This window comes from Lutjanus erythropterus, chromosome 6, assembly GCF_056507025.1.
Source record: "Lutjanus erythropterus isolate fLutEry1 chromosome 6, fLutEry1.hap2, whole genome shotgun sequence".
Classification (NCBI taxonomy): domain Eukaryota; kingdom Metazoa; phylum Chordata; class Actinopteri; order Lutjaniformes; family Lutjanidae; genus Lutjanus; species Lutjanus erythropterus.
The window spans coordinates 22144467-22721182 of NC_139322.1; the positions used below are offsets into that span (position 1 = coordinate 22144467).

The 576716-nt window shown below is 39.4% G+C and overlaps 20 protein-coding genes across 37 annotated transcripts in view; 10 read left to right on the top strand and 10 right to left on the bottom strand.

Moving 5' to 3' along the window:
* The first annotated feature begins 80380 nt into the window (after positions 1-80380).
* On the top strand, positions 80381-223085 carry LOC146325270 (A-type voltage-gated potassium channel KCND3-like). 4 transcript variants are annotated; one of them, XM_084721175.1, is made up of 9 exons: positions 80381-80669; positions 81530-82709; positions 190640-190808; positions 209142-209243; positions 212885-212917; positions 213078-213170; positions 214825-215084; positions 218389-218421; positions 219563-223085. In XM_084721175.1, the coding sequence occupies exons 2-9, from the start codon at positions 81607-81609 to the stop codon at positions 219735-219737; spliced, it is 1968 nt and encodes a 655-aa protein (XP_084577301.1). In that variant the 5' UTR covers positions 80381-80669; positions 81530-81606; the 3' UTR covers positions 219738-223085. The 4 variants fall into 4 exon arrangements, with proteins under 4 accessions (XP_084577301.1, XP_084577302.1, XP_084577303.1 ...); XM_084721176.1 differs by lacking the exon at positions 218389-218421; XM_084721177.1 differs by lacking the exon at positions 212885-212917.
* Positions 223086-224901: 1816 nt separating this feature from the next.
* Positions 224902-228526, bottom strand: LOC146325271 (D(2) dopamine receptor-like). Its single transcript, XM_084720008.1, has 2 exons — positions 227182-228526; positions 224902-225690 (listed from the first exon to the last, which is right to left on the bottom strand). Exons 1-2 carry the CDS (start codon positions 228190-228192, stop codon positions 225535-225537), a joined length of 1167 nt encoding a protein of 388 aa, XP_084576134.1. The 5' UTR covers positions 228193-228526; the 3' UTR covers positions 224902-225534.
* A 536-nt stretch (positions 228527-229062) lies between these two features.
* Positions 229063-240380, bottom strand: ddx20 (DEAD (Asp-Glu-Ala-Asp) box polypeptide 20). Its single transcript, XM_084721180.1, has 11 exons — positions 240112-240380; positions 237910-238004; positions 236614-236782; positions 236404-236518; positions 235294-235436; positions 234185-234323; positions 233926-233984; positions 232270-232352; positions 232043-232148; positions 231278-231379; positions 229063-230447 (listed from the first exon to the last, which is right to left on the bottom strand). Exons 1-11 carry the CDS (start codon positions 240305-240307, stop codon positions 229306-229308), a joined length of 2349 nt encoding a protein of 782 aa, XP_084577306.1. The 5' UTR covers positions 240308-240380; the 3' UTR covers positions 229063-229305.
* Positions 240381-244907: 4527 nt separating this feature from the next.
* On the top strand, positions 244908-266223 carry sort1b (sortilin 1b). Its single transcript, XM_084721181.1, has 20 exons — positions 244908-245545; positions 249594-249653; positions 249878-249951; positions 250813-250915; positions 251082-251243; positions 252265-252338; positions 253379-253428; positions 254617-254744; positions 255186-255330; positions 257361-257516; positions 258498-258604; positions 258878-258980; positions 259087-259258; positions 259997-260187; positions 260280-260469; positions 261209-261325; positions 262545-262653; positions 262761-262873; positions 263021-263150; positions 264918-266223. Exons 1-20 carry the CDS (start codon positions 245267-245269, stop codon positions 264930-264932), a joined length of 2478 nt encoding a protein of 825 aa, XP_084577307.1. The 5' UTR covers positions 244908-245266; the 3' UTR covers positions 264933-266223.
* A 3130-nt stretch (positions 266224-269353) lies between these two features.
* Positions 269354-272108, bottom strand: ngrn (neugrin, neurite outgrowth associated). Its single transcript, XM_084720009.1, has 3 exons — positions 271686-272108; positions 270080-270190; positions 269354-269970 (listed from the first exon to the last, which is right to left on the bottom strand). Exons 1-3 carry the CDS (start codon positions 271928-271930, stop codon positions 269382-269384), a joined length of 945 nt encoding a protein of 314 aa, XP_084576135.1. The 5' UTR covers positions 271931-272108; the 3' UTR covers positions 269354-269381.
* A 1050-nt stretch (positions 272109-273158) lies between these two features.
* nfyal (nuclear transcription factor Y, alpha, like) lies at positions 273159-283710 on the top strand. 8 transcript variants are annotated; one of them, XM_084721185.1, is made up of 10 exons: positions 273159-273303; positions 274113-274217; positions 277103-277189; positions 278355-278501; positions 279092-279223; positions 279321-279423; positions 279540-279691; positions 281089-281262; positions 281800-281910; positions 282689-283710. In XM_084721185.1, exons 2-10 carry the CDS (start codon positions 274137-274139, stop codon positions 282752-282754), a joined length of 1053 nt encoding a protein of 350 aa, XP_084577311.1. In that variant the 5' UTR covers positions 273159-273303; positions 274113-274136; the 3' UTR covers positions 282755-283710. The 8 variants fall into 8 exon arrangements, with proteins under 8 accessions (XP_084577311.1, XP_084577308.1, XP_084577310.1 ...); XM_084721182.1 differs by having other exon boundaries at positions 273160-273303; positions 279540-279709; XM_084721184.1 differs by having other exon boundaries at positions 273160-273303; positions 277103-277186; positions 279540-279709.
* A 1333-nt stretch (positions 283711-285043) lies between these two features.
* On the top strand, positions 285044-310786 carry ahcyl1 (adenosylhomocysteinase-like 1). 3 transcript variants are annotated; one of them, XM_084721192.1, is made up of 17 exons: positions 285046-285546; positions 296818-296932; positions 299076-299219; positions 300042-300142; positions 300235-300337; positions 301318-301412; positions 301531-301637; positions 304017-304133; positions 304273-304336; positions 304477-304565; positions 304817-304887; positions 305150-305244; positions 305983-306081; positions 306536-306604; positions 307981-308059; positions 309033-309153; positions 309247-310786. In XM_084721192.1, exons 1-17 carry the CDS (start codon positions 285355-285357, stop codon positions 309251-309253), a joined length of 1668 nt encoding a protein of 555 aa, XP_084577318.1. In that variant the 5' UTR covers positions 285046-285354; the 3' UTR covers positions 309254-310786. The 3 variants fall into 3 exon arrangements, with proteins under 3 accessions (XP_084577319.1, XP_084577318.1, XP_084577320.1); XM_084721194.1 differs by lacking the exon at positions 285046-285546 and adding an exon at positions 291983-292119; XM_084721193.1 differs by lacking the exon at positions 309247-310786 and having other exon boundaries at positions 285044-285546; positions 309033-309157.
* Positions 310787-311105: 319 nt separating this feature from the next.
* hspa1b (heat shock protein family A (Hsp70) member 1B) lies at positions 311106-314111 on the top strand. Its single transcript, XM_084721191.1, has 2 exons — positions 311106-311260; positions 312150-314111. Exon 2 carries the CDS (start codon positions 312172-312174, stop codon positions 314089-314091), a length of 1920 nt encoding a protein of 639 aa, XP_084577317.1. The 5' UTR covers positions 311106-311260; positions 312150-312171; the 3' UTR covers positions 314092-314111.
* Positions 314112-317277: 3166 nt separating this feature from the next.
* kcnc4 (potassium voltage-gated channel, Shaw-related subfamily, member 4) lies at positions 317278-345009 on the top strand. 2 transcript variants are annotated; one of them, XM_084721196.1, is made up of 4 exons: positions 317278-318537; positions 337421-338357; positions 339405-339595; positions 344451-345009. In XM_084721196.1, exons 1-3 carry the CDS (start codon positions 317923-317925, stop codon positions 339587-339589), a joined length of 1737 nt encoding a protein of 578 aa, XP_084577322.1. In that variant the 5' UTR covers positions 317278-317922; the 3' UTR covers positions 339590-339595; positions 344451-345009. The 2 variants fall into 2 exon arrangements, with proteins under 2 accessions (XP_084577322.1, XP_084577321.1); XM_084721195.1 differs by having other exon boundaries at positions 317280-318537; positions 339405-339581.
* Positions 345010-380197: 35188 nt separating this feature from the next.
* Positions 380198-404595, bottom strand: slc6a17 (solute carrier family 6 member 17). The gene is made up of 12 exons (XM_084720010.1): positions 403985-404595; positions 397597-398018; positions 393075-393232; positions 388623-388749; positions 386396-386577; positions 385532-385642; positions 383680-383921; positions 383378-383570; positions 382283-382475; positions 382010-382169; positions 381102-381264; positions 380198-380927 (listed from the first exon to the last, which is right to left on the bottom strand). The coding sequence occupies exons 2-12, from the start codon at positions 397895-397897 to the stop codon at positions 380565-380567; spliced, it is 2193 nt and encodes a 730-aa protein (XP_084576136.1). The 5' UTR covers positions 397898-398018; positions 403985-404595; the 3' UTR covers positions 380198-380564.
* A 32660-nt stretch (positions 404596-437255) lies between these two features.
* alx3 (ALX homeobox 3) lies at positions 437256-447816 on the top strand. 4 transcript variants are annotated; one of them, XM_084721200.1, is made up of 6 exons: positions 437256-437406; positions 438499-438653; positions 440872-441193; positions 445789-446063; positions 446513-446635; positions 447086-447816. In XM_084721200.1, the coding sequence occupies exons 2-6, from the start codon at positions 438507-438509 to the stop codon at positions 447431-447433; spliced, it is 1215 nt and encodes a 404-aa protein (XP_084577326.1). In that variant the 5' UTR covers positions 437256-437406; positions 438499-438506; the 3' UTR covers positions 447434-447816. The 4 variants fall into 4 exon arrangements, with proteins under 4 accessions (XP_084577326.1, XP_084577327.1, XP_084577323.1 ...); XM_084721201.1 differs by lacking the exon at positions 437256-437406 and adding an exon at positions 437680-437820; XM_084721197.1 differs by lacking the exon at positions 437256-437406 and having other exon boundaries at positions 438339-438653.
* A 5660-nt stretch (positions 447817-453476) lies between these two features.
* rbm15 (RNA binding motif protein 15) lies at positions 453477-457045 on the top strand. The gene has a single exon (XM_084721203.1). The coding sequence runs from the start codon at positions 453645-453647 to the stop codon at positions 456192-456194; it is 2550 nt and encodes an 849-aa protein (XP_084577329.1). The 5' UTR covers positions 453477-453644; the 3' UTR covers positions 456195-457045.
* Positions 457046-467095: 10050 nt separating this feature from the next.
* On the bottom strand, positions 467096-500506 carry slc16a4 (solute carrier family 16 member 4). The gene is made up of 11 exons (XM_084721205.1): positions 500222-500506; positions 499828-499907; positions 495926-496062; positions 485984-486116; positions 485341-485473; positions 484971-485114; positions 484628-484789; positions 483111-483764; positions 472992-473203; positions 469615-469708; positions 467096-467860 (listed from the first exon to the last, which is right to left on the bottom strand). Exons 4-11 carry the CDS (start codon positions 486098-486100, stop codon positions 467652-467654), a joined length of 1725 nt encoding a protein of 574 aa, XP_084577331.1. The 5' UTR covers positions 486101-486116; positions 495926-496062; positions 499828-499907; positions 500222-500506; the 3' UTR covers positions 467096-467651.
* Positions 500507-502309: 1803 nt separating this feature from the next.
* Positions 502310-508503, bottom strand: lamtor5 (late endosomal/lysosomal adaptor, MAPK and MTOR activator 5). The gene is made up of 4 exons (XM_084721206.1): positions 508347-508503; positions 508195-508256; positions 503768-503885; positions 502310-502701 (listed from the first exon to the last, which is right to left on the bottom strand). The coding sequence occupies exons 1-4, from the start codon at positions 508379-508381 to the stop codon at positions 502641-502643; spliced, it is 276 nt and encodes a 91-aa protein (XP_084577332.1). The 5' UTR covers positions 508382-508503; the 3' UTR covers positions 502310-502640.
* Positions 508504-512881: 4378 nt separating this feature from the next.
* Positions 512882-516788, top strand: prok1 (prokineticin 1). The gene is made up of 3 exons (XM_084720011.1): positions 512882-513115; positions 514775-514900; positions 516243-516788. The coding sequence occupies exons 1-3, from the start codon at positions 512933-512935 to the stop codon at positions 516360-516362; spliced, it is 429 nt and encodes a 142-aa protein (XP_084576137.1). The 5' UTR covers positions 512882-512932; the 3' UTR covers positions 516363-516788.
* A 2296-nt stretch (positions 516789-519084) lies between these two features.
* On the top strand, positions 519085-522822 carry LOC146325285 (pepsin A-like). The gene is made up of 9 exons (XM_084721207.1): positions 519085-519199; positions 519466-519607; positions 520546-520663; positions 521185-521303; positions 521410-521606; positions 521879-521995; positions 522091-522235; positions 522455-522553; positions 522652-522822. The coding sequence occupies exons 1-9, from the start codon at positions 519144-519146 to the stop codon at positions 522787-522789; spliced, it is 1131 nt and encodes a 376-aa protein (XP_084577333.1). The 5' UTR covers positions 519085-519143; the 3' UTR covers positions 522790-522822.
* A 1806-nt stretch (positions 522823-524628) lies between these two features.
* On the bottom strand, positions 524629-526718 carry LOC146325286 (uncharacterized). The gene is made up of 5 exons (XM_084721211.1): positions 525665-526718; positions 525321-525450; positions 525117-525235; positions 524954-525000; positions 524629-524823 (listed from the first exon to the last, which is right to left on the bottom strand). Exons 1-5 carry the CDS (start codon positions 526038-526040, stop codon positions 524656-524658), a joined length of 840 nt encoding a protein of 279 aa, XP_084577337.1. The 5' UTR covers positions 526041-526718; the 3' UTR covers positions 524629-524655.
* Positions 526719-527602: 884 nt separating this feature from the next.
* On the bottom strand, positions 527603-543436 carry LOC146325287 (zinc finger protein 335-like). 2 transcript variants are annotated; one of them, XM_084721209.1, is made up of 28 exons: positions 542689-543436; positions 540129-540322; positions 539716-539992; positions 539519-539596; positions 537229-538359; positions 536941-537123; positions 536167-536331; positions 535789-536047; positions 535516-535693; positions 535311-535423; positions 535177-535195; positions 534942-535058; positions 534135-534211; positions 533811-533971; positions 533489-533709; positions 533304-533403; positions 533121-533209; positions 532510-532766; positions 532248-532362; positions 531959-532156; positions 531518-531660; positions 531272-531411; positions 530463-530560; positions 530251-530337; positions 530057-530140; positions 529896-529955; positions 529691-529796; positions 527603-528335 (listed from the first exon to the last, which is right to left on the bottom strand). In XM_084721209.1, exons 2-28 carry the CDS (start codon positions 540318-540320, stop codon positions 528214-528216), a joined length of 4770 nt encoding a protein of 1589 aa, XP_084577335.1. In that variant the 5' UTR covers positions 540321-540322; positions 542689-543436; the 3' UTR covers positions 527603-528213. The 2 variants fall into 2 exon arrangements, with proteins under 2 accessions (XP_084577335.1, XP_084577334.1); XM_084721208.1 differs by lacking the exon at positions 542689-543436 and adding an exon at positions 542062-542538.
* Positions 543437-544283: 847 nt separating this feature from the next.
* On the bottom strand, positions 544284-550079 carry mmp9 (matrix metallopeptidase 9). The gene is made up of 13 exons (XM_084721210.1): positions 549736-550079; positions 549279-549517; positions 549012-549160; positions 548684-548812; positions 548405-548578; positions 548106-548279; positions 547838-548011; positions 547597-547752; positions 546559-546787; positions 546313-546452; positions 546072-546222; positions 545173-545276; positions 544284-545054 (listed from the first exon to the last, which is right to left on the bottom strand). The coding sequence occupies exons 1-13, from the start codon at positions 549871-549873 to the stop codon at positions 544930-544932; spliced, it is 2082 nt and encodes a 693-aa protein (XP_084577336.1). The 5' UTR covers positions 549874-550079; the 3' UTR covers positions 544284-544929.
* A 19269-nt stretch (positions 550080-569348) lies between these two features.
* Positions 569349-576716, bottom strand: part of adora1b (adenosine A1 receptor b) — a 7839-nt gene continuing 471 nt past the window's right edge. Inside the window, exons 1-2 of the mRNA XM_084720012.1 lie at positions 576121-576716; positions 569349-570722 (exon numbers count right to left, since the gene is read on the bottom strand). The exon at positions 576121-576716 is cut by the window's right edge and continues 471 nt beyond it. Coding sequence (XP_084576138.1) covers positions 569873-570722; positions 576121-576461 — 1191 coding nt within the window. The 5' untranslated portion in view covers positions 576462-576716 and the 3' untranslated portion in view covers positions 569349-569872. The remainder of the gene's footprint in view (positions 570723-576120) is intronic.

The following is a 576716-nucleotide window of genomic DNA, read 5'->3' on the forward strand; positions in this document are numbered from 1 at the left end:
CATCACATCACATCGCCTTCATTCACATGCATACGTGCAAGTTACAAAGGCACAGAAAGACTCACTTAGAATTCAGTAAAAGAAAATAAAACCTTAGTGCGCACACACTGTCCTCCATCACCACCTCAATACACGCGGACCCACGGTGGTATCAGCTGTCATTCAGAGATAATGTCTGAGATGTTTCCATACCTTACCCTCTCCCTGTGCATTCACCCCACTGACACACATACAATAGCCCAGACGATAGAACCAATGATATCCTGGCTCCGCTATTCAGCCCCTGTCCTCCTCTCAAAGACTCGATTATGTGTAACCCTATGCCCAGGCACAACACCACAAGCTTGGACCCACTCACCGCTGTTTCCGACAACCTAGAGGAGAGAATTGCTATTCATCCACAGGCTTATGCCAGCCTATTTTTTCTTCAAACCACCTACCGACTGCGGGTGGCATGGACAAGATGGTGTAATTGATCTGTCAAAAGCTTCATGCCAAAGGGTTGCATTTGGGAATCAGACGATCCTTCTCAGTTGCTCTCGGCAGCCGTCACCTTGATCAGGAATCAGGCCAGCTATTATCTGTAACAGCAGAGATAGGATTGCTTGCAACGTCATGTTGTGTCCCTGACAGTCAAAAGAGAGGTGGACTCTTTGCCCTCTTCAAAAACAACATCTCTGAAGAGGCATTTTATGCTTTTTCCTCCAAGTGGTGTGCATTAAAATATACTGCTTCAACTGTCATTGGCCTGTTTTTTCACAGCAGCAGAGAGTAAAAAGAGACTGGTAAGACAAAGACCTCGTCAGAATGTTTAAATGACTTGATCAAAGACAACGTTGTTTATCTGAAGCCTTTGCTCAGTTGACACGTTTTTGCAAGAACCACCACATATATGTTTTTGACTCGTATCTCAACTGCCTGTCTCAAGTTGTCTCATGTGAACATCTGGCAACATTATTTGCAGGTTATTCAGGTATTCATCAGCCCCAGCTCCAATCAACAGTGATGGAAACATGACATCCAGGTGACCGTGCTAATTTTCGACCCTTTTTCGGTGGAGGCAATTAATGCTTGTTGCCTCCACTGATAACTTTTGTGTCTATTTTGCTCCTACATGTGCTCCTTGGTTTGATTCGGTTTGACTCAGCATGTCAGCCCAGCACAGCAGAGTTTACAGTGTATTTAACTCATATGCAACTGTCTTCAGTCAAGTGGCAATAAAATGGAAGCACACTAAAAAGGTTCATCTATGAGCAGCAAAATCAGGACTCAACTTTTATACAGCTGAAAGTGAACATGACACAGTGAAGTAAAGCAGATACCTGAAAGTACAAACAGTGGTGCAGGAGAGAAACTAAACTTAAAACTACAGATATTCAGTTCGAAGCTAAAAAAGTACTGACAGCTGAACACAAAATGCAATGCAAGATGCTTTTCTCTCTTCTCTCCTCCTTGTGTGCAGACTCCTTGAAAAGATCCCCACAAAACAAAGAGATCCGTTTATGCTTATCATCACTATAGTATGTGTAAAACTGTGTAAAACTGTGGGAAACAAGGTGTTTTATGTCTATAAATGTGACATTGTAGTGAAACGTACTGGCTGACCTCTACAGGAGGAGAGCTCTAGATGAAAGACCTTCCTGTCCTTGGACCTTGGAACATTACCGACATTTATTTTAACTCAGTGCACTTTTCTACTAAGCACTTACCTGTATCAGATGAGTACTCATGCACTTTAATAATAGCTCGCTCTATTATCATTATTGTTACTATTGGTGCAAAAAAAAAAACTTACATTAAGACAGTTTAGGATACATACAGGCAATAGAAAGAACAAAGAAAACCTCCTCATTTAATATTCTAATATTCATTACATAATCACTTAATCATTCCTTATTTCTGCTTTTATTCAGACTGTGTCCATTGGGATGTTTTCCTCTTAGAGTAATATACAACACACCCATGTGAGCACAGTGCTTGATTATTAAACATGTTTGAAGTGTAGTACTTGGTATAGCTATAAAGTTTTAAGATTAAATATTTTTCATCTTCCAGCTTGGTTCTGAAGACTTTTGAGAACAACTTTTCTCTTAAGGGAACTCCACTAACTTTACACATCAAAGTCTTTTTGCAGGTCTTGGGGAATAGGGCCTACTATTGCATTGGTGAAAAGTTGTATAAAGCCTTTTGTGGCATCAGAGGGAGCTGTGCAAAATCTGATAAATTGCCTCATGTGATGTCACTTGAGGCAGTGTCAGTTGGGGCTGAAGAATTCAAGTTTGAAATAATAATAGAGTGTCCAACTCAGTTGTGGGTTTGTTTGTTTTTTTTGTTTTTTTTTTTGTTTGTTTTTTTAAGTATATAACTAAAATATTACACCAGACCCTTACACTGCTGTTTTGGGCGAGACCTGATACCCTTTAGCTCTATCCCACTTGCAACAAAAGACAATATAATATGGTATGGATGAAAAATTATGATATGCCTTCTTTTAAGACATGGCTAGCAGTAATCGCTGATGTGTTACACACAGAGACATTCCAACACAGTGTTTCTCTCAGCTCTGCAAACTTTGATAAAATTTAGCAACTGTTTTTGTCATATCAATTGAGAATGGCCAAAGATTTTTGTGTTGTACAGTTCTCTTGGTCAGTGAAATATATTGTAGACATCTATTCAGTAGCTGGTGCTGTTTGTTTTGCCAAATGTACTGATTTGTATCCCATGAAAAAAGGTTTTCTTCTGTTTTTTTTGTTTTTTGTCTCTGTTTTTGAGGGCATGAGTTGGGTTATTCCTTTGTAGTTGGGTAGATTGTTTATGAATCTGAAAATTCATGAATAAAATATGTTTCCAAAAAAATGTCAGAGGTTGAGTTGCATTGTGGGTATTGTAGGTGCCAGGTTTTGACAAGGAACAAGAATGTGTAGAATGAAAAAGACGACGTCTTCCATTATTTTATATTGCTTCTGAACCTTTTTTTTTCATTGTCAATTGTGAGCCTGACAGTGTTATATGAGTGTGATGCTAAATTGGTGCAGCATTCATAACATGAACAAGAAAAAAGCCAATAAAGTTGTTTAACACTGGCATGAATGTTTGTTGAACAATACTACCAAAATGTTAAAGTCAAAAATACATAAGAGATACAGTATTACACTATTTACATATTTAAGAATCACATATATTGTACATTGTCATAGAAGGTGCAGAAAATACAAAAATAACCAATGGAGAATAAAGATACACTTAACAAAAATATAATTAGACCATAGCAATTAAAGTGACAGTACAATAAAAAATAAATGAAATAAAAAATAAACTATATAAAGTATGAAGGTACAAAGATAAGCAATAGAAAGTATGAATGTACAATAGTACATGTAATGATACATATGATATATGATATATGTCACTATGATAAATATAAATTAAATAAAAAAGACTGTGTTAACATTATAAAGTACTTTATATCTCTAAAAAGAGGAGATTAGGAAAAAACAGAAATACAGTTCATTAAACAATATAATTCATCAAGTAAAGAAAATATCAATAAAATGGCATCATAAAACAGTAAATGCATGCTCTGTGTGTGTGTGTTTTCATGTGTGTATTAGACTCAAGATATATTTGCCACATTCAGTGATGTTTTATTTATGTGTCCCTCAGTTTGTGAGATGCAGACACATATTGTGCAGCTAGTTGTGCTGCATGTCGCTCTCCTAATAGAACCTTTTATTTTTCGCATCTAGCTCTCTGAAATTAGGTATTAATAAATCTAATTTTTTTTAAAGGGACAGTTCACCTCTGGCCTAAAGTGCTATTTATCCATCTAGATAATTTGACTGCTGACTTTTTGAGATATCAGCCGTAGAAATGTTTGCCTTCTCTCAAATATAATGGCACTAAATAATAATAATAATGGCACTTGGCCATTTCCTGGTTACTCAAGATAACCCACACACCTTGTTGTGAGTAGTTTCGTTTAGGTTCTATTGAAAGAACACAATTCCTGCATGAAACTGCTCACAACAAGGTGTGGGGGTTATCTTGAGTAACCGGCTCATGATTTCTGAAAACTGTGTAGATGAATAAATAGCACTACAGATATGAGGAAAAATATTTATTTTTGATTCTGAGGTGAACTTTGACTCACTCACTCACTTGCTTATTTGATAAGACTGAAATTCATGCTGCTGCTACAGTTTCATACCCTGACAAGATTTTTCCAGTTTTATTTACTTCATCGTACAGTGAGGCAACAAATTTATCATGTCTGATTTTCTCTTTTTTTTACTTTCTGGATGGAGCCTCTAAAAAATTCTCTGTGAACTGATGGGATCAACGTTTGGTCCACAGGAAGCTGATTGGCAGCAATGCTGCACACCTCTGGAGCACCGACACACTCGGAGGCTGTTAGATCTATAGATGGTAGAGATAAACAAAGCTGACATTTGGTGCAGCTAATTGATTCCTTATCAGTTTTTTATCAGATTGCACTGGCATATGCACTTCCTTTTCGTCTCTTCCTCTCTCCCAGCTCAGTTGCTTTTAGGTTTCCAGCTAATGGACCAGGATGCAGTTTTCTGGGCATCATTTTTAATATTCAAATCATCTTATTTTCAGGCAGGCTTTTCAACCTCAGAGGACCTCCCACTTGCCCGTTCAGCTTTTTGAACAGATAAAAACGCTTGGAAAATCATAAGAGAATATTAATGGGAGTGTGTGATTTCAGAGTTGAGCTGCTGAATAGAATTGGCACAATGACGTAAGTGATAGCTATCATGCTATATCTGCTTTCTCATGCCCTTATTACCCTTCCTGTGTCCTCAGTATTCTCTTTTGACTATGATTCCTGCTTTTTATACGTTCGGAGTCACTCAAAACTTCTGTGGCACTGGCACAATAAATTGAGATATTTGGGAATATTATGATAATAAGTTTTGTTCCGCCCTCAGTCGCATGCTGCATTTATCTATTTTCACCAAATGTTTAGCCAAATGTGGATGAATAAGACAGAGAGAGAGAGAGAGAGAGAGAGAGAGAGAGAGAGAGAGAGAGAGAGAGATGAAAACTATGCAGATTGCTGAGTAAGTAGTCAGAGAAGTGATTCTCTGAGCTGAGGCTTAGTCATTACTTGGCTATTTAGATTCACCTCAAGGCAAATGTGGGAAACACTCACAGAATGGAAAGCTGAGATGAAAATTAACCAGCAAAAAGGACAGAAATGGAACTCAAAATATAATATAATAGATGTATATAAGATATCACGGCACCATAGTGGGATATCATTATTGTGGGATTTTTTTCAGAGTTTTGAGTTATTTGATTATAGCTAATTTAATTTCATAGTGCTCTTTTTAAAGACCAGCACCCAGCTAAGAGAGGGTTTGGTGCATCTATTCATAATTAGATTTTTCAGTCTAGTACTGCCTCAGAGTAGTTTTTATCTTATTACTGTAATCTGCCCGGTCCTCAATTGGCAGCTCAGTCTCAGGGTTGTTCTGTATTTGGTCCTTTCCTTTTGATACATCGCAGGTTAACATATAAAATGAGACATTCTGTCCGTCGTTACACCACTAATCAAAATAGAAATAATGGAGAATGAAGGAGAGATCCATACAAGAGAGAACACAGCACTAGTCGTAAAAGGAAGCCAGTCAGGAAAAACAAAAGCAGCAGTCATATCTCAGGGTTTTCAAGCAATCTGATATTATTTTTTTAAAAAAAGTTCAATATTGGTCCCTTGATATGGTGACTATTAATCATTATTGTTAGCATGGATACATACAGATGCACATCTTTCAGTTCTGGGGTTTTAGTTGATTTCTAATACCTGAGTATTCTTCTAATGATATTAATTAATAGGCATAATAAACCCATTCCATGCAATCTGGTTTTCCAACACCAAATCATACCTGTGTACTATTTGGCACATATAAATATTTTGTAGAATTAATTAATAACTATTTTCTGATGTGTCTAGACTAAAATGTCACATTTCTTTCTTCTTCTTTTTTTTCTTGAATATGACTTTTATTTTCCAGTTCACATTGTATGAACTGAGATACAGTGCTCATTCAGGGCATAAATGTAATTAATTGCCTACTTTCTTTCATGTTTTGCATACAAAGTTTTGAAAAGGTGGGAAAAACACTGAGTAGTTACTCACATATGTTTTGAATACTAGAAACAAATCCTTGAGTAAACAACAAGCTATTAACCTTTAGTAATAAAATGTCATATTCACCTTAGCAATATCCTATCAGAAAACTATAGACTTCACCATCTCCCCTTCTTTAACTGCAGAAACCACTGACTAAAATTCACTGAAAACATCTGAACACTTACAAATTGATCAATGATACACATTTTTGAGTAAAATGGAGAGTAATCCATATTTTACAGCCTATATCATTCTGTAGAGCATAGACCTCAGAACAAAAGTAGATCTATGAGTTATTATCCCTATTTTATACCCTTATCTTGGTAATGCATCCTCTCTAGGATACAGACATTCAATGCTTGACTATCAATTAATCAGTTTTCAACAGGAACATATAAAAAGATTTAAAATATATTAAGCATGAAAAAACAACAACACTCAGCTCATGGCCAGTGTCTTGTCTGCATACACTGCAGTTTTGGATTTTAATACAAATGAGGAGTATTTTTTGGGATGCTGGCATAAAGCTGTATGACCCCCCAGGATAGAGAAACCATTTGAGTGAATTTACCACAGTTGGACAGAATTTGTAACCATTCCTCTTCTTCCAGTATACATCCCACGTCTTTCTACCGTTTTATTTCCAAGCTATTACAGGTACTTCTAAGCAGTCCATTAGTCAGTCACTCCACCAGCAGTTTAAAGAAGTCCATAATGGGTTTTCCTTCCAAACACAGAGTCCTCGAGGAAATACTATGTGGTCCAATCCTTTTCTCTATCTATTTGCTCTTGTTACCTCATATTATCCAAAAACGCAACCCATTTTTTACCATTATGCTGATGACACCCAGGTCTACATCAGCCTAGAGCCTACACCAAAAAAAAACAGTTATTGTGTCCGTTATCAGTTATCAGTTATCAGTTGGTTTTTCTTGACTGTCTCGCCATATTATAACATCAGTCCAACAATGCCTCAACCTGTTGTAGGAGCCACACTAGCAGCATAGCATGCTAATACAGAGTTTAGCAGGTTAGGCTTCAAAACAACATAAAACATGACAAAACTTACACCTTCTGAGTTTGAGGTCAGGTCATGGACAGCCAGTGTTCAATTCTTTTTGAAGCATTGATGCCTTCATTCAACAAGCATTGAAGTGAAAAAGGACCTAGCCTCATGACAAAATAGAAAATGTGAACATAGTGGTTGTTGTGGTTCTTACCATCCCCTGCAGTTGGCTTGTCAGCAGCGCAGTGGCTATTGCGACAGCCATATTCTTTATATATATTATATATATATATATATATATATATATATATATATATATATATATATATATTAGTTGCGTTGAGTCTACATCTTTTTATCAACACTCAACTTACTTTGAAAAACTACAATCTGCCTCATGTTCCCAAATATGCCTCAGACTATATGTAGAATTGCAGTGCAAAAATTCTAGCAGCGGAGCCACATCACCCAGGTGATGCTGGTTTATTTTCAACCCACTTACTGGCATCAAAAATAATTAAAGAAAGGGAAGGTTCAATGAGCACTTCCCATCTGCCTGTGGAGTGGAAACGACACGTTTAATATCCCGCTCATCCTAGTATAGCAGATGTACAGCTCCACCTCATGCGCCGGTTGCCACAGAGAGGGAGGCTCAGATCCAATTAGAGAAGAAGTTTCATTTACAGAAACACAGAATATAAACAGGACATTGTAAGAAAAATGACGATGAAAAGCATCAGAAAGTAAACTGTCGCATGATGTCTGATGCCGGGAAAACTGCAGCCCTCATTCAGGGTGATAAAGTGACTTAATATCCACTGTGTCTGGGCCGCTCTGTTCAGTGGTGCCAGGAACAATTACCGTCATCAATAAATGATAAATGCCAGAACAGAGGAGAGGCTATTTCTCCAGCAGCTGGATCTCAGTACTGATGGATAAAGGACTTTCACTCCTCTGCTCTCAGTGATAAGTGGAAAGGCAGAGGTTGAGACATTGGAGGGGAATGGAAAACTAATTCATTTGGGATAATGATCAGGAAGAAGAGCAAATAGCCATGGCCCCAGTCACCACGATATTAGAATAATGATCAGGTGGCAGAGAATTGTGGCCATAATTGCTAATTAGCTAGCTATACTTGCATTTAAACACAATATACTATCAACAAAAGCTTTGCTATCACATATTACGCACTCTTAGAAATAAGAGTTCCAAAAGGGTTTGTCCTAAAGGGCTAAGGTCCCAGAAACATTTGCTTCTGAAGAATCCTTTTTTTTTTTTTTTTTGATGAAAGGGTTTGTCAATGTTTCTTTGGATAAAAATGGTTCTAAATGGAACTCTTTGTCTTACAAGGAACGTTTTATGGAAGAAAGAGTCATTCAAGGATAGTTGAAATGCTTGAAGAACTTTTTTATCAAGAGTTCTTTGTACCATTAAAGTGCTCTCAGTAGATGCCCTGGGTGGGTTCTCGATAAAACCTTGGCAATATAAAAAGGGTTCTCAGCAGGACCCTCCTTAGTGAGTTCTAGATAAAACCCTTGGAATATAAAAAAAGGTTCCTAGTAGAACCCCTAGAGTGGGTTCTAGATACAGCCCTTGGAATATAAAAAGGTTCTTGGCAGACCCCCAGATGGCTTTTAGATAAATCCTTTGTAATAAAAAAAAAAAAGGTTATCTCTAGAATCTCCTGAGTGGGTTCTAGATGAAACCCTTGGAACATCGAAAGGTCCACAGTTGAACCGTCTGGGCGTGTTTTAAATAAAACCATCAGAATATCAAGGATTGTTGACATGCTTGACAAACTCTTTTGTCAGGGTTTCTTTGTACCATCATATAAAACAGTCCTCAGCAGAATCCTCTATGTGGGTTCTACATTAAAACCCTTGGAATATAAAATAATTCTTGCTAGAACACCCTGGTTAGATTTTTGGTAGCACCCAGAATGTGGAACCATTACATTATAGAAGGATTCCCTGTAGAATCTCTTCTGGGCAGTTCTGAGTGAAACTTTTCACAGATGGTTCTAGGTAAAACCCTTTATTTTGGGTTCTAGGAAGAACTCTCTAAGCGATTCCAAGTGAATCCTTTTTAAAGGAACCAAAAACGATTCTGCTATGGGGACAAGCTGAAGAACCCTTAATGGTTCAAGTTAATCATGTTTATTTTTAAAAGTGGAGCGTTTGCAACACGGCTGAGGTGATATACGCATGAGTCACCTCAGATGTAACACCTGCAGGCCACGTTTTAATCACCAGTATTAAGACTTATGGTAAAAACACACACAAAGTACACAGTGACACCAAAGTTTGAACAATTGCACCTTTGTTGTACTGCAGGTGATTTGAGTCTTTAGAGACCGATACCAATACCTATCCTGATGAACTGTGTCATGTACCCATTGTACCTGCTCAGAACAGGGTTTTTCTTTTCCAGCCCAGTGGATTTATTTCTATTTCTCCTGAGGCAGTCACTACTATACAATATCTATTTCAGCGTGGCTTGGTTGTATGGGAGGTGCAGTCTGGCATTATGATGGCTGTGTGCTCAGTTCAGCAATTAGCGTGCTCACTGAATGCAGCGGTGGAACCAGTGAGGTACAAGCATACTCTGTCATTGAAAATAGATGTTTGAGGGACCATAGCAAGTACAAAAGAAGATCGTTACGATCAACACTGCTAGGAAATCTAAAGAAAGTAGAGTCTGTGTATATTGATATATATAGCATCTTCCCATACATCAGAGCGTAACTGAATGTGTTTTGATTCAGGTAATTGCTGTAACTCAGAGTAGGAAAGACGAAAAGAGCAGCAATCACAGTTATAGCTACCTTTGTGCATATTGATGCAGATTCATCAGGTTGAGTCATTTTCAACACAACACCTGCCTGTTACCAAGCATGTTTTTTGTGTCCTCAATACCACCAACATAATCCATATTATATAGGATCATATTATATGATCCATCGATCTGGATCAATATGTTGATTCAGTGATCAATAATCTAATAGCATCAATGCAAAGTGAAAACATCCAGCCCTACTGTCATCTTTAAGATATGCCTTTAATTTGAAATTCCTGTGGCAGGTATGTCACCCTTTGTGTCCAAGATTTTCAAACAGTTCTAGCTGGTCCGAGCCAGGCAGGTACTGGCAAGCAAGAAAAAGAAGATTAGGATATTTAGTTTCCTCTAAGGAGTAAATCAGCAGTGTGGCAATTTTTTGGACAAAGCACATACCATATGCAAACAATGCTGTCATCTCAACAGTCTGCTAACTTGTTGCTCCTACACAGCGATATTAGCTGCTTTGTTTCATCAGTTGTGTTGAGAAAACATGCATGCAGACTGAAATTAGACTGTGAAATGCTAACCGGTATTATTATACATGCAACGGAGGTGCTGCTGCTGCAGCATTTGGACAAAAAGGCTGTAATTTGTGTCATCGACATGTGAGATAACCCTCACCATTCCCTGCCACCTACACCTCGTCTCTCTGTGAGACCAACAGAGAGGTATTTGTCATTTCAATCCATAACATGTCTCATCTCACACAGTCTGCTCCTTAATGAGAACTGTCAGCCATGTGCTCACGCCTGGCACACCTCTTATTCTCACTTATATACACTATACAGTATACAGCACATACAGACACACATAGGACCCACTTCTTTGTCCTGAGAAACTTCTCAGACTGTACCTCTAACTTGTATAACTCAGCAGTCTGCCGCTGTTTTATCACCTCGGTGTGTATTGTCACGGCTGTATTTCTGCTACACTGACATTGGAAAATTAGACCTGACACACTTTAATATTTGATAGAGCATGCTTACTACTTTGCTGGTTGACTTGGGCTTTAATACAGTAGCTGGAAGCTAGTAGCTTGATGAAAAACTTACTGTTGTTCTGCACCTCCCATCTCAAGTTGTAAATCAACCGAAGGACTGTCATTTGCTTTTATTGACCAAGGCCATTTTTCCTCAATTTCATTAATTTTAAATGAGGCTTTATTCACTTTACAGCCTGCTTTGGGAACCATGTTTTATATTGTTTTCAACGTTTTCATATTCAGACCCATAGGTTTCAGCAGACATCAGTCTTTTTTAAAGCCAACCAGCGGCGCATGCAGTACTATTTTTCCCAAACTTCTTTTGGAACTTGCTTTAAAGGGGATCCAGTGTACTTTTTTCAGATATTGGATAGCCATTTTGTGTTTGAAAACATTTCCCAAGCCTGCAGATCGATGCGGTTGAGTGTCACTGGTACTGGCTATGATGTGAATGACCCTCAGGCAAAAATGCTTTCTGCAGCTGTTTCATTTCTCGAAACCATTTGCACAACACACGACAACTGAATGTCCCCCTCGTCACATGTGCTGGTACAGCACTCCTGTACTGTATGTACTTTAACTATTCCACAGACTAATTTTGTTGGTCACTGAAGTGGCAGGCTGTTACTGTAAGTTTCGCAGCTCATGATAAACCACACCACTGCTGCAAAGGAGCACAAGTCACCACTGACAACTGAATGTGGTTTGTGGTAGTCAGAGAGCACACGGTCAGTCTGTAGAGGCAAAATTAGCACGTCCACACACATACAAACAAACTAATGTTCAATGATGTAACGTTGATTATCATACTCGGCTAAAGAAAAAAAAAACTTGACAGCTGTTTTGGACCTGCTATCTGATTACTTGTGGTGTCCAAGTAATTAATGCAACCTGCCAGTGTTGGTCTTTTGTCAATATGGAGGTTCCTTCAGCTGACATTGAGGATATGTAAATTCTGTATTTTTACTCAAAAAGCTGGATATCTTTCTCATGTAACAGTGAACTTTTGTGAATTCCAGGGCAATTCTTGCTCCCCTGCCATATGGGCAGACTGAGTGTGCTGCTGTGAATAAAGACAAGGGTGAAATGCACTCACTGAGCTCCTGAGTTCCTCGTTGTAGTTTATATAAAGCGAGGAAATTAAAGATGAACCAAAGAGGGCCTCTACCTGCAGACACTGTTGAAAATCTTGGTGGAATGCACTTAAATACAATTTGCCTTGAGGTTCTTCTACTTTACTTGTGTTTCCACTTTATGGTACTATACAGTTCTACTTCCTGACATTTCATCAAGAAATACTGTCCGTCTTACTCCCCTACATTTATCTGACAGCAATATTTACTGGCTTTTTTGAGAATCTACATGAAAAAACATGATAAGCTTATGTGACCTGACATTGTGAAAGATTAAACCAGTGGTTCTGAAACCTTTTTGGCTTGTGAGCCCTTAAAAAACACGTAGTTGTCTGTATCTAGTTGGGGCCCTTTGTCATATTTCAGATGTCAAAGAACACACACGCAAATTAAGGAAAAGCAAAAGTCCAAAAAAATGAATATGAATCTGTGTAATAGATGTTGTTTTTTCCTCTTCCCTTCCCTATTAATCACCTAATGATCCCTAGGTTGGGAACCACTGAACTAAAATATCAAATTGCACTGTAAATAAAGCAGTTAAAACTAGTTCCACCTCATTTACAATTTAATAATATAATGTAGTAGTAATATATTAGTTACAGAGGCCATTTTCATTACGAGTGCAGGACTTTTATTCGTAGTGAAAGTATCGTCTCTCATTCATGTGTTGGTATGTTTGCAAAAAGGCAGAATGCAGGACTTATTTGTCCTCTCCTTCAGCACTCACAAGTCTTCAAAGTTACATATATGTAAGTTGCAAAACGCAAGTCACATGATACAAATTATTATTATATAGGTGTAAATGGAATCCATATGTTTGTCCTTACATGCATCTGATCTGTCTTGTGGCCTTGTCAGCTTGATTTTTGATGAAATTGTACCGAACTCTCCATACAATATGCACATAATGCACACAGACCTGTCACTCATGCAGAAAAAAAATGGTATTATGGTTCTCAGTCAGTTCCACCGTCAGGTCTCTACTTTCTTTCCACCCATTTTTACATTTACTATGCTGGTAGTCATTTTTCATTCTGGAGTCTCTGCTCTCTCTCTCATTCTTTCTGTGTGTGTGTGTGTGTGTGTGTGTGTGTGTATGTGTGTGTGTGTGTGTGTGTGTGTGTGTGTGTGTGTGTGTGTGTGTGTGTGTGTGTGTGTGTTAGTCATAGTTAGTCATGCGCATATACTATATATATTGATGTAGGTTTCATTTATTTCATGACCATGATTCTGCATCCAATCAAAAACATTATTTATTTAAATATTATATAATGAGTGTTAAATAAAACAATGACATATTCAGAAGGAGATGCCTGCAGTTGATGTGATGTGGATCATGATTTAATTTCCCCACAGTCTAAATCAGAGTCCTTGGAGACTTCTTTGATGGACAACCACACTGTGAGTTGTTTATGCTCCAGTGGAATAGATTTCATTAGCAGACTTTACATAGCTGGGAAAAAAAAAAAACTGTTCTCAGTTCCAGAGGAGGGAGCCCACAAGCCAAATTGATATCTGTCACAATGCTAAACTCTGCTTCCCTTTAAATGCTGGGGCATGTTTCAAAACCCTATGACTATTCACCAGCATTGTACGGCCCTTAAAGGCCAGTCAGGGCTTTGTTTTGTAGCCAGTGCTCTTGGCAGTGAATGACAGTGTCTCACTCCGTCTTCATCCTCAGTGCGAGGTGATTATCAGAGGCAAAATGGAATATGGGTGCAGAGTGTTTACAGCAGCAGAAGGTATCATTGTCAGCTTTTCACAAAGGACGAATTGCATTTTTTCCCATGCTTACAAACAAACAAAAGTCACAGAGTAAAGCAAATCTTTTATGTCTGTGGTTTCATATGCTGCAGAAAGACTCATGCAGCATGCAAGACTCATACTGTACTGTACGTTTTCAAGAGTAAAGCTGAGAAATGTTTTCTGTGGTTGTGGGCGCGAATGAAGATGGCAAATAGTAGGTCAGTATTCACATTAACTCAACTGTCTCCCCCTGCACTGTAACCACAAAAAGCAAAGCAGCTTCATTACGTGACAGTATGTACTGTTGCACATACGGGGCATGTTTTCCATTTTACTCCATTTTACAAACACACATGTGAAATGCATTTCATTTATTTGTTATTCAGTGTGGGTGTTCTGCGCAGGCTGTGGCCTAACACAATAAATGGGAGAGTGAAGGGGGGCAAATTCAATTTCACCTCTCTTATACCTACACACTTACAGTGAAATGAGGACACGCATAACAAAAGAGCTCTGATAAAAAAAAAAAAAGTCACCCTATTTTATTAGATTTCCATTTGGGCTTGTATGTGCAAGTGCGGGCTGCTACACATGTCGAGACATGGCCTCACACACACACACACACACACACACACACACACACACACACACACACACACACGCACACACAAACATTGGAGTACATTATTCAGGTTGAGAACTGAGACACAGATGACGGATGCTGGCCTGAAAAATACAGTATGCATAAAAATGAGTTTCATGCATGATAACAAAATAAATTAGTTGGATTTATCTTCAGTGAAGCCTCAATGGATAAAGTGGCATCCTGTCAGGGATCTGTTTTGCAACCTATACTCTTTACTTTGTATTAAAATGATATTGCCATGAAACCAGAAAACTGTAAAATTCATCTTTATGCTGATGATATGCTATTATATTCGTCAGCACCCTCAAACAGACAAGCCTTCTCATATTTACATTTCATTATGTTTCATTTATTTATGTGACTCAAGACCATGATCACATGGTTTGGAGCACAAACAAAACAGTCACAAACAGAAATCATCAGTGACATAGCATCAATTTCATTCATTATAAAATAAATACCAGTCAAGCAGCCCATGTACAAAATAAAAACAATTTACATTTAGAACTATGAGAGGGCATTCAGTAGAGTGCAGAGTGCAAATAGATGTTGAAGCACCTACTGCTATGCCACTATGACTATTAGATACAACATGCAAAGTATTGAATAAACTTTTTGTACAGCATTGTGTAGTGTAAGTTTTGCATATGTCGATACGTCGTATAGAAGTCTTTATTTTCTTGCATAGAATAATGTAATGGTATTTTAACCCAGCACTCATTTAACTGTATAACATGAGGAAAGAATAAACATGTTGATCAGTTCAAATTTAAATGTGTTACAGAAAATGTTTTGTCTGTTTGACCTTGAATGCTCCAACATGGTGAATGTGCAGACACATAGGAGAGATGGCGGTGAAGCTAATATAGTTCATCTTGTATTGTACTAAACTTCAGTGGATCATAACATAAGAATAAGATGGAATTAATCTGCACATGCTTCAGTTTCAGATAAAACTAAACTCTTCCGTCAGCTTTTAAGCCACAGCTAAGGCTGAAATGTGGCCTTCTATAGACTAGGTAAGCCTTGTTTTTAGCCTAGCAATTGTTGATAACTTGCCGTAAGCAGTCAGTATAAAACAGAGCAGTCAATGAAATAGGTTTCTCAAGGTTTTTCAAAAATTGTAAACTACCGAACCGCAAGAGGTCCTTGAGCAGACAATCATAAATGTGCACTAAATATGCTACGCTGATGGGTTCAATAGTATGTGAGATTAGCTGTGGCTTGTGGCTGCCAGAGATAATAAATTAAATGGAGATTGCTGTTTGGCAGAAAGGATGTATTTTGATCACTGCCCGTGAACGTACAAAGCAAAAGCAGAGAGTGTCCAATAACAGTCCACCTGGGAAACTTTAATAAAAGTAAAGCCCACAGGTGGATGCTGCAGCACTGGCGAGGTAGAAGCAGCAGCAGAGAGCGTGTGACAGTGACACTGTAAATAGTTGCTGATGGCAATCCAAAAGCTCACCTGACACTTTACCTGATTAAGGTGCTTCATTTTGAGCAATCCAGCTTCAGGACACGCTATGTGAAGTTTACTGAATAACACACAGGAATGATTTAGGCCTTATTGAATTGTTTCATAAATCATCAGCAAGGAAATGAATGTAGAGTGACCCAAGGACACAACCTGAAATAGAATGATGAGTGGATTATTATATGATATTGGACATAGTGTAGTTTGCTTGTCTAGGGTTCATGCTCTAGACGCAATCATTCACCAGTTTACAGATTATAATTACATACTGCTGAACACACCACTCTTCTCCAAGGAATATATGCTGCTTTACTACTGACAATACATGCTGCAGTGATCAGAAATGCTTGCAAAAGGGTTGTTGAAATGTTGGATAGTTGAGAGCTGAATGCTCAGTCCATGTGTGTGTGTCTTTGTGTGTACAGTAACTGTGTTATTTAATGTTTCATACAGTGACTCTGCCCAGATGCTGAGGCCCGAGGAGTTTTTCCGTCCATCTCTGTCATCCATCCAATGTTTGATTGAGCCTCTGTGACGCTGTATTCTACAGGAAGAATGGGGTGTAATGACCACATCCTTAAACAGCAGCCATCATCTATAAATGGGCTAATGGAGATTCTCAACATTTTGATAACTGTGGCAGAACTAGCGCATCATTCACATCAAGTGCTGTAATTTTTCCCCCTGGTATTTTCTCTGTCATTACCGAAGCCCCTCTTGACTATTGTGATGTATTTCTGGAGCGAGAATCAGTCTCTCCCTGCACTCAGATCTGTATTCCTGGCTGCTCTTTTCACTTTAATATTCACCAAACATTTTGAATATACCATGAGGCTTATGCTGCAGCTCGACTGCTCTAATTGCAGAGATATAATGTTCCTCATAAGATTTATGAGCTATTAATCTGTTCATGCGGAATGATTCATGAGTCTCAGAGTTGGGAGACATATGATTAGAGTTATTCATTTGTCATGGCTGCCGGAGACATAAGGCTTTAAGCTACAGATATTTCATCCAAACTGCAGTGATGTTGGATCCCATCCACAATATCCTCATTTTTACTTTTTAATATGTCAAGTCATGAAAAGTGACACCTGTAAAATATTCTCACTGTACACTTTTTACTTACTATTTTGCCGCTGTTGTATTTAATTGCAGTTTGACCAAAGAAGATCATTAGTTAATTTACAGCTTTATAACCACACTCAACCTCCCCACTCATTACACACTGTTGAGTGTTAAAAGTTTATAATGAGAACCGTCTACATGGAACTAAGTCTAAAAGCCACTTGAAGCAGATAATTCAACAAATGAAGCAAAGCCTGTGAGCTTTAGGCAGTCAACTTGAGTCTGCAGCTACACTCTCACTGCAACATACAGTATATCCAACACAACCTTTTCATTGTGCTGGTGTAAGTCATCAGTGCTTTGCTCTTTTGCTTAACAAGTCCTGTTTGTAACTGCTCTCTAGCACAACACATAGAAGCATTTTCTTATCTGATGCAACCATCAGCAGGATGATACGATATGTCAGTGCCTTTCAGAACAATTACTGCACTCAGTACAGTGCAGATCTCTGCCAACAGCTGGTGAAGCAACTGCTGCAATTCCATTACAACTGCCAGATGCATTTTTTGTGTAGTATAGTACAGTATAGTCTCAGTCTTCATTTTCTTGACAATGCATAGAATAGTAAAATAGAACATTTTGTTTATTAGGGTCCAAGCCCTGACCGATGCGAGGACCATATTGAAACTGAAGGAATTATTATTTTCATTTAGTTACTTCTGTTGTTTAACTTCTATTGTTTAACTTCATGTGAAGCACTGTGACTCGTGTCTGTGAACAGCCCTATTTAAATAAATTAAATTCTTCTTTTTTTTTATTTGGAACATTTTGTTTTTCTCTCACAAACAAAGAATTGAATCTCACTCATCTGTCTCCCCCAGCTTCACCATAGTCAAGATGGCAGCAAATATAACAAAAATGGGGGTTTATGCATCTTGTACTGTGTGTAACTTTAGTGTATTGTATCTGGTATGAAAATAATCTGCAGATGCAGACACTTTAAGACAAGACAAAACTTTTCTAAGGATGCCAGTTTTTGAGCCAAAAGGACTATTGCCCTTTAAAAAAAACACAAAACACTTGGTTAAGGTTATGCAAAGATCAAGGTCATAATTAGAGGAAACCAATGCAGACTCTCAGTAGGAAATGGAAGCAAAAGAATTTTCCCACATCAAAGTCCGACATTTTGTTGACCCATCTGTCCTCCTTGTGGAGCAAAAGAAGAGTCATAATTCCTGCAGCTTTCTATGATTTGTCACTTGAATTTAAACATATGTCGTTTTGGGGCATTTGCTGAATCGACTGTTTTTCTTGGGAGGACAGTCTGTTTTTCTGATACAGGCCAGCTGTCACACTGCTCACTTGAGAGCTACGTAGTCGCTTACTGCTGCTGCTGCTGTTCAAGTGGAAAAGCCACACCTCCATCCCAGCATCCACCTGTACATTCAGTGTTTCCCAAGGTTATTATCACTCCCCAGTCAGTGCAGTGCTGTGTTTGGTGTTTCCTTGTTGGGAGCGATGAGCTCAGAACCCAGAAATCAAACATCAAGACTGAACTTGACATTCTGTACTCAACTCTGTGCACATGGTATGTGCAACAAATACAATGAGGTAATGCTCTATTTAATCCGTCAGTGGTCTGCCCACAGTCCAGCTTTCCTGCTCCTGCACTGATTTACAAATGTAGAGATGTTATGTAGCATATTAGCTTATTTAGCTTTCCATAAGCATCACCTCAGCGTCCACCTGTAGATTCTAATTCTAGTCTCCCATGGGAGAAGTTAATTATATTCACTCCCCATCCTTTTTTGAGGTCAGCTTGCATGGAGCCACAAGGCCAGAGATTAGATGCCAGACATAAAATCTTCTCTGTTTTCACATGCTGTAATAGTAAATCTACTCAGTATCTGTTGGCTGACTAAACTAATGACTCTGAAATCAAGAGCTGCATTTGCCTCCAACTTTATCATTTATCTAAACTGAGGACTTGAAATACTGGACTTGCTGAGTCGGTACTTAGCATTCTAACATTTATTCTTACTGTAAGAGAAGGGAAGGACCCCGGAACATATCTGCACAATCAAACAAAAGTTTCTGCACTACTGGGCACCATCGACCTGCCAAGACACAGTACATTATGTCAAGTGAGTAACTTTAACTTGAACTATTCAGACTTCAGCTGAGGCTACTATTTTGCTTCCTTAGTACATATCCCATACAATGAATTCTCAGAGAAAGTCTCATTCCACAAAACATATCAGCTCATACTCTGGTGTAGCGCAGTTACAGTAGATGATATAAAAACATAGGTTGGTTGAAATCTCCATTAACGGGAGACAGAGCCGAGGAAATTCTGTCCAATATGACCTTAGCTGATCGCTGCAAGAACCTCTGCTGCTTCTTTCCTTCTTCTGACAGCTGGGGGGAGGGTCTATCACACTCTACTAAACCTCCCCATCTTACATTGTAACCCTCTCTCACACACACACACACACACACACATGCAATGCTTTACTTTAAAACTTGTTTTACAAAAGCACCATCATGGTGGATGTTTTCTGGCCGAGTGGCTTTCGGTTTGGTTTTTGCTCTTATTAAGTCATCAAACACAACCATGCAAATTTGTTTTCCGCCTGGCCCTGACCCGTTTGACAGCAGACTTGTTAATGGTGCTTCGCTCAAGCATTTCAGACATTGCTGATAATAAGTGGCACAGAGCAAGGTCTCTATTCATTACTTAGCGTAACAGTATTATGGACCTAGGTTCAGACTGTGTTGCTACAATGAAAAAATGTTATGTTGAAACAGTAATTTCAGATCAATTTTGTCTATAGTTTTAGCTCAACTTTTTTTTATAGCCTGTATACTGAAATAAAGTATGTTCAAACCTGAAATCCCCAAAAGTTGCGACATTGTGTAAAACATAAATAAAAAATAGAATGCAATGATTTGCAAAAACTTTTCAACCTATATTGAGTTGAATACAGTCCAAAGACAAGATATTTAATGTACAGGCTGATTAATTTACTTGGTTTTTGGAAATATGCACTCGTGAATTTGATGCCACATTCCAAAAACACATTTCAGTTTCAATGTGTAGCACTGTAACACATCACCTTTTTTTAAACAACACTCAGTTAGTGTTTGGGAACTGAGGACACTTACTGTTGACGTGCTGGATGGGATTTTTCTTGCTTGATATACAAATTCAGGTGCTCAACAGTCTGTGGTTCCCGCAGTCATATTGGATGCTTCTTAATGCACTACTCATTTTCAATAGGAAACAGGTCTAGATTGCAGGCGGGCCAGTCTAGTACCTGCATTCTTTAGCCATAAAGCCATGCTGTTGTAACATGTGCAAAATGTGTCTTGGCATTGTCTTACTGAAATAAGCAGGGACATCTCTGAGACAGACATCACCTGGGTGGCAGCATATGTCACTCCAAAACTTGTATGTATCTTACAGCATTAATAGGGCCTTCAGCGATGTTACAGTTAGCCATGCCATGGACACTAACGCATCCCAAGACCATCTTAACCTCAAATTAATGTAATATTAAGACAAATAAATCAAAACAAATATTTTCAACTCCTGCTTTACTTTTTATCATAAAACACTGCATAAAACTCTGCACTACATTAAATGTTATTTGTCACTAAAGCAGCATCAGAAAAGATTAAATCAAAGGCAACTGGACTTGTTTATATGTCTTTGAAGACGTTTTGCCTCTCATCCAAGAAGCTTCAGACTAGTCTGAGCTAGTCTTGTTTTATTTAGTTGGAGTGAGTGCATTGGGTGTTAACCATTGTTACAGCCAGGCATTTACCTGTTAATTCACAAGTGAGATAACATGTTCTATATGGATGACAACAATTGAAACTTGAAATGCACATTCTGAAACCGTCAGGTAGCACAATTAAAGAGTAAATTCACTTGCACAATGCTGAGTTTTCTCTCCCCCGCTGTTATGTTGTCCAAAGGAAAAAGCCAGGAAGCAAAAAATAAACAATTCAATAGCATCTGATATAATTCAGCTGTATCCACTTGCTGAGATAAAGACTGCTCATTTAGTTTACAAAAGAACACACAACACAATCGATATTCCAGTTCCTGATTTATTTCCTTCTCTTCTAATGGGAAAGGAAAATCAGTAAGGTAACATTTTATTTGGGTTGCCTGAGATACTTAAATTGTGTGAAAAGAAATCTATGGATATCTGGTGTTTGCTTTGTGATGAGGAAGCGAGGAGACGAGTTAAAAGTATGTTCAGATTTGGAACAGATTGTCAGGAAGACTGCATCATATCCTGTGGGTGAAACTGCCTGCTTCACTTAATTTTAGTCCAAAGCTTACAATTAGGATGATGGTTCAAAACAAGGGGAGCTTTCACGCTGTGATAAAACCCTCCACACTGCAGTTTAAAGCTTTGCTCGCTTATCAAAAGGCTACTGCAGATTAACTTTCAGCAGTTGTCTCCCCAAAACAGATAACTTATAACTGAGACAAAAATCTGTCAGGGCTTTGTCAGATCAAACAAGTTGAAAGAACCATAAATAATTTTTGGAAACACACCTTCGCATCCCATCAGTGTTTCTGCAGCTCCTCTGCCCGCACTTTGCTAACTAACACTGACTGAGTAAGGTTGGTGTGAGTGCTGGTTCTCTGGTGGTTACTGTGGGTTACCTTTGTGTAGACTGAACAGAACATCTGTGATCTAATAATATCCCTTCGACCATGCATATTTCATGTGTTTTTGCAGCTATTTCTCAAATCTGCTTTGGTGAGTCATTTAGTCATACATTTGGATGTCACTACATACCTTGGCAAATCAGGTTCCATTTCCTGCACAAATTACTGCTCATGTTTAATTCACGTCCGATACATACATTCTAATTTGACCGTACTAAATTATTAAAGTAAAAGATGATAGATGACGGAAGAAACATTAGTCCTGTGACTTAATCATACCAAAGAACTGAATGCAAAATGTAAACTGAACATTTCGCCACAATAATACCGATGACATATTGCTCTCACTCCAATATATTTGCCAAGACAGTGATACATGAAGGCTTATCAATCACACTGTTTAACCAATCAGTACTGTGAATGATTACACTGAAGTAGCAAGCCATGCTTTGTATCATAGAAAGCAACAAAGTGTACATAATGTTAATGTCATAACCATCCTATTTGATGTTGGATACACATAATATTCAAACATGCATTTACACATAGTTTTTATATACAATAGATATTCACTGACCACAGGAGGAGGCATCTAATCTTTTCTTTTTGTTCAAAAATCTAATTCATTAGTTTAGAGACTTCTAGGGTGGCATGGTAAGTCATTAGTGCACTCAATACTTAACATAAGTAGCAATTATTTATATTTCTACCTCCAAGAGGATTCATTCACTTTGGGTTTGAATCCCAATGACTCCACTGACCTACTGCAATAAGATCGCGCCAACAACTTGCCACACAGATCTGATTACCTGCTACCCTGCGTACAAATAAGTCAGTCAGGGTCAGAGCCTCCTTCATCCATTAATAGTGAAAAGGGAGCTAACCTCATGTTATGCCTGTCTGTACAGAGTACAGAGTTTCACAGGCATGACTAATGCAGCAAACATGCTCAATCTCACAGTGACCAGTGTTTAAACACTGTATGACATTTAAAACAAACAGCATCACAGAAATACATTCAAACATGTCCTGTAGATCTGACACTAGAGCAGGGATACCCAACTTGCTTTTCCCAGGGGCCACTTTTGCAAAATGACAAGAGACCAATAAACTAACACTAACAAGAGTAATAATGTTATTTATCAGATAAAATGAGTAAACATGTAAAGGCCCAGCTCATATTACTTTCAAATTCTTTCGTTTTAAAATTACTGCATTAACTGCTTTTTAGTTATAAATGCTTTGGTGACACAGTTTATACAACATTAAACAGAGCTGAAACCACTTACATCATGCAATCACTGAAATGTAGGAATGTTCATAAAAATAAACCATAAACCATGAACTTCCCCTACCAGGCACAGAATGAATAGCATATTTAATCTCTTTTATTATGAAACACAAATTTATGGGATCAGAATTATTTTCAAATCTGTGTAATTGTTGCTCTTCTTGAGCTAATAGTTGTCTTCCCCTGCAGAACTCAATCGTCTGATCTTGCTGCACTTTGCACAGCTTGAGAAGCCATCACAAAAAGATCAGTCTTCTTTTACTAACAACCTAATTTATACCGTCAGACAAAACTGGCATATCTGGGGGGGAAAAGTATGAATCAATTTATTTTCATTGTGAATAAGAAAATGGTGGGAGGGCCCCCCAGCACCCTATCAGGATCCAAAAGAGCATTTCTGATATGAGCATGGCTGCGCATCTCAAAACCAATACAAATCACTGTTGGCGTTTCATGATGTGACATTAAGGTTTGGTTAGGTTCAGGAGACCCTCTTCATGGTTACAGTGATTCAAATGATAACCATGGGGTTAGGGTTAGGGAACAGTCATAGTCATGGTTAAAACCAACATTGTCTGTTGGTTGGAAACAGTAAATGAACAGCTGTCTCCAGTGTTAAAGTCCGATGTTTTATTGACACATCCATCCACATGACCCCCCTGCTCTGCAGACTTTGTTCTTTGGTCTGTAAAAATGTCAGCTGCCTCCCTCCTTTGCTCCTGTCACAATTACAATGGTCGCTAGACAACTTTGAACATGTTTTTGGGGCACTTGATGAAACGATTTAGCTGTTATAGCCAGATGAGGTTAATTGCTGTACTCAGCACCTAAGCTTGTTCAGCTCGTGGTTTGTGGACACAAAAAGAGGTAGTTAATTTTTTTTTTAAAGTTTAATTGTTTCCTGTTTTATTGTTAAGTTATTGTCTTTACTCTTGTTTTAGCTGTTTTACTTCCTGCCTTTTTCCCTTTTTTTGATTCATGTGTGCTTTAACCTGTGTCTTGTTTATTCTTCTAGAGTATTTAATGTGTGTCTTGGTTTCACTCTGTCCCACTTCGTCTTTGCGTCCTAGTGTTTTCCTCTGTGCTTCCTTGTGGTTTTTGGACTTTCTTTGGATTTCATGGACTTTGGACTTTGCTTGCACTTTTGGATTTGTTTGCTTTTGGACTACTCTACTTAAGCTTTTTTGGGGTTTTTGGACTTTCTCTTTTGAGTGTTCACAAAAGCACTATGAACTGCATCAGTTTGCCTCTCGGCATTTGGGTTATATTCTTTGTTTTCCCAGTTGCCTCACTTGCCAATGGTGACAATTAACCACAACCCACCTGCATCTGTGTCTATGAAGAGAACAGACCCCATACTGTAGCCATGTTTTTGGTCAGGGACAAGTTATCTCTTCCCCTTTTTGAGACAATGAAGAGCAACACCAAGCTGACAATGGCGTCATGTCTAAGTGAGGGCAGAATTGTTCGGTGTTAGAAGACGGAGATTATAATCGTGTCATCAGAAAATTAGGACTTTCTTTTTCTTTTTGCTTATTTGAGTCAGTGAATGATGCTATGAACAACTTGCAATGTTCACAACAGCCTTGATGAGCTGAGCTGTGAGATGCAAAGTCAAGGTTGTCAAATTAAAGTGAGGCTTTTCCTCACACAAGCTGGGACAGAACCATGCCAAACAGCCCCGGGTTGTTAGTCACCTGTGCTGACTGTGCTGCCAGATGGATTAGGTCTCCTACTCCCTGACCAACCAGCCAAGCCAGGCAAAAATGAACAGATAATTGCTAAAAAAAAAAACTTTTCTTTTATACATACACAGTATTATGTCAGTGATGTTAATTGGATCTGTTCACCTCACTTCTGTCACCGATGCACAGGCCTCCTCCATGTGATAGCTGAGGAATTGAAGATGCAAAAGCTGGCAGCAAACCCACCAAGTTAATATCATCACGGGGGAGCAGTCAGAACGGTTTCAGTGGAGCTGATACCTCTGAGCAGATAGAGCCCAACAGGCTGTGCATTTCCAGCTGCTCCATTACCCCTTGAGACCCATGCTCAGCACTGAGACACTCGAAGCTTTGCTCATGGGAATTGACAACAGTGATCAGACTGCGTCACATCAAACAAAGCCACCCTTGAATAAGTTGTCATCGCAGGCAGTGAGTGGAGTCTGAGGCAGTGACATAGAAGTGAGAATCATAAAGTGTAAGGATTTTATCCTGTTGGTCACAATGAAGCAGAAATGTAATTTAAAACAGCCACATGCCGGCATGCTTATGTAACACTGGTGTGTTTCAGCCAGGGAAAGCTTAATTGTCTTGGTGTGTCTGCATTCTGTAAACAAAGACATGCTAATGACATGTTAAGACAGTGTAATCAGATTAATCATACAGAAGAATGCATTTGTGTATGCATTGTTTAAAGACTGGAGGTCTTACTAATGAAGTACAAAATTAATTCCTTTGTAAAACCTTATTGAGGGGAAATATGGATGAACACTTTCATCTATTCATCTACTGACTGAGTTTATCTTATTATTGTTCATGGACTGTGTTTTATCATCCTAATTCAGTAAATGATGAATCATTATTTTTATGCTTCCATGCTGGCTAAGTCTGAGACAGGAGGTCTATTGTTTTCAGGCTGTCCATCCACCTGTCTCTCATGAACGTCTTGAGGAAATTTCTTCAAATTTAGCACAAATGTGCACCTAGACTCAATGATCAGATTTGGGTTGTTAAAAGTCAAGGTCATTGTGGCATCACAAAACAGGTTTTTTGCCACAACTCAAGAATTCATATTCTAATTATGACAAAAAATGTCATAAATGTCTAAAATCATAGGTGTATTATAATGAACTAGATTCAGCAAGCAAAGATAGCGCCCATCAGTCCAATGACAATCGCTTCCCTTGTGCGAACTCAAACAAAAATATTTTCTAGCTCCCAGTTTTATTTCCTGGATATATGGCCCACTGAATATGGACAGTAGTGTTTCCCTTGCCCATGCCTGCGAGTTCCCACTCGGCCAGTAGACTTTACATTGGGATGACGCGACAGATTTTTACTGTAAACTGCTTATCTTGGCTCCAGGAAAGTAAAACCTCCATGGATCAAAAACTTCTTAATAGAAAGAGTCATAAATGAGATTTCCTATCATATCTTCAGCCATCCTGTTAATAAAGCCATGAAAAAGCCCAAAAGAAATAGTCTCCAAATAAAGACAGGATGTCTCTCACATTATTCACTGGAATCATACATGATACAATATAATGATTACTTAAATTTTGCCAAAAATACACTTAATACCTTTCTGTCCAGACGCAGCGGCTCTATCAGTGCGCTCTATTATCTTGATAGCATTGAAAAGAAGTTGCAAGCGTAATCTTGCTGTACTTGCACTGACAATAAAGATACTCTACTGTCTTCACTACATTGCATATTATATTTGGACAGACATGGATGTAAAATGCAACTTTACTGGTTGGCAAACGCATAAACCAACAAGGCAGTAACTCTACTTTAATTGTATCTTGTAGTCTTAATAACCGATGTTTACCTCCTGCATGAAGTCATTGCATGTGTCATTTTTGGTGAAACAGTAATGCCACTTCTCTGCTGTTAGTAGGCCATTACCTCGACTTCTGCATTGCTGCATGTGTCACAGAACAGACACAAACCACCATCTGTTATACTGCCTCCAAATGACAGCTGAGGAACAACTGGTACAGACTGAAAGTGGGCTGTTCATTTATGTGTGTGCACATAGAGTGAACATGTGGGAAGTCAGTGTAACATGTACCTGCGGTCGTTCTCTGTGTAATGGAGTCATAATCATTGCTTCCCTGGTCATAAATCTCAATCAGAGGACCCAGGCACTGTTACACACTCTAACTGCACAGTGCATATGAAGGTGGATAGATAATGACGTCATGAATTGTGGAGGGGTGATGATGATGATGATGATGATGATGATTAAAATTCAGGTGACAGCACAGGCAATGATGATGATGATGATGATGATGTTATAGCACATGTTTACACGCTACAGCCAGAGCTCACTTAAGACATACTTGCAGCATTTCTAACTGGTTGAATTTGATTGTTTTTGTTGAAGGTGAAAACTAATCAGTTTATTCCCTCAAGTGAAGTCCAGAAATAGAATGGATAAAAATGGCTGGAAAATCAGTGACCTGACCATTGTTCACAGCCACTTTGCACAAAGACAGCTGTGAGCTGCATCACACACACACACACCCACTTGGTGTGTGTGTGTGTGTGTGTGTGTGTGCGCGCGCGCGTGTGTGTGTGTATGTGTGTGTTATTGGGTTGTTGCTGTAATCAAAAGCAGCATATGGAGAGGGACGGGCCGCATTGCAAGTACTGTTAAGAGGAACATGAAGTAGCCGGCAGCAGGCTTAGATTAAATAACTTAGACAGAGAGGGAACGCTTGCTGATTTTTCTTTAATGTTTTAACAATATGGTCGGTTAGTCTGCCCTGATTGTATTCTGCCTGCTGCACTAAGTCTTCGTAGAAACATACATTAATATAAGCATGCTCATGCACAAGTAACACAGACAGTTGAATTTCTAAGGGATTCCACAGTAAATTTTTCTAGCCCCCATTCTCGTGAATGCTAGTTTTATCTGTCCATATTCTACAACTACATTTACTTGTGCTTTTGTGGACATTACTAACTGTTGGTTATAATGCAGAGTTGCTCACGTCCACCTGAGACAGGGACACATATTCCGATTGTTGAGCCAATTATAAGTATGATTTGGGTGTCACGGCTGATTGGACTTAGTTGGACCGAGTCCAATCTGGGTCAAATGATGTTGACTGTTAACATCATAGGTCTACACTGTATGGTGTTGAGAGATTATTGTCAGTTGTCTATTGATCCATCGCTGCCTGTCATTTTCATTACAATTATTTGAAACATGCTTGATATTTATTACAGAAAAAAAACTGCTATGCTAGCAGCTTCATGAGGTTGTATTTAGGCAGTGTAGTAGTGTGGTCTGGCTCCCAGGAAGTAGACTGTTGGAGTAAGCCTACCATTGGCTGGCTATTTCAGTCAGCATTGTCCTTTCCTTTCACTATCTGAGTGTTAATGTTTTCAGAGCCGTGGTCTTAGCACAACCTAAGACAGCTGTGATTGGTTTGATGTGCAGCTCTCTCTGCACAGTTTGTGTTGCCCTTGTCTATCCATCTACTATCTCACCAAATATTATACAATGTATTCCCTTTTCCATGGGAATTACAGCATTATCAAAGTACACTTTTTGAATGAATGTTTGTTTCTGTCTTGACAAAGGAACATGCAATAATTCACGTTCTTGCTAGATTTCACTGGTTGCCTACCAGTTGTATACCTTTGTGTATTATCTCTGGAGTTACTCATAATTTAGTATGTGCTCCTCTGTGGGTGATAAAACAAAAATAATCTGTGTGTATCGGTGGTCATTATGTGTGGTTCATCAATCTGTCCACAGCTCTAGAGGTCACTGGGACAACTAGCAAAACCGACCAGGACCACACACACAGAATTTCTTCATTCTAATGATAAACTGCTTTCCATTTGCATGCATCATGTGTAATTTTCCCTGCTTTCCCCATTGCTGAGTTCTCATTGATAAAGAGCTGAGAACACTGAAAAGAAGGCTAATTATCAACTCTGAAGAAAGACCAGACAGGTTATGAAAACACGGTTAGTTCTGATCTGATATACAATTACGCTCCATATGCCATATATTAATAATCAGTTGTGTGTTATGATAATCTGTTGTGTTGTGGCGCATATCTAATTCTGTGTGACAAGGGTAACTGAGCCCCGTGTGTATTCTGACATGAGAGTGCAGTCCTGACACCGGAGAAAGTGTCTTGGTGGTGGAACTATTTCTCTCTCTTTTAGAAAGTCAAACCAATGTCACTGTGCAGCTATTGTAACAGATCCAGACTAATTTGCCAGCGCAAAATCTCATGAGCCGTTTGATTATTTGGGTGAGTACCTATCTCTCTATTCTGATTTATTCTGCTGGAGTGGGATGAGGAGAGGGGATAAAAGGGTGGTGCAACAGAGGCATGGTAGGATTGATGAGATGGAAAAAGAGAAGTCAATCCCTGATTGAGTGCTGGATCAGTCAGCTGTGTTTGCTTCTCAGCTTGGCTTCATGTTACACACTCGGACACTGCACACATTGCACAAAGTCACTCAGCAGGCTTTGGACTGCGACAGTTTTCTCATAAAAGTTGAGTCAACTTCAGAAAGCATTTGAGCAAGACAAACAGTGAGTAGCCACTGGTTGCACAGTGAGATTAGGAGCTGGATTAATGAGTGATTTTTAAGTCTGTTTGAGAGATCTGAAAAAAAAAAATGGATAAACAGACAAATAGATTTCTCTTCTCAGCATCAGTTTCTCACCAGATCATTTTCTGTTGGGTGTGTTTCTGCAGGCCATGGCACAAAACACCTGTCTCAGAGAATTATGCTTTCATACTGAGACCTAACACTTCAGTACATATCAGTGTATTTTACTGGATTTAAAGGACAAGTGTGGAGGACAAGCTAATTTAATTACTTTTTTAGAATGTCCAGATCTGAAAAAAGTACTAAGGGGTACAACTTCACACACTGTCTGTCTGCTAACTGACAACCTTTTCTGATCAACTTCGAGTTCTTCCCCATGATTAAGACCACTTGTTTTATTGATATATCTTAATTCTGACTGATTGGCATTAATGTTTGTCTTATTCATTATCGTTTATCTTTATCCGTGTGTTCATCGGCAATGTGTCCAGCCTAGGTGGGAGGGAGACGGGAAAAAAATATCAAATTATGGTGGCGCTATCCATTTTGTTGTCATTGTATTTGTAACCTTATTTGTATACCTGTCCTAAGACTATTCCTTTAGTTAAAATATTACTGAAAAAGTAATAATAATAAAGTGTAATGTACAATGTAGACAGTTATAATCCAATTTAACTGCAAATCATTTGTAATTCTTATCATGGCTTTCTACTGATGGGTCTTTTTTGCACAAAAGTTACCAACCTGCTCAGCTCTCCATTCAGGACACCATCCTTGACTAAAGTACTCAATTGAAGTGCAGAAGGTCACTTTCTGAACTTTCTAAACAGATCTTATGAACAGGATAAAAAGTTTCAGATAATCACTTATGATTATATTGATACCTTTAACCTCAAACCATGGCACCACCTGTGAGATGAGCAGTAGCTGGCAACCCACATACACTTGAGCAAAAATACACACACTCACACATGTTGCTATGCAGGAACACACTGATACGCAGCCTGAGCCAGGCTCTGTGGAGAACACTCAACAGTTATTGTATTCATTAGTGTCCAAATGTTTCTCTACGTTAGTTTTGACCTCGCGTATCAGGGCCTGGGTGAGCGAGCGGGGTCTGCGTGTGGAAACATGTCATTGCCATCATTTCATTTTCTATTCAGCTGTATCCTCAGTATCCATTGCTATTGTTACTGCAGAGTACTGTACATATTCAAGTTGGGACATAAAGAGGTTGTGAGTAGGCTGATGAGGTTATATAAACATCTTTACCAGGGACATAACATAATGTGTCTATTTATATTAACCTATATTTGATGAGGACAGCACACAAGGTTTTACATTTGCACATTGCATTGGCTACTGGACTGATGGCTGACTGGATTCAAGTAAACATGATGAACATTACAGACTTTTACTAGACGTAAAGGTCCAGTGTGTGAAGATTGACAGGGATTCTGTGGCAGAATATGGCAATAGTGGAATAAAATAATCATAAGTATGTTTTCATTAGTGTATAATCACCTGAAAATAAGAATCATAGTGTTTCGCTACCAGAGAAGTAGCCACTTATATCTACAGCAGGCAGGTCTTCTTCTATGGAGGCCGCCATGTTGTATCACCATGTTCATAAAGTAGCATCCATTTTTTTTTGTGAGTTTTGCAGTCACCGTTGTAGGGATATAGCCGAATCCAAATACGTTATTTGGGAAAGCACAAATAATATGATAGAAACATAATTCTTATACCTGAAGTTGCTTGTTATTATTCAGGAAGAAATATTTCCTAAATGAATCACAGAACTTTTTATTTCTTTGAAGTACATTTACGATTACAATTACAGTTACACAATTACATTACAATTACACAAGTACTTAATTTAATTATTAGAATATTATTAAAATATATCATAATATTAATAATATTAATATATGTATAATGCACAAGTACAGTGAACTGCAGTATTGAACACATCAATGAATGCAACACCATTGCAATTTAAGATTATTCCCTTCAACTGAAGGATATTTTTAACATTTTTACTGATAAAACTCTTATTTCCAATGCAAAATGGAGTCTTTCAATTTATTAAACCTTTTCCAGTTTGTTTTTGTTCAGCGGCACCCAGTTCAAAGGGATGGTGGTGGCAGAGTTCAGTTCATAAAAGTTAGTTTAGTTCATATTTAAAAAAGAGAGATGGAAAGTACATTACGAGGATGCAGAAATATATTTCATAACTAATTATATGCCAGTATAAATCAATTTGATGCTTCAAAAGCACAACAGTTGCATTGCCAAAGAATATTAAGTTTTAAAATGCTACATTTGTCTGACTGAATGTGACTCCAGTATAAACCATGCCCACTTCAGGCCTTCTATCCACGTACAAATATAGAGACAGATACTTTTGTTGTTTAAACAGATACAGATAATGACTCCTCTGTACACTACTACATCTGTGAGGGAAAGCCCTCTCCTCTAGATGCCACTAAATCCTACTCACTGGTCCTTTAAGTGAACAAGGATGATCTGATTGAAGTGGTTAATAAAGTGACTAATGCTGGCAGAGAAAATATACACTCAGCTGCCAATGTATAAGGGACACCTTGATAAAAATCAACCCAGACTAATACCAAACCTGCAATAAATTCTCTGGTACCAACATTTACCTAATACACCACAACTGTGTGTAGTTTAGGCTATGTAGTATGTGTTCCTCTTAAGCAGTATTTATGGTATCTGTGAATTATCTGAATTTAGGTATGACGGAAAAATGTATTCCTTTAAACACCAACACCATGATTTATATGACTGATTAGGGGCTATAGTAGGCTACATCAGAGGTGCCTGTCGGATGAACTTTCTGAAATCTGACAAGTAGGCCCACTTCTCCCAGTGATTGGTCAGCTGTGTGGAGGTGAAAAAGCGCCTGTTCAGACCTGGAATTAAAATGCATTTCAGGTGATCCAATCACGAGTGCACAGCTGTCAGTGCGTGAGTTCACACCTGGCATTACAATGCGTCTCCAGATGTGTCTTGAGTGACCACTTGTGATCAGATCTCACTTCCCCACTCTATATTCAAAATAAACACAAGATCTATTTTGCCATTTGAATGTCCATTACTGTCCATGGTGTCTCGCCCCTCCATAGGATGGCCGGCTTTTCATCCCACCCACGCGAGTGGCCATTCACAACTGCCTTTGCCTTCTGAAGTGGTTGGATAACCCGTTGAACAAACTAGTTATTTTCTAGCATAACCAAGCCCTCAGGCTGAGCTGAGTTTCATTCTTGTGAGACTTTTGTTTGGTCCCTCAGCCCCTTTGCTTGCAACTCTCTTTCTTCAAAGGAAAAAAAAAATCACAGGCAATTTTCTCCATGCCATTTTCCCTATCTCAGGCCTCTTCCCCACAATCATTTTTTTGGGTCAATTCTTCTCTCATGGCTGACAGTATTGGGCCAGCCAAGTGTTGTGAGACCTGCATTGTGACAGATAGGACTCCCACTTTCCTAATATCCAACCGCAGGCGACACCAGCTCCGGCAGAGTGTAATGGAAAACCTGTGTTTTGTCCGCAAACTGACCCTCATGCTCCTGAAAGAGAATGAATGCTCCTCACTACACTTCAGAATCACACCCTGATGTCCTCAGTGGTGTGTATGCAGGAGGCCCTCGGGCAATGGTCAGCATACCCCTCTGCCTCACTCCTTGTGTTTACATCAAAGAGAAAAATGGGAACCTAGAAACAGATTGGTGTCGGGGGAGGCTTCAGTGCCCACAATGAAAGCTTTAGCCTACACAGGCCATAAATTATGTAAAATCTGATGTTCCACATTTGTAGTAGTACCAAAGATGGCTGATAATTGTAATGAGGGCTAGTACAAGCTTAAGGATGTTTGCAGTTGCTTTGGGGAGGTTCCAGTGGTGTAATAATGAAAAAAATATTGATGTAATGTTGAATATATTCACAAATTCGATATATGCTTAGTGGCATCTAGTGGTGAGTTACACCTCACCTCACTCTCCCCTTCCAAGTATGTAGGACAGGTCTATTCCATTAAAAAGGGCCACATGTCTGACCTGTAAAGTTTCTCTACTTTATTAGTTTTCACAATTCCCAAAGCACAAGAAAACAATACACCCTTTGTTTGTTTTGATAAACACAATGTAACATTTAACATCTTTTTTTCATTCAGTTTGACTCTCCACCTCCACCTTCATATATATAAATGACAAATGGCCAGGCTGAAGTCAGTAAGGGGCTAGATTAGACCCATGACCATTCCCAAGTCCTCCTCCTGTTTGCTCTGTGCTCGAATGACAGCTGAGCAAACTGTCTGGGACCTCAGTCAGCATCTTCAGTTTTGAAAATAGATAACAGATGTTGCAGTGACAGTACTCACAAGTTAACAACATGCAAGCTAACTAGTTAGGCAGTGATTGATGTACATCGTCAAGCTAGTTAGCTTGAAAGAAAAAGACTGAAGACTGAAGTTCCCCTGGCTATCCAGCTTGTTATTGGAGCAGAGAGTAAAAGGATGGGACATACAAAGGGTCAGAAGGGAATGGGAATGTGACATCACTGACAGCAAGTCAGCCATTCCTGGAGCACTCCCACCATGACCTGTACACTCTTTCCACTCATTGAGCCTCAACCAGTTCAACTCCTCCTCTCCAAACAGAAACTAAAGAGGCCAGAATGCTTTGAGTTGCAGCTGAAGAAGGGGATAATGTTTCATTTGTAAGCAAAGTTTTACTGATAAACTATCTTTACACAACTTTAGGGTATATTTAATATTACCTATGCTCTCCTCTGAGTGCTCTCTGTCCCTCTCTCTCTATGAATGTACATTAGCCTGTTGTCAGATCCCGTGTTGTTATGCTGAACATCCTCCCTGACAGCCAAGGCACAAAATAAGCACTAACACCAGCACAATGACAGTAGAATATGCAAGCGGCTGGTAGATTTGCTTCACTCACCAGCCAAAAAAACATATGTAATCCCATGTGTCTCTCCGGCGCTGCCGCAGTGCTGTGGAGATAATGTGTCTGGCTATGACAGACTCTGTCTTCTAATTAGTAAGGATCAATATCATTAACTAACTTCAGTTTTGTAATATATCACCTCTTTGCCTCTATCGATTCTCTTAATAAGCATTTGTCTTACTTTTACTTTTCTTACTTTGTGCATTTCTGACGAGGGATGATTCACAGATAAGTGATGACAAATCACCTGGTGACAATGACAGATAATGTCAACTATGTACGCCATCCTTCAAAGATGGTGGTGAATGCTCCACAATTCTCATTCCTTATTGAATAGACCCGGTGAAGGACAGTTTGAGATGGTGGCGAAACTTGTGAAAAATGTGAAAGGCCCTATCACGTCTCCAGCAAAGAGGACCCACGTCCTCTGCCGACATGACCGGCTCATTCTAAGGCAATGAAAAAACAATTCTTATGAAAACATACTACTCATGAATATTATATTCAATTTCTGCCATATTCAGCCAATAAATCCCTCTAAATCTCACCCTCTGGACCTTGAAGTTACTAAGACTGTTAATATCCTTCTATATAGATATAAATGTGCGCACATTTTTTGAGCCAAGTAGCTCTTTGTTTGAGTCTCTCAGACAAGCTTTTGAAGAGTTGTGTCAAAGTTGTTTTAGAGCTGCATTACCTCATCTGGACCCCCAACACATCCACATTTCAAGCTTTCACCACTTTTTTTTCTGAGCTGTAGAATCACATCAAACTACATCACAGGGCCTTGCTGAAGAATAAAATATCTCCTCTTCAAACTGAATCAGGTATTGTGATCCCCGCTGAACTAATCTGGAGCTGATTCTTGTTCCTTGATTCTTGTTTGTGATTCTCAGCATACGGTTGATTAAGCCAGACACACTCTCCGTAAGATTGTCTGCAGCACCACTTGCCAGGCTAAACAAGCCTCAAAGAGACAAGATTAGCACAATTTGAGGATTGTTTTTTTTTGTAGAGGCTTCAGTATTTTTGTATCAGTATTCAGCTATTTAGGATAAGCCTATATGAACCCAGTGGAGCAGAACAGTGATCAGAGTTTCGGCAAAAGCCAACGACAAGATCTCTCCTGCCCTGGCTGGGCTGTCTCAAAAAGACCTGTCTCACTGTCCTGCAGCACTTCCCTCCTGTGGTTCCCCGCTGCAATGACACTGCGTCTTGGGTGGCGACTTTTTCTGGCTTCATCCTCCACAGTGCAATAGTAACCTGTGACCTTAGCCACAGTGAGTGTCCATTAAGTATTGCTGGGCACGACCTAGCAGAGAGAGTCAACTGGGTGCCCCGTTGTCCCCACAACATTATTCATCACTTCTATTCCATTTCACAAGTCCTTTGTGGCCTTTTGCATCACCCCATCTGTGTTTCTGACTGCAGGCTGTGGAGCTCCCTGTTACTACGCGCTGGAGGGTCCTGACACCCTTTTGGATCAGCTGCTCAAACTTATTTCACAGAAACCTCTCGGGCTGTTGTCAATTGAGAGTCATCGCCGCTTGCTTTAACTTCAAGCTAACACACTGAGTGGCTCATGTGCCCCTTTGGCAACTGCAAAGTGTGTGCTTGACTGAGTATTGGTGCATATTTCAGTGCACAGACACCCAGAATGGCTTTATCCTGGTGTCATCACACAACAAACTGAAAAGAGTGAAAGTTTTGTTTTTGGTGAAATTTGAAAATGTAGGGTAGAGTCAAATCTCTAATATTTAACTATTATTTGACAGAAAGCTGGTATCAAAACAAAGTGTCTTTAAATCAAAACTGCAAGTATCATTGTAACATCAAAGGAGAAATATGAAACATATATTTACTGTACTATGTCAAACAACGAGAACAACACTACAGCCAAGATGTTCTTCTTTGACATTTCTATTCCAGTCTCGATCATCTGTTTTTGTTTGCCTGTTTCACGTATGTTAGACTTAAGATAAATGCAGTAAGTGAGCCAAATGAGTAAGTCTCCGTTTATGTGTCATAAGAAATCATTAATAATCTTTCAGAAGGAGTAGATAACATTTAAATTGAGGAAATACATTAATGCTTTCTTGCAGGCAGAAGGCAGGCAGTCACTAATAGTGACAAATTTTCACATCAATGTCTAATACAATGATGGTTTAATTACATTTTATATCTAAAGGTCAAAGGTCAACTTCACAGTGACAACCTGTTCTGCAAAAAAAAAAAAAAAACAACACTTGAAGCTCTCTATCAGTCCTCTCTACTCCTCTGTAAAACAACAACTGTCTAGGTGCACATTCATGATTTTCTGCTTAAGAGCCACTCATGGTTGTGGTGATAATTTTGAAAAACCTTAAAAAAAACATATATATAACCTATATATAACCTACACCAACTGCTGGCATGAAACTGCTGACACATAAATGTAACTAGTTACATGTAATTAAATTACAAAATAAATGTAGTTAATTGTAATTAGTAGTTCTACACACTACTGAGTGTACTCTCCTTAGTGTTTTCTTCTTGATTTAAGTTTCACAGTATCCACACACGTCTTTATCAGATTATGCAATACGGTTTCCAAAATTCAAAGATGTTTGTTTGATGATATTTTTTTTTTTAACTCATGATAAGAAAAGTTTTTTTTTTTTGACTGGAATATCACAGTGAGACAAAAAGTCTGGACATCTTGAATGATAATTCTTCAAGTCTTATCTGCCCGTTCAGAGTGAGTGAAAGGAAGGAGACAAGTCAAGGACATCACTTTATTTGTGTAATTTCATGATAAGAAACCCATTGTTCAACCAATGGGAGACATGTCATAAAGCTCCACTGGACCTGGGTAGTTTCTGAAATGTTTGGATATCAGACACAAGCACTGGTCTGCCATTGAAAGTAGAGACAAAGGATCCCTCACAGTGGAGATCCACAGATTAAACTTTTAAAGGAGCAACGCTGCATGGTGTTGTACAATACTGATGACATGCCATAATGACCAAAGTGATGTATCTGCATTCAGAGAGACTTCACTTACAATATCTTACAGTAAAAAAGGCAAGGCTGTACGCTTTGAAACACAAGGCAGGCAGTTAGTTAGTAAGCACATAACATTTTACCATGAAAGGCCCTGTCAATGTTAAAGCCGAGCTGAACTTCAAAAGCTGTTTCTCTCTAGCTTGTCACTCTAATTGCCACCATATCTAACTGGATCTCTTGACAGACTTAGAAAATGTCAGTTACCACCACATTTAATTAGTTTTAACAAGAATACTGAGGGGAATCACGTTTAATTAACTCAGATGAATTATTCCAATGACTAGAGTTAATTTGTATTTCACACAGCTATATTGTTTAGCTGGTGCTGGTGTTGTGGTGTTAACTGTATGTCTAGGCTTGTAATGAAATTTGTTTACTGCTGTTGGTATGAAGCAGATTGAAGTTGACATTTGAGTGTTATGCTGTAATTTCTTGCGGATTATTGAATGATTACGAGCAAAGAGTGCCCACAACACTGTTTATGTATAATCACTGTATAATTGTAATAATCTTCTTATTTATGTTGTGGTTTAGTGAAAAAGACAGGTGACTGGCCCTGGTCCAGTTACTCATCAAAAGAAGAACAGGCCTTCTGAATATCTAATGTGATACTATGCAGAGTGGTGCTTGCTTTTAAGTTATTTGTATTTGTGCTGTATCACAACTCATCGAAAGCACAGAACTCCTTCTACATAAACTCACACACTTAAGTTTGACCTTGTGCTTCTCCATAGACACTCAGTCGGTCTTGAGAGACCTCACTGTGACATTAATATAATTGTTTTGACCTCATCGCAAACTGCCTGCAGAATGGATTTCAAATGTTGTACATTATTGTGTGTGTGTGTGTGTGTGTGTGTGTGTGTGTGTGTGTGTGTGTGTGTGTGTGTGTGTGTGTGCGTGTGTGTGCGTGTGTGTGTGTGTGTCCATAGGCATATGAATGCGCATGTGACACAGCCTTAGGTGCTCAGTCTGCAGTGGCATCACTCTGATGTTCTTGCTCCAGATGTCTCTCCCAACAGAGGCCAGAATGTGTGTGTGTGTGTGTGTGTGTGTGTGTGTGTGTGTGTGTGTGTGTGTGTGTGTGTGTGTGTGTGTGTGTGTGTTTTCTCCTGAGAGCTTCACAGTGGGGGGCGACACCAGGGTAGAGGTCCATGGTGCTATGGAGTCTGACGTAAACGCACAGTGCTGTCCGGGACCTGAAGCAATGCACTGTATTGTAAAAGGTCATCAGTCTGTGTGTGTCTGTGTGTGTGTGTGTGTGTGTGTGTGTGTGTGTGTGTGTGTGTGTGTGTGTGTGTGTGTGTGCATGCATGTGCTCAAAGGTCTTTTCCTACATTTTGGCAAAGATGTACTGATTACGATCATAAGGGTCATAAGATGTAAAACTCTAATTTATAGTGACATATCGCTGCAGGCACAGACTGAAAATACAATACTCCTTTACCACATATTACTACACATCTTATACCCTATTTCCATACACATGAGCTGGGGTGGATTGACTCTTTTCAACCCGGTACATCAGCCCAGCATAGCAAGGATTTGCATCTCCATAATCAGAGATGTCAAATGTACACCAAGTCTGTACTCAAGTAGAAATACAGGTACAGTTGTAAGACAGGACTCTTGTAAAAGTAGAAATACCAATTCAACTTCTTCACTTTTGTAAAAGTGAAAAACAGGCTCTGAAATTTACCCAAAGTGTAAAAGTAAAAAGTAGCCATTTTTGCCTGTTTTATCTTGTTATATCCTGTTACATCTTTCCGTCATTTTTCATCTTGTTTTTGTCTTTTTTGTCTTGTTACATCTTTTCTGTCTTTGCATTATTTTCGTCTTGCTACATCTTTTTAGCCTTTTGCATCGTTTTTTGCCTTGTTAAGGTTTTTTTTGTCTTGTTATATCTTTTATGTCTTTTTTCTCCCATTACATCTTTTACATCCTGTTATGTCTTTTTGTCTTGCTATACTTTCCACCTCTGTTCATTATTACAGGGATATCCACTTCATTGAAGACATACGTAGCTTGAGACGAGCTGCTTTAAAATGTTGACCATGATATTGTTATTTAAAGGATTTTATTATGAAGCTGTTTTGATTAGCAGTAACTCCTATCCAGCTGGAAGCAAACATGAAACAATCAAATCAAGCAGACAACTGAAAATGCAAATAGGACACAGGAGATAAACAAAACTTCAAACCACAGAGATTCGGTCAGGAGCTAGAAAAGCAGTGAGAGAGAAAGACTTTTACAAACATCTTTCTCTCTGGTCTCCTGCACAGGCATGAGTTGACAGCAGGCAACAGGTGCATGTTTTAGGGGAAGAAAAAACGTCCTCATGGGTTGGCTGCAGTTGAAGAGACATCAGGGCAAGTCACTTGGAGGCAGTTTATACATGTTAATAGAGATGCAAATCAGCACAACACAGTTTGACTTGCTGCGTACAAAAGTGACAATGGAAAAGCCCCAGTATTTGCTGTGTTCCAAGTAAAAATAATCACATTAAACCAGGTGAGTCGTACTTGTGTTCTAAAATACTCCAATACTTATGTAATCAATGCCATGTATTTTGGGGAGTATTACACTATTTTTATACATACTTCAACATGCCCTGAGGAGTTTTCTTGTAAACAAACCAAATTTACGTTGACATTCAGTGTTAAACACCAAAATGCATTGCATGTATCCTTGAGCTCTAACAAATGTGTTGAATACATTTTCTTCCTCATTAAACATTTGCAAATAATTTTTAATATCCACGTTCTTGCTGGCAGTCTTCTTCCATGCCTTTGTTAACGATTTGCTGAATATTTTGATGTTTTATTTCGACCAGTCAATCAGTGCATCACCAATGTTGGGAGTAATGCATTACAAATTTTGACAGTAATTACACATTTAAACAATTGGCCATTATTTTTTTCCTAACTTACCTGAAAATAGTGGACAACTGAAGAGGAGGACAGACTGGCTAGCATGAGAGTTCAGGTGATGTGAACTTGCTTTTCAACAGAGTGTAGTATAAACTGTTTAGCAAATAATTATTTGCGAACTACTGTAGCAACTCCTGGTTAACACATCCAGCTTCCTGTTGGTCTTCCTATGCTCATACATACAACATGTCATGTTCGCAGAACTGACCTCCAATACATTTCTAGTCCACTTGAACATTTTTAATGAAATGCTCTATGTCATAAATACAACTGATCATACTACAGGCTCTTGTCAAGTCATGAAACAATGATGTACCTGCATAGTGGAGCTCTGAAAGGGTTCCTAGTTGTAGTGATTCACTGAGAGTCTGGTCTGGTCTCAGTAGTTTTCAGAGCAATGTCTGGGTTCACCACAATAGAATAGAACAGAGTACAACAGAATATAATAGAATAGAATAGAATTCATTTTATGGTCATTGCATAGGGTACAACAAAATAAAGTAACCATATAAACATATATAGCTAAAAGAAAAGAACATCACTATAGTATTGTGGTCAAAGGGCTTTTTTGTTTGTTTGTACACAGAATATTGTATTTGAGCTCATTTTGATATGATATTTTTTTTCTTGTTTTGGGTTTGTTGTTTGACAAACTTCCCTGTCATTTGTTGATTGTGAAACCAGGCATGTTTCGGTCTCTGTCTGGTTTGTTCATTGGATTCCTCTGTCTCTGCTGGGATTCTCAAACGTGCTGCTATGTCCTTGTGGAACTCCATAGGCTAACGACTACTCTCAGCAATGATGAACGAAACACGAAACCAGAGATAATGAAGCTAGCACCCAGAATGAGTAATTCACCTGGGAAATTGGGAAAGGACAACACTAGTTGAACCCTGAGAGGGAATTAACAAGAGTATACTTAAATTCTCACATTTAAACCTACTGTCATCTTATTATAATCCTTAAAATACCATTGACCTAATTTGAATGGACACACTACTGGGAAACACTGAAGTTTTAAGCCCTTAATCTTTTTCTAAATCCCCTTCATTACAATGGTGTATATGATAAAGCAGCACGCCGTGATGTATTGAAGTGTGAATGCCTTTCTCTGTCCCCCCTGGGCTGTGATTAGTTTACTCCCCTTTAGACCTTCAGACAAAACTTTATTACAGTTTAATTTTTGACTAGGGTGCTGCCAGGTATGAGCACCGGCCCAGCCAAGCACTGCGCTGCTGTCTCAGGAGGGCTGCAGACAGTTTAAAGTCTCAACACAGTGAGCTGAGTCTGGAGGAACCCAGGGGGGCTGGGTGCAATCCTCCCCAGTATAAAGCAATGATAATGGTGAAATCTCCAGGGGAGGAATGCAATATCTGCGTGATCCACCACTTCAGTGTATGGGCCAGTGAAATTGACACCAACCCACGAGGTACAGGTCCAGTCAGATGGAAAAACATGTCTTTCACCTTGAGAGTTGACAGGATGGGACAGAACAGAACTTTCCCTTCCATTAATTCTGCTGCAGTATAACTCTACTGCAGTACATCTACTCTCTGCTCTGCACAGTCAAGACATTTTCTATTCCTGTAAGCATACAGTACATGAGCATTTTATGAATAACATATTTCAAGATTTATTATGAAGCACCAGGGGGTGGAAAGTGGAGGCCTGATGAAATATTACTAATGTTACTTACTCAGATTTCACTGAAGAAAAAGTTTGTGGCCTCAAATCCTCATCTTTAACTTGAGATAGAATGTGAAATACAGTTGGATTTACATGTGTCAGCTGGTCAGAGAAATCAGTCTACATGACTCCAGTGGGATGCTGTCTTAGCTGATCATATGTCAGACTTTTGTATATGTGTGTTTGTTTTTCTGTCTCCTAGTGCCCAAAATTAAAAGTGGAAAGAGACAACTTTTCAGCCCACTAGCATTTGCAAGTGGTATTTTTCTTGTGTTTCTCCTTCGATAGGTGTTGTCCCTTACCTTACACTCCTGTGCTCAACCATAACCCATCCTCAACTGTGGAGGGCATCACTATGGGAAACACTATCTCATGGGGGGGACACACTTTGACACAACACACTATCTTTGTGAAGAATTGATCAACACCACTCCAGAAATAAAAGAGAAGAAAGAAGCATGTTCACTGGAAAGGTACTTGAAACTGTCACAATTCTATCTTGAATTTTGGGAAGAGGTATAAGCTATTATAATGATGTACAATGCGTAGTAATAACATAGTATGATATAAAATGTTATTTCTTCACGCAAACACAGAACTACAGCATGGATTGGCATCTGAGTGAAGTTGGAGTAATTCTAGAAGCAAATGTTTGGAGACAAAGCATACATTTATAATGCGTTAGTTTTCCAATTCAAGTACTCTGTTATTTAGTTACATTTTCAATTACAGTTAGAAGTTTAATGCATTTCCCTCCTGCATGAACTACTTCCACCTGCACCTGTCACCGGAGGAGACTCTGAGGGTGATTTTCTTCATTTGACACAGAGGAAAGACATAACCTGCAGTCTCACACTGAAATTGCAGAGTCTCAAGTCGAGTCTCCAGGTGGAGATGAACAAATTCACTCTGTTCAAAACTTTATTTGAGTCAATACTCCAACACCCAGTGCACCCACGGAGAGTTTTTTTTTTTTAGCTTCGGAAGTCTAGTCAGAAGGACTGACTATTCAACAAGTGTTTTGAAAAACTTCTTCTGGAGTATAAAACTGTAATTCATCGAGAACACTGGATCAGGGGGTCGATGTTATTTGAAAAGTCTATGTACTTTTATAGTTTGTATGTAGATACGTGTTTTGAGAAGCTAGCTAGTTCATTAGCTGCATGTAGAAACATGATGCACTGTAGGCTGGACTTTTATTGTTTTCAGCTATGTTATGTCTCTGTCCGGTTTCCCGTCAGATTGTCAAACAATATGACCAACATGTGCAAGAAAACAAGCATCTGTAATGTGAACAGTTTCTCCCCCAAAGATTAATAAAGTATTTCTGATTCTGATTCTGATTATCAGCCAGTAGTGGCCTATGGCAGCTTTATCACACTATATCAGTAGTAGCATATATTAAAAACGGTCTATGAAAGATAGACTATGTGGAGTTTTTTTTTGATGAACTTCACAATAAAAAATGGAATCAACATATGCAGAGTCAGAAATGTTTGTTTTAATTCTAGTGATGTCAGTTAGATTTGGTTCCCTCATCTCATCTTTGTTCTCCACATCTTTCTTACCCTCAGGTGTGCAGAAAGAACAGGTTATATTTAAAATGTAAAATTATCCATCATCTTATCAATACTGGCCATGAGAAGCAGATAATTATTGGTTATCGGCTGCAAAAAATCCATGTTGTGCATCTCTAGCGTTAATGCATCTTTAAATCACATAACCATCACAGGGTTGACACAAACATAATTTATGACAAGGCAGTCCCTGATGCTGCACTGAAGAAAATCTTTCGAATGTTGCATTCTGCAACAGATACAATCTAAGATAGTGCTTAAACCCTATATATCTCTGAAATGACTGAGGAAATTCCCCGGCAGCGCTGCCAAATGTAAATGTATGATATTTTCTTTATCAATAAGTGTTCGCTTGATATGAAACAGAACATCGCCAAAGGACATCAAAGGAACTTCTATGTTAAGTCATGAATATTTCATTTTGGTTAGCCATTTAGATTGAATATCTAATTAAATCTCTCTATCCTTGGGGGAATATACACAATGATTCTGCAATTAATTTGATACTTAAAGGCAATGAGCTGATAATCTAAGAACACACCCACTAAAACAGTTTGTGATCAACACTCATTTTTATATGTTTACATTGAGAGGCCAGTGAAGAATGTAGGTTTGAAAGAAAAGGCTATAACCAGACGCCTTGATAAAACATTCATGTGACAGCAGAGATGAATAAAACATATAGGACTGATCCAGGGGTCAAGCAAGCGGTAAATGTGGGCGTAGCTATGTGTCATAAGATGTAAATATTGTTAAGAGAGAGACATTTCACTGCCTGGCTCAAACTGACAAAGATACCTGAGCTGCCTGCCAGAGAGAAGAAACACAGCAGCTCTTAGTTCTCTGTGGGGGAAACCAACCTCCGCTGCGATTCTTTACGATAACAGTCATTCATTATGCATGCATTCAGCTTTGAATATGGCAGCCTTACATAAATGATGCCACCATTGCCTGGCATAGATAGCTAATGCTGGAGCAATAGAAGCTTAAAGGAGGAGACAGACAGACGGGTGGTGGAAGATAATGTTGATGAGGGTGAAACTGAAGACATAAGAAAAGTTTATGAGCCTTTATGAATTAATAGTCAGTCCAGTGCTCATGAATTACGTAACGAGATATAGTTTGATGCCAGGAGCAGCTGAGCACCATTTAAAGTAATCATGTGTTCCCGTGAAAGGAATAAAAAGTTGGAATTTTGAGATCTAAAGTTTCTGTCATTTAATTCAACAGTAGTTGCATGAGTGAAAAAATATTGTAATGAAATAAAAGAAGTTCTAAATCCAAAAGGAGCACAGCAACCAGACTCCGTCTGGAAAGTGAATCCAGTCTGTTCCGGACTCGGATCAGTAACATTACTCTGATGTGTGTGTGTTCATCTGTGTCAAACCGCCTGGCTGGTGAGAGCCAAACCTGTGTGGAGCAACATTTAAATTGAGGCTGTCAAGCTTCAATTTATCACCGCAGAAACACTGTGTATGTTTGTGTATGTGTAGGCCATTTCCATACAGTAGAGGTAGGATTCAACATGTGTATATGTATGGGTAAGACCTCTTAATTATTGCTGACGTACTGCACTATTTAACGGCATCAAGCATGTTTATGGTTGTGTGTTTTTTCTCCATATGTGTCTCTGTGATGTGTGCATGGTTTGATGACCCTCCAACCCCCACATACACACAGTTTCTACACACAGCGATGGCCCATTATTCCAAAAGTCTGTTTACCTAGCAGCTCAAAAACTAGTTGTTATTTACAGTTAAGGGTAAGGTTTGATCAGCATATAACAGTTCAGGTGACCTGGGCGTGCCCCAACTGAGGTTAAAGTCATTATTTTATTCAGATACTGGAAATTTGTCTGCAACAGTAAAACTGCTTGAAGTGTTGTTTGGTACATAGCCAGAAAGATAGCCTATTTTGGGAAAATTCCCACTGATTCAGCACCATGGACAGGGTTTGCAGTTAGTGAATTTGAATTTGTTTACAGGATAATGGTCTGCTGAACAAATGGGCTCTCAGTTCACTGGCATTTTCGGACTATTGAGTTTTTGGACAAATGGGCTATTGGAAAAATTGCTTGTCACCCAGATGCATCCTGCAAAAGAAAAAATATGTCAAACCTTGTTTTGTCTCAATTGTCAAATGTAAACATTTACTAGCTGGCAGTTCTGTGAGGCTTAGTTAGCCACAGTGATGCTTGGAACAAATAATGGCGATGGACAAAAAGTTAGAGGCTCACCAAAATCAGTAAGATACGTCATCTGTCATGGTTTTAGGTTTCGCTTTTGTTATTTCCAGTTTCACTTTGAAAGGGTCAGTCTTCTCATGTTGTTTGGTTGATTTTACTTCCTGTCTTTGTTCTTGTCCATCCTGTTTTCTGTATCACTTGTGCTTCATTAGTTAAGTAGTTCCTTGTGTATTCAGTCCTGGTGTTTCTTTGTTTCAGTTCCAGTTCTTCTTTGACCTTTTGTATCAACCATTCCCTAGTGTTTTGGACTTTAGATTTGTTTCAGGGATTTTTTTCATTCTCTTTGGATTTGTTTGCCTTTTGGACTCGTACCTGGTTTAGACCTGTCTGACCTATGAAAAAATGCGCTTGCTTGTTTGTATTTCTTTAAACTAATCACATTCGTCTTGGGCAACACCGAGCCCAAGTGGTTCCCCTGCAAAATAGTCATGTGGGTAATTCACTTTCTTTGAAAATGGAAGTGGAAGGGGAAGAGAATGCAACCTGAAATATTCAACTTATTCCAACAGCCAATTTTCTGTGAATAAGAATATGAAGACATAAACTACCATTACGCTGCTTGGAAAGTTGAGTTTCAAGCTACCAGAAGAGTTCTTGCTCTACACTTATACATTGATGACATCCACGTCTCTTATAGCATCATCCAGTACATTCAGCCTCTTTGTTCATGAAGCATGACTAACGCTCAGTATTCATGTGAGAAAGAGAACAGAGTGATCAATGTGGCTCAAGGCTTTGAAGGGACTAAAGCAACAACCCCTTTCTCTGCCTTTCTCTCTGTTCCCTCTTTCATTCCTCCTATGTTGCCGCTGCTGACACTGAACCCAACGAGCCGCATTTATCACGCCTTTATAAGGACCGACCACATGAGTGCATGAATATTCTCCATCTCTCACATAGGCGTAGCATGATGCAATCTACTTCAATGTTGTATTTGTATGTGTTAGAGGAATGTGTGTGGATGAGACAAGTGTTCAGTAACTGTGTTTGGCAGGCCACTGTTTCACTCTGGAGCCATATCACCTCTGGAGAGGCTTGGGATCTGACCCACACGCAATTACAATAAACTCAACATGGAGAAGACTGCATTAATTATGGGCCTGGATGTACTGAGATGGACACTGATTCATAAACAGGAAAACTGTAAGAACATAGGCTCATAAAAGCCCTCTCTGTTCCCTCTCACACATTTGCTCTTCTTATTTTCATGCTGCAGATTAGACTTGTTGGCTCGCTCACTGAAAGGAGGGCACTGTGTCCCTGGTAGCAGCCACTTGCAGTATTTCCAGTGAATCCCCCCTATTTTCGGTTGAACAACTGACACCCTGCTTGGATTACCTCACGCTCCTCCACTGAAAGAGCTGCTGGAGGTGATTGCTCTCTGATTGTTGTGTAATTTTCCAGGGAATGGTGCTGGAAAGGAAGCCTGGGTAGTAACAATAACAATATCTATAAGCTCTCTATCTGAAATGCACAAAAAGGTGGGAAAAAAACACAATATCTCAAGTCTAAAATTGTTTCATATTTCTAAATAATCCCTCACATGGGGAAGGATTTGATTTACGAGAACACGTTCAAATGTGGTGACTGTGGGGTGTGTTAAATGCAAATCAGTCTGTGAATGAATAGTGGAATATACTTCTGCAGCTGAGCAGGGACCTAATGTGTTTAAGACTCTGTAAACCAGCAATAAAGGGATGGTTCAGATTATTTCATGTACTCATCAATAGTCCGTGTATTATCTGCTGGTCAACATCCCTCCCCAGGTTGGAGAAGCAGAGAGGCATACAAGCACAGAGGCTAAGGAATGAACTACTGTGGGCAGCAAAAGGTATTTTAGCCAGTTTAATAAAGGTTCATCTGAAAAAAATCTATACCAGTTTAAGTGTCCAAAATAGAAATTTCAAAGCAGGACACTGTGGCTGTAGCATTGTTGTGAGAGAAACAGGTATTTCAATGTAGAGTGATTCGTTCCTCTTTGATGACATAAATATATTACAGATTTCTACTTTAAGTGGTTAAAATATCTGTTGCTGCTGAGTCCGACTACAGCAGTACATTGTTGAGCTCCTGTGCTGGTGCTCCTCCCTGCTTCTCCCAGCTGGGGGCGTGCTGACTGGCATCTACTGTGGCTAATACACTGACTATAAATAAGTACCTCATACAATCCAGCTTCACATAATTGGAACTATCTTTCAAGGTCTACTTCTCTTCACTGTATTGTGGAAATGCTTGCATTTACAGATAGATAGCTGATCCTCGAGCTACACATTCAATGAGAATAGCCTTCACCACAAGAGCCCAACAGGAGGGAAGGTATCACTGTCTTTACAAAGGCTTTGCTGTGAAAAAAATATAGGGATAAATTTCACAAAAATAGCTCACTCATCGAGTAGGGTGATGTGGAGAAGGAAGGGGAACTGCTATAAGCTGCTTTGAGAACAAAGAAGAAATTGGGGAGAAATTGCTGTAAGGGAAAAAAAAAAGCCGTTCACTTTGAATATGGGGTGTCGTGAGAGTGATGGGTCTCTGGAGATGCAGGGGACCAGTAGAACTCGTCTGGATGCAGCCCATGAATAAGGAATTAAGCCTGAACTTCCTTTGGGTAGCTGACCGCTTCCCCACAGAGCTACCCAGGTCTGAGCCCAGGGGAGGTTCATCTCATTCATCATTAACTGCGGCTTAAGGTGAATGAAGGCAGAGCGACCGGAGAGATGAAGGGAGGGTGAGGTGATGCGGGAGAGGGGGAAGGCGACAGATGAAGGCAGATTTGGAGGAAGATTGTTGAGGGGTTTGGGAAGCAGATCAAGCTGAGAGAGCACAATGATGTGGCGGATAAAAAAGAATCAAGATCTGGGAGGAAGACTGAAAGGGAATCATAAATTAAAAGGGGAAGGGAGATAAAAACATACTCACGAATGGATTGAAAGGTGAGGGATGAACAAGGGGAAGAAATGACAGCAGGAAGAGGAAGCGGGTGAAAGGTGAAGGAGAGTGGTTGGAATAGAGGAGGTGACTCCTGGGAGGAGATGTCTCCTTTGTAAATCCACACTGATATTCCTGCACAAATCAATATATGCAAGCACACTGACGGTGACATGACCTCACCTTTTACAGATGAGTATGATGATGCCTTCAGCTCTGATTTGCATATGTCCTATCATTACTGAGATTGCAGGAGCAGGATGACTAAGTGCTTAAACCAGTTCACATATAGGTCAGTCTTAATAGTTTTTCCATATCAGCGGGAGCAGCACGTAGGTCACATTAAGTAGCTGATGAGGGTGAGGCAGAAGAACCTCATAAAGCAGACCACACCAGCAGATCATACTTTAAAGATGCATATAGTGCAATGCTGTTATTAAAACCAGTAGTAGTAATCCAAGGGTCACTAGACAAAACAAAAATCTACCATAATAATCATACTTATTTTTGTTCTTTGCTTTGCTTTTGTGAAATATTACTTTTACCCCTGAATAAGCCTGAGAAAGTTAAATCACTTTTTGACTGAACTGCTCATACTTCACAGACACAAAACTTGTGATGAGACATTGCTTTGTATTCAAAATACCTGAAATGTGGTTTCAAGTCTGAACTATAAAGCTCCATAAACATTCAATATTTAATGTGGAAAAGATTAAATATTTAATATTTAAGAGGCAACAATCAAAGTTAAAGTTTGCAAAAAAGAAAAAACTTAGACCATATTATTTCTACAGAGTTTAAAGGTCCATTGTGTAAGATTTGGGGGGATGTGTTGACAGAATATTTCCTTACCTTACATCTTGAAAGCTCTCATGTTTTTTATTTCAGTACAATTCAACTGGAAGCCTTTTTAATCAGTTGCTTCCCTGCGGTTGAACATTTTTTGGCATCTGGAGGGAGGACTGCTAGAAAACTTTGGGAACCACTGCCTTAGAATGACACATCTATATCTACAGAGAGTGGTGGTCCTCTTCAATGGACTACACCATGTTAAACCACCATGTTTCTACAGTAACCCAGAATGGACAAACCAAACACTGCTTCTAGATATGGCCTTCTTATGACCGCCGTAGTTTCCCCTACATGCTTGGAAGGGGAAGGTGAGGGTGACCAGAATTCAGTTGGCTGAAATCTATAACCTTACTGCTAAATGCTGTTAAATCCTACACACTAGTCCTTTAACACTTACTTACCACAGCTGATGTTCCTCATCTGGATAGTGCAGTTTAATCTCTTTTAAATTAAATGACAAAATATATCGTTTATTCATGCTCTCTAGAATGCCACATTCAATTATTTTCTGATGGGTCGCCCCTAATGGCAGGACAACATCATTTGTCTGTCACTTTTACTAATTCCTGTTGGACAGTGAATCTGTTCTATGATGCAATGCTTTGATTGAGGTTTGGTTAGCTTGGTTGATTATTTCATTAGTTAGCCGGGGGACCTTAATCACCATAGTTAAATTAATAAATGAGTGTCTAAGTATCAGAGACAATCACACTTAAAAAAAAACTAACTTAGAGTCTCCTGTGTTGAAGCCCAGTGTTCTGGTGACCCATCAACACTGACCTTGTCCCCATATACTCTTTAGTGCTTGACTTTCTTCTTTGCTCCCATCATACTTACCGCGGCCTCGGCTTTGTCGTTTGATTGTAAACAGGTCGTTTTGGGGTACTTGCTAAAATAACTGATGGTGTTATTCTTCTTGAGAGGACAGTCTCATCTGATGAGATTCAAGGGCTCTGGAAGTAGGGTGTCCAAGGGGCCATTGGCCTTCCTACTGTCCTGTCCCACATTACTTGTGAATCACAGTGTCCACGCAAATGCTCTTATATTGCAAAGACGTTTCATTCATTCCACCCCTTGCATGTCTAGACCAATAAAAAGGGAATGAATAATATATTTCTCCACATTTTGCAATCTAAGCCAAACAGAGTGTATTCCTCTCTGGCTCTTTGCTCTGGTTTGTAATGTCCCACGGGTTAAAACATTTCCCATCATGCATCATGCATCATCATCATCATGGCTGTTTTAGGTTAGTGAGTTGACTCTTACATTTCCTGACAACAGCTGTATTTTATTACATGGACCGCACCAGAATTTTTTTCTATTGATGTTAAGAGGGTGCTGACACACATGTAGTTTGTTGTTAGGGTGCAAACAAAATAGTAAATTCTGAATTTGGACAAACAATATTCAACAAAATGGCTAAAAGCCTAACGCAATTGACCACAAGGCGATGACAAAAATGTCTTTCATGTGCAAAGGTAGAAGACTTCAGCAGCTACAGCAAATAAAATTCATTCATTCATTCATCTTCTGTAACACTCTAATCTGGACTTTGTTTTACATTTTCTGTTATAAAAAACACAACAGAGATCCACAGACAGACTGTAGCTTTTAAAACACCCACAAAGTCAAAGTCAAATTCACTCAGAGCGCTGGGGCCCCCGTTAACGGGGCACTAAGGGGGTGGAATCAACGGCAACACAAACAGGCCACAGTGTCCCGCTGGTGCTGTTTGCTGCATAAGCAGAAAAAAGACACAGACGTGCTTTGAGTCTGTCTTCAATATTTATTGCTGCAGTCAAGACACACAAAGAAACTTTATTTCAAATCTTCAACTAAACAAAAAAAAAAAGAAGTTTTCAGTCAAGCAAATTTGCACCCTGGCTGTGCCCACTTAGATCCATGGGCCTCTGCCCCCCTGCTTGCTCAGCTACAGGTGATAATATTAATTATAAAAAGAAATCCACAGTGCTGACTGGTAAATAATTTTTATATATTTCCTCATTTAAAAATCAAAACTGAAATAATGGGTTAAAGAGGGGCTATGCAGATTTGTGACATAGCTAATCCCAGTGTGCCTGTTTTACTATTTCACACACAATCTGTCTTCCCACCTTCTGAAATGAACAACATGCCATTGATCAGATTTGTTTGACAGTAGCCAACAGAAACAAACAAGCACCATCAGATTTTGGTTCAATATTTGTTAAATCCTGATCAGGACACAGAAATATGTGACCTTACATATTCCGACTGAGCCAGGCAGAGAGCAGATGTCTTCATGTAGAGGCTGTTGCTCATAATAGGACGCTGATCTAGAAAACTATTTTTCAGGGCCTTTAAGCAATCCTCATCCGTTGAGTCAGTTTTCAACTCCCTCAAGTGATTGGCCAATGCTTAAAATCCCATGTGCAAACATTGAATTTTTTTTTTTTTTCTGTTCTAAATGTATTGTCAGCACCAGTGTAAATGAGGTCACTCCCTCACTGATTCCTCGAGATTAAAAAAAGGTTGAATGAAATGAATTAAAATTTAACTCTGATCTCTTTAAGATATTTCAATAATGCATTTTTCTTTCACAGTAAAACATGGATGGCTTGATTTGGAGTAAAACTCAGTCTGCAGTTAATTGATGGGTTCATCTAAAATGGAATAGCAGGCTGTCGGCAGCCACCAGCTGTGGACTGACATGCTTGGTCAGTCAGTGTTCAGCTGTAGCTTAAGCACTTCCTCTCTCCATCTTTTTCTGTGTCTCTCTCGTTCTCTTGCTCTGTCTCTCTGTTTTGACACACAGAGCTTGCCTAGATCAACAAACTGTGACAGCTCCAGTGAAATCAGCCTCTGAGTGAACAGCAGTTTCTGCTCAGATCAGCCGCTTGTTATCGATTTTCAATAAAACAGGAATTCAGACCACATATATACTGTATATATATGATGTTGGAGGGCCTAATTAATTCCCTATTTTGATGAGTGTACCAGAAAGTATTGGCAGATCACATGTGCTGCTTTGATTGCCTCTCTGTGGGTTTCCATGTATACCTACTGTATCAGTTATGGAGCCAACAGCAGAGATGTCGAGGAAAGTGGTTTACACAATATGTAAATTATGCACAGCAGGTTTAGAAGACTGCCATGGTGCTGTGTGCTAGAGGCGGACACATTGTACACAGGCTTGAGGAGTAATGGATTACATGTAACAGATATTATAAATTGCATAATTTGGATACAAAAAAGGTAACTGCATCCCATTATAGTTACAAATAAACAAGATAAAATAAAAATAAAAGATCTGCACTCACATTGCAGGAACATTTAGTAATAATTTGGATTACAATGTTAAATGCATTTAAAAACAAAGAATCATATACTACTATGCACATATAAATCTCACAACACAGTCTCAAGTAAAACCCACTAATCTTACAGTTACCAACAGTGGCATCTGGTCAATAGAGGGTGCAAAAGCAAATAAGACTTAATTACTTTGAAATATTTACTGTATGTTATCTGAAATGAGCAACAATAATACTGTATAGTTAGTGACTACAGTGTATAATCTCTAATAAAAATGTGTTGTTAAAAAGGTTTTATGTTGTCTAAAGTTACAGGTCACGTGTTTCCAGCTTGGGACACATTTTTTTTGCCCATTGACTCTCAGATTAATTTCACACTTTTTGCTTACTTAAGTCTTTCAGTGTAACAAATTGTAGCATAAAAGATTATTATTATAAGGTTTAAAGGATATTATAAGGACTTGCTTAACTCACCCTAACTAAGCAAGTTCCATATAGTTATAAAAATGTTCATTCAGTTCAGCAAATACAAATAAAGACCTTTTCGTATATTAAAATACATCGGTGCAATACCTTAATACTACCTCTACTACTACTGCTAGTACCACTAGTGCAACTAGTACTACTGCTACTGAGACATATATTGTGGCTGATGCCGGTGACCTGGATGATGTTTGGCGTCAGACCAAAACAATATTAGGTCAGTTTACCTAAAGTTTAAGTATGAAGTGTGACCAGCATACCTAATAAAGTAAAATTAAAAGAGCACATTTATCTTTATAAACCTGAACATGCATTCACGTGCAACAAAGAAAGGATTAGCTGGACAAACAATAGTTAATAAACTAACAGACATAAAACATTATATTAGGCTATTTGGTATTATTGACACAATCCAAAAGTAATGTAAATCAGGTTGCATTACTTTAATATTGTGATATATGGTGAGGTTACAGACTACATTTTTAACAGGTAATTAGTGATTGCATTAGGATAATTTTTTTTAAAGTAATCCTCCTAACCCCGATTGTACAATATGAGAGTTGTTGGTGCAGGTGTTCAGACTTCAGTGGAATACATTCAGTTTGAACATTTCTCCTCACTTCAAAGCAGAGCTGTAGCTTTCAGTGTGTTTGTGTGTGTGTGTGTGTGTGTGTGTGTGTGTGTGTGTGTGTGTGTGTGTGTGTGTGTGTGTGTGTGCGTCGATCTGGTGAAAGAACACTGATGCATTGTTTGAGGGAACCATGCTTTGATGTTGCAGAGAAGCAGTGTGTCTGTTCTGCGTTAAAGGGCAAATCAACTGATTATTAATCAACTTAGAAGTTGTAATCACTTGGACCGAGACGCTAATCACACTTTCCTCACTGACTTTGATCATCTTTTCACTGCAGTCGGAGAACCGCGGAAACTCAGTGAAGCAGACAGGTTTAAGAGGGACTGATGAAAACCAGATCAAATGTTTCCTTCACTCTCAGTCGCCTCTAAACTAACACAGGGAGAGGGCGTTGGTGTGTTTTTTCCTTCGATAGGGAAGTGGATCAGGTGCATTTTGTAATTACTGTGTGACGAAGTGATAATACACAAACAAACACATGCAAACAAAGATAAAACCACATAGACAGACACAAAACAAACGTGTGCATGTACACACACACACATAAATGTCTCCAGCAGGTCAAGACACAGCTGTTTCGTGGTCTGTGGCCCATTTTAGCTCTGAAAATATGTATAACACAAATAGATCCCTGTCTGTGCCACTGATTCTGAGCATTACTGTGCTGAACATCTTTTAAGAGGCAGAGTCAGAGGTGCATCAGCATTCAGAGAGCCCGTCATCACCATCATCCGTTTCCATCCATGTGGTGAGGATCTAAGGCCGGGTGACACATCTTAATCACTGGCATAATGAATGGAGGATAAGCCCCTGTGAATTCCAGCCTTGGTCTGACAGAGGTGATCAATAACTCCATATCGCACCGTCTGGTTAGGCTCCGCCTGGCATGCCGAAGAGGAGGCATCTTCACAAACGGCGTCTCACGCAGGTTGGGCTCCCTATCATTCACACGATTGTCCCTCTCAACAACAACCTTCATAAAGAACACTCTCAGCTGACCTATGAGAAGCAGAAATGAGATGAAAGAAACAAAATGAAGAATGTGAGTGTTGTTAACTGCAAAAATCCTGTCAGAAGAATTATCCAAGAAAAGCTGTTTTTGTTATTTTGACCTCCGCAGTCAGTTGTTTTTTTAAAGAAAATCATGTAATTGAAAATATATATTTCATAAAAAGTGACTCCATTTTTGAAATATGTATCCAGATATGTATCCTGAAAACAGTAACTCATTACTAAAATACTATTATTTTACTCAAGTGGTGTAAGGGATTGCAATTTTCAAAACAGTACAATATAACAGTATATTACAATTACTAATCTAAGTAACGCTGTGTTACTGTGTTACACAGTTTGACTTCAGGGAAGACCCACGTCTGCATAAATCATCCACCCACCACCCATCCTAACGTATTATTTTCTCCACCTGGACCAATACTCTCTACCCTCTCTGTTGGCTTTATTACCATTTAAATGATGTTCAGCAGTATGAGCTTTCCAGGTGATTTCTTTACTGATGTATAAATTGATGGTTGATTGATTGATTTGTGTATTGATGTATTGATGTATGAGTGTTTGCAGTAATGATTAGAGAAGGTGCTTTCACACTAAAGCAGCAAAAACTAACTGCAGTTACAAACTTGACAGGAAGGAAACTCTCCAGAAGACAGAATTAAATAACTAAAGAAGTCACACTGCTGCCTTGTTGGGCATAAAGGCACACACAGCATCTCTCTCTCTCTCTCTCTCTCTCTCTCTCTCTCTCTCTCTCTCTCTCTCTCTCTCTCTCTCTCTCTCTCTCTCTCTCCCTCTGGGGAGATGCATCCTTATTCCCACCCACAGCCCATCTGTTATTAATCAGAATGTTAATTTTTATGAGCAGGCCTGTCGGGTCTGCCTGCCCCATGGATTGACCACAGTGTCTGCAGTTGTAGCTGCAGTCCACTCATCACAAAGAGGTAGATTTTTGGTACCATTGCTGCTGACATCTGGACACCTAACAACAAAAGCACTGATTTTTAAATAGCTTTTTTCAGCTTGAGAAAGTGTTGCAAGTATAGAAACTCCATGGATCAAATATTCAAAATATAAAGAGTCATAACTGATGGTGTTTGCCATGCAGAGTGTCCTGTTAACAATTTTACAGACATATCTTTTATAATTGTGGCCCATAGGGGAAAAACCTTTTTGGGCTAGTGGGTAATTTTGCAATACCAAAAGTGGCCACTGGAAACCCTGCCTAGATGTAATATAAGTCTATGGTGCTCACTGGATCAGCAGTTTAACTTTGGAGCACAGCAAGGTTGTAATCTAGTAATGTAATAAGCAGCATAACTAGTTAATTTTGATTACAAGCTATAAGTTAGGTAATATTACTTTTTAAAGGAGTAATACATAAAAGCAACTTATTACACTTCCTGACTAACTTGCCCGGCACTAATCTGTTCTGTGTATGAACTGCAGGCATCACTTTTCTGTGGTGAGGTAAAATCGAGCGGTCTAAAAGTGCTGGGCCTTTCAATATATACATGTCTGTGTCAAACACTTCATCACAGGTTAGTTAAGAGTCTTATTGATGGTGTAACTTAAGTTTTTACTGTGAAAAAATATGTCCCTATCATAAAATCCATACTTATAGAATGGGGTTTGGTTTAACTGTCTGGCTGCTCAAAAGAGGAGCAGGAGCAGAGGGCATTTTATTGTTAATAATTCACATAAATTGAGGTGAGGCACCATCTAATGAACCTTGTAAACAGCATAAAGTAATGTAGGAAGTGGGGCTAAAACTGACCTGTTTTCTTCTCTTGACTTGTAGTTAAAGGTTATCTAATATGCACAAGTTTTTTGTTGTTATTTTGACTGTGCAGTGGGCTTATGTTTTTACAGTGAAAAAAATACGGCTCTATCATAAAACAACTCCTTTCAGAGTAGAGTTTGGTTTAACAGTCTGTCCAGAGTGTATTTTTATGTTAATAAGTCGCATGAATTGAGGTGACATACCTTCTAATAATCGGCCTTAATAACAGCATACAATAACATGGCGTGGGCTCTACATCACCACAACCATCACCACCCCACCCGGTTCAGGCAGATAAGACCAGGGCTGAGTTTCATGACTGTCCCTTACTAAGTTGAAAAGAGATCTTGGTGGCATCTATGCTCAAGTGAAGACACTGCAGAAAGTTAGAAGCTGTAGTCCAAAATAATATTGAACATTTTCAACATTTTAAACAGTTTTTCATATGTTTATACCTCTGACAACTCATCAAGATTTTTTTTGTTCTTTGTGTGGTATTGAGGCTACACTGCTGCATTTTTATAAAAAATAAAAAATTGGCAGCTTTATTTCTTGTGTCCCTCTATCAAACAACTAATGTGGCGAAGCACTGAATCAGCAAACAGCAGAAATGCAAGGATGCTCGGTAGCAATGTTGAATCTTTTTTTATGCCTGTCTGATTTATGGTAATAAGGCTTCAGAGGAGCCTCCTGAATGTACTGTGCTCCTCTCTTTTTCAGGTTTTGGACCAGAAGTGCATTTTCAGCAAGAACACAACGACAGCCCGGCAAACCAAACCATATGCCACAGAGTAAATGAGATTACATCTCATTATAAATGGATTCATCTGCTTTGAATACAGTCCAGCTCTCCCCGCCCCGGGACTCTCCATTACCAAATTACTGGCTGGACAGTACCACCAATGGACTTTTAAGGGGCTTTTCAAATTCTGAATCACATGTTCCCTTTTTGTTCATTCTCTTTTTGTGTAGAGAGGATGAAACTTAATCAAAAGGGCTAATGTGTCGACAAATGAACCTTCTTTAACTGTACAGTCGACCTTTTCTATTTCATTTCATATGAGACTGGAGAAAGAAAATGTATCTAGAGTTGTAATATTTGTGTCACTGTTTAAATTAGATATTAAAAAGTTTAAAGAAAGTTTTGAATTATACAATGGATGTAATCAATTATAGAACAGATGTTAGATTAGCTGAGGCCGCCTGTCAGTTAGAAAGAACAAATGAATGAACTGAATCTCTAATAAGGTCATAGCTAATTGTTCATATGCTGATAAATCATTTGCATTAAGTAGCAGGGATTAACCGATGCCACAGAGTGACTGAAAAACCATCTGTACGGGACAGTGGAGCGAAATCTGAAACTCTTAATCTGCAATTGTAATTTCTTATTAAGTTTTTAAATAAAAAAAAAAAAGTAAGTTATTGTTATCTCAAGACTGACTGAGGTAAAAAAAAAAAAACATCCAAGTGAGTCAAGTCCATTGACATTTCTAAATTTCTTGGCTTGACTCCTTCATCTTAGTTTGACCCAAAGCCACCTCACTGGACAACTTCACATACGGCTTTCCTCAGTGGTACTGTGAGGAGGCTTTTTGTTGATGCAATTGGAGTGAATCCAGATAAAGAAGAGGATAGGAGCGCTGCTTAAAATTGGAAGAGGAGTGAAACATCAGAAGGAGGCTGGAAATAACAACAAGGTAAGAGGAAATAAGAAGTCAGTGATGAGGATGACGAGGAGGAGGAAAATAAGCTTCAGAAGAGGAGAGGTACAAGGAGAGGTTTGCATTTTTTAAATTTTATCTTAACACAATATGCACATGGCTGTTTACATTAAAATTATTATTGGTTACTGTAACCGTTCTTATACTGGCCATGAAGGACAAATTTACTGTCCTTCCACTGCAGAAATATACTTTCTAAACTTTAGCTTAAGATAAAAGTAGGTTAATCAGGTGTATATCTTCCAAGCAGACAGTCTTTTTAGTACAATTTGGTCCTTTTGGTTATAATGAAAAAGATGCTAATACTTTTTTCTTTATTAATCTACATATTTTCTTTCTTTATTAATCATATCCCTCTAATGAAGGAAATGAAATGAAATGTATCTCTAAATGAGTCCTCAGAAAATCAAAAGACTATCAAAACTATTTTTGATGTTTTTAAGTGAACTTTCTATCACACTCTTGCATTTTTATTTTTTTATTTATTTCTTGTTTTAATTTCTCTTTCCTTTGATTATTTTGTTAGTTTTGTGTTTTTCATTGTTTTTGGCTCTGTGATTCTCTCCATCTTGTTTTTTCATTGTTTCAGTGTCATTTGTATGATGCTGATGTCCTTTGACATTGTTTGTGTTGACATTTTGAAATAAAGAGAAAGTCTTCGTATTTCAAAATCATGCAATTTTGTATTAAAAAGACTGTGTGTAACTGTGCATAATACCCACTTGTTTTAGCTAACTCAGACTGCGAATCATCAAATCAGCTTTTGCTGAGCTTTTGGATGCATTTTTACACAGAGTATGGCTTTTTCTATATCTTACATTAAAATTGCTTTAACAGTGAAACTCTTTGTGGCCTGTGTGACGGTTGTAAATCACGTTTTATCACGCTATGATGGCATTAATTCTCCAGACAACAATACGACATTTGCTGATATTGCAAAGTCTGCCACAATAAGATTTCAATTAGATTCAATTCAGGGGCCTGTGATCGATATTTAAAGGACCAGTGAGATACAAGGGCCCTCTCTAGAGCCAGTGTTCAGTTTGTCTGTCCTGAGCTACTGTAAACCAGGGCAACACAGGGGCCTTCATGGAAGAAGACGTGTGCCCTCTGGAGATTAAAAAAAAAAAAAAAAAAGGCTCATTCAGGGGGTTATACACTAATGAAAACTTACTATACTTATGAAAATTCTATTTCATTTCTGCCTTATTCTGCCAATAAATCCCTGTAGATCTTACACACTGGACCTATGACACAGTCATTTACAGAAGAAGCTGCAGACCCTTTCTTTTCTGCTTTTGGCCATATAAGAAATTAAAAGAACATAAACAACCCATTGTACAATTGAAATGGATTAGGTGCAGTAAAATTTACTTTAAATTGACTCCATTAACACAGATAAAGTTCCTCTTAACAACAAGAACCCTTAAAAAAAAGCAACAAGTGAGCAAACTGTCGAGTACAAATGTCTAGCCAGGTTTGTTTTCCAAGTATTTTTATCTTGTAACAGAATTGTTTGCATATGGCATGTGCTTGTCTCGTGACCCATCTTTTCTTCGAAATTCAAAATATTTCCACACTGCTGATTTATTCCTAAAAGGGAAGTAAATATACTCATCATTTTTTTTCTTGGCTGCTTGCCATTATCTGCCTGGCGCTATCACTGTTTGAATATTCAGGAAGGAGGTGCACTTCGACAGAAACCGTGACACAGTCGGGTCGTGACACCACACAGGCACATCTTAAAGATGACAGTAAGTAACTGTGTTTCATTTTGCATCAGTGATACTGGATTGTTGATCATTGACTCTATACATTAATCCACACCAATGGATCATTTCACCCCTAGTATGAACAGTAGGAACAAAAACTGCTCCATATACAAAACTGGCATATGAGTATTGTTTTAAGATAGATTTGAAAAATGTGAGCCTGTCCTTCAAGCAGTAAAAATAGAGGGACAGTTAATTAAGATATGTGGCAAGCAGATGATTAAATTTGGGAAACCCATGTACACCCTTCACTGTCAATTAGGTGATCTTTTGGGAAACTCTTGCTTAACAACACCAATTTCTAATTTTTAGTTCATGTAATGAATGAATGAACACTTCCACCTGTCATGTTTGTTCTCCTCTTCATCCTTGGCCCTGTAACTGTGTCTGACATATCTTGCTTCCTTATCTATCCCTTGCAACCAGTTTCCATGTTTTGCCAGCAATTATCTATACTGAGATTGATATATTCTGTTCACACAGCACCTCTTTATTGCTGATAATGAAAATGAGCCAGATGAGAGCAGGAGGGCTGAGTCTGTACACTGGTTGGGCCAGAGGTAGTTTACTCTGTTCTCTAATTAGACCCCTCCAAATCCCCAGCGCTCCTGTCGGCAAAGTTTGACACAACCTGCTCTAATTGCTAACATGCACAGATGTGATAAAAGTATATTTGCTGTAGGATAAGAGGGATTAGGATGCACTCCATGCACAGATCTGAACCTTGGGGATATTCAGTGGGAACAGCAGGAAATGTTAATGCGAATGAGGAAGTTAGCACAGAGAATGAGGTGTACATGGAGCATTAAGTAATGCAGCATCAATAGGATATTGAGCCAGGTGTCTCTGATGAGATTGGTGAAGTCTTCCTATCGCCTTGAACACCGAATTCATAAACAGAGCCCCTGAATAACAGATTAGTGGAAACTAATTTAAAATAGATTGTAGCTTGCCATCCTCCAATTTCCCTCATGCCCTTGAATGATGGTTCCAACCTCTTATTAATTACAGTCTCGGGTCGAAGGGCTTAAATACTTTATTAGCGCCACATTTGAGGTCATTTGCAACTTTCTATAAGTGGAGCAGTAGTGACATTCCATATACTTTTACATATTACCACATCCAGCACAGAGAGCCACATTAAAACTGAGGCAATATTCCTTCTCCCTCAGGCTTGAACCTAACTACTGCTCCTGCAAAGTGAGGCTACAAATAGAACCGGTCCCCACTGAACCACACGGACCTGGACAAACCCTGAGACAGCCCTCAGCCAATCAGCAGACAGGACAGATGTCACACATAGTGGCCATGTAGATGCCCAGACAAATGGAAAAATAGGTCACATGCAATGGTCCTTTCAATGTTTTCCAGTCTATCTATCTATCTATCTATCTATCTATCTGTCTGTCTGTCTGTCTGTCTGTCTGACAGACATATCCCAGTCCACTTAACTGGTACGAAGCTGAAGACACCACAGACATGCTGTGTGCTTCCAAAACTTGTCCAATTACAGTTTTTCTCAATCATTCTGGCTCATTTTTTTTGTAACAGTCTTAACTTTCTCAAAAGTGTAAGTGCAAGTGTCACAGCAGTTTCATGGAACATCACAACCTTATTGTATTTTTGCAAAAGGTAGTTACTCATCCAAAACATTTCACTCATGTTTCAAAACCTAATTTTTGTGTCAGTAAACTGGCCAGCGCCGCCAAAATGAAAAGTTGCTCTATCATCGTGTGAGCCAGACTGTTCAGAAAGTTTAGCCATTTTTTCACCATCAACCCTGCAAGTGTTTCTTATATACAAACCTGTTTTTTGTTGACACTGATTGCTTTCTATAAGATTCATATTTCAACAGTGGGTAAAAGTTTACTGGTAGATCAATAATGTACAGTACTGTAGTGCACACATAAAAGAATATGCACATTTATATGTATACAGTAAATGTATTTTTGCACACGTGTTACATACAGAAGTGTAGTGATAAATGCAAATGACTGTAATACAGTTTACCCACCTTTTCCCCTCATTGATTGAAACAGTTGATCTGAAAATAGATGCGGAAACTCTCTGCTTCATTTCAGTGAATCGATCAGCTGAGTTTAGTTGCGTTTACTCCCCGCTGCACTCCTGATTACATTTACTGTGAACAGAAGATTTACCTTTGATTTTTCATGTAAGTCATATACATAGAATTTGCCACAAATCAGAGAAAAATTCCAATCTGTTGTTAACAACAAAATAGTTGTTTAGCGATTTTAACTCAATGTTTTGAAAAACGTAACTCTCATTTGAGAATTAAGCCAAACCGAATGAGAGATACTGTAACACCGCAGTTCATTCAGTTTGTATACTGTTCTTCAGAAGACTGGATAAATCTACTGTACTCTGTATTTAAAGGCAAACATCCATTTAATAAACGTCCAAGTTATATGTGATGCACTGAACACTGAAAAGTCCATTTCTCTTGTGTGAGAAATTCCAATCTGCAGTGAACAACAAATTAATTGTTCAGAGATTTGAACTCATTGTTTTTCATTTCCTTTTCTTTTCTTCTTTTTTTTGTGAGGTTACTGTCACTATTATTGTTAGCTGTCAAATATCAGTTGTTTGTTACACATGGCTGTCAGCAAACATCTCATGAACCCCACGTAGAATTTTTTTTATTTTCTGCTTCCTGTTTTGTTTAAGGACACATATAAGAGAAAAATAAGAAAACTTTCATGCATGAGGTAAAGTGAAAACAGCTATCTGATTCAAGTATAATATTATAGTGGATGCTAATTTGCAACACCCACCCATGAAAGGGATGTTTATGAAAATTAAAGATTGAAATATTGAGGTAAAAAGAAAATAAACTGAGTGCAACAAGATATCATAAAGCTAATTAAAGGCTGAATATAGCAAGAAAGTAAAGCACAAAGTTGAAAAAATAAACAAATAAACATGAGTGCAGGTTTGTTGCTGCATTAACCAGGATTTGAAAGATCTATCTTTCTCTCTATAGACTAAGAAAAGAGTAAGACAGAGAGTGAGCCAGGCTTTCACTTTGGAAAATGTCGAGACAACAGTAAGGTACAGTGAGTTCACTTCTTCAGAGGGCACACTGGAATTTGATTGATGGATTTTGACATTGGCATTGTCCTCTCCATTAAAGTGTAAAAATTACTCAGAATGCTTATACTAAAATAGAAGCATTTTCCCTGGCCAGTATTCCCACTTGAATTCCCCGTATGGACTCTAATGTATTCATTAGTCCACAGATCACTCATGGCAGGGTTATGTTCCGCCATATTAGCTATGTATAGAAAATAATGAGTAATGCATATGCATAGGGAGAGAAGCAATCTCAAAGCAGTGAATACAAAAAATGAAACTGCATTGGCACACACAAAAAAAACACCTTAGTATGAACACACACGTGCACATTTGAATAATTCATTTATATCCACTCTATATAACACACACTCTCACAAACACACACGTATGGAAGTGCTCATACATGTAACCAATGTGTTCCCATCAATTTATTTGTGCCTGCATTATACATAGCACTCATATGTTGCATGCAGACAGAGAATAGACATTCAAACACCCATGCTTCTATCCTTTGGGACAGTGTTGCCTTGGTTACTGCATAAGCACTGGCCTCTTCCCCATCTCGCCACCTAAAAGTGACGGTGTGATCAGCGCCAAGCGTCTCACCATCACCACAGACCCATTATTCTGTCTGCTCCAATCCTTAACAGTCATCAGTATCTCCCCTCTACTACAAAAGGACAATCAGCTCTCCCTACATTTGATCTTGTCAAAGTCACTGCTCACATTGCCAAACCCGGTGAGTGGCTACAACCCCGATGGCAGAGGGCTGTCATGCACCCTTTCCTTCTCAGTGCGTGTGTGTTTCGTGACTGTGTTGGTGACCGTGTCTGTTTTTGTCCCAGCAGACCATCTTAAATGTGCTCCTGCTCTCACACGTGTGACAGAGGTCGTGGCAGCAGCACTATTTTTTGTTTCTTTCATTATTTTGTCGTGTCTTAGAGGCCCTTTCGGTTAATCCCTGGTGGACTGGAGATCGAAGTGAGAAGAAGTGGAAGGAAGGGACTAAGAGTGATAACAGCATGTGTCAACCCCCAGGTCTTAGCAAAAGGGTGATTGGAAACAGTATAAAATATACAGTATTAATTCATGCTAGATGTTGATAGGGAATTAATCAATGATGGTGGACTTAATAGTAATTCATATACAGTATGACTCAGATAGACTCTTTATTAGTGAATGATGTGGTAGAGATTAATGCATGATTAAGTTCTTCATGAGTCACACATTAACTCATGATGATTTGTGAATTAGTTAAGCATTAATTATGCATATTAGTGGATATGTCTTGCAAAGTTTTACCAATATGGCCTGTTCTGTCTTATCACTGTGCATTTAGGTGTATGGTGTCTGTAGTTGTGCTTGTTTCATGTCTGATAAAGAACACATTGTTCCTAGTTTTTGTCTAATTTGATGCAAAGTATGGCTTGTTACATCTTATCAGAGTGCTGCAAAATAAAATGCAACCAAAGTAACTACATAAATTACCAGCATTGTCTTAAATACTATTCTATGTTGCATTTTGCCTGGCAGAATTGCTGGAGTTTCATTCTCCTTTCCTTACTGACTTTGTTAATAAAAGGCCAGGAGGCAGCAACTATCCCACCAAACAGACCTGCCCTGATTAGTGCTGTGCACCCTTATTAACCTTCAATGATTACTTCTCATCATCACCATTAGGATGCAGTGGAGTTCCAGGTATTTAAGTAATCATCCAAGATTCCCGACTCCTAATACAAATTAAAAAGAGGACAACCACCCTTGAAAAGAGATTGGTTTAATTAGGCAAAAACAGTGGATTGCTATTTTGTTGTGTGCAGAACTTAATTACTATCTGGACTGGCAGAACTGTCAAAAACAGAATCAAAGGGCTATATTCTACTTTTGTCCTTCCGTCTGATGGACTTCCCAGGCTGAAAATCTGCAAAGTGATTCCATGTGATTCTTGATATTTACTATGTTTGATTGCATATGCTGCGTAATTGGATGCACAGGAGCCACTGGAATGAGAATTGAACGCTCTATTAATCTCACTTAGAAGCATTAGAGATGAGTCAGACACTATGAACGCAGACGAGTGGAGAAACATAATGCTCTTTTCACCTTGGTCTGACTAGAAGTTTAGTTTCACAGGAAGGAATAAATAATAAACTTTATAACTTATTTAATTCTATAGCAAACCTTAGAGAGAAATCATCAAATTTTAGTTTATTGCAGACATATTGGTATTGGCGTGTATGTCAGCTGACAAAATGAGAAATGACTCTGCAAAAATACCAATGCTAAGGTTGAGGTCGTTTAGAAACAGTGACACCATTACATTGTTTGTCCCTCACATTTGTCAACTGTGTAATGTCCCACTCAATACTTGTCAGTACATTGACTTTTATTTTTCTGCTCCTACATGTCCAATATTAGTCTAACTATAAAGCCCCTAATTGCTACAAATGTACAGCAGCTGCTATTGAATTATTGCATCTACATGGTTCACATTCTAATAAAGTAACAAAGAGCCTCGAGGCTCCAGATGGTCTTAAAGTTGGTCATTACACGTTACATGCACAGCTCCTAAACCTTGATGCCCCCTGGTGGCTGGCTGCAGTACAGGTCATAAACCTGGACTCCTCCATTTTAATAGAAAGCATATGACCCAAACTAAAACAGCAGGTTTCATGCAGCTCCAATACTGATCACTATTGCGCAGAGTCTGGCTCCAAATGACATCACTAGTGCAAGATGGTAGCACACATATCCGAGATCTTTTGGCTTCAATTTTCTACAGTGGGAGGAAGTGAGGACGCATCGGCCATCTTTATTTAGGTCAAAGAATGGCAGATCAGGGGTCCTCAAGCTCAACCAAAAAAAAAAGCCTCCACAGTCCACCTTCGCAAATTGAGAAAAAAAATAATTAAAAAGAAAAAAAAAAAAAACAATAAAACAAATAATTATGCCGCTATGACTCCATAATGTAGTCAGGGTAATATTTCCTCATTACGTGCTTTGGAGCTTTTACCAGTGCCAGGTTGTTTCCCACTCCACTTTTTTGAAGGAATGTTTGTCTCTTCATGATGATGTGTTGTGACGGGTGTGGTGAGATTCAACTAGTTATTGAAATTAGGCATTTTAATTGGAAGTTTTTTATGTATGTGAATTCTTGAAGACATTTGGAAATAAAAATCATTGTATAACTAATACTCATTCATAATATTCTTGCATCTGAACACTCATATATTTATAGACCCCATTTTTTTCAGAAATTGTTGTTTATGCTTATTGTTTAAGTGCACTGTTGTAAATCATGTAATACACACACTTACATATGTTATTTTTAAATTTTTTATCTATAAATTGTTATATATTTTAGTATAATGCAAATATTTTGGCACAAGCCTTATTCTCATTTCTATTTTCTTTGTTTACGTATTTCTGTTCTTGAATGGGAGCGACTGTAAAATCAGCCTAATCCCCCTTTGGGATCAGTATAAGTATTTCTGATTGTCAGTCTGTCAGGCTCATTGTACAACTTAGCTCAATTTTCACCTTCAAATGGCATTAATGTAATAACTCAGAGTGTCACTTTTATGTTTTTCATGTAATATGTGTAAATTTTTGACAGGTGAACAATGCCACATTGATGTAAATTTGCACAGCAGATTATGTTCTGTATGCTACATAAAATGTTAAAATATACCATTAAATTTGAATTACTGCTACGGCAAAATGGCATGTTTTCATTTTAGACATGAATTACTCTCCTTAATTACATGGCAATCTGTCTAATTGATGTTGGTATAAAGACAGTGAATCAAGGTGTTAATATTGCTATTAGAGCCACACAGCTGGCATGGCTTACAGTAAAACAAATAAAGCACAGTTCACATGTTTACCTGATTGTTCTGATATTATTGTACCAACAAATACTTATACAGATGGAGTAAACACACAAAAAAAATTCAGAACTCTTATATTGTGATAGCACTACTTGAGGGTGCTTTGCCATGTTGGTCCCATCAAAGCATTAGTTTGAATGATCTGTGAAAGGTGTTTGGATTGAAGCTAGGAAATAACAACCTTGGTATTTCAGTCCTGGCCTTGTAAAGTAAAATATGCTGTCGTATGGATGTGTGTGTTGTTCAGAAAAGGTTACGCTCGGTGTGTGTCCCTCTGGCTCTGTGTTCAACACTGACTGTGACTGATTAAGGGAAAAGTGTGTCTGTTCAATGTAAATGTGGTAGTAGGGCCTTGACAGGTAGATTGTAACTTAGATGAGTGTAATTCTCAGTGGAAGACACAGTCCTGTATGACACCGACTGTCAGAAAGTGATAATGTTCACTCCATGAAAATATAGGAGCCAATAATTTAAAAGAAATTGTGAATCTGTTACTGCAATAGCACAAACGTGTCTATCAATTCTTTGCATTTCTGTTGTTATATTTTATTGCAGTAATATTATCCTGCTTAGGACACCCGTCAGCCATTCAACCATAGATTTTTGTCTCCTCATGGGTAATTCGGGGTTATGGTTCCACTATAAATAAGCAGCATAAAGAAGTGCTGTGTGCATTCTCTTGCTGTTGATATGGTTCTGCCTTCAGCTGCATAAGGGTCAAATTTCTGCATCAAATTCAGGATATGGCTCAGGAGGTAGAGCAGGACATCTATCATAATGTTCGAGGTTTGGTCTCTGGTTGCTCCCGTCTACATGTCAAAGTGTCCTTTGGCAAGACACTGAACCCCAAAATAATCTCAGTGGTCAGCACCTTAGAATGGTAGCCGATGTGTAAATGGGTAAATGAGTGGCAAACTGAAAAGCCCTTTAGAAAAAGTCTGAGTCTGAATGAGGCTCAACTTTTCTTCCAAATATTTATTTCACATAAATGTGGACTGTCCCATTCAGTTGTAGGATGAACAATCCCAGAACAGGATTTTGTGGTATTTTTCACTGCAGAGTCCTGCATGGGTTAAGTTGCACCCACTGGCATACCCAAAGCTCAGTACTGGAACCGTCCAGTTACCCGCAATTATCGTCATGTAAAATCCTAACCCGCACAAACTGGTTAATATCCTGGTTAAGGTTAAAGTCAAGTGTCTGTGACCCAAAGCATGATTAAACACACATACTCAATCACTCACATGACACTCACTTGTGTTCTGGGAAATGTATCTGTCAAGTGTTGCAGCATCTGTGCTCCTGCAGGTATTTTCTCAGCTGTGATGTTCCTAGTTTGCATTTATCAAAAGCTAAAGCCCCTTTTACACTGGACAAAAAAATGGGACAAACATCAAGTTTTTGTCCTCAATGGGAAGGGGTACAATTGGCCTCCAGTCCTGATTCTGCATTTATCACAGGAATTTATCTCCTCTAGCTCCAATCGTTAGTGATGAAAACATGACACCTGGGTGGAAATGCTAATCATCACCCCTTTCCAGCAAAGTCAAAGAAGGCTTGTCACCTCCATCGGTAATGTCTGCAACTTCCTCATATGCATATGCTACTTGGCTTGATTCAGTTTGACTCAGTGGGTCAGCCCAGCAAAGAGGAGTTTGCACCCACTTGAAGGTATGTATTTAACTGATACACATTCGCCTCAAGTCAAATGTCTGTAAATGGTGGATAAAAATTTAATCTCCTCTAAGTTCTTCAGAATAAAAGTTCCCCATTTAAAAAAATAAAAATAAAAGTTTTTATTATGAAGGGGCAAAAGCAGGAGATGTTGAGTTTTCATCTGCAGTAATTTAATATGACTTCTATACAGCTTAAAGTGAACATCAAACAGTCAAATAAAGCAGATACCTGAAAGTACAAACTGCAACAAAGGAGAGACACTAAATTTCAAACCACAGAAATTAAGTTAGAAGCTACAAAGGTCCTGAGAGTTGAACACAGACTTTTAAAAACATATTTCTCCCTGCTCTCCTGCACAAATTGAGTCTCTGCTTTCTAGTGCACATCAAATCGGGCTACAAGAAAAGGGATAATTATGTGTTTTTAGTGTGTTTCATACACATTAAAAAAGCACTAATTTTGGTGTAAAACGGCATACTACTTTCTGGCACTTTTTACAGGCAGCAAAGCCACTAACACTGCTAATTCCACAGTCTCTGATCCCACCAGTGTCCAACTTTGCCTATGGCAATGTATTGCCCACAGTTTGGTACCTAGCACTGGCTATTTTTGTCATCATGTCATCCATTATGATGTACTAGCTTGCAGCTGGCCAACATCACTCTCAGATCAGTGGCATTCCATTATTTGCAGGGATGTGAATTTAGAGGTCAAAGGTTGCATCGAAGGCTTTTGCAATAAAGAAATAATTCTGGTGGTTGATTAGGCTTGAGCTATTATTATCCAGGGGATGTAAAAATGTTTTGGGGGATGTTTTTGTTCTCACTCCCTGTTTAGTTCATTTTTACCCATGCCCTTGAATTTATATAAATATACTTTTTACCCATTACACAACCTTTTTGCAGGGTACCTGCAAGGACTCTGGCAGGACTTTGTTTCTCTGATAAGGTGCACCGTCTGGAATGATACAGACATTGTATAGTTTGTTAAGGTTGAACCAACATTGTTTAGGTGGTTCTCACAGCTGTGTGCCTCTCCTTTCAGGGTCTGTCAATCACAACTAAGTGGGAAGAAACCACATCCAGATTTAAGGCATGCTCCCAGCTGTAGCTGCACCAAACAGGAGCCTGATGAGGCTTCGGGGGGAAACTAGCTTAGCTGTCCTACTTGGCTTGTTGCCATGGCAGCCCTGATCTCAATAAGTGATCTGACAAATGATGGATCAATTAAATATTTCCTGTTTTTCCTTGCTGTTTTCCTCGGTGTGTGTGAGTCATTTCTTGCTAAAGATTCTCCATAAGAAAAACAGCTGGAAGAGCTGCAGACCTTTAGTGATTAATCTGTGGGCCTTAATGTTCTGATAGTAGCATAAAGCCATATCCGTAATGTATTTTAAATCATGTTCCTTCATTATAATGCACTCATCACACTTTAATAGGATGGCACGTAATGCTCTGTGAGCAACACTTCAAAATCAATTAAAGATACTCTTCATTTCCACAATGTCAGCAGTTGTAGTCTCCAAACTTTAAGGCAAAGTGCAAATAAAAAAAGAAAAAAAAAAATCACATTACTCTCTTGAGGCACTGACAGAAAAGGAAAAATGATTCTACCATCCAGTCTTCTGCTCTGCTTATCAACAAGAGTTTAGGCTATAATTAATTTCCCTCATGAGGAATTCACAAACCTGTACTTTTTGTAGGTTATTTAAGAAGTCCGTTTCAAATGAGTGGCCTTCCCACAAAACCACTTCATCAACATACGTGACAAACAAAGGAAGATTAAAAAAAAAAAAAAATGATGCTAGAATTAATATAATATAATATAAAATGTTGCCATATATTGTACAAGTGTAAAATGGTGTAGGTTTTCAGCCATATTTTATAATGCCTTTAGGAGATTATAATATATCATTAATGAATATACAGCTGTCTGTTAAAAAAATATTACAACATGCTGCTGTAGGGTCTGCATGTGTTTACAGGGAGGTCGGTGTGCGTTGGCAGTAGATTTTCTGCGAGCATCGGTATATGTCTAGAATATCAACGACCTCTTTACACCTGTGATTGCTCTGCCCCGAGGTGCAGACTGATGAAAGAGAAAATTGGGAGTAGAGAGTCAGAGGTGAGTTTCAGGGCTTTTTCTCTCAGCATCCCTGTCTGAGGGTGAAAATTATCCTCCAGACTGTTTGCTGATTGCAAACTCAGTGTTGGCTCTTACGTAACATAAACATAACCCCGGTGGAATTAACTCTACATTGTTAGTCTTTACATTGGCACAGTCATTAAATTTTGATTGGGTTTTGTCCTTTACCTTTGAGCTACAACAGCTTCCTGAGCGACCTTACTTGAATGACAAGTGGAAACTCAACAGTGCTTACTGCTACTTTTCTAAAATAAGCACAGGTGATATACAGTCAAATCAAAGGGCGATTTGAGATAGTATACAGGGCCTGCTCTGCCAGAACTGCTCTCCTGGTCCCTCGGTGAGAGCCAACTCAGTTTGGCCATCAGTAGACAAAGTGTGATATTTTACAGGGTTGGAATGGATGCAGGAGGATCTGCTGTCTTTAGTCTCTTCTGGTGCTGGAACAGGGCCAAGAGCACATCTATAACCCACCCCGTGTCACTGACTGCCTCCCTGAACAGTAGACAGAGGGGCTGCCAAGTCAGTGTTTGGCACTCCAAGGATAAACTCCACCACAGTCAGAGACTAAATCCCCAAAGGAAGATTTCAGATACCTAATGGGGATTAGACAAACTAAGAAGGAAGGTTGTGGGGAATTTGTGAATAACTGAACTCAAGGAAGCCAGCAAACAAACAAATGCACAATAAGGAAAATGCCAAAAGAAAAAACTCTGTTTACTCATGTGAGGAAACTGCATATGAGAGAAATCTTAATATGTAGTTGTGTTTATTTTGCTGAATGCTGTGTGTGTGTGTGTGTGTGTGTGTGTGTGTGTGTGTGTGTGTGTGTGTGTGTGTGTGTGTGTGTGTGTGTGTGTGTGGCAGCCTTGAGGTGGCCATCAGCAGTCAGCAGAAGTATCAAGGTAACAGCAGTGAGAGCGATAGAGAAGGGAAATTAATTGTCAGCTTTAGCTCAGCATTTCTATCAGTAAACTCTGCTCATTAGATCAGAGCTGTTTCCTCTTTGCGGGCCACCGGAGGCCCTTTAAGTCACGTCTTTCACGGAGGAGGCAAAGACACAAATACACACAAACTGCATCAGGCTGGGAACAGCATTAATTGCTTTGATGCATCAAGTATTCACGTATGTTTAATACGTTAATACGTTAATGTGTTCTCCTTTCACCTGTCTTCATTTATTAAACTCATATTCCAGTGTATATGTAGTGTATTTGTAAAGAGAAAATATATCAGCATCAGGTAGAGAGACAGCAAACTAAGAATTTCATTGCATTGATAACATGTTTCTGTGTATAATAATGTAGCCTTTGAATCCTTGAAACATGTTTATAAAAAAAACAAAAAAAACACTTAAGTAAATATTGTAAGAAATGTAAGAGTATAGACCTTCACAGAAATATTCATGTACCTTTTCAGTTTGTACTCTGTGTCTTTGCAAATAATGGTGTGTATTCATTTAAAATGATAAATTGAGAGTCACCCTGGCTTGAAGCAAAAGTTGAGTGCTTCAATGCTTCTGTAAACAACTTACTGTACTAATGATTTATGTACAAAGCTGGTATTCTCACTAAACATCGCAAAGCAAATGATGATCTATAATTACTTAGCTATTTATACATTTCTAACATATTCTTTTCTTAAAATAAGTTGCCAATAGTGTAATTTCTTTTTCAAATTTAAATACAAATACAATTAACAGTAAACACAGGATGTTTAATCATTTATTCATTTATTAATTCATCTTCACAATTTTTGACAGGAAGAGGAAAATGAAATTATCTCACTATATTAGCAGAGGTTTTTCTTTCTTTCTTTTTTTTAACCCTTGACACAGTGGTCTTCAAGGGGTCCACAAAGTTACTGCAGGGGGGCTCCAAACTATTCTGAAAGTTTTTTAAATATTCAATTTTGTGCAAATTATGGAATTATGCTAAAAAGAATATTTAATCTAGACAACACTGACAAAGGGCTACCAATGAATCCTCATACAATGTGAGCTAACTAACCTACTAAATCTGTGCAGCACCTATCCATAACAGCAAACTGGTTAGTTTATTGAAACTTACTGAAACACTGGTCAGATACAGACACTCCTGTGAGCCACAATGGACAGTTATGGTAACTCATCTCTCTATACAAGGGCTACATGGCCTGAAAAAACACTGGCCTGAAAAAACACTGACCCCTGCTCGAACAAGCTGTAATTACAACTTCATTATGTTTGTAAACTTTATTCAAACCCACAGAATTTTATTTTGACTTACAATGGAGACCCAAAACTTCTCAAGCTAAATTATGGGGAAATGTGTCTGAAAGGATGGAGGGAAGGAAGTTTCACCCAGTTTCACTCATCATACATCTTCAGTGAGGAAGTGGAACAGGATTATCCAGAATATATATGAATTAAAGTTTGAGAGACAGTGAGGAGTAAGCTTAAAGCAATATTTTAACATTTTGGGGAAATTCACTTATTCCCTTTGCTGCCGAAAGTTAGATGAAAGCAGATGGATACCTCCCTCATATCCGCACGATAACTATGAAGCTGGAGCCGAGAGACAGCTAACTTAACATAAAGACTGGAAACGGGGGAAACAGGTAGCCAAGCTCTTTCCAAAGATAATAAATCTCCCTATCAGCACCTCTAAAGGTTAGCAATTACCACTCAATATCCTCGTCTTCTAAAAAGTGAAAAAAGTGTTGAAGTGTTGAAAAATGTGTTGAAACCACAAAGTTCTCTTTTTTTAACATACAACATGTATGCTAAGCTAAGCTAACCAGCTGTTGGCTGTAATTCCTATGTACAAAATCAGAGTGTCATCAATCAAGTGATGGTAAAATGCAACCTCAAAAATGGTTGCAATCTGCCATTAAACAGAAAGAAGAAGCACACAGCTGATAAACATGGAGGAGCCAGGAGGGAAAAGGAGGCGGAAGTGTTGTTTGCAAGTTTGCTAACTAATTTTAAGGTAATGTTCCCCGCCCATAATTAAAGCTTGCTAGGTAGCTAGCAGCAAACAAGCTAATTTAACATTAGCTATATGGTAGTGTGTGATTTGTTGACAGCATGGGACAACAAATCTGCTTAACTGCATATATACATATACATATACATATACATATACATGCATATGGAGCATATAGACAGACCTCAGGAATGTACATATGATGCTTTTGAATAATAGATGTTAAATGTTGATCTGCAGGAGAATTAATATATGAAATCAATACAGAAAGCCTGAGAGCCAGACTGCATTACATACCATTGTACTTTCAATTGTCACCTGTTGCCTGAATTTAGCTTTTCCTTTACATTACCTGAGATACTTCCACTATAAATTAATGCAGAGGGCACAAATTAGTTCATTACAATTCAAAGAATGCAGAAAAGAAGTGTTTGATGCTCAAACTTTCCCCTAGAAAAGCTGAATATACAGTACATTAGGACTAAACAATGTGTAATAATTCATATGTAGGTCATCTAGACGACTGGTAGACTGATAAAGTGGTGGAGTCCGTGGTGTTTTATTGCTGGGGATGATTTTCCACTAATATGGACACTTGTTTCCCTCAGGACTACTGTTAAACAAAGCTATTTACTCAAATTATCCTCCAAAGTTTTGTTACCGAAACATGAGTAGTTTGTTTCTGGAGGCACTGTGTGGCAAACTGAGAGGATTTAGAATTTTAATGTCAGTGTAGTGTCTTCAGATAATTACAGAGGGCAGTTGACCATGAAATTCAACCCACCTTGTTATTCAGTGACATTTGAATTATTGGAATCGCTCACAGACTCATCAGTTGAAGAGGCCAGTCTCTCTCAGTGTGGTGTGTGTTTATGTGTCTGAGTGACTGTGTGTCTGTGTGTGTTTTCTTGAACTTCTATTCTTGTGACAACCAGTTTGAGTCTATGGAGTGGAGACATTTTTCACGAGGTGAGGTCATTTTAGCCATTCTGTATTTTATCAAGGGGGCGGTTTACGGTCAGGGACTTAATTGAGTCAACGCTTCTAAGGATAGATATACAAGGGCACTGAGGCATAAACAAGTACGTGTGTGTGTCTGTGTGTGTGCGTGTGCATGTACAAGAATGTGTGTACCTGTATCTAAATAACAATCACCGTAATTTGTCATTTCAAAGAGTCCATAAACTTCACAGAGGGATACACGGTGAGTAATATGGTGTGTATGCCAAAGTATTAATTTTTTACATTATGCACATGCAGGATTAGGAGGGTTAATTTAAAAATGTATTCCGATACAATTACTAATTACTAGTGCTGTCAATCGATTGAAATATTTAATCGCATGACTGTCTGTAGTTAATCACAATTAATCGCGAATTAATCACACATTTTTTTTTATTGGTTCAAAACGTACCTTATTTTTGAAGTGTTTAAAGTGTAATTCAAATGTAACTTTATTAAATAAAATACATTAACCAAAAACAATGGCAAATATTGTCCAGAAAGCCTCAAAGGCAATGCATTTGGCATTAAAAGTATATGCTGAAATAATAAGATGACAAATCCAAGTCCATCAGGAACAGATGAACATATTGACCATTAAGGCCAAAACACACTAAAAACTTAAATAGAAAAGTCAACTTAAGTTTCTATGGAACTGCAGGCTTCAGATTTAAAATTTCAACACCACAGAACCAGTAGTTGTTTAAGAAAATGTCACTATTTATTTGTATGTATATTTATTTAGGATTATTATTGTTAATAATAGTTTATTTCTTTAATAAAATATTGTCCTCTGAGGAGAAAAATCCTCACCTTTATTCACCTCAGTCTATATAATGATGAAATGGTGCACGATATTCATGTCTTTGTATTATTGCAGCAGGATCATTTACTTCAGTGTCACTCTGATAGTTTACATCAGTGAGGATGTTTTAGACCACAGCAGACAGCAAACTGCACACCGACACACACCGAGGAGATGAAGAGGAGAGACAGAGTCTGGACTCTGCATCATTCTGTTACTTTGGATTACTAAATATAGTGAAATTGTTTAGACTAATGCATCACCACATACAGTCAGATGATGACAGAACTGTGATGTTCCTTTCTTCTGATTTGTGAAGCAGTAAAGCATTTTTTCAGGCCATGATAATGAATTGAGACCAGAGTGGCGTTGTGTAGAGATATTGTAATGTGTGCGCATTGTGCATGCTAGTCTATCATTCTTTATTTTATAATATGTATTTTAAAACTGTAATCCTGCTAACAAACCCAGTTTTGGGGAAATGTATGCCTTTTGTAACTGTAATGCGACACAGTTGCCTTTTTTGTATCCAAATTACATAAGCCCATTACCTGTAACCCTGAACACATATACAGTATATCCATAACCAGAGTCAGATAACCATGTGTGCAGCAGTATGTATAGGAGCTGGTTACCCTGACCCTATTGATATTCCAGTGGACCATGTGTATCAGAGGCATATGATCCCTGTTGACTTAATTAGGGCTGCATATTGTTCTGCAAAGCATTGAATAATGTGGGGACAGAGACACTGACATGGTCTGACTCTGAATATAAATGACCATGTTCTCGTACAAATTATTCTCCTCCCAATTATGAGCTTTAGCATCAATATTTCAGGCTTGATTGACATGTTTCGGTAAAACAATGAAGACGTCAAACTGGATTAACTTGTATCCATCAGAATAACACTGTCTAAGCTGCTGCAGTGTGAGTGTAAAACCACCCGTCCAAAGGAATTACATAGCTGATACAACAAGTTTACAGTAATATGTGGTGTAAAAGGTAGAATATTGTCCAGAGATTCACTTACTGTACACGCTGCACCTGCTTCTCTTCAGTACAGACAATGATTGCTCTGAGAGCTTTTCCACTGGGGCCCTTTTCTTTTGCTTTGCATTCATGAGTAAACTTACACATAGAGATGATTACCAGACTCTGCAGACAGCCAGGCCACCAGAAAAGAATGCAAACATAAAATATCAAGGGCCGAGATACAGTGTATACCGTAGCTCAGATTCTGCCACGGGAGAAATATGGCAAGATATTATTTTATGCCCTTTTTCGTTGTAGCTTTCTGTCTGATTGAATAAGTATTGTCAGGTTAGGTGAGGTTCATGCCCTCCATTAATATGTTTTGCTGTGTATACATCTGAAAGGTAGTGATCCACTGAAACCACAGAGGTCTCCATGGGATCCAGATCTTGTGTTATTGCCACAGGTGTCAGGTCTGCATTTAACTATGCAGGAGAAAATATATCTTTAAACCAGTAGCATATGTAAAATATTTATTCTGCTAAACGACAATTATATTTTGAAGTTTGCTTCATGGATATTTAACAGGTTAGAAAATTATAATCATATATCTGTCGCTCCCAGTTAAGAATGTTTTATTGTTGGAGCAGGCTGTGAAAATAGGACTTTTAATTATTTCTATTAGTCTCTGAAGCATATAAACAAATTAATTTAGTTTCTATGACTTTACATAAATTCTTAGAGATTTATTATGAACTTGCTGCTCTTTTTGAGTGTAGCTGCTTGTTAATTGATACCAGTGTTCTCTTCCTGTTATCTACTCAGGTTGGCCACATTTTGGATCAGATCTAATTATCCTCAGGTCTGTTCGGATCAGGTCTCTCGTTGATTTATGCACATTGGGTTTGAGTAAGTTTTCCACTAGTTCATTTTGAAATGGGCCAAATATTTTGGACTAGTGAAGAGCTCTATTTCAGAGGGCTGACAGAGGTTCACAGTTGAACAGGGTCATTAAAAATTCCAAGGGGAGTATCTAAAGCACCTATAATCAATATTTTTTTTATGATAACAACGTTAAAATGTGAACACAATGTGTCAGTATGGAAGGAGTCACTCATAGTGATGAACCGGCAGCTCTCCTCGGCTTTACAGTGAGTTTCACCTCATTGTTAAACGGTAAATGGACTGCATTCCATATAGTGCTTGTCTAGTGTATCGACTCAAAGAGCTTTACAACTACATGTCACATTCAACATTCACACACACATGGTTCAGTATGTTAACCAAGGACTCTTTGAAATGTGGACTGGAGGAGTTGGGGATCGACCTGCTCTACCACCTTTACTGTTTTGGTTCACTCTCACTGCTTAGAGCATTGTCTTTTATAGTGAGCATCACCACAGTTTGTGAAATAATGTAGATGGACACAAACTGTTAATACTTTTCCATGACAGTAAGCCTGACTTTCAAAGACATAAGACCAAAAATAGAAGTAGCAGTGGTAGTGGAAGGATCGGTTAAACAAAGGACTTTCAGTTATTTCAGCCCAAACCACAATCTTTTCCTAAACCTACCCAAGAGCTTTATTTTGAAAGTGTGATGGAGCATATTTATTATTGCTAAACTGACCATGAAATGAAAATGGTGGTGGATAATACATTAGTTTGAAAGCCACACCGGTGTCACCAAAAAAGAAAAAAAAAACATTTCATGGGTTAAATTTCAGTAGGCCTAATATTTGTGATGTGTTTTTGAACATTTTCAGCATTTAGCAGCTAAAAAGTCGATATTTCCCCCAAGAGACCAAAACAAATTAGTCTCTAAATGTTTTTCTCAATAGAAACTGAGGACAATCTCCAAACTATCGATAAAACTGTGTGACATTGGAGGGAGATTGTAGTTTCCAGTGTGTGTCCTTGACAAATTGTAAGAGGCGTAGGTGTCTGTACTTGCCTTGGATTTAGAAATCCCTCGATGATCTGTAGACAGCAAGATCGCAGAATGTCGGCATCACATCTTCAACAACAAGGCTACAGTCAGTATAAATTTCCAACAACTGCTGCTGTTTGCCCCCTTCACAATGCCCCTTTAATTACACTTAAAATTAATACAGAATGCTTGTCAAATGAGTAAGTGTCTGTTTTTGAGTCGTAAGGAATCATCAATAATCTTTTAGAAGGAGTAGATGTTTATAAGGGGTAAATTGAGCAAAATGTTAATGGAGTCTGGCAGGCAGTCACTGAACACTGAAGTGTGTTTTTTTCAGAAGAGTGGGCTTTTGTTTTCAGTATAATGAACTTAACTATACATCAACAGACATCCAACAGTTATAAACAGCTGATCAGATTACAGTGCAGGATTCGTCATTGTTTGTCATTGTCAAAATATAATGTTGTGCTTGTCTTGCGCTTGTGTGGGCCCAGCATCCCTGCAGCCTGGGCTACTGCAGAAACATGGTGGTGCAACACAATGGACTCAAGAGGACCTGTGCCCTTCGTAGATGTAACTGGCTCATGAAAATCCCACAAGAATTCTATATAAAATATCTCTAAAGTCTGCACAATGTCAGTACTGGACAAAGAAAAAGCAACAGATTACTATTTTTTTTCTTTTTGAATCTGCATTGTAAGAGCTCAGACTATTCGTTTATGTATAAATTATGAAGATCTAAAATTCCTAAACTATTGTTATAGTGGTGTTTTTGTGGAAAATCAACAGTACCCCCTTGTGACTAACAACTTAAAATCATATCTTTAAAAAAACTGTACTTTAACCTGTTTTAAACATTTAATTGTATTTGTGTTAAGCTGCAAAGGAAATTATAAAATTCCACCGTGGACACTGATGGGTTAAATAGGTTTATTTCATATATGGGCTATGGTTCCAACTTATTATTTGGACTGTGGTAGTCATTTCTGAATAGGGTCTTCTCTAAAAGGTTATTAAGTCAGTATCATGTTCACAAGTCGTTTCTGCAGCCTCCAAGTGTCCAACAATCAGTTATTGCAGTTACTGTTTAATTAAAGATAAAAGGTGCCCAGGGTGGTCTTGTTCCAGGGCCTTTGAATCCTTATCTACGTCCCTGCTGGCACATATCCTGTGGTAACTCAGCTGGCAGTAGTTGCTTTTGATATGTGGAAATACTATTGGTTCAATAGAGCGCATTGACTGGTTGGATAGCTTATCCATTTTTGCCCTGAGGAGGGGGAAACCCTTTTGTCAATGAATTTTGAGTGATGAGGGAGGGGTTTATCTTTTTCTTCTTCTTCTTCTTCTTCTTCTTCTTCTCTCTCTCCCTCTCTCTTTCATCACTGTAACCCAGTTTCTGCGCATCGTTCTCAGTCCTGATCGAGGTTTCCCAGAACTGCAGTTTTAGTCCACAATCCGCCCTGCATGCGCAGAGAGACAGAGAAACAGAGAGAGAGAGAGAGAGAGAGAGAGAGAGAGAGAGAGAGAGAGAGAGAGAGAGAGAGAGAGCGCTCCTCCTCCTCCTCCTCCGTCTCTTCCCACCACTCACCCCGAAAAGCCAACCCAAGACGGTCTCCACGGCGGAGTCCTCTCATCATTTCTCCTCTCGCACAATGGCAACTGAATTAAAACAGCTGTGGTACGTCGGTCTCCGGTACTTTTCCGCTTTCACCTCAGCGGCAGCGTTCGTCTAGCGTGGCTCTGCTCTTCGCTAAATAACTTCTGCTTTCCTCGTATTTTTTTTTCCCCCCCCTCCTCAGACACGCTTTACAGAAATAACCAAACCTACGACTTGTAACTAAACTGCTCTGGAAGAAGGTCGCGTTTCTTTGGATGGAGAATTTTAAAATCGGTGAGTTGTAGAATCGATCATGAACTGTGTTTTAGTTATCAACCTGTTCGAGAAACGGTATCGCTTTTGCTTGTTCCGTGAAGCCACTTCTGTCATCCAGAATATTCAAAAAAAAGGCTTTTCAGAATCGGGTCACATGAAGCTAAATCCAATCATGAATAAGCCTGAACTAGTTTAATTAAATTTGAATAAAATAAAGATTCATCTTTGACTCTCTAGTTGGAACTCAACAGGTTTTGATTCTCTTGCTTGCATCTCTCTCTTAAGAAGACTGAAGCCTTGTAAATGTGCCTTTTTTATAGAGTTCAATAAAAAGAAGCACCAAGATAGCCTATTTTATGATGCAGTTGCTTGCCTTCAGTTTTTAAAGTCTCAGATGCAGTGAACTGTGGTCCTGAGAAGGATGCCTCTTAACTGTAACTCAATAGAGGGGATGTGAGAAATATAGCCTTAAAGTAATTATAGGGAAGATGATGCTTAGTGGAAATTGCAGTATGTCCCTGTAACGATATTAAAGCTTAACCATATCAAATATATATCTATATTTTTGTAGTGCACTGTAAAGATTTCTCGCCTGATTTTAAATTGTATTTCCATTAAAGATACTTTTTTGCTGTCTCAGCTAGACTGCCCTCTTGAGATCTGAGTTGTATTGTTCATCTTCGTTGTTACATTCATTCACTTTTTTCACTAGATCATTTTCTGTAACACCTCTTTCCTCTGTCCTACATCTGTAACATTCATTTATCTTAAATTCTCATTCTTTCTTTTCATTTGTCATCAGTTGGTTTCACTCGCTCATAATCAAAACAGCTCTGTCCGTCCTATTCTAACAAACTCCCTTGATCTTTTCCCTTCAGATGGTGAATGAGCTGAAGTCAAGCTGGTTGTGAAGGTGCTGGACTTGTTCCCCCCTACGCCCCAAGCCGGACACAGCATGGCGGCGGGAGTAGCGGCATGGCTTCCCTTTGCCCGGGCGGCAGCGATCGGCTGGATGCCCGTGGCCAATTTGCCCATGCCAGTGGCACCCACTGAGAAGAACAAGCGGCAGGACGAGTTGATCATTCTTAATGTCAGTGGACGCCGCTTCCAGACCTGGAGGAACACGCTGGACCGCTATCCAGACACCCTGCTGGGGAGCTCAGAGAAGGAGTTCTTCTACAACGAGGAGACCAAAGAGTACTTCTTCGACCGGGACCCTGACGTGTTCCGCAGCGTTCTCAACTTCTACCGCACAGGCAAGCTCCACTACCCACGCTACGAGTGCATCTCCTCCTATGACGAGGAGTTAGCCTTCTTTGGCATCGTCCCAGAGATCATCGGCGACTGCTGCTATGAAGAGTACAAGGATAGGAAGAGGGAGAATGCGGAGCGTCTGATGGATGACCAGGAGGACAACAAGGACGCTAAGCTGCCGAACATGACCTTCAGGGAGACCATGTGGCGGGCTTTCGAGAACCCCCACACTTCGACCATGGCACTTGTCTTCTACTATGTCACTGGCTTCTTCATCGCTGTCTCTGTCATCACCAATGTGGTGGAGACGGTGCCCTGCGGCTCAGCACCTAACCAGAAGGAGGTGCCATGTGGCGAGCGCTACACTGTGGCCTTTTTCTGCATGGACACGGCCTGCGTCATGATCTTCACCGTGGAGTACCTGATGCGCTTGTTCGCTGCGCCCAGCCGTTACCGCTTCATGCGGTCTGTCATGAGCATCATTGACGTGGTGGCCATCTTGCCCTACTACATTGGCCTGGTGATGACTGACAACGAGGACGTGAGTGGCGCCTTTGTGACGCTCCGTGTTTTTCGCGTGTTCCGTATCTTTAAGTTCTCCCGCCACTCGCAGGGCCTGCGTATCCTGGGCTACACGCTGAAGAGCTGTGCCTCGGAGCTGGGCTTCCTGCTCTTCTCCCTCACTATGGCCATAATTATCTTTGCTACTGTCATGTTCTACGCAGAGAAGGGTTCAAGCTCCAGCAAATTCACCAGCATCCCAGCCTCCTTCTGGTACACCATCGTTACTATGACAACGCTCGGGTAAGAGCAGAGCAGACACCTCTTTTATCTGGTTGCAAGTGCTTTGTGTGTGTATGCCAGTGTGTGTGGATGTGTATTTAGTTGGGTCTGTTACGTGTGAGTAAATGTTTGATTGTGATTTGACTTGAAATGTGTGTCTGACTCTGGCCCAAAACCTGCAACTGCTTCAGAAGTCATTGCCACCCCTTCTAAGACATAGTCGAGAAACTTTACGCATAATGACAGGACGCTACAGAGACTTTTGACTTGGCTTCTAGGGGAAAAGCAGCCTTTTAAAATGTTTTCTCCCAGTAATGGCTGACCATTGCATGCCCTTTATACATCACCAATAATAGAGAAAAAGAGGGATGTAGGAGATTGTAGAGAAAAAAGGAAACGTTGAAAGCACCTTAGTGAAACAAAAACATAGGAAAGGAAATGGAAAATCCGAGATTACACCATTACCTCCCTCTCCAACTTGCCCTGTGGTTAGCAGCAGCGCTCTTTCGGCTCAGAATGAACTGAAACAGTGACTTTGCATTTTGAGAGCCCTCCTCCTCCTCCACTCACTCATTGTGAGTTATACTAGTTGCTGGCCTTGAAAATTAAGTGCCTCTTGGTACAAAGGCTCCGATGCAGAATATTAACATGCTCTCCATTTTAAGAGGCAAGTGAGTGGTTCAGTTATTTGTGTTTGGATAACAGGTAGAGATAATTATCGTTATTAACACGCAGGTTTACAAGGTATACATGTTTTCATTGTTTACTGAATACCTAATTAACCTGCAGCCCAGTGCTGCTGTTATTATTTTCTTTTACAAGGTCGTGAATTGCCTTTGATTTTACAAGATGAACCTGAGGAGCATTTTGATACTTTAATTTACTACATCTCTCAACCTGTTTTTCTTCATTTTTATGTCATCATATATTTCCAACACTCGTTTTATGTCAGTGAGGCGATCTATACATATATCATTAATTTTATACACACACACAGTTATGTGATGCGGCACTATTAGGCCTAATGGTAATGTGTTTCATGAGCGTCCCCTGTTGTGGATGTGTGAGTCAGACTGAGAGGCTGACAAATTGCAGCATCCTGCTAAATGTCAGAGTCATGGAGGCCATAAATGGCTCTGAGCTCATTGCCGTGACACACTTGGCACCCTGTTATCGTGTCCTGCCATTCACAACCTGCCCAGAAGATCTGGTGTCGAGCAGATGTTTGATCATTCTGGATTGGTTGTCTGGTCCCTGGACAGATGAACAGCCGGTGAATTGTGGGAAATAATGCTGGCATTCTCTGCTCCGTTGTCTTTTAATTTTATGAACATGCAGCAGCTTGATTTGCTAACCCCTTAGCCTACCTGTCTCTTCCCACTGGAGTGAGACCTGAGATGCTAAACCGGTCTCCTGTTGCTTTTACAGTAGGACTGTTGAAGAGGGGGGTGTGCATATGTGTGCCTATGTGTGTATTAAGAGGGGGGTAGTTGTTGAGCTTGGCCTCATCAATAAAGCAGGGGCCAGAAGTGGGTGTCAGAGTGACTAATGATGTGGCCCACTGCATCTGCTGACTAATGTAAACCTGCCTGACATTCTGGTCTCTGCTCTCGGTTTACGTCATAAACACACACAGACTAACCCTATATATACACAAAGGCAACATTTGGCTTTATGCACGTATGAACACATAAAGACAAATATTTCTTTTTTTGTGCTTAAGAGACCTTGCATGTGGGTTTTCCTTCCTCCGTGGGCGTTTTTCTGTTTCACAGGGTCTTCCAGTGAATGTGATTTCAGATTCAGAAACAAGACTCTTTCCTCTGCTAACTTGCATTGAAATCTGTGGAAACGTGTCTCGTCTCTCTGCTTTTCTGCAATTTATAATCATCTGACTAAGTAAGATGAAAGCCAGTTCCCACAGACGATGTTTTCCTTGACTTCTTGTCTCCCTGTCTAGGTGCCTCAGGGCTTAGTGTTGTGCTGTCGAGAGTGTGTTCTGCTTTGTTCTCTCGTGGTGATACTCGTATCATCTGCACTCTCAGGTTTAATTTACTGCTATCTTTGTGAGCTTTAGCCCCGATATCTGCGCTGCACTCTGAGAAAGTATGTTTGTGTGGGTTTTGATCTTTTTGGTGTGTCCATGTGTGTCAGATTGTGGCCTGTTAGGTGTTACACACACACACACACACACACACGCATTTGTATTCAATAGCACTAGGATACACAGCAGCAAGGTTGCCCTATCTGTGCCACATACATGCCTGTTGCCTGTTGAGCGTTTTGTTTATCTGACAATAATCCAGCCTCAATCAGAGTCCGTAATCCCCCTACAACAAAGGGAAATACAAGGTGAATAGCTTTTTGAAGTGCAGCTCTCCTCTTGCATCCCAGAAATGGAAGGTTTTTGTTTTTATGACAACAGTGTGTAATAATGAAGGAAACTAAAAAAGAAGAGGGGTCATTATGTCACTGGTGCAACACTTGAAATTACTTGGGGCAGTTAAAATAGTCCTTCATCTCTTTCCTGTTTCACAGGTCAGAGTTCTGCACAGGTCCAGTTTTGCAAACCCGCATCCACAAAGCTTGGTACCAGATCGACCTGTTGCCCGCAATGATTAATTTTTAGGCTTCTTGCCTTTATTGTTATAGGACAGCTGAAGATACGACAGGAAAGGGGGTAGAGAGAGAGAGAGGGGATGACACGCAGCAAATGGGCTTCAGGCGGGAATCAAACCAGTAGCCGCTGCAGAGGACTGAGCCTCAACACATGGTGTGCACGCTCTACCAACTGAGCTATAGGGACGCCCTGCAATTATCTCTTTAAGTCAAGTTGTGCAACCCAATCCGCACCTGTGATTGAGATTAGTAAAAGACTAACATTAGTAAATTAGCTAAACTGTGATAATATCCTAGCTAAAGTAACTTTGAGCCCATTAGCTAATGTTATAAAACATAACCTACCATTTTTGATATGGTGACCAGGTGTTACATAGATTCATGTAACCTAGAGATGAAATTGTATGAAAATTTCATGTCATGATTATAGTGACCAAAATTAGCTTGGTTATCATTATCATTGAGGTGTGGTTAAAGTGTGCTGAAAATGTGATAACACTGTATTAGCTATTATTAGCCATATCAATGAAAGCAGCCTCTGAATTGAAATAAAAGGAATATTTATTTATCCTGAGCTCAATATTTTAAAGGAACACGTAAATTTGATTTAACATTAGCCTATACATTATGCCTATAATCATATCTGGATATTATTTGGACCAACATCAAATAAACAAAGGCACACATTTGTAAAAATCAGTCAGTATGCTATTGTCTGAAGTCTGATCTTTCATTTGGTAGAGGGATTTCTCCATTAAAGGTCATAAAACATAGATATGTTGGGTTTTAGTGTGCTTCTCTGTGCATCTCCCGTAGGCTTCAATAGAACTGGTACCAAAGTCTGGCACCAAGCAGAGCATTGAATATTTTTTATGATGTAATGACTCTTCTTTTTCAGTTTCCTTGGTCAAAACAGAAGGAAAATTGAGCCTGGGCTGAGAAGAGAGGGAGAAAAATAGGGATTGAGAAAAAGACACAATCAGACCTCTATTTATTGCATCTGACTTTTTAGTTATATCAAAAGCGGATTACAGCAAGACAAAATTGCAGGGGACATATTTTGGTATAAACTGGCTTTGGTACAAACAAGATAAGAGTCTGAAATCCCCCCAAAAAAGCGGACCCTGGAGGCTGCGCTGCTCCTCATGACCAACTGGACAAAAGGAGGTTTAACCATCCATGCAAGTTAGAAAGCCACCAACCAACACTGCAATCCTCCGAGCCCTGCGCTCACTCTATAGCAGAGCTAAACAGCTTAGCTAAAATCCTGCAAATGAGGGGCAGGCAGGCAGGCAGGCACACAGTGGTGAGGCTTTAGCTAAATCTGAGACATTTAGGCGATAGGACCTGTGAGGGATTTTGTTCCCTGGGTTGTTAAACAAATTGATTTTGACCTTTGAGTGATAATAACTTTGAGCATTTGTCATATTTGGTTGAACCTGTATTATGAACTGTTGTCTGGATGGGTAGTAAGCGTGATGGTTGTTTTTGTGAGAGAGACTCAGCAACTGCTAAATGTCAGCTTTTCATTACTGGTCCATATAGACTTCATGTTGACATTTTTATTCACATTGTGGACGAGACACAATAAGCTAATGAAAGAAAACTTGACTTAATCCTCCTAGTGTGATCCCAGTTCAGCAGTTAAATTTGTAATGATCCCTAACAAGACTTTTGTCTTTTGTTTTCATTACGTTTATTCATCATGATCTGTTTAGAGATTTTTTTTTACGTAGGGCGCTGGGACTAAGTGCTTTAATGGCTTTCATTTTAATCATACTGAGTCTAAAATATTACCAGACACTGAACCTCTAAATGCAGTAGCAAATGTTTGTACTTCTTAAAAGCCCTCGGTGCTGATTGTCAAATTGAATTTTATCTAATGAAGGAGGACTTGTGAAAGTGAGCTGAAAAGATCCCTGCCGGTGTTTTGAATCTCTGGAGCGGCTTACCCCCAAAATCCCTCTCTGCTGTCAGATAGAGTAAAAAGGGTGTTCCGATTGCCATTGTAGAGACCACCCTCCATCAGCACTGGTCGCTGCCATCAGACAGCTGGTGAGACTCAAAGGGGTCCACTATATAAAGAGGTTCCTGTGAGTGAGCTATTATAGCAAACATATATACCAGTATTGGCTGCGGGAGCTGTTACACAGCTCTTAAACCATAGGCTGTTTCCAAACTCTGAATAGCTCCAATTTGTCCAGTGATTCATGTAGTTTTGGCATTGGGCTCATTGATGGCTGTTAATCATGCTTGGAAAAACAGTCGACCAATCAGAGCTTTGTAGGCTGGATATGAATGTTGACATCATTTCCCTGCATAGCTTGCCAGTAGGTTTTGATATGATACCAGTATAGTAAAAGGCCTCTGATACTGTGGTATCAGATATTGGCAAGTATTTGAGTCTATGCACCAGACCAACACCACGTAATTTATTAGCCCCAAAATGGGACTCGGCTGTTTTCCAGCAGCATCCCACATGCCAAATTCTATATGGTCATTGGTGGAGAGAAACACCAGCTTTACCTCTGCATCGGGTCATGTTGCAGAGTCTGCATTAGAGTCTGTGTCGGGGGGGGAATAACGCAGTCGACTGTGTATTTCCCAGTTAGAGTTTCTCAAGGAGTTGCCAGTCTTGGCAGAGACTGATGTTGCAAACCTGACTAACTAGGTTACTGACTTACTGGCTAATCAACAGTACCGTGAGTACCTTCTGCATAAATTGTACATAATCTGCTATTGAACTGTGAATACAGGTGCTGTTATTTCAGTGTTTATTTCCTGATTTGATTTGGTTTGATGAGGATCCGTGGTAACGCCCAGAGCTGACTTTTTAAATTGTCTTTCTTGTGTGATTGTGAGCTGGATTGGACTGAACTCTTTTGCAGTTATGGCAAAAACAAAACAGACTTCTTGACGAGTTGATTGAGCCACTTTTTATTTTCTTAAAACACACTGGTGTCGGATCGGCTGATATGCAAAATTTAGGTATCAGAATCGTAGCAGGAATTTAAAAGTGGAATTGGAAAATCTGTTAGCTACCTAGCAACATTCTATCTTAGCACAGTCGAACTTTTAATAGTAGCCTATACCTGAGTGCAGTTAAGTTTGAGTGTTAATGTTTACACCAAATTTCATAAAGGAGGCTTAGTCAAACCTTAATTTACTTGGTTTTAGTTTTTAGTGGAAGCCTGGTATTTTTCAGTGACAGTGAAAAAATTAAACTTTAATTTATCATCAGACAAGCTAATGGCTAACACAGAAGCAGCTGGTTTACACTTTGTAGTAGCTATAATTCTGGTCTGCTTACCTACATTTTTTTTGATGAGCAACAAAAGCCTTGTTTGCTTCCCATCCACCACATGAGTGTCAAATATTACAACCATTACAATCAATAGATCAATTTGTCAACACAATAATGCAGGTATGACTTCAGCTCGCATTAGTTAGTACCATAGCTAAAGGTTTTAACTTATGTCCTCCTACACAGAGTGGGGAAAGATAAGGAGACCTTTGGGCTGTTGCGGCAGTTGAATATTGTATTTTTTTCCTAGAGGACAGCTTGACTCTCCCTTCCCTCCAACTGTGTTTTTTTCATGTTTTCTCATCACATAGGAATTATTTTCACTTCTTTGGAATCAGAAACCAAACAATTTCCATGCATAGTGCATTACAGAAGCTTTATTTAAAACAACAACAATAATAATATACTTTTAAAATACAGGAAACATTGTAGATCTACATAATATCTATAATATAATGATGGTAAAATGGCTGTTTTTGCAGATTTTCACACCACATTTTTCACAACATTAGCACCACTAATGTGACTAATACTTTATTATATAATTTGCGTTTGTTATCTCATAGTCAATTTGCAAGGCTGCAAACTGATTCTATAAATGATGTGTATTTGCCTGAGCAATAAAAAGCAAGTATTTCCAATGCTCTTTTTGAATGCACTCTGTTACACATAACAAAACATGTCCGCTGTTCTCTACGCATCTTGTCATCTTTGCGGACTCATTAGGCTTTGTTGCGTGCACATAGTATTGATGAGAGCTGGAGTGTTTGGTTGTGTTGTACTCATTAGCATATAGCCATGCCTGAGTATGATTAATATCCTTATCAAAGACCAGCTTCTTTTGATCACTGCTCCTCTAAGATCAATGCACCGCTCTCTGTCTTCCAGACAACCACACCAGACCTTTCACGTACAGTGTCGTTTGCTTTGCTGCATGGATTTGCGTGTGCATTTAGAGGATGTGTGACTGGGGCCTGCTAGTGTTAACTTGTGCTTATAAATGTGTGTGTGTGTGTGCGCGCGCATGTGTTTCCACCCTCTGACACAACTCATTGTCGCCAAGCTCTGATTTATAGAGCATTTATTTTGGAGCCAACAGCTTGTGAAAAACAATGATCAATGCAGATGAGCGAATATTGATTTGGGGACTAGTGAGAAATGTGGCAGCCATTGTTAGTGCTACTAATTACAATTGGTGATGAGAGTATGACTTAAAGATAGCACCTAAATGTGATGTCGCTGACCCTTTATCTTGGATTTATGAGCGTGGTTAAGAAAGTAATTTGTCCATGGTGATTTAGGTCCAGTCAGTTCGTAACCTCTCTGTTTTTTTAAGGTCAGGATTAGTGGTGGGCTGACCTGCACTCACACAGCATCAGTTAAGACTTATTTTAAGTTTGCATAATGACAGGAGATCATGAGTGCATGACATGCATAGAGCACTCTGCAGGGGCTTGGAGTGTGAATGATTTATGGCTCTTTCATGACTACTGTAAATGCAGCATGTAAGAAATCTGAGATTAGAACATTTGGCTCTGGTTACTGGTTATTATTAAGAAACCATGTTCTGAAATGTATGTTGAAATGCAAATGTGTACAGTCCTCTCCTTTGCATACACTGAACCAAATAAAAAAAAGATATTCCCTTCAATATCATTAATTTCATCATTAAATCAAGATTAATTATTCATGGAAATAGTAAGAGTTATTATCATGGGGTTTCAAGGGATTTACTCATGGGGTTGATATATGGAGATATTCCAGGCAACATTTACATTTACAGTCACAGCATTTGGCAGACACTCTTATCCAGAGCGACTCACATTACTCCTTAGTATTCATAATTTAGACAACTCCATCAATTGAAGTAAGAACATCCCAGTGATTAGCTAATCATAAGATCTTGATGTACTAGTACTAAAGAGTGCAATGTGTGCTGAACTAACCCACTTAAACTCCCTTCAGAATTCTGTTTAAATAGCACAAAGCAGCCAACCACGCTTCTTTACTTTTAAATAATGTCTTTTCTGTAGAAAATGCAGGGCAACAACTGTTACTGTACATTAGGGGAACAAGAGCAGCAAAAATGACTATTTATCGCAGTTTGCAAAACAGCATTGAGCAAGTACATGTCACTAGTACTCTATGTACACCTGGCATGAACCTGGATATCCCTTGAGGATAAGGGAAAACACATTAATACCAGTGGTAGACTTGTCACAGTACCATAATTTTGAACTGCCATATGTTGCTAGTATAAAACAATGCTGCTTGATATCACGACAAAAAGGATAAAAAAGTTTTAGGTGCACAAAATAAGGCTATTTTTTCTTTAAATAACAACATACACACAGTGCTGGTCCTCAAAAAGTCACTGAACAGTATCTGGTTTTGCTATGCAGCAAGCCAAATTTCAGGCAGGACAATAAAGACTGAATTGAACTGAGGTCTTTAATGAGCACTTAGCTCATTTTATACCTTCAATAGTTTTGGTGCTTTCAATAATGCAACATATATTGTATTATTTTATACATGTTTTGTGTACACGATGAAATATTTAAGTATTGATACTTTTGACAACCTTTACTAGTGGTGTAAATGAAAAGGCCTGTGGATCACTATCCAGATGTCAGGTTAATAATAGGTAGAAATTGGGACTAGAACAGATACACTAGCTGCTTCGCCACTGTTATGTCACATATGGGCAAGCTTGTCTATGCCACGGCCAGTTTTGTTTCAGTTTTTGCATCCAGTCTTAGATTAAGCCTCAGGGGCACTATGTCAGGGTGAGTTTCCCGGTGTTGATTGGCCCATCGGTTGACCATGGGCCAAGCAGGACTAACCAGGGCTAACTGTGGCCTGAGGCGGAGGCAAGGGCCATGAGCAGGAATGTGGGCAGTGAGACAGGCACAAGTAATTTGATTAGAGATGTCAGTACAGTCCACCCTGTTTAATCACTATCTGGGCACGTGATAATGTCTGACAAACTGACCGCATCTGCCAAACTGAGGATGTGATGAAATGTACAGTGTTGAGGATCCACTGCACAACATACAGGTCAGTGAGAAACTGAAAATTATATTTCCATTATATTCCTTTTCTTATAGGTTTCTGCAGTAGGTCATTGGTGCCTGGTGGGCATGCAGAATTTATAATGCATGTAGTACTTTTTACTTTTTACTATCGAGTATGGAATAATGCCTTGTCATTTGATAACACATTTCGATACAGAAGTTTTTTAAGCCATATTTTTTTATATAGTCCGGTACTGAACAGGTATTTCAGATTTTTTTGTGTGAATAATTACACTGTAATGTGTAATTTCTTAAAATGTATTTTATAAAATCAGTATTGAAAACTGGAACTGGTTTTGAAGCCAGAATCAAAAATACTTGAATGATACCCAGCCTTAATCACATGATTGCTCAACTTGAACTTTGTCTTCCCACTTCCCACACATATAAAATGGGCAGGGTGGGTAACATTTACACTGAGGTGGCATGTTATGGGTGAGTTTTAGGGCAATACTGTGGTGCTATCAACACAATAGTAGAGGCATAAATTTAGTTGTTTTACTTGTCACAGATTGATGCCCAAATCAATGAACACCCGCTGGCTCCAAGATATCCATAGCTTGCAGTGACGCTCTAGTGGAAAAGAGACTATTATATTACAGACCCCCAGTTTTATAGCAGATAATAGACATTGTCTAGCAGATAAAGATAAGTGTTCATTACATATTATTAATTGCCAAAAGTACATTATAGAGCCTATGTAGAAATAGAGCAAAAAAACCTTATGACAGACAGTCATGGCTCAAAAAAATAATTTCCTGATGATATTGTCACTGTTTCTGTGGTCTTTGGACTTGCACAGTCTTGCTTTTTTCCCTCACCTTCATGTTTTTCTTCTTTTTCTTTTTTTGTTGCAAACAGCCAATAAAAGCCGTGGTACAATAGACATTTGGCAGTAATCCAGCCAAGTCTTTAAATAACAGTTAAGAGTCTGGAAAAGCTTTGTAACTTAATTTTAATATATCGGGACTCGTCATGAATTATGGATTAATTTCTTACCCACTATGATGGCAGTTGAACCCAACATCACAACACAGAAATCCAAATTCATAATAAATTGTGGACTTAACAGATAATCCACATTTATTCTTCTTATTCCTGAGGAGTATAAAGCCACATTTGTTTATAATACATTTGTCCTCTATTACTGACTGGAGGGTGAAACCAGAAGGAGTGTATTAAAAAGCTTTAGAAGCACCTTTGGCCTCAGGATCGTTTTTATATGACACAGACCTCCAGCTGAACTCACTGATATTGAAATAATTCTTTATGATGGACATACACTAACACACACACATGCGCACAAAAACATGTATCAGAGTAAGTGCATCTCAGCTTTGACCTCCCAGCTGTTATTCTCCCTCAGTTTGTCTATCCTCACCCTCTGTCACCTCTACCTCAGTCGCACTTCCAGAGTAAAGAGACATAAAGACTTTTCCATGCTAGTGCCCCTCACCTCTCAGCCCTCTGACCCCCATTCTGCTTTCCACAGCTAGAAAAAGCACCAGAGAAGAGGTCACAAATAGAAATGTCAGTCCATTTTCACCCCTCTCTCCGTAGCTTCTTCCTCTTTCTCTCTCTGTGTCTCTGTTGTTGAACTTGGGATGGCAATGTCAGTCAATCAGTCTGCTTGGTGAAGACATTTGTCTTAAGATGGTGAATCCTATTGTCTGGATACCTGAGGCTAAATATTCCACTGTCCAAGGCTTCAAGGTAACTATTTTTTAGCCAAAATCCAACCCATATTGAATTTTGTATCATTTTGATATTTTATTGATTTATTTCCCATCTTTAACACATCATACTAAGAGCATTCAGCTCAAGTACACAATGTAAAGCTGAGCCAGATTAGCAGGGCTGCATGACTGTAGACTGTTATTCTCTTATTTTTTTGACTTCTGCTCTCAGTCATTACCCCTAACCTTCACTACTTTATTTTTCTTGTTTTCTTCTAAATTGATGTTTATCCCGAGGCTGCGTGTATGCATGCTTATGATGTGTTGGGTGTGTTTGTGTCCCACCGCACCGCATATATTTACATGTTTAGTATATTCCATTCTGTAAGCGGCGTACCTTGCTAATGTAATTATGCGCCTCAACATTTAGTTTTACGTCTGCTGCTGCTGATTGCGTGATATTGAGGTTGTTCTAAAGGCAGAAAAATCACTAAAGTAATTTTCCAGGTCCGTGGTTTCTAGGTACACAGTGATGAGTCACAGTATTTTCATGTTCTGCTCATGGCAGTTAATGTAACTTACAACAGCCTCGATTACTGAAAGAGACATTGTGTCCACTACCTGGTGGTCAGACCTCCACAGCACAGGAGCAGATATCTCAAACTTAACTGTGTATTGCACCTGAATGTAAATGTAAAATTGAAAGGTAACATTTTTGTGGTTGTTTGCTGTTGAATGCTCTAATGAACAGTTGTGTTTAGTGTAAGAACAACACAACTGTGGTTGTACTGGGCAGCTTCCAAGTATGAATGTGATCAAGGCGTTCCTACAAAAGAGGGCATTGTTCTCAGTGAACCTGCGGTGAATAAAGGTTAAAAAAATAAAAACAGTTTAAAATAACACAAGACCAAAGCCCTGATGCTTAGGTAATTCTTTTTTTTTTTTTTATCAAATATTTGTCTTTGTTTTCCAATTCTTCACTGCAGACTTTGGACACTTATTTATATGGCTAGTACAGAAATACAACCACATAAACATCACATAAGCCTTTTAAACTGTTTGGAGCATTGTGTGGCAGATAAGAGCTTGAAAAGTTTATCATATATGATATAACATACAGAGGAGACAGATGTGTAACACAAAAAAGAACACCAAAGAAACCAAAGTCATTAGGATTCACCATCTGGGAACCTTGAATGTCTGTTTATGCCAATATGTGAAGTAGAAGTTGAGTTATTCACAAGAAATAAGTGAAAACTTTGACCTAATGGTGCTGCTAGAGGTAAAGTTAATGGATCACCAGGTTCAGTATGAGTCATCCTCTGAGGATCATGAATGTCTGCACAAAGTTTCAATCCAACCAATAGTTGAACTAAACATTGGGTGACTAAAAATGACTGCTTCTTGGCCTTTTTTTGTATGATTTTACAGATGACAGATTTTATAAGATGAATTATAGATTGATATTGGTCATCTTTGGTTGAGCAGCAGTAAAAGAACCAGTATCCTGTTGGTGGCTTAAGATGTTGTAACCATGGGCCTTCTTACTGTAACCTTTCTTTGTCCTTGATCACAATAGCGGCTGCAAAAATGGTTTATTTTCTCAGCAGTTGAAAATTGGTCCAAGAACCTCAAAAGAAATCTGCAAACAATCAATAACCTCTATATGAAGAATAAATATGATGTGATTAAATGTATCAAAAAGAGAGAATAGTTGCTGGTACAGCTGGTACCTGCTGCTTGTGTTTTTGTGTTTGAGGTCGCACAAGTCGATACTGCACCCCTGTCTGCCTTCCAAAATCTGCCACTGAAATTTTTCTTTTCAGCTGTGTTAGATGCTCGCTCAGCCCTCCCTGTTCTGTTGTTGGTATGTATTTTACCCTTTTTTCATGCAGAGATCTGGATGGTTGCCCATTTTTTGAAAAGGGATATCGAGCGCCAAGCCTTTCAAGCCTTTGCGAAATGCATTTACCTGACCACCTGTCAGCCAAGGGGGGAGTTTGTTGTGGCCAATGTGACTGTGAAGGGTAATTGACAGGGAGGGTCTTTCACTGAGGTATTTCAAGCATGTGCTTTGTTTTGCCACCCCCTTTTTCATTATTGACGCGCCATGCATGCAAATGTTGCCCTGTCATAGGACACTGTGTCCTCACTAACTTCATTTCAACTAACTGTGCAAAAGTGATTGGAGTGATACTCAAGGTGTGCAAAAAAAAAAAAAAAAAAAAAAAAAAAGATGTACGTCAGACATGTGAACGTTTCATTATAGAAACTGTCTCCCTGTCTTCTTCCCTCCCTCCCTGTCTCTCTCTCACTGTCTGTCACAGCTGATTGCCTTCAGCTACGGTCCTTCCAAGCCCACTACACTTGTGCCCACTCCTCCAATTCAATTACCAGCAGGCTCTCAGTGTGGATCCTGAAAATGAGTCAGTGATTATCAGTTTCAAGGGTGTTTAGCAGTATGCTGGACAACTGACGGCTGCTGCCCACTGAGCGGGTCAGGAGACGCGTAGTGAAAGCAAACCCACCACACCAAACCCCAAAAACCCCCCGTTATCATTTCCTGTAGCACTCAGGCTTTGGTTTGTGAAGTACGGGGGTCGACTAGCAACTCTGTGCAAACACATTAAGGCTCATGTTTTGGCGTTTTGCCAAGTTTTAGCCACACTGCCATCATGGCCATGTACGGGTTTCGTGGTACACCATGAAATGAAAAATGATTATTATCATATCAGTATATTTATGTATCTAGGGTATTGAATTTTACCAAATTAGTGTTATTAAAAAAACTGAATTCTATCATATCAGAATACAAAAAATCCAACTGTAAGGAGAGTCTCACGGCTGTTAGACTCCACACATTGTCTCCCACAGTCGCACACATCCAGCAGAGAAAATGTCTAAAGAAAGCGTGTGATGCTGTATACCATGATAGGCAGTGAAATTGTGTTATTTTCTGACATGGTTATTACACCGTAAAAATTTCATACTGTCACAATCCTGATCCCCTGACCTTTCATCTACCACCAAATCTTATATGTCCAATACTTTGGTTCATGACTTTACACCTGCAGAGCTCATGACATTAACTGCTGACTGTTAACTGCTATTTAGCAAAAGTTAGCATGTTAACATACTAAACTAAGAAAGTGAACATTAGGGCTGGGTATTGTTTCAAATATTACAATGCCGGTTCCTTTAAAGAAAAACAGATACAGACAGAGTATTTCATTTTACACCCTTGTTTTACTACTTAATTTGATTCTTATCATTTGAACTGTCAACTTTTTTAAATACACATTACATCCTTTAATTGCAGAGTCCCCAGTTCAGTTCCTGCTGAGAACCTTTGTTGCATGTCATGTCTGCTCTCTTCATGTCTCTTCATTGTTTCTACTTTCAGGTGTCAAGTGCACATACAAATGCCAAAAAAAAAAGGGACACTAAGTGAGGTTTACTCTTCCAGTGCCGTGAAGGGAAAACTGAGAGGAAAATACAAACAAGGTGCTGAGTATACACCAGAAAGTGATTACAAAAACAACAAACATTCAGACATGACTGCATTGCTAAATAGAATTTATATTTTCTTTTAATAAAAAAGGCTAAATGATGAGCCCCAAAGTGCATGTACCTGTTTTAAGTAAGATAAACGCTAACTCCTCCTTGGCTTGATTTCAAAACATTGCATAAATAAAGGATGATTTAGGAGGACGATTACGGCGTCACTTAGTAATGCATTGTTGTATTCGTTTTATTGGAGTGGCCCTTGATTTAGTTGGCTATGAGCAAACACCAGAATGTAAACAATTATGGATTAGACAGTATTGTGTCCACTGGGCAGACACGCTCATTACGGAGTGGATAATAGGGGCTGAAGTGAATGAGAGTGATAGTTCTCCATATATGTAGGCCAAGTTATAGAAATAAATCGCCTCTCATTTCCCTGTAGAGAATGTGATAAACGCTGTCTGAATGACTCTGATTAATCTTCCCAGACTCGCAGCCAAAGCTTTTGAACAGGTAGACGTCATTGTTCCATTTTTTTTGGTGCTCTTACTCTCGCACTGACATACATGCATCTTCACACACACACATATGCACACACAGACACACACTCGTGTCTATGGCTTTCTGGCGTACTGTAATTCATAAACTGTGTTCTGTGCTGATTACCCAGGGTGACAAAAGCAATTGTTCTGCTACACTAAATCTGTGTGGATTAATGCTTGTCTCTGGAGCTGTTCCCTCTGCATTAGTGTATGTGTGTCTACGTGTGTGTGGGTTGTCCTTTCCTCTCTCCTCTCCACTCTGACAGGCTTCACTTAGGATGATCTTGCTGTATTTTCATGTCATGGCATTATGTTTGCTGCAGTTTATTGAAAAATTGTTAAACATTGTCCCCAATACCGATATTGTATTGGCGTTCCATTCTCGTGTTATTACATGGACTTTGGACGTGTCCTTCACAAAGCTAGGAATCAACTTTTTTTGATCCAGATGTCTTTGGGGGATTACCCAATGCTGAGGGATTAACCCTGCCATGTGCCATCTGACAGCGCCAAGCACTGCAAAGAGCATAAAAGTCAAGTCATGGACTAACACCATTAATAGATTTCAGTAAGCCCTTTTTCCCTTCAAAGGTTGACTGGTGGCAATATTAATTCAATTTCCAAGCCCCTCTCATGAGTAACCCATCGTCTACCTCTCTGCTCTGTGAGGAGCGGGGGCCATGGTCCACTGCTGCTGAATAAGAAGTCTCCTCAAAGGATTTTCACCAGCCTCATTTCACAGGAGACAATCTGCATCATGTTTTAATCTTATTAGCATTGAATTAACACCACATCAATGACCTGCTCAAAGCAGAGAGCTTATAAGTCTGTCCAGTTTTCAGCTGACATGCAAAACAGAGTTGGAAGCACTTCTCAAGGCAAGCGAATCATTGAAGCTATCACTTTACTGTGGGTAACAAATCATGCTGAATGCACCACAAGGAAAACACTTTAGCTGTTAAGGGGAGACGGTCCATAACCTTGGTATTGTATACATAAACAATAGACTTCAATCTTACATGAGAGGGACAATTGAACACATGCGCGACGTAAGCAAATTGATTTTGTTTCTCTGCAGAGGCTTGTTAGATAGGACATAACCTCAAAGTCCAGATGCCACGTGTAATATAGAAGAGCTCTATCCTGGAGATGGGATGCTGTTAAATGTATATATTATGGCCAGTTTGAATGTGAGGAAAAGTGGTTATAGCATTCAGTCGCCACTCAAAAGTAGTTTGCATTTACTGGCCTCAGGCATGAGGTCATAGTATAAAAAAATCCGCTTATTTTTCTGTTATTGAGAATCTAATCTGAAGTAGTGTCTTTTTAGAAACTCCAAAAACTGATTTTAATTCTTACTGTCTTTATGGCTCTGTGTCAGCGAGAGCTGTGGCCAGAGGTATTATGTTTTCTGGTTTCCAGTCTGTCAGCATGTTTGTACGTCCGTCCATCCTTTTCTTGTGATCATATCTCAAGAACACCTTGAGGCAATGTCTTCAAACTTGGCAGAGATGTCCATTTGGATTCGAGGATGAACTAGAAACTAAAAAAAAAGATTTTGGGGGTCAAAGGTCAAGGTTCCTAAGATATCGTGTTCACGAGAATGGGACCGACATGACGTCACTCATGTCCGTCCCATTCTCGTGAACACGATATCTTAGGAACGCTTCAAGGGAATTTCATTACATCTGACACAAATGTTAACTTGGTTTCAAGGACGATTAGATTCTGGTGGTCAAACAATGCTGTGATCTCACAAAACATGTAACTTAAAAGTCAATGCTAATTATGACAAAATATAACACAGATATCCTTCTAAAATGATGAAGTCATGACATTTCATATCCAAAAGATTAAAGGTCAACTTCACTGAGACGTCACAATGTTCTGCAACAGCACTTGAAGCTCTCTATCAGTCCTCAGTAAAAATAGTCTCTAGTTTTTCACTGGAATCCAACATCTGATTATAGTGATAATTTCCGTTTGGCCCAAAATACAAGAGAAAAGACATTTTCCTAGTATCTCTTTAAAACAGCATTGTTCATTTAGCAATATAAATCATTTTAGTTTAGGTGTCATTTTTATAGATAAATGGAGAGAGATTTAATTTTGCAGGGAAACGCTACAAATCTCAATTGCAAGCGTAATCTTTAATGCAATCTCACTTTATCAGCTCTCATCATTTTCTTTCCTCGGTTTCTCTTTATAAGACATTGTGTCTAACTCTTTTACGCCCCACCACTGTCTCTGCATCTCATTACTCTTTTCTCTCTGCCTACAAAGTAATATAGAAGCTGTAGAAACACTTGTTTTTATTCTTTTAGTCTTCGCTATGTATTAAAAAGTGGGACATGAGGACAGTGGGACAATAAGTCTTTTCTGTCTGTCTGTCTGTCTTTCTCTCTTTGTTTGTTTGTTTCTCACTTTCTGCCTCCCTCTATCTCTCACACACATACATTGACTTTGAACCTGCATTGCCGCAGTGCACAGGCGTTGCGCCACTCAAACCAGCCTATGTTGCAATTAATTTATCAGTTTGTGTCTATGCTCAATAGCCTTGGGCATGTGTAGACACACAGCAGGGGAGTCTCATCTCTGCAGCATGTTTGTGAGGTGAAAGAGAAAATTATCTGCTCTTCATTATTAATACTACAAAAGCCAGGGATGAGGAGGAGAGGCATGAGGCATAAGGACATATAAAACCCATTTGTCTGATCTTGGCTTCTGTGAAATACATAAAAAATAATACAAATGCAAAAACAAAGTAATCATATTTCACAGGGGTTGTCGTATTTCAGAAAGTATTCATGGTAATGGGTGGAAAACACTTAGCAGAGCCTTCTCTTCAATAAAGTTAATATAGAAATTTCCCTCTGCTGCTGCGGTAGAATGAGAATTAACTGTGTGTCTTTATAAAGGGACTCAGTGCCGATAACACACAGCAGGGAAAGGCAGTATGCAATGTTTGGTGACTTCTTCATATTTCATGGTAATATACAGTACTACAGGCAAGTTTCTAAATATTTTTGTAGTCCAGAGGTGGAAGAAACATAAAAAATGAATCTAGGTGGCCACGAGTGTGTTCTGTCACAAGACGATGGCTGCACTTCATTGCTGGAGACTCTGAAGGAACTGTTACCATGAATGGAAACAGTTGAAATACAACATAATACTACTGCAAGCTGGTCATTATTCTCTGGTCATTAACTCTTTCAAATAGGGTTCTTTAGATAAAAATGTTTTTTAATGAATTGGGAGCCTTACAAAGAACCCTTGAAAAAAAACTTTCTTCAAAAAAGGGTTCTTCAGAAACGAATAGTTCTGGGTAGAACCTCAGCCCTAAGCGTGTACACAATTCTTCAGTTCCTGAAGAAACTGCATGTGATTCTACAGGTCTACAAAAACCTCATGCAAAAAGAAAGACTTCTGTCTGATTTGAACTTTGACGAATAGGCCAACTTTGCTTATGAAAGATATCGGCAGGCTATTTTCCCCACTTTACACCTTATCTTTATATTACTGAATTGGCTTCCTAGAAGATTTTCTCCAAGGCACACCAGACTGAAACAGGCTATTATTGTCCATTGTAAAAATAATAACACCAATAATATTGGTCTATGAATGATAAGATGGGAATAAACATGAAGTATTTTCCATCTGCTGTTGTTTTCTTCATGCAGATCATACAGGTTCTTTCAAGATTTGCAAGCTGTCTTGTCATTTTCCTGCAAACCAAAAATGCTGTGAAATTGCAGCAGGTGAGATCTTTTTTTAAGTGACTAATTGAGGTGAAGTTGTCACATGACAGTATTTTTTTTATTACTGCTCAACCCTAGCAAGCAGTCCATCATGGCTCACAGACATTAGATTTGAGAACAGGTTTATGCATGTCTTTATTAGAAATAGAAAAATACTGTTTGCCTACATAAGAAAATTAATATCCCTCTGTCATTTCACTTTACAGTCTCTGTCTTCCACTTTGCATGCTAAGTGAGTTGTCTACATGACTAAAACACCAGCATCATCCCAGGAGATTTATCTATGCAATCCAGGTCCCTATCCACTCACATTACCATTGTGGCTAATCAGTGTTGGATGGTGATGATAGCGGCGGCCTAATAGGTGGATATAGATCAGACTACGGTGATGGATGTCCTGGTCAAGTGCTTTGGACCATAATGAATGTTCCCAGGCCAGGTGGAGCAGGCTGGCAGCAGGTGGCTCTAAATGGAGCAACAGCTTTCCAATACTTCCCCTTGGCCTGTGCACGTCGTGGCCATACGCACCTCTGGACACCCTCCCCCTCAGTATCACTCTACTCTATTCACACATGGTTTGATGAGTTGCATGTATGCATGAGCCAAATTGTCAAGAGAGAAGAGCAATTTAGAGGTTGAGTGACAGAGGAGAGACATCACAGAGCTCCAGAAGTGAGGAGACAGTCAGTGTTTCTGTGTTGGTTGTGTTCTAGCCGTACCATGGGGGAGCTGTGACTTTTAAACAGATGCAGATGAGGCCTGGGCTGCTATAATTAGCAGAGGTTGGATTGTGAATCGCACATTTCAACTTTCACTTATTTGTTAGCTATTTCTCTCCCTCAGCATTTCTAAACAGCTTGAGCGGAGCTTACACCTTCCTTGAAGACTTGTAAATGTTACCTGTCGTGTTTCTTCACATTGCTATTCATAATTAGTGAGTCTGACCAATGTGCCCTGTACTTTTATGAAGACAGAAAAGGAGAAGATGCAAAGAGAGTGTTAAGTAGGGCGGCACAATTAATTGCAATATGGCCAAATGAAATATCCAAATTACAGAGCCCTCCAATTTTTTGACATAGGAAAAATAGAAAAAAAAAAACAGTCAGTGGAGGCCGACCCCAACAAACATCACATCATCACCATTTTAATAGGAACACCTGTGTGGACCCACCTCCACACAGGCGTGGCGTCTTGCCGTGTGCAGCCAACCTGGGATGAGCGTCCTTCTGCCCCTCAAACAAACGTGTGTTGTGAAACTTAACTCGTGCAGGAGAACAGAGAGTAAGATGATTTTAAAAGACGCTGTTATACTGCAAAAACAAGTTGCATAATTCAAAGATAAAACTATATAGACATTAAATTGATGATATTTTATTTTGTGTGGGGACAGCGGGTGAACTGACTCACCTGTGAACAGCTCTGCTGAACTCAGTTTTTTGGATTTAACCATTCTTCAACCACTCCCACCCCTTTTCTCATTTTCAAAAATTTTGCCATAACAAAAACGACACAAAACAGAACCACATGGCTGACAACAACTGGCATGTATAGACGAGGTAATTGTGCCTGCTACAATAACGCAACAAATGCAAAATCATTTAATCATCCTCACACTGGGAGGAAACTTCCTGTTTGAAGCTACTTTTGTTGCTTCTAGCTAATATTTTGTTAAGAGTTTATAGGACATTAATTCATAGGAAATTAAGTGTTTGTTTGTCATATACCCAGCCGCTCAACTGAAATTCGAGTGTGTTTTTCCTTTCCCCATGGAGCAGCTTTTAGTCGTAAACTTGGCCTGTGCTCCAATCTCCAGCCGTGAGGTCATTGATGTGTGTTCTATACAGAAGGCATGCTGGGAAACAGTAACAGATTTGAGCTAGGCCCCATGGACAAGCAGACTGACACCAAGAACCTGGCCAAATGCTTTTAGAAATTCACAGATGGCTGCTATTGAGGGTTTTGCTGTTCCAAATGTGTGTTTATGCATGTTTGTGTACGTGTACCTGATTGTCTGTGACTGCATGTATGCATACATTCATTTAAATGAGTATGCATGGTGAGAGAAGAAAATTCAAAGTGGTTAAATATCTGCTGCAGTTTATGTTGAAATACTCCACAGTGTGCAGAGACTTGTTGGTCTAACTCGTCAAACTGTTTGCATGCCATCACAGACTATCAAATACTCTGTTTATCTTAAAATATCAGATTATGTTTCGGCTGTTTTACCGAAAAGCTTATTTTTCCTTTCAATTTTATTGTATTTGTTTACATCTCACTCTTTATTCATTACCAGATAGAGTAAAACAGCTTATAAACCACCTTTCTTTCACATGTGCTTGTTGTTCTTTTACAGGCATTATTGTTGTGCTCCAAGATGCTATTTTTAGTTTTCCTGGTCATGATTGCCTCCTAATCTTTATGTGGCCCCCACTGGTGTCGACGCTAAATTAATGAACAAAACAAGACTGCAGTTATTATATTACAGGTCTGCAGCTCAGCTCGAGCCCAACAAGACCTGAGGGTGTTGACATGTTCAGTATGAGGCCTGTTTTCACACACATACTGAGTAGGCCTGTGTGAATGTGCAGTAATATTGTTCAATATTGCAATGACAATAACGACTTGTAATAAATCAACAAATGTTGAAATGTGCATATCTGCTTGTTTCCTCTGGGAGTTACAGTCACAACTGTTGGCACAAAGATTAGTTACTGTGTTTGTAACGCTTGTCAAGGTCTTCATCAGCTCGGGTTTTGGTTATTGGAAGAAGTAATTGGAAGTGTAAATGCATGGTACGTTCCTTAACCTTTTTGTTTTGGGCCATAAATGCGTCAAAATCTTTGTCCAATAATTATCAGATACCTGCAACGCAAATTCCTATCAACCTCTACTGTGACTTTTTGTTTAGTGCTTTTTAAAAGATCTGAGTGTCGTCACCCACTGAACCAACGGGTTGAACATGTTAGACATTTATCTTACATTATTTTTATATCTTTCAACACAACCATGTTAGCATTGGCAGTGGGGTTCTTGAAAATGAGACATTTTAATTTTGATTCTGCATATCTATACCTGCACAAATTTCATTTGCATTAGTTTCAAATTAAACCATGTACTGCAAACACCTACTGTATATTGATCTGGCTGTTTGACTGCGCCTGTAGACATGAGAGTTGAATACATGCATGTCTTCCATCTCCTAAAGCATTTGTCTTATTAAATCATGAGTCTAGCATTATTTGGTTAACCTTCTCAGCTGTTGCTACGTTGCTTAATTAGTTCAAAAACACAAATTGTCTAACAATCATCTCAATTTAGAAAATACTACTAAATACTACTTATCAAAGATGCCAGCAAAGCAACACAGTACAAAAAATAAGCATGGCTGGAATGCCAGATAGGTTGGACCACTGTGTTTATCTATGTATCTCGAAATGTTGCAGCAGTTGAAAATAACAGCATAAATAAACATGTTTGTTATTTTTATGTATGTCCACAATTCAGTTCTCTACAAATCAACTACCAGTTTTTTACCTAGAAGTGACTGTTGTTGATAGCATGACATCAGAGTGATTAATTTTATCCCCTACCCTATTTGTTAGCGTGAGCATGTTTGATGCATTAGTACAGCCTCACAGAGACTCTAGCAAGGCTGTTGACCATCAGACTTTTTTAAATGTGTTTTGAATATTAAAATTGCAGTGATCGTTACCTACAGTGGATTGTGGTAATTATCTGCTCCTGCCAGTCAAGCACAACCCCGTTGTTTGTGCATGACCCCCTCCAGAGAATGGTTCGGAGAGACGGAGACAGAAAGGGACAAGAGACAGTCTCCATTGGAGACAGATGCAATTATGATTAGACCAAAGTTAGAAGACGGTGCAATTCATCAGGCCATTTATGAGAGGATGATCAGATAAATGCTTTGGTAAGTGGAGGCCAGTCACAGCACGGGGTGATTGATGCGATAGCCATATAATCCAATAAGTGATTGTGGCCCCTGCACTGCAACATCACAAACAAAAGATGTATCGCAGAAAGGGAAGCCGTAATTCGGCAAAAATAGATCTGACTTTCTCCGCGCTATCACTCATAATAGTGTCCTACCTCTGGGCCGATTTATTGTGTTTAGCATGGTGTTTGAGAAATTGTCTGGATCTGTTACTGTTGGGATGTTTTGATATTGCTTCACGACTGGGATTTATTGATTGATGTCACTTAATCCATCTCTGCTGCATGTGTGTGTGTGTGTGTGTGTGTGTGTAGCTCTGCATCTTTTCTTCCAAAGCCCAATCATTTTGGGATTAACGAGTGATTGAATGGCTTTATGGATATAATCCTGATTTGATTTCATTATGATATGAGTTTTTTTTTTTCTGCTGCTTCCATAGTGTACTCAATTTAATTTCAGCACATTCAATTTACTTGGTATTATGGAGGCTTTTGGCACCTTCGCCTCTTGGCAGGGAAAGAAAATATTGGGGGCAACAGTTATCTTCAGTCACCCATCTGAAAAATGGACTGTAATTACGTTAGTTACAGCCGTTTTATCTCTACAGAAGCGTATTTTAATGACACCAGACAAAGTTAGTATTGCAGTGTTGACTTTCAAATGAGAAAATGCACAGAATAGGTGCATCACAGCCTGCCAAGCCCTCTCTTACTCTGTAGTGTGAACATCTATTGGCATATATCACACATGCAGGCTAAAAATAGAAACCATCCACACTCCCATCATCAGGCCCTCCCTCTCCACCACCTCCCCTCCCTCCTATTATCTTCCCTTTCTCAACACATCCCTCTCCTTCTGTCTCCTCCCCGCCCACCCCCTTCACATTCATACAGCACAACTCTCACACACTGTGCTCAAAGATGCGGTCACATGCACACACAAACACACACACACATGCTTATCGAAAAGCACACATGAGGATGAGGTGCTATCATTTTGTTTTGGTTTTTTTTTTTTATGTCATATTTTTAAACATGTCATCTGCTGCTTGGCTGTTTGTGTTTCCGTGGTAACCCTAGGCTGTAAATGAGAATTATGTGTTGAGTACATAGTTATAACACACACACACATATTCAGAGCTGCAGCAACAGAGATTCCCACTTAAGAGGATCAGTGGTGGTGTGTTAAGATTCCTCTCCTCCATTTTCAATGTATCCTAATCCCAAATTTGCTCCAAAAATGTGTCTCCATCTGCTTCATTATCACTGTGCATGTCTTTCTCTCCTCTCTGCCTCTCACTTTCTCTGTGTAACCACAGCTGTATCTGTTTAATTACTGACGTGACCTGATAAAACAGTGTTGCAAGAGTGTGTTTCTCTCTTTTCTCTTCAAGAGCAAAGAGGAGTCAATCAAACCGTTCTTCTTTCTGCACGGTGTGTCTGATTAATACACAGTGACTCACTTTGTGTGCCCTCGGTCTACGTCAGACACCTGTTGTTGCTCTAATTGAACAGTGTGACTGTTTATCACGGTCAAATTGTCATCCACACGGCTTTATATGATGCTGCTCTTGTGAAACATAGACGGGAACCAGCTGTTACCCCGAACAGCTCTTGGCTTCCACGAGGTCCGTTTGTCAGCTTTTGGTTGTGGTTCGGGGTTGGTGTGTATGTGTGAGACAAATCGGACATCTACTCCTCGGTCCATTAGTTCTGAGCTCTCCATTTGTTTTCCTTGTATCTTTGTCTTGTGCCTTCTCTCTTCTGTGTCTTTATAAAGAAGTGTATGCGTGTGTTTATGTGTGTGCATGCCTCCCTACAGGCTCCTCTCTGCTGATGATTGCACTGGCCATTTCCCTCTGAGGCTCTCCCTGGATGACAAATTCACACATCCGTTATCAGCCTCCTCTTTTCCACAAAATCAATAGTCTCACCTCAGTTTTCTCTGCATATATGGGATGATGTTGCTGCAGTTTCTTTTCAGTGTGTGCACGGCACACAGGGTTCTGGATTCTCAAGCCAGCCCCACGCACCCGGAAAAACATGTTGACCATTAAGAAAGATTGTGTAACTAATGCTGGACACAGATGCACAAGAAGAGTTAAAAAATTCCCATTAAATGGCTAATGCAGGGGTCAGCAACCCACAGTTCCAGAGCTGTACGTGGCCCCTCTCCAGTGGCTTTATGGGACTTTGACAAAAAAAATATAGATGTGAATAACAGCCTGCGTCTACAGCTCAGCTTCTTTTGCTGGTGGCTAGCACTGAGTCTCCTTAGGCTACCTATGAATGCCATATCCAAAAAAAGGAAAAGGCTCTGAAGATGGAGGATTTAATAGCTGTAACTCAAGGCATATTATTTAAAATATGTTTTGGCAAAAAAATATCACTTTTGATTGTAAAGGTTGCAAACCCCTGTGCTAGTGGACTGCTTAATGCATATTTACATGTTTCTTGTAAAAATAGGCAACAAGGAAGAGACTTTTCCCTGAAAATTGACTACATGGATAACCAAGCTCACAGCAGTTAGTGTTTAGCTACTTTAGAAACAAGTAAAGCTATCTTTCCATCCATAAATGACCTTGGTATTGTTGTCTCTGTCTGTCTCAGAGACTGTGTTTGGTCAGTGTCCAGCTGTGTTCGCTCAGAGATTGCTAAGCCTGGTTCTGCTGCCTGTTAACAGTAGTAACAGTTACTGGTATCAGCAGTTAGTGACTAGCTGCTTTAGCAAAAACTAAAGCTATATGTCCATCAGGAAATTCACCAAGAGTTGAGGCTGAGAGCCAGAAACCATCAGTGGGAAAACCAGAAAATATTTTCTCCATAAATTATGATCCAGTTTCACCGCAACAGTGAATGACGTTAAAGTTGTGTGTCTGTCCAGTGAGGTCCGACACCCAGAAACAATTTATGCTTTTTCCAGAGAAGGACGTACTCTAGAATAACTTTAAGAATACCTGAGAATACCTACAGAATTGCTTTTTTGTCATTGTTTGGACAGATGCTGGCCTATAGGTGGCGATTTTGACTTCATGGAAAGTTTTAAGTCAGCAAACTGACTCAGTAGCCTAAAACCGTACAGCAATATATAACTACAGTTTGCTAATATTAGCTAACATTAGCCACCATAAATACTGGCTATACCAGACCAAGTAAAGCAGCTGAAGGTGACCACAGCTGAATGAAGCACTTGTCAGAGACACACAAGTTACTATCTCATGCTTTATTATTTTGAAGTAATGGGAGGAGATGAGACTGGAGGGCAGGCGGAAAAAATGACGTCGTCAGGAAGGGTATATGCACATGAAAGATGCACAGGACATTGATGGAGTGCCATTGCTGCAGACAGGCATGAAGATACCTCCGACAGTCATATAAAGAACAAATGGCAGCATGAAACATTCATCTATCATTGCTCTGTGTCTGATTTTTACTGTATTGCCACCATCTATTATTCATCAGTACAGAGAAGGGGGGTGACAGACATGATGAGTGTACTGTCAGTGAAAGAAGGGAGGCAATTGTGTACCATAATGCGCACACACACACACACACACACACACACACACACACACACACACACACACACACACACACACAAATGGCCCTGTATATACAGTATGTGTATGGATATATATGCACATTATTGATACATTATCTGCCCCACACAAACACATTGGATGTTTCTTCTTTGATTTCCGCACTGCAGCGACTAATAGCGCAAAGCCCCGATGAAAGAAAAACATCAAAGGATTAATACGTCCTGTTAAAGATGAGTCTAATTAAACTCAAACCATTTAGTGAAGTGATTCATGACTTACCACAGATATGCAAGTGTGCATTTATATTTTATGTGTGTGTTGTTTGTTGTGCACGTGTGATGTACGGTGGTTTTATTGCCATTAAAAAAAAAAAAAAAAACCCTTCATCATTTTGCATCGTCACCCAACTCTCACGGCAGGAGTAATTAATTTCACACCAGTGATATTGAGGAAGACGGGGATAATGTGCCAAAGCTGACTTGCTCGGCGTGAGCGCTCACTTCACAACGTGAAACCAAAGACTGATTACTAATAATATTTACTAATTTTCCAGCGGATGTGGTAACTTAAAGCCACACTGATCCCAGCGGTTTGCTGCTGTGCAAAGCAATTACCCTCTGGCTTGATGGTTAGAAAAGAATCTTAAAGTGTTAGAAAAGAATAATTTACTCTAACTTAAAGTGATCATGGGGTATTATTCACAGTATGTATGTAGAGTTCCAGGTCAGGGGTGACAATTTTCTAACAGCGGGAGGTTCCTGGATGGAGAAAAATACTGAGGGTAACAGCTCTCAAAAGCATGTGGGGGAAAAAAATAGTTTTAAAGCAATACTATGCAATTGAACACTAGCCATTAATGATTAGTGGATGGGCTCTGAGTTCAACTGAATCTGCATGTACGAGTAAATGATCCACCTGCCGCCCACCCAAATGTATTATTTTCTCTGATTTAGACACCCACACCTCTAGCAGTCCCTGTAGGCTATATTACTTTCTAAAACTTTATAAACTTGGCAGGACAGGAGAAACTCTCATGAGGAAACAGACATATATAATCAGTTAGTTGCACAGCTATGCCTCATGTGTAAATGCGCACACAGGTCTTGATGGGGAGATGCACCTGCAACTCAGCCACTATTAATCAGAATGCTTAATCCTTGGATGAACCACAGTGAACATTCAATACTATCATGAAACTTTGGTGCTGATTCAATATATATTGTGACTTTAAAGTGGTGTAATTCTACAAGTATTGGAATTCAATATTATGATTTATTGTGTTTTTCTTTTGCATTTTTAACAGTAGACAATGGAAAAAGGTTGAATTATACACTTGTCAAGACTGTATATCATGACTCATATTTCTGAGAACAATGCAGCTCAGTCAGTCTGAGTTTAATTTTAGTAATAAAATACCAAATTTCATCTGCTCCTGCTTGTCAAGCTAGTGCCTTTGAATTAATATCCTTCAAAAATGAAATTGAACTTTGAAATTGTGAATTTAAAGACCCTTTACAGTTGCTGTAGCTGCTCAGTACGGAGTGTTGAGGACAGAGTAATAGATTGAGTTAGAAATGTGAAGTCAGCAGATATGTATTTGTTTCCACAGAGCAGAGGAAATACATATCTGAAAGTCTGAGCATGTCGTTTTATCTTAAGCAGTGGAAGTAAAATGGATCCATACGTAACGCTAATATCTGTTAGTTTCCATTATGTATTAGTTTTGAGCTAATGGACTAAGTGCTGCTTATTTAAATACATGAAATCTGATTTAGCAATCAACATTTGATTCAGGAATTGTTAAAAAAAATATATCAGTACCTAAGAGAATCGATTTCTTCCCACCCCTACTTGTAACTGCATCACTACTAGCTACTGTAGTCACAAGTCGCAATAATAATATAATGGTGAATGCTAAAGTGTCGCATAACAATGCACATAAGAGACAGTAGGTCAGCAAACTGAATCCATAATGGTAGTTATGAAATCTGTGTACCGTTTGCCTTTGTTGACTGGGTTGGTTAGTGAGGAGGAGTGAACCTGGTTTGGATAAGAATATTGGGGTAAAAGAATTATTTATTCTAATGTAAAGTGATGATGGCATTTTATTCACAGTGTGTATGTAGAGTTCCAGGTCAGGGGTGACAATTTTGCAACAGTAGTAGGTGGGTAGATGGAGAAAGAGACTGAGGCTAAGAGCTCTCAAACTACACCCACCGTGTGCCGCCATCAACACGGCTACCATCCACATTACATCTGTACATGCAACAATGCACTGGTGTCTCATCCTCCATTTGTTTTTCGCTTTCCCTTTTGACTTGAGCAAACGTCCTCTCCAATCTCCTCTGTTTGCTTCACCTGTCTGTTTTCTGCCGCTTCATTCAGTCTGGCTTCAGAGCCCATTCAGACAGGCTCAGTTAACTTCTCTTCCTCCTCCTTTTCACGCCCTCTCTTTTCCTTCACCCCACTTTCCTTCCACTCTGCCATCACTCAGCTTTTTTCAAAGGGCTCCTGTGTTATTTACCAAAAATGTAATGGGGGTCGAAGGCCTCTTGGACAGGAAGGGGAGGTGTAAAGAAAAGATGAGACGGAGAAAGATGAAGGGGTAGACAGGGTTAGACAAGGCTGTATAATGACCTAGAGACAGGCTGTGTAATCAGTCTGTCTGTCTCTTACCTTCACTGCTGCTCCGGTTAGCTTGTGGGGTCACGAGAACAGCGCTTTTGATTGGTACGGGGGTTGTCATGGCACAGTCATTTGGAGGGGCAGCGCCGGCGGAGAAGTGGCTGCAGGCAACCCGCTGACAGAATCTTCCAGATTGACGAGGGCTGACTTTCACCCCCTTGACCCCTTTCCATGAGCCCTTGTCCTGATGAAACGGGTGGGAGGTGGGAAAGGCTATTTTTGGTATCGGGGTCATTGTTGGGTGTTGAAAAGACACCATAAGTGAAAGGAGAAGTGGGAAAAAAGAGGAGCGGAGGCGGTGATGTGCGAAAAAAGTAGGGAACTGTGAAGAATTTGGGAGACCAGTACAAATTTGAAGTGTCTTAAGATTTGTCATATAATGATATTTTCCAACCTCACTCACTACATAAAAAAGATATCTCGAACCACACAATAGAAATCCATTTGAAATGTTAAACAAACTGTGTTGCAGGTTCTTGAACAGGCATGTGTATCTGACTCAGTGAATTACTCATAAGCTCTGTTGCTACTTATTACTCATAAGTAGCAGACAGCTATATATATTGGATGTTAGAGTATTAAAGCTCTGTTTCTCTCTCTTCCCTCTCGCTCTGCTCCATGATTCTTGGACATAAAAGATGCAGAGTGTCGTAGGTGGGAGAGTTGTGTAAGTGAGGAGGCGCAGAAAGAGATGGTAGGTCAAGTATCCCTGATTATGTAAAAAGAGTCAGAGAGGGTTCAAAACACATGCTGCTGTACCTTTGGAGAGATTAGATTATGGGAAGATCACACTGAGTGGGATCCTCATAATGTGCTGATTGAGTAACTCAGACATGTCACTCGTGTTACCTCCGTTTCATCCAATTGTTTTCAATTCGATCTCCGGCTACATGAGTTCAAGTCCACAACTTCATTTTTCCTTTTAGTCAAGCGCCTTCCCACTCTCTATGACTCCCATTTCTCCTCTTTTCACGCACACCCTCGTACTTTTTTGTGCAGCTCTTGTCCCTTTTGCAAATGTTGGATCATTTAGTTTATCTTTTAGGTGAGTTCATGTGAATAAGACAGGCTGGCTGAGCCCCGAGGTGCAGCATGTCTGACTAGCAGCACTGACAGCAGGTCACCCCTCAGGTACCATAAGATGGACATGCAGACAAGCTGTCTGACACATATAGAGAGATACTCTGCAATCCATCACCCTCTATCATTTCATTTCACATCTGACATCTAGAGTCATTACTCAAGTTCACTCATTTTTTTTTTTTTTTAACTTTTTATCAGTCATTTTTTTCTTAGAAACCCACCTACCCATCACTGCCTCTAAAGATTAAGGCTGTTTGAAGATATCAAAGTAATTTATTTATCACTATGCAACACATGGTTACACAATGAAAAGAAAGTTGTTGTCCCTTCATGCTACACACACACACACACACACACACACACATAACATATGCAGAAAATTAAATTCAGAATACAATTGGATGAAATATAAAATAAAATTGTTATGCATATACATATAAAGTAAAGAAAAGTAGTAAGAAAATAATTCTGTGCTGCGTTTTTTTTTTTTATAAATTTGCATCTGGAGGAATGTAAACAGCCACAGCAAGCTGGTGATGTTAATATGGTTGACGTCTTCCCATTCAAAGTGTGACATTTAAGAAACATTGTCCATCAACTTTGACTATGTTTGTGCACAAAGCGTCATCAATGTAAACACAAACACAAACCGCCTCCCCTCATCTTACTGGAGTTTTGCATGTTGCATCCTGTCAGCTCAGAACACAGTCTGCTCATTAGATGCAACACCTTGCTCTGAGGTGTTGAAGTGGTTACACAGGGACAGCCTCAAGTCCAAGCTGGGTTTGCATGGCTCTTATCCCCACTCTCCTCCACTCCTCCTGGGGTGCTCCGTGGCGATGCACCCAGCTGGTATGGCTGGGTAGTCGCAAGACCGTGGATGGTGTTGATCGTATTGAGATCTACTGCTCTTTAATGCCAACCCCAATGAACTTTAGTAATGAACGGACCGCAGCTTGCTAAGAGTAAGTGCATGGTCCTTAACAGAAGGACAAAACAATATAGTTTTTGTTCTAATGTTGTAAAATTTTCAACTTTAAATGCTATGTTGTGTCATATCAACTCCTGCAGTTTATGCTTAAAATTCCCACCCATGTTTGCCTCAGCACAGCAGTAAATATCTCCAGGTGAAACCTGATATATTCTGTTGACACAGGGTGCATCCGCTACTTCACTTGAGTGACAAGTTAATGTTACAAGGCTGTTGTAGTTAACAAAGTCAGTAAACTGATGGACAGTGTCTTTTGGGAAGGCCACCCTGCTAGAGTACAAGACACAGTCTGTTTCACTTTTTTTGTAACACAGATGATTACTGTACAGATCAGATTTTTAGTTTTGAATTTCAAATAGAACATAGCAGGCCTGTCAGGGTTGGTATCACTAATCACCTAACTTTAGCATTAATATTGAAAAATTGAAGACATATTTGCAGCAGATACAGGTGTTGAATGCAGCTGTGTGAACTTTGATATTTGTATTTACAAAAAAAGGATCAGTGTAAGGTTTCTCTTGACATGTAAACACTCTATATATCCTTGGTATAAAAGTGGAAGAGTGGTACCGGTTCATACGTAACTGCCAGTTCTCATGACTATTTCAATATCCCTCTATTCATCGCACCCCTGTGGCGTTGTGCCCTGCTGAGAGCACAGATATGGGGTGTAAAGGAAATGGAATTAGCACACTCTAAAATCTGTGCTTTTATTTTCCTCCCACATCAATGAACACCAGACATCTGATCTGAGTGGGGAATTAGCCGATATAGCGGAAATGGGCTCTATATTCACAATAGATGCCTGTGTGCGTGTGTGAGTGTTTGTGTTGCTTGTGTGTACATGTGGGCATGATTCTTAGTCAGACTCTGAGTGGGAAGTTGCAGGTGTTTGTGTGTGTGTGTGTGTGTGTGTGTGTGTGTGTGTGTGTGTGTGTGTGTGTGTTAATAGGGGATGGTAGGAGGAGAGTATAAGCTGTCAGCTTACATGCCTGTGGCTAACCCGCCTTATTCATGACTTTGATCCAGTGCTCCCTCAAAAGAGCACCCCAATGGAGGGAGGGAACTCAACAAAAGTGAGCAGAGGTAAGAGGGGAGGAAAAACAAAATGTAACAAATGGAAAAAACAAGTGGAGCTGCTTGGAAAGAGGGAAGTTAAAGGGTATGGAGAAAGATGTGGGGAAAGCGATCAGGTGGCTGGGATTGATCAGTAAAGACACAAATGTTGATGGATAACTGTTTGATTGATCGTGAATTCTCCAGTCTGCCTCGGAAGGATAAGGGGAATGGACGAATGTGGGGAGGAGAGTTAAAGGTGTTGGGATGTGATGAAAGAAGGGATCAACTTTGATTTCCCAGAAGGGATAGAGATGGATGAATGAAGAGGAGATTGTGGAAGGAGCAGGCAGTACTTTATTAAATGCTTTTTGGTTGGAAGTATTATAGTTTGTTGCCGGGGGTTTAGCCAAATACCTCTAGCAATATTGCAAAAATATTGTAGGCATGGCTATTTGTGCTTTCACAAAATGTTAGCAGAATTAGACTTTTGATATAGTGACTAAGTGGGTAAAGGCAAATAATAGAACAGTTTTAGACAGTTATTACATCACTTGACTGTAATGCAGTCTTTAAAACTAGGAAAAGACAACAATATAATGATATCCAAAATCTAAGACAATATGTAGTTTAAAATCACAGTATTAATACAATATTAATATATTGTCCAGCCCTAGAATGGAGTCTGTACTTGTGTCTGACATTATTCATTCATAGTGTATTGTATAGAAATAAATCAGATTTGCACATATTTTTATTATATTGTCTTTTGTAGTCTATAAAGTGTCACACTCAAAGGAATAGTTTAACAGTGTTTATTTGCAGAGTTAAGCTAGGAGGACAATATGAATATCTTACCTGTTAATTTATTAAGAAACTCTAAGATATTTAGCTTAGATTAACATAAATACTACAAAAAAGAGGATCCTTGTACCCTTTTACCTTTGGACAGAGCGAGGCTAGCTGTTTTCCCCTGCTTCCAGTCTTTTTACTAAGCTAAATGGCGAACTCACCTGTAACTTTAATTAATTCACCTAACCTTTATTTGAATCTCAAGGAATCATTGAGGGCATGCTCAGGGAGCATCAGGGAGCACAAAGTAAGTAGGAAAATGTGGCTTATCATGCCTTTAACATAGATGCATTAGAGTGGTATTGGTCCTCTTTCTTCAGCAAGAGAACAAATAACTTCACTTCGAAGTGTGGAACTATTTCTCCAAAGACACACGCACAAAAAGGTGTGTGTGTCTGGCCAACAGTCCAAGTCACAAAGGTACTTAATTCACAATGATATGAAACTGAAGAAAGCAGCAAATCCTCACATTTGAGATGCTGGAATCAGCATTTGTTTGTTTTGTTTTTTTTTTTCATGTCAAATTACTTCAGTGGTTAATCGCTTATCAAAAGAGTCGTTAAATTGATTAGCTGATGAGTTGTTTCAGTGCTAATTTAAATTGTTGAAAGAGAAGCAAAATACAGTGATGAAAAATTAAAGACTGACATTAATGAATGAGTGTCAGATGATCATTGACGCAATTCTGTAGTAAAATATCAGTGATGTCAGATATATGGAGGATGAGTTCATATAAAAGCATGAAGAGAAAAGCCTTAAGACTGATCCCACGCTTCGAATCTGTATGTATGAATCACTCTGTCCCTTCCTCTCTGCCCTCCTGTCTTCAGATGGATGAATGGCATGCCCTGGGTTGAGAGTAGTAACTTAGCTAGCAGCTGGGGCCTGTAATGATAGAACTGAGTTAGCCCCAGGAGCAAGCTCACCGAGGTCTCGCTAACCTTGGAGCATCTAGAAAATAGCCTCATTCATCTGCCAGGAACCTCCAGCTAATCCAGACCCGCTGTGAATCATTAATGGCAACTCATCTGATTCGCGTGCCGTCAACGGGACTCAGGACGTGAGCTAAACTCGTTTTTAAAGCACCGCCAGGCTTATGTCTGGAATACAAATTGCACACTCTCTATACTTGGCCTTGTATGAAGGCTGCTGCATCTGCAGTTCTCCAGGGAGGCATCATAAGATTTACTTGATCTTTTTCCTTTTGTATTAGCATGTTGCATGGCCATAACGCCATTATACTGACATTAGACGTATGAGATATTCAAGCTCATGGTTCTGTAATCTTGTGAGACACTTAAAGTGATGCCTGTGTGCAAAAACATGTTGAGAACTGCGATGTCTAGAGACGAGGAGAACTTACAAACACCGAAGAGCAGAAGTAGACCTCAGAGATCTGTGTAACAGTGGAGGGAGGGAAGAATGAATGATGTGGATGGATGGATTTCGAGTTCAGCCTTCCATCTTGTTCCCAGTGGAAACCAGTGAGGAGGTGTCCAAGGCTGCTTGATCTTAGATTAGATGACTGTGCTCTCGCAGTGGCATAGCACAGCACTCCGCACATGCTTGCAAGTCTCCATGACACACACACACACACACACACACACACACACACACACACACACACACACACAAAATTCCTTTACTTTCATCAAGATATGCCCAAAAAACAAACAAACTGTTATTAAAGCAAAATCTTTCTTCTTTTAGCCTCAATTTGGCACCTTTATTTCACATGTTCTTTGGAGCAGTTATAGTGTGGATGGTTTTAACACATTGAATCATGTTAGAAGCTCATTTAATAGGCTGCAATCCCAGTATCTTCAGTATCAGCCACCAGTGTAGACCAAATTCTCTTTCATGTGTGCTGTCTCCCAGTAGCAACAGACTTGTTAATGTATTAGACTCATGTTTAAGCAGCAGGTTCAATGATCATTTGAGTCATCATAGCTCTGCACTCAGGGTCCGTACGTGTGGTTCTGGCAGGCTTTGCCGTGACAGATGGACAGCAGACCTGATATTGTCCTGGGAGGCCTGAACTGCTGACTTTTAGCAGTGGGGTTCAGGAGAGGGGAGGATTGGATCACCCCAGGAGAGAGTCAGAGGAAAACAGGAGAGGCTAGTCTCATGCTAAGACACATAATGAACCAGGTGGAGGTGCCTGTCTGTCAGGTTGGAGGGTGCAGGAGCGAGCTAAGGATGGAAAGAGGGAGGGGAATGGAAAGGTGAGGAAAGAGGCAGGAGGTTGGACAGGATTGATGGAAAGTAAAAGTGATAATTAACATGGTTCTAGCATGATGTCAGCAACATGGACGGCAGGGTAGAGGAGGATGGCAAACTGGATTGTAGCATAATTTGGCTGCATATGTTTAACCACATGTCACTACTCCATTCTCATCTCATTTCCTGTCGATCATCCTGTGCTGTTATTTCTAATATATGTTTGACTGTGTGCCTTTTTGTGGTTGTTGTTTGGCTGTGAACATAGATGTGGATACGTGAGGAACAGGGCAGGAATTTCATGGTGACCCCTTCAGTTTAGCTTTATGCCTTCAAAAAACTTTCTGCCCTGCAGGCACAGTGGCCTTCATGTCCCACCTACACTGTCCCAGCTGATTTTGCCATTTTCTCATCTTCCTCTTTCCAATCAATATGATTTCTAGATACCAGTGTTTTTTGTTGAAATCCTGATTGGGCAACATGAAGTGCAACGCTATGCACATAACCAGTGGTGGGCTTGATTGTGCCTGGTATGAGCCAGATTCAGCATCATTTTCCCTGGAGGGAGTCACTGAGGTTGGCAACTCCACAGTGGCAAAGCCTCGCAGATTGAAGAGGTCCTTCCAGAAATACTTAAGGAAAGGAGGGTTAGGCCGATAGTCAAACCTCAGATCGAAGAGGAACAATGCAGATTCCATCCTGGCCACGGAATAGCAGACCAACTTTTCACTTTCACAAGGATCTTAGAGAGGGCCTGGGAGTATGCTCATCCTGTCAACATGGTTTGTAGATTTGGAGAAGGCGTATGACCAGGTTCCTTGGGAGACATTGTGAGAGGTGCTGTGGGAGTATGGGATGAGGGAGTCACTGCTCAGGGTCATCCCATCTCTGTATGGCCAAAGCAAGAGCTGTGTCTGGACTCTCAGCAATAAGTCAGACTTTCCTGGTGAGGGCTGGCCTCCATCAGGGCTGCGCCTTATCACCAGTCCTGTTTGTGTTATTCATGGACAAGATCTCGAAGTATAGTTGTGGAAGGGAGAGGTCGCAGTTTGGTGAGCTGAGGATTACATTGCTGCTTTTTGCAGATGATGTTGTCCTGATGGCATTAGCAGTCTGTGATCTCCAGCACTCACTGGGTTGGTTTGCATCCGAGTGTGAAGCAGCTGGGATGAGGATTAAGTTCAAGTATCTCAGTATCCTGTTCGTGAGTTAGGGGATAATCGAGCATGAGATAGGTTGGAGTATTGGAGCAGTAGGAGTGGTATTGTGTTTTCTTTACCGCACTGTTCTGACAAAAAGAGTTGAGCCAGAAAGCAGTGCTCTCAACCTACTGGTCAGTCTTCGTTTTTGCTCTCACTTATGGTCCTGAAGGGTGGGTAATTCCTGAAAGAGAGAGATTGTGGATACAAGCAGCACAAATGGGTTTTCTCAGGAGGGTTGTTGGCATCTCCCTTAGAGATGGGGTGAGAAGCCCAGTCATCCGTGAAGGACTAGGGCCGCTGCTCTTTTGCATAGAAAGGAGCCAGTGGAGGTGGTTCGGGCATCTCATAAGGATGCCACCTGACCGCCTCACTAAGAGGAGGAGGAGGCCACGGGGCAGACCGAGGACTAGGTGGAGGGATTATATCTCTGCCCTGGCCTAGGAGTGCCTCAGGATCCCCCAGTCAAAGCTGGTTGATGTGGCTGGGGAAAGGGATGTCTGGGATCCCCTGCTGCTATCTCTCAACCTGACTTCCGATAAATGGTTGAAGATGGATGGATGGATGGCCGGGTATGAACTGCTGGAAAACCAGGCTATTAAAGTGTGCTGCAGACTTGCAACAAAGCGAGAGAGACAGAGAGCAAGTGGAGGAGCACAAGAAAGGTATTGTGCAAATTTGGACAGACGTGTCGACTTGATATATATTTTCTTTGATCATAAAGCTTGATGTTATTTCTGCAACTGTCTGGTTTACACTTCAGATTACAGTCTCTGTTAACAGTGACAAATAGCTGGATTTTGGTTATATAGGCTTATCTCCTCCATGAAACACCTGTAGTTTTATTATGCTACTGTCCATGCATTGTCTTAGTATCTCAAAGTGAGTTGCAATTTAACATAACTTACTTCCTTACGCAACTTAACTGTGACGCTTTTGTTGTCCACTTTTCCCCTGAATTGTATCGTGGTGTTTCCTGAAGGCATTATTTCCAGTGAAAAACTGACTTTTAAGCTAGTTGCAGATTTTGGCAGCATATACCATAGTAGGTAACATCTTCAGATACGTCATGTAAGAGTGTGTGTGAATATGGATAGTGTCAATATGATATAAACTTAGTTTGATCATGAAGCTTATACTCATTGTACGTATACGTCATTGTTAACAGTCACAGACAGCTAGATTTGTATTATATACGTTTGTCTCCTCCATGAAACATCTGTAATTTACTTGTGCTGCTGTCCATATGCTGTCTCTCCTATGGAAGCCCATTTCTGACAATATGATGAAAAACATTGTCTTAGTATCTCAAAATAATGACTTAGTATCACAAAATATAAACAAATCAATTAATACATAAAATCATTCTAACCTGTTAACTTTAATTGATTGTTTTCATGGAATTCAAATCATTGTTTTATTTGATGGCCTGGCATTTGGCCTTTGTGCCCTCAAAACACCAAAGGCCAAGTGGTCTTCCCCCTAAATTGCTGGCATTCCAGGCCTGGTGAGGAACATGTCAAAACAAAAGCTTTGACTCACGGATGTTTATAACTCAGTGCCCTGGGTGATGCTTCATCACCATATTTTCTTTTCTTTAAAAAAGGCTGAGCACAGAAGTTAGCCTGGGATCACTTCAGATCGTTGTTGTTTACTGTTTACTTATTTACAGCCTACAGCAGAGATGGAAAGGTTGTGTAAGTCGAGACCTTTTCCTTCATCGCACAATGATTCACAATGCCTCTTTTCATCTTCAATAACTGTTTACTTATGTTCGCTGTCAAACCTGATGTTAAATCCTCCAGATCTTTGTCTGATGGAAATATGAAACTGTTTGGATTCCCAGGCAGCAGTAAAAGATGGAAAGAGAGCGAGAGCACAGGAGTGAGAGGGTAACGGTGCGAAGCGCGTGCTGTCAAAGACTAATGTTGGGCCCAGTGATGTGGGGTAATCTGTCAGTGCTAACAGATTGTGTGATAGGGTAAATAGGGCTTGTTGTGGTGGCTGGCTGGCCGTCTGCATCTTTCTCTCCCTTCTCCCTCTTTGGTATTCACCGCCTGTGGAATAATGAATATGACGAACTATCCAGAATCTGCTGCCCGTGGTTGTGGGTCGGAGAGTAGCAGCCGGACAGAGCCATCTCTCTCTTGCAGAGACACACAAACATGTGTAACTGCTCGCACACATACACACGCATAAAGCCAACAAATTAACCCCGCAGCCAGAGGGCTTCCAGAGAGAGGTTTTGACACATTTTGGATTTTTATCTTTTTCATTTGTCCAATTGGTATTCAGGGCTTTTGGGTATACACGCTTTATACGTGTGTGTGTGTGCCCATGCACTCCTTCACTCTATTTAATAGCCTCTGCTTTGAGATTCAGAAAATAAAACCTTCCACCTCCTGTTTTGTGTCTCATCAGCTGGGGCTGTTTTGTTAAAGTGAGGAAAATGAATGAACATTAAACTCATTTATTCAGCTCTGCGTGTCCCCAGCCTCCACAGAAAGAGGCAGAGAGGAACAAGATGTGTGATGTACAGCTGTCATTTTGAACAGAATACTTTCCATTTCAAATAGGATGTCATCTTTTGGCTTTCGGGCTCTTTTTGCACAATGCTGTAGTTTGTATTAGGTCATTTTGTGACTGAGAATGTCTCATCCTTTCTTTCATTATGTTGTTCACAAAGTGTTTCAGTCCTGTAGAGAGAAGTCATTACTGTTCTTCAAAGACAGAATAGAAATAGTGGTTGTGAAGTGAAATGCACTGGTTTCAGATAAGGTGATATTGCATGAATTACTATTTTCATAACTCAGTCTTTTGTTGAATGAGAGGTACATTATCCGTCCTTGGAATTTATGTTTTCATCAACCCAAAACACCATTTTCATATCTTAAAATAGCATACGTGTTATGAGGCAATAACTTGCCTTCAGTTTGCTCTCTGGTGCTGTCATTAACTTGTTTTCTTTTTTTCCCCAATTCTACATCATCATAACATTATAAAATTCAAAGAAACATTTCTTGGGAGTCTTTATGTTGCTCTGGTGCTCAGTCTAATCTGACATCTTTCCTTAGCTTTTCTACAAACACAAACCTTTACAGTGTTTAATGATCTCCAGAATGCATTGCACGGATTCAGAATCGCAAAAGACATCAGTGAAAGGATCCAGTTAAGCTGGAAATTTGGAAGTGAACGGTTTTATTTATATTCTCTAAGAGCTCTTCTTTGTTGAGGCAGGTTTAGGACGAGGTTCCTCTTGGCCCAGGGCATTAGTGGATGGGAGTCACATTAACAGTTGGTAGCAGGGGATGACACACAAGACAAGACCAGTTTTGGAGTGTCTCACTTGTAGCTCTTGCGTGTGAGGAAATTCAGCCATCCGCTTCCTCTTCAACTGTAGAAGACACTGCCAGGGCTTAACCGGTTAATCATCAATTACATAAGGGCGAGTGTGTAATCACAAGGACCACTGGGCTCTTGTCTCTTGTCTGCCCTCTCTTTGCATGTAGATACACAGCTATGTATCTAGCCAAGCACTCCCTCAGTAAAGGATGAAGGCGGGAGTAAGCCTTTGTTTATACTGGAAGCATTTGTGGAACTGTAAAACAGCACTTTATAAATAACAAATTCAAGGATATGAATCAAAAAAATATGGTATCATAAACAAGTTTCAGACCAATGGTGTTGTAAAGATGAATTAGTACAATAACAAGAAAACTGAAGTCATAAAAGTTTAGAAACTGCCAATGCCAGTAAGAAACAAAGTGTTAGCAGTGTAAAATCAACATTAAATCCTCACATGTAGAACAACACAGTATCTAGAGTCTTCATGAATAAAAGTAAGAGGGTAAAATACATAACATCATCAGTAAACCCAGCTGTTAAGTTCATTCCCTACAATGTTTTATCAGCAGGACAGTGTGGAGGGTATAACATTATACTATGGCCACTTGTCAACAAAATGCTGTATATGATGAAATTCAAAATATCAGTTAATCATTTATAACTCAGTTCGACCCCACTTTTCTGTTTGAGATCAATCAGTATAGTTCCTGGACCTCAGACTCTAAAATCCTGCAAAACTAATTAAGTGCTTATGGATAGCCGCACAGTTTTACAAGGAAACTGTCATTACATAATATAGAAAAAAGTATAAAGCAATGTTTTAAAGTGCAAAGTAGTTAAGTTTTTGTGTCAAATGTCTAGTATGTTTCAGGGAAGATGAGTACTTGTCTTGTTACCATGTCGCTGTTCATAACAGTCTGTTTTATTATCATAGCACATTCGGTTTTCCACAGTTTTGTACCTATAGGGCTGATTGTTTAGATTCTCTTCCTCCAGTAAACCATACATCACACAGTTTTGCTTCACATTGAACATCACACCAACACCTTTAAACACGGTCCAGCCCTCTTGTGCTCTGTAGTGGTCCATTAAGAGATGCTGCTGTGTTTCATCCTCATCAGTGGCGTTGATGTCATCTAAAAGTTGATCCACGCCAGCCTGCCAGTCAGAACCAAGAATTTGGTTAGTCACAGATCTGATAAAACAGTAGAAGTAACGATGTCAGTGGTTGCTAATAGCAACAGAAAGTTTAACTGAAACTAGCTGCTGGCGACAAAATGGTGTCATCCTTAAAATGTTTTAAATACAGAAATATACAGTGTAACTTGGAGTCTTAAAACCCCCCAGCAGTGTTGCTTTTCCCAGTCGTGAAAAGCTTTCTGTGATGGGACTCGTTACTGTATCTCTTTCTTTTCCAGAATCTGTCTTCTCTTATTCAAAGTGTACTTGAAACTGAATTCAGCAACAGCATTTAGGAAAACAGTTTTTTAAAAAAAAAGATAAGGCTGGTAATATTTTCTATTCTTTGTTATTGTCGATAAAATTAATGCCATGAAAAGACGAAAACCTACAGTGAGTTAATTTGTCTCTGAATTGTTTTTTGACTGTCTGTGGCTCTCAGTCCCAAGACAATTTGTTCAGTTGTTGCTAATAGCAACAACTACTACTAGCAACTACTTGCAACTGAAGTCTTTAAAAATGAGTGATATTTAAAAAAAAAAAAAAAGGCTAAATAAATACCTAAAATAGCTGGGCACTGCAGTTTCAACAAATGTTACTAAAAAAAAGCAGTAAATGTGGTGCTGTAGGATGGTGTATGTGGGATTGCATCAAAATATACTACAGTGCGTATGTCCATCATAATGAAACAACATGTCACCCATTGCAACAGCGTGTTTCACTGATGTGTTGGTAATAATATTTGGGCAACAATAGAGGTCTGTGTCACAGAGGAACAAGCTATATCAGGTTACTTGTTAGTACCGTAGAATCTCTTCATTTTTGGTTGTGGTCTTTTCATTTGACAATAAGAAAGAAAAAGTAAAGAAAAACACCAGACTTAGTCATTTTATCTGTGTGACAGAGATGTTCTCACACTTTCTATCAATATACTTACTACTATAGTGTGCTATACAGGCAGATCCACACACCATCCCACACTCTCACCTCCCCCATGACACCTTTTTCTTATTATCTTGTAAGACATCTTCTGTTGTCTTTTCTCTGTTCTTTTTTGTGAAGTTTTTTAACCTCCCTCAAACAATTCTTATCTCTCACAAAGAGATAAGGGTGTAAGAAAATATAGATACATTGGGGTATGGCTATATCATGTTTTGTTATACTCTATCGATTCTTAAATCACTATATCATAATATTGTGATACGTGCAAAGATTTGTGGCAATGGTTCATTTTGTGTTGTGTTTAAGCCCCCGACTGCTAGATAGCAGTGTTGTTATGTATCTCCACTATTCACTTTATGCATTTGATGGTATGTTCTTTATATGTCTATGATGGCGTGTTCTTTATAGTTTTCCTAAAATTAGATTTAAAAAATTGGAATGTATCACCTTGCTTACAGTATTGCAATATATTGAATCCTCAACCCTGTATTGTGGTATGTATTGTTTTGCCAGATTCCACTCAATCACAGCCTTTCAAAGAGAAGCATGTTTATTTCTCATTTCATCTCAGACTTAACTAAATTTAAACGCTCTATTATAACTCTGCTTCAATGCTGCTGAAACTACATTTTACACTTTTCTGGACTATTTGATAATTACTGTCACCCACAGGCCAAATAACAAAATCATAATTGTAAATAAAAAAGCATGAATAATGTTGATTGCACATGCATGGACATTGATAAATGAGTCTTGGTGCGGGTGCATGAGTCCAAGTCACTTTGCAGTATTTTCGTTGAGCTGATTTATTTACGAGCTGTGAGCAGATTGCCTGTTTAATTGTGATTTAGCAGAAGTCTCGGCTCAGCACTTTTGGCCAGGGAGCAGTGTTGGGTGGAAGTGTGTCATGTGGGACGAACACTCAGAGAATCAGGAACACGCATCTCCCGTCATCCCAAGGCAATTTATCACTGTGTCTGTGCCTCTAATGTGAGCATAGTTAAACGGGAGGTCTTGATGGTGGCTGCACTTTTAATATTCGAGTCAATCAATAAAAAAGGCTGCTTTATTTAATAGCTTTGGCCCTCAAGGCTGTTTGGCCCTGTTTAGGTTTCTTTCCGCTTTCCTGTGTAAACATAAATTAGCTGTAATTGAACAAACCGTCACATTTGCACGGCTGAATGCGTGCTACTGTGCGCTGTATGCCAGCCAACCCCTGACTCAGTGATCGCCACACTTCTCCCTCGCTTCTAATCTCGCTGTCACTTCCTCTCATACTGTCGTCATTTCATATTTCTGCCTCACTCATCTGCATCTCTCTTTCATTAGAATTAATTAGGCATTTTAGTTAATTACCTGCCTGCTTTAGCATAATGGCAGCACCCCCGTACAGTTGTTTTATGGAAGCGAAGACAGCCATCATTAACCTCCACTTTCTTCACTGCATTCGCTCCGTCTCGCTTTAACTAATTTTCTCTGTGGCACTTCGGTCCAACTTCAGCTTGTTGTTGCTGTGTACTCTCCTGCCAGCTTTTGTTTTACTTTTAAATTATTTAACCCTTTCTCTGCCATGTTGTTTGATGAAGAGCAACATCCCACTTGACATAGCTGGCATGAATTCATGATCTCTTTAACACCAGAGGAGGCAAAAGCACACACAGTGTTTATTCAAGTAGAAACACAGATACTGGTGTAAAAAAAAAAGACTCCAGTAAAAGTAGAAGTACTTACTGAACTTATTTACTCAAGTAAAAGTGAAAAAGTGCAGACATTTACTCTACTAAAAAGTAGCCCTCAATGACATTTCTGCCTGTTTCTGTGCAAAACTTACTGAACCTCACCTTTTTTTTTTTTTTCACAGTCGAGTCTCCTGACTTGTCTTGGTGTGTCTTATGTTGTTTTCATCTTGTTGCGTCTGTTGTACTCATTAACGATACGCACGGATAGACACACAAAGGAATGGCTGCACCACTTTTGTTGGAGCTGATTGCGGCTACACAGTGCTTGTGATTCCATTGGCAGCGCTGCAGCATGTCCCAGAAGCAGAGTTTATTTTTGATGGATGCTGCATCAATCTGCACTGAGCAGATTGAGCGGGCAGGAAGTCAGACACCAAAATAGAGAATCTGGTGAGTTTTCAAAATAAAACAACCCATACAGACTCAAGATCTATGAACTATGCAGTCTAAATTATCCATGGTAATAGCACAAAAGTCGAGGGAAAAGGACCAAATTAACAAAATCTGAGCAAGTCAACATAATCAGGTGGGCAAAACACACTTCTGCTGGTGGGGCATGAAGCTGTGTGGTGCAAATGTCTTGTTGTGAGCATGTAAGAGCTTCTGTCTTTCATGTAAGAGCTTCTGTCTTTCATGTAAGAGCTTCTGTCTTTCGAAACAAACAAAAGTATTAGGAAGAAAGTAGTTCTGGTAGATTAGACCAACCGGGTCATGATTTCTGGAAACAGGCATTGTTGAGTTTTTCTTAATGTATTTGCCACTTTGAGCACCATAAGCCAAGAGCCATTTAGTCCCATTATAACGGAGAGAAGGAAGTTATCTCTACGGCTGATATGGGATATGTCATTGTTGTTATTTGGAGTGAACTGTCCCTACAGTAACAAAGTACTTGTATTTAGTTATTTCCATCTCTGTTTAATACGGTTTTGTGTTTCTCCTCTTCTACCAGCATAAATCCTTTTAAAAATGTGTGGGGTTTTTTTGTATTGACTCTGCATAATCTTGGTTTGTTGCTCAAAATCAACAGGCTTTGTATTTAGTTTTAATGAAGCAAATCCTGCTGCTTTGATTGCTTTAAAACACTGAGTCTCTCCATTATGCCTTATTAAAATGGCCTGATCCCACTACAGTGCAACTGTCACTCCAGGAAGCTTAAGTTTATTGTTTTTCTTCTAAAATAATTCTTCGAGTGTTTGCTGGTGACTTGTTATTCTGTGAGTCCAGGCCTCTCTGCTTGCATCTCACAGTGTTTCTCTCTAAGTGCCCACTGTTGTCAGTAAAGCGCGGGGTCGGCCATACCCAGGTGTGTGTATGTGTAATTATCAGTGCAGAGAGCTTGTCTCCATTCATTTTTAATGAGCAATGAGGCTGTGTTGCCCCCATTAATAGAGAATTAGACCGTCCATCAGCCGGCACATAAAAGCCTTGTTCTGTGCATCTGGGGTGTAGACTGTACTGCGAGAGGCGGTTAATGATGCGGCGTGGCTCCCTGTCTACGCTGACAATAACTCAGAGAGCTGGAGATGGACAGAACGAAGGAAGGAAGGAGGGAGAGGAGAAGAGGAGGGAGGGAAAGAAAGGAAGGAGCAGGGATGGGAGGGAAGACGCGAGGGAGCCCTTCAGCACTCACAACACTGTCAGTGTGAGGCAATGAGGCTTAACTACAAGTGCTGGGGTTTCAGTGGGATTCATTAGCATGAGACTTTAGTGTAGAACTTTATGATGTTATAGTAACACATCTGTGCATGCATCTGTGTGTGAGTGTGTGTGTGTGAGTGTGTGTGTGTAGGCCAAAGCTGCTACCTGGACTGTCTGGCGCTGTGCCCTTTCTTAAGCTCCATTGCTCCTCCCTTGAGTGAGATATTTAAGAGTGGAAGCAATTTATTACCATAATATTGAATCATGTCCCTTCTTATGGTCAGTAATGAAAAATGAATAGTTTTTCTCTGAAGCTTCTGCAGGAGATAGTGGCCCCAGCAGCTTTCCAGCCATTAGGCACTTGCACTTGCACACACACACACACACACACACACACACACACTGTCTGTTTTCTGAGAGACTGGACCAACCTGCTGCAGCTTGACCTCCATTCATCTCCAAGAGAATGGGAAATCACATCAACCAAGCGATTAGTCAAGCTTCCTTCTTTGTGATGTTGATAATTTAACCTGTATTAACCCAACCACTGGGCATTCTCCATGATGAGTATTGTCAGTGAGATGAGGCTGACACCAGATCTTCGCCAAGCGCTGGCCCTGCGTTGCTACCGTCTCTGATGGGTAACGAGGAACTGTTGAACCCTCACCTCAATTTCCAGGGAAATGACAAGGACAAAGATGGCATGTTCCACTGGCAGGAGCAGCAAAAGCTGTGCAACACCTTTGTAATCTATGATACTCACAATGGAACAGCAGGCGGCGTGCAGGCTGCCCTGCTGCCGCCTGATGTAAGGTGCGCCACATTGCTCTTCTTGTCACAGAAGGAAACAGGGATTTATCATGAGGCTGTTGTAACATGTATCTGGAATTCACAGCCTGTCTTCACCAGAAAAAATGAGCATGTAGGTCGTCTGTGAGAGCAGCTTATCACATCTCATATTTATGCTTATTGTTTGGCGGCAACCTCTAATTATGACAGGAGAAGTATAAAAAGCGAGAAAGTCCACATATGGATGAGGTTAGGTGGACGGATGGCTCAAACAAACACAAGAGGAGACGAGAATTTGAGTCCTGAGTGAAACGAAAAGTCAAAGTTGTAAGTTGTAATATAGTCTCTGTAATAAATCATAAAATGGTCGTGATATGTAATCATAGATTAAGGAAACGTGGTAAGTTGAAATACTGGCATCTCTGACAACAACACTACACCCATGGTGTCTTGTGTGAAATTTCTAATTTCTAACCCGTTTTGCCTTTTTCACTTTAATTACAGTTTTAATTAACGCTGAATGCTTGTCAAACGAGTAATTGTCTGTTTGTGATTTCTAAGAAATTATTAATCTTGTAGACGGAGTAGATGTTTATAACAGTTAAACTGAGGAATATGTTAATGGAGTCTGGCAGGCAGTCACTGAACTTAAAGTCCAGAGTGCATTTTCAGAGCAGTGAGCTTTTGTTTTCAGGCTTATCTTTACATTGACAGAAAACTGACAGTTACAAACAGCCGATCAAATGACAGTGTCAGACTCGTCATTGCTTTTTATTGTCAACTTAAAATGTTGCACTCGTTTTGCGCTCCTGCAGGGTTCCTGCTGGCTGCTTGAGTGTCCTCAAATCTGGGGAGGAGGGGGTGGGTGAAAACGACTCGCCTCAACCATAGACTGTATATTAAATTGTATTTCGACGTATATAATGTATAGTCTCTGGCTCCAACTCGCTATCTGGTCTGCAATGCTCATTTTTGGACATGCAACTGTTACATATTGCTCCTTTAAAGGCATTTGGAGGGTCTATTAGCAGAAACTGAATATAATATTCATATTATTTTTTTTATTAGTATATAATCACCTGAAAATAAGAATTGTTTGTGTTTGCGTTACCTTGGAATGAGAAGTTCTGATCTACATAGACCACAGGGGTCACCATGTTGCACTGCCATGTTTCTACAGTAGCCCAGACTGGACAAACTAAACACTACCACGCTTTCTCTTTCTCCTGCACACTTAGCAGACAAATTGGCGCCACTGGTGGTTTTGTTATGCACGTCACTTCCATTACATGGCATGTGTAACATCCTTACTTTAACCCAAAGCATGATCTTTTCCTAAATCTAATCAAACTGTCACAGTTTTACATGTGTAATATCATGTACCCTACGCCAGTGACTTACATAATGTAGTTAAGGTCTGGTAAGCTTCTCACTGCTGGTATTCTCCACTGGCCATGTCTGCCATTTTGGGAGTCAGTAATAATCATGCTATTCTCTTGTGTAGATTTGAGGATGTACGGGACCATATGACTGCGCTTTGTGACATTCGGCCGCTGCTGAGTGCCTACATGACCTGTCTCTGGAGTGTGTTTAATTTGGTCCAATGTTTACCCACGTCGCACGAGTGTCTAATGTCTCCCAGGAGACCCCTGTGTCTATACATGTGTGGTATTGGCATGTGTAATTCTACTGCATGTGCATGCATGTGTGATTGTGTATGTGTTTGTGAAGTGCCAGTGCGTCACTGTCACACAGGTCTCTGTGGGATCTGCATTCCTGCGCTCTTTGCATACACACTAATTACAAACAGGCAGCTGAGACCACTGGAGACAGCCACAACATGCTGATGCACTGGAATCAGATAAAACACTCTGACACACACTCATACAACAATATTTTGTCTTTACATAATAGTTTGTTTGGGAGTGGGAAAGCTTATGGTTGAGGCATTCATCTCTGAAATTTACATCAAGTGACCCTGGCTTTTCAAAAAGGTGTTTAAAGAATTAGTAAATCCAACTCAGATTGTTTCAACTTTTGCCCTTCTGTCTTTTTCTCTTGAGGATTTCTGGTCAAAGAGGATTTGTGGCTTAAACATGCACAAATGTCCTCAAAAGACATTTTTAGGCATACTGCTTTTGTTGGTGAGTTGCTTTTTTTTAAAGGGATAGTTGGGATTATTCGATGTAGGGTTGTGTGAGGTACTTACTGACAGGCAGTGTATTACCTACAATAGATGCAGCTTGGCCTCAGTTAGGAGAAGCAGAGAGGAGTACCAGCATGGAAGTGAAACAATGTACTGCTGTGGATGGAGTCAGCAAGAAAATGTATTTTAGCCTCTTAAAAACAGTCCACCTTCAAAACAAAACAAAACCCTCAACATCAGTTTAAGTGTACATTATGTTTAGAATATTTTCACTGCTTTATGTTGCTGTCAGACAGCCTTTTCTGATGGGAAGCCACTGTTGTATAAGCCAAATATTTCTCTCCAAACCTACCAAACTCCATAAACAAAATCAATCATATTACCTCGCAGAACATGGGAGTTGCTGGTCTACCACTGCCCGACTCTGCGAGTCTGTTTGTAATATTGTGTGACTTTGGTGAATCTTAGCTTTCTTTATAAAACGCAGACAATGATGAACACTGGTACAACTGGAACTCCTGTGTTCTGTGAGGTAAAATTACTGATTTTGACCCTTTGCTTAGCTTCTGTGCTGCTCTGCCTCTCCAAACTGGGGATGTGCCGACCACCGTCTACTGTAATAATCACCTCACACAACCCCACTTCAAATAATCTGAGCCAGCACTTTAATATGTTTATCATGCACGCAGGCACACTGATATGTTGATCACCCACATTTATTTAGGCAGACACACTAACTCATGCACAATCTGCTTCAACCATAGACAGACAGATCAATAACAGCTCTTAGAAGAGCTCTATATAGGAACAAATCATTAGCTCAAATGACTCATTGCAGCCGCAGCACCAAGCAACAGCATTCAACCTGAGTACTAATGTGAGTGACATTATGCATCAGGATGTGGGTGCCTGTTTTTGTGTTTATGTGTGTGTGTGTGTGTGTGTGTGTGTGTGTGTGTGTGTGTGTGTGTGTGTGTTTTGGAGTGGGGAATATTGCTCACTAGTAACAATGTTCTCCCTTACAGCCTTTACTCCGTCTTGGTAAATTAACTGCATCGCTCTGACCCAGAAAGTCTCTCCGTCCAAAGATGCTACAATTGCCAAGAAACATGCTCGTGTGTGTGGGTTATTGTTTGCATGCGTGTGTCTTCTCCATGCTCCACTGACTTACTTTAGAGTCCAGTCTTCCTGAGTGCCCACATTAGCAGGCCCAGAGAGGGATCTGGCTTTGCTAATACAGTAGCACAGTGGCTACCTGGAGGCCACAGTCGAGCACAACAGCACTGCTCCTGTGGCTCGGCGTGGCTTTTTAGAGGGAAGGGCTGGCTTTATTATGATGCCCTGCCTGGGATGTGTTTATGTGTCGAGTGAGGGAGAAATAGAGAAAGAGATATCCAGGCATGTTTGGCTCGCTGAGTGAATATTTTAGAAAAATCAGATATACCAATAGTATCATCTTCAATATCAGCATGGCAGAGCATAAATCATTTTACTGTGGTTTTGTGCAGTAGGGGAATTTCTTTAACAGCCAATATTGAGCAACACTGTTCAAACAGACATGAGAAATATGTGTTGTAGAGCAGTGTCCACCCACAGTTTATTCAAGAATACTAGTTTGCTGTCGAAATACAGTCTCTGCCAGCCTTGGGCTCAGCATTCTCTAAAGTATACTATGAAGCACATTGCATCGGAAGTTGTTTTTTTTTTTTTTTTTAAGGTGTCGTTCAAATCGGATGGACCTGCTTTTCCCTGCTTTCCCTTTGCCTGTGCTGTGCTGGCAGGGTTGTGAACACAGATTACAGAGAAGTAGCTGAAAAGCAAACATGTGTGTTCCCATACCGGCTGTAGTACTTCCAGTGTTAGTGACTTATTGATCCTTTAGGTGCAAATGTATTGACCTCAACTTGGTAAAGTATTGATTTCCTTCTGGTGATCTATAATGAAATTAGTAGGTTTGAACTGTCCATACCACGAGGTAGAAAAGATCTGCTATTAAGATGTTGTTCCAGAGGCTGTTGACTACAGAGGCTCCACATTCCCTCAGACCAGCTCTGAACGATTAATGAGTGCAAATATCAATCAAAGGTTATTTGGCTTCTCATGATAATGAGAGTACTTCCATTTAGCCTCCAGTATAGAAGGTGGTGCAATGACGCAAGGCACTGTTTTCACATATTTGCTTTCTTAGTGTAAGCCCTAGTTTATTTTGGGGTGTTTATCAAGACTGCTTGCACTGTTTTGGACCACTGACAAATATAAAAACTGGCAACATGAGTACTCCCCAAAAGTGGAGCCAGAAAATTTCAATCACCACCTGGTGGCTGGCTGCAGTATAGGTCATAAATCCTACCTCCCCAGTGGTAATAGATAGGACATTGTCAATATGATGGGCCACACTAAAACATTAAAGTACATGTCAAATATTTTTCTGTCATTTTAGGCAATTCTTATCATAGTGATGTATTTTTAAATGTTATTTTTTCTGGTCAGTTTGGTTTCAGTTGGTTATTTGAATATACAAAAAGGATGTCATGATTGAAAGCTTAACTCTGCTCATTATTGAGTCAGCCTCCTTTATGGGTGGGAACTTGTTTCACTTTTGTACAGTGAGAACAAGTCCATCTTTCAGAATCAGAAATGCTTTATTAATCCCCAGGGGGAAATTGTTCTTCTTACAGATGTGCCATTTCAAGAATAAAAAATATATATAGGATTGAGCAAGAGAAATAGGTATTTTTTAAAAAGTGCAATCTACTACAATATATACAGAGACTATATAGCAATAATAGAACAGAGTATATACAAGATAATCATGTAAAAATATGTGCCTCATTCCCTAAATAGGAATATATAGATATAGATATTTATGACAATGGGTTGGAATTTTCAGACCAGTTTGACATTAAGCCAAATACCGGACTGAACTGGTAATACCAAACTCTACCATTGTCCACTGCATGTGACCCAAGTCGAACATAATGACAGTCCATGAATTAGAGCTGAGCACCTTTCCACCTGCTACATTCCTGTCAAACTATTACTGACTAGCTTCCTCATTCGTATAGCAAACAGGCAGGGAGAGGTTTCTATTAGAGCTATGTTGAAAACAGAAAATGATGACATCATTTTTATTTGCTTTCCTGCAATTAATTCCACAAGCTACGTAGCAACTTCTCTGCACCACTATTTGTTCAGCTGTAATGAATACTCTGCTACAGGTGCGGCAGAGACCGCCCACATTTCACATGATGCCTTCTAGTGCTTGGAAGACATCGGCAAACTTAGAAAATTACTCAGCAGATTTTTGTTTTTTAAGTTTGCTGCTTTATGTTGCAAAATCACACTGTTACTTTTTGCTAGCATTTGTGATTGTTCAGAACGTTGTGATTTATGTCGGTACTGGTCATTTTTGTGCTAGATTTTAGTTAAACCATGTGTGAGGTAGCTATTACATTTCCTAAGGATAACTGTATTTTGCATGTATGATTTCTGCATTGGATGTTATAAGAAGACTAATGATACCGAGAGTTGTTTTAATCTCTTTGTTACCTATCAGAAAATCACACTAATACAAATCCCAGTGTAGATGAGTGTGTAACATTAAACTGCTCCAGATTCATACACCATATAAGACTAGTAGAATCTGAAACCAGTCCAACCTCACACTGTTGCACATTGATACACACACACACATACCAGTACATGTGAGGCATACTAGGTTTATTCAGCCATGTACGTGCATGTGCACAAAACAGAGAAATTTGCTAGCTACTCAATAAAGCTTTTTTGTTTATTCATTCTGATTACAAATCTTGTTTTCCAAATGTTCCAATAAGTGTGTAAGCAAACATGCACAATGCACACACGCGACCGCCAACACACAAATAACTCACACACACATACACACACAAATTCTCTCATTCAACTGAGCCATTTCTGAAACCTGGGCTAATATTTGTATGGATTATTGGCCTTTGTGCTTATCGGCTGCACCATATTGGCAGACTAAAACCTTATTACCAGCCTATTGAATGAGAAAAAAGGTTTTCGACATGCACACATAGTCACGCGCTCACAAGCCGGTTTCACAAAGACACTCAAACATTTGTTCAACATGCAACAAAAGCACACATTTTCAAGCTTAAATGCACCACGGCATGATAGCAAGAAGCGAGGTCTTAGCAGAGCAGGCCAAAAGTTGGAGGCAGGTTCCGCCTCATTCATTCTGAAAGCTGCTGTAATAATTGCTTGTTTTTTTTCCCTCTATTTCCCTCTAGGGAAAGTAAACAAATACTGTTATGAAAACGCTCCTGATTATGGATAGAGGCAGCCATAGTTCTTTTTCTTCTCACCGATTTGGATGTCTAATAACATTATGTGAAATCTATTTAGAACTAATGGCATCCACTGCCTCACAAAGACCTATTTCACATTATAAGGTCTTTGCTTCCTTCCTCTCCTCTCTCACCGTCTTCCTTCTTACTGTGATCTCATCTGGTCACCGCTGTTCCTCCTCTATTGATCAGCTGTCCTCTACCCTGCCGTATATCTGTCCATACGTGTCTGGAGCCGACTTCACTCCCTCACCCCTGCGTGTTTTTAGCACCCTCGGCACACATTCAAGGGAGGGAAGAGACGGATGGGTACAAGCAGAGATGGAGGGAGCGTGGAGGGAAGGTGTGGAAGTGTTACCGCTGGGCTTTAGTGAGTAATGACTGGTCTTATTGCTGGCAAATCAGGTAGGCTCTCCTGAGACAGAGATGAACAACCTCTGTGTCCCCTCCCTCACTTCAGCAGCATTCTCCTGTGTGTTCAATCCACACCTCTCCTGTTCCTCATCTTTGCTTTTGACAGGGAGATTCAGAAGACTTATTCCGCTTTCCTTTTTGTGCTTTTTAAAACCACATCCTAGTCATCCATATAATGTTGTTTCACAGCTCTCCAGCTCAGATCGCTCGCCCATCTCTCATGTTGCAGCAGCAAGAGTTCCCTTAGCAACTTTCCAAGAGACAGATGAGGGCTTTTAAGGAGACACGAGGACAGGCAAAATTACATACAAGCATTACAGTCACCAAATGCTAAACAGGAATAACACAGACTGAAGAGTCCCTTTACACTTTGCTTTAAATGTGTTTTTAGTAGTCAGTTGAAATTGGATAGTGCTTGACCACAGGGAAGTACAGATGTAACTGCACTCAGGACGCATTTAGGACAGATTATGATCTAATCAGACAACAACCTCTGGAGGTGGTCAGTAATGCATTGTGAACCATTAACCACAAATGTAAATGCCTTTTCAGTCAACATAGAAGAACTTCTCTCTGAATTAGGCTGTTCCTTGCTTGTAAATGTGTAAATAGTTATATAATAGTTAGTTTCACCTTCTCTCTTACTTTTTCTCTGTGGATCTTGGGTGTTGCCATATGGAGCCATAGGAGTGGCATAACAAAAATTAACCTGCAAAAGAAAATAAGTGGAGAAACATAACATTAAGTAGTTTGTTTGAGTTTCTCCCTACCTTTCTCTCAGGTTGTATGTATGTACTTCCCATCTTTGTGAACACAGTACCTCAACAATGGCTTGATGGAGTTTTTTCAAAATTGGCTCAAATATTCACTTGTACTGAAGGATGAACTTATGAGAATTTGGAGGTCAAAGGTCAAGGTGACTGTGACCTCACAAATGAGTTCTTTTTTTTTACATAAAGAAGTCATACGCTAATTATGACAAAATGTCACACAAGTATTTGGATAAGGATGAAATGATGAGGTAATGACAGTTTATAACCAAAAGGTTAAAGGTCATTTTCACTGTGAGATCATAATGTTCTGCAAAAACACTTGAAGCTCTACATCAGTCCTCTGTATTCCTCTATGAAAGTAGACTCCAAGTAAAGACGGACAGCATGTTTCTCACTGAAAGTTACTCACTGAAATAATACAAGTGCACTGATAACTTCCAAACTTGCAAGAAAATACTCAAATACATGAACAGACATGGATAATAACTGCAACTTGACTGGTTGGTATTGGTATACAACTGCAAGGCAGTAATTTTAGTTGTACTTAAAATATGCAATGTCCATGTTGTAAGTTTGTGATTATCTAAAGTTTTCTCAGTCTTCCTTTTACACGTCTCTCCCTTGCTACAATCAACTGAATAAGCTATGCAAATGAATGTGTGTTGATGTCGTCAAGATGAAAATGAGCATATGACATCATCTGGTGACTTTTGGAGAAAGTGCTAGCTGCTTGCATTGTACACATACAATACCAGGTGTAAATGTAATCAGCTTAATTCGTATCTGGATGCAATCTGGATATAAGGCGCAATTTGTGCCAGGTATAAAGGGTTTGTAATGCGCTGAAAAATATGTTTGTGTTTTGCTCTTGTTGACCCAATGAGCTCTGCTGCTACAGTATGTAATAGACCTGTCGCCAAAGCTCTTGCAGAGTTTGTGTTGCAGTGTCAACAGAAAGTGACAGATATGTTTCTCAGTGTAGGGGATTGGTGCTGGGTGTCAGAGTGAGCTATAAGTGGCTGAGTATTGACATCATACTGGGTGCCAAGTCTGTCTGTGTGTTCATTCCTCTTCCTGACAGCTAATGAAAAACCTGTTTTTGATATGTCACTTTCGCTCCCTCCTGGTACATATATAGCAAGGATTATATGGAGACATGACTGACGAGTGCGTGTATGTGTGCGTCTGTGGGTCTGCGTGTGTGGGAGAGAGACAAGAGAATTGACAAGTCGAAGAGACTCAACGAGAAGACAAGAGAGAACAGGAGGAGGAGGAGAGCACATAAATTGGTGGCATGTGTTCAAACATCAGGCACATCCAGCAGAAAACACAGAGAGATGTTCAGTAGGTCTCCATGTTCAAATGTCAGGCCCCAGGTTATTTATAGCCCCTCTAATTAAACCATGCACTGTGCCTCTTTCCTGCTGTCTCTCTTTCAGTTTCTCCCTCTAATTCTCCCATGACCCTCTTTCTCACCCTTTGGTCCTCCTCACACTAACTAATTTTCTCTCACACTCTTTTCTTTCCCCCTCTCGTTTTCCCGTCTTCTGCCACGCTATCCTCCACAGGCCAGTCATTAGTGTGGAAATCCTATAAATCCTGTTTGATTGTGATCCCGCTCTGTCTTTTATGGGAGTCTTATGATAAACACAGACACACTTAATCTGCTGAGATTAAACTCTGTCTCGCCCCATCAGCCTGGTGACAGGAACACACACACACAGAAAGCATACACAAACACACGCGTATCATTTTAACAAGACTTGATTGTCAGCTGGCTTACTCTTGGGAAATGGTTGCCATGGTGACTCCAGATGTAGCATCTGAGGGCCTTGTTGTTGTATATTTCCACCTTCGTGCTTTCTTTCTTCCCTTGTGATACTCTACCCCCATCTATGCACCGCAGCACAGTCACACAGAGGGGGCCTTAACCCAGATCATTCGTCCATTACATTTCATCCTCTTTGGAAGACATCACCTTGTACAGTATGTGGGACTTCTCTCTCTCTGTCTCTCAAGTCCAAACTCTGCCTAAAACAAAATGAAGGTGTAATGATGTTAAATCCAAAAACATTGCACAGGAATCAGATAAGGGTCCAAACAGGCAGGTCAATCAAAAAAGGATACCGAAACAGTGAAAGGCTACCAAAAACACGCTAGGAAATTTTGTGGGAATTAATAAAAAAAAATGATTATGTACACAGTGCAGGTGAGGTAATGGGCAGGGAAACCAGATAAAGGGAATGGATGATTATAGGAGTGGCAGGATGTGAAACAAAAGGACAGTCAGGGTGTTTTCTCATCTAACCTGTTGGTTTGGTTAATACAAACCCAGGTTCTGTTTAGAAGATAATACAGGAGTTGATTTTCACTCCTTTCCCATCTCACTCCCAAAAAAATACTCCTGTCCTGTCCCATTCCAGTTCCAGAAGAATGGCCCACGTCGCGCATCCCACTAATCCGCTTAATTATGATTCCCACTTTTGCCTTAGCTTGCAAGGCGGCTGGATTCGCGAGATCAAGAGATGAGAATCCATCCAAGAACCCAATAGCAAAGTTGTTCGCCTCAGTAGGCACGCCCCTTCATTTGCATATGTGTGACTGGGCCATTAGCATGGTTTCTTTAGACCTGTGTGAAAGCTGTCAATCGAATGCTGGTGCAGACCAAACGCCTGGGCTGAGACTACTTGAAAAGGTGGAATCAGTCCGCTTTTAGTCATAAAAGCAAATAAACCAACCTACCGTGGGATTTTATGATAACGGGTATGTAATTTTAGCATCAGCCTACCTGCTGATCATGAAATCTGTTCAGGATGCAATCCTATAATTGATTTGTATGAGCCATTTATATATGCAAATCCTTTGGTAACCATGGCAGCATGCATACATGTCACAGCAGATATTTTCACTGAGTAATAGGTCAAAACCTGTTAACACTGCTGTGCCTGTATCCTACTCCGTGTACCTTCTCAGCATTATTCACATGTGTTTTGCCACATACATCACAGGTTGATGAGGTGGTGGTCATGAGACTAATACCAATGTGAGCATCCAGAATCTGACCTTCACATTTATGCCATTACTTACCTTTGGCCCTGGATGCTTCACACCAAACACCAGCCTGTTCCTTAGGTCAGGTGGCCTTGACCTTCCTGTTTCACAGCACTTTATGAGCATACTATATCCACTATATCTCTTTATGCTAGGTCTCTGCAGTTTATCATATTGTTTTTTGCAATATGAATTTTCACGATAAATCCACAATAAAAGAATGCAATATTAGATTCCTAACCCCCTTCCTTGCCTTGGTTTACTGGAGCTGTAATTAAGTCCACTCTTCCTTTGCATCATCTCAAACCAATCACAGTAGAATGTCTACAACTAGATTTAAACCTAATTAAATCAAGCAAATTCTTACAGTTGGTAACACATCACATCAACACAGCATGTACTGTACTGTATGTCACATGCCTGCAGCGACACAGTTAAATATTCCCATACTCCAGCGATCTGATGCAAGCAAATCATGCAACAGTACTGGTTTCACTGTAAAACAGTTGAAGCCTTTGGCTGTTATCCACCACAATTTGACTTGTTGCTTCTAAAATATCAGTTTGTGTGAGAATTTGAACCACTGTAAACACATCACTGCTCAGTTGCATCTCAAACGATTGCAATATCAAACAAATTCAAAACAGATCACACATCTCATCCAAGTGATGCACTTTAACTACATAAAACAACACCTAACTTTTTCTGCCTTGGCTCAAAGTCCACTTGGACTAGGAGTATGAACTAATTAATAAACACATTTTGGCCAACTCAAGAATTCATACCCTATAATTATTTCACACAAATGTCTGAGCGTAACTACTTGCATGTAACTATTTACATGTAATTAAATTACAAAATAAATGTAATTGTAATCCATTACAGTTGCTGAGGAAAAAAGTAATAAATTAATTACAGTTACCAATCAGAAGACTACATCGAAATGTTATTTTCGGTATGCCTGGCTGAGATCTCCACTCTTTGAGTGCAGTCTGTTTTTTTAAAACTTTTTTACTTCAAATATTCCGTGTCCTCGAAGTGAGTTAGTGATTATCTAGATAAAGATTACTCTAGCTACCTTTCATATGTCTTAAGGTGATCTGTCTTTGCTGCAGTCAACACGACCACTGAGCTTTATGCAAATGAATGTCCAAAGACATCATCAACATGCAAATGAGCCTGTGACATTATCTGTATTATCTATCAAGGAATCTGAAGGAATTTCTTCAAATTTGGTACAAATGTCCACTTGGACTTGGACTAATGAACTTATTAGAATTTGAAGGTCAAAGGTCACTTTGACCTTACATACGTCCCATTCTTGTGAACGTGATATCTTAGGAACACCTCAGCGTAACTTCTTCAAATTTGGCACAAACATCCACTTGGACTCAAGGATGATCTCTTTAGAATATAAAGGTCAAAGGTCACCGTGACCTCACAAAACATGTTAAACACTTGTTATACTTTTTATTAAACTCATTCAAAATCTTCATAATACATTAGACCTAGACTGCAACTTGATTTGTTTGCGGAGGCGTACAACTGCAAGGCAGTAATTCTAGTTCTGACCATAATGAGTCAGTGGTTGACGTAAATAAAGCTGTGTTTTCGCCATGTTATCCACCTCATCAACCATCTATAGACTGTGTTTGCTGTGTGTGCTACCATTGCAGTCATCATGCTGATGTTCAGAGCTGCCTATAGTCGGATAGTAGAATGAGTTCTGCAGTGCTAAATATTCACACTGCACTGTTTGTGTGGGTGGGTGTGTTTGTATGTATATATGTGTTTGTGTGTGTGTGTTTGTATGTGCCTGTTGCTATTTATATACTTCCTCATCCGTATATGGCTCATCTTCTGCACATGGATGGACAGGCAAAGCTGTAATTAGGAAGCAGGGTGTAAAAATAGAACAGCTGACGGGAATGTCTCCTACTGTTTGAATACAAGCATTTAGGCTTTCCTGTGTGCCGGTGTGTGTATTTTTGAGTGTGTATGTGTCATGACGAAGCACTGAGTGAGTCTGTGAGTGAGTCCATATGCCAGTATATGCGTCTCCTGTGTCCAGCATGTGAGATCTTGCCTCCTCAGACCAATTAAAACCTTGTTGCTGTGACACTTGCACATCAGGCGGGGGAATTGTAAATCAGACACTCATGTTCCTGTTGCCCTCTCATCTCTGAGCAGCTCATCGGCCTTGTTTACAGTGAAATCTGCGGAGTAGCTTTCCACTCATGGTTTCTTTGTGCCTTGCTAGCACATTACAATAACTTGTGTAGAAATGAAATGGTCTCTAATGGAACCACTGACAAATACTGCAATTAGCCCAATCCAGAGGGAACAGCAACACTCTATGCATCCACAACAACAACACTTGAGTGGTGACAGGAAATAGCCTGACTCCATTTCTATTATCACTTAGCTTTGCATACAAGGAGAGCTGTTAATGCTTTCTACAACCTGCTTCCTGTCCAAAACCAGCTTCTCATCATACGCAGGCCTCATTACTGGAGCCCAGAGCCAGCCAGAGTCGTATTCTGTTAGAGAGAAATGCATTTCAGCATCACGCCCATCCCAGACTTCAGCATGGCCATCTCTAAGCTCCCCTGCTCTGAGTGTTGATAGTTGCTTTGGCTGGAGGCTGTTTCATATTCAGAGTCCGAGTCGATCAAAGGATCGGTAAATCAGTAATTATAAATGTGTCTGCACGCTTTTCAAAACCACTAGCAGGTATTCGCCATCAGTAGGCAGAGTGGGTCTGCTACATTAATGGACACTATTTGGCAATGCCACACTGTCAGGATGTGCCAGCTGTGGCTTTTTGGAAGGGGACGGGAGAGGAGAGGAAATACACGGGAGATGGAAGTGAGAAGGTGAAAAGAGATTACTTTTTTGCTGAGGGGCAAAATGTTCTGAACTAATCTTAAATGGTGTTCTATTGAAATGTGGGATTATGTTCATATATGTTAGCACATGGCAACCTTTTTTACGCCCTTTAAACTCACTTTTTCTGCCAGCTTATTCAGTGTGAAAAATGTCACTCCCATAAAAATGATTGGGTGCTGTCATAATTGATTTTTTTTCTACATTAACAATTAATACAAATATATGAATATTTCCTGTCGGTGGTGGACTGAGGCTGCCTGGGGGCAGGGGCACCAGCTGTATGCAGTTGGGCACCAACCTATATGCAGTTGGGCACCAACTTATTAACTTACTTACACAATTTATTAGAACTTAAAGTTAACGACTACCCTTCTGTAGAAAAACAGACAACAAACTATTGACTCTTTAAGAATTTAGAGGCACATACAGGCCAACTAATTTTCTAACATGTAGGGCAGCCTATATGACACAGCATCCTGTGTTCTCCACTGGAAGGGCACCCTAGAGGGAGCATCCAAGACGCCAACATTGGGCCACCAGGTGAAGTGCCCGTGTTTGCCAGTGTTTCCTGATCCATGTTGGCAACTATACAGTATGTAAAAAATGTGAACAGACAAGCATCATCAACTGATAGAAAGTACTGTTATAATTAATCTCTTATGCGTGATTAGTTTTAATTTAGTTTTCATTTGCTGTCTCTTTGGTGACTTCACTGTTCTGTAAAATGGTATTGGACTTTTAGCTGAGAGTGAAATAGACAAAATATTTATTGGCCTCTCAGTCTGCTTCTATTCAAGGAGAGGGATTTGTTTTTTAAGATGTGTATGTGGACAAAAATGAGTTATGACTGGCTTATGTGTGAATCCACAGCGGGCACATGATGAAAGGCAGAATGCTGATATAATGGGTATCAGTACTTAGGATTCATCAACTGGCATATTGGAAGGAGAGAGGTACCAGGGAAGTGGAGAGGAGCCTCCAGAGAGACAAATTGAGACACAGTGAATTGGCATCAATCCGTCCTGATAAAGACAATGAGATTCATGGAAATTCAAAGGCACTATTAGTTTTTAGAACGGTAAAGGTCGCCAGAGAAGATGGGTTGGTGACTCATGTGTGACACTAATAATCCCTACGTGCCTTTGAATACAGTATGGCGGGGTGCCAGATGACATTTTTATGACAGTTACATCTTCTTTATGGTGATATACAGTCGCTTTACCTTTCAAAGCATAAGGAATGTTATGTGAGTTCAACATAGTATGTATAACAGCTTTCTTGCAACGTCAGACATGAAATATTCAGGTGTTAACCCAACTGGGGCCATCTGAGGCCTCTCGGTAATGTGAGGAGTTATAATGGGTAGTAACTGCCCAGCCGCAGCTTGCATGAGCAGTAATTTTCTCCTGTTGCCACTGTAGTGATGCACAGTGAAGTTTTACATTTCCTGAGCAATATATTTTCATGCATTGTTTTACTTTCTCAACCACTAGTAACTCGTTTAAGTTGTATTACACAGTGAAGGAGCATCAGGAAGCCATTGATTGCAATGATCAGTTAGTTTGAAGTACACTTATATAGCTTGGTTAGAGTGGAAAACAACAGTGCTCATGATTCCAGGGGGAATCAAGTCAGGCGTGATTTTTTGTTTCCAGGTGTTTGAACATCAGGGGATATTTGATAGTTAAAACTTTCTCAGCTCCTGCTTGTGGGTGATTTTTTTCAGGTTGGGCGGTGCCAAGAGAGATCTTCATGGGTCCAAAGGTTTCCACCCAGCCAGGAGACACAGACCCATTTGGCACCAATTTCAAAGCTGAATACTATTAACAAGTTATCTTAACTTTACAAGTTGTTAAAACAAAACTTTGTGTCTTACTTAATGCAGGGTTAGTAGCCCCCCCCCCCCCCCCCGTGCCCGACTGTGACACATATAAGCATCCTCCTCCTTGCCAAGAAAGTTGGGAAAAGGCAGTGTTATTTCATCTTAAAAGTCCTCTTGCTGTCAAGGTGACAGATGGCAAACATGACTCATTTTAAAATCAGCTTTGCAGTTTTGTTGCATCTAGCATAATAAAGATAGCTTTGCTGCCAAGGCTACTAATGTTAGCATTGCAAATTTGCTATCATCTGTGCTCTCCATGATCAGCACTGTCTGATCACAGCGAGGTCTTTCTCAAACCCACGCAGCCATGATGTTAATCAGACCGGGATCCACAGAAAGAGAACAGGACCTGACCCAGTCCCAACTGAAAATATAAAATGTGGATCTGTACGGATCCTGGGTCAGTTCTCAGGTCGAAGGGATTTGGGTAGACCTATGAAGACCTCTAGACCTCTAGACCCCAGATGCCAGAGAACCACTGCATTTGGATTGTAGTAAGTTAAATACGGAGAATAAATTCAGATGCATACAAATAATCATTTACTGCTCATGCATTGTTTATTTGTTTGTTTATTAAACATGGATCATACAGATGAATGCAACAGATGTAATGACTACAGGGCCTGTAATGAAGCTGAGGCTAATTTACAGTCCGTGTCCGCGTTAGGTTTTTATGTTGCTTTAATGCAAAAAGAATTTCCTAAATAATAAATCCTCGATTAGAAGGAGTCATGAGCTGCAACATTTGCTAGATAAATTGTATTCTCTTTTATTCTTCATTTCTCTGCCTGTCTTCTTCTCACCACAACAGGTATTTTCCAGGTTCAACACTATATTGATTTATTGAACTGCATTTCATTTATAATGACCTCAGGGAAATTAATTTTGGATTTGGGAGTTTCAAATCGTTGTACCTCGGAACTTTGTGTTTTCTGTTGGGGGGGTGCAGGGGCTCTCGCAGTTTTATTTTATTGCTCAGTCTCAATAATGAAGTTATGATTTTATTTTCTCAGTTTGTCTGATCGTCTCCTTCTGTGTTGCATTAAAATAAAAGAAAAAAAAGAGTCACGGATGTACTTGGCGTCGGTCCGGGCTAATAGCAGAGAGAATGAGTGAGAGGAGAGGAGACAGAAGAAGCGAGAGAAGGAGAAAAATAGAGGTGAGAGAAGAGAGAGAGCAGAGAGAGGTATTCACATTATACTGGGTTATGCAATCTCCAGAGGAGCGCTTTTGTTTGTGTTGGTTTTGCATCCATGCAGTGCCATGGATCAAACAGACAGACAGAGCCTAATTGGGTTCGGAAAGGAATTTTGTGTGTGTGTGTGCAGTCTCATGAATGTGTGTACAGCAACTTTCTCTCTCTCTCTGTCTCTCTCTCTCTCTGATTTTTCATACTCCTCCTCTGTTGCATAATTCATGTCTGTACTTTTCACAGCACAACACAAGGGCTGATTTTCTCTATGCCTCTATTATAGCGTTGATCTTGATAATAAAACTTGTCATAACAATATCTATAAAATCTTTTCATGTTGCTGTTCAACATTCAGAACAAATAAAGCCTTTATATAGAAGTCGGGAGCTTGAATTGGCTAAATACCATGAACCCGAACACATTCAGATTCACAGTGATTTAGGAACAATGAAGATGAAAATTATTTTGTAATAACAGTCTCACAATCTCAAGAACAATACTGGTCTTTCTTGAATCTAATTGTCTAAGATGCTCCTCTTCTTGTTTTTCCCCATCATTAATTTGTAGCCAAATTAACTGTGTTCCATAAGTACAGTATATATGCTCTGCATTATGTACCATGCAGTTAATTGCCATCAATACCAAGCCCCTAGGAAGTGCGGTGGGCTTTGATGCCAATTTGACATTGTGGCTAAAGAACAATGTCACATGATGCACTGCAGCCCAAAAGACATTTTCCCATAAGTTTATATTACAAAAGAAGTGGCTGTAAAATGGTCAATGAGAGTGTCACAACACCTGCAAAATGACTCATTTCAGTATCAGAATTTCATTCATTGGTCCAATGACATTTGAAAAGTCTAAAAGACCTACACGAGTAAATCAATTGCCGCTCGGTGGATGAAGTCCTTAGTATGCTTGTTCTATAGGCCGCACAATGTGGATAGAGTTGTCAAAAATATTGATATGTAAATGCTTTCAATACTCATTTTTCTCAGTATCAGTGCACCAGTACCAGCTGCACTTTCTTGCTCTTTCTTCTCTGAGACAGCAAGTTGACACACAAACACTCACTGCTGCAGTGCCCATACAGTCCCCCCCTCTTCTTGCTTACTCACAGCGTTGTCCTCTTCTTGTCACTCATCCCATTTGCTCTGGTTGAATACCCGTTAACATGTTATGGCCTTGTAATATTAATTTTTAAATAAAAATCTAAAATGTCTTCAACATCGAATGCATTTTTTCCCTGTGGTATTGAAAATGGTATCAAATATTGAGGTATTGTTTTTTCAAGGTGTTGTGTCAAAATGAGAAATTACAGTATCATGACAACACTGTGCAGAAGATACAGAACAGTAGTCGGCTTTATGCAGCACTGCGCAGCTTACACAGGAATGAATGGAGGCCTACCTCTGTATCTAGTTCTCCATAATACATCCATGATTGATGCAGGTTCAGACTCAAAATTTCTTGTGCTTAATTACACTCAGCTGGGTGGAGACAGCAGTCATCATAGAAACGTTGGTCCTAACAGAAAACAAAACCACCTCAGCCTCCAAATTTAATTTTCATACCCATGTGATCTGAGTTATTGTGTACTTTTAGCCATGCTAGCAGCATGGTTCTACTGATAGCAGCTCTGGTCAGTCTGTCTCCGCTTGGGTCCACACTGAAATATATCAACAGGTATTGGATGGATTGCTCTTAAATTATTGGCAAATATTTGTGGTCCCCAGAGATTGGATTGTAATGACTTTGTTGATCCCCTGATGTTTCCACTATTGCTACCAGCAGGTTGACAATTGTGGATTTGAGTTAACAAGTATTGGATGGACACACATTCATGTCCTCCTCATGATGAACTGTAATAACTTTATTCCCTGACTTTGATTTGTCCATTTCTTTGCTTTATGCCCAGATGTTTGCGCAACTAATGACATTCCCACCAGCCTCAGCTGTGCTTAATACTTAGCGCTAATTACCAAATGTTAGCATGCTAACATGCTAAACAAGATGGTGAGCGTAGTAAACATCACAGTCTGCTTAAACCTGGGTTAATAGTAAGAAAAAAAAAGATTCAGGCATTTCTTAGAAAACATAGCCATTTCCTTTTCATCCCTATTACTCTTGACATCCTTCACATGCTCGTTTTCCAATCTCCCACATCGTTATGAAAACAAGGTGTCCTTGGAGGGGACTTGGATAGAACGTGATGTGACAGCATATGCTGATTCCCGTAAGATGGCATGTCAGATTTCTCTGACAGTTACAGTGCTAGCATGCATGTACACCTCCACACACTCTTCACAGAAACCAAGGTCAAGCAGCTCCCTCCCATGTTGTGGTTTTTAAAACATAACTAGAGACTGATGCAAGGAGAGAGAGAGAAGGACTGACAGCAGCTCGCAGAAACACAGACAAAGGGAGTCGGGCAGCAATGTGGGACACCGAGCACAGAGAGCAGTGTGTGGCCGCAGGCTCTTGCCTCACACTGGGCAGGATGAGTGGAGGATAAAGGCAGGGTGCAGCAGTCTCAGGAGGAGAGAGGAATGCATTATTAAACAAAATTTTGACAGCAGTATGGGTTCTGACTTAAAGCATCTGAGAAACATGACAAGCAGCTTACCAATTCATTACGATTCATGGGCTTTATTAGCATAGTACAACTGTTCCCCAATGTATGTCAGTCAATGTAGTATTGTAGACTTTGACAGATGGCTATCAGTAAATGCATATTAGTTGTTATATGTAATAATATTGACACAGTAGATACAATACTAGTATTTAAAAAAATTTTCCTTTTCTGATACCCTAGCAAAAAAAAAAAAATGTCCAAAGCACGTTTTTAAATAATGGAGATTGGATTATTTTAAATGTGGTTTTGAAAAAGTATGGGAGTATTGATACTTTTGACATCTTTATTAATATGATGCTATAATGTGTCATACCACAGTTGATGCTCACCATACAAAATATGGCCAGGAGTATGTGGACAACCCTGCCTACATAGTTCTGTTTACTTTTTCTCTCAGGCTGTCGTTCATGGTTGAGGCAAAGCCTGTTAGTTCCAATTTTACAAAACCTTTATGCTACGGCAGACAATAATGCTCAAGGCAACTTCCAACTTTGTGGCAACAGTTTGGAAAGCCCCCCCCCCCCCCCCCCCCCAAAAAAAAACAAAAACAAAAAACAAAACAAAACAAAAACACAATTCATTAGAAAGTAATTGCTGTAAACACGTGAAAAGACTGCAATTACCATTTTGCTGTAGACTGAGAGGAACGAGTTGATTCTCAAGAAGCTCACTGTACTCTGGCTCTGAATTGGATTCTGGCTCTGGTGACTCAAACATGTACGTCTGTACAAGTCTAGTTAAGCTGCTGTTCTGAATGCAGTCCAAAACTGCAGACACAGCAGAACAAACTGCTTATTTGTTAACGATTTTGAAACCTTATTTTATATAATTGGCTATTTCTTTCTTAATCATTCAAATTTGGCTGGATAGTTAATTACACATTTTTTTTTGTGGTGTGAAAAACTCAGAACACATTCATTATTGCTTCACATGGACTTAAAAGAGAGAGTTTTACATGGTTTTAGTAAGGAAAAAACTTTGTGTCCTGGCCTGCAGACAGCCCTGAATTCACACACATCAAACATCCATGGGATGAACAGAAATGCAGACTGTGAGCCAGGCCTTATCGCCTAACAGCAGTGCCTGACCTCGCTACTCTTGTGGCTAAATGGGAGCAAATCCCTGCAGCCAGGTTCCAAAATCTTGTGGAAAGCCTGAGACCAGAAGAGCAGAGGCTGCTATGGAAGCTTAATAATGCCCATGGCTTTAGAAACACATATAGTCACATATTTGTGTAATTTGGCATACACACATACTCACAGGAGGCTCACAGCCACATAGACTTGTTTGCTCTGTGCTGCATATACCGAGTCAGATTTGGAGCGACTGTGAGTCAGTGGTGAAGCAGGTCAATCACAAGATCAACAGTTCGATCCCCTGCTCCCTGTCCATGTCAAAGTATCCCTGGATGTGATACTGAATGCAAATTTGCTCCCGGATGCACAGCCATTGGTGTGTGAATGAGTTAGTCTCTGTAGTTATGTAGAGTAGGTTTGACTACTGAAATTTAAAGGTACCGACCAAATTACTTCAGGAGTGTCAATTGAATCAATCGGTGATAAAATTTCGGTACCTGAGAGCACATCTGGATGATAGAGTAATAGAGACAAAGAGAGAGAGAGATTTTAGCCCTGCAGCTTGTTCAAGTCACAGTCAGGCCAAGAGGGAGCCAAAAGCAGTTACATGTGTCATTGCTCTCTTCAAAACTTAATCCAGACAACACTCGCTACAATATTTGTAGTTTGAAATGCAAAGCTGGCGAGGGCAACATGTCATCTGACAGCTCAAGAGTGCACCATTTACCCTCATAACTAGCACAACTGCAGTTAGCACCTAAAAAGTTTCAACTTAACTGTCAGTGGACAAAACTTCAAGTGAGGTCTCAACAACTTCATAGACACCTTCAGGAAATTAGTTAGCTCATTAGATAAGTTGTTGAAGATAACCAGGCTTTTTTACCGTCTTGTTGACATTGACTTAGCATTTTTACTAACACTGAGCCACTGGCTTGTACAAAATCCCTTACCAACACGCTATTTACTTAGTATACTATAATTGTATGAAACCAATACTCACTAATTAGATACTGTTATTAGGGAAATCTTACAGTATGCAAGCACTGTGGTAGTAACAAGAACAACATAACAGAAAGGATATCACATGACTGACAGGCTGCAGGTTTTAGAGAGGGATTTGGGAGAGAGGAATGGAGAGATTGTATTTTGTATTATACGTAAAATGCTCTAAATAAATTGCAATGTTTGAAATGAATAACAATGCTGAAATGGAGAATTTTGGAGTTATTTCTTATAACAGACATTACATGTTTGTTATGTACTGCAAAAAGGTGCTGTTGTGTACTGGCGCCCAATTCCAGGTACTTCATTGGTTTAAATGTGAATGGTACCTGACCCTACAGTACAGTCATAGAGAAAGGAAGGCTTTCAGAGTGCACGTCAGTTTCTTTAAATTAACCATTAGACCAGTACAGGTGTCACTTTTTCAGTACAGCACATACAACAAGTGTGTGTGTCGCCTGAGATGAATACTGGTCCCGCACTAAAGGTGTCCCACTAGGGGCACACACTTTGTGAGATGTAAGGGCATTGTGGGTTAACTGTCTGAGGACTGAAAGGCTAAAAATAGCTCTCAGCACAGAGGTGCGACTCCGCAGGCTCGAAAAGAGGTCAGTGTGTTTGCACCTCTCCTGGTGTGAGCATCATGAGTCCGCGAGGCTGTGTTACGGCCTTTCCTGCGCACCTGTTTGTATTACTGTGCATGTACAGCGTGCTCCCATTCATCTGTGTTTTCAGCTTTGCATCTGTATACTCCAATTTGTAAAACAGACAGCAAGTTTGACCTTGCTGTCTTCCTGAATCATCTCTCCCTCTCCGCCTCTCTAATGAGAGAGTAACTGCAGGCAGAGAAAGTCACAGGGAAGGGACAAAGTAAGATTTCCTTAGCTTCACAGTTTTTAACCCTCCTTGTAATTTAGCCAAGAGCTGAGGGGAAGAGCGAGGTGACGTGCTGTGAATCACCACAAGTGCTTTTCACAGGGCAGATGAGTTAAAAAGGAATAGGTGATTACAGGTGTTCTATTTAGGGAAGGAAAGAAAGTCAGTGAGAACAAGAAAGAACCGGGGAGAGAAAGAGAGAAAGAAAGAAGGCGTCAGTGGTGAGAAGTGTGAAGAGCAGGAATTCTCTTTGTTCCTACTTCAAAGGCCACTCGAAGGCATCCAGAGCCTTTCAGTCAGGGCTCATTTGAGATATCATGCATGAATATAAAAGCATGACTTTGCTCTATGACTATAGGGTCTTGTATAGAAGCGTGGGTAGTGACAGAAGATGTGAAGGAAGTTGTTCAGGTGATAATGAATTATAAGGAAGTGAGAACTGGAGATGTGGATGATGCCGTTGCAGGCAGCTTATTTTTAAGCTGTACGGAAGACGCCAGATGCCACAAGTGTCACTGTGCGTGTGTGTGTGTGTGTGTGTGTGTGTGTGTGTGTGTGTGTGTGTGTGTGGGAAATGGCCACAGGTAGTAGTGAAACACAATGTCGTTCCAAGCAGCAGACCTCATGGGAACAGAGCCATCCCTACAGGGGCTTCAATTCTGCCATTCGTAACACAAGAGAAGGTCCCCACAGGTAGAATCCCTGAAGTTCACCCGTTATCTCATTCCCTGCAGGGCCCTGGAGCTTTCCCTTGACTTCTCCGGGCACCGTGTCTGTCACGACTTTTTCTCTCTGTGGTTCCTTACAGACATGGAATCTGTCAGATAAAGTGTGGCCTTGTGGCTTTTCACATATACAGTATGTCTCTGTTATAGAAAGGTTCCGTCTTGACTGTTGAAACGTGACTTGACTGTTTCACAATAGAGCTGCTTGTGTGTTATTTGGGCATCTGGCACACGAAATCAGGCAATACGGGAGGTTTCTTTATGAGGCAGGAGATGGTTTATGACATCATCACTGCAGAGCATAGGTGTAGTGCTGCCGGAGTTTTTCCTCCGAGTAAGGAAATAGAATATTCGCAGTTTCCTTTAATTAATCTATTTTTGAAGCGCTTGAACATCAAATCATCACTTAAGCACATGTACATGCCCAATCAGACAGAGCACAGTTCTTGCATTAAGAGATGTCTTTTTCCACCTATTTTCTGTCTTAATGAGGAAAGTGTGATGCAGACTCACAGTCCTCAGAGAGAGAGAGAGAGAGATGGAAAGCTCATGTGGACTGACTGCTGTGAAATATTCTCAGCATGAAGGACTATTCATAAAGTCAGTCTAACATACGATTCTGTGGTCAGATGCCACTTGCCACTGTAGAAACACTGGTTAAATGACCTGAAACGAGCCACTATTTAAGTGTGGTTGCTAGTGATACACAGATGGGCTCCGAGTTCATCCGAATCTGCATGTATGCATCAATCATCCACCCACCGTCTACCCCAACATAATATTTTCTTAAATTTAGAGGCTCGCTGTCCCATAGGTTATACTGTCTCTGAAATGATGTCAAGCTGCACAAGCTTTCTAAGTGATTTCTTCATTGGGTGTTGTACTGATGTATGAGTGATTCACTAAGGATTATGCATGCAGTACTGTCACTGCAGCAAAATGTGATGTTAAAGAAACTGTTAATTGTTGGTTGACATGATGCAAATACATACAGCTGGCAGAGCATTTATAGATGATTGTTAAAATGTGTCGGTTGAGGCCTTTTCAGACGAGTACAGTTACATATTCAAATAGTCAAGTTCAGCTGTCAGACAGAGGAGATGAAACTTTTTTAAACTTTTTTTTCTTAGATTTCTTCCAGTGGTTGAGGCAGAAAGGATAAGACCTCAGATACAATACGGGGTATAGGTCCAAGTTAAAGTGGAGGCCACAGAAATGAGAGGCTTTGTGAGCCTTAGCCTTTAGGAGCTAGGGGACTTCAGCAGCAGATTTCTCCCCTTTTACTGTAAGCCACAATCCTGAACCCTTGTTCTCAGCGGGATGAGATGAATCTGAGTCTCCCTTTCACTGCTGCCTTAGAAGATGTAAAACAATTCCCTTTTTTCTTGATGTCCTTATTTCAGACTTGCACTTTTGGTTTCGTCCTTCTTTCTCCCCTCTACTTTTGCTCCATTACTGAATCTCTATTTGCAGTTTCCTGTTGAAGTATTATTAATATTATCAGCTACAGTGAGCCCCAAAGGAATGGTAATGAAAGGGTTGTTTTTGTTTCAAAAAATGCTTTATTATAATATCACAAAATATTATGTCCTGATAGACATGAAAATTGATAACTTGAAATAACTGTCTTTAACACTAATATGGTAGAATTCAATACAGAATTTAAGTATAAAATGTACATGTTATGATAACCATCATCAACATTCATAGCACTATATGTGTGATGTACTGCTGCAACTAGCAGCAGTAGATAATCATGCCCTTTCTGCAGATGCTTGTGTTTTATTCTGTGCATTTCATGTTCTTCCACAACAGCTGTGAGGCAACACACAGAACTTTAGCTATAACAACAGAGAGATGAGAAGGCCTCAGGCCATGATGTGGAGCTGCTGCACCACCGCGCACCAGGAGGGTGGAAAAACTAGGATGAATTATTCACTGCATTTCATCTTTTCTGTGGCACTTTAGGTGCTACAAATTGCGCTGTAAATGTTTAAGCCAAGGCAAGTGCATCATGTCAGATGCAGTGTGATGGCATACGGAGGAGACAGATCAGCTGGAAAAAAGGTGTTTTGGAGAACTAGGAAGAAGTTCCTTATTTATTCCACTATCACAGAGAGCTACCAAAGAGTGTTTTTAGAAACTGACTCTTTGCTAGGCCTCTCCTCCGAACAGCAGCTGTCCCTTCATAGATTAGCTACTGTGGCACTACAGGCCTGTCAAGCTTTGCATTTCTCTACATGTTGAAGCAGCGTGCATGGGGCTCTAAGACAAGCGATAATCAGTGCTCCATGAGTTTGGACAATGACAACTGGATTAAACTTTGTCTTCATCTGTTCTAATGTAAGTTGCGAATGTTAGCATGTCCAGCTAACTAACTTCCTGCCAGCATTAATGTTACCTCCAGTTAAATACCGCTGCATTTGACAAACTCAAGTTTTATTCCCACCAGCGGTTACACTGGACTTCATCATGTGTGGGGTTTGAGGACAGGGACATGGGCCGGTGCAGAATCAAAGTTAGCTGAAAGATGATGCATCTCTCTCCGGCTCACTTCCTGGGGCAACTGTGGTCCTGCTAGTCTGGCCAGGTGACCTGTAATATCTGTGCTTCCCTTTCCTATGTTAATGAGTGTATTTCTGTCATCTGTTGTATTTCACCGTCTGAGCTTTAGCCTCATTCTTTTAGCATTAACATCATATCATGATGATTAAAGACATACCTCCAGTGACAAACTCAGAACACATATTTATGATTGTTTTACACAGACTTGAAGCATTACCTAGCTATGCTCGTTAAATCTAGAGGCATTTTAGCCGACAGAAATCCACAATTTTCAGCTAGAAATGAAAAGCATGCTTTTGTTTACCTCTGTGTGGAATCAAAGACCTAGTGTTTCAAGAATTACTGCCAAATTCAATGTTAAATCTGCCACCTTTATCATTGCAAACCTCATCTGTGCAGTGTAAGAATGGAAAGCTCGAAAGGCGTAGCAGCAGTGACTAAGGAAGGTGGGGCTTAGCGAAGGGTCAGTTACCCTTTCATAAACATGTAGACTATATGGGCTTACTGGTTGAGTAATTACCTTGTAATGGCTGAAAGAAGTAAATATCCAAGTTCTGTTTTTTAGATGACAAACAATTAATAGGAAATGTAGTACAGTACAAATACAGTATGAACATATGATTTTATTGTACAAGTAAGTGTATTGTAAAGACTATTTGCTGTAACTGTAAGTAAGTAGTAATGCTGACAGTTATCCAATTTGTGAGGCTTGTTGGAAAACTCAGCTACAGCACAGAAACAGTGGCTGGCCACCACAAGCAGAAAGGTTTTCAATTGTTATTTGGAAAGTATCTGCCACCGCTGTGTAATGAGTAAGCAGTGAGCAGCTATTATGTCTGTATTTTTCTTTTTAGAGCAGCTTTTTAATGCAGTACAGTTTTTAGTCTAAACTGACTTTCATTTGCATTTTAAACGGTAACAATTTTCGTACTGATTTTTAAGCTCTATTATGAGTGCCAGTAATTATTATTTTGTTAGAAGAAAGTGATGTTTCTTTCTCAGTGAAATGTGAGAATATGAGACCGAGGTGGCGTCACAGGAGTCTCAAACAAATAATGATCACAGAGCACATGATTTATGTGCATGTTTGCTCATGTGTGATGTGCAAATGTTTACCCATGGGGTTCCTTCTTCTAAATGTAGTACTCACAGGTGATGTCATCCTCATCAAGACGCATGCTCCTGCTCCCACACACACCACTCACACTCTCCACTGTGCTCAAATAAAATAATGGAAGAACACACTCGCTTGTATTTTTAGAGGCTTTGCTCATCAAGGCACAATGGCATGCTTTATTCCCTACCTTCCATTCATATGCCCCTAAACCAGAACTGTCTTTGCACTTGCTGGATATGAAGATGTCTCTATGTAGCAGCATTTTGAACAACAGAGACAAATGGTGTCATGATAATACTGTATGTTCATTGTTCTACTGCAGCTCAGCCATCCTGCATCTCCTTCTTTTGATGTTATTGTGTTTCCTCCTCCTTAATTTCCTGCTTTGTCTGTTTGTGTTCACTCCGCCGCGAGCCTACGTTACACCCTACACACACCTCCCATCAGCCCCCTTGAGCTCCACATGAAACACCACACTGTTGCTCTTCAGCCAGCCAGCGCCTGCTGCTTTGGAGTCCAAGCAGCAGGCTGACAGTCGGCAGAGCCTTACAAGGCTATTCTCAGCCGCTGCTGTTGCTGCTGATGACCCGCTGGACCTGTTCCGTGGTATACTGATGCGGTTCGATATGCAGCGTGGGCCGTGTAGGAGTCACAACACTTGTTTAAACACTCACTCTCTCTGGCTCAGTGGAGCTCGCCCTGCATGCTGAATTTAGCTCCCCAGCTCTGTCTTTTAGTGCCTTCTCGCTGCGTAACTGCTCCCTTTGTTGCTGCGTTGCGTTTTTCAGTTTTGCTTACATTCAGTCTTGCTATGTCACTTCACTTTGTCTTTTTATCTTGTGTTTTATACACCACTTTCTGCTTACTTTCTTATTTGCTCTGTACGCTTTGTCCTTTTTACACCTCCTCCCATAGTTCCCTTTTTGTCTTGATTAGTGCATCACAAGGACTCATCCTAATGTCTGTGCAAAGTTTTTGAGTAGCTGCAGACTCCTGCTTTTTCTCTGGGAACTTGGAACCTTTTCAGAGAGTTAAACTTTGAACCCAACATAAAGGGTTATTCATAGAACTATTTGTTTCCCACAAACCCCCTTGTGAGATGTTCCACCCAGGGGTTCTACCAAGTACCCTTTCATATTCCAAAGGTTTTATCAAAACCACACCTGGCAGGTTTCAGTGAAGACTTTTTTAATTTCAAAGCTCTTATCTTGGTAGAAAGAACCTATGACATAACCTTTGATTAAAAAAAAAAAAAACTTCAAGGATTTCAACAATCCTTGAAAACATTTTCTTTCAGATTATTTTTATTTATTTATTTATTTATTTATTTATTTATTTATTTATTTATTTATTTATTTTGGATGAAAGGAGTTCTTAATGAAACTTTCAGTCAAGAACCTTTCCACCTTTTGGGATCTAACAATAAACACACCCAGAAGGTTCTACTGAAAACTTTTATTAATTCCAAAGGTTTTTTCCTAGAGCCCACCCAGGGGGTTCTATCAAGAACCTTTTTGTATTCCAAGGGTTTTATAAGAACCCACCCAGGAGAATTCAGCTGAAAACCCTTAAAGTACAAAGAACCCTTGACAAACCTGTGGGCAAAGCCCTCTTCAAGGAATTTAACAATCCTTGAAAATGCTTTCTTTCAAAAAGGTTTTTTTTGCATGAAAAGGGTTCTTAATGGAACCTGTAGTCTTAGAAAGAAGTTATTTGTCCTGTACTGTTTGTCCTTTTTGCACTTCTCCCAGCAGTTCCCTTTTTGTCTTGATTAGCGTATCACATTAGCGTAATGTTTGTACTAAGTTACACAGTAGCTGCAGACTCCCGTCCCAAATTTCTTCCTCTCCATCTAATCTCTCTTGCTTTCACAAGTCATCTTTGTTTCTCTCCCTCAGAGCCAGAAAAAAATCTGCTTTCTTAAATAGCCCTGTGGGAGTGAAGAATAAATCTCCCGTTTATGTGTCTTCTCAGCCTACAAAAAGATTCTGCTGAAGAGGGTACGGCCACCGCAGCCCCAAGCTAGTCATCGCCTAAAACCACGCTGGAGGGGGATACAGGTTGAAGGCAGAACAGATTAAATGAGCCAGGAGTCATTGGAGCCCCAAGGGCACCACATTTTGCCCCAATTAATTGTGTTTGTCAGAGCGTGAAAGTCCAAGGTCCCTTTGCTGGCAGTAAGGAGAGAGGACAGAAAGGTCTGGTATGGCTCACTAGTGCCATCACCTACCAGACTTTGCTCTCTTTTTTCCCTGCCTGGAGTGTCTAAGCAGTTGGCCCGGGGCTCTAGGTTTGACCCTGGCCAGTTTAAGCCAGTTTAAGTTTGCACCACTTGCTGATTTAGTGACTAATTTAAAACAAACTTTAATGGTCTCAGTAAGTTGATTACATTTCAGCCAATTATGGGTGTTTTGGAACAAGGCTTGGATCTTGTGTAATGGAACACAGCTTTTGGCTGCGAGGGACCTGAGGGGCTCTGGGTTATTGTGAATGTAATTGTGTGGAACTAAACAATGGAGCATCAGCCACACAGACAGCCTGTGGTTAGCCCGGTGCAGCCCTCACTGATGTGTTTGCGTCTATGTGTGTTCCCATGTCTGTTTGGCAGGTTTTGTTTTCATGTACATGCAGTTTGCCTTTCAGGAAAATCACTCTCAAGCAGACGTGGTCATCAGGTTACAAGCAGGGGGTGGGTGGGTTGACTTTTGTACTTATTGGCTGTATGACAGCAGAAGTAGCAGCCATGTTTTGGCTAAGGTTAATGTTTTGAATAGAATGAAGTGTTACATCTAATTTGGCTCTTGTAAAGGTCAGCACGCAGAGCTTGACTCCAGAACATAGCATGCTTCTGACCATCTCTGCCGTGAGCCCCTGGTCTTTTTTTTTGGGCATGTTTAGCCACCGGAGTAAAAGCCAATTTGACGTGTGGTGAAATATCAGTCCTGTCATCTCAAATATTAGCCCTCACTCAGGGATGGGATGTGAGAGAGAGCACATGTCTACCTTGTGTGTAACATATATTAGAATACTAATTGCAGATCTCAGGCTACAAAGTAAAGGTGCTCACTAGAACCATAAAGGGTTCTTCGGCATTCCCCACAGGACACCCATTTTTGGGTCCTGGTAGAAGCTTTTATAAGGTTCCAATTGAAACCCTCTCAGAGTTCTGCCTAGAATATAAAGGGTTATAAGTAGAACTATTTGTGAAAGGTGTCCCACTAAACGCCCAGTGTTACCAACTAGAAAGGAGTCCCATTCCAGTGCAAGCATCTTATTTTGAAAAGCTCTGGGAATTTCCTCCAAAAATAAATTACTTTGGAACCCAAAAAGTTGGCTCTCTGCTGGAATAGCAGGTTTCCCCTGGGAACCAAAGTGGGCATGTCATATTCTACAGGTTGTTGTGCATTGTGTAGGGTTCTCTGTTGATGACATCGTTGACTGCAGTGGTTCCACTTAAAACTGGTAGAGACACCGCCTGGATCAATAGATATCACAAAGGTTACAAGAAAGCGGATTAAAGATCCCATTAGGTGGAAAAGGGTCTTGAGAGGTTCTACAGAGAACCCTTTTATGATATAATGGTTCCACTGCGGCTCTATCAGGAACCTTTGTACTTTCTGGGTACTAACAAGAAACCACCTGGGCAATTTTCCACCAAATAAGTCCTCGTTCTCAAATCGGTTCCGTTCAAGATGTGGAACCACTGCAGTCATGGATGTCATCAACAGAGGGCCACTTTGGTTCCAGCTGTGAACCAACTTTTCAGGTTCTGAACCAGTTTATTTTTGGTAGAAATGCTCCATAAGGCTGGTTCCATGTTGCTGGAAAAGGCCTATCTCTATTTGTGAAAGGCTTGCTGTAAAACTCCTTATGAGAGGTTCTACAAGACTCTTGTTCACCATATAAGCTCTGGCTCTTGCACTGGTTCCAGTCAAGCTCCTTGGAACCTTGGTGCTATTTTTTGGCTTTGAGTTCTCATGTTCCAAACAACTTTATTTTGTGGAAATACTCAGAATGAACCTCTCTGTGGTGTAATGGTTCCACCTAGAACCTTCCACCTCCATTCCAACCAACCATTCCACCTCCTGGGTGCTAAAAAAAGAATCCACCCAAGGGATTCTACCGTCAGTCCTTTTATATTCCAACAGTGTTATCGAGAACACACCGGGGTGCTTTACTGGGAGCTTCTTTTTAATCCCAAATGTTTTATTTAGAACTCTCTCAGAGGTTCTACCGTCAATCCTTTGATATTCCAAAGGTTTTATCAAGAACACACCCCAGGTTTCTACTAAGAACCCTTATGTATTTCAAAGAAATATTGATTTTAATGATCGTCGAAGAATGTTCTTCTTATTCTTTGGATGAGAAGGGTTCTTCATGGAATGATCAGTCTCAGACAGAATGCTTGATGAGCGTTTCTTTTTTTAAAAAAAGGTTCTTCTGAAGCAAATTGTACTGAGTAGAACTTTCAGGAAGAACCCTTTTGGAGCCCTTATTTTAACAAGTGTAGATGAGCCCCCAGACATGTAGCAAAGAGGCTAACTTAGTTTGATTATTTGGCCAAAGGCTGTTTCTGTGCTCCAGGCTCACACACATACATCTCTGCACATGCTCTAAACACGTACACAAGGCAGGAGCAGGAAGCGTTCTGCCTCAATCACATCAAATTATAAGACAGGCTAATATGGAAATGGGATAATAGTCATGCACAGTTACACACTCGCATGTTCACGCTCCTCTCTTGAGTCTCTGAAATGGAAAAGCTTTCAGCTCAACTCCAAATGTTTACCGAGGAGAATGGAGTGTTCTCCTGTCCTTTTTCCATAACCCTGTTAGTTGGTTGTTTTGAAGCTGGTGACCAAATTAATAGGTTGCACTGCACTTCATTACAAACACTGTGGGATTTGCTGGGCATGGACCGCTATGATATTTCACAATCTTTGACTATATTCTCCGCTGAGACAGTAACAGTAATGTCTTCATCTAAATTTTAAATGGAAAACCCTCCGCAGAGACAGTTTATTGGTAGAAATAATAGTTGCATGAAGGGACTGCTTTGCCTCCTATTTTTCAAGTGAAGTAAATCTGTCTTAAACAATTTCACTTGCTCAGGAGAGTGCACTAAAAACAGGATTTTAAATGAATATTTTGCTCTCCGTTGACACCAATTAGTTAGCAGAACACTCAGTAAGTGGAAAGTGAGAAATAATTTATTTGATATGGGTTCCCTTAGGTTAGCCGGAAATCTCCTCAGAACTTCTCTGTTAAGGTTCACAAGGATGGCCCTTAGCAAGGGCTGCCAGGCAAACAGCCAGTGAATAGTGTGCACAGACAGAACAGAGAGTATAGAGTGGAACGCAGTGGAGGTTATAAGCAGTGACTCAGGGGCTCCCTCAGCACAGAGACACAGCAGGAGCAGATTTTGTGTGTTTTCCACCTTCTTATAGTTCTTTGTCTTCGGACAGACACATTTCCAGGGGCAGACAGCAATGATGTTTATCTGAGAGATGTTGTATGTGGCTGGAGGAGTATTTTATGTGCGCCTGTGTGTGCGCATGTGAAAGACCTTGCACAGTCAGGTCTTGCAGTTGTGTATATGCCTTCCCCAGCCGTGTTGAAATGTTTTGACAGAGCGATTGGACACAACATACACAGCTCAATGGAAGGAATGTCAGGCGGCTACTCCACTGCAGCAGTGTGTGTGTGTGAATATGTGTGAGAGAGAGAGAGAGAGAGAGAGAAAGAGAGAGACCTGGATCTGTAAATATGTAAGCAGCAAGTGTGTGTCACTCTTGAGAGTGTGGATTTTTCTGTTTGTGCATCTTTGTCTTCGCCACTGTGCATGTGCTAACACAGAGGGAGCAGGCCTGCTGCTGCAACCATTAACAGAGCTATAAATAACACGCTGTTTTCCCTCTCTGCTACCCATATTAGTGTTGATGAGGGTTTCATTTGTGCAAGAGGCTGACCCCCCTCTTAGTCTAGGAGGGTGCAAGATGTCATATGTGGGGAAGAGACATGGAGCCGTATTTAGACAGTCTATAGTGCATGGTCTAAAGTGCATGATACAAGTGCATTTAGGGCATGTCTAAATCTACTTTGTTATTTAAACGGTGCCTAAGCTGCGTGCAAAGTAAGGCTCAAGGCACAAAGGGATTGTATTTAGTCTCCTAATTAATCATAGGTGTTTTTTGTGTCTAAGATGAATTAGACCAATCAGAATGTCATCTCCAATTCCCTTTAAGAGCCAGGAGCTCCTAACCATGGCACAACGCTATCACCTGGAAAGATTGTGCTGCTTGACATAATTTAAAAGATGGTCAAAAAGCAATCCATCCACTATTAATTTAAATGTTAATTTTATGATCCATGGATTAGCTGCAGCGCCCTAGAATCTGAGTGTATATGCATTGTGAATCCATGCAGGTGCATCTTAATATCTGACTGATGTGTCCTTTAAATAACACTAAATACAGTGTCTTTGACTTAAGACCAGGTTTTTATTGGTCAGTGGCGCAATTGCTTTCTGCTGCCTCGAGATAGCAGTGTGCCAACGATGCGCCTGACCACACCTCATTTTAAGACCAAAACACCCATGGGCACACAGATGGGCACAAGTATTTACACAACGTGGGCGCTGGGTGAGAAAATAACACTGCGTTGGTCAAACAATAGCTATCACAGCTGCGCCGTGTGCTGCTTTGCGTCTGGCAGAAGATAGAGCCCATGATGTCTTGCCTTTATCCAAGGTTGGAGGCATAGTCATGTTTGTTCCGGTTGTGAACGCTGTTGTCTCTACATCCACAGAGAGGTACTTTCTTTTTTCTCTTTTTTACTTCAGCTCAATTTGCCCACATTTATTTGCATGCTCTATCCATGTGCACACATTCAGTGCCTCCTCAATAGCCTCTTCAGCTGCTTCTGCTTAAGTTGAGTCACCTCTCCGTGGAGAATGCATATTTGTGTACATGGATTGTTGGATGGAAGGAAGATAAAGAGATGGAAAGAACTCCAGATTTAGAGGAAAGGGATATGTTCATTCCAAGCTGGCCAAGGGGAGAATGGGTAGGAAGAGGGCAGAGATTGGCCGGCATACCAGCTGCTTGGGCGCAGAGACGGCAACGAGGGGAGCAGAAGGCTAGAACAGCCAGCTGGAGAGGGCAGAGTGCAGGGCAGAGAGAGCAGCAGAGAGGACCAGGCGCGCCGGCTGTCAGGCAATCTGCACAAGCTTCAGGTACAGGTGGGCTCAGAGATCTAAACTCTTCTGGGAGGACTTGAGCGAATGTGATAGAATACCAGAGAGACATGGATGAGGAAATGAAAAGAAGCCATGTATGTGTAACCGTGTCTCTATCAACATCTGTTATGCCTGCAGAGTTGTTGCAGGTGTAAGAGCATGTGTGCAAATGTTCACTCCAAGCTTTGAAGGGAGCAGAGTAAGACATGCAGCGTAGGTACACTGCATTTTAAAGAAACTGCCACTGTTTTATTGTTTCCATTAAATGGATAGTTTGGATTATCTGAAGTGGGGTTGTATGAGGTACTTATCCTTAGTCAGTGTATTAACCACAGTAGATGCCAATCGGCACGCCCCCAGTTTAGAGAAGCAGAGAGGGGCACCAGCATGGAAGCAAAGTACTCCTGTGGACAGGTTCAGCAACAAAACATATTTCAGCTAATCCTGTCCACCTAAAAAAAAAATAATCGTTTAAGCATATACTAAATTAAGAAGACAGGAAATGGGGGATGACACCCACCAAAGGGCCACAGGTGGAAATTGAACTCTACCAACTGAGCCACTGGAACACCTGTCAGACAGCGTCTTCTGACAGGAAACCAAATAAGTTAAATAAACCAAATATTGCCCTGTTTCCAAACCAGAAACTCCGTAGGCCAAATCAGTCATTTCGCCTTGCAGAACATGGGACTGATTGATCTGGTAGTTTGTTTGTATTATTGTGTGCCAGTGGTGTTTGAAAAGGATTGTTTAGATAGATGAACAAACTAACAGAGCAAGGTAGCGGTAGACCAGCAACTCCCATGTTCTGCAAGGTAAAATAACGATTTTGTCTATGGAGTTTGGTAAGTGTGGAAACTGTAATATTTGGGTCATATATCAGCGGTTTCCAATCTGAAAAGGCCATCTGACAGCAAGGTAAAACAGTGAAAACATTCTAAAAATAGCATATGCTTAAACTGATATTGATTTTTTTTTTTTTAAATGGATCACTTTTTTTTTTATTTTGCTGATCCCCTTCAAAACAGTACATTGCTTAGCTTCTATGCTTGTACTCTTCACTCCTTTTCCAAACTGGGGGAGTGCTGATCATCATCTACTAAAATTCTGACTATCGATAATACCTCAAACAATCCTACATCAAATAATCCAAACTATCCCTTTAAAACAGAAGGTTCTGGACACGATACTGCACACACAACTATTTGTATTCTTACTGTAACCTTTAAACATCCCTGTCTCTTTCTTTGTTCTCCACCTTCGCTCCACACTCCTGTATCACATGAGTAGCATCAAAGCTATTCCTCTAAAAGTGCAAGATGGCAAAGTGCCTCCAAAAAAAACATGAAACTGCAACCTGGCCACAGTGAAGTGTCAGATCCTATATAGTGATATACAGTACAAGAACGCACTGGCCTGTGTCTGGCTTTCTAAGTGTGTGTGTGTGTGTGTGTGTGTGTGTGTGTGTGTGTGTGTGTGTGTGTGTGTGTGTGTGTGTGTGTGTCTGGACAGGAGCCAGACAGGGATCCCAGCCAAAGAAGGAAGAGTTTAATACAGAGCACGTCTTAAAGGGAGGGTGAGGGAGCAGCTCATCTGCCCACGGAGAGTGGCAGAGGTTAATGCAATCCCTTTAAGTGGACATAGAGCCAGTTAAGAGGCGAGCCAGAGACTGAATAAGTCGTCTATTGAAGCGCTCTGTGGAGATTACTTCTTTTTGTTTATTTCATAATAAATTGACAAACATTCTACACAATTTTTTCTTTTAGAATCAGATATCTCTTCCCAGATAGTTCGTAAAATATATGTGAAGTTTGATGTTTAAACATGCAGTTAGTGTTTGTGCCTTTTCTATTTTCTTTTAAACCTCGCAGATGCTTGAGTTGCTTCAAACTCTGTGATTCTCTTAACAATCCATATCTTTGCTAATGAGTCTGGTTAGCCTGAATGACATCTTGGTGCAGTTTTATGTTATTGACTGATGCTTTTGGGTGATGTGCCCAGAATTAAAAAAAAGCAGTTAGTAGTTAGTCTAGTAGGAGAAATAGGATCCCATGAACCCAAATAGCATTTTGTTGTGACCTGTTCTTTTGGGACACCAATGGTGTCTAGTGAAGGATTTTTGATGTTGCCGTGGTCAACTAATGTCCCATAGGGTTGATTTGGTGGCCATCTTGAATTGATGTCCATGTGAGTGGCAAATAAACGGTCAAAACTCCTGAACCCGAACTGAACCAGACGATATACAAAGACAAATGAACCCACTTTTTCCATTTAATATTGACATCAGATTTTCAATGAAAAGATCATTGACATGGTACAACCACTCTCTACTGGTGAATAAAGAAAGCTGCATTACACAAATGAAACACTTATTGTATTCTTAGATATTTTTTAAGGTTATGAAGTGGATGGCAGTAAGAGATATGGGATGGGAATTTTTCCAAATTTTCAGACTTTCATCAAATCTTTTCAGACTTTGATTCCATATTCTTTGTTATTTTTTTAGCTAGTTGCGTGGACAAAATGGCACCAAACAAAACCCCATGAGGCAGTAGTTGACTTTGTCAACATAAAAAATTCTTAATTAGACACCTTTAGGCTACAAAAAATGTCATTCAGGTGCATGGTAACCTATTTCTCCTACTAAACTATGTCTGACTTTGAAGTGCATTTGTGAATGTGGTTTATATGTGCACAAGTGTGAAAGGAAGTCAGGGGAAGGGAGGTCATGTGCAACCTGATAGATTGACTGTGTGCAGTATTAGAGATGGCTGTCTGATGGATTAGTATGAGTGGCATTAACACTGATGTGTGATGGAAATGATTTATGGTACCCAGATTCCCCGATCTGCCATCCTTCTCAGTTGATCCCATTACAACGCAGAGGCTTTAAATCATCCTCAGGCTCTGGTTAAGGTCTGTATGTGTGTGTCTCTCTGTGTGTGTGTGTGTGTGTGTAAGTAATGCGCATACTGTATGTTTGCATGCATACGAGTGCCTGCATGCATGCTTCTGTCATATTTACATAATGTATGAGTAGGTATAATGCGCCGCAAACTCCTGATCTGAAAGCGTATTTGTGTTAAAGACGGCATGTTTCCTTCCTCCTTCATTCATCACCATGGTTACTAATTGGCTTACAGTGCATGTCAACAAGCCGTCCTTTTCATATCGGCCCATGCTCACAATGTGGAATATGTTGCTTTTTCTGTGCTATGGGTTAATCCCCAGCAATCCTACACAGAGTCGCTCCTTTTCCCTGCTGCTCTTCCTTTGAAGGTTATTTTTACGTTTGACCTTGAGGAAGAACTGACCTCTGTGAAATTAAAATTTAATAATGCCTCCCTGTAGCTGCCCTCTCTCCTGCACTTCCACCCACCCACCCGCTGCTCTCTTTCTCTCTCACTGCCAGATCAGTCAAGACACAATCAGACAGAATCAATACATGAAATGTAAGAGTAGGTCAGCTCAAACACTCTCTCTGTGCCGCACTACATCAGAAGACCGCACCTGATGGTCTACTCACTGGTTTGACAGGCAGTAGATCAACAGCTTTATATGTGTTTTAATGTTTTTTTTTAAAATAAGTTATTACCATATCCAAAAGATTCATAATTATCTGGTTTAGGGCTGTGCAATATAGCTGAGAAATGTATCACTATTATACTTTTCATTGCATTGAATGTTGAAGATTAGTGATCATTTTTAATTATCTGTTTTAATAAAGGTAGTCCAGGAGAAAAGAGGTTGAAGGTAACCACTTAATGTATCATGGTACACAGGTATTAGACGGAAAGGGATTATTTTAAATAGGTTTCTATGAGGCTCTTATCAATAGTCGGTGAATTAGCTACAGTAGATGCCGGTTGACACGACCCCTAATTTTGAGGAGCAGACATGGGCACCAGTGTTGAAGCTAAGCAATGTACTGCGTGGATGGAGTCAGCAACAAAATGTACTTTAGGCACTTCAAAAGGTCCACCTAAAAATAATCAAATGTACGCTTTACTTAATACTTTCACCACTTTACTTTGCCATTGGACAGCCTTTTCTAGCAGGAAGCCGCTGTTACTAAACCTCACACAACACGGGAGATGCTGGTCAACCAGTGCCTCAGTCTGTCAGTAAGTTTGTGTTAGTATAGGATTTTGGTGAATTCAACTATGCTTTTAAAACACCCAAATTATCCAATAGAACAAACAATCAGATTGCGGCAGCAGTAGACCAGCAACTACTGTGTTGTGGGGGTTAAAATAAGTGCCCATGGAGTTTGGTTCATTTGGAGAGAACAATATTTGGCTAATGTGGTGCATGTGGTTTCTTGTCAGAAAAGGCTGTCTGATAGCAGGGTAAAGCGATGAAAATATTAGAAATATAGCATACATTCACGCTGATAGTGATTTTTTAAAAATCCAAACTATCCCTTTAATATACAAAAAAAGCCATACTGACAAGTTGATTTGTCCTTTTTAATTAACAATTTCTGCATCGTCTGCTCTCATTTTCTCACTCCACGCTGTTCCTGTTGTTGTGTCACATATCAGCTGTGCAACTGAACAGCACACCTGTAAAATGATTGGCTGTTTGTGTGTCATGCTCCGTTATCAAAGGATATGATGTCTGATGCTGTGTATGAGCCAGGGCATCATTATGGTTTAAACTATTGAACATTTTATTGAACAAATCATCTTATTGCTATTGATGAAGTGTCTATTGCAAATCCATATCACTGTTATTTTATTACTCAGGCCTAATGTGGTGAGTTCTAGTACGTTCTTAATGTATTTCCATGTGGAACGACTGCTCGACAGATGTTTTCATTCCTGCTCTGACTTTGCTTTAGTTAAGTCTGCTCTGTGCTGTATCCACAGTGGCTGTAACACAAACCCAGACCTCATTACATGTCAGGATACATGACCAGCTAATTCTCCCATCAAAACCTTACCTGGCAACCCGACACTACCTCCACACCCACCTGACTGTGCACAGATGACAGTGCCGCAAGACACAACACGGTCAAAGATCAAATAGCTGTGCACGATTTGCACATTAACCTACATTTCCATTCTGATTCGATAACAAGGGCCGGTCATTGAAGTGTAGAGTTGCAGTGTGGGATGAACCCAGCCAGGATATAGTCTTACAGGAGGAGCTTGGGTGTAACTTGGCCCAGCACTAAAGGGCCAGCATGTCAGTTCAAAGGCTGCCCTTATTTAGCAGGGGGAAATGCCAGGGATGAATTAGTGATGTGTTGGAAGGCTCCAGAGGAGCAGAGAGCAGGTACTGATGGATAAATAATGTCTGTCATAGTACCGTAAACATTGCATGTGGGTGGGTGGGTGGGTGCATGTGTGTGTGCATGGGTGGGTAGGTTTGTGCGTGAGAGTGGGTGTGGTAGCACAGTATGTACTGCGCTGTATAGTACATACTTGTGAAACTGTACAGCATATATTTACGGTGACACTCGACAGCTTATTCCTTGCACCCACACGGCCAAACAAAAACACCTACATACACACTTCCCCCACCTGTCTGTGCTGCCTTGTTCGGCTCTCTTTCCTGTTGTGAGTCATCTGCCCAGTTGGAGCAGGCACACACACACACACACACACACACACACACACACACACACATACACACACACACACACACACACACACACACACACAGACACCCATACACATGCACAGGTGACAAATTCCAATAAAGCTCAGAGCAGTTTTCCAGTATGTGTGCACAGCCTGTCTGACATTTGGTCTATGCCCTGGGGGCTTCAGCACATCCATTCCACCCCAGCAAAGAGGCCTGTCACTGGGCCTCGTCTCTCCCACAGGTAGCCTCCCCGGAGCTCACCTGTTATCTCTCTGCCTCCTGTGCCTCAAGCTTTCCCATGACTGCTCAGGGTGCTCCCTCTGTTGAATCACACACACACACACACACACACACACACACACACACATACACACACAACAAACACACATGCCAGTCTCGCCAGGCACTGAAATAGGACAGGAGGCTGGGCTGGAGACACCTCTCCTGAGCCTCCGTGATGCCCTAGTTTCTCCTGCAGCCTACTTTTCTCTGCTAACACACACGTCGAGACGGCTACCTCCATCCACAAACACTGACCCGTGCTGACAGGCTGACTGTTGCTGTTAACTGCTGCCATGGTTGGTTTGGGGGAATATTGCTGCTCATATGCTCTTTTGATTCTCACTTTTAATATGTATAACAAAATTCTGGATGCTGCCAATCTAAGCAAGCATTCGCTACACTCTTAGAAATAAAAATGCTAACTAGAACCATAAAGGGTTCTTCATCTTGTCCCCACCGGAGAACCCTTTTTGGTTTCTGGTAGAGCCTTTTATGAAGGTTTGACATTGAGAGAGTTCTACCCAAAACTGAGCATTAAAGGTTTTACCTAGAAACCATCTGTGAAACCATCTGGTTCCACCCAGACCCCCTCTCTGGGGGTTCTATCAAGAAACCGTTCTAAGGGTGCTAACAAGAACCCACCTAGGGGATTTCACAGAGAACCTTTTTATATCCCAGTCAGGGGGTTCTAGAACCGTTTTATATTACATTATCTAGAACAAATTCAGGGGGTTCTACAGAGAAGCCTTTTGTATTCCAAAGGTTTTATGTTGAACACACTGAGGGGTTTCAGCCGAGAACCCTTTTATATGGCAGTGCAAAGAGCACCTGGTGAAAGAGTTCAAGGATTTCAACAATCCTCAAAGAACTGTTTCTTCCAAAAAGGGTTCTTTGAATGAAAGGGGTTCTTAATGGAATCCTTAGTCTTCAAAAGAACCCTTGACAAACCCTTTCTTCAGAAGCAAATAGTTCTGGGTAGAACCTCTTTTAGAATCCTTGTTTCTCAGAGTGTAGTTTTCAGTCTTAGCATGTTAACTTATCATGGATAGACATGTCAAGCTGAGATGACATGTTGTTATCTCCGACACTCTGACTGGACAGCACATTGACCAGCCTAAAGCGGATTTGGAGGCACCAGCCAGTTCTAGTTAACTACATTGACTGTCTCTCCGTCAGACTTGGTCGTAGATCAGAACAGTCGATGCTGCCGTCCTGCCGGACACTGATGAGAAGAGCCATGTTGGCCATGTTCGCTGTCAATAAGTCAGGCAGCGTAAAGTAAAGCAGTGTGTGATAAGCTCAGTCCGCATCGAGCCAATATTCTGGGCCACAGATAAACAATCTGACAGAGACATCTTTGATTCAAGGAGAGATGAGCAGCAAATTGTGTGTATCAACTCCTGCTCTCCCCTGACTTCACTCGCAGTGATGGAGTGAGATCGACCCTCGTTGGATATTCTTCTGTTGTGCGAAGTGAAATATATTTTTAACTCGGCACTGTGCAGTTCGAAGCTGTACAGCACCAAAAAGAAAAGTGCCTCTAAAGTTGTGGCTCTCAGAAACTAGTTGACTGTGAATTACACTTAAACCAAATGGGCTGAGTGTTCACCCCTGGTATGATAGATTAGCTCTAAATGCTAACCATGCTGGCCCTGCTACCACAAATGTGTTTTGCTACCGCTAATGGGTAATGTAGCCCCGCTCTAATGTAACCTGTGGCTGATGTTAATGTAACCCTTTTAACCGCACTGACATGGCACTCTGTATGCTGCTCAGCGGCGCAGCACTCCTGAGGTCCCCATGACAACAGGCAACATCAAAGAACTGAGAATAAGAGCCAGCTTTGGTGTTGAAATCAAGGACGGATGAGGAACTATATTTTGGATGAGGCTCGCCAAAATGTTGAAATACTCCACAAAAATATAAACACAACTGCTGTGATTTTTCCTCACATTTTTCAAGAGTTAAAGAACAAGATCTAAGACTTCTCTATACACAGAAAATGTTTATTTTTCAACTTTTGTTCGCACATTTTTCAAAAGCATTTGTTAGTGAGCACTTCATCTTTGCCAAGATAATCCATCCACCTGACAGGTCTGGCATACAGAGATGCTGGACTGGTCACAATAAAAGTACACTAAAATGTGTATATATCTCGGAAAAAAAGACAATCATTAGGTACTGAACTATGGCTAATTCACACAGGGCTACAGATTCCAATGAAGTCTTGACCCACTTAATTCTGCCTTTGATTGGCTAACTCTCATTGCCTTCGTTGGTTGGGCTGGTTAGGTTTTAGGCATGAAATGTGATTAGTTGGGGTAAGAATGTCAGGGTAAGCAAATCAGGGGCAGAGTTGGGCGGGTCATTACTTGGAAAAAAAAATTGGTATCTGTAGCCCTGTATGCACATAGGCTGGGAACTGTTGCAATTCAGCACTAACTACAGGTAAAACTACGTCAAAACATTTAGCATCTGTACAATTTTTCACCTAAGTACAAGGGCAAGATCTTAAACCACTGCCCCATTTAAACACACTGGTAACGAACAACAACCACCAGTGCATGATTAGAGAGCACTTGATAATCATAAAGACCAGTGTCCTCTTTGCTCCACGATGTTATTAGTTATGGCTTTCTTTTTCACTGCATGAGAAAATTGGCAAGTAATTACCAATGCAGATACTTAATGGCAGGTCTACTGCTGAACTCAGATCATCACTACAATACACTGCATGTTGCTGTTGGGATGTGTAATGGACATGGAAACTAACAATAAAGCAGACATAGACAACCCCTACAAACACTATTACAAACAACAATGACTGAAAACAAATAACCACTATAAACATAATTGAGACAACAGCGACTAAGAACAAACAACCACTAAACAATAAGTGAAACAACAATGACAGAATATGAAAACAACAAGGACTGAACACAAACACTGCAAACATTGAGACAACAATGACTAAAACACACAATTAAGAATACTTGACAAATTAAAAAGAGAGTAAACAAACAATATAGACTCATAAGTGTTCACAGATTTGACCTTGTTTGAGCCATAATTTTTTGCCTCAATTAAGATAGCATAACAGCCAAATAAAAAACAGTATATGACTACTCTGAACCAATACTGATATCTATGTAGGCATGCTCTATGTATGCAGTTAACTTTTTATCTCTTCTACTCACATCACTTAGGCGTACAGTTTTTATGGATCTGTTTTAATTGATTCGATAAGCAACAATTTAATCAGCCCATGAGTTAGAGGATATGTTGCAACCAAAATGGCCTCACCTATGGATTCACGTGGGAGCGCAGGCAGGAACGGTGAACCAGAGCTTAATTAATTTCCATCTCCTTTTGGGGAAAAAGTTCAATAGTTCAATGCTTTAGTCAAGTCAATCATTCTAGACCTGCTGCACCAGCGGAGCCTTTGAGAGTTTCTTATATTGAGTTTGTGAGCACGTTTGGTTTCTTGTTGACATTGAACATTGAACTGAGCTGTGAAGATCTGGCAGGGACTGGGCAGTGGAGATCTGAACCAGATCGTACAGAAAAATCTGGAGAAAATAAATAAAACACAAAGGGACAGTAACTAGAAAACAGGCATGCGCTCACTATGTTTCAAACCTAAACCACACAAGCACACATGTCCGGACAGGAGGAAATGGTCTGGCCAAGTTAAACAAATGCAATCACTGTGACCTGAATGAGAGGCAGACTAGATCTGACATCCTGGAATGTGTTTTACTATTCTCTTTCTTTTTCTATCAATTTATCTCTCCTCCCTCTGCCTCGTTTGGTGTGTGTCTCTGCCGGGGTCACCCTCGAATCCCACAGCACTGCCCCCTCCCTTTTGTTTCCTACAGTTTCTTTTTCCACATTTGCATTTCCCTCTCGTCCCCTTCCTTTAATGTATTTTTTTTTTTATCTTCTGTGCCTGTTCCTCCTCCTTTTTGATCCCTGTGTGAAGTCTGTGCTGGGACTGGCCAGCCGGTCACCTTGCTGTTATGACCGTGTGTTCACTGCAGAGTAGAGATGACCCCTGACCTCCCAGTCTCTGACCTGTCTCTTTCTCTCCTCTCTCCGCTCCAGTGTTATCTCTCCGCACAGCCTCGCTTCTTTTCATCTCTGAACCTCAGTTCCTGCAGGGGTCAACCACAGGGAAGACATGGGAGGGGGAACATGTGTTTAACCAAAAAATCTAAGAGAAACAGATAGGATACAATTAGTTCAAAGGGGCACAGAACAGAATTACAACAGTTTACAATGCTGGTGCATTCCCTTTTAGACACACTATATTGTAGACCTGCTGACAGACGATCATGGCCAGTCTCATACAAAAGTCTGTTACTAACAAAGTCCTGCACTTAAAGTTTACCTCTTTGTTGAGAGACATGAAAATGTGCAATCCAAATATTTTTTGTTTAAACAAGAGTTCTTCTTCACTGGAGAACCAGCTATACTGGACTTTTTTATGTCACTAATTTTTACACAAACAAATTTGGAGACATGTTTGGAGAAGGAACCCCTAAATTTGGGTTATTTAAAAGTACAGCCTGACCAATACTGGATTCATATCAGACACCACATGCTGATACCGATATAGACTGATAGAGCTGTGATAGGCCAATCATGGGGTGATAATATCAGCCAACCTATATATCTGTCTTGTGCTATTTCAAAGTTGTCGATGCAAAGATACAGTTTGGTAGGATATTTTACAGGTTGCTATTAAGCTTTCACATAAAAGAGTGTAAGAAACTGTTTCATAGGAATAGGAATTGACTAGATTTAATTAAGAAAAATAAGGTGAAATATAAAAGCCAGACAAAGAGTCTTCAGCCATGCGAGCAGCTCTGCGAGACTGTACTTTGACACAGTTGTGCTTTTGAGCTATGCAGATTTAGGCAGAATATAGCCTTGCATAGCCAGAGAAAGGTCTGGCTCCATGCATGCATATTCTGCTATAGAGGAAAATCACCCTGCCCTGTTTGCATTTCTTTTAACCGATCACAAATGTTTTGGGTGGTGCCAGGCCCAGGATGCTGGTTATGGTGCTGCTGCAAAATGGTGTCAAGGAGGAACTTATTTTGGTGGAATATTTGCATGTCAGGAGGCAAGCTCTGGAATTAAAATGCAATCACAGCAAAAGAAAATGTAACAGCTGCTAACTTGTTTATGTTTATGTTTATGTATGTACTAACAGCATCCCAGGCATTGATTTACCATTTTCAGGGTTGCAGTTCAGGGGTTGTTCTTGTTCCCCTGGGACTGAAAACATAGATAGTGGATGCCACAATGCTGCGCGAAACAAGTGGGCAATAGCAGACTTATGCCCATGCATGAGATAGAAATGTTTATTTTTTAGGTTAGAAAGACATATCAAAATTTTAGACTTCTCATTATTGGTAACATGTCCCACACTGTCTTACACTAACATACTGTTGTCTGTTGTGGTTGGGATCTTTTTCGCCCTACATTGACCTGTTGGTGGTGCTAGATTTTAAGTGACAGGCTCACCAAAGTTGTTACAGTTCATCCCGAGGGAGACATAAATGTTTGTACCAAATTTCAATCCATCGAGACATTTTCCTCAACAATGATGTAAAAAAAATCATGGTGGCACCAGACTAAAAGTCAGTTTTGCCAAGTCAGTAGGATTCAAATCTGGGGACCATGAATGTACAAAAGTCACTGTCAGTCCATCCAATTGTTATTCAGATTTGTCAGTCTGGAACATTGTGATGGACTGACTAACAAACAGTCGGATGTTGCTGTAAAACATAGGTTGTACTGCTATTTCATTTTGCCAACATCGATACAATTCAATAAATCTGTCATAATCTAGCAGCCGATCCATTGTTTGGGGTTTAATTCTGTGGCTGACACTGTAATTGCTGTCTCATTCCTTTTTGTTCCCTCCACACCTCTCTCCTTACACTGCTGACTGTAATGTCACACACTATTGGAGACATAAAACACTGGAGTTGTGCAGGTTGCAGTCGTCTTGCCCACTCTGTAAGTTTGATTCCCAAGCGGAACACTTGTCGCGTATAAGCCCGTAGTCTATTTTCCTGTTGTCTTGCAGCCAACAAAAGACATCAATCTCAGAAATTCAAGCATTTCTCCAGAGATTCATGCTGCAAACTGAGTCACAGTTAGTTCTCATTAGCAGCTTAATTGAACCACATATCAAGGTTATTGTGCCCGAGCTTCTCAACCTCTCTCCTCCTCTCCTCCTGCCATGCCGCCACGCTGCTCAATGTTCCCAAGCTCACAGAGATAGATGGGATCCTGTTTCAATTACCAACAGTCATTACTGGTTTTATCCATAGATCCACTCGTATCAGCCCTCTGAGGCTTGAGAGTATTTCAGCACTTGTAGAGATATGGCTATTATCAGGAGTGTGTACGTAGCCACGCTCACATGCATTCAAAATTACCATATGCACACAGGCAGATGTACAGATCTGTTAATGGCACTGCTGTTTTCTATGAATTAGAAAATACATGCAGGCAGGCAGTGGTGTAAGCTTTGGGGACTCATCCCATCTCAGATGTAATTCATATTTAAATGTTGTTATGCTCCCTCTCTTCTGGTAATTGTGTTTGCACTTCCTGGTTACTCTTGGAAGTGGATTCACTGAAGCATTCTGTTGATAGCAGTCTGGTAATCGCTAATTACAAAGACAGACACACACGCACACGCACACACATACGCAGGCGAGCACACTTCATTTACACACACATGCTCATGCACAAATGAGCAAAGCTTGTAACGGGGTCTCTGGCTATTATTCACTGACTTCCTGGCAAGTAAGTGTACTCACACTGCTTAATGGGGCTCTTCTGGAAAACAGCATCTGTAACATCACGTGGATGTTTCTGAAGAGATGTTTAGAAACTTGAATTTGGGTTTTTCACATGCTGACATTAGTTGTTGGATCACAAAAAGAAATAATTTTGCGCGCTAAGGCGGAGCCTGCATGGAGCACTGGTGAGGCGAGGAAGTGATAACCACCAGTGCTGAGTGTTATCAATGTACAATGCTCCAAAATATATTTATCTTTAAACCTTACTTTACCTTATTTTTTAGTATTTTTCAACCAGGACACTATTATTTTTTACAACATAATCCTTTTGCACAACTGCACACCATAAAGTAAGTCCAGTAAAAGTGCTTGTTTTTACCACAGACAGACTCAAATTGTTACTGTAAGTGTCTGACCACATAACGGAAAGGATTGCTACAAAGATATATCTTATTTCTTAAATAATAATAATAATAATAATAATTGTTTAACCAGAAACTGCACAAACTTTTTTTTGCTCTTGCCAAACTTACCACACTTCATCTACAGAAACAGTGATTTTATCATTATAACACACACATCATTCAAAGTCGACAGAAACAAAATAAAACTTATTGATTTTCCTTTCCACTGGTCTAGATATCACCAGCTCTGGTTGTTTGGTCAAAATAAACCCTTTATCCACCTCACTAGAAGTGAAAATATTCTGGATCTGCATATCATTTCTCCTCACTGCTTCCCTGATGTCCGACCTCCCTCTCGCTAACAAAACTAGAGTTGGTGATCACCGGAGCGCTGGAAATATGAGAAAATTGCTGTTTCTGTAAAGGGAGTCTGGTGAGTTTGGCAACTGCAATAAGACAGCTGTTTCTGCTTAAACAAAACAAATCTTAATCTAAAAAAAAAAAGTCCATCTCTGTAGCGATCCTTTCCAGTTGTCAGACTCTTATAATAATAATCTGAGCCTATCAGGGGCAAAAAGAAGCACTTTTGGTGGCCTTACTTTGACAATACACAGTTTCCCATTAGGATTACATTGCAGATCAGTTTCTGTTCTGCCAGCTGCAGCACTCTCCCTACATTCTGCACCAATTTAAAAAAACTGTTGTCTCCATTTGTCACTTAGGCACAAAACCATGGGACAATTAGGTCCAGATAAAAAAAAATACCTGTTAATCTTTAATTTGATATGGCAGACTTGCCTATTTTCACATCCAGCAGGAGACTACCAACATCGTCATTCATTTGAAGTCATATATTCACTGTCCTTTTAGCTCTTTTGGTCTCTCTTGAGAGCAATATGTGGCTTTTTAGCTGCTGTTTAACTTGTACAGTAGCTGGTGACCAGTTGGCAACTGGCTGCTGATTGGTGCTGGGCAAATAACTTGCAGTACAGTGAGTTTATGAAAGCTTTTTCACTGAAAACAGCTGCTGAGAGCAGTGGGTGAAATAAAATAGTAAAGTTGTGGGGCGTAAAACCAAGGCAATGAACTGAAAGACCCTGAAAACACTTAGTGCTGAGAAGTAATGATTCTCTGTGCATTTTACGCTACAAATGACCCCTTTCACATTCAAGTGGTCATGTGAGTCTTTGTTGATATAAAATAATAATTATAGTTAGAAGTTGAATTAGCTTGAAGGGTTTATATGTGTGTGTGTGTGTGTGTGTGTGTGTGTGTGTGTGTGTGTGTGTGTGTGTGTGTGTGTGTGTGTGTGTGTGTGTGTGTGTGTGAGTGATGGTTTCTGCTCGTTCTGTCCTCATGTTGATTCCTCTCAATGTTGATTGATTGAATGTTGACCACTTAATTTTACTTTGGGGAGTTTGACTTCACAGAGTGTGTGTTTTCCTTTAATTCATTACCACAATATTTGGCCTGAATTATCCTGCTGGCAGCATGACCCTATATTAGTAATTAATGTCTGAGGTAATATGATAAAGAAACCCTGTGTTGGCAAGATCTGTTTCACCCTCATGGTAAAAGTTATGGTACTTCAAACTTTGTACCAACAAGGATTAATTTTAAAGCCAATTAAATCACTTTAAATTATGTTGAACTAAACTTTTAAACAGCCTTAAAGTTAAGAATGATTAAATTTAAATTAATTTATTAATTTAAACATAGTTTAAATTTCTTTTACACCAAAACTTTAAATGTTAATATAAAATGTGATCCTGTATTAACTTTAAACTTATACTTGAGGAGGATGAACTTCTAAAATGGCTGACTTTTTAAGATGAATTGACAAAAAAATATATATCCTGAAGACAGTTAAGGGACAGGCTAAACTCAATTCTTGCGTCTTGTCTTTCTGTGCAGTGGCCATAATTTGGCCAACAAGTTTTCCCAGAAGGAGGAGACATTGAGCTTCTCTGCTGCGCCATCATGAGCAGTTTTTAGATCACCAGAAAATGACATAACTTTTCAAAAAATTGTTAGCTACCTAGCAAAATATAAGTTAGGAACAAGTACTATTAAACAGATAAGGGTCCCTTTTATTATCTTACTAGTTCCTGACAACTATTTCTCTTTTATTTGCTTATTTATTTTAATTTGGGTTTTTAAGGATCTCCATATTCATCACTCAACTTGGATTTACTAAACTAAACTAAGCAACGGAGATTTGCTTAATTTTAAATCTAGATTTACTCATTTTAAACCTGGTTTTGTTAAACTTAGATTAAATTAGTCTTTGTTGGTGCAACCCCGTCATAGTGTATTAAGCACATTTATCACAGTGATGCAACACCAGAGCTGTACAGTTTATTAAAAACAATGTAGACCCCCTGGCCTATCAAAATAAAGTGTTCTCTTTGACTGTGGTAGATCCAAACAAAGTACACTAAGCTGTGAAAAGTCAGTGCTGGTATGAAACTCTGCAAAGTGTCAAGGTTAGTCCAAATGATAATATAGCAAACTGAATGTGTGTTATGGAGAAATGGTAGCGATCCCTCAGTGTGATTCACTGTAAGATGGGTTGTGAAGTGAGTGATGGTAATGACCTTTCCTCTGTGTGCAGTGCGGTGTGAGAGTAATGTCCTTCCCTTTATCAACTTATCTGTGTGTTTCTTTCTCCCATTCCCCTCTCATCACTTGACAAATGTAAATGAGGAAATAGCCTATATGGCTTCCTCTCACTGCACAGGAGAAGGCAAAGAAACTGGATTTTGCTGTAGTCTTCTTGGGGGTTTTGGTTGCTTTTGGTTGCGGACGAAAACAAAAACACTAACTGATGCAGTGTAGCATGTACTGTGAAGAGATTGATTATTCTGATATAAAAGGGCAATCTAGCTAAAGTGACATTTTGTTGCAATAATCCTATTACTGTCAGGCACAGATGGTTATTTGTTGTATTCTCTATAAAAGGAAACACAGCAGTGCTGCAGCAGCAAACACGAATAGGATGCATACAAAAACAAAAGCACCATTTTCAGGTAAAACAGTTCCACAGTGCAACCTAAGCTCTTAGCTGGTTCATAAAATGCAGATATGGCAAGTGCAATTTTGCAATCTCCCACGTATGAAGTCATATGTGAGTGATTGGAATTGGAGATGAATTGCCGCCACAGCACTTTTATAATGCAGCTATATTCATAGAACCAATGCAGAAGTAAGTCTTTAATATTGCAGCAATATAATGGTTCATTTCAGCCACACAATATATCCCTGGCTCTGATGACCCACCTACAGTAAAATGAACACAATAGATTACTTTACTTGTCTCCTAATGTAGATTAAAAAGCAGTGTTTAATGGAAGTATTATATTTAGGTAAATGACAGTAAATGTATTGGAGGAGCTCACGGATCAAGTTTTAGATTTCAGCTGCTGGCACCTTTCACAATATGCAGGTTTTTATTGTAGAGTTGTTCAAAACAAGGTTGTTAACATGCCATTCAAAGAGCACATATTCACATAGGGGCTGTATAGTGTACAGTACTTAATGACATTCTCGCCGTGAAAACAACATTCATGATTTTTATAGTTCATTTCTTCAGTCTTGGCTTCTGAATGTGTTGTTTTGATTGGTGCGAGGCTGGGTTTAATGTGCAGTTGCGACTTTGCATATTTTGTACTAAATAGTTTTGTTTGTGTTAAAGATCCCTGTTGGCTATGCACCCTCCACCCATCTGAAATGCAGTTTGTGCGGTAGTTAAAGGGATAGTTTGGATTTTTTTTGAAGTGGGGTCAGAAAAGGTGTAAGAAAATATTGATACACTTGAATATTGTGTTTTCTGATACTGTATAAATTCTCAGAAACACTGTATCATGATATAGAGGTTCATTTTGTGTCTGTTTAAACCCCTGACTGTGAGATAGCAGTTTTGTCGTCTATCTTCATTGTTCTGATTGCATAAAAAAATATGCATATGGGGGTGTGTGCTTTATAACATGATCATTTTCCTGCAATTAGAGTAAAGAAAGCAAATTATCACCATGCTTACAGTATCGCCATCTGTTGCAATATATTGAATCATATATACAATGTATAGTAATACATATCGTATGACCAGATTCTTGCCAATGCACAGGCCTACTTAAAAAAATCTACATTATTTTAAGTGTACTCTAAATTTAGAATATTTTCATCTCTTTACCTTGCTGTCTGGAAGGATCTTCAGACAGCAAACCACTGTTATATGAGCCAAATGTCGTTCTCTCTTGCTCAACCAGACTCCTTTTGCAAAAACAGTCATTTTACCTTTCAGAAGACAGGAGCTGCGGGTCTACTGCCGCCTCAATCTGTCAGCTCGTTGGTGTTATTGTGTGACTTTGGTGAATCTGAAATAATGTTTTAAAACACCAAAGTCACACAGTAACACTAACTAATTAACCAATCAAGGCAGTAGTAGACCAGCAACTCCCAAGTTTTGAAAGGTAAAATTAATTTTTTTAGTCGATGGAGTCCAGTTGGTTTGGAGAGAGCAATGTTTTTCCTTATATAACAGTGGTTTCCTGTTGGATAATGCTTTCTAACAGCAAGTAAAGCAGTAACAATATTCTGAATATAGCATTAACTTTAACAGATATTGGTGCAGCAGTTCATTCTCTTCCTTAAAACTGAGGGAAAGTTGACAACCTTCTACCATATTCAACACACTGATTATCAATAAATACCTCATGTAACCCCACTTCGAATAATCCAAACTGATTTACATTGCTCACATTCAGCAAATCTTGCACAGAAAAAAATCTTAAATCAGTTGTAATAATGATTAATAATGTGTGACTGATGCATGCTCTCACTGTAAACTTTAAGACGTGGTAGCAGGATTCCAGAAAAAATTCTTTTTGTGTCACCCATTCAGAAACTCACCAGCTATTTTCCCGGATTCTCTCTTTGATGTGGCATTTCATAACAACTGCAGAGCTGCCTTCTCCACAGTGCAAAGGATCATAAAGCAGCACTCTCCAAATGAGACGTCCTCTGACAGAATAACTATATTTGAAGCTTCTTGACTTTCTTAATAAGCACACATGTTCGGCAGTCTGTTCTCCGAGTTAAGTCTTAGTCGAGCCCCACAAATCAGGATCACAATCAGAGTTCACGTCTGCGTTGAGCTGTCTTAAGGGAGTGCTGAGATTATTACAGCGCCATTGTATCTGATTTAATCCATATTAAGACATCGTTTGAGGCACATTTAACCAAACATATCCGACCTTCTACATAATTAGCATTGACACTATCTGAATCTCGATCTGTTTCCGCCGACTCCTTTCTTTCGTCCGCTCCCTTTTTCTTGCCTCTTCCTCTTCCTCTCCATCCGTCTCCCTACCTGTTGTTCCTCCACCGCCTTATTTCTTGCTTTCCTGCAGTGACATTTGTGGGGGTGATTATGGATGGTTGTCCCATCCCCGAAGAGCCATGTGTCATCAGAGTTACTTCCATCTGAGTGAGTGGCCATGAAATGTCAGATGAGAGTACAGATGGATGGATGGTTGAGGGTTAGAGGCCTGGAGAGACAATCTTTCACTCTGCTGAACCCAAAAGAGCTAAGCTTCATTGGCCTGTGACAGGTTGCCCAATGAAAATGGAGCTCTACTGCTACTTATGGATACGTTCATGGGGCATCATCATTTATGGCCACTGCTGTAACACAGGTATTTTTCATAGTGCAACTCAACTGTGAATATGAATTGATAAATACTCTGAAATGACTTTACACTTTTTATATCTTTAATCAATACAGTGACATTTGATGTTTTAGTGGGAGTAGGACTGCATCAAGATCATATTAAATGTCATATTTTTGAGTCTGGACTAGCATTCACATATTATATTGGTTTGCTACAGCTGAGTGGTAATTCATTATTTTCCTTTATCAACTTTTGCTGCAGTCATATCATAAAATAATTCTTATTTTATAGTATGGTGTTTTGAAAAATGAACTCTCTCCTTTTCTGGAAAATATTATGCTTCCTAAATTAAAAATTCCACGTTATTTTTTGACTGAGATAAACGAAATACATTTTTATTGATGTTTATTCCATGTATTCCTGAAGTAATGTATTACCATAGAGCGCAATACCACCTCAGGGTCGATCTCATTTCTGTTATCAATGCAATTTTTTTGTTTTGTTTTTTTTTTTTGTTTTTGATTTTGTTTTTTTGGAGGCTCAATCTGTCAGTGTGTTTGAGATCAAAGTTGTCATACAAATACAGAGTCATGAACACCGCCTCTCATTATTCAACAGACTCAACCCAAGGCATCATGGGATTGACAGTGGGCAGCTACAACAACAAAAACACAGAAAAACGGATGAAATCTGGATGATAACAAATAATTACAGTAAACTTATCTGTGTATATACATTGCTTTTTCACTCCAGTAAGAAAAAATCCATGCCAACGCTATTGATATTTCCCCGTTATTGCTGAGGATAAGGTTTTTTCTGCCTTGTTTGAGTTGAAGTCCCCCAAAAATTGCTTTCAAATCTTGTTTGTCTGTAAATTAAGTAAGAAACTACAAAAAAAACAGAAGATATAATTTATTAAGAGTTTAACAGTCAAAAGCTCATTTTAATCAGATTCAATAGACCTTAATTGACAGGTGTTACTAATGATTCTAATTAAGTGGAAAGTCTCTGCTGCAGTAAATGGAACAGGACCTCAATTTACTTTACTTTTTTTTAGTGTTGTAGATTTATTTTCAAACTCGTTAAAAGAAAATACAGCAAAATATACAAGTACAAAACAGACAAACAAAAGTCACAAATGTACTTAACAGCAAACATTCAGCAGAAATATAAAATAAATGTCCGAAAGGAGTAGGAAGAAGTGTATACTTACCATAATCACTAGTTCATATCAATATGGCTTTCATGCAAAAGGTATGTTGACAGACAACAACAACTCACCATCACCAAATTCTGATTCAAATATCCCTAAATGGGAAGTATGTGACATCACCTTTCTTCAGACATCACCTTTCTTCAGAAGATCAAACCAGTTTTTTAAAAAAAAGCACGGCGAAAAAGAACCACTGAAATCTCTCTTGTGAAATAACTAAATATGGTCTAATTTTGGCCCGAAATTGTTTGTTTGGCATCCCATCACCCACTGCTGGAATCTGATAGGAAAAATACAGTTGCAGGCCATTTAAGGCTTAAACTATGGGCTACAAATTTTAGCACATGTGAGTTGTGATCACATCTTTTTTTTTAACAGAACACTTCTCTGTAGGCTACAAAGCTGCTTAAAAAAAACACATGTCAGCTGCTATCATCGTAGACACGTACAGTTGAAGACTGAGGTGCAGACAGATGTTAGTTCTCAGCAGTCAGAGCAGAGTAGCTGTCCATGGTGCTGAAGGCTCTCAGATTCTTTAATAAACCTGCTATAACCTGCAGGCTCTGATAAAAGATATTCATCCAGGATTAGAATTAGCAAAAAAAAACATATTGGCAGTGTCTCAAAGCACATTGTTTGTGGCAGGATGGCTGTTCCTTAATCACAGAGTTAACGGTTCGATCCCATGTCGCAGTGTGTTTTGAACTAATACAGTCCCATTTGTGTTGTCCTTCATACTTTCTTTCTGCAGAGTAACTGTGCTAGCATGTCAGTGTATTCAAACCCAGTGAGCCCCACTGTTTCATAACCCTCATATTCTCTCAATGTTAGGTATCAATAATATGTTGCAAGTACTTTAACTTACCAGATCATTTCAGTTTTTGTTTTAGTGTAGTGATCCACATCTCCATTGTCTCTGCTTCGTACCCTGTAAAGGTACTAAATAATTTACTAACTTTTCAAAAATTTTATTTGTTGTATGTATTTAATATCTCTAAAGGGAGCCACTTGCTCAACATGTCCATTCTTAAATGAATAATTTCCTGTCTCAGGCAAACTAAACATACATGTCATAAACATACAGTAGACACACAAACCTGCTCACTAACCCTGAATGCACTGCCAGTGCCTCCTGCAGTAGGTGATTTCAGTCCTCCAGGGGTTCAATTCACCGCAAGGGCTTGTGGTCCAAACAGAATCACTTAGCCTATATCTGAAGGGAACTGAGGAAAATTGCAGAGGAATCACATGGGATTTGGTCTGTAAATGGAAACCCGACCCTCAACACTTCATATGTTTCTGTCCTGCCTCACTCTCCCTCCCTCTCCTTTTTAATAGAAGTGTCTTATCTCAAACATATCAATAAAAATGACATTATGATACTGCAGTCCATGCATAAAAGGGGTTTATGATCCACAACGTGAAAACAAATTCCAGCTATAAATATTTACTTTGTGACTCAGCTCGGATCAGTTCATCTCAGTCTTATTGTGCAGATGGTTTTTAGAGCATCCGTATAATAAAATGAGTAATAAGAATCATATATTCTACAAAACATATTTATATCATTTGTGTAAACAACATTTGTCTGTGCTGCGTGTTGATTTGAGCCACTTTCATACTTGTTTGGCATTAAATTCATATGCTGGTTGGATTCACCAGCAGGTATTTAAGGGGATGAGTTGTGCTTTCCTGACCTGACATGACATGACCTGCCATCATCACAAATCTGTGTCTGTCAGCCCTCAGACCATCTGTGATAAGCCCATCCATCACGCATACCCTCACAAGAGCACTCAGTCCCACTCAATAACCCCCCGTCTATCCTTCCTAGACTTTATTAATATAACCCACAGAGACCCGGCCCTCCTACGATGGACTGTGACAACCCTGACCGAGGACTGACCTGCCCACCTGACCAGTGTGTATGTGTATGAATTCACCCTATATTCACCCTGTATATACACTCAGAGACACATATGATATACAGTAAACAGCATAGTTGTGTGCAGTGGTGGAAGAAGTATTTAGATCCTTTACTTAAGCATACTTAAATCAATAAAATCATTTTATTATTAATATTTAGTGTCAAATTGTTGTTTTAAAGTAGCTGTGTAATGTACAGTTAGATATTTCAAAATGAACCTCAACAGGGTAGTGCAGGACATTATTGTACATTAGCCCTTACATAGGTATTGATTCATTAATTGCTTAAATGTTGCTAAAGGAGGGGCTCATTTTAATAACTTATATAGTGCTGAGTAGCTTACTATAATAATATCATAACGTATTAGTTGATTTATACTTTGCATTAATAATCTAAATGTAGTGGAGTAAAAAGCACAATATTTTCCTTCAAAATATAGTGAAATGGAAGTAGAAAGTAGAAAAATGTAACATAAACGTAATGTAAAGTACAGGTAGTACTTTGAACTCCACTGACACACTCCGAGTTAGAAGACGCCAAGAGGAGTATCAGCATGGAAGCTAAGCAATAAAGTGCTGTGGACAGAGTCAGCAGCAAAACATATTTCAGCTGCTTAAAAAAAAGTCTACCTCTAAAATAATACTATATCAAAACAGGGGACACTATATTTAGAATGTTTTCAGTGCTTTACCTTGTTGTCAGACAGCTTTTTCCAACAGGAAAGCACTATTATACGCCAAATATCACTCTGTCGAAACTATACAAACTCTACAGGCAAAATCACACACTTAGCACACTTAAACTAAACTTTATGAAGGTGGACCTTTTGTTAAATGGCTTAAATAATTTATCGCTGACTTTGTAGTTGTCCACTTGCTCTGCCGGTACTCTGCTTCTCCTAACGGCACCGTGTCAAATTCCATCTGCTGTAGGTTTACATCGTACAACCATACATCAAATAACCCAAACTATCACTTTAAGTAAATGTGCATTGTGGCATTTGTCCACTGTTTGTGTGTGTTCATGTGTATGTCAGAATGTGTTATGAGAGGGAGCAAAAGGAGGAGAAGAAAACCTCCTGGATCCACTGCATCTGCTGAGAAAATATCTCTCCATCCAGTATATTTCTATCATTCCATCTATCTTATCCATCTTCTTCCTTTCTGAGACATTTACCCCCAGCTCCATCCCCACCTTCAGTGAACTCTTGCAGAGTCAGAAATGGCCCCAGCATTCATCCAGGCAGGAGGGGGAAAAAAGTTACATCTAACCTCGCTTATCACATGCACACACACACACACACACACACACGCACATGCTCAGTCACCCTCACACCACTTATTACGGTTTTCTCTTCCTTTAATGTGTGCAAACCCGGCTTTATCTCATGCCACATATAATGGCACAGAGATGGTATCATCAGAGACGGGCCAGCTTGACTAAATGGGAGCGGCAAATTGACTGTAGTATTAGGAGAGAAGGGCCTCTGTCAGGCAATCTGATAGGATCCCATTAAAGAAGGCTTGCAGATGAATATGATTAGCTTTTCATTCCTCCTAATGGAAACATCTTCTGAAGAGGGGAGGAGATGAAATGTTTTGTAGTGATAGGGCCTCTGTACCACTGATGGGATTGTTATTGCCTAATTTGGGTAGAAAGGCCATTAAAGTTCTTGGAAGGGACGATGAATGTTCTCTGTAAGTATACTCTCCCGTTATGGCTGTGGACCAGTGGTTCACTGTGTGTGGGCAGCGCTTTGCTTTGTTGATGCGAAAAACCACCCTCCACTTAAATGGCTTCATATTGGGCTTGTTTTTGCCGAAATCTGTGACTAATGAGTATGAGGTTTCATCTCTTGTTTCATCTCCTTCTCCAAAATGAACTGAATGGGTTTTTTCGGGATGTGTGTTTGTGGTTTATGAGTGTGTGTGTGTGTGTGTGTTACCATCCTGTGTTTTTACTATCTCCAACAGACTGTGACAGAAGTGCTTCATTAGATTATGAAACGAGTATCATGAGCACAACTTCTTAAGCAGATTATTGTTCATTTATGGAGAGCCTCTGGGGGACTGTTTGCCAAGTCCTCAAATAACAACCAGCGTTATTCTCTATGATCTGTCAAAGTGAATGAACTTGACGAGTGCTGCTTAGAAACATGTTTCCGAAAGAACTTTTAAAGTATTGATAGGGTTCTTCTCGCTGTTTAATGTCGTTACTACGCAAACGGCTTCACCCTCCTTTAGTTAGGTTGCTGTGAAGCCTGCTGCTCAAACAGGACACACAGTAACACAGCAGGAGACGTTTATGAATATTTCTGTTTCTGAATATTTTTATTACAACTGTGCACACATGTGTGTAAGAGTCAGTTCTTTCATATGCAATCATTCTTAGCAGCAGTAACGGGTTGATTGACTAGATCTGCAGTCTGCCAGGTCTGCAGGGACCTATAATATACATTACAGATGCATCGGGGGACCAATGCCACATGCTGCTGAAATGTATCCATCTGTCATGTGCTGGTGAAAGATCAGTGGAAAAGAGGAATTTCCAGGGGGAAAAAAATGCACTAAACCATAGAGAGACAGCACAGTACATGTGGTTTTCCTGTTTTGTTTGGTTTTTTATGTTTATGTAAACTCGGTTACACCAAGCTGAAACTAATGTAGTCCAATACAACAGTGTGATGTTAAGATGTGTTTTTAGAGGCTCTAGTTTGAGATGCTGTTGGCTTATCTTGCATTGGACTGAAGTGTTAGGAATATTTTGTCATCTATATTTACTTTCACATCACATCAACACAACTACATTCTGCAAAATAGCCAAAAGGTTGAATCAACACCTCATTAAACTGACAAAACTAACCCTTAATCTTACACATTAGACCTTTGAAGTCCATGTCAAGGAATAAGGGAGTTTTTGTTCTAAACACATTATATTGTACATGTGAAAACACTGAAAACTCTTTAGTACTGAATTCTGGAGTCAGACCAGGAGACTTTTGTTCACAATTTCTGTGTTCAGGATATCTGGAGTGGACCTGAAACATGCTTCAGAGACATGCCGGAGTCATGGTCCCCCTACACAATATAAACCCCATGAACCAACACACCAACGACGCCACCTCACCCCCTCTAACAGTCAGTTATGAACGTACAGTCCACATCAGCCCAGCAGTTCACTTCAGCTCGCTTCAGTTCCAACAACCTGACACAGAAAGGAAAAAAAAAATACCATCCTGTCTTCTGGCTCTGGTGGCTCAAACTTGTGTAGTGTAAAAATACTCAGCAAAATGCACTTATAGTATAAGTAAAAGTACTCATTATGTAGGGGAAATGGGCTCTGTCAGTGTTAATAATTAATTATATATTATACTGGATTATTATTACTGACGGGTTAATATTTAAGATGCATTCTAATGTTGTAGCTGGCTGTGGTAGAGTCTATTACACTTATTTTACTTACTGTTCAGTTTTGTAATTCACTTTAGAGCAATTAATTTGTATTTTATATGGTCATTAGGTTTTTATAATGTTTGTCTGTAAGGTGACTTGTTGTAACTGTGAGTCTATTTACATGTGCATTACTGTTCGGGTTTTGATTGCATTTGGGTTATGCTGTGTTATATGGTGTCATGGAACATGAAAACATGGTTCTACATATCCCACATGATCATGGACAGTTTCTGATGGTCTGCCTGCAGATGTGTCTGGATTACTCACCATCTCAGTCACTATGAGATGATTCAGACTCCAGGATAACAGTATCCTGGTTTATATTGGAGTACTCCGGGTATCGCTTCCAGTTTTCTGAAACCAGGATGCACTGTTTACATGTGCAAAACATAACCTGAATACTCAAAAAACCAGGATACTAGTGTGCTTGTAAATGCACTCTATGGCATAATGCTAAATAAATGTAGTGGAATAGAAGTATAAAGTAGCATGAAATTAAAGTACTCAAAAACTACAAGTATTTCAGAATTGTACTTAACTCCTGGAGTTAATCTGTTTTATACCAGTGACATATGTATATGCAAAAGTCGGCCCTTGGCATAACGTGTCCACTTACTTGATGGACAGGATGTGTTGTGTGTAGTATGTGTGTGTGACTCCATTAGTGCATTAGGGTGGTGTGACCTCTTTGTAATTGCACTTATCTGTGGTTTATTCACACTACATCTCACTGACACCACTATATACTCGATCCTTACTGGTTCTGACACGTCACATTGCTTTCGGGATGAGTGTGACGAGACAGAGAAGAGACATATTCCCATGCAACATTTTGTAGCTGTCTTTCTGGCTTAGCCTCTGCTGCGACTTTTCCTTCCAGCCTCTCAGCGCCAACCAAACTGCAAATTTGCAAAAGATATGTTCACAGATGAGTGTCTCCATGACTTATTATCTCATTTGTCTTGTTTTGGCCCAAGAGAATCTGTAATATACACACATCCTCAACATGCCTAAAACATGCGCTTCATTGTAATTGTACAGTTTGAGATTATTTTGTAGAGATTCCTATCATAGAGATGTAAAACTTAACTAGGATTGGCCATAATAGTAATTTACTATTGGTGGAGGAAGTATTCAGAACATTTTCTCAGCCAAACGTACTAATACTACACTATGAAATAATCCTGCATAGAAATTTTAACTTAAGTAAAAGTACAAAAGTATTACCAGGAAAATGTATCTTTTGTAGAGTATTAAAAGTAAACACAATCAATGCAGACAAATTACTGGATAAAATATGTCTTATTCCATACTATATACTCTGTACTACATAGAAAATTATTACTATATTATTACTTATATATTAATGCTTAAGTAGCCTAGTTGATTGAGGTAATGTAAGACTTCAAGTAATGATTATTTTCATTATGGATTCATCTGCTGATTATTTTCTTGATCAAGTATTTTTTTTTCTATATTAGACACAATTAAACAGAAATCAAAATGACACCTTCATATGTCTCTGTTTTGTCCAACCAACAGTCCAAACCAAAATGATTCACTTTACTATAATTTAAAATGAGGAAAAGCAACAAACAAACATTTGACGAGCTGAAACCAGGAAATGTTTCAGGCATTTTTGCATCAAAAGCACCTTGAACAGTTAGTCAGTTATCAAAACAGTCACTGATTATTTTTTTTCACAATTGATTAATCTACTAATTGTTTAGGCTCACTTTAGTAAAGCAAACTAACTAAAGCTGTCAGGAAAATGTAGTGGAGTAAAAAGTTCAATACTACCCTTGTGTCATGACATGGAAATACTCAAGTAGAGATACCTCAAATTTGTAGTTAAATACAGTACAGTACAGTAGTAAGTAAATGTACTTAGTTACATTACATTACTGTAATATACAGCTAAGGAACAAGCCATACTATGATTCTTACAGACCAAGTCTACAGGCTGCAATGAGACTGTTTTTCATATGACTGAGAAGAATTTTATGAACACAGATGAAAAGTTACTGTTTGCATTTGCAAGGATGTGTTTCTTACACAATTTTAACTGTGAATTAGATTTATACAACTCACTAAGAAGGACAAAAGATCTGTGCGCACACTGCTACCTCGCAGGCAAAGAAATCTTGCCGCAATCGGTCTTAACATAATTAAATATAATGCTGGATGCTCAAAGGCTTTTTGTTTTAGATTTATTTGTAGCCAGACTTGCAGTCAGTTCTAATAAATTCAGTAGAACTTCTTGTTTAGCCAGAAAACAAGAACAAATTACCTGCACTTTTTACTCATGAATAAGAAATGAACACCATTAGAAATAAAGGTTGCTTATCCAACTTAAGTCGTGGTCTTTTAGCTTTAGAATTTCCTCTCCTCCGTCTTTTTTTTTTTCCTTCCACTGTTGATTCCCGCAGTGTGGCTTCTTGCTTTGGAGAAAAAGAAAGGATTTAATGTAGTTATTGTAATTGTGTTGTCTGTCTTTGAACTCAAGATGAGATTGCTTTTGACTTGCAAATATTTCAGATTGAATTGGGCCAAATGACTTTTGGGAAATGTCTCTGGCATTCACGTGTCCTCCTCTTTCTCTTTTCTAAAGGTTAATTGTATCTGCTCTCACTGAGTGAGTCAGTGGACTTTACCGTGCCCCTCAGTGACAGAGGAGGTTCGGTAGGAGCCTCTCTCTTCCTCCCTTGGGGTGGGATGGAGTCGGCAGGTGGAGCTTTGTTCTGGCGGAGATGGACACATGCAGCATGGAGAAGCTAAAAAGAGAGATGAAAGCCTTGTACGAGAGAAATGAACGGGCAGGAAGTGTGTGTGTGTGTGTGTCTCTGCCTGTGTGATGTGAATGACCTCCAATCTGCCGTGCATGACTAGAAGGTTGAGCTACCTCAGACAGATTTTATTAAATGCATAATAAGACGTTTCACTAAATTTATTCTCTCTTTCTCCCTGTCACCTCTCGCAGTTACGGAGACATGGTTCCTAAGACGATCGCAGGGAAGATCTTTGGCTCGATCTGCTCTCTGAGTGGGGTGCTGGTAATTGCCCTGCCTGTCCCTGTCATCGTGTCCAACTTTAGCCGCATCTATCACCAGAACCAGAGAGCAGACAAGCGGCGGGCGCAGAAGGTACAGGTGAACACAGTTTTATTTCCCTTCAACCGGGGCCCAGAGGGTTGGATCTACAGCCCAGAGGGGAGCTCTGACGTGTCTCTCCCCCAGAGGAGAGGACTCCACAGGGGTCAGGTCATAATGTATAATGCACAGTGACTTACATTCACATTAACAGTGGGTGTGTGATAAATATTCAGTGAGTATCACCATACTTTAATGGACCGTCTTCTCCCTTGACATGAATATCTAAACCCTGACCTTCTCATTTTGACTTTGCACTGCATAAATATAAATCAGTTTTGGAGGAATTCCTCTCTCTTTCCCACAGTCAGAAAACACTGCCATCTTTCTTGCATTGTCTCTGTGTGCAGCTTCAAGTGTAAAGGCCCAAATGCACTGAAAGTGATAACTGATGCTTCCCTACGTCCCACCCATTTTTTGCTCTGTACTCCAATAACAGTTGAGCAAGCTTTGTTTCTCCTTTCCCTGTAAAAGCCTCATATATTTAAGGGTCACATTTTAAGTTAGATCATTTTAGGAAAACACAAGCTATCTAGCCAGATAATGTTAGCAAAATGCTAGCTAAGTAGTTAGCTAATGATTTATGTATATTAGTTAGCTGTTTTGCTGACATTAATTAACTTAAGATATGAATATTTGTCACTTTTATAGCACTTCTCCAGCAATGTATTTTGCCATCTTCAAACAAGCACAGCACATAGCATATCTCAGGACAGGGAACAGGAAAGGAGAAATTTGACAAGGTACCAAGTTTGTTCAGCTGTGATTGGACCACACAGTGAAAGGGGCAGGACTTAAAAAGACTTTCGTCAACTGATGCTCCTGTGGTCCACTGCAAGCATTAGATTTGAAATGCCAACACCAGTGTTATAGTTTAGGAAAAGGTCATCATTTATATGTATCCCTTTATTTGTTTAGTATTATTATTAATTATTTCTTGAATAAAATATTGTTCTCTGGGGAAAACACACTTTTTTTCAGGTCAGTCTATATAATAAATAAACAGATTTAAACAGATCAAACCCTTTGACACCCCTACTCCGATCACATCAGCAATTTAAAACAATAGGTATACTTCAAAACATGTGCATCAGCTTTTAGGTTGCCAGATTATAAAAAAAATCTTTTGGTAGGTGTTTATCTGCCAGTAGGACACTTTGTCCTTCTAACAATTTATGATCTCTAAAGAGCCACTTACCTGATGGAAAAACCTGGAGCAAGCCAGATTTGGAGCAAAATCTGTCATTAAAACAGTATTAACATGTATAACTAGAAACTTAAAGGGTCATTAAACAAGGTGGAGTGTGTAGTAATGGATTACCAAAAGATAAACACACGCTAAAGTGGGTTTTACACCAACTGGCAACTCAAAACTTGTTTTTATTAACGGCTTGTGAAGCATCACTAAATTATTTATTAAACACTGATAAATCCAAAACTTGTCACTTAAAAACCTTTCTATCAGAAAGTGGTACAAACATTGCTGAAAAAAATAAAAGTATATATAAAATATATTTTATATAACCATATATAGCTTTTCAGCACCTGAAATGTGGTTACAACATCAATGTGTCACAAAACACAAATTTTAAATTTTGTCAAATATTAATTTAAATGATTATTTGTTCAGTTGCAGGTTGAAAGAGAGGCAATATTGTTCAAGCCCATGTTCGCAGGAAGATGTGGTGGATGAAAGGGTTAAATACAGGACTTTCATCCAGGACTCTGAGATTTGAGTCCCATGTGAGACTGTTTTTTTCTGCTCTTGGCTTTCAACTTTGAAATTTGGATGTGACTCCAAAGTGACAATAGGCTAGTAGTGGAACATTGTAGGGGATGAAAAATGTTACTCTTGCAAGTTCTGATGAAGTATGGTCTAAATGTGAATGTTCAATCAACATATTTTCAACAGTGACCATAGTCATTTTTTTTAAAAATCCTTTTAACCAAAAAATGCTCGCTGGGAAGCACAAATCAGAATTTTCCAACATTTGCATGAAAGCCTGATTGAAAAGATTGGGTTATTTGGTCACTGTCAATCAAATCTGATCAGCCTTAATCAAATTCCTAAATAAAGATTATCTGAGTTTGTGTCATGCTAATATTTGATGTCATGGAGAAAAATTTTGATTTGAAATCCATTTTCAAAGGCTTTGACACTACGCTCTAACACTGAGCTCTTTCTTGATCCCACAGTCACCCATGACCCGAGCTGAACTAAGCTTGCTGTTCTGACCTGAGGAAAAACTCTTATTACTATGTAAAATATCAAATTTTCACAGCCTAAATGTTATCAACACCCCAAACCTACTTAAAAACCTGAGGCTAGATCTTAAAATAGCCTGTCAAGGAAGTGAAAATCAGCAATTTTGCCCTCTTTGCATGGTTTTCTTTGTTGGACTGTCCTTGTGGGGAGATTTTATCCTTGTAAGTAGCAATAAAAACACACAGGCACAAATTTATAAATGGATTATGTAAACTTGTGTTTAAACTGCGGAAGATTTAAAGATCCTATCTTGCTTTGGGTAAATAGCCCAGCCGTTAGACCTTTAAAGAATCATGTTGTGGTGTGTCCATGAGCCAAACTGGGTAGCAGCAGCAGCTGGCGCACATACAGGACTGGACTGGTAATCATAGTTTGAGGGCAAGCCTGACCGTTTTTGTTCTCCTGAGACAGAGAGGAGTGTGTTTGTTGTTGTGCTGGCAGGCGTGCACACACTGACACATATTTTCAGAGTCCATTCCTCTCCCTCATCACTCTCCTTCACACCTCTCCTACACTCCTAGAAATAAGGGTTCCACAGAGGTTCTGCCTGAAGGACTCAGCTTCTGCCCAGAACATTTGCTTTTGAAGAACCCTTTTTTGATGAAAGGGTTTGTCGAGGGTTGTTTGTAAGACTAGGGGTTCCATTAAGAACCCTTTGTATACAAAGAACCCTTTTTGGAAGAGAGAGTTCTTCAAGGTTTGTTGAAAGATTGGCTGTTAAATGATGTTTTCTCAATATAAACTTTGGTAACATAGATTGTTAAAACAATGGATGATTTTTTTCCTCATGTGTAGAATACAATATGGTTCTTTGCAGAACCCTTGGAAGACAAGAGGGTTAAACCTGTATAAAACATATTTTAGAGAGCCCGATGGATGCATTTTAGGTGAAACCCTTGGGATGTAAAAGGGTCTCTGGGTAGAACACCCTAGATGGGTTCTAGAAGAAAACCCTTAGAATGTAAAAGAGCATCTTTGGTTGGCTCTAGATGAACCTCTCAGCATATAAAAGGGTTCTTGGTAGAACATCTGGAGTAGGTTCCAGATGAAACTCTTGGACTATAAAAGAGCACCTTGGGTGGGTTCTCAGTGAAACCCTTGGCATATAAAATGGTTCTTGGTAGAACACGCTGTGAGGTTTCTAAATGAAATCCTTAGAATGTAAAAGAGCACCCTTGGCGGGTTCTCGATGAAACCTTTCACATATAAATTCTTTGTAGAACAACCTGTGTGTAGGAGGGTTCTCTGTAGAACCTCTGATAGGGGGCTCTGGGTGGAAATCTCGGAGTTCTAGATAGATTCCATGTGGAACCTTTCTTAAGGGTTCTACCAGGAACCACAAACAGAAGAACCTATATGGTTCTAGTTAGCAGTTTTATTTCTAAGAGTGAGGCAGGGCTTCTCTCACTCCTTTTTCTTGTTTCGTCTGCTCTTCCTTCATTTCTGCTCCTCTGCCTCCACCTCCTCCCCACCTTTCTCACCCTCTCTGTGATTACTGCCATCCATCTCGGCACATGCTCTCTGGTTGTAGTTTAAATCTGTTTAAAGTCCTGCAGTTCGACCGTGGCCTGACCGCTGCCCAGTCTTAACTAACTGTAACCTTGTCTGCCAAGCAAGACTCCGGCGTAACACAGCCAACCGCCAAGAGTGTGCGGGGAGGAAAAGACACAGAGGAGACGGGAAGAGGGTCGGAAGGTTGGGAAAATTATCGAGATTGAAAACAGGTTGGAAGAGATGAGATGTATAGCGTTGACGCAGAAGAGGGAGAGGAGTGGAGTGATGACGAGGGACGCCAGAGGGAAGGAGGGAGCAGGGGGGGAGAGCAGGAAGGGGGGAGAGCTGGAGGCGATGTGTGTCCTAATGCTGTGTTCTTTCCTGAAATAGCCATCACCCAGATGAGGTGCTGGCTGGAAGGAAGGTGTGTGTCTGTCTTGCTTGTGTATGTATGTGCGTCTGTTTAAGTGCATGTGTGTGTGTGCGTCCACCGTACTTCCCGTCGGTTTAGGCGCTGCCCTTGGTCCGTCCCACCCTCCTGTGTGCTCTCCACTGAGCCGCAGTGTGGTGCAGTGTCCCGCACGCCAGAACAGACACCCACACCTCCAGAAGCACCCACCAACTGACCAGTGTAGCATGACGGCGCTGTCGTCATTAACCGGTGCTAAATGACTCCCTGGGGCACTTGAATGCCTCCCTGGCTTGCCTGCAGTGAGGTCAGCGGTTTGCTCAAGCACCCATACATCCAACAGATAGGTTTTCTCGATTTCATAACAGCATGACTCAAACATCTTATCACTGCCTTCATAATAATATTCCACCTGGATGCCTTGATCCTTCAGAGCATTATTACTACAGCAAATCAAGGTCTAAGTGCCAGCTATGATGATAGTTTTGCAAATGTGATATTTTGGAGCATTTAGGAGGTGCAATCTGTGTACCATCTCTGGCTTTAATTAGCCCACAGGATTAAGTGTTGCTTAGCATTTAAGCTTGTGTGCTTAAGACCAGTAGAGTGTGTCTAGAATTACATATTGTGTGAGATTTAGTGGTCGATGCCGTGGAAATTATTTGATTTCACATCCCCACTGGGTGTCAACTAAAACATCCTGGCTGGCTCTTTTTAGCCATGGTAGCAGTGTAGCTCTTAGCATGGCAGTACCGGCCTGTCCGTCACTTTGGTCCAGACTGAAATATCTCAACAACTACATTCATGGTTCCCAGAGGATGAATCCTAATTAATCTTCCTCTAGCGTATTTGTGGTTCAGAGGGAAATATCTTGACAGCTATTGAATTGATTGCCATGTAATTTGGTACACATTCTATATTATACAGAGTTTATTATGTAGAAACATTAGTGATCTGACTTTTCATCTAGTGCAGAGGTTTTCAAAGTGGGAGATGGGCCTGCGCAGGGTTTCCAAAAGGGCTTACGGAATGGAAATGGAAAAAAAAATGTTAGTTATTATATTCATTGTCAAAAGGAGATCACATAGAATAGCCTAAATGTGTGTGATTTGGTTAAAGAGATAGTTCGGAGATATAATACTGTGTAATTTTACTTTTTCCGCACACTACCATAGAGTCAGAAACTAATAAAAAAAAAGTCTTTGGACAGACCGTTTTTTATACATTTGGTGTAGTCTGAAGTCATGTAAAACAGCAATATTAGGCTATATTGGCTCAACTGCTGAACGTCTCTGGCATCAAATAACATAATTATGATCCCAGAGACATCTGGGAACTAAGCAAGTAAACTAAGTTTTCCAAACTTTGTCTGAGGAGAGTTCACACTTTCAGACTTTGAAAACCCTGATCTAGTGCCATCCATCATCAGGTCACTTTCTCCTTGCTCTCCTTCCCTTTCATGGCTGAAGTGAGAGGAGTTTCTGTACTGGAGTGAGGTCTCTGGAGTTAAAGAGGTGGAGGGGTGCTCTCTGAACTCGTATCTAAGAAAAATATATTATTTCTAGACATTATTCATTTACCTTCCATGCGGTGAATGTTAGCTCATCTGTGTTTTATCCCTGAGTGCTCCTGTTAATGTTAGTTCTTTCTGCAGCGTTATTGTGGCTGGGAGACCACAACACATCAAACAGTATGGTATGTTCCTGTAGATCCACGCTGTGTTTAAGAAAATGCTTCATTATATTAGAGGTGTCATTTTGCCTTGTTACCTTTTTTTAGTAGAGCTAAACCAAACTTTCAAGTGTTTGCTGTGGTCAGCCATGCTTCAGGATGTTGACACAAGTGTCTCTACTCACAATTAGCAAACATTCAGCATTATTTGAATCCTAATTAACGTGGAACAGGCAAACTAAAACAGTTATTTTGGCCTGGAATAGAAATTTCAAAGGTGAACACTGTGGCTGTAGCGCTATTGTCGGAGACTTAGCGTGTATTTTTAATCTCTGATGGCATATCATCTGTCAGCATTGTTAGCGTGAGCCTGTTACTGTAACATGCTGTCATTAGCATTTAGCTCAAAGCACTGGTGTGCATAAGTACAGCCTGACAGAGCCACTGGCATGGCTGTAGGCTCTTAATCTTCTTGTATAATTTGTAGCCACTGCAATGGATTTTACTGCCTTTTATAACTGTTGCTGACATGTGTTCGCTCACTCTGTGTTACATCACATTAATTTAATGTTCTTTGATGCTAGGTTGGCAGTCCCTCGCACTATAAACGAGCAGCAGAGAGGGTGTATGATAGAGCCATTACCATTGTATGGTCCACTCTTTCACTACTAATGACAACTGTGATCTTTAATGCCTCACCCGAGCCATGAATTGCTTGAGCATGCCATATCCTTCAATACCCCATTACTACTGTCTACATAACATGTAGTGTTCTTTAATGCTCCATAACCTTAATGACATGTGACCTTCTCAGCCATTAAGCCAACCATTTAGCAAGTGTCACTGGTCATTTCCCATAGCAAAACGTCATTTGTTCAGCATTTATTACCTCCACGCGGTTATATTTCACAGGAAATCCATTCTTCCTCAGATCATTTCTTAGAATAAGGCTATGTTTAACTGAGAGTAAAATAGGATAGCCAGTCAAGATTGCCTTTCACAGTACTTAAACGATGAGGAGAGACCAGACAGCAGGAAAGGAAGGAAAGGAGAGGAAGTGCAGCATCCCTCAGCAGCATTTACCAGCCACATCTTTCTCTTCTCCCCTTTCCCTTCCCCTCCTACCCCCATTCACATCCATCTTCATTCAGGTCTAATTGTTAGCTGTTCTGGGCTCCCATTACAATTAGCTATCCATCTGGGTGGTGGGAGAGAGACAGCCCCTGGTCCGTCTCACTGCACAAAGGAAAGATACATGAGGATGCCACCAGTTGCTGTGTGCCACAGGAGGAGCACACAGCTGAAACGCAGACACATATTCTCTATTCTGCCTCCCTGTAGTCATCTATGCCACTACTTTTGTTCTACAATGAATTTAAAAGTGAGTTTAAGTCTTTCCCTGTCGTCATGCATGTTCCTGTCAAGTGATCTGAAACAAAGTGTCCAATCTGCAGGGGTTACTGCTCAGTTGCTCCTCGGAGCTTATTTGCATAAAGGTAATCATATCCTCAGGTAGGTCTAATTACAAATTCTGAATAATACACCTGAAAGAGGGCAAGATTTAAATGGAGAACCACAAAGGGCAAGTAATACAGAAGGATTAAAAAAGAGGTGGGCAGGAATTTAAATGAGATTAACTTTTAAGCAGGTCTATCGTATTCTCCTAGATCAGTTTCTCTGGTGCTGTGAGGAATATGTCATTACAGCAGGTCTTTTCAGACAGACTTGAAACCAGCTTTACTAGGATAAATGCAAATAACCATTTTACCCATTCACTCAAACATATATGTGTATGCATATATGTATACAAACTGCAACAAAACGATCAAAAAGACTAAATTAAGTGTTTGTTTTTTATTAAGAACCTGAACACAGTGATGTTACATAAAAAGTCACTGAACACTGGTTTTGCTGCAGGCCAAATTTCAGGCAGGAATGGTAAAAACCTGAACTGAGGTCTTGAATAACCACTTAGATCATTTTTAAAGCTTCTGTTCTTCCAATATGATAATTAAAGGATATTTAAAACAATCAAAAAAGCATCAAAGTATCAATACTTTTGATAACCATAGCCATACAAGTCATATAGAGAGTTTCCCTCTGCACTGGCAGAAAAACACTTGATTTTTTCCCCTATTAATAATTTTAATTTCCCAAAAGATAAGAAAGACATGATCAACAGTCAGTCCAGTTTCATGCCCAATTTGTCACATACCCATGTTTTGTCACTGCCTGACTCATACATATGTACCTATTAGTAGCTGAAAGAGACTTACCAAGCTTTTCAGATGACTTCAGTCTAAATCCTTCTAACATAGTATAACAAGGCAGAAAGTCCACATCCGGAGGGGATGGGGTGGATGGATGGTTGACACAGTACTTAAAACCAGAAGACCAGGGTACGAGTCCCAGGTAAACGTTAGTAAAAGTTTTAGGTACATAATGTTGCATGCAACATATGAATTTTGTCTTGCAAGTTCCTTCAGTAATGTCACGTGACATAACTTAATTACTGTAAACCCAAATATGGTCTTATCCTGAACCCACTCAAGTAGATTTTGTGCCTAAACCTACCCAAACTGCGACTGTCTCACAAAGGTTTTTTGTCTACATCTGATACAGCTGCTAAAGCATATTGTGAGCTTCAGTATCAGACGCTGAGGGACAATGACAAAACATGTGACAAGCTGGAACAGCATAATCTACTGAGACACACTGAAGACATCTCAAAAAACATACTTTATGATGACACATACGTTAAGATAGAAAACAAGGCCTTATTCTCTCATGAGGGCTCATAGCGTGCCGGGTACCCTGTGCCCCCAGGGAGAGCCAAGCTTGTGGGGGAGGTGGGGGGATGGTACAGGTTAGCAATGGAGATGAGGCAGCTTTCCTGCCACCACTCATCTGCCACAGTCTGCATGCCAGTCCTACATTATCACCCCAGTCATAACCAAAGGATAGAACTTACATCAGTTCATGTCTTACTCACAATTATTTAACACATGCACATGCCTACTTTATAATCAGTATTTTATTATATTAATCATAGATTCTCTAATGACAGTCCATAGGGCACCTAGCCCATTATTGTAGTTTTTAACATTTAAGGCTGCATTTTCCATCCGTAATAGTTTCAGGAAGTCCTTCAGCCAGTTGTATTTAATATAGCAGACTAGTTTATGACTTCAGGGGTTCATAAATATTGTCCTCTTTAGAGATAGAAAGGCTATTCTAATATGGTAGAAATGGAATGTAATATTCATACGTTTTTTTTTTATTAGTGTACAATCACCTGAAAATTAGAATGGTTGTGTTTTCATTACCTTAGAATGAAGCCGTTATATCTACAGAGGGTGCGGTTCCTCTTATGTGGGGACTGCCATGTTGCACCATTGTGTTTCTACGGTAGCCCAGAAAAGACAAACTAAACACTGGTCCCACAGAAGTTTTGTGTATACTGTAGGTTCACCTCCATGCTTGGAGGGAGAGGATGGGGTGACGTGTTTGCAATCTGCCAGCTCACTTCTGGATACCACTAAATGCCACAAACTGGTCCTTTAAGAATCATAATATCTCAATCTCCACAAATCATCCACTAAAATATAAATATATAGATGTGTGCTGAGTATCAGTTTCAGGATTTGTTAGCCAAATGTTTTTTTTAGATTTTGTGATTTTATTGGCATATTTTTGGCAACACAAATTATACAGTTAAGTAGCTTTTTCAAATATTGTCGATATTCTCCAAAAGCTGCCTCGGGGTCTTTATGAAGGCTGCTGTCCATGAAACATCCAACTCCATTACAGCATCTGACAGTGTAACATCATTTGCTGTATAATATTCTCTCTGCTGTCTGTACAGGTGTCACATCCCCTTGACCACCTGCCATGTGTCAGGCTATCAGGCTATTATACCATTACAGTAGTCATATTAAATCATTGTTACATTATTTTTTTAATTCAGTTATTATATGAAATATAACAAGATGTTGTATTTATTGCTCCCTGTTGTTTACTTGTATATACTGAGTAAGCTGCAAATGAATTTCCCTTCTTGGAATCAATAAAGTTGTTTTAATCTTTGCTTTTTATGATTATGCAGTTAGGCGGGCTTGGTGAATCAGTCCTAAAGCACTTGTAGGAGCAAACATCAGAGAAAAAAGTAAATTTAATGATAATACAAAAATGTTTTTGCATGAAGCCCAGTGTCAGGTCTTCAATCAGCCTGTTGTAGCAGATTTAAGTGTCTTTCTGACACAAAAGTCATTTTCTTTATAAATATGCTTGTCTCATCTAAGCAAAGTTGTTGATTGTCAACAGAGCGGAGAAGCTCTTTGTTTGATGCTTTTATTGAGTTTATTCCACTATGCTTTATTTCCAAGACAGAGATTTGGTAAAATGATACCCCACAAAGACAAATGCAGCTTGTATCATGCAGAGTTAAACACTTATGGTTCTTTCTTTGACAATATGGCTCAATAGTAAATCATGAATCTCGCCACTGGTGAAGAACAGCAGCACACTCTATATCTATCTGTCATAGGTTCCCTTTTTTTTTTTTCAGGCGTCTGTGACGATCCATTTGGCCATTTTTTTATTTTATTGTCTTGTCTTTTTCCCCACATTGACTGGAAATCTTTCCCCGCTTTGACCAGTTGTTGTCCTCAAACTTAGTGAATGGTAAAATTACTGTCTGTTTCGGTTCATGAACATTGCATTGGCCCGGGGCTTACATGGCAGAAACCGAACAAAACAAAAACAAGTCCGCCTGCCTCCCTCTCACTCTCACTCCCTTTGCTCTAAATCATCTCACTATTGTTTTTAGCCCTTCCTCAGAAGGTTGAAGTCAAAAGGTGGAGATGACTTCTGCTGAGAGTGTTTTGCCCTTCTAGACAATCAATAAAGTCGTCTGCACTTTGCAAGAAGGCAGACCAAGAGGAGAGATGGAGTGATGTTGACTGGGGACGTCACCGAGGGAGGTCAAGAGTACCGCTATGAATTATGTCCCCTGTTAAAAAAACGCCCTAAACATCAGCATCACTGCGAGCAGAGCTGTACTTCCCTCTATAAAGAGGAGGTAATCCAGGCTTAGTAAAGGTATTTTTTCTCTGAGTGATGTTAGTCCGAGGTTAAGCTGTCTGTACTACACAGGCAGACATCTGTGGACCAGAGGTGTCAGAGGACTTGATTTCCCCTGAACCAATTCTTGACATTGTGCTGCCTTCACTAACTCCCAGACGGATTTGCTAAAAGTCTCAGTCCTCCCATTTGTGTCTCTATCTCTTGAGCTGTGCTTACACAATATTTCTTCCAGCGTATTTTTCTATAAGATACTAACTATCACCGATCCCATTCAAATTTTAGATTAATCTACAATTGCTTAGAGTGGGAAACAATTAAATGTAAAGTATTTTCTGATATGATATGCATGTTATTTTAACATTAATAATAAAATCCCCTGCAAGAACCATCACAAAAAATAATCATAGCCTAAGGGAAAAGGCTAGAAATGAGCAAAACAGTTTGAAACATAGCTATTTGTAGTAAGTAAGGGTGCTTTGTGTCAAAAATTTAGTTATAGGTGCTGAGACTAAAACATTACAACTGTCCCCAGTGTCCCCTATTTTATGTTTATCAAATTCTTCATTTATTTGACTGATAATGACAGACTAATTATTTGTATTTTAATGTAGGCAAATTTAGTTTGATAGTTGCTAATCACCTAATTCCACAAAAATGTAACTATAACTGTGGCGATCTGACTGCCTATGGCTGAAATAGGTAGAAATTGTCTCATTATTTTTTTCCTTTCGTGTAAGTAATTTTGAAAAACATTTAAAATGAAACAGACACTTTTAGGAAATGTCAGGTACCAGTAACATTGAATTTTTTAATTCAACATAATTATTGCACATATAAATGTGAAAATGGTCAAAATGATCACCTTTGCAGTTCTAGTATTAATCAGAATTTAACTTTTTGACATGCACAAATTTTTCCACCCACTGTGAGGCCTCTTATCTGCCTGAAATATAGAAAAGGAAGAAGAAGTAGAATTTCCATCCTTTTCAAGATGAACCCACATCATATCCTTCAATATTAGTTTCTTTAATTCTATCACAAAATTAGTATCCACTGCTGTCCAGTTTTGTTATTGCTGTGTTTCTGTTCCTCCCAGAAACTTACTTGTGACACGTCACCTCCCTCCACGTGAAGCAGATGTGTGCAGAAAGAATATATTTATTCCAACCAGGGAGAAATGATTGTAATAAGTATTTACATGGTAATTATTTTACTATTGAACAGATTATCAAAGGTTTACACCGACGCACTCAATCAGATGGAAAATTATTCATATCAGCCAGTTCAGACCGGTCTTTTCTGATTGAGGTGTTTTCATTAAGCACTTTTATTCTGATTAGGCTTTTGTTCTGGTTATTTGTGGAATATTAGGGTGCATGTAAACACAGCTTCTATCTTTGTCTTTGTGTGTGTGTGTGTGTGTGTGTGTGTGTGTGTGTGTGTGTGTGTGTGTGTGATTGTAAAGCAACATACCTCAGACTGACTTATTTCCTTGTGGCAGAAATGTCACAATGTATAAAAGCAACTCTTTAGATGAGTGGCAGCTGCAAAACAAAATAAGACTCTTCCATGGCTATTTATATGTATGTGTGTGTGCGCTTGTGTGTAGGTGTGTGTGTGTGTGTGCGTGCATGTGTGTGTGTGTGTGTAGAGACGTGCTTCCTCATCAGATGGTCTCCTTCTTCACTTGTACGGTTCCAAGGCAGGCCTGAGGCAGAACCTAATCTGGTCTCATAGTGCGATTGCTCCACTTTTCACTCAGCCAAATCCTATACAGTGTAGCAAAGCTGTAACTCACAAGGTGCCATGAATTTTTTAACTTTTACTTTCAATAAAAAAAAAAAGAACTTCTAAGAAAACTTGCTGGCATTGCTCAGCAGAGTATGCCATGGGAGCTGAGTGGATATGTAGCGTTTTTTGATCAGTCGAGGATATATGCCAGTTTAGATCCCTCAGCTGGCAGCGAATGGTGTTGAAATGAAGCATTTGTGCTGGCTTGCATCCTATAGCTATAATCTTTAAAATGTGATTGATCCTAAATTGTGGCTCCGTGGCAGGAAAGAAGAGAAACAAAGAGGAGAAAAGGTGTTTGGATCAGTTTGTTGGCCTTTGGGTGTGTGGAAACATCTGGACCATTTCAACCAGTTATATTGAGCGTCACTAATCCGATTTGTTGGCAGGTGTTGCAGTATTTTTGGCTTTTTTGAAAGCTACTGTTTTTCCAAGTTGTTCGCTTTAAAGTCCAACTAAAATTCAATTGCACTTTTTTGGTTTGCTCCAGCATATATAACTGCTCTGTAATATATTGCATTATTTGTCTCAAGCTACATAGATAAGTAACTCTTCTCCATACAGCCATACCGAACCCTACAAATCTGCATAAAACAGTAACATCAGGCTTCTACATCCTCATCACTGGCAGGGCACAGTCTAATTAAGTATCCAAGTAGTGTATTAAATGTAAGCTACTGAAGTGAAAGTATTTAAATGGCTAATTATAATACTGTGTATTCATTTCATGTAGCGTTCAGAGGCTGTACAAAATGTTGCCATTTGCTCGTGGGGTGCACTTTGAGAATCTATGAATTAAACCCTCATTTGTTTATGAAATAATACCTTTATAATAATATTAACTTTACCTACCTACCTACCTACACACACATACATATACATGACAGCAAGGCAAGAGCAGGATCCCAGGAGGCTGTATAACAACAGAAAGCATGTCAATATTAATAAATACAAATAAAGTGAAGAAATCAGATAATGTCAGTATAAATAAATATGATTAAAAACAGTAAAATTATTAAAAAGATGATTGAAGCGACGTCTAAAAAGTGGGTTTCAAGAGGGGACGTAGAAGACGTCACTGAGTCTGCGAGCCTTGTCTCCTCATGTTCACTCCTGAGGGTGAAAGCACAGTCAGCAAAATGGTGACATTTCTTTATGTTCAGTACTTTGGAGAGACCGCAGACAAATTTTTCATTGAAAGTTTATCTAATTATGTAACAAACACCTCGCGCTGAATAATCTGTTATATGACAGTTTTCTGTGAACCTGTGACCTCATTTATATTCTATGTAAGGAAAGTACTCTTACAGTACTGTGTGCTGTGTATTTGAGTGCCCGTGTCTGTGCATGTGAATATATGATGTATGTGTGACTGCAAGTGTCTCTGTGTGAAGGAATGTGCAGCAGATACATCTTTTGGCCATGTCACCTTCCACATGGTGTCCTGTGTGTGTGTAGGTGTTAATGAAAGCCTTGTGTCCATGGCTCCCTTACACTCCTGTGTGCTCTCAATGATGCTTCAGCAGCAATTCAGGCTCAATCTGTCGTGCTGTGGCTCTGCCTGAGAGCACAGATGGGCCTTAGACACAAGCACCCAGGGTCCCAGAGGCTCCGGGAATCTATCAGAGAACCACAGAAGTAGATTCAATCTCACAGGACATGTTCTTAACATCCCCTCCATTACCCCTGCGCTGCCTGGCAACCATCGCCACTGTCACGGGCTCCTGTTTGCATGGTGACCCCAGAGAGACGATCCCATTGGTTGAGCACAATGCCAGAACAAAAAGTAAAAGACGGGTTATCCCAAAGGCCTGTGGGAAATGCTGTGCCAGCACAAATGTACATAGGTGTTAGAGTGTGAGGGCACAAAGAGAACGAAGGAAACTTGTCAAGGAGAGCAGGAGGGAGTGTGAAAGAGAGAAAAGGATAAAGATGGTGGAGAACAGGAGATAGTAAACAGTTTGAAGGGAGCTGGGTTATTTATTTATCCTTGATTTATAACTAGTACAAGGAGTTTTAATTGGTTGATTCCTCTATATGACCTACTTGGGCAAATGAGACCATCAGAAGGAGTTTGTTTACATTTTCCCAGGAAAAGTTACAGTGAGTAGTACGTTAGCCAGGTAAATTTTTATTTAGATCACTTTATTTTTGACGTTATATGGCAGAGGAAACACTAATGCTTTTGTTCACATGAGGCTCCACAATCAGCAAAATATAAAAGTTCTTTGTAGTTGCTCTAACCAGGAAGGTCTCATTGAGATTAGGGCCTGGCTGATACTGGATTTTTCATCTGGCTCATAATTTAGATACAATATCTTTTCTGCCAGGGAGTCCTTGTCAAGATGGGTAGAAAAGATAAATGATTTCATATTGAAGAACAAACAAGAGACAGCGATTAGAGACAAAAGACACATCACAAAAAACACAGGAAACACATACAAAACATACAGGAATGAGGGGCCAAAAAACAATCATGGTAAATAATGGCACTTACTAGAAACAACCACATTGTTCTGTCAAAACTGATTTTGAAGTCCTTTTGGACATGTCAAGAGAAGGCAATGTTTACAAGTTAGGTATGTCAGCTCCTTCAAGGCGTGCAGGCTGTGAAAGGAAAAGGCAGATTTACCCAGTTTGGTTTGGGTGGGTGGGATCATGGGTAGAATTTTCTCTGATCATCTAGTGTTACAGCCACTGGAGTACACTGAAAAAGAGAATTGCTGGACCAACTTTAACCAACATTCAAAACATTGCATTACCTCAGCTACTACTAAAATATTTTTTTACAGTGTAATATGTCAATGTGACCCCCAGTACTGGGGTCATTTGCCAAGTAAAGCTTTCTGCAATAAAACTATAGAGTAGTTGCTGTGCATGTGTGTGTGTGTGTCAACATATGCTTCTGTTTATCTCCCCTGCTTCTCTTTAGATTACTAAATCTCAGCATGAGCTACCTGCAGGTCAACAAACATTACCGTGTTTTAAATGAAACTCAAGTGAGGGAATGAGCTTGAATTACCATGCATTACCATAGTCTTAGTGATCCAGGTATTTCTACTGGTGCTCTATATGACTCATATGTATGTATGGAAATTCAGCTCTGGAGATGAGGCGTGCATGCATAAGCGCATGTGGAGATATGCAAACACACATCCACACACTCAATTAACCCCCCAGCGGTGCATGGGCCCCCCTACTAAACGAGCTCTGTGTCTGCTCATCATTTACACAGCTCACATTATCCTTCTACCAATTTCCCTTCAATGAATCCGTCATTCTATTTTAAAATTCAGAGAGCGAAGCAACAGAAACACACACGATTTGTAGCTGCACAGAGCCTCCTGACACCCAACTCTTGACTTTGACGAGAAAATGGCGGGCCTTTGAGAAGTGAGTGACTCAGATTACACTATCCTGTAAAAGCAGTTGTTCTGGTAACTGAGAGATTTATTGAGAGCCATATTTTCACACACAGGCCTGTGTACACAAACCAATGCACACTCAGACATGTTTTCACACACATTCAGTGGACACAGCGCACTTAGTAGAGCAAAAAAACAGGATGTCAGATAAGAATCCTTCCACTGTGTCGGAGCTAGATTACATAAGGGTTCCAAGATGGTTCTTCTTGATTGGCTTTGGTTCTATTTGGAACCATTTCCTTCTGAAGAGCCTTTTTTGAAGAAGGGGTTCATCAAGCGATCTCTGTAAAACAAGGCCTCCATTAAGAACAATTTTCATCTAAACAACCCTTTTTTGAAGAAAGAGTTTTGAGTGTCAAAGGCATCCATCCATCATTTACCCAATGTTGACCCATTCTTGAAATGGTATTTTAAATGTAGATGTATCTGGAGTCCCCCTAATCAAGTGCCTCATCTGTAGGTCCCCCTGGGTTGGTCCAAGATGAAACCCTTGGAACATAAAAGGGTTCTCAGTAAAACCCCCTTGGTGGATTCTAGATGAAATAAAACCCTGGTTGGAAAAGTGGAAAGGTTCTGGATAGAATCCCTGGATGGGTCTTTTCCACCAACATGGAACTGGCCTTCAAGCACCTAATTTTGAACCATCCTAAGAAATTCTACCAAAAAATGAATTGGTTCAGAACCTGAAAAGTTGGTTCTCAGCCGGAACAAACAAAACAAAACAAAACAAAACAAAACAAAACTGGTGTTTCTAGGGAACCAGAGTGGGCATGTCATATTCTACAGATTGTTCTGTGTTCGATCATCTGTCAATGATTTCCGTGACATTAATGGTTCCACTCAAAACTGGTAGAAACAGGGGCTGGTTTACTAGATAGCACCAAAGTTCCAAGGATCTTGAATGGAAACAGTTCAAGAACCAGAGCTAATTTTGAGTTAAGTGACCAGGTAGCATTCTGGGTTGAACCATTACATCATAGAAAGGTTCTCTGTAGAACCTCTCATTTGGGCTCTAGGTAGAACCCCTTGAAAGGGTTCCCAGTGGAACCTTTATAAAGGGTCCTACCAGGAACCAAGAAGAGGGTTCTTCTACACGTACAGGCCAAAGAACCCTATATGGTTCTAGGTAGCACCTTCCTTTCTAAGAGTGTAGTGATAAAGAATTCACTGCAAGGACCAGAGTGTATCTGTTCTTCCTCGTGTTCCTTCTCGTCTTCTTGTTCATCTCTGCCTCACGGAGCAGATTTGACAGCGTGAGAGAAAGCGAAGCAGAGACGGGTGTTCAGGTTTGATGACTCGAGATGCATTTAAGCTGACACTAACGATGTGGAGCATTATGGGCCTGGACACCATCTTGATTTATTTCACTAAACAAAACCACTAACGTAGCAGCACAGCAGCACGCCAAATAAATTGAATTCAACTTTTTATAAATACGGAATGACACTTAGCTGCTTAATTCATGCAGGATTTACCTGCTCTGCTCCTGGCTGCCTCTCTAACTGATTTTCAACCCAAGGAATGTGTTATCGTGTAGTCACCATAAATCATGCATAAGTATCACAGGAGATCAGAGTGAATTTATCACGGGAGATCAGAGTGAATGCTCTAGTAGCACGTGTTTGATTTGATCTATAAGATCTCAACAAAAATATGAAGCATGTGAAAGTACTGCAGTGTTAATCGGTGCAAGGGCACAGATCTCATTACAACTTAGGGGAGTCTCACCTGGAGTTATCTGCTAAGAGGGTTCATTCAATGTATGTGAATTATGCGTGTTAAGATACGCACTGCTCCCAGCAGTCTTTCAGGTGTTTCAAGTCATCATCATCACTGAGAGTCTTTTCTGATTTGCTTTGATGCCTGAAATGTAAAAAGTTTGATCTGTCCGGTGAAAGGTGGGACCTTAGTTTTTTCACAACATTAATTTACTTAAACAGTAAATCATAAAAATAAAAGTTTTTCATGATGTGGTGTTGAGGATGAATTAAGGAGTCTCACAGCCTGATGAAAGAGGAACAAAGGAGGTACTTAATGTTTTTAGAAGTTGGGGTTCACTTTTTGCTTCCTTCCTCCCCAAGAAATGCACCCAAGAACGTGGGATGTGTCGGGATGATACCCAATCATTCTGACCTAGGCTGGTGGTCTAGGCACTGATTAACATGTGACTTCTATGGTCTCTTGCTGTGCAGAAAGCCCGCTTGGCCAGGATACGAATATCCAAGACAGGGAGCTCCAATGCCTTCCTCCACAGCAAACGCAACGGCCTATTCAACGAAGCCCTGGAGTTCACGGTAAGACCAGCCGCAGACATTACACTGCTTCACTTGAGTCCCATCATGGTTTTCCTCAAGATTTCCCAACCACATATAACATACTGACATTTGTAATTTTTGGTCGCACTTTATTTTACAGTACACTAATAAGGCATAACAAGCTGTACTTTGTATCAAGTTAGACAAAATAATGGGAAATAATACACCTTAGTTTACAGCACAGTTCTGTTGTAATCTGTCTTTAATTGCCCTCTAATAAAATTTTATAAGGATCTAAAGTTTCTAATTCTGTTTAATAGAGAACATATTATTTCTAGTTTTTTTCTTTGCAATTTCATCCAAAGTATGTTTTATTTACATCTTATTAGTGTGTTGTAAAATAAAGTGGGAAATAATTTTTTCACCCGACCTCTGCGTCTCCTTGGAAAAACGGTTCTGAGGATTTCAGAGCGGGACGATAAATAAAGTCATTGGATGCAGCCCTCTCTTGTCCCTCCTTTAATTATCAGTTCTTAGAATGCGCCCAGCATCCCATCTCGCAGTGATCTCATTCGATAAGCGGCACTTCTAATGTGAGCATCTCTGAGCCCAGCTGCCCAGCTGAGGAACAGGCTTCGGGCAATGCAGCGGGAAATGTAAACACAACTCAAGGATGTTCCTTGCCTCACCAAAATGTTGCGGTTCACAAGCACTATAGTGGCCCGGGGCTGACACAGTGCAAAAACAAAAACAAGTGCTTCTTCCTCCCTCTCCCTCTCTCTCTCTTTATGTGTCTTTATAGCTCTCTCTCTCTCTTCAATACGATTGTCGAGGACAGGAACTGAGCAGCACCAGTGCTTATATTCAAGCTATGGCTGAATAATGCATTGAATTCATACTCATATGGCTTTAAGAGACAATATACTGCGAAGCCTGCAGTGTAGTTTATATAGATGTGGTAATATACAGTATGTAGCATTTATATATGTGCTTATGTTTCAATGTATCTTGATTACAAGCAAAGGTCGTGAGCAAGGCTTGGCTTTATAGTATATCATGAATGATAAAGTTATTTTATTAAAACTTTAAGATTTAAGATTACTTCTTGACGTAAGTGTTGAGAGAAACTGAGTTACAAAGCTTGCAAACGTTTTGTAAAAGCAAGAACACTGCTTTTGCTGTTTTATTTATAACACACATAGTTTATTGGTGTCCATCCCTATGCAGATTTGGTTTTATCTGAAGCTACTACAAGGAGTTTTCAATTTCACAATGAGTTTTATTGTCAGTAATGTGGATATGATGACTAAGGGAGTGAGGCAAACTATAGAACATCTAGAACAGTCTGGTAAGTTCAGAAAATTTCATCACTTTGCAGTGATGTTGCCTTTAAAACCAGGAAAAGACAACACTTATGTCATATCACAATACATAATACAACAATCTCTAAAATCTATGTAGACACTATGTAGTCTCATACCACAATATCAGTATAATAATCGATATATTACCCAGCCAGTCTGGATGACCGGACTGGTTTTCCAAACTCTTAACTGTGAGCAGTCAACAGTTCATTTAAAGATATATGGCAGCTCAATAAAGTGTTAATTGTTGTCCAACTTAATATAATTCATAAGTAGCTATTTACTAACAACATGCACAGCACCATGCAGTGCACCACAGTGTGTTTTGTCACTCAGCAGATCAAGCTGTTTCCAGTCTCTACAGTATGGTGGCCACCTGGGTGGTGAGCCATAGCCGCCTCCAGACAGACTGCTGATACGGACATGCAGTTGCATGTATAGAGAAGGACAGGAATAACTCAGCCTAAACACCTGTGTTTTACTGCTGTGTTAGGTACAGATAAGCAGCGTGAACACAGGTGAGCGGTCTTGGCGAAGACAAACCGAGTCATCAGCGCAGGAATGTACCCTCTCAGCAAAGAAGCTTCTGCTTACAGCACCAGCCGCCCGCTTAACAAACAGAAAATTGCTACTACAAATCTTCCAAACATGGCATTTTACTTGCCTTTCGGCAGTGCTGTGGAGCATGCAGGATCAGGGCAGCATTTTTTTTTTTACTTTGTTTTTTTATAAACAGCTCAACTACAGATTCTGCTGGCAAAGACTGATGCAACCCATTGAAAGTGTATGGAAAAATACTGCTTCACTTCTGACAAGAACAATGATGGCCTTCTGCAATATACTGAAGAGACGTCTTCCCAGGCTCCAGCTAAGGCTGTTATGGCCAATATTTACCAGAATAATGCAGAGAATTCTTTGTTTTCTGTGTACAAGACCTTCCCAAACCATGTTTAGATGTCAGATATATAAGGATAATAAACTTCAGATCTTGTTTGCAAATAATCCGTTGAAGATAAATTAACAGGAAATCTGTTCCAAATATTACCTGTCTTCGAAACAGAGAGTGCATAAAACAGATTCAGAAAACAGAAAGTTAAAACGCTTGTATTATTGCATTAAAGGGATGGTTCGCTTGTATGAAATACTTATCAATAGTCAGTGTATCACTTGCAGAAGATGCCGGTCAACACGCCCCCAGTTAGAAGCAGAAGAGAAGCTAAGCAATGAACGCTATGAACACACTCAGAAACGAAAGGTTAGCCACTTTAAAAAGCTCCACCTAAAAAAAATCAATATCAGTTTAAGTGTATACTCTATTTTCAATAGCCAAATATTGCTCCCTCGATACCAACCAAACTCCATATCCGAAATTATTCATTTTACATCCCAGAGCGCTGGAATTGCTGGTCTACCACTGCCTAAAGCAGTTAGTTAGTCTGTTTTCAAAGGGTAGTTTGGATTCATATAGTCACATAATACACACAAACAACTGATCAAGGCAGAGGCAGACCAGCAACTCCTGTGTTCTGTGTGGTAAAATGACTGTGCCTGTGGAGTTTGATTGGTTTGCAGAAAATTATATTTGAAAATATTCTAAATATAGCATACACTTAAACTGATATCGACTTTTTTAGGTCAACCTTTTTTAAGTGACTAAATACCTTTTGTTGTGTCTACTGTATCTAATACACTGATTATCTAGTACCTCATACAACCATATACATATACACTGACAAATATAAGCAAATGAATTGCTGAATATTTACCATCAGATGTTGATTTTATTGTTTTTGCTGGTTTCTTTACTTTCTTGGAGGATCCAGGAGGCTCTCCAACTGTCCACTTATTCTGTGACTCACCTCACCACTGCCCAGAAATGAGCCTCCTATCCAAAGCGTCACAGAAACTGGAGATAGCGCCCACTTCTTTCACGCAAAGATACACACACAAATAAACACATAAACAGGCCGCGGCATAAAAAATAGGGAATATGGAAAACAAGTCATTAAGGAGTTGCCCGTAGCCAGGCTTTGCAATAACAGAGATGGAGGCAAAATGTCATGATGGAAATTTCTGATATGAATTGTATATACTGTATATCCATTAGTTGTGCCAGAGGTCGGCCTTTCAGCACAGATCAATGCACCAGCTCCACTGATGTTAGCCGACATGCCTCTCAGGGTCAGAATAGTAATGTTCCCTGTGTCTGACTGGCATGACTGCGGCCCTGACAGGTGTCTGTTCTCCGTGCTGACCTGTGAACACCAGTAAAACTCTACCTGTCTGTTCTCCTTTTGTCTCCTCCTCCAACTCAAGCAACTTCCGTACAAGATGAACCTTTCAGATCAGGTACTGAGACAGCAGCCGGCCGCGCACCTCCCACATCTGATTAGTGTCTTCCTGAAAGAAAATATAACAAAGCGCTCATTGTGTGTGTGTGTGTGTGTGTGTGTGTGTGTGTGTGTATGTGTGTGTGTGTGTGTGTGTTTTTTTTTGTTTTTTTTTACAGAGTTCCACTGAGGAGGAGCAGCGGTTAAGCAAGTCTACCTCTCTATTAGAGAGCCAGCATCACCACCTGCTGCACTGCTTGGAGAAAACCACTGTGAGTCCACACACACATTCAACTTTTTTATGTTAATGTTATCATTAAAATAACTCTATTAATGATAAATCACATTTAAAAAAATCACATAAAGATTAAAGTTATTGTTGTGTAGATGTTAAATATGTATTTAATATCAGGATAAACCCCAGTTTACGCAGCCATCCCTACATTTCTCTCTAGCTGAGGCTCATTAGGTGAACATAACTGACAGCCAGGCTTAATGTGTATAGATCTGCACTATTTGTTTGTGCTTGGGCAAGTGCAGCTCACTGTAGCGTGATGTCCGGTACACTGCCTTTCCCTCATGATACACGCTCGTCTGCCTATATGTGATACAGACACGCTGTCTGTTTCAGCCTGGCGCAACTCTGAGCTTGGCAAATAAAAGGATCAAGCACACGTTGCTGCACACACCCAAACTCTCATTTTTCACCTTGTATATTTGTGAAAATGGACTACATGAAGGTCAGCATGAATGTAGTTGAAAGTGAAAGTTAAATTGGAAATAATTGCTTCTTTTGGACACTTGAGGGCAGCTGAAACAAGCTCTATACGCAAAACAGTAATGTTATCAGCTTTAAAATTGATATGAATGCATTAGCAGTGTGGTAGCAGATTTATATTGCATCTCTGCTTGTGTTGTTTTATGTAATCTTGGCATTTTTGAAAATGAAGGTCACCCCCAAATGTATCCCCGACATGTAAATAACAATTAAAAAAAAACAAAAAACAGTTGCCTATTTTCACCACTGACTGTAAATAAAGACTGACACATCTCCACTTCCTCCCACTGTGCAAAAATGAAGCCAAAATATCCCAGATAGGAGCGCTGCCATCTTGCGCTGGTGACATTTAGAGCCAGAGTCTGCACATCAGGGTTGGAGCCGTGGTATCAAGGTCCCGCCCATACAGCGGGCTGATTCAGTCGTGATCAAGGCGCAGCTGTCAATCATGATATGAAACGTGATATAAAGATAACTAATAAAACTCAAACTCAAAAGAGAAATAAACACAACACAAATCAACAGATCAGGAATTACTTTAAATGACAGAAACCACGTTTGAGAAAAATGTGCATTTTAACATTTTAGTTTAGTTCATGTCCCCTCTGCCAACAAGGAGGGGACAAGATTTATGACCAATACTGCAGCCAGCCACCAGGGAGTGATCAGGATCTTTTGGCTTCACTTTTGGGGAGCAGTCATGTCATTGATCCTCATATATGTCATTGATGTACACATGCTGCAGAGGAGCAACATTATTCATTTGTACTTGTTTGTGTCCACCTGATTTGATTTAAAGTCTGATATTCACTCTCCTTTTGGCTCTGTTTTGCTCTCCACCACCTCCCGTCTCAAGTATTGATTAGAGCCACTTTAGGCAACCTATTAAGAAAAATTTATTCTAAACTCAACAACACAATGTTATCATGCACACACACAAACACACAAAGCCACATGCACTTACATAAAAAAGATCCACACATTCTCAAGAGTTATTGACCCAGGCTATGAAGCAGAAAATGACAGGCTATAAGAGGCTATACTCAGTACATGGTCGTAAATATAAATGTTGTAAATGTCAAATCTTTTTTATGACTCCCCCTCTGTCTTCCTCCAATTGTCGCTCTTCTTCTCTTTGTCTTTGCTAGAACCACGAGTTTGTGGACGAGCAGTATTACCAGCAGAGCTACCTGGAAGCAGGGCTGCAGAATTACCCATCTCGAAGCCCCTCCCTCTCCAGCCAAGAAGGCGTGACGGGCACGTGCTGCACCCGCCGGAGCAAGAAGCACCACACCCCTTTACCGAACGCCAGCGCCCCAGCACACATGCAGCCTTTGACACACACGCACACACACCAACAAGGCTTGCAGGAGCTCAGCACCATCCACATCCAGCCCCTCAGCACCAGGTGAGCTCAGGATTTTTAAAAGACACAGAGCAAAAAACAAAAACAAATATCCTTTAACTTGTGTGCCATGATGTTAAAGTTCTGGAATCAGTTTGTTCAGAAGCATTTGTATTCAGAAGCAACTTTACAATAACCATATAGATCATTTTTGCACAGGCAGGGGTCTGCGAGCAAGTTAGCAATTATAATTATTTCAAGAACACTTTCAAAATAAAGGCACAAAAACTACTAAGTACATTATTTACATACATAACATAATATACATACCTAAAATATTATAATCATCAGTTGCAGGTTTATAACAGATTACATATGATGGGATTATGTAATCAGGATGCAAAAAAAGATAACTGTATTCCATTACAGTTACAGAAATAGAAGACATAATCAGATTACAGTTACTGAATATTTACTAAAAATGTGGATTATTAGCAGGATTGCAATTTTTACATTAATACACATTACAACACTTCATGAATATTACAACACCACTCTGGTTTTAACAGGTTGGACCAGTTGCTAACATCAGCTCCACAGAAATCCAATTAGCAAGCTAACCGGCAATACTACCATGACTGCAAAATATTTTGGGACTGTAGGTGGTGATGCTGGTGACAGTGATGGCATGTGGGTAAAAACACGAGCCCCAGAATAAGTTAATGACAGTGTACTTTAAATGTGAGTGTGAATAGCTACTTAACAAAGAACGTTTAAATGCACATAATTACTGCTATTAATCTTAACCTGCATTTCCGCTTGACAGACGAAGGATTAGCTGCACAATTAGTAAACCAAAAAAACTGACATGAAACATTACTTTAGGCTAAACAGTTTCACCATAATTAGTGTTGAGGTAATCCACAATTTAAAGTAACCCTCCTAAACCCGATCAGTTGTAACTTTATCTATCCACTCTATGAAATGATTTTCTTAAATGTAATGTTCTTAAACAATAAAACAACACATGATATACAGCAACACAAACGCACATCTACTCCACATGAACACAACATCTGTATCTTTGTATATGTGTATGTTTATTTACATTTAACATATTTTCAATTGATCAGAATCAATTAATATACATTTTAATCATCTCTGGTTTTAAACTGGTCCCCCTGTCGAATTGGCATATTATTTTCTTTCTTTATTTTTTTTTCCTATACAATGCCAGGAAATAGTAAAAAAAAATATGACAGTTAAAATTTCCCACAGGTCAAGGAGTTGTCTTCAGATTGCTTTTTTTTAATTCAACCCATAATCCATTCAGTTTACAGTGATATGTAAAAAAAAAACATTGTGTGTCCATATAGTATTTTTACCTGGCAGAAAAGCACTGGGGAGAGCTGGGATGAAACACATGTGGTGAGAGATAAGCGCTACATGGACACAAGCCTTGAGGGTACCGTTTCAAAATCAAAGAATACATTAATTAATCCGAGCACTCACATACGAACATAGCTCTAGCACAGCACTAAATATTTTTTTGAATTTATGAGTGATTCTCTGTCAGTAGTTAGGCATGTAGTAGTCAGCAGGGTTAGTCATGTAGAAACAGCTGTTTGCAGCTGGCAGCTCTCCTTGTGTCAATTTCAGTCTTCATTTTCAATAGGCTTTGTTTGCATGATATTTACATATGTTGTCAAAGCATAATGACAATATTGAGGACAATTGTATGGAATGAAAAAACAATAGTAATGCAGATTGCCATAGCTAATAAAACAAAATACTGTTTGTAGATAATGAATAAGGTAATATGGAGTATATAAGTAATACAGGTAATCAAGTTATTATTCAGTCAACTCAAGTTATTAGTAACATTTCATGTAATTTAACAATAAGAATGAGAGTTAATAACAAAATGTTAGTACATGGGATAACCATTTCTTAATAATTCCAATCTCTGTCCATGGTTCTGAAACAACAGCAGCACCAAAAATAACAAAATAATGTATTAAAAAACTGAATTTGAATAGCATAATTTGAAATTGAAAATTACTTTATCAGTTTAGAACTGAATTCCGATAAACGTGAAACTGAATCTATTATTGTGAAATTTAATTAAATAAAATTAAATTAATTTGTTCTGAAAATGCATTTGGTCTTCAGTGAAAATTCAACTTTTAGTTCTCAGAATTCAAATTCAGTTTTTGAAATTCAGTTTCAGTTCAGTCAGACACACATCTGGTCGTTGCAACGAGTGCAGATTCACACATTGACTACAGCGTTTTTTCTATTCTGGGTAAAAACTGTAGTTTAATGTTTTCCTGTTTCACCTGATCCGTGATGTTCTTCAGTGTGCATCAATCCCTACAAGTCCACGGATCACCGGGGCTGAAGGAAATGGTCAGAAACATAGGTGTTGCTTGGTCACAATTAATTCTGTGAATTTACATTTGTTTGGTTTTCTTCAAACACTGGATGTGTGTCTCCGAGAACTAAATTTGAATTGTGACAACTGAATGTAGAATAGAGGGCTGAATTTTCTGTGAGGACCAAATACAATTTCCAACCAAATTAATTCAGTTTCATAATATTACATTCAGTTTCAAATTTTTTGGAATTAATTTCCATATTAATAAATTCAATGTCAAATCATGCTATTCAGTCTTTCAATGCCGTAATTACAACGTTAAACAATACAAATTCAAATTATGCGATTCAAATTCAGGTTTTTAAGGAAATTCAGGTTGAGTGGATTAAATTCTAATATGAATTATTCAAATTCAGTTTCTAGTGACACATATTTCTGTCTATACTCATCTTTTTTCACTCATCTTCCTGTTGTTACAACTGACCCCAGTTTCATTATCAGTTAACCCTTTAGACCCCAGTAGAACTCAAGAATGTTGCTTTGTTTTCCAACTCAATTCAAGCAAACACCTCTGTCTCAAAAAACAGAAAGAAATTGACACAAGTTGTTTTCATTTTAAAAAACACAACTTCCTCATTAATTTTTTTACCAAATATGTGGTGTGTGTAGCTTCTTAGACCACGTTTGATTCAACATATTAAAAACACCAGGCAAAACAACAAGAGGCCCTAAAACTGATGTAAATACCTATGAAGAATTTACCTGTCTACCTAAAAAAATAGGAAAAAGTATCTTCAATGGGCTTGGGCTTAATGAAAAATAAAAGAGAAATGTCCCACACAGCTATGTTATAAGAACAAACAACAGTAATGTGGTAGTGTGTAGTATTTTTGGCAATGTGTATGAGAAAAATGACCTGACTTTTATATGGAAAAGTTGTTGTGACCTGGTCAGTTGTCCCTACCAACTCTTCAACTCGCCTCTCCTCAGAACACAGCGTCCATCCCCAGCAGAGAGAGCCAGGTAGGTCCTGTTGTTTACTGATGGTGATTACGTGGTCTGATTTCGAGCTGAGAACTTGAACTCATTTATCTGTCACTTTTCATGATGCACGGTGAGTCGTGATATTTCTCTCAACGCAGTTTTATAGCATCCATGAGATTATAAAGACAGGGATGCTTTTTTATGCGTCCACACTGATGATCGCCATGGTCGGGGGAACAAACGTACACTTCGACACTAGGATGAACTAATTGAAATTTGTGAGTCAAAGGTCACTGTGACCTTACATCTGTCACATTCTTGTGAATGCACCATCTCAGGAACACCTGTTCTGATTGTCTGGAATGTCCACTTGGACTCAAGGATCAACTGATTAGAATTTGGAGGTCAAAGGTCACTTCAGAGTCATTTCACACAAATGTCCATTGGGTAAAATGATGAAGTGGTGACATTTTATATTCAAAAGGTCAACTTCACTGTAATATGTTAATGTTTTGCAAAAATGCTTGAGGCTCTCTATCTCTATCTCTACCTGTACTCTTCTGTAAAAAAAATCTTCTAAGTGAAGAATTTCTAAGTGAAGACAGCATGTTCTTCATTTGACTGGAATGATAACATATCAATACAGTGAAAACTTCCATTAAGCCAAAAAAAATACACATAAACTTATTGAACCAGAGTCTTAAAATGACTAACTGGTGCCAAAGAGAAATATAGAACAGGTGTTCTCGGACACTGTGGGTCCAGATATGCTGTGTAGAGTTGGGTGTTCATTCTCAGTGGGTTTGACAGTACCACCAGTACTTCCACAATTACACCTGGATTATTTTTAACTTTCCATGAAACATGTTGACCCATCCATACTAATGGTGATATAATGGTTTTTTGAGGGTTGTTCAGTTTGAAAGGGGGTTTTTGGTTATTGTTGTGAAGGGCCTCTCCAAGACTTTCTGCTTTGGGACACAATAAAAGCAACCTTGACCTTGAACAGCAGGAAAGAGGAAGCTTTGTCATTCACATTTCCTCAACCAGGACTGATCCAATAATCTTCAGTCACAAAGCCATCTCCCTACAGGACCAGGCTAAACATAAGCAAAATGTTTCTACATAGACAAACTATCCTAACCTTTAGTTGTTCTTTCGCTGTCTTTCTTTCATGCAGCCGCTCCAGTCTGAACATGCGTGTCGACGAGCCAGCACCGCTGAACTGCCAGAGCAGCCAGATCACCACAGCAATCATCAGCATTCCCACGCCGCCAGTGACGACCCCTGAGGGTGACGCCCACCTGCCCGCGGGCCCCACCCACCAGAACGTTGTGAAGGTGTCCGCACTGTGAAGACTGGAGTGCAGGCGCGTCATCCAGACAGATAAAGACTCATGGAGACAGACTGAGGGACAGAGGAGGACTGGCAATGATGGAGGAGAAGGCATTTAGAGTCCTGGTCTGGCCGTGGTGGAGCCTGCCCTCTGCTGGTCATGTACTGTAACGACATGGACTCCCTTTACAGACGGAGGATGGCTTTTAGATACAGTATATTTATGTTAGTGATTGGCATGCATGTTTGCGCGTATGTGAGCGAGTGTGTGTGGATGAAAGAGCGGGGAATGTGTGTAGGGAGTCGTTTTAGATGAGGGGGCACGTGTGAGAGCGCCTCACAAGTGTCGTCGGAGATGAGTTCCTAGAGTAAAAGTCATGTGTCACTGTGCACAAAGCACCTTTTTATTATGATTTTCACTTCAGTTTGACTCTTTTTGCAGGAGATATAAGGGAAAAGAATGGAAACTCAAAGGGAAAGAAAAAAAACATAATCAAAACTTTTTTTTTTTTTCCAGTCATTTAACCCTGCCCCTTTTGTTTTGTGTCATTTTGGTCTTCGCACTTGTTGATAGATAAATACGCCACCATTCCTTTTCAGGCCCAATGTTATTCCACTCGAGTGCAAATTCTTCAAAAGACGAAATATGATCGGTGTGTCTGTGACGGCGTTACCAATGAGTTTCATATTCGTGAGTGAGTGTATGTGATTTTTTGCTAGATAGAGGAGTTGTGACGTTTTGGATAGGAGGTATGTGCCTGTGTGTGTGTGTGTGTGTGTGTGTGTGTGTGTGTGTGTGTGTGTGTGTGTGTGTGTGTGTGTGTGTGTGAGTGTGTGTATGTGTGAGTGTGTGTTCGTCTCAGTTGATTGAAAACTTGTGTTTCAATTCTTCTGGAAGTCTCTATGGCTCATTATATGGTATATTTGACTAGCTGCCACTCTGAAGGGTTTATTGTACACATTTCTGCCTGAAATTCTCAGCTACAAGCCTTTTACACAATACGTGCCTGTTTTGCTGGACTAAAAAGATTTGTTTTTTATAGTTTTTCTGAATCCTACCCCTCTGTTCTTTTCCCCTTTGGCTGTTGCAGCCCAACAGACCTCAAGTAACTCAATTATCTAACAAAGAAACCAAAAAAAAAAGTACATTTTGGATTCAAACCACCACAATTAAAAGCACAAGGCGTTTTGCTGAGAATTTCCGACACGAATCTGTCCTGAGCCCGTGTTCTTTGTGAATATTGTTAATAGAATATTTTGTAATATTTGACCATCGTTTGGCAGAACCAGTGAAGCTGTCTTCTCGTTCTCTCTCCCTCAGTCTGTCTTTCTCTCTTCCTCTTTCTCTCGTTGTTGTCCTGTTGTATCCCTACCTCCTGTGTGAACAACAGTATGCTTTCAGTAGTCTTTATAGCTGTCAACGTTTTTTCTTCCCCCAAACTCAGCGGGCATTTTTCAAAGTTGTTGAGTATGTGTACTCTATGTGGTTAGGAAACTTGGTGTTTGTACTTTTTGTCCTCCTTGGTGTTTCAAAGGATTTTTATTTACTTTTATCTTCGGGAGAACTTAAAGCAGGGAGGTCTGTTGTTAACGGTGACCACAGAGACACGGAGGACACTGGATGAGCCATCCACAGATCTCTGTCACCAGAAAAAAAAAAAAACGTGCTATTCTGTCTGTTCTCTCAACTCGCAGCCCCAACATGTAACTTTGGTGTTACTTCTCATCAATTCCCATCAAAGTTGACCTTTGTAACTAAGGATGGTGACCTTTTTAGCTCTGCTAACCTCCTAGCCGATGCCTCTCTGTTGGCCTTTTTCATCTTGAATGTCATTCTGAGTCCAACAGCTACACCGACAGACGGTCAGGTCTGTCCATGGGTGGATGAGTCCACTGCTGGGTTTCACCAAAGCAGGGCAGAGCAGCACCCACTTCTACTCGGCATAGATGAAATAAAATGTTGATCAAGAGCACACAGGGCTAGAGATACTGATATATCAGCATACTGTCCATATCAGCCAAGAGCATATTTCAAAAGCAATACTGGAATTGGTCTAATATTGTCTGCCCATATGTAGCTGAATTTTTCTGTAGAAGTAGACTGTATTTAAACTAGCAGCAAAATGTATCATTGACTTTTTAGAAAAGTATTTAATTACCTTGAGATGGAGACATCTGAAAAGCTTAACCAGTTTTACACATGCATTTGTATTAAAACTTACAAAAAAACACATATCATGATCCTATCAGCCAATATGAGTGGAAATGTACAGCATAATTGGCACCATATCAGTGCATCACTGCACAAGACCCTAAGGTCCCTTAGACTCCTCTGTTGAGCTTTAGTTCCCACTGATCCTGAGGTTAGTAACAACTAGGGGTGTCACAATTCTCAGTCCGTTATGATTTTGGATTATAAGGTCACAGTTCAATTTAATTTTCAATTTAAATATTTTTTCAGCACTGTCATAATTGGTTTTATGCCCTCATTTACATTTTCAAATTCTTCTTTAGAAGATAAATTGATAAATGTTACCAGCGGCAACACTGAGCTTCCTGCTAGATAACGGTCGTGAAGGTTTAAGGTGGGTCAAACTCAGTTCCATCCCGGAGCTGAAAATCATACGACAAAAAGGGGATACATAATGAACAGTGTATTTCTGTAATGCAGTATAGATTTGTACTGCATAAATCATGTTCTTTGCCACCTCTCGTGGGCTACATAGAAAAAGGTGCCAGACCTGAAGAACAAGGGTCAAAGAACTAGATACCTCTCTGTTTTCTCTCTGTGGTCAGGTTGTCTGTCCGTACATCCGTATGCACGTCCGTCCGGTTCTTGTGTACGTGATATCTCAAGAACAGCGTGAGGAAATTTCCTCAAATTTGGTACAAACATCCATTTGGACCTTAAGAGGAACTGATAAGATTGATTTTGGTGGTCAAAGATCAAAAGACAGCGTCACTTTGACTTCTTGTTTGTCCCATTCTCATGTACTTAATATCTCAGGAACACCTGGAGGGAATCTCTTCAAATTTGGCACAAATGTCCACCCGTACTCAAGGATGAACTGATCAGATTTAGGTGGTCAAAGGTCACTGTGACCTCACTAAACACATTTTTAGCCATATCTCAAGAATTCGTTCGCCGATTATAACAAAATTACATGCAAATGTCTAACAGGATTAAATGATGGTGTGATGATATTTTATATCCAAAAGGTCATCTTCACTGTGAAAGCACTCCTCTGTAAAAAATAGTATGTTAGTGAAGACAGCATGTTGTTTACTGGAATTAATTCACTGAAATCATGGATGTGTAGTGATGACTTCCATTTTGTCAAAAAATACATGTAATACCCTTTATTAAATTCCTTCAAAGTCTTCACTACATACATTATAGAGTCTGGACATGGAGGTAAATAGCAACTTGACTGGTTGCCAGAGGCAGTAATTCTAGTTTTTCCTTCAGACACACATCAATCACATGCAAGAAGGGTGGGATATAGATAGAAAAAATACTTGGAAAAATGCAGATCCTGCTTTTGATTTGGATTCATTTTCAAATATTAGAATTGAAATTGTGACACCCCTAGTTCCAACCCAAAGAAAGCCAAAAATATTCTACAGAGTTAAAAGAGGATGAGTTTTATGTCTGATATTCCTAGCAGTGACCTAGAACTATTGCTGGTAATGTAGTACTGTACCCAGTGACAACAGCTGCCTAGATCCAGTATTAGTCTTTAGTCAAACTGTGCGCAAATTTACCGTGAGTAAAAAAAAAAAAAAAAAGAAGACAAGCACAGACAAGCAGAGCTTTTTTCGGTGTAATTTTCAAAGTGGGGTTGAAGTTATTGACTTCATATTCACAGCATCAAGTCTGACATTTAGAATCTATTGAACGCTACATCAAGGGTATGACATAGGTGATGGCAGAAGTGAGGTTCCCTGTATTATTTGTTGCTAGGACAGTGATTAAACGTGATTTATTTACTGCTTTCCTGTTTCCAGACAGGTTGTTTTGTGTCAGCCGCACTATCAAATGACACAGTTTGAATTATTATGTAAGCATATCTCCGCTCAAAGTGTCAAAGGATTGCATTTTTTTTTTTTTTACAAACAACAAAAACAGAGGTCTGTGATTGTGTTTGTCTCGCTCTCTGTTATGTACTCTCCTCCTTTGATTGTCTTTTTTTCTCAGCTCAGTCAGTTTTCCTTTCACTCTTTGCTTTGCCCTCCTATGCCACCTGTCATTGTTGAGACTACTGCTGTGCGTATCTTGTCAGGTGTTGGATATTATTTATGACCTTGTCTTGTGTCCCGACTGTGAAACGCCTGATAAAACATCTATATCTGCCACAAATACTAAATCTGTGGACTCTCTTCTTCACCTGCCTGTAAATCACTCTGTGTGTTTAAAGGGACAGTTCACCCATACATAAAAAATCCATATTTTTATTCTACCCTGTAGTGCTACTTGTCCATCTAGATTGTTTTGGTGTGAGTTGCTGAGTTTTGTAAATGTCGTCCAAAGACTGTCTGCCTTCCCTCAAATATAATGGAGCTAGATGGCACTTGGCTTGTGGTGCTCAAAGCAAACTAAAACATTTGAAAAACTCAACACCGGTGGCTATTTCCGGAAATCATTACTTGTTGTGAGCAGTTGTAGGTCACTAGAGATGTACAGATGAAGTCTTATGAGGCTTTGTAGCTTTCTTTGTATTTTTCCTGAAAACGATTTTAAGGTTTGGGTCTTCAGTTACATCTGGTGGTTTGTAGAAGTTTTAGTAGCCCCTCAAAACTGGGGCCAAAGCACCATCACACCTTGTTTATATTAACAGTTTTTGTCTCATATGTGTGCAACAAAAGTCCAAGAAGCATGTGTTTTATTAAATCTGTAGGGATAGATAGATAGATAGATAGATAGATAGATAGATAGATAGATAGATAGATAGATAGATAGATAGATAGATAGATAGATAGATAGATAGATAGATAGATAGTCAGTCTTTTTGCTGAGACAAAACATTCATGTACCGGTGTAGTTTAGTTGAAGTCCCACTGTGGGCTCATGTTTTTAAACTTCATGGTTGGTATTTGTTTGACATTGCATGTGAATTGTAATTTAATGAGTGATACTTAAATGAACCTCTTACTTTTATTACGTTGTTACTTGATACATCACCCACATACTTTAAAACTTTTAAAACTGTTAAACTGAAAGAAGTGCTTTCCAAAGTACCAGTGACATTTGAAAGCTTCAGACATCATCAGTCATATGATGTACTATGTTTGACACAAACTTCAGAGCTTTGATATCATCCGCCCATCTCTACTAGGAACCATTCTCTTTCTACAACCTCTTCCGCCGACCGCATCACCACGCAGAAGAAATGTGCATATGTTAATTGACGAGAGGCTCGTTCTCATGACCACAAGGGATGGAAACATTTATGGCATCCTTGGCTAAGTTGTGTAATCAGGTCGTGATTTCATGATTTCAGGAAAGAGACATTGCTTTTCAAATGTTTTTATTTTTCCTTTTGTGCTTTGAGCACCACAAGCTGAGTGCCATCTTCAAACTAGTTCCATTATATTTGAAAGAAGGCAAACATCTTTACAGCTGATATCCCCAAAAATCTGCAACTCACACCAAAACAATTTGGATGAATTAATAGCACTGCAGTTAAGAGGAAGATTATGTATTTTTAATCTTGAGGTGAGCTGACCCTTAAGTTTGTTAACACAAGGTAGTGGCTTGGGTCTTTTCAGTCCCATGAAGTGCAGTCCATGTGAGCTAAATGTTCAGGTATTGATCCTTCAGGCCCTCAGTTTTAGGGGACAACCAGGGATGGAGGAGAGGATCTTGCTGAGTTCAGAGCGAAACTGTCTGGTGACTAAAGTGTAGATGAGGGGATCCACCGCAGCCTGCACACAGGTCAGCACCAGAGCTGACGTCTCCAGCTCCATCAGCAACTGTGGGGGACACAGGAGACATCTTAGGATATTGCAGTGACACAGAATATCTTTTCATAATGGTTTTTGAAAGATGGTACAGTTGATCTAGGGCCCAAACTCATGATTAATCCCATCAGCAATCCAAAACCCTAACAGATTCAGTTCATTAAAAAAGCACAATAAACTCCAAGGGACTCTCTTTTAAAACAATTAAAATGACTCTATTGTCATGGCATGGGCATGTTGGACCTTAAAACAAACTCTGCATCAAGCCTTCGTGAGGGAGTCGAAAGCTTCAGCGTTGGAGTTTAAAAGAGAGTTTTTTTGTGATTTTTGAGTGTATATGTATCCTTATCCAAAGAACACCTCAAACAAACTCAGTATCTTTGCATTTATAAAACTGGAACCAGTGAATGTTTGATTTTCTTCATGACAAATTACTTAATTTATTATAAAAGTGTTTGATTAATTGATCAGTTAACTACTACTATTAGACATTATTGCACTTTACACTTGGTAAACAGACTAGCTGCACAGTGGATTGCAATAGCAAAGCAAAAAGTTAAAATGTTCACTTTTTGTGTTTAGTTTGGTTTCTGCTGTGCAATAGAGGCTGCGGTTTGGTTGTATTAGACTGAATTATTTGGAAAGATGTTTCTTATATTTTGTGCAGCTCCAAAAACAGATTTTTAGAAACCTCTCAAATTAAAGGGGCTGGTCACCCTAAAAACCAAAAATACAAAATTTTCTTTTTTTTATTGAGTTTCAAAATACAGAAGCAGGAGTTTTCTGTCTACCAAAGAAAGAAGAATAGCTTGTGGTGCTCTAAGTGCCAAAAACTAAGTTTGTGAACAGTTTCATGTAGGAACTAAGTACCATCTAGTCCCATCATATTCAAGAGAAGGCAGACTTCTCTCTGATCGATATCTCCAAAACTTTGAAACGCAACTTACAATGAAACTACGTAGATAAATAGCACTACAGCTAAGAGGAAAAACAATTGTTTCTTGATTTTGGGGTGAACTGTTCCTTTAAAAGTATTTATTCTAGGATTGTCATTACATTGTACAGGGTTTACTTATTTTAGTATTGTATGGCCAATTAAAGTAACAGCCTTCCTGCTGCAGCTAACAATTATTTTCATCATCCATTCAGTCAGTAATTTTATCAATTAATCGATTGTTTGTTTGGTCCATAAAATATCAGAAAATGCTGCAAAATGTTGATAACTGTTTCCCAAAGCTCAAGATGATGTCATCAAATATCTTGCTTTGACCACAACCCAAAGATATTCAGTTTATTATGATAGAGGACTAAAGAGACCACAAAATATTCACATCTGAGAAGCTGAAGTCAGAGAATTGGACTTTTTTTTTTCAAAAATTACCAATAATGATCAATTAAGTATCAAAACAGTTGGCAATTAATGTAATAGTTGACAGCTAATCAATTAATTGACTTGTTGTAGCTCTTAATAACCGGATGGGGGAAAAAAACTGCTCCACTCACTTTGTCTGTGTCCTGCCATGAGATGAAGTTCATTAGCAGAATGACCACCATCGGCAGCCAGAACAGCGTGAAAGCAATGATAATGTAGCCAAACCGCTGGGCCACTTTCCCTTCCATCTGTTTCTTCCCCCGCTCCCTGGCCCCGGGTGTCAGGAGGCACACTGCCCCCACTATCTCCGGGGGTCTTCCAGGGGCGCGTCCTGCAGACGAGCCCGCGCATGGAGCACCTGCTTCGGCCACCAGGAGCACGGTCCTGCGGGGAGGCAGTGGAGCTGTCCGTGGTGCTGAAGACGGGACACTCAGCCAGTCCCACACGTGTCCGGACACCGTCGGCCGCAGCTGGACCCCCCGGTTAAAAACTTTCTTTCGGTGCTTTCTCACAACTTTAAATATCCTGACATAGTGGACAACGATGACAGTCAGAGACAGTCCCCACACTGGGACCAGCACGTAGGGTCCAAATGGATCCCAGTATGGATGCTCGTTGGTGTGCGGGCGGCAGAGCATGTAGAAAAGCGCTTCTTTGGCTAGAGTCAGAGAGATGACAGCCAGGATGAGACCGCACGCCCAGATGGACAGGATCCAGACACGGACCCTCGCCTTCCGCCTCTCGGTCTGGAAAGGGAACGCGATGGCTTGGAAGCGCTCCACGCTGATGCTGACGAGCGTGAGCAGCTGGACGCAGCTGCACAGGGCGTAGGTGAACTGCTGCAGGGTGCACACGGGCACCGACACCTGGCTGTCCTTGCCATAGCGCAGGAAGGAGAAGAGCAGCAGTGGTGTGTCCACGGAGCACTTCAGGAGGTCACTGGCGGCCAGGCTGACCAACAGCGCGTTGTTACTGGTCTGAAGGCTCTTGGTCCTGAAAACAACCCAACAAACCCACAAGTTCCCAGGTGAACCCAACACTAATGTTAAAGTTAGGACTGTGCAGTTGAAAATGAAAAACATCGTATCCACCAGAGTCTCATTGTGCGCGGCTGTTTGGTTCCAGAAAGTGTGCGAGTCCATGATTTCACTTTCCTTTCATAAAGCCTCTACATATGAGGCATGTTCCTTCTCCTGGTTATTGTCCACATCAGCATGCTGCAGCCCAAAGAGCATGATGGAACCGTTTACGTCTGCCGCATAATGATGATTTAAATTGGTGACATACAGCTACAGATGATCAAAATGAGCTAAAGTGGGCCCCCTATTTAAATTAATTTATTCAAGGGTGTCCGCCTTTTGTGTTGGCCAGTGCTGATTGGGTGAATGGTTGGTAGCGGTTGATTAGGCTGTAATCAGGAGCATGTGGAGTTGTTTGACCTTGCTGCGCCCTGCTGAAGAGATTACATGAAGTAAATTGTGCAGTTTGGCCCTCCTTCTCTAAACACCAGGTTAGATTAATGGTGACTGATGGCAACAATACCCAGGAACCAAACCCAGCAAGAAAACCAGCTTGGTACTGTATCGCCTGTCACCAACACAGATACAGGAAATAACTGTCTCCTGTCTAAAGCCTCTCTGGTTAGATCACTGTCTCTGTCTTTCTCCTCTGCTGTCTGTCTGTGTCATGGATGTACAAATAAGCTGCAGGTCTGTTTAATAGACCTGCACGGCTGAGGTACATACGTACTGGCCGTGAAGAAATCAGAAAATAATGTTTTTGATTTATTTCATTTAAGATTCACTGCTTTGTTCTCGCTAACATCACTCCTTCTCTTAATTCACTCTCTCGCTTGCTCGTTGACCCGAGGAAGAGGGGCCAGCTTTGAATGGTGCATTTACAAATGGTACCAACAAATCCTGCAGGGTATACATAAAAAAAAAAAATCACAAATACAGGATAGTGTGATATTATGTGAATGTGGAGAGCCATAACAGAAAAAGACTTTGAAATACATGCTCCATACTGGAAATTTATTAGAAAACAAATTGGGATATAGATTTAATGTTACAAATTAATTGAAAAATACACACTCAAAACATTTAAGTGCAACCTGTTAGACTGGAAGTGCAAACATTTGTACCCAAGTCCTGCCTGTAGTTAATTTATTTCAGAAGATGTTTAGACCCTGGATGTGGTGCAAACATTCTGACTAGGAAACAGCATTACTGGTCCTGATAAACAGTACAGACCAGTCAGTGCTTCAGGAGTTCTTCCATGTAGATAGCGTTCATACGATAAGCTGCCATCCAGTTTTGGGCTACGCTGTAGTAGTAGTTTTGGTACCCTTGCTCTTGAAAAGGAGACATGGAGGTGTAGTAATCATTCCAGGCTCTGTAGCTGGCTCTCCAGTAACTTTCAGCACTCCACTCATCCTCTTCTTCATCATAATCATCATTTTCTGCTTCATTCCTTTCCGTCCATTTTTGCTTTCCGTGTCTCTTCTCTGAAATCTTGTTGCTCCCTTTCCCAATCTTTTCTTTAATCTTTCTTGGTTCGTTTCTGCCGGTCTGTGCTGGAGCCGTCTGATTGGGTCGCCTGCTCAATTTATCGACTGGTACAGATTCATAATTCTGGGGCTGAGACAAATCTCTGCTGTTTGATGCATAGGCTGTCTGGGGGTATATTTGAGGTGCAGAAGCTTTGGATTTGGTGGTCTCCGTCTTGGGTTGAGGCACACTGGGTGTTTGTCTAGCTTCAGTCTGAGGCTTAGTGACTGCTCTGTATTCACCATCGTCCTCGTCAGATTGTGACCTCGACGAACCAGAACTCGACCTTGGACGTGAAAAGTCAGATTTCCACTGTCTTCTACGTTGTTTTAAACTCTGAGCTCCTTCATCGTCATAAAGCATGACAGACTCTTTGTGACTATTTTGTTCATCGGGGCCATTGTCCTCTCGACCTCTGAACTCCCTGATCACCTCCACTGATCTCCCCAGCCCCGTGTTAATGAAGCTCTCGAAGTCCCGCTCAGCCTCCTCAAAGGTCACAAACCTTGACCCGCAGGTCTTGAACGAGCTGAGAGGAGGGATCTTCGGCAGAGCGTCTTGCAGCTCTTTCCTAGTCGGCGCCGCCTGAGGAGGACTCTGTGGACGAGCGTCATTTGCATAAGACACATTTCTAGCATTTCCTTTGTTGTGTGCTCCCAGTCTGGGTGCTGGATGGGTCTTTTCTGGCTTTCTTTGACCGCTGTGCTCTGGAGGTTGATCAGTGACCGGCTTGGCATGCCTCTTCTTGTCAGTCCTGGAAGAGGGCTGAAACAAGGGGCCCGGGGCAGAAGCCTCGGTGCAGACATCCCAGTCACACGGCTCGTCCATCAACCCAGGCTCTATGACGGCTACAAAGAACAGAAGACAGATGAGACTTGGAATTACTTTTCACATTTAAACAAGGCCTTTCATTTAAAGGACCAGTGGCATCTAGTGGTGAGTTTGCAGATTACAACCAACTCCCCTCACTCTGTCCATCCACACATGTAGGCAGGGTTGGGTCAGATTATTTTTTTTATTTTAAACTGTGGTCACTTACTAATTACAAGTTACATGGTATTTTTGTAATTAGTAACTTAATCCATTGGATTACAAAAAATATAATACTAAAAAACAGACTGCACTTTTTCTCTCGTCTCAAATAATTTTCAATGCAAATAAAAATGCATTTTTGCAGAGGGCTCTTTTTCTCCTGCCAGGTCCATCTGTCACAAAGTGGAGCACTTACTCTGTATGTCAAACCCACTTTTTATGAATTTGTAGAGTACTGGTTGTCATGAAAAAAAAAATCATAGTTGGCCATACATTAAAGATAGAGTTGAAAATGTAATCCAATAATCCATGACAATGTAACTATAATCTAATTACGCATTTTTAACGTAATCCCAATTACATGTAATCCATTAATATTTGACCAGGCATGTAGGAGAAGACATGGTGGCCACAAAACTCACAAAAAGCACAAAGGGCAGTATCTAGAGCCAGTGTTTGCTTTGACCATTCTGGGCAATATAACATAATTACATTGATTCTTATTTTAGTGACACTAATGAAAACATATCTATGAAAATTACATTTAATTTCCAACATATTCTGCTAATAAATCCCCCTAAAATTATACACACTGGTCCTTAAATGTTTAAGAGAGGAAAAGTTAGATGCAGTATGTTAAACTCACACGGCAATGCAGACAAATTCAGGCTGCACTTCTGAGCAATTGCCATCATCTTGTTCTCCTCCTCACCATGGCAACAGTAGGTCACAGCCAGCCCCTGAGTGCCTACAAATAAAATGTAATCCTGATGAGAACCCATTCAAATAACAGGAAGGGATAAAAGGAGGGTGTGTGAGTTGTTCACACAGACACACACACACACACACACACACACACACAAACACAGTGTGTGTGTGTGTGTGTGTGTGTGTGCATGCTAAGATTGAATTACTTTCTGTTTCCGAGACAACACACAAGTTAAGGCAAGATAATTATAATTAAATGCAGATGATTAGGAACCTATTGACCTTGCTGGGTGGGTCAAACCTGCTAATACTCCTGAGGCTCGAGCTAATCTTTAAAATGGTGTTTAATGCAGTCAGGAAGAAGCAGGAAATGCTCACTGCTGCTCAAGCAAATCAAGTCTAATTTAGAGCAACAAAACAGGTGAAACAAACAGTTTTTATACGAATCATATACCACCGAGAGCGAAAGTGATTTCTGTGTAGACTGCAACAACAAGAATAGGCTGTATTTGTTGGTATAAGATTGGCTTTTTTTTTTTTTTTTTAATATGGACATTCTTGAAACATGCCTTCTGAATCAGAATGAAAGAATGAACAAAACAAAGCATTTCCTCTTTTCTTTTAAGTGTAAGCAAACATGACATTTAAGCTGTTTTAGTTAGTTTGCTGGTTTCTGCTCTAACCAAACAGTATAGAGACTAACCGAAGCGGCCAGCCCGTCCGATTCTGTGCATATACGTCTCCCAGTCCTGCGGCACATCCAGGTTTATCACCAAGTTCACTTTGTCTGCATCTATACCTCTGGATGTCTGATGGGAAGAAGAGGACAGAGAGGAAACAACGTGCTGGTCAGAAGCAGAGTATAATACAAGAGATGCATAAAGACAAGAGCATGAGTGATGGGTGACATGGAGAGGATGTGTGTCTCACCAGGTCAGTGGAGATGAGCACCCTGCACTGGTACTGCTTCAGTTTTGACATGGCCTCCAGTCTCTGGTCCTGACTCAGTCCACCTGTACAGGTCATCACACACAGTCACATCAGATCACATCAACTGAAATCAACTCTGTGAATCAACTCTGCTCAGAAAGACGGCCTCTCTTCTGCAAAAAGAAAAACTAGTTTAAATTGCAGCAATTAATGCTTCAATATTATTTGAAATTATTTTTTTGCCACATCTATAAAATGTCAAAAATGATGACGTGAAAATATGACAAGTTACCCCACCCCAAACAAATGTCTGGCCAACAGTGAAAAAGCCCCAAATTACAATCATACAAAAGACAAGAAACTGAAGATAATGTAACCAATTTGGTTTTTACTTTTAAAATTACCTAAATTCCTATTCAGTTATCCAAACTACTATCACTTCAGCTAAGTGATTTCTTGTATTTGCCATTATTACTATTACTACAACAACAAGGAAATCTGACTTCACATCCATGAAAACAAACAAAACAAACAAAACCTTGCACATGCGTCCAGTCCTATGCCAGACCTCCTCAACTGAGGGCTGTAGTATGAAAGAAGTTCAACACAGCCAGGCTTTTTTTCTTTTTTGCATAAGGTGGCTCGACAAAACGTAAAACTCAGAGCAGAGATAATGGGTATCAAAACGGTGGTTATCAACTTGCTTTATTAACCCAGGCTTTCTTCTTCAAGCTCTGTGTGTGCTCACATAAAAAGGGACGTTTGGTGCCTCATCTGACTCACTGAGCTTAAATCAAGATGAACAGGTTGTTATAATGGAGAGCTATGGAGCATATTAAAATATATTACAGCAAAAAGCAACACTTGCTGCAATTACAAATGCAAAAAAATTACAAATCAACTTGAGCTCTTACTGCATGCCATTTATTTCTAACTTGACAACTGCACATGAATCTTTAAACTTGATAGAGCAGATTTAAACAACATCCTTTCTGCCTCACGCTGTCTCATAACGAAGGACACGTGGACATCACTGAAGATCACAAATCAAATCAATGTTACTGATTGACTATTTTCCTTGATATACAGGACTGACTAATCAATTTTCTAATCGATGTACTGAGCTGCAGTATCAACAGTGGACAACAGACTGCAGCAAACCAGGATTAAGCTTAAAAAACATAATTCAAAGTGAAAAAGTGAAACTCCCTCATCACTCTGTAGTGTGTGAATGATCTCCTACCGAAGTCAGTGGAAATTGAGCATCTTTTTCACTTAGGGAGCAACCAGACTTCAAAAATTACAGACATTTCTATGTGGTCTATATGAAGTACACACATTCTCTGAATTTTGTCTTAACTGAATTTTTGATCGTGCTGACTGCCTGAGTCATAGAGTGAAGCCATCTCTGGTTTCTCACTAGGGAGGTGGATCAACAAGATCATGACCTGCCCTTGATGATGCAGAATAAACATTATAATGATACTTTGCAGTGTGATTAGAGACACGTGGTTTCAAAGTTTAGGGATAATTTTGATCCAGACAGTTCTCCTGTATTTCTTATTTGTCTTCCTTCTATTCCTTTTTTCATCCCCCTCCTTTTTCTTCTTCCTCCCTCCTCCACAAAAATCCCTGATCTTCCAAATGTCCTCTCACCTGAGATACAAACAGCAGGTAAGCCTTTGGAGGACAGGATATCTGCCAGGTGCTGAGCCCTGTGGGACAAATCCAGAGCAACACTATTAAAGAAACTGTTTCTTACAGATACGTAATCAATTTTCAAATCTAATAGAAGTTCAGTACCAATTCAACATCACTGAAAGAGCAAATACACAACTAGTTTTTTTTTCTTGACGATAAAGATAGTCAAGAGTATCCATGATCTTAAAGGTAAACATTTGAAACCGTGCGTTACCTTGTGTGTAGGTTGGAGAACACCAGGGCCTGGTTGAACGGGATTTTACTGAAAAGCTCCAGCAGGTGCTGCACCTTCTCCTCGAACACCTTGTGAGGCAAAGGATGGGACTGCACCAGCTTGTAATACTGCTTCAGACCTGACAGGGGGTGCACGAGGACCACACACACGGGAAATATCAAGTCCAGCAGCATAACTGACAGTTTAACACTTGTGTTATATTAGGGGACGAACAAATTAGCTTTTGATGTACGCACAGTCGCTGTATCTGTGAATGTCAAGGTTTGTTTTCTTTAACTCTGAAGAAGCAATTTCTACCCTTCATGTTGTACACAATGAAAAAACATCTGTTACTCTTTGCTAACTGTCCATCATCTCACATCCTCCAGAAGAAATAATGTTTTCTTCCTGAAAATAACCTTTTTAAACATGTCATATTACAAACTTTATTTTTCAGTCCATATTAGCGTATTCTGTTAGTCTAGACAGCAGTTATTTGCTGACACTGTGTTGTTTATGTATGTAAACTAGACATAGCTGATGGGTCGAGTAATAAGCCTTTTTCCACCCGTTTCCTCCCTTCTATAAATTCAGTTTTGTCATTTTTTGGGGGGGGGGGGGGCAGGGGAGGTTTAGGGGAAGATGGCAGATCAACAGTATATGCTACATAGAAGTGGTATACATCATCTGAAAGCTGGGGACCTGAAGATTCATTTGAGATGCATCCCAGCACTGTGTGTCTAAAGCATATTCAAATTTTGATAGTTTAGCCCAGTATGCAGAAATATTCCAAGACACTGGTTTTATCCAAAACTGCATGGGATTCACATAAAGTGGCCATGTCTGTAAAGGAAAGACTATTGGGTACCCATAGAACCCATTTTTATATAGAAACCACTCTGAAAATTGCCATGCCAGTTTTTCTCAGCAAGCTAGCATGGCATGTACCAGTGCAACTGGAATGTGCTCTAGTTTTATATGATACCAGTGTTTGTATTCTAGCTTTTAAACTGAACCTGCTGCAGCCTCTTAGAGAGTCATTTAGGCCAGGGATGTGGACGTTCCTGCAGGGCTGAACCCATTAAATTATCCCCCCCCCCCCCCCTTACCTTTAAGGCCCATGTCACTGGGATTGAGTCTGACAAAAGTAGGCTCGCTCATGTAGCGAGTCAGGTGCTGAGCAAGGGATTCTGGGTAGGTGGCAGAGAGTGCGAGCATCTGTTTGTTCACAGGCAGAGAGGAAAAGATCCAGCTGGAGAAACAGAGGAGACAAGGGTGAATTTCAGTGTGTGTGTGTTTTGTAAATGAGCTCAAGAGTAAAAGGAGTCTCAATGTAGGAAACAAAGCAATGTACTGCTGAAGACAGGGTCAGGAGTGAAACATATTTTAGACACCTAAAAAAGTAAATGTTATTACATTTATATAACACTTTTCTAGTCTATAAACCACTCAAAGTGCTGTCACATTCACACACCAATGGAGCGGCCATCAGGTGCAATTCAGGGTTTAATATTTTGCCCCCCAAAAAAAACTTGTCATGTGGACCAGAGAAGCCCGGAATCAAACCACCAAGCTACTGATATGTGGACAACCTGCTCTACCTCACAGCCACCAAAGTAAAAAATAAATCAGTAAATGTGTATGCCATATTTAGATTTTTTAACTGCTTTACCTTGCCATCAGATAGCATTTATTTAAATGATATAAGCCAGTTATATAAGCTAAATGTCACTCTTTAATTCTTTTTTAATTTATTTAGTATGTTTTTAGGATCGTTCAGATTCACCAAAGTCGCACATGACTGAGAGACCAGCGACTCCCATGTTCTGTGAGATAAAATGACTGATTTTGCCAGTGGCGTTTGTTTGACTTGGAGCAAGTGATTTCTGGCTCTCATGGTGGTTTCTTGTTGGAAAAGGCTGTATGATGACAAGGAAAAGCAGTGAAAATATTCTAAATATATGTAAAATATTTTTTTTGGTGGGACTTTTTTAAACTGGCTAAAACATGTTCTTCTCTAAAACTGGGAGCATGTTGACCACCATCTACTGTAGGTAATACACCGACTGTTGATAAGTACCTCTTATAACCCCACATCAAATAATCTGAATTATCCCTTTAAGTCTAAGTACTCTGGTTGAATAACATCACCAGCCTGCTGTTGTATCATGCGACTAATTAAATCTGAACATGATCATTGATGTTTGTGTTTATCTTACTTGATCTGTTCCTGGAAGCTGCCCTCCTCCAGCAGCTTGTCTGCCTCATCCAGAACAAACAGTCGGATGCTGGCGGTGGACAACATGCCCAGCTCGATCAGCTGCTTGATACGACCTGTGGACACAACCAGGAACATATTAGTTACAAAACACAATAATAACAGCACAACGCTTATGTAAACAGGTAATGCCTCACCGCTGGCCTCTTACCAGGTGAGCCCACAGCTATATGGCACTTTTTCAGATGCAGTTTGTCCTGACTCACAGGCCTGCCCCCGATAAAAACATGGCACTCAAGGCCCTCCATGGCACAGCCTATCGCCATGACGACTGAGTGGATCTGCACCGCTATCTCGCGAGTAGGAGCCAAGACAAGAACCTGCGGGAGAACAGAAAGTAGGGGCGGCTTGAGAACAAAGTTGGATGTCAAGACCCACTTACAGTTGATTGGGAGCAGATTAAAGACAGACAGGCGTTGGCTGGTTCCCAATCATTAAGACCCCACAGCTAATATAAGTACAGAGCAGTAGAACAAAGATGTTCCTCTGCTTTATCAATAGTTCTCCTCTTTCATTTACTCTTTTGACACTAAGCAGCTTAAACTCAGATTAAAATACCCACAAAACCAAAGTGTTTACTTGCCATTTGTTGAATGTAAAATTGTAACAAGTGGTACAAAGATGAAAATATAAGTTTTGTTTCCCCTTCTGAATGCTTTGTTTTCAGTATTATTCATTGGACGATAGTGATAGTGTGTAGAATGTAAATAAAAATAGACTGCCATGTTTCACAAATCATATATGACATATATTTAAATTAAGACAAGATATGTAATGTTCAAACTGATAAACTTCATTCTTTTTGTCCTGAATTTGATCCCTGCAACATGTTCCAAAAAAGTCGGGACAGTGTCATGTTTACCACTGTGATACGTCACTTTTTCCAGGAACTCAGAACACTAATTGTTGGAGTTTTGAAGGCGAAATGCTTCATTCTAGTTTGATATACGACTTCAGGTGCTCAACAGTTTGGGGTCTCTGTCATATTTTGCGCTTCATAATGCTTTTTCAGTGGGAGAAAGGTCTGGACTACAGGCAGGCCAGTCTAGTAGCCAAACTATTTTAATACAAAGCCACACTGTTGTAACGTGCAGAATGTCTCTTGGAATTGTTTTGCTGAAATAAGCAGGGGCTTCCCTGAAAAAAGACATCTGGCTGGTGGCATATCTTGCTCCAAATCCTGTATCTAACTGTGCCAGTTAACCATGATGCCATGGGCACTAAGACAACCCCATACCATCACAGATGCTGGCTTTTGAACTTGCATTTAATCGAGTACAAGTCAAAAAGTACTTTCAAATCACTGCATTCTGTTTACACAACTGTGTCCCTACTTTTTTGGAACTGGGATTTGTACATGCATCACGGACATTAAAAGAACAGGAAAGAAACATTTCCCCGTATTCCATGACTCATCTTGATCTCCGCTGGAATTAAATCTGCTCACCTGAGTTGCAGGATTCTCCAGGACCAGAGAGTCCAGTGCGATGGTGCAGAATACGCACGTCTTCCCTGTGCCAGACTTGGCCTGTACAATCAAATCTGAAACACCAGATGGACAATGAAAGGCAGGACGATTCGTCTGAATAATCAACATCACAATTTTTACTTCCACAGTTAATTAAACTTGATTGGCTACAATATTGATGCTTCATATCTAGAGAGCCTAATCTGCTGCACCAAATCACAGGCCTCCTATCCACCAATCACAGGCATTTACTTCAAGTACACTTTGATTAACTGCACTCTGCTTCACAGCTCAAAGCAACAGAGTTTTCACTACACAAGCAACCTGCAAATGCAAAGTAACTATATTTCCCATGTGAGGATAAAAGGTTTATGTGTTTGCAAGAGATTTTTTTTCCACATTTCTGGAAGTAAAAAAAATGAAGTGCAATAAACTTTTTTATTCCTCATTTTTTTATTCCTCATTTTGAATCAAATGAATAATCATGACATCAATCATGGTGGTTTTCATTTTAGCCAGTGTGCAGCGTACATTGAAGTAGAGGGGTCAGTTCAAACAAAAATGACAGAAAATAAGATTTTCTCCGTTTGTGGTAAGGAGCCATAGTTGTTTTGGTTTGAAATATCAGCCAGTATGACACATTTTCACTGGAACTACTTTATACCGTCCCTATGTAAAAGACTGACAGCATATTCTGAGGTTTATCCAGGCCAACAGGGACAACATCTTTGAAAGGTATGTTGTTGTTCAATTTTTTGAGTGTCCTTGTTCCAGTGCTCTAAGCCCATGAACTGTAATTCTCTGTACTTCTGTTTTACTGGATTGGAAGCAGAAATCTCAGTAATATCTCAAAACATGGATTAAACCAAAACTTAAGTGTAAATAGTAAATTTACACTTGTCATGAGACCTTTTAACATTAGATTGATAAAGGGGATGCGCAATTTAGTGCAGTAAATTAATGCTATTTTTTTATCTTATTACCATTTATGATGGAAAGTTTATATTAATAATGTGTTATTTCAAAAATGAAATGTTTGTCAATAAATAGAGCTGATAACATGAAGCCAAACTGCCTTCATTGCCTTAACAAGCACAGCTTCTACATGTTCACATACAGTAGGTGGAGGTGGTGATATGCACCTTTAAAGTTGTTTTGCAGATCGCCAAAAAACACAGACAAGAAGAGGAGGAAGAAGAGGAAGAAGAGCCATGCAGTAAGTTTTACAGTTTCAGGGGAAAACAACACAACACGCCTGATTCAACAGATTATGTTGAGGCATTTAATTTGTAAGTGCATAAGTGATTTCTTTTCATTAACTTAATTACAAAAAATAAATTAACATTTGAAGAGTCAGAGCTGTCAGCATTTTTGTTGCAACAGTGATGTCATTTAGATTTGGTTCAGTCAGAGCTATGAAATATTCAATCCTCCATCGCTGCTCACTACATCTTAGCCTTTCTTACTCTCACATGTACATAAACTGTATGTTATGTGATCTTTTTAAAATATAAAACTGGAGGTAGCGATCATATGGCTTTTATCCTGAAATATGGCTTTAAAAAAATTAATCACTATTAAAAATTGTGGCCAGTATTAGGGCATCACATATCACATATATGCTGTCTGATATGCACCAGCACGAAAACTTTTTTTTTGACAGAACATAATGTTCATTGTAATTTTTATTTCATAGGCAGCATTTCAATGAATATTTCATCCTTTTTTTTACATAAAGTTTAATATATGGATAGTTTTTGTTGTTGTTGTTTTTATTTAACTGACTCAGTTTTAGTAGCAAGTTTAAATTTATTTAGTATTGGGAAGTGTAGTAGAGTCAGGTCAGGAGCGCACATTAATCAGTTAATACACAATATGTTTCCCATGTCATTTTATCAATACCTGCGGTACTTCTTGAGGTGAAATATTAATTGGTCCAATCGCGCAACAGAAATAGTTCTGAATTTGAACTTGCTGTATTTAGTCTGCAGGATAAATGACAAAGCTGCGGATTCAGAGGTCAGATCCAGTCAGCACACCTGATTCTGCTGCTGTATAAATAATTAGAGATGTATAAACCAACACTATCACTCTGTTTTGGGCACACAAACACACACACACACACACACACACACACACACACACACACACACAGAGAGAGAGACAGTTCGAGGAGCGTACCGAGACCGCAGCGGCCCAGCGGGATGGCCTTCAGCTGGATCGGGGAGGGTTTCTGGAAGCCTGCGGCGGACAGTCCGTCCAGAACGGCCGGAGACAGCAGCAGGGAGCTGAACTCGATCCCCTCCGACAGAAGCACATCATCCGTCCGCTTTCGCGTTTCTATGTCGTGGGCTGCTTTCTTCATGGAGGCAGCCATGTTGACTGTTTACTGCCGCTGATCAACCGCTGCTGGTTTAAAGCGCGGTGGAGCTGCCGGTCTCTGCCGCCCTCTGGTGACCAGGAGGGGAACTGCTCTGAGCCGTCAGTGAGACTGCATCAAAGACTCAAGTGTGTTGAGGATCATCTGGGGATTAAAAAACAAACTTGAACACCATATTCAGGATATTTAAAGCTGATACGTCATTATTCATGAGATTGACAAAAATCTGTGTCATTTACATATATTGTATTTTGTTTGTATCATATTTAATGCATCAGGCATTTATAAAAAAAATATCATCCATTACAATAATTTTGATTTTAAAAACAATAACAAGCATTGTTCATCGCTCTTGGAAAATCTGGCACATTTGAATTGATTTGTGTTTTGTTTTTTTGTTTTTTTTTGTTTTTTTTTTGCAAAAACAGTCAGTGTAACCTGAATTTGTCAATATAACACAATTATGATAGGCCAGGGATTTAGTAAAAATCACCCCACAAAAAAGACAACTATCAGCTAGTCTATCACTTGTTCATAACTGTTCACAACACACAAGTGATTATAATGAGAGCAGGTTGCATATGTAAAAAAAAATGCACGTAAATATCTAAATTTCCAATGTAAATTTGTTTTAGAATGATATTTCATTCTTAAATTAGTTTGTTTTACAGTGTATTTGTGATTTTGGTAGGAATAATGCAGATTGCAGTAAGAAAGTCATTAGAATAATGATTGAGGGATTCCAAAAATAAATTATCGTATGTACCTGCTGTATCATATTTGATACACTCACTTTCAACATGATTTTACAATAAAATAAAGTATATTTTTTAGTAATTATAGGTTGTTTCACTTAATATTAATAGCAATGTAACAGTTATTCTTACTGTAACTTTTTCAAGAATTTTCTCCTAAAAACCGCAGCAATGCTGAATTTTGTACTCCTGAAGTGCACAGATAATCCACCAGAGGGCAGAAGACATATCTTAGATTTCATACAACAGTTTCTTTCAGTAAAATATTGATCATATCAATGTTGGAGAGGTCTCAGAAAACTACAGCAGAGTCTACACCTACACCTTGCAATCAATGAGTCATTTTTTAGCCTGAGTAGTGGGCGGAATTTGCAACCAACCTGCCAATTTTGGTGAGTTTCCATTGTTCAGTTTTTGCTGCACAAACACTTTTAGCTGAGAAAAATAATAATAATAAGACGAAGAAGAAAGACAGAAAAAATAATCAGAACAATAGGAGTCCGCAGCAAGCAACACTGCTTGGACCCCTAATTATAAGAATTTGTGAAACCAAGGTAAATTGTGTGGGTTCTGCACTGTCTTATAGGATGAACCTTAGTTATTTTAGTTTAATATTGTGTTCACACTGCACTTCATAAAGATACTAACAATACTGATAGTAATGTGAGAACGGGTACATCAACATACATCGAAGAGTGAAGAACAGAACAGTGCAGAATAGTGCAAACAATAGACAGTATGTATCAATACAATAATAGGTGTAAAAAGTGCAAAACACTGCAAAAATATTTTCTGAAAAAGCAGTGTAAACACTGTCCATATGTATAGTTACGAAATTTTTAAATATATTTTAACAAACAGTGCAAACAGACAGAGTCTGTATGGTGCTGAAAATTATGAAACATATGTAAAAGTAGTGCAGAGTCCACATTTATAGTTATGGAATGTGAAATTTATTTAAACAAAAAAACAAACTCATGTATGCTTATGAAATGTATAAAAAAGGACTAAAAGGAAAGACAGAAATAATAAGAGGATATTTGATTACTTAGATTCATGCCAGCAAAGGGTAAACAGGGTTATCTTTAATGATATCTATTTTTTTTTTTTTTTAACAAACTAACTCTAAACACTTTAATATTCATCTATAGCATGAGGATTTGTAGACCAAGCATGGAGTGAATGCACAGTAATAGCATTTACTTTTCACTAGAGGTCACCATTTCCTCATGCACCATCTGAGCATTAATAAACTAAACCCTTTATGCCAAGCAAGCAATGTGTTTCCCATGACTCCCATCAGTGGTCTGAACTCAATCACATACAGGCTGTCCATGTAAGTCCCTGCTCAGTTTGGGTCAGTGGAAAAACTTGTTCTAGGGTTTAGTGAGCAGGGAAATGTAGGTACATTTGTTTCCATCCCATTATTCGCCTACCTTCTCTCAACACGCTGTGGCGAGCAGCCAAAAAAGTAAAATCTGGGTCCTTGTTGAAAGGCACAGTTCTCATCCTAACAGAGTACATCTCGAAGGAATAAGAGTGGCTTTGTTCTCCACCTTCTAATAGTTGACTGGGCTGCCATGGGGGAGGGGCTGCAACTCCATTGTACAGTCCCTTTGTGGAGGAATGCAGCTCTACAGATCAGATTGTTTGGGTTTCTCAGTGAATATGGGAATCAAGAAACATGCAAGCAAGACTTAATACCCACAAAATATATTCCTAATGTTACAAGGTGCATTTGAGTGTGGCTAAGTTGTGGATTCAAGGTCAAGGTTTCAGGGAAACCTATGAAAGTTGTTCAACAGCTTTTTATTTTTGGTTTTGGTGAGATGACACCTCTTTCTGTTGTAGGAGGCCTGCAATCTTGTCAAACAGGTTGTGCCACTCCAAAGACTAAACATGAGAATTACCAAATACCCGGCCTGATCAGGTTCCTCCTCACGTCTTCTACCAAGTTTCACTTATCCAGTGTCCGGTATGACTTGGCAGTGACCCATCCCACCCAACTAGAGGTTTACAGACGAGACAACCTGGCACACCATTTAAGGGAAACTCAAACCCGCATACTGTTATGTCCGGTTTACAGTTTGTGGTCTGTAGTTTGTATCTGTCCAGTCAGGCCTATGACAGCTGTGGGTACAGGGATTTTTCTCCCCCCTGCAACACATGACCAGTAGTCATGTGTTTGTTATGACCCACGGTCCCATCACATGCACAAATTTAATCAAGAACACAATTTAACTCATTGCAACCAACAAATAGTGTAAAAACATGCATTCCAATTAGTTTAAGGAAGTTAAGGTCATATGATAGAAAGGTTAGTTTTCATCTTTGGCTCTGTACTTCTTGACTATGATGCGCACAATTATAAGTTCAAGATCCCTCAGCTTCCTTAAAATAGTTGAGTCAGAGCTGAGACTGGAGTGCAGAGACATATTTGATATACTTTACTCATTAAACTCTGTTAAAGTCTAGGTAATGAGAGATTTTCTTTTCAAAAATATCTGCCATTACAAAGGGGCCTAGAATCAGTCATTTGTTACAACAAATTCCATTATATTACATGTTTTTTTTTCTGCTGTGTTAAAGCAGGTTTGCACAAGCACAGTATTTTAAATATTATGTGCATCGGATTTCAATTCATTGATGGTGAAACTGTTCTTCTGGTGAGAGAGAGAGAGAGATTACTCACATTCAGTGTGATTTAATCCCTTGTTTGAGCCTTCGAACATCACACCAGATCCAGATGTTTAATCCCTGACGAAGTATAACACAAATTTAATGCATGACACATGTTACACAAGTCATCATTGTATTTAATTTTGTAATGTCAGAGAATTAGACTTAAAATTATGTTATATTATTTTTACATTTCAGTTGGTTGTCATGTTTGGACATGTGGAATATTTCTCAATGACATGTTCACCTGTGAATTGTGGGCTTGCACATAAAATAAAGTATAAACTGTAAATAAATTAATATTAAGAGGCCACTTGGGTTTTTTAGCAATAAAGGCATTGGGGAATTAAAAAAAAAAAAAAATCTGATATCAGTATATCAGCCGCTACCACAAGGGTCTAACAGATGTGCTTATCAAACACTTGTGACAAAGATATGTAATGAAGGGAGGATATTTTACAGTTTAACAATAAACTTTAATGTCCAAAATGACATCAGGGCACTGAAACATTAAATTTTCACTAGTATTTTAATTATTATAAATAACTATAAATAAATTACTGCCTATAAAATCAAAATCCGCATTTTGCTCTGTCAAGAAAAGGGCTTTAATATCGGCACATATTGGACAAATATATAGACAATACTGATATATCTGTGATAAACCAATATCCTATATATCTGTCAGGCTCCGTTAATACAACCATATGCCAAATCAGACATTAGCAAAAATGTACACGTGTTCAAGTTAAACATTTTTTTTTTTTTTATTACTCCTCTAGTTGGTTTAGGCTTTTCCCATTTCACCTGGTGGGTGAATTAAAGGGGCTGAACCATATAAGCTTTCAGGTGCAACTCCACTGTTATTACTGAGTGTGCAATGCAATTCTTGATAAATATCACCCTTATGTTACCTATATTTAACCAAAGTCAATACAAATATAAATACAGCCAGTAGTTGACGAAAAATTTGGGTTTTTTTTTCAGCTTTAAATTAAGTTCTGGCTGACTGGTGTACATACTAGTATTGCTCAACCTATCTGGCTTTGACATCTTATCCCCGCCTTTTCAGAATCGAACCAATCAAAACAGCGGATAGGTGGACCAGAATAGAAGGCCAGCCAATCATATTGGACTCTCTCTGCACAGATCATTATGAGCTGTAGACAATTTGCCTGGTCGGTACAGTGTATCATGCTGGCTAAGGAGTTGCAACGCGAATAATTGGTGTTAAATACGCCGGTTAATTTGGTAAAGTGCGTTTTTTATTAAGCTGCCTTGATCGTTTTTTTTCGGCTGCTGCGCGGAGGAATCGTCGGAGCTTTTCGGGCGCTCCGTGTTTTCAAAGGCCGGTGTAGTCGCTGTCAGGACTACTGTTTTTGTTGATGTCATCCGCGGCGGCAGAGCTGTAGCGACCTTCAATTTGTAGGCAAGACCGGGATAAACAAAGACTCATTTTGGGGTGTTTTTTTTGTTGTTTTTTTTTACCTTGCTGTCTTTGTCAGCGACACTAGCACCGAGGATGGGACTTTTGCTGGCCTGTGCCCTGCTGTTATCCGTCTCCACTTTCACAGTCGCCGGTATAGATTTCCAGCTGGGATCCAAACCCTTCGGACAGTCGGTTTTTGTGAGGCAGTCGCACGTTGAAGAGAAAGCTGCGAAAATCGTCAAGAGGTCTCTGCCCGCATGGCTGCAGGCTGCATCACCAAACCACCGGATAAAACGGAGAAGCGCCGACCAGGGCGACTCTTGCAAAGCTCTGCAAGGATATGAAACCAAGTTAAAGGACAACACCCACCGGGTAAGTTACCAACTGAGAGGTCCTGTTACTCTTTAACACGTCTGACAATTAAATGAGGCGAGAGAAGATGATGCGCAGGTGCTAAACAGGTGCACGAACAGGCCTAATCAGCTAGACAGTGCGCTTAGAAACCGAGCTACTGATGGGTTTGTTTTCCAATCTACTAGAAGCCCTGAAGCACAACGTAACAGCCAGACAGACAGAGGATTTATTTTCCCCTTAATTTGAACAAAAAAAATAATTACAGCATCATGTATCACCATATCCTACACCTTTCCCCAGCCGTAAAGGCACCTTCTTGAAGGGCTGGGCAGTATACCAGCATTATATCGATATCGTGAGACTAGACACTGTCTTAGATTTTCGATAAATTATATTGCATAATGGCATAAATTAAACCCTTTCCTGGTTTTAGAGGCAGCATTTTTAGTAAAGTTATTATTTTACATACCAGACAGTTCTAGCTGTTCTGGTATTTGTCTTTACCCACAGCCATTATATCCACATTGCTGATTATTTATTAAAATCGAGTTATTTGGTCAAAACTATTGACTGATTGTCATTTTATTTCACCCATCAGTAGATCCATTTTCCTTCTTGTAAAACAAAAAACTGATTTTAAAGCATTATATAGAGTTTATGCAGAGTTTAAGTTCTGCTAATTATAAATAACTATAAGAAAACAAAAACACACTAATAGGGCAAAACATTTGCATATATTAAACCTGATTTAAGGAAAAGAATAAAATATTCTTAAGATGCTGCTTGTAAAGCTAACAAATAAAAACAATCTGCATTATGTTAAGTTGTAAAGAAACACTGGGTCGATAATGTCAGAAACATTGGGCCAATGATGCCGATAATGAGCTGGCAAAATTAGTGAACACTGTAATGTAATGGAGGCAGGATATTTTCCAGTTTAGCAATACATTTTATTGTCTAAAATGATATCGGGGTACGGAAAAAGTGAACTTTCACAGGTAAAAGTAACTCAAGAAAAAGCAAAAATAGGGCAAAATATATGAATATATTAAACCTGAATTTAAAAAAAGGTTCAAGTACATAAAAGGTTGCCTATATAGCTAACAAATAAAAACAATCTGTCTTTTCAGATAAATGCTGCTGATACTGATATAGGCTAATACAGCTGTGATTGGCCAGTATCAAGCCAATAATATCGGCCTGGCTCTGTGCTGTATAGCTGAGTATAAGTATAATAACATATTGAATTGAGGTGAATGCTAGCTTTTGTCTTAGCTACTTCTGTGTGCTTATGCATTTTGGTTTGAGCCGATGATATCGGTCAGCTGATACATCGGTTGGGTTCTCCTTACAGGACCTAGGTTCTGGCTTTTCCTACACATTTCTTGAGCTATTAAAAGTACCTTCTTGTCATCTATTGGCTGCCATGATATTTTGTCTTTTATGTTGCTGCAGTGAAACACAGTGTAGTGAAACAGCAACGCCTATTTTCCGCATGCCTTAAGAGCTACGCAGGCTCCACTGAAGCAGCATTACCAGACCGGTTTACCTCTCAAATGCTCCACTAATGGCCCTGACCTATATCTGATTCCTCTCAAGGATGCAGCTGTATTAGTCTGTATTTGAGGATCCCGCCTTTCTCTGCCTCGCTGACGGTGAATCTGCATGAATGTTGACAGGGAAATTGGCCCAGGGGAATCCATCCATGTGACCAGCCGTGTGGTAGTTATTTTGTAATTAAAAGCGGTGTTTGTGTGGTAGTGAGAGCAGTTAGCAAGCAGGGAGTCTGTTACAGAGACTACAGTACTTAGTTTTCACTTAAATCCTGGATAAGAGAGTAGGCTAAATTTGGTATCACCATGTGCAATGGATTTCACAGTTTTAGCACAATCGTAGGGGAGGCAGTGCAGCTTGTAAACTGTCTAGGGCTGCAACTAACTGTTATATTGATTGTCTGTTATTTTCTTCATTAATCAATTAGTTGCTTGGTCTCCAAAATGTCAGAAAATGGTGAAAAATAATGTTCTCAACTGTCTTGTTTTGTCCACAACCCAGACATCTTCAGTTTACTGTCATAGTGGTCTAAATAAACCATAAATCACATTAAGAAGCTGGAAGCATTAAATAAAAAAAATTACTGATTACAGATTAATCAAATTAATTTAAGAATTGACAGCTAATCGATTAATTGTTGCAGCTCTGAGACAATCTTTGCAACCATGCAATGTTCTCGTCTAAACAAACAGCAGGCTGACCTCAGCAGAGCCCTGATTGTGCTGCTTATTTGCCTAGCTCCTCATTGCCATGTGATCAACTTTGCATCGCAGTCTTTGTATACTAGGCCTGGGTAATCTAAAGTCGACAGAATTCCTGGAGGCTCAGCTTCTCGACATTTCCCTTGAGGTTACTGCTCAAGGTCCCACCGGTACTGAAGCTGCTTACAGCATGAGCTGCTGAAACAGTCCTGCCTTAAACAGTTAAAGAATAGTTAAAGAATAAGTGACCAGTGAATGAGTTTCGGTGATCACCGTGTTTATATAAGGCAGTAACATCTCTCGGACAAGGAAAGCAAAAGTATACTAAATTCACCTGATTTGCACAACAGTTTGATTCTTGACCTCAGTTTGAATGTGTTATTCAGCAGTTGTATTCAGACGTCTGTGCTGAGAGCGTTTGGCTCTGAGCCTTGCGCTTCCTGAAATGCTTGTCTGGCCTGATGAGTGGTGCTTCACTTTTTACACTTTGTCGTCTCTGCAAACAAGGGCAAACATGGTGCCAGTCAAAGCAAAAATACACTGTGGAGGCAAAATGCACAAATAGCTTTAGACTGGTAAACTGATGTTGTCAGTTCATCTCTGTTTTTCAGCTAGGCTCAAATGGCTGTTCCTCTCAAAATGTATTTATTATTATTCACCAGAGGTGTGGACTGATGTGTTTAGTCTTAACTCTACAACATAAGAAAGACCTGAAAGGTGACTTGGACTTAAACACCAGTGACTCGTGATGGGGTTTGGCCAATGAACAATGCAACAACAATCTATCGTGATGCCTAAACAGCCATCAACCATTGAGTCCTCTCTCATTGTAACATCATGATTTAAAAAGCCAAATGCAGGTAGATTTTCTGTTTGCCAAAAAAAATCTTATTATTGAAAATGCAATGGAAGCTTTGAGTAAAAAGCCAATAAGAATAATTTATCAAATATTTCAGCATCTTGATGAATAAGGATTGACAACCTGAGAGTGCAAAATGAAGGATGGATTTATTAAGTATTAATGTTGCCCATTGCACCTCATTTACTAAAGGAAAACTAATTACTAACACACTACACTACACTAATTACTGCCTGGTGAAAGCATGTCGTAATATTTAATAATAATACCATTGTCCATTGCAGTGTTTCACTGTGGACATCGTCATCATCGCTCAACCCTGTTTGAAAATGCTTGATACTGTCCCTCACTCCCAAACATTAAAAAGCGTGTTGTCTAAAAACTGTGCCAAGAATCAGCTGATTTCCTGAATCAACTTTTATCATTATCACTATTCATTCTCAGCAAGTCAACACTTAATTACCCCAATTTGTTCAAACTAATCTGACAGCATCCAATCAAGTTGCAGGAAAAAACGATGAAGAACGAGTGTTGCGTTCCAGATAATGTCGAAAGTTGAAATTTCCCACTTCCAACATCAGAGTGTACCAGGTGCACAACACCAAACATAAACAAAAACATGGCTAATCCTGAAAAAATGTGTGCACGTAATTGAATCCTGCATAGTGCAGCCTCCTTGCATAAAACAACAGAGGAGAAAAAACAATGAGTGAGGTAACAAATGCCATTATACATTTTGTTATATGGCACTTTGTAACATTGTCCACATATTTTGACATAAATTTATGTACAAAACAGGTTTTAGGATTTGTCAGTTTTGACTTGACATTTGACTTAAGACTTGCAAAATAATGACTTGGTCCTTCCTCTGTCATTCACAGAGATATTTAGACACACTTATAACTGGTCAATTTAATATGTTTCTAATTGAGTTTTCTCTTTTTTTTCACAGTATACCTTCAATGACCTGAGTGGCTCAGTGTCTCTGGCCTGGGTTGGAGATGGCACCGGGGTGAGTGTTCTGTATTTGCACCTGGCACGTCTCTGATGTTGTTCCTCTGTGACATGAGTAGGACAAACTGGATTGTTCAGTGTACCGTGTAAAAAGTGGCAGGTTAGCATGCCCGCAAAGAACCTTGTAGATTACATAATGAGCTCCCTCACATCAGGGTCTCATGCACATTAATAAATGTGCCATGCTCCAGTTTCCTCAAGCTGAACCCTCTTTCTTGGCAGGTCATCCTGGCTCTGACGACTTTTCAGGTGCCCTTCTTCATGATAAGACTCGGGCAGTCCAAACTCTATCGAAGGTAAGTCTCACCTGTCAAACAAAGTGTGTGGTTTGTTTGATAACTACTTTTTTGGACGATATATTGTCCCAGAAATAATTGCAATATCGTGCGATGTGTCACAGCAAAGTTTTTCTTCTGTTCATTCAGTGTGGGTGCTATGAAAAAAATGCTTAGGCGCTGCGCCCAACTCATATAATGTCAGGGAAAACCCTGCACTCTCAGAAATAAAGGTTCCAAAAATGTTCTTCCTGAAGCCCTAAAGTTCTACTCACAACCATTTGCTCCTGAAGAACCCTTTGTTGAAGAAAGTGTTCTTCAGACTGAAGGTTTCATTCAGAATCAATCAAAACAAACCTCTCTGTTGAAGAGATAGTTCTTTAGGGGTTGTACAAATCCTTGAAGAACTTTTTTGCCAACAGTCTGTCGATGGTTCTCTGTACCATAATAGAAAGAGGGAAGGTTCTTGATTGAAACTCCAGAGATGGTTTGGGGTGGAACCATTATAGTATAGAAAGGTTCTCTGTAGAACCTCTCATAGGGGGTTTTGAAGGAGACCTTTCACAGATGGTTCTAGGTAGAACTCTCAGAAAGAGTTTCAAGTGGAATCTCTATAGAAGGGTAAAAAGGGTTCTCCAGTTGGGTCAAGCTGAAGAACTACAGAGCACCTTTATTTCTAAGAGTGTGTTGTTTACTCTGGTGTCATGTTGGCTAAAATGGGGTGAAATCTTATGTAAAAAAAAAAAAAAAAAAAAAGAAAGAAAAACATGCATGTAAACAAAGCGGGCAATATTGAGGACATGTCCATATATATGATAAGTATAAGTGACAAGCCTATGTTTGATATGCATTTAATTTTTTGCTGCACCATTTGTCTGCCAGTGAGAACTACGGGAAGTCGTTCCAGGATGTGACCAGCCTCATCAACAACACCTTTATCAGATCAGAGTTTGGCATCGCCATCGGCCCTGAGAACTCCGGGAAAGTAAGTCACTTCCTCATATAGTTTTCCAGTTGTAAATTCACCACATTTACCTTATGTTGTCATCTAGAGTTTCTGCAAATGTAGCGCCACAGTAACGTGTGCCTAATTTAACGTGTTATTTTCATGCATGGTGTCATCATTCTGAATTTTTGACTCTGGCTTGCAGGTGATCCTGACAGGAGAAGTGTCTGGGGGGCAAGGGTCGCGGATCTTTGTCTCCGATGACTTTGGAAAGAGTTTCAACCATCAGGACCTGCCATTTATTCCCCTCATGCAGATCACATACAACCCTGACAACTCCAACGTGCTGCTGGTCCTCAGCAACAACGTGAGTAATAAATGTTGAACAGTTTTATTTGGAAAGTACCCAGTTTGGATGGAAGTTAGCCAGCCTGTATGAACTCAAAAGCTCCAGTTTTGTACGTGTGAATCAGGTTAGTAGATATTTTATGAGGGTGAGTGACTTTTTCATGGCCTGTTGTAAAACTCGTAAACAAAGGGCTTCGTCTCACTTCCTCATGGCAAGAAGTCTCGTGCTGGTAAATCATTCCTTAAGTGTTTGCATAGTGAACATTTATTAATATGGGTGTTGTGTTTATGGCCAGCTCTCGTCTGTATAACCTGTGTAAACAGTGGTGCCATTGAAACTGAACTCTGAGTTCCATATTTTTCAACTGGGTCAAGGTTGGCTGTTCAATATGGAGATTGAATGATTTGTTTCTTTTTCTTTTTGTTTTTTTCTTTTAGTTCAGTGTCACACAAAACTCCTATAGCAGCATCACCTGTAGGGTCACCAGATAAATAAAAGTCTATGCAAGATTTATATCTGCAGTACACCTTAAATAAAGTATTTAAAATGTGTATATTGTTTTCTTGATATGGAAAAATAAAAACAAAATGGCCTGTTAACTCAACCTAAATGCATTTAATACTGAAATGCATCCAGATAGCATGAGGTGGTGCAGAAATAGTAAAAATTGTCAGGAATGTTCATTTATGCACAAATTTATTGATAAGGCCTATTGTGAATGGGATCACGATGATTTTCATTTTGTCATGGTATAATTTGAAGCTTGGACGGTAATGGAATTAATCTCTGTATATTTGTTTTTCCATTAAAATACTTATGAAGGGGTAAAACTTTGCTAAGGAAGCTGCATGGCAGTTATTACTATACTCTTACTACTAGCTTGATGTATTTTAAGAACATTTAATGAGCAAAACTTGAACTGTAAATTAAACTTTTGTGAAGTATACCAAATTTTTGACCAGATTTGACTTGCTGACTTTCAGAGAGGAGCCCTACTCTGAGTTCATAATTTAATAAATCTTTAATTTTCTGTCCTTAGAATGAACTATGGCTGTCTGAAGATTTTGGCAGCAACTGGAAAAAGCTCCATGACATGGTGTGCCTGGTGAAATGGTAAGAGATGAGATGATATTAGCACCTTTGTCAGGTGCTCAGTGAATAAACAGCAGTGTTATATAATATCCCCAAGTGTCTGTGTCTCAGGGACATATTTTTATTCAGTGAGATTAGGGAGGAGTGGAAGGACTGTACTCCTATTGGCCTGACATGTAGCAAAGATCTCAGGAAGTGATATGATATCTGTAAGTTGTTAAATCTTTTCTTTAGTTTTAGTTCCTTTAACAAACAAATTATTTCAGGTTTTTGAAGACAGTGGAGTTTTACTTCTTTTTATTTTAATGGTGATCAAAGCAAAGTATGTGTCCTCCTGCAAAGTGAAGCTAATCAGCTGTCCCTTGCCTGTGGTTGTAAGATTTGTTATGAGGTTAATTTGCTACAGACAGAGATGTTCATAGTTTTTGTCTTAAAACTTTTATTGTTGCTGCACCCAGAACAGGCAGTAAAACTGCACTGCAGTCAGTCCCTGTTCAACAAGCTCTGTTGTTGTTGCCAACCTCTCGCAGCACTCTTGTTGTTTTAGAGGCACTTCCTGGTCTGTATCACCTAGTAACCTTGGCAGCTCTAAATGTCTTTTTAGTTTCGATTTCCAGGTCATTGTGTATGAGAAAGCTCCAGGTTCAAAGCGGTCTTTCTGAAACATAACCTTTTATTAATATCCCAAAGACACTGATGTGCACCGGCTCCAGGAAAATGGGTCATTTGCAACTGGGGCAGGAGCTTTCTGAAGTCAAGACACTGCACACCACAGAAAGTACATATTTAAGAAGGGCATGGCTGTATGCTGCTTGTATTTGATAAACCATGTCATGTGATGCTTACTTTCACAACCACGAAAAACCTTTTATGGGAATAGATTGAGAATGTACAAAGATTTCTGTATGAGGCCCGATTTCTCCATTGAGGTGTAAACATACTGAGAACTGTCACATCATTATCAACAAAGCAGTCTACTTTTATTTTTGTTATATATTCTTGAGTCTGTTGGCTCAAATGTGTGTCTCTTAAATTCTTGGTATTTTCCACTCTGATTCCAGGGGAAGAAAAAACACCATCTTCTTTACAGCCAGTCTCAATGGATCCTGCAGTAAGTGATCATGTCTTTAATTGAAACCTGAAATGAAAAATTATCGTGGGTAATTCTTGTGTACAGTTTAAAAGATAAGCGCCTACTTTAGCACTGAACAATTAATTGAAATTGTAATGAAATCACAATATGGCCCACTGCAATTTTCAAGTTGCAAGTATTGCAATATTTGTTTAAGGTGAAATGTGTGTCAAAATGCCATTTTAAATTAAATATTGTGCTGCAGTGATGTCTGGCCAACACATCATATTCTACAGACTTAGGAAAACATAGTTGTTTGGTGAAGATCACAGCAAAAATCACACCATAATCAAATGTTTTTCAAAGAAAATTTGAATAATTATGTATAATTATCATTCCTATTAATATTACAAATCATATTGCAATTCCAGTATCAGTCAAAATAATCCCAATTAGATATTTAAAATGTTTTTATTGTTTTATTTATGATTAACTGAATAAAATTTTGGATTATGAATAAAAAGATTGAAAAGAACTAGAGAAAATAATTTCTTTAAAAATTATGGCAAGGATGCTATATGGTGAAAAGCTGATGCTAAACTGCATTGTTGTTTTTTATAAGTTGAATAATATCAATAATGTATAAAAGATGTGCAGTATTTTAAAATTTTGTTGAAAAGCTGATGCTAAACTGAACTTTTGACTTCAATTTGTATGAAGAAGCAGCTGAAGGAGTATTAATTATGACTGGGAGCTAAACTGAAGTATTATGAAAGGGACTAAAAAGAGGTAAAGAAGCTGAAACTATAAATTAGTAGAGAGAGACTTGAAAATGCATGGAAAAATTGTGTGAATTTGGAACGTTCTGTCCATTATTTTAAATGAGGTACATTTCCCAGGAAATAATTGTGAAAGTACAAAGTATATGAATGAGAAAAGTAAAAGCTGGAATGTCCTAATTGATTGATTTTTGAAGTTCCTGTGTTAAAAATGTCAAATTAAGTGCCAAAAAAGCTGCAGAATGAGCAAAGACACTTCCAGCATTCACATCAAAAATGGCATCAAGATCACTGATGCTCCTGGCCAGATGAAGCAAAGAATTTATATACATATACTTATTTTCATGACTTATACTCATATTTGTCTCATGTACTCCATATATAGTTTAGTTAAATTTTGAGTAATTTTGTTGCGCTCACATTTCTGAGTTGTCCATGTTTTTTTCAGGTGATCGGGGAATGCTGGAACTGAGGAGAACGACAGACTATGGTAAAAGCATCAAGACTGTTGCCAATAAGATCTACTCCTTCGGCCTGGGTGGACGCTTCCTCTTCGCCTCTGTAATGACAGGCAGGGTCAGTATATACCTGGTCCAAATCACTAGCAGATACAGAAACATGATCAGACATCTTTAGACAAAAATTGATTGCTTACACCTTTTGTGTCTGTGAGAAAAAGCTTCAGTCTACTCAGTTTGAAACACAGTATGTTGTTGTGAGGTGATGTGTCACACTGTTGTATTAGGGAAATGTATTTGTCGTATTTGTTTATGTAAATTACAGTGGATATTCTCCCTGTTTCTGTGCGTGGTTTAAAAATCATTGCGTGAGTCTCACCCAAGTGTAAATAAGGAGAAGCACGGCATTTTAAAAGTCTGTCAAAGTGTGTCACATTAGGCCTTGGGGTAAAGTCTCTAATTTTCATGAAGTAATTACTGTCTATTTTCTCATTATCCACCTTTCTTTCTGTCCTTCTCTCTGTTTGCCTGTTTTTCCTTCCCACCTCTTCCTCTGCAGGGCACTCTGAGGATGATCCACGTGTCAGTAGACCAGGGCGAGACATGGAACATGGCCCAGTTGCCACCAGTTGGTCACGAGCAGTTCTACTCCATCCTGGCAGCGAACGATGAGATGGTCTTCATGCATGTCGACGAGCCCGGAGGTCAGTCCTCCCAGAAACCTCGCCTGTTTATTCTTCAGATTGTACAGCAGAAAACAGCTTCATACAAAGCTGAAGAAGGAGCCAAAAACTTATCTTACTTCAAAACTAAAGGAAGTTTAAAAAAAAAATACACTGCTCTCGCAAGAAAGAGAAAAAAAGAGGATTTATACAAAACAAAACTATTATGAATATAGTTCAGAAAATGAAAAGCAACAGGCAGTTAGAACAGTTTACAAAATTAGGGACCCTTTTTGTGTTAACAAAATGATTCTTAAAATTATTATATATGCTACCACATTTGGAAAATGAACAATGAATTGGATAAAATTAGAATCCCTTAATTTACCTACCGTTTCAATAGAACAAAATGCAAAATTGCTGAAATAACAGAGGAAGAGTTAAATAGTCCGATCTCCAGCCTAAAACAGTAAGTCACCTGGCCCCAATAGTTTGTCTTCTGAACAGCCTTCTGGTTTGAGTTAATAAGTAATGCAGTTTTAAAGAGGGGAAAATCTGTGACAGTATGGATTTTTTTTCTTACCACAGTGACAAAGCAACATATTACCACAGAATGGCAGTTTACTGTGACTGTCCTAATAATTACACTTTGTTGGACTTTGTTGAAGCATACTCTGCTTCAACAAAGTCCAATAAAAGTCCAGCATACTGCCATTAGCAACGCGTAGCTCTGTTAAGGAATAGGGCAGTGCGAAATATATGTGCATTGTGCAAGTAAGGGAAGGAAAGCAGCACGTGAGTGACGATGCTGCTCACAGAGGAGAGGAAGCTTAAACTTAACTTTAAGCTGTCAGTCTGGCATTAAGTGTACAGTTCAGGTTACAGTGTGTCAGTGAAGAAACACTGCAACTTCTCGAGACCAAGAAAAGTCTCATCTGTTGTTTCCCAACTGCTGAAACAGTGACGGGGTTAGCCCCGAAGTAAGATAAGCGGGAAAGGCTAAAATTAGGTTAATGCTAACGCTAGCATTGTACCGTCACAACTTGGGCTCTTGTACAATCATATTCCTTTCAGAAGCTTTGCAATCCAGTGCCGTTTCATCTTGGAGACTGGGTAAAATAAATCCATAATAAATAATATATCAAATCTTCTGTACTTATTTATAAATTTTTCTATGTTGAAAACTGTTCTCGTTGTTGTTAGCATGTTGTTTGCCACCCACAGGCAATCCCAAGATGCCTTGGGTTGAGTTTGTCAACCAATCAGAGGTTGTGATCATGACTTGTATGTGATAAACTTTCAGGTGATGGCGGTAATTAGCTCAACCTTGCAGTGGGCATCAAATGACCGTGGTATTGTGGAAATGCAGTTATTGTGACAGCCCTACCTGAGGCGCAGGCAAACACTTCCCACAATTCATGGTGTTGTAATTTTAAACCCTGACATGTTGAAGAGTAAAAAATGTCAACCAAACATGGGAGGAGCAATTACAAATGTACAAGAAAAACAAAGTTTTCATGCAAGTGTATGACGCTGTTTTGACAAAATCAAGTAAATTGATTGTTTGAGTGTTTCACATGGTTGACCAGGGTTAAAACGTTTCAGGACAGAAGCAAATAAATCAGGAAATCAGAATAATAAAGACTTAAAATGAAGTAAAATTTTGAGTACTGTTTTAAAAGATGTCACTGCTCTGTCAGAGAGAACTGTCCCATTCCTATTTATACCATGTGGCGCACTTGCAGTCTTGCCATCTGGTGGAGTTTGAGCGCACGTCAGCTAAAGTCTGTGCAGGTTGAGGGTTTAAGGCTTTAAGGGCCACACTGGGATTGGGCTCATCTCTATAACCCACATGGAGGGAAAAGACAGACTGGGCTGCATATCGGATAGCAGAGCGATAATGATAAGAGAATGCAATGCATAAAAATGTTATTTATTTGTACTTCTGGTCATGTGTGCACCATATAAACTCCAAAAGTGCCTTGTTATCCAGGCAGTTTTTATTATCATCAGCGCATCTGAATTTATTAGTATGTGTGAACCAATTTGTGTGTTTTTTTTTTCCCCCACAGATACAGGATTTGGTACCATTTATGTATCAGATGACCGGGGCACTGTGTATTCCAAGTCACTGGAGCGCCACCTTTACACCACCACGGGGGGAGATACAGACTTCACTAACGTCACCTCCCTGCGAGGAGTTTTCATCACCAGTGTCCTGGCTGAAGGTAGCTCTATTCATGTGTCTGCGTGTAGATAAAGGAATAGCAACACACTGCTGCGCTCAAATTCCCCTCAGAAAACACACATGTATGACTTCTCCATTACATACCAGAGGGAGGGCGCTGGGTAAATATTTAATTAGCTGTTCAGTGTTAGTTGGTGTCTGTCTGAAGCGGCTGGCTGACACTTCACCAGAAATGCCTCACATCAACATCAGGTCTTCTGCTTGCAGTATTTCTCCTATTTTAATCTTCTTTTTTTCATGCTTCCACTCTACATGAACAGTCTTTGGTTACATGATTATTGCCAGTAGAGGTGGGGTATATGACCCTAAAATAATCAATATGCTTCAGGGTATTTCTGTGTTAATGATATTTTTGACGATATGACAAATGAATGATAAATATTTTTGGTTTAGAGCTCACAATAGCTGTGGAGCTCTCCTCGCAGATTTTTGGCTCTTCTCATCCTCAGCCTGCTGCTTCTGTGCGAGATGGTGAAACTAGTTTGTTGTATTACACCCTTTTGTTTTATAGTCATTTTGCACTTCTTGATTTTTTTAATAGAGAATTTAGTTGTGTAAGAAAGTGTGCAAACTTACAAAGTGATCTGTTTGAGAATGAAAAATTTTCACATATACAATAATAAAGTTAGTCAAATATTTAAGAGCAAAGTCATCTGGATTATCAGAGTAGCAAATAATATCTTTAAGATTAAAAGAGTAGACTGAGTTAAAAAGTGAGACTCAAGATCTCTCCACAATTTTGGGGATATTTCACAATCAAAAAATAGATATGAGACTGTTTCTACATTGTGTTTACGAAAGGAACAGGAAACACTGATGTCTGTAAAGTTAGCAATAAAACAGTTAGCAGGGTATATTTTATGTAAGATTTGTTTTGAATTGTGAATAATATGACGTGAGAAGTGTCAGTAAAATGCTTCAGACTGCCTGTAAATTTTGGTTTCCTGCCTTGTTGTTGCAGATAACTCTGTGCAGTCTGTGGTGTCCTTTGATCAGGGAGGGGAGTGGGTTCCCCTGCGGAAACCTGCCGACAGCAAGTGTGATGCTACAGCCAAAGACCCAGACAAGGTACAACAGAGGAAACAGGTGCATTTTGTGGAGAAAAAACAAAGATAGAAAGTTGATCAGTCCTGATGAAAACTGCATACTTTTTTAGGTTAGTAGGGACAGATTGTATTCCACTATAAGATGTATGATGAATTGAATTTCATAGTAAAATTACTTGGGGACTGCTGTGCCAGAAAGGCCAAACATACTACGTGTTTGGTGACAGTGTTTGTTATTTTGTGTTGGTACTGTAAACAGTAACAAACCAGATCCTGCTTGTGTTTGTGTCTATAGTGCAGTCTCCACATCCACGCAGCCTACAGCACTGCTATGAGGCTCAACGTGCCCATGCTGCCTCTCAGTGAACCAAACGCTGTGGGTCTCATCTTAGCTCATGGTAATTCTCACTTCAGAGCATTCATACCAGTGATTGTTTTCAGTTAGAATAAAGGTATTGAATTTGATGATATTGATGTTTTCTGATCATTTCTGTGTCTGATCAGGGAGTGTCGGTGACGCCATCTCAGTGATGAGGCCTGATGTCTATGTGTCTGATGATGGGGGCTACACCTGGATAAAGGCCCTCAATGGGCCCCATCACTACGCTATTCTGGACTCTGGAGGGCTGCTGGTTGCTGTGGAGCACAGCCCCACTCAACCTATTAACAGGATCAAGTGAGTAACAGTTGAACACTGGATTTTAGCCCTAATTTTTCACACACAGTTTTCTGAGATTACTGTCAAAAACCCTCGGGTCAGAGGCAAAACAGCACATGCTCGATGATCGCTACGTGTGAACTGGTAAAAGACATGATGCGGAGCTTGGCGAGAGCTTGCCGCTGCCTCACAGACACCACAAAGATACGAAGCAGGTTTAGTATCTAGTCGTGGGCGTGGACGGCTCAGGGAGTCACGCTACAGCTACAGCCAGTGAGAGCAGACAAGTGCTGAGAGAGGAGAGGAATCGAGAAAGAGAGAGACGGGGAAGGAGAGATGGAAGACCACTTGAGCAGCAGCCAGAAAAGCCCAAGTATAGAAAAGAATTGGCACAAAGTCATTTTAATGCAGTAGTAATAGTTTTAAAGTCCACCGCCAGCAGCACTGACACGTCTGACAGGAAGGTCTGATGCTTCAGAATTAACAATCTAATGTTATTTCTAGTGTGTGTTTTGGTGACAAAATATAGTTTGGAGAGCAAACAGACTTCAGATAAAAGATCTTGTAATGTGTGACCGCCTGTCACTGAGCAGTCATGTAATGTGCAAACCACACCTTCAATTTAAAGTCACTTTTTCTCAGCAGGTATTTTGACTCGTCAGCGGAAAAAGTACAGGTGTTACTTGTAACATCAGTGACCCAGTGAAGTTGCTTGGGCTTGTGCTGATGTTATTACTCTTTTGACTGTCCTGACAGATTTTCTACTGATGAAGGACAGTGCTGGGGCGTGTACAACTTTACTCAAGATCCCATCTACTTCACTGGTCTGGCTTCAGAGCCGGGAGCTCGCTCTATGAATGTCAGCATCTGGGGCTACAGAGACTCCCTCCTCAGCCAGTACTGGATCTCCATCACCATCGACTTCAGGGACCTGCTCACCAGAGACTGTGAGTCACGTGATAATATGTTTAATACAGGAAACTGATTTTATATGAGAGAGATTATATGTAAACAGAGTCCAAAATATTGATGCTTGCAGGTGAAGACAAGGACTATGTGCAGTGGTTGGCCCACTCTGATGACATCAGTGACCCCAACGACGGGTGCATGCTGGGATACAAAGAGAAATTCCTGCGTCTCAGGAAAGACTCGGTTTGCTGGAATGGACGAGATTACCAGGTCAACACCCAGCCGACGCCGTGTCCCTGCACCCTGGATGACTTCCTGTGGTAAGACATTCGCTGTGTGCCCACAGTACATACTGGTCCTAAATAGTATACTACATATATTATATGTATCATATTATTCTGTTTTTACACTTACTATACAAAATCAAATCTACTTAACCACTTCGTGCTAACAGGTTGTGATTCGATTTGTGTGATGTCAGATTTTGGAAAGTCACTGCAGGTGGATTTTTTTTTTAACAAATAGAAAGTAAAAAGTCATTGTGGGTGAATATTATACATTATAACAGCGCACTCAAAAATTGACTGTTTGGACATGCCATTTGACAACAGCTCAGCATTGGTAGATTTGCTGTCATAAATTTGGATTTAATTTTGGTGATTATCTATTTGTCCTGGGTGGTGACAACCAAAATATCCTGCTGATCCAGTAGTACTGCCAACTGGCTGCTTTTATTGAAAATATAACTATTAGTATAAAGACTGAAAAAAGGTATAAAAATGTGATTTAACTTTAAAATCTGACACTGGAGCTCGAACTAAATTAAACTGAAACTAAATTCTGTAATTGAGGCAAATCAGTCTGCATTAGAGAGTCTGCATTAAACAAGCCAAACTGGTATGGAAGAGCAGTGGAAATGTATTCTGGACTGCATTTTTCCTTCAAATAGAAATGAATTGTGGCTTCAAACCAAACACTTTGCCAATTACAGAGCCGAGAATAAATGTCGGTCTGTTTCAAGTTTTTTTAACCATCCCGGGATCTTCCAACTCTTTGCAGTGACTTTGGATACTACCGTAAGGAGAATAGCTCAGAGTGTGTGGAGCAGCCGGACCTAAAAGGCAAAGTGCTGGAGTTCTGCCTGCACGGCAAAGAGGAGCAACTGCAGACTAGTGGGTAAGACTGCAGCTACAATCTCAAACAAGATGTAGTAAGAAGAAGTGAATGTGTTAACCCACTTCTTTACTTTAACTTGTCCAGTCTGCCTGATTGTGTCATGGTTTGAATAGAATCTTACCTCAGCAGAGATAGTTAAAAAAAAATTGCAAGACTAATATTGAATAATTGTCTTTATGTAAGGTATTAAAACAGATGTTATGTGCATAAAACTGTAAAACATGTTTTGCACGAGGCCATCACCACCGTCATGCTTTATGGCGTAGAGCGTGACAGAGGATTATCAGAGACAGAGGAGACGATAGGAATGGAGAAGTAGTTGTCATGCAGAGATCAGTGAGAGGAAGCAGATAAGGGTGAGACCAATGAGGAAGAGTGACTGCTGACCAAGAATGCAACCAGGTTCATCATGTTAGCCTCGCTGCACAAATACTGGCTGAACAGAAAATCAATAATTGTTGCACAGAAGGTTCTGACAATCCACTTAAATCATCATGTGCAGTACGCAGGGTAAACTGACAGATTGATTTATGTGTTGGTAATTGTGAAAATGAATAAATTAACACTTAGTGTAAAACTGTGAACTGTTTTGGACTAATTTGCATTTGAGTGAGTCAGTGATATTAGCACTTGAAAGAGCCAAATTAAGTTTACAGTTTGTTTCTTCTTTCTTCTAACATCTTGAAAGATGTAAAGATTTCATTTGGATATTTGTCATGAAAAGACAACTGGTCCCAAAAATATATTATTCTACCAGGGGGCAATACATTATTGTCTGATAATGGGAAATTTATATTGTTATATAGATAGTATTATACCCAATAAATAATTGCTATAATAATATTGGATTTGATAGATTATGTCAAAGCATTTAATTTGAATTCTTTTGATGACCTTGACAAGAGCAAATAAATGAACATTTTAAGAGTCAGAACTGTTCTTTGTTTTTGTTTTAACAGTCAGTTAGATTTGGTTGAGTCAGAGTTTTGGAATATTATATGATCCATCTTGGCTCTCCACATCTGAGCCTTTCTTTCCCTCCAGTGAGCTACAGGTTATACAAACTTATCTGTGCTGGCTGAAAAAAATCCATATCGTGCAATCCTATATTTTACTGTTTTGCCTGTTAAAGCAAGATGAATCTGAGTCTGTGTATTCACCAATACCATTTACAAACCACAAACTCTCACACACTCTTGATTGTGTCTTTGGTCCACAGCTACAGGAAAATCCCTGGAGATAAATGTGAGGGAGGAAAAATGCCGGAGCGTAAAGAGATCGACCTCAGTAAGAGGTGTGTGAGCGACCTGGTGGGCCCAGAACTCCTGGTCAGTGCCTCTGTATTACTTTTCCTATTCATGCCGTACGTTTACCTGCAGGATACAGAGTCTTCTCCTTTGTTTCCTAATACTTTGGTCTGCTCTTATTTTTACAGATAGACAGTCGCTCCTCCAAGTCCGTACCCATTGTGATCACAATCATCATCATCATGTTGCTGAGCATCGCAGCAGGAGTCGTCTTCATCAAGAAATATGTCTGTGGTGGCAGGTTAGTGTAGCTTTAGACACACACACACACACACACACACACACACACACATAAATATCAACCAAAAAAAGGAGCTCAAGCTCTTTTAGTCCTGTATTTTTCACATGATTTTAGGTGATCTGACAGTATTTTGAATCTGCCCTGCAGGTTCTTGGTTCACAGATACTCGGTGCTGCAGCAACATGTTGAGGACAACGCTGTTGAAGGGATGGACGACCCGCTGGACACCAACCACGCTCAAAATGGAAAGATTGAGTTTCACGATGACTCAGATGAGGTACAGTGGATACTTTTTCCTCCCTCATACACAGGATGAGATAAAAACAGAAGTGTTTTGCAGTGGAAACAGTAACACATGCAGGGTTCGTACAAAGTCCAGAAAGTTTGGAGAATGTTTTATTCTAATGGTTAAGTGAGGTTAGGAATATGCAGGAATTTGAACATGCTCTTTGAACAATGCTTGATTTTCAATGTTTGATCTACTCAATATTTCATGTAAACCAAAAAATTTTTCATATTCTTTGCAAGTTTTGTCTATTTTTCTTCACCTAACAATCAAATAAGTAATTAATAATTTATAAGATACAAAATGTTTTTACTCTTCAGGTTTCCTTCCAAGTTTCCTTATTCAACAAAAGCCTCTGCCAGACCAGACAATGTCAAATGAGGCACAATTACTGTCATTTTTAGACAATCAATTAATTATCGATTTTATTTATTTATTTAACAGGGACGGTGCACAGCCACATAGCTGCACCAGGGTTAGCTATAAGCTCGTTTTCAACTGTAGTCCCTGTGCAGGAAAATATAAATACATTTTTATTTGGTTAAATTCTTAATGGCAATTAATGAATTAATCATTAACATCTCTAAAACAATCCTGTCCTCTGTTGAAACCTTAATCTATAAATTAGAGAGCAATAATAATCATGATTAAAACATACACTCAAAGTTTTGGTTTATGTACCTTGAAAGTGCTTGACATATGACTGAGTTTTACTCTTGGAAAGCTGTGCAAAACCGGTTTGTGTGTGTGTTTTTAAGGCTCGCTGCTAACTTGATGTCATAGACATTTCTAGAACAAACTTGCATAGAAAACAAAAACTAAGGAAGTTGTTTGTCAGTAGCTATTTTAAGACAACTGGCCACTTTGTATGCCTTTATGGAGGTCAAGTTAAGTGAAAGTTTTATACATGACAAAAAAAGAATGGACCAAAAAAAAATCTGCAGCACACCTCAGTGTTTAAGTCCAGTAACTGGAATTGTTGAATCATTGTTAAGAACACCAGAAAATAATTGCTTCTGTTAAATCACCTCAAGAAACTTTCAAATGCTGTCAGCAGTGGACACCGTGCTGCCTTTTTAGCACAGAGTTTTACAAATTTAGGGTTCCTTCCTAGAGTGACAAGGTGGGAATTTGTCTTCAGCTCACAAACACAAGAAACAGCAGCAGTATCTATAGTTATAGTTGAAGGACAAACATGTCAGTGCTCTCTGGTGGACAAACTATGTAATGACCCTTTTTCTAAATTACCTCAAACAGGTCATTGTGGTTTTATTACTGAAATTTCTTGTCGCTTGTCAGCTGACTATGTCAAAATTGCAAGAGGCACAGTATTTGGCAAAATGTGTGTCAAAATACAATTTCAAATTAAACATAGTGCCACAGAGATGACCTTCATATCAGACTGAGGAAAACACCTTTGTTTGGTTCATATCGTTGTAAAAATCACAGCATCATCATTTTCATGTTTTTCAATGAATATGAGAATAATTATGTAAAACTTTAAATTTTGTCTATGTACTGTTTAATACTTATAATTTTCACAAAAATGAAACTGTTTAAATACAATAGTAACTGGTGCAGTTTAAGAGTAAGTCAGGCCTTATAGCTTTTTTAAAAAAAAAATTGTATTCACTTACAACTGGGTTACTTGAGTTATCGAATCAGGCGTGTTTGTGTAAACATAACCATAATGCTTAGTGTTTGCTCACTTGTGTTGGTTCTGGCTTCACTGGTATTTATTTTCTCGTCTTCTCACAGGACCTCCTGGAATAGCAGGAACAACGGGTTTCCAGTTCGTCCGGTGGCCGGCCGCTGTTGCTGTCACTTTTTTGTCTCCAGCTACTTCTTCCTTTCACCTTCTAGTCTGAACTTTGGCCTCAGCTACCAGACAAAGAGTCTGTGTCGATCTGCTGTCATCTGTGAAGTATAATGAATGTACGCAGGCTTCCTGGGAACGTCACAGTCGAAGAGAAACTATGAAGGAGGTTGTGTAGTGTTGTGCTTCAGTTATTGATTCTGTTGATTGAGTTTGAATCTAATTTATTGTAGGGGGGGGTGGAGAACTGATGCAGTAACTTGAACTGCTGGCAGAGCCAGAGAAATGGGGGTTTGAAGAAAAGCTAGTTGTATAAATCCACCACCATTGCATTACGGGTCCTGCCTCTCCTGTCACCTGGGAGCACTCCTGGAAATACTTCTCACTTCTGATGAAGATCTGAGTCCTTTTCTCATGCACTTGTACATAAACCAGTTTTTCTTTTCCATTTCTCGATGTGGTATCAGTTTGGTTGGTGTTAAAACAGTTTCTGTTGGTAGCTAATGAGTAACTCTCCCAAACCACTTGAATCTTAATCCCTACTTTTAATGATTAAGTATTTGTTGGTCAAAAATGGATGTCAGAGAGTCTGTAAATTTTAGCTTTTTTAGCCTTCGTTCTCTCTGGGCACTGATTTTTGAAATCCCCTGTCTGTATTTGGAATACAAGCCTGCATACTTTTGGTACTCCATGGTACTGAGATCCATGGTCGAAGTAATAAGACGTAAGTGGAAATAACCACTTGCATCATAGCAATAACATTTTCAGATCCAGTATCTTGTCCGTGCACATTCGATAATCCTATTGGCATTGCGTGAAACCCATTACGCATCAGTGTGTAGGACAGTAAAGTGTGTCTGTTTCAGGACAGGATTTGTTCAGAAATTAATGTCTGCAGTTGTAACTGCCCAAAGCACAAGGTCCTTTGTATGCTTAGAGTTTGTAGTTTAACATTTTTCCTAAATGTGACCTAATGATTATAATGATAAGACTGTAATAATCACTGTAGTCACATAGTCGTGTCTATAATCATTTGAGCAGTTTTTCTACTAACGAACTGAGAAATTGTGGTTCAAAGACATTCAGAAATAATTATAGTTTGATAGTAAATATCTACAGATATTTTTACATCTGATTCAGATGAGTACATCCGTATAATTTGATGACAGAAGCACAGGAGTAATGCGGAAAAAAAAATAATTAAATAATGTAAATGTTGTATAGCATAATTAACACTGTAGCCTGTTCAGAGAGTTACCAGACATGGTTGTATAAGCTACAACACTGTATGAGACATTTTGTGTTTTTTTTTTTTTTTTTGCATTTGAGGTGAAGGAAATTCTCTAAAATAACAGTTATTGAAGGTTTCTCATCGGTGTCTTCTACAGTAAACTGCTGTTTTTCTTTGTAATCATCCTCATACTACTGTCATGTTGAAACTTACAGAAGCTTATTACATTCTCTTTATTCATTACAAAAAATCAGCTGTTTTTCTGAATTAATGAGAGAATTTGACATGTAAAAAATGTCTGTTTTTCTGAATCAATGGGATAAGTTTTCATCTTTTTTCATTTCATTTACATACAAATTATCTCATTAATTCACAAACACAGACTAATATTTTGTTGTAAATGTTAGATTATGTCATTAATTCAGAAAAAGTTTTTCATTTTCATTTTTTTTGTTGTAGATGTTCTCAGCAGAGCCATTTTTGTCTCAAGTGAATGCAATACGCTTCCGTTGTAACTACACTGGATTTGTCGATGCCTCTCAACAGATCTGTCTCGTCTATCACGTCACGTCTTACAGGTTTTCTTTTACTTTTAAACGTTGCACAATTATTTCTCTGTCTTGTGTTGGATGCGTTGCTTTCATGCAGGTTTTATTTATTTCTGACTAGCAGGTTTGGAGTGCAGTAAATTGGATGTGGTTATACAAGTGCCTGGTGTGAGGATGATGATGTGAGGCCCTCCCAATGTGTGGCCAGCGTCTATTTACTGAGAATTATTTATATCATGTGCAACCAGTTTCATCCAGTATGTCACTGACACCCCTATGTTGCACTTGTTGCCTGAGATGAATCCATGAGCAGCGAAGGAATATGAGCTCCTTTTGAAATGCATGTTAACACTCAATAATATTAAAATCAATTAAGTTTTGTGGAAAAAAAAAAACAATAACCAGGTTATTCTCTTTTTCATGTGTTGGTAAGAGACTAAATACTGGCTGTGACACTTTGACAAGAGAGTCAACTCGAATAAAAAAAACTACAGATTGAATACAGGGTTATTATGTAGCTGCTCTACATTGGAGACACTTGGCAAGTTCTTATTTAATGATGGTTTATTGCATTAAGTGAAAGTAACACATTTTTCTTGCAGTTTAAACTGCTGTATAAATTAATAAGTCATTGTGATGGTTCTGTAAATATACAAGGTTACATCTTTGTATCTGCTATGTTTCTCTCTTCTGTATATTTGAGGCAGTTGTCTTTGGGTTTGCCAATAAATTCATATGTTCCTCTACTGCTGTTGCCTGACTCCTATTTCTGACTACAAACTGTTATTTTCTTTCTTATTTTCTTGATTAACCTGTTAGTTGTTTGGTCTACAAAATGTCAGAAAATGGTGAAAAATGTTGAGCAGTGTTTCCCAAAGCCCAAAATTATGTCCTCAAATGTCTTGTTTTGTCCACAGCCCAAAGATAGTCAGTTTACTGTCATAGAGGACTGAAGACAGCAGAAAAAAATCACATTTGAGAAGCTGGAAATCAGTGAATTGTGACTTTTTTTCTTAAAGAAATTTTGCACATGGATTAATTGATTATCAGAATAGTTGGCAACAGATTTAAGAGTTGGCAACTCACTGATTAATTGTTAGAGAGTCACAAAATGAGCTGAGAAAATGAAGCCTTCAGCAAAAATAAAAGCAAATTTCGACACGCCTGCTGTGGCTGACTGACGTAGTTTATATGGTTGTTTTTTTGTCAGTCTCTCAGTCATCAGTCGATGACACTTTCACATGATTTATAAGAGGATCAGTTACTAAAACACATTCTGGTTGAAGGATTAAGTACAACTTGAGTTTCATCTGTGTCCTGTGGCCTGATTTCACAAAAGCTCCATGTATGTCAGGTTTTATTTCTGTTTACCTTCTTCTAGATTTATTCCTGAATGTGATTTTAATAATAAATACAGATATCAGCAGATACAGACATGGGGGAACAAACGCTGAAATAAATCAGTAGTGGAATATCTTGTACTTAAGTAAATGTAATAATACCACATTGTAAAATATTCTGTTACAAGTAAAAGTCGAGCATTAAAAATGTTCCTTAACATATGAAAAGTATAATTACTCACAGCAAAAAATGTCCCCTGTGACTGTGGTATTATTATATATTATATTATTAGATTATTATTACTTGTGCATTAATGTGAAAGCTGGATTTTACTGCTGTAGTTCGCTGAGCTCATTCTGAACTATTTTGTACACGACTGCAACTGATGATTATTTTCATTACGACATTATTCTGTTAAACAAGTGTTTTGCATGAAAAGATTCTGACAAACAATGAGAAATGCAGGCACAATGACTCAGAGCCCAAAATGACACCTTCACAGTGATTGTTTTGTCCAATCAATAGTACAAAACTCAAAATGATTGAGAATAAATTAACATCATTAAAATAATTAAAATGAAAAGAAGCAAATCTTCACCTTTGAGAAGCTGAAAATGACTGCCACATCATTTTCACTCCCATGACTTATTGATTTATTGACTAATCATTTCAGCTGTCCTTTTATAAACTTTTGTTTTTTTTTTATTTATAACAAAGCATCATATTTTATGAGCTCTTCATATGTTTTGCATGCACATCTTAATTTGTAAAGTAAAAGCTTTCAGATAACTGTAGTGAAGTAAAAAGTACATTATAAAATGGATAGTTTTGGTTCTTGATTATGATTGACTGAACCATTTTCAAAGCTGTTGTAAAATATTCTAGAAACACGCACCTGTGACTGGATTACATCACTATTACTGTGCCAAAAAAAGTTCAAAATGTCAGATTTTGTTTTGAATTGGGTGGGCAAAGCATATATGAGTGGCTGACAGAGATGGAGGAGGAAGACAAAGAAAAGAAAGATGACATGACAATGACCCTGAGCTGTTCTAAAATCTCTATAAACCACGGTCTCTCAGGGTTTATTGCATTATTATTTAGATTTGTAAATGTAGTTAGTTACATGAAACAACTACCACTGTAATAAATGAATGCAGACATTGTTTTATTTTTCCAGATTAGCCTGGACAATGATAAACTCTTCAGAAAGTCAATGATCAGATTATTATTGATCAAGTGCCAACCTGAACATACCATTATCCAACAGTTTAACTCAGAAGTCCTCAGATTCTATATAAAAAATTGCCGTCTACATCAAAGAAGTCTTTCCCAACTTGCACCACAGGAGACGGCTTTTCCATGTCCATAAACTCCCTCAGGTCTTCTTCTGTCAAGACCTGTCCGTCCCAGCTCTCCTCATCCTCTCTGTCTTCGTCTGTGGGATCTGTGTTAGTGCTGCTGTTCTCTTCTATTGATCTTGTCACTGGGGCATCTTTACCATAACCAGTACTGAACTGGGAGGGCAGAACAGTCACAGGTGCGGGACTCTTAGCCAGGGATCCTGAGCTTTCACCTCGCAGCATCAGAGTCTGGTCAGCCACTGGCACCACTGCACCGTCTTTACTTCCGGGTGGAAGCACAGCTGGTGTCTGGTTTCCAAGCAGCTTCAGTCTGTCCTGCCCTGTTTCAGCACCTGAAGGCAACACCTGCTGACCGAGTCCAGCCATGACTTTAGCATCCTGCTTAGCTTTTCTCTGAGGAGCAGGGACAAACTTGCTCCTGAGGACTCTCAGGATGACATCAGGGGGGACGGAGAAGCCGTCAGCCAGACTCTCGACGGTCCACTCATTTGGCTGCTCCTGCTTCAGATATCTGAGAATTGAGTGACACTTCATTTAAAGGCCTGTCTAAGCAGAACCATTTAAGACAGAAAAGCGATTTCTTGGGTGAGTGGTTGGACCGAGATAACAAAGCTCCTCACCTGATCTGCTCGATAGCGTCCCAGGTGAGCTTTCTCTGTGGAGCTCCTGATGGAGTCATCTGTCTTCTCAGTATGTGATACTTCACAGTCTTCTGCCTCTTTCTGCCCTCACTGAAAAACACACAGGAGAATGAGTAGAAGATTCAAGATTGTACAGAAGACATTGTACTTCAAGTTATTTTTTACACCAGAATAATGTGTGATTACTGCTACCAGTGGTGAAATACGGATTCAGATCCTTTGCTGCAGTACTAATATCAATGGGGCCCCGATCAATACTGGATTTTAGAGTCCGACAGAAATATGAGGGAGTAAGAAATTTTCAATGGCTATATCGGCCTAATCTTTATACAGAATATAATATAAAATATGCAGAATAACACAATTTTTTTGCAAAGATCCCTCAAAAGTGCTTGACACTTGCAATAAAGATATGCAACTGAGGAAGAATATTTTATAGTTTAGCAATAAATTCTATTGTCCAAAATGATATCAGGACACTGAAACAGTAAATTAAAAAAAAAAAAAACAGCTATTACATGAATATATTAAATCTGAATTAATTAAGAGTATCAAATATACTTAAAATAATGCCTTTAAAGCTAAGTAATAATCTGCATTATGTTGTGTTAAAGAAAAAAGTTTTCATGTATGCACATATTGAACAACATATATGCTGATACCAATACAATCGATAATATTGGTCAGCTGATATATTGGCTGGCCTCTAAACACAACTCTGTAATCGACTACAAGTAAAAGTCCTGCATTTAAACACTTACTTAAATAAAAGTATGCAAGTATTGTTGGCAAAATGTACTTAACATATGTTTGTAGCATCACTGTTCGGCTTTGTGTCAACGCACTTCACAGCTAATCCAAGAAGGTTTTATAGTTTATAGCTTATTTAGCTTTGAGAAGTAGAACAATTTTCCCAAATCATAAAGGAGCACATCATCCTTCAGTTTATCACAAAAACTCAAAATCAAAATCAACAGATTTGGTAAGGCTGTGTGTATTGGCAAGAATCTGGTGTATCGCGATACAGGGGTTACAATTCAATATATTGCGATATATTAATTAATTTTAGGGAAACTGGCTTAGTATGAAGACCAGTCCAACATACAGCATAAAATCTGAGTTAGAGAAATACTTTTCATGCAATGAGAACACTGACGATAGATAACAACACTGCTATCCAGCAACTGAGGGTTGAAACACAAGACCAAATGAACCACTGCCACAAATTTTTGCATGTATCATGATATAACAAAAGTGTTTTTGAGAATGTATACAGTATCACAAAACACTGGGACAAATAAGTGCCTTGTTATTTTCTTTCACCTCTAATATTTAGAGATATATTGTTTTCACTGGACAGGAGTGGTATAAGAAATTGTTTAGAAATAATAATAATAATAATAATAATAATAATAATAATAATAATAATAATAATAATAATGAGTACAATATTGTTTCTGAGATGTAGTGGAGCAAAATACATAGTTTCATAAAATGGAAATACTCAAGTAGAGTACAAGTACCTCACATTTGCACTTAAGTACAGTACTTGTGTAGATGTACTTAATTACTTTTTGACACTTACTCAACCAGGGCCTGCAGCTTGTCTTCTACATCCTCCTCCAGTCCCAGCTCTTCATCAGACATCTCATCTCTGTATCTTGATGCTCTGTTTGACACTCTGCTGTCTCTGTCCTCAGGTCTCTGTCCCGTCCAGACCCTGCTGGCTCCTCTGCTGGCAAATCTACAGCTGTGAACGGGAGCTGCGGGTCTCACAGACAGAGCACCGAGCCTGGAGAGGAAGGAGAGGAGCCGGAGAGGTCGAGCCATGCTCACAGATTCACCGTGTGCTCCCTGTTAGAGCCGATATCATCCGCTTGTTTTGGTAAAGAGGAGGTTCAGGCAGTCAGACACAAGTCAGTCTGCTCGCTATTTTAAATCAGAGGACCCACCTTCACCAGAAACTAACGTTACCTCCACAGTAACTCGTGTATGAGCTTCCTCAAACATGCCTTTCACAGCATAGAGACGTTACGGTGCTGCCACCTAGCGGACTGGATGTGCAATTATTAAGAAGACCAGGAGGGCAAAAAATGACAAACATAAGTACAAAAATAAATTTAGAAATAAATACTCAAATACATTAAAAACAATAAACATAAATTTTGATAATGACAAAGGCTATTTCTGTGTTTTTACATTTACATACTTCTGAATTTCTCTATGTATTTATTTGTCCATAACTTAATTTCTACATTTATAACTTATGCGTCATTTTTTGTGTATTTGAAGTGAACAAAGGGGTTCACTTGAAACACAAAGGCTAATTCTACAGCTATGTGTAATTTCGATTTGCAATAATCCAATGAATAGATCATTAGAAGATTTTTTTCAAATTTTATTTAGTACAATACAGTACATACAAGTCTATTAAGAATACTGATATTATAACAGTATAAACAAATTCAAAACAGCAAGGCTTAGTTGCCGATAAATAAAATTGATTTAAAAAAAAATCAATAAATATAAATTAGTAATATTTGTACATAGTAAATTAAATGCACTTAAGGTAAGGAATCTTCACATTCCAGAAGTCAGTTTAATAGTTCTTATCTAGATTTCGATACACAGCCAGACATAACAGCATATCACAAATCATTTAATATTTTGAGACCCTTTGAGACAATTATGTGAATAAATACACAACAAAGATATTTTAAAGCAGTTATGTCGCAGTGTGATCTGATTTATTTGTTCACACGTATATTAAAGATACAACTTGATATATACATAAACATGATAAAATATGATGGAGAGGGGTTTGTTCATGACACTCTCCAGCAAACCAAAATGCATTAGGAAGGAGAAAACATATTAAATGAATGGGAAAGAAAGAGATTAATGTTATATTTACTCATAATTATGATGACATTAATAATATCAAATATTTATAGAAGAAAGAATATATCTCACCGGGGCTGTCAAAGGGGACAAAAAATTATGCCGGCGATAAATGGCGACATCTGGCGGTCCGCACGGCCCCGCCACCCCGCTCTGTCCCCGTATTCACGTGTCACGCAGCTGCGCACCTCCTCCCAGGCGCCGTTGTTTCATTTGCGCCATTTTGTCCGCTCACTTTGTTGATTGGGCTTTAGCGAGCTGTACTAGAGCCAATCAGAGGGAAACCGGACAGCGGAGATACGGTAAGGGAGACCCGATTGAAGGCATTGGTAGTTGTCAGCACGGATTGGTTTGCTATGGACCAACCAAATTACTAACCCTGCTAAATGCAAAAAAATCGAATGGCAGTTTGAGTCCGACCGCTGCGTCCCGGGCTGGTTAGTTAGGCTGCAAATAAGTGCTTGTTCTTGGCTCCTGTGAGGAAACATGATCTGTGGTGGTGGTCGACAAGCCCCAGCTAACGTTAGCTAGTTAGCCGAAATATCGAGTCTCAAACAAAGGGGTGGTTGATAAAGCCAACGTCCGGCCATCAGCAAACGTTACCCAGCAAATTATCATCTGCTATAACAAACAACAAGCCACCCAGAGACTGACGTTAGCAGTTTAACTGTTAACCAGCTTCAGCTGTATGCTTTCTGGCATTTACCACGCTTTTTAGCTAGCTAACGTTAGCTGTGACTGACGCTAGCTTGTTAGCTCTCACCAAAACAGCCTGTTAATCGAGCCAGCAGCTGACATATATCACCCATTGCGCTGTAAATATAAATATTATATCAGCTAATTTCACACGTAACATTTGACATATTCTGATATAAGTTGGCGTGATGAGTAAAATAAAGAGAGGCCGCCAATATGTCCATATTTTAATAACGTCTACCGCTGACAATGAAGTGGCAACAGCAACGTTAAATAACAATTGGAAAGACCAATCTAGCTTTTCTTTCTGGGTGGTCAAGAAGGTTGTGAGCTTCTTATAACTACAATAATAACTTAAAGCTTTAAAGCTAACTTGTGCAAATACTGTGTGTATGTGTCTGCCTTTTGTCTCAAGAGAGGACTGTCTCAATAACAAGCAATGGAGCAGTACACCACTGCAACCACCACTACTGGAGAGCAGATAGTTGTGCAGACTGCCAATGGACAGATTCAACAGCAGGTGAGCTCTGAATTTACTCGGATAGATTTGGTTTTGATACACTTTGCCTTACCATCAACAATTAAATTATCTACTGAAAAGATCACAGGTACCCAGAATTAACTGTTCACCTTAAAATCAAAAATGCATATTTTTCCTCTGGCCTGTAATGCTTTGGACTGGTTACACGACAGACATTTTGACTTTTCAGAGCAGAACACAGGTGGACTTAATAACAGCAATTACAGCTCAGTTTCATTAATTTCCCCAGTAACAGTCATAATGAACCAGCACACACAATAGAAGGACTTCCCCTAAATGGAATGCAACAATCATTAATACACCTGTGAGTTTCCCAGTATGACAAATCAAAATGTCTGCTGTGCAACTAGTCCATTTATCCATCTAGACTGTTTTGGTGTAAGTTGCCAAGTTTTGGAGATATCAACTGTTGAAATGTCTGCCTTCTCTTGAATAGAATAGAACTAGATGACATTCAGCTTGTGGTGTTAAAAGCACAAGAAAAAAACACACATTTTAACAATTCAATAGTAAGGTCTTTTTCCAGAAATCATGACCCGGTCACTCACAATCACAGACCTTGTTGTGAGCAGTATCATGTTGGAACTACTTTCGTGGATTGAACTATATCTGTCAGCTGTTTGACCGTGTGGAAGGAAGCATGCATCTACTCATGGATTAGACGCTTGTGCTCATCACTGTGCAGGTGTAAACATTAATGGCATCCTCCTTAGCTCAGGGTTCCTATAAAGCAGTGTTCCCCAACCCTGGTCCTCAGGACCCACTGATCACATGATCAGCTCGTCATCAAGCCTTTGCAGAAGCCTGACAACAACCTGATCATTTGAATCAGGTGTGTTGGAGCAGAGAACCATCTAAAACATGCGGGACAGTGGGCCCTGAGGACCAGGGTTGGGGAACACTGCTATAAAGTATGGAATTTGAATTGAGTCATTTCCAGGTCTGGATAAGTATGGAAAAAAAAGAGAAGAGAGTCTGGAAAATTATTTGTGTTTCTAATCTATTGCCTCTATTATTAAATTCAGAGTTACTAAAATAGATTGATCACACAAGTACTTTTTTCATGTAGTTTGAAGCAAGCAGCCTGCACAGCCAAAATGTTTACCTCTGTGTGAGAGAGCTTGATGTCATCGAAAAGCAAAGCATGATGTAGGGTGTGTGACTCAGCACATGCTCCTATACAGAGCTGCCTCTGGAGTCCCAAGCGTCTTATAACTATACCAAATCCACACGTCCACAACCAAATCGTTCAACAAAAAATGCAGCGATATCCTTGAATTGCATTAATACATAGCATCACAAATAACCAAATATTAAACTTGCCTGAACATTTCTGAGTTATGTAGTGATGTGATCAGAAAACTAAATGAGCTGTCTTTTCTTCATTTAGGAAAGCATACCGCTATGGCTGTGTTCTTAACTCATTGTCAGTTCTTATTTATAAAAAAGACTAAAAACATGGGCAGAATATTAATTCTAATATTATTTATTCAGTATATTAAGGGAGAATGATAGAAGTTTAGGTAGTACCAGCCAATTTCTTCTTTGGGCAGAGATGTTTGACAGTGGAACGTTGTCCAACCTTCTGTGTAGGAGTGTTGACTGTATGGAAGTTTTCTGAAGACTGGCTTTGCCATTCCAAATGTAAAGCCCGTTTGGCTAAAAATTCCAAATGGCCATAGGAAGCTAGGTGCAAACATTGTGTAAAATCACAAAAAATAATTACAAACAGTTAGAATGTAACATACATGTTAACAGTTGGATGATTAAACCAGTTATTTAAATAATAAACATTGAGCTGCTTGTACTCAGATGTCAAATATGGTTTGAGAAATCTACTGAGAAGTGTTGAAATTTGAGTCAGGAAAAGGGGAGTAGATGCACGCTTCCTTCTGCATGGTGATGCCATTGGTGGATGTAGTTGGTAGAATGAAAATGGTCCCTACATGAAACTGCTCGCAGCAAGGTCTGTGGATTATCTGAAGTAACTCGGTCATGATTCTTGGAAAAAGACATAGCTTGTGGTGCGCAAAGGGATGGTTCATCCAAAAATGAAAATTCAGCCATTATCTACTCACCCTCATACCGATGGAGGGTTGGGTTCATTTTGTTAGTCCACAAAACACTGTTGGAGTTTCATAGGAAAACAGCGTTTTCAAATAGGAAAAAAAAAACATAAAATGCCTCCATAGTGTTCGTCTGGCACGATCCAAGTTTCCTAAAATCCTGACATGCCATCTGCACACCATCACACCACACACACCTGGTTCAGACAGTGTGCATGTGTACATTAATGTGGTCCCAAGCTAAGGACCTACAGTGAAGATTCAGGCTAAAGATATTGTGTAAATTACACCTTACTTTTTTTAGTCAACTTGGCGTGTTGGGTCTTTGGGAGACTTGGATTACACCAGACGAGCAGTATGGAGGCATTTTTATGGATTTTTATTTTTATTTATTTATTTTATTTTATTTTTAACATTTGAAAACTGGTCACCATTCACTTCTGTTGCTTGGAAGATTCTGCAACTCCAGCAGTTTTTTGTGGACTAAAAAACTAAACCTGACCTTCAATTGGCATGGAGGTGAGTAGATAATGACTATCCCACAGTAGATAATGACTATCTCAACAGCAGTCTAGTTCCATTACATTTGAGAGATGGTGTACATCTCTACATCCAATATCTCAGTAACTCACATGAAAACAATCTAGATGGATAAAAAGGACTACAGGTATGATGAAAAATATGTAGTTTTGATTTTGGAATGAACTGTTCCTTTAAAGCGTTCCAGCTGCTTCAGGATCCAACCTATTTTCCTGATAATAACTTGTCTGAGACTGTATTATCCTGCCTTGCCTGCAGACACAGGGCACAGTGACGGCTGTGCAGCTGCAAACAGAGGCGCCGGTGGTGACGGCCTCAGGCCAGCAGGTGCAGACACTCCAGGTAGTGGTGTCACCGCCGCCCTGTGTCAGTGTCATGACGGTGTTGCAGCCTCCGAGTTTGCATGCCACAGCCCGGGCTGTTTTTCATGACCCATCTCTGTGCTGTTCGGTTCATCTTCTCTCCCCCAGCATGTCTCCAGCTGCCTGACCTGCATGTCCCTCAGCACAGTGTGTTGTGTGTCGACCTCGGGTTTTCGCTTATGCTCTCATGACTGTCAAAAGACTGTTTGTCTGAGTTATGTTCTCTTGCTTTTAAAAGCAAGTTATACAAGTCAGACGGTTACTTTTGAAATATGAGTCATTCATGTGGTTGTGTTTTGCAGAAGAACCGGCGTTTAAGCAGCATGGATCCATAGTCATTACTGGCTGTCACTTATCATCATCTAGCCATATTTTTCTTATTGTTTTGAAGGAAAATGTCAGTGGGCTCCTTTCCTCTGGCATTTTTTTCACTATGGTACGACTGCTACCACAAGCTTTCATTCAGTCATCTATTGTGGTCACTCACTCGTTTATGAATGCAAGTTTGACCAGCTATACTTGTCAAGTTGCAGATGTGAATGCAAATTAATTTGCTTTTAAACAAATCAAGTGAAAAGGAGGTTTTGTATTTTACCATTGTAGGCTAACTTCATGACAAAAATAGTTAAGAATAGAGGTCAACCAATCATGGATTTTTGGGGCCAGATCTGATGTTTTATATACAGAATGTAGAAATACATAAACACACATTTTTTGGCCCTCAAATGTGGTTATCAGACACAATATTTGTGTGTGTATGAATTAAGAAAAAGGGTCAAATATGCATAAAATGTTCTGTACAAAAAGAAAAGAAGACAAAAAGGTTTACATATCAGAGTATAGCTGTGATAGGCCAAAATTGGGCCAATAACATCAGGTGGCTGATATTGGTCAAGCTCTAATTGATAATATACTGTATATGGGCTACATTTTGGATCCACAATGGAATGGGATGGCTTAATGTAGTTACATCCCAAAAAGCAGAGAGAATGGCAGGAAATCATCAAATACTTTTATCCGTTATGTGGTATCTTGGATGGTCCTGACTCAACATCATTTGCTTGCCATTTTGTGAGTCACCAGTACATGATACTCAGGTAACAGACACTAGCAGTGCTCCTATAACAGCTGTCTGCATCTGTCTGTAGGTCCAGGGGCAGCCTCTGATGGTCCAGGTCAGCGGTGGGCAGCTCATCACATCATCAGGACAACCCATAATGGTGCAGGCCATGTCGGGGGGTCAGGGTCAAACCATCATGCAGGTCCCTGTATCTGGAGCCCAGGGACTACAGCAGGTACGGGATTAGGCTCAGTTACTAGATAAAGATCTGTATTCAAATTATACCACATTCACCTGTACTAGGACATAATGTTCTCTGGGAAATAGTGTTGGTAGAGGTGAATAGACCTGCGTTATTTATTTTGTATTAGGGTTTGTTTTGAAGAAGACAGATGAGAACAAATTCGATGTAGATTTCCCAACTGGACACAAACACACAAAAAAATAAAAAATATTGAAATTAAACACCAATAATAACCAAAATAAAAACCTAGTAGAGGATCCATCTCTAAATAACCAACAAAATCTTCACATATACACACATACCCACACATATGATCATACACATGTATTTATCGAGATATGTTCATATTGATATCACCCTAAAATAACATAAAAAGTTAAAAAAAAAAAAAAAAAACACAGCCCAAAAGCACAAACTCCTACTTTTGTCAAACCAGCAGTCCAAAACCCAAAGCAGCAAATCTTTATATTTTAATGTAACACAGTCAAATATAAATGAAACAGTGTTAGGATGTGCTGAATTTACCATCTAATCGAAAAGTGCACTGAGGCCTGTGTACTGTGCTACTATGTCCATTGTAGATCCAGCTGGTGCAGCCAGGTCAGATCCAGCTGCAGGGCGGTCAGACTCTCCAGCTGCAGGGCCAGCAGGGTCAGCCCCAGCAGATCATCATTCAGCAGCCACAGACAGCCATCACCGCTGGACAGAACCAGGTATTTAATTCTCTTCAGTTAAGTGGAAAATGTCTTTAATCAAATAAATACTAATGTGATTACTGAGTGTCTTCCCTCCTTATGTGTGGTGCCACAGGGGCAGCAGATCAGCGTGCAGGGCCAACAGGTGGCACAGACGGCTGACGGACAGACCATCGTTTACCAGCCTGTCAATGCAGATGGCACCGTCCTGCAGCAGGGTACACTCAGTCTTCTCCTACCTCTTGTGTTTGCCTTCTGCTTTGTAGACTTTTTAAACAGGAGCAGAGTTAAGTTGTCTTTTTGGGTAAGAGCTGTGATGATAATCTGTTTGCAGGAATGATCACAATACCAGCTGCCAGTTTGGCAGGCGCCCAGATCGTACAGGCAGGGGGTGCCAACACCAACACTACGAACAGCGGCCAAGGCACTGTGACCGTCACCCTGCCCGTCTCTGGTAACATGGTCAATGCAGGTGGAATGGTCATGGTAAGACCCTGTGCAGAGGTACCCAACATCTTATTACGTTTTTTTTTAAATATGTAGACTCACACAAGGGTGTACGGTGTGGTGGAGGTCACAGAGCTTTTAAGATCACCAAATGTAAATGTAATTAATCATTTATCAGTAATACTTTTTTTTGCTAATCATAACTGCCATAGTGAGACTGTGAAAATTGGGGTGTAATGAATTTATTTTCTTATCAGTTATTCATGCTTAATTCTGCTGTCTGAATTGGATAATTGTATATAAAAGCTGATAAAATTAACCTTGAAACTTCTTAAGCAACACAGTTGGGAAATTTTGGGTTTAGTTTGGTTTTGTTCGGTTTGTTGAACCGTGCTGTTAATTACAGTGAATATTACTGTTTTACTTTAAGGACCAGTGTGAAGGATTTAGTGCCATCTAGAGGTGAGGTTGTAGATTGCAACCAGCTGAATAACCACTTGCCTCACTCCCAACCTATCCACAATCTAATCTTTTTTCATTGTTGAAATGCCCTGTAGACTATAGACAGGCTTAAAATAGCCTATGAATTCTCTGTTTGCACATTATGTGTTACAGATACTACACAAATTTCAAAACCTGAGTTTAATTTGAAGTTGAGGTTGGTAACAAGAGGACATTAAATAACACAATCTCTAAGATTTGCCTGAAAAGTAGATTGTGGAGGCTTTAGATCTCGATCTACCCACCCCTACATGGCAACCTCCATGGAAGAAGACATGCACCCTCTGTAGATATGGTTCATTCTAAGGCAATGAAAACACAACTCTTATTCTCAAGTGAATATACACTTATGAAAACCTACTTAAGAATATTAAATTCAGTTCTTCCCATATTCTGTCAATAAAGTCCCCTAAATCTCACACACTGGATCTTTAAAGCCTCTAACACCCATTGTCCACGCACACTGGTGTTTTCACATACTTTGCCTGAATAAACCTCTTCTAATGACTGTATAGATGTTTATAGATTGTATATTATTGTTCTTGTTAGGGCTGGACAATATTAACCTTTATGATTCATGGTAGTTCAGACTATTTGGTTATACATAACACAACATAACTCCACCCAGTGTCAGCCTGTGGAGAGGCTGAATGACATTCAGTGACATTCACAGTGACATTCATTCAGCTAGAATGACTGAGAACACCTGTGTGGGTGAGCAGTGCTGCTAACATAAGAATTTAAATGTGACAGCTGCATTATGATTTAGCACTGTACATCAGTATTAAATAACAGTCTAAAGATTGATGTGATACTCGTTTAATTATTTGCACAGTAACTGCTTTTTTTATATGTTGTATGCAGATATACATGTGTGCTTTCTTTGGCTTAGGTTCTAAGGACTGTGCCCCTGTTTGTGTGTCTGCCTCTATCAGATGGTGCCTGGCGGTGGTGCAGTTCCCACCATGCAGCGTATCCCCTTGCCAGGGGCTGAGATGCTCGAGGAGGAACCTCTGTACGTCAATGCCAAACAGTACCATCGCATCCTGAAGCGAAGACAGGCCCGAGCCAAGCTGGAGGCTGAGGGCAAGATCCCCAAAGAAAGGAGGGTAAGCCCTTGTTCTTGTTTATTTTCTACCATTTCATGATGGGCTCATTCTGAATATCAGTTTGTGCTGTGCATGATTGCCAACTCCTCTCCATTTAATTTCACAGTAATTTTAAAAAATTCCTGACAGACATTTTGTACAAAAATCTTTCATCTACCTCTAGTTGTCTAGCCATGTAATCTCAGAGATGGATATTTCAAAACCTGGTCAGATCCAGTGTTAACTGGCTGTATTGTAACAGCAAGACCTGTTTTATGAAATTGGAAAAACACTGAAACAAGACTGTTTCTGTTTTTGTTTGTTTGTGTTTGTTCTGTTTTCCCTTTTTGGATATGTATTTCTGGAAAGTTTGACATGTAATAAAACATTCCTAAGTCATATGATTGTATGTAGAATAAATGAAAGAAAGTCAATAAAAACTTAAATGACAAAAAAACCTGGTTAAGTACCTGCATGGCTAGTTACCACCAGAGACAAGTAAGAAAATGTGCTTTGTTCTCTGGACATGATCTAATGCATACACTTTCTCTCTGACAGAAATACCTACACGAGTCTCGCCACCGTCACGCTATGCAGCGTAAGCGAGGGGATGGAGGACGTTTCTTTTCACCTAAGGATAAGGAGGAAATGGCTTTGGCCCTGGCACAGGTATCAAGCTGTGTGTAGAGAAACATCATCTACATTACACATGTCAATCTCAAGGCCTGTGAGCCAAATCTGGCCCAGCACCTCATTTTATGTGACCCACAAGAGCCCACAAAGAATATAATTTGCGAAATACTGTTCTGTGCTGCATTATAGAAGTACGCTGTCCATAAACTACATGTCAGAATGAATCTACAATTTGTTATCTGTGCACTGAAGGCCTCGAGCCACTAGAAGTCAGTGTACACTCAATAACATCTTAATATCTTATAGCCGTTTCCAGTGTTACTCTAGTCAAGTAGTTGTAGCTAGTAGTGTTAATAGTAGCAGCCAGGCAAATGCATGTAATTTTTAAGCAAATATACATTGTGAATTTGAAACTTGTTTAATAAATTAATGCAGATGCAATTATGGAATATGATAACACTTAGATACATTTTAATACACAAATCCAGGGAAGAACCGGTAGTAAATAAGCCACCATTGCTGTGAGCTGTCATAAGTGTAAATGTAAAGAATATTAACTGAAAGGCTGTTCCTAAAAATCTTGAATACCTGAAATTGAGATTGAGACTGCTCACCTACACCATCGCACAGTAATTAAAAAAAAAAAAAAACTGGTTCAAACGTGTTAATGTTTGAAATTGTCAACTAAGCACTTAAACTGCCTGACTTCCCCTGGAGTATTTGTTTAAATTCTGAGGAATTAGGACAGGGTTTGGTCTTGGAATGAAACTCCTCATTATTCATTATGATGATCCTGTCTCCTCCTCTGGTGCAGCAACAGCAGGATGCAGCCCAGGCAGCAGCAGATGAGACGGTGGCTCAGATGATCAGAGTCTCGTAGCACCGTCACCAACATCATCAGTTCTGCCTGTGAACTCTACCCTGCCTGAGACTCTTCATCCAAGCTAAACCATCAGCCCCACCTCCCCCCCGTCACTCCCTCCTGCCCCACTGTCATACACCAGACCACAGCACTGCCACTGGGTTCCTTCTGTTATCTCTCCACTCCTACACTGGTCTTCCAGGGAGCTGGCCATGTGGACTGCTCTGGTCTTCTTCTCTTAAAATGGTGGATGCTTCCATGTTGAGCATAACTGGTCCAGCACTTAGGACCAGCCTTTCGTTTCCCTAAGGATTTGGACAATAATGAAGTCATGGGTAACCAGGGTTAGTCACACAGGAAATGACAGCTGCAGAGCCATACTCTGTCAGACCCTGGACTGACAAGAGATGAGAATTTGTCATTTGTGGATACGTGTTGCGTCAAATATTTTTTGTAAATGGTACAGATTTTTTTTTCATAGACACTCATTAAGGATTGATGCTTCATGTGTGTCCTTTATCTTTTATGTGATGCCCTGTATTTTATTTTGACATTTCATTTTTTCGACGCATTTAATGGAGGGGAGGGACTCGGCACCGTATGTCCAACCTGCGTCCACTAAGCAAAAACTGAAATGTGATACAAATGTGAAGATATTGTACAGACATTCTTTTCTTCCCCAGTGTGTATCTGATGTACTTACTAATTTGCCCAATTCTGTGGATGCATTTTATACAATTTTGTGGATATACATAGTGTTTGTAAGAAAAAATGACTTGTGTTGCTGCATCATATTTCATATTCTATCCATGTAGTTTCTTTACTGGTTAGTCTACCAAAGTGTTTCATTTTTTTCAGTGTAGATAATAGATTTTTTTTTAACCATCAGATGCAGTTCTGCAATGTTTTTTTATGATAAAAAAAAAGGTTGGACATTGAAATCTATGTCAATTAAATTTTATTAAGTGACTGAAGGTTATTTGTGTTTACTCCACTCCTGTATTCGGTTATTTTATACTATCATCTTTCATTCACTCAAGCTATCCCATATTCTTAGGAATATTGTCAAAACTTAATAGGAAGTGTAGTTGTTGAATATGCTTTGGGGTAGATTAATCATACATACATGTATATAAAATCTCAATCCCCATAGTATTTAGTAACCATACAGCTGCTAAAAATTTAGCGGAATCAAAAGTGTACTTACTATTAAAATACAGTGAACCACCAGGTTAAAGATGCAGAGAATGGAAATGGTCAAAAACAGATCGTTTACACGGCAGCTATATTGATATAAATATAGTGGTTAAACACAGGTGTTACCAGTGATACTAATTAAGATTCCGTTTAATTTAGCAGTCTTTCCAGTGAGACTCTGACCTGAATGAAACGGAACATTAATTTGTATAATTGGTAACACCTGTGTTTACCCTACTATTTAATGTCAAAATGGTTGTATAAAAGGTCTGCCGTACTTAATTACAATACTGGCATAAATGTTATTTTACCTTCGTCATAATGTATATCCGTAATGTTAGTTTTACATTGTTATCATCTAAGTGATATCTAAATAAAAGATTCGATGCAAAATATAGTTAGATCACTTAAATTGGTTATGTAACGAACATTTTAATAATTTTGTTAAATGTAACAACAATGAAAGATAGTTAATTAATTTTTTTTCGAGATACGGGACGTTTGAAACAGTCCTTTGCATTAATCTACACCTCACAGGTTAAACACTGTCCCAAGCAAGCTCTGCCAATCAGACAATGTAGATTAGAGACGTTGTACCACGATCAGCCAGTCATAGTGAAGGAGGCGGTACTCAGCGTCCTACTATGCTGATCGAGAAGGGAACCCCAGACCAGCGAGAGATCTCGCGAGAATGATCATTTGAACCCAAACCATGATCTTTTCCTACCACTATCTGGGTGTTTACAGCCGATCATATCTTAGACCCAGCATTCACAGCATTGTCATATTATAAAAGATAGTTTGTACAAGGTGCAGTATAGAAACAACGCGTACTAATCTCGCGAGTTTTCGCAAGTGAAGGTTCCCTTCTAGACATGACCCTACTAGGAGGCTCAACTCAAGGCCACAAAGATACAGCTATGTAAACATAAGTAACTGACAAGAAGTAACTATTAGAACTAATGTAACTGATCCAAACTAACACCATTTGTAAGGGTAGCGAGCCTCAGTCGTTACTTTACCCGTTACTCCCCTGGCCCGGCGCTGACTGGATGATCACCGCCCACACACTGCCCACTTGCTCAGGTGACAGCCTCAACAAACCGCCCCCCTCCTCTCGCGGATTTGTTGCTGTCTGTGGATGACAGCAGACCCGGAGGACAGAAACAAGTGTTCGCGCCGGTCTTTTAGAAAGTAATGCAGCTAGAAAACAGGCTTAATCTTAATCTCGAAGCGGGCTACTTATCGTCTAGTGGAAGAAGTGCTTCAGCAGTCGGTTCGGTCATTTTAAGCCCCGAAGCTTAACGAAGAGAGCAAGAAGAAGGCGACAGACGGACAGACGGAGCTAACGGTAGTCTGAACTCCACCACAGCCGGCTTTTCTCTTCCCTCTAGTAACAGTATCACTATCACCTGGATGCAATGACCGACTCGGTTGTAGACAGCAAGGCGGAGGTGAAACAAGCCACGAAATATGTCAAAGAGACCGAAAACGTTGCGGAGAAATATTCGGCTTTGACTGTGAGCAAGAACAGCAGTGATGTGAATATGAATGTCGGGGAAATGCCCTCCGCAGCGTTCACCGCAGTCCCCACTCTGAAATCCGTCAAGAAGGTAAGAAACGTGATGCTGCTCGCCATCAGTCACTGCCAGCGGCCACAGAGCCTGTGTGCGTGCTGAGGGCAGGCATCTAAATCTACATTGGTACGCAGTGTACTGCAGTGAAGTACTACTGTGCACCAAGGGCAGCCAATGTACTGTGTTGATTTATCATGTATCCACAGTGCACACTGCATTTTCAGCCTGAAGTTGACAGCAGAGAGGTTAATGGAGCATTAATGCATTGATTGATGTCATGCTGCAGCAGTACACATAACAGTAGAGCTGCAGCCATTAGTCGATTAATTGATTAGTTGTCAACTTTTAAATTAATAATAAACTATTTTGATAATCGAGTAATCGGTTCTTTTTAAAGAAAATTTGTTCAAATTCTCTGATGTCAGCTTCTAAAATGTGAATATTTTTTGGTTTCTTTATTTTTCTACGACAGTAAACTGAATATCGTTGGTTGGTGGACGAAACAAGATATTTTAGGGCATTATATTGGACTTTGTAAACAGTTATCAACATTTTTCATATTTTTTTGACTTTTTATGTACCAGACAGTTTATTGATTAATGGAAAAAATGACTGATTTATCGATCGATACAAATAATCATTAGTTGCAGCCCTACATAACAGTTACTGTTTGTTACAGCCATCCCACCGAGGGATCACTTCATTAAATATAGCCCACTCCTTAAAATAGTCCCATTCAACTGAAGAATGTGGGGAAGTTAGGCCACAAAGAAAAGCTTCGCTTCACTGTCTCACATGTCTAATCATAGCTTTTGCTATGTTATTACTGAGGAAACAACATGTAATTTCAATTGAGCTCTCATCAAGACTGGGTTATTGTTAAAATCTGCTTTCATGGAGCCTTTTTGTGTATATAAATCACAATGTCTCCATCATGCCAACATCCGGTAGGCAGGAAACAACCAAAAGCCAAGTTGAGCCCTTAAACCTCTGATTCAAGACCTCTGCAAAGTGAAGAAATACACGGCCTAGCGTACCTGAGCTTCGACAGGGGTCTGCACATAAGTATGAGTTATTTAATGACATGTAGGCCTTACTTTCTGAAGAATTTCAATCCATCATAAACTGCAGTGCAATTATAGCATTTAATTATTTGGAGGTGTCAGTTTAATTAGTAAAAATTAATCCATACCTCCTACTTAACTCTTCCTCGTGTTTGTGTTATCAGTCTTGAATTTGTTCAGGAGTGTGTGGGCCTCATCATTGTTAGTAATAAGAACAGCATAATGACAGTGTAACAGCAGCACATCGTGCACCTGTGAGAAAAGGCCTTGAATTTCTTGGCTGTTACACAACGCCACTGAACAATCATCAGAATGAAAGACTCCCTTGAGATGGCTTCTCATATCATTACAGATCCACCACCGTGTAACAGCTGGCAGCAGGCAGCAGTGGTTAAACATGGAAAAGAGAGTGAATTTTTTCTTTTTGTGTGTTCCTCAAAAGTACCCTGCTCAGTTGTTAAAAAGGAAACTTTTTATATTGTACCGGTTTTGCAACACTCATGAACACTTTTTGCCAAAATTGTATCATAGAGATGATGATTTTTATACCATAGTATTGTGGTGCACTATTTTTTGTTTGCCAACTCAATTGGGAACCATCCGTCTGTCCTTCAAGGTGACCTTTAACCTGTGACACTTGTCCTTACTGGGGCACATGTTGTCATGATTTTAAGAGCGATAGAGTCTAATCCAGCCATGTGTGTCAATAATATCGTCTGATATATAAAAGTATTGGTAAGTATATTGCCATGTATGTCAGCAGATATCTTCATATCCTTATTTTTTTTATTAATTTGTAATATATTCCAGTTGTGCTTTTAGTTACAGATGTTGATGAGGTGGCTGTACAAAATGTATTGTTATCTTGAAACTTGCCTCATAGATTCAGTATTGTTTGGGACACAGGTGTGGAGATAGGTCAAGCCATGTGAGACTAGCTTCTACATGACATATTAAATAATTATGCTGTGCTTGTGACGGATGAGACTGCTATTCTGGCACTGACTGCTGAACTTCATGTAACTTTTAAATCTCACATACATGACTGTTATTTCACCACACCTCTCATATTGTGTGTTTTGTGTCGATCGTGACTCCTTTGCCTCATCACAAATGTTTGGGGACGTTTTGGATTTTTGCTTCTTTGTAGTTCTATATATGTTGGCTGATGTTGCCTTAAGAACTCTTGGTGTCCACATTAGCATGACTAATTGTCACTATTAGTTTTAAGTAATAGGCACAATAGATGTTGTCTGTGTTTATGTATAAACCGGTCACAAGCATTGCAGAATCAGAAGTCACGATGACACGTACCCCGCACAGGAAAACTGCAGTGGCAGAGGAAGACTATTAATCACAAGCTCGCCAGCACCATTGATGACTAATGACATTTGACAGAATATTTTCTAAGGAGCTGTGTATATTACTGTCAGATAGACCTCCATATATACTTTACTTTAAGGATTTTCAAAGTTTTTCAGGCCATAGACCTCTTAGCTGATCGAGAGATGGAGTAGGGACCCATACTACATATATTGCATTGAATAATTATATTTTGGGTCTTCTCTCGCTTGTGCTTACCTGTAGCAGCAGTTGTAAAATGGCTAATGTTAGCTGCATTAGCCTCACCTACTGCACTTTTGCTGGAGGTTTCTGACCTGAGTTGTTGCTCGTGAAGTTACAAGATAATGCATCGTGGCTCAGAAGAATGTTTGGACACCTTTGATAATATTTCAGCTATTTGGCCAATATGTTTTAATAACACTATAACAGGTAACTAGTTATCGATAGGTGCGGCACAGTGATTCAGTAGGTTAACTAACTCACATGATATGTTGGATTCAAACAATAATTTGGTGGCCAGTCTGCAGTAACTCTGAGGACCCCCTAAGTACCCTGGACCACCTGTTGAGTACCCATGTTTTACATCTGTTGACTTGCTTGTCCTTATTTAATTTATTAATTTAATAATGTTAATTTGTATGTAGAGCTGCAACAATTAGTTAATTAATCAAGTGGATAGAATAGTGGATTGAAAGAAAATTATTTGCCAATGATTTTGATTACTTATTAATTGTTTCAGTCATTTTTCAAGCAAAAATGTCAAACACTTGCTGGTTCCAACTTCTTAAATATAACATTTGTTTATGTCATTTATCATGGTTAATGATGAGTCTTTGGTTTTTGCTTGGACAAAAGAAGCAATTAAAAAAAATGTCGCTTTGTGCTCTGGCAAATTGTCATGAAGGATTTTCACACTTTTGTGAATTTTATAGACTAACTGATCAATCAGATAATTATGGAAATAATAGGCAGATTAATCAATAATGAAAATAAATGTTGGCTGCAGCCCTAGCTGTTTTATTCATATTAAAGAAACTAACCAACAAATAAATACAGCCTTAAAATAAAGACCTGAATGAACATCTCTGACAGTCTCAAAAAAATTACCAAATGTGAGCTTTAACCTTTAGGTTAGTACTTCTGATATGTCTCGTCTCTGTGGCTGCCTTTGTGATTTGATGGAACCAAAGTTAAGATCTTTGGAATAAGTATGTCCAGAAGAGGTGGACAAAATAATCAGAATAATAAAAACATCATTTTTTTCCCAGCAGCGGGGCTCACAGACTTCATAATATTAGCTCAGACCCCCTGTCTGATGAGGCAATAATGTGTGGACTGTGAGTCGCCTCAGGGAGCCTGACTGAAAACATATTGGATGGTAGGAATGTTCACTCTGCTTGTGAAAACAAAGCCGTGTGTTATGAATAAATGTGCGAGCCCCGTGTCAAACTGAGCCACCTGTTTACATGGAAAAAAAATGAATGAGTTAAACAAATACCGCAAATGAAAAAAGCAGATACAGCTAATTAAAATACCAGATAACATCATGAGAAAGTTGAGTCGGATGTCTGTTGAACTGAGGCCGGTGCATTGTCACATAATCAACGGAAAGGTGCCATGAACAAAAACAATCAATGTTACAAACTGAAGTGAAATGAATGTGACTTTGTGTATGTGTGTATCAATGTGTGTATGTGAGAGTGTGTGGGTGGGTGAGTCAAAGAACACCACTACTCTGCCTCCTCTCTCCGAATCCATCCAGCAGTTACACAATACGCCCCCCTGGGAATGGGACTCACTCACTGTGAATTTGTTCATGCATCATCATTTCTATCTCATCCCTGTGGGCTGTTTTACAGAGATTCTCCGAAGTGTTTGTACCTCATTTTCACTATCTCATCTTGTTTGTCTGCCACCATTATGGCAGAGTTTCATGAAGGTCAAATGCACCCCCCCCCCCAGCAAGTTTAACTGATGCTTTTGAAACATACAGTGCAGTAAACTTAATTATGTAAAAATCTCTACTCACTTCAGCCTTAGACCTCTTTGGTTGAAGCATAAACTAACCTAGACACAGAGCGTCAGATTAAAAATGCAAACTTAAAGCCCCTATAATGTGTGTAGGTTTTGAAAATGTGTGACTTTGGTGACTCCTAGTGGTAGAGTCAGACCTGGAAACACTGAAAATGAACAACAGACTGTGCCAGTTTTCACCAGGACTGTTGTATTTTCCAACTCAAATTTAAAGGTGCAATAAGCAATTTTGGAGAAAGATAGTTGATAGTTGAGTCTCATTACCAAGTTGTCAAATTATCAGTGCTTTGGATTGGTGTCTTGACAATGGCTGGTTGTTGCGTCTCATTCCCAGGTCATGAAATAAGGGCTGTCCCAAATACCTTTTTTTTGAGCTGAGAGATGATGGAGAAAGTGGTGGAGAAATAAATCTGAGGCCAGTGCCGTGTGCTCAGTTCGTACTGAAGCTGCTGCTGTGTGTGTGTGCTGACCATCAATTATCTTACTGACCTGTCATTGGTGAAAGTCTTCCATCACAGGCTAGCTTTTCCTAAATTTGAAAACAGAGCCATATTCTAGTTTTATCTGAGACCACTTTATGCTTACAGGCTATGATAGAAGTCTTGCCCAATGATGCCAGAAAATAAACTGCCTACCCGAGCTTTAATGAGAACAGACTCATGTAAAAGATGTTATAATCAACTAATAAATGACACTGTTGGGCTTTAAGCCCATGCAGATTTATTAAAAAATAACAGATGTCAGTTTCTTTCTACTGTTTTCTACTGTGCTCAGTCTGGCAAAGTTCAAACAAGTGAAGTACTGTGTTTGTACCACTGTGTGACCAATATTAACATTGAGGGAAAAGTCACCATAAGCTGAGAAATATAACACATCCATACTGACTTGTTTCATCATTTCCCAGCTGTTCTCAGTCATACCTTTGTTTTTTAAAAAGATTTCTTGGGTTTAACTACACTATGTGTACCAAGCATTCTGGCTTTCTTAATACTTGTCTTATCATTTTACCATTTTGGAAATAAAATTATGTTGATATTGTTGATGGTATTGTCGCATTAAGCTCTGTGTTTGTTTATGAAATATACTTGTGGGTTACCTAAATATTCATATTCATTGACGATTGAGGTATATGGTGATAAGTACAAGTTACAGCCTAGTTTCTGTTAAAGGTCACATAGTTCTGGAGGAAGGATTAGCACACTATGTTTTTTCACAACACTATGTAATCCGTCATGCATGCGTTGATCTAAACAGGCGCCTTGCAGACCAAAGGAAGTACAGTACACTGTTTTTTGTCTGTGCACCATTTGAATACCAATTAGATATTAGAAAAATACTTCAGAGCTTCTGTCTGTGACTTGTTGAATGTGACAACTGTGAGTAGTCAGTATGGAAAGATCTGTGTGGATTAAACTGTGAGCCCTCTCAGTTAGATGGCGTTGTAGAGCACGAGTGGTGTCTGGCTAAGTATTTAATGTCGCCTTACGCCAGGCCACCATTGAAGTCTTTACACTGCCGACTGACAGTCACACCACAGCTTAAGTCTGTGACCTGGCCTGCTATCTAAGAGAGAAAGGGTATTTTTAGCTGTAGGATGGGACTGGATGGGCCGCTTATTGATGCAGCAAAAGGCTAATGGAAACAGGATTTAATTCCTCCTGTCAATCCCCTTTTATTTAGGCTAGTAGTCCAAATCAGGAGCCTGAAAGTAAAAGCTGCAGCAAATGTGCTTTTTATCTGTGTGTGTGCATGATTTTTTGCTCTGTTTCTTGTCTGTGCATGTGCATATCTGAATCTGGCAACTTGTTCCTACATTTGCTCTCTCAGCACTTAAAAAATCAAGCATAAAACACAACCTACTGACTTTAGCAGCTGGTTGTCAAGGGCAGAACCAGAGAGTGAAAGAGACAGAGGGAGAGAATCAACCTCCCCTTTCTCTCAAGGCCCCTCTCTCTCTCCAGGTTGGCCATTAGAAATTACGATAATAGGTGGGAACCTCCCCCCGGCTCTGCCTGGGAGTGTTCTGGGATAATAGCATCAGGGACACCTAGTACCATCACACAGAGGACACACAGGCACAGGGAAGTAGGCTGGAAAACTGGAGAGACCAGCAGGCAGTGACTGACTGGCAGCTATGGCACACAAACATGGGCACGGGAGAGAAAGGGTGAGTCGCTCCTAATGCATCACCAAGAACTCATCCAGATCATTTATTCTTAAAGACAGATAACTGCATATCCCACACGCAAATGGGCCTGAGTTACTTCTGGCATGTCAGAAAGTTTTTCTGTCTTCTTTTTGCTGTTATGTAGAATGATTCTATATCTTATGCAACAATGCGGATCACACAGAAATGTTTTTCTTTCACTTGCAACAAAAATGTTCAGCTGAAAATGCAGGCAGGAGGACGGTCTTCTCCTCAAAAGGCCAAGGTTATTTACAGACCTCTGGGATAGTTCACTCTGTAAGAGTAGTAGAAACAGAGTGCTGTCTTAAGTAACAGAGTAATTCATCATTAATCAGATTAACCTCTTGTCTTCCTTAATGCTGTAACCACAAGAGAAGGACAAGTCTGTGATTTTGATGTCTACATGTATGAATTGGGAGGAAGAACAATGCAAGACACTGTGAAAAACCTCTGCTGAATCCTCGAGAGTCCAAACTGATGCAAAGCAAACATGAAAGAAGTATTTTGCAAGTGTATGAGACAGAGTACTCTCTCAATTGTGAAAACAGAGACATGCAGAGATCTCCTCAGTTCACACCGTCTCACAAGCTTCTAGAGTTTCTTTATACTGACACAGTAGATTGTTGAAACCAAGGTGTCACTGCACATAGAAAAGGGGGACTGTGAGATATAAACACAGATATAATCACTTATTACTTAATATTGTTTTAGCCATTTTTGCCACCTTTTATTTAGCTTTAAATTAGGGCTGTCGCAATATACCAGTATTGACAATCACAGAGATATTTAAAAAAAATAATATTGATATCATCTTAATAATGCACATATGTTAACATTGTGTAAATAATCCAGCACCTCTTAAACATACTGTAGTCTCTTAATTCATTTCTGCTTCTTTCCATTATCACTTTGTCTACCTCCCCCAGTGCCTCTCGACACACCTTTTCACTGTCCACTTTCTCTACATCTTCCTACACTTGTGTTTTAAATGTAATATATTTGCCAAGAAAGAGACTAAATATTCATTGAACAAGGTTAAAGATGAATATGACTGATAGCATTATTATTGTCTTTTAAAAAATGTTTTTATAGATATTGCAATATTGTTATTGTGAATTCTTTCGGCCATGGTAGTGAAAATCTGATATTGTGACAGCCCTGTTGTAAATGAATGGAAGTCATAGCAGTAACCATGAAATAAAAAAAAAAAAAAAGTGAAAATATACCTGTTAAGTCTCATAGAAGGTAGAATATTAAGGTTGTCAAAAGTATCAATACTTTGGAAATATTAAGCCTCCGTAAATAATGTTTTAGATTAAGGTCCAGATCGGCTCTATATGAAAAGTGTCCTGCGATAACTTCTGTTATGATTCTTCTACAAATAAAATTGACTTGACTGAAGTCTTTACTGTCCAGCCTGAAATTTGGCTTGAAGCAAAACCAGCCACTGTTCAATGACTTTTTACTTTTTACCTTTTTTTTCTTTTTGCTGTGGTGTCAAAAAAAGTATAGAGAATTATTTATTCATACTAGTATTGCATCAAAGTCAAGTATCACATGGTATCGTGAAGAAGTAATACAGTTGTGCACAAGTATTTTCCTCAGGGATCATAAATTATGTTGGTTCTGTCCATATAGACCATTCAATCAGTTTCCACCAACATATGTGTGGTGACTACCAGGAAAGTGAGTCATGCATGTCAGTTTCATCCAGCTGTGACCTTATGCTCAAAAACTCAAAAATATTTTTTATTTTTGACATTGCAAATAATTTATTTACAATAAGTATGTTGTCATTACCCCTCAAAGTCATAATCATGAACAATAAGCTGGAGCTGTGAGATCTGTTGTAGGCTGATGTCTGTGTGTGCAGAGCACATCACACTCAAATGTTACCCAACTCTCTGTTGTTAGTCTGGCATTCGTGTGTTGCCGGATTTATCATCTGTGTGTTGTGTCAACTCTGCTGGCCTGCTTGTTAGTTTTGAGTCCAAACACATGCTATGGACATCTAAAATAAGAGAACAAGGAAATCCTGCCACATTGTCTGAATGAATGAAGACATTTGAAGGGATTCATCATTGAGGGAAAATGAGCATTTAAGGGTCACAGCAAAGTAGTGTAGAAATTTAACTTAATTTTAAGATGTTTATTACTGAGAATTGTCTATAAACTTCCATTCTACCATTAAAACTATAATATGTAACATTTCCACATTAAAGTGTCTAAGAACACTAGACATATACAATATATTTTGTTGAGTTGTGTACTCACATTATCCCAAATGTTTCCAACAATGAGCAAACACAGAAAAAAAATGTGTAATTTATTCAAGGTTTCCTATGAGCCCTCAGTTGCTACAACTTTCAAGAAAACATGGAATACTTCAGAGAGTGAAGAAGGAAGTCAGCAAACGTGACCAAATGTTAATTAAACTTTAATATTAATATATCATCCATGAACATGATTTCTGCCTGAGCCATTTCAAATAGATTTGTTTTACAATGAAGACAACATTTTTTCTATTGCTTTAATGCCAGAAAAACCCTTTGCAGCAAACTAGCAAATTGTGCATTTAAAGAAAACATTTTGTATTAGCTAAATGATTAATAATTAGAAAGTCTCAGCAACATTAAGGCCTTTGAATGGGTTTCATGAGCTTTGAACATGTTCAACCTCTAAAAGCACATGAGCATCAATTATAACACTGAAAATATGAAAACATACGTGTGAATGCGCATGTTCAAAGTCCATCCCTCTTGGTGGCATGACATTATACAGTATTTTGACATTATACTGAGTTGTGAGAAAGACGAGACACAACAGAAGACTTGGATTTGAGCCAAGACACTCGCCACTGAGACACCAAGACACCTGTAGGCTTTCTTGGAAAGGCGTTGGCTTAAATGGTTCTTATGCAAGTCACCTTCTTGTTAAACCTAAGTAGTGGATCAGAAAGCAATTGTACATCAGTGTTTTCCAGATATGATATTGAGTCTTACATGGGAATAGATCAATAAAAGTCACAGCCATAAGGACTAAAACTAAGCTGCGTTTCCACTACAGGAACTGTCCCCAGAGACTAGGAATCTTTGGCCATTTCGAACACAGGGTCCAGGGTCTAAATTAAGTTCCAGGGACATTATTTTACCCCATAAAAAAGTCCCTGCTCAGAGGCTAGTACTTTCCCAAAGGAACTTGCAGATGGAGCTTGCACAAGTCCGGGTCTTGCTGAGCATTTATGCTGGGGACAAAAGCCATTCTTACTGTTGATGCCACTCGCTTATACATCAGCAGACTAACTTGCCTAATCTTTACGAATCCCTAGACTGCAGTGAACTCACAGACAACAACCAACTGAAGGAACCTTTTAATTCCTTGACACGTATGGTAGTCCCTGTGACTAAAAGTTCCTGGTACTGATGGGGTGGAATTACGGCTTAAAGGACATCAGGAAGTTCCAGCCTGAAACCCACCTGCAGACTTCTATTTAAGTAAAGTGCTGAGTAATTTATCTACATGTAGAAAGTCCCTTGTAAGCGAGATACAAGCTACAGCCTGCAGCCCACCTGGGCTCAGATGTTCATGAAAACAAAGCAGTATCTGCATTTAGGTTGGGATTGCTTCTGATTACTCTACATTTATAATTATTGCCAGGATCAATATAGTTATATTCAGACAGACAGACAGACAGAAACTTTATTGTCATTCGGTATACACAAGTGTACACAGGACAAAATTTTGATTGCACTTGGCTCAGCACAGGATGGTGAAATAGTGATAAAGATAAAAACGGTTGAGCAGCATATTACATTCTGAGTTTAACAGTCTGATGACTTGAGGGAAACTGTTCTGCTGGACTTAATTAGTAACTCCTGGGTCACTCAGGACAGCACTAAGAGGTACAGCACTGTTTCTAATGTTGACAATTGAAAGTTGAGTTTTGCTCATGCAGCCTGATTGATACAGTTTCAGGGTATTAAATGACACTCAGTGGCTTTGTCTAAGTCTAAATGTAGACTGCCAATTCCTAAATAGAGCCAAATTCCCTCACACACAAGCGCTGGCTTTTATTTAGTAGCAGCATGATAAGATTTCAAAATTTTGGATCTGCTGTGGTTTGGGACAGTGACCCCAAAAGACCGGCCAGTCGAGACTTTAATCTTCTGTTAAAGGCTGGTCTAGAAAAAAGCCAACCTAGCTGTGTGCTGCTGATCCACTTTATGTGTTTCCAGGTCTTTGATCTTGGGCCCTTTGAAGGGTTGGGTTGACACGATGAACCACAGCAACAACTGAAGCCTGTGTATTTGAACAAAGCATAAATCACAGAGCAGGAGGTAGCACCTAAAAATAGGCTTCAGCAGCTCCCTTCTTCCTGATCCACCTGTGATTTACTGTAACACGCTCAGGTGATTTACCTTTCAAAGGACTGTTTTAGTGGCTGACACAGTGAAAGGAGTCCAAATATAAACTAAAAGAGTGCAAACAAAGTACCTAAACATATACCTGAGAGAGTCATTACTGTTCCTCACATCTTCTTCACTTCCCTGAATTCATTGTTGATGCTTAATCAGTGCATACAGACAGAAAAATGTCCTAACATTGAGTCAGTAATATCCGGATCTTGTTTGCCTTTTATGTTTACGTTGTGCACCGTTTTGTTCTGGTTATCTCCAGATCCAGTTCGCTAACACGGAGGACAAACAAGAATTCAGCAAGTATCCTACCAAGGCTGGTCGCCGCTCCCTCTCTCGGTCCATCTCACAGTCCTCCACAGACAGCTACAGCTCAGGTACGGCACACCTCAAAGCTTTGAAGAGACATTCAAACACAAACTGTATTTTTACCCACTGACAGATTGAAAGTCATTGTAAGACTTCAACTATGCAAATGGTCATAGTGATAGTTGGTTTTGCTCATTTGAACTGACCAATTAATTGTATTACCTATTTTTCTAAGGCATTTTATCATCTTTTGGGAGGAAGTATGTACATTCATGCATTAATGCAGCATACATAATATTTAAAAGCACATGTATAGACTCAAGTAGAGCTAGACAAATATACCTGTGAATACCTAAGAAGAAATTGCTGCACAAAAATGCTAAAAGGGGTTTGAGGTAATTAGGAAGTGTTCATTTTGTAAAATATCCTGCTTCGTATGAATCAAAGTTATTATAGTTATGTACTTTTCATTAATTTTTATTTTTATTTTATTTATTTTCAATCCAGTTTAGTTTCAGTTAGAACCCAGAATGGACTCTTGTTCTAAGTTTACATTTTATTATTTTAGTTTTAGTGTAGCTTTTATTAGCTTCACTACTACTAGTTTTATTTTTTTTAATTCAAGTATGGGGGCATTTGTCAGGGGCAAGATAGAATAGGTATTACAATACAAACACAACACTTTGGGAAGACAGTTGACTCACTGTCATGTACATATCTCAGTTCACTCAATAGAGTGCAGGTTCCTGCCACGTCACAGATGGTGAAGCACATACTGCAGTGCCACCACAACTGCCAGATGCAACCGACAGAAATTTCACATGTATTGTCCCTAGCTGAAACAAGATTTCAAACTGAAGCAGTTTGTGATTACTTGCAGCCCCTAGCGGCCAGTAAAGAGTGAGAAGTCAGCTGTCAATGCTCGTATGAAACAGAGCAGTCAAAAAATAGAATTACTGCATCACAGTTGTATGTCTCCACCAACCAGTCAAGTTGAAATTTATATCCATGTCTGTCCAGACTCATATAATGTTTGTAATTAAGGATTTAACTTGGAACTGACCACTATACTGTACTTTGAAGGAATTTAATAGAAGGTATTCAATGCATTTGTTTGGCTATATGGAAGTCCTCAGTTAATAATGTCCAGAGAGAAACATACTTCACTTAGAGACTATTTTTACAGAGGAGTACAGACGACTGATGGAGAACTGAACATTATGATGTCACAGTGATGTTGACCTTTGACCTTTTGGATATAAAATGTCATCACATCCTCATTTATTCCTACTGGATATTTGTGTCTAATTTTGTCATGATTAGCGTATGAATTCTTGTGTTATGGCCACAAATGTATTTAGTGAGATCACCGTGACCTTGACCTTTGACCACTAACATCTATTCGGTTCATTGTTGAGTCCAAGTGGACCAAGTTTTAACTTGAACCAGGTTTGAGGAAATTCCCTCAAAGATTTCATCCCCTTCACAAGAACAGGACAGACGTGAGGTCAAAGTGACTCTAAGTGGTCGTTTATGCCAAATTTGAAGAAATTGTTTAGATACCTTTTCACAGAGCATACAGTCATGAATGTGCACAAATTTAGGCTGGTCAGTCCAGTAGTGTTCAAGATTAGCTGTGGACAAGCTGCAGGTCTGTTGATTGTGCATGCATGTGCACACACACACGCACACATGGAAGAGATCGCATGATCCTAAACATGTGCACCAATGCTTCCTCATGATTGTTGTGTTATTTTAGCTTTTGAAGTACACAATATCATCTCATTTTTATTTTTTTTTCCAAAATCTATATTTCCATTTTTAAGTTCCAGTTAACTAAATGTTTGTTTTTGCTTTTTTTTTTAGTTTTAGCAAAGTTTTAGTGAACTAGTAAACTTGGTATGTATTTTGGTCGCAAAGCTTTAAAAACAAAATTAAAGGATTTATATCAAGATTGTTACTCTTATTATGTGCCAACATTTTAATATCAATACCATATCAGTCTCAAAATTAGATCCACTATCAGTTTTGCTATACATACAAGTACTGTACACTCATATTGGCAACAAACACATATAGGTACAGTACACCATATACTGTATACAAAACAAGCTCCACCCTACACCCAATGGATTTGAAGTGTATGTTTCATAATTGATTCTTTTGTATGCTTTTCCACAATAGTGACCTTTTGTGTTCTCTGTTTCTCAGCTGCGTCGTACACCGACAGCTCTGATGATGAGACGTCCCCCCGGGACAAAGCCCAGGTCAACACTCATGGCAGCAGTGACTTCTGTGTGAAGAACATCAAGCAGGCCGAATTTGGCCGCCGTGAAATTGAAATTGCAGAACAAGGTATGTCTGACCTCACAGGCACATTTGACAGATTATTGATTTGTTTTCCCATTTCTAAATATAAAGTAGTATAAAGCATAATAATAGATCCCTTTTGAGAGAATAAGCAGGAACAGTGCATTTTTAACAGTAAAAGGGTTTGACTTGAGCCTGGTTTTGTAGTCTTTGGTATCTTATAGAGTTGCTTTTCCCACAAAGAGACACTCATCTATCATCAATCTTAGAAGCTGTTTTTCTGTGATTTTATTGTGATACAGTCAGAGAAGAGGCTTGCTATCATTACCATTTATACAAAGAGAGCTTTGTGCTCCTTGTTGTGACTTTTCTTCCCAGGTACAGATCACATGGCATCGGTTTTGCTGCTCAGACACTATTTGATAAAGGTCCTCTCCTCCTGATTTCAAAATAGTTTATGACCCAGGGCTGGGGCAGTGTCAATATGATTCTGGAAACGTGATAGCAGTTCTTTGTCTCAGCTCTTTTCATTACTTATTTTCTTCTTCTGATACCTCTTCTCCCATCTCAGGCGTTTTTGTTTTTGTCCTCTCTCTGCTGTCTCTCTGGCTGTTTCTGTTGCCCGTGTGAGCGATCTGTAGGCGTGAGTGCTTGACAAGTCTTCTTCAGGCTCAAAGCCTGGGTGGCAACAGCTGCTGCTGACATTGTTGTTTAATCAGTCTCCATTTTACAGCCATTTACTGCACATCCACCTTAGAGCTTATTTTTGCATTCAAAATGGTCCACCATTCTTCTCTCGCAACACAAAACCTGACCTTTATGTCTTCTCAGCTTCCACTGACTTCTGCTGAATCTGTTTCTCTGCAGACATGTCTGCCCTGATCTCCTTGAGGAAGAGAGCCCAGGGGGAGAAGCCACTGGCTGGGGCCAAGATAGTCGGCTGTACCCACATCACTGCTCAGACAGCAGTATGTCCTCTCATCCTGTTAACCGCACATCACTCTGATTGTTCTCTCTTCTACCTGTTCATGTGTCTATATATTCCACTGTTCCCTCGCAGGTCCTGATTGAGACTCTGGTGGCCCTCGGGGCCCAGTGTCGCTGGACTGCCTGTAACATCTACTCCACTCAGAACGAGGTGGCTGCTGCTCTGGCTGAAACAGGTCAGATCCTCTTCTCTCTAAGGAGTTACATGTTAATTGATATCTTTCAACCTTCAACCTTGTCGTTTTACAGCCAAATCTCATCAGAGAGTAAAATCATAAAGGTCATCCTGTGACATCATCACCATCATTATTAAGTATTAGTAAAGCAGCCCTTTGGAAAACATTGTTAGTTTCCACCACTGTAATCAAATACAGTGTCAAAAATAAAATTATCTAAAGAAAAATCAGTACCACTTTACAACAAGATTTCCCTAATAAATGATTTGTGAATGGTTTATAATTAGGTTATTAATTAATTTGTAAACACTTGATAAACATTAATAAACAATAATAAACAAGTTATACTCGCTACTTTGCAAGAAACAGGTCACTGTTGCCCTTTTTATCTAATGTTTTGTAACAACTTATTAATGATTTATTAAATAATTTATGAGGGTAGTCTTATTGCATAAATCATTTCATTTGATTCCAACGAGAATCTGACCGGGTGGAGATATCAGTATTGCAATGAGTTTCATAACCAGTTAAAAATGTCCTTTAGCACGTTAAAGTTTGATTGTGGATTATTATTAAATATAAAACATGTATATCTCTTATCATTAAAAAAGGTAATATTCAGTTAACTTGGCAGTGGATGTTATCTTATATTACCTTCAATATATATGTTATATTAATAACATAATGGCGATAAACGTAGGTCTCTGTTAGCCAAAAATAAATTTTAGCTCCATGCATCAATCCTAATGGGTGTCTGTAATGCATTAGAAAGTGTTGTTGCATGCATTTTTGATTTTTTTAAAATATCTGTTAAAGTGAATTTGGATAAGCCTGAGTGCAATTTAAAGGCAGCAAATCTGTGCATGTGCGTTCACTGTGTAATGCTGCTCTAATGGACCTGTTGCTCCTGCAGCTGGCCTGTCCTCTTCTCTTCTGCTGTCTGTCATCACCATTAAGTGTGTGTGTTTTGTGTCTTGCAGGGGTACCTGTGTTTGCATGGAAGGGTGAGTCAGAGGACGACTTCTGGTGGTGCATCGATCGCTGTGTCAACACGGAGGGCTGGCAGGCCAATATGGTAACATCAACCTGACAATCCTGTGATAAATTTAAATCAGTCTGGGCTACACTCTGTTATCATAGATTATCGTGGAGGTTATCTTTCATGTTGGTAACTCTGCTCTGTTTTTTCTTAGATCTTGGATGATGGTGGAGACTTAACCCACTGGGTGTACAAGAAGTATCCCAGCGTCTTCAAGAAGGTCCGTGGCATCGTGGAGGAGAGTGTTACTGGAGTGCACAGGTGAGGTGGTGTATAGATTGGATGACTTTTTTTCTTTTTTTTAACAGGAAGTGGGACTGGAAGTAAATATATTTTTGTACACCCTGCATCTGTTTCTGTAGCCATTGTCACCATATCAACACAGAGGCTCTTTTTTATATTTCTTACATTATAGCAGTGTGAAAGAATGTACAGTAGTAGTATTTGCCAGATTTTATACACTTCAATGGTAAAGGTAGATAAAAAGCAAGACCCATGTTAGAAAACAAAAACACAAACCAAGGAAGGAAAACAAGAAAAGAAGAAAAAAACAACTATAAAACAAATAAATAAGTACATATACAGATTCCACTGTTACAGACAGAGACTCTATTTGATGTTGATGAGATGGATGGTGGCCAAAGCCATAACTGTTGCCAATAATGTCCAAATACATCAGAACAAAAAGCATTTCTCTTGTAGCCACCATTAAATTACAGTATTGGCTTGTCTGTGGTGCACCTTATGACAGCCCATAATGGACTATGAATGACTGTTGCAATATTTTTTGAGTTATTAATATTGATCAAACCCCAGGCTGGTATTTTATGGTCATTTTGTGCCATGGGATGGTAAAATATTGTCTACTGTCCATGAAGCACTGAAATAGAGGAAGACAAAACAAACACTTCATAAATAAGGATGTAAGATTTAGATGGCAAACAAAGGTGGATTGTGTTAGATTTCTTGACATTTAGCAGTATTTGTCAATCCCCCTATACAATGTGGAGATCCTAATTACTATTGTGCCTCTTCAATCTGTGCAATTTGTGTTTAGCACACATAAAATGGTTTAGCTTTTTTTTTTTTTACCTCACTTTTTGCACAGATGATTTGGCTTCTTTGGAGCTCTTTGGACTACTTTTATGGCTAATAAACTCAGATATTCAACCTATTAAGACCCACAACTCTCGCACTGTTTTTGTAGACTGAGATTAAAGGGATAGTTTGGATTATTTGACGTGGGTTTGTATGGTACTTATCCATAGTCAGAGTATATGGTAGTTGGCATGCCCCCAAGTTTGGAGAAGAGGAAGAGTACCACATGGACGCAATGTACTGCTATAGACAGGGTCAGGAACAAAAGGTACTTTAGCCACTTTAAAAGAGGTTCGCAAAAGTCAACATCACTATATTTAGAATACTGTCACTGTTTTACCTTGTACTCAGACAGTCTTTTCGGCAGAAAACCAGCCAAATATCACTCCTACCAAACCAGCCATAGTCTTTAAGGAAAAACAACAATTTTATCTTGCAGAAGATAAGAGCTATCACTTCCTTGATCAGTTACTTAGTTAATGTTATTGTTGGAGTTTGGTGAGTCTGAACTAACCTTTTTAAACACAGACATCACACAATAACTCAAACAAACTAATAGATTGAAGCAGCAGTAGACTAGAGCTCCTGTGTTCTGCGAGCTAAAATGACTGATTTCACTCATTAGAGTTTGGTTAACTTGTAGAGAGTGGTATTTGGCTCATAAAACAACATTTTCCCATGGTAAAAGGCTGTCCGATGGCAAGGTGAAGCAGTAAATATATATAGTAAATATAGCGTACTGTTAAACTAACATTGATTTTGTTAGGTGACTAAAATACGTTTTGCTGCTGTCCCTGTCCACAGCACTACATTTCTTAGCTTCCTACACAGGTACTCCTGCTTCTCCAACCTGTGGGTGTGTCGACCACCATCCGCTGTAGGTAATACACTGACTATGGATAATTACATCATACAACCACACTTAGAAAATGGGAACAATCCCTTTAATACCGATCGAACCCAGGAGGTTATTTTATGGTCATTTTGCATTGTGGGTAAAATATTGCATAATTTAGCTGCTTTTTTGAAGATGTTTTGTCTCTTTGGAGGTTTTTGGAGCTCTGATTACCAGACTACTTTTTTGGCTAATAAACTATTAGATATTCAACCTAATAAGACCTGATGTTGTAGAACTGTTTGTTAAACTGAGATTAAGCTGCTTCTAAAATCCTTTTCTGTGAGGTGTTTACATTTTTTTGTCCTCTAGATGGAGCTGAGCTGAAAAGCAAACCAAGCTTCTTGATGGATTATATACAGAGTACAGTGTCAGCAGCACACGCAATATCAAAACCAGTTATATAAGTCATAGAAGTATCAATACACAGTGACACTGTAGACTGAAAAGGTCACCGACTGGATTCAACTGGAGCCTGTTTGAGAAACATGACAGAGCTCAACTGCAGGTCACAGCAGCTGTGCATGTACAACTCTCACTGGAATCAATTAACCAGACACTGTGGAAAGTATAAGGTCACACAGCTCAGTTTGTGTGTGGATATGTGTATGTGTGCCTCAACATGTCTCCCCCACGTGTCCTCTCAGATTGTACCAGCTGTCTAAGGCCGGGAAGCTGTGCGTCCCTGCCATGAATGTGAATGACTCAGTCACGAAGCAGAAATTTGACAACCTTTACTGCTGCCGTGAATCTATCCTGGATGGGTGAGGAGAATTAATCATCCAGAAAAACTCGCCATTGTTTGCAAACATGCTGCTTTCTTTCATAATGTGCATAATGAGTTTCTGTATTGGAGTTGTGCTGATGGATAAAAGTGTGTGTCATTGTGTTTGTCTCTGGCAGCTTGAAGAGGACCACAGATATAATGTTTGGAGGAAAACAAGTTGTCGTGTGTGGTTATGGAGAGGTGAATCATTCTGTGATTTGAGAAAAAAAAATCTCATTTGATAGAGAGAGTGAATTTTCACAGGTGCAGCAGGCCTGTTTACATGTATTGTGTATTTCTGTTTACAACTATTGTACTGTACTGAACACTGTGGTGTGTAGGTGGGGAAAGGCTGCTGCACTGCTCTAAAGGCCCTCGGAGCCATTGTGTGCATCACAGAGATTGACCCCATCTGCGCCCTGCAGGCCTGGTGAGTCACTAACCATTAACACTGAGCACCACTCCATCAGTACATGTGTTTGTGCATTTGTTCCTGTGCTGATGATGATTCTAAAAAGCCCTTTACGGTAACATAGGAACATTTTCTATAATGCTCAGGTCTATAATACATTATAATGCATTGTAAACATACTTGTGTCTTACACTGTGCTTATAGCAATAGCAAAATTTCATCGCGTTGATGCTGGTTAAACTAATGGAAATATCTGTGTGTCTATACAGCATGGACGGCTTCCGAGTGGTCAAGCTGAGTGAGGTCATCCGCCAGATGGACGTGGTGATAACTTGCACTGGTACTGAGCCCCATGCTGTGACAGCCATTACTTCTGCTATGTTAATCACAGTGTTTCCAGCAAACCAATGTGCGCCTCATTTAAATATCTGACTTTCATCTGAATTCTAAAATGCTTTTTGGATCTGAGTGCTTGTCAGATTACAGTTATCACAACCCCAGTTTACATGGATTTGTAAATGCATTTTCATCATAGAAATAAATGTTTTGATTTGTTTGTCACTGCTGTAATAACTCAGTTTACTAATTAATGTTTTTTGTAGGCAACAAGAATGTTGTTACCAGAGAGCAGCTTGACCGAATGAAAAATGGCTGCATCGTCTGCAATATGGGACACTCCAATACTGAGATCGATGTGGTAATGTGTGCATATGCAACTGTATGAGTGTTCTGTAAACAGGGACCTACATTAGCATCAACCACAAGCCAAATGCTGGTAGAATATGCAAGTGGCTCGTAGATTTGTTTTCTGAGGCTGTTTCATGTTTTCTTTATAAACATTATTGGACAGTTATGTGATCTATAGATAACAATCAATACTAAAGTATAAGAAATCCTCCTTTAAAGAAAACTATTGACAAATGCTATATTTACAGTTAGCACATACATAAATTAACCTCCTTAATTTTCAGACTTTTTTTCAAAACACAGTACCTTAAAATCTCTTCCATCTTTTTATATTTAGTCACGTCAATCTGTGGTTGAGTTAACACATCCAACACTTAAGTACGTTTCCACTTGTTCTAAAAAAAAAATCCTGTTCTTTGAGAGCAAATATAATCCATTAGACTCTATGGTGCCCAAATTAGAAATCCAGAGTGCCTTCCTCTTAATGAGGAACTTCTCTCTTTGGCAAACATGCTGTCTCAATTCCTGTATATTTAAGGGACATGATTCATGTGTCTCCTTCCTCCTTGTGCTTTTATGTTTCAATGTACTTCATTTGAATTCTCTTGAGGTTTTTCCTTAATGGACATGTTAACAAATAAATTACACCCCATGTGTTGCATGATATCCTCTCACCTTTCTTCTTCTACCTGTAATCTGTCTCTATGTGTTATGCAACTGTTAAAAACTGACCCAGTTTTTATGTCAGGCGAGTCTGCGCAGCCCTGAGCTGACCTGGGAGAGGGTGCGCTCTCAGGTTGACCACATCATCTGGCCTGATGGAAAGAGGGTTGTTCTGCTTGCAGAGGTTAGTGCCCCTCCACACCAAACTGTGGCTTTTAAAAGCTTAAGATTAGATTTATCACACTTGCTGAATTTTGACACCTCACTTAAACCCACATGAAACCCAGACTCTGGGTTAAGAAGCATTTCTATCATGAAATATTGTGGTATTAGAACATTAATATGCAAATCATGATAACTGTAGGTTATCTAGCTAGAGCAGCCTCCTGACAATTTAATCCTCTGGATCAGTTTAACCCTGAGTTACATTCAAGTATAAAAAGGCCTGTATGTGTTTCACTGTAACTTGGCCTGCAGCTACTGTGTGCTCTGTGTTCATACAGCAACTGCGTACTTTGATGTTATCCCCTGTTGTGTGATGGTATAACTTCTAACTGCTGCTGCTTCCGTTTGTCTTAATGTCTGTTTAAAATCAGTTTCTGCAGTGTTGTTCACATCTGTACTCTTTTATTTCTTAGGGTCGCCTCTTAAATCTGAGCTGCTCCACAGTGCCTACATTTGTGTTGTCCATCACTGCTACAACTCAGGTTAGTAGTTTGATCCTCTTTCTGAAGCCCTTCACTGACACCTTTTGGGCAGCTGAAGAAACTGCTCCCTCTCACTACACCTGCTAATAACACGCATAGTAGAGCTTGGCAATAACATGGTAGGAGTCAGGTAATATAAGAGGCAGTAATTTAGTATGTATGTATAAAGTAAGTATCTATTTATCAAAGTAATAACAGGTTATAGCTTGGTATTTACAATGTAACTGTAATTTTGTAAATTAAGTTATGTAACAAGGTACAGGGGTGTCACAATTTCCATTTTTAACCAAAAATTTATGGGAATGAGCTTTCATTTTCAGTAATCAAAATCGAAGACAGAGACGGAAATTTTTCCCAGTAGTTTTTTTTCTCTCCACTGCCACCTACACTGCAGGTGTCTGAAGAGAAAACACACAAAACAACGCAGCAGTGATACTACACTTGATTCCATATAGACCAACTTTTGAAAGAAGAATTTGAAAAGTAAATGACAGTTGTCAGACCATAAAACCAATGATCTGTTGATCTTTACAAATCAAGACTTGATAGTCTAACAATGGCACAGCTGTCAGTGCTAAAAGAAATTTTTAAATTGAAGAATCAAATGGAATTGATATCAATATGATAACCTGCTAACAATAGATGCTTGTATCAGTGCAATATTTTGGTTAAAAATGGTAATTTGTGACAATAATGCCATACTAACCTGATAAAAATCCAGTAGTATGTTGTAACAGTATTATAGGCTATTAGTGTAACACCCTAAAAATCAAATTACAATTTATTATTACAATGCTGAAATTTGTCCTCTCTTATATTCCAAACATTCCTAACATTACTGTAAAGAGTAGATGAGATTTGAGATAACATAAGATAATCCTGAATTAGTCCCACAGCAGTGAAATTTGCAGTGTTGCAGCAGCAAAATAGAAAAATAGATAGAAGCATCAATATAAACAAATAAATTATAAGTAAATAAATAAACACTACAAGCAAGACGGGATAAAAAATAGAAACAATATACAAATTCTATATTTAATACTGTGACTTGTTTCCTGGTTTCTATCTAATTTTATTTTTAGCATGTTACCATATATTATTATACTATTAATAATTAGTTTTGTCTCATTGCTGTCTTTAGAAGTTTTGGCCCCTTATTATGTTGTTACATAAATTTAAGTTTAAAATTACCCAGATAGACAAGTTGTTTGTTATTACTTTGGTAATTACATGGTATTACCATGGTATTTATTGTTAGACTATTTCTCTATTATTTCAATGTTATTACTGAGCTGTAATATAAAATGCTACTGCAGGCAGTTTTCAGGGATTCCTCGTGAGACCTACAAACATTGTGTGGTGTGTGTTAACTGCAGGCCCTGGCCCTGATCGAGTTGTTCAACGCTCCAGAGGGGCGCTACAAACAGGATGTGTATCTCCTGCCCAAGAAGATGGGTAAGAAAAAAACAGACTCAGTTGAAAAAATTTGCTGTGTTTTGATTATAGATATAATATAAGAGTGATCATATAACTTGGTTTAATACGCATGTTGTAGCCACTAGTCTTGAAGACCTACTTTAGTTGTATTGCTCATGATTGCCACCTTGTGACGTGACATAAAATGACACCATCTACGTAAATTTTATCAACACAGATTCAGACGTTTGCTTATCGTATTTTAGATGGGACAATCCACATTAATTAATTATAATTAATTAATTAGATTTAGCCATCCAGATTAATGACATATAAAAAAACATGAAACGAAAACAGACAAAAAGACATTACCACAAATAGTTAACAATGACATAACCATATAACATAAAAGAAAATTAAGGAAAACATACAATACAAAACCACATAAGCATATAAAGACCATGTAGGGCTCAACAATAAAGACAGTCCACTTGTCGGCTAGTGTTAAAAAAACAACAACAAAAAAAACTGTTAAACTAGTTTGATAATCAATTAATTGTTTAAGTTATTTTTTATGCAGAAATGGCAGACAATGCTTTTTCCAGCCTCAAATATTCACATTTCCCACTTTTCTCAGTTTATTATAATATAATATTTTATTCTGAATATTTCTGGGTTTTGGACTGACAGCACAAGTTATTTAAAGGCATCACTTTGGACTTTGAGGGATGGACATTTTTTTTTACTGTTTTCTGACATTTTATAGATGATGTAGCTCTAGATTAGTCATGATAATTAACTTTAGTCTTTGTTGTTATTTAATAACCACTAATAAATAAAACAGTTTGGGTAGGGTAAGTAAAAACTGACTTTGGATAAATAGAGCCGGGAATATTGTATACACAAGTAAAATATCTGCAAGTTTAGTTTTACAGTGATATCAATTTGACTTTTTATTTGATGTTTTCAAAGCCTACTCATAGAGTCTTTCTACTGATTGTTTTTCCTCCAGATGAGTACGTGGCCAGTTTGCATCTACCAAACTTTGATGCCCACCTGACAGAGCTGTCTGACGAGCAGGCCAAGTACATGGGCCTCAACAAGAATGGCCCCTTCAAACCTAATTATTACAGGTAGGTCTCACCCTCCACCGTTTACACCTTTCACTACCCATAGTTTTACTACGATTTCTTAGTGTGTACAATAACACTGTATTTTGTTCACAGGTATTAACGAAACTGTCTGACTGATGGTGTGATCCTCAACACACAGTTGCCCTGGGATAAACAGAGATATCTATTTTATTTTCTAAATTGCTACAAAACGGAGGAATTATTTTACTTATGCTGAATGTAACTTATTCATAGCACTTCAGACATGGTGTTACTTATGAAACATAGGAGTAAGACTTGTAGGAAACATATAATGTAGAACCAACTAACATTTTACATGTCTTGTCACGTGTTTAAAAGAAAAGCCTGCTTGCATGCTTTCATGTGTACGTACTTATTTTAGTCGCTAAAGCCTCTGTTACTAGATCACAAAGTTGTTGATTTTTTTTGTTTACCCAACGCACAGTGCCAAATGATGGCCGTAAGAATGGAACAGATTTATGTTTTTTCGACAACATTATTAAGATTTTATTAGTACATTCCATGAGGCAGGGTTTGGGGTGAGCCAAAACAAACTCTGTATTACAGTGTATCAGATTTTAGAAATGTTTTGTTGTACATGTGTTAAATTAGCTCACTGAATGGTATCTGCATACGTGCCCTAAAAGGTAACATCCAGTCATCCTCTATGAAATATAGCACTTGTTATATAAGCAGTATGACCCAGTGTTGTTTATTTTAAGAGTTTATAATAGCCTGTGAGACACTGTGTGTATTTTAATTTCCTGACTCTTGGTGTTGGAATTTAAGACTCACTGAAAAATGATCTTCAATGGGGTTGTATGAGATATTTATCCATGGTCAGTGTCTTACCTACAGTAGATGGCAGTTGACACACTTTTTTACGTGGCTAAAATATGTTTTGCTGCTGAGCCTGTTCACAACAGTGCTTTGTGTAGCCTCCAACACCAGTACTCCTGCTACTTCTCTACACTGTCAGCGTGCTGACCACCATCTACTGTAGGTATGACTGACTATGGATAAGTACCTCATACAAAACCCACTAAAAAAAATCTGAACTATCCCTTTGAAACACCCAAGGCTTATGTTATGTTAAAGATAACAAGCCAGACACATTCCTAAAAAGGAAGTATTGAAAATGTTGAGAGAAGGAGGCAGTAAAACATCTTCAAGCTACTTTGATTCCCTTAATTTAATTCCAAGTTTCCATTTGCTCACCCACATTCCAGCTGAGGTCTGACTGAAGAGCAGCATGGGTGGTTATAAAGTGTTTTGACTGGATAATATCTTTAAGGCCATGGTATGAATGTGCCTTTTAAATAATTTACAACACGTAAATATCAACACTGACCTTAATTCAAAAACATTCTTCTTTTGTAAATCCATATCTATTAGTGGTACATTTAATGTCTTCCTTCCACTGCTTCTGGTATTAATTGTAACTACTGTATGGGCTACATGTTTAGAAAAACTATTAGACTTTATGTTTGCCATATGATTGTTGCTGTCTTAATTTGATCCAATGGGGTCACCTAAAGTAATATTTCATGTGATCAAAATGCATAAGTGTACACTATGTATGTAAAAGAATGCATTAAATCAGCAATAAAGCAAATTTCTTTTAACAGAGAAATGTAACATGATGCGTTTACATTAAGAGAACAGAAACCAGAGAGTGAAAGAGAGAGGCCCCTCTAGGTGAGTTGTTTTTTGGGGATAAAGCTTGTATTCTCCTCCACATACCTCCCTTAATGTCCCTTACTTGCTGCTACATTCACCACATTGTGTTCCCTCGTAGTCAGCCCTGCTGGACGAGCATCAAACTGCTGTCTCACTCTGGAATATTCACCACCTCTCTCGCACCAGGCCAGCTGCATGCCTAATATTAACAGTTGAGTCACAGAGCCTGGAGGAGGGAGAGGGGGGGGGGGGGCTGGGAGTGTTCTGGAAACCTGGTTGTAACTATATAAGCAAAGGGCCTGAGCCAGTGCAGGCATTAGTTTAAGAAGAACCACACAAGAGTCAAAAGCTTACAAAGGGAACTACTCAAGACAACTTTACTGAGATCCTTCAAGATCTTTGAGCAACAGAGAGATCATCACTGAAAGTAAGTAGCAGTTCGTTTTCTGATTGTGATTCAATTAATTTGAATGGAAGCACCAGTGCAGATTCTAGTACTACTGCATCAGTTCTGCTTTATATTATGACTTTATTAATTATGGTATTAAGTTAATTCCACAGTACATTAAAGAAACAGCTGAATCTGAGTATGCAATTACAGGTAATGTGTTAAAATTACTTCAAGCTTGAGGTTTGGGACATTTTTCAATATAGAAAAAAAAATCTAATTTAGGGACTGCTAAACAAGTAAATCAGTGGGATAAGTGCAACCATTTTATAATGTTGATATTTTTTTTTTTATATATCTGTTGTGGAGCAATTACATTAGATGTTACCTGTGTCATAATAATGATTAGTTAATAACTAATAATAATAAGGGTTTTCAGTCACTGGTTCCTTAGTTTTAACTGAACCTGTAACTTTTGTATTTAATACAAAAATGAAATGGCACAACAAACATTTTATCAGTAATCATGCTTTCTGCAGATCCTTAAAGAGTCTAAAATCCAATTGTCTGAATTTTAGGCATTAAAATTTATTTAATACCATTATTATAGATCTTAAAAATTGAATTATGAAGTTAACATCCTGTTTATAAAGTTGGATTTAACTTCAGTCTGGCTTTTAAATGTGTTTTTGGAAAAAAAAATTCATTGATAACTCATGTACTGTAACTGTGCATGTACTTTGGCAGTACTATGGCAGGGAAATAAATTACATTCATAATGGTCTTAAAATGGCCTTAAAAAGTCATGAATTTAACTTGTTGAAAACTTCAGAAACCCTGAATAATACTAATTTTCATTGCAGTGATCAATACAGTTTCATGTGCTACCTTAGAAAATTAAAACATGATGTTTCCCTTTTTCTTCTAGGAACTCTAAAGCAACAAACAACATGTCCTCAGCTAAGGGAATATCTATTGGAATTGATCTGGGCACCACCTATTCCTGTGTCGGGGTTTTCCAGCATGGCAAAGTGGAGATCATTGCCAACGACCAGGGCAACAGGACCACTCCCAGCTATGTGGCCTTTACGGACACAGAGAGGCTCATCGGCGATGCTGCCAAGAACCAGGTTGCCATGAACCCCACCAACACAATCTTTGATGCCAAGCGGCTCATTGGGAGAAAGTATACCGACCCTGTTGTCCAGTCCGACATGAAACTCTGGCCTTTCAAGGTGATCAGTGACAACGGAAAGCCCAAAGTCCAGGTGGAGTATAAAGGGGAGACAAAAGCATTTTTCCCAGAGGAAATCTCCTCCATGGTCCTGGTTAAAATGAAGGAGATCGCTGAGGCCTATCTAGGACAGAGGGTGTCAAATGCAGTCATCACAGTTCCAGCTTATTTCAATGACTCTCAGAGGCAAGCCACCAAAGACGCTGGAGTGATCTCTGGACTGAATGTACTGAGGATCATCAATGAGCCCACAGCAGCAGCCATCGCATATGGCCTGGACAAAGGCAAAAGAGCAGAGAAAAATGTGCTCATCTTTGATCTCGGCGGAGGCACGTTTGACGTTTCCATCCTGACAATTGAGGACGGCATTTTCGAGGTGAAAGCCACAGCAGGAGATACACACCTTGGTGGGGAGGACTTTGATAACCGCATGGTCAACCACTTTGTAGAGGAATTTAAAAGAAAACACAAGAAGGACATCAGCCAAAACAAGAGAGCAGTGAGGAGGCTGCGTACAGCCTGTGAGAGAGCGAAGAGGACACTGTCCTCCAGCACCCAGGCCAGCATTGAGATCGACTCTCTGTTTGAGGGCATCGACTTCTACACCTCCATCACAAGGGCACGTTTTGAGGAGCTCAACTCTGAGCTCTTCAGGGGAACACTGGAGCCAGTCGAGAAGGCCCTGCAAGACGCCAAGCTGGACAAGTCCAAGATCCATGAGATTGTCCTGGTTGGCGGCTCCACAAGAATTCCCAAAATTCAGAAACTCCTGCAAGACTTTTTTAATGGCAGAGAACTGAACAAGAGCATCAACCCAGATGAAGCTGTGGCCTATGGTGCAGCGGTCCAGGCTGCTATCCTCATGGGTGACACCTCGGAGAATGTCCAAGATCTGCTGCTGCTGGACGTGGCTCCCCTGTCTCTGGGCATTGAGACCGCAGGTGGAGTTATGACGCCTCTGATCAAACGAAACACCACCATCCCCTCCAAGCAGACCCAGATATTCTCCACATATTCAGATAACCAGCCAGGTGTGCTGATTCAGGTGTATGAGGGAGAGAGAGCCATGACCAAAGACAACAACCTGCTGGGCAAGTTTGAGCTCACAGGTATCCCGCCTGCTCCCCGAGGTGTACCACAGGTGGAGGTAACCTTTGACATTGACGCCAACGGCATTCTGAATGTGTCCGCCGTCGACAAAAGCACAGGCAAAGAGAACAAAATCACTATCACCAACGACAAGGGTCGCCTCAGCAAGGAGGAGATAGAGCGGATGGTGCAGGAGTCTGAGAAGTACAAGTCTGAGGACGACATGCAGAGGGAGAAGGTCGCAGCCAAGAACTCACTGGAGTCATACGCCTACCACATGAAGAGCAGCGTTGAGGACGAGAATATGAAAGGAAAGATTAGCGAGGAGGACAAAAAGATGGTCATTGACAAGTGCAACCAGGCGATCTCCTGGCTGGAGAACAACCAGCTGGCAGAGAAAGACGAGTACGAGCATCAGCAGAATGAACTTGAGAAGGTGTGCAGGCCGATTGTGACCAAGTTGTATCAGGGAGCAGCTCCTTCAGGAGGCTGTGGCAGCCAGGCAGGAGGCAGCAACAAGGGCCCCACTATTGAGGAAGTGGACTAAAGCCACTGCATTTTTTTTTTTAAGGAAATACTTTTCATCACCGTTTATCACTGTTGTTTGGTACCAAAAATTATGTACTTTCACTGTTTATTCTTGACATACCATAATAATAAAAAAAATATATATATACAACTCACTTTTAATTTGTTCTACTATTTCACAGTTTACAGATGATTTTTAATAAGTTATAAATGTCCAATCAGCATCTTTCACAGCATATATTAACCTGCTGTGAGATTCTCTTCAATCTAAAACTTGCAGTTCACCCGAGGAAAGTGATGGAAACACTTTCTAGTACGGGTACATGAACTAAGAATATACAAAAATTAACAGTATCTCATGCATGACTTAATGCAAGAACAATGTAAATGAATGCAACAATTAAGGTATTTCAGTCACCATGATTTCTTCACTATTAATGATGTTCCTGTGTCTTCATAGGTAAGTCTGCAGTGTAAAACCTGACCAGTCACAGCAGTGCTCATGTATTCTGTTATGCTGAAATCATGATTAACTGAGCGTTATATGACTTCATCATGTTTGTGGCCCTTAATAAGGCCAGCCGCTCTGTATATTTAGGCATGTGGACTCAATTTCAAGTATTAATTATTTAACTAAGAAAAGAATATTATGTCTGCATAAGCCACTAATGGTTTATACAGGTCACCACTTCATTTGAAGGGGCACAAACATGATGAAGTAATGAAAAGTAATGCTTATTTATCAACAGAATAAATGTGCAATGTTGTGACTGGTCAGGGTTTTGTCATGTCCCTTTAACTGCAGACTTAGCTATGAAGAAGGCATGGACATGATTAATAGGTCTGAAATCATGATGATTGAAACTTTAACTTGATTGAAATTTAGCTTTCACATTAATTAACATACTGTTATGGTATAGAGATCATGAAGTACTACATGAATGAATTCATGCTTTTTCATGCGGGAAGTCATGTATATGTATTCATGATAATTCATGTACCCTTACTGTTACTGAAGTGTTTGTGATTTCAAATATGGGCTGTCCTCCTCTCTATTTTTTATGAAGTATTTTATCTTTTTGATCCACAGGACACAATATACAGAAACACTGACAGGGCAGGATACAATACACCAAAGACCCCTTTAACCTTACCCCACTCAACACCACAAACAGGTACACATGCAAAAACAAATAAACAATATTTGACCAGCTGCACAACAGCAGGTCAGGTGCACAACCTCCCTCCATCAGGTCCAGACTGGATACCTATCTTAAATCCATTTGAAAGCATGTTTACAATTTGATTTCCCTCTCACGCCTGTGTTCAAATTAGATGCTTCAAGAAACCCATAAACAAATCCATTCAGGGTGCTGCACACCATCATAGGTCTATATAATTGCAACCATGGTCTATTACTCAAAGCTGACATGGTTAAACTAAAAAAAAAAGCTATATCTCTCTATATTAACAATTCAGTTTCCTCACTTTCCAGTTTCTATATTTAAAGCAAGTACCAGTGTCTGGTGTTTATTTTTGATGCTCTACTAATTAGATTACCATTTTATTTATCTTTAACTTCTGACAGGGAGCGACCCTGTGCTGCTGCGGCCTCCGGCAATAATTGACACCAGATTTTGGTACTGGACCCTCTCGCGACACTGAGCAGAAAATTATTTAAGGGAATCATTAAATGTTTTAGTAATGATGCTTGTCTGGTAGGCCTACTTTCCCAATCCATATATTTCATATTTGCAAATTAAAGGCTCTGCACACCCACACAGGTGTTTTCATTAACTCTGGCTGATTAGACCGCTTGTCAGGTGTATCTTGGGTGGAAGTATGCTGGGAATTGTATCGCGTCACCTGTCCCACGCCAACAGGCAACCACCAGAAGGGAGAATTTAAGAGCAGTTTGTATGTCCCGCACCACCAGAGGTCTAATTAGGGAACATAAATGAAAACATGTGTGTGGTTATACTGTGGGTGTGCGCAGCTTAACTATTAAGTCAACATATCATGAGTGATAACCAATCAATAAAACATAAAAGTTAAAACTTACAGGGTCAGCTCTGCATAACTAGTTTTTACTTTCGAATCTGGAATTACATTTTTCTGATAATATTTACATGAATCAGTTCTCGACTGATTTAGCACCGTGCTCCTGTAACAACGTGAAACTCAGAACAGATCTTTTTCACAGCAGCCATTTTGACATGGAATAGGTGTTACCAAAGATACCAAGGATTTATTCCATTCGGGTCAAAATTAAAGTTGTGCACATACTAATGCATCCATCATTATAACTCAATCATACAGTATATGTTATTCTGAAATGGGAAATTCTGCATAATGGGTTCTTTTACTTTTTGTACTTTAAATATGTATTGATGCCAATATGTTTATACTTTTACTTAGGTCACTTTTGAATGCAAGACTTTTATTTGTATTAGTATTTATACAACAAATGATGAATCTTAATGGGTTCGTTAAACTTGCTGTTCACTAAAAGATCCACTAGGTGGCAATCTTAGTTTGTGTCAGCAACACATGAGCTTCATAAACACACTGGAGGACTCAAAACTACCTGTTGGATCACACTTTGTAGTCGCTTAATGATAACAATAATAACCTTGGGCTGCTCCTGGAAATGAGTAAAATCACACCAGTTGACCTACTGAGACTACTGCTAAACGTCTATGACATTAATCCATCCTTATATAAAATGAGAGCGATTAAATTGCCTAATTTATGAGATTAGTCAGCAGTTGTCTTTGCATGTCATAGTTTGTGCACGTGCACGATGTCCTTTACATTTTCACCTGCAGGAGACATGCTATAAACATATGTAAAACCTGAAGCAATCACATGTAATACCCATGGGGACAGCAAAAGGTGAGCTGCAATATAAAACACGTCAGTGCTGTTTGTACTTTTTGCTCTTGGTTGGCAATGACTCATACTTTGAAGCATCTTTGTGCAGGTCAGAATGTCCCCATGATGATCGAAGCCTGAATGTATAAAATAATTCACCCCACCAAAATATTAAATTGAGGTTTGATGAGACATATGCTCATCTCATCACACGCCCTTCATCAGCTCTCAGTCTGATTAGAGGGAGTGGTTCAATAATGCGCCAACCTCCACCAGCAGCCAAGGAGTTAAAGCCCGTCGAGCCTGTTGTTGAACGCACCATCCAACCGGGCTGTGTCGCTAAGGGAAGATAGGCTACTTCTTGTGGAGAAGCAACAGATCCCCAGCTGCAAAACAAGAACCACATCTGGACTGGCATGCAAGCTGAGCGCCTCTTCAGCAGGAGGAAGGACTGTAGGAAGAATATCTCGTTACACGCGGATCATTGTCAGGCTGGTGTGGAGAAGAGGAGAAAAGTTGTCAGGGATAGTTGTGGATTTTTGCAGAATTTGGATGAGATTTGAGAGAAAGTAGTGAGGAGTGACACATGACTTCTTCAGACTGAGTGGTCCGTAATAATTAGCGAATATATATTTTTTGTAATTAGGAAAAGCTTTGTGGAAATAAGTGCAACATCTGGAAACATCAATTTAAGTCACATTTGTGCATTTTTTTTTCCCCAGAAACCTTTAAAAACAGTCACAGTGCGCCTGAGCACCTGCGTTGTGTCGCGTAATCAGACTGAGTTTTCTAACAGGTGGTTTTTATTGAGCGTCTGTCTCACTTTGGCGCTGTCTGGACCATTATTAGGCTATTATTTCTGGATAAATGAGACTCACAGGTTATTGCAAAGACTGGGGTTTGAAATGAGGGCACATTTTGTTCTAATTTTCTGATTTTTGTAGCAGTTTGTAACGGAGAAGGTCCCTGCCTCTCAATGATAAGCTCCGTGTGTGTTTCGTCGTACCGAGGGCGCAAGTCGGGCAACAAACCTCCGTCTAAATCATGTCTGAAGGAGGAGATGGCCAGAGGCGAAGACTCGGACAAAATCATAATCAACGTGGGCGGCACTCGACATGAGACCTACAAGAGCACCCTGAGGACCCTGCCGGGGACTCGCCTAGCATGGCTGGCAGACCCGGACTCGCAGGTCAGCTCTGACTCGGACATTGCCCCGAGTGCCCCCACCGAGTTCTTCTTCGACCGACACCCGGGCATCTTCGCCTACGTGCTCAACTACTACCGGACCGGCAAGCTGCACTGCCCGGCGGACGTGTGCGGACCGCTGTTCGAGGAAGAGCTGGCGTTTTGGGGCATCGACGAGACCGACGTGGAGCCGTGCTGCTGGATGACCTACCGCCAGCACCGGGACGCAGAGGAGGCCCTGGATATATTTGAACCGCCCGACCCGGACGACACCGACGACGACAGAGAGATACCGAGGAGGTTCGGCATCGAGGACTGTCCGGACAGGTCGAAGGGCTGCTGCGAAGTTTGGCAGCCGAAGGTCTGGGCCTTGTTCGACGACCCGTACTCATCCAGAGCAGCCAGGGTGAGTCCACCAGGTGTTGTCTGTCCCCTGGAAGCTTTAATGAGCACTAATGTGTCAGTGTGAGGCCAGAAAGCCTGCAAGGGAGTTTGCATTTGGGGAAAAAAGGCGCACATGTTGTCCTAATCAACAGGTGTCCCCATGAGGTTCAGCCAATCAGGCTGCAGCAGGTACAGAAACAGTAAAACCTGCAAGTGTATGAACCATCTGTGTTTGTATTTACAGGTGACTGAAGTCTTTATTATTTACACATCACAATCAGAATTCCTCTGTTGCACATGTTTTAGTCTAACTTCAAGCTTGGATCTTGTCTGAAAGGTAGTTTCACACTATTTCACCAGTATAGTTAACTGAATGTACTGCATTACAAGTTTGACTTACATTCTAGGTGCTGTTCTCGTGTCACTTCATTTAAGTTTACGTAAACATTAATGTGATAGTTTGGGCTGATGGATCATATTCGGTTATAGTTTTCTGGGGTGCTTGCTTTTGGTCCATGGCCCACCATGAAATTTGATTTTTGGCACTCCAAGGGAAAAAACTTTGAGCACCCTGCACGTGACAGACTCTGACTTTAGTTCTTTATGTGGACAGAGTGTCTTTTTTAGGACACGTCTGCTCTCTGGCCACAGTTCTTATCTTCACGTCTGTTTCATTGACTGCGTTTCCAGGAACAGACGCAGACTCACCCACACATCAAACAGGGACTGAGCATCTTAACATCCTAAAAAGAGAAGCACAGTGAACATACTCTATACTTTGCTCATATTTTAAACAACAATTTAGAAGAAAATGTTACAAACAAAGGAGTATTACCTATGTGATAAAAGTGATGAAACAAATGGCAATCTGGGAAATAAGACACAGTCACACAATCAGTCATTGTGCTAGAGCACAATTTCTGAGACATAGAGGAGTCTTCATGCTGCAGAATATCTGGGCCCTTAAGACAAATCCATCTCTGTGGCAACCTTTTCCATTGTCCTCATGCACAAATCCAGGTCCATAAAGAAATAGTTCCCTGTTTGGCATGGAAGAATCTGAGTGGTCTGCACAGAGCCTTGACCTCAACCCCATCCAGCAGTGTTAGGATGACCTGAAACGCCGACTGTGAACCAGGTCTGACCTCACTGATGCAATTGTGGCTAAATGGGAGCAAATCCCTGCAGGCAGGTCCCAAAATTTTGTGGAAAGCCGTCTCAGAACAGTAGAGACTGATACAGCAGCATATTAATGCACATAATTTTGGAATGAGATGTTCAGCAAACACCTATGGTGGATGGCTTTACACACACACACACACACACACACACACACACACACACACACACACAGCATGTGCAGCCGTATGTGTAATGGTAATAATAATTGGGTAATCAAGCAATTTTCTTTTCTTAGACTATTTTTTCTTTTATTCTTCACAAAAACTCATTCACACAGAGTTATCTACAGTATTTTATTCTACATGGACATTTATATTTTGGGTCAGTTGAACATTTGAAAACACATTAGAGCAAAGAACATATGAAAATCTTTCTGTAGGGGACTTCTGTTACATGTATTTTGTTCAAAATTATGTTTAACAATCCTTATAAAATTAGGGAAGAATCCTGACACATCAAGATGGTAATACAATGTTAAGTTGTTTGTTTTGTTTTGTTTTTTTTAGTTGTTAATTTTAAAGGGACAGTTCAGATTATTGGGAGTGAGGTTGTAAGGAGTATTAATCCATAGTCAGTGTATCAGCTACAGTACATGTTTAGTGAAGCAGCCTAGATTATGAAGCTATGCAATGCACTGCTGTTGACACGACCAGCCACAAAACCTATTTCAGCCACCTGAAAATAAGGTCCCCCTTAAAAAAAATAAATATCAGCTGAAGTGTACACTATATTTAAAATATTTTCACCACTTATGTTTTGGGAGTGAGAGTCAACAATCATCTATCTTACCGACTAGGATGTTTAAGAAAATATTGATACACTTAAGTATTGTGATATTATGTTTTGTGATACTGTATTGATTCTAAAAACACTGCATTGTGATATCTTAAAACATTCAAAGATAAGTGGCAGTGGTTTCATTTTGTGTTGCATTTAAACTGCTGACCGCTGGATAGACATTTTGTTATCTGTCTTAAGTATGATTGTTTGAAAAAGTAAACTTATTTAAAGACTTTTTGCATAATGCATACCAGTATATCACCTAACTTCTGGTATAACAGTATATCACAGTGTATTGAATGGTAACCCCTGTATCATGATTCGTATCATATCGGCATATTCCTGCCAATACACAGCCCAACGTCAGACAGCCTTTTCTGGCGGGAAACCACCATTATATACACCAAATATCACAAACACAGGAGTTGCTGGTCTACCGCTGTCAGGATCAGTTAGTTTGTTTTTTGTTGTTGTGTGACTTTGGTGTTTTAAAAGGTTAGTTTGGTTTCACCAAAGTCACACAAAAATAGCACACACACACACAAAAATCAATCAAGGCAGCAATAGGCCAACAACTCCTGGGTTTGTGAGATTAAATGACTGATTTTTCCAAAGGAGTTTGGTTTCTTTGGAGAGAGCAATGATTGGCTTATATAACAGTGATTTCTTGTCAGTAAAGGCTGTCTGACAGCAAAGTAAAGAGGTGAAAATATTCTAAATATAGTGTACCCTTAGACTTCTTCTGTGCTTGTACTTCTCTCTGTTTCTCCAAACTGGGGTCATGTCAGTCATCATCTACTGTAGGTAATACACTGACTGTCCATATGCAACTAACACAACTCAACTTCAAATAATCCAAACTATCAAGCTACCAATGTAGTGTATAGTATACAGTATAGTAATAAATTAAAACAATTTCTTTATTTTAATTCCCTATTTAATATAATGCATTTCAGTGCCTGTGCTCCCTCCAGACACCTTAATGTTTCTTTTAGTCTTGTGGATAGGCAAGTTTTTCAGTTCTCACTTCAATATATGTTATGAAATTGTACCAAAATGCTGAAAATAGAGGAAAATGCTGTTTCATGGCAAAAATACAGTGCTGCTGAAGTGTTCCCACACATCCTGTTCAAGGTTTGCACTCACAGGTCCTCAAAACATGAGTGTTTGAAAGGCTGGAGTGTACATCCATATACAGTCAATCATACGGTATATCAAACAGAAGAATGGGGTCTAAAAACAGACAGTCAAGAGAGAAAAATAATCATCTATTTCAATCAACATCTAGAATCATAATCTACGTTTAGTACAATCTACAGATTTGTAGATTGCATTTTTGAATATATTATTTCAGATCATTGTCATGTCTCAGCTTTCATGTTTGTTGTTAGTTTATGAATTAAACATATAAAACAAAGTTATAATGAACTCGATACACTTCTGTTTAGTTTATCGATAAAATAGATGTTGCTGTGTTGTAAATTAAAATCAATTTGCTCTCATTTCTTCCACAGGGGAGATGAGCCAGCTGTAGGCATTTGAAAGTATGCTATGCCTAATGGCTCAGCAACAAAAGCAGCAGAGTGCTTAGTGAAGTAAACGTGAAAGCAAAGTATCGAGTGTCATTATAGCAGGAGTTGTCAGGCAAAGGGCCAGAAGCTTTCATCAAAAAGAAAAATACATTTAGCGCAGTAAGAGAAAGAGGCTGATGCTCACTCTAATTTCTGTTTGCCTGTTTGTGGAGTTGAATGATCTATTCAGAGACTTGTTGGGGAAGTATGGTTCTTATTGCATGCCAGCCACTCTACAAATAGTGTTTATTTTAGCTTCTCGTCCAGGTGGCATTTGCAGGCTGTCACTGTGGAGCAACCGACATCTCTGAGTCACAGCTGCCGCCGCGTTGGTGCCGTCTGAAGGCACCACTCAGCTTCTCATGTCTCTCGCTGCTGAATATTTGTAAATCAGATGTGAAACTTTCTGGAAGTCTGTACTTTTCTAGATAAATATTGACCAGGTCGTAATGTTCTTTGTCCATTTCCTCTGCAGCCGATTCATGTACGCATGTTTGCTCTGTGTGCAGTCTGAAAGGATGCAGAGTGCATTTTCAGGGACTCACGTTACCTTTATTGCCTTTTTATTCCAAAGCGCCTCCGAGCTCATCTCAGGTAATGTGATTCTTGAAAGCTGGAGGGAAGTTAATCTGTCCATCATTTAAGCCACATCCTCCTCACTATCAACCAAGACTGGAGGTGCAGCTCCATGAAAGACATCGCATGAAGTCTCCGTTCTGATGCTGGCACCACTCACAAATCAAAGACATGAGAGCATCACATACAGCCATATTATTAACTGCAGTCAGAATATATTAGAACAGTAATGGCTCTTTACTCAAGCATGATCTGAAATGAAATGGTAGTCACGTTTCTGTCAATGCATTTTTGAAGTATCACATGAAAGAGTCTTGATGGACATGGAAAAATTAAAAAAAAAAAAAACTCTTCCATTTTGCAAAAAAAGCTTCCATGCTTTTGGTGTTTTTTGGAAAAAAAAATTTGGAATAAGTTCTGACAGCAAATATTTAACTCACATGAATGATCAGCTGTTTCTGGTACAGTTCTGTCATCACTCCCATGGCTCTATAATACAGGCTGGGATGATACACTTATCTGTCGTCGTACATCTCAATACTCAGGTGCTGATTTGATATGTATTATGATTCTTAAGTACTGCGATTCTAAGTATTGTGAGTTGATATAATGATTTATTGTTTGCTTTTTTTAACCTCAGATCATATGAAAAAGTTTAATCATGCACTTCTAGGCACTGTATATCATGACTGATATTTCCAAAATCAAAGCACATCACGTTAGTCTTTCTGAGTTTTATTTCGGCAGCATCCATGCTATACTTCATTGAAAAGTGGTAAATTAAATACTGTTTGAAGTGAGGAGCTACATTTAGCTGTTCCTGCTCATCAAGCTGGTGCCATAAGAGAGCCCCTGAAAACTGCACACAGTACAAATGTGAGCCTTTAAATTAAAATTCTGTGCAACAGAGTGAAATATTAAATAAAAAAGTTAAGCGCTACATCTAGCTGTTCTTGCTCATCAAGTAGTGAAAATTAAAAAAAAAAAAACAGAAAATGTAAATGTGCCTGTCTCTCCTGGCATGCAGCATCTCTGTTGTTTTCTCAATGGGAATTTTGAGTTTGAGTTTTGACCTTTTGAAGTTGCTGTGTCAGTCAGTTTATGTTAATATTACTGCGATCACAATGCTAATTTCTATTAGCATGTCAGTGAAATTTCCCAATATGTGTTAGCACTGAGCTAACAGACTGAGCTCTAGTTATGTATAAATACTAAAATCAATCTAGGAGTCAAAAAATTATTTCAGGAACCATGAAAACCAGAATCGCAATACATCCATGATAGCTAATGTGCTAAACTGAGAGGGTGACAATGGCAAGGAAACATGATACCTGCTAAACATCAGGATATTAGTATTGCCATTGTGCTGCTATGCTGTTGTTCTAAACCCCAGTAGTCTGAATAATGTCCAATTCAACTGAAAGCCCATTGCTCTGAAGGCCTGCTGTACACACTCTTCTTGCAGTTGTTCGCTCTAGTGACAAGTCCATGGCGCTGAATTTATGGCTCCATGGGTTTTGTCTTTCTGGCCTTACACCAAACGACATTTCAATTGATTTTACTGTCAAATGACATATTTCGGAATGAAAATGAGTTGCCTCAGTTGGTGCATTCCTTGTCAACCAAGTTGTAGGGTTAACCCTAACCTAACCTTAATGCTAACCCAGCTGCAGGGAAAGTATGTATTTTTGGACCAGGTGGTGATCGTTATTGGGATAATGGGCTGATTGGTTGAATTGGACTTTTTCCCACTATTGTGGTTTTTGAATACTGGACCGTTGGAGCAATGGGCACTTGCCATCAGAGTGGCTGTGTGCCAAACTGACAGAGCTGCTATTATGGATGTCTTTACACAGTTCTTTAATTTTAGGGGAAAGTAATGAAACAAGTTAAAATAAATTTAATAGTCAGTCATCGTAATATTTGGTTGTAAATTCTTTATTGTCAATGGCTGGGTGAGGTTTATGACTCAGAGACATCAGCAGACTTGTATCTTATGCTTTCCCTGCAATGTACTGCAGCCATTTCCATATCTTGCTCGAGCCTGGTCTTCACAAAGTGAAAATGTTTGGATGGATTGGATGTCAAAAATATTCCTGTCCTGGCCTTTAAACCTTCTCGTCTGCATATTTCGAATCACTTACCTGCTGTATTGCCCTAAATTTGGAGGTCAGTGTATTAAAAGGTCCACAGTTTCTAAACTGTTCACCAAATATGGACATGAACAAGTGATAGTTTAACTTTTAAACCAAGTTACTGGAGCACAGAGCCAAAACAATAAAACACATAATTGTTCAAATAGTAGTGCAAACAGAATGTTATTTCAGTTTAATTACCTGAAGAGCTCCATGACACTGATAGAGCACCGGGCTTTGTAATCTCAGTATGGTTACATGTGACTCAACATTAATGTTTAGCTCAAACCTGATAACTTTGTTCAAGCTTCTCTAATGCAATGTTTCATTAATTCCACAGCCCTGCTGCTTGTAATTAATCACAGCTGTGGTAATGGGCTGCAACTGGTTATCAGTGGTGAGCAATTAAAACCGCTTTTCCCACAGAATAGAGCAACGTTTTTTATCCCACATAAAGAGAGAAATCAATTTGTCTTTGTTGTGAGACTGAGGGATTAACCAATGTGGGGTTCCTGAGGTCTGATGCATATTATCTGGAGTCTAAATGTCCAATAATCAATCTATTTGGCAATATAAAAGGCTGTTTTCATTGACTGACATTTATATACAGGCATATTACCTCAATCAGATTTGTTTTCAAATTAGAGATGTTCAGAGACATTCATCCTCGTTTAATTATCATTTGTAGCTTAGATATATAGTTATATCATATGAGCCCAGATATAACTGATATTGATCAGTATTAATATTAGGTGGAAATCTAACCATAATAAGAATTAAATATTAACATCTCAGATTTCTCCTCAGGAAAACATAAAAATATATTTACTTCTTAATTTTTTGTCACCATATCTTCATCAAAAACCTCATTTCTACATGTAGTGCTGAGGTGATGTTCAAGATCAGGAAAATATTAGTCCTTCAATAAGTTGCTTTTCTCATTGCTCATTATGAAATGTATTCTCATATGTCACATTTAGTCTTAGTGTGACACCCAGCTGATAAATAATTAAGGAGCAGAGCGTCTTATTCCTCTGGGCTCGGCGTAACGCTGCTGCTGACACCTTCCTCTGCTGCTTCGTGAATGGAACAGAGGATTTGATTTTCCACACATCATCAACGCTGCGCAGACTTGTTAAGGAGACTTTTATAACTGAATTCTCAGTGAAAGAAGGAAGTAATCCTGTGTGATTATGTTGGTTGTTTATTCTGCTCGGTTCTAAGCTGTTTTGCTGAAAATAGATCGGCTGTGTTGCTGTGAGATCATCAAATGCACCATGAAGTCTGCACCGAGTTTCAGACTTTACATACTTTTCTGTAGACAAAAAAAATCAATAAATGCACATTACTGAAAATATCATCTTACTTCAACATAAACCAAAGAGCAATTATCAGTGATGTAGACTGTTGGTATTTAACCTGCAATTTTGCTGTCAATCATCAAATTTTTAAAGGCCATTTGGCTTGAAGAATGATTGTGAAATAAACAATTCGAGCATTTAATTGAATTAATAACTCTGAAATAACAGCTTATTCATCAGAGAAAAGTGTTTTTATCAGCTGGAAACATCAGCAGGATTGTAGAAAATGCATTTACATTCCAGAGGGAAGGAAAACAAAACTCTTTTAGCTTTATATATCTGCACATTTTACATACTTGTCAAGCATGTGCAGTCAGTGTGTTTATTGGCTGACTATTTGAAGAGATATGAAAGGCTTTGATTTCTGATCAACACTGAATATTTAATGATTATTTATCTACATACTGACATTTCTGTCTCAGTTTTCCAGTCTGTACTTTGAACTTGAGAGAAAACTTTCCACTTGTTTGAATTTCAAGTAAAGATGTGCGATTCACGTTTTTTCAGTTCCAATCCGATTCCGATACCTGAATTTGGATTAAAATTGATACTAATACTATACTGGTACCAGCCAGCTCTTTTTTTCTGTATCAGTTGATGTTGATGCACATCCAGTTAGAGTTTTCAGTATCTGGAAAGCTTATGTAGTTTGTGTAATGTAACTTGTGTGCTTTAGGATCGTGGCTTTTGACTCTGTGTTATGTTCCAAAATTTTGTGCTGGTTTATTCACTCTAGCTGTATTTCAAAATTGGACAGTGGAATGCGTTTTTCTGGTATCTTCATCTCTCAATCAGTGCTGTCTAACATAGTATCTATAAATAGAAAACATGAGAGTCTTAAGTTTGATATCCGATGAATCCGATGTCTGAAGATGTTGGGTCCGCATTTGATCTTTTTCTGGAATTTCACTGAATGTTTTACTTTGTATAATTGTATATGTGACAATAAAGTTGAACATTTGTGCCTTTGTTTTGAAAGTCTACCCAGGTGGTGCATATTTATTACTGGATTGCTAACTTGAACACGGAGCCCTGCACATACAAAACTGATGCTACTGTCATCGTTCATTGATCAAGCTGCCTGATGTTTCCCTGATTGTTTTCCGTGGTGATGTAGTGGTGTGTGTCCTAGTTTTAAGGATTCTCATCATCAACTTGTCGTATCTGTTGGCCTGAGTTTGCTTGTCTCTCATTATCTTCCTCCTCATTAAAAAGATGTTGTGCTCTGTACAGGAGGGTCTTCGCCACTGATCTTAGTGGTTGTACGTATGGTGTATGTTGAAAATGTGCGGGGAGTCGAGGCTTAGAACCGTGTCCTACCTCATCCAATATTTTTGTCCTGTTTTAAATCACACTTTGAATCATCCTGATCACTTTTTTTGCTTATATTTCTGGTTCCATGAAATATAAATGCGATAATAAATGACTTTTCAACCCAGGAGGAGCTCAGCTGACAGGCTGATTAGTGGACATTAATCCTGCTCTCCGTCCTCAGGTGTACAGACTCTCAGACATGAATCAGTGTGACACGAATTCTTAGAAAACGTCAGAGGTGGCTGCTCTCATTGGCTCTGACTGCTCAGTAGGTTTGTTGTTATGGTTCTTGCGTATGGCGTGTCCGTGTTAGTAACAGAGTGTGATGCTGAACAGCTGGAGGTGATGGCTGTGATGGGACTCCCCAGCTGCTGCACACTGATGCACAGCCTGCTGCCTGTCTTTAGTCCTGCCTGGCTCTCTGACGCTCTGACTTCCCCAGCTGGGACCAGAGGCTGTCCCCTCGGGGATCTCTGCTCTGTCTGGACACTGACACCTCATGACCTTGGATTCATGTCTTTTTGGCACTCGTGTTTTGCGTTACATATACTCAAAGGCTTCACTATACAGTACTCTGCTGTTACTTGAAGCACTGTGATCAATATTTTTAAAGTAACAATGGATCAAATGACTCTGTGATGATCAATAATTAGAGATTTCGCAATCTACTGATCGTCTGGAGAATTCTAAATCAAAGGCAGTTGCTCAAAAAGCGGCAAGTATGGCCACTAACAAACTTAGACCTTTTTTTCGTCATCAGAAACAACACTACTAACAATACTCTTCCCTCATTCTCATCAATTATAAGCACACAACTTCTGCAACTTCTGCCAATATGAATGGCACCAGCAAGACTTTGGATTGGTTCTGCAGTGCAGTTTTTTTAATTCATTGTTTAGCTGCTCTGCTGCAACTTTACTGTTTTGTTTCCCTCCATTGCATCATTTTCATCAGTAAGCTATAAAAATCCACTGAACACAACCTGTCCAGCACGAAATGAGAGACAGACAAACAACTGACCAGAAAACACAGTGGAGCATTTACTAGCTAAAGAGCCAGATCTTTGAGGAGATGTTTGTGGAGACCAAAACTGTGAAAGCCCATTTCAGGGTGGTGATAAAAAGAATATCATTATAATGAGAAAGTTTCTTAAAATAATGAGTTAGTATTTTATTTCATTTTGATATACTAATCAATTAGTTTGGTCAAGTACGTCATTATTTTGAGATTCTATCGTTATTTTGAGAAAGTTTTTCATTATGGCTTACAGGACTTTTTTAGCTCTCATGAAACAACAGAGCTGAGGAGAATGAACAGTCAACACAAACACAACTCCAAATTAATGTTGATTTACTCCGTTTCCTCTGACATTTAAATAGACAGTTGTATGCTAACACGTTTTCTGTAACAACTTCTTAAGATGATAACATGTCAGTGTTGTGTTTAGTTATCTCAGGGCACTTTTAATATAGAACGGGTCAAGACCATACTCTTTATCATATTATTCAGGCTGCAGAGAACCAACAGTTCCCGCCAAGAGCGAGCAAGTTTTTCCACTGCACCTACATTATAACTTAGAGAGGCGTCATAGATATAAATCTTAGATGTAACTTATTTGATCGTAGGGGGATTTACAATCACAGCAGTGCAAAAAACTGACACTACAAAAAATGTGTAGTTATAAATGAAAAGTTATATAAATTATATTATATAGTGTTTGTATCAAATGAAATTTAGCCCAGAGCAAGCTTGTAGGAGCAACATTTCCCATGACATGAAATATAAAAAGCTCTGTGTTAACATTCATCTGGCCTCATAATGATTCTTGTTGTTTAACATCACCAGGCTCAGCAGACCAACATGGAAACACTCTGTGGTGGCAAAGAGACATTATGACAATCACTCCAACACTGTGGCTGTGTTTAAAAGTTTCCACTACTCGGCTGTAAACACGATATTGTGGTCTCCCCTTTGTGTCAGACCTCAAATAAACAGCACAGACACATTTAAATGCTGCAAGATTTATTGAACAAAACAGAGACTTGCAGACATGGACACATGCAAATAAGAAAGATACAAACAGCCAGAGAGACATACACTTCACCACAAACCCCAAAATACTCTTGAGTAAGAGAAGTGGCAGCCACCTCCAGATGCATACACACAGGTGTGAGGTCAAGCTGTGTCCTGTTATTGTTAGAATTTCGTTTTGATCCTTTTATAAGCAGAGCAAATTGTCCTTGCGTGTGCCAGGACCTCCAGCACCTTTCCTGCAGAGCTGCCCCTGGCCACAGAGACCCAGCTCTGTTTAGTTCTGGGATAAACCATTTGGCATTTGAGTAAACTGAACGCTGTCAGGGCCCGTTGGGCTCTTCAGGAGCATCTGAACAGACGCACAGTTTCTATTTGGTGGCTGCTGGTTTGTTGTCATACCGACGCTCTGTGATATGTTTTAGTTAGGGAGGTGTGATAATGTGCTCAGCTGCAAGAAGATGTTTATTTATACTCACCAGAATGATTAATATCATTTAGAATGAAAACATGATGAATGGCTGTATGAGACAGATGCAGATACCTGATGATAAAACATGCAGAGATTCAGTTAAAATCCCCGGAGCCAACAAGAAAAGAAAAATGAATGGATGCATTAAAGATCCAGGGTGTAGGTTTTACAGGAATTAATTGCAGAATATGGCAGAAATTGAAAATAATATAAATATGTTTTCATTCATGTATAATAATATGAAAATAAGAGTTGTTGTATTTTCGTTAGTGTTTATATCGACAGAGGGTGCAGGTCCTCTTATGCCAAGTCCGCCGTGTTGACGGGGGAGGTCTTAAGTAGCTGCAAAAGGAGTCTGATTTTATGGAAAATTACCTTACTTCTCACATAATTTATGACCTCAGTAAACCATTTCTTAATGACTTTATGGTCCCAATCACTTATCTTATATTTCTATATAAAATAGACAGTAGATGCTTTACAGGCTGACGAGTGACTGACAGGTCAAGTCCATCCAGTGAAGCACACAGGGCTCACAAAATTCAGATAGAACTAAAATGAAAATCATTCAATTTTTTTAGTATCAAGGTTGTAAATCCATTTGCTTTTAGTGCTCCAATAAAATATTCAGTTATTCATTTTGAGTCTGATCTAATGTGCTTGAGTGATTTTTTTTTTTATAAATGGAGGACTAAAGGGTGTGTTTGTTTGGTCATTATAGTGCACCACAGTGGAACTCAATATTAAACACATGAGCTGATGTACACAACAGGATCAAAGGCATCATCTATTTTAGTGCCAGTGTGTGTTATGTACAGTGATGAATACAGCATGTGCAACATTTTACATTAATTTCATGACAAGCTGTTCTGTACGGACAGGGTGTTCAGAGCTTCAGTTCTTTTGCCTGTATTGTTACTTTAGTCTTTGTCTACATGCATTTACTATGCAGGCCTTTTTCATAAAAACACACTGTATAGTCTAGAAGTGTGTGGTGGTGGCTGTATGTGCAGAGACCCTGACCTCTGCATGTATTTTCGCATTAAATTGCTGTGTTCAGGATGTCTGGCCATCAGCCTTTGGGGAGTGCTGTGTAGCCCAAACAGCAAACAAACAGCAACTGACAAATCCTGCAAATTTACTTTAAGATGAAGAGATGGTACTGCTTGCTTTTCTAAGTATCTAATCACTATTGTTGTATTGTATTGTATTGTAGAATCGATAACAAATTGCAGTATAATAAAAAAGTACAAAAAAGTTGTGCTGGTCAGATTGTGTGAAGTATTGCACAAAATGAAAAGCAGCAACAAACAGCTAACTAGGATACTATGGACTAATTCCACCTCTACAGACACTTGGTAGCAGTAACGTTGGTTTGATTGTGTGTTTCAGCAACACAACTACATGCGGGAAGGTGAGTAGGCTTCAACCTGCTGGTTGTTTAAGGGGTTGGGATTTGGAACTGGCAGGATCTCACCTGTTGCTTGGTGTAGCTTGTTGCTATAAGTGGCTACGTACACCACTGTGTCACGGAAATGGAAATCTGTCTGTCTGTGACAAGGACTGCAGTGCATCTAGGGAATTGTGCACACCAATCAGGGAGAAGATCAGCAAATTAAGTATACTTTTAATCAGTCAAAATTACACATTGAGGGCTACTTTTGTTAAATGAGGCATTGGGGTTTCCATGGGTCTGTAAACAGACTAAAACCCCATAATGTGAATGTTTTTGACACGTCTTGAATATCGATTGGATCATGAAGTTAATGTTTCATTGACTTCAGTCTTGTTTTTAAATGTGGTTTTGGGAAAAACTTGTATTGATCACACAGAAACAACTACAAACTAAGTCAGGAGCTCACCCAGCTGCTTCATGCCTTTGTGTGTGGTAAGAGTAAGGTCCTACGATGCACAATTTTGGATTGGATTGATTTTTTGCCAATATGGACAGGAAATAAGTGATGATGGTCTTTAAAAGGTCTTAATTTAAACTTGTTTAACCCAGCAGAAACCCTGGGTACATCGTCTCAAATGGAAGGGATCAAACCGGTATTATAGAGGTATCGGTAGCTACATATTGGCACTGATATCAGAAATTACAAAGCCCTTATTATTCATGAGTTTGCATAGATCAGTATATGTCTCACCAGTAGCGTATTCTTGGAAGGCCCTTCTTTTGATGTTTGCACTGGGCTCCACTGCTCAGGTTATTATTCAGGTCTGCCATGCTGCAAGTGAAGAACTGGGACTCAGAAGTCCAGACAGGAATGATGAAAAGCCAAGTCATTGTTTATTAATTGACTTTGGAAATTGTCTTCAGCAGAGGCTGAACCCTCTTTTTTGATGGAGACCACCTTAATTATCTGCCGCTGACTGAATATCTGGCTCTTTTGTCCGGAGAGCTTTCCAATAGAAAATCAGGGATGAGAGGACACAATGAAAACATATTTTGTGTTGCTGTGTGTGCATGTTAATTAGTGCTTAATTAATTTAGGTAAATACAGAGTGTTAAAGCAAATTCACTGTTACTGAAACACATCCAATTTACAGATGAAAGATGCAGAATTTTAAGATTCAGTAACATGCATTATGTGTATGTAAATGACCGAGCAGTGTATCTATTGAAGTACGATTTTGAGGTATTCTACTTGAGTATTTCAATTTTCTGCTACTTTATTCATCTCAAACTCAGAACGCAGAAGGAAAAAATAATTTTTACTCTTCTACGTTTATTTGATAGCTTTGCACATTAAGATTTTTCACACAAAACACGATTAATGTATCATGTATTAAGACATATTATTAAAGATTAAATTACCCAACAGTATATAACTAGTTTGATTTTTGATATTTTAGGGAAATTTCACTGGCAGTGCTTCTTTTACCTGCGTAAAATGCAGGACTTGTACTTGGACTTGCAGGCTGTACTGAGTGCCTTTTTTTTTTTTTTGTTTTTTTTTTTTTGCATTCTGTTGAGGTTTTGATTTAAGCTTTGAATGGCTGTCGTCATATTTTATGACCTCATCAGTCATCACACTAAAATAAATAATCCTTGAACAAAATCCTCAATTTGAATAACAAGTTTCGGTTTCGTTTTAATAAATGAGTTAATCTTTTTCATTAAATCAAATTATTTAAAGAAGACAATCATTAGTTGTATTAACATAAAAATAATAGTGCAGTTAGACTGCTGTTACACCACCCTGTTAAATGCCAGCAAATATGAACTGAAGCAGAGTATTTTGATAGAGAAAAACATGTTGTGAATTTTGGAACTGATTGCATCTATCTTTTTTTTTTTCTAATAAATGTTTACTTTTAGAGGTTACAGTGCTCTGGAGTCTTTATCTGCATCTGTGCAGAAATACTAGGTTAAACAGAAAGAATAGACACACAAAAACAACAAACAATCTGCACAGCTTTCGAATGTTCACTTTGAATTCAAATGTCATTGTTATGAACGACAACTCAAACTCTTCAATGCAGCACTACTTCTGAGTATTTTCACACTGTAGTACTTTGTACTTTTACTTTAGTAAAGAATTTGAATTCATCTTCTAATATTGGCTGAAAAAGCCTAACAGAAGAGAATAAATAAAATTGTAGAGAAGTGCAAGATAATTATTTTTACATGGTAGCAATCAACATCATCCACATCCTGTAATGTGCTGAATCAGTAACTAATCCATCCATGTGCTTTTGTGTGTGTTAGTTTCCGTGCTGTTGGGCTTGTTGTGATAAATCCAATGACTCAGCCCTGTAACACACACACACACACACACACACACACACACACACACACACACACACACACACACACACACACACACACACACACACACTGCACACAATTAGCCTCGGTGATGTTCAGGGAATCTGTGTCCAACAGGGGGAACTATGACCTCCTCCTGGGGCAGAGTTGAGGTTTCTTGTCCTGCAGCTCATCTTCTCAGGGGATCCGAGCTGGGAGCTCCTCGGAGCTCTGCAGGGACAAAGCTGAGGATGTTGTCATGGTACAGAGCTGCACGCTATCTGGGAGCACAACAGAGATATAAACAATATATATTTACATGTGTGCAGTGTCTCCATTGCTGTTTTGGACATGGCCTGCTATTCCTCCTGCTCACTGAACTCCATAAACTGTCCAGTTTGTATTTATTTTGTTTGTTTTATAATGAATTAGTGCCCTTATTGGATATTACGTTTTATTTGTTTTTTCTAATCACAGACATACAGTACTAGATCAAACACTATAAAACCGAATGATATGTGAGAGCCATCAGAGAGAGAAAATAGCAAATGCATGCAAGTTCAAGGCACAGATACATATTTATCCAGCTGGAAGACTAGAATGGTTGGAGTAGCATTACAGTTTATCCAGGCTTTGGTAAACAATAAAGACAGATCGCCTATGAGTTAGCACACAATGTTAACACAAACACAGAAAAGCATGGTCATTGTGCAGGTGAATGCATGCAGCCACATCGCTCAATTTTCCTTCTGTGAATTAAGTGGTTTGACTCACTCACCATTTTGTTTGGGTTTGTATTGTTCATTTGCAGTATATTATTGTTTTAAGTCAGTGAAGCATGTCTGATAAACCTGACAACAGTCTCTCCTCGGCTCTGCTCGCCTTTTCATGCCCCTCTCCTCCCTTTGTGGTTGGGTTCTGGTTGGAGACGACACGTTGTTAACCAAAAACCTCCTTTGGCAGAACGAAATCGAATCATTGGACCATTTCCCTCATGATTTCTTTGAAACACAGATCACACAATAGTTGGTTTAGTAAGTCAGCTCACTCAGTGTTGGCACCATGTGAGTGAGCGCCCCCTGCTGTCTGAGACCGACAGGCCTCATGTTAATAGGATCACGTTCTCTCTCAGCGGGATTCAGTCTGTGTTTTCATGGTAGTAATTGGTTTGAAATTGTTCTGTTTTGTCTGAGAACGCTGTCCTGGCTCTCCTGTGGACAAAGTGCTTTTTGAAATACATTGTAATAATAATGAAATATATTTAGTTATCTTCACTCACAAATCTTCAAACTAGAATGGCAGTGGACAGTCATGAAATAGAATTATTTCCTGCAGATAGGATGTCATGAGAAGGAACAGTGGAGCTAAAAAAAAAAAAACAGTACGAGATGATGTTTTATGTTTTTTGAGGGTTCCACTTGGGCTGCATGGTTGATATAAAATGATAATATCAAATATTTGCCATTTTACGAGACACTTGTTTGTTCTTGTTTCAGAGAACATTTTCTATTTTTACATCTTTGTATTCATTGTGAACTTCTTTTAGCCATGCCAGTGACATGGTGTGGATAGCGATGGTTTGGACCACCACTGTGGTCTGCTAACTATTACTTAATTTGCCATAAAATCTGGTTCATACCATTGACTATATAAAGATGGATGGTGGATGGATCACTAGCAGTAGTGATTGGGGTTGGTGCTGCAGTGTCAAGGTCCTGTCAAGGTCCTGCACATACAAACACACAACACTACACTACAAACACACACTAACTAGATCTATTGCTCTATTAGACAACTCAAAAAGACCTTAACCTTAACCTTTTTGTAATCCCCAATATCTTGATTAGAAACTGTAATACATGCAGCTAGTAGCTCTCAAGCACTGCTAGTATTCTATTAGACATTTGTGTGAAGATTTTCCATAATTAGTGAATCAGATCTTTAGTTATGACCAAAATGTGTTTTGTGAGGTCACAGTGACCTTTGACCACCAAATTTTACCAGTCCGACCCCAAGTCCAAGTGGTAATTTATGCTTGAGATATCACATTCACAAGAATGGGATGACCTGAAAACATAATGCCTGTGGCCAGAGGTGACACCGCTGTGCAGCCACAACAAAGATTTTTCAAGGTTTTTCAAAATGTATAAATCACAGAGGTCCTTCAGCATACAGCCATGAATGCCCACAAAAAAAGGTTTATCTGTCCAGTAGTATTCGAGATTAGCCACAGACAAACTCTATGTCCATTGCAAGTGATCACATGATGTCCTCTAGGCTTATGTCTGGCAGATCATTAAAACCAAACTTATAAGAAAAAAAACACTTGAACATACATTAGCATGATGAGAACTACATAAAGCATTTTTAGGAAAAAATGTATTCAACTTTGTTACTTTACCAATGTACTACCAATGTACCATCTGCTAACATGTGGGTGGCAGGGTTTATGAACTATACTGCAGCCAGCCACTAGGTGGCAATTGAGATGTCTTCACTTTTGGTGAGCTGTTGTGTCATCCATCTTTATATATATCAACGGGTCTGACATTCAGTTCCTCCTCAGGAGGGAACATACGTTGTAACTACAGTGATTCTCTGATTCTTTCACCTAGTGCCAACATTAGTATTAATTTGTTCAGTACTTGACTGACAAATACAGTCCCATCAGTCTCAGCTGGACTTTGTGTTTAGCGCTAATTAGCAGATGTTAGCGTGCTTAGTTGGTGGACATAGACGTAGACATTTATCGCTGTAGATATTTATGAAGGTATTTTTCAAAGCAGAATGGCAGCAGCTAAAAGATCTTACTGTTTTAATCCCATGATTTTAGTTTCAGAATACTCTACCCAAATAACATTCAGCATGTACTGAAATATTTTCTCTCAAACAGTGAGCCAATCCATTCTTCCTGCTTTGCTTGTTTTTCCATTTATCCAATCTCATGTCATGTTTTTGACATGACCTGCTGCTCCGTTTTGAAAAATACTTGCATTTGCCATGGGTAGGTGGGCAAGGGTTGTCACAGTGGTCTAATTATTTTAGCTGTTTTTCTTATATCATAGTACGGCTGAAGAGTAGACAGGAAAGGGGGTTGAGAGGGGGGACGACACGCAGCAAAGATCCACAGGCTGGAATTGCTTTGGGCTACCAGCTGAGCTACACAGGCCCAGCCCTTCTCCTTTGTATTATTGGTATTTGGTGTATTGGTACTGTATTTCTGCTGGTTTCTGTACATAGTCAGTATAGTTTAAGATATTAGGGCTTATTTTCTCCCTTTCATATGAAGCCTTTTGCAGCCATTCATTCTTGTACAGGCAAAACTAACTTCACAGTGATCCATTACAAGAAACTTGTGTCCTTAGACTTTGATGCTGTATTTCTTTGCCTTTTCTTTGACTTAAGTGTTCTCCTATCAGTGTATTCATTATATTAGTGTTTACTTACTGTCAGTCAGCTGATGCTCACTGCCTCCCCTAGAAAATAATCCCTCAAAACACGCTGCTCAACAGACTTGATTGGCACATCCATTTTTATTGGTGATACTGTGAAGTGTGTAGATAAAAAGAAGTCTAATAATATAATTACACAGCATGCATTGTGCAGGCAAAAGTTTGAATGGAAGCTCTGGCACAAAACAATACTTGATATAATTAAGACAGTATTGATTGCTCATTATATTTGTGGCAGAGATGACATTGTGTTGATTAATTGTCTCATGTGTCTCATCAGGGAGTTGCGTTTGCCTCTCTCTTTTTCATCCTGGTGTCCATCACCACCTTCTGCCTGGAGACTCATGAAGCCTTCAATGAACTGCAGAACCGAACAGAGCTGGTTGTCGTGGGCAACATCACACAAAAAGAGGAGAGGATGGAGATGGTGACGAAACCCATCCTCACCCTGGTGGAGGGCATCTGTGTGGTCTGGTTCACATTTGAGTTCCTGGTGCGAATCATCTGTTGCCCGGACAAGGTGGTCTTCATCAAGAACACGCTCAACATCATTGACTTTGTGGCCATTCTGCCATTCTACCTGGAGATGGGCCTAAGCGGTCTGTCGTCCAAAGCTGCCAGCGATGTTCTGGGCTTCCTCCGTGTGGTGCGGTTTGTTCGGATCCTCAGGATCTTCAAGCTGACACGGCACTTTGTCGGCCTGCGTGTCCTGGGCCATACACTGAGGGCCAGTGTCAATGAATTCCTCCTGCTCATCATCTTCTTGGCGCTGGGTGTTCTCATCTTCGCCACCATGATTTACTATGCTGAGCGCATTGGAGCCATGCCTGACGACCCCACAGGCTCCAACCACACACATTTCAAGAACATCCCCATCAGCTTCTGGTGGGCAGTGGTCACCATGACAACGCTGGGTTACGGAGACATGTACCCACAGACGTGGCTGGGAATGATGGTGGGGGCGCTGTGCGCGCTGGCTGGAGTGTTGACCATCGCCATGCCTGTCCCTGTCATCGTCAATAACTTTGGGATGTACTACTCGCTGGCGATGGCGAAACAGAAGCTGCCGAAGAAGAAGAAGAAGCACAACCCGAACCCCGACGCTCCCACTGACTCCGCCTCATTCGGGAAGTCAGAAACAAACTCGCACAGAGACAGCACGCAGAGCGACACGTGTCCGCTGGCAGCTGAAGAGAGCGTCAGCAGAAACCGTTCAGGTCAGACTGCAATGCATGTATTAAAGGGTCAGTTTCCCTAAATCAGAGAAAACAAATTACCTTTTTGTGGTATCTAACCATGCAGATAGTTTTGGTTTAATTTGATCAAATTTTAACTGTCAGGTTATGATGCAAATCCAATTAAATAACGGCTTTCACACCATTGAAACATTATGTTGTATGTTCACCACTTTACTTTCACTTTACTTTCTGACAGGCAACCAAACCAACCACAGGAGTGGCTGGTCTACACTGCCTCGATCTGTTATTTTGTTTGCATTATTATGTGATTATCCTTTTAAAAGACCAAAGTCACACAATTACACAAACAAACTAATAAAACAAGGCAGCAGCAGACCAGCAACTCCCGGATTCTGAAAAGTAAAATTATCATGTATGGGGTTTGGCTATACTTAAAATTATATTGATTTTTTTTCTTTTTTTTTCTGATGGATTAATGGATTTAATTTAATTGGCTAAAATTGCTTGTTGCCTAGCATATGTGCTGGTACACCTCTCTACTTCTCTACACTGGGGACATGCTGACCACCATCTACTGTAGTTAATACATTGATCTAACATTGCTAAATATAACGAATACGACTATCTGCATGGCTAAATACAACTAGACAAGTTGGAAAATGCTTTCTATGTGATTTGAGTGAACTGAGCCCTGTAGGCTAATGTTACTGTTTATTGTCTTTATTCATTTGTTTTTAAATTTAGAAAGATAATTTTGTTTGTCTAATCGATGATAAATATTTGAGTGGTCTGGAGCCTAAAAGAAACATAAATAGTTGGTATATTTCTTGTCCTATAGTTCCTGAGGCTTTTCAGACTTTGCTTGACAGATGAGCCACGCATCGTCATAAAGACAGTAACACACCGGGATCAAATTACTCCTTATAACATCTCAGTCAAATTGAATTTCATCACAGAAAAATACCGATTTTATGCAATATACCTCTGCCTTTGTCTGGGCCCTCGGGGTAGTCTCAGTAAAAGCTTTGGCATTTACGTCGCCATGTGTTTTTGTCTTCCTGTCAGACTCCAAACAGAACGGGGATGCAAATGTGGCCCTTTCAGATGAGGAAGGCTGCAGTCTGACCCAGCCGCTGTCCCCCAGTGAAAAGTGGTCCCTGCGGTGCTCCCGAGGCCGAGACAAGACTAAGAAAGAGGCCACCTGCTTCCTCCTAACCTCTGGAGACCCCAACGTCCATACTGGTGAGTAACACGCAGTACGTATCAGCATCTACTTGAATATACACATTTACTGTTTTACTGCATGCTTGCTGCATTTTAGCTGTTCCACAATTTCAGTTCACTTCTTTGAGAAAATTCATACTTGGTTCGGGAGGTACAGTATGTCATTAGGTGTTTTGTATTTCCTCCACTGGTGCTCTCTGGGAATTGTGTATCAGTGCATTCAAGAAAATCCTGTCAGGTTAGACCAGGTATAAGCCACATACAAGCCAAGCTGGCTGGCTTTGGCTTTACTGGTTTGGGGCCGACAAACGTCTGTCTTTGGTTTTAGGTGGATAACGTTAATCGATTTTTTTTATTTTATATCATTTTATTGCACTTACAGAAGTATAATGAGAGATCATTAACTCATGTAATGTCACCTGTGTCGGTTGCGTTTCTCTCTCCTCATTTCTCTCTGCACTGCTCAGTGTCTGTGTGCACTGGTGAAGCACACAGCAGAGGAGAGAAAGAAAGAGGGAGAAAAACACGACCAAGTCAGTGAGTGCACATTAACTATGTAAATAACATCAGTTCTATCAGGAGAGACTTCATTTGAAATATACTTATTTGACATGTGCACAATCTGGATGAGAAATGTGGAAAGTCTTTGGCAATTAGACTGCATTGTGACATCATCACTAAGACACTATGGGCCCTGTCTTACACTGATCTAAAGCACAAGTGGAAAACACAAAGTGCAATGGATTTAATTTATTCAATGTCTGCCCAAAGCCACCTTTGCTGTCTTGCGCCAGGGGCACGAGTGGTATTTTACTCTGATTTACCAGGAGGAAACAAAGAGAAAAGATTTTCAAAGCAAGGAGACAGATCTCCTTGTTTGAGATGTGAAAGCTTGAGAGCGCACAATATATGGAGACGGCAGGACGTCTCCAAAGCAGCTTCATGTGTAAATAGTTTATTTTACATTAACGCCTGGAAAAACCAGTACAATAAATGAACCGCAAATTTAATGCAGATATGTAACTGGTTATGTTTTACACTGAAGCAAATTGAAATTGTGTTATTTTAGAATTAATTATTGTCATCATCATTATGGAGCTCTGCTGGCTGAGGAGTGGGGGAGAGAGATGGTGCGGTAGAGAGGGGAGGTGAACCTTCTTCTCCTCTCCCACCTAATCCTCCTCTCCTCCTCCCATCCTCGCTCCTCTGTTCTGCTATGAGACAATCAGAAAAAGTTTCTGAAGTTTGAAGCACGCAAAATTACGTGTGGATATATCCAACCAGCTCTGATAGAAGCAGACATACGTTTTTCTCTCCGGGTTGGACCAACTTGTGCAGTCAAATATAGTGTCTTGTACATTTTGCATGTTATAGATCATGATTGTGTAATCCTTCTTTTACTGAAGACACAAACACTACAGCTGCTCCAGCTGTCACGCAGACTCATCTGATAAAGATGATCTGACAGCTGTCAGATTCTTTTTCCTTATTAGTGAGTTTATCTTTAAAGACACACTCGCCGTGTAACATTAATCACAGTGTTCTGTGATTGTGGAGACGCACGCTTTTAACTTCAATGACAGAAAATATGTTCAAATGATACTTTACTAATCCACGCTCCCGTGTGAGGAAAATAATTAACATGAAAGTGTTTTGTGATTGTGAGTAAATGCACCAGGCCACGCCTTCGTTTTGCCTTCATGTTTAGACCTCCCGCCCACAGCTGCACAGACCAGGCGCAAGTACATTTGCTGTCTTGCAGACATGACAAAAATGACACTTGCGCTGGTGTAAGATAGAGTCCTATATCTTGTTTAATTCATATAAAAAGGAAATGTAAAGATGACAGTGTTTCCTCCTGCTTCAGTCTTTTTAACATCTGTTCCATTTCAGAGCATTAGATCCAGTTGTTGTTATATTAAGCTCAGTCTTGCCACACCAAGAGTCATGCTGTATGCATGGCTAAAAAGAATATGTTCCCACTTCCCTTCTTCAACCAACTGACTAAAGGCAGATTTAGTCATCATTCACAGGACGGATCAAAAGGAAATCAATGGAAGAGCTCTGTAGTAGTAATTGCATCATCTGTCTGTCTGTGCGCTCAGTGAAGGAGCTTTTTTCTTGAGTAATCGCCTTTCATGCAGCACTGCTAGGTCGGAGTAGTACCAACCTGTTGTGTAGAAGTATTTGTGATGGACTTTGGATATTTCCTTTGTTTTGATACACCTTTGACTCTTTTAGTCATTACCAATTTGATCTACACATTTCCAACATGTTCCACCTATATTCTGTAATTTTGGCTCTTTTAAGAGAGGTCTGTAACAGGTAACATGGGCACAAAGAAGGTAAAGCTCTTTTAATTCTCTGCCATCTCAGTCTGCCATCTCTCTCTCCGCTTCAACAACCGCTGGATCTCACATCTGAGCTTCCCAAAGTGCCCAAAAGCCCCTTGTGAGAAGAGGTTCTATATTTGGCAGTCATGGATACATTCCTGACATCCTGAGCGCACATCCCACCCAGTCAACATCCTGATTCTCATCTGCAAGCAGTCCAACGACGCTGAAGGTGTTTTCCTGAAAAACTGCACTTTACTGAGATGCATTTCTCTACCCGAGCTCATTAGCACATCACTGTCGAGGAAAAAAACAACACATAAATGGGGCACTTACTGCTGTAGCCTGGCTCCTATGAGAGTATATATTCCCACTTTTTTTTCCTTTTCTTTTGACAGCCCATTACAAGAAATTGTATTTTGGACGTGTTTCCTGAAAGCCTCGTCAATGCCTGAATGTGTTGGTGAAGGATAATGGCACGTTCACATGCAGATGAAAAAATACAGACAACTTCAATTATATCTGACAGATAAATGAGAAGAAGGGACATTTGTGGACATGGTCAAGTGAGAAAACCGTCCCCCAATATAAAATTTACAGCCTCATGGTTGCAGAAAGACACAAAGACACAAATCATCCCCCAGACTGTTTCACACTGATTTCTCTAATAATACGCTAAATTATCTGGTCAGCTCGTGAAATTGCCAAGCGAGCTGTCTTCTGATCGTAGAGGCAAAAACAACGGAGGGCTGAGCAAAGCCAGAACACCTCAAAACTAATCTTTGAGAGGGAGAGAGGAGGGGGGTAATTCAATCCCGAGCCCTGTGTCTGGTGAGTATGTGGATAATGATATCCCAGTCTATTACAGGGGAATATCACACATACACAACACATTTTAGTCCACATTACCTGCAAAAAGGGTTCAAGTGGACTTCCACTGTTTCCTAACAGTGTTAAAAACTGTTGTGGCTGAGTTTGACATAAAAAAAGATTCTTTTTGAACAACATGCAAAGCGTTGTCTTTGTGACTGCAGCCATTTTGAGTTGGGTAGATGGAGAGAGATTACAACACAGTGGCTCTGCTCTTCATGCCCATAGGGGATGGTGGTAGGTCAATTCAGGTGCACAGCAGGATATAAGGTATGGATAATATTTCACCAGAGCAGTATGGCAGGAAGCAGAGAAAAGCGCAGATGGATGTAGCAGGTCAGAAGATGCTCCGATGGTTATCATCAGTGACAGGAAATGGTTGCCCGCCCTGCAGTGGCAACAAAATGCTGGTGGATTTGAAGTGATTAGGGTCGTCACAGGGAGCCTGTGACAGTGTTAGCACTCGCTGTCACAATTTCTACGTACAAAAGCAACCACTGTCCTGGTCGAAGGCGCATTGTCTAGTCGATGTGACAGCTGGCAGCTCACTTCCTTAAGATGAGTGCATAATGGTTGTGGCGAACCCTTCAAGTGCTGCTAAGAGGAAGCAGCAGGCGGATATAAGCAGAGAAAAGGCTTCTGAGCTGGGATGAGCCTCTGTGTTCCCATGTGACTTGTCTCTATGATCACCACTAATAGGTTTCCATTAAGAACATGGGTGGTCAAAGAAAAGTCTCCTGCTGGCCTGAAGTTCACATCTGTCTGTGGAGTATAGCCAAAATATTAGTCAATAAATTACACCTAAAACAGAAAATTATTAACAATAATTTTAATAATTGCTGAAGGCATTATAAAGCAGAAATGTCAAATATTTACTGGTTCTCAAATTTAAGGTTTTGCAGCTTTTTTTTATGATTGAATATTTGAATGTCTTTGGGCTTCATTCACCAACCGTTCTAAAGAAGTCATTTCTGCTTAAAATGCCGTTTTACGCAGTTTTCACAAAGATTCTGACATTCACTAATACTTTCTTATGTGTTTTTTTTTATTTGGTAAAAACAGAATTTATGAATATTCAAGAGCACACTGTGTTTCCTACAATTCCACAGTTGTATAACATTAGGATTTAGAATACAAAAATATTTTTATTGTTCATAATATTTTTAATAATTTTCAGGATTTTACAAAGCATTGTGGTCTTTTATAATAAATAAATAATTTGACTTTACAGTGTGAAAGTAAGAAACTCATCACTTCAAAAAAAAAAAAAAAAAAAACGCTGTAAAAATGAGTATTATTATTTGGGATTGTCCGGGATGTTGGATGATGAGTTCATCTGTAAATTAAAGAGGAGAGCACTCAATAACTAAAGAAACATCTGCTTTTAGGTTTCACATACAAGGACAGCTTTTAGATGAAAGGTTTCAGACATATTTTAAAAAAATCCTTTTATTCCCTTTAATTGATTTGCAATTTCAAAAAAGATTGACTTATAATGAAGATATTCATTCGCCACAGCGCTAGAGTGGCAGTCTGAGGAGGGACAGGAGCTTTTATTCAGCAGAGATATCTCACTGCACATCGTAAAAACAGTTACACACCAGCTCAATATCCTCTGTCTGTCATGCTCATATCAAGAGTCGCCGTGTTTGATTGTATTACTGTCCTTTGTGTTTCCTAACAGAGAGCTGTAAAGACATCCTCGCTGCCACTGGAAACTACGCTCAGCCGGAGGTCACCACTCTGACCTGATGCTGATTGGCTATGAAAAGGAGAAAGAGCATGAATTTGCAGTGGAGTACATGCTGTGCAGAGTCTCAGCTTTGGTCCCTGCTGTCTTTTTCCTCACTGAATGAACTGCAGACCGGATTCTTTTTATTCAGTTTTTTTTTTTTTTGTTCTCTGTCTCTGTCCTACATTGAAAACCCTGTGGTATCAGGCTGCATAGCAGATTTATCACATTTACACTCATTTACATGTTACAGAACGTTCTGCATGTATTGCATGAGCTTCAATTTTATGACGTACTTAAAAAAAACTGGCTACCATTTATGATTATCGTTTAGTGGACATGTAAAATGGTCCTCAAAACATATTTTCTTCTGTATTTCTCACTTAGTTACGGCCACAAGGGTCCTATATGAACATGTTATTTTTCTTTTTCATCATAATGTTCAAAACTCTGTATTCCTCTGTAAAAGTACACACTCACAATACTAATATTTTTATAATTATACCTATTATTATTTTTTTTCAAGTCTCCACTACATTATATGAGTCTGGACAGACGTGGATGTAAACTGAAACTTTACTGGTTGGCGGAGGCATACGACCGCGAGGCTGTAATTCTAGTTTCACCTGTTCTAAAGTCATAAATACAGGAGAGAAAACAATTTAGAGCAGACTAAAATAAATGGATCATCATTTAATTTTCTCACTTGCCCCTCAAGGCTTCTGTAAGTTTGATGATTGCTTATTTAGTCCTGAATATTTAATATTATAGAGGAAATTTTAAGATTTGATACACAGTTTTCAGGGGCTTTAATCTGAAGTGAGTCTCTTTTAATCATCCGTCAACATCTTTGCATTTGTTAGCGTGAATCTTATTTTATTTCGGAGTAATATGTACAGACACAGTCGGTTTTTTTGAAACTTAAAAAAAAATATGTCATCGACATTTGGATTAATGTGTTATATCCCAAAATGTTGTTGTAACTGTTGAGTAAGAACACCCAGACACTTGTGAATATGGGTTTGTACAGCAAAAACTGTTACTGTGAACTAGGATTAGAAGAAATTTGAACTCGTCGTTCAATTGTCAGCAAAACAGACCCAAGAGTTTTCTGTCGGTCATCCAGTCTCTGCCTTCTGTCGTGCCACTGCTTTCTAACACTGACCACAGGGACAACATGCAGATATTCTGTCGAGACACAGCGTGGTATAAATGCTGCTCAGGCAACACACTGTTTGTAAATCCTTGTACAATAACAGAGTTTAACAAAAGAAAAATATCAATGGAACAGTATTGTCTATTACATTAACCGTATACAGTTGATGCATCACTACTGGTTGAGTCTGGACCAAATGTAGACTCTTATATGATGTGGTAGATTTTCAGTACCATTAGTAAAAGATACATACAGTACAATGCCATCAGTTCCACTTGTGCCTCATGTTGAGTGATGGAGCTTAAATGTGTGCAGTTATATAATTAGATTTGTTCCTTAACACTTCTGGTTGTGTCAAATTATCTGTAGAAACCCTGTTACATGTTTCCGTGGAGAGAGGAGGAGGAGGAGTGTGGTTTCTTTCACTTGTGACTTATAATATATTCCTCATGGTCTACCATAGTGGCCTTATGTTTAATAAACAACAGGAAATCTCACTTCATCTTCATTAGACTCCAGCTCCGTTGCTACGCTGATCCAGAGGTCTGTAATTCTGTATAAGCACACTTGTACGTATGTAGCACAGTACAATATTCTGATCAGATTGTTCCTTAAAGGGATAGTTCTGATTGTTTGAAGTTGGGTTGTGAGGTCTGTTGTCGGTATATTTCCTACAGTAGATGACGGCCAGCACAGCACCAGTTTGGGGAAGCAGTAGGAGTGTAGGAGGCAATATAATGTTGTGGACAGAACCCAGGTAAAACGTATTTTAGCAACTTAAAAAAGGCCCACCTAAAACAATCACTACACTAGAAACCTCTTATAGTTATCTGTGTTTTCTTTTTCTTTATTTCTCATGCATATTATCATCTAACTTACATTTGCATATTTATTCCATGTATATAAAATAATGAAACGGCTTTGCTACTTTTTACTGTTTCAAAATGCAGTACATAATTACTTTGCAAATTAAATGACTCTACCGTGTATAGTTCACATACTCTAATACTGTAATTACTATAATACAGTCCAAGGCGTACTGTAGTTTCACTGTTGCATCTTTGTGGCTAATGTTTCAGGAGTAAAGTTAAAAAGATAACTTTTCTGTAGTTTTAAAATTGTTTTCCATAAGTTGTCATGCATTAAAGGACCAAAAATGAACACAACAGGATTTCTTGATAACCAGGAGCAAATTATTTAAACAGTTTGTTTAGAAATTATTTGTGTGACAAGAATTTTGATCTATATAAGCTGTTGATCACTGGAACCGTAACAATTATTTAAGTGGTTTTTACTGTATGAGTTTAAGTGTACGCTATATTTGGAATATTTTCTCTTCACCTCTTCACCTTGGTGTCAGAGAGCCTTCTACAATGAAAACCCACTGTAACATAAGTCAGATATCGCTCTCTGCAACAGTGACAGTAATTTTACCTCACAGAACACAGAACAATTGCTGGTCTACTGCTGCTTCAATTGGTTAGTTAGCTCGAGTTGTTGTGTGACTTTAGTCTTTTAAAAGGATGTGTGGGATTCACACAAGTCACACACTAACACAAACTAACTAACCGGACAAGGCAGTGGAAGGCCAGCAATTTCCATCTTCTTTGAAATAAAGTTACTGTTTTTGCAATAGAGGGGTCTGGTTGCTTTGAAGAGAGATATTGTGCTTATATGATGGTTGTTTCCTGTTAGAAAAGGTCGTCTGAATAAATATAGCATACATTGAATTGATTTTTTTTTAGCTGGGCCTTTTTCTAGGTGTCTGGAAAACCATTTTGCTGCTGTCCCTGTTCACAGCAGTACATTGCTTAGCTTCCTACAATGAGATTTCTGCTGCTTCTCCGAACTGGCGTCATGTGGACGGCCATCTACTGTAGGTAGCACACTGACTACCTGACTGTACCTCACAACCCTACATCACATATTCTAAACTATTCCTTTAAACCCTTTTTATGTATATGACATGCATATGCATCATGAAATAGCTGTTAACCAATAGTGAAACATTATTATTTTGATAATTCACCTTTTGATCCTCATTTCCTGTTTTCCCTGTTGTATATACTCAAATGTGACGGAGAAGCACACAGCACATCAGTTTCATATCTCGCCATTATGGATTGTATAGGTGAGTGTGATGGTTTTAAACCCAGTCCAACTGTCAGATGTTGTGTGTGTGTGTGCGTGCGTGTGTGTGCGTGCGTGTGTGATATTGCATCATGTAGGCATGTGTTTCTATGCAGAAATAGAAATAAAATCCATCCCCCCCCTGGTGTAGAAGATAAAATCTTGTCATTTATGTACAATTTTATCCTCATTCACAGTTTGCATCAGAGAATCTACATTTTTTTTTCTAGTAACTGCACAGTTTGTGGCTGTATGGAGCTGCTGCTGTGTCATGTACTGTAAGGGCTATTTATAGCGGTGACACAAGTGGAGTCTGGTGGTTGATCCTGTGCTAACTCAAAGTGGTGTAACGGCAGTCTCAGCCGTGCCTTCTGCTCTCCTGTGCCTCCATGATTATGTACCGAAGGTGTAGATGGCATACAGAACACATCTCCATGGAGATTTGGGATGACAGGCAACACTAATTAGTGCTCGGCTGCCTCCATCTCCCCCTCCCTCTGTCTTTCACACGCAGAGAAACACCACTCTCCCTCTCCATACTCACGCACACGCACTCATCTCAGCTCAGCTCAGCATGATCATTACTGCTGTTGCCCATGTGGAGCATTTTGATGTTTAGGGATGTATTGTGCAGTGCACTGTGGCAATGAAGGGGAGGGGAGGGAGGGGGTCAAAATGTCACGGGTGACTCGAAACCATCAAGGCTGCATGAATATGAAAGCAGACACCATGTGTTCACACAAAAGCAGACAGCAGTCTTTTACCAAAGCTAAATGTGGACTGAGAGACTGATTGGTCAGATAGAAGCAGATGACAAGCTGCTCTTATTCTGTCTGTCAAACACAGCATGTGGCAGCACTGATATTAACTGTTCACTTGAGGAAAGGATGTAAACGTGCACAGAGAAATATTCAGCTCATCTCCACAAACTGCCACGTTATTGCAGTGGTGTACATGAGTCACATCTGTACGTGTGACAAAACCCCAACCTCTGGATCTACATGGCACCATGGATATACAGTGTGTGAAACAATTAACATTTGTGACAGGCTGATTTGCTTGAGGCTTTCCTCATATAAGCATGATGTGTTTATCTTAGGATTTAAAGGGACAGTTCACTAATTCTGTCACTTACTTCTGGTATTATAGTTATTAATTGTGTACCATATCATATTATATATAATAATATTGTTATATTTCTTTCATGATTAAAAAAAAATAAAAATCACAATAACACCAATATTAGGACTTGCTGACATAATGACATCATACCTTTACACACAGCAACAACAAGCATGGCTGAAAATGAAAATATCTTTACTACCAGTTCCTTAGTGGAGGAGTTATTTCCAAAAAGGGGAGTGACTTCAGTAGTGTGGAAGTGGTTTGGTTACAAGAGATCAGATGTACAATAATATGTAAGAAATGCAAGAAGACTGTAACAACAAACATATTTCACCACCTCAAGGATATCGTGATATCATTTCAGCCCTCCAGTGGCAATTTTAAGAAAGGGCATGAGCTGCATGAGGCGTGGCACCAGCATGTCAAAAGTCATGATGCATTCACGGTGAAACAGTTCCTAGAAGGGGTCAATATAGCACATATACATGTATGCATCAAATCTATATTTCAAAAGAAGCACCAGTGGATGTTTGGTGGTGATTGATGAATGATGGGTAAGTGTTTTGCAGCTCAGTATGTGAACAAACTGCCTTTTAATGTTTGGCATTTTTCCTTTATAGCTATTTGAATGTCATGGTCGTACATCACACGTCACATCATAATCACCTGGTGATTTACCAACTGAGGGCACCTCACACTATAGATAACATACAAGACAAATTATCTCACTAACCCTGGAGGGAAATACCACCTTAACAGTCCTCTTTAAACTTATGTACGTCTCTGTGCTCAGAGGTGATAATTGCACAGCTGGATCCTTTGATTTGGTTGAATGCCATATTTTGATGACTCTATCAACACAAAGCAGCCATCATGTTAGTAGCTGATAGTTTTCCACACCTGAATAACTCCATTAGTGCAGGAGCATCTCCTCTCGGGGGGCCAGGAGGAGAGGTGATTGACAGATTCGTAAGGCTGTGATTCATGAAAGGAGATGAGCTTGGGCAGAGGAGAAAGACTCAGAGCTGGAAGTTGAGAGAGAGAATCTGTCAGGGCTTGTCCTGTCATCCTTGATTACTCCCCTTTCATTGTTTCCCCCCCATTCCTTGCTTTATTTTTTGTCCCCTCCGCTGGAGGTTGTCATGACAATATTGAGCACAGTTTCCATGGAGAAATGCTGCGCCCGAGCCATTTCACCATTTCATTCATACGCTGTGGAAAAGAGACCATGTTGACTTCTTATCTTGCCTGGTGGAATAACAAACTTCCACTTATTTATGGGTTCATGAAAATGTTATTTTGAAAGCAGCCTATAATAGACAGTGTGGACTTTCCACTACACATAAGAGATAAGAAGCTCTTGCATGTAACACATAAATTATGTATCATTATTTCATTACTGTGTCCTGCAAAAACTGAGAGCTAATAAAGATATGTGCAAAGTGAGATTTGGATCAATATATTGAACTTATGTTGTGCAAGTCATTCCTTTTAAAATAACAGACACTCCATTTATCTGTTTGCAAAACATGGTTGTTTTTCTATTTTGAATGAAAAGATATTTTCAAACAGTGATAAGACATGTTTACTTCAATTTAAATGACAGGTGTTTAAGATTTAGGGAGATCTAGCAAAATATGGCATAAATAGAATGTAACATCGTATTTGTACATGTGTTTTCATTAATCACCTGAAAATAAGAATCATTGTGGGGTTTTTTTTAACCTTAGAATGAATCCTTTATATCAACAGAGGCCACTGTGTTTCTACTAGAGGTGCACAGAGACATCTTATTGTCTATATCTATCTGTTCAAGCAACAAAATTAACTGTCTCTATATCTGCGGCTGAATAGAAGACCAGAAAAGGTTAAATCATATTTTATTTTCTAACCTAGTCTTCACTGACAATGCAATTGTTCTGCCTACAAAGGTCACTGTATCACTGTATCACTGTATGGAAGGGGAGGGTGAGGTAAGTGGTATTTAGCTGGTTGCAATCTGCAATCTCACCACTAGATGCCAGTAATCCTACAGACTGGTACTTTAAGATTTCAAGTAGAAAGTTCTAATTACTATTTGAATGCTTTTGGGAGGCAAATGGAGTCAATATAACAGTTACAAAGTCATCTTTGGAGGCAGGATTCAACAGCGTTAAAAATCCCAATCCAGTGACAGTAAAGCTACAAAGATGCCAAAGTGTCTTGCATTTATATGTCCAGCTCCACCAGCCTCTTGGGGACCGATGAGACGAGGCAGAGAACAGGAGCACATAGTGGTTGTTATGCAGATGGAGCTTTGGGGCTCTCCATTTTCTGAGTTCAAGGGTCATCCCGATCTGGAGAGCTAACCTCTATTAGCCTCCAGAACTTGAGTGGATGTGGAGCCACAGGATCTCCTTGCTGTCGTCATCACGGGGGGCTGAAGAAGTCATGCTGCCTCTGGACTGAGCTCACAACTCATAATCAGGGATGTTAATTTTCAGATGATTCAGTCTCTGGCGTGTTTCTGCAGTCGACCCTGGGAGACACTTTCAACTCATTTTCACCAGGCAAGAGTTCATTTTCTCTGTTGCAGTAAAAAACATCAAACAAGCTGTAAGAAACTCAAGTAGTGTGAACTGTGCCACCTAAAGATTTTTACAGCTGAAACCAATTGAAATAGAATCAAACTAGGGATGTACTCTTTTTACTCTTTATTAAACTGAACTGCTAAAACTTTCCCACAGATCCTAATTTGACTTTTGAAAAGTAGCCTTTTGGCTAATTCTGGTATATTTATAGTAATGTTTAATAATATGTACTTTCCCTGGAAAATTAATTAATCTTAATTAATGAAGCCCACACCCCTGTCACATGTAGTGGGAAAAACAGCATGTGAGTCCCCTGAAAAGACCGAATATCTCCGGAATCAGCCGATAGATAATATCCCTTCACTACAGGTGAGTTGGCGAATGCCAGGTCTTCATTTCCCCTTTTTTCCATTTATTTCTTCTTTCACAAACTTTTGGTGTTTGATTTTCTGTTTGAGCATGGACCAAACAACTGACACCTGTCCAGAGATCTCTAATTAACTTTGATGGGGAGTTGATTTACTCTTTTTACTCTTTACTAAACTGAACTGCTAAAACTTTCCCACAGATCCTAATTTGATTTTAGGGTTTAGAGGGTTTAAGAGGGTTTGCTCGGGCCAAGGAGGAGTATCGGAGATACTGAACTGAACGAACTGAGTTCTTTTTTGCGTTTATTGCTGAAGACCTGAAAAGTTGTGTTTTTATGTTGAACTCTGAAGAGTTTCAGGGAATATTTATTTTGGACTTAATTGAAAATGACTTTCTCTGTCTTTTCTCTTCTGTCCCATTAATACACTGATTTATACTGAACTGACTTGCTGCATTGTCACCCTGATTATTTGTGTGCTGTTGTTCTGGTGGTTCATTTTTATGAAAAGTGGGTTTATGGCAGAGTGTATTCATGCATCCATGTTGGGGAATAACCTTTTAAAGCTGCAAACAGGAAATTGTGAGATGAACTCTGGCTGGCAACATAAAAAGCAATGATGAAATATTTTGCTGACAATCAGTACATTGTAGTGATTTTTTGCAAAAGGTTGAGCAAGGAGAAGTAATGAATGACAACTATTCAGACTACCATGATCTAAACATCTTTTCATAGACAAGGCCTCATTCAACGTTTTTTTCCTGTAATTAGAGATATAGTTACCCACATCCATCTTTTTAGACATGTTTTCTTATCGTTCCAGTCTACTGACGTATATTTTCTGTTCTTTCAGATGATCTTCGCTGTTGTCACTAACATAGAATTGAACGGCTCACTCCAGAATCTTTCGGGCCTCTTGACTCTTTCAGCTGCTGTCACAATTAGGCTATTTTTAATGCAGTGAAACACAAGGTTATGAGACATCTCTGAAAATAATTAATATTATTGTGGTTGGCATTATTTTCAAACCATTATGTGCATTCTGTGTATAGACAATCCTTATTTCTTAATTCAGGTTTATTATATACATGTTTAGCTCTATTGTCATTTTTTTTTATACATAGTTATTAAAAACACTGGTTAAAGTTTATAGTTTCATCACCTTTTCATTTGGGACAATAAAGTAAAATATAATGCTTCCATTCTTGTCACAAATGTTAACCAGTGTGTGTGTGTGTGTGTGTGTGTGTGTGTGTGTGTGTGTGTGTGTGTGTGCGTGCGTGCGTGCGTGTGTGTGTGTGTGTGTGTGTGTGTGTGTGTTTACATGCATACACACACAGTACTGTGCAAAAGTTTTAGGCAGGTGTGAAGAAATGCAGTAGTCAAAAATATAAAATGTATATATTTTTTTAAATCAATTTACGAAATGCAAAGTGAGCAGAAGAACAGAAGAAAAATCTAAATCAAATCAATATTTGGTGTGGCCACCCTTTTCCTTCAAAACAGCATTAATTCTTCTAGGTACACTTGCACACAGTTTTTGAAGGAACTCAGCAGGCAGGTTGTTCTAAACATCTTGGAGAACTAACCACAGATCTTCTGTGGATGTAGGCTGTCTCAGATCCTTCTGTCTCTTCCTGTAATCCCAGACAGACTTGATGATGTTGAGATCAGGGCTCTGTGGGGGTCATACCATGTTGTTCTTCTTTACACTGAAGATGGTTCCTAAAGGCATTGGCTGTATGTTTGGGATCATTGTCCTCCTACGGAATAAATTTGGGGCCAATCAGATGCCTCCCTGATGGTATTGCATGATGGATATGTATCTGCCTGTATTTCTCAGCACTGAGGACACCATTGATCCTGACCAAATCCCCAACTCCATTTACAGAAATGCAGCCCCAAACTTGTAAGGAACCTCCACCATGCTTCACCGTTCCATTAAATCCCACATTTGCGTAGCTTCGTTACAGTCACGTCCTCACACACTCTCCTATCTGTCAGACTCTTGGAGGCAGTCAGAATGATTTTCTCTGACATTTTTCAGACTGTCATTTTAAGCTCCTAATGTGTGACACTGGTAACTCTTAGATGCTGGACAGATGATTCAGTCTCTGGCGTGTTTCTGCAGTCGACCCTGGGAGACACTTTCAACTCATTTTCACCAGGCGAGAGTTCATTTTCTCTGTTGCAGTAAAAAACATCAAACGAGCTGTAAGAAACTCAAGTAGTGTGAACTGTGCCACCTAAAGATTTTTACAGCTGAAACCAGTCGAAATAGAATCGGACTAGGGATGTACTGAATGATCGGCCCTGACCAGTGACCAGCTGGTCAGGGTCACGTATCCGATTTTGAACCAGTCAAGTTCACACTCATATGCCGCATGATGGTCACATCATCCACACAGTGACACAGACAGTAACGTCACAGCCACACAAATTCAAACACTTGCTTGTATGAAGTCGGTGTTAGCGATAGATTCCAAGAAAAGGATAAAGAGAAGACAGACAGTCTACAAGGAGACAGAGCAGCTGATGGTGTTTCTATACAGCTGTTAACTTTGCAGTTCTTCAGGATAATGTAGCACACATAATGTAATTCACAGACTCCACTTCTGACTGAAGTATAAACAGCGTGTGTTAGCACGTCTCCTTAAACATTTTCTCATCCAGACTCATTTAACTTCTGTTTTTCTCATTGCAAAGTTTTACTAACAACTAACAACAAGTTTAATTACAAGTACTGAGTTCACCTAACTCAGTTTTTATTAACTTGTTATTAACACGCATTTTAAATAAGTTACTTGTACTTTGAGGTTGAAAAAGCTGCCAAACTCAGTGTGCTTGAGTTGGGTTCACTTAAACAAACCAAGTACTTAGATGTTATGCATTTTTCAGTGGTGAAATGTAACTAAGTACATTACTCTTCTACTTAAGTATCCCACAAATTAGAGCCACTTTACATAAGTGAGAATGAAAAATGCCTCTAAAACAAATTGTCTCAAAAAAAAAAACAGTAAAAACAGTGAAAGTAAAAAACAGACTCATCTGGTCTCTGTAGAGCCTGTTAGTCTTTATTTAGATCCGGGCTGCCCAAACTGGGGCGCCTGGACCAAAGTTGGCTCACTATAATGTTTGATTCAGCCCACCAGATGTTTCTAGCTTTAATTATATGAATATATAAATTGTTATTTATGCTGTTTTACTTTTGTCTGTCATCTCAACTTTCCAGTCTACCTTCACCTGTCTTGTTCAATAAAGGCAAAATACCCCAAAATAATATAAAAAACTCTTTAAATAGGATTCTTTATTATTAATTATTTTTCATAATCTGAGCAGGATAGAGCAGGATAGAGCAGGATAGAGCAGGATAGAGCGACTCTTTGTACAGGAAGTTAATGGAATTTGGGATCTTAGTATCATTTTGTATCTGGGTCACAAATGTTAACCAGTTTTGACCCAAAAGTGTGTGTGTGTACATTGTTACGTTCCACAGTGTCTGTGTGGTGTTGTACTCTCCTGTGCCCAGGTTCTAGCCTCATCAGCTAGCACGATACTCGTTGTCTTTGTCTTTGTCCATGTGTCCTGCCTATATTCCTCAGCACTGAGGACACCATTGATCTTGACCAAATCTCCAACTCCATTTACAGAATTTTCAGCCCCAAACTTGCAAGGAACCTCCACCATGCTTCACTGTTGCCTGCAGACACTCGTTATTGTATCACTCTCCAGCCCTTCGGTGAACAAACTGCCTTCTGCTATAGTCACATATTTTAAATTTTGACACGTCAGTCAAGAGCACCTACTGCCACTTTTCTGCACCCCAATTCCTCTGTTTTCATGCATAGTTGAGTCACTTGGCCTTTGCTTTTTGGCCGCAATTCTTCTATGAAGACCACTTCTGGCCAGACTTCTCTGGACAGTAGATGGGTGTACCTGGTTCCCACTGGTTTCTGCTAGTTCTGAGCTGATGGTACTGCTGGACATCTTCCGATTTGGGAGGGAAGTAAGCATAATGTGTCTTTCATCTGCTGCACTAAGTTTCCTTGGCCGACCACTGCGTCTATGGTCCTCAGTGTTGCCCGTTCCTTTGTGCTAGAACAGCACATCCCGAAACCCCAGTCTGTTTTGAAATCTTTGCCTGGGTGTGTTATGTGTTTGTCACTTTCTACTTGTAGCCTACTCCACCACATTTTATGAGAAAATTAAATTTTTAAGTAGTCCTAAATGTAGGCAATACTAATAAATAAAAATCTTGTATGCAAAATACTGTAAGAACTTATAAATGATCATGTTTCATCATAAACTAAACTAAGTGCAGCTAAAATGATCAGTTCATTAATTAATCAGAAAGATTTGGCATCTACTTTTGCCCTTTTATTTCACAGCATAATAATAGAAAGTGATTGTGAATATCATGCCACTTTTTTAAGGCATTATAATACCAACATTTTACACATGAATAGTCCGTCTTGTTCATTAGTTTTCTTTGGCTTGTTTTAAAACATTTTCAGTGGACATCTTTCAAGCAAAGAGACCGGTGAAGGATCTGCTTCCTCTGCCCCACATATCACCAACATGTGGTCACACTGCTGCAATGTGACTAACACGGATAAAAATGTACAACCCAGGACTTTGAACAGTCCCCTTTCCTTCTGAACATTTCACACAAGTGTCTGGGATGCCAGGGGATCAACGGTTCAACTTAACCGGGGTAATGTAAGTTCTCATTTGCCATTGCAATATAATAATATTGCAAAAATTTCATTCTCGCATTGATTGATTGTTTTTGCGTTTTAAAGCATGCCTTCTACTTTGAACACTTTTTGTAAATTCCTCACCTTTTGGCAAACTTGCCATTCTAAGTTCAAAACGAGAAAAAACAGTCAGCGGCTACATCGGTGTGGATCTGATGAGAAACTGGGTGGGGGGTTGGTGATGAACGGTGTTCAGTTCACAGTATTATCTTATGAAGCTTTGCACAAGCAAGTTTTGCACACTCAAGTAAACAAGTTAGTCTAACTTTTGTGAACTTAAAATACACAAGTTAGTCTAAATAGTGTGCACTCACAATTGAATTAGTTTAAGTATTGTGCACTCACAATATACAGGTAAGCGTAAGTACTGTGGGCTCAAAATAAACAAGTTAGTCTAACTATTGTGCACCCACAATTAACAAATTAGTTTAAGTATTTTGGACTCAAAGTAAACAAGTTACTTTTATTTTAAAATCTCAAATTTACTTAACTTAGTTTTTTTGAGGCAATGAGTTTGCATTATTTTTTTGGAGTACACCCAACCTATTAGATTTTACAGTGCATGGTGTCAATCTCTAGTTTGTTTATATCTGCTTCCGTATTAGATCACATGAAATCACATTCCCTATGAGATCTTGTAAGATTGTACTCCCTCCCTCCTCATCTTATATAACTTATTTACATAGTTTTTATCATCCTTGCAATCAACAGTAACAACATTGCACTGAGTTAACAGCAGAGATCCGGCAATGTAGCAGTGTCACTCAATATAAGTCTTACAGGGTAAGAAACATGAACAGTCAGATAATTATACGTGATGATGACACTTGTGTTTCTTCGCCTGTTGTAGCAATATTTCTGCCTTCCTGAGTCTGGATAATTAGTGAGAGAAATGTTATTGTAACCATCAGAATTATGAAGATGAGGGCAAAACAATAAAAAAAACAATTATATTTGTTTTTTCATCAAATAATAAATCAGTTTTTTTTAATTAAACTTAGACAAAAATGTCTGTTTGCAGCTAAATTGTCAGCAGGGCACCAAATGTCAAAATTTTTCACGAGCGTTCTGCCAGAGTGCTTCATGATCTGACTGTCGAGTGAAAAGCCCACTGACCATAACAACAAAACCCAAAATAATAAGTGAAACCAATCCAGCCCTGCGAGCGGGGATGGAGACGTAATGATCTGTGAAGAGCAGAAGAATTATTTCTCGGTCAACTATCCTAAAGGGACTTTCCCTCCGCCGCAGAAGCATTATGTGTTCAGCAGGCCAGTCTCCTGTGGGCCACTAATGGACAGCACTCCCTATTCTCCTGTGCCCCCGTGTGTGTGTGTGTGTGTGTGTGTGTGTGTGTGTGTGTGTGTGTGTGTGTGTGTGTGTGTGTGTGTGTGTGTGTGTGTGTACAGGGGAGGCAGAGGGAGAGGGGTAAAAAGTGGGAGCTTCATCAGCATCAACCCTGGTGGACTATACATCACACCAGTTCCTCCTCTCCTGCCTACCTTCATACAATGATCACACCAACAACAACACACCAGCTGAACACAGATCTGAACCAGCACTTTAATCCTGGCTGGTTATGGGTAAATTATATATAATGCCACTATAGTCCAGGCATTTTGCCCCAAAGTGTGGGTCAACCTCTGTAAAACTGCAACACGAACAAACTCAACAGATCTTATTTTCACAATATGCTCTTAATGACAGAAAAAAAAAATCATATGAATGGAAAGTTTTGAAAATCACCTAAATACGATGCCACCAAAAATGCCTTTTTAGTACAGATGTTTTGTCAGAAAAAAGACGTGAACCTCGAACAAAATACATTGTACAACAGAAAATCTGGAAAATGATGATTACTCTTAAAAGTCTCCTCTATAAATGTAAGACATCTTAAGAGATCTAAGTGGTGGTACAAAGGTGTTTCTTAACCACACTCTGGTATCACCTTTACTTCCTAAAATAATAGGGCAAAGTAAATCGAAAGTTATCCATATAAACATTGACATTGATTAACATAAATTTAAAACAAAATAATTTAAATATAATTTAAAACTTGATGAAGATTATGGTTGGGTATCAGTAATTAATACTTTTAATGTATAGATTGAAATAATGCAAGTTAGTATTGAAACTTATCCAGTCAAACAATATCTGCATTCAATCCTTTTGGTACCTAAATGTAAAAAGCTGACAGGTTATATGTTTTTTCTTGCACTCAGTCACCGCAAGTGTGAAACCTTAATAAAAAGGAATTGAATAAAATACTCTATTGGTATCTGTATTTCACTTTCACTTTAAGGGTACTGGTATTGGTGCTGGTATTGTAATATTTTAAACAATACCCATCCCTAATGAACATAAACTTTAACATGTTAGCTTTTCAGTAAAATCTGTTTTCACTACAACAACATTACAACAAAATGAACTCATCAACTCATTTCGACCCAATTATGCATCTAAGGGTCAAGAATTTCCTTTTGTATGTGCAGTGTAGTGCATACAGCATTTCTCATGTAAAACACAGTTTCTGGTTGGTTGTGGACGGCTCTGAACCCTTTGTGTGGACATCAGTCAAGCAGACATTGTGGCATCGCAGATTTAAGTATTTCTCAATGCTTCCCCCGCTCTCAGATTTCTTAAGACTTTAGATGTCTTTTGATTTATGTTACATTTATGAAACTGGAACAGTTGAAAGAGTTTCTGTTGCAATATGTGTGGAGCCATGTCACATAATGCTTGTACTACAACTCGCACTGCAAAGTACTGATGCAGTTAACTTAATGCGACGCCAAGAAAAGGCCAAGAACAGTCATCAGGACATATGGGAAACAGCTGAGTCCATCACAAACAGTTTGTGACTAAATTAATACAAGAAAGGTTTGATCTGTGATATATTATTGCTGATTAATACGCCTCCACATAGAAGACAGATATTATTAATAAAACATGTCCATGAAGCCCATTAATGATTTTATGTGTTGTTTTTGTTTTTAGGACTGGGTATAAATGCCTGCATTTGCGATTAATTGCTTTTCTGTTCCCATCAGCTGTCCAGAAGACTCAGATGTTGTGCATCCACATCTTAATGAGTGATCGAGGAGCAGCTTGCCAGCCAATGGAAAGGCCAGGCAGCAGAGCCGCTTCATTATAAGCTCATTTGGCCTCGACCGGGGGAGGAAAATATGAGAAAGTGGTGTCTGGATTTGTCATGGGGAATGTAGTTCATACAGCTGTGTTTCCAGAGCATGTTTGTGGGGATCCTTGTGTTGCAAAATAATGCTGTACTGTAATGTATTATTAGCACATTATAATGCATTTATAAGGCTAAGTAAAACTCTGGAGAAATGTCTTTAATCATGCATGGCAAACAATCGCAAGGTTCATAAAGTGGTGGAGATAATTTATTATAATTTCATTCATAATGCGTTATATCTCCAAAAAGTGACAACAGTGTTTGAAAGAAGAATCAGAGTTCCTGGGGTTACACAGCACATTATAAGTACCAGAAGTTTTATTATAAAGACACATAGCTGCTCTCATGTATTATAATATATAAATACAAATTTTCATGTATGGCTATAAAAATTGGACACCTTGATACATCTGAACATTTATAATGAGTTTTATGAAGCCTTATAAAGGCATAATATCTTAGAGGGTGTTACAAAATTATCCATATTTACATGAATAGCTAAACATTTTTGCAGTGTTAGATGAGAAGATTGATACTAATCTCATGTCTGTCCATTAAATATAAGGCCACACTCAGCCAACAGACGGAGGAGACTAGGACGTCACTGCGCCTGGTCATCAAGTAGTCCTGCCGATAACTGTGTAAAACCACAACGTGTAACTGTCACTCTTTAAACCCACAGTACAGATTAAATGAATGAGATATCTAGTGTTAATTAGTCAGCTTGCCAGTCCTTTTGCTAAGCTAAGCTAACCAGCTAACAAGTTTAATATTTACCATACAGACATGAAAGTGACATGAAATTGTTGTGTGACAATTCATTCAGTATATTGAGCCATTACATGTTGAACTTCCTAAAAAAAACTGTAAATCCTTTCAGAACTGTAATATGTGACATTTAAGCATTACAATGTGAAAATAAACAACCAGACAACCAAACAAACAAACTCTACGAGACTTGTGTTATATGTTTTGTTGAGCTGTCTACTCATATTATCCTAAATGTTTTCAACAATACTGAAACGCAGTGAAATCCATAATTTATTCAAGGCAACAGTGCGTTTCCTGCTAGACGCTACCAGTTAGGTGCTAGAACTTCCAGGAAAATACAACATACTATATGTCAAAGATTGAGGAAGGAAGCCAGTAAATGTGACTAAATGTAAACTTTAGTTTATATTATGTCATCCATGAACATGATTCATGCCAGAGTCATGTCAGATAAATTTTTAGCAGCTATAGTGGATGTTTTAAAGTGAATAAAAACAACTCCCATGATCCCACGGCACTTCACAACCTCATCAAACTACATCTTTTGTTATTGTTTCAATGTGAGAGAGACCCCTTATGGTAGAAGTTACATATTGTACTGTATGTTTAAACCATTTCAGAATATAACAGTTCCCCTAAATAATCAAAAATAACAATAAATAAATAAAAACAAAATAAAATCACTATAGATTTCAAATAGCTGAAAATTTTATTACACAGTTAGCTCATATTTGCACATCTCATACAACAACATGGATTTTAACATTCAATATAAGATTAAATATGTGTTTTATATGTTTCATTTTTCATATTTGTGAAATGAAGATCTACATATAAAATAAGAATAACATACATTGGTATTTTGCATAAGAGAAAACTATGAGCTATAGCCTAATTTGACCCTTGTGTGCTCCACTTTTACCCTCCTCAAGCTTCCTGACTGTCGAACAGTTTACTCCTGTTCCTGCTCTGGAAGTCTCAACATTCAACTTTCACCAAGTGACCTGGCAGATTGGATTTGTGCCAGCTGGTGACAAAATAAAAAAAAATAAAAATCTGCTGCTTCTTTTTTTTGCTTTTCTGAGAAGTCAACCCCTCGTACATAGATATCTCCCAGGTGGATTGTGAATGTAAATAGTTGGACAATGATGAGGTGCATTTCCAAGAAACATTTATATATCCTGAACAAGCCTATAAACAATATCATCAATCAGAGTGACAAGTGACCAACTGACTGTGACCATTTTTGGGTGACATTTTCACTATCTTTGTTTTGAATCCGGAGTAAAATGAGCAGCAGGAAAGTTTTATGAAAGTTTGAACAGAGTGACAGCCTCTCAGTTCTCTACTACCATTTAGTAAATTCATGGGGGGATGATGTTCCTCTCAGAGGGGAGGGGTGTCTTGTGTACAGTAAGAGCCTGGCCATTATGTCTATAAAGACAGGCGGGAAATAACACAGCCATTAGTATGTGCATTTCCCTCTTCACTATGCCCTCTCTGCCTCTGCGATACAGCGCCCATTTAGATACATTCCCATGCAGTCACTTCCTGACACTTTGAAAGGGAATAATTAAAAAATGGAAGACAGAAGTGAAAAGTAGGAGCTCATGAATATTTATCGCTCCTGTGACGTCCCTAAAAAACACTTCTGAACGTGCTGTCATGGGCTAACGTGACAGACTATCATCTCTTTACAGTAACACTACATTGCACGCTTCCGATCTTACAGTATGTCATTATTTATGCATAATGAAGTCTTAACATCATTCTCAAATCAATGAAGAGTTAGAAAATGAGAACGTGTTGTTTCTCAGCAGCCGACTAATCAGCAGCCACTGTTCTTCAGCTGTCATTACGGACAGGGAGTTTCAGAGCCGCACTCCAACAGAATGGCTGAATGGGTGCAATCAACCCTTCTGACTGACCAGCGCACACTAAATGGCTAATGCATTAGTGATGAGGCCATCCCCAGGTAGGTGCATGGGAATCATTAAGGCGCCATCGTCATCAGAGCATCAAAGACTTATTGTACCATCCTCAACTCTTCAATATACAATGTGAAGATGTTAAATATTTTATATAGCTCTCTATTTACTGATTGCAGCTGTGTCAAGTAACCTGTGATTGCATGTGGGTGGATTGTCTGACTTTAAGCTTGGTTTTAGGAGGCTTTAGGAGGGCTTGACGAAGTGAAATAAAAGAGCCGTAGGTTGGACTTAAGTTGGACTTACATAAAAAGGGTCTGTTTTTGCAAATTAAAACAAGACTAGACTTAACAAGTCTACTCTAAGGGCACATTCAGACAGAATAGGGAGTTGCTGTAAAAACGTCAGCCATTCATTTGAATAGAAGTCAGTGTTAGGCAAGTTACTCAGGCGGTGTAATAAGTAACTTTTTACTCATCATACTTTAAAAAGTTATAACATTGTTTTACTTATTACTTGGTGTCAAAAGTATTTACTTACATTTTTGATCCAGTGAACTGTTACCACCCAGAAACCTTTTGTGGTTCGCTGTCCAGATGTTGACTGGTGGAAACAAAGTTGACCTCTCTGACTGTGGCCTTCAAATTGGCTACACTGCCACTACAAACTAGGCGGTGCTGATCAAATATGAATTAAGATTCTGTTACAGCCTATTCCCTATTTGTTGCCTCAAGACACACACTTTGTTGTACTACCACACCAGCATTAACAGAAATGTTAAAAGATCATCAAATCATTAGGATACATTATTTGAAAAGCAAAAATGTCTGTACAAAATGTAACCAAAAAATCAAAAAATCATTTTTCCTTCATTACAAAGTTGTATCCAGTCAAAGTTTACCCTTTAGGTAGGTGAATTAAATTTAAATTGAAGTACTACTCTTGCATGTCAAAAACTTTATATTCAAAAGGGACAATATTTTTGGAGAGGGAATCTGAATTTCCCTGTGACTCTGGATGATGCACAGACCTCACTGTCTTTCTGCAGAGAGTAGTGCTTTGAGAAGGATATCTCAAAATCTGTCTGCCATCACCATTAGCTACTGCTCATACCAGACCAAGTAAGTCTGTAGCTGAAAAATCCGTGAGTCTTGTTTTAATAAAAATTATCTGAGACTTGACTTGGACCTGACAGTTTGACTTGACTTGATTTGAAACTTGAAGCAAAAACCTTTAAGTGTCAAGTTGTGACCTGGTAATATCTCTTAACAGTAACAAAGAAGTTACACCGTAGCAACAGGCAGACTTTGCATACTCACTTGAATGAAGGACTAATCAGGTGCCCCAGTTTATCACTGGATATTGGCCTACCACAGATATATCACGATGCACTGATGAAAAGTCTTTCATTTTACAGAACATGCTTTTAAAAAAAGGGGGGGGGGGGGGGGGGGTAATTTAGAAATGGATTCATCGCATACACTGTCAACACCATATAGGAATTTGGTGGAATGAACTAATTTTTCTCACAGTGTCCCATAAATCTAAAAATTTTATTTATTCAACTTAATTAAACTTATAATTTCTAGTATTTATTTTCAGTCAGAACAATTCAGAACTTATGAACATGAGTATTTCTAGTCATCTGAAATTAGTTGAATGAATGTATGGTGCAGAGTTTAATCAACTCATTTGATTTAGTTTCTAAAGAAAAACAGTAAGCATATTAGCAGACTGTCCACCAGGCATTATTTGAGAGTTATCAAATCAAAAAACACTTTAAACATTAAAAGCTCTATTTTCTGTTCAAATGGGATACTGATCAGTGAGTATAGACCCCTGGGGTTACTTATTGAACTGTTCTATGAGAGACTGAGAGTGTTATGTTCTTGTTGTCTCTTCATTGCAGCCTACATGAAGTGAAACATTCAAACCCAAGACTCTTTGGAACTAAGGAATATTCTAGATGTCTTGTGAATTTGATTTGAGCACAAATTTGTGGTGTCTAATTTATGGATAAACTCTTTCACAGCAACACGTCTGGTGCCACTATTGCTGGTGAAATCTCAACTGTTCCAAATGAAGATTTGTGAGACGCAAAGTGAAAAAAAAGATCACCAAAAAAAAAAAAAAAATTACTCATTACAAGTAAAGGTCAGAGCCGTGAGCAGATAGAAACATCAACATAGCTTCCTGTGATGAGCATAGGGAGATGTGTGGCATCAGGATCTTTGGAAATATTTGGACTCGGTTCATTCCTTCAGATTCTTCTCCAGCAGTGCTTGGCAGGAATCTTGTAAGTCAATATTGTGATATTGATCTCACTTAATCAGGCATCTTAACTGAGAGCACAGCATCCTATTGCGCAGTGTGACAGTGATGGCTCATTGCAATTTCAAAGGCAGACGTACTGTATTTCCCAGTTGAGTGATCTTTACGTCTGATTTCCTGCAGGGCACCTCTTCAAAAATGACAGAAATGAGTTTTTGGTTGCACTGAAAAACACTGATATGCACACAGATAAGAACTGTGACTGAATAATGACTTGCGCTGCAGGTATGTTAAAAATGAACCATCCATGCAGAATATATTTTCCCTTTCTCAGGAAGAACATTAGTGGGAGGGGGCTGAGGTGTGGGGTCTTGTGGTTTCTATATTGCGAGGCTTCAGATAGTTGATGAGGCTGATTTGTTGCATTGATCACTGCATTGACCGAAGCTGCTCCTAAAGAGATCCTCTTTGGTTGCTATGGTTTCAGGTCTACACTAAATCTGTCATTGATGCTGCCTCGCAGGAGCGTTCTCTCACACCAGCCAGGTTGGTGTGAATGAAGGGAGGGAAATCACCATTAGTGAAAAAATAACCCAGATGGTGATGCCTAATGCACAGACTAGAGCCAGACCGATACTGAATGTCTGTGGTGATGCAATGCTAATATTAGACAGTAAAAAAATATATATCGATATATCTGTTGATACTGGCTGTACTGACAAGCTATAGCTGGTTAGGCTCTTTGCTAACACAGCAAGGAGTGAAAAGTGTGCTGTATGAGTGACATGACAGGGTTGTATTAAAGTTATAATGAAACTGGATAATGATGGGGTCATTATTTCTTAACTTTCCAGCAACATACTTTACAAACTAATTAGGAACTCTGCTTGACAAACTACGCTGTAAAAGCAATTTGGTTCAACTTTTAAAAAGTTAAGTGTAATTTGTTTACATGGATGCATGGTGAAAAAAATATCTCCTAATGTATCTGCCAAGATATAGGTTTTGAAATAGCCTATAGGAGTGTTTTTAAGCAGGGGTGGGGGGTAGTAAATAAATAAACCCTTCTGTGCCTCAACAACTCATGCTGTTTATTAAAATCAACCCAACAGCATTTGCAAAAGGTATGGCCACTATCCTGGTCACTAGCAGATATTAAAGGAAACTGCTCTGACATTCTGACAACAGTGTGTGGCCTGTGCTGAGTGCAGCTGCACACACACCTCTTGAATCAGGCTGTAGGTTGACAGGTTGTGGTGACAGAAGGGTTGAAATTGTACGGTGTGTGTGGATTGTGGGTGTAGACCGGGTTTCGTAGATGCTCTTGGCAACTTGGGTGACGTCAAGCATGGAAAACTTACAGGTGATGTGGAGGCTAGGTGATGGGAGATTGTTTTTTTTAACCAGGTTTCTCCCGTATTTCAAATATGGGTGTGTTGGCAGGTCTGGTTTCACAACAAATGCAAGAAATCCAAGAAATGATTGAAGCAGCGTTTGTAGATGGGCTTGTTTGTTTATACTTACTCTGATGGATCCCATGACCTCTGCACTCCTCTTGCTCTTCCTGGTGCATTTAAAATGTCTTCCTGTTTACCTGTGACCTTTAAACCTCAAAGATACAAACAGCTTTTAGGTGAAGATGAATCTGGAACTACTTTGTATGTGTATTTGGACATTATTGCCCAAAAAACAAACTATCTCAACATTTTTGTCTGTGTCGTTTTATTTTAACTTCTATGTTCACATAGGGTAAGAAGGCTTTGTATCCATCAGCAGCTGCTTTTACAGGTCAATTGGCTCTACTTTGGTCTTGCTGAAAGCATAATCCTTCATCTTTATTGTCTGTCCAGAGATGTTTCAGGCTATTGTTTAATACACCACAAGTGTAACATGAAAGCTTCTCCTCTCTACAGTTCACAGCGACGCTGCTATTATTAAAGGTAGCAGGCTGTCAGTGGGTGTCTGAGGCCACAGTCGCTTCAACCATCTAATTGGGATCCAAGAAGACAAGGTGCATTGTGGTCCAGCAGGGCTTGAGTGTGGAGATAATTGCCATACTCCTCTGCCCTGAATTTTTTCCGAAGGATTATTTGCAACAACCTGATCTTTATATTTACAGTAACATTAAAGTGTATTCCACTGTTTTGTTTTCAGATAGATATAGCTTATCCTTCTGATCATATTTAAGAATAAACAAAGGTTCCCAGATAATTTTGGGTGTTTCTTAAAATCATCTCATTGCTTCCTGCTTCCTCTCACTCTGCGTCAGATAATTGACCTCTCCAGCTCTCACAGCAGTGCATGAAGCCTTGCACACAACTTGTTGCTCATCCAACAGGAAAAAACAAACGGAGCGGAAACAGCCGCCTCTTGTGACCTGCTCTACCTGTTTCTCTGTGCCCAAATGGTCTCCCAGCTGATTATGACTTCTATCTTTAGACCTCACTAATTCACCTATTCACAATGCTAAAAAAAGTACTGTGATGAAATAGCTGGACACATATGTACTGTATATGTTTTTAATCATCAGTTTTCACCCTCTCAGTAAAGCACACATCAAGGTTCAACAATTCTCTAGCTTGTTATGGTTCTGCTATTGAAGTGGATTTTCTGACCCTGCAAGAGGAACAGCATGTCTGTCTGTGTTAGGGTTCCAAAACAGAATGTACTCAAGTTTAAAGATATCCGGCCGGTAGACAAATAAATATACATCATGAACAAATCATGTTTCAGGTGGAAGAAAAGCAAGCCGGTAACAATACAATATAATACAATGCAAAGGACAGGTATAATGTCCTTCGTCACACAGGTTTGTATAATCCAGTATAATGCAAAAAACAAAAACTTTCTTGTCAACTAGCTGACTAGTTATTCCCAAGGGAAGGCAACTTCATTGAAAATGTGTCATGGTTTGGCGTTTTTTGAAGTCATTTCCTGTTTTATTTTGAAAGAGACGGTCTTCCCATGTGTCTTGCTTAATTCTACTTCCTGCCTTTGTTCTTTTCCCACCTTTTTTGATTCCTGATTGTTTTCACCTACCCCTGTGTAGTAAGTTTGTGTTTTTCCGTCCACAGTTGCCAGTTATCTTCGTCTTGTTTGTGAAGGCTCCTAGTGTTTTCCCCAGTGTTTCCCTGTGGTTTTGGACTTCCTTATGAATTTTGGACTTTTGGATTTGCACACCTATGTTTGCCTTTGGACTGCTCCATATGCTACTCTGTCTCCAAGTTTGCATTTTGGGTTCATTCACTTGTTCCTTCTGGTTGTCCTGCTTGAAATGTGCGACAAAAGGAAGAAGCTCCCAAATCTGATGAGTCGTTAAAAAATTGCTACCTTTCAGTTCTGTAATTCCTACAGGCAAAAAGAACATGAGGCACAGTTTTCGGACCCCATAGACATAAGCCATCTTACCATTGTGGCCAACACCTTGGGAGGCCACAATGACCTAGTCATAAGCTGGTCATGATGACTTTTGTCTCCTCGGTTAGAAGTGAAATATTTCCATTGCCTTTCACTGTGTCTTGGACAGAAAAATATAGTCTCCCCTTCTTGTCTTTGTTCCACACCTGTTGTCACTTCAGTGCCCTCTATTCCTGGGTGCACCGGAACCCATATAAATTCAACAGTCCTTCCCTATATCTACAATGAACAGCCACCAATTTGATTTACATATTGATTAACACTGTTAAATAACAATTTAGAGTCTTTATTATGGATCAAATCAAGCAATGATAAATCCACCTGGGCTACAGCTATGCTCAGAATGAGAATGCTAACACAGTCTTGCAATAGATTCCTGAGGACATTTGTAATCAAAACAGCTATGTGCTAAAATTTGCGAAATAGCAGAACAGAGTTTGATCACATTTTCAAATGTCTGGTTTTGTGTACCTAACCTAAAGTTAGCAGTGACCTAAAGCAGTGACATTACTGGACAGATGGAAACAAAACTGAAAGCAAGCCTCTCTAATCATTAAATCATCTTTTAAATTGTGACAAACAGCACCGTCTTTTGAGGACTTTGTGCTGCATTTTCTTTCCCGATTTACTCTGATTGATTAGAGAGGCTGCTTTCAGTAATTAACATAGTAATGTGTTCATGCGGGCTGTCATGTCACAGCAGCTGCTGAGCGTTGGGCATAAAAGCTCATACACACAGTTACGACACCAGGAGACATTTTGATCTATTTCACCCGCCTGCCCCCCATGTGCTGTTAATCAGAATGTTAATTTCTTTATGACTGGACTGTCTGACCTGTGGGTTAACCACAGTGTCTGCATCGCTACAAATACATCATTTCAGCTTTTTTACCTTTCCAAGTTGCCAAATCTGTCATTTAAATAGCAAGAGATAAAACCCCTTTGCACCAGGCACCTTACTTTGTGCCCAGATTATCTAGAAAATCTGCAAATCTTCACATTTGGGAAGGCAAAATCAGAGTTGTTTGATACATTTTCTTGATTCCCAACTATTAATGTTGTTGTTCATTTTCAGCACAAAGTACAGCTGAGGCTGATGGGAATATAGTCAGTTTTGGTCATAAACCAAAGTACTGGACAAATTAAAATTTTGACATGATAGTGGGCAGCAGATGGAAAGTCATCAGAGTTATTACTATTCATCCTGAGGGGAACACGAATGTCTGCTCCACAATTTCATGGCAATCATCCTAACAGTTGTTGAGATATTTCAGTCTGGACCAAGATGGGGGACAGACAGACAGACATTGCCATCCCTAGAGCCTGTGCTGCTTGTAAGGCTAAAACATGTCTCTACTTAATTAAATTTCAATAAGCAGAATGTTTTAAATTCACACGGTTACTCATTCCTATTTTGGAGTCTTTTGCAGACAGCCCAAGGATTAAGACTAACTATTTTTTCAGTGCAAATCTCTCAAACCTGCTGCCTTGTCACCTTGCAATGGTAAAAACAGGTATATTTAGCTGTGTTCAGGTCTTTAAAATGGAAGTTAGGAGAAAACACATTAATGTCCAATGTGTGAAATCACTGTCTTTCTTTAGATGGAACAACATGTGGCCTCCATCACTGAAAATGCTGTTGAAGCTCAGCGTTGTTTGCAGTGAGACTAGCTGGTCAAACAGTAATGAGCTGTTGTGGCTGTCGGGTTAGTCCTCTAAGCAGACCTCACACAGGACCATCTGGCCTCTGCTGTGGAAGCTGACAGCAGCTCAAAGAGCCATGTGAGAATATAACTGATGGATCTCTGCCCACGCAATCGTGACCTGCCAGGAAAATGCCGCTCAAAGTGTGAAAAATGTCCTCCGACACAGTCTTTTCCTGTATCAGGTAGTGGGTAGTGGGAAAATGGGAAGCAGCCTGTTGGCTGTGTGTGCTGTTTTTAGATAAACATCTGTAAGGGAACCTGCAGGTGGGATTCCCATTAATGTGTGTGCATATACACTGTGTGTGTGTGTGTGTGTGTGTTATAATCAAGTCACCACAGCCTATTTGTGTATCTCATGTGTTGCCCTGTGGTGGGAAATGATTTGTTTACAGGATACAGAATAGTGAGATATTCTTCAAAGTACACCGGACAGACGAGAGGAAGTGTGACGCAGCCTGAGAGACAAATAGCATGACATTTACGCACACTGTCCACGTGGCCAAAACTAACGCAGCAGCAGCAGCAGCAGCAGCAGCAGCAGCAGCAGCAGCAGCAGCAGCATCACTGTAGTCTAATATCAATTAAAGTGACATAACTACATGATGGCCTGTGAGAATGAAACAGCATTTTATTAAATCCACCACTCAGCAACAGAGAAGCTACAATTAGACCAGAATACCCATGTCTGCCATTTTTCAAGTTCAACTACATGACAACAACAAGCATGTGTTGAGAAACAGGAACAGGCATATTTGCAATAAATAATGTTAAATTGAAGTTTATACAGTTAAGCAATCCCAGGACACTTACAATACCATTACACTATTTTATGCTCCTCAAAGCTATGATGTGTAACATTTTGGTACTAAAATGTTTGTTATATGTTTTGTTAAGCTATATTCTTATATTATCCCAAGTTCCTCCAACAATGTTGAAATGCAGATAAATCTGCAGTTTATCCAAGGTAATACTGCATTTCCTGTTAGCCATTGCCAGCTAGTTGTTAGAACTTCTGTACAGGAGAAAGTCAGTGAACATAACTAAAATAAAGTGAATGAAATGTTATTATTACCTGGTCCATGAACACGATTTCCATTTGAGTCATGCCACATAGATTTTCATCAGCAATGGTGGTTGTTTAACAGTGAAGATAACCACTCCCATGATCCTATGTCACTTCACAATGTCATCAAATTAAAATATGTTGGTAAATATCCCACTTATTAATTTGGAAGCTTTTACACATCTTTAAAAAAGGGCAGCTGCTAACAACTGGCTAAATGAGACAGTTGTTGTTGTGGACATCAGACATCATCCTGCCAAACACTAGTCATCAACAGGGGATGATGTGGAGTTTATTTATAGCCCTATGTTAGCTTTTTACTTATGCATTTCTGCTTCAAACATCACAAAAGCAGGATTTGTGATTATTATGCTGAACAAATGTAGACCTATCATACACTTTTGTTTGGGCACAGGTTGGCTTTATGTAGTTTCAAACGCAGAGAAATCTGTAATTCATTCAAGGTAAGAGTTCATTTCCTGGTAGCTGTTGCTAATTAGTTGCCAGTTGTTTTAACTTCTGGGAAAACACAGGATACATCAGGTACTCCAGAGAGTGAGGAAGGAAGTCAGTGAACGTGACCAAACATAACACGAGTAAAACTAATATTGCCTCGATCATGACATATGACATATATTGTGACATCACAATATATAATATATAAAACTTTAGCTAAAATGTTGTTAAACAAAGACAAATATATAGCTACAAAACTTAATCTGATCTTTTTTTCTGTTGAACATAAGCTACAGTTCAACTGTAAAATTAATCTTGGTCAACAGCAGGTGCCTCGTGTTTAGAAACAAGAAAGAGGATCATTTCACACCGTTGTGACCACTGGTGTTCTGCGAATGTGTCTCCTGCGTGACCCTGATGTAAATCTGTACCATCTGACTGCACTTGTTCGAACTTTGAGCCACAGTGAGCAGCTGTAAAGACCCAGCAGGTGATGAACCGACAGCTCAAAGGGCAGATGATGCGTCCCTGTCGACAGTTCATAATAAGTCTGCATTGCGATGGATGTTTGAGTGTGTGCAGCCTTTACCGTGGCAGAGGTCAGTGCTGCCGTGTTGGAGCTGGCTGGCGCTGCACACGCTGCAGTTCAGCTCATGGTGGTTTGGTAGGCTGGACTGCACATGGTGCAAACCACTGTGGGCTGCCAGACCAAATTGTTACGACCATTTCCAGCTAACCGTGTGTCACAGTGGGAAGTGAGACGAGCAATTTAGTCAATTTAGTTGTGGGAAGATGTTAAAAAGAGGCCACATGAGCCGAGCAGATTCAAAATGAGCTGCGGAGGCTGAAAGTGCACTTGACAAAATTTCGTCCTTGCTCATTGAATGCCAATACAGCAATTGATTATCACTTCAACGTTAAGATTCAGATAATAAACTGTAATTACTACTTCCTTTCAGATTAAATTTTTACATTCAAAGATGATACTATTACTGTTGTTTCCTAAATAAAACTAATTGAGCCTTTCATTGTAGCTTGATGACACATTTCCCACATGTTCTAAAGTGTTTTCCACAGTTACTCAAACTGAAGCTTTAATTGATCTGATATCATCACATTTTTAATTTCATAACTGCACCACCTTTCAAAATGAGATTTAATACTGCTAATCTTCAGTGGTGGAGTGTAACTAAGTGCATTTACTCAAGTACTGTAATTTAGTACAGTTTTGAGGTACTTGTACTTTACTTGATTATTTTTGCTTTGTGTTACTTTATGCTTCCACTCCACTGCATTTCAGAATGAAATGTTGTACTTGTACTGTACTCATTAACATTTATTTGATAGTCATAGTTACTTTTTGACATAATTATCATATATTTCTCATATGCTGTAATACAATACAAATTATCTATCCAGTAGCTGGTTCCACATTGACGACCAACAACAATAAACATGTATTTGTCAGTGATAAAAAATAATAATAATATGAAATTCTGTAATAGTATAACACTGTGAAATGGGCCTTTTTTACTTTTAGTTATAATTTAAGTATACTTTTCTGATACCACTTATGTACTTTTACAGTAATATTTTTTAATCCAGGACTTTTCCTTGCATACTTTTAGTACAGTATGTTTAACATTAACACTCTGCCAAACCTCAAAAAACTAGAGCAAGCTGTGGTTACCAGATATATTTCATAATCTAGATCCATAACCAAACCACACATCCTGTTGTACTAATGACCTGTATATGTCACTGTGCAGTGGCAGTAACTGTAGTTACCTTGTGTATTGAATCTCTGGGTCTGTCTGATCGAATACATCATGATTAATACATATTAATGACAAATAATAGATAAAAACAAAGTTTAACCTCTTTCCAAGCTTACTACAAGTGGGCCTCCCAGTGTGCTACACGTACAGATCTCAGCAAAAAAGGAGAAAGTCATTACAAGTCTAACTGTTGATTTCATTATGCTTGATCTAAAAGAGTGCTGTTGTCCCCTCAGCACCTCCTATTTCCTGCGTCCATGCTGTACAGTCACAGTGTGGAGTTTTCTAAAGGACAGGGGGACAATATTTGGCAGACTTTCTGGGAACATTCAGGATGTTAGGGGAATGTTTAAGAGATAAACATAACCTATAGGACATTCCCTCTAGATCTCTACACTGCATTTACCTAACATTTGCAGAAGTGAGATGATATGTTGGGCTCCATTGAGAAACCAGTCTTGTTTTTTGCCTTCAGCATATCTATAAGCATTAATGCACACATAGCACTTATTCTCCTATTCTGTCCTATTCTCCTGGTCATGACACATGACACAAAGCATCCAACCAGTGTCAGATGAAAAAGCGATGCATGTTGATTGATATTATCAAGCAAGAAATATAAAATAAGATACATAGATGCTAATGTAGAGCTAATTTGAGTGAAAGAAAACAATTAAATCATGCTGCATTAGACTTTGATTCATGTTGATTGTGTTTCATGCAGTTTGCAACCTACAACTATTTGCGTGAAAGTTTCATTGTGTAAAGTCAGCCTTGATGACTTTCAAGAACGTTTAGAGGACTACTCAATAATGTTTTTTTGGTCAATCTATCACATTCCAAGAACATTTTCAGAACTTACATTACATTACAAGAACTTCTGCAGAACCTTTAGAGGCCCTGATCACTGATCAACTTGAAATACCATAAAACCTGTCTCCAAGTTAAGTTATCCTTAATTAATCCCTGTAGAAAACACTGTTTACTGTGTTTAAACCATCTTTAGTGTTAGGAGCAGTGGGCAGCCACTGTGCAGTGCCCAGGGATCAAATCCAGCTCTAAGCCAGTGCCTTGGTCAACATACAGGTTGTTAATTGTGGGGGAAAACAAAAACTGGACATGCAAACTCCACACAGAAAGGCCATGCCTCAGCTGGCTCAATGGCCAGACTAAACAGCAGAACAATTTTCAGTATTATTTTTTGTTTTCCATCACACATGATGCAATAAGGCAGTTTGAGTGATGCTGCTCACAGTGTATCTTGTGACGGAAATCTACACATCACAAACTTAGAGTAAAGTCAGTATAAACAAAACTTTGTCCTGAGAAAACACACCTTTGTATTTGAACTTTCTGCATAAATCAGAATAAATGACACACACAACATGGTCTGTTTCATAAAAGTGATTACTTTAATTTCCTGTTCGCTCCATCATGTTCGTACAGTTAAAAAAAAAAAACAACTTAAGTTCCTACTCTTTGTTATAGTCAAACATTTCCTTTTGATTGTGTTTCCAGTTTTGTGCTGGAAGCCACTCGCAGTTCCAGTGAGAAACAGAGAAGAGATTGCTTACATTAGTGGTCCCAGTTCACTGTAACAACAGGATTTAATCTACTGGATTAGATCAGCAGCACACAACACTGAGAGAGGAGAAAAAAACATACATTTAAACACCAAAAACCTACAGATACTTTTACTTCACACACACACACACACACACACACACACACCCATGTATACACACACGCACACACACAGAGTCACAATCGCTCAGCTATTTCGAATAAGAATAACCACACACTAACACCAGAAACCAACAGACACCAAAGTAACATTACCTACAGTACAAAAATCAAAAAATATCTCAAAATATACAATTATTATTATTTACAGCTCAAGTATACACTCTTACTATAGATACTCAGTGTGATTTTGTCAGAATGTACATCAATATGTACAGATTAAATACATCATCTTAAATACTATAAATATAACTATGGGTTTGGTCACATGAAGACAATCTGCACAGTTAAATAAATACACTATTTCTCTTCTTTTGTTGAGTTAATCTCAGTAGTTTAACTGAGTTAATCTCTAGAAACTTGCTTTGTAGTACATAATGCAACACAGCTGACACATGGACGAGACGAAGAGACCCTGGAGTTGGAGTTTTCAATAACAAATATCAAATATCAATACTAAATTCCAATAACTTAATATTGAGCAAATTTGAACCAATATGAGAAAACATTTTTCTTCTGTGCAGAGTATTTCAAGTGCATGTTTTTAAATGTTAATGCCAAGTCCTGCTGGGTTTGGAGTAAAGATGTGGCAAACTGCATTGTGTTGATTCCAACATGAGGTTGCTGTTCCTTAAAACACTATAATCATGTGTGATTGTGCTCTCTGTGTGCAGGATCCTCCAAATCATGTTTACCACCTCTGACATGTCTCACATATTTATTGTGCAGACCAATCTGTAGCTACACAGTGCAGGCACAGAACAAACTGATGGTGCAGGTTAGTTTTAGTTTTCTTGTGAAGACGGCAGTGCGATTCAGTGTGCGGTTTCATCCTCCACTGACCCCTTGGAGGATGCAGGAATCAGGCCATAACTAACATAATCCACAAGTTTCATCATCCAGCTCACCCACACAGCCAGACGCAGTTATTTTTAACTCATTGACTGGTGAGATTGATTGCTCACTAAGACTCGAAAGTCCTTTGTGCTCACTTTCCTGTGCTTCCCTAAATGTGCTTAACTCTAAGTCAAAGCTGCAGGTTAGTACATGTATGTGCCGTTTGTGTCGCAAGTCTATAGGCAGAAAAAAATCTGGTTGCTTGTATGTGTATGTCTTTGCATGCTAAATTTTAGCAGCTTAATAGGTTGTAATCTGGCATTTTACAGTAAGGACCTTAAAAGTGTGTTAACATGTCCAAATTCACTTTCCTGTGATTTAGGGGGAGACCAGTGTGGAAAGATCGCTTCTTTTTTTTCAGAGTTTCACAGTGATATATTACTGCCTTTCACTCCCTTTAATACAGACTTTGGCTACTTAAAGGGATATTTTGGATTATTTGAATATTTGTATTACCTCCAACTAAAGGCAGTCAACAAGCCTTCAGTTTGGGGAAGCAGTAACAGAGTAGGAAGCTGCACAATTTACTGGTATGGAGTGGATCAGCAGCAAAACATATTTTTGCCACCTAAAAAGGGCCTACCTCACAAAATCAATAGCGGTTTAAGTGTATGCTATATTTAGAATATTTTTACCGCTTTAGCTTGTTGTCAGACAGTCTATAACGATGTGAAAGTGCCATTAAATAAGCCAAATATCACTCTCCTCACAGACTAATTTAGTAAAATAAATTATTTCACCTTGCAAAACACTGGAGCTACTGGTCTACTCCTGCCATCCTACAATTGGTTCGATTTTTGTGTTACAGTGTGACTTCAGTGTTCTGAAAGACTAGTTCCAATTGATCAAAGGAACAAACTAACACAAAGAAACTAAGCGATCAGGGCAGCGGTAGGCTGGCAACTCTCATGTCCTGCGTGGTAAACTAAAACGATTTTGCCACTGGAGTCTGGTGGCTTTACAGAGAGTGACATTTGGCTAATATAACTGTGGTTTCCCATCAGATTAGATCAGAAGTATTCTTAATATAGTGTACACTGACATTGTTTTTTTTTAGGTGTCTAAAATGTGTTTTTCTGCCGACCCTGTCCACAGCAGTACACTGCTTTGCTTCTCCAAACTTTGGGGGTGGTGACTCGCAACTACTGTAAGTAATTACACAATCTGTAATTACCTTATACAAACCAACTTCAAGTAATCCAAACTATCCCTTTAAACCATCTTATTATTATCACAAAATGTGTATATGACGGATTGTTAAAGAACAAACAAATCTATGAAATGGGTGGGGGTGGGGGGGATAGATAATATAAAGGGGTTTTATGGTAGAACAGTGGGAATTAAATTATTCATCACCTCTATATACATACCACACATACATCACAGCTACTGTAGGCATTACTAAGTACTAGTACTGTTGCCTGAAACCTGAGCAGAAGCAAGAGGCCGCATGACCACAACAGTGTAGGCATGGGTCAGCAGACTCAGCACTTACATTATGTAAAATAGGAAGGCTGTAGCAGTGCCAGCCAATTAGCATGCAGTTTCAATTAACAGTGGCATGATAACAGGGCAAAATTTAACATATCAACACACTTTTAAGATGTTAGATGCCACTTTATAACCCGTTCAAATGCTCAAATCTAGCTTATAAGGACTTCATCACACAAAAAACTAGATGCCTTTCATGGACATTCAGATCTCAGTCTCTTTCTACATATTAAATATTGCTAACTAATACATATTCTGTGACAGCATTCTTGTGATTAATCTGTAAACTCCGTCAAACGTGTCCTTAACAAACAACTCCAGGGTCCCTACCTAATTAAAGTGCTCAAGTCAATGAGACGAGACATTGGTCCAAACTCTACACAAATGCACTACTGTTCATAATCATGAAAAGAAACTGACAAAAGCATAAGGCAAACAGACAATAGAGATGCTGTTCAGGCACCAGACAATGTGACTGACTGTGCTTCGCACAACATCTGTTCAGTCTCAAGTATTGGTGTTGTCTCAGGGAGGGGCCATGAGACAGAGGGAGCACGTTATTGGCTCCTCTGCTGGCCAGCAGAGACACCCAGTGGTGAAATCTGTGTATTACCACTTATTCCAAACATTTAGATCACAGTACATTTTCCACATTATACCCCTAAACGTACATTGTCATACAACATTACACATCAAAAATAAAATAGGCTTTAGTTTTGACACTTTAGTTCACAAAAAGACATCAAAGTGTAGATTTTCGTGCTTATGAAATGTCCATTTGAGGAATGCACAACAATTGAACCCAAATATCATCCTCTTAGGGGATGAAGAATGATAAATCCACAGCATGACATGGCAGTGATCCTCTTAGTCAATGCACTGTATTCTTGTTGGACAGTAAAACGTCTTGTCTCTGTATTGCTGTACAAACAGCCATGTGCAGGTGAAGCAGACAAAGCAAGGTGTCCGCTCTCCTCTTCCTCCTCCTCCACATCAGAAGAGGATCTGTATCTATGGTGCGTTGCCACGGCTTCCCCTGGGTAACGCTGCTATTTTTAAAGAGGCAGGGTCACCGGAGGAGCTCTCATTCATCGGCAGACAACACACTGTTGCACATCTGCATGTGCATGCATACATTTCCAATTCCTATCCTGTCTCTAACACGCAGACAGACAAGCGTGAAGCTCATAAAACACGAGCTTATCTCTGCCTGTGCACTGCCACCTCTGCCCTTCTAAGGCATTGATTAAAATGGAAACGCTTGATTGAAATGATTGATTAAAATGGAAAAGCTTTGTCTAGGCCAGCTGCGGCTGGAACAGCACAAAGATGACGTGCGCAGCGCTGCTGGCAATGACTCCAGAGCCTTGTTTGTCGAGGAGAAGGGTTGTTTAAAAGAAAAAGTGCTGCTGTGTTAAGGCTCAGAGATGCTCTAACGATAGCAGGCGTCTGTGCTTCGATGTTGGTGGAAAAGGAATGAAGAGGCTGAAAGTTTCCCCTCATTTGCACTACTGTGGTGTATATACACAATTTACGGTGACATCTTCAGACTATTGCACAACACATATGTACAGTATTCTACATCAGTGGGGAAAGCAGGGATAGAAGGAGATCAACAGTTTTATCTACTTTGTTATTATTGCTGATGCATGATAGGCACAATAAACTAAAGATGTGCTTGTAACACTGTTTACAATATCACTTATTACATACTGTTATGGATGTCATTTATAGTTATTTTGTGTCTAGAACAGTGGTTCCCAACCTTTTCAAGTCATATTTCCCCACACTAATCAGCTTGGCATTCACAACCCCAATTACAATTAGAATTAGAAACTTGGGGGGAGCTTGGTGCTCTGTTGGAAAGCTGGCACCTTGGGTCTCTCAGTTGATGGTGCTGCCGTCGGACTTTCAGTTGACCACCTTCAGACATCTCCATTTCTTGTCTGATTTTCTTTTGGTTCAAGGCTTTTCTGAGAAGCTACTGCTCCACGGTAGTCATTCCAATGATAGCTAGCAAAATTGGCTCTAGCTGCTTGAGTTGTTGTGTGTTGTGTGCATATTTTTGACAAATATCCACTAATACAGTAATACCAAACCTAATCAGCTAACAGGATTTTATTGTGTAAGTCTGCAACACAACCTTTGACCCCACATCCTGCCAAATAATGGGATGACATAAAGGCAAAAATAACCTGTGGAGAAAATGCCGAAGGCCAAGTCAGATGTTGGGGAGAAATTTGGTGGCAGTAGAGACTCTGTGAAGTATGCTGGCTTTGCTGCTTGCAAATATTTCCACAAAGAGTTAGCTTTAGGTGTGTCACTATGGAAACACATCGACAGCTGCGGGAGCATAGGTGCAGCGCCAGTTGAGAACACAAGTGAATGACTGTGTGTGCGTATTTAATCGCGGGTCGGGTTGCAGGATTTATTTTAATGGTTCTCGGTGTGTCCAAATTTGACTTGGATATAATTCTGTTACTCAGCTTTGAGTAGGTGACCAGGTGTGGGTTTGCAGAACTGGACACGTGCATGTTACAAAATGTAACTTTTTTTATGTGTCTCACGACCCCCATGCGGGTCCCAACCCTGAGATTGAGAACCACTGTTCTAGATAATCAGATCAGGACAACATGTTTGTTTTCTGAGTCTCCTTCCATCCTATCCCCACAAATAACAATCCTCTACAACTGAACCGGAAAAAGATGATGATCTCTGAGATCTAAGAACATCCAACTGTCTCATAAATAATCTTCTCCACATTGGTGAACAGATGGGATTACGGTTCACTACAACGTAAAGTATTTTAGCGTTGCACACACCTTAACCTTGACCAGAACTTATTACAAAACAAAGCCTCTCTGGGCTTTCCAAAGCCTCTCTGGGCTTTCCTAAGCCTTGTTACTCCCTCTGTTCCTGACTCTCTCTATAATATAGACAGAAAAAGGTTGTTATATCTGGTGGTACTCAAACTCCCATGATCCTGTCATTACAGCTGGGATTGGCAGACAGTTAGCAGCACAGATCCCACAATGGGGAAGAAGTGGAGGAACCACAGGTGAGAGGCAATGGGCCAGCAAAGGGGGGAGTAGAGGGATTCAGCTCTGGGGGTTAAAGTGTGATGAACGCTGCAACAACTGGCAGTGGATTTTCTCTTTCTCTTGACCTCCTCTGTTCCTTCCTCTCCATCTCTCCATGCAGGGCTGGGGGTTTCATGGACAGGAGGATCTATGAGCTCAACAGATCATAGCTCAGACTCGGGCGAGCCGATGTTCTGGTAACCTGTCTTGGTGCTGGTGCCGTAATTGGTGTTGGTCATCTCCTGAGTGCCGCCAGGGCCCAGGTAAGCGCGGTGGGCGGGCATCGGGGAAGGAGCCTCACTGGGGTTCTTACTAAGGATGAAGCGCTGCTCATCCTGCTCCTCCAGGTTGGAGATGTCCTTCATCATGCCCTTACGGTAGGAGACAGACAGCTTGTTCGAGCCATCTGAGATCAGGTTGAAATGGCGGGCGATGAAGACGATGGGCAAAGGCAGCATGGCCACCACAATGAGGGCGTAGGCCATGGCTAAAGCCCAAGGAGGGTAGCTGTGGAAACTCTCTGCACCCTGAGAAAGAAAGAGTGCAAAGGAAAGAGGATGAAGACAATGACAAAGAGGTATAAAAAGAGGGGGAAATCATACAAGTCTGGTAGTGGTTACACTCTTTGTTAATCTCCTTTGTCATGATCTTTCGTCCTTTCTGTACACACATAAAGTAAACAATAGTAACTCAACACTGACCTCAGCCTCGACCCAGGCGTTGTATCCTGCAGGACTGACCGCCATCTCGATGACCGTGGCGGTGATGAGCAGCACAAGGACAGCCGGCGACACGTACCTCCACATGTAGTAATAGAAGCTGTACGGTCTGAAACCAAGCATGTCTTCCAGGTCCTGCATGAACCTGTGAGGAAGGAAGGAAGAAAGAAAGAAAGAAAGAAACAAACAAACAAACAAACAAACAAACCAAGAAAAAGAAAGAAACAAAGAGAATTCTAGTTCAGTGTCCCAGTTGAACATTGTCAGTGAGCCATCATGCACAAAATGGACAGAACCAACATTACAGTTATTAATTAAACCTGTGCTTTTCATTATGTGACCAATGAAAATGTCTGCTGTGAAAAAGTTCGACTGTTGTTGTCTGTCCTGCCTGTATCCTGACATTTCCTCCTCATTCACTCACTTACTTCTCCCTGTGTAAGTGTGAACAGTGAATTGAGATTTTAAACACTTAAGAAACATCACCATCGTCATCAATTTTACATCATCACTCACAGACTGGGCTGCAGTAACAATTGTTTTCATGATCAGTTAATGTGATGATCACTTTAACGTTGATTCAATGAATTGTTTAGTCAGTAAGATAAGAATGCTCATCACAGAGAAAATTTAAAGGCAATCCATCCAAAATGGAGATATTTCAGTCTGGACCAATGTGGACTAATTCTGCTACTGTGGCTAAAAATATTTACATGTTTTTTTGGAAACTTTCCCTCTTGAATAAAGAGGAGAGAAATAAGTATGTCACTAGTTTTGATACAGAGCCCAGAGCTCTTTTTTTTAAAATTTATTAGACACTGCAAATGAGCACTGGCACCAAACCTGCTGGCTGAAAAATGATTTCCAAATATGGCTTCTGTCTAACTCACCTCTTAGTGCCATATATCCAGGCTACAGAGATGTTCTCCAGGATCACCACCACAGTGAGCGGCAAACCAGCTGAGTAATCATCAAACATGGTGACAAAGTAGTTCCCTGAACGCTGCACAAACAGCAGGCCTAACAGGAAGGCTATGATACAGCAAGCCACTGAGAAAGAGAAGAAGAAACATCCAGTAACAATCACAAATGTCTTGATTTTGTTAAATAAAAAATATTTGAGTTTGTTTTTTTTTTTAAATGCGTTAAGATAGTTATCTCACCACACAGGATCTCTTTGCGGATCTTGAAAGCATCCAGTATGGGTGTGGTGATGCCGGTCATGGTGCCAATCATACTTCCCAGACCCAAGTTGATGAGCATGAAGAAGAACATGACGGACCAGAAAGGACTGGCAGGGAAATGAGTCATGGCCTCTGTGAAGGCAATGAATGCCAGGCCAGTGCCCTGAACTGCCTGCAGGACAGAGAGACGGACGTGAAGGGTTATGGTGGTGTAAGGATTTCATTTAATTTTTAGTTTAATTAATTCCAGCCCTGGAATTGCATTACTGCAGAGATGGTCAATGACTGAGGAGATGTCCTGCTATACAAAATAACAGACTCAGTAAAGGAGACTGCAGCTAATGAACATTTTCATAATTGATTTGTCTAATGTTCATTTTCCCAATTAATCAATTCAATATTTATTGTCTAAAATTTCAAAAAGTGGAGAAACGTGATCATTATAATTTCCCACCAATGCAAAGTGACTGTTGCATGTTTTATCTGACCAACAGTTCAACATCAAAAGACATTTCATTTACTATAATATATCACTTTTTACATTTTTGTAAACATTCTGCAAAGGTAAACACATTTAAAAGTGTGTTCTGCTAAACCTGAAATGCAATGCAAATAAGAAAGAAAAGAAGAAGTTTTCCAGTACTGATTAGAGAGGAGAAGTTGCCAATCTTAGATCATAAATTAAAAGATCGATTGACACCCTAAAGATAGTCAGTGAAGAGTTTCACTGTCCTCAAACTGAAATAAATATAACAAAAAGAGCAATGCACATTGTATAGATTACACAAAAACTAAATCTGTTTCAGATTTTAGTTTACTAGATCTATTGTAGATTTAGTCAACTAAAACTGGACTAAACTAAATGGCATTTTAGTCAAAAGACTAAAAGTAAAGCAAATTTTGCTGTCAAAATTAATACTCCTTAGCATCATGGTATTGTTAAGCCCCCCTTTTCTTATATTATCTTTTATATTTTAGGACAACTTGTTTTGTCACATAGCTAAACATACTTTTAAGTATTCAGAATTATGAGGATTACATCCTCATTTCAGCTTCTGAATCTCCCCCTCTGACCTTGTTGAGTTCGTCCTCCAGCACGCAGGCGTCCAGGCCCAGCTGGCCGAAGCTGTCCTCCTTCACCGTCTTAATGACGCCGTACATCTCGGCGTAGTCTTCAGCAGACAGGTGGGAGAAGTTGATGTGAGGAGGGATGAGCTCTCTGCTCAGCACACCCGTGTTTAAGTAACCCAGGATCTTCTCTGCATTACTGCACACATAAAGTTGTAGATGTGGAGAAGAGGGATGTGTTAGTGAGTGAAGGTCAGAGTAAAAGAGAGACTGGTCAGGAAGTGTTTGTTACAGTGTGACACACTTACTCGACAACACACTTCTCGTTCATGACATTCGCCTTGAACCCCAGGACAGCGAATACAACTAAAGTGGCCAGGATGGAAGTCACAAAGTTGATGACGGAGACCAGGGTCGCATCAAAGTGGCAGTTGTTGTCTCGCTTGTTGTAGCTGGAGAAAGCGATGACGCCTCCGAAGCCCAGACCGAGGGCGAAGAAGACCTGCGTGGCTGCTTCTCTCCACACCTGCGGCTCCAACATCTTCTCCAGCTGGAGAGAGGAGAGACAAAAAGTGTTAAAGTTTAATGACAGATTAGGTTTTATTGTGTGTTTGAAAAAAACAAGGAGTTTAACTGATTAGTGATCACTGTAAGAAAAATGAATTTCATATTGGTTTAATAAATCTTGAAAGACTGAATTGAATTGAAGGCTCTCCGCGAGTGATTTTGATTTTTAATAGGGAGCCACAAATCTCCTCCATACAGGCGACAGAAGAAATTGAAAATAAGTAAAACAGTTGCCATAACCTTATATTTTATATCAAGCTGATGACAGCATATTTTCACAACTTGCCTGATACAACAAATGTTTGGTACATTAGCTGCATGTCATCCTCTATAATTCAACATATTTTGTATCTTTGGAGATGTTTGGATTGGGAACAGGATTAAAAATAAAGTTCTGTGGGTTTGAATTAATGCTACAATTAATATGTCAATCGTTTAATTAATTTAATAATTAGTTCTTTGGTCCATACAATGTCAGAAAATGGTGAAAAATGTTGATCACTGTTTCAAAAACCCCAGAGAATTTGGACATTTTTGCTTAAAAAAAAAAAAAAAGATCAAAATAGATGGTAATTCAATTAATAGTTGACAACTAATCGAATATCGACAATTGTTGCGACTCTAGTTTAATAGTTGACAATGCAACATGTGTTTGTAATAACTGACCCTCATGTGAGTATGTGGGAACTGAAATTTGGAAAATGAAATATTCAGTGACTTGTACAACTTCTCTATACAATGTATCTTATCTGGTCTCATCTTATCTACTATTCAAGCTTCTTATTTTTAATAAGTTGTGCGACGGTCGCAGAGAAATCTGTGTTTAGCTCTGTTACAATATAAACTGCACAACACAGCTCTGATGACGACCTGAGGCCAAAACTGAATCTCACAGTTTATTGCAAAAGCAGCACATCCATGAAGCTATTTATTTCTGTTGTTTATTACTTCTCCTTTAACATTTTATGTCAGCAAACATCACATCACATGATCATATACATAGATGTCATGTCATGTCAATGTATGTATCTATATATATTCACCACTAGAGGGAGACATCAACCCAACACATGACACACTGTGGATATTAATAACATTTTTGTATGAGTGCAGCTGAATTAAATGGCCTTGGTGGTACAGCAGCTAAAGCCATCAACCACTCATGATTGAACAGCTTGCATAGACACTTATGTATATGTGTTATTTTATTTTATTTCATCTTATGCAGTTTTAATTTACTATAGTTTAGTTTATGCATTTTACTTAAGCTGTCTTACTTTTATTGTAATTTTATTAGGCAATGTTTTATGCATTTACTCCTTATACACTTCATAGTTATTACTTTATTACTATTGTTTTTCTTCTTACATTACTGTAAACAATCTCTGGCACAATTTTCTTCTAGATTAATAAAGTTTCATCTTGTCTTGTCTTCTCTTAAAACCACAGCAAGCTTAAATACTACATTTTCAGTTTCATCACAGCGCTACAACATTTTGGAGAACCACAGCAAAGCACTACATATTGTATTATTTTTATTGTGAACACTGACCTCTTTTTTTTGAGTACAAATTGTTACCGTTTTTCTCTCACCTTTGGGGTGAACATGTGGGCGATGCCGTCCACAGCTCCCTTCAGCAGCAGACCTCGCACCAGGAAACAGAAGAGCACCACATACGGGAAGAGAGAGCTGAAGTACATCACCTAAGACAGAGAGAGGGAGAGAGTCAAGAACATGAGACAGGGTTGCCATGGTTACGCTTTTCTGAGGCCTCACACATGAAGAAGGACAAAGCGTACACACCATACACACGCATACAGACACGATGAATGAATCCCAAAAGTGCTTTGTGTTTGCTTTGGCAGTGAATCTGTGAAATCTTACCAAATGTGGAGAGGACTCCTTGAGGTTTGGAGAGATGAGTCAAAAAACCTTCCTACAGCATTTCAGGGAACCAGTGCAGTACTGACTATGATAATTGGATTACTAAGTTTAGTGTTTAAAAAACCGTGTCAAACCTTGGCGATCCATGTATTTTCCTATTGAGAGTGTGGGCTGGATGTTGCGCTGTGGTATATGACTCACCCTCTGGATCGAGATTACAGGATGTTGTTGAAGTTGTTGCCAAACAGAGCATTTTCCATCTGCATCCTGAACCACTGTATGCTTCGTTCAGTTTAAGCTTATTAATGTTGCATGTGTCTGTATTCCATAATATAGATGAGATCCAAAAATAGACTTGTGCTGATGACAGGATTTGTCATCTTACCTTTGACTGGAGAGCATTAGCAAAGTGAATCAAATCCTCACCGATATAAATCATTGATTAAAAATAGAATTATAAAGCTGTTGTTAAAATGATTTATTGTGTACATCTTTATATAATGGTCTGTGGTGTCGTAATCTCGAGAATGTGCAGGCTCAGCCCCTGTTGTGAAGCCACGGAGACCCCGTACCTTCCCAGAGGACTGGATGCCCTTGATGACAGCCAGACAGACCATGATCCACGCCACCAGCAGGGACAGGGTCATCTTCCAGTTCAGGCCGCCTGTGTCGTCAATGGAGCTGGTGATGTTGAGAGTCTGGCGGTACCAAAAGTAAGTGGTGGCTGAGCTCTTCTCACACTCTGGCACCACAACTGCAACAGCAATGAAGAGAAGGAGGGAAATGGAAAAAACAGTCTGCATGTATACAAAATCAGTCATGGACATCCAATTTGGTTGTAAGCTTTGCAACTTGAAATTTTTTAAAAATTATATCTGTCAGATAAATGTTAGGGATTCATAATATTGGATTATTGCTGATATTCAATATGCTGATATTTTCCAACTCATTTTGGCCGAATCCCAATGCTGATGGCAATGCATGCGCATATTTTTTTCCACCTAATTACAGAGAACATCAAGTCTCTCCTGTACCAACATATTATTATGTCTACTCTTATCATGATGGCCCACTGGCAGACACAGAAATAAAATACAATGCCTTTTAAAATGTAAACATTCACTGAGAAAAAAAAGAAAGTACTGCTGACTGGTTTTGTTCACTGGAACCTGTTTCTATTTGTTCTTCGCAATTTGTCGTAATGATTGGGATGATGGCTCTGAGACGTGCAATCAAATTTGTAGGGTTGAAAGAATGAGATTTGGCTCATCCTCCTTGAAATGTTCTGAGCCATACCTATATTTAATTTTAAAGTCTTTATTGGCTGATACTGAGGACCTGCCAATATTAGTGTCCCTAATAAGAGTATTTGCAAATAGCCAGTGGTGGAAGATTTGACTACAAGTACAGAACTGAGCTGCACTTGAAAGCATAAATAAAATATATAAAAGGTACACATTACTCTGAAAGTTTCCTTTTAAAATATTGTTCTAAATGAAGTAAGTTTATTTGTATTTGAGATGAAATCATCTCATTGCACTGTCATTTGATTTTTGAGTGTATATAACGTAAAATCTAGTAGGTGCACTGTGGGGTTTTCTTGTAAACACACAAAGTTTCTGTTTACAATTGATATCGAGTGTTTTTTTACACCTAGCTTGCGAACTTGCTGAAACCACTGTAAGGAATGTATATTATGTAGTGTTTCCTGGGAACTCCTGGGAAGTTTTTACTAATTCTTACTAATGTTATTCCTAAATATAGGTCTCATGTTTGCCATCTGTAATGTTTAATGTATGTTTTCACATGTGCTGATTTGTATGGATTGTAAGATTTAGTATATATGTTAGTATGTTTTTTTTTTTTCTATACATATGTGTGTGTTTTTAAAGGTGGAGCCCAGGAAGAATAGCCATGCTTTAGGGAACAGCTAATCATGATTCTAATGAATAAATAAATATATATGTATGTATTTATATATTTATTAATACATAAATATATATTTATATATTTATTAATACATAAATAAATCATGTCACCCAGGTGCATGTAACGTTGCTACATAGCAATACTAGTCAAACCCGCCACAGGGTACCTTTAATCTGCAAAGTAAGTACCAACTGTCAGGTAAATGTAGTGGAGTACAATAGTACAATAGTACAAAGTAGAGCAAAAAAAAAAAAAACTTAAGTAAAGTACTAATACCTTATAATTGCATAATGCGACCTCTGCACAAAGCTGAACTGACTTCTATTGGATGCTTCACAGCACCACAGCTGAATTCATGATCATGAGCGGAGTCGACGTCCTGCCCTCGAATGTTAATGAAAGCTGATGCCCTTTACTCTGCCAGAACCTGCATGTGCCTCCACCACAGGCTACCAGCTGACATTGTCGGCCGGGTCGTACCATCTGACAGGACGCCCTACAAAGCTGCTCTGTAACATGAAGTGCGGGGCCATCTTCGACATAGAGACAGCACAAATACTCTAATGTTAGCCCATTGCGGAGACACTGCTGCTTGACTGCAGAGCCACAGAAAACGCAAGCTGCAAAGACAAATCCTGCAGCTTTAAGCACCGCCCTGCATAGTGCTGGGCAGCCTGTGTGTGTCTGCATCTGCTGAGATACTTGCTGAATATGGAATTGTCTTGCAGGCCTCTGCAGTATTCATTTTTCCTCCATGTGGTGTCAAGGACTGTACAATAAAAAGCTCTTCTGTATAGGCGCTTGTGTTTTGCTGTACATCTCTATTACAGTCTCAGCTGTGTTGTGCAGTGCTTTGTGTTGTGCACTCACTGGCTTGGGTTCCATTTCTCTGGATGGGGCATTCAGCCCAAGGCAGTGGATACTGGAAAGACTGGAAGAAATAGAAGATGCTCCAGCCGATGATCACGTTATAGTAAAGGCCCACAAAACCGCAAACCTGAGGGACAAATGAGAGAAAACAGCAATATTTCTAAAACTCCTAAAAACAATCACTGTCTCACAAACACAAACAGCACAGGGGACAAACAGCAGGCAGTTTGTGGAGGTGAACGTCTCATCTTGAGTCAGGGCACAAACGCTGAGCACACAGCTTAAGTCAGAGCATGTATGAATTATTGAGCTGTTTGCTCTCAAAAGCCAAGGCTGGGGTCCTCTATGAGAAGGTATTTATAGCTGCTGAATCTCCCTCTGCCACATCCGGGCTGCCACACGCCTCACTGCCCCAGGCCAGGCCTCTCCAACCCCTCGTTTGCACCAGATTGATGAAATCACCATCAGAAGGACTGACGAACAGAAACACAGACGGGGTAGATCGCTGACTGACTGACTCAGCCACTCACTGCCTCTGTTTTAGAGTGATGACGCTGATGGGATGGGGACATGATGGGTCACTACTCCTCCTGATGATGGGGACAGATTATGACAGTGATCAGTGCCCGTCTTTGCATGCCGCTTGCTGTAAAACGTCAAAAGGACTTGATATGAGTAGGCAGAGGGAGTCAAGTGGACTGAGCTCTACACACGTTTGCTGTCTCTGCGCATGACATGTCCAACACTGAGTCGAGGCGTGAAAGTGGGAAAATTACAACCAATCAAATTACAGGTCCCAAAACTCAATTATTATGGTACTATGTTACTGTGTATGGCATCTTACAAAAAGACCCATAAATGGTCATAAATGAGATTATTAATAGTAAATCAATCCTTCAGTAATGCTTAACAGATTAGTGATAATTTTCTATGTCAAAACTACATAAATATCAGAGAAGTCGTCTTTCCAAAATTGGAAAAAAATTCCCTCAAATTCTAAAATTTAATTAAAAGGGAGAAATTTTCCTTCATTTTGAGTTTCAAAAAGCAAGTGTGCAGTGTTGGCTGCCAGATTTGTAACTTCCTGCCACAACAAAAGAAACCAGTGGGACAGATAATATAGAAATTTAGACATATGCATTGTGCTTTATTCAACATACAACCACCATCTCAATTTGTTTGTTTGCTTGTTTGTTTTTCTATGAGATAATTAGATTAATGGTTGTCCTTAATATTAACATTTCTTCATTTATTTACGTTTGTTGTTGAAATCACATTTAAATTTTACTAATAACTTAATGTGATTAAATAATAGCTTGATTACTTATGTATATTTCATTTGATTTATCTATTTCATTACCTATTTTACAACTATTGCTAATTACATTATTATTGTCAAATTCATTCAATATTGTATTGTATTTAATACTGTACTTGCTTTGGCAACACACATAAATGTCATGCCAATGAAACCTACTGAAACTGAGATTGATAAGCCAAAAACCAATGAAAGGACCTTGTTGTTGTCAGTGTGTGAGGTCTGACAAAAGGCCCTTCTGGATTGTGTTTATCTTTTGTAATTGTAGCTTCATTCATTGTTTTACAGCCTCAGTGACTCACTGTAAAGTGGAAAAAATATGTCATGGTTTTTTCCACTAATAATAAGACATCAAATATTAGTAGGTCATTAATAAATCAGCCTTCCTGCAGAAGATAGGCACTTAAACAGTTTAATGGGACAGGTTCCTTTAAGGATACATTAAAAGGTGAGTGGAGGAGCAGCTGGGGTCAACTTGAATTCATTTCACCTGCAATAGATTCCTATAGGGAGTTTTCAAGGGGCAGAAGTATTAAAATGCCCATAGAAACTTCTCAAACACTCCACTTCATCACTTGACATTTTTTCCACAGTGAAAATTCCTGAATTACAGTGTAACCGACATGATTTCATGGTGGCATTTAGAGCTCCAACGATCACTTGAATAATCAATTATTAATCTACTATTAAATTAATCAGCAACTATTTTGATAATTGATTAACTGATTTGAGATTTTTTCTGGTTTCTTTACTCCTCTGTGACAGTAAACTAAAATATCTTTGGGTTGTGGGTAAAAGAAGACATTTGAGGACGTCACCTTTGAAAACAATCAACAGAATAATTGATAATGAAAATAATCACTACCTGCCAGTTTGTCTCCTCTGATGTGAAGTGTCTAATTTACATCCTAGCTGAGTGTTTGTGCTATGAAGGTAAAGCTATGCTTTTTTAAGTGAACAAACAGTTTAAGGTTAAGCTGCAATTGATGTGTGTATGTGCATTAGCTTAAGCTATGAGATATAATATGCTACCTGTTGTACAGCTATACAGTACAGGCATACATACATGCATTTAGTTTTAGTTTAAGTTTGTGTCCTTTAATTTATTTTTTTCTCTTTCATCCCAGTTCTCACGGGGTGGTTTGACCCCAGAATAAATTCTGTTTTAACCATGACCTCGTGCCTCATGTCTATTATTGGACGTAGCTACTAGCATTGTCACTGAGCGTTTGTTAGCATGCTGACGTTTTCGCTTGAAGCATCACTGTTCCTATGTATAGCCTCACAGAGTCGCTAGCATGGCTGCAGACAAATATCTACAGCCACTAACCAAGAAATCAGTACCATCCTGTGAACGCTGTATGATGTATGATGTATTTTTCTGGTTCTCACAGTAAGTCCCTTACATTTTCCCCACAGACAGTTGTGAATAATCTCTTCTTCTTTAGGCTAAAGGTAAAGGCTGAGCTGCAACTCCTCCATCTCCTAGGAGACCAAGGTCGTGTGTGTGCTCTGTCTAAGACTCAACACACTGAGGCCGACTTTCCTTAGAAAGAGTGGCATACAACGTGAATTAGGTTAACTTTGGGAAAGACAGTTTCTTGTTTAGGTTCCAATACCCAATAGAATCACACATGTATCTAGCTGAGTCAAGAATAACCTTATGTGGACACTTATAGTAGTAGTAGTATCCCATATGGTCTAGCAAGGAGTTAAAGGTGGGGTAAGCGATTCTGGAGAAACATAGTTGAACCAAAAGCAAAAGTTTTATCATGTGGAAGTGACACTCAACAATCAACTATCGTTCTCCAGAATTGATTACCCCACTTTAGCAGTCCCCTGACAGGAGGTAACCTTCAGAATTGGGTGATTCACCGGTATTGCTTTTTAAACTTTTTCAACCAGCTCTCATGATTTCCTCACAGACAATCTCTCACATGTCTCACATGACTCACAGTTGGAGCTCTTCTACAATTTGGATGAGCATCAAGCTCTCCTGGCCAAAATATTTACAACCGTGTTAGAAAATATGTGGTTCTTTGAGCTTGTGTAAATAAAAATTTGAGGAGAGAAGTAACCTATGACTCCCATAGGTGCATTTCAGTAAAAAGCAAATAATCACAAAGCTCAAAATTCTGTTATATGTGCAGCTAAAAGTGAGTTGTAGCTAAATGTGACTGATGTAAGAAACTGATTTTATAATCTGCCACTAAAATCTGTTCATTTTTACTATTTGGGGTCAACTTTGGTTGAATTCGGCAACAATTGCACAACAAGTTGGCAACTGCAACAACGAGGTGTTTTGAATTAGCTCTGATTCATGCCTCTGTCTGGATTCTTCTTCACTGGCAGCGGCTGCTAAGGCTCATGGGTATTGCAGAATTTAGAGCCGTCTGCCATCCCAAAATGATGGATAAAACATGATTTCTCTGCTCCAGAAAACCTACGCCACTACAGGCAACTTTGTTAATATAAAACATTCACTTCTTCTAGAACAGATGACTTACTCCATACGACTACAAAAAGAATTGGAGAAAAATATTGGGAAAAATAGTGTGCTTATTTAGCTGACGAGGCATCATTTATAATTACTGTATGTATGATGCGTGATATTCTGTTTTAAATGAAAAAACTTGCCTTGATTTACAGATCATCCTAATCATATTTGTTTTTTTGCTTTCCATTCTTTATTTGTCTGTTTTTTGAATACTGTAGTCAAAGGGTAAAAATGGTTATAAATAAAAAGTTATTAAAAAAACATGTTGAAAGTTGAAATAATTTTAACTGGTCAGGGTTAGTATGATTTATGACGATCCTTACATCATCTGGGAGAGCGCTGTTTCTGTGATAAGCATCATTGAGGATATTGTTCAAAGACGAAATGCAAATGTATAAACATCTGTTGCCCCTCCCACTTCATAACTCCATTATACCATATTGTCTGTGAACATTCTCAGTCATCCAGTTCATGGTATTCATAGCAAGAGTTGTCATAGGCAACTGGACTTGATAGAGTTCTTGAAGACGATTCGCCTCTCATACAAGAACCGTACCATATCACCGACCAATACCATGTTATAAAATGCGACCACTATGATGAGTTAAGTGTGTAATGAGGTCACGTTGTCACTTACCATCAGACTGGAAACGCCGATGCCTCCCAGCTGTGGGTAGACGTAGTTCCACACCCCGATGCTGCCACGCCTGATCCTCTGACCCACTGCCAGCTCCAGGAAGAACAAGGGGATGCCGATGAGGAGGAGGAGGATAAAGTAGGGCACCAGGTATGCACCTGAGACAGAGGAGGAACAGAGGAAAGAAGCGTTACTGCAGAGCTTACAGCTGCTTTGTTTCTTAGGCTCTGTGCTTGAAATCCATGTATGATGAAGGACAAAATCTCACTGAAAAACAGCAGAAGGGACATTGTTAAAGCTTTTATTTTTGGAGTCTATTCTCTTTATTTTTTTACCACTCCAATTTCACTGTTTCCACTTCCTTCTCTTCCTCTTTTCTCTCTCACACTTTTATCGCTCTTCCTCTCTTCCTCATCATCGTGAACTTCCATTCACCACTTTGTCAGCTATGATGATTTTTTTTGCAGAAGGGGCAATGGAGAGAGAGCAGCAGGCAGTCAGAGACAGCAAGTCACGTCCAGTCCTGCTTACGTCAAGACATGAAGGGGCACCATGGTGACAAAACCATCCAGAGCCAGCAGAGAGGACGGGCTCATACTGATGGACGGCTGGAAGGAGGGAGCGGCCTGTTTCCAGACCAAAAACAAATGACCATGACTCGATCAAAAATACTGATCACATCGTGAGTGGCTATTAGACGGAGCAGCAGACAAAGGAAACAAAGACAGGGACACAGTGTCACGTTACACAGTGGTATTATTATCTGGACTGTTAGAAGTGACTATTGTGCTGCTGCCTACTTTCACTCTCTTTGATGTCTATTCTGAGCACACAGAACAGACGAAAACAAAATGTGTTAGTGAGTAACTCTCTATTTTTTCCTTTGTTTTTTCCTCACAGATATTTTACTTCAGCCACACAGGCGGAGAATCCATACTGTTTATGAATTACCACACCCAATTTTCCACCAACTAGAAATAGGATGGTGATGTTGATTAGTCAAGTCTATCAAGCACTTTAGTCTCACAATCAGGTTACAGAGGATGGTTTTCTGTTCATTTTAAAGCCGCTACAATTTCTACATAGATTAGATGGCACAGGCTTATGTTTACATTTTCCTGGGCTAAGTTACATTAGCCAGTTAAAAAGAAGCAGCAGGACATTTTTACATAGATAATGTTATTTCTGACGTTATATTTTGGGGTTCTTCTGGTGGAAATACTACAGCTTTTGTCCACAGGGGCCTCCAACATCAACACGCTATAAAAGTTACTTTGGTGTGGTTGTCATAACCTGTTGATTTGAGAGACAGAGACATTTATGCAACTATGGACAGAAGATCAAGGAGATAGATCATCATGAATAAGAAACTGACATAAAGGCGGGACATGGAGGAAAACTTGCAATTAAAAATCTGTCTGACGCTTCAGCACCATGGACAGCGCCATAGATTTATCAATATACAGCACAGTTAGGCTGCTGATATTTCAGAGCTATGGTCGGAGTCATAGATTCTACTTTTACTTCAGTCAGTGAGTCAGTCAGACTAGACTAACATATCCAACTAAACAACCTGTCTGTGCCTCAGTGTCTCTGCTATCAGAGTGTAGAGAGAAGGAAAAGCAGGTTTAGTAGGGGGATGCATTTGGTCCTCCCTTAAATTGCCCGTAGCATGTTGCTGTCCATATACTGGCTTCTTCTGAGGATTCAGGCTTCGCAGAATAAACTCCTGTCCTCGAGGGCCTTCACAGTTTCATAATGAACATTAAAGCCACTAGGAGCGGCCAGTGATTCTAATTGTTTCATTATTTTGTCCTGAAAATAGGTTTATGTGGTACTATTGTCTTGTTTGGACTACTATGACCTGCAGCGAGGAAAAATAATAACATCAGTCTGCAAGTTCCACCAGGACACAAACAAGATAATACAAATTAATTACTTTATTTATTTATCTGAAGGACAGGATTATTCGGAGTCATACCCTTTGTCTACACAGTTTAACTGAGGCAGGCTCGACTAGATAGGTGACATAAGAAAGCTTTCCAACATGGTTCTTTGTGTTTTGGTGCCATGTTTTATTTTCTTGTCCACTATATAACACCATTTTGTTTTGTGACTCATTGTTGTTCATTTTCTGTTAAGATGAGGCTTGTGACGAAAGATAATACTATCCAACTTCACTTGACTAGAAATGGTGAACAAAAAGACAGAAAAAGAGGAAGTAATGGACAAAGATAGACTAGAGACAATTTGTCCTCATCTCTGAACAAGCCCAGACAAGACAATGCAGCACCGCCTACTGAGTACAAATTCAGCAGGGGATACACACACACACACACACACTCACACTGATTAAAATGATCTAGCTTTGTTATATCATGCATTTCAAATAGCCTCTTTACACACACCTCCTCCCACACAAGGTAGAACAGACAAGGTCTGAAAGCCGAGGAAATCGGTGTTTACTCTTCCACTTCCTCCATCTTAGTCATCACCACCCTCTCATCTCACCACAACGCCAGTAAATCATAATAGCAAAAAGATAAGGCCCAGAAACCTGCAAGGAAAGCAAATAAAGACCAAATCTCATAGCATTTTACCAACGCCCTCAATGTTTCCTTATCCTGCTGAAGAGAAATTATCTCATCCTGTAGCTGCTGACGGCACAAGTTCACAAAGTCTGAGAAATGTTGGAGAGACGGCCCCTCATCTGGCTTGCACAATTAGTTGGCTAATTGGCTGACAGGTCCCAATTTATTAAGGAGGAGGAGGCTGCAGCCCTGTGAGCAGGCAAACTGAACAGGACTTTAATATGCGAACGCTGACAAAGGTGCAGCACAGACCATGATATGCACTAGAAATGGGTATACTCTGAAACATGCAAAACTACATTTAACATGATGAAACTGATATTTGTAATGAACTGTTTTGATAGTACGCACACCTCTTCACGGCAAATATGAAGGAGGTGTGTCTATGTTCCTGAGGTCTTATGTTCCTAGGGTCCTAATTTCCCTAGGTCTTAAGTTCCAAAGGTGCTATGTTCCCAGTTTCCTAAGTTTCTAGGTCCTATGTTCCCAGGGTCCTGTGCTCACAGGTTCCTACGTTGTCAGGGCTGTATGTTCCCAGGGCCCTCTGTTCTATGCTAAGCCCTATCCCTGAGCCAATATGTGCTATATATAAAATTGGGAAACATAGTATCCTGGGAACACTGGGCCCTGGAAGAGCACACGTGTAGAACTGGGAAGCATAGGACTGTGAGAACATAGGAATGACCCCATTATGAAGCTACCGCAAGTAGTCAGTGAGCTTAGCTTAGTTTAGTGTAGAGACTGGACTCTGGCTGAGTGTGAAGTTCAAGAATCCCCTTACCATCTCCTCTAAAGCTCACTTATAAAAAAATTATATTTTGTTTGTTTAATTGTAACAAAAAACAAAGCGTAAAAGCTGTGGCTAGGCTACTTATTTCCCTTATTTCCAAGTTTCGTCATGAACGTGAATAAGCAGGTTTCCTAAAATGTCAAACTTTATTTTAAAAAAAAAAAAAGGAAGATGAGGGCAGGAAATAGATGCTATATGTACACAATTTTTATTAGTCAATTTCTAGTGTATCTGAATCCACCAATGATGGACTCCAGTATATTCGCATGAATGTGAACATATATCAAAGCAAACTTTATAAAAAAATTTCATCATGTACTGCATTATTTTAGCATCGTTTTGCAGTGTATAAGCATTTTCTCTTTCGCTGCACTTACCCCTCTGACTGTCTGAAAATCAGATGGCTAATGGCTCAGAATAAAGCTTTAGCCTACAGTGATAAGATGTTGTGGCAGTTTGGACAAGTGCAACATTTTAGGTGGTTGAATCTGTCACCACACTGGTTTGTCCTTGGGCGAAATGTTTACATGCAGAGAAGAATAATTGGGTTAATGTTGTGTGTGTGTGAGTCGAGTACAACAACAGACAGAAAACACACAACAGTACTTATTAACTTTATCTAGTAGAGGAAATGAGAGCTAAATTAGTTGAAATCACTGAAGTGCTTCTTTCTGTAATGTGATGCAAATGGAGGTTTTATGAGACTCAGCGATGCAGCATTAAATTTCACGCCAATCACGGGGACCAATCACACCACATCCTAACAAATAGCTGCCAGGCACAGAACAGTGTTCAGGACAGAACTGCAGGCAAGAAAATGCAAATCCCATGCTCAAACAAAAGGATAAAATCAAAATTGTTGAGTGCTGTTAAGTTAACTACTCCCATCTGGCAGCTTATTTCATTGAGGATTTTACAGAACTATTAAAAATATTGCATTAACAGCATTGACTCAGCACAACAGTTGTCGTTCTGAACAATTACTCAGCACCCTGAGGGGACACATTTTAACCATGGGTGGCCCAATTAGGAACCAGCTTTCAAACCTTGGAAGTGGTAATATGCTGTGCATATCGAACTTCACAACACGTCGGGTTTCTGTGACTCAGATGGACACTGAACTTAAAAAACATTCACCTACCTCCACCGTTCTTCTGGCACAGGTAGGGGAACCTCCAGACGTTACCCAGGCCCACAGAGAAGCCCACCTGGGCCAGGATGTACTCCAGCTTGTTGTTCCAGGCCGGTCGGCCGTCCTCAGCGTCAGGGTCAGGGGAGGGTAGCAGGGCCTTTACTGGAGCAGTGGAGCCAGGACTCAGACCCATACTCATCTGACTGCTCTTATAGTCCATGGGGTGTTCCAGGGACAGCAGGTCAGCCACTGACTCCGTGACCGGCTCATTGCTGTGCTCCCGCTGGGTCACCTTGGTGTTCTTTGGCATGGCTGCAACACAGGAACTCCTTCACGAGGAGGCTGGGGGTGGCAAGGAGCAGGGCCTAAGGCAACTGACTGGAGGAAGATCAGGAGGAAGCAAGGAAAGAAAGTTGTGCTTTTTCGTCAATCTGTGAAGAGGAGAGACAGACAGGACATGTTGTTGCTTAGAAACAACTAAAGTACTTTTTTCTGCCTAAATCATGAATGTTTTGAAGAATACTAAAATGAGGGCAAAGGCTTGAGGATGAGGTCAGGGTGGGGATGGAGGAGGAGGAGCTAACCAACCATGGGCAGCTGCTGTCAGACTCTCTATGTCCGCGGACGAACACTGGAAACACAGTGAAGCAATGGAGACACAGAGAGTCTGCTGGAGCTTTGACAGTCACTAGAAGCATATTTTTGGCCCTTTTTGAGAGAGATTCTGTGTTGTACCTGAGCGGTTCAGAGAGGCTGCTCTCTCTGCTGTGTGTGTCAGTACTGAAGTGTGAATGTATACTGAAGTGTTGGTATGGAGTCGTGGCCCTGCTGTTCATCATGAAATCATCATCTAGGGAAAGAACACAATCTGGTGGTGCTTCTACAGCTGCCAAAAGCACCAAAATTTAAAAGTACTAATGTAGAGGTTTTTGCAAGAAATAGTGTAAATTGCAAATGATGAATATCGATCAACATATAATTTAAAATGAGCATTATTTCACAGACTCAAGAGTGGGGGCTGGGGAGGTCGGCTACACAACTCTGATTAGAGGGCATTTACCTTCTTTTTTAAATACAAACTTCATGGTGTAGACGCCCCCGACCAAAGTGAGTGTCATTTTGAGACATTTCTGACCCACGAAATGCCTATTTTTTATTCTTAATTCACGAAGAAATGTCAATATTAACACCAGAATTGATGTGTTTCATCACAGTATAATAATATAATTTATTTTACAGCTCAAAAAATATGTGTGCAGTGTCTCTTTAAGTTCATGCCAGCAATCACGGTGTGATTAAGCGTTGCTAATGGGAGGAACGCTTTCAGACTGTGCTGCAACAACAGTGTGGCTGTATTTGTTTTAACTTTGTGTGGAAAACTTATTGGAAGTGTCAGAAACAATGGAGTATGGACACAATTATGATGAATAAACACATTGTGATATAAAGCACTGGTAAAGACTGGATATCATTCTTCAGAGTATGCCTCTAAACTACTGGAGCCCAATTAGCAGGCAGGAATGGCTAAAGTATAGGTCACGCAGTCACCACAGAGAGCTTGTCCTGTGGACAACATTGAAATCTTAAAACTACAGTAAGTAAATGACAAAAAGTTAGGAGTAGAAATTCAGTTGCTATTCCATTTGTAGCAAAAAGGTCACAATAAATTCACAAATTCCTTAATTGTTTGTGATGAAAACAATGGCTCTTTGTCTGGGAAGACAGTCAAAACTAAATCATACAGCTTTGATTATTTGTTTAATTCTTATTTTTAATATAAAGCCATCTGGTTTTATCTTCTCAAATGTGATCATTTACTGATTTTCTCACTCCTCTATGATAATAAACAAAAACACTGGTGGATTTTGAACTGCTGGTTGGACATTATTGATTTATTCATTGATAAAATAATCAAATTAAGTGGTCATTTAAATACTCATGAGTTTCAGACCATCACAACATGACAGGAAAACAGCTCAGGAGCTGGATTTGTGGCAAGTCACTTTAATCATTTTGGTTCAGAATCATGTGCACTGTTTTTTGTGTTTGCTAGTTAGTGCATAGAGTATTTTAAAGTGGTAGTAAAAGTGAAGCACTTAAGAGCCATAAGTAAGGTATTTCAGTAATCCACTTCATTATGGTGAACGAGACCCAGAGATTGAATTACAATCCATTTAACAGCAGAGCCCATTATACTAAAGTTGAGTCATGTGAATAGCATGAACAGCAGTGTGTCTGTCTGTGTGTTAACTGCTGGTCTCAGGAGTACGCGGGGCAATAAAACTAAAGCCTCTAAGCACAGATTTCATCAGTTATTAGTGTCTGTATTTGTTTCTCATCACACAGCTTCAATAACGTGTCCACAGGTTGTTTTAACATTTCAGAGGCGGTGATGAAAAAAGCTGGTCGTCTATTGCTCCTACATGAACTGTCTTTTTCCCTAAAGAGAAAAAAACGCCTGAAAAGTTACTGAAGTCTCTCCAGGTTCTCTGGCATGTGTTGCAGTTACAGAGGGCCTTCACAAAAATCCACTAATAATCCTACAACCCTGCGTGTAGTGACTCCCTCAGGGGAAAATAATGTAGATAATAACAAGGTTTAAGAGCTACTGTGTCAGAAATGATAGATGGTCTGACTCTCTTGCATTAATGAGAAATTTACAGTTATTGTTTTAGCAGAGGTGCTAAGTCACTCAGATGCAGACACATCTTGCCTTATGAACGATCATATATGCCCCTTTATGTATGAAAACAGATATGTACTTATCAAACGATCATACTTCACGTCACATACTTTCATGTGTCCTTTACGTTGGCATGGGTGTTAAACAATACATACACTAGAGGGCACTGCTCAGAGTCAAATGTTACCCCAAAGAAGAAAAGCCAAAAGTTTCTGACATCAACAAACATAGAGACACTGGGGGTACTGCTCCACCAGTGCTGCTTTCATCCATATCCATAACATTTCGAAAAATATGCACAAATACAGAAGAAATGAACGCAGAGTATGGACAGAAGCCTCTGTCCATATCCATATAGGTATCTAGCGATCTAAGGAAAAACTATCCTTTGTTAGAGGATAATGGGCAAAATAATACAATATGCACTGTGCGCTCCACTGATTTAGTATTGCATGCCTATAATAATGTTGTACTCACAATGAACAGTGAAAAAAGTATCAAAATTGATAGCAGAGCCAGAGGTTTTTTGTGACACGCATTCTTCTTTTTTTGGTCAAACTCTGGTTTGGTCAGAGGTTCGGGTGTGTTATGCAGGTAGCAGCTAAAATAGCATCAAGGGAACTCATTTCGGACCCCTCAGTGTTTTTCATTTTCAAAATTGCAATCTTCAGCTCCATCTGATGCTGACTCAAGTGACATCTCCTGAGGCAATTAATTGGACTTTGTGCAGCTCGCATTGGAACCATAAAAGGCTTTGAACCAATTTCTTTACAGATGCAGTAGGGCCCTTTTAAATATATTTGCAGAGTGAAATAGCACCTCTGCTCTTTAATGATGTTTGTGGAGGTGGTTTTCATTCCAGGTGTGATGAGCCAACTCCTCTAATACAATGCAGGAAACCTTGTAAACACTGCAGATTTAATCCATTCAAAATAAAATGGAAATTTGTAGCTTCAAGCGTGAAAATGACATGACCTGTGACTGCCAATCACTGGTGTTTGAAAATTACATGAAAATGTTATGAGACAGTTAGCATTTACTGTACATTAACTAATTAACTAAAGGTCAGCTTAACAATGAATGATGCAGACAACCTTGATTAAAAGGCAAAAAAACAACTACAGAACCAGAAAACAACAGAAACAGATTTTGAAGATAGATTTTGGGCTGAGCTGTACAAGATCTGACTTTTCACTCTTGCAGCTGAAGGGCAGAATAGAAGCTGGAGGTGTTTGATCTCCAGACAGGGCCACTAATCTGAAAACAGATGCAGCTCACTGAAATCAGAGTGGAGCTTTTATTCACAGTGACTTCTCAAGAACGGTTGCCAGCCGGCTGGACTCTAAGCCCACCCAGGGGCCACAACAGCAGCACGCACATCACATTCCTCAACAGTGGCAATAAGCCCCTGCAGTCACGACATGCAGCAGCTCCGGGGCTGAGAGCTCCGCACAAACCCCAGAACAGTAGCGAACTTTCTCACAGCAGTCGACAACTGCACAATACTGAGTCACCACTGAACACTCTTCGGATGAGGTGTGAGCAATGACATGCATGTTTGCAAACAAAAATTATTTTCTGGGCAAGCTGCAGAGTTTTGGGGGATTTCATGATGGGAAGAGCAGAACAGCTCTGAAAGACAGTTCACACAATGTTTTGCTCTAGTTTCTTATGAATGGAAATGTTGGTATAGTTAGTAACAAACTGTCCCAGTTACTACTTATGGGTTTGGATGATGGTGGCTCGTTAAACAAAAATGGCTAATAGGATTCTCACTCCGGCTTTCTAATCATGTGCAGAGAAAAGCCACGTTTCCACCCAAAGTACCCAGAACTCTTAGTCAGAGGAATTACTTTTCAGGGAACTAGAAGGTTCCTTCAGCTCAATGTGGTCCAAAGACCTACAATGATTAGGAAAATTAGTCCTCTGATATATAAAAGAGTGCACAGCTATACAACAACGTTGGTTGTTTGTCGTGAGTCCATCTGTCATATGCTTTACCGTGTAACTCCATAGCCACACAGTCATCACAGGAACTTTCCCCACAAACTACTAACCTATGGAGGAACTCCATAGTGCATTCCCACCATATTAATTAAGCTGCATTTACATTTCTGATGGGTCTGAGGTGTTGTCATTGTTAGTTGCATGCAAAAATGACACATAAACACAGCTGTTGCTTTTTTATACGTCAGCAGAATAATTTGCTTAATCTTTGCAGGTCTTTAGACCTCAGTGGAAATGCAGAAAACAATGGGCTGAAAGACCTTTTTAGAGCCTTGAAAAGAAGTTCCTGGGAGTAAAAGTTACAGGTATTTCAGGTGGAAATGTGGCTGCTGTTGATGTGTCAAAGCACAATTAACAAAAAAAAAACCCAATCTGGTTTGCAGCTGCAATTTTTTAAGAAATTGGCTGAAATAAAATACTGCAAGTATTGAAGACATCATAAATTCTACAAGCCCTGCCCCCAAAATTCCTGTACATTTGAGAAGTAGTACCCCCTTGATCAGGGATTTTTGAGGGGTAAAATAACGTCCCTGGAACTTAATTTTGACCCTGGTCAGTTCCAAAGTTTTCAATGTTCAAAATGTCACCAGCAACTTTCAGAGTTTCACAGTATGTGCTGACACAGATGGCACATTTCAGAGACAGCAGGACCTCACACAGTGCAAGACACTCAGGATTATGACTCAGAATTCAGTCTCTATGTCAGGGAAACTGAGTGCAGTGGCAAGAAGTTTTTTTTTTCCCCAGGATACTGGATACTACAGGATAACTGACCTCCAGATGTGTGATTCCAGAAACCACATATTCCTAAATCTCCATGGACGGTTTGGTGTTGATGATGTAACAGCGCAGGTCCTCAGTTACTCCACTCTCACTTTTATCTTGTCTGGTTGCTAAGCAATGGCTCTTCCTGCAAAATTGAAATCCCATCCCTGCAGCATCAGTGGTCGCCTATCTCTCCTCTCTGCATCTCAAATGGACAGACGTGATCTCCCCTGAGGGTCGGCTGCAAATAACATGGAGCTGCAGTGACAGAACTGAGAGGGGGCGATAGATTGTGGCAAAACTGGAGGTGATGGTCTGCTGTGGGATCAATCAGGCAGCCATCATAGACTGACTCATTTCTTAGAAAATGGTGTCATTGTAGAATAAAGCTTTGGACAGACGACAGGTAGTAATGATGATTTACTTTGCCTCCCACTGGGAATTGAACCCGGACGACACAGCGATTCTGACAGGTATACAACAGCACCTGCACGGCCATGTTCAGGCATCTTTCAAACACGTTATTACACACGGGCCCACGGACCGACTCTCTACGTGGAAATAACCTCTGATGCCTTGTCAAGGTCAAATGAATCGCCTAATAACAGAGACGCGAGGATGCAAACAACGCCGATGTAAATCAGCAAGTAATCAGCGGCTCCAAAAATGTTGATATTCGAGCTAAATGTGGACACACATGGCGCGACATCGTCAAAAACGGAGGATTAATGAGCGACGCTCGCCGCCAATGTTGCGGCGAAATCAGCATTTGTCAGGTGGTGAGGTGAAAACTGACGTTCGTCTCTAACAAGTCATTACAAGAGGGTTTTTTTGGAGGGGAAACTATCGCTGGTTATTCCAGTGATTCACGTCAAACTATTTAAAAAACGCACATATGCATTGGTCAAATTGTGATAATGATAACAAGAGTGGCATTCTTACCTTATGTAGTCTGCAGAACAGGTTATAACTTCCGATTCAGTGCGACGGTGTGAATCCAAAAGTGATGTTCCGTATCTTCATTCAGGCACTGTCTCCGTGTGCAACATCTCTGCGCGCAAAGAGATGCGATATCACACGCCGCTTCCAGTCACACAGTCAGGGCGCATGGTGCGTAAAGTCTGACGCAGGAGCTCAACGCCTGCTGCCACAAGTTTGGTCACTATAATGACATGAACCCGTGCAGGTAAATAGATCACTGCTGCTGTTTGTCTCTAACGATGCTGCGCTGCAGCTCTGCTCTGCTCGCACCTCTGGTTTTCCACGTGGTTGTGGCTGTGTTGTGGAATAAATCCGCTCCTCACAGCACGGAGAAATTACTATGGAAAGTCACGACGAAAGTCTGACGCAGGTTTGACTCACCCGCTCGTGCGGACGTCAGCAGATGAACGAAAAAAAAACCAAACATCTGCAGTGTTCACAGGACGGTTTTAAGAGCGTCACACAGGTAAACTGCACCAGGTACATCAAACGAATATCTATTAACTGTACTGCTTGGGCAAATTGTGTTTGGATTAGTCAAAATATCTTCCCAGCAGCTCTAATGATTTTAAACTGAATCAACAATAATGCTAATAATGAGAATAAAAAAGAGAGTAATAATACTATTACAACAGGGCTGACCCAAGCCTTTATGGGGCCCTAAGCAGAATTTGATCTGGGCCCCCATCATCTGAATGCCACCAATGCTATTGAAAACTGTTAATATATGATCTTTAGCAAATCTCCTGTAAATCTAACACACCCATTGTCAAATTAATTAGTTTTAGCTGTTTTGTTTTTTTTAAATATCATATTATTTTTAGCCTAGCGTGTTTTATCGGTGTGGTTTTTATTCTTAAAAGGATAGCAAACTCACTTTATACACTGTGTGCAATTTAATTTTCGCCTTGTGCATGAACGTGACGCCAGCTTGGACAGAAGCAGCAGGAATTACTAGTAGTATTAGCTCCACAGGCCATTAACATAATATTATGCTTTGTTGGTTATTACAACAACACACAGACAAAAAAAACTCTCTTGGCTTCCCTCTGCCATGGGAGGCTCTAAGCAGGTGCATAGTTTATGATGTAGGCTGGCTCCGCCTCCAACAATGTGTTGGATGGAGAAGTGAGTGTGAGTGATTATTTTTTTTCCAAAAATAGTTAGCAGCAAGTGGGGGGTGTCAGTATTCAATATCTTTAAGGTATCAATTGAAATAACCCAGTGCCAAGTAGTATCAAAACTTCTCCAGTCAAATGATACCTGCATTCAATGCTTTTGGTACCCAGATTTTTTTTTAAAAAAAGGTATGATTTTGCTTGCTTTATAAATTAGAAACATAAAAAAGTACGAAAAAATAAAAATAAAATAATTAGGAAACACTGTTAATTGTTATCAATTAGTTTGTTAACTGTCTGTTATAAAGTATTGTAAAGTTGCAACTGTTGGTTATAATACTTTAAAGGATTAATAAATGTTTATACAGTATATATAAACATTACTTGAATGTTTGTTAAGAGTAACTTAACTAAGATTGAATGACCTATCAATTTACCATTTATTAATGAGGGTTATTACAAAGTGGTACCACTTATCTGACTCTAAAATCGAACACATTGCTGGTAAAATATATATATGTATATATATATATATATATATATATATATATATATATATATATATATATATATATATATATATATATATATATATGTATATGTATATACGCATGTACTGGGGGCCATCATGAGTATCACTGCATTGATAGAAGCTACCCTGATACAATTTACCTCCATTACAGAGGAGGTGCTTGATTTTAGCACCTAACAGACATGTCAGATGTGTTGTGTTGTGCCCACAGTGATGTAGACTAAAACAGGTGTGAGAAGACAGAGCTTACTAATGGACGTTTTTCAAGTGAAGATAATTTGTGGCACAGTCATTTTTCTCTTTGACACCAGCAATTTATTCTGCCCTTGGCTCTGCCTGCCACGGCTCCACACTCCATATTTCTTCTTCTGGCTCACTGGGTGGCTTTTTTATTTCAACAAAATAGACAACTGAGAAGCTTGCATGACCTTGTTTTTGCTATTTTGCATCCATTTTTTTTTTGTCCAAATGAAAACGAGTATGTGGATCATGTTAAGACAACTCAAAGGCTGCTCTTCCATTAGAAGTGTCAGTGTCGGGCGTTTTACAGAGCAGCTCATAGCAGCATCCTCCTTCTGTCACCAGAACAAGGTTAGACAGCGAAAATGAGGCCGTCAAAAGGTGTGAGTCAAACAGATACCATTTGAGGGATTAGAGTCATAAGACTAGTTTGTCAGACACTGAAGGATATCCGCAGGAGTGACAGTTTATTTTTCCACTGATAACATCTTGACTATCATCATAGCCTAATATTAACCCAAAATTTGAGAGTCATACGTTTGCATTCCAATGAACCGACTCAGTGTTTTATTATTTGCTTATCAGCTTGCTCATTATTTTTTTTTACGTTTTGTCCTGGATACCAAAAAGAACAAGGTTTGTCACACTCAGAACATTCTCCATGGAACAAGTTGGCTTTTGATTTTTATTGAATTATACAAAAATTGCAATTTTCACTTGCTCCCACAAAATCCTGGAAGGATCGATATATTACCATAAAAGTGACAAAAAAGAAGCAAATCCTTACATTTAATAAGTTTGAACCAACAAATATTTGATATTTTTGCTTGAAAAATTACCACAATTTTTTTTGATCAACTTAATGACTTATCATTGCAGCTCTAATGATGAGTAACAGTTTTAAGAAATTAACATAGAGGTCGTTCTGCACATGCTAACCATGGGCAATTCTCTGCTTTCATCACAAGACACCTCCAAAACACACATTCCCTCCTCACAAACACGCACACACACTCCCTTCTCACACACACACACACACACACATACACACACACACACACACACACACACACACACACACACACACACACACGTACTGCACCAACCGAACCGACAACATGTATGCACAGTATGCTTCCTGTCTCCTTCAATTCACTCATGTGACTCACTTTCCAAGGGCTGACTGCTGGGATCAGTTGCCATGGCAACCACCGATCATATGATGGTTACTCATCCCTGTGAGCATTTTTTTCTTTCTTTTCTATTTTTGCCCCCTCCCTCCCTCTCCATCAGCACCTACTGGCATTCTGCAGTACGGCTGTGAATGAGCCACTGAAGTATCGTACAACATCATTTCCCCCACACCTCCCCTGCAAAACACAACTTATCACAGGGTTGGTTTTCCTGCCTGTGGTTCATCGCTTCTGACTCAACTCGTAAACACGTAGTTTATCACACCTTTAAATTATGCAATGGCAGACACAATGTGCCTTATAAGCACAGGTCATAATCTTAAAGTGATGGTATTGGATCATATCTAATAAATGGTGCCAAAGGAGGAATTTCAGTCACGGTGCAACATCAACACAGCTCTCTGTCATCACAGCTCTGACCTCAAACATCTTGACCTTGAGCTGGGTGATTTTATTTTTATTCCTCTCACAGCAGCAGAGAGTGTAGCAGAGGGAGAGGCTGCAACGAGGCCCTTGGATTCAGCCTCAATATTTCACATGTTGTTAAACTGGCAGGGAATGAATGGGTAATGAGCCATCGGACTGGCCTGCGATTTACTGAGCCTTTAAAGACTCCATCTATATAAGGATTTAGCTCTGTGGAGTCAGACTGCTAAAGACCCAGTAAATGGAGAGGAGACAGGCTGCACTCATATGCATAAATATAATCCCAGAGTGCATCAACAAATATTGATTCTGGATGAGAAACCTGGCATTGGAACAGGTGGGAGATAACACGTTTCCTCATTACATTATTCAATAGGATTCTTCAACTTGAGAGCAAGTTATGAATGGTGGTGATGTTTACATATTTGATAATATTATGGGAGCACCAGCCCTTATCTCCAAACCTCAGGAGAGCCAGGTTGCCAGGTCACAAATTAAGCATGCTGACGAACACCGGCGGCCTAAATCTGATCCGTGTCTCGGGGGGTGTTTCTGTGCAGCTGAGCCTCATTGGCACTCACCATTCAACTTCCTCTCCCTGCTCTTCCCCCTTTGCTTCTTATTAATGGTGCCGTCCCAACTCTTTCAATGCACTGACACCTTTTGCCAACTCCCCCTCTGGGTGTGAGAGAGCGCTGCCGGTGGAAAGAGAAGAACAAAATGAGGAAGGAAGGAGGGATACGTCAGCTAGTCCCCTGACTGACTACCTGCTGCTTTTCTGTCCATGAATTAAGAGAAAGAGGAAGCTGTGGCAACTGTATCCACACTGGCTCACCTGTACTATTTATAGAAATACTGTGGATGCAGCAGGACTGAAAAGGTGGTGTTTTTTTCACATTTGCTCACTACAACTCCCTGTACATACTATAATGTTCCAGGACAGATATCTCATTAAGTATTCCTCCTCTGCCCTTTGCCTATTTCCCTTTAATCGCCCGCCCCTGCTGTTCAAGTGACAAGAGGCTCATTAGCACTCTGGTGAAGCTTCGCTCGTCTTCCCTTAGATAAAGAAGCATACACAGAAGTCACGACCATGAGAGGACAAACAGGAGTATTGACACCTATGATTAATGTGCAGTGGAACAATCAATGGCAGAGATTTGGCCTTGAGACGGTATAGTAAACATCTGGTGATGCATGATGGGCTTGATGTTTGACATAAGGCACCATCAAGGGCTTGTATGGAGACAATAGACAGCATTTAGGTTTAGTGGTCATATTGTGCTTTTTGGGGTTTTCCCTTTCCTTAATGTGTATATGGCTTTTTTGTGCATGTAAAAGGTCTAAAAGGTCACAAAGACCAAAGACCACTCTAGGTCGTTTCTCTCTCCCACAGAAAACACTCCTCCTGAACTGTTTGACACACCTAGTTTGGAATGGGCTTAGAGCCTTCAGCCTAGTTCAGACCAAATATTTTTGATGAGTTGAAACTTGGAAACACTTGCAATGTGCTGGTCTGCAACGTTCTGAAAACCTGCTAGTTTACACCAACGCAAAAAGACCAGACTGTGTATCACCTCCATCACAACATTTTTTTTTTGCGATTCCTGTTGTCTGCTTCTACAGGCTTTTTTTTTTAGCTGGATATAATTTGTAGCATCTTAAAATGTGAATGAGCACAGTGAGTTACTTGCTACTGTGCATTTCTAGTATTGATTAAACGATGAAAAGTATGTGCATAGTAAATGTGGTTGAACCGAGTGAAAAAGGGAGAGAGAGAGCGTGCAGCTGGGCACGATCAAGGGAGAGACTGAATGAGGTGAGGGAGCGCTGGTAGTGAGGAAGCCAGTGAATCAGAGAAATAAACCATTAATTTCTGATTTTTCCACAGTGATTATACAAATAAACATCTCTGCACACTCGCCCAGACTGCTGCACAACCCTACAGCTAATCACAACTCCTGAGTTGTGTCATACAGACACAGTTGTTCCTCAAATTAATTCATGAGATTGATCCTATTTTCTCCATCCCAAACTCTCAAGAGTCCTATTTAGATGATCTATAGCACATGGTCTAAAGTGATAGATACTGAAGTGACCCACTGGTAGTGATTCAAGCACTGCGGTTAACCTGCAGGCCAAACCATAAAAATTAATCAAAAAATTAAGACCACACTATGTGAGGCGCAAAAAGATGACTGCTCTGATGTTATAGCGCGCATTGAAACATTCATACAGTATGCTAATTAATCTAAACAGCTTCTCTGATCACTACAGTAAATTCCTAATGAAAACAGACATCAGCACAACGCACAATTAAGAAATCACCTCCAAAAGCCAACGTTCCCTGAAATCATTTAAATGATTGTTTAAAAATTAGAAAGGGTGCTTTCTTGTTTGCTTCCAAGTGTGCAGTAATGTCACTTGAAAACACAATGACTGAAGTTACAGTTTCCATACATAAATTGGCACAGAGCGTCTTTCTTATGTGCACACAGCTTCATCCTATTTCATCTGCTATTAATCAGAATGTTAATTTTTATAACCCACTGATTAACTGCAGTGTCCTTGAAGTCCACGAGTGTTATGAACCCACCTATGTAGGTTCATTTTACTGTCTGAATAATGTGTCTTTTAAATAGCAGGAAAATACTGCGCATTTGATTTTAGACCAGGTTTTTGTTGGTTGCAACAAAAAATGGTACAAATGCTTTTTGCGGCCTCAAGATAGCAATACACCAGCAATGCACCTTACCACATCTCATTTTAAGACCAACACACCCATGGGCAGACAGATAGGCGCACATTTTAGTCAACTGATTATGTACACATGGAATGGATCGCATGATAATACTTAAAGGACCAGTGTGTAATAATTACAGGCATTTATGTACATAAATGAGATATATTATATATAAGTATGTTATTTATTATTATCAATCAACGTAAACTCATAATCTATATGTTCCCGTTACTTTAGAAATAGCCATTTATAGTTACATACTGTGGGGTCAACTTACGGAGATCATCATCCTGCACCGTCTACGGCAGCGCAGAGCGGACAAACTGCACTAACAGTGAGTCTTGGGAAGCCCATGGCGACCTTACGTAGACGTCGCAGCGTAAACACGGAAGTAGACGGGGAGGATAGACGCAGGTGATTGCTGGCAGATCATTTAGCGTTGTGAACCTTGACTGGCACAGTTTTGACAAATGGAGGATCATACATACACTGTACCAGAACAAAAAGCAGCGGACAGTGAATCCCCGTCATCCAAGAAGCGGAGACGCGAAGAAAGTAAACGCAAGCATGACAGGAAATGGCAAAAACACGAATCAACATCGGCATAGCGTTTACACGATGGAAATCGCTGATGGAGGACAAACGTTTTCACAGTGACGCCGAGGTTGCCTGTTTTCTGCTGGACAGGTAATTCATCCTACACACATAATTGTAGTTTGTTGTGAGATAGCTTTCGCTCGCCATTTTGTCCGCTGACGGCCACCGTACTCTTGGTGAGAGAGGGGCGGTGTCGGGGTAAATCCTCTTAGTTGCAATCTAAGGTTTAAACGCTAGGTGCCACTGGAAATCACACACTTCTCCTTTAATACATTACCTAACCCATGTACTGATTACTACCATAAATTTTCATCTGCAAACTCCCATGATCCTGCACTACTTCAGATGTCATCAAAGTACATCTTTGTTATCGTTTTAATGTGAGAGAGCCCCCTAGCGGCAGAACTTTGGACATTCATATGTTTATATTTAAAGAGACAGGAGCTAAAACTGTCAGACAGAGGGTGACTGGAGGATCTGCAGCAATGGCCAGTATGATAAAAATAACACTTTTTTAAACATGAAGACATGTAAACCTACTCTAGCAGAAACCCAAAATAAAAGCATGAGCTTGAAAATGAACATAATGTGGCCACTATAAATAGCATCTGAATCTGAGGCTGTGATTCTGTTGAATGAGTACAAAGGAGTCTGGCTTTCTCACAGAGGGACAAAAAATAAAATAAAAAAAAAACTCCACAGGGAGAATGAATTTACTACTGAGGTAGCTCCTTTATGAGTTCAGAGAGGTGACATTTGGACACTGCAAACAATAATAGAACTACTATAAAACCCTGCCGCTACACATTTCATCTCATCATTCAAACACTTCAGCAGAAACTTCAGCTGTACAGAGAAATCTATCATTTGTCCAACATCTCATATTGCTGAGGTTTACAGTACATAATGTCCTTTGATCTTTCCTTCCAAGATGTAGAGATTGTTTTATATTAGTTGTGTTCTTTAATACTGATTATTAACATTATGAGTGTTTATTCAAATTAAGAATAAACACTGCGATGCAAATCACTAATGCTAGGTTCCTCCATCAGTGCCTTGTGCCCTGTGGTTGTCTATATAGCATGTGTGTGTGGGTGTGTGAGGAGAGGAGAGGAGCTGATGGAAATAGATCAGACAACTTATCATGTCAGCAGCATTACTACATCACCGATCATTCTGTTCTCTTAAGAATATGTGATGTAATATATTGTGCATATCTCTGTTCTGAGCTTAGTATAAGACACTGTAGTGTAGTATGGCCTGATTGTGTAATTGCTTGTATGAAGCAGAAACACATCCTAGTGTTCATTTCCTGGGAGCCAAACCAGTGAATTGTGAAATGAAACAAATGTCACTGTTCTTGTTTTTGCTTTGTAGTGCTTCTACCAACCACTTGAACGAGTTACATATTTATTGTTCTTTTTCATACAGTGCAACGGGGTGTAAAGGTCATAGTGTAAAGTGACATCTCTGTAGATTTTAGTGATACAGTGTGAACACTGGTCTTCCCTGTCCTGCCCTGCAGTTTACCAGATGGCTGTTCGGAGCCCTGCTGTTTGAGGCTGTACAGTAAAAGAAGTAAGCAAACAGTAAAGACTTCCTGCTAGTTCATATAGATCAATGTGCACTGATCCTTGTCATGCATAATGAAAACTCATTGGATCTTGTTGGTACTAACAGGCATGAGCTGGTTTGCCCTGATGGAAACAACAGAATCATTAAGGGGAAGCTGCTGGAATGGTGGAATTCAGCTTGTGGAGCTAAAAGCCCCAAAAATGCATTTGAAAAACTCAACATCAGTGTCTCTTTCCAGAAATTATGACCGGCTACTCAAGATAATGAGTTGTTGTGGACAGTTCATTTAGGAACTATTTTCTTTCTCCTTGGCTGAGCTGAAAATTAAGCACCACTGAGTTGTGATACGATTGGCAGATGCAGTTTGGTAGACAGAAAACAGTTCCACGAAATCAGCTCGCAACAATATCTGTGGGTTACTATCTAAAAACTAAAAACTTGAGAAAACTCAAAATTTCACAGGAACTTACTTCAATATGTTTTTGAGTTTTGAGCCCTACTCAAACTCTTAGTTCTGAAAAAGTAAAACTAATTATGTTTTGTTGAGATGATTTACTTTTTTCCTTCACATAAACTTGAATCTTTGGGTTTTAGAAACAAACAAAAAAAAAATCTAAACTTGTTGATTTAACTTATTGAAATGAAAGTGAATAATGGTTATATAATTAAGTAAATTAATTATATAGTTAATATTTTCTATTGTAACCATTTAATTTTCAAGCACCCAAATAATGACAAATTAGTACCACAGCTCACTTAAGAAGAAAAGTACATTTTCAAAAGAAAATATCATAGATTGGCAAAACTTTCTTTAGTTTATTTCAAAACTTGAGAGTGTGAGTTTCATTCAGAACAAATCTAGTGAAGACAACTACCTTGAAATTATGAGTTTTATCAACTATTTCTTACAGTGTATTTTTAGTAACCAGGTAATGTTCTCTGGTAAGAGACATTCCATTATATTCGAGAGAAGGCTGACAACCCTATGGTCCAAAACTCAGCAACTATCACTATCAAGATGGATAAATAGCATTAAGAGGAAAAAAATTGTATTTTTGATTTGGAGGTGAACTGGCCCTTTTAAGGCATGTAAAATATTAAATTCATGTTTATAGTTATGATCACAGTTTTTGCTTTATGATGCAGTAAGGCTAAATATAGGACCTATAATACCTGAGCAGTGCAGTGATATGTACTATGATGTGACCAGGGGGCCATCTCTAAACACCGTGACATGATATACCAAAACCTCAACGACCCAGTCAGTGGCCTGTGAAAAGTTGACCTCAGACTCTGGACAGTTCTCTGCCACCTCACGATGACTAATCTGCCGCGAGCGGTGCCAGGACGGCACTACAGCGCTTAAAGAAACAGAGCACACACCGTCTTTTATGTAACAACATAAAAGACTGTGAACAAAATGTTTGCACCCTGGCTGTTGTGCCCCTGTCAGCTGCAGTCTTGTCATAAATCTGAACTCCCCGGGGACAATCAGGATTATGTTTATGTGTACGTGCTGAGGGTGTGTGTTTGTGCCAGGGCTGTATGTCTAAGCTCTACAGTCCCTGTGTTTTTATTAGTCTCTGTCTCTTGGTTAACCAGTCTTAACCGCAGCAGATGTCGCAGTGCAATTAAGAACAGAGGATGTAATGAGGTCTTACTTTGTCATATTTCTCTAAAATCCCTGTTACACTCAAACAAGTTCCACTTCACATCATGCTGATCAGATCTCCATAATCAACCCCCTGTTGTGCTGACACCACAGTGGATGTGTACTGAAATTTGAATAACACACAAGCATGCAATATCCATAGAAGGAATCCAGCCTTGGATAACATTATTTCTCCCAGCTCTAGAAAACCTATGCAGTGAGGCTTCTTATTTATCCATGGATGAACAAATGGACCTATGCGATTTAAAGGCCACTGCTCACAGACAGACTGAGGGGTGACTCATGTTCCCCTGTGTTTAATATCTCAGCCAACACTCTGTAGGGACTTCAGTGCTAAAACTAAGCCGCCCTGAATAAAGGAAGGAAGTCAAATTCGGCACAAAAATGAAATTGCCGTTTGTTTTTTAACCAGCATTTGGAAAAGGGGGATTAAAAAATTGACATGTAATTCAACTCGTCTTTGCATTGAATTATTATCACACCTTTTAAAATCTATTATTATACAGTTTGTCACACTCCGTTTCACACAGATCGAAGTGTGGTTTTGCTTTTGTTAATGCAGAATGGATTGTTGTCACACAGCAGGCTGATTCAAAAATGATGTAGTTTCAAAGTAACATGACAGAAATGTAAATGACCATGATCTCCAAATTGTCACTTAGGATTGTTTCCTTAAAGGGCCCCTTTCTATCATTGAGTAGGCCGACAGCTCCTGACTGAATAACATATTTTATAGATATTAAATATTATATTAAAGGCATAACAATAACAGCTCATTTAACACAGTAAACACAATACCTGCAGGAAGTTTGTATAAAATGAGCGATATGGATGAATTTTGAGCAGATTATTTCCTGTGAATATTGCATCGGAGATGGATTTTCCTGATACACTGTGTATTCACAATGTATGACCACATGTTGGTGATATGCGGGACAGAGGAAGCAGATCCTTCACCGGTCTCTTTGCTTGAAAGATGTCCACTGAAAATGTTTTAAAACAAGCCAAAGAAAACTAATGAACAAGACAGACCATTCATGTGTAAAATGTTGGTATTATAATGCTTTAGGAAAAGTGGCATGATATTCACAATCACTTTCTATTATTAGGCTGTGAAATAAAAGGGCAAAAGTAGATGCCAGATCTTTCTGATTAATTAATGAACTGATCATTTTAGCTGCACTTAGTTTAGTTTATGATGAAACATGATCATTTATAAGTTCTTACAGTATTTTGCATACAAGATTTTTATTTGTTAGTAACACTATTGCCTACATTTAGGACTACTTAAAAATTTTCCCATGAAATGTGGTGGAGTAGGCTACAAGTAGAAAGTGACAAACACATAACGCACTGAAAAAAATTATTATGGGAGGATGTAAATGTAACACTATCAAATCTATTATGTTAACAAGAAAAATGTATGTTTTTATCTCTACTTTAAAAAAATGCAGCCCTGGACTTAATCATTTGATTAAAATAAAAAGAAGTTTTTGCATTTTTTTCCCTTAACAATATGTATTTATGTAATTCCAGCTAATCTTTCATACAACCACGCAACAAACACTTTATTGTTTTATTTATTTATATATTATACTTTATTGAATTTACTTGTTACTTTAAAGTGAATGGAGTCACGTGATCTCTTTCAAATGTGAGATGCCTGTCACTCACTGCAAGGTCTGCCATTTTATGCATTGACTGATGGACATTTACCAAACTCCTTGACAGAAGACGGTGCGGACTCAACTGAAATCTGTTTTTTTGGTTGTCCGGTAGGCTTCCAATGTTGGCAAGAAAAAACATATTAATGGCCACCAGGCCACTGACAGGCTCTTCATGGTGCTGCTTTTCCCTTAACCTTAACACCCAAGTGAAGCGCTTCCAAGATTTTCACAGCAAAATAAAATGACCAAAATTATGTAAATTCCTCTAACATGTTTTGCCTGTAGTCACGCTAGCTTCTCTGTCCTCTGTGTTTACCTCACTTTTACAGAGAAGCTGTGGTTGACACAAGGTGAGGTGAAATTTACTTCAAGAACAACTCCAGTCTGCAGTTATACTTTCACAACCACCGTGCACAGTGTGGTTGGGCGACCTGATAAAAATGTCACCTATGTTGAAGGGCTGAATCCATAATTGTTTTTATTAAGCGATTTTTGGGGTGACATTTGTTTTATTTTGCTAATGTAATGTCACTGCTCTCATCCAGCGGCTCAGTACACATCTAACTCCCATCCACAGAACTCATATCATATGACCAGGCCTGGGTGACTACTGAACATGTGAGGTTTCAGGCAGATTTGACCAAATAAACAGAAGTTAATGCAACTTCCTGTGTTTTGGCAAAACATTGACCATCGCTATGCCATCATTGAATATTGTCATGTAGATGTGTTCAGGGCGGGAGTGTTATCAAATGTGAAGTTTGGTGCAGATCGACTCATTTATACTAAAGGTATGACAATTTTGTGTTTCATGGCGAGACATCAGAATTCCACACCACACCACGACCACGCCATCCAACCTTGGTCACAGCAAGGTTGGATGCCCAACAGCCGTCGGCAGACCCCAAGAGGAGAAGGCCAAGCTGTGATGGTTGCCAGATGAGTTTTTTACTTTCAATAACTGGATGGTTTGTGACAATTTGTTTTTAGAGGCATTTTTCATTATGTAAAGTGGCTCTAATTTGTGGGACACTTAAGTACAACAGTAATGTACTTAGTTAAATTTCACCACTGAAAAATGCATAACATCTAAGTAACTGGTTTGTTTAAGTGAACCGAACTCAAGCACACTGAGTTTGGCAGCTTTTTTGACCCCAAAGTACATTAAACTTATATAAAATGAGTGTCAATAACAAGCTGATAAAAACTGAGTTAGGTGAACTTGATGTTAGTATTTACAGTGTATATAGGATAGATTTAGGAACTTTTTATACAATTGTCTGTCTGTAAGATGTTTTTTGGGGGGACAGTTTTGCTTTTGTATCATATAGAGACAGCCAAAGATTGACAGGACAGTGGGCATAGAGAGAGAGGACAATATGCAGCAAAGTGCCAATGGCAGGAATCAAAACAGCCTCAAACGCACCAACTGAGCTATAGCCATGGCCCATATTGTAGTTTTTTTTTTTTTTTTAATAATCTTGTATACTTAAAACGATTCATTTTTGACAAATGTTGGTGTTTACTTCTCTCTGATGAAATTCATAACTAATTAATCTTACATAATTTTATCCTTGAAAATAACAATTTTATTTTATCTCCAAAGAAATGAATGAAAGCTGAGATGTAGTAGAAAAATGTTTTTCTCATTCCCTTTAAAATCAAGAAGGCCTTGTGATGTCCCATGAAGCTTTGGCGACCCCTTGCTGTGGCGTTCTGCAGACCTATATTGTTGTTTACTCTGTGCATCTTTTTTCTTTTACCACTTTGTAAAGTGCATCTATACAATATAATGCAATCCAGTACAACAGCTCTGTCGCATAGTCTGTCTCTCTGAACTTACAATGACAAGTTTTTGTTAAAACATTTCTGAGTAATGTTAATTTAACACATATTTAACACAGATTTCAATGGTGTACCTAAAAAAGTGGTCACTGAGTTCTCTTTTTAACCAGGAAGACAGTGATGAAAGTTATAATCCACTGTGATGTTATTGTGTCCTCTACTGGTCATAATTGGAGCAGCACCTTATAACATGAATTTAAAGAACAACCAGAGCTGTGGCATTATTTCAGTACAGTTCATATCCTCTGTATGCCTGCAGTGTGAAATGAAAATAGGGAAGTGGTCAGAGAAAACCTGTCCACGTTGATGCCATCTTATAAAAATGTGTTTACTTTGTAATGTTGTCCTAAGAGATCAGTAAATGACAAATATTGATCAGTCATTTTCCACAGGCTTGCACAATTAGTCTCATGTCGTAGAACGATTAGCATAGTAATCCTCCCTCCTCCCTCTGTCTCTTCTCCGGCTGTCGAGGCAGGCTGCTGAGACCTCTAGTGTGGAGGGAGGGCTTCGCTGCCATCTGGGCTGCAGCAGGGAGTGGCAACCAAGATACCAGCACCAGACACACACTCAACCCTATGTACCATCCGCAAGACACATGGAGGAGTCGGAGTCTACAGAGCTTATGATCGAGGATAAGACGAGAACACAAAAGAAAAACAAAACCCATCAAAAATAACAAAGATGGCATGTTAGTGTGGTCTTAATATAAATCAAAGGCAGCATCACTAAAAACATCCAGTTACAACAAAATAGATGCCCAGCTTTGCAGAGAATCTAGCTTCAGGGTCTGTTGTGAATTATTCTGGGACAAGAGCACAGTGTATCTAAAAACAGGCCTGTGTTTACTTTAGGAACCTCCAGAAAAAAGGCTTCAGAGTGAGTCTGAAAAGCCTGGATCTGTCTGTTAGAAGAGCAGTAAGATGGTCGTGTATACAGAAAAGTTCAGCGAATAAACAAAAGCCAATTGACCCTTCCTAAGTCCCGCCCCTTTTCTATCTGTGCTCCATTAACAGTTGAACTAGCTTGGTACCTCGGTCAACTCTCTGCTTTCCTGGTTCCTTTACTTATATGCTGCGTACGAGGCTCGTCTATGTTGAAAAGAAAACCAATTTTTGAAGATGGTTACAAGACGATGCTGGGGTACATACAGTATATTCATAAATGAGTACTGCAATTTCTAACTGCCTTTTCACTCCAATGACAGCAGAGCAAGCTTGGCACCTCAGTCAACTTTCTCCTTTATTGTTTTTTTTTGTACTTAAATATACAATGTGCTAAGCTTGTTTATGTTGAAAATAAATATATACACATCTTAGATTAACTGTTGTTAGCAAAATGCTTCTTAACTAGTTGATCTACATCAATTGTTAGCTACCTTGTTAGCTACTGTTTTGCTTACATGAGCCTGCTAGTCAGCTAGCATTTTGCTAACAAGCTAACCCAGGATGTGACCCCGTACTGTATGTTGCTTTTAAAGAAAAAGGAGAAAGTTGACCAAGGTACAATGTTTACCCATCTGTTACTGGAGCACAGAGCAGAAAGAGGCGGGACTTAAGAATGGTCAAATATGCTCAAACAGAAGAGAATAGATCGGCTTTTGCCATTAAAATCATGAGTAGTGAATCTAATAGCAGGGTGACAGAGGGCATAATGGGCACATGTAAGAGTATAGACTCAATAAATGTGGATTGTTAAATTGCCAGGTGTGGGGTTTTCAGCTGATGAAACTGCTCTGCTCTCCAGCCTGAGTCCCTCTCCATGTTCAGATTCATGTCTTCATCAGTAACAAGGCCGGCAGTCACTGTGATAAATTCTGCTGTTGCTCAGACGCCCTCATACAGAGCCTGGCCGGCTGCCAGCTCCATCGGCAGACAGCTCTGTCTGTACAGCTACCTCCTCTTCCTCCTCTCTCCCTTTCCTGGAGATAAACGACCTCATCTTTGCCATCTCTCCGTGGTCGCCATCGATTATCACCGCTCGCTGTCTCCTTGCCTCACCCCCCTCTCCCTTCCTCTACCTCACTCTCATTTAATTTCTTATTTTCTTCACACCCTGTTTCATTATTGATTTGAACACAGGGTGACGAGAGCTTGATGTCTCTTTTGCACTGGGCTCTTTTATTTTTTTTTTTTACAGCAAAGCGTTCCCACAGGCTAAAAGCAAATATAATAACAGCAGGAGTCCTCACCTATATATTAACATCCTTTTCACAAGCTGTTGGTTTGACAGGATGGTTCAAATGATTAAGCGAGAGTGTCATTCCTGCTGTAAAGATGCTTAACTTTGGGGTCAGCAGCATGTTGCCTGAGTTAAAATCAGCCACCGCGGCCATGAAAGCTGGCAACAGTCTGCCATTAAAACCATAAACAACAGAGTAAAGGGTGAAATGACCTGGTCATAAAATCTGGCTAGTCACTGGGTTTGATGTACAGTTCTGGGCTCTATAAAAACTGCCTTTGCTCTGAGCTCCACGGCCATTAGTGGGAATGATTATCGCCATATATTTCAACTTGTAGTCGCCTACTGAAGTTTTAGGTAATAGCAACTCCAAGGTCTTGCTCGTGACAGTAGGGAAAACAAATGATTATTATAAGAGGGTAAAGGTAATTGGCCATAATTCACAAGGCCCACAAAAGAGTTTCTGGCCGTAATCAAAGCTGGTTTCCATACATTGAAGGTGCCTGTTTGACAGGCCGTTTGTCTGGCTACATAAAGTTATTACACTCTCAGCTCTCCGTGTACGTGCCAACTTTAAGAGGGAAATGATTTTAAGTTGCCTGATTTTGTTGAAACTGTTCACTATTTGCTACAATATCTAAAAGCATATTCAGGCTTCAATTACAAAAACCTTGTTCTAGACATTTACAGGATACAGAAGTGAAATGCAGTGCAACGGGAAGCACTCTGATCCTTTAGTCCAAATACCCCAAATTTGCTCGTAAATACAGCACTTGATTAAATGTAACTATTGTTACAGCATATTAGGCTATTTTTTAGTTGTTTTGAGTTAATAATGAGTACTGGATGTTAAGTATATTTGCCTCATGTTCCTAAAAATGTACGTTTTAACTAAGAGTTAAGCTGCTAATTTCTCAGTATTTAGCTGCCTAACTAATTTAAGTTTGTACCAGGGTTGCAAATTTTGTGCATGTTCCTTAAGTGAGAATTGAACATGTCGACAACCAATGAATTGATTAATAATAGAGATAAAGATACAAAACAAATTTCTTTTTCTCAGTCTAACTTTTATTTAAACTAGTGGTATATTAGTTATGTGAAACATTAATTTATGAAGTCGAAACAATTTAAACTATGCTCAAACAATGCTAATCATTAACATCCCTATCTTGTACCTGTCTATGCCATGGGTCTATGCAGGGTAATGTATGATTTTATGGTTATGTTTATCATTAGAGTTGGAGAGGGTGCTTATTGTATTTCCACAGTATGGGGATGTTTATTAATAATTAGCGATCAACAGCTTATTCAAAGCTGTGATAATCATGCGCCATTTCTTTTGTTTATTTCAGAAACTACTACAGCTTATAGACTGCTTGTAATGTTACTGCTTTACAACAAAGTACAGGCTGACTGATTCTGGATTTTTGGGGTTGATGCAGATACTGATATTAGAAAAAAAAAAAAAAAAAAAAAACCACCATCAATATATATCAGCTGATATTCTTTATACATAATATAACATACAAAATATAAAATACATATATAAACACACATTTTTTGCAATGAGTAGTTAACACTTATGACAAAGACATGTATTGGAGGCAGGTATTTTACAATTTAATAATAAGCAATATTGTCCAAAATGACACTAAAACAGTAAACCTTCCCCAGTATTTGTAATAATTAACTTAATATATATAATAAAATATAATTAATTTAATAAATAACTCTAAGACAAATAGATCAACATTAATATGTATAGTAAATCTGAATCAAGAAAAAGTACTAAATGTGTATATAAAATGCTGACTATACAGCTAACAAAGCTAAACTAAATTATGTTCTGTTACAATCACGTAGGCACACACAGGCACATATCAAACAACATATATACTGAAACCAATATAGACCAATATAGCTGTGATAGGCCAGTTTGGGACTGACATTATATATCAGTCAAGCTCTACAACAAAGTAAAGAAGTTGAACTCCACCTAGTGACTCACTTCACATACACATTATCCCGCTACTTTACAGGGTTAGACCCCCTACAACCTAATTAAAGTTTCCATTGCCAAATCATATACTGATATTTACTGAACTGGATTTTCAGCATTCATATATGATCATATAAATCTAACCATATACCGTTAAAGATATAAACCTATGGTAAACATTTGTACTCACCGTTGATGAATCAAAAACAGTGGCTACAAATGCAAGAGATTGAGTTCTAGCTGATATAACCGTCAATCACCACTAGATGGTATCATTAATGTCACTGTGCTTCAAGAAATGATGTAATGGTGATGACTAGCTGGCTTGAAGCTTGAAATATCCATCCACATTACAAATGTCTGTTCAGTGCTGCTTACTTCAAGCTGTACGTTGCATTGAGAAGTGCATTGTTTTTATCTTCATACACATAATACACGAGTCAGCTTCAAGGATGTTAAATGACTGTTCTGTCTGACTGTAATCACAATATGTTTTTTTTTTTTAGTAGAGTGAACAGGCATGCACACAGACATCTGATATCACCAATATCTACAACTGATATTCCAGCACTGAAGTTACTGGGCCAGACAAAACAAACACTGGTTCCTGGCTGTAACTATAGATAGCATAAAATTAATTTAAGCTCTAGAAGTCATGGTGCTTGTGTGTGTGTGTGTGCAGGAAATATATTCGAGCTTCCTAATAAAACAGCAAGAAGCTGCACAAAGTGAGTAAAAACTTTGCTGCAAGTCTTAAAAGTAGGGCAATAAAAATTAATAGTGTCTTTTACTTCAAGTGTCAAAAACACATGGACACACACAGACTTCAATAAGTTGCACAGTTGCCTGTTTGATACACAAAGGCTGCTGCTCTCTAGTCTTTTTCCTTGGGGTCAGAGGTAAAGCCCTGACCTGGTGAGGCCAACATGCCCTTGTTAATAAAACAATAAACAGCAGTCTTCTCTCAATAACCCCCCAGTCAGCACCCTCACCAGCAGGGTTAGCTCTCTGAAACACTTTCATCCCCTTACAAATTAAAACTAGCATACATGCATGCACATACACATACATGAATTTGTTTATCATTCCAACCACAGGAATATAAGGCTCACAATCATAATGCATGTATGCTAAATCCTGTTTACACATGAGCGCTAAAAGACAGTTTAATAAGGCTTTATTTATTCTTTGCCCACCATATGAGATGTTCCTGAGTGTTTGAAATCTAAGATCAGTCACAGAGGGAGGGGGGGCCCTGTGGCTCCCAGGACACCTAATACTCTGCGTGCTCCAGGGCCGGTGAGAAGAAAAAGAGCACAATTGGATTAGATACCAAAATAGGGTCAGTGTTTGTTTTAATCAGTCTGGTGACACAGGGAGCTCTTGAAAGCACCGGGAAAAAAAAGAGCCTGGAGAGAGGGAAAACGAGAGAAAGAGGAAGGGAGAGGGAGAGAGTAAAAAGGAGGCAGATAGTGGAAGAGAGGGAGAAAGGGGGAAAAGAGAGACAGAGAGGGCAGTCGGGGTGATTGGTCCCCAGGTTATGGCTAGATAATGGAGACTTGAGGCTGGAGGGGAAGCTGTCTGGGAGGTGGCTGGCCTTTCAGAGTTCACTGTCAGGTCTCCAAACCGAGGGGACAGTGGTCACTTCCACTATACAAAATATGTGGTGTAGCTGGTTTGTTTTCCACACAACACCAACAAATCATCTGGCATAAGAGAGGAGCATCCGTGAAATTGATGATTTATCCGTCAGCGATGATTTAGATCAACAGCAACCAGTGCTTTGTTGGTTTTGTGCTGATGGGGATTCAAATAAAGTTGTTGCAAAAACATTTGGAATCTGAGGCTGGGAATGTCAACTGTCTTGTCTTAGTGCGGGCTATCTGATTACCAAACGTTTTTGTAATCTCACACACACTGCATAAAACGTTTAGAGAGGGAGAGTGCTGGAGCTTATGACTGAGAAAGATGGTGCACTCTTAGAAATAAAGGTGCTGACCACAACCAGAAAGGGTTCTTAGGCTTCCCCCATATAAGAACCCTTTTCGGTCCCTGTTAGAACCTTTTAGAAATGTTCCACTAAAGGGTTATACCTAGAACCATCGGTGAAAGGTTATGAGAGGTTCAACAGAGAACCTCTATAGTGTAATGGTTCCACCCAGAACCCTCTCTGGAGTTTCTATCCAGATCCTATCAACCTTCTAAGGGTACCAACAAGAACTCACTGAGGGGGTTCTACCATGAACCTATTATAATCCAAAGGTTTGATCTAGAACCCACCCAGGGGGTTCTACCAAAACCATGTTTATATTCCATGGCTTTTATCAAGAACCCACCCAGGTGGTTCTACCGGGAACATTCTTATATTCCATTGGTTTTATCAATTGAGGGGGTTCTACATTCCATTGGCTTTATCTAGAATACACCAAGGGGAGTTTTACTGAAAACTTTTTAATATTTCAAGGGTCTTATCCAGAACCCACTGGGGGGGTTCTACCAAGAACCTTTTTAAATTCCAAGGGTTTTATCTAGAATCCACCCAGGCGGTGATACTGAGAACCTTTTTTATATTCCATGGGGTTTTATCAAGAACCCACTAAGAGGGTTTCAAGAACCTTTTAATATTCCAAAGGTTTTATCTAGAGCCCACCCAGGGGGCTCCTCCAAGAACCTTATTATATTCCAGTGGTTTTATCAAGGACACACTAAGGGTTTTTTGTTTTTTTTTAAACTGAGAACTGCTTTATATTTCAAGGGTTTTCTCTAGAACTGTGCCAGGGGGTTCTCTCATAAGCTCTTTTATATTATGGCACAAGATTGGTTCTTTGGATGAAGACGCTTCCTAATAGAACTGTTAGTCAAAGAACAAAGAGAAGAACCCTTGACAAACCTTTTCTTCAAAACAAGGGTCCTTCAGAAGCAAATGGTTTATCCTGAGGCGTAAGGGTCCATCCTGAACCTCAGCCCTTAAGGACGAACTCTTTTGGAACCCTTATTTCTAAGAGGGTAGACACTATCGGGTAGAGAAAGATCTCGTGTAAGTGCTCGGCTTTGGCTTTTTTTTCCATCTAAGGTTGCTGTAAGATTACACTCCCTTGCCAAGTCAGTGAATTGTGGCTCTTGGGGAACGAATCGTGGTCGCAGCTGACTAGACTTTCCATGGCAGGGCTTAAAATCCTTACTGGGATACACCACTGAATTTCAGATGTCAGAAATGATTTTCCTACATCCCAGGACAAATTCAGTCTGCATCTGGGGAGCAGGGGCACATTTATTATTGTTTCTCATGGACAGAAACAAAAGAGCAGCATTCTTGCCGATAATATGTGATGTCACATCTCAGCTCTAAGACAGAAAGATTTTTGATCAAAATAGATGTATTTTCTGGTTCATTACCAACCTCGAAGTCAGGCTCCAATTTATGGCCAGTGGAGTAGCTCCAGACTGTGGATCTAAGTGGTATTACAGATTAATGTTTTAGCTGTCTGGCTTTGCAAGTTACTTTGGTTATTTAGTTCCAAAATATCCATTGAGCCATGACATATATAAATACTTAAAATGAGTGCTATTTCCCTTTCAATGCCACCCATGCACAGTCCACTGACCTGAGAGTTTAGTTACACATACAGCAGGGAGCAAGTAAAATCGAGAGCACCCAAATCAAAATAGTGGGAAAATACAAATCTACCTACACTGCAAAGAAACAATATATATATATGTGTGTGTGTGTGTGTGTGTGTGTGTGTGTGTGTGTGTGTGTGTGAGAGAGAGAGTGCGTGCGTGCATGTATACATATAAAAATAAAAAATTCAGCTGACCTACTGTGAGTTTTGTAATGATTTTTAAAAAAGGTTTCTAGTCCAATAATAAAAATAATTCAGTTGTACTCAAGAAAACTTGCTCAGTAAGCTTAAGACATTACGTTGAAACAACTCTTCAGTCAACCTGAGCAACATGACAAACAAATTTGATTTCCTTTTATGTTTTCACAGTGTTTACAGAGTCAGTTCTTCATTTCACACAAAGAACTTAGAGCTTCAGCTGCTCCTACAAGCACCATGAAAAAGAAAAGAATGGTCAAAGGAGAGTTTAAACGTTGAAACACTGCATGCTGGGATGTCTGCTAAGAAGCTGATCACATCTCCTAAGAAATTTAATTTAATGAGTTGATTGGACTCTCTACGGTGCTTTCATTCAACTCATCATTTTAAGTGAAAGACTTCAAGTTAGAAGAACTCATGTTTATAAGTTCTGAAATGTTTTAGAAACTAACACACTGTTAAAATCATACTGGAAAAGAGTGGAATTTGGTTAGGTTTAGTTAATTAAACTTAAAATTTCTGTTATTATTATTATTTCTATTATTTTCAGGACAAGACAGAATTTCTAAACATGAGTTTTAACTTGAAGTCTTTTGACTTGAAATGATGAGCTGAATGAATACACTGTACAGAGTTCAATCAACTCATCAAATTAAGTCTCTAAAGAAACATGATCCGCATACGAGCAGACTTCCCAGCATGCATTGTTTGAGAGTTAAAACTCCTGTGAGACCATCTTTTTTATAGTTTGAAGAAAACATATCTGATGAAAATTTGCTTTGTCTCTCAAATAAACTATAAGATAAGTCATGGTTGCTTGATTATACAATTTGAAGACGCTGAACTATGAAGGTTAACACTGAATTAGTTAATTAAAAGTTAATAAACGGTAAGTAATGTGATAAATGGTAAGTGTTAGAAATATTTGATAGAGTGACTGAAAAGGTCTTGGTTCAACTTAATATCTTAAGCTTACTGAAAATGTACAACTGAATTAATATCATGTAAATTGATTAGAAAAGTTTGAAATTATTACAAAATAACCTCAACTTGCCTTTTCAAATTGAGTCAACTTAATTTTAGGGCAGCCTGGATACTAACTTTTTGAAATGAAAAAAAAGTTACATATAGTGTGTTAGAATTTTTGAGTTTGATAATAAAAAAACTTGCATATTTATGTCAACAGGAGAAGATTAATTGATTCCACTAAATTTTTGTATGATTTTTACAGTGTATCTTTATTTCTGTCTAAAGTTGCACAAAATGAGTTGCAGTGTCATATCTTTTAGTCTAGTTTGCATTTTTTCTGCTGTGTGAGCATGTGCATGTTTGTGCACATGCCTCTATAAATATACAGTGTATTTGTGCGTTGCAAAGAGGCGAGAGCGCAAGAGTGAGAGTATCTTAACTCCTGCATATCCATCAGCCCTCTCCATGGTGTTTGGTAATGGTATCCCCTGGTCGGAAGTGCAAATCCAGCTGCTGCGAAGTGGCCATAAATTAGATTTTCTGAAACTTGGTGCAGACGGGGTCTCCAGTGTGTCATTTGCTGGAGCGCTCGAGCCCTACTCGCCCACTGCAGCTTTCATTATCATTACCTAAATCCCTTAAACTTTGCTGATCAGTTGTCACATACCTCGAATGATCTCAGCTATGCATCAGCTCTTCTGTCTGCTGCAGTGCTGCATCCCTGCAAGTCAGTGCAAAAAAAAAAAGAGTTTAAGTTTCAGTTTTACTTAAACCTCCAGCAGTGCAATTTATCTCCTTTAAAAAGCAGAGACATGTTGAAAACATTACAACTCATGCTTTTGCTCTCTGAGCCTAGAGGTTAGTGTGATGTGCCTGCTGAAAGCTTTTCCAAATCACAGAGAAATCAACTGAGTAAGTTCAGATTTTTGCAGCTGCTTTCTATTCCTCAATGTGCAGAGTAATTCCAAACAGTTTATTTTCTATCCAGCCACTTCAGCCCCCAAGGTCATTTGCTTTTTCTCTTTCTAAACAGGCAGAATTCTCACATGTCCTTTCTTGGTAGAACTCCACTCAAGTCTAATTCGCTATGCTGGGTCTGTTCTTCCCCCAGCAGAGTTGTGACAGCCCCATTCAGATGTGTCAGAGATCCTTTAATTTACAGACTTCATCTTTTGCCTGCAGATCTTCTGATAACAAAATAACAGGGCCAGTTTCAGCTGCATGGAGCCTTTCACGTGGATTAACAGCTGAACATTCAGTGTATTTATTAAAAAGTGGCTTTTATTATAGTTTAAAGACTGCAAAAACAGTAAAGGAATTATTTTTTAGTGTTCTTTATGTGCTCACATTTCTGTGCATACATTTCAAACACTTGCCATCATCCTACACTAGCTTCAGTGAGCTGTGGGTGAAGGAAGGCATTATGGCCAGTGTCTGGGTGGCTGTTTGGGGGGTCGTGCGCAGTGCCCAGGCCCTCGGGGCACCAGTAGCAGGATGAGCCCAAGCATCCGCTGAGAGGATGACCCCAGCTATCCCTGCAGAGCTTGGCTTGTACAGCTGTATCTGATTGGACAGGAACAAAGAACTGCGCTGCACCAGGGGGTTTGGCATTCAGCAGCTATAAGGACTGATCCTCTCAGTCAAGAATCACGCCTATATTTTCACTAATACTTTACGATTGTGTTGATCTGTATTTCCAACACTGAGAATATGGGTAAATAAAAAAAAATAAAATTAAAGGAACATATTTAAGCATGCAAAATTTGTTAAAATCAAAAAATGTTTGGGTAGGAGAGCTTCTTGAACTCTTTGAATAGGGACATATGTACACAGAAATCACAAAAAACTCTCTTTTAAACAATTAAAATGCTATAATTTTCATGGCATGATCATGTTAGACCTTAAAACAAACAAATGCGGTTCAACATCAAGCCTTTGTCAATAATCATCAACAATAAAGGCATTTTAATTGTTTAAAAAGAGACTGACTTGTTTTTTTATGATTTTTATGCAAAATTTGTTGTTTTGTGATTCTGCAAGGCACATGATATCTGTTAATCTTTACTAGTAATACTAATGTTAATGCACATTATGGAGGAGGATGAATTTAGGGTCTATGGACGTACCTTTTTAGCTTATCTTTTACTTCATCACTTTATGTTTAGCTACCCTCTAATGTACTACAGTGGTCCTATTCTGCCATGCCGCGTATTTCCAATATTTTCATTTCGTAATATTAGGCTTTATTTTCTCTGTATAGTATTTTCATTTGTATTGTTAAGCACTTTGCATTGCAGTTTTGCACAACAGGTGATATATTTAAAGTTTGTTTGAAGGATTCACTGATTCAGACTTATTGAGTATTGTTTCTTGTTGCCCTGTATGGACGACTTCACTGAAAACAAGAACATGTTCCTACAGTATGTCCCTGTATAATTCAAATGAATATATGAAAAATAACTGAGAAAATTGTTTTTAGTGTGATGAACTTTTTGTTTCTGTTTCTCATGGTCTGCAGTCGCAATGACTAACCAATTACTACTCCACTACTATGGCAAACTATTTTGATAATAGATTACTCATTTTGTGGCATTTAAAACAATATCCATATTATCTGATTGCAGCTTCTCAGATGTGATTATTATGAAGTTTCTTTCATCCTCTGTGACAGTAAAGTGAATATGTTTTGGGTTATGGGCAAAACAAGACATTTGAGGACTTCCATTGGCGTTTGGGAAACACTGACTGACATTTTTCACCATTTCTTACATTTTATGAACCAAACAACTAATTGATTAAGAAAATGGCCGATAGATCAACTGATAATCAAAATAATCATTAGTTGCAGCCCAAGTCTGCATAAATATTCCTAAATTCACCAAGCTTGTTATACGGTTTTGTTATCAGGCTGCCTGAACGCCACATTTTTACATTACTCTGACATATTCAATGAGAGTCTAATGTGGGAAACGGTATCCCACGCATATCTATCTATCTATCTATCTATCTATCTATCTATCTATCTATCTATCTATCTATCTATCTATCTATCTATCTAGTTCGTTCACTTGTATGCCTGTAAAGTGGGAGAAGTTATATTCTGGAAGAGATTTCACACATTGACTCGTGTGTGAAAACCTATTAAATCTCATAGTCCAACAAATCCTTCTGACACCACTGATAGCAACAGAGAAATATGAGCACCTGAGATTGGTTATAATTTTCGCGACTGTCATCCCTTCCCTCAGCTGAACTCGCAAAAACAGACTGATTTACTGCGAGGCGATCCGAAAAAAAAAAAATCGTGTTGTTCTTCCGCGGACTTTCATAAGTATTTATCCAGAATGTAGCTGACAGGTTTCTTCCCAAAAAATGTGAGAAAGCCGCTCTGCTACCGGAGACCTCCTGTGCGTCAGGAGTTTTCTCATTTGATGCGCTGCAGAGAGACGGAGGCCGCTGCCAAAGCCGCAGGTCCTGTCTGGAGCCTCAGGATTACAGACCTGTGAGTGTCTGTCTGTCAGTATGTCTGTCTGTCACAATGCCAGAGCAACCATACACACTGTCATACACACGGATGTAAAAGCTTTTAACGAGAATAAGACTACTGATCACCATATCTCAACAAAAGTCAAGTGTCCTTTCTGAAAAATACATTTCTTCCGTCAAAGATCATGTTTGTAGTTGTATAGCTATTTGGTCGACTGTAAACTTATAAAACTAACTAACGTATATTTAGACTAGCTAAACAGTTGTATCTATTGTTTCTTTATTTTTTTTAAAGTTGTCTACGCCTGGTTTATAATGATCCGTTAAATAAATAAGCGAGGGAAAATTATGATTATTATTATCCTACATTTTAAAATAGGGAGTAAACATTTTTGCGATGTTGTAAGCTATGACGACTCCACCCTGTAAGAATAATTTCACTTATTTTGCATTTCGTTTACCTTTAGGTTCCTACTTTATTTAATGTTTATTTATCTGACTGCATGCAGCAATTAGGCTAACGAAAAATGTAAATCCTCCTTCGTCCTGCCATAATTAGCCAACAATTATCTTTATTTTTTCCATTTTCTTTTCTTTTTCTTTCTTTTTCTTTCTTTCTTTTTTCCTTTTTTTTGCTGTGTAAAATCACAATACAGACGATGCATTTCTAACAAATGTCTAACTCGCTAATTCATTTTTTACCAAATGGAAAAATATAGCCCTTATGGCAGAAAACTGTAAAATGATATCTGAATTTATAATCCTGCAGTCAAAAGTCAGAAAAGACGCTCGTTTCATCAATCACCGGTGAAAAGCCTTCACTTATCTTCGGAAAATATGTCAAAATGAGTTACAAAAGGTTAGTTTACACACCGAAATAAACATGTTTCCACCCAGTATTTTTCTTTTGTTTTGCTGGGATAGAATCGATAAACAGGGAGAAAATGGTCCCAAATGTTAAAGCGTCATTAAATCAAACTAATAACGAAGACAAATTTGTTGAGTTCTGTACAAAACACCCGTTTATTAGACTGAGTTGTCCAGGTTAATTTATCTAAGATTTTCATTATAATGTAACACTGAACTGTCGGATTTTAGAGTGAAAAAACGTAGGCGTTTTTTTTCTAAAATTATCTAGCTCAATTCTATTTGAATATAATATCATAAATCGATGATGCAAAATGAATGTTACAGCAATTCATTTAAATTTCCATTATTTATATCACAATTAATTCATTTTTCTGCTTTATTTTTTATACCTTTTACCTTTTTTTTTTATTGTTTTATATTAATTTACCACATAGGTTAATACAGAGCCAACGTGGCCACTATTCTTGACGGACAGGTGTACATCTGATTTTTCCCTGCGCGTTAATTTTCTTCCAGGATGAAAACAGGTGCCCCGTCTCTTGATCGTATGGACACTTTTAATCTACTCACCCGCAGTATAGCTGCAGGACAGGAGGACACGGGAAGGTCCCTGTCCTCTGTCTCTGGATAATGAAAATCCCATGATCTTCAGTCCGTGCTGTTTATCGCTGCTCGACCACCTCTAATTCAATCCAAGACCTCGGGTGGGTCACGGGCAAAAAACAAAATCAGCATCAATAAGATTATAGCTGAAGTGGTCCCACAATTGGCCCGGCATTAAATTCATTACTTCAGCCTATATTTCCCATCAATATCTTGGTGGAAATCAGTCAGAAATAAGTTTATTCATTACCACAACCTTAACCTTGGCCAATAATGATCAATGCAAACAAACATACGAGGCTATGATGTTCCTGAAGAAATGTAGGCTATACTTCCACCTCAGGTAAATAACCTTTATTGACCATTTCTAATCCAATGTTAGTTTATTTTAACTGCGTCATAAAGAGGATGATTACTATTTTCTATTTGACATAAATGTCTTAAACAGGCTAGATGAGAGGATACAAGGATACGAGGGATTTTGATAGGCCTATGTATAGCTATAAAAATTAAATTTAGTATTTAGCCCCATATGCTGACAGTTAACAAAAGCAATGAACTAAATTTGTTTTAACGGAAACTGAAGTCTATTTTTCAGTCTACTCCGTTACGCATGCGTCAGGGCCTCTTCGTCAACGGTCGGTTACCCGGCCGTCCTCCGCTGTAACACACATTTAGGTATTATTTATTTTTAGCTCTGGCGTGTGTCTGTGTATATCGGGGCCTGGCTGATACATCCAGATGGTTTTGCTAAGGTGCATGTTTACGGATTCCTGGAGATTGTGAGTAAGGAGCGCGGCTGTACCGGTCTGTCCTTCATTAAGAGCCAGTCAGAGCAGAGAGGCATTTATCACGACAGACTGAGCTTTCATAACCCGCCGGTGTGCCCGCACACACACACACACACACATACACACACATACACGCAGCATTTCTGTTTCTGAGCTACTGTGTCGAGCTAGCCTCCTCATTCAGTTCTGTGTAACCAATATGAAAGAGGTTAAGTGCTCATTTTAAACTGTTAAAATGTCGCAGCGTATGCGAGCACCTGTATGGGTCCTTCGCTTTTTCTTTTTTGCAGCGGTGGATGACGTATTCAGCGTCTTTATTTCTTCCTCTAAAAGTACTAAAAATCACTAAGGTGGTTTATAAATAATAACTCGGTAGGCTATATCATGTGTCTATACTCTTTTTCTAAAATAACACAACATACTGTAAAATATGGAATAATGCAAAATTATAATTATCTTATAGAGTATTATGTTCTGCTGTAGATTGAACTACTCAACAATTTAAAAAGTAGTTAACATTAGCACAACCTCAAACAGCTATGGCAATAAAATGCAACTTGCACGTTAATGCAGCTGTAGCCTAATTATACTAATCCAAAAACAGCATATATAATAGTAAAACACTGGCAGGGAACATTTGGCTATTTTAAGTAAATTTTGCTATAATACATCCTTTGTGGTGTAGTGATATGGACAAGATCAAACATATTTTTGACCAAATGTATCGATATTGTGACAATATTGTATGAATGGCTATTGCCATTTTCACAAAATATTAACACAATGAGATTTTTGATAAATAATCATCAGTAACGACTAACTGGGTAAAGGCAAATAATAGAACAGCTAGAACAGTAAGGTCAGTTCAGAAAACGGCATCACTTTATTGTAATACAGCCTTTAAAACCAGGCTGAAAGACACTTATGCCATCTTATGAGATAACGATATCCAAAGTCTAAGATGAAACTGCAAATATATTCCACTTAAAGTAAAAGTCCTGCATTCAAAACCTTACTTAAATAAAAGTATGTAAGCATTATCATTGACCCAGAACTGTCAGTTTGAGAGGATTTTATCATGGGGAATTCCCTCTGATTAATATTTTTATTTTTAGGTTTGAAGATGCTGAAGTCATCATAGTCAATCAGTGATCAAATTAGGATCACTATAAATTAAAGCCTTAGTGGCCAACCAATATTATTGGCCCAATACTGGCCTAGCACAGCTATATTGGTCTAAATTGGTATCAGCATATATGTTGTCCAATACTTTTTACAGAACATAATACAGATTGTTTTTATTTTTTAAAGTTTAAGTTTCAGTGGCAGCAAATATGTATATTTGATCCCTTTTCTTAATTTAAGTTGTTTCATGTGTGAAGACAGACATGACAGTTGGCCCAATTCAGTGAGATTCAGTGTCATTTTGACTTTTGAATATATATATGAAAAATATCAGTCAATATCGGAATTTGTTTTACTCCCTAATATCGTTATTTTCATTGGCCCCAAAAATTGGCAGGCGCTACTATACATCACAATAAGACCCCTTAAAACCCACCCAAGGACCCCGTTGGTCCACAGATCTGTTTGAAAACCACCTTTCTATAAGATCATCAGATGTTTGCAGTGTCACTGTCTTGTGAGATCCATGTATTTCTAAAAAGTCAACTTTTCGTGATGTCAGAAAAATAGCCATTTTCAGCTTTGTGACAGTGCATTTTCCAGCTAATACAAGAGTTTTTAAATAGTTTATTTATTTTGAGAAGTGGGAGAGTTTACTCAACCCATGAAAGAACACTTCATTCTTTAATTTATGACGAAATTCGAATTAATACTGGAGATATATGGTTTTCATTTGACAGGATGAGGATGAAAAATTGTAATCTGAAAAGTGACTAGCAACTAACTGTCAGACAAGTGTAGTGGAGTAAAAAGTGCAGTATTTGCCATAGAGTAGAGGTATAAAAATGGAGAAAATGGAAATGCCCAAGTAAAGTACAATTATCTTTAATTTGTACTAGTAAATGTGCTTGGTTACAGTCCACCACAGATTTTTTGGTGTGTACAAAACTGTTTCATAAGTCTCACAAAATAGCTGCATCTATATTTAAATGTAAATCTAAAAAAAAATCTTAGTGAACTGACAGTTCTCATATTCTGCAGGACAGTTATCTGTTGTGGGCCTCGTCAGCCTTTGTGGTAGTTCTGTCTTGGATTTGAACTAAGTGCTCCCAATTTCTAAAACTACAGTCAGAAAGCAGCACACAGCATGTGTTACAGCAGAAAATCTTTTATGATAAATCAACCATAGAAGAACGATATCCAAATTTAAATTAACAAAGGGTGCAGGACTTGTCATTGTTAGTTTGTCTGCACTGTCAAACATCAAGGACTTTTGGTTTGAACATCACCAGGGGGTTAATTGAGTAGCTTAATATGTCACAATCTTTCCAGCAGGGAAATGAATGGAAAAACTTTTCCTTTACAGTGTTTTATGCTCTTCCAGAGCAGTGTGGAAAATAATATTTTCATACAGTAAAATTCAAAGCAAAACAATACCATCTACCATCTATTATGAGAACATTTGGTCTTTTTTTCCTGACAGATGCGTACCCAGCTTATCTCTATGTGTTGTGGCTGTGGATCCTGACTTGCTGCTAACACTCACTGGGCTCCAGTGTGCTCCATGACGCCTCATATGAGGTCAGACAGAGGACAGCAACCCACTTCCCATTTCCCTTCGAAACCTCAACCCCCATCGCTACAGCGGACTGGCTTAAGCTTCCCAGAATGCACCTCTCCCGCCGACTGACCCTGGGGTCGGCAGCTGTCAATCACATCCTCAGCTGGCTCTGCAGCTTCTGGACATAGACTGGAGGATGTGAGGGAGGCCTCTGAGAGGAGGCCTGGCTCTGCATATGGGATCATCTCTGTGCATTCATGGCGGGTAATTAAATTAGCTATCCTTCTCCTATTCTAATGCAAACCTCAGGTTGAATCGCCACCCTGTACGTGAGAGGAAAGGCCTCAGGCGGTGATAGCCAGACAAAGACAGCCATCTTGTATGAAGTACAGAGTTGTACTTCAGTCTAGTTGGCTGTCTGTGTGCATCTGGCAGGTCGATCTTAATAACTTCTCCATCTACATGCTGCTGGACGATCACACAGATTGTAACTGGAAAAGGTCAGATGTTTGTTTACTCTCTCCACACATGACAGACATCTTTCACTACTATTACATCACTAAAGTATTATATAAACCTTTAAAAGTCTGGTTTTATGTTATAAAGATTAGTGTCTGATTACTTAATTCATTTGATTACAGTTGTATCTGTGTGCATACTTGCATCCTGTGTGTATATGTGCCATTAAGGAACCAGTGTGTAGTATTTAAGATAAAATATAGCTGTAATATAGTATAGTGTTTAAGTTAAACTATACCTTCTGCCTCTGCAAGTGCACTAGGGGGCTGTTATGGTCTGTATGACATAGATTTCATCATCAGGGTGATGGGTGTACTTATTGGCTCCGTGTGGACATTTGCGTACCCCAGTTTGTTGTGACCTCCAGACTTGTCAGTGGCCACTACAGACTCTAATATTTTGTGCATGTATGGAAAATGAACTCCAGAAAGCAGTATAAACAAAACTAATAGGGGTCCACAACTGTCCATATATGTGCCCCTGAGGGGCTATAATAGAGCCCTTAGGGGCATCTCGTGGTGAGCTTGTCTCACTCTTCCATAGATGTTTGCAGGAGAAGCTGCAATGGCCGCAGAACACGTAAGGCCAAATCTAGAGCAAGTGTTTGGTTTGTCTGTTCTGGGCTGCTGTAGAAATATGGTGATGCAACATGGTGGACTCCATGGAAGAAGACTTGTGTCCTATGTAGAAACAAATGCCTCATTCTAGTGCATTATGCGTGTACCTGTGTGTGGTGGCTACCTCACAGAATTGCACACCTGTGGTGACCACACAGACAGCTTTTCTGCTGTGGTGCTGCTGCTACCAGCCCTATCTTTCTAGGAGTTTTGCAGAGAAGAAAACTCTTGTAACCAGAGGGCAGTGTGATATTTTCCCCCTCGTTCAAAGAGAAAAAATAGAAAGAAAAAAAACAAAGAAGACTTGTACCTTACACCAGATTTTTTCATGTCTGTCACATATTATACAGATACAGCCATTGAAACGGTCATGAAAATTGTCATGTTTCTTGTTTGATGTCAATATAACAAACAGATTATTTTCACTGTGTATTTTTGATGGAGCCTTTGGTCCATACAGTGTCATGGGGACACTGCAGCCAATAGTTCAAGTGTGACATGACCACAGGACATGATGAAGAAGTTTTAGAAATTATATATCGAGAATGACTTTCATTGTCAGTTAGTTAGTAAAATGAATTATCTGCTCGCATGCATGATTAATAGCCATACAGACCATGTTGTGTCTGCTTTAGCCTCTTTCACAAGTGTTACATCATTACAACCTCCAACAGAATTTTATGTTTATTTTTGAACAGTGATTCTTACTTTCAGGTGATTATACACTAATGAAAACATACGTTTAAATATTACACTGCATTTCTGCCATATTCTGCGACTGAATACCCATAAATCTCACACACTGGACCTTTACGTTGTGTGCATAAGACAGAGGATGTAAGGTGTAACAGTGTGTGACAGAGGCCTGCAGACTGACAGCCAGGCTTAAAGGATGTAGTGGAGGGAGGGGTGGAAGTGGCTCTTTAGCCTGAGGGCCGCAGGGCGTGCAGTGAGAGTGCAGGGTCACCTTTATCCACGCTGTCTGTGCCCAGAGCCGGGAGGCGGCGGGGGGAGACCTGGGAGTCCCAACAGGCTGAACTGATTTCCTGTGCAGGGTCATGCCCAGGACAGGCTTGGGGGACAAGGGTTTAGGACCACGGGGAGCAGCGAGAAGAGCTGGTCATGGTATGGACAGCGGGTTGCTGCTATTTTCTGCCATTTCCTCGCTTTTAACCACTGCTTTTTCTTTCCCTGCAAGTGGGTGAAGATAAAATGCACACTTCTCTCTCTGAGGTAAGATTTAGTATTATTTTCACATACTGTGTTTATTTCATGAAGGACACTGCTCTGTTTTGGTGTGATGTGGCAGAGATGTCAATGTCTGTTTTACTCTGAAAGATGGACTTTTCAGTACATGTGTGGATGGACTCCCCTGCTAACAGTCCACATAGGAGACTTTGATTCCTCAGCAAATAACATACCCATAATCCTCTACATCTTCTGCTCTCTTGATGCAGTATTCATATAAACACTATTACCTGCGGCGGCTCTGAGATCATAGCGCAGACGTTCTTCCTCTTGCCCACATTTCTGGAATGCATTTACTCAGCTGGCTTCGTGAATTCAAGAGTGCTCTGCTGCCTCGGGCTACAGAGGACATGCTTGTCACGAGATTTGAGAAACATATCCGTGTGTGTCCCCCCCTCTGTGAGTACATCTTAAAACTCATACTCCCCTCTAACAGAATTATGAGGTTTTTAATGGTGGTCAGCCAGACAGCTTGATAAATGCTGGCAACTACACCTAGGTTGAGGTTTACGGGGGATGAATACACTCAGGAGTGTGTGTGAGGGTAAAAGGTGGCACTGTGGTTGTGATTAACATGACAGCACAGTCTTTTTTAGCCCCTCCGCTCTACTGATCCAAACATGTTAATGTAAGTCATGTTACTCATAAATGTCATTAGGCCTTATATCTAAGGTCACTAATCATTTTAAACTTTAAGGAGCCTTCCTTTCCATGCGAGCTTTGCAAGCTGTATCCAAAAGAAGACTGGAATTTCCATTTTGTTCATGACTACACTTTCATGAGTCTCTTGGGAGAATATTTTCTGCACATTAGAGTATGAATAAAACAAATTAGAATGATTAAAAATGTTTTCCTGTTTGTTTATTAATGTCTGATTTTTTTGACATAACAGTTGCAACTTTTGCAGCTTTTCTCCATTTGTTATTTAAATTCTAATGTAGGTTAGACATTGTACAAAAAAAAAAAGTTCAAGGCAAGCATTTGAGCTCACTTGGAGCCGTCATTCACATCTCCATATTTCTACCTCCCTTTACACTTGGATCTTTAACGTACACTGTGGACACTTTGATATTTCAGAGCTCAGGATGGATTCAAATGTAGCTTACCAGGCCTCTCAGCCCAAATGGACCTCATGTTTACACACTTGTCCATCAGCTGGCCAGCATGCGGCCTCAGGTATCCAGAGAGATGGTGAGATGTCCCCAAAACCAGCGGTACCGTGTCTGAACCTGGTAAGTGCACTGTGTTTAGACGAGGTTTGTCTAGATCGCAGATAACATGTCAGTATCAAAGAGCCTTTTATCTCAGTCCTGAGCCTGACTCTCTCTGAGGATATTCAGTCAGTTTTGAGCTGCATGGTAAAAAAAAAAAAAAAAAAAAAAAAAAGAAATTAACAACACGTTTTGTGTTCTGTGCCATGGACAAAGCATATTTTCTGCTTTTACTTTAGATTTTGTTATTATCCTTATATTGACTCCTATCAAAACAGTTGTCAAGTAAAAATCCCACAAAGATTTAAGAATTATATTGCATAATTAAAGCTGTATTTCATTGCTAGTAGGGACATGTTATGACCTTCATAACGATTGTTTTGCCGTTTCCATCATTTCTAAAAGACATGCAGTGTTATTCAGTACAGCCACGGGAAATCACCGCTGTGTTCAGAGCTGAACGACAGAGAAATGGCGAGCTGACTCACTGTACTGTGTGTGTCGGACACTGGCATCGGTAAAATACACTGGAACAATATGAGTACTTTCTGTTTGATCAGTACATCAATGATAACCTATATTTAGGCCAAGAATTTGTTTTCATGGATTACTCATGCTTTATTTTCAATGTTGCCGATCGATTAATTATTTTATTTAGAATACTTGACGCTACAGTGTTCAGCTCTAATTAATAGCATCCAAAATTGCCAGTTGATCAAATTATCTGTATATTTAAATATAAATCATGTCGTTTATAAATACATTTTCATATATTCTTGAAATAATTTCTGTTGAATGCCGACGTATTTTCAACGAAAATGATTGTCTTTTAGGCTGTTCAAAAACAAAGTGAGCGCAGAAACAAATGTCGCAGTGAGTAGCCAGTTGAATAAATTATCCCAATGAAGCTTTCATGTTTAATTTATAGCATATCAATTAGCATATTTAATTATGTTATTTGCGCAAGGATTAATTTACTAATTTACGACTAATTTATTATCCATATTTATTTGACCTCGACAGTCTTTTGAACGAATGTCAATGTGCTTTAAAAAAAAAAAATAGCCTACTTTATTTAGGCTTAGGATTTCCACATGCTTTGTACGCTAATTGAATTAGTGTCTTTCTTTTACATATGCCTTTTTACTGACCAGAAATTTGTCATGCAACAATGAATTTCGGGGGGGGGGGGGGGGGGGGGGGTTGTTTTGGGTTTTTTTGTTTGTTTATTTGTTTTTGTTTTGTTTTTGTTTGTTTTTGGTATACTATTTTTGGTAGGCTATCAGTGGCTTCCCCTTTCTGGTTTATTAGTAGAAGGACGCATATATTTGTTAACTGTAGAACAATGCATCGAAATCTGATGGGAAAACAAATTTGTTGGGCTAAGTTTGCGTGCATTGTGCGTGCAGAAATGTTCAGTAAATGAAAAGGAAGTCTGACAAAGTATAAGAAAAGGATAAGGTCCACTCGCTATGTCCATTTGTGTAAAATAAAAAAGTCTAAATTAAAATAGTAAAGTAAGAAAATAATGGAAATAGCTGTACGGAAAAAAAGTTTTAAATTAAGTAAATCAAACAAAAGACATAGCAGACATTTTCATTATGTAAAAAAGGTGTTTTATTCACAGTTTTTCTGTGCGTAATCGTGTGTGTGCGTGCGTGCGTGCGTGCGTGCGTGTGTGTGTGTGTGTGTGTGTGTGTGTGTGTGTGTGTGTGTGTGTGTGAGTGAGTGAGTGTGTGTTGTCTGCTTCTCCTGTCCTGCTTCATTTGGTGATTAGACCCATAACAATATCTGAAATAGGAATTAAATGGTTAATTGGAGGGACAGAAACCACACGTGATTGAATTTTTGGCGGATTATATCAGACTGCTGGATGCTGTAACAGACACACAGATACACACACGCACACACGCACGACCTCTCTCTCTCTCTCTCCCTCTCTCTCTCTCTCTCTCTCTCTCTCTCTCTCTCTCTCACACACACACACACACACACACACACACACACACACACACACACACACACGCGGACACGCACACATACACACACTCAAATCTCACGGGTCTTTGTTTCTGATCTGTTAAATCCCACCCACTTGACATGAACACAGAAGAGAAAAAAAACTTCTCACTCCGGCGGACACACCATCAGCGGCCGGTCGCTGCTGTTGTCTCTGCTGCTGCTGGACTCTGACTACAGTAAGATGGACACGGAGACATGTTTGCCTTTCTCTTCGCAGAGCAGCCGGAGGACGCCGCCAGAGAACTCTCCCAGGCTGGAGCACGGCGCTGGCGGCTCCGGCTCATTTCTGTCCTGCGATGAGCTGCAGAAACCCTCGCACCTTCCTCCTCCTCTTCCTCACCGTCTCAGCCTGCGCGGGGACCTGTACGCCGCCGCCGCCATGGGGAGGTTTGGAGATGCTGCGGCGGACTTTACGCACGGCGCTGCGCCAGCCAACCCGCCCGCCTCACCGTCCAAACACAGCAAGTTCATGGACAGTATAAACCAGGAACAGAAGGGCACATCGATCAGCGGCAAGTTTTATGAGAACAGCTCGGAAGGTAAGTTAGCAAAAAGTTTCAAAAAGAAAATAAATGTAAAATGAGCAACTGACCGTAGCAGAAGTGGGGACGACAAGAACTAATCATGCCTTCCATTTTTGCTTGTTTTTATATTTGCCTGAGCTGGGGCTGCACAATTGTTTGAAATAATACCGAAACACAATATGGCCAACTGCAAAATCCAAATCAATTTCCAAAGCATTTAAAAAAAAATAAACTTTATAATGAAAAACTAATGTAATTAATGGAGTACTGTAGTGCTGCAAATCTTATTCTCCAGAATAAGAAAACTTTTTGTTTGTTTGGACCCAAACAAAGACCCCAACAAATGTCACATGATCATGATTGTAAAAAAAAAAAATCTTTCAGTTAAAATTAAAATTGTCATGCAAAAATTATAATTCCCACTAATCATGAATCACAGTCGCAGTGTCTGTCAAAATCATTTTAAAACAGGTTTTTTTTTTTTTTTTTACCATATTGTGCTGCCTCAAATATCTGTGTGTGAAAACAAAGCACAGTTGATTGACAATAGACTATAAAAAGACATTTATAAGAGGCATAAAAAGTATTAAAGTAAAGTATTTTTGCTTAAATTCCTAAAGTATTTGCATTAGGCATATATAGGAAAAAATATATCATATTATAAATTATATTATATATTATACAATGTCATTATTTATTTTATTTATTTTCCACAATTTTCACAATTCAAAAATAAAGTAGTCTAATGGCCTTGCTACACAAGGTAAACAGGTGTGAAAAAATAAATGAAAATAAATGGATGGATATAGGAATAAAATATGAGAATAATCTTTATCCTGTGCAATTAACATAAGAAAGTTATCAGTTTTCCAAATTCCTCTCAGTAAGCCTTTTTTGACAGTTTGCAGGGTTCATAAATGTGCCATTTCAACTAAGAATAACACGCAAAAGTGTTACTTGATTGTTTACAGGGTATGGAAATGAAAGCACACTTGTGATAAAAATGTCAGCAAGTTTTTTTTTTTCACTTGACAGTCCGTGATGTAAAGTGCGAGAGGTTAAAGGTCAGTCTGGCAGCAAGTTGGGTGTGTCATTGGGCTACTAGTCCGCTGTCGGCTTTTCAGGCCAACGTTCAGTGTTTTTGTATTTTATCTCTCTTTTTTAATAGTCTCTTTTTCTCTTCATATGCAAGTTTTTTTTTACAAGCAGGCATGAGCTCAGAGGCAGTCAGACATATCAGCCTGTAGTTGTCCATCTTGGGAAGAAAAGTTAACGACTGTGTATTTTGAACCAAAGCCTGAAGAAATGATGTGGTCTTTCACTTTATTTATTGGTGTTGATGATTCTGCAAAGCAACAGAGGATATGAGCGGTGATAAGCACTTTGTGATATCTGTGTCCAGAATAATATACAGCAGCTTGATTCATGTTACTGCCAAAGACACCAGATAGACTCTTTTCACAATTAGTTATGATAATGATATCAGCTGTCCTGGCTCAAAGTGGACTTTTATTACTTTTCTTTTAAATGCTGTTTAAATAAGCGAAAGGGGGCATGTAGGCCTGTGGTTTCCTAATTCACATGTGTACACACACACATACACACACATACACACACACATGCTTGCTTGTGCACTGACAATTATTCAGTGTTAGTTTAATTTATTTTGCAATTTACCAACTTTCTTACTGTAAGTGAGTAGGGCTTTGCATGTTCAGAGTAGATACCACGTATGTGCGTGTGTGTTTATCTACACACGCTATACGCTGCTCTACATCTGTGTGTTTTCGAGTTTGGATTCGTACACCTTCAAAGGAAGACATATCTTCCTGTTTTGTCTACAGTGGGAGGAAAGTTTAGAGATGGTGGGACAGGCCAACGCATTTGAAACCCTTCAATCAGCTTCACACACTTTTTTTTAATTTAGTTTGCTAATTTTTTTAAAATAAATTCATGCAGTTGCAATACATAATTATGACATTTCATTCAGTGGGTGAGTTGATTGTTATAAAATAGTGTCACTACGAATTGCTTGATTTTTATAACGCAAACTTAGATTTTCCAACAAAAGGGGCAGAGGATTTCTCGTCTTTTTTTTACAAATGAATTTCATATTTCAGAATGCGGGAAAAAGCTTCTTTTGTGTTTACTCACTGGGGACATTCAACACATTAATATGTTCTTTAAGATGTTATACCATATTTGCTATATATGCTATATTCTCTGTGGGAGATTCGTTTTTTGTCTGTATATGTATGACATATCCGCCACAATGTATCCCACACAAAAATTATCCACAGGCACAATACATTTATTACCTTATTCATAGTTTTCTTATATAGATATATGGTACACACACAAATGCATCGTACATTTCTGTATAAATAAAATATTGTATATAATTATTGTATATAGCATATCTATTTTATCTTATCTGGATTTAATTTTAATTATTTTTTTTAATTCTTGACAACATTTTCCCTTGCGCTGCTACATTTTGTGCTGCTTTGTCAAATTGAATTTCCACTACCAGGGATCAGTAAACATCTTAACTTATCTCACTATTTAAATACATGATCGCTATGAACTCAGCAGTTCAAACCCTGCTATTAGACACTTTTTAAATTTTTTAGTATTCATCAGTTACAATAACTACAGCAGAAAACTTAAGAAACAGTGAATATTCTATATTCATTAAAGACGGAAGATGAAACATGTTTTAAAGACTGAAGTACCATTTTGAAACCCTTAAGGCACAGAGCAAGAGAGCTTGAAAAGTAGCATCTTAAATTTCTACCATGACTATTTCGATGTATTTCAACTGATCCTGGTGCTCACAGCGGGATATTCCTACCTACACATTTTGAATTTATCCTCTATTTGCCTTTTCCCGTATTTCACATAGATCTCCAGTTACACTGCAGTGGAGGCAGAGCGGATGTGGCTGTTTGACAGGGTAAAAGCTATACAATGTCCTGCGGCCCCAGGTTGCAATCTTGACGCAGAGTATTTTCAGCATGAACTGCAGCGTGAGTTGGGATCTAATGGACACGAGGAAATTAATGTTGCAATGAAAAGTGCTCTCTGTTGGGCCCCAGATTGAATTAGCAAAATAGCAAAGTAGTGTCTCAGTTGCCCCCAGTGAGTGAGTTCCTGCGCATAGATGGAGGAGAGTGAGTTTTGTTTTGGAGCTCAGGGTTAAACATAATGAACATGGACAACAACATCCAAACACTGCGGGAGGGAACAGCCCTTTCCATGGTCAGTTAACAGGAAGGGAAATAATGCTTTCAGATTTCCCCTCACTGCTTAACGTAAAGGGCAGAATGTATATTATTAATTCAAACAATTCTGTGCTTTATCAGATTTACATCTGCTGTATAATTATGTCTTGTATCCTAGTTTCCGTACTCAATTTGAATATTTTGACATGCACAATAAGATTCCCATAGAATATACCCTAAACATTTCTTTTCGGTATTTCCAAATAAAAAATTCCAAAATTTATTGCTTTGTGGGTTTAATTCAAGCCAACTGAGTGAGAGTTCACTGCCTGAATATGGGCTGTCTGAGATAATCAAATTAAAAACACTGTTTGACTGAATTAGTGTTGTCTGTTGCTTTTCTCTGGCGTCTCACAGTTCAGCCTTTTACAGCACTTTGAGTTTGGGAATCAAATTGAGAAGCATGAAAAATAAGCAAGAGATTAATGATAAACGGTAAAAAAGAGAGACTTAAAATAATTTCTCTGACACTGAAAATGGGACTGGTTCATCATTCAATTGTTCAAAAGCGCTGACCTTTTCTGTTGTTTCTCATCCTCATTTGCAGTTTCCCCACAATTTCAAAAGTTATTTAATGTTGGCTATTGGTATGCTTTTAGGCTGGGGATTTGTTCGTGATGTTTTTTGGGGACATATACCATATTTCTGCAGCCCTACAAAAGAACTTAACCAAGGGAAAAAATAAGACTTTTTTTATTTTTAATTAAATTTGTCAAATTATATTTATACTTTATTTAACCACAAAAGCTTTCTTTGAGATTGGAAATATTTTATATTAAGATTATATTAAGATTATATTGTATTAATATTTTCTCAATTGTGTCTGGCAGCAACAACTATTGGCGCATAGTTCCCCATCAAGAGTTATGCAAAGTAGAACAGATCACACAAAATAATATTTGTAAATGTGACAGATAGTTGATTGTTGAGTCTTATTCTCAGCACATCAAATACTGGTGTTTTTCAGTTGGTAAAGCATCCCAAGCGCAGCAAAACAATGAAAAACCATGATGATTGAGAGGAATGATTTTTGCATGAGTCTATGCATTATTTTCTGGGAAAACCCTACATAATATGCCTTTAAACAGTGTTAAAATCTTAGTTTCTGAAAGAAAAACCTTAATGTCATTGTTAATGATTGCCAAATCGACATAAGTAAAATCAACATCCCATAAAACAACAACCTAACATCAATCTTAACCCATCAAACAATAAATGAATACTGATGACCTGACAACAAAAAATGCAAGAATTAACATATGAATTCATATTTATTTTAAAATGTATATAACTGTCTACCTTTTCTGTGTGCCCTTCATGCCTCAGTCAGAGAGAAAGGAGCTCCAAAGACTATGGGCTATCCTGGCATTGGAACAGACTGTTGTGGCAAGCTGAAAGAGCCAGGTGGCGGTTTACATGGGGACTCTATCGCTGATTCCATTGACCTATCAGGCAAGAACAAGAAGCGGCGCAATCGCACAACCTTCAGCACATTTCAGCTGGAGGAGCTGGAGAAAGTGTTTCAAAAGACGCACTACCCTGATGTGTACGCCCGGGAGCAGCTCGCCCTGAGGACGGAGCTCACTGAGGCTCGGGTTCAGGTGTGTGTTCCGGCCACTACCTCCTATTTTACACCTTTTCATTTCAGAGCTATTTGCATAAGAGAGTTTATGACCTGAACAATACCTTTTGTCCTCTGAACCTTGCCTGTAAAAATAAACTGCTAGTGTTTGGTCTGGCTTGAAATTTTAAATGGACTCAATTTGAAAAGTCAAATCTAGGAAATTTTGCAATCATTCAAAACTAATACACTTTTCTTAATAAGCTATATTAATTCAGTTGTACTTGAGAAAACATGTTCAATAACCTTAAAATATTAAGTTGAGCCAAAAACAAAAAAACAGCGACTCACCGCTTCAAAGTGTGAAGTGTTATGAAAATAAATACCAATAAGTTAAATTAACTTGAATATTTAATTATTAATCAATTTGAATTATTAAGTTATTGGGACAATATTAGTTGATTCCATTAATTTTGTTCTGTTTGAAAGGTTTGGTTCCAGAATCGTAGAGCCAAGTGGAGGAAACGGGAACGCTATGGGAAGATCCAGGAGGTCCGCAACCACTTTGCTACATATGATATCTCTCTTCTCCCTCGTCATGACACATACCAGGTGGGCCACTGCAGATCCTAAATGACATACATGTTTTGTTTTGTTTTTTGTTCTTAATTTGACCTTTTCTGGTATCGCACCTTGATTTGGTTTTCAGCCTGCAAGATAATCTTATTGATCATTATTCACCAGTGTTGTATAGCAAGATTTAGATGTAGTTCCCTCTTTACTACTCTTAAAATAAGAACATTTAAAACTACAGTAGATTAGTTGAAGATATTTAAATAAAACAAACTACCTTGCATGGTGGAGCGCTAATGATGAATTAGGCAGTCACAGTCTGAGGGAAGAAGCTGCTCTGTAATCTGACGGTATGGCAGCAGATACTTATGTATCTCTTGCCAGATGTCAGCAGGGTGAACAAGCAGCGGCTGAGGTGGGTATTGTATTTTTCCATGTTCATTCCATCAAATGCCAAATGTGTCCTATCTGTAATCTCTCCCCATTCAGATGCAGGGCAACCTGTGGCCGGGGGCAGCTTCAGGAGGAGGTGGGGGTTCAGGCGCCGGCTGCGTTCTCGGAGCTGACTCCATCCCCTCATCCTGCATGAGTCCATACCCTCACCCCCACAGCAATTTGCAGGGCTTCATGGGCATGCCCCCATCCCCCGGCCATCCCCACCACCACCACCCGCCTCACCATCCGGGCATCAATGGCCTGTACTCGCTCCACAGCTTCCCAGGAGGCCTCGGGTCACCTTCCATTGAGGGGCCTGACACTGAATACAAGCCGACGGGCCTGGTGGCGCTGCGGATGAAAGCCAAAGAGCCAGGCAGCATCCTCTCCTGGCCCACATGACCACAACAGTGCCAGTTCCCCATTATGCACTGACTGAGCCAAAGCATATTACATTCCCTGGTGTACACACCCACCTCAGCATATGACTCAGATATTTAACATTTATATAAGCCAATGTGGAGACTTTTCACAATTCAGAAGATCTTGAAAAAGGAATTTCATGAACATTGATGGCAACTTGAGCCTCTTGCACGAAAAAACCCAGCGTATTAATAGGAACTTTATTGTTCTTTATTGTTTTGAGTTCTACTTTAATATTACAATGCTGAGACCAAAGAGGAAAAAGTTATTTAAGCATGTAAAAATTGTAATTATCATATTAATCATTGTTTTTTGTTTGTTGTGCTTTATAGTGTGACCAGTAATAAAGGGCTCCATCTAAAGCATCTGTCTTATTCAGTAGGAAACTGCTTTGGGAAAAGAAATTAAGAAAAAGGAACAAAACCAATCTCAGACAGAATTATTTTAGCCTTGACTTGACTTGGAAAAAAAAAAAAAAAAAAACGATAACCAAGAGAGTCGACCAAGAGTCTGTGTCACAAATTTAACTGGGAATGTGGTCGCAAGGCAAAAATGCTTAACAGGCTGTGGTTGCCATAAACACAAAGATTTCTGCTGTGCGGGAAGTGAGCTTCTTTGCGATCGGGAAGTGCACAGAGAGTGCATACACATGCAGCCTACTTGGCCTCGCTTCAACACGCCTTCAGGTGGCACCTCATGTATCAGGAGCGACTGGCAGGTTCATTAATGGAAAGCTAACTGAGGAACCACACTTCACTATTGATGATAAAGTAGGGAGCCTCCCACAGACGGCAGGGATTTCATTCACATCTGGCATCAGTGGTAAACCCGACCAACTGGGTAATGAGTCACAGTTTAATCGGAGGAATTGGGGTTACTATGGCTCGGAGCGTATATGTTGGGTAATATTATTCGCTATCTGCTTTCATTTATAAATACATATGTGTTCATGTGTTGTCTTCATGTAAGAAGAATATGTTGCATTGGCATACACTCTTAGAAATAAAGGTGCTAACTCTAACCTTAGAGGGTTCTTCATGTTGGTCACGTCGGAGAACCCTTTTTGCTTTCTGATAGAACCTTTTACAAAAGTTCCAACCAGTTCTGACAGTTCTACCTTGAATCCAACAAAAAGGGTGAAAGATTTCCCACATTTCCTATGAGAGGTTCCACAACTTAACCTTTCTGTGGTGTAATTGTTCCACACAGATGCTTTTACATTCTAAAGGTTTTATCTAGAACCCACCCAGGGTGTTCTAGATAAAACCTTCCCTTTTATATTATGGTCCAAAGAATCTTTATCGAAACCCATCTTTCAAAAAGTTTTTTTTCTTTGGATGAAAAGGGTTCTTTATGAAACAGTCAGCCTGTCAAAGATCCCTTGACAAACCCTTTCCTCAAGAACGGGTTCTTCAGAAGCAAATGATTCTGGGTAGAATCTTTGCCCTTCAGAAAGAGCCTTTTTGGAACCCTTATTTCTAAGAGTGTACTTAGTCTCACATGTACTCTGAATGCATTCCTAATAATTGTTTTCAGGAAATCTCCTTGTTGTGCTTTACCCCAAACAATTTACTTTATTGTCAAGGAAACACTGAAGTGCATGGTACCATCCCATCTGGTGTAAATTACTAAATACCAACATATTCATGTCAGATGTGCAAACATTTCAATCTGTGTGAGAGATTGGAAATGCAACTTGAATAGAGAAAAAAGAAAGTTCCAGTGGTGGACAAAGCCCTCCCAAGCTCCACATACTCCCCAGGAGTGTACATGGCTTACGGCAGAATATATTGGCTCTCCCTTCCCTTTTGCTTGCTTCACCATGACAGCCACGCTGGGGCGGATTAGCTGCCATTCCCTGAGTCTGTGCCGGAGTTTTGTGTGAGCCACTAACATGTGGTTCCAATAGAGGAATGCACAAACCCATCAGAAACACTTTCCACACCCACAGCTTCAAATTCCAGCCAGGCCCTGGGAGACGGCAGCCCTTACTGCAGTTACATAGCCCCCCTGATTAAATCCCAGATTAAGTGGAGAAGATAAGAAGAGCTGTCAGTAGGGATAAGGGATTGGGGCGATGGCCATCTTTAGGAAAGCTGAAGAAATAGCAGATGGTGGAATCAATGCTCAGTTTTAATATTTATTTTTAGATAGGGAGCAGGTTAATCAAATGTATCTGTCCGTAACAAAAGAGGAAACTCAGTGGCTTAATTAATTTGATATGTTAACTCTGTCAGAACAGTTGTTGAAGAATGACTTACGATATTAGAAATGCAGTACAGTTTATTCCACTTAAAGGACCAATTCCCTCATTTTACAATCTGCTTGTTAAGTCTGACACCACGTGACGTATAATTCAAAGGCTCATGGTGCATTCCATTTATAGTGCATTCACGTGGTGTCAGAATAATGGGAAAAATTATGTCCTGACTGGGAAATTTCACGTGAATGCCCCTTTAATTCGGAACAACAACTTGGAAAGTCAACAGTTCTGTTACATGACTTGCCGAGTTGTTGTCTGTTGACGTCATATATGTAGAAAATATAGTGGACAACAGTAAATGTTTGGTTCATGACTTTTTATTAATTCATGTATTGCATAACATTTTTGGACACATGTAATTTGTAATATATAATTAAGCTATAACCATCAGTTGCTGTCTACATATGGAAAGTCTCAAACACAAACATCAATGACGAACCTGTGATCTTTTCACGATAACCTCTTTCTTTAGTGAGACATCACTGAGAATAAAGCGATGAGTGTTCCTGTTTCCCCATAGATATATTATAATGAACTAGACAGTAAATGGGGAAAATACTTTTTGGGCTGGTGAGGAATTTTCGCTGCAATACTTCAAGTGTCCGTTGGAAAAATTTGCTGGCAGGGTTGAGCGGCAAAGCCCTGTATAGTTCTATAATATGTCTATGTTTCTCCCTGGCGGTGTAGACGGGTTTCAGTGCAACGTCATCACAGAGATGCACACGCAACTAGGGCACACAAAGCTTGTCCACATAGCACAACCAGCGTTGTTAACAGATTTAGTGAATTTTCAGACCCTTTTAGCGACTTTAAATCTAAAAAGCCAGTACTGACAAATTTAGCAACTTATTCTGCAAACACCATAGGTGTCTTTCTCTTTTTCTCCCCCCCTTGGGCCTGACAGGCAGGAGGATGGCCCAAACATTTATTTGAATAACAAACTTAGAGGGGCAATTCCATTCAGAGACCTGATGACTATACTGATAGTCACCCATTGTTAGCTGACATTTTACATAATATATTAAAATGATATGAAAGACAACCAAACAGATTCAACTCTGAAATGGCATTTTATGATTGAGTCAACAAGGATTTACAAAACCATGCATAATATGTGTTGATTTGACCAGGAACCACAGCCATTTTGCCCCTAGAATATGTGTGCACCCTGTCATGTTTGTAAACAAGAAACTCATCTATAATTAAGGGTATGTCCAGGCATCAGTGGAAAAGAATATTTACAAGGTTGAGGTGAGTTATAAGTTATCTGTAAGTTAGTGTTAAGGTAGCTAGCAAGTTGCCAGACATTTAGAGATGATATATCATGTTTTGGTTTGGATATTTAGACAAAAAAAGTACAGGACTTTTATCACTGTGAACATAAATAAAGATGAAAACAACTTATCAACGTGTCGGCAGCTAGTATATCCGGAGCATTAGGTTAATCATCACACAGAAAATGATTGAGTGACACATTGTCTCAGGTCTGTTCCAACAACACATAACACAGCAGTGCAGCATATTGAGAGGACAACAGGCTCAGTCCGCTTGGATCCAGAAGCCGTTAAAGCGCGGCTGATACATCACATCTTAACAGCCACATAGGCGATCAAGAGTTTTGATTAAGTTGTCATTAAGTTACAGTGGTGTGGCATGAGCTTTGATCTGTGTCAACTCAATATATCAGACTACAAAGGGCTCGTATGATTTGCCAGAAAAGAAATGAAAAATGTTGAGTTAAGACTGCAGGATGCTGGGGGCAGTTATTAACTAAGCATCACTCAGTGTGTCAGGGTCATTGGGTGAAGACTCACTGGAATCTGGAAATGACTCTACCCTTAGCCTCATTAATGGACAGAAAAATATGATTTAATGCTCATTAAAAACTGTAACGCTGCCTGCTGGCCACTGTTCTGAGCTTTGATCACAACAAGATTTATCTTGGCCTTGAAGCCCAGCTATTGTGACATGCACACAACAGATCCTTGTATGTGAAGTAGTCCAACAGCATTAACATGTCCCACTAAGCTAAACAATGTGGTAGCGCAGTGTTGCCAACACAGAAACACAGTCAAACAGTGGAGTGAGGCGAGTTCAATACAGTCTGTCAGGAAGTATTTAACTGCCTCCAAACATTTATCTGTACAACTTCATTTAGCAGTTCATCATCTGCAGGGAAAAAAAAGAAACCCTTCAGAACAGTGAAGTGCCACACTGAATCAATTATTTGCATTTACTACAGTGTGCAAAATGTTTTTTATGCATATCCAGAAATATGAGACATAATTGAAAGAAACAGTGAAATCAGAAAAGTGCTATTTGATTTCAGGATGAATGAAGCAAAAAAGAAAAAAAAAAATATGACTAACAACAAGGAGTAAAAGTCCAGTTTGAGATTTTCATTTTATTTTCAACTTATACTTCAAAAAAAGCAAACTCTTGCATATAAAAGTAACTAAAGTGTTGAGCATGAATTAATTAAAGGTAGTGGCCTAAAATCTAGGCTCATTAATCACTTTTCAGTATAAAAGGCTGTTAATTGCATTTTCATCTTTACAAAAGTCCTACAATTATGACTAGAGCGTGACCACTGTATACTTATGATAAAGTACCTCACAGCTGTTTTCAGCAGCCTGCTTTGTCCACATACGGAGACAGACCTATCCACGGTCATTTTTAGGGATTAGTTGAGGGTTTAAGAGCCACTGAAGCGTTATAGCTGCTGTTCAAATACTGCCATCTTGTGGTTTTACATCGACTTCTGTGTAAAAAAAAAAAAAAAAAAGTTTCAGTCCCTTTACTCTCCATGAACACATTGTTTGCCCTCTTGTGAAATTCTGGATTCCTTTTTATTGTAACAAAATCTGGCAGTTTCAGATGTTTATAGTTTGTGCACTGTCCATAATAAAGTCACCGTGGGTGGACAGAAAACAGAGCACCTCACCAAATAATACATTCAAATAGCCCTGTGATAAATAATAAGTGTCTATATAAATGCTTTGCTGAGCTTGTAATGTTTGTAATGTTGTTTGCCTATGTAGTTATAAATCTGTAAAAGAATAAGAAAATAAATGTGTAAATTTAAAGGCAAGTAACAAAATATAAAATAATAATCATAACAAGCATTTTAATTTATTTTCACTTTTTTTAAATTTATTGATTGATATATGTATATATATACATATATATATTAAAAAAATACATACATTTAATTCTTGCATATAAAGTACTCTGTTTCTGTATATTGTTTAATTTTTAAAATGTATTTATTTTTCTATAATGCTGTAATTTGTTTTCACCCCTTTATTTTTCCGTGTTTTTACCCCTATTGCTTTTGATTATCTCTGTGGCTTTGACTACTCAGTCTGGGCAGGAAACCCACTTTGGCCTATCAAAGAATGACAAAAGCAAAAGGGAAAGGAATAAGGAAAAATAAACAGATAAAAAAAAATCAATAATTGACATTATATGAAGGAATAAACAAATAAATAAGAAATATACTATAATTTAAATATATTATTTATTTTATTATATTTTGTTATTTGACTTTATTATTACTCATCTATTTACTTTTTCATTTTCTTATTCATTTCTTTTTTATTTTTACACATTTAAACTTCTACTTTTTGTGGCACGGACTCCATATTTGTCTTTAAAAAAAAAATTAAATGCACATACTATTTTCATTTTAGAGTGCTTCAGCGGATGATTGACATGCGCTTTAAAGTTTTCCACCCACGTTTTCAACCAATCAGATTGAAGGGGCGGGCACTCGCGTTAATCTTTACAAAATGGCGACTGTTGTTGTTTTGCCGCAGGGTCACTGAATAAATCCGTTTTTCATTTCAATAATTTTCTGCAGTAAATTGCAGAAACTGCTCTAATAACAGCCCAGGCGTGCCGAGGGTCGGCTCCGTGTGGACTGAAATGAAAGGTAAAGAGCGGTCGCCGATTAAAAAACGCTCCCGGGCCTTGGACGATATTCGAGACAGGGGAGGATGCCATCCGACCAGCAAGAAAATGGGGGCTCTCTCCGTTTCCAGTGGGAGTAATAATGGAAACAGCTCGACCAAAAGCGATGGCGGCTCGACGAGACGGAGTTTGCTCGGCGACAAAAGAGACAGAGACTTCGACGGTCACAGTCGGACTGGAAATAATCACAGTTTGTCTGCCGCGGCCAGCTCCGTCGGTAAAAACCACAGCCTGAGCTTAACGTTGGATTTAGCCTCACCGCGGAGCACTTCACGGGGGGAGCCGCGGGTTCAGCCGCCCAGTGCCGAGAGTGAGTACAAAACCCTCAAAATAAGCGACCTCGGCACCCAGCTTAGCGACGAGGATATAGAGGACGGACTCTTTCACGAATTTAAGAAGTTTGGAGATGTGAGTGTTAAACTAAGCCGTAGCAACGATGAACGGATAGCGTTTGTGAACTTCAGGAAGCCGGAGGACGCCAGAGCCGCTAAGCACGCCAGGGGACGGCTGGTGCTGTACGACCGGCCGCTAAAGATCGAGGCGGTGTACATCAACAGGAGGAGAAGCCGCTCCCCCGTGGAGAGAGATTTGTATGGAGCAGCTCAGAGCCACAGACATTTACAGAGACCCCTCTCGCCCACCGGGCTCGGATACAGAGACTACCGGCTACAGCAGCTGGCCTTGGGACGGCTGCCCCCTCCCCCGCCGCCTCCTCTGCCCAGAGAGCTGGAGCGGGACCGGGAGTTCGCCCTGTTTGAAGCCAGGGCACGTCCAGCTTTCATTGCAGAGAGAGCAGCTTTCCGTGAGGAGGATTTTATATCTCCGGAGGATGACCAAAGAGCCAATAGGACGTTGTTTCTAGGCAATCTGGACATAACTGTTACAGAAGCTGACCTGAGGAGAGCTTTTGACAGGTTTGGGGCAATAACAGAAGTGGACATTAAAAGACCCACACGCGGACAAATCAGCACATATGGATTTCTGAAATTTGAGAACCTTGACATGGCCCACCGTGCTAAGCTTAGCATGTCTGGCAAAGTAGTGGGCCGCAACCCCATAAAGATAGGTTATGGGAAAGCAACTCCCACCACACGCCTGTGGGTGGGTGGACTTGGACCTTGGGTTCCTCTAGCCGCCCTGGCGAGAGAGTTTGATCGTTTTGGCACTATACGGACCATTGACTACAGAAAGGGCGACACTTGGGCCTACATTCAGTATGAAAGTTTGGACGCTGCACAAGCAGCATGCACGCACATGAGGGGCTTCCCGCTAGGAGGTCCAGAGAGGAGACTGAGAGTGGACTTTGCAGACACTGAGCATCGTTACCAGCAACAGTTTTTGCAGCCTCTTCCCATACCGCCGTTTGACATGGTGGCTGAGTCGTTTGTCCACCGTGCCACTCCTGAACCGCTGAGGGTCAGGGAACGGACTCCACCGCCGCTTCACTTCAGGGAGAGAGAGCTTTTTCCTGGGACAGACTGGCCCAACCCGGCTATTCGCGATCGGGTACGTGCCTCACCGTTTGAACCTCTAGAGCACTTGGAACGTGAGCGACGGGCACGGGAGCCATGGTCATTGGAACGAGAGCTGCAGGGACGAGAACCCGCACGCAAGCGACGCGTAATGGATGACGGACGCCATATGGACCACTCCCCTGACAGCACAGAGAGGACAGTAAGGCGTAGGCGTGCTTCTCCAGATGGTAGTCCTGGAGGTAGCAGCAGAGACGGAGGGCGGTTCAGTGACTCAGAGCGCCCTCTGCGGGGCGAGAGACCCTCCCCTGTACGAGAACATCACAGCAGCCTGGAAAGAGGCGGTGCTGAACGGAGACTCAAAAGCCAGAATCTTTCTGACAAGGGACCTTCAAGCAGCAACGTGTCAGCAGTTGGTGAGCGAAAGCGCAAAGCGGGTGATGGCGCTAAGGGGCCAGCAAAGAGAGAACGTTCTGAGAGCAGTACCAAGGGAGGCCAGCCGTCCAAACCAGATGGCACCAAACTTAGCCTGGCCTGGCATGGCATGCTGTTGCTCAAGAACAGCAACTTCCCAGCCAACATGCACCTGCTGGAGGGCGACCACAACGTAGCCAGCGACCTGCTTGTTGACGGCACCACGGGAAGGCAGGTGAGCGAGCTAAAGATCACCCAGCGACTTCGTCTTGACCAGCCCAAGCTCGACGAGGTGTCCCGGCGCATCAAGGTGGCGGGGCCCGGCGGCTACGCCATCCTGCTTGCAGTTCCTGGGACGTCGGAGGATACATCTTCGTCTGACCCTGCAGCCTCAACTCAACGGCCGCTTCGCAACCTGGTGTCCTACCTCAACCAAAAACAAGCAGCTGGAGTCATCAGCCTGCCTGTCGGGGGGAGCAGAGATAAAGACAACACAGGGGTTCTTCATGCTTTCCCTCCCTGTGATTTCTCCCAGCAGTTCCTGGATTCCTCTGCCAAAGCTCTGGCTAAAAGTGAAGAGGACTATCTGGTCATGATTGTGGTCCGTGGAGCATCCTGAAAAAAAATCAGAACACACTAAGTTCAGATGTTTAAAAAAAAATCTGCTGTATGTCAGTAACTATTGCATGCTGTGTGTTCTGCATTATGGGGTACATTAGTATGGTTCTTGAGTGTTTGTATGTTGCCATGTAATCCACTAAAAGGACAAACAGTGCCCTCCTACAAAACAAAAAGGATGTGTGTTTTTGAAATTATTTTTAATGGGTGTATGAATTGCTCTCAAGGTCATAAACCTGCAGTAATTCAGCCAGGATACTGTAAAATGGTGAAATACGAGGAGCAATTGTTGAATAAATTCCAATTTCATTTAAGAAAAGAGAAGTCATATAGAAAACCTTTGGTTCATTTACAGGGTTAAAATCTTAGCTACCGAACTCAATTGCAAAGAAAGAACTAGCAAATTGTTGCTGTCCAGTGAAAACCACTGATAGGAAGAAAAACTGGGAGTGCTTCTTTATTTGAGACAATTCTCTGATCTCTTGAGCCAGACAAAACATTTACAAAGCCACCGAATCATCTGAAAAATGCATTGTCACAAAACTGAAATCATGGCGTTTTTTTCTTAGCTCGTGCAAAGTTGACATTTCGAAGTTTGTGGTTTTCACTGGAGAGCGATGAAATTTAGAAATGCAATCAGTGGACACAATAACACCTCCGACAAGCTACTAAAGTGTTGAAGCCACATCTGTCTGACAGAGTGTTAACAAAAGCTGAAAACTGCGAGCTTAACAAAGGTCATATTTGTTTCTGGGCTATTATACTGCATTGCCTCAGACTGTAGAGGTTTTGTTATTGTGTCTATATCTTACATGAGGTATTTATATGAAGAGGAATCAGAAAACATCCCTTTTCAAAGCTTTGAACTACAGTGCAATAATATTTTTACTGTAATCACTTTTTGATGGATGGAGACAAAGGTGTGCATGACATTTCTGAAATGAAGGTTTTGGGTAAAGGTGTAGTGAATGATTTGGTACTGCTGTTACAAAGATAATCTCTCTGGAGAAGGAATCCAGGTAACATTTTGAAGGTCAAAACATGTTGCAAAACTTGTTTTTAGCTCACAACACTCCATTCACCTGGTGTTTTTTTTCATGCCACCCTTATGACAACAAGATTAGGGATGCATGATATGGATTTTTTTTTTCCACTGATACCAATAACTGATAATTATATGTTTGCCATGGCCAGTATTGATTTAGAAAATACATATATATATACATATACATACACACACACCATATCTATATATACACATAAAACCTGTAGTTTATGCACATCTTAGGGTAAGAAAGGCTAAAATCTAGTGAGCAAAAACAGATTATTTAATATTCCACAGTTCTGACCTAATCAATTCTAAGTGACTATCAAAACAAAAACAAAGACCAGTTCTGACTGTTCAAATGTTTTTTTTTTCCTAGCAAAGTTCATTGAAAACTTCACAAACATACTTTTATAGAGCATTTTGCCTAAGAATTCAAATTAAATGCTTTGACATAGGCTAATCTGTCAAATCAGATATTATCAGCTTTAAATTAATTTTTGGAATAATAATAATATAAATTTCCCGTCACTGTTTATCATGCATCCCTAAACAAGATGGCTTGAATATGGCAAAAGTTGAATGGAGTTCGGTGTACTGAAGAAGAGTTGTTCAATGTGTTTTAATGGACTTTAAAACATTTCTGATAAGACGTCAAGTATTTCAATTACCTATGTTGTGAATTATGTTTGAAAAATTACAAATTATGTTCAGGTTCATGGTTTGGATCTGAGTGTATCTTTTATTAACGTCGGAACACCAAATTGCAAGATAGACTTGGTGTGTGTCCACTGGTAAAACTAAATTGTTATGTCAACTCTATGTGGAATGCTGAATACTAACAGACATGAGATTTTTTTTTTTGCCCCAGAAACAAACCACCCGTAACACAATACACATAGCATAGTAAAACAAACACTAACATGTTTTCCATATTTTTAACTTCATTCATTCATTTTATTTTGTGCATCCCTACCTTAGACATGGTTGTGTAATGTGATCTATGAAAAACTACAGTAGTAATGGATAAAAAGCTTAGAGCATTTTGTGTTGTTTCATTTATTACTCTGAAATCAGTAGGTCCTCCAAGAGTTATAATTTTCAGTATCAGTAAAATGTTGGTACAAAGTAACAAAAACCTGCTATTTTTTCAGTAAGTAAGGTCTGTGTAATTTTAAAGTTTTAGAAACACTTTAACAGTTAATGTTTGTATTTAGGGGTCTAAATTGGACAATATTTGATTCATGCCTGCCAACATGTTCCCAAGGCCTACTTACTGTATTTTTTTTTTTTTACCATTGTATGTTTGTCATGCAATAGTAACCCACCTCGAATTATAATTTGCTGAGTTTGGTTTAAATGTATTGAAAACATTGTTGTATGTGTGAAAAATGCATCCACTTCAACGTTGGACTCCTGAGGAGACGAGAGCAGAGCTGAACACCTCTGCAGAGAAGGCAACCTAGTGTTTGTGAGTGCAGCTTTTAAGTTGTGTGTCCCATCTGCACCTGTGATGATGACTTCTGTTTTAAAATGGGATAATTGAGCAATGTACACTTTGATGTCATGGGAAAGGAAAATCCGTAGAGCCCATGCGAAGCTGTTCACATACCTGCAAGTGCGTTTGGGCACCTAATGTGACCGATTATCAATAAATTGTTCATTTGAAGGGAAACATGTTTCTTCGATGGAAGTGAATTGAAGAAACAAGCTGCCATGCCTTATTGTGTTTCGAAGGAGTTGTCACTTGAAATTTTGTTTTCTGCGCACGCAAAAAGGGAGACGATTTGCAGTTTTGTTTAGCACCAGTGAAGAGAGACCCGTTTCGTTTTGAGGATCGCTTGTTTGCTTGCAGGCCTGTTCTGAGCTCCTAAGTTGCACATCTTAAATTACTCCCCCCATGATCCCCTGTTATACCCTCAACTGTTCCTGTTGGCATGTGAACACCTGATCAGGATCGAGGAGCCTCCGCTGCCCTTTGTTCACAGCCAGAATCTGGTTTGCAGTGTGAAACGGTGGCAGAGGCAGACAGCGGTGCAGTTTGGGAGTCGAGGGCCAGAGCAAACAGCAGCACGTGACCAGTATCCTGTTGTCCTTCCTGCTCGTTACTCTAAAGGTTTCGTGTGCATTGTTCCTGGTTCTGAATAGCTGCTGAGGAAGTCCCATCACCGCCCGTCACACACTCCACTCGGGAGATTGTGGGTGACACCGCTCTGAAATTTCCATAGCATCTCCAGTTCAGGCTGTCTCACTGCAGAGGCCAAGCTTGAACCACTGGGCTGATTTGTCTTTGCTAAACTTTGCCCAGTTATGATTTGATTTGACTTAATGTTTGGCTCAGGGAAGAGGATCAGCCCAAACCTCAGCTAGGAATATTCTTTGCTCCCGTCTTTGTGTCCTCCTCTGATTGATCGCTCTCCGAGGAGACGAATGAAGAAGAAGCGTTTGCTGTGCTGAAGGTGTGCTCCATCGTCATCTGAGCTCTGCTGCAGCATGGGGATGAAACACGAGCAGGGCAGGTTGTTTACTCTTTTTGACACCACTGGAAGGAATCCATGCTGCGGACCCCACCCCTCCCCCCAAAGTCTTCTAGGAATCCTGTTTGTTTAAGTTTATGGCCGCTTCACACAGGAAAGAAAGCTTTACATTTCCTCCTACCATCCATTTTAGTCGAGTTAGTGTGAAAACAAATGCAGTGTTCTGTGCTGAGAAGGACCCCTTACTTCACTAGAGAAACATTGCCATCTTGAGGACCACGGAGCTCCTGCTTTCCCCTCTCACAGTGTACCTGACAAATTACACTCATGCACACCAGACACCCAGGACAGAGCTGGTATCACTGCACTGCTGCTGTATAGAAAGGGCATGAGGGTGAGTAAAGAGAGAGAGAGAGTGCTGCCTGCCAGGTCTGTATCCCTGGCTCAAGCAGCAGTGGTAAGTATAAAGTGTCAACACAACATGGTTTACAAGAACAAATGACATACTGTAGTTTTCAGCCATTCGTTACTGACATTATTTCCACTAATGGTGGTTGGCATCAATCTAGCAGTGTAAGATAATACTGTCATTTACTTCCCACAATAATAACCCTTTGCACATAAAGCAGGTTGAGAATCAACAGAACAAAGTGATGATAAATTGTCTCAACAGTGTACCTCATATTTACATTTTTGATAGTATAGTCATGCAGAGGCTTTCGTTTAAATGCATTGCAAAATTGGTGTAAATTGTTAAATGGTTGTTGGAGCACCTGGCAACATTAGATTTTAGAAAATACTTAACAGTTAATAGTTCTTTTCGTAATGAGAGACTGCTTAGTAACCACTGAGTATCATGTATCACTTAATTTGAGGGGGTAAAAAGTAATTATTAAGTAATAAGTAGTTAATGAGTCAGCAGGTGGTTCATTGTTAATCAGGAACAACTCATGAAGGAAATGGTCAGTATGTTGATTTACAATTATTTAATAACTAATCATTACCTAGTGATTTATTAATATATCACGTCCACTAGTACTTTACTACATATTTACCCTGAATCCTAGTTATGCAGGAATTATAATTAAATATCAGGTCATTTCTGATTTATTCCTCTCTCATTCCCTAGTGACATCACATTTTTGTGTACCATGTTGTAAAATGTTACCAAAGAAATACAGGCAGGGTTAACTGTTTCACAGCAGAACAAAAAAACAGCTTCAATCCACCATATTCTTTTTAAGAGTCACATTGGAGGTTTTTCAAGTAGCCGCTCCTAGATAGCATTATTGATGCTGTTGAAAGAAACCTTTATTAGATTATTCTTGTTCAAGCCTCAACAATATCAGTTAAAATGTAATTTAAAGGAATTATAAAAAGAAAATTGATTCTGCCACAAAATTGTCATTTACATTAGTAGATGTTAACGACTACAGGCCACAAATGATAACCTCCAGTTAACGAAGTGCAGAATATTAATGTGAGATTTAAAGGAGGTCCAGCAAGTGGATAGACTGGGTGTACATCCATCAGTTTCTGCCAGATAACAGTCAACATATAGATTATGAAAATAAAATCAATCTGTGGTCAAAACTCATTTAATCTGGCAGCCAGCACTTAACTAAAGCCGGTATGCTTTTTACTTTAAGTATACTGAGGCTGTATGAGCAGCTCTGTGTGTCATGCTGCCACGGTGTCAAATAACAGAGTTAATCACAAACAGCTAAATATTTAATCATCAGTATATTGAGCAGCATTATAATGCTTGGCAATTAGTTTTGTTCAAAAGATGTGGTTAAAAAAACATCTACATAAAAAAAAAATATATAAAACAATTGGTTATTTTAGTCTGATTTGGAGTTGGATTAGCTTTTGTCTTGATATACAGTATGATGAATAGGCAATTTTTACCTTCTTAAAATAAGCAATTGTAAAATTTCACACTTTTAAAAGGTGACTTTGTGAATTAAATGTACTGACATCTGGAGAAACAGAGAGCACAAAAGTCTCCCAATGAAATATACTGAAGGGTCAAAAGTAAATAAGGTTAATTAACTATCATCCTTCACAAAGGCACCATATCATAATTTTATGCCAGTGTTAGTAAGACATCCTAATATCCTACAAACAAGGGCTGTGCAATGTGATAAAAAAACAAAACAAAATCATATCGTGATTATTTTGAATTTTTTTTAAGATTGGGATTCACAATTGGTGGGAATTATAGTTTTTGCATTATAATTTGAATTTTCGCTGAAAAAAAATATTAAAATCATGCTGATTTAATATTTGTAGAGGTCTGTACCAAGCAACCATGTTTTCTTTCTGGAGAACAAGATTTGTAGGCCAGGACATCGCTGCAGCACTGCAGTATTTCATTAAATGCTGCTGTGTCATGTATTTTTCCTTTATCAAAAAAATTACAGCTCGTGTGATTTGGATATTGCACTTGACTGTTTTACAATTTTGGTTAACTGTAGAGCCCTGGTAAAAAAGTAAACTGTAAACAATATATTATTGTACAGTCACCTCAGTTCAACATATATGATAATACTCAATCATGCATACTGCAGGAATGATCATCTGATTTAGGCCTACTGGTAGATAAACAGTAAGGATTTTGTCTTAATAATGTTTTTATCGAAGATAATTGAGTCTTCATAGTCAACCAGTGATCAAACTAGGATTATTATTAATTACAGTTAATCAAAAAGCCCAAACCCCTTTCTCCTTTTATTTTCTCAAATTACAAAAAATGTGATTAAAGGTAAAATATTCTGTTCCTCCCTATGGTGGTCCCCGCAACCCAGTTTTAAAACCACTGACTTGGATATTGTTACGTCAATCAGCGTTTACATTCCAAGCATTTTCGAATCATTTACTCTGCCATAAGTGAAAATTTAACACTGTCTTGACACCAGCTGTCAGTGTTAAATGTTCACACTTCTGCAGTGCTTAAAATTCTCAGACACCATGCCTGATTTCAGGCATACAGCAGTTTTAAATTAATATAACACTTAATTCAATACACGCAATAAAAGCATTTCCTTATGGACAACTTTTGAGGCTCGCAATTTTTCCTGGCTTTAATCTCTGCTTTTCTGTTTCCTTCACAGAGTCCTGCTGGACAGCAGTTGGTGCATCAGTTAGTTTCCAGGCTGCCAGCAAACACACCATCAGGTGTCACCTACTGTAAGTAACCTGATTGCTTTGATGAACAGTATTTTAACAAGCTGAAACAACAAAGTGTGTAACCCTTTTTTTTTAACAAAGGGAAATAATTACAAGTATTTGGTCTCTACTTTTAACTGAAAGATGAAAATGAGAGTAATATGTAGATGATGATGGTTTTGTTTATTCATGTCAGTGTGTCTAAATAATGTTTCAATAAAACACGTTAAAGCAAACTTCATGTTTGAGTGTTTTTTTTTTTGTTTTTTTTGCAGAGATAGAATCTGGTCTGATACCAGTGCATTTATTGCTGAGTTGTCTGAATCACACAAAAACAGACTTGAGTCACATGTCAGTTTATTAAAGCTGACTGCGCATTGTTACAAGGCTTAAAAATGAAATTTAAGGGCTCAGAACAGGATATCTATGATTGGTTAAACATATTCTCTAAACTATCAGTTCTCAACTCTAGGAGGCAGAGTAGTGGCAAAACATTGCTTTACTCACAAATGCATTTGTTGCAACAAAAACATGAGATCAAACGGCATCAAACAGAACTCAGTTCCTTATCAGCGGTGTTTGAGGCAGTACCATAGGGACATAAAAATTCTTTCTCAAACATAAAGTTCCTTAAAATATCCAGATTATGACAAGTGAAATAATCCCAAACCAAAATCTACTTTTAAAGCATCAAGTACTTTTCATAAAAGATTTATTATGGTACAAAATATTCAGTGGTCCTCAATCACAAAAGCATACTGGTGGTGAATGCAACTCGTGAGCCAAAAGAGCTTTTGTGCATGACTGTCGTTATTGAAACAATACAAAGAGCCTTGCTCAGTATTGTGTAAGTGAGTTGAGGGGGAATAATTTGGTACTAATTGAGACAGCATTCTTTGAGTAGAAGCATTCCTCTGCCACAAGAGGGCAGCGTAACAAAACACATGTCCATCTCTGGATTCTGGGCTGTCCTCAAAACTTGTAAATAACTGAATAATGGGGTCGTCATAGTGGTTTAAATTATACATATAAACTGTCTGAACTAGTTTTACTAATGATACGCTTCAAGTTGTAGGAAGTTTTCTAATGTGTCTTTGGCTGACATCACAGGAAAGTTAGTAAAGATACAATACAGTACCTTGTAAGGCAAACTGGTGAAAACACAAAACCCTCTATTACATTAAAAAAAAAAAAAAGATCCAACAACCAACAGACTCCCATATATAAACACAATATAATTATAAGTTGCATTGCCATTAATTGGCTGCCTGCAGGCACTGTAAAGGCTGGGCAACATTTTCCTACCAGTCCATTTGGGGTACCGTGCATCTACATTTATATGATGGGCAACAACAACAAAACATCTCTTTAACACGGTTGGTCAGATGATTTACAGACATATGAGGCTGACAATATGACACTTACTCAGGCATAATCACACAGAGATCCCTGCCTCAGTCCAAGTGTGATCAGAATCTGCCACAGTTAAACGATGTGCAGAGGTGAGCTGTTAATGATAGGAAAATGCTCTTGCATAGAACAGCTCATAAACGATGAGCTAGGCGTGATCGCTTTGTTTTAATCTGCAGGTGTTGCCAAGTTTTGGGTATTTAAATGTGTTATCCTTACTGACCCATAAAAAGAAGACAGGCAGTTTGCAGTTTTGTTTAGGATTTAAATTGTCACAACTGAGGTTTCAATTAAAAAAAAAAAAAAAAAAAAAAAAAAAAATCAAGTGTGCGCGTTTGCATTGAAAACTGCAGGTGCAAACACTGTAAACAGGTTAAAATGTGTCTTAAAATGTGATTAAAGTTGAAGTGTCAGCTAAAGTTGAAGCACTAAAATAGTCTGAATCATCATTTGAAGTGTAAGCTTTGAAAGGAGCTGAACGGTGAGTTAGAGCTGAAGGCAGCCGGTCAGTTGAAGTGTGAAGGCTGAAAGCATGTGAAATTTTAGTTTCAAGTTTATTCCAAGGTCGGGAGCTATTATTATGCAAATCATGCATGCTGAGATATTTGTTGAACTGTCATTTTCAACATTACAAATGAAAGCTGAAGTGTCAGTTAAACTGTGACCAATGAAGAAAAGTACATACTAGTACTACAGGTAGTAGAGATAGTCAAATGTGTGCTCTGTAAAAACGTGCCAGTATGTAAGTTGTGACAGCAAAAGTAGTAAAAGAAAGCAATTGGAATGTTAAAGGTGTGTTTACCGCTGAGAGTAGATGACTTGTAATTTAGCTTAAAGGCATATTATGCAGAATTTTCCTAAAAAACAATATACAGACTCATATAAACATAATCCCTCTAATGATCCACTAGGAGTGTGTGGTTGTGTCTGTATCTGCACAGACCCTCCACAGGCCGTCTGCCTGTATTTTTTTTTTTCTCTTATTTTGCTGTGCTCGAGATGTTTTTGGGCTGCAGCCTGTTTTGCAGTGGTGCGCAGCCCACAGCCAATATAGCACACATGTTTTGAGGTGGAGACCCCAATGATTCCATCACATTCTCTGTCTCTTTCCTCTGCTCTCTGTCTGTGAGAGCTGCAGAATGAATTTCACACACACACACACACGGGCAAGGCAGACTGAGGATTGCTTTGTCTGCATTCACAAAAAATCCGGCATTGTGTGGAAATGTGGGCGTGTTTGTACTTTAGAACTTAACTATAGTGAAACAATCAGGAAATAATGTTTTATTTCTGATTAACTGCTTTGTTCTTGCTGAGGCCGTTCACTCTCTTAATTCACTCTATGCATATTCTACCTTTAAGCAAGTAAACCAGCTGAAACTTCAGGTGAAGTGTGTGAACTGTGGGCAGTTGAAAGTTAAGGGGTAAGAGATGAAAGCGGGTGAAATCAACTGACGTGTAAAAGGTTAAAACGGTGAAAGGGTTATTTTCTATGAAATCGGTGTAAGTTGAAGGGTCAGTTTAAGTGCAGGTCCCCGCTGCCTTTAAATGCTCTGTTGTCAGAAGTCAGTGTCACCAGCACAATACACATGCGAGTATAACAGTATAACTCCCGAAAAACTCTTGAAAAAAGTTTAAAGCTTCAGCTGCGATTCCAGAAAATGAAACAAAACAAAACAAAACAAAACAAACAGAACTAAAATCATTAAGTACAGAAGGTAGTATATAGATGTAAGTATGACTGGATATGAGGGGATTAAAAAGTAAAAGAAAATGTTCAAATTTTGAAAATCCTGCCCATTCATTTCTAAGGGAAAAAGCTGAAATAAAGATAACTAAAAATCTGAACAGACGTCCTAAACGAGCTGTACATTTTAAATTTTGATTGTTGAGTCTATGTGAAAGTAGGCTGAAGTAGCTGACGGACAGAATTCAAATATTAATAATAAAGATATAAATATGAGAATATGAGCGAGCAAGTTATACCTCGAACTGCTAACACATGCCATACAATCTACGATAATCTTGTTTGGGCAAGAGATACATTTTCTTCTCTTTTTAACTACTGAAGCAGTTGCAGCTTTTTGGCTTTGAAGAGCAGATTGTGTCATACTGTAGAAGCAGGCTGCAATTAAGTGGTTGCTCAGTATCAGTTAATTATCTGGCAGTTAAAGGTCAGAGGAAATGCCATGCAGCATAATCACAAGTTGGCCAAAAGTGCATATCAGTGAGTACAGGTTTACAGATATACAGGTAAAGGCTTCCATAGAAATCAGGTGAAAAGTATTACTTCTTGGATATGTGTTTCACAGATAGAAATAGTTGAAGAGATGATTTCAAGCTCAACTGCATAGCTTAGTTTCCAGCAATATGTGCAATGAGAAGTTACTGCAAAGTGAGTGCAGTGTTGGTCGCACTTTATTTTACAGTACACTAATATGATGCAACAGGCTAACTTTGTATCAAATTAGACAAAAACTTTAAATAACATGTTCTTTATAAGACAGCACTAGACACTTTATTAGACTTTGTTGGAGGCTAATTAGGGACACGTTATAACAGAACTGCACTGGAACCTAAAGTGAAATCACATATCTGCTGCAGTCAAAATTACAGAGGTAGAGGAATATTTTGTCCATGGGTGACTGCACAGACTTATTGTAATACTGTCAGCAGACAATATGAGTCGATCAAAGAAGTTGGCATCTGTCTCGGCTACTCTGCCAATTGCATGGGACCAACCAAATAAGTTGTGTCTCAAATAGCAGGTATGCAATTTAAGTGTCGTTTACGGTGCAGTTCTGTTGTAATGTGTCCCTAATTGAACTGTAATAAAATCTAATCAGGGACTAATATTGCCTAATACTCTCTAAAGAACATATTATTTGTAACTACAGCTTGCTGTGTCTTATTAGTGTGCTATAATACAAAGTGTGACCGTTTTTGTTGGTTCACTCGAAAATATATATATTATGTTCTAATAAGTTATGTTTGTAGAGCTGCTAATATTAAAATGTGCTGGATGATGGATGTTGGGGGTTTTCTTCAGTTTGGATGCATGTACCTCTGATAAGAACAAGAACAGGGGATAAAATATTTTGCAACACTAAAATTTTGGCTTTTCAAAAAGTTCAACATAATCATCTATTCACCAACGTCCAGACTACTGTATGTTCTTAGACATCTTAGGAAGGTCATAACCTTCCTCTCCTCGGCCCACGTTACGTTCCTGCTGAAATTAAGGGTCACTTGAGTCCCGACTTTAAGCTGCAGTCCAAGGTCCAAGGTATGCAAGCCCTATGGCAAGTTACAAGCATGCTGGTTCAAGATCGAAGGCCTTCCCTGGGTTTCATTCCTACACAGCGCCGTTCTGTAGGCGGTCGGGGGTAAAGCAGCCGTTGGTCTTACAGCTGCTTTCTGCTCTCTTGTCCTGGGTCAGTTTGTTCCTGGCCTTCCAGCGCTGAGCCAGCGGCTCCATGAACAGAGAGAGAGAGGAGAGGAGATAGCAGAGCCCAGCCAGGTAGAAAGAACAGTCATAAGTCTGAGTGTAGTCGTACAGGAACCCTGCAGAACACAAACACAAGAACATGATGAGAGCCTGTTTTATTCATGGTAATGTAATTTATATATCATGTAGAGACAAGCTGAGGAAACCAGTTGAAAGTGCTTTAAAATTGCCATTTATAAACAGTCTAAACATGGACCTTAGGTGAAAAAGGCACAAAAGCAAGTTGGGATAAAATTGTTTCACACATAAATCGAGTGTATTATAGTTTTATTTCTTACATTTTTGTTCTCTATGCATATATAAATAGCGAAACAATATTTTTTTTTACAACCTTGAACTGTTCTACTAATATTTATGGGGTGGTCTTTCTCCAGAATCACTTACTGCACCTTGAATTTCAGGTAGTATTTTCCCCATAATGGATGTTTAACAGGTTTTATATTTCACATTTGACATATTCACATTACAGCACAGTGAGGGATCACATTTTTAGCATATATGACCTCAGTGTAAATTATACTGCAGGTGACTCATTACTTCCTGTGCTCCAGTGTTAGTTTTCTTTACAAGATCCATGTTGACATTTTGCTTCGGACAAGTGAACTGGTGCGAGACAAGTACCCTCAAGCCAGGTACAAAGCAACAGGTACACCCACACCAAAGCTGCTGCTGTTGCGTTAGTTAACAGACAGAGAGATGTACTGGACAAACAGGAGAGTTATCCTGATCTGTGGCCTGTAGGAGGGACCTCAGTTTGCCTAACATTGGTTTATTACTGAACCACAGGGATGGTAAACAGAGCCACATGCTATTTCCGTACCACCCTAAAGGGGGTCATTAGTCACATTTCAACTCCCGAAATCCATAAGCTCTCTAAGGAGATTGCTCAACACAGGGAGCATGTCATTAGGTTTAAAAGGGAAACCCTCCCCTGCTTCTTTCACTGGGGCCAAATGTTACCTGCAAGGGCAAGAAGAGTTATTTTTCCTGGAAAGACCTTACGTATTCGCAGTACAAAAGAGTGTGGGAGAAAATATGGGTTAATCATGATGAGACAGGCTGTATTAGTTCTGTGCACGTTTCAGCATTCCTTACATTAAATATATAAAAAAAAAAAAACTAGTTTAGCTCATGCACCAGTTCTTGTGTTCAGCAGCTGATTGATGTCTCTACTTTGTTTTGGTCTTTTCAGGTGACCTAGAAAAGGTGCGGTTCATTCTGTGTTGGTGTAACATAAAAACACAGTAATAGAAAACGTATCCCAGATTAGAAACAGCTCTCTAAGACAAACAAAGGCAATCTGCCATCACTTAAAGAACGAGAGTCAAACTCAGCTATGAACATAACACTGTTATTTTAAGGGTTAAACTTGACTCACTCATAGGCAGGGATGAAATTTGACCCAGTTATCCCTGCATGCGTTTTTGTCAAAGCAACCCCAAAATCCCAGTCACTAACTATAGGTTGTTTTTCTACTACAGACACACATTTGAAGGCATTGCAAGGAATTTGGGGCCCCATGAAAATATTTGCATCAACACCCACTGAAAAATATATGTTCATAAGAGAGGCTTATCAAGCACCACACTGATCCCCCCCTTTCACTCACTCTGTTTGAAGCTCACACACACACACACACACAAGAACACACAGAGACACAAGCTTCACCTCGCCTTCTGTAACAAATCACTCTAAAACAGTAACGTCACAGCTACAACCCCGTACATATGCAGTACATATGCGTTTGTTATTGTGTGCATGTGGGAAAGTGGGTTAGCACATGTCTGTTTCCATGACGTGATCCGCTCACCTGCCAAAGGAGGCCCTGTGAGGCAACCCAGGCCGACAAAGAACATGGAGAAGCCCATGGAGTTGTTGAGTTTCTCCGACCCCACGAGGTCTACCTGCAGAACAGAACAACACATTCAACCCGAAGCAAAACTATCCCTGGCCTCCAGGTTGTACCGTACCTCTTGCCCCACTTCCACAACCATGCAAAGAAGAAATAAGATGGTTTGTAACTGCCATCTTATTTATTCTTTACATTTAAAATGTAAAGATTACAGTGTTCTGCATGCATTTTAGCACATACAATTCCTAACAACAAAAAGTTCAGAATATCTGAACACACACCAGACTTCAGGGGAGATTTTTTTGAAAAAAAAAAAAATGTCTGTAAAATCTCTCAAGTGATAAACTCTGAAGATAGAATCCCTCACAGCAATTCTGCAGGCTGTGTAAGACTTAATAGAGATAATTATTGAAATATATAGGCTATATATTGGAAAGATTGTTATACCAAGTTAAATTTACAAATATCTGGTCAACATGACTTAAAAACATGACTGCTTTAGACTGTATAAGCACTGAAACAATCCTAAAATAATGTTCTTTTATTTCTCTGCTTTCACTGCTTTGTTCTTGCTAACGCCACTCACTCTCTTAATTCACTCTCTAGTTCATGTGACCAATGCTGCTGTCTCTGTCCCACTATCATTCACTGAGCCAGGGTGGAGGGGCCAACTTTGAATGGTAACCAACAAGTCCTGCATATTCCATCTCTAACACATACTTTACCGGAGGGAAGTTAATCCTTTCTGTCTTGTTTGTTTGTCTGCTTTGTTATTTATTATTGATTAATTCAAGGCATGACTTATAATTTAGGTAAATAATTATGGGTTTAGTTTTCATGATTTTAATTTTATTGTTCATTATTACTCTTTTTGTTTGATTTTGATATTAGCTTGAGTATTAAAACACACTGCCGCAATAATTTACTTGAGCATATCAATTTGAGGTAAATTCAGAGATAACTTAAGATATATTCTTATTGAATTATTATTGTTTTCTATAAGTCTGTTAAAAATGAAAATGAATGTACATTTCACTGCTTTTTAAACATTACTGATGTCAGAAACCTTTAGCTGCTTCAGAAAATATCAATCACTCAGACCTGGCTGTTGTCTAGTGCGAGCTCCTGTGCTGAAAGACACCTCAGTCACTTTGGGAGTAGAAGCAGGTCCCAGGTCTGTGTTTTGAATGTTCTTTTGTTTACATTTGTAGATTGTATGTCATGTCAGTCAACCCTGACTGAGATAATATCATGACAGCCTTTGCTTGCCTGTTCAAACTAAGTGAAATGAAAGCATGCTTTAGGAGACAGAAACAAGTATGTGCCCTACTTTCTAACCCAATCAAACACTTGTCAGGAAACTGTGATTTACATTAGCAAGCAGAGACAAGCTTCGTTGCACTTTTATATCTGACTGAAGACTGGTCTGACTAGCTCTCTGCATTCACATTCAGAAAAAAAAAGATCGCACTCACATTAACATACAGGCCCAGAAGCGTGTCTTGGCCTTTGAGACCACACCACTGGCAAGTGAAGTCACACCACATATCCTACATCCTCACGTTTTTGTTTTCAGGTGAGATACGACCTGAGGATACCAGACACTCCCTGACTTAAACCCACCCGTATCAGGCAGCTGGAAAACATCTCCAACGGTCTGCTTCATGAATACTTTCCCGTGCATGACACAATGATGTAATTAAGACACTTTATACAGGGTGCAAAAGTCCCCACACACAAATACAGTTACTGTGAACTCAACAGATTAGACAGTCTGATACTGTGGGGGTCTTACATGGTAAATGAACTACAGGCTGATAATATAGTGAGAAAAGGTCAAATGACACTGAGAGAGCGCACTGTGGTACAATTGATGGGTACCACAGTGTCTGCAAAATTTAACTGCTTTCACTAAATTTAGTAGACCCCCTAAAAGATTGATTTCACGATTTCCTAACAATTTATTTGCAAGTTCCCTGGAAAGTATTATGTAAACTGGCTGAGTATTGCACAGGAGGGAGTTCTATGAAAATGAGGCAGTGCAAAGAGAGTTGTTGGTATTTGGGTGGACAATGTGTCTTAGACTTCGTGCTAAGAATAGACGTCTCAGAACCACAACCTCCTGGCGCAATATCAATCTGCTGCCAATCTAATGATTATATCAACAACAGCAAATGTGCAGCAATAACACAATTACGCTTAAATGACCAGTGTGTAGGATTTAGTGGCATCTAAGCAGTGTGCTTGCAGATTGCAAACACCTTGTCTTACTCTCCCCTTCTGAGCATGTAGAAGAACCTACAGCAGCTGCAAAACTAATGGAAATCGTGAAAGGCTGTATCTAGAGCCAGTGTTTAATTTGTTCATTCTGGTCTACTGTAAAAATATGGTGGAGCAACAGTGCCACCCCCTATTTGCTTTACATGCAAATGTCATCTGGCTATTTGGAGACTATTTGAATTGTTGTTGTGCCCTATTAAAATAAGGCCCTTAGTCTTGGTTATTCATAACTGGAAACTTTATTCTTCATGGTGTTAACTATTAGCCTGGGAACCAAACGAATCTGCAAGCTCATGTTTTATTTGCTCCAGCAGATATGTCTGGCCACCCAGAGATTTTGTAGCCAGGTGACAAAAACCAGACCAAGCACCGCCCCAGCTTGCATGTGTCACTCAGAACTACATCACATATTTCATTGCTCTAACTGGTTGTCAATATATCTAAGTGTGTCCAATTAAAAAAATCAAAGATTAACTGAGAGATCCTGTGTCAAGCTTGAAGGAGACAAGGGGCTAAAGCACAACTGATCGATTTACAACTTTAATAGCTCAAACATTTTGACAGTACTATGTCTTCATCAGAGTACTCTGATGATGAGGACACAGTCGTGTTGAAACGTAAGTCTTTTTGCACTTTGAAAGCTGTAAATTGATGTATTATTGATCAGTGCTCCAGTCTCTTTTGTTCCTTCAAGTTTCATGTTCTCAAGCTGAGAAACTCCTGATTTAGCTTCAGCTACACTTTGCTGGAAGATGTGTAGAGAACCTTTTTCTTCTAGATTGAATGTCAAACTTTTATGCCCATAGTCAAGCTTCTGCATGTCCAGCTTACCTGCTGTGAAGTGAGTAAAGATCTCTTGATTATGCTAACAGTCCACTGGAATTAATTTTTGAATGTGCTCTTTGAATGCTGTCTCCATTTGCCTACAATAAGTACCTAACTAGCCCACTCAGTTCATCCCAGGAACCTTCCTATGAGTTTAAAGTTGGTTATCAGTAGTTTTTTGGGGAATTACTGAAAATTACGGGCATTTTTAGATTTTTAGATTTCCTTACTAGAACAGGCAGCAGCAGAGCCATGTATCCACCGCAGAAGATGGCAAAGAAGACAGCGTAGACCATCAGCAGGATGTATGAGTCTGCCAGTGGGGAGAGCAGGTTGACAAGGCCACAGAGGATCAGGTAGGCCTTGTGGTAGTGGTATTTATGAAACAGGTTCCTGTCTGTCACCCAGCCCGAGGCCAGCTGGGCAATGGTCTCTGTGATACCTGCAACAGAAACGGACAGGTGAGGCTTATGAACAGGTGGACGAGATGCAACAGTGACAAAAGATTCAAAAGTAAAACTGTAAGATGAAGATGAATATAATATAAAATCAAATATAAAATCAGTAGATGGATAATTTGTAGACCCATGATGTATGTGAGATTAGTTTTCCTATGCTTTAATTGTATTATTGTTTATGTTACATGTATGTACCCAGAGCTCTTTGGAAAGAAACACTGATACCGAGATGATTACCCTATTTATTTAAATAAAGTAAAGTACTTTTTAAGATGTTCCTAACTGCTTCTTAAAGGAATAAGAGAAGAGATGCAGCTGGGGAAGCCAACAATAAAATATTCAGGTAGTAACAGGAAGCTGCGTTTTGGTAATCGAGTTTTTGATGGAATCTAAAAGACAACAAGAGCAGCTCTGCTCTTTTTACCTTCAGATAAAAACGTCTTCAGTAATCAAGCTTCACATTTATTTTTTTTTTTAAAGTTGGCTTTGTAGGGCAGACACATTTAAGAGTCAGTCCACCCAAGGGAAAAAAAGACTCTAAAGGGTATCTATCCAGGCAGATAATTTTATATATATAATTTATTTGCTTGGGTTTTGAGAAGACACTCTGAGACATTATAAACTCACAACATTGAAAAATTACATTTATTCAACAGCAATGCAACTTTTTACATTTGAGCAAATCACCTCACTTCTGTCTCAGAAACAGTCCCCATGAAACTGTTGATACTCTGAAAACACTCATTGCTGTTGATTTTTTAAATGTCATTTTCAATTTCTGCAAGCACTGCAAACAAATTATACTGACCTCCATTGTATTGTATTGTGAAATAGAAATTTTAGACAAATATCTCAAAACCTGAATAAATGAAACCAAAACTTTCTGCATGACTTTATTCCAGGTAAGTGAAAAATTATGCTCGATGTCAGCGAGGTGGCTCTAGGTCTACTGTAGGTCTGTTAGCGGCTCCACCATTTGGTCCAGACTGAAATATTTCAACTATTAGGTGCGTTGATATGGAATTTTGTAAAGACATTCATGGTTCCCAGAGGATGAATCCTGATAACTTTGGTGATCACCTTGCTTTTCCTCTAGTGTCATCATTAGGTTGATATTTCTGTTTTTAGTTAATGGTCCACTTTGTAAGATTTATGGAGATCTAATACCAGAAGTGCAAGTGCAAGTGTCGCAGCCACCATAGTTTTGCCTACATGCTTGGAAGGGAAGGGTGAGGCAAAGTGCTTTCAATCTGCAACCTCACCACAAGCTGCCACGAAATCCAACACACTGGTCCTTTTCATGTCTGACAACTACTGAACAGACTGAATTCAGTATACAAATTTATGACCCCTCCTGGAACTTTTCATCTAGTACCATGATCAGATCAAAAATTTATTTTGCAAAGTACTTTCTGAAGTGATTTATGACCATATACCTGGAAAACTAATGACATTCCCATCCGCCTCAGCTGTATTCTACGTTTAGTGCTAATTAGCAAATTTTAGCCTGCAAACATGTTCGACTATGATGGTTAACATTAAACTTGCTAAACATCAGCCTGTTGTTATTGTCATTGTGAGCATGTTGACACATGGATATTAGCATTTAGTTCAAAGCACTTGTGGGCCTACAGCCTCACAGAGTCGCTAGTGTGGCTGTAGACCTTTATGGTGTGTACCAGTATCCATACTGCCATAGTATTTAGTGTGCCAGAAAAAGATTTGGTATGTCTGAACACTAGCTTGCCAAATGCCAAAAATACCAGGATATTGTACTGCATCCTGTCACATTTTGCAGTATGCAAGCTAGCATGCTTTTCTGGCTACTCTGACACACAGTCTTCCGTGCAGCAGAAGATTCTTCACATCAGCTGAGTTGCCGAGAGAGCACAGGCAGATGACAGCTCAATGATAGACGCCACAATGACAGATGACAGCAAGCTGGATGTATGAGAAAGACGGTCAAAGTTCAAGGTGTGGTGTTACGACCAAGTCGTAACCAATGTCCTAATTGTAGTAAATACTTTGTAAGTATGCACTAAAGGTAAAGAAAAAAGGTAATGCAACTTTAGTTTTGTTGTAATTTGGGTGAACCAGCTCTTCAAGTTTATTTATTATTTATTTAAAGGATCTCTTTCAACCATCGCATAGTCTGTCCTCACTCCACTGCATTTCCATTCACCTGCCACACCTGGTGCCTGCAGTCACTGAGATAATTACATGCAGACATGTTTCTTGACCTGTGACATTCATGTCACAAAACAGTAAATACGTTTGCTCTCTGGTGTTGAGAACTGGTGGAACTTACATCTGTGCAAATGCTGATACTGCAGACCACAGAGGCCGACAGTCCTGACTGCATTTTGAAGAGATGCTTAGTTACTCAGAAAGTTTAATGTCAATGTCAGACACAACACTCCAGAGTGTAGTTTAAGCTCAGCTAAGGTTGGCATCTACTGGAATCTATCCAAAGTTATCTGCAGTGACCTGTCAGTGTACCACTCCTCATTCCATTAAAATAACGTAATAATCAGAAACTTAATGAAAACAAAGGGAATGACGGGGCATTTTTTTACATGTGCGTGAGTGTGATTGAGGGTGAGGTAAAGACAGCATGTGAGAGATGAATCACATTCTGCAGCAAAACAACACAGGCCTGCATTAGTCTGAACGTGATGTCTAGACTTGTCTGTGTACAGTTCTTTCTGCTTGTTTCTGTTCTGTGTGGCAACATATCCATCTGTTAACATCTGTATTACACTGGCAACAAGCAGGCAAACTACTCATTATGCACCATCTGATTGATTGTACGCTCCAGTCGGGTATGATGACTGGGCAGATATGCTCTGCTCTTTGCTGAGGTCAACTGGAACGCGATAGGCGGTGCGGAAACTGCAGTGGTGTATTGACCGTCGCAGGAATAGCTACAAGCAGGCAGCGCTGAGCCATTGATCAATGAAACAAACTGGTTCTATGCAGATCAGAGTTACCCATCCTTTGGCTCAGCCTCTGCACCACAACCGCACAGGCTGCAGCCACTGAAACACTCAGCTTGAACTCTAAACACATTCTGCTGAATATGGATGACTCTGCATACAGTATTACCAAGTGTGCATATGTAGTTTTATTGTGAATAAAACATTAATCTACATAAATTAACATGTGGCTGTAATAAATGATCATCAGCTACATCTTCACTCTTGAAATGAAGTTCATATGAATAAACAATGAAATGCCTCGTCAGCGAACACCTCTGCTTTTCTTACATAACAGAGTGTTCCTCTCCTCCGAGGTTAGAGAGATGACATGAGGCAGCTGTGCGGTGTTTATGTGTCCTCCTCCAGCGACCCAAGACAGTGTCCCGGGGTGTCCCCTGCCTGCATACAGACGAGTTGTGAGTTTGTTTGTGTGTTTTAGCCACAGCAGGTTGGTGCAGGCCTGCAGCTGTTCCTGTTCAAACTCAGTACAATGCCGTTTAAATTTGGCCTCTCCAAGTAGCACCTTAAGCCAACTCCATCAGAGACGTTATTAGTTCTGTCCAGTTCTCAGGTATAAAGGGTGTGTGTGCATGCCTCTGGGCATTAACTGACCGTGGGGGGTTGCAAAGTGGGACATGTTGCCACTACATTAAAGCACAGGGTTATAAAAGGCATGTTGGTTTTCCCAGCTTCTCTGAAGGTTGCAGTTGGCTTGTCTCACCTCCTCTTTTGTGCGTACTGCCGCCTCAGTGCTCCTCTGCAAAGTATCAGCCACTTTAGAACTGGACTCCAACAAAACTGGGAGCCCCTCTTGTCACCACGCCAGCAAATTTACTCAGTTAGCTGTTGCTTAGCGACTTCAGTTAGCTCCAGTGTTGGCGGCTGAGAGTTGACGAACAGACTGACCCGGACGATCGTGGCCTCCCTCCCTCAGCCGAGTCAATGGGCCTCTATGACGAGCGCTGGGTCGGGGGAAAGAGGGACAGCGGGACACCGGCATGGCGGCTTTGTGGTGAGGGTGGCACCCCATCTCTCTAGCTCGGTCTCTCTTTCTGTCTCATTGCACTGCACGTGACCAGAGAATGTGACAGAACAAACGTGTCTGAGTCAAAAGAATCTGTCGGTCTTGCTGCTTGCTGGCACTGCTCACTGGCACAAAGCGAATAAGTTCCTCACAGACTATCAGGGAGAATTCAGACACCTTTATCCTCTGTGCCCAGATGCATAAAACCACTTGGGCAAAAGTTTCCTTTATTTTTTTTTTCTCTAAGGATGACTTAGGATGAAATGTGTTGCACAAAATCATCATAAGGATTTCCTTAGCAGGTTGTTGGGGAAAACCCCCCCAAAAAATCTCTTAACAGTTTTCTTTTAGCTACTTAAATGTTTCCTTACATGTTGCTAGGAGGTCCTTGGTAACCATCTTCCTCAGAAAACTTTAAAGGACCCAAAATAGTACCTTAAATGCATAATACATAAAGACTTTCCTACCTCACACTCTCACATATCGGACATATCCTGATAACATTGGCGCCTGGGAAACTACTTTTGGTATGAACATTTCCTGCTATGTCCATAGAAAATTTTTGGCCACAGGCTTTTGACAAAATGGGAAGAAGCCAAAAGAATACAGACAAAAGAGAGACACCACCTGCTCCCGATGAGTGCACTCAAGATGGTGACCAGGCCGAGTCTGATACCTCCGATGAACTTGACCCAGCCCATCACTTAATGTGATGACACTTGACATTATAAAAGTAATCGACGAAAAACTAAGTCCTCTGACCGAGACCATCCACAAAAATTCTGTGGAGCTCCAAACTGCTAGCAAGCAGCTAGGTGAAGCAGAGGAAAGAGCAAAGCCGGATGCATTAAACTGGAGAGAGCGCACCGCTCGCTGGCGCCAGATTCGGCTCAAAACAAGAACTTCAGATCGGTGATGCTGCGATTCCACACATTCAGGGATAAGCAGACGGTGATGGAAGTGGCTCGCCATTCCAGTCAAAATGGTGGCCTGATGTATAACAGATCCAAGCTCTCTTTCTACAGTGACTTCTCATCGACGGTGATGAAGAAACGTAAGGCATGTAACGTATTGACTACCTACACTCCCTGCCTGGGTCGTAATTTCCTGGCACACGGATGCAATGTACAGGTTGTCTCATCTTTTACATTTTCACTATAGTTTTGGATGCTTTCCCTCCCATGTTGACTGAACTTGTTCGGTGATTTAATTACCACTTGTAGCTTTTTGACCGAGTGGTGTGGTTGCTCTAAATTTTTATTATTATTTATTTATTATTATCTCTCTCTTTTACACTGGTTACCCCAATGGGAAGAACCTACTTAGTTTTCTTCATATGTTTTACTTTTTTCTGTGCCAGTTCGCTCGTTTTTGAGCTTGAAAGCTGGTTTGGTGCAAAGTCCCTGCTACTCTGGGGGAAAGCCCTCAACTTGTTTGTGTTTATTATACAGTTGTTTTTATGCCTGTTCTGTTCAGCTGTTTTGTCCAGCTCAGGGTACACATGCATATTTGCATTACATGTTAACAAGGCATTTCCAACCCGGCTGAGGATAAGTGGTCTATGTCTCTGTCATTATGGAATACGTAATGCATGTGCTTAAGAGGTTGGAATTGTGATATGGGTCTTGCTGTCTATCCTGTCACTATACCACTACAATATTTTATGCCCATGTCTAATTTAAGTACCATTAAGATCTGCTCTTGGAATATCCGAGGCCTCAAAAGGCCTGCTAAGAGAGCTGCAGTTTTGAATTTTCTGAAAAAAGAGGGTGTCTCTATTGCCTTCCTCCAGTAGCCACACCTGGAGGACAAGGACAATATCAAATTGCAAAGGAACTGGCTGGGGCAGGTTTCTGCAACTTCCTGTTCTTCTTTTAATAGGGGTGTGGCCATCTTGGTTAGCAAAAATATTGCATTCAGGTCCCTTAAATGTGTCACAGATGGCCGCTATGTAATTGTTAAGGGAGTACTCTCAGGTAAAGCTGTGACACTTATGAACCTCTGCTGCCCTCCAGACTATTCTGACTTTTTCTCTGAGGCTTTTGTGGAGTTTGCTGAATTGGCATGTGAGAATTCCTTTCTTGGAGGAGATTTTAACTGCCATCTCAATCCCTCCCTTGATAAACATCCACCTGGTATCTCTCCTCCTTCAAAGAAAGCCATGTTATGAAACAAAAAAAATGATGAGTTTCCATAAAATGATATTTTTATATTTTTAATCCAGAGTTTTTATATTTATATATTTTTTAAATATATTTTCTTTTGCTATTTTCTTATATTTTCAGACACAGCAAAGGGATGCAGGCGGGATCCAAGGCCACTGCAGAGGCCTTACAGCCTCAGTACACAGGGCAAACACTCTACCACCTGAGATACCTGGCTATCATGTGTTTTTGTCGACTCCTTGTAATGTTTGTCTCCCTCTCGCTGCCACAGTAATATTTTCATATTTCTTCATTAGTTCTTCTACAATTCATTTCATACTAGATTTCTCTCATTGACTTTGTCAGTTACTTCTTGCCAGATTGTGGATATTTTTGTCGCAGTTTGGTTAAATTTACTTTAGATGTGCTTTGTCTTTCCATATTCTTTGAAAAGAACAACATCCTCACCTTCTGCCCAGTTTGGCTTTCTTTTTTACTTTGTATTCTCTTAGTTGTCTATTTTGGGGAAACTAGCCAACACTGACATTAATGCTGCCTCGTAACATTAAAGAATGATGTGTGAGTGACAGTAACTGCTGCAGTGAAAGCCTCAGTCTTAACACTTAGGCAAGGAGACAACCTAAAAGGCTTTTTGCAACTCTCCTAAGTTAACCCCTCACTGTAGGGAACCATTTTGCTTAAGGGACAAATTTAATTTTCAAACTTAAAGGAGCAATATGTAGAGAAGACTGTAGTACAAATAGCAAGTTGGAGCCATAGACAGTATATAAAATAGGCTGAATCCCTAATTAATATATGATTTAGTTGAAGTGAGTTGTCTCCCCTCGTCCCCTCCTCCCTTGACTCAAAGCTCAGGCAGGCTGAAGACACATTGAACATAACAAACACATTATACAATTACAAGTGATGACGAGTTCTACACTGTAAGGTGATCCGTTGTTCATAACTGTAAATTGTCTGACATGAAGTTAAGCCTGTTATCCTGAAAACAAAAGGCCACTGCTCTGAAAATACGCACTCTGGAGTTGGAGTTCGGTGACGTCCTGCTTTACTGCCTGCCAGACTCTGTTAACACAGTGCTTAATTTAACCATTATAAACATTAAAAACACTAACTCATTCTGCAAACATTAAATATTAATTTTAGCCCCATGTAAAGGGATAAAATATGAAACAGGAGTGTGGGAATCACATTGGTCAAAACAAAAACACACGTCCCACACCAGAGAGGATATTTCAAATTACAGCATGTTGTTGGAGAGGCCAGTATTTGAACTTAACATGTTTCCCTAAACTCTTGACATAACATTGTCATTTTATGATTTACTAAATATATAATGTATTTCTCCTTTAAAGTCTTTTAAGCAACCAGACCTTGTTTTTTGTTACACCTGAACAGGAAAATTGTAGGGACTGATTAGAGAAACCATAAAGCTTATTTGTCAGTTAATTTTAGTCTATGGTGTGTAATTTTATGCAGCATTGTTATTTGACCCTGGTCTTTGGCTCAGTCCATAAACGCTTCGTCCCAACTTCTTCTGCAGGCTATAGTGTTTTCTTTAGACCTCTTTCTTAAATTTTTACCCATTTTCTCCTGCAGTGTCCAGCTGATGTGTCACCTATGTATTCCAGGTTATCTCCCCACTATAATTTAAAAGTACAATTTGCTTTTCAAAACGCTCAAAATGTATCACTGAAACAGTCCCTTAGGTAATCTCCAACCATTTCCTAAAAAGCCAGAGCACTGATGCATTATTCAAACAATTCTTTCACGCTGAAGAGATGGGATGTAAAAAAATGTCAGACGTGTATCAGAAGTCAGCACTTGTGCATGACGGCAGCTTCTCTCACACGTCTCCTTTTATGACATCCTAAGTAAGAGATAACAAATGTGTTTCGCATCATTTAACTGTCTTTATCTTTGTCTTAAAGACACCTGTCAGGACTGAGGACTGATTACCAGAGGATGGATTACAAAACGGAAGCATGTAACTCATAAACATACAACCCCATCTGAAGCATTTCAATAATTCACAAAGCCAGAGCGAGCAGCGCTCTTAAAGAATTACATGCACATGTGGTCGCTGGTCAAAATGTTAATGCTGTTTTCTGTTCATATGGAGTGGCCTCATCAATGGCATACTGCTGAACCCACCCGCCCTGGCCAGTGGACCAAAGTTCAGCTTTTATGTAAGCACATTCATTACATAAGACTGCAGAGTCTGAGCAGCTCACAAATAATTAATGCCTAGAAGTTGACTGAGGACTTTTTTGCATTGCCTCTTACACACAGTCTTAAAGAAACCTGGACCTCCCTCCTCTCTGTTCCCTGCTGGAAGCCACATTCAAGGTCAAACAGCAGCAATCAACTGTGTTTAATCAGCAGTCTGACAGATCTATAAAGAACATCAGGTCTATATTTGACCATATGCTTTATCCAAAATTGATATAGTCAAATGTATGACTGGTGTGTAATCCAGATGATGATAATAGGTGAGTGGCACTGGTGTTGGATGTAGGAGACACCATATTTTTACAAAGTCAGGAGAAACGGTGCACCAAACAAAGCTACCATGAAGGGAGGTCTTTTAGGGTCAAGATGAAATGAAAAATGCCTTTTTAACACTTTTATATCACACCGCCAGTCATATTATGTTCCCATTTACCAATATAAGCTGAAAAAACACCAAAATCTATGCACTTGTATCCTTATATCAAAATCCAATCATGTTTTCTTCCTGTAAAAACAAAATATGACTTGTGCTTATGCAGGCTTAAAATGACTTAAAATGCTGTTTAATCTGGACTTTTAAAAATATGCCAAATGTGACATATTAGAAAAACATATATTAGAAACATATTAAAAAATATTCCAATAAAAACAATTAAGGATAGCTATGAAAATTCATGAAGAGACTGAGGAAGAAATAAGACTATAATTCAAATTAATTTAATGCCTCCATTCATTAAATTACCCCGAACATTTACCATATCCTGTGATTCATCTTCAAAGAAGTGTTTCACCAGTTTACTGTATATGTTACCATGTAGACACTGTATGATATAAGTAACATTTTTGGTTTTGCATGCTATAAAATACTAAAAATTATAAAAATTATAAATGTCAAGATCCTGCACTTTACAATAACTTAAAAAGTGCCTGGCCCCCAACTCAACTGCTACCAAATTTAAGAACCATAAGAAAACATATGAATATAAGAACCACCATCGCAGTACCACTATCATAACCACTATTTATATATATAGAAATGTATATATAGAAATATATATAATATAAAAAAGATATTTTTCTAATCTTGTAATATACAGTGAGGTTAAAGAAGAGATTTCTGACACAAATTAACCTTCTTCACTTGTTCATTGACCAAATATGTTGCGATATTTAATTATGTTCATATCGCCCAGCCTTACTTTAAGATCGTCATATATTTGCATTATTTGAGAATCTACTGTATGTTAGAGAAAATGTGTTTATTGAGATGTACAGAATATTGTCTATCGTGGAATAGCCTTAAAACCTTAGTATCGGCCATTGGCTGATATTTATGTGTATGTATATGATTAGATACGATTTTTTGACATAAACTTTCATAACTGTCTAACTTAAATATAGTACATTGTACGAATTTCTCAAAATGGCTGACTATTCCTTTAAGAAGGATCATGAAAACACAGTGGAAACTATTGGCCAGTGTGTGCCTCACCTGCCACAGAGATGATAAAGGAAGCGTCCATGGCATCGATGCCCAGGGTTCTGGCTCGGGCAGACAGGTGGAAATAGGGGATGAAGTAGGCCAGCTGGCTGAAGACCAGGGACCAAGTGTAGATACAAAAGAATGGGTCCTTTAGCAGGGAGAAATCCAGTACTTTGGCTTTTCTGACGGCCACCTCAGTCGGCGTGCTGGCATGTGAGGGAAATCCAACAATGGTGGACCCATTCATGCTGCCATTGAGCTCGGCGGAGCTGTCTGGAGTTGTGGGTTTACACAGACCCAAGTCACGGTGGGGCTCATGGCCATTCACACCATTCAGGACCAGTCTGGTCAGTTCAGGGTTCACTGACTGGTCCTGGAGTCCCTGAGTACATTGCCCCCCCAGGGTCTCAGTGTCCCCGTGAGGGGTGGGAGGAGGGGAGGTGAGTGAGTCTGATTTGGAGATGCCGTTGGATAAGTGAGAGGAGCCATTCAAGCAGCTCTTCGTGTATTCCTTCTCTGAAGAGCTCTTGAGGGAAACAGCAGGACTCTTTTGGATGGGACAAGAGGTAGGGTTTGACACGGGAGGTTTCACCTTGATGGGTCGCAGAAGCATCCCAGAGGCCACCAGGTTCAGCATGAAACCGCCAAGAATCAGCATCGCCCCTGTGGGGGACAAAGAGAGCTCAGGACCTGAAATATCACGTTATATGTGCCACATTTCTCCTATATTTACCAATTAATATACGTCATTCAAAGAAATGCATTTGGGTGTGACACTGCCTGCATATTAAAGGGATAGTTCGGATTATTTGAGGTGGGGTTGTAATGATGTACTTATCGAGTTAGAAGGACCAGAGAGGAGCACGAAAGTGAACTGCTGTGGACAGGTCAGGCAACTAAATGTATTTTATCTCCACTTACAAAAGGTCCACCAAAAAAAATCAATATCAATTTAAGTGTGTGCAATATTTCAAATATTTTCACTGCTCTACTTTGCCATCAGACAGCTTTTTCTGATGGGAAACTGCTCTCTTTAGACCAACCAAACTCCATAGGCGGAATTAGTAATTTTATGTCACAGAACATGGGAGTTTCTGGTCTACTTCTGCTATGATCTATTGGTTAGTTTGTGTTATTGTGTGACTAACATGATTTAAAGTATTAGTTCAGATTCACCAAAGTCTCACAAACTAACCGTCTGAGGCAGTGGTGGCCGAACAACCCCCATATTCAGTGAGGTAAAATAACTTCGATTGATAAAATGGTAAGAGGTAAAATGATTTGGAGAGAGCAATATTTAACTTTTACTTAAACTTTTTTTTTTAGTTGGGGCTTTTTTAAGTGATTATAATACCTTTTGTTCTTGACCTCATCCAGAGTGTTCATTGTTAAACCTCTGTGCTGGTACTCCTCTCTGCTTGTTCAAACTGGGGGCTTGCTGACCACTATACACCGAAAATCAATAAATACCTCAGAGAACCACATTTCAAATAATCCGAACTATCGCTTTTACTTTCTCTGCCTACCTTGCCAGGCATACTGGTCCAGGAGCAGCTGAGTGAACGGAGCAAGGGCAAAGGTCAAACCCATCCCAGAACGCCCGATTGCATAGGCTGTCGCTAGCCTCTTTCTGAAGTACAGCGCTGTGACCACCGAGAAGGATTGGTATAGTAGTGCAAAACCCATCCCTAAGAGAAGTAAAGGTTATCATTATCAAACACCGACTTTCATAAGAATATGGGCATGCAAGAGATAAAATTATTTCACAACCAATGACCAGATGTCATCATTGCAGACATTTGCTTTGCAGTTTCAGTCATCAGGGAAACAGCACTGAGGTATTTTAGCTCACCACAGATTTCTACTCACCAACTATCACTCCCATGCTGATGTAGAGGAAGACCACACTGTTGGCGAAAATACTCATGAGGAAGCCTCCACTAACCAGCACTGCCCCAGTGATGGAGGTCACTCTGGCTCCCAGCTTGGCACAGGCCACAGAGGCGATGGGTGCTACAGACGATACAATGTAAAAAATTAAAACGGCATCTAAGTGTAAAAACACAGAGGAAATGTGGCACCCAGTGGTGAAAGCCTTCCTCTCTCCTCTGACAAATTCATAAGGACATAATTACACCAGAAAAACCTCTGAGATATTGTTATCTTTATGCCAGTCTACAGACTCAATGCAGAGATGTGTAGGAGCAGGCAGTTTTTTTTTTTTTTGCTCAATACAAACCTCCAGACAGACGCAGACTCGACATGATGGAACCGATCCAGCTGATGCTCTCTGCCGAGCCTCCAAACTCATCTTGAAATGCTACGAAGAAGATCCCAAAGGTCTTCAGTGTTCCCATCACAAGGACATTTACCTGCACACACACACACACAGATACACACAACTTCAAGTGAAGTTCAACTTTATTGTCACTTGGATTAAATGTGTATGACGGCAGCTTGCAGTCTTGTGCCTCTCTCTGCTTTAACATAACACACAATGTGAACACAAACACAACGTCAGTGAGTACATACACAAGCTTTCATTGCCTCCCCCGAAAATATAATAATACATTCTGTTGGTGTTAACTGTGTGTATGAGCGCTGTAAATCCTGTTGAGGTGCAACTGAATTAAGTTATTGTGCTGTTGGTTGCAAGTCAGTGTTTCTGCCTTGCCAGTGCGTTTGCAAGTCTGCATCCAGATGCCCAACTGTTCGTTTTTGTGAGAAAAAGGACAGGATTCAAGACAAATGCTTGTAGTTAAAGACAGTCTGGTCACCCTAATTTGATGTCAGTGGCTGGGAAATGTCCTGTTTGACACTGTTGACCTAAATGTTTGTGTGTTTGAGAGATGAGAGATCACAAACAACTGAGGTGGACATACCAGGAAGCAATGCAGCACCACCATCCAGCCCCAGCCTCCATCTGGAGGGTCCTCGTACTGGATGTCTTTCTCTTTCTCCTTCTTAGTGGTCATGGCATCCTTCCTGAACAGGTTCATGGCTGCCTTGGATTCACTGCGAGGAAAATTAAAACAGAAAACATCAATAACTTCAAAATCTAACAGGCTGCCTAATCAGAAGCATTTATCCTCTCACAGTTACAGTTAACTTTTCTTTGTCGCATTTTAAGGAAAAGACTTTGACTTAATTTGTATTCTATGAGGGAATCTCTGTCTCTTAGTTTTGGCATAACAACAACAATAACAGCAGTATAACAGTATATAGCATAAGAGTTATTGAGGAGAAAGACAAACAGGCTCTTTTTCAAAAAGAAAAGCTTGATTATTTTCTACATAAAACTAACTGTGATAATACATTTCTTTGACTTATTTGCTTTTGCTTCAAGCAACTTTACAGAAAACTGTTGACAAAAAGTCAACTCACTGACATTGACTTGTTATTATGTGACTGTACAGATTGACCTTTTCAGGACAACTGACAGCAGACAGTAATGCTGTATTAACTTGTGAAGTCACTGAGCAGTAAAATTGGTCAGTTACAGTACAGCTGAACCTGGTTACTTTTCCACCTCTTTTGCTCTTATGACAACTACAACTCTGGACTGAATGTCTCAACAGTGTTTACATTAAGTGTGTCTATGTCACAGCAAGCACAAATATTCAATCATGGGTATGTCAAAGCTTCCTGTCCTCAAGTGACAGCATGTCCTTGGCATGATGGGCAAAAGTTTGATTTGTTGATGATGTTTTAACTTATTTTAATCTATGACCGAAACACCCTCACCCACAAGTCAGTTAACTGGATAACTGGATAACTAGGATAAGTAAAAAAACAAAACAAAACATCTCAAATCTGGTATGTTTAAGAACACCTGATTCTGGCTGCTCAAAGATATCCAGTAAACCTGCTTCTAGGAACTGACTTCTAAAAAACTCGAAACCACACTCACTCACTCACTTAAAGTGACTCAATTTGCTGTTTAAAGCGATAATTCATCCAAAAATGAAATTTCACTCAATGTGAGGATGGGTGAAGATCTCCAGTTCACAAAACACTTCGGAGCTTCAGTGGAAAACAGTGTTGCAGACAAATCCAGTACAATTGAAGTGAATGGTGACCAGTTTTAAAATGTAAAAAAAGAACAAAAAAAAACCCCACAAAATGTCTCCATACTGCTCATGTTGGGTAATCCAAGTGTCTGTAAGCCGTGACATTGAAATTTGACCCAAAAAGACGCCATTTGCACCAAGTTTTTAGCCTAAATGTCAACTGTAGCCTCTCTGTAGTCACTATTTCTGAGCAGATCTCTCTCTGTTGTCTGAGTCGCTTCCAGATAGCATGTAAACTCAGGTATGTGAGATCTTGTATATCTTGTGTTGCGCCACTTTGGCAAGAGCCTGTGTACCCACTTAAGGCGTATGCACGCAAATCTATTCTGAGAGGCTACTGTTCACATTTAGGCTAAAAACATGGTGCAAATGGCGTCTTTTTGGGTCAAATTTTAATGTCGCGGCGTACGGACACTTGGATTACACCACATGAGCAGTATGGAGACTTTTTTTTGTTAAAATTGGTCACCATTCACTTCGATTGTACTGGATTTGGCTGCAACGCTGCTTTCTGCTGAACAGTGTTTTGTGAACTGGAGATCTTTACCCATCCTCACATCAGCACAGGGGTGAAATTGAGTGAAATTTTATTTTTAAGTCAGATTAGGGATTTAAAGCTCCAGTAGGCAACATTGTTTTGGTATAAATGAGAGATAATTTCATAAAAACCTTTCAGCATATTGTAAATCAGGTCTTCTGAGAGAGAGCTAGATTTCTGCACCTCGTCCATGGCCCTGTTTTCAGGATTTAGAGAATCTGCCCCGTGACGGTAGACTTAAACCAATACAGGTCTTTTAGGACGTGGGGGACTCCTCCTACAAGTGCAGCTGCACGTGCTTGTTCCTTCAGTGAGACTCTGAATCAATGACGGAAACAACTGCAGGAAAAGTCGCTATACGGCATTATAATAAAGAGAAAAGAGCCCAATCAGCAACATGCTCAATCCAGGAGTTTGTCAGCTCAATCGGTTACTTTTGAGTTCACTTTCAGTTATGTTAATTCAGTGTATCGCGAAGATTCACTGAGTGCCGAGAGGACCAGATGGAGTTGAGACACAGAGCTGACAGACAGCTGCTCAGAGCCGAGGAGCTCTTCAGAGGAGGGTCTGCAGCAGACTGGCGCTTCTGGAGTTTTTAAATTTAGTTTAATCTCCTCATTTGGTGATTTTTTACTGTCAGGTGTCTGTTTTATTACAAACAATTGTCTGTCGATCTGTGCATCTGTGAGGGGCTCGGGACACAGAAAACGAAATATTAGTCAGATGAGACTCAAAAATCAACTGTTTTCAGGCTTTCTACCTACTGCAGCTTTAAAGGTGCAGTAAACAATTCTGGTGAAAGTTAAGTGCAAAGTCTTATTCCCAGGTCGTCAAATTACAGACAGCTTGGACTGGTGGCTCATTCCCAAAATGTAAGCATTTAATAACTTAGCAATTAGCTTAAATCAACTATCTTACTGACCTATGATTGGCCTAAGTCATACAGCATTTTCTAGAGCCTGAAAACAGAGCCAAGAAGAGGAGCAGAAGTCTAGTTTTCTAGTTTTCTCTCATAACACTAGAATTACACTATGCTGAAAGGTTATTTATGGAATTTTTGCCCAGTGATGCTAAAAAGAAACTGCCAGCTTTGATTATTTTGCATACAAGGACTTGAAGCTACATGCGGTCACAGCAGCACTTTCCCTGTCTCTGTCTCTGTCTGTCATGTACATATGTTCTTGTAAAAATCTGTATTAAGTGCATTCATGGCAAAGGTCTCTCCAGCAGAAATGTAGCAACTATTTTTTTTTTCTAAACTTTTAAAAATCCTGATTAAAAAGATACCATGTGGAGTTTTTGACTATGTGTAACACAATGGAGTGATAATGTAAAGAGTGGGTCCCTGTTTTAAATGTTTTTATGACTAAACATCATGTGTGGGGCACATAATGTTCTGGTGTGCATGTGTGTGCACACGTGTGTTGATTCGTTATGGTGTATGTGTAACTTCTGAAGTTAAGACTTAAGCCATGAGACTGCAGCTTTGTGAAATGAACCTGTGCTCCTGATGTGAGGGGAATCAGGAACGGCCTGTACATGCCTGTGTTGTTGTGACCAAACTGTACTACAGTTTGACTTGGCGCCCCACCAGCCAGCGCGTAACCTTGAATTACTGTGAAGCTTTCTTGGAACATGGATCTTCCTGCAAGACTTTGGCTTGTGTCAGCAGATACTTAATGGGCCATGTTATAAAGAAACATACAGGACTTTGTGTGTTTAAGCATGAGCTCCAACTGTGCCAAAAATACACAAACAGAACAAAGACTTCATTTCTGATGAAGCATGACTTCCAGAAAAACACTAATCAATATTAAGAATTTGACTAGAGTAAATATATAAATAACAGGTAAATAAATTACACTTTTGCAGCTTTCAACAGGGAACCAATGAGAGTCCACAGCTGGATGTGAAGGTGGTGTTGGGGTCAGAGATTAATCAGAAGGGCAGACAGCAGCAGAGCCTGAATAAAGGAGTTTGATGCCTTTAATAGCACCAGAGATGGCAATAAGTAAACTCAGCTATTTACTGTACATACAAAATTCTTGTGCATCAACCTTCATGGTGGCTGCCATGCTTCTCTGTGCTCTACTTGACTGATACATTTCATTTCTAACTCCAAAATATTGTTCAGAGTTGCTGAACACTTTGATATTTAAGAATGAAATACTGTAAATCAGTGGACTTGGCAGAAATTTATCATCATTTGATAGTTTTGCTTCTCATACAGGCAGGTTCAGTTGCATTTAAATCTGATTAATAATCCCTCAGGCACATTTTATCACACTTCCATGCTAACACTTTGCTCTTGTCTTATTTTCCTAAGTGTCTTCTGTGGAGCTGAGCTCTGAAATCAGCCAGAGTAACAGTCCAAAGATGAACTGACCTCTGTGTGCTGATGAAAGTATGCTGATTCAGCAAAAAAATACACGCCATTTATCTTAAATAATGTATCAGAGTTTAAGATTAGTCATACTCAAGCCAAACTCCCCACTTTGCTTTTAGATTTTAGTAGAAATTAACATTTTAAATGATCACAAATGCAAATGTCTCATTTAGTGCTGCACAATAAATCAAAATATTATTAAAATTGAAATATGGACAAGTGCAATAGCCAGGCTCAGGATTTTTGATCAAGGAAAAATGTATGACAAAAAAGTATTACAAAGAAGTACTGCATGGCTGCAGAGATATGCTTATCTACAAATCTGGTTCTCCAGATTCTAAAAACATGTTTGGTGCAGACCCCAACAAATGCCACATCATAATGACTTTAATAGGTTTTTCAATGAAAATGAAAATTATGACGCAAAACTGATCATTCACACTAATCGTTAATCATATTGCAAAAGTTATATCTGTCAAAATAATCACAATGTTTGAAAACACTGACTTTTTTTTTATATATCATATTATGCAGCCCTAGTAACAAACCCACATGGCTGTCAAACCTTGATCAGCTAAACCTGAGTGCAGATATATACCAGAAGTGATCAAGTGTACTTGCAGGATGCAGCTATGTAACTGACGTACATCAGGTCAAATATTGACTAGAAAAAGATGGACCACACGTATCTGAGAAATGAGCTGCTTTATCAAATGGGAGTTTGCAAAATACGTGCATGGTGTTAAACTAATTAACCCGTCTTTCCATCTCATATTATCTATTACTTATTCTGTTATCTATCTAAACTGTGTGTGGAATGTATGACAGCAATGCTGTGTAATGTTTTACAAAACAAAGTAATGACATGCTATAATTCCTAACATAGTGTATCATTGTTGGCTGACAAACTGACAGGAAAATACTCAATAGTGAACTTGAACCTGCCAGGAGATCATGCTTGAATTTGTTGTCATTGTATGGGCTTGAACAGGAGGTGGAAGGGATCTTACTTCTTTTTTAAATTTTGAAATGGTAATACTAATCATCAGTAATTTGACTGTGGTTTATTGTGAACCTGGTAATCCCTAACACCCATACAGATAAAATTTAAATGGGAGAGCATGCAAACTCACATACCAGGCAGTACATGTGCAACCAGGACCATCAAAAAACAAAAAACAAAATATGTTTGAATGCCTGGTAAAACCTGCTCTTCTTCCATGGCAATCACATGTAGAGCATGAAATATAATCTAGCAGCAGATGCTGGAGACCTTTAAGGAGGAGGTAGAAGGAGAGGGTGTAGTGAACTTGTGTTTATCATCCATGGTTTGTAGCCTGCATCACTCACTCAGTCTAACTTGTGTATAAGAAGCAGAGACCAAATTAGGCAGAGAGCACAGAGCGGATTAAAAGGGGAATGAATTGGGCCAGTGTACTGCGAGGAAAGTATGTCTCCCCATGTGCTGTTCACAAGTTGTCCTCAGAGTGTGCTTGAGTGCATGTTTGTGAAAGTGCCGGGGGTCTGAGGGTTTGGAACGATGGGGGATTGGAGCTCAGCGCTTTGTAGTGTGTTGGTATTAACACCATGTTACTGCACGCTTCCACCAGGAGATCCTCTCTCAGACTTTTACACTGTGTGTCCAGTTTTCCTGTGGACAAGCCTCACAACAGCCAATGATTTACTGTCTACAGATCGTTTCACCTGCACCTTATGAACACCTGATTTATGAGTCTGTGGGGAAACAGAAGTCTTAAAGGGGCCCTGGGGAGTTTTCTTGTAAACAAATCAAAGTTTCTGTTAACATTCATTACTCACCAACACACATTGTGTGCATCCTTGACCTCTCACAAATATGTCGAGGGCATTTCCTTCCTTATAAAACACTTTCAGAGGCAATTTTTTAAGTATTTTAAACCCAGCAGTGTTTACATTCATGTTTACTAGCCTGTAGTCTTCCGCTTCCCTGCCTTTGTTGGCATACTGCAGCAAATCTTGGCCTGTTGCCGCCAACTGTTGATGGAATAGTGTGAAATCACTGGCAGGAATGTGTATCCCATCACCCATGTGCATGCATGTCAGAATAAAATGATGACCAACACATGAAAAACTGGTCCGCAGAAATACCAGGTAAAAACCTACACAGGGAACCTTTAAAGATGGAATAGGTGATTATAGAAAGAGGCAGCTGATTGTTGAGTCTCACTGTTTTGTTAAGTGTTGTGATACATGCTGTTAAATACCAACCAAAGTGTTGATATTTCATGACCTCAGATTGAGAAAATAGAAATACCAAAATTATCAGTTATCAGTATTGTTAAAATGTGTGGGAAATGTTCAAAAAGTATTGATAAACACACTGAAATTATTTAAAATGTCTCAACTATATAAAATGACATCATGTCCTTTGCAATGTTTTCACTGACTGAAAATAAAAATGGTTGCAGCTGTGCCTGGGTCTGCCACACGACTGCTACCTTTGGTTGATGGTGGACAGTATGTAGCTTTTTTATAGTTTTTCCAAAGCACAGCAATCCAATTATCACAATAATTAAAATTTGATACAGTAATATTAACTGTCTGAAACATAATCATGGTTTAAACATCAAACAGGTGACTGTTTCATCCTGACAATGAGACTCAACAATCAACTTTCTCTCTCCAGAACCGTTTACTACACCTTTACAAAAAAAAGTAAGAATTCTTCAGTATTTGGGGAAATACACTTATATGCTGTTTGGTTGCAAATAACACGAGAAAATTGACATCACTCGCGTAATTGTCTGTTCAATATGAAGCTGGAGTCAGACGCTGGAAAAAAGCTACACAAAACAGAACGAACATAACAACCATCGTCTATTTTACAGCATAGGGAGAAGTGGGTGAGTGATTTGGACGGAAACATCAGCTTCCTTTCCCCTGCCAGCACTGACCCTCACTGAAATCATATAAGGAGTGCAGAGGTTCATGCTACCCGTCCTCCAGACCCCAACCTCTCCTGCCACGACCTTCAGCAGGAGTTACCAAATACATGATCCCTCACAGGCTTCACCTGCGAAAACTCTCCATTGTGTTTGTTGGAAAGCACGATTACCGCTTGAAACGCACCATGACAAGTGTATTGCCTCTGCACACCCAATCATTAGTTTTGTTGAACAAAGACATTATATTCACGTGTATAAAGGAGTGATTATGAATTTAAACTCAAGGAATGTGAATGTTGAATGTTGTGATTATTGAAAACACAGGCCTGGAGTTGAAATGTTAGTTTGTAATCGTTGTTTTGAATTTCAGTCCAAAGCCAACCCACACACCTGTACAGTCCAGGACTGAAAAGATCCCTCTTAAAAACAAAGGAGTGGCACTCACAACTATAAAGTGGAAGGGAGAGAGAGAGGGACAGCCACATGAAAGCAAGTAGGTCAGAGAGCAGAGAAGTCTGCAGCCACAATGCTCAAATTCAACATTAAAAAAACGCAATCATGTCAAGCAGAGGCTACACAACCAGAAGACTTCCAGTCTGTGACACCAGTATAAAAGGAGCAATATGTACTGCGCATCCAAAAATGAGTACTGCAGCCTAAATAGTGAATTGGAGCCACAGACAGTATATTAAAAAGGTTGTAATCCTATGAAATGTACAGTCAGTGGTTGAAGAAAGTTGTTTCCCCCTGCACCCTCCTCTCCAAATGTAGGTTAACTCAGACAGGCTCCAGAAACACTGCAGGAGCACAAGATGAGTGGAACATTGTGATCTGTTGACAACAAGTGACGGCAAGTCCTATACAGTTGATTGGCCGGTTATAACTGTCAGTTATCTGTCAGTGAAAAGCTAAGCCTGTTATCCTGAAAACAAAAGCAGACTGCTCTGAAAATACACACTCTGGAGTTGGAGTTCAGTTACTGCCTGTCTTTCCAGATTCCATTATCATATTTTACAATTAAAGTATGGCATAAAAAATATCAATATCTATTCCTTCTAAAAGATTATTAATGATTTCTTACATCATACAACATTCAGCATTAATATGAACTAATTAATGTGAAATGGAATTAAATATTTGAATTTTGAATCTACTTTTTAATCAGAAGTATTATATCAAATACGCTGTTCATATTTATGACAGAGGTGTATCAGTGAATTGCACTCTGAACCTGTTGGCACCAAATCGTAAAAAATACCAAATTTTATGTAGTGCTTTGAAATAATTCATTTGTGATATCATTTGGGTTGATGTTATTCCAAGTTTGTCCGAACACACAGTCTTGCTGCTACAGGTTGCCCTGGATATGAACACAGAGGATGGTTTCACTTTAGTTCAATTAATTCTGCAGAGAAGACTTATCTGTCACACCATATCACACCGTATCTTGGAGCAGATCAGGCTCCTGGACAATATTTCTGATTTACCTAGACAGTTGCTAATTAAAGCTCAATTTGATACATTTTCTTGTTAATATTAGAAGAGATTACAGAGATAATCCACAGGCCTTGTTTTGTGCAAAAATGTATTTAAACTCAACTGAATTTAACATGAGGCCTCTGTAGTCTCAGTCAGAAAAATCAAGTGGCTATCTTCCAAAGTTTCAGCCTACTATCCCTCTTCTGCAACTGAACAAGGGTACAAGTCCCAGAGAGGCACAGGACTAAAAATATCACACTAATAAGACAATGCCTTTGAAAGATATTCACTTGCTTTGACTAATTCAGGTTGCTGAAGCCTCACGGTAACTTCAGCTGAACTTCAGATTGTTCTTCTGCACAGCACAGGGTTGTCAGTGTTGTCCCCCATCTTTGACATTGGATTTTTGCCTGCAGGTAGACATCAACAGAGACATCTAACCTCTGTCATGTGACATCAATGCTACAGCCGCTGTGTCCTTTGAAATTTCTATTACAGCCCATAACTTTTGATTATTGTTTGCTTGTTTCACATTAAAATAAGTTCATAAGAATGCCAAATATATCCCGAATGAGTAAGTGTCTGTTTATGAGTCATAAGAAACTATTAATAATCTTTTAGGTGTAGAAGTTTCTAATGGTCTGGTAGGCAAAAGACAGGCAGTCACTGAACTCTAGAGTGTGTATTTTCAGAGCAGTGGGCTTTTCTTTTCAAGATAACAGTCTTAACATTATGTTGACAGACAAATTGAAAGTTTTAAACAGCTGATCAACTTACAGCGTACATTGCTTGTCATTGTCAAATTATAATTTGGCACTTGCCTTGTGCTCCTGTAGTGTCCCTGCAGCCTGCCTGAGCTTCTCGAGTCTATTTACCAAAAATGGCATAAATTGTGATTCACATTCGATAGATTTTTTAACTTACGGGCAAAATTGAGCCCTTTGGTAAATGAACTTTGGACCGTGAGCCCCACTTTGGACAGAGTAATGACCATTACAAAGACCAACGTTTTATTAACAGCAAAACCATTAACAAAACCATCAATTAAAACCTCGACTAACTACTTATGCAGCATAACTCCATTTCAGACAGCTGATCTGCTGCTTCAGGCTTATTTATTGGTCAAAAGATAAATTAGATTCTGTTTTCTTGAAGGAGACAAACTGGATGTGAGCATCTCATGAAAAATTATTTTTTAGGTGAACTATTCCTTAAAGTTGCATAATTTCACAAAGGATTACCAAAACACCACAGAATTAGGTGAGTAAGCCGCACAGTGCAGTATTTCTCCAGGCTATTAAGTAATAAAATGCTGGGGGCAAATTAAGATTGGTAGTTACACACCAAAATAAACATGCAGGAAAGGAATTAAACACATAGGTAACCTGTGGGACAAGAATTCAGATTAACCATTAGCATTGTGTTACCTCTTATGCTGATTTGGTTGTATGCCTGAAGGCTCTGGAGGTGACGGTTAAACTCAGGAGTCCTATTCTCTGAGTGTCATTCTCAGGTTGGTCAAAGGACACTTGTAACTATGGCTGCATCAAGAGTAGAGTTACACCTGCAAGAAGAAGTGGACGATTTTAAACGAAGGAACAAATGGCACAAGAACATGTGGGTAAATAACGGAGATAAAAATGACCTTTGAAACCTGAAAGCAGAGGCATAAGTACCAACTCTCCAAACAACAATGTAGTTAGTGGAGAGAAAGATTCTGTATTGACAATATTCAACCTACCCAGTAATTGTTGAGACATTTCACTTTTATTCTCAAAGTTCAACCTTGGGGCGGCGCTAGCAGACAAGTTAGAGAATCACCAAAGTTATTAAGATTCACTGTCAGGGAGCCTTGAGCGTAGATGTTGAGATATTTCAAAGGTGGTGCAGTGGTTAGCACTGCCGCCTCACAGCAAGAAGGTCCTGAGTTTGAATCCCCCAGCTGGCTGGAGCAGGACCTTTCTGTGCGGAGTTTGCATGTTCTGTGTCTGCGTGGGTTCTCTCCGGGTTCTCTGGCTTCCTCCCACAGTCCAAAGACATGCATGCTAGGTTAATTGGTGACCCTAAATTGCACGTAAATGTGAGTGTAAGTGGTTATCTGTCTCTATATGTTAGCCCTGCGATGAACTGGCGACTTGTCCAGGGTGTACCCCGCCTCTCGCCCAGTGTCAGCTGGGATAGGCTCCAGCCCCCCGCAACCCCTCAGGAATGAGCGGTTACAGAAAATGCATGAATAAATGAATAATTATGGTACCAGTACTAGTACCATTCAAATGATCCAGATACCAATAGAATTCTCATACCCTTTTTTCTACTTCCTAAATAATCCTTCTGTTCTTATCTGTTTATTTTAATGAGATGCCACAGGCGTGCAGCCATACACCACAGACCGTATAGATTGTAGCTGCTATAGTGTTGGGCCAATCACATGCTGGATTAAACTGAAGAATGCTTGCAGTGACTAGAACAAAACCATGCAAACAGTCCTTTTTTTCTAGATCTGGATACAAAAAGGATTGAATGAAAGTATCGTCTGACTGGAGAAGTTTCAACACGACTTGGTACTAAGTTATTTCATTCAATACCTTAAATGTATAAAGTACTGATACCCAGCCCTAGAAATGTCCGTTCAAAATTCTCCAGCAATCAACTGAATAGTTGTGGAGATATTTCAAACAAAAGTGGTGGACTGACTGACTTGGCTAAAAACAAAAAACTGCTGTTAAATTGCCAAAATAATGCTCTGTACACGAGCTCAACCTTCATCATTCTTTAATTATCAACATGTTTATGTGTGACTTACTCTTTTTCCCATTGCCTTTTTTTTTATTTTAGAAAGATACTGTGATATTTGATGAGGTATTTACAAGTGAGTGAGTGGTTTACATATTTGGTCAATGAATGCATGCTTCAAAGAATGTGGCCCAAGAACTTGGATGTGGCAATAGTGCTCCGGGCTTCACTCTAGCTTAACATATGTGCAGCATCAGGGGTGGTATATAAAGAGGTGAGTAAACTGTATATTTCCTTCAATGATTGATACAGTTTATCTGAAACTCAGCCTCATTTCAAAGAGGTATTAAACTGAGTTTACTTGGGTTTACCCTCCACTACACCCCTCTGTGTGGCACTGAGAAGAATAATGCATTCAGCTTTCTCCACAAATCAAGTCCGCCAGATGGTCCTCTGTCTCTGACTTCTGAGCTCTCCCCACACCCTCGCTGAGGAGGAAAGCGTCCACACCTGCAGGAATTAGGAGAACCCCTCCCGTTTCATCCACAGCTGTGCTTTGAGAAACCTATCCAACAGCTTCTACAGATTTAGAAGGTCAACAGCTTTGTCCTGTTAATGCACATTCTGTTTTAGTTTTGTGGGCACTGTGCAGTGTCACGGAAACCATTGTAGTCAAACTGACACAAGAATCTGTGTTATGACTGACAAGTGCACTCACTGACACCACGTGAGCACAGACACAGATGGACAGCTCACTAAATCTTTTAGGACGAGAGCTGACACCTAAAAAACTCTGCACACGCACATCTTTGGGTAAACGACCACAGCCGCAATAGCAGATAATGGGCCATTTAAAATGGCTTAGGGTTAAGACAAGTAAATCAGCTTCAAGGTAGAGCCGGCCACTTGTAAAAAACTGGGTCAACTGCTTCCAAAATAGTTACAAATTTCACTCCAACACTGCAAAAAACAGGCAGGTCTGCAGTGTGTGAAAGTCTAAAAAAAAGGGGAATATATTGAGAATATCTGCTGACATCACTGTAACAGATCCATTATATACAGGATACAGTACAGTATATACTATGACTGCAGAGCAATACTCTGTAAAATGATACACCTGGGAGGGCCCAGGGGCAGAAACAACGAGTTACAATGATTCAAACTGCTGTAATTAAGTTATTGGTTGTGTACTACTTTTCTGAGTATTTTTTCACATCTGTAATTTTACTCTTACTTAAGTATACATTACAATATGTTATCTGCTTAGTTACTTTTGAAATCATTATTTGCTACTGTGTCGGGATTCTCAATTGAAAAGTTTATTTTCACCTAACCTGCGGGTAAATGAGTCAGAGATCTACTTGCCTGGAGTCATTTTTTACTTAATGACAACAAAGGTAAATGTCATGTTTCAGCCAGAGCTGCAATGTCTATACAAAAATGCCCATCCCAGTTGATCAAAGTTCAGGGTGGTGTCTTTAACCGTCTTGCTTTGTCAGTCTAAAAGCAAAAAAAATATTCAGTTTAATATGATGATAAATAAATTTCTATATGTGAGAAGCTGAAAACAGATTTTCTGCTGTTTTTGCATGAAAAATCACTTTAACAATTCATTGATTACCAAAAATAGTTTAATGATTTAATTATTTTTACCACTGGCCTGGTCTGGGGAGTGAGTTGCTAAAATTCATTACCCGACATTGTTTTTTACTTGCCCCAGACAGGTAAGCAATCCCGACTGTTGAGCCATGTGAGTAGGCCTACAATTTTAATTTAAAATCCAAACTTTTCATAAGCAGTTTTCTACCCAATAGGCCCATCTGATCGCAAACAGGCTCGCAAAACCCACTGCAGCAGGTTTGGAGAGGTGACCACGACCGCTGACCATAGCTGGGAGTAATTTACAAGGAGGATTTGGAGAAACAGAAATCCCATTTGATTGACAGTTATAACACCAGTACTTATAGTTGAGTAATACAAAGATAATGTAACAGCACGTGTACTTGAATGCAGATTTCCAGTATTCTTTCCACCACCGCTTCCTCTGCAGCATTATTGTCCTCAAATTTAACCTGTACAAGATGCGTACTCACACTATGGTGACTGGAGATCTGAAGTCATGTTCAGACTCTAAAGGCTACAAAAAGATACTCATTTACTTACAAAGAAAAAACTATCAGGATTTTAGTCATGTTCCAAGCCTGCCAATAACCTGCTTTTGTGCAGATTACACATTGATACTGTAGCTTCATTGGCTGAACTGCTCTTTTGCAAGAATTTGAATTTTCTCTGTGGCTCTACAACACTGAAAAAGTGAAGAGCTCTAAATAAATCCTCTAAAACATTTAGTAACTCTCAAACACTATTTTCTCTTGTGATGTGTTCTTTATTTATTTCAGTTTTCTTCACTTTTGCATGCATTTAGGTAACACAAAATCATAACCTGGCGAGTGCAGCAGTCATCAGTCCTTAGGAGCTGAGATTATTAAGTAGTAAATGCAGCAGAGTGTTCAGCTCAAAGCTTTGGGTTTATAGTCGACGCAAGCATACGTACACTAAACCGCATTATTGTGTGGAGAAAATAGGGAGGTCTTACCGTGTGCAGCTGTGAACTAGTTGTTATCTTCACTTCACAGGCCTGTTGCATCGTGCCCCTCACTCAACTCAACTCTGCTGCTGGAGAGAGAGAAGGCAAGAAGAGCAAGAGAGTCATTTAAACGGATGCGCTCTGACACTTGAGAGTGAATTTCGGGAAGATGTCATCTGGGTGACATCTGTCAGACAGGGGGCACAAACCTGCGCTGTGTGGGTCAAGAAAAAAGTTTCAAAACCATCAACAGAACTCAAAGTTTGGAGGAGAACTGGTTGATTTCTCGGGGGGTAAGATTTGTTGCAATATTTAATTAATAAAGAAAACGAATTTATATGTTTTTGTTCAGTACTTTCATTTTAAAAATGGTTAATTATGGAAAGAAAAAAAAAGTTCATACCTGAAATCTCCCTCAGTCCTCGCCTCGTTTCTGTCCCAATTTTCAATTAGTTGAATATGACGCGTAATTTGGGGTTTTCTCGCTCCGGAGTTGTGCGTCCCAGAAAGCCGTGCGCGTCACCTGTGAGCGACTTTTTGGCAGAGACAATGTGCTGTGGGACCTTTTTCTCCGATGATGACCACCGTGCCATAACTTTGCTTCCCTATGAGCGAGTCCCTCTGAGATGCATCTCACATTTCAGCCCCAAACATCTCTGCTGGATGTGAGCTGAGGAGCCGCAGAGAGCAAAGCCTTCACTGAGGAGAGACACGTGACTGAGACGTAGCACTGAACCTCATCCGAGAGCTCAGAGGGAGAGGGAGAGGAGGAGGAGGAGGAGGAGGAGGAGGAGAAAAAAAGCTCTGCGGGCAAAACATCAGAGCCACCGCAGACTTTACTCAGTGCGCCACCAAGACGCACTGCAACTGTCAACCTGCACCGCAGATAGGAGGATACCATGTGTGAACTGGGGATGCGCCCGAATCTGAACGTGTTATTCAGGAAAGCGCAAATAATGTGATGGAAACAGATATTCCTTCTATCTGAAGTAGGGATGAGCGACCCTTTTTGTCACAGTTTTATCGATATCAGTATCAATACTGAATATTTTCTTTGAATGGGTGTCGTTTTTCAAAAGAATGACAGATATTTTAGAAAAACAATCAGAAAGTCACGTGACACATTCTTTTCCGCAAGCAAAAAAGGTTTGAGTTAATAAGTGTACAAAATAGTCTTGTGTTTCTTCAGCTTCCTTATAACTTTTAGGGTGTGTTTTGTTTAATGTTTGAAGAGGTTACTGTGTTGCTGCTGTATTTTTTTTTTTTATCCACTTGTGAAGAGTTGCACCACACCATGTTTCTTTTCTGCAATTCTTCCAGGATATATTCAGTTCTCACAAGTCTGATGTTGAAGTGTGCTACTACTCGGTTCTGATGTCTCATGGGTTTCCCTTCTAGTGGACAAAACAAGATAAAGTACCCCCGAGAGTGACCTTCCACTAGACAGCATGTAACAAAGTGCCATCTAGAGTGGACAAAACATGATAAAATGCCTTCTTCATGTTGTCCAATTGCCCAGTGTTGAAGACAGAATTATAGAGTGCCCTCGATGGTGCCATTCCAGTGGACAAAACGTGACAAAATGTATCATGACTTCTGAGGCACTAGTGCAACACCACACACAGCTGGTGCCCGTTTTATTTTTTTCACCCCTGCCCCTCAGATAGCCTGAGTCTGCCAGTGTGACACAAGCCAGCTAAATATAAATGTCAGTTCTGTGTATCAGCACAAACAGTAAACAAAAGTAGCGAAAACATTTGGAAGTGATGCAGCGACCCATGTTTTGTATGTATGTAACGTTATAATCTATAATATTTGAAAGGAATCTAATGTCAGCTCCATTGCCTCAGCGTAGTTTAAAAAGTTGAAGGGAAGGTGGTGGTGGGCTTCAGAGAGTTCATTAAATTTAGTTAACTTAAAAAAAAAAAGCAAGAAATGAAAAGTCTGTCTTTCACATTAATTATATACTGGTACTAAATGATTTTGATGCTTTGTGGACACAACAATTACATTGCCAATGAATATTAGGTTAGTAAATAAACGTGACTACTGGTATAAACCACCTCTGGTCTTCTATCCGAATACAGATACTGAGGCAAATAATTTTGCTGGTTGAACAGATACAGGTACAAATAATGACGTCTCTGTGCACCTCGAAAAGGTTTTCTGACCAAACTCCCCTGCAAGGAATTTTTACACGTATCCAAACATGAGTGAAATTGCCTTGAAGCATGAAAACCAGCTTACGCCTGATCCACAGCGCAGAACTGCCTCCTATATGCTCCCTGAGGTGATATATGTGCGAGACACAATGCACACATATTGACCCTAACCCCAGAGCTTTAAATACTGATCACAATGTCTGAAAACAGTTTTTTTTTAAACATTTCTTTGATGATTTTCATGCAGCTGTCAAAGAAAAGTAATTGTTTAACCACAAAACACTGGGCAAAGGAGAAAATAATGAATAGTTAACACAGAAGAGGGCAGCCAAAGTCAAGTTTAGTTTATTAAAGGCTATTCTTTGCATGACTGCTTTGGATTTAAGGATACGCAACAAAAAGACAAGACACAAACAAGCCATTTACACATGACATCAATAAAATAGCATCGCTGGCAGACCGGCATGTGTACTGTATATAAAAGAAAGGAATCACCCTCTAAGTATTGCAAAGTTAGCAAACATGTTCTGGTTTAAATATGAGATCTGAATGCACAGAAAACACAACTCCAGATTTCTCTTGCAAACTGAAGATCTCTCTCAGATATTTGTCTTTACATGAACATTTCATTACAATAAAACTCAGTTGACCATGTTGTCTTCAAGATGCTATCTTGTGAACTGCTACTGTGATGGTCCCATGACTCCTCACCAGAATGTTTCTACAAAACAAACAAAGGCAAAACTTACTATAACAAAATTCATCTGATAAACAATCATTGTACAGACAAATGAGAGACAAATGTAACATTGACGAGTATCTCTGGATGGTATGTGGGCTGACCTGTCACTGATAAATCAACTTTTACCTCCAATATTACATATACGATGCAGTTTGACTAGTTATTGTACAACTGATCAATACCACACTCTTCCACTTCATTCTCAAAATTTAAACTTTATTCTCTGCATTTTCATTTTATTCTTGACATTTGACTTTCGTCCTGCAACTTTTTCATTTCAACTTTATTCTCAAAATGCAAAATACATTATTATTATTATTATTATGAATACTCTTCATTTTTCCCTGTGTGCCTGTCACTTATACTCTTCCGTATAATAATCATGGACACCAGCAATTGAGTTATTTTTTGTGTAAATTTCACAGGCACCTGTCACAAATAAAGTTGTTTATTTTCTGCATAAATGTATTGCTTCAAAGAATTTGTTCTTTAAACTCTTCTTTAGTTCAAACACACACCGAAATAACTTGACCTATAGGTTGATTGTGGATTGGATGATGAATGGCCAGTCACATTTTGTTTTGAACTTTAAGATATGTTCCCATCATCAAGTCATTGATTTACACCTTGCTGACAAATACCGTAATCCTAGGAAGCAGCAGAGTGACAACGATGCAGCCGGCTCATCTACAGCGTGAATACAATCACTGTAACATTTAACATTTTAAATGACTTCATTCTAATAATAATTGTAAGAGCTGGTGGCAGTTCAGGTCACCGATATCCGTGCACCAAGACCGTGTTTTGTCCAGAAGGTGGCAGCACAGCCACGCAAATGAAAATAAACTCCTTTGCCAAGACTTTAACTACAGCCTTAAGTCTTTGACTCTGGATCTCTTTCAACAGTTTTTCCTAGATTTATTTTTCTCCCCAAGTATCAATCAAAACAACTACAGTCAGACCCCTTAAATTCGCTGAGATGGGGAGAAATGAGGAGATGTAAGTCAGTCAAGCAAAAAAGACAAAAGGTTGCGTCAGTGCTCACCCCGAGTCAGACTCCAGGCAGACAGTCGGTGAGTCTGTTGGGTCTCTGGTGAGAGCTGCAGCTTGTTTGGCCAAAACTGACACAACACCGCCGTGTTCATCAGACAGGGAGCCACGGCCTGGTGATTGTGAGATATAAAAGAGAGTTACTGTGCAGCACTGAAGAAAACTTCAAAACAACAGCTAATGAAACTTTCTCCTGAAGTAACTGAAGCGCATCCATCTATCTATCTATCATATTTAAAGTGGAGTAAACTTTATTGTCCCTGGGAATGTCTTGGCTACAGTTCTACATAAAATCACATGAAAAGAAGAAAGAAACTATAAGAATTACAACACAAAAGTGCTAAGCGCTAAACTTCATGGTGTGTATTTTCAATGTGGAAAGCTACATTTAACACCTAAACACCCCTTGACACAAAAATCAAGATGTTTTTAATTTTATCATTTTGATCAAGGAGACGAATGGAACATTTTCACTGTGGTCATGACCTTTCCAACATAAATCTTTAATAGGTTTCAATGATCTCATATCGTCATAAAAGAACTTTGATCACTTGTTTTTTTGTCAGTGTATCACGTGCAAATTTAGTTTAGAGTTGGAAAACATCTCATCCCATATCTTAATCGGGTGCTGATAAATTAATAATTCACTTACTGAATATTGGACTGAGGTCACAAATCCACACACCAATCTAGATACTATAGTCTGATGTTTTTATGAATTATTATCTGTAGTTTCTGTAGTAATGCAATTTATAACCAAAATGCTTTAGCACAAATTAATTGATGAAGTACTATTAAACAGTTCTACAAAAATATCCAGTAGTCGCCATATTTTTCACAGGTGTTACCACACTATGAACCCTCTGTAACATAACATGAGACGGTCTGCAACTGAGTGAGATACAGTATTAATAGCTGGCTAACTCAGCAAGTTTGGAGATATTTTAGTCTCAAATCAGAGAAAGGCAAGACAGAAACTTGTAATGTGTGTAAAGCCAATAAGCTGACAGGTGGAAGGTGTTATATCTGTTATTGGTAGGTATCCAAATTCAGGAATCAGGACCGAATCAGAATAGAAAAAATGTAGATTGTTCAATTTAGTTTACAGATGTTTTCAGTGGCTTCATACCAGCTTTGAAGTCTGAAACCTGTCTTTTTTTCATTTCTGAAATGATTTTCATGCATCTGTCACAGAAAGTAATTGAATAACCACGAAACAAGTGCAAAGGAGAAAAAAATGAATACTTAACGCAGGAGAGAGCAGCACAACGTCAAGTTAAACTTTATTAAAGGTTGTTATTCTGTGCATGACTGCCTTTGAGTTAAGGGTTAGGAACAGGTGTGGAACAACTTTAACTTGACTTTGTGCATTTAGTAGTCATTATTTTCTCCTTTGCACTTGTTTCCTGGTTATACAATTAACTTTCTTTGATAGCTGCATGAAAAATGTGTTTGAGAAATGATAACTGGTGAGTTGCACCTGTAAGCTACATAAGAGATGCATGGTCCACTTTTTTAAGTTCCAATCCAATTCCAAAACCTGCAACAACATTATTAATAAAAAAAACATATATTTTCTGGAGGTGAAAGTAGGTTTAGTAGCTAGCTAACCAGAAACCAGAGAGGAACAATGGTCTACCTATGCAGAGAGGAGGATGTGAAAGTTACTGTATATGATGTGTTTGTGTTTTTGCTTGTAGTCCATCTTTGAGGACATCATAGCAGAGACAGGTAGCAGAAGGTTTCATCATACCAAAAGATGTTTTTTTTTGTTTTAAGAGCAAATAGCAGATTACAAAATACCAGAAAGAAAAATATTACCAGTAGTAATATTTAAACATATGTTTTTATTTGTGTTTTTTTTTTCTATTTTCAGTTTCACATTTATTACTTTTGCCAAAGAGCTTATGTTTTTGGTGCCACTTGTATGTTTGTCAGCAGGATTACAGAAGAACAACTGATCTTGATGGAAGATTGTAGCATGGGCCAAGGAAAAACCCATTCAATTTAGGAGAGTATCAGAATCACAGGGCAAATACACAAATTATTTCTAACTTTTGTTAACATTGCGAGAAATTTCGTTGGGCCTTGGCGGAATAAATACTATACACCTTGACATCCAGTAGATGGTAAGTTCAATAGTGACAACACATAACCAACTGTACCAATCCAATGACTCCGAATCATAATCCACATTCACAGATACCAGTAATCCTCTGGGGTATTCTACGCATGTCGTTGATCAAACTTCAAACAGAAACTGTGGCTTTATGGGAGGACTGGTATAATCATAACATGTTCTTTATGCTTCACAAGAACTTGCAATAATACTGACCATGAAGTTTACACAGATTTGCATATCATAGGAGAGTGGACATTTGACGTCTCCGCTCTCTGAGTGCCCTTCTTGTGTTACATATAGCCTAAGTTGTTTACTGTGAACAAGGGACACTAGAAAGGTGAACACTGACAGTGACAAGTGAATAGAAAGTTTAAACTGGTGTTTCTATGACAGGTGTTTAGTCAGTTGGTTTAAGAGGATATTTGACTTTATTACTGGGTTACTGTATGTAAGTTTCAATGATAAATGACAGAAGGAAACACTAGTTTAGTGTCTTCTGTGATACCTATATTCAGTTTTTCTCAGTAGCTTTGGTACATTTTTCAGATCACAATGGTGTTTCGTGCTTACAGGAAGCTTCAATGTTCATGACTGAATATTTGCACTTGCTGCGACACAGACACACTTAATATAAACCTGTTGAGACATTCAGTCCAGAACAGTAGTTGTAATAAAACCAAAAGAGGTGGAGGAGTAACTGGATTTAGCTGTAGTATAACTGACCTGTTTCACAGCTCAGTGACTTACCAAGTTACAGTTCTTCTCAGCTGTTTTGGTACATTGCATGATCCCTGGCAATGCAGCGAGATAACAATCTTTTGGATTATCTTACAGCATGTAACCTACTTTTCCCTTTGTGTTGTTCAATGCTGTAAAACTGTCTTGTCTTTTTATCTGTGTTGCAGTGGACCTGTCACCAAATTACTGAAAAAAACAGTAAAGAAGTGAATGTAGATCCTCTCCAATCTCTTGCAACAATGCTCCCACACACAGTAAAGCGTAACTTTGTACTTTGTTCAAATTGAAATATGTCATACAGAAAAGGTGCATTGTACATTTTCAATCTGTCATTAAAACCTAAGCCATGTGTACATCATGACATATGAACAGAGCATACTGTTGTTGATATATTGACATGGCAAATCATTCTGATTTTGGTCTTGTTTGTTAACCATGACACAAGAACTTGTCATTCTGATGGCACCAACATTTTCATTGACATATTTACTTCTGAGGGATAAACTATGGATTTGAAGATGTTGCTGGCTTTCAAATAATATCAATGTCATAGTGTTGCTTGTGCAAGTTGTTTTAAGAAATGCATTAACTGATTTGCTAATTATTTATATTACCAAATATTCCATCTATTATTTTCTTAATCAAATTAATAGGTGGATGTACAGAAGGTCAGGAATTTGTGAAAAATGTTTCCAGAGTCCCTGGTGGCATCATCAAATGTCTTGTCTTATTCAACAACAGTTTAAAACCATAAGATATTTAATTTACTGTCACAGAAGGCTTACGAACACCGGAAAGTATTCATATATTCCATTTGTTTAGAAAATATTACTGAATTCATTATCATATTATCAAGCATTATCTTCCTGATTGAGACTTCAATGAATTGACTTATGGCTTCAGCTGTGGTTTCGAGGGCGGTCTTTTGACAAATCAAGTGTTGTGCTGCAAAATTATGTGATGATTGAACTTGATGTTTAGAGAACGTGCTTTAACATCTGAGAAAACTGCAAACATGTAACTTTAAGTTATTAAAGGTTTTGATGTCTTAATGTGTTATTTTGGAGGGATTTTTGCTCCATATCTGGGTAATAAGTGGTATCAACCGAAAAAATTGTTGGAACAGCATACGAGACATGATAAAGCAATGGAAGGCCATCATTTACTTCAGTCATAATGTCTGAAACCCTTATACACTCTACACTTTAAAATCTTGAATAAGCCCTAAAGAAAACAATGTTTATTACAGATGTATAAATAAAAAACTCGGCGCAGTGCTCAAATTAATCTTTGGCGTTCAGATGGTTTATACCACTTCTATGTTGCACATACTGCTGACCTGCTATCTCTCTCCAAAAGAGCCCTGACCCACCCTAAAATTAATAAGACTGACACGGTAGGGAGGTGTGGTCGTAGATGAGGTTAAAACAATGACAGCATAATGTGTAGTAACAATAGATTACATCTCCGCTCCCAGCAAAAGGTCAGTTTGTTGTGATTTATTTTGAGAGACATTTTCCTGAAAATATTCAGCAACAAGAAGCAAGTCAGTGTTTTCTTACAGCCCAGGTTGTGTCCTTGTTGATCCGTACAGAGCACACCGACGACTGCTGGGTTTTTCATGCTGTCAACAACAGATAAACAGGTCGATCAGTCCTCTTTAACGTCCCAGCAGATAAACTACAAACTCAAAAACAGTCTGCTGTTAACTTACGTATCATCCAGATGTTGCTCGAGGGTCGACTCCATTATTAATCTCCCAGATAACTGCAAAACACAAGTTTTCTGGGTGAAGTTTGCTGCTGTTTGTCTGCTTCCTCAAAGCTTCCGCATGGAGTCAGCTGACCGTCACGTGCACTAAGGGTCTCTGTGTGGACCAAAGAAGACGAAGCGCGGTAAAATAATAAAACGCCTGACAAACGGGAAAAAGTGCTATTTATTTCGTGTAAATAATTAAGTGTGTTATTATTTTGTGATTGGATAGATAGATAGATAGATAGATAGATAGATAGATAGATAGATAGATAGATAGATAGATAGATAGATAGATAGATAGATAATTTTTGAAGCCAAGCTGATTGTGTAGTCTTTATATGTCATAGGGCAGTGGTGGAATTTAGACTGCTTAAGTACAAAGTTGAGATACTTTACTTGAGTATTATGCAACTTTATACTTTACTGCAACTCAGAGTAAAATGTTGTACTTTTTATTCCACTACATTTGTCTGAAAGCTTTAGTAACTGATTACTTTTCAGATTACAATATTTAATATCCATCCTGTTCAATGAAAGCTCTGAAATACTTTAGGATTAAGTGTTTGTTAATGGGTTGAGAAAATTGTTCTACTCCATAAACTAAATAAACTCTTTTAAAATGCTCTTGGATTAGCTGAAAAATGTATCACAAAACTGAAAACAGGACTGTTTTTTGTTTTGTTTTGTTTTGTTTGTTTTGACGTGATGAAAAGTTAACTTTTTATAGATACATGGTTCTTGATTTTATAGAATATGATGTAGATTAAACTGTCCAACAGTAAAGTCATTAAAATGAGCAAAAGCTTAAACATCTACAGCAGCAAAATGCAACATACACTTAGTACATGCAGTAATATTACTCCAAAAACATTATATATGATAATTTAAAAAAGGGAACATTTTACTGCAGAATAAGTACTTTATTTACATACTTTTACTTGTAGTGGAGTATTTTTACAGTGTGATATTAGTATTTTTACTCAAGTAAAGAGTGTGAATATTTCTTCAACCTCCCCTCTAGAGAGATTTCACATTCTACTATCAGTACTTGATATATAAGCTTTATACTGTGGATGTAATTATTATTCCTGGCTTCTTCTTTGTGGCTAGATCCTCATTCACTAAAATCATTTTCTAAACTGGATTAGTTGTGTAATGAAAGTCTCCCTCTTCATATTTCATCATTCACATGTCACTCTCTTCATCTCAGCGCCAGTGAGGAATGGATTTTGATATTCACAGTTGCATAAATATAAAATTGCATTACTTTAGTTATTTTTTTCCTCCAGATAATAATGACGGATGACTCTCACAAATAATCTGAGGTGGGCTAAAATGACTCCAGAGTCACATGATCCTCAGTCATAAACAGGAAATTTTGTTTGACATAGAGCTGCAGCAATTGATTATCAACTATTACATTAATTGCCAACTATACTGATGGCTGATTAAGTGCTCTGAGTATTTCTCAAAAAAACAAAATGCTGAAATTCTCTGATTTCATCTTAAATGTGAATATTTCCTGATTTATTCAGTCCTCTATGACAGTAAACTGAATATCTTTGGGTTGTGGACAAAACAAGACATTTGAGGGCATCATCTTTGGGTTTGACTGATTGCTATTTTTCACTATTTTCTGAAATTTTATGGACCAAAAATCTAATTTACAATGAAAATAATTGTTATTTGCAGTCCTAGATTGACAATCAGATCTTCTCACTGTGAACTGAAATTATCTTAAGAGACAAAATCACCCCTACAATCACAGAAAACTTCAACTTAATTGTGAGAAAATGGTGCAAAACTTATTCAACATGATAAACATTTTAACATTTACCAACATAATGTGAACTTTACAACTGTCTGTTCTTTATTGAACATAAAATATAGTATTAATATCAAGAGTTTAAGGCAGGAACCGTGTTTCTCGAAGCCTTTTGTTGATGGATTTTGTTAATGTGTGTTCTTCTAAAGTTAGCTGGAGGCCACCGCCTGGTCCCACCTCCACCCCGCATGATTTCTGCTGCCTGTCCCAAGACGGGGGAGGCTTCAGTGCTCCTGCTGACAGGGCAGAAATGGGTGAATGTAATTATGTGGCCGCTGCATTGGAGGAATCCATCACCTGTGCAGCAGCAGGGTAATGTCCTGCTGACTAACCCATGGGGTACGCTCCCTCTCCTCTCCTCTAATTCTATCTTTTCCTCTCCTCTTTGCTCACTCATATTTCTCTCCTCACAGCTTAAATCAGGGCCCGGACGCTTCTGCTGACAACTTGCTGCCCATCACTGTCTGAGCTTGCACGTAGGCAAAGAGCAAGTTTATGCATACAGAATAATTTATGAGGACCACATACACGTGATGTCTTCTTCACTGGTCTTACACACACATGCATGACTGTGTATCACACACCCACACACACACAACGAACCTTTAATCTTATAAGAAGGGAGGTTGGCATAAAGACTAGCTCCCATTATTTCCTACATATGGCCACTTTACAGCCACGGTAAATCTCCAAATGAGCTTAAACCAAAATAGAGATCTGAGTCAGAGTCAGTGTATCATCACCCTGCCGTGCACTATAGAATATACTGTATAATATATATTATAATTCAGTTAGTGCAACAAAAGAGATGTTATTTATATTCAGTCATCCATTAAAGGACCAGTGCATAAGATATAATGGCCTCACAGTGGTGAGCTTGCAGACTGCAAACACCTTGCATCACTCTCTCCTTCCAAGTTTGTAGGAGAACAGTGGCCTCAAAAACTTGTGAAAAAAGGCCATATTTATTTCAGTGTTTGATTTGTCTGTTCTGGGCTACTGTAGAAACATGCTGGTGCAACATGGCGTCCTCCATGGAGGAAGACCCGCACCCACTGTAGATACAAATGGTTCATATAGCCATTTTTATATGGACAGTTCTTCAGTCCAGTTTTATTTTTTCTTTTTAACCTTTTTTTATTCAGGGAGAGTTCACTGAGAGCAATGTTCTCTTTTTCAGGAATGCCCTGATCACATTCACACCTGGAAGCTGCTCAGGACAACCACAGTCTCTGCCAGCCACTGAGCAGCTCCACCGGAGCTGTTGGGGTTGAGGGCCTTGCTTAAGGGCACCCCAGTGGTGGTGATGAGGGAGGGGCAAGTACTGCCTTTTACTTTTCCTGCCTAGATTTATCCTGCCATTTGGGGATTGAACCAGTGACTTTCCAGTTCCAAGCTCACCTCTATAACCTTTAGAATCTCATTTTTTTGACATGCACAAACTGATTCTGCCCACTGCCCCTGTTTACAGGGTTATTATTCTTCTTTTGAACAGATTATCAAAGGTTTACACTACCCCTCTCAATCTGACTAAAACTGGGCCAACTGGGGTGTTTCTATGATTTTTTATTCTGACTGGGTTAGTATTCTGATTACTGGTGTAATATTGGTCCATTCTAAGGTATCAAAAATACAACAATTCTTATTTTCATGTGATTAGACACTCATGAAAACATACTTATGAATGAATATTATTTTACATTTATGCAAATAGAGCCCCGCAAATCTTACACACCGGACCTTCAAGTGACACTGTAACTTATTAATAAGCGACATCACTGAGTTGCAGTGGTGAAGGAGTCCTTCCAAATTTACTCAAGCTTATAGCATCATGATTAAATTGTTTTCAAATTAAGTAAATGCAAGTAGTGACTTAATGAAAGAATAAAAAAAAGAAGCATCATTTTACATCTGGGAACAGACCGAGCCAAGTTATGCCTCCAATCAAAAAGACCACATCTGACACTTTCTGAACTATTTACTGTCAAAATTGATATTCTTACATTTTACATATACACCAAACAAATCCTAAAGATCATAGACGTCACACTGATTAGAAAATATCTTGTGTGACTACGCCGATACATTTTCAACCTTAAAGGCCTTACTCCCTCAGTGTGGACTGACCAGTGATTTGTGAGTTGATGACTCCTGTCACAGAGCATAGTATCATGGCACACATTTCCTATAATAAAATATCACTTTCCAGCTTGTAAATGCTTTACATGAAGCCTAGTCCATGAGTCAGCCTGTGGTAATTTCAGTAAACTCGTTATATGGCTTTGATGCAGATTTGTCTTGTCCCGGCTGCTTCAGACTGAAAAATAACTTTGAGTTTTATGACACCTGTGCCCTTGGCTCTCTCTTGGAGGTGTCAGACTCATTTTGGTTCCTATGAATGTCATTATTGTTGAGTAGTTTTCCACACCTCTTGTGTTAGCTTGAACCTCTTGAGTCATGGAAACTCAGTCAGCCTCTGCTCTGAGCAGCAGATGTACAGTCAAACCCTAAAGATCTACAAGTAGAGGGGGACTATGTGAGCCTCTATCGGTCGTCAGCTGGATGAGTAAGATGACGAAGCTCCTGAGGAGACAGGCAGAGAGGGCGTGGGGACATCTCAGCCAAGGGGAGGGAGGGAGGGAGTGTTGGGTGGGGGTCGGAGGTGGATAAAGAGAGGGAGAGAGTGTGGCTCCCCCCTCTGAGGAGTTCTGGGAACCTTCATGACTGACGGGAGAGCCAGGGATCCAGTGCGAGGTGTCGGGCAGACTGTTAGCAGCTGTTGTCCAGTGTTGAGGGTGCTGAGAGAGTCCATTTCTCCTGTTGCTGTCATGGGCTTCAGGGCGGTGTTGCTGTCCTTCCTGCTGGTGTCTCTGAGCTGCTCCAGAGGAGCCGTCATCACAGGAGTGAGTGAGACGATCAGTCATTTTCATTCTGTGATTTAATCAGTTTATTAGATTCATTTTTAATCAGTTTCAGAGGAGTTCCTAATTACTCTAAATTACTAATTTCTCTTATCAGTCATGTCTAATTAGTATTAACATCTTGCTGTATTATCTTCTCTTTCTGTGATTGTATATTGAGACATTATGTGATTTTACACAACAACTTAGAATTATTCTCATTATACTTAATCTGTCAGTTCTTCTTAAATTACTCAAAGAATCATCATTTAGTCCGTAATATGTACAATAGTGAAAAATGTCTATCACAAGTTTCATGAGCCTAAGGTGACGTCTTGAATTTGCTTGTGTTTGTCTGACAATCAGTCCAAAACCCCCAAATATTAAATTTACAACCATATAAAACAGAAATAAGCAGAAAATCCTCATATTTGAGGAACAGGAGCCAGCAAATGTTGGGCATTTTTGCTTGATAAATGACTTAAACAATTAATTTAGTGTAAGAAAATTGTTAATTTATTTTCTTTTGATGAATGCATTGACTAACTGCTTCAGTGCTCATTCAGTGCACTGAGAAGCGTGCTGTATTTGCACTGAAACCTCAATATTACTAGTGCTAGAGTTTTGATTTTCAAACTATATATATAAGCAGTTTGACATCTTCAGATTGCTTGTTTTTGTCCGGCAAACAGTCCAAGAAACCCACAGATATTCAATTTACAACTATATAAAACAGAAAAAAGCAACAAACCTGCACATTGGAGAAGCAGGAACTAGCAAATGTTGGGCATTTTTGCTTGGTAAATGGCTTAAACACTTAACTTAGTATAAGAAAACTGCCATTTTTTTTAATTACTTCAGCACTACTTCTGTCTATGCATTTGGAAGCATCCTGTATTTGCACACAAACCTCCTTATATCGTTATTCAGACCACAAATATGTAATTTGAGGTCTTCAAATAGCTTGCTTTTGTCTTGCAAACAGACCAAAATCCTAAATGCTGAATTTACAAAAAATATAAAACAGAGAAAAACATCAAATCCTCACATTTGAGGAGCACAAGCCAGCAGATGTTTGGCATTTTTGCAAGATAAATTACTTTAACGGTTAATTTAGTGGAAGAAAATTAGCAGTTTATTTTTTTTTTGATGAACTGATTGACAAATTGTTTCAACACAAATTCCATTTATGCACTGGGAAGCATGCTGGACTTAAACCTCTCTATATATGTTTTTTAATACTATGTGCATTCTTTGCACATGTAAGCATGCACAGGACGGACATAGTATTTTTCATTCTATTAACCCTTGACTTTTGATTTTTGGTTTGATTTAATGCAAAAAAAAAAATCTATTCACAAGCAGCACAGTTCACTTTTCTGGATAATCTTTTAAAATTTGATTACACATGACTGACAGGAGACCACATCCTCCTCCGCTTCAAGTCCGCTGGAAAAACGAGAGGAAATTATCTCAGTCCTCTGATTGATATTCATTTGTAAATGGATTAGGGAGATGACAGGCAATGGATAAAATGGCTTTCACTGTAGGAACATGAGAGGGCATTTCTATTAGCATAAATAAAAATAAAACTGATTCATTGGCATCAAAAGAACTCTCTTTTATTCATTTCCTCTCTTCATCTGTCTGTCTGTCTTGCAGGCCTGTGAGAGAGATATGCAGTGTGGGTTTGGTCTTTGCTGTGCTGTCAGTCTATGGCTGAGGGGTCTGAGGATGTGCGTCCCAAGAGGTGTGGAAGGGGATGAATGCCACCCCTTCAGCCACAAGGTGGGGAGAAATGTGATGTTACTAATCTTCCTGCGTCACACTCTCTGCTACATACATACACACACACACACACACACACACACACACACACACACACACAGACACACAGACAGACAGACTTGTGTTACTATAATCATGCGGACTCATCATTGGTATAATGTATTGCATAGCCCCTTATCCTAACCCTACCCATCACGTCTGAGTGCCTAACTCTAACCCTAACCTTAATCTTACCTTACCCTAACCTTAAACCAAGTCTTCACCCCAAAATGTAACGATATATGTCATGGGGACCTGCAATTTGTCCCCACCAGGAGGACAAGTCCATACAAAGTGACTGTGTAAACACTAGAGATGCACAGGGACAACATTTTTATCTGTCATCCAACAAAATTATCTGTCTCTGTGTCTGTATTGAAGGCCAGAGGTGGATGTGGTTAATTCCATAAGTCATGTTAAATCTGGCAATTGTTTATTTTCTAACTTAATATTCATTTGTAATACAATTGTTGTGCCTTCAAAGCATCAAAATGATTTGATATAGACATATAATTAAATAGTTCCACATCCTCTTACTGTACTTGTCATCTAGCTCATTGTCCTTTTTTATTTCTAACTAAAATTAGTTTTACAAGCTGTCTGAAGCCCATGACCAGCTCTCTTTTAACTGGGTGATATTGAAAAATTAGATATTCAATTATACAAAAAAATATCCTTCAGTTACAGGGAATATTCTTGGTGCATTAGTGTGTCAGTGGTTGGTGAAGTTGAATACTGCTGGTGTAATTGTGGAGCTGATTTTTTCCTGAGTAATAATGAATAAAAATCTGTTTCTATGGCATTATTTGTGCTTTCTTGAATAACGGATTTGGGTGCATCCCTAGTAAATAGATTAATGTCCCCACAACATGAGTAATACAGACACACACACACACACACACACACACACACACACACACACACACACACACACACACACACACACACACACACACACACACACAGAGTCAAACTCTTTTCCTCCCTCGCCCACACTTGTTCTCTGCGTTAGTGGAAACTCAGATTATATCAAATGCTGGCAGGTTGGCTGAAGCTTGAGAAAAGCTGCTGATAACTGCAGAGGCTATTGATCTTCACCGCAGTGAGCCAGCCAATCAGACCCATATGTCACTTTGATCAAGATGGCAACAATTAGTTGTGCTGCTAACACCACATCCATCTCTGAATTCAGACTTTTAAAGAGCAGCTTTTTAAGACCTGCAGCACCACTTGTCAGCTGAAGACGGATTTAACCTTTCAGATTATCCTCCCCTCCTTCTCTTTCCTTCCCCACTTCTTTCAGGTGCCCTATCTAGGAAAAAGGCAACATCACACCTGCCCCTGTCTCCCCCACTTGGTGTGTACCAGATACGAGGAGAACAAGTATAGATGCACTGACGACTTCAAAAACATGGACTTTTAAAAGACACTCAAACATTCAGATGAAGAAGAGCATTTATAGAGTGAAGAACAACAGGCTGTGGATCAGAAACACATATTTAATCTTCACCGACTGTATTCTTCATTTGTGTTCTCTATGCACTATAATACATAGTCTGGATTCTGTTAATCCACACGTCAAGGACAGACAGAGAAATGTCAGGAGAGTGAAACCTTAACACGAGCCACAGTAGACATCAGACACTTTTTACTTAATAAAAACACAGAAGCTGTTTGTGAACAATTGAAACCTTTGCTGTTTTGTTTTCATGCTCATTTTATGTTAATTTATCAAGAGAAATGTATAAATAGTATTGTCAATAAAAGTATAATAACATTGTTGTTGGACACGTGCGCTGTGGACGTGTTTTTTCCGTGGACTGTACAGTTTATGTTGGTTGATTAAACATAATGTGTGGTATGGGATTGAAGTCTCAAGTGGTTTTAATCACAGTCTGATTATGGTGAAGGTCATAATCCTGTGACTTTGCTATATAACTGAACTGACACGTGCCAAACATTTGATTACTGCAGATGACAATTAAAGGGCAATCAGCAGAAGATCTAACAATTAAAAAAAAACAATAACACAGAAAAGTGATGGCATTTTTCTGTGCATAAGATGATTTGAAAAGAAACATACAGAATTTGTGTGATTTTACTGCATATTTTCTCTCTATTTTATAAAAGTAAATAAGGGAATATGTATCACATAGCAGTAGTAGAAGAAGTAGTACTAGAAGTATTAATATTACTGAAATATTCTTTTCCAACAAAAGGGGTAAAAACAAATGAATTTGGATTTAAATACAAACCAATAAGTCACCAGAGGCATTTTGAGCTGTAGCATACATCAAAGTATAGTTACTCTGACAGTACATTTATTCAAGTACAATGTTGAGGTAGTTTTGCTTCAGTGGTGTTTCCCTTTCATGCTACATTACACTCATCTACTGCACATAAGAGGTAAATATTTTATACTCTGTTACATTAACAACCATAGATACTAGTTATTTTGCAGATCAAGTAACTTGCTATAGATTAATCAGCCCAAAAACTAGCTTGACCTCAACCAGATCATACAGGAAAAGCTACAGAATATTATGATGCCTTTTACACTGACAAGAGCCATTACTCTGCATAAGGAGTACCTTTACTTTTGGTATTTTATGCAGGTTGTACATCTTACTTCTAATCAGTGTTGAGAAGCTGCTTTGAAAGCATAGCTTTGCAAGCCAGCAAATACTGCGCACTGGAGGAAGCTGACCTACAGCAAAGTGAGTCTGGTTAACTAAACTTTGTAAAAAGAAAAAAGATCAAATTGACAGTGTGTCTGTGAAATTATAACAAATTATAATACAGAAATGTCAGCAAAAATTGTTGCTAAATATAATGCAAAAAGTGCATGCTCTATTTAAATTACTATGCAAATATGAATGCAGTTGAACTACCAGCCAGATGTTGATTCTAGTATCTACAGTCACTTAAGTTACATTTTAACTACAGGACTTTTATTTGTAATGGAATATTTTTTAAATTGTGATATTACTACTTTTACTTAAGAATCATAACATTTTTCCACCACTATGCTTTGATAAATCTTACTTTCAGCATTTCATGGAATTCATTCATTCATTCATTCATTTTCTGTAACCGCTTAGTCCGTGAGGGTCGCGGGGCTGCTGGAGCCTATCCCAGCTGACATTGGGCGAGAGGCGGGGTTCACCCTGGACAAGTCGCCAGTTCATCGCAGGGCTCATTTCATGGAATTCACTACAAAAAAGACATTTTGTGAAGCCAAATTAAACCAAAGGCTATGGAAGAAAAATAAAGGATTTAAAACTTAAATTACATGTAGATCACCTTTGTCAGCATGACAGGAAATCAACTTGCTTATCAAGGTCAAACTATATGTATATGTACTGGGCTTTGAGTAAGCTTCTTGAAGTTCTCAGAGCACATTGATATTATTTCCTCACACTCCTTTGCCTTAGTTTTGTGTATTATCACTGTTATCAGATAACGCTGCACACGTAATCTCTGTGCACACCCTTGTAAGTGTGTGGAAAGTTTTCATATCAACGTCAAACAGCAACTCTGGACATCAAATCCCCTGATCTACATGTCAACACAGTAAGTGTATTTCCATCAAATACTTATCTTGTACTTATATAGCACTTGTGTTCTATTGGATAATGAAACTCAACAAATATTTTTTGCTGAACTGTTTTCCCTGATTTAGGTAAAATACATCAACAATGCTGAAATAAACAGCGTCGTGACACTATTTTGCATGCAAGATTTCTCTTCAGTATGATAATAGAAACATTAAAAACAGGTTTTAATGAGTATATGTGACTGATATATGTTGTATCTATATGATATATATATATATATATATAACACACATATTTTATCTTAGTTGAGATTATTTTTAAGAATACACAGCACAAACAACATACAAATGCACAAAATATCAGTTCCACTTTATATAGCAAACTTTGTTGCTCCAGTACAAAGTATTTTCTATACTTGTCTATTGAGACTTCAAAAGTCTTCATTGTTCAGTTGTTTAACGGAATATTTACTTTATTTACTCCTAGATAAGAGGCGATTAATCACCATATTGCTTATTTCTTATCTCCGGCTGATACATGATATCAAGTTATGTGGAAGGGCACAACCTTGATGTTTTGTATATAAGGGCTGGTCTCTGCAGCTGGAACTTCACTCGTCTGAGTCCAACACTGAAGTGACCGTCAACATGAAGTTCCTTGTTGTCTTCGCAGCCCTCGTGGCTTTCTCCGAATGCCTGCATAAGTAAGTTTCACCAGGCTGGCTGAAAAGCAACCTGTTCCTTCATTCCTTTGACATTTTACACTTTCAATAGGCTGAATTGTTGAAAGACAATCTTTTCATCTTATGTTCCTGAGGGAAAAAGCTAAAGGCCATCCTGCTTTGAGCTATCATACATTTCAAACGGACACAAAGCTCCAAGTAGAGCTCACTGTCTGATTTTTCTGGTTATAAAATGCTGGACACATCTGTGCATTTTACTGATTCTTTATCCTCCTCTCTGTGTGCAGGATGCCCCTGATCAAGGGCAAGACTGCCAGGGAAAGACTGATGGAGAAGGGACTGTGGGATGAGTACAGGAAGATGTATCCATACAACCCCATGGCCAAGTTCGCCCAGACTGGCACTGAGTCCATGACCAACGATGCTGACGTAAGTCCAGACCAGAGACTATTTAGACTTATTGCATGTCCTGTGTAGTCTCCGGTTGAAGGACACATCACCACCTTGGTTCTATCTGTGTTTTGAGTGGTTTTGAGATATTGAACTTCAGAGTTGCCAAAATGTCAAAATGATACGTGAAACAAATTTCATACATGAAAAGTAGTTTTATTTTTTCAAGGAACAAAAACAGTTTTCTCATAATGTGCTTGAAGCCATAAAATTAATGTAGAATTTGAGTGTCTACATGTATGTGAAAGTTAAATCGAATTATTTCAATTACATTTTTAGATCTATTTTATATGAAAAATGTTGACTAATGCACCAAAGTATATCTTATTTTAGGATACTAAACAAAGAAAAGTAGATGGATGAATGAAATGAATTTTTATATTGTAATTAAGACACCATTAATTCAAATCTGGACTATATAATGACCTTTCGGGCTTCATATTTATAATATTTAAGACATTTTAAGACTTTTTAAAGAACTGCAAGGAGACAAACATTGCCTCAGTAACTTGTTTTCATGACTCACATAGTTTAATTGACTTTTTCTCAGCTGTTGGGCTAATAACAGTTCTAAACATATGCATTCTCATTAAGGACAGCAGTATAAATGTCAGACAAGTTTAGTCTTTTTAATATAATTTTAGATCTTGCTGAGGAGTTTATTACATACCACTATGAGCCACTGACAAATAAATGTTCATAAATTCATCAGCCACCCAATAGTAAATCATTATTTTGTGTCTGAAATCTACCAGCTGCTTCATATTTTACAATCATATAGAGTTTTATGTCTCTTAATGCACAAAGAGAAGTTATTTTATTTAAATTGAGAGAAAATTGTACTTACATCCACCACTGCTGCTGCAGCATTTACAAAAATCCACATAGTTTATGTTTGTTGTCTTATGTCCCTCCAGTTGTCCTACTATGGCGTGATCTCCATCGGTACTCCTCCTCAGTCCTTCAGCGTCATCTTTGACACTGGCTCCTCCAACCTGTGGGTTCCCTCAGTCTATTGCAACAGCCAGGCCTGCCGTGAGTTAATCATGAATAACTTTGTAATTTCAATCTTATATTGTGTTTTTGGGGTGACTTGGTAACTTCTGTCCCTACAGAAGTCTTTGTTAATGGACACTGCCCCTATTAAATGAATCAACAAATAAAACAAAATAAAGTATTACTGAGATCAGCTGTACTTCAGGGGATTGAAAAGCTCCAAACATTTCAATAGCATCTGACACAGTGGTGGGACGTCACTAACTATATTTACTCAAGTAATACTTTACATAGGCAAGTGTCTAGAATCAAGTGACACTGACACTGGCAACTATAATTTGCATTATTTACTGCCTTCCGGGTCATATCATGAGTAAATATGGACTAGCATTTCACTGATAAGCAGATGATACACAAATTTATATATCAACCAATTTGGATATGACTGACTCCTCCCTGACCCTCTCTGCATGCTGAGGTTAGTCCACATTGACAAATAGTGAAAGCGTTTTGGCATATTCCTAAAACACACATTTGAGAAAGACACCTTTTCTCTACAGAGAACCACAGGAAATTCAACCCACAGCAGTCCTCCACCTTCAAGTGGGGCAGCCAGCCTCTGTCCATCCAGTACGGCACTGGCAGCATGACCGGATATCTGGCCAGCGACAATGTTGAGGTAACCGAACAGCTGGAACAAAACACACTAATGTCTATTTAGACTTCAAACAGGCATATCTGCGTGCTCTGCTGAACTGTGACTGACAGCTGTCTGCTGTGTCCAGGTGGGCGGCATCACTGTGGCCAACCAGGTGTTTGGAATCAGCCAGACAGAGGCTCCCTTCATGGCTCACATGACCGCTGACGGCATCCTGGGATTGGCTTTCCAGTCCATCGCCTCTGACAACGTCGTGCCTGTCTTTGACAACATGATGAAGCAGGGTCTGGTGTCCCAGTCATTGTTCTCTGTCTACCTGAGCAGGTACTGAAACACGATGGAAATCTGTTGGTTGGCATTTGACATTACATTTATTTATTCATTCATTTTAAAAGTTTATTTAAATAATCCATGCAAATTATACACATAGCACTCCCAACAATATGTGGACATTACAGTATAGCATAACTCAAAAGAAGAATCAATACAATTAGAAACTGAAATATACATCTGACAGGTAGAACTTAGGCTCTTTTAGAGTTTCATATAGTCCTACTCTTCACAAGAACAAATCCTTGTTTTTTACTCTCTTATAGTAACAGCCAGCAGGGCAGTGAGGTGGTCTTCGGCGGCATTGACGCCAGCCACTACACTGGACAGGTCACCTGGATCCCTCTGACCTCTGCCACCTACTATCAGATCAAGATGGACAGGTACAAAGAAAACACAAACTCAGCAAAAAGCATGAATTGCATAAAGCTTCCACCCAGCTTAACTGTAATCCACCCTCTTCTGTTCCTCCTCACAGTGTTACCATCAACGGACAGACTGTTGCCTGCTCTGGTGGCTGCCAGGCCATCATTGACACCGGTACCTCCCTGATCGTCGGCCCAACCAATGACATCAACAACATGAACTCCTGGGTTGGAGCTTCAACCAACCAGTACGGAGAGGTGAGTCATGCTATCATACCGTACAATGTGAAGTCAATTTTCCCCATTTTCTGAACCCAGAGTAAACAGACATCTAATGTTCTGACGTCAAAACTCTCAAATGAAAATAATTAAGCTGGACTTGGTTACTTACTTTAGCTGGAAACCTGTAAAATACCAATAAATACAACTTCTGTTGCTACATGGTGTTCAACGCTGGGTGTGATCTTCTTCTCACAGGCCACAGTGAACTGCCAGAACATCCAGAACATGCCTGAGGTCACCTTCACTCTCAACGGACACGCCTTCACCATCCCTGCCTCTGCCTACGTCTCTCAGGTCAGTTAGAGCCCTGGCAATTACTGCAACAGAAAAGTTTTCGAAAATATAATGAAGATTTGAGGGAAGTAAATGTGTTTTCTCTTTTCTCTCTACAGAGCAGCTACGGTTGCAACACTGGCTTTGGCCAGGGTGGCTCTGACCAGCTCTGGATCCTGGGAGATGTCTTCATCAGGCAGTACTACGCCATCTTCAACGCTCCTTCTCAGTACATTGGTCTGGCCAAGTCTGTGTAAATAAGGCATCTGATGGATAAACTATTAGCATGTCTCATTGGCTTGAAGACTTAATGCAAAAGAAAAATGTTTCAACTGGAAGATTATGGAAAGTATTTGTGTGAATGTGTTGTAGCTGCCTTTGCATTAAATAGATTAAAGCAACTAAAAACATTTTGTGTGTCCGTGTCAGTCTCACTGTGGTGACTACAATAGAGATTATATATCAGTACAGCAGAAACATCTTCAGTCACCTGGGTTTTAAGTTACTGTGCTGCACTGAAATGTCACAAGAATAAGGATCTGTCCCGTCTGTTCATTCATTTGTTCTTAAGAGAAACTCGACCTTTTACCGAGGCTACAAAAAGAATTGCCAACAGGTTTTTTTGTGTAAAGGAAGAACAGGCCAAGAATAGAATATCGAGCGGCTCTAAGAATGGCAGAGGGGCAGGTTTCCTCTGATGTTGTAACGAACAAGAAACTGATAAGGACGAACATCGATTTAACAAAAGATAACCTGATGACATCATCCGACAACATGTGCTGCTGTCTCAACCTGTGAATAGGACAGGTGCTCAGAGATGTGAATGAAAACCACATGCAAACAGTATTTTTTCTCAATTTGACCAGTTTATCCGCTTCATCATGACAGTGTTCATTTATTCTATTTTCACTTCATATGTATGTCATTTATTATTTTCACAAACAGCACAGGTTACATACATTTAAAGGGGTAAACCAGTAAGTTAATATTGCACCTCCATAAAGACGACAAACTTACAACAGACAAAACATTAAAACCAGCAGAGGCTAATGAAGCAAATGAAGAAGTCAGTCTTTTTTAACCCAAATCCTAAACCTGAGTAGTTTTGTTGCAAACCCTCATCAAACTGTGATTAAAATTAAAATAATAATTAAAGAAACCTGAAGAAAAACAAGCCAACAAAGTCTAAAAATAAAAAGTCAGTAGGTCAGGCTTCACTTAAACTACAGTCACTACAACCTGCTTCTAGTGAGGACTTTGTTGCTCTGTATACAAGGTCACCTGACTCCCTAAAGCCTTTCTGTCAGAAGGCCCTTTCTGGCATGAAGTTTTCTAGGCTTTCTGACAGAAAAGATTCTTCCAGAAAGCCCTTTCTGGCAAAAAGTCCTGAAGGCTAAGTTCTTCCAATTATTCTTCATTTAAACAAGCAGTCTCATTGATTGAGATGTCTTTACCAAGAGGTGCCTGAGAACATGAAACACTCAGTATTCAGAACAACACAACTACACAGAAAAACAAGGATTTAGTAAAAACATTAAATTAATCAAAACATCAGATACTAAAGCTTTAAAATATACAAGGGGAATGTAAAGCTCTAGTTTGAGGGCAGTTTGAAGTTCATTCCATTTGAAAGGTGCATAAAAACCTGAAACCAGGTCTGCCAGTTCATTAGTGCATACGTGACGGATGTTTTAGGGTTCGGTTATTACTGGATCGTGTACTGTAGTTACTAGTTTTAAAGTGAAGAAGAGATGTGAGGTAGTTTAGAAGCTTCAGCAGTAGAGCTTTGCAAATGAAAGTCATGAGATTACTATTTCTTCTTGACTGCAAGGAAATCCATTTTGACTTTTCTAAAAAAAAGCAAACATCAGTGTGATACAACAGATTTAACTGCTGAAATGTTGATGGGGCCTCGTGACTATACACATCTCCATAGTCAAGGATAGACATGAAGGTTGACTACATGGTTTTATGAATGAGGGAAGACAACCTTCCTTTAATTATATACAAGAAGCCCAGTTTGATTTTTAATTTTTGGGTCAAATGTTGAAGACTTGATCTTTTCTACATTTAAAATGTATGTACATTTAAAAATCTGAAACTAAATAAACTTTCACATGAATTCACTGGTGGATTGCCAGTGTGGAGTATTCCACCATCCCATCATGCTCGGCGCTCCAGGTGGAGTCAGGTGCTCCAGCTGGTGTTTCGTGCGTCTTCAGGTTTGCATAAACCTCGGTCTTATGGTGAGTTCTGAAGTCAACTGTTGTGTAGACGATGCCACTCATGTCCTGCATTGACAGACAAACTTTGTCAGGAGACAGTGATGTAGAGGAAGTCTGAGGCACAAACATTCAATCTGCTTTTAAAAACAAGTGACAATGAATCATACAGACAACATGTTCCCTGTTTAGCACTTACTGGAGCCTCTTGTTTCAGTGACTCACACGGAGTTTCTCCATATTTGTCTGCAAAGAAAAACGATATCACTTTGGTTGTATTTACCAAAGAAAAGTCACCTTTTTTCAGAAATATTTACAAAGACCATCATCATCATGCTCATCAGTTAAAGGAAACTGCTTACCCTGCTGTTTACGGTTTGTCTTGACTCTGCAGCAAACTGCCCCAATTACTGATGTAATCAAAATCATCACTGTAAGGGACACAATGACAGCTAGTGGCAGGCCAAAACTCCAGGGAACTCTGGAGGGAAAGATAATACACTGCATTCAGATTAATTTTTTTCTGTGAGATGACACTATTTGGGCAGCAGCAGATGAGTGAATACCTGGGACTATCACTGTAGTCCTCGGCACGAACAGCCCCAGTGGAGTCCAGGATTGTTGTGGAGGTGTTTGTGGGGGCTTGGATGGTTGTTGTCCATGAAGGCTGAGACTGACTATGGTGACCTGAAACCTCTGCAGAATGCAACAATATCAAACAGGCTTCCAGAGTTTCTGGCCATAATTAGCCTTCTCCATGTCACTAGGAGACAATACTACACTTAAATATTATTTTGCATGTAAACATTTATCTTAAGAAGCTGTAACCTAAGCATTACTGGACACACTAAAGGGTATTGCATAATTAGACATTATAACATCACATTATTGAAGATTACAAGATGCTTACCTGACACCTCCACATAGAAATCACTGTAGACACGGTTTTGAATTCCCAGCACCATACATCTGTAATATCCTCCATCCACAAGCCTCACATTCAATATTTTAAACTCTATCCAGCCATCACTCTCAGATTTCGTCACTCTTCCTCTCAGTAAATCACAGGTGTATCCTGCACTGTCTAGCAGCTTGTAACATCCCCCTGGATACAGTTTACAGCAGGACTTGTTGTGGCTGTTGTAAAACGAAGGGAAGGTGAGTCTCAGCAGAATGTGGTCAAACGCCTCAATCTTCTGCTGCTGCCCTTTGAGAAGATTAACATCTGGAAAACAAGCACTTCTTATTAACATGTTATTTATAACCACTGAAGAACAGAAAATCATCAAATTTTGCTTTTTTTTTTATCCCCACCTTACCTAGTAACAAAAACAAGCACAATAAAAACTTCATCTTCAGTGTAATGCTCATTGAATGTCAACTCTTGTTGACAGTTTTCCAGTATTTTTAGAGGATCTGAGGCCCCTCCCTGATATAGAAAAGAGGAAGTTCATCATCTGGAGGGAACAGACAGATGTGTCTCTCACGCGACTGTCAGCTCTTTGAGGATTGCTGTGGCACACTCCTGATATACTTTATTTTTTACTTCTTTTTTAAGTATATGTGAACTTTTAGCCATTAATATTCAAAAGCTCTCTACACTCAGGTCTTTTTTTTCAAGAGCCCTGATAACCACAGTCACTAAACCTCATTTTAAAAAGTCTAATCTGAATGCATCAGTAATGCAAAACAAACAAACAAACAAAAAGATAAATAACTCGATAATTTAAAATGTTGTTCTTCAGTAACTTAAAGTTTTCTTGTGCAAAATAATTTCTTAAATGCTCTTCAGTCTGGATTTTGAGCACACCACAGCACTGAGACAACATCTTGGTATTACTCCAAAAACTAAGATAAACAAGATGGCACATGGCTTGTGTCGCTGAAAGCCCTCCTCCCAAAAAATACATATGAAAAATTCAGAACCAGTGTGTCTGTCCATAAATCATGACTTACTAAACTTTCTACCAGACTGAAAGAAAGTAGTTCTACACGAAACTGCTTACAACGAGGTCTGTGGATTATTTTGATCATGATTTCTGGAAAGAGACATTGCTGTTGAGTTTTTCAGATGATTTTTTTGGTACTATGAACTTGACTGGACTAATGCCATTTTATTTCCATTATGTTTGAGAGAAGGCATAAATGCCTACAGCTGACATTTCCAAAAACTCTGTAACTCACACCAAAACAGCCAATAGTGCCACAGGCCAAAGGAAAACTGTGTTTGTTCTTGTTTATTTAGGGGGGAACTGTCCCTTTAAAACATTATTGTTTACTGTGCCTTTCAACTTATTGTTAAAGCAGTCTGCAACTACTCCATTTGTTTGCTTTCGCTTTTAGTTTTACTGTATTTTAATCGCCATTTTAATGTTTTCTCAATGTCTTCTTGTTAATGTATTTCTCTGCTCTTGTAAAGCCCTTTGCCTTGTGTCTCAACGGTGCTATATAAACAAATATGAGAACAGGAACACCTGCTACAACCTGAAACAATCACTCTGTCGAAACTAATGATGATGACACTGCCAGAAAGATGGTGACTTGACCAATTTTTGCGGTTGTAGTTTGTGCTATGTTTGTATTGGATCACATTACATTTCTCAAGAGTTCCTGGCATTCTTCCCTGATGCAAAAATGTTGACACATTCTGGAATTGCCATGAGCACATTATACCGCAATATAACACCACAAATTACAGTGGCACAACGAGCTGCATCATCTCATTCTGATAGTGTGCAGTGATTCTGTTGTTAATGGCTTTGGTTCTTCTGTGTCCACTGCATTACAATATAATGATACAAGAGCAAAGTCTGTACATTTAGTGACACATTAGAAGAGTAAACACAAGTATACACAAAGTGATTTATTTGGTGTCAGCTTTCAGCTTATTAAACACTTCATATTCACCAAATCAACACATATCCTCCATCACAGAACAGAAGACAAATGCAAAAGGTATGTACATATTAACTTTCAGTAAACACAATGCTGTGGCATTCTGACGATTAATATGTCTGATTACAGATCAAAATAAACACTCCATTTTCTCTACTCCATTGACAAACTAAAAAGTTCATTTAGACGCGTGGTATATGTTCTAAAATATGATATAAGCTATTTGATTTTCTTTGATAACATTGTCTTGCAAATGAAAGCAGTTGAGGCACGTAGACATAAATCATGTTTAATAATTACACAACAGACCGACTTTGCTTAAATTAACTCTTAAATGCACAGCCCCTATGATTAAATTAGAAGCAACAGGTGCAATAATTTGAATTTACAAAAAGCTGTTCATTTTATTAAACAGTGCGACCGCCCCCGAGCAGATGACTCTGTGGAGGAGAGAATGCTTAAGTTCACAGCCAGCTGGATGCATAAATAAGTTGAGGTCACTGTACTTGTCAGCTCATAGTGGTTTGTGTGCGGGTTTGTACTCCAGTAGGTTTAAAAATCTGTCTATTCATCTGTGAAGGTGATGACATCATAGTGGATGCCTTGCTGCTGCAGCTGCTCCAGCTGTTCAGGAGTAGCTTCAGTGTAGACTGTCTGCGTCTGCGCCATGGCTGCGTCTGCTACAGCTGCAAGAACAAAGAAGATTTGATTTGCTGTCAGGGTGCAGTAGTTACTACTGATGTTTATCATAAAGGTGCTTTCATATTTCATATAATTATCAAGCGTATGATCATTCATAATGGATAATATCATAAACTAGTTGGGTATGTTTTTAGCCTGATTTCTGTAGATGATGTACTGTATGTTCAATATTGTCCAAAGCACCGTACGTTACCATTAATTTCACTGAAGTTCGCAAATCAACCTGCAGAGACTCAGCTGTTGTTGCCTCCTTGATGCTGCATTCAAGAATGCACAGTCAGCAGTGTTTTCAGAGTCAGCTGCCAAAGAGCAACTTTTTTATTCCAAGAAAGAGCCAAATTCACATTAAAACAGGATATGAGTGAAATGCTTTTTGGCAGCTGACTCTCAAACATGCATCAGCACATCCTGACAAACACCATCAGGGAGTTCTACGGATCACCTACAAAGCATAAAATAATCACAAGTGTATTTCTATCTGATAGATGTTAATAGTAAACTGAGAGATAATCAACAGCTAAAAGGTTATTTATAAACCTAAAAACTTTGGAAAAATAATACATGCAAAATAATAAGCAGCACCACTAAGTAACTCATTAGAGTAACACAACATGTTTCTTTTCAATTAAAGTATTCAAGTACTATTTTGCCACATATTCAAAGAAGCAATCAATTACTGTTACAACTTTAAGGTATTTCCACCACAGCAAGAAGTATGGCCACCTGCACCTGTCATTTGAGACAGAGGGCGGGCACAGTCTACAGTCTCAGCAGACACTGAAACTGAGGTGTATCTCAAGTCAGGTCTGGAAATGGATGCATTGAAAAAAGTCCCCATGATGAAATGTTACTTTGAGTCAATGCTCCAACACTATCCAGACTAATGCACCCCTGGAGAGGCTTTCTAACTTCCGAACCAAAGATCCGACATGTGTTTTGAAAAACTTCCCTTGCATTTAAAAGAGTAAACTACAGAAAACACAGGCTGAGTGATCTGAAAAGCCTGCACACTTTATAGTTTGTATGTAGGCATGTGTTTTGAGGAGCTAACAGGCTCATTACTTGCATGCTAAAACAAGATACTATTGTAGGTAAATGTGCTGTTGTGCTGTTGACTGTATGAGCCCCTCTTTATGGTTTTCATGCAGGCAATAGAGACATTTTCATTTGTTTTCATTTTTGGTAACGCAAAAGTACTCTAACAAGTTATACGTCTTAGGACATAATGCTGTAATGTAACAACTTACGTTTTATTGGCAGTACTACTATAAAGTAACTAGCACAGTGGAGGACTGAATATAAAATAAGTGAAGTGCATCTGTTCTCTAAGAGAGCCAACCTGTCACAGCAGAGTGGGCAGCAGCCTCCAGATCTTCAGGATTCACAATCTGTTGCTCCGAGCTCACGGGTAAGTACTGGATCTGACCTTCGTGACTTACAGCAATCTGAACACATAAATAACATTAAGCAACGAGCTTCAGTCAAAACTAAAACCTCTCACTGTCGAGCATTATAAGTTATCTGACAACTGTAAAATGTCAAACCTGCTGCTCCTGCAGAAAAGCCCCATCGTGCTCATACTGGATGATCTGTCCATCTGGCATCTGAGGAACAGAAGAGCAGTCAGAACGCAAGAAAATTATCACCTTAAAACACTGGATTTATCCATCAGTTACTCTGACTACTCATGAGGTAAAACACCGACCTGTATGTGGTTGCCATCAGCTACGACTACATACTCCTGAGGGATCAAGTGCTGCACTCCATCCTGTGAGATGATGTACTGAACCTGAAAATACAATAAGAGCATTGTAAATTATAAGATATTTACATTTAATAATTCATTATTGTCACGTACATTAAAACAGAAAGTGGTAGAATCTACAGAATCTTTCTTACCTCAGTCACCTGGTTGTCTCCTGTCATCAGGTGCTGAACTGTCTGTCCATCTATGGTGGTTATCTGCTGAATGTATGTGCCATCCTCCTGATTAAGGTACATATAAATGCAGCTATAAATTGGAGCGTGGCTATATATATTATGCAAAAAGAACCTGTAAGAGAGAATTATGTTAAGTTACAGTATGTCCAGTATAATGTGGCTGCTGTTACCTGGTCTGATAGTGCCTGCTCTTGAGCTACAATGATGTGATCCTGTCCCAGGGCCTGTAACCGCTCTGGAGTGATCACTGTCTGATGTCCCTGCAGGGCTGTAAGACACACACACATTGACATTAAGCTCAAGATTACATCTCATTGAATGTGGCCTCTGTTTGAACCACAGTACCTGGTATTATTCATTCATTTTGATTTTTTTCAGCCTTGTGTTAGTGCGTGTGTCCATATATTGCTTTTTTTTCTGAGCAGTAGCATCTTTTTCAGGAATGTTGCCAAGCTGCACCAAGTGTCAAGTGTCTTTTTTTTGAGCAGCCACTTCTAGTTGAAAATCTCTTAACTTTTTAGAAAGGCTTTGGGTGCCTGAAAAGGAGTGACAGCGATTGACACCAATCATATATTAGATAGTTACTTGTCACTATGGTAACCAAGAAAATGGAGAAGAAGCTTGTTCTGGAAATGTCTGTCTATCCTGAGCTTTATGTGTCTATGTCAGACAGAAACAGAGACAGAAACACTCATTTGTGAGAGCAGATGAGTCGGACACTGAATGTCGCTGGTGAGTGTTTTGTTTTTAATCACCCCACACATTGTCAGCATGTTTGCTGTGTACTGAACCCTCTGTTAAAGTACCATTGAGTTAGCTACCTCATTAATCTGCTTTCTTTTACAAAAATTACATGCAGTGGATTTTTTTTGTTTCACCACACACATGCTTCAGCCCAGCACCCACAAACACTCTGCCAGTGCTTTTCTGCCAGAAAAAAACACTATATGGACACAGGAACTTATATTGTGTTCCTTACACTGTAGTGTGGCCAGAGCCTCCTCATCACTGTTGACTATGATGGTTTGCTGAGAAGTGGTGGTACGGTTCTTGCGAGTGGGATGATCCTGACTGTGGAGACGCTCCATGTGAAATTTCAGATGGCCATTACGATTAAACCTGAGGCATTGAGAAAAACAGCCCATCAACACTGACAGTTGTTCATTACTTTACTTTGCAGTCTACTGCATTCAGATATGTTGCAAACACGTGCGTTATGCCCCACCTCTGTCCACAAAGTTTGCAAGAAAACGGTTTCTCATTGGTGTGTGTCATCATGTGTCGGCGGAGGTCTTTCTTGTTCTTGGAGGCAAAGCTACAGTTTGGACACTTATGAGGGCGTAGATAGGAGTGCATTTCCATGTGAGCCTGAAGAAAAACAGGGTATCAATCATATTCAAAAAATGTCAAGGTCAGAAGTAGGGCTCAGGGCATAAAGGCTTTTGAAAGGAGATAAACAACCTCAAACAGATAGTGAAATTACATATGGTGTTAAATATTCATATGACTGTCGTGTCCACTCCCTGTGGAAAATGGATCAGTTTGTGACAGCCCATGACTTAAGTTGGTGCTTACAGTTTGTGGATTTTAAATGAAAACAAAAATGCTGCTGAAAAAATATTTAGAGTACAGAGCTGAAGACTGTACAATTTAGAGCAAGACTCACCTTAACCTCAGGCCAGGATGTGGAGGTGAACTCACAGTCAGGACATTTGAAGGTGTTGGGATCCAAGTGCGCCCTCTTGTGGTTCTCCATGTCAGAGCGTCCATGGAAAGACTCCATGCATATTCGGCAGGAGAACCTCTTTGTGCTCAGACTGGGGGAGCTCACAGCGGAGGGAGAGGCTGGAGCTTCACTGCTCAGCTGAAGGAAAACAAGAAACACAGTCAGAAAGGAGGAATACTTAGTGTACTTAGATCTTTACATGATCAAACAGCTGATCACTGGCTCTTACCTCCACCTGCTGCAGAACACCATCAGGCAGTGCTGAAGTGAGGTAGTACTTGTCACCTTTCAGACTCTCTGACCCTGAGACTTCTGCAGCCTGAGAAGGACTGCTCTCACCATTACTGCAAAGACAGCAGATTTATCACATTACAGACTGTTCAGACATCATAAAGGATGATTCTAGGTGCTCATGTGACTGTTTCCCAATCTAAAAACATCTGTTTTTCCTAGTCAGAGAAAATCAGACAGCGTTGTTATTATTATGTCACCTGTATTCAGGGCTGTGATTCTCTTCAGCAGCCTGTTCCACCACACCGAAGTCTCCTCCACCCTCATAGGCTTCAATGGCGATCTGTGTGAGCTCTCCTGTTTCAGAGGTGGCTGCTTCGTAGGCCTCTTGTAGCACTGTCTCGCCATTCTCTGAGACATGAAAGGTCACAACCTTTTGGGCCTGGCCTGGCGTCGCAGTGACTGTGCTCCACGTGCCCTTTTCCAAACCTTTGCCTTCTGACTTCAGCACGGCCACCTGAGGTGCACAATCGGTGAATTTTTACACTGCTTTGCTCATTTCCACATAAATTTAAGTATTTTTTAACCTTTATTCAACATCTTCAAATAATAAACACAGTATAATTTAATATTGACACTAATAACATATCTGACAATAAATCCAAGCAGCATAGATCAAAAAGAAAAAACATCAAAGAAAGGTTGGGGAGAAAAAAACAAAACAAAACTGAAAAAAAAATAGAGAAAATTAAATAAGAAATTAAAAAATACATCTACAATTTAAAAAAAAAAACAGAAATTAAAAGTCTGAATACATAAATGCAAGTTTACCTATGCAAAGTGAAATGTTTTGATGACCTGCAACACCAACCTGTAAGGCGTTTCCAACCAATTCCCGGGCATTGCTCATGTTCAGCAGCAGGTCAAGGGCATTCTGGGCAGACAGATCACTGGATTCAGCTGGGAAAAGATGGAGAAAAATGTCAGCATTATGTCCTTAAGCTGACATACATCACCAGAAATACTAAAATTGTCTCTTGACAAGACGTCCGACCTTGTTCATAGATGATGGTGGTGTTTCCCAGTGCGTCCTGGGATACTGAGGCATTTTCCATTCCCTGCATGGCTTGTAGTGTTGCAGAATCCACTGCGACCTGATTAAGGAGGGTGAAAAAAACTGTTAGTGTCACAAAATATAACACACACTAAAATGAAATCCAAATCAGGCATGAGACTCACAATAGTGTTCTGTAAACCCTGTGTGTCGTCATGTTGTTGTTTGAGCTCCTCGATCTGCTGTAGGGTGAAGAAGGGTCTGCGTCGCCTCCTCACAGGCTCTTCAGGGTGAGCCACACACCACTCCTCAAACGCCTCAGGGTGGCGACACTGCACATGCAGACGTAAGTTCTTCCTATGCTTTGTCATGAAGTGACACATGTCACAAGAGAAAGGCTTCTCTCCTGTAGACAACACACAATATTTGTACAGCATTACAGTTATGAAGTGAACATCAAAACATGCCCTGTTTAAACAAACTTTACAAAGTTGCTGCTGCACTGACCTGTGTGTTTGATGGCCAGGTGAGACACCAGGAACTCCTCTTTAGACGTGGAGTATTTACAATAGTCACATTTGAAGGGGCGGTCGTTGGTGTGGGAGAGCTGATGGTTGAGCAGCAGCTTCTTGTTGTCACAAGTGTAATCGCAAAATTCACACTTGAACCTGGCACATGCACATCCATCAGTTATTCACTGTGATGATATCATCATTATTAACACCACACAAAATGACTAATGCTGATTGATTTCAGCCCAAACTGCTAAACATTCTGTTACATTCATGTTTGTTAAATAAAAGAGGTGGAATAAATGTGTTTAATACTGACTTGCTGTCTCCAAGACTCTGGATGTGGGTCAGCAGGTGCATTTTGAATGTGTACCGTTTCTTGAAGGATTTGCCACACTGCAAAGACAGAAGGACTTCTTCAACAAGAGTTTTGGAATAGATTTTAAAAAAGTCCACAACATTATGTGTGCACTCACTTCTCTATAAGGATTGTCATATTTATGCACAACATTGTTGCATAACATAATTATTCTACTGAGCAGAAAATCACACATTCAAAGAAGGAAGGGAGACAAAAACAGCATCTTACAGGACAATCTCAATCTAAAACCATTATAACCAATGTACACAAAATATCACAGGAAAAAAAACTCCAAGGGACTTTCTTTGAAACAATTAAAATGCCTTTAATGTCATATTAAACCATGTTTCTTTGGGCCACAAAATTATGTCCGAATGGAAGATTCCTATTGGTGGAATATGACTATAAACAGGCCTTTTATTTCATTTGATCAGTGTGACTCCCTGGTGAAGGGTTGATGCTGAAACATGTTTGTCTTAAGATCTAACATTACCACGTTGTGATAATAAAGGTATTTTAATTGTTTTAAAAGAGAGTGCCTTTGGATAAAAATACAAGTGTACACAAGAAATCACAGAGAGCATCTCAAACAAACTAAATCTGAGTTCAGGAAGCTCTCCTACTCAGACATTTATTTTCCATGCTAAACACTGACCTTTTCAAGAATATCTTGATTACCATGTCTAACCATTCTGAACACATAACTGAATAACTGAAAAAAATGGACTTAAGAGTGCTTGAATTGTAAAGTCTTTGTCATCTGACCTTGTCACACATGTGTGGTTTCTCTGAGCTATGGGTCTTCATATGCTGGGTCAGTCTCTTTTGCATGGGGTAAACCCTGTGACAGACTGGGCACAGGAATTCAGACACCTTTGGTACCTGCGACAATGAGCACAAAGTTGGCAGAAATGGACTGTTATTTTGATACAACACTGAGAATTAAAAATATTATTATCATTCTATGAGAATACATCATAAAAATATGGTAATGTCTTACCATCTCCGTCTTTCTTTTCCTGTCAGATAGAAAAGGAAATCTCAGTAAAAATATTTTAAAACTTGCAAAACGTGTTCTGTATTAGGGATTGTTCATTGCATATCCTGAATGCTGTTACAATATGAGTTACTTACTTGTCTTTTTTATGGACTGCTGAATGACGAATGACATCTTTCCTGTAGACACTTGTGTAATCACACTCTTCACACTTGAATGGCTTGGTGCCCTCATGATTGAACATGTGTTCCTGTAAAAGAGCCCGCCAAACTTTTAGGACAATGTGCAAGAATGTAAACTGAGGTCAATCTGAAAGTCAAGGCCTGTTTTATTTCCACCGACCTTGAGTGAGGACCAGCGCTTGCAGCGATAGTTGCACTGGAGGCACTTGAAGAGCTCGGGGTCGTTGCCTTCATGAGAGTCCACATGGAAGCGCAAATCTTCTTGAGTGAGGAAGCGTGAGCCGCAGATCCAGCAGTTGTGAGGTCTCAGAAGTGGTTTGAGGGATTTATAGTACCGACTGGAAGATAATGAAGAAAAAGAGGCAATTAGCTTGTTGTGAACGTTATGTAATACTATTTGTAACACAGCTTTACTTAATAATGTGACACTTACTTTCGATTTATATACTTCTTGTATTTCTTACGAAGAAAACGCTTGGAGGGTCGGCCACGTTTTCTCTGGAATAACTCCTCCTCTGGCTGCGTGTTGGACGAAGGGTCTTTGTTCTCCGAGTCTGATTGGCTAATCGCCGCCTCAGCTGTGTCTCCATCGGTCACCACAGCAGGACCAATGTTCAACCCGGAGGAGCTTGCCTCTTCAGGTGCGCTAGCATCCCCACTAATCCTGGGCTTCTTGGCAACACTCTCTGCTTCTGTAACAAACATGTGAAAGAGAGCAATCAAAGCACAGAAACCTAAAGTATAAGCTTTGTGGTCTAGGCTCCCCTGTGCAGCAGTTTTTTGTTTTGCTCTGTCAAAACTAATAAGAGACCTTTGCCGCTGTAGCCTTCCTCTAAGAGACTGTACTTCCGTGGACGGGCAACTTTACGTCGGGGACGCCCTTGAGAGGAGGAAGAAATGGGAGGAGTGGGCTTCTTCAGAATGGCAGGTGGTCTTCCATTGCAGTCCTCATCTGCTGGGTTGTAGTCGCTGTCCTCTGGGGATAAACAAAAGAGCAGGAGAGAGATACATGAATATGATTCTAATCCTTTGACTGATTCACTAACTCACTAATGACTTTTAAGCCTTTTTAAATACCTCTAAAGGGAAAAAATAATACCATTACTGCAGCAAAAGGAATTGCCATACTAGAGTATACACAGTCATTGAGTTTTATTGAATTTGAATAACTGAAATGTTCAGTGCACATTATCCAACGTGACTGCCATCTTATCAATCAAAATTTAACTGTATGGCAGTATGATGACTGGTAGTGGGACCTGAAAGCTTTGCCACAGTGCACAAATTCACAGTAGACAAATCATCACTAGTAAATACAGCTGAAGCAGAGTGTATGCTACCTATTTAACATACAGACAAACAGGTACTAGACTTTGCTGAAATGAAAATTGCTGCGGGATATGAGATACCACTAAAGTAAAACATAAAAACTGAACAAAAAAATAAGACTTATTCAATCATTCATTCCGTCCCATATCAAAGACTTTTAAAGATCTAAGCCTTTCAAGGATCTGCAGGAACCCTGAGCTCAGAATCAAAGTGTGACTGTTTATGAATGTGATGGATGTAAATCTTCTTAACTGACCTTCAGGATCATCAATGGCACCAGCATCCACAATATCATCCTCCTCTTCTTCTGCTTGTTGGGATTCAGCAGGCTTATGCTTTGCTGCCTTCTTCTCTTCGGCTTCCTCTCTCTCTGCCTGGCGGCGGGCCAGCGTCTCACTTTTAGGAGGCCGTCCCCGTTTGCGCTTCTTTGGCATGTCCCCTAAAAATTGGAAAACATACCACAAACAAATTTCAACTTAAAAAATTAAATTTGACAAGTTTTAATCCATGTTTTTGTATTACATAATCAACTTGTTTGTTTTACCTGCAGGTTTGAAGTGTTTGTCTCTCATGTGGTTGATGAGTGTGTCTTTAGAGGCGCTCTTGTAGGGACACATCTTACACTTGAACTGCTGTACAATCACCACTTCCATCATCTCCTCCAGCTCAGCCAGGTTTGGCGGTCTGTCTCCGGAGCCTTCTGCCACTGTTGATGTCTCCATCTCTCTAACCAGCCGAGCTTCATCCTGTGGCCCCTGGGAACCTTGGGGCTCCTCTTGGCTGGGGGAGCACTGCTGGGCAAGCTCAGGCTCTGGATTGGAGGTGTACGTGCCACTGCTGCTGATAAAGGGCCCGGACTGGCTCTCGCTGCACTCCAAAGCCTCAGGAAGGCCACCTGAACCTGCTGTGTCTGCTAGCGGGTGGTCTGATGAGGAGCTGTCATCAGCGTACAGAGAGGCCTCAGGGCCGTTGCTGCTCTCCATGTAACAGGAGTGCTGCGGCTGCTGCTGGGAGTGCTGCGGCTGATCAGGATCCTGGTTCTGCTCATCATCTTCATCATCGTCTCTTGCTTGATAGCGAGAACAACCCGGCTGCTCAGAGTCTGCAGCTGCAACACACTCCCCTCCATACCCAGCCCCATACTGCCGGCTTGTCTGCGTCCTGTGGTCTGCACTGCTGTCAATGTAACTGCGTGAATGATGCGGCTGCTCGCCGTCATCTACCGCACACTCCAGATACCTGGCACTGCACTCCACCACATAGTGACCTCGGCTGGTGGGATTTGAGTCAGCCCCGCTGCACTCCACGTATCCAGGCAGGTCCTGGTCACTGTTGTCCCCGCTGTAGTCAGGGAAGCCAGACTGGGAGCGTGTTTGGTCGGGTTCCTCACCAGAACACTCCACGTAGGAAGATGAAGACTCCCCTGTCTGGTCTGGGCCATCTGCACTGCAGTCCATGTACTGGGACGGGTGGGAGTGCTGGGGCTGGTCGGGCTGACTGCTGCTGTCTTCTGGGTAACTGGAGTGCCCGAGCTGATCGTCGGGCTGGTCGGGTTCAAGGTTACCCTGCAGGTCTCCCTGATCCAGACAGGTGGACGTGGGGCCTTCTGCAAGAGCTTCTATGGCTATACGATCAGAGAGGGCCGAGGACGACATCTGGGCTACCATAGGAGCACCTACAGCACACAAATACATATAGATGGATTGTACAATAGCGTGTCATCAATTTAAGAAGATTTCAAATCACTTAAATACAGACTTACTTGTTAGAGGACTGGTTCATAACAATACGTGTTGGGCAAAGGAAGTACTTTTTTTCATTTACTGTGGGACTGTTCATTTGTTTTAAATGCCAGATGCCAATGCCAATGCCAGAATCTCCCCAGCTGTGCTTATTTGGAGATGGTTCTCTCCTACCACCACATATCCAAACAAACAAGAATTTAAACTTGTACTGGTGGGATTTATCGGTCCTTCAAGGATTGTTCTTTGCCATTGGAAGAGTCAGACAAAGCCTGTTTATGATGAATGGTTAAAGCTGATGACGGACATTCCTTCTTTCAAATTGTTGATGGTCTGGTCTAATTGTTTAATGTAGATGGAAAAACAAATATAAAAGAACAGAAACATTCTCACCCGTTTATTTGTAAAATGGCTTTGTACTCTCTTTTTTCACTCTTTTTATTTATTCATTTATTTTTTTAAGATTGTCTAGTGCCAAGATCTGAAATGTTTTGTATTTACTTTGTTAATTGTTTTTCTTTGACTTACTGTAATGTGTTGTATTCTGGCACATTATGTTATTTATAAAATGGGAAGTTCAATAAAAAGTTTGAATTACAAAAAAAAATATATTGGTTATCAGCAATTGGTCCATCGTCTGTTGTCTTTTTTTGTTTGTTTGTTTGTTTTGAGCAATTTTTGACATTTTATTTTGCCAATTTAACGTTTGTTTCTACTGCATATAAACATGGTGATAAGTTTCTCATTTTGAAAATGAGATACAACGTGCATGACTCACTGTTTAATCTTAAAGACCCGGTGTTGAATCCTTACTGTAGATCACAATAAAAAACAAACTAGGACAGCACTTCCATTTTGACTGTTTATTTCCACGCAGATGTTTTGGGCCAGACACCCGTCTTCAGTGTGTTTAATGGCAGTTTCAGAATAAATATACACAGGTGGGGTTAATTACAGATTACCTCAACCAGCACAACAAATACTTCCCAACAGGAGGAGTCATAACCAGTTTCTCAAACAAGTTTGTCATTAACAAATGTTTTGAAGTGGGTTGAAGAATAAAAGAGTTAACAGTAACAATGGCACACTTACCGTCATCTGGTCCTTGTAATATCAGATACTGGGTTGTTTCTGCACCTCCGTCTTCGGCACTGGTCACAGCTATGCAACCTAATAGAAAAACAGTAGACAGGCTCAGATATGTGCTACTTTATGGTAAACTAATCAACACAAGCTTAAAAACCATTCAGCCTGTAACATGGCGGAAAGTGGAGTAACAGTGGAAATACCATTCATGATGTCAGGGCCGATGGTGGACTCTATGATCTTGTCAATGGCAGAACCGAGATCTGATGAAGTGGAAGCAGTTGAGTCAGAAACCATCATGGCTCCGTCAGACACAGCACTGGAGTGGACCAACACTTGGGCTGACTCAGACACCAGCACTGACTGAGTCACTGTGGAGACGCTGGACACGCTGGTGGACTGGGCCACAGAGGAGGAGTCTGGGAGATGGATTGATGAAACTCTGACATCTGTGCTGGAGCTGGTTTCTGGGATGAACACCTTGACAGGGAAGGGCAAGAACATGATGGCGATATCAAGAAACTTAACTGCTAGATCTGGTTTTGTTGCTTTTGCTATATGGGTCTTTTCTTCCACACAAGTACACAAAAGCATTTCTTTTTTTTTTTAAGCTTACCACAAGTCCCTCTGAGCTCTGGCCCACATGACAGTCCGACTCTGGGGCCTGTGCATGAGAGGCAGCTGCATCACTGCTGTCAGCAGACATGGCCTCCGATGACTCCATACCCATGCCGCTTTCAGACGGTTCCTCCATCCCTGAGGGACCTGCATCACTGCTGCTCTCCACCTCATTCTCTTCTGAATCCATTACTATTCACATGAAGCAAAAATATATTCAATATCAAATTTGAACTTTGTGCCACTTTTAAAGCAGCTTAAGTTACCTAAGATGGCACATAATCATGTCTAGTCCCTTGGTTACTTGCTTGGAAGGCTTTGTTTGTAATTAATGTTTAAGAGTGTTTGCACAACTTATTTTATAGTTCCAGCAAGGGCTGCACAATTAATAAAAATATTACTGAAATCTCAATATGGCCAAGTGCAATATCCAAATCACAGAAGCTGCATTTTAGATAAAGGAAAAATGTGTGGGGCGCCCCTGTTGCTTGGTTGGTGAGGCATGTGCACCATGTATTGGGACTGTCGGTCCTCTGCAGCAGCTGCCAGTTCGGCTCCCACCTGTGGCCTACTTGCTGCATGTCATTCCCTCTCTCTACCCCTTTTCTGTTGTGTCTTCAGCTATCATAGTGAAAGCAAAAAAAAATAAATAAAAAAATAAATAAATAGAAGAAAAAAGGTTGTGTGCCAAAAGAGAATTATAATGAAGTACTGCTGCATTTCTGCTGCAGAGATGCTCAGGCCAACAAATCTTGCTTTCCAGATCTAAGAAACTTGTTTGACAGAAACCCCAATAAATGTTACATTGTCATGATTTTAATCATCACTGAAAATGAAAATGTAGATAAAGAGATTATCACCCCCACTAATTGTGAATTGTATCACAATCACAATATCTGTCAAAATAATCACAATCAGATTTTTTTTTTTTACCACTGAATGGTGCCCTAGTTCTTCATAATTTGTCATTAGAATAAACGGAAAAACAAGAGCAGTTGGTCAAACTTTCTCAACAGTGAGGAAATTAAGATGTGTAATGTAAAAGAGGGTAACTGAAAAGATTTTTCATTAAATATAATATTGTTTTGTTACTGTATGTTGCCAGTTGAAAGTTAATCTGTCATTAATTCTAGCAGATTGGATAACCAACTAGAAAATAACTCTGAAGGTATGAAGTGCCAATGATAGGTTTATAGTTGGGCTGAATGATATAGATCCAAAAGTTGATCATTTTGATATTGTGATATGAGTCAACATTTTAGTGGAAATTGTAAAGTTTGTATTTTCACTGAAAAAAATATCAAAATTTGTTGATTTTGCTAGGGTCTGTACCAAAAAACCTTGATCCCTGTATGGAGAATGTGACTTGTAGGCCAGGACATCTCTAAAGCACCACAGTGCTTAATTTCTGATGGTAAATTGTGACACATTTTCCTTGATCAGAAAGTTGTAGCTCTTACGATTTGGATATTGCCCTTTGCTGTATTGTGATTTCAATAATATTTCGATTAAGTGTTCAGCCCTAGTTTGTGGGAAAGTAAATTCATTTATATGAAGTGGAGTGCACATGGAAAAAAAAAAGTCTGAAATAGCTACATGAGCAACATCACTGTCCAGAGGTAGAAAAGTACACATTACAGTTCTGATTACACTTTACTGTACTTCATCTAGTGGCTGTGAGTTAACGTGATATTATGAACTATTTGATATTACGACTATAGACTTAAATCCTTGAATGTGGGTCTTTTTCTCCAAAATATTTTATACATGGTCATTTTCCTACATTCATTTCAATAAAGGATGTTGAGTTTATTGAGGCTTATCAATCGCGTAGTGGTTAGTGATACTTATATACAAAAGTATTTTATTTCAGAAATCTTCTTTAAAACACTGCTTAAGAAGTTTCTCTCTGCATGTTACATATCCTTTACCTGAGCCAATGCTTGTCATGTTTGTCCACATTAGCTTTTAAGTATGAACTGTTTTCACCAAGGACGTCAATGTTGGTGTAATTTAAAGGTCTTCACTCTGCAGATGAATAGTTGTCGTTTTGACTGGTGATGTATAAATACAGATGTAAGATAACACCAGCCCTAGTCAGCAGGTAAGTTATTTAGAAACTAATGTTAGCTCACGATGAAGCAGAACAGCTAGCATTAGCTTTCGGTGGCTAACGAGCCTGTTGTCATGGTTGCTCAGTGTTTGGTGAGGCTACAAATCACATCTAAATGCCTCGTACTTATACAATGAGTGGTTGCACAGGACATCGCTTTTGAAATAAGAACATGACATTCATCTAACCGAGTCGACATATTGAGTGTAACAGCGTCCAACACAACGCGTGTTAGCCGTTTAAAAACGGGCCTAGCTGCCCTTCACCCTGCCTGCTCCGCGTCGCCATTTTCCACCAGGCAGGCAGCTTTTACACTCAGGCATTCTCAAAGCTCTACTGGGGACCTCGAGGGCCTCAGCTGCGGCAGACCGCCCAAATGCTCTCCCTGAAGAAAATGAAAACATTTTACCTCTCTGGCACTAGAATCTCCACGCTTTTTTCTTACCGTATATTTACGCGTAGAAAGGTATCCTTTAGTGTGGATGCGCTAAAAAGAACATAAATTAGTAACCGATAATTGTTGCTTCTTTCTAGTCGGGCGCCATGAGACTCTCCTCATTTCCTGTCTGTGCAACCGGATCTTATTTATTGTTTTTGTTAAAAACTTGCTTGTTATTATATTATACATTGATGAATTTACAGATTTTTACTATTTGTTTTCATTGGTATATCGGCTGTTATATCTTGCGTCAGATTCGGCAAATTTGATGATGATTATAATCACTCGGTGGACTATTGTTTTTAGAGGAAGGCGAGTTACACAATTCGACGCGGAGTAATATGTATCCACTTTCGGCCGTTGTTTTAAGAGGCTGTTGAGAATCGATACAACAGAAAGCCATCGATCACATTTACGTAGTCCAGACTGTGTCATGTACATGTGTGTTTTTTGCTGTGGTGCTAACGTGGTTTCAGGTGACGGGTAATATAGAGTACGGGCATGATAGTGTTGTCAGATAATCCATGTGCATGTCAGATTATCAGGCGCTTTAGTGCAGAGGTTCTCAATTTCTCAGCCAAGGACCCCTTACAAGATAAAATGTACTGGGACCCCCTCATATATGTTCCATGGAATAATTTGATGCAGCCTTTGTTATACACTTATACTCACTTCTGTGAACAACACAAAAGAAATGTGTTAGAAGGTATTTGACATTAATAGGACCCAGCCAGTACTGTATTTTGAGGGTCCAATACTGATGGTCTTTAACATAGGAGTAAAAAATTCTGATATATCTGCTAAAATGCTTTATACAGAATATAATATACAAGTTATAGAGAGTAAACAGCCATGCTTTGCAATGATCCCAAATGTGTTAAACACTTGTATAATGGAGGCAGGGCATTTTACAGTTTGAACAATAAATGTTATTGTCCAACAGGATATCATAGCACTGAAACAGTGGTATTTTTAGTAATTATAAAAAAAACAAACTGTGAATAAAAGAATATCCATATATTAAACCTGAATTTAAGAAACTGAAAAGTTTTCATATGGGAACATATCAGTCAACATATGCTGGTACTGATATAAATAGATATAGCTATGATAGGCCAATATTGGGCCAATCAAATCAGTCAACTGATCAATCAGTTGGGGTCTAGGTATTAGACATGCGAGTATTTGAATTATGTCAACATGGAATACCAGTAACATACACACATCAAGAGTGTTTCACTCTTAGTGCATACATAATATTAAATTTGGATTCTGCTTATTTTAAATAATAAAATAAAAATATAGACCTAATAAAAAAGCATAATACAACAACAACAGGCCCAGCCTTGGACTTGAACATAATAGAAAGCCATTAATGCATGTGTCATTCACCATCCACCATGCTTGACTATTTTAGAGTTAAAAGTTAAAATATTATTTGTTGGATTATGAAGCCATTTGTAAAGATAGATGGATAAAATATATATTTATCATAATAATTTAAATGAACAATAATGATAAGTTTTCACAGACCCACTGGCAGACTGTCAGGACTCCTATTTGAGAATCACTACTTTAGTGAAGGATTGAGACAGAGGACATTGGTAAGTAGTTCTCATGGAATGTTTATTGCATTGAAAGTTAAAACGTTAATACAAAACACATTAGGCTCATAAATTATTTCAGTCAAGGAGACATACATTGTCTTCCAGTGCAAGTAATTGGCCTTAAGGCCATTCCCAGAAATACACACAGCATTATACAAAACAAACAAGCTTTAGGACAAAAAAATAATATTAGATATTGCTATAAATACCAAAATAATCCAATACTGTTAAAAGTCTGAACCTGTCAGACATGAGAAATTAAAATCTGGAATCTGATCCAGATAGTTTTTGATAATATTTTAAATATTTTATGTTTATCATTCTTAAATTTTAGACCACCATAACTTATGAGTTCACAGATGATCAGGCAGAAGGCAGGGCAGTGCCAAAGATGGCAATTTGCCGTACCTTCCTTTGGGCCTTTGACTTATTTTTAGGCCAATGTTGTAAGTTTTAGAATCAGCCAACAACATCAGTGGTGGCCAAGTATTCACATCCCAGAAAGCACACACATCATACACCAGGTGCTATACACAAAATACTGCATTGCATTTTCCCTGCATGGCACCAGCACAAAAGAGATAAACGGGTGCTACAACATTACAGACGATTTCCAGCTCATCCCTGTGTGTTTGTCTCCTCAGTAGCGAGTGCCTGAAGAATCTGAGCACTTGAGGAGGTCATATTTCACATAGCCAACACGATCCACCTGCCTGCGGGAATTCATACGCCAGTAGAAGCGGTCCCGGCAGAAGTAGAAGTGACCTAAAGCAGAAATATTGAAATGAAAGTGAGAATTCATACATGTAATAATCTATTGTTATTTGCACATTTTCAAAGGAGGTGCTGCAAATAAATATTTTAAATTGACAGGTTTATTTACCTTTGTACTGGAATACATCGTGCGCATCATTGGGGACACCTCCAAAGACGGCATCTGTGTATCTGGGGTACCCTTTGTCGATTTTCTGAGCCTTCACATCAAGCCTGTGTTGATCATACACAAAATCATACCAGAGACTGTCATTAAAAATGGCAAGAATAATAAAAAATCAAATCCTTATAATTGACCTCGTAAGTCCTGCCCCTTTCAGCTCTGTGCTCAAATTAACAGTTAACGAAGCTTGGTACTTTACGGAACCTCAGTCAGCTTTCTGTTTTCCTGTTTGATTTAAATAGATATCCTTTGTGCTAGGCCTGCCGATGTTCAGAAGAAAAACAAAACGTTAAGATGGTTTAAAGTAGGGCTGCACAATTAATCGTAATATTAGCAAAATGGCATTGTGGTCAAGCAAAATATCTGAATCACAGAACCAGAGCCAAATCTTAACTTTTAGCTAGATAGTTAGCTAGTGTTTTGCTAACATAAACTATCAGATGTCACTAGCTGGATAACGATTAACATAGCCAGCTAGTTAATGACTAAAGTAGATTAGCTAGCTAGTTAATTTGTACTATGCTGACATTAGCTAAGATGTGACGTTAAGTGTATATATTGATTTTCCCTCCAACATAGACAAGACTGGCAAACATGTTCACCGTGATCACAGAAAGAGTCTGTATGAACACGAGTTCCATGATTACAGGAAATAGAAAAGGACAATGTTGAATGAGGTTCGGTCGGGTGCCAAGCTTGTTCAACTGTCATTGGAGCACAGAGTGAAAAGGGGCGGGGCCTAGGAAGGGTCAATTCTCAAAGAAGAATTTAACTTGAAAATCTTTCAGTAACAGACATGCTTCCCAATCTGATTTCCAGATTTAAAAGGCACATTTTTAACTCACCTCCAGAAGTTCTCTCCACTGAACAGCAGCACTTTGCCTCTCCCTCTCTGCAGCGCTCCCTCCACCTTCTGGATGCTGCTGGGGAGGCCGAGCTTCTCTATGCTGCGGGGACCCAGGACACTCTGCCCCGTGTACACCCAGAATCTGGTCCCTATAGAAAGAAAATGAAAAATATGAAAACTGTCTGCACTGTGGCCTTAATTGATAGTGGTCCCTTGCACATGGCGTGAAGTTTCATTACCTGAGAAGAAGTAAATTTTCCTGGTCAGAAGGTCCTCAAAGGCAGAGTCAATAACTGCTGGCAGAGCTGGCCACCTCTCAGAAATAGCAAACGGTCCCTTGGGTCCTGCATCACTCCTGCTGGACGACTTCCAGTAATTTCTGTTTAGCAACACACAAAATTAACATATCATCAACACTTCCAGTTTTTGTTTAAGTTGCTGGTTTTTTTTTACTTTTTTTCCACACAGAGCAGGTATGCTCTTACCCGTCCTTGAAGAAATGCAGCTCGCTGTCAATCACAGTGATGGTATCAAATTTGGTCACCCTGCAGGCGTCTTTGGTGGGATCCACAGGCCGTGTGGTGGTTGTGGTGGTGGGCTCAGTGGGCTCGGGTTCAGGTTCATCTGTAGGCTCGGTCTCATCGGTGTCTGGGTAGGTGTCAGTGGTGGGATTGACAGGCTGAGGGGGGGTGGGATCAGGGCCTGTTCTGCCACCTGAAAAAAAAGAAGCATTGGTTGGAGTGGTGGAACACAACTAAGTACATTTACTCTGGTACATTTTTGATGTACTTAACTTTAGAAATGAAACGGTATGAAAATTTCTTATCAAAATGACCAAAATTATCAAAATTATTACTATCATAGTGGTATTGTTAAAATTTGCTGAAAATGTCGCAAAAGTACTAATACACATGCTGAAATCATTTTGTCAAGTTTTATAATGAAAACCTCAACAATTTTAAATGATATCATGTGCTTTGCAGTGTCAGTGTTTTCATTTGCGCTAAAACAAACCAGTGTTGCTGCTGCATCTGTGAGACTGTTGCTAAGTTTAGCTGTAACTGAACTGTATTTACCGTGAGTTTTTCAAAGTTTTAATCAAACATGGTTATCACAATAATTAAAATTAGATGCAGTATTACTAATTGGTGGAGAATTTTATCCTGGTTAATCATGAAACCAAATATTGTTTCATCTCCAAATGCCATGTTATGCTACTTTTTACTCCACTACTGGACATGTATTGTAAAGGTTCAATTACTAGTTATTTTGTAGATTTTAATTATTAATTCTGCATAATGAGAACTTTTTACTTTTTGAGTACTTTAAGTGTATATTGATGCTAATAATTTTGCATTTTTACAGTTTTGGATGCAGGACTTCTAACTGAAATTTTTACACTGCAGTATTACTACTTTTACTTAAATAAAGGATCTATTTCTTCTACCGCTGTTTGGCTGAAAGGAACTGTTTACTAGTTGGAAATTCTCCAGATTTTACACGATAAAGCAGTTTGTCCTTACCGTAGAGATACTGAATGCCTTCAATATCATCTTCATGCAGGGAGAAGTCCTCCACATAGGTGTACATGGGGTACATGAGAGCCTCTCTTATGTTGGAGTGATCCAGGCCAAGGGCATGTCCAAACTCGTGGGCTGCCACCAGGAACAGACTGTAACCTGGAACACGCACGGTAAGGAACAATAATGAATTAATTGTATTCTTCCTAGTCTATTTTATCTGTCTTGTATTTATTTTACTCACCCCGGTCAGGACAGAAGCCCCACTTCTTGTCATCGTCATAGCTGTCAGTGGTAGCGCACCACATCTTGCCATCTCCTCGTCCCTCACTGGTGCAGGAGTCGTACGTTTTACCCAGGAACACGAAGGGGAAGTGGCAGGAGGCTCCGTTAGCGTTTCCACCTTGTGTAGTGGTGTCTGGCCAAGCAAAGTCATAACAACAAAAGTAAGAAAACAAACCATTGCGGCAACACTCCGTGGCATTTAATGCATCGCGGTTCCTGTCACTCACCATGACTGGGGCAGAATCCGTACTTCGTGTCCTCGTCAAAGTTGCTTGTGGTGGCGCACCAGCGGTAACCATCGCTGCGGCCCTCGGTGGTACAGCTGTCATATTCCTCCCCCTGAAAGATGAAGGGGAAGACGCACTTGGCTCCGTCCGCGTTTCCTCCAAATGTGTACAGAACTGTCAGGATGAGAATTAGGAGCGGGTGAGGCGAGTCAGCATGCCAAAAAAAAAAAAAAACACCCCCTCCTCTGTCTGATGTCTAACCTGTGATTTCCCCCTGCAGAATAAATGATCAGACTTACGTTCACTCGGGCAGAAGCCGTACTTCTTGTCTCTGCCGTAGTCAGCTGTGGTGGCGCACCACGGCAGCTTGTCTGAGCGGCCATCGGTGGTGCAGGTGGTGTAGGATTTGCCCTCGAAGGTGAATGGAAAGTGGCACATGGCACCATCTGCATTGCCATAACTAGTCTTCACAGCTTCAGGTGAGAAAGAAATGCATGCATTTAATGTAATGCATAAAGTGAACACTAGAGAGAGACAACCTCACAGTGATTGTTGCTGACAGTAGAGTTAAATCTTACCTGGTCCTTTTCCCAAAGTCCAGTACTCATCATCGTCAAAGTGGGCATCTCCCTGTATACCCTCCCCAGGGGGGTAAGCGTGGGCCAGAAGGCCGTCCTTACCATCAAATGGGTACGGATCTCCGTGGTCTGAACAGAAAAGTAAATTAGTTTTTAGTTTAATACAATACAATTTTGTGACATCAGTAATTAGACATAGATTGAAGTTTATCTGAAGAAGTTAATTATCTCAACAGACTGTCTTTAATTCTGAAACACTTTGTAACAGTGGTTTTGAAAGACACAATATTAAATTAATTTATTATCATTATTATATATAAACACATACTGGCTTTTCCAAATGAAATCATGATGTCAGCTGTCCCGTCAAAGAGGCGAGTGAACGTCAGAGGGGTCACGTCACTCCACACCTTGAAGGCTCTGGCGAAGGCGTCATCAGTCAGAGACATCTCCATGTCTGGAGAATAATTCAAGATCCTGTGGAGAGGAGCAGAAAGAAAACTCTGCTTTCAGACTTATTAAGTAAAGATATCTGGTGATGTATCACCAGCACAGACTTTGTGATGCATTGCATAAATTCATTCTCTCTGCTCACCTGTAAGTGACATCGTTATGGTCCCATTTGAGATCTCCGTCAAACGTTTTGTAGTTGCCCACATCAGGCACCCCACAGCGAGGCCGTTTCATGGCGTCTATGGTGGGCTGATCCAGCTCTCCACTCTCTTCCAGACCCATCTGCCTCTGCATCCTCTTCAAAGCCTTGGAGGTAGACACCATAGACTGGAAGCCGCTGCGGTGCAGTGTGTCGATATAGCCAAACTTCTTTAGATAGCTCTGGCAGGAGAACATGAGAAACCACGTTAATGACGGGGTCCTTATGAAGTAAACTTTAGTAGTTTGGAGAACAAATTAAATTTGATCCAAGTAGGTTTTTGTGTCTCTTAGTGTGGCATAAACTATTTGTTCAGGTAATTACATACCTGCACAGCTTGGCTGCACACTGTTTTGGGAATGTCACTCTATCAAGACAAAACAAACCATCTGCTACTCACTTCTGCCAGCTCCGAATCAGTCATGTTTTTGATGATGTCTCCTGGGAAGGTGACAAAGATGGACTTGAGGGGAAGGCTCCATCCATTCTGCATGCTTATCCCCAAAATTAAACACACAGCTAAAGCACAGCATCTCATGATGAGATCTTTTGTAGATTGCTGCAAAGTGTAACAAAAAGAGTCTTGCAGGGAGCAAGTGCTCAGTTAGACAAAAAAAACCTTAAAAAGCTTCTCTGCTGAAGATCAGCAGTGTTTCTCCTTCAGCGTTGGCTCCCCTCTTTGTTTTGACTGGTGGCTCTTGTTGTTGTTGCTGCTCTGTGCCCTTGGATGGGGTTGTGGACCTTGTTTTTATGCAATGTAAGGTCTTAGTCACTGAGCCCTGCTCCCGCCTACTACTAACCTCAACCCTCCCACTTAACATCTTGACAGCATTTTGTTGAATGGATGGGGAATTTCCAAAATATCCACATTTAGCTTTACCTAACAGCTAATGAGTGGGTAACTAATTGCTCTTTTTTGGAGATATTTCAAGCTGGAAGGGCGTGGTGTTATTGAATGAACAATGGCTGTGGTAGATAAGACAAATTACAGTGGCAAGTTACTACGGTTGTATTCATATTATTGTTAATTAAATTTTGAATGCTGCATGAAACCCACAGGAATTATTAACCAAATGACAAATTACTTTGAAAGCTCTTAAAGTAGCCATGTTCTTAGTAATGTACACCATAAAACTGGTATAAAATATAACCTAAAGAGAGCGTAAACATAATGTATAGACACAGATTGCATATCGTTATTGTCATCCTTTCAATTCATGAGAAAAAAGCTCTTTTTGACATGTTAATGTATTTTTACAGCACAACACACTCATCATGGGACTCAGCCAGACACTTCTGTTATTTTGATGGTTGAAGTAATGATATAAAAAAAAGTTAACTTCCACTTTTTTCATAAATAGAAATCTGTTTCCTCTTACTCTATAGTTAAAATGTCAGAAGTAGATTCCCACAGAAAAAGTATGCTGTCCCCCCGTTTTATTTTCTTCAATATTAAACTTTTAATTGTCTGTATTGCTTTTTGACATGTTTTTAATTCTATGACAGATGATGCAGGTGATTAAGAAATCCCTCTTGGCAGTATTGCAGTATTGTTTTTGGCCAGAGCTTTTGGGAATTACCTGCTTCATCATCACTATACACAATTGCTGGTGCAACATCCCCAAAATGACTCATTCATTAGCAACAAATTACATGCCTCATTTACCAATGACTCTTACACCAAAAAGTTTTTTTCCCACAAAAATCTTGCTTCTCTGTCTCTCTTACAAATCTCTGTTTCATAAACACATTATTTTTTTTATTCTAAAGAACAGCTTGTGTGGTGGCTAATCTGTAATCTTGTGAGTACCGGCTATGTGCAGTAGTGTGTGTTTGTGTGCGTATGCTGGGTATATGTTGATATTTTTGGGTATGTGAGTATCAAGGTGTTGTGGGTAAGGATGTGTCTCAGCCAGCATATCATGATTCACTGTGTTCCCACATGAATGGCCAGCACTGCAGATGAGGGGCTTTTTTTTTTCAGTCAGCACACTGCTAACATCCTTTCTTCCAGTTCAAAACATGTTTACTTTGTTGCTCTGCTGCATTTTCAGATGCAGGAAAATAAACAACTCTCTTTAACTGATGAGCCAAGTCAAAATACTCCATGTAAAGTAGAGACGGTGGTCACTTCCCAAGACCCTGTGGATTAATGGCTTTCCAAATCATCCAAGGGGACACAAAAGCATTAGCTGCAATTGAGACACACATTATAGGGTTTGATATTAACCATGGCCTGATAGCCCTTGGCCACAAAAAGTGCCTTTTGGTTCAATATTCTACAAAAACAACAAACAGTGCTGGTAGCTGGCTTGCTACCAATAATTTGGGCCTACCAACCACAGCTAGCGCAATCCTTAGAGAAGAACCAGGAACTTAAAAGGTGGACTAAGAAAAAACAAAATGTCAGTGTAAAATTGTAAGTTTTTAGTGGCTAGAATATGACACATCTAAGGATGCAATATAGGACTACTGCGGTGTGAGCCTCCAGTTTCTTCAACTAACCCAGAAGACTAGCCTGTTTTTCATCAAAAGTGATGCCTTCAGCAAAAAACACATCACAATTTATGGGAAAAGTGGGCAATAGAGGTGTCACAGTTAAAGAAGGTTGTACTAAGTTGCATTAAATTGGCTTCTCTGTATGTCTTTACATTTACATTTGGACCACCAGAACTGTGCTTTGGCCACTAGATTTAGGAGTTTAGAGTTCCATGGGGTCAGAGCTTAATAATATCAGCATCTATCCACATATTTGTCCATATATGTTGGCACATGTAGATGCTGCAGCCGGTAGTTACTACAAACTTTGGTAAGTTTATTGTTTTAATCCTTTATTTTTTCAGCTTTGTTGCTGAAACATGTATCGCCTATGACAGAAATACACTCGTAGGCATTGGAAAATTGAGGTTTGGATTAAAGAGCAGCAGTGGACCTTGAGACAATCAACAATGCACACGGCATCTTTCAACCGTGCAGCCAGATCAACTTAAGGACGCTCGTGGCTGATGTCTGGTCAGGATAATGAAAACGATGAAATGGGACTGACCCTTGCCAAAGAGCGGGAAACCAGACGCTGCCCACATCTGCAGAGACATGCTCCAACACAACATCCGAGATCAAGGTGTTGCACTTGACAGGCAGACCGGTTCTCAGCTGATGGGATGCAACACACAGGACGAAGGGAGGGAGACCCTGTTTACATCAATGACGCTTTATGCTCACGCAGTCAAAGTTGACGGACAGTGTTTCTCAGACATGGACCTTTTGATGTGAAGTTGCTGATCATATTATTTTCACAATCTTGTTGCTGCAGACACAAAGTAAAAAATTAATCATACAGGATTATTTCCTCTGTGTGCACATGCATATGTTAATTATTATAATAAATCATATGTAATTATATTTTATCCTATTCTACCTCTTCTACGAAATGAATCACTTAACTGTATGTAGGTTGTATGTGTAGCATGAATGGACTACAGCTCTCATTTTGTAGTGTTGTGTATGATATTAAATGACCTTGATAGCGTAATACCTTGATATGCCTTCATTATTGATGTCAACAGTTCCAGATGCACTTCTGTTCTTCAATTCTCTTGCAACCTGCCTTTTATGGTAAAGGAAATGTTGTACTTATTAATGTCCTAATGATGAGGAGGTGTGAAGTGTTGAGTCTGCGGTTTAATGAGGCAGATATCCTTCCTCATATCTGAATGTATGGTTTCCTGATGTGGTTGGTGTTTCACGCACATCACTCATCCCCCTGTTTCTCAGTGACGACATGTCTATGTTGTCATCTTCTTCTCACAGAGGACTCCTACTTTGTTTTAATGTCATTTGTGTTATTTGTTGTGTTTTACCCACCATGGAGAGCAAAATCCATGATGATACTTATCATTTGCATCGTTAGATCAGTATGTCTACACACAGGTGCTATAAAGTTTAAATCTATCATGTATGTTCCTGATAATGCACATAACTCTTCAGATTTTGATGGATAGTGACAGTTCAGAACACATTTGTTTGTAAGGGAGATTCAAAACCTTAATTTCCTTTATTTTATGATGCTTGTTGCCTTTTTCTGACTCTCACTTTATATGCATATTAACTTATATAACAAACCCAACAAATCATAGTAAATGTATTGCCACATGGAATGAAGAATGACATTTGTTTACACTGGGTAAAGACATTTAAAATAGTCAAAAAGAATACCAGCTTCAGTGTAGTAACATTACACACATTCATATTGTACACCTATTTTTGGTCACATGGATTAAGTTTCATTCAGACTTCAGCAGCCCTCCAGCTTCAAATACACAAGCTCTTTCATTTGATGCAGCGTGTCATGCTCATTCAGACACAATCACAAGGTTATTTTTTGTTCAAATGTGGCTCCTCACAGGATCCCCAGGCCTCCTTTGAAAACATCTGCCACTGATTTTACATGGCGTCAAAGGCTTAATGAATACGGCTCCATGCATTTTAACAAATGCCACATTTCATTTGGTTTCGCCACTTTGCTTCCAAAAAGACGTCTGGCACAGAACCTCAAAAAATACACATTTTTTTGTGTGGCATTCTTCCCAAAATTGCCCTCAATCACAGCACAGCCTGTTGGCACACACACCATACAACTGTATGAGGTGGCCAACTGCGTCATCAGAGAGCTGGATAATATCATGGAAGAGCAGCAAGACCCTGAAAGCTCACGTAGGCGGCGTTTTTATGATCATGTTAACCATGCAACGTCAGAGCCATATAATATCCAAAAGTCATCATTTGTGACCTCTCTCTGTTTCTTCTGGGGCTACTAAAAGACAGCAAAAATACACATATTAGGTTTATGAGATAGGAGGCACATCCCCAGTTTGAGGAAGCAAAGACAGGCACCAGCACAATAGTGAAGCAATGAACAGCTGTTGACAGGGTCAGCAACAAAATGTATTTTAGCCACTTAAAAAGGGCTCATCTAAAGAAAAAACAGTATCAGTTTAAGTGTACACTATACAGTATTTAGAATATTGTCACCACTTTACTTTGCTGTCAGACAGCCTTTTGTATTGTGAAACTGCCATTAAACAATCCAAATATTTCTCTCTCCGACTCAACCAAACTCCACAGAAGAAAACAGTAATTTTACCTTGCAGAGCACAAGAATTTCTGGTCTACCGCTGCCTCAGTCTGTTTGTTTTGTGTTATTGTGTGACTTTGTCTTATTGCGTGACTTTAGTGAATTATCCTTTTAAAACACCAAACAAGCTAACAGACTGAGGCAGGAGTAGACCAGCAACTCCTGTGCTCTGCAAGGTAAAATTTCTGATTTCTCCTACGGAGTTTGGTTGGTCTGGAGAGAGTGATATTTGGCTTATTTAACAGCGGTTTCCCATCAGAAAAGAACCTTTATTACGTAGCTAAAATACATTTTGTTGCTGACTCTGTCCACAGCAGGTCATTGCTTAGTGTCTGTGCTAGTGTTCCTCAAGACTGGGGGCGTGCTGACTAGCACCCCCCATCAAATAATCCAAAACTATCACTTTAAGATCAGTAATACCTCAAGGGTGAAAAGTATGCAAGCTTCACATATGAAGCACTTCTTTACCTGGTCTAGATTCCTTTTTTCAGTTCAGCTTTACTGCAAGTTTTGCAACTTTGTACTCAATTGTGACAAGCCCTGTTTAGTTTCCAACTGCCTTGTTAAAGCAAACTGTTTATGTCTTATGGTATGTTTCTAGCAGGCAAAATCACTTCCAGTCTGCCACAGTTGATGTGGTTCCTTGGCCAGTTCCCTCGTTCAGCTGCGTTGTGTTTTACGACGACTGGTTTGTTGACTTTGTGGTGGGACACAGAGACTGTGCAACACTGTGTTTGATGTGGGGGCATCGTTACCCCATCACCACGTCCAGGTACTTTACCCAGCCCTGCTGAGTTTGCTGTGCCTTGCAGTTATTCTGGGAACAGTTTTGTTTTTATACCCCACTAAACTCTCACAACAGTTTATTTTGGCTTTCCAAGAAGTTTGCCTCTGCGTTTCCTTCGTCTTATTATGATAATTCTGTGTTGCTCACTTCATTATTACAATAACAATGAAGCTAAAACAGATCATGTCTAAAGTATTGTCTGTGAATATTTGCAACTCTTTTTAATTTGTCAACACACTATGCATGCTTGTGGGTGACATTTGCACACAAATTCCTTAGAGCACAACAAACAACTCAAATAACACAGCCAAAACAAAAGTGATCAAAACAAGCAATCGCCAGGGCGGAAAACCATTGTGCCCTCTAAACCCTTGAGTGTCACTCATATACGCGCTTGTCTGTAATGAGTCATAGGTCAGCAGGATAAGCTCGACAGAAATAATTCCATGAACAAACTTTAAACAGTTGCCATAAAGTTGTACAGTCATATGAATTGGACCGTAGGAGCACAAGAGCCCGCAGCTTTGACTCATGTTTCCCTGGAGCAGCAGACAGGAGTGTTACTTCTGCTTCACCCAACACTTTATCAAAAACTAGACCATTAGTCAGCTTTGGGAATATTTCTTGCTCACTCTGCCAACACTTGCTCAATCTTAAAACGTAATAACCTAATAACCTAATAATCAGCTGTCAAGATTCTGACTCAGAGGGAGTCCAAAAGCAACCAGACATCCAAACAGCACAGAAATATAAATATATTCAATAAATTGAGATTACAGTACTTTCAGATGCAGATACGGCAGGAACAGTGATAATGACAATCCTCATATTGATGTGTCATCCTTCTCAGATCCAGTCCAGGATGATATGAAATGCCAGGTTTGGTTAAAGTAGGTCATTCCAAGATAACCTGCTGATTCTGCTAATACAGTAGTCAGTGTATTATTTACAGTAGGTGGCAGTTGGCACAGGAAGCTAAGCAATGTACTGCCATGGACAGGATCAGCAACAAAACACATTTTAGCCTCCTAAAAAATCAATATTGTCATTTTACCTTGCAGAACATGAGATTTGCTAGTCTATTGCTACCTTGTTTGTGTTATTTTGTGACTTTGGTTAATCCAAACTACGCTTTTAAAACACCAGAGGCACACAATAATAAACAAACTGACTGAAGCAGCGATAAACCAGCTACTCTCGTTCTGAGGTCAAATGACTGATTTTGCCAGTGGAGTCTGGTTTGTTTGGAGAGATTGATATTTGACTTACATAATTGGAGTTTCCCATTGGAAAAGTTGGTCAGACAGCAAGGTAAAGCAGTGAAAATATTCTAAATATAGCATACCCTTAAACTAGATTAAGTGAAACTTAACTTAGACTTTTTTAGTTGAGCTTTTTTAGGTGGCTATAGCAGCTTTTTTGATCCAAGTACATGTTTTGATTAGTGTGAACACTGTGTACCCTACCCAGGCATGATTTGTGCTCAGGTCCACTTCACAAGGTGGCTTCGAATATGGTTCATGTGCACTTGTACCGTCGTACCAGTGTCAAAACTAAGCATACCAGAACTAGGAGTGGAGTACTACTGGGATCTTGCAATTTGCAGGCTTTTCTACACCACAGCAACAAAATGTTGTGTAGGTGATGATGCAAGTGTACTCAGGGACATTACTCATGTGAAAGCTGACCCATGGGAGAGTAGAGAGGGGAAAATTTTGCTGCCGACCCTGTCCACAGTAGAACATTACTTAACTTCTGTGCGAGTACTCGTCTCTGTTTCTACCAAGCTGGTGGTTTGGCGACCACCATCTACTGCAGGTAATACACGGACTATTGATAGGTGCTTCATGCAACCCCACTTCAAATAATCCAAACTGTGCCTTTAATCTGATGCTCTTGAGACCTAGAATCAGTCTCAAGACTTCATCTGGCTCACATTAGCAGACACATACTTTTCTCAATCTGATATGGAGAACTGAAGTTCCACCACACTGCTGGGGATCAAAGCACAATGTCGTGCTAAACTGATCAAAGCTGGTAAAGTGCATGTCATATAAACCTTTACTGCTTATCACTGTTTTCTTTCCCATTGCTCTGGCATCACGTCTTCAGTGGCAACCGCAGACCAAAATTGCACATTTCCTCTGCTTCCACTCAGGTACTCTACAGAATTGGGCCATTTTAGTGTTGATGACTGAAACAGGATATGACAGAGACTCTTCAAGCTACAGGGATGTACTGTAAGTGTGCTAATGTTTTGCAATGTCTTTGTATGGATACATACCTGATTTTACTACATGGGTTTGTTGAATACTCCTTTCTGTTTGGTCAGTTACGAAATTCTAGCAGAAATGACAGTTCTGATCATAGACTCCGGAGCACTTAACAGAAGCAATAAAATCATTTTAAAATAAATAAAATCATTTTAAATCTGCATTATGCAGTGAATATATACAGTATCATATTAAAAAAATGCCTCAATGCCATACTGGACTGGAACAAGATCTACTGTGATATTAGGCCAACATAATTAATTACAATTATTATTTTATGGAAGGGCTGCTATTGACTCGTACATTGTTTTTGTTTTGCAATTGTGCATACATAATTCAAGCTTTCATGCCAGTTTTTTGCACATGCTTAGGTCATGGCTGACTACTTTTATTTCATTTTGTTGCAAAATAGTGAGCAGAAGCACTTTAAAGCTGCAACAAAAAGTTTTCTTACTAAGTTATTCTTAATGGCTGCCACCGGGCCAGATTACTCTTGATCAAACTAGCCTGTGTTTGCATTTTCCCAGGAAAAGTTAAAGTGAGTAACATAGCCAGTTAAAATGTAGCAGGAGAAGATTTTTATCAACGTGATTTTATTTTTGACGTTATATTTTGTGGTTGTGATGGAGGAAACACTACTGCTTGTCTACAGGGCCTCCAAAATCAACAAAGTATGAAAGATCATTGTAGTAGCTTTAAGATAAAAGGAAAAGCGTTTTTTTATACAAACAAAAATGCTGTGCACATCAAAGTTGTTACTTGTCTTTGTTTTTTAGTATTGCAAATATCATGTCAGACCTTTTATCATAATATTGTCACTAATCGCATTTTTGGTATCGCTACACCCCAAATATTTTCTGTCAAATTATTGATTTTTTTTTAGTAAGTAGCTGTGTAAAAAGCTGGATAGTGTGCAGTGAGTAGGTCAGTACTGCAAAATAAATCCCTTCAGGATGATTCATGACCTGCATCTTGCTGTCAGTGTTTATTTCGCAATAATGATCCCTTCACGGTACATTGTCTCTTACATAACATTTGTGGAGCTTTGTTTAGTAACTTGAGGCTTTGGGAGAACCAAACACCATCTTAATTGTGCACACGTCACCTGTCTGAGAATGTGAAATTATCATGACAGACGTAATTGAGGGACACATAGTCCTTGGCATTTTCTGCGTTTATTAGACAGTGACAGTACAGAGATGGCCGGAAATGAAGAAGAGTGTGGGATGTTGAAAGACGTTCAACAGAGGTTCCCAGCCGGAAACAAACCAGGGACATTGTGGTTCATAGTTGGCGCCTTAACCCCGAGGCCACCAGTCCGCCCTAGGGAGATATAATGTCATGTATAATTTCAAGTGATACTGTAGACAATTTGTTTGAGTTCATGTAATTATATAATATCAGTAAAAAGCAGCAGGCGGGGTTGGCCGAGAGCCATGCATGAGGGTAGACTGCGTCTGCTGAGGCGTGGGCTGCCACTGCAGGGCAGATCCAAGCAGGCGGAGTTGTGTTGACTTTATGGACAGCCATCTTTCACCACCACCGTTAAAAGCTAACTACTGCAAGTCATAAGCAGTGGCCTTTATGGGCGTTGCATCCTCTGCCATCCAGAGCACAGCCACAGGGAGTGACAACATGGGCCACGGTGGGAGCTCTGATTGCACTGAATATTATTATTGCTTGTTTAACTCCATACAGAGCAACGCCTCCATAACTTTTTTAAAGAGTTGTTTTCAGAATCATCCACAGGAACAGAGAGCCTGGAAACCAAAACAAAATAAAGCCTCATTACAGATATCGTCACCCCCCAGAATTAAGCATAATGAGGTCATGTAAGATAAAGTCCATTCAACAGGTTTTTAAAAGCACAGTTTGGAGAAAATGGAAAGACTGGGGGACTGGAATGGGAAATTCCCCCCCTGATAAAGGCTAAGCAGCTGATACGGGAAGCGGGAAGTGAGTCAGGCTCAGTTACTTCAGCTGCCTCTGCACACTTTGGTTCAGACTTGTTGAGGCAGGCAATAATTTGTCCTTTTGATGTGTGGATGCGTGTGGGGTTGCCGGAGTTTGAACTCATGTGGCCTAAGATAAATGCAGCATTTCCCTCCAAGACAAAAACCTACAACCGTTGTGCATACTCTGTGTCATTTTCCAGTAATGCAGAAAAACAACTCAAACCCTGTTAGTGGTTATACATTTGCTGATGACTCTGCATGTGTCACTAAAGTGGACAGCAATACATCAAGCAAAATATTATCCCAAGCATAGCATTTTAACCATAAGTCACTTGTTTAAAAAATGCTGGAAGAATGAAGCAATAAAACTCTGTATTCACATTCAGTATCCTGTTGGTACATTATACTTAAGTTCATAAGTGGATCTCTGACAACAGAAACAACGTTTTGACACAGTGGCAGTGATGTGGATGTAGAAACATTTTCTCATACCTTTAGGATCTCTGTCAGATAATCAACAACTTCAATCAACTGTTTCATCCCCACACATCTAGAATGATACAAAAATGTTGTTTATGATAAAAATACATGATGAACTGTCTTGCATGTTCTACTCTGCATTCTTCTGAACAGCGTTTTCATGTATAAAGGACATTGCGTAGGATGTGGTGGGCTTGCATATTGAAAACAACCTCCAGTCCAGATCTGTTTGTTCTGTTCGTGTCTGTAGAAGTGGACCCGTGTCCTCTAAGGCCTCATTCTAAGGCAGGAGTGGGCAGTTATTTTTATGAGTGAACAGCTGGCTAACACAGTGTTGCAGTATTTCTGAATTACCATGTGGGGGTCCAAATACCAGATACAGGTTGCAATGATAGTAGCAGCAACAGTAGAAGAAGAACAAGGTAAACAACATGGATGTACAGCATTGAGTGAATGACATCACAGTTTAATATAAAAGATTCAGTTCATTATAAATACCAATTAGAACAGCCATGACCTCTTTCAGAATAAAGGCCCAATAATGGTAAGAAATTCTGACCATCTTTGTTAAATTGAATTGCAGTAAATCCAAGTGTTCATGACTGCATTGCATTTACATACCCTAAATACATAAAAACAGTAACTCACCTTGTTATGATGGTTTACTCCATTGTCATTGCTCTATTTTTAAGTATATATAAGTTTGTCTAAAATTCAACTCTGTTGTCCCTCCTCTAACCAGTAAAAACTATAAAGAACAGGACATGTACAATCTGTTAAAACTGATTAAAATAAATACCTCATTGTACCAGAACTAATGTAATGCAGCAGAGTAAACTGTGGGTGTTTTTGCATGGTGCGTTGTGGAGGATAAAGCAAATTAAACTCAGTTTATCTACCTCTTTGAACACCCCTGGTCACATAGAACCTTTTAGTGGGCCAGATCTGGTGCCCAGGTCTGTTTGAAGGTAACAAAAACACAACATTTCTACTTTTTAGGTGATTATGCACTGATGAAAACATATTTATTAATATTATATTCCATATCTGCTATGCTCTGACAATAAAGACCCGTAAATCTTGCCAATTGGCTCGTTAAGATTTCACAAAATTAAAAGTTTAGATTCATGTTGTTTCTGAGCACAGTGTACCATGTGGTTAAATTGTGTGTTGAGTCCAATGTGCACATGCATGCTGTTGGGTTTTTGTTTTGGCTCTTTTATCCCCACTCCCTGGTCTAATTCTGTCTTGAGGATATTAATTAGCCAAGCCAGTCTTTGGAACTGCCATCAGAAGGTTTTAAATACTGAAGTGGCCACCAGGACCTGTGGGAGAAGCTTAATGAAGGAACCAGATGTGACCTCAGAACCCTCCATCAGAGAGCCAGATCAACAGCCAGTCCTTCTGGTACTGCTCAGTTTTAATTAAATATACGGAAATATTGTTCACCAGCAGGTGGCAGTCTTACATAAGAACGCTCAATGAGGCCAGAGGAGAGTTAGAAATAGAGCTCTGGTACAGGGAATTAGTGTCAGGAAGAAAATGCTGCATCAAGCTTTAACAGCTACTACTGTATAAAGAAAATCTCTCACATAACCAAGGAAGAAAATTATGATATTAAAGACGGCGTAAAAACATCTTTGCTCCTTAAAAACATCTTTTTTAAATGGAACAATTTATTGGATCTTTTCTTTTGTTAAGGTTCACACACGAGGCAATCTTCTCCTGTTTTACAACCTTTCATCACAGTTTTCAAAATACCTCCTCAGGCAGAGATTTAATGCAAAAAGGAGATAAAATATTGATGTCGTTCTAATTTTGTAAGCCTGTTTGGTGAATAATTGATTGTTACGGGAGATGAGTTTGTCTTATTTGCAGAAACCTAATGCTGTTTTATTGAAGGCTTTTCTCACATGCTGTGAGCCCTTATTGCTGTTTCTGACAGACGTTTTGAAGTGCTGTGAAAGACGATTGATTGCGCTGTCTGCTACAGCACCTTTAATTTCAAATCACAGCTAAAGATGATGGCAATTAATCTGCTTTGTGTGATTGCTATGCAATATCTCTTCTGTTTATCTAAAATATCATTACATCTTAATAGGCCATGTTTGGTTGTTACTGGATGCAAATTTTCCATCTGCTGCAAATTTGCATCCACACATTTTTTTTTTTTTTTTTTTTTTTTTGCATCTTCTCATTTTTATGCTCGTCAGTTCAGATGCAGCCAACTAGGAATTGATGTTCCCACACTGCTGTCAGTCTGACGCAGATGCTCTCTCTGCAGAGGCAGAATCGGTGGCCTTATTTTTATGAGTGATTGCCTTCCTGTGAAATCATACGTGCAAAACAAAGCCAAGAATCAGCTGCATGTGATAGGGGATATTGTTCTGTGCTTAACACCATCCTACTGTGAATGCTGACTGGATAATAGTCCTTCTTTATCCAGCCTTCATCCGTCAAAGGTCTGCGTTTGAACCATGTTACAGCTGTTCCTGAAGACAGATGTTGTGACGATATATAAAGTGCTCTGACAAGGACCCTTGTTTCCTGTTGTGCAGCAGCACTGGGGGCACAACACGCTTGCTTATTCATGACGCCTGATCAGAGAGCCCAGGTGGATCAAAACGCTCCTCCATTTTTAATGAAAAAAGCCCTTCACTAGGACATAAATATCCAGCCAGGCATTTCCCCCCTCAGCCTGCCCTGGTGGATGTACAGTAAAGGAAGTCTTCAGGGGACTGAAAGGTCAGTGTTAGAGCTTCAGCTAATGTAGAGGGCAAAATATTGACCTGAAACATGGTTGAAACAAACCAGCCTGAGGAAATATTGATCAGAATAAATGCATTTTACCAGAGGGGACAAGGTCAGATCTAGAAGTGTAGAGGTCATTTGCACTCTTGTTATTATAATGGTCAATAGAAAGAAATCTGCAATAATTCTAACATAATAAATAATAAAATTACCACAACATATCACCAGAGATTAAAAAGACAGGCTAAGTTTAAATACTCGCTTCTCTGACATCATTGCTGCAGCTACAGTGTTGCCCTTTGAAATTTCTATTCTGGGCCAGAATAACTTTTTTTTGTTTTCCCGTTTCACATTAATTAGAATTCATGTTAAAGCTGAATGTTTGTCAAATGAGTAAGTGTCTGTTTTTCAGTTGTAAGAAATCATTAATAATCTTGAAGTAGGAGCAGTTGTTCACAATGGTTAAATTGAGTGATATGTTAATGGAGTCTGGCAGGCAGTGAGACAGGCAGCTACTTAACTCAAAGTCAAGAGTGTGTATTTTCAGAGCAGTGGGCTAGGCTCATAAAAGGCTTAACTTTACATCGACAGTAGCACTCATCCTCTCCTTGCAGTACTCATATTTGCACATGCAGTTACCATGCATTGCTCCTTTAATTTGACTTCATTCCAACACACAATTGCTACATTCACATTTCTAAGAATTTCCCTTGCAAATGTGCACCAAATCATTTACTTAATCAAATAAACAAATGTCTTAAAACATGTATGGTTGGTACACCCTGGACCTGAGCTGATTTTACTGCAGAGTGTGAAATTAAGTGGTAAAAAGAGAGCTCTCCTTCTCTCAGGATCTGCGGTTTACAACACCCACATTAGCCCCAAGGACAGTAGGTCACTGCAGGGAAAAGTCACCTCTGCTGTTTCAATTGAAAATAAACAGCTCAAGTATTTCCTTCCTTCTTATTTGTAGTTCTTATCTGAAGTCTCCCTCGACTTGATATTCAATCGTTGCCTGAAACTCAGCATCTTTGCCCAGGAAACAAAGCCAACATGATAAGAATAGCCTCCAAGACTGACTGTTATTCTGTGTGTAAAACATTCCTAATATTGAGCCACACTATTGATTTTGTATAAGCTCCCTGCTCAGCAATAGATCACATAAACGTGTGCACATGTCCAGCGTGTTTTCTGCTGTATGGATTCTGGACATCTGAAAGAGGAGACTGAAGTGAATCTGCTCAGGCAACACAAGAGGTGGAGACCCCGCAGACACAGCGAGGGTGAGTAGTCCACACTCAGATTATGTGGTCGTTCCGGGAAGTTTGTGTGTCACCAAATATCAAAGGAATTCATACACTGAGAGGAGAAACAGGCTGTCAGAGCTGTGGCAACTCTTGACTGTTATCTGAGAGCAACTCGCTGCATTATTGCACTGCGGTAATGAGAATTCTGACAGCACTGCTGAGCTGCAGTGAGGTACCAATAGAAAGTTGAGATATCCAGGATTTTAAGTGTGGATTGTTGTGGCATAATTACAACTCAGGAAGTGCTGAGTCGCCGAGGGGACTCAATAGGTAGAAAATAACCTATTTATCATTCTTTTGAAAAATACATGAATAGATGCACAGGGTGGTTGGGTGGCTGTACTTGAGTGTGCCCTCAGTTAGCATACAGGAAGTGCTGAACTAACATGTAGAAGGAACAGATTGATAAGGACTATTGGCACCTATCTTTAAACCTGCATTAGCAGCTTATTTTGGCCACTTGTGGGGAGCAGAAACAGACTGTAAACACTGACATATACCCTTAATATATTTTAAAGGACTAGTGTGTAGGTTTCAGTGGCATCTAGTAGAACCTCATCCTCCCTTACCAAGCGTGTAGGAGAACCCACACAAAAGGCTCTCTCTAGAGCCAGTGTTTGGTTTGTCCATTCTGGGCTTCTGTAGAAACATGGTGGTGCAACCTGGCAGCCTCAATGGAAGAAGACCAGCAATCTCAGTAGATAGAATGGCTCATGTTATGGCAGGACAGAAAATTAGCACCAGCCAAATCCTGGTAAAATACGCAAGAGCCAGTAAGATTTGCTTCATCTACCAGCCAAGAATAATCATTTGAGTGGCTGCTAAAATTTGATCATACACTAGCCATTTACAAAATATACATTTTACAAATTGTTTTAAGGTAACTAAAACTCACTATTTTTATTTACAGGTGATTATACACTCAGGGAAACATACTTATACTATACTCTACTCAGCTTTCAGCTGCTTATTTACACAGCTAGCAGATCTGTAGCCACATCAGGAGTTGTGTTTATGGCCAACTGATGAGTGTACATCCAGTATTCAATCTACTTTTATCCCTGATTTGGTTGGCCTAAAGGTGCGACAACATCAACATCAACTACTAGTTCATAACTGTGTCTGAAATAGCAGCCTGCTTTTGCAAGAAATAAAAATGTGACTAAACCAGAGCACTGAATTTGCAGGCCAGAAAACCAGAACAATGAGCGTAAAGACACTAAACGCCCTTAGAGCTGAGGGGAAACTGCACATTTCACACAAGTCACCATTTGATTCATTGTTAGTATTAAGGTATTGTTTATAACCACTTTTAAATGATTGCACCGGGAATTCACACGCAACTATGAAAATGTGCCTCCTAGAAATTACATCGTGGTAACAAACATAATCCCTACCTAGATTATATTCAGAGGCGATGTTATTTTGAGTAAATGAATCACATTTATTAGCTGCACAGGAGACGTGGATGTGTTTTAGGTGGATGGTGGGCGTACAAACCTCAGGACTTTTGACACCAAAGTCTGGGGTTTGCATTTGTGTGTCTGTCTGTGGTCAAGTTTAGGCAACAAAAGCACTTTGGTTAAGGTTAGAAGAAGGCTGTGGTTTCAGTTAAATGTTGATGATCACATTGTGTAACACATTTAAATTCACTGCAGACTTTTTCTGTATTTTACAAAGACCATGATCTTTCCCTTGCCTTAACCTGTAATTCTGTTGCCTAAACATAACCATGGATGGGAATTGATATGATTTTTTTTTTTTCCTGAAAGCTAGCTGTCTGTCATCTAAAATGAATTAATGCTGTCACAGTGGTTTGCACTTCTGCCTCACAGCAACCTGGGCAGGGCCTTTCTGTGTGGATTTTGTATGTTCTCCTGTGCTTCTGGTTTTCTCCACATCAAAAACATATATGCTATCAATTCTCTAGCCCCTTGTACCCCTAATGAGGGTGCTGGCTTAGACCCAGAAGTGACAAAAGTACACACATTCTTTACTTAAAGAGAGGTACAGTTACTTGTGTTAAAAAAAAGATGGGTAAAAGTGGAAGAACTGATTCAACTTATTTACTCAAGTAAAAAGTCAAGGCTCTGTAATGTATAATAGGTCTTGGTACATCTTTGTCTTGTTTCTCGTCCTATTTCAACTGTTTTATCTTGTTATATCTTTTTCATCATTCTCTGTCTTCTTACATCATTTTCATCTTGTTGCAATGTTGTTAGTCTTGTTGTCTTTTTGCCCTGTTACATCTTTTACGTTGTTTTTTGTCTTGTTACTTTTTTGTCTTATTACGTCTTTTGTGTGTGATATGTCCTGATGGAAATACCAAGGAACTGTCTTGTCTATGTGTTATTGTCCCATCCATTTAGATTGAAATCAGTCTTGATGTTGCGAAGGTGGCATGCAATGATGCAACATGAAAAATAACCAATAACTCTCCTCATGTCTTCAATCTAAAGTAACGAGTAGTTTGAAGATCTAAGATGTAGAAAATTGGGGGAGTAAAAGAAAAAAGTTATCAGAAAACTAAAGTAAAGTAGTCTGTACAAAGTCTGTACAAGTAAAGTACAGATACCTGAACAGTAACAACAACATAACAAAGTATTTGTACTTTGTTACTTCACAACTCTGCTCAGACCTGAAGTTGATCAACACACGCTGCCCAGTGCTGCTAATACAAAGATGTGTTAAATGCAGAGACTGAATTTCACAGTATGTTGTACTTTATATCAATTTATGGGACAACAAAGTTGACCTTGGACATTAAACGTCAGAATATTTGTACAGCATTTGTTTTCATTTGGATTTTCTTAATCAAAGAAAGAATCAAGGCTAAGCCTGCCTGCGTGGGACAATTACTCACAGATGTGGTACTTGTTTGAAAAGCAGTGGCAGTCATGTGTGTAGTGTCAAATGCATGACATTCCTGGATTACAGCCCATTTTGGGTAGAAGGATGTTTCAGTATATTGCCGGTGTTTCCACCCTTAACTTGAAATGATAATTTTACAGACATTACAACGAGCACTTTTTTCTTGCTTCGCAGAATAAAACCACACTTTGGACTCTGTCTTCCTCTCTGCCGTGACTTCTTATTGTTCCAGGTTTCCAGCAGTGTAGATGCATGAGTTTGATGTCATTGTTTTGCAATGCTCGATGTCAGAAAAACATGCCATCATCGATTGAAGGAATGAAGCTTAAAGGGATAAAATTTCGATGGATTGGATCATTTGTAACTGAATGGTTCCGGTTCTCAACTCCCATCCCTAAACATAATGATAAAAAGATCAAAACTGCTGCAAGAAACTCAGAAAGATAGCTGATGTTGTTTCATTCCCAGGACATCAAATACATCAAATAGTGTCTTGAGATACCAACCTAGTCTGTCAGTATTTGACAACCTGGGAATGAGCCAACAATCAACTATCTTTGGAGTTGCTTGTAGCAGATTTAATAATGTGATGTGTGTGTAATGTGATGGAGAACAAATGAAATATGCTCTCACAAAACATTACACATTAATTAACAACATTTCCTCAAATATTTGCTGTTGCAAATTAGTTGTAGATAACAATATTCTTTTAGAGATAGGGTTGGACTGTCAGTCATCACATTTGCACCAGAGGTCATTAATCAAATAAATAAAATAATACCACAAATATGTATATTTCACTATTCTATTTGAATCAAAACGATAAACTTATGTTGTAAACAGCATTATCTGTAGAAAGCACATTATGTCATACATTTATTCATCCACTTTTTTCCTCAAGTGTGTGTTATGTACAGTCCACCTGGTCTATACACACAAACAAATCAAGATACATGTGGTGTGGATTGCATTAAGGTTTCTGTTGACACAGTCTTCTCAGCCATCCGAGCATCAAAATGTTCACTGCCCACCCCCGCCCCAGACATGTTTGTCAATACTGCAATAAAAAATGTCTTAACCTTACATAAGAGATTGTCACCCACTTAGGAGAACATCAGTGCACCGTCCTGTCCACAGCTCAGTCTTTACAAGAGACAAAACAGAATTCCTTTACATTCTCATACAGTGTTTTTTATGTCAGTGGCATTGAACATATTTTAATTACTAGTCTACACATGTCTCAGATTGGCATTATGCAAAATATTGAGTTTACAGTACAGTAAAGATACTCACAATCTTCAGGTTGTCTTTTCTTGTCCAGTCCATTCTAATTTAAACACGGAATAAGGCCATGGAAGCCACTGTGTCTAGTGGTAAGTTGTGATAAGCTTATTATCAGTCCATGAAATGGGAAAAAAAAGAAAACCTCCCACCAGCTCTCACCACCAGCTGGCATGGAGGCTGGATAAACATGAGCTTTAAGTGCATCTTGTCTTTCTCCCCCTTGAGTAGCTGTCATCCTACCGCCAGGAGTCTCCTGCACGCCGCTTCTAAAAGGTTAAAACCTCCCATTCCCTCCAGCTGTGTGTTTCTTATCCATGTCCATCTCCTCTGTAATGGATCCACAGTGCTGCTGGATCATGGAGGGACTCAGCTCCAGCAGAGAAGAGTTGAGGGATTACAAAACCCTTCTATCAGCACATACACACCTCCTCGCTGCAAAAACCTCTCCCATAGTGCCACTTGCTCCACCACTGTTGTGCGATTAAGACCCTGAAGAAGAGATTAGTTTTCACAGCTGTGCTGCTATAGTCCCTTATTTACATTATTATTACATTCATGTTCTTCAGCCACTGCCAGTTTAAACATACACACAGCAGTACACTCTTAGAAGTAAGGGTTACAAAAGGGTTCTTTGTGAAGGGCTGAGGTTCTACATCATCATCAAGAAAGGGTTTGTCAAAGGTTCTTTGTAAGACTAAGGATTAGAACTCTTTTTGGTAGAAAGAGTTGTTCAAAAATGGTTGAAATCCTTGAACAAATTATAATTATATAATATACAGGTGTTCTCGGTAGAACTCCTTTGGTGGGTCCTACATAAAACCCTTGAAATCTAAAATGTTTTGAAGTAGAACCATGTGGGTGGGTTCTAGATAAAACCCTTGGAATATGGAAGAGTTTGAGGTCGAGTCCCCTGGATTGGTTGTAGATAAATCCCTTGTAAAATGAAATGTTTTATTGTAGAACCCCCAGGGTGGGGTCTAAATGAAACCCTTGTAATATAAAAAGGTTCTCAGTGGCTTGGTAGACCCCACTAGGTGTGTTCTTGTTAGCACCCTTAGAAGAAGAAACGATTTGGGATATAACCCCAAGAGTGGGTTCTGGTTGGAACTGCTGCACCATTTAAAGATTTTCCTTTACAACCTCTCATAGTGGACTCTCTGAAAGGGTTCTGTCAGGAAGTGAAAATGTTCTCCTAGGGGGACAAGCTAAAGAAGGCTTCATGGCACCTTTATTAATAAGAGTGTACCGTAGTAAGAGATGAACCTGCTCTATTTGAACATAGAAAACATTGGATAATCTGATACTGACCAACCACAATAACTTATATTGCACATTTTGTAATGTTCACACCAACTGTTTGACCATAATGAACAAAACATTAAAGCTTAATGTCTGTTGAAGTCCATTACTAAGATAGACAGCCACTGTCAAAAACACTTCCATTATTGCAAGTTTATAGATACCCTTTTTGCCTTTTTTTTTTCTGAGCTCTGACCAAACTTCCAGTAAATCCTCCCGTCCTGAGTGATGATAAACGACCTTCCAGTGTTAGCGATCTATCATCCAGGTTGCCTCAGTCACTGCAGCATCGTAGCTCTTCACACTCCTCATGAGACTACATTCAAATGAGGAGAGAACCAATGCTCGTGCGCTGATCATTATCTTCCAAGTCATCAATCAGCTCCAGTCCTTGGCTTAGACTGCATTCTGCTCCAGTAAGGGCGGATGTTCTTTGGGTTCTTGCTGTGGTTCGGTCCCTTGGTCCTGCTGCTGCTCCTCAGGTGGTGACGGCTGCTGTGGTGTTGGATCAGAGTTTGAGATTTTTATCTGAGGTGGCTGCTGTTGAGCTGGATCAGAGTTTGGGATTTTTGTCTGAGGAGGCTGCGGTGGTGTCGCCTGCTGCAGCTCTGGATTGGGCATCTCTTTCCTGTCGCTGGGCTGAATCTCCAGAGCTGGGGTGTCCTTGCAGCAGAAGTATTGCTCCCAGATTTTCCTGAAGGCTGTGCGGAATTTCTTAATGCGGAAAGCGTAGACGATTGGGTTGACGGCAGAGTTGCCATGGGTGAGCAGGATAGCAATATAAAGGAGGACAATGGGTGTCTGACACTCAGGGCAGAAAAGGGTGATGCAGTTGATGATGTGCAGGGGAAGCCAGCTGATGGCAAAGAGAAAAAGGACCAGAGCCAGAGATTTAGCAAGATTCAACTCCTTGTCATAGTACTTGTTGGGGTCTGTGTGACTGGTGGTGAATTTCTTGCTGTTAAGTTGCTTGTGGATCATGTAGAAGATTTCTGCGTAGATGAGAAGCATGAGCAGCAGCGGAGGCAGCACCCAGCCGAAGAAGTTGAAATAGACCATGTAATCCATGCTGATGACATTTTCGAACCCGCAGGTGATGATGAGGTCAGAGCTAATGGAGCCGTTCTGCTGCAGGCGCCTCAGGTTGTTCCACCCTAACATGGGGGTGAGCCCCACGATGAACGCCACTGTCCAGCATATCACCACTGCCAGCCCCGCTCGCCGAGGGGTCACCACCCGTTTGTACCTGCAGGAGAGAACACAGTGTCATGTCAGCACTTTCTCTCATAGTACTGTCACAGCAAACATGCTTTCTTATGCACTTTCATTTTTCAAGTTGTCAGTTTTCTTGGACTGACAAAAGGGGCAATTCATATGAAAGCATTACAAAGTCCCTTGACACTTAACATACATGCTCCTTGCAGCACATATTTTCAACTGAACAAGACAAGTCTCTGCAACCTCTTATCAGTAAACCTCGCCCTTTGGAGCACTGCTGCTTTTCATGCTTCTTTAGTTCAGAACAAAACAGGGATGGTAGTCAAATAATCAGGTCCACGAGAATCATATGCCTCTGAGTTTATTGATTCCTTTAATCAATACCGGCATATGGCTGACACTTGCACATGGCAAAACAATGACGTCAAACTCATGTGTCTACACTGCTGGAAACTTGCAATTACACGAAGTCATGGTGGAAAGGCTTCTTTCTATTCTGTTTCTACACTGTGAACAAATTGATTGAAATGAGATCTCAGTTTGCGTTTTTTTTCTCTCCAGTCAATTCTGGTTGGTCAGTTACACCATTTTAAGGTCTGTTATTTCTGAATAGACTGTTGCTATGAAGAACAGACCATTGCTATGGACATAGCATATATTCCAGAGGTGAAATACCATTTTTACATAAATATTTAGTGTCAAACTTATTTTTTTTAAGTAGCTGTATAATAAGTGTGATAAAGTACAGTGAGTGGATCATTTTTGTGAAATAAACCCCTTGAGGGTGATTTAAGACCCCTCTGCTTTGTATTGGGATCCTGCATCACCCTGAGTTTATTTCACAATAATGATCAGTTGACTGTAGATTATGCCTTATTTGATACCATATAGATTAACTTTTTAAAGAACTATTTGGAAATTAAAATAACAGTTGCCAAGGCATAAAACCAAAGATCTGTTGATCTTTATAAATTGAGACTTGATAATCTAACAATGGAATAGCTGTCAGAAAAAAATATTAAATCAAAATGAATGAATGAATGAATGAATGAATTGTGAACAATTTTCCCTATGGGGACAATAAAGTATATCGTAAATGGAATCATGACACCCTAATTCAGAGTTAATTAAACAGTTGTGTTGATGCTGGAAATCTGTGCGGGCCTACTTGCACAGAAAATGATCAGGAATCAATAAAGAAATCAGTTAAGAACTGGATTGTTAATGGCATTGGTAGAAAATTTCCAGATTTTCTATTTCCAGGGCAGAACTGAATTATAGTTCTTAAAATTGTCTCAATATTACCAGATAATTTAGTGCAGGAGTATCACAAGCTGCAGTACTTGGCGAGCTACAACAGGCCTTAGAAGTCTGGCTTTTTCATTGTGTATAGTGTTTTATAGATAAGAAGCCAAAGGTAGAAAAAAGTACAAGGTGCAGAGGCTCTAAAATCTTATCACTGCTGTCCTGAGACAAAGAAATGAAACAGAGAGACTCTGCCTGATTCTTGCCCAGAGGTAGGGATGAAAACATGTTAAGTGTGTAGAGCAACAACTTATCGGTTTTGGATTAGTAATGGTTGATATTTACTGATGTTGTAATTGTAAGGGAAAAATTAGGCATCACAATAACCTAACCTTTACTTAAGTGCAGCTGGAGGCGAAACAAAACACTGCAATGTAGCCCAGCTGTTACAGGTGCCATGTCTTGGATTAGTATTGATTAGGGATGTATGTGTTAAGTTAGGTCTGTGTCTGAGGCACAGCAAGGAAATCGTTATTCACACACCGAGCCTAGGAGCTGCTCTGCTCAGAAGACATCAGATAGGTGATCTAACACCAAGGAGTGTGGGGGAAAAACAGAGAAAATCAGCACTTTGTGGTGTTACAGTCCAGCAGCAGTGGTGGAGGAAGTGTTTTATACCACATTGCAACAATACTGCAATACAAGTAAAAGTCTTGTCCTGTAACAGTGGTTTGCTATTATATATGATGATTTTGGATTAATATTACAGCTGCATTAATGTGCATGTTGCATTTTACTGCAGTAGATGTTTAAGATTGAGCTCATTTTAACTACTTAATATATGGTTGGGCAGTTTAATCTACAGCAATGCATCATATTCTGTAAGATTATTATATGTGTGTAGTGTTGCTGTCCTGTGAGAACACTGTTTCTCAAAAAGCACCAGATAATCCTGCCACTTTCAGCTTTGTGACGGTGCATTTTCCAGCTGATCCAAGAGGAGTTTCAATTTGTTTATTAGCCTTAAGAAGTAGGAGAATTTTCTCAGTTAACAAAAAAACATTTCATCTTTTAGTTTATGACAAACACTCAGATCAACACATCTAGTAATATGAGCTTGTCACTGGACAGGAAGAGGATGAAAGCTTGTAATCTGAAAAGTAACTAGTAACTAAAGCTTTCAGAAAAATGTAGTGGAGTAAAAAGCACAAAAATTGCATCTGAGATGTAATGGAGTAGAAGTATAAAGTAGCATGAAATTTAAATTAGAGCCCGACCTACATATGTTTTCCTATATGCATCTATATAAAAACTTTTTTTTTAACTACAACATAATGCAGATTGTTTTTTATTTGTTAGCGTTTTATGTATATTTGATCATTTTTCTTAATTTAGGTTTAATATGTACATTATTTCCCTCTGTTTATTTTTTTTAATTATAGTTAATAAATAGACCCCCTACCAGTTAACAAATACCCCTGAAAGTTTACTGTTTAGTGCCCTGACATCATTTTAACAACATGTTTACTGTTAAATTGTAAAATATCCTGCCTCCATTCAGTGATCACTGCAAAAAATGTCTTTATGTGAATATTTAATATTCTGTATAATGAATATTGGATGTTTTTTAATCCCTAATATTGGTATCAGCATCCACCCCAAAAATCTAGTACTTAGTAAAATAATAACATCTTGCACTTAGTTACATTCAACCACTGTATGTAAGAAAGACAATGGTAAGTTTATTATAAACTAAAAAATAATCCAGTTCTTCTAAGAAATATTGCCATAATGCAGTATTTGTGCGTTGAATTATCCTCCCTCTTGATAACAAATATAACTTCTGGGAAGGGAGAGGCATTAAAAATTCCCCATGCAGACATCATTAAGCTTGGATGGTTTTATACTTAATAAGGAGTCAAAAGCTAAATTTCTTGATAAACTGCTATCATAAGCCTGCAAGACTTAGCAGAGATTAAAGTTTGAGACTATATTCTCAGACAATAAATTCCCCTCTCCTACTAAAGCTTATCTTTTCAGCCTTTCAGCACCAGTGTCTCTGTCTTTTGTTTCAGCCTGGCATGATAAACTACGGGTGGGCCTGTGAATCAAATTGCTGACAGCAAACCTGACCTCTTTTGTGCCCCTCCAACAACAGAAAGCAACTCCACACTGTCACTGTAGGGGAGACCAGGGAGTGTGGGTGAGTTGCAACACTGTCAGTTTTACTCAATTAGAAAAGTGCTGCAGCAATGAAGATCAATATGGTACACTTCAATTTCCTTTTTGAGCTCACAGGAGAAGAGGCATGTGTCTGGGAGCAACAAAACTAAGAAAGTAAAACCTGGTATCAAGATTATTTTTGCCTGGAGTTCATTGTATCGGAGATACATCACCTAAAGTATCTATTTAAATTTGATGCTACCTTCAAGCCCACATGCTAAAACTCCTAGCTAGTGGCTACTTGGGTTGAGGATAGTTATAACAATTCATTAAAATTATGAGAATTCTTGCATTGTGTACATGTAACTCTTTGCAAACGTTAGACAAACAGAAGTGTGGGTCACGTGTGTATGTTGTCGGTTTGAGGCAGCCACCTACATTTCCACAACTGTGACAGAGACTGAATCCTTGTTTGACACATGCACATTCAGGAATACAGTCCAAACACACATACACATAAAGTGTTTTGTACGTCTGTTTAAGTTGTTAATTTTATTCAAAACTGTTTATTCTTTATTCCTCAATAAAGTCCTGGCATAAATTGGATAGTGTCTATCGTAATTCAGCAAATTACCTCTCATTGTTACATCTATCTCCAGCTACTATTACATCTCACTGCAGTAGTGGGGTAGGTTATAATAACAGAACGCTTTGTATTTGACATTTAAACAAAAAGTGCTAAAACAAAAAGTGTACTACCATCCCCGGTCTCCCCTTACTACTCTGCCACACATAGTAGAAATCATGTGGACAGAGGGCCTAATTAATGCTGTTGGTTGATCAGTCATGCTCTAGTTAGCTGTCATGTTAGTACTGGTGAGTCAGATCTGTAGGGATGGAGGATGGATGCATCCTGTGGAGTGAAACAAGACCCATGAGGAAATCAATGGCATTGAAGCTGTAGTGACTCCTGCTGTGTGTGAGGAGGCTTAAACGGTTCCATCATCAACATCACTATCACCTTTCCTTATGTCACAGGTAGTGACAATAAGTGAATAATATTTTGGCAGATGCTACTTGCACACAGGGTGGAATAGCAAATGTGGCTATTTGTACCTGGGGTGACATAGTGTGGTTATTTACACCAAGATGTATATAATCTTGCATGCCAGAGACAAGCATTCAGGCGTCCGTTATGAACAATGCTATTTGCACATGGGGTGTAGATAGTCCATGTGGCTAATAACACCTGGGGTGGAATAGCCAATGTGGCTATTTACACCCAGATGTATACAGTCTTACATGGCAGAGACAAGCACACTGGTGTCTCAAGGCAATGATGCTGTTTAAACCCAGGATGCAAATATCCAGTGTAACTAGTTACACCCACACTGCAGAGACAAACCATGTAGTCAGTGTGGCTATTTACACCCAGGGTGGAGCAGGCAGTGTGGCTAATTACACCCAGTTGTGTTTAGCCTGGTATGGTAGACAATCACCCTGTCTGTAGCTAGCGATGCTACTTGCACCCTATGTGTAAATAGTCATTGTGGCTAATTACATCCTTGGTGGAATAGCCAGTATGGATATTTACACCGAGGTGTATTTCACCTAGCATGGCAAAGACAAGCACCCTAGCAGCCATAGCCAAAAATGCTATTTACACCCAGGGTGTAATCAGCCAATGTAGCTAATTATACCGACATGTCAGAGACAAACCATGATCTTTTTCTAAACCTAAGTAGTTTTGTTGCCCAAATGTCATTAAATTGTGACTTAAAACTGAAAATATTTTTTAAACTGTAATTAATAAGTCTCAAAGTTAAGTTAACACTTTCTCCTAGTTTCTTAACAGACAACCCCTTGTCTGAGGTAGTTCTGTATTTAACTCATTCATCTACTGTAACCTTTATAGTTAAACTAAGGAGGTCAGGTGTGAATAGCCGTGTGCCTATTGTCACCCGGTGCAAATAGATGCTCCATAGAAAATTCATGTATGGACGTGAAAACCTCATTACCTGGTGGGTATCTTGACCCTGAGATAGCGGTCAATTGCAATAGCCAGGAGGGCCAGGATTGAACTTTGCGTCAGCACCAGCACTGTGCACGCCACGAGCAGGCAGCTGTAAAAGTGAGTTTTGAGTCCGATGCTGATGGTGATGGCCAGAGGGATGACGAGGGCTCCCACTGCAATATCCGCCAGAGCCAGGGAGACGATGAAACAAAACGTGGTATCTCGCAACGATTTATTAATTTTCACCGCCCAGACCACCATCACATTCCCGATCACAGAAGCCAGGGCAATCACCACCTCCATTGCTATGTAGAGCGACTCCGCTGAGAAAAGTGCTCCGGGCATCCTTGCAGATGATTATGTCCTTGATACAAAGAAGACTGATTTCAATGAAGCCAGCAGAGCGGTCCTGGATATTTTAGTCACTAGATCATTTTCAAAAGGAGCTGCGCGTCCATCAGTTCCACGGTTCCCACATTCCTGGTTATCACATATAACTTGCGAGAAAAATCAAGTTATTCAAAGTGTAAGAAGCCGTTTAACCGGCAGAAAAGCCTGTCTAAGGATGAGAGGTTTCTTCCTTTGGAGCAGGTATTGTTT

Bases quoted from the DNA above. Each gene is read 5' to 3' on its own strand.
- rbm15 (XM_084721203.1), top strand. From the start codon at position 453,645: ATGAAAGGTAAAGAGCGGTCGCCGATTAAAAAACGCTCCCGGGCCTTG.
- sort1b (XM_084721181.1), top strand. From the start codon at position 245,267: ATGGGACTTTTGCTGGCCTGTGCCCTGCTGTTATCCGTCTCCACTTTC. The intron at 259,259-259,996 runs GTGAGTAACAGT...CTGTCCTGACAG, and splicing joins CAACCTATTAACAGGATCAA to ATTTTCTACTGATGAAGGAC. The intron at 260,470-261,208 runs GTAAGACATTCG...AACTCTTTGCAG, and splicing joins ACCCTGGATGACTTCCTGTG to TGACTTTGGATACTACCGTA.
- hspa1b (XM_084721191.1), top strand. From the start codon at position 312,172: ATGTCCTCAGCTAAGGGAATATCTATTGGAATTGATCTGGGCACCACC.
- nfyal (XM_084721182.1), top strand. From the start codon at position 274,137: ATGGAGCAGTACACCACTGCAACCACCACTACTGGAGAGCAGATAGTT. The intron at 279,224-279,320 runs GTATTTAATTCT...GTGGTGCCACAG, and splicing joins TCACCGCTGGACAGAACCAG to GGGCAGCAGATCAGCGTGCA. The intron at 279,424-279,539 runs GTACACTCAGTC...ATCTGTTTGCAG, and splicing joins TGGCACCGTCCTGCAGCAGG to GAATGATCACAATACCAGCT.
- LOC146325271 (XM_084720008.1), bottom strand. From the start codon at position 228,192: ATGGACTCGCACACTTTCTGGAACCAAACAGCCGCGCACAATGAGACT. The intron at 225,691-227,181 runs GTGAGTGGAGCA...TGTCCCCCACAG, and splicing joins CATGGCAGGACACAGACAAA to TTGCTGATGGAGCTGGAGAC.
- LOC146325270 (XM_084721175.1), top strand. From the start codon at position 81,607: ATGGCGGCGGGAGTAGCGGCATGGCTTCCCTTTGCCCGGGCGGCAGCG. The intron at 212,918-213,077 runs GTACTGAGACAG...TTTTTTTTACAG, and splicing joins AGATGAACCTTTCAGATCAG to AGTTCCACTGAGGAGGAGCA. The intron at 213,171-214,824 runs GTGAGTCCACAC...TGTCTTTGCTAG, and splicing joins ACTGCTTGGAGAAAACCACT to AACCACGAGTTTGTGGACGA.
- ddx20 (XM_084721180.1), bottom strand. From the start codon at position 240,307: ATGGCTGCCTCCATGAAGAAAGCAGCCCACGACATAGAAACGCGAAAG. The intron at 236,519-236,613 runs GTAAGAGGCCAG...TTGTGTCCACAG, and splicing joins TATAGCTGTGGGCTCACCTG to GTCGTATCAAGCAGCTGATC. The intron at 230,448-231,277 runs GTGAGTTTAACA...TGTTCTTTGTAG, and splicing joins GAATTTGTCTGCATTGCCGT to CCGTCATAGAGCCTGGGTTG.
- ngrn (XM_084720009.1), bottom strand. From the start codon at position 271,930: ATGGCTCGACCTCTCCGGCTCCTCTCCTTCCTCTCCAGGCTCGGTGCT. The intron at 270,191-271,685 runs GTAAGTGTCAAA...TGTGTTTTTCAG, and splicing joins AAGCTGCAGGCCCTGGTTGA to TGAGGGCAGAAAGAGGCAGA. The intron at 269,971-270,079 runs GTGAGGAGCTTT...CTCAATTCTCAG, and splicing joins GACGCTATCGAGCAGATCAG to ATATCTGAAGCAGGAGCAGC.
- alx3 (XM_084721200.1), top strand. From the start codon at position 438,507: ATGGATTCAAATGTAGCTTACCAGGCCTCTCAGCCCAAATGGACCTCA. The intron at 441,194-445,788 runs GTAAGTTAGCAA...TTCATGCCTCAG, and splicing joins TTATGAGAACAGCTCGGAAG to TCAGAGAGAAAGGAGCTCCA. The intron at 446,636-447,085 runs GTGGGCCACTGC...CTCCCCATTCAG, and splicing joins CTCGTCATGACACATACCAG to ATGCAGGGCAACCTGTGGCC.
- kcnc4 (XM_084721195.1), top strand. From the start codon at position 317,923: ATGATAAGCTCCGTGTGTGTTTCGTCGTACCGAGGGCGCAAGTCGGGC. The intron at 338,358-339,404 runs GTCAGACTGCAA...TCTTCCTGTCAG, and splicing joins CGTCAGCAGAAACCGTTCAG to ACTCCAAACAGAACGGGGAT. The intron at 339,582-344,450 runs GTGAGTAACACG...GTTTCCTAACAG, and splicing joins AGACCCCAACGTCCATACTG to AGAGCTGTAAAGACATCCTC.
- slc16a4 (XM_084721205.1), bottom strand. From the start codon at position 486,100: ATGAACCTGTTCAGGAAGGATGCCATGACCACTAAGAAGGAGAAAGAG. The intron at 485,474-485,983 runs GTATGTCCACCT...GTGTGTGTGCAG, and splicing joins TGGTGCTGCATTGCTTCCTG to GTAAATGTCCTTGTGATGGG. The intron at 469,709-472,991 runs GTAAGGAAATCT...TCTGTTCTGCAG, and splicing joins CTCTGCTGCTGCCTGTTCTA to GTAGACCTCGTGGGGTCGGA.
- LOC146325285 (XM_084721207.1), top strand. From the start codon at position 519,144: ATGAAGTTCCTTGTTGTCTTCGCAGCCCTCGTGGCTTTCTCCGAATGC. The intron at 521,607-521,878 runs GTACTGAAACAC...ACTCTCTTATAG, and splicing joins TTCTCTGTCTACCTGAGCAG to TAACAGCCAGCAGGGCAGTG. The intron at 521,996-522,090 runs GTACAAAGAAAA...TCCTCCTCACAG, and splicing joins TATCAGATCAAGATGGACAG to TGTTACCATCAACGGACAGA.
- ahcyl1 (XM_084721192.1), top strand. From the start codon at position 285,355: ATGACCGACTCGGTTGTAGACAGCAAGGCGGAGGTGAAACAAGCCACG. The intron at 296,933-299,075 runs GTACGGCACACC...TCTGTTTCTCAG, and splicing joins CACAGACAGCTACAGCTCAG to CTGCGTCGTACACCGACAGC. The intron at 301,413-301,530 runs GTAACATCAACC...GTTTTTTCTTAG, and splicing joins AGGGCTGGCAGGCCAATATG to ATCTTGGATGATGGTGGAGA.
- LOC146325286 (XM_084721211.1), bottom strand. From the start codon at position 526,040: ATGATTTTCTGTTCTTCAGTGGTTATAAATAACATGTTAATAAGAAGT. The intron at 525,236-525,320 runs GTATTCACTCAT...CTTTCCCTCCAG, and splicing joins GACTACAGTGATAGTCCCAG to AGTTCCCTGGAGTTTTGGCC. The intron at 525,001-525,116 runs GTAAGCAGTTTC...TTTTCTTTGCAG, and splicing joins GACAAACCGTAAACAGCAGG to ACAAATATGGAGAAACTCCG.
- mmp9 (XM_084721210.1), bottom strand. From the start codon at position 549,873: ATGAGATGCTGTGCTTTAGCTGTGTGTTTAATTTTGGGGATAAGCATG. The intron at 548,813-549,011 runs GTATGTGTTTAT...TTTTCTGTTCAG, and splicing joins GATTTCATTTGGAAAAGCCA to ACCACGGAGATCCGTACCCA. The intron at 548,579-548,683 runs GTAAGATTTAAC...TCTCACCTGAAG, and splicing joins GACTTTGGGAAAAGGACCAG to CTGTGAAGACTAGTTATGGC.
- lamtor5 (XM_084721206.1), bottom strand. From the start codon at position 508,381: ATGGAGTCGACCCTCGAGCAACATCTGGATGATAC. The intron at 503,886-508,194 runs GTAAGAAAACAC...CACAATCACCAG, and splicing joins ACAAGGACACAACCTGGGCT to GCCGTGGCTCCCTGTCTGAT. The intron at 502,702-503,767 runs GTGAGCACTGAC...TTTGTTTTGTAG, and splicing joins TGCCTGGAGTCTGACTCGGG to AAACATTCTGGTGAGGAGTC.
- prok1 (XM_084720011.1), top strand. From the start codon at position 512,933: ATGACTGACGGGAGAGCCAGGGATCCAGTGCGAGGTGTCGGGCAGACT. The intron at 513,116-514,774 runs GTGAGTGAGACG...TCTGTCTTGCAG, and splicing joins GAGGAGCCGTCATCACAGGA to GCCTGTGAGAGAGATATGCA. The intron at 514,901-516,242 runs GTGGGGAGAAAT...CACTTCTTTCAG, and splicing joins GCCACCCCTTCAGCCACAAG to GTGCCCTATCTAGGAAAAAG.
- slc6a17 (XM_084720010.1), bottom strand. From the start codon at position 397,897: ATGCCAAAGAACACCAAGGTGACCCAGCGGGAGCACAGCAATGAGCCG. The intron at 393,233-397,596 runs GTAGGTGAATGT...CCTCTGTCTCAG, and splicing joins GTGCCAGAAGAACGGTGGAG to GTGCATACCTGGTGCCCTAC. The intron at 388,750-393,074 runs GTAAGTGACAAC...TTTGTCCCTCAG, and splicing joins TCGGCGTTTCCAGTCTGATG to GTTTGCGGTTTTGTGGGCCT.
- LOC146325287 (XM_084721208.1), bottom strand. From the start codon at position 542,092: ATGTGGACAAACATGACAAGCATTGGCTCAG. The intron at 537,124-537,228 runs GTAAAACAAACA...TCCAATTTTTAG, and splicing joins CAAACACTTCAAACCTGCAG to GGGACATGCCAAAGAAGCGC. The intron at 532,157-532,247 runs GTAAGAGCCAGT...GTTTTCCTTCAG, and splicing joins GTGTTCTGCAGCAGGTGGAG to CTGAGCAGTGAAGCTCCAGC.